This window comes from Mixophyes fleayi, chromosome 2 (genome assembly GCF_038048845.1).
Source record: "Mixophyes fleayi isolate aMixFle1 chromosome 2, aMixFle1.hap1, whole genome shotgun sequence".
In the NCBI taxonomy this organism is placed as follows: Eukaryota; Metazoa; Chordata; class Amphibia; order Anura; family Limnodynastidae; genus Mixophyes; species Mixophyes fleayi.
This window is the reverse complement of record NC_134403.1, coordinates 144078406-144655121: the sequence shown is the minus strand read 5'-3', so window position 1 is coordinate 144655121 and position 576716 is coordinate 144078406. Positions and strand designations below refer to the sequence as shown.

The following is a 576716-nucleotide window of genomic DNA, read 5'->3' as shown; positions in this document are numbered from 1 at the left end:
TGCATAGGACACTGGGTAAAGTTACCCCAAATTAATCGTACCATGTACCGTATTTCCCCATGTATAAAACGCACCTTTTTCCCAAAAATTTTGGGTCCAAAACCTGGGTGCGTCTTATACAGGGGTAGCGATACAGGGGCAGCGGAGGGGGGGGGGGTGATCCAGTAGGAGGGGGACAGGCAGCGTGTCAGCGCGATCCAGCAGGCAGGGACAGTCAGCGGGGATGCAGAAGGCAGAGTGTCAGCGCGATCCAGCAGGCGGGGACAGGCAGCGGGATGCAGAAGGCAGAGTGTCAGCGCGATCCAGCAGGCGGGGACAGGCAGTGTGTCAGCGGGGATCCAGCAGGCAAGGACAGGCAGAGAGTGTCAGCGGGGATCCAGGAGGAGGGGGACAGAGGCACAGTGGCAGCGATTGCAGGGAGAGTGTGCTGGCCATTACACTCTCTCTGCCTTTTTTGACAGCTACCGTAATATTTTTTTTCCCAAATTTCGGGGCCAAAAGTAAGGTGCGTCTTATACATGGGAGCGCCTTATACATGGGGAAATACGGTACTTGATCTCTGGGCATCTGGTGAGCATTAAAGGGCTAAAAAACTACATGTTATAGTTCACATATTGAATGAAACGAGGTGCAGGCTAGTTAAAGTGAAATCAACCTATAATTTCGTCACACTCCTACCCAACTTTTTTAGCCCTTGTTCACCAGTGGTTCAGTTTATCCCCGGTAATCATTTTTGTTCAAGTTTACAGTCTGCTCACCTGGGTCTGGTGAGATTGCAGTCAGCAGTTCATAGTTCTTGAGTTTCTCTCCGATGTCCCACAGAATTATACCAAACTTTATTTTGAAGAGGGCCGCTTGATGGAGCAAGGTGTTGAGGCAATAGTGCAGATCAAAACGTCCAATAATACAAACTGGGGAATTGGCAACTTCCGTACACCCTCATGGGTAGTTCCACATTCCAGGAAGATGGCCAGAACCTCCCCCATATCCAAGGTGACCACTGACACCCTTGCCTCTGGCACATTGGGGTAGTGTGCTTTCTCTGGTGAGCACCCAGGGTGGAAATTCAGGATGTCGTCCTCCGCCCAGAGATAGGTGCTTCACAGAGGGACAAGAAGGCTCACTATTACAGAAAACACTGAAATTGTAGGACTCACAATCTGCCGGATTTAGCTCCACCCACAACAGAGGCTCTGAGTTTAATGTGGCGAAAGGTTTTACCACAGACCCCTGGAAGGAGTTTTGGTCTTCGGCTAACACCATGCAGGTTGTGGTTCCCCTGGATGGGTACCAGGCGAGACTGACAGGAGAAAAGGATGTTCACCGGCAAGAGGAAACCACGATATTGAAAACCAGGATACAAGGACCACTTCAAAAGCAAAGGGCGCTGTATACCAGGATCTGCAGAGAAGCAATGGATTCAGGATACCAGGATTAGCAGAGAAGCATATAGCGCTGGATACTATAAAGAAGACACAAGAAAACTAATTTCCAGAATACACAGGGAAACGGGAGCAAAAATAATCCAGCAGCTAGAAAGCTAACAGGACATGAAGATCTGGCAATATATTGCCAGAACAGGTGCTTTAAATAGTCAGCAGGATGAGGGGGAGTGGAAGGTAATTAGCCAATGCAGGAGAGGGGAATATCATAAAAGACGGGAATGCGCATGCACCGGAACGCCATCACTGTTGTGGAGGAGTCCAATGGGGGAATTTGACACGCAACACATGATCCTCCATAGGCTCTCCCCACCCCCAGACAATACAGACAATAGCCCATAGGTAGGCAAACTTTTAATTCTTGGGGAATGCAATGGAAGTTCCATCACCCACTGCATCCACTCATCTGGCTCCTGTTTCTTCTAGCTCTACGCCTCCTCGTCAGGCATCCAACAAAATTCTGCCCAATTGCAGTAGTTACACTTAAGCTTCAGATCACCATGCACAATCTGGAGTGGTGTAATGCACACCGCCATTAGACCTTGGAGCAGTGAAAACAAGTTCTCTTGAGTGACAAACCACACGTCACCATCTGGCAGTCTGACAGACAAATCTGGATTTGGCAGATGGCAGGGGATCGCTTCTTACCCGAATGTGTACTGCAAACTGTAAAGTTTGGTGAAGAAGGAATAATGATCTGGGCTGTTTCTTTTTATGGCTTATCCCGGCTCCGTAATTACCCTGAATGGAAATCGTAATGTTATGGCATAAAATTACGTTATAGAGGATTGTGTGCTTTCAAGTTTGTGGCACCAGTTTGTGGAATGCCCTGTCCTCAACAAGCGTGGTTCATCAAAAAATGTTTTCCAGAGTTTAGTGTGGAAGAACTTGTGGCCTGCAGAGGTCCTTGACTGGAATGCCTGTGCAATGAATTGGAACACCAACTGCGAGAGCCAGGCATTATTGCCCATTTCATCTTGGATGTCCTCTCGCCAACTCAAACTTAATCTTTCTAAAACAGAGTTAATAATATTCCCACTCACCAACAAGAGCATACCTGACATTTCTATCTCTGTTGATAACATGACCATAAATCCCACCCCACAAGCTTGCTGCCTAGTTGTAATCCTTGACTCACACCTATCCTTTATTCCCCATATTGACTCTATATATAAATCATGTTACATATATCTCAAAAACATTTCCAGAATTCGCACATATTTCACGCAAGACACTGCAAAAACCTTAATTCATGCACTTATCATCTCCCGCATTGACTATTACAATTCCCTCCTTACTGGTCTTCCGCAAAACACAAACCCCTACAATCTATTTTGCATGCTGTGGCAAGATTGATTTTCCTTGCAAATCGTTATTCCTCTGTTGAATCACTCTATATGTCTCTACACTGGTTGCCTGTTTTCTACCAAACCCAATATAAAATACTTTTACTAACCTACAAGGCCATCAACAAAGCTGCACCAACATACATCTCCTCTCTTGTTTTAAAATATCTCCCAACTGTTAGGAACCCCTCCAGCCAGTACAGCACAACCTGGAGTCTGCTCTGCCAGTCTGGTGTTCACTGGAGCCCCTAGTGGTGGGGACAGACTTGGCCGCAGACTAACAGAGGGTCGTGAAGTGCGTACCGGCTGGGGAGAACCCAGGAAAGCGGAGTGAAGTCCAGGCTAGGGTCAAGGGCCGGCAGCAGACAGCGAATCCAATAGACAAGCCCAGGTCAGAGGTCGCAGGCACCGTAGCAAGGTCTAAAATACAGGCAAGTAAGGTCAGGGTCACGAGCAAACAGGCAGGGTCCAAATCCAAGCAAGAGGTCATACACGGGAAATCCAACAGAGTGTTCACGGGACAAGGACAGGAACTAGGATCAAGCAGGTCAGCAGGACTGTGGCAGAAAAGCTATAACCGGCAGTGAGGCTGCAGACCTCACTGCCTTAAATACTGGTGGCCACCAATCAAAGCCTAGCTATGCAAACGCCCACAGGAGGCACCAATCAATGGACCAAGCCCCCTTCATTAATCAGCCCACAGGCTGCCTATTTGCGCGCATGCGCCCGGCTTCCAGCACTGCCGGGACGCAGTGCTACACAGGTGACGGCCGGGACGCCAGGGGGAGCCAGAATCGAGCCTCGGCGGCTCGCGACACCAACTTGGCAACTCCGTTCTGCACAAGATCTGCATCTCTCATCCACCCTCATTACATCCTCCCATTCCCGGTTACAGGACTTTTTTCGGGCTGCACCCACTCTATGGAATTCTATCCCTCGCACAATAAGACTGTTCTCTGGTCTACAAATTTTCAAGCGTTCTCTGAAAACCCACCTCTTCAGACAAGCTTATAATATTCCTCAACCACCCTCTTAACCTCACTACATTACCCTATTACCACCCGTTACACAATTTCACACAAGACAACTACCCCTTGACCAACATTGTTGTGTTACAGGATCATTTAGCTTGTGAGTCACTTTTACATTTGCAGTCTGGCTGGGCCGAAATGCAAAATGTAGACTTAACCTCATGTGTCAAACTCCCATTGTCCCATAGATTGTAAACTTGCGAGCAGGGCCTTCTCACCTCTTTGTCTGTTTTACCCAATTTGTTTATTAGTTTACTATGTTTGTCCCCAATTGTAAAGCGCTACAGAATATGTTGGCGCTATATAAATAAATGATGATGAACATCAGTGCCCGACTTCACTAATGATCTTGTGGCCGAATGGATGAAAATCCCGGCAGTCCTGTTCCAAAATCTAGTGGAAATCCTTCCCAGAAGAGTAGAGGCTGTTATAGTAGCAAAGGGGGGACTCATTCCATATTAATGCCCGTGTTTTTGAAATGATATGTTCAACAAGCACATATGGATATGATGATTGGTTGTCCACATACTTTTGGGCATGTATTGTATATGTTTATCTTGTGTAAGGTCCAAAAAGAATAGACAGTTACATAATTTCATTTTTATCAAAAGTTAAATATGCTATAATTGCATATCTGGAAAATAGTGAGAAGGGGATGATGAAAGATGTGGAGGGTGATCAACATTTGTGGGTGAGGCTGCTCCTTTGTTAAGGATTTGGACAACATTAATTCAGCAAAATACCCATACAAAATAAATCTGTCACTCAGAGAGTGGTTGACATGGTCTCATGGTGCTGAGGCGTGAGAGTGTAATAGGGGCCATCATTCAACATATTTTGTTGCCACACCTGATTCAATAGTATTGGATTTTAATATAGTTGTAGCCAGCTTAACCATGTAGAAGCAGCTGGTAAACACTCAGCTACTACTGGTTATCATCAGTGATCATACATTACCAAAACATATAACAGATCTTCCATATATGAATTATCATATATGCATCATGATTGACTTTAGTGATCATGAAATTTGCACACAAAAAGTTGTTTTTTTAAATAAATATGACTTTATTAATCTGTCTTCATTATAAATACATTCAAGTTTAAAGACACAATTTAACAACCACACCAGTCTTCATATGTAAAACTAACAGCAAATATCTTCAAATATAAATTATGCAAAATATCACTCTTTTTTTTCCAAAAAACAATAAGTCCAGTGGTACCCTTATAGTAGTAGATGCCAATTAGGACAACAGTAGTCCAAATATATACAGTTGCACCGACAGGAAGGATTAGTAAAATCATTTGTCCACTGTTCTTTTGTCACCAGGCATATGTCAGTGCAATTTTGATCGATACTACATTGTCTATTAAACCTCTTGATCGATGTGTGGTTTCATTTACAGCACCTTCCAAATCTATTTGGAATTTTGAAATATAAGTTATAAAAAGTGCTACTTTGAAAGTCGGTACTCCCACTGTTGATAGTGATTGCCTTTAGTGGAAGCTGTATGGCTTATGTCAAGGCAGTGGACTAAGCTATCAATCTGGAGCTTTGGAAATCATTTAAATTTCCTGTTGCCCATGCAGCTGCAGATTCCAGTTTTCCAGCAAAGAGTTCCTTGACAACTGCCCCCAGGGAAGTGGAATCACATTTAATTACTAGGAAGATGCTCAACAAAAAAGCAGCAATGTGCATTTCATTACACTACAAACTTTGAATGTTAGTAAAGTGGTGTAAACATGAAAATATTTGCTGTGCATAACTGTTAAAACATATTGTTTTTTTACAACTTTTTTAAATGGGGTTTGTTATATCTTTTTTTTTCTACATTTTATTGCACAAACAAACTACCGGACATCTATCTTCAAGTACATTGCAAACAGGGTTTTCACATTTACAATTTAGCTATTTTCTTACGGTTATACTTAATTATTCAATCAACTATCTCAAAGGTGGAAGAGACAACTTTGTATAAAATACAATTAATGTTTTACATGTATTAAACACTGGAAAAAAGTATTGTGTGTTAGTTCATACATACACTATGAAAACAGAAGGAAATATTTTATATTCTACTGATTAGTAGTGTTAACAGTTCTAGTATTCACCTTTCTAATAAGACAATTTTACTGACCACCATACTCATGCGGATCAACTTAATTCACACCTTTAGTGGTTTGTTTAGGAGGATAACATTTGCCTTGAACATACCTCTAAATTACGTGTGAGGTTCCTGCAAATTAATGCGAATGAACTTCAGTTGTTAGGTTTAAATTTATGGGGGAACAAGAAGAGGAGAAAAGCCACAACTCATGTGTTCAGTAAAATATTCACTTGGGTACTCACTGTGAGTGCCTTGATTAGATTTTAGGTAAGCTGGGTATTTGTAGATAATGCAGAGCTAGCTCCATCTTAAGTCTCCAGTCATACAGGCAGCATAACTAAGTTACTACTATTTCTTCAGCTCACACAAAGTGGCCAACATTTATAAAAATTGGTGCCATGTGAAAAAGGTACTGTAGACCATAGCCAGCAGACATTTGCTTTCATTGTCTACATTAATAAAAAAAATGTCATGCAGAATGTAACAGTTGCTGTTGATTGCAGCACTTTTTGTTACTACCTGTACAATTTCCATACGTCAGATATTTATCTCCACGCTTTAGTTATCAGCCAGCCTTCGTTCTATATGCAATGTACAGTATTTTTCCCCCTCTCTATTAATGGACAATTGCAAAGTAACTTTTTTCTTGTTCTTTATGGGTGTTCTTCTAATTATCATCTGGGACATTTGTGAAAACTGGTGCAGACGGGAGGAAAAAAAGATGGTGTAGACTATAGCAACCAATCATACATACACTTTTGAAATTGCACTACAAATATGATTGCTAAACTCTTATTGATCTGGTTGCTATGGGTAACACCACCTTTTTCTGCTTGTTTTCTAAGCGTCGAAACCTGAACAAAACCACATTTGTATGTATGGTAAATGCACAGTGCCAATTGTCTTCATTATCTGTATACTCTATGTTAAATATCTTTTTATTTTGCATAACTTAACATTTCTTGAAAGTGATTATTTGCAGCGGCTGGTCTACAACCTTTTACACCAAATAAATTTAATTACTTTAAATACATTTCATTACCTTGTACCTGTACACATTAAAATAAAAGAGTGACTAGCTTATTTTAATACCTAGACTGTCTGTTACATATTGTGCTACATGTGTTTTCACTTGAAATAATTAATATTATTGACAATGTCTCTATATATATATAATGACAGTGTACAATCCATATTTTCAGGCACTTTGTAATCTCTGCTGAATTTTATTCCTGAGGATTTTGGTTTGGCAGATATAAATAGTAAAACAGGATTCTGATACCCATGCTGCAATTCTCATGGCTGAAGTAATATATATTTGTTCTGAAAAATAACTATACATTTTATCCACAAACCTAACCATCATTGTTATATCAGTTTGTTTTGATCAATAATAACCATGCAAGTTCCTCCAGATGCATGATTTTTTATGTTAGTCATCGAGTTTTGGTTATTAATATCCACATTTGTTACGTTATCTCTTTGTTTGTTTTTCATCGCTAGAGTTGCTGCACATTTTCATCAGTGAGTAAATCTCAAACGTTTGCATTAATGTATAGGCTAACTGATATAACAAGGGAACGACATGATGTATTTAGTTCATCAGTGCTTGCTAAATACCTTCCTGCTGTCACGTAGATGTGTACTATTTATTTACAATAGTATTTCAGAGCAAAAGTGGTGCCTAGAACATAGCGCAGTACAAAGATTTCTGCATGCTGTGTGCCACAGCTTTGTATAGTTATCCCAAGTTTCCAGAAACAGTCTTTGCTTTTAAAGATTTGCTCCAAGTATTGACCAACTACACAGAACAATTCCTCTTTTTTACATGTTAGATGCAATTATTATTCTTTAGTTAAGTTACATTAATATTTATTGAAAAGGAGTATATAAAAACGCAAAAAGTATATTATATGGAGTAAGTTCAGTAATTTAGTAAATATAATTTGTGTGGATTATGGTGCTGTAGGGTCGTCTGGACAATTATGCTCTTGACAAGTTAACCCGTGCATGATACTCATGCATTCTAGTCAAATCAAGCTACTTAAGGTCTTAAAAAGGTTCTTGTCATGCATTTGGGCCTAGCCCAGGCCTTCTCAGGGGAAGAGCGTTACTTCCCGACGCAAGCGCCCTTTTTAATGTGTGTTCATGAGGTAAAATTACCTCCCGAAAAGGAGTTTGACCCCTCAACTCGTGAATTTAGCCTTTACTACCCCTCCCACGGGGGGAAGGGGGGATGATGGAAGTTAACTGACTTCACTATTCTAATTTTTTTGTCAAATAATGTCAGTATACCAAATTTCAGGTCAATTGGATGAGCCCTTTCTGAGAAAATAGTTTTTTACACACACACTAACACACGCCGCTACACATGTGTGTTCATGAGGTAAAATTACCTCACGAAAATAAGTTTGAGCCCTCAACTCGTAAATTTAGCCTTTACTACCCCTCCCACGGGGGGAAGGGGGGATGATGGAAGTTAACTGACTTCACTATTCTATTTTTTTGTCAAATAATGTCAGTATACCAAATTTCAGGTCAATTGGATGAGCCCTTTCTGAGAAAATAGTTTTTTCCACACACACTAACACACGTCGCTACACATGTGTGTTCATGAGGTAAAATTACCTCACGAATATGAGTTTGAGCCCTCAACTCGTAAATTTAGCCTTTACTACCCCTCCCACGGGGAGAAGGGGGGATGATGGAAGTTAACTGACTTCACTATTCTAATTTTTTTGTCAAATAATGTCAGTATACCAAATTTCAGGTCAATTGGATGAGCCCTTTCTGAGAAAATAGTTTTTTACACACACACACACACTAACACACGCCGCTACACATGTGTGTTCATGAGGTAAAATTACCTCACGAAAATAAGTTTGAGCCCTCAACTCGTAAATTTAGCCTTTACTACCCCTCCCACGGGGGGAAGGGGGGATGATGGAAGTTAACTGACTTCACTATTCTATTTTTTTGTCAAATAATGTCAGTATACCAAATTTCAGGTCAATTGGATGAGCCCTTTCTGAGAAAATAGTTTTTTCCACACACACACACACACTAACACACGTCGCTACACATGTGTGTTCATGAGGTAAAATTACCTCACGAATATGAGTTTGAGCCCTCAACTCGTAAATTTAGCCTTTACTACCCCTCCCACGGGGAGAAGGGGGGATGATGGAAGTTAACTGACTTCACTATTCTAATTTTTTTGTCAAATAATGTCAACATACCAAATTTCAGGTCAATTGGATGAGCCCTTTCTGAGAAAATAGTTTTTTTCCACACACACACCGCTAGGCTTTTACTTTTATATATTAGATAATGCTAAGAATTTAGTAGGTCAGTGTATAACTCCGCCCAGCAGGTGGCGCTGCAGCTTGTTTTTTTTTTTCCACACACAGACTAACACACGCCGCTAGGCTTTTATAATATAGATTCTGTGTAGTCAATATTAAGATTAATTAAGGTAAACTTGGAAATAATGTGCTTCAGTTAAAATGTTTGTGCCCTCACATGGCAGGACTCAGGCACAAGAATATGTGAATTATAAGAAGTCTATTTTCCTGTGGATAAAATATAAATGGTCTAAGAAGCATCAGGTTTTCTTGAACTAGTGATGTGGACAGTATGTACATATGTTGTCTGAGTTATGATGGTCCACTATAAAGCATATGCATTATACATGGATATTACCTTCTGGTTTCTTAGAACATACTATAAATATATCTCTGCATGATCACTATGTTTCTAATAGCAACTGATTGTGTCTTATAGACCAGGCCGCTGTATTGCTGGGGTTTTTTCACTTTGGTGTAGTTAACTCTAGACCTCAATATTTATTGTTGTGCAAGCCTATATGTGGCTAAATTCTAGCCCTTTGTATTGCAGATCTATGTGTGTCTAGTTAACATGCATGTATATTGCTATGTTCATAGACCTAAGTGGCTAGTTTCTAAGTCATATTACTTGTCCGACAGTCTCAAGTGTGGCTTAGTTCTAGGCCATTATAATACAGTTTTAGACTAGTGCATTGTTATATGTAGGCATGGGTGTTGTCAGGTTCTGGGCCTGTACATCACTATACAATGTTGGCCTTGTACCAAGGTTCCAGGCCTATGTGTTGTAGGCTGTAGTTTATTGAGTTTAGCATACAGATCATTCCTTAGTTTGGACTCTGTTTACTGTCGAGGAAACATGTTCTTCTTTCTGCTGCCACTGCCATGGCATGAAATCTAGATTGTTCATTAGACAGAAGGACTGATGGCTTGTCAAACTCCACTATCTGCATAAAAACATAATAATTATTAGGTATTTTATGCAATATAATTTCACCTCATATTGATGCATACTACAGTATTCCGCGGTTCTACATATTTTTATTCAGAAAACAGGCACACAACATTTAACTTAATGTAAGATAAAAATAAAAAAATTTTCACCTGTTTGTACTGTAAAAATGTGTCACACCACCTAATAATGTCAATAAATATGTATGTAAAATAGTCATAGGCTCCTTCCATACAATGTTTTGTTACTCTGTGTGTGTAGAAGTAGTTTGAGTTAAGGAGCGGGTATATACAAAATAATGCATTTAGTTGGTCCAATGGAGATGAATGAGAAAAGTTTTATATACACCTAAAACGCAAAATGGAGTGATCAAATCATGAAGGGGTTAAATCATATAAGCAAGAAATGTGAACTTACCCCTAGCACAGTAATATATTGTATACATTTTCATATATATATATATATATATATATATATATATATATATATATATATATATATATAAAAACTGTGCTAAGCTCACATTTGCAGCTTATATGATTTAACCCCTTCATAATAAGAACTCTCCATTTTGCCCCTAGGAGTATAAAGTTTTTTCTAGTATCACAATAGACCTGATCATTCCCTTTTCACTTCTCTTGATCCATAATAGGCAACAGAACCAATATCTACATCCACTTCAACACGCACAGTGCAGATAGTCAAACTTTGCATATCTAATACAGATGAATGGCAAGCAATAAACAAATGACAGAAACGAAAGGTGGAGAAGTCCGCGCTTCCCTCTAGAATGATTATGTATTGTGCTGCCTATGGGAGGAGAGTGGGTGGAGGTGGCCCCTACCCTCAAGGGTAAATGCAAAAAGGTATTCTCCCTGGCGCAGTAAGTATAGGGGTTGCAGAGTTAAGTGCAAGGTGTAATCATAAGTATGGCAAAAACAATGTTTATTCACAGTATAAGATAAAATATTGACAACCTCAATTATATCAAAAACAATGGACATATACAATGTAACCTGCTGGATTAGAGCTAGGATGTGTCAACAGCAACAATTGTCTCGAGTGAAAACCATTAGGTATCAGATGACAGCATAATATCTCACAATAATGTACCAATAAACAGACTGCAGTCTCTCAATACTGTTAAATAATCCTGTTAAGCAAATAATGTAAACGCTGCTTGTGTAAATCACAATAAAAGTTCAAGCAGTGAACAACCAGACAACTATGTATCAGGTTCAGGCATTTAAAGTGTCCTTGTAGAGAAGTGGATGGTGGTATTAGAGCACAATAAATGAATATGCAAGAGGGGAATCAATACTGAATGGGTATTGCAGTCGTGCTGTAAACTGAGAGTCCAAATAGGATGGAACATCTCAGAAATGAAATGCAGAATAGATGGAGAAAGTACATGCAGTTCTAAAGGAATGAAGTGAGACTCACTCAATACCGGCATGGTAAAGTTCCTTCCAGTGAGTCCCATGTAGATCTTTACCTCCCCTGAGAGCGGGGGGCATCCGATGTAGATGGCTGGAGTAAACAGCGTTCTGAATGCAGTATGTCTGATGGTGCGCATGCGTGGTATAACGATTGATGAGTAGTTACCGGCTGTTGCCGCCGGCTATCGATGTAGTTAGGATGTTCCAGCAGAATTTGGTGTATACAATTGTTGAAATAGTATCAGCATACGGAACCTACTAGTTTTGCCCGGCAGGGCTTCTTCATGGAATAAACAATAGTGGTGATTGATGTACCATGCAGGGTTTATAAAGTCTACACCCCGCTTTGTGTTCTATTATAGTATAGAGCGATGTAACATAGCGAGTCACAAGGGTATAGGTGTCTTTCCACTGAATGTCTCTAAGAAGGTCAAGGACATGTCCTGTATCCCTTAAGTAGCTCTTTTGTTGGATGACAATGGGTTGCAAATACCGGTCTATGTAACAGGACCTTGCACTTACTTCTGCAACCCCTATATTTTCTGCACAAGGGTGAATACCTTTTTGAATAAACAAATTACATCTTACTTCTTTTGAGTGCTGGCATATATATTGGCCATCCCTGACAAATATGCTGTGTATCTGTTACGAGCCGCGGCGGCTCGCTTCTGGCTCCCCCTGGCGTCCCGGCTGTCACCTTGACGACCGGGACGTCATTTCCGCTTCCTGCAACGGCCGGACATCTTCTGTGTAGCGCTGCATCCCGGCAGTGCTGGAAGCTGGGCGCATGCGCACAAATAGGCAGCCTGTGGGCTGATTAATGAAGGGGGCTTGGTCCATTGATTGTTGCCTCCTTTGGGCGTTTGCAGAGCTAGACTCTGATTGGTGGCCACCAGTATTTAAGGCAGTGAGGTCTGCAGCCTCACTGCCGGTTATAGCTTTTCTGCCACAGTCCTGCTGACCTGCTTGATCCTAGCTCCTGTCCTTGGCCCTGTCCCTGTCCCGTGGACACTCTGTTGGATTTCCCGTGTATGACCCCGTTACTGGATTTGGACCCTGCCTGTTTGCTCGTGACCCTGACCTCTCTTGCCTGTATCTTAGACCTTGCTACTGTGCCTGTGACCTCTGACCTTGGCTTGTCTATTAGATTCGCTGTCTGCTGCCGGCCCTTGACCCTAGCCTGGACTTCATTCCGCTTTCCTGGGTTCTACCCAGCCGGTACGCACTTCACGACCCTCTGTTAGTCTGCAGCCAAATCTGTCCCCACCACTAGGGGCTCCAGTGAACACCAGACTGGCAGAGCAGACTCCGGGTTGTGCTGTACCGGCTGCAGGGGTTCCTAACAGTATCTAAACTACATCCAGCATGTAAATAGTGCACTCAACATTGACCAGAATACACAGTTCAGCTTTTACTCTGAGGCTTTACTGCATTTGATATCCGCCAACTCAAAAAGTATATAATGCAAAAATGGACATGGTTTCATTTTATGATTTTATTCTATGATTGTACTGCAAGATTTTATTGTAAGATTTTGCCCATATTACGCAGCAGAAAATGTCATTAAAAAAGATGTGATCCAGTTTTTTTAATTGGCACAAGTTTTTAATATAATTTTAAAGACCTCTGCAATTCGCCCTGGCATGCTGTCAATCAACTTCTGGGCCACATACTGACTGATGACCGCCCATTCTTGCCTAGTCAATGCTTGGAGTTTGTCAGAATTTGTGAGTTTTTGTTTGTCCAACTGCCTCTTAAAGATTGACCACAAGTTCTCAATGGGATTAAGGTCTGGGGAGTTTTCTGGCCATGGACCCAAAATGTTGATGTTTTGATCCCCGAGCCACTTAGTTATCACTTTTGCCTTATGGCAAGGTGCTCCATCATGCTGGAAAAGGAATTATTGACACCAAACTGTTTTTGGATGGTTGGGAGAAGTTGCTCTTGGAATATGTTTTGGTACCAATCTTTATTCATGGCTGTGTTCTTAGGCAAAATTGTGAGTGAGCCCACTCTCTTGGTTGAGAAGCAACCCCACACATGAATGGTCTCAGGATGCTTTACTGTTGGCATGACACAGGACTGATGGTAGCGCTCACCTTTCCTTCTCCGGACAAGCGATTTTCCAGATGCCCCAAACAATCTGAAAGGGGATTCATCAGAGAAAATGACTTTACCCCAGTCCTCAGCAGTCCAATCCCTCTACCTTTTGCAGAATATCAGTCTGTCCCTGATGTTTTTCCTGGAGAGAAGTGGCTTCATTGCTGGCATTCTTGACACCAGGCCATCCTCCAAAAGTCTTCACCTCACTATGCGTGCAGATGCACTCACACCTGCCTGCTGCCATTCCTGAGCAAACTGCACTGGTGGTGCCCCGATCCCATAGCTGAATCAACTTTACGAGATGGTCCTGGCACTTGCTGGACAATTTTGGGTGCCCTGAAGCCTTCTTAACAACTATTGAACCTCTCTCCTTGAAGTTCTTGATGATCCGATAAATGGTTTATTTAGGTGCAATCTTACAATCAGCAAATTCCTTGCTTCTGAAGCCCTTTTTGTGCAAAGCAATGATGACTGCATGTGTTTACTTGCAGGTAACCATGGTTAACAGAAGAAGAACAATGATTTCAAGCACCACCTTCCTTTTAAACCTTCCAGTCTGTTATTCTAACTCAGTCAGCATCACAGAATGATCTCCAACCTTGTCCTCATCAACACTCTCACCTGTTTTAACGAGAAAATCACTGACCTGATGTCAGCTGGTCCTTTTGTGGCACGGCTGAAATGCAGTGGAAATGTTGTTTTTGGGAAAAAGTTGATTTTCATGGCAAAGAGGGACTTTCAAATTAAATGCAATTCATCTGATCACTTTTCATGACATTCTAGAGTATATGCAAATTGCCATCATAAAAACTGAGGAGGCAGACTTTGTGAAAAATAATATTTGTGTCATTCTCAAAACTTTTGGCCATGACTGTAGGTACACTCTGCTCTGATAGACAATACACTTATGGATATGTCCAATACATATGTGGAATATAAAGTCCCAAAACAATGCGCACAAATTTTCCAATTATTGTCACTTGTTAATAATATAGACATTAATGACAAAACATTTAAAAAAATTTTTTTTCCATTTTGAATAAATATATGTATTAGGATATTATTAATGTCTACTGTACATAAAATACATTTTTACAGTTGCTTCTTGTTGCAAACACATATGCTAGCATGTATACGTGACCCTCATCACTAGTGGTTTATACCAGACCTGTAGCTGGTGCAAGGGATACGACTGAACATCACGTACCTTTGAGATGCCCAGAGCTTGAATCAGACGTGGCTGCATGCGCTTCAGCCTGGCACGTCCTTACTGTACACTGACTACGTGCATACGCCAAGTCCCCTCCCCGTTCCACCCATGAAATTGTAGGCTGTAATATGGGTACTTTGCGATTAAAGTTTGGATGTTCTCTGGCGTATGGTTTGTTTCACAGATCGTTTTTACGCAAAATACGCATCAGCATTTACATGTCATAATGAATTAGGCAACATACTGTACATTTTGTAAGTTGCTGCAATCTCATCTCTGTTTACTTACTTTTCCGTGGTCCATCACCATTATTCTGTTACAGTGAAAGACAGAATTAAGGCGATGAGCTATAATGAGCACAGTGCATTCACTAAATGCATCATTAATTGTTTCCTGAATCAGTGCGTCTGTTTCATTATCAATTGCTGCAGTTGCTTCATCTAACAGTAATATCTAAATAAAAGAAGTAACAATCAGATAACAGTGAACTGAACAATATTGCATAAGTAACAACAAAACAATTTCTCTGTGGTTTCTAATGTAACAGTTAAATAGATAGATGGTTTTTATTTTACAGGAGGTTAAGGTGCAAGGGGGAAGGGTGACAGGGGGAAGCACAATCGCCCATATCCATTGTAATATTTTGAAACATCAATCTGCAGTATAGCATCGCCAGATAACCTGTTGCAAATCTGTTCAAAAAAATAAATATATATAAATATATATGTATATATATATATATATATATATATATATATATATATATGGACTAGAGTGCTCAAACACTTTTCTTCCTTTTTAACTCTGTTCAAATACTCTTTTTCTGAAGCTCTGTTTCCAATCATTTATTATTACTATTCTTTCAATAACAACTGCTTTATAGTTTCAGAATGTTTTTCTTAAGCTTCACCAGTCATTTGTATATCGCCAAAATATTATGCTCTTGCTTTTCCCAGAGTCATTTGTGATACATTAACAAAGAGGAACTAAATCCAGAAACATGAAAGTACGTATTTTTAAAACTCAATGTATGTGACATATTTTCATTTCAGTGAAAATGATAAATGGACAGTCCACAATCACATTATCCAAGTTCTTACTGATTGAAGGATTCCATAACAATGATAGGGTTTTTGCTATGTTAACTTGTTAAAATTATGATTTGGTAAGATTATTTATTGATTAAAGTCAGTGACTAGGTATGTGAAACAGACTTTTTCAGAAATATGGCAGCATCTAGCATGAGCAATTTATCACTGATCTTCTGACTAAACCGATCTGGTCTGATCTTTAAGAAAAAGCAACACCAGAAAGTTCAGCCTCAGATGCCACAAACATTATATAGTTCTTACTTTAGTGGAGTCTATTTTATAATATCCCCCCTTCTCCCTCACTCTTAATACTACTTCTGTCAGAGGAGAAAGTGGAAGACTCAAATGTGCCAGGAATGGTGACAGGTGTTCTTTTAGGGGTTGGTAGTACTGGAATATAAATGTTGGTAGACATCCTCTTTAATATAAGATGAGTGATGGAGTTAAATACTATCTTGATTAAAACATTTATGAAGTTTGGCGTCAGTTTTGGCTTAAATACTGACTTAGCAGTTAAAAATACAAAGAAGAGCAGCGACTCCCAAGTGGATGGGCTGGCAGCACTAACCCTGCGGACTCCATTGTATTCCACTGTTACTATGGTGCAGGTAGGTGTGTATGGCGTGATTGGTGTGCTTTGCGTCAGTCACTCGATTGCATATTTAACTGAAACATGCACCGTCTGTAGTACGTAAGTTTATAATGCAACGTTTCCCACATACCTTACTGTTTCTTAGTAAAGCCCGTGCCATACACAGAAGCTGGCTTTCTCCAACTGAGAAATTACTTCCATTCTCTGTTACTCGAAATTGTAGTTGTCCTTGTAGCTGTGCTACCTACAATATACATTAACATGTATTAGCTGCTTGCAGTCTTAGAATTGATACAGAAATGGACATTGCTCAATTAATTTATAGGTTCATACTCATAGCAGGTGCTTGAAAGTATGGGGTTATCCTGAAAGGAGCAAACACAGAGAGAAATCCCCCAGCACACTGCTATAGCCAGCAAAGGAGCTGCTATTTCCACTTGTTCATAAAATTGCAGAAGTCTCAGTTGCACATATTTGCAAATGTATGGAAAGCCACCCGCCACTCCACGGCGCTTCTGCTAATAGGGTGGTCCTAGTCTTAGAAATGAGTAATAAAGAAAACTAGTGAGGGGTTATTTAAAAAAAAAAATAAAATAAAAAAATAAAACTGTATTTTTTTCTTGCTGTGTGCTCCCATCCTGTTTTCTGAAGTGCATCCATGCAGCCACTTTGTGCAACATCTTGCAGAATATGAGTACGTCACAGGAATGCACAGGCCGGCCAGGGTAAAAATGTCACTTTTACTGCTAAGAGTTGTGACCCAGATTATGCCTGGCAACCATTTGTATTTGCCAAACTGTCACTGCTTACTAACAATTTATCTTTTCATTCTCCTAAGATACTACCAGTTGTAGCCTCACTTATGTCATACTGAAGCCATTATAAGGGACATGTGGGATGTCTGCATTTAATGAGTCAAATGAATGGACTTTCCCATATAAAATGTACCTAGACAGCACAAAAAGAGTCCCAATGACAATAGTGACCACTGCCTGAACACTGCAGCTTCAGAGGAATAGTAAAACACAGGTCTACTATGCTTTACAAAAGACTCTACTAAACCATACTTGCCAACATTTTTTTTTCTTTTTCCGGGAGATGCCGGCTGGGACGTGGGCGTGCAGGGGGCGGGGCTGCGAAATCGCGTCATTTTGGCCCCGCCCCCGTGATGGAATGACGCAAATCGCGTCATTTTACAGTGGGGGCGGGGCTAAACGCCGCGATTCCGGGTGAATCGCGGCGTTTAAACTAAATTTTTCCCCCTTCCTATCAGGGAGATTGCCACACTCGTCCGGGAGACTCTCGCAAAATGCGGGAGTCTCCCGGACAATCCGGGAGAGTTGGCAAGTATGTACTAAACCCTTTAAGATCATAAGTATATACCTAGTGCCACAACACACAATCATGTTTACATTTGGGTGCAGAATCAGATACATTTGTGTGGCTAGTTCTCCTTCAGCATGGAGCCATTTCTAAAGCTAACTCAGCTATAGACATGGACATATTATGTCACAAAAGAAGGTGAAGAGGCATCTGTGCTGTGCCTCTGCATTATTCCACATGCAAAATGCTGTTTGTTAGCAACTGCTATTTAAGTTAATAAGACTTGAGCTCTTGATTGTAGTATATAGGCAGATAATAAAAATTTCCATTGCCTAGTGCACTACAACATGATAAACATCACAGCATGACATATAAAATTAGCCCCAAAGTGGGGACCCAAGGTGGGCTCTCACAGGACTCTTTTTCTTTTTTCTTTTAGAAGTGGTGGCATGAAAAATGTAAGTGTGTGGATTATGTCAGTTTTACAATAAAGGCAGAAGGAGAAGTGGTGGTATGGCATACCAACATATACCATACTGGCCGATGTACCCATGGGGGAGGGGCACAGTGGAGTTCATCATTTTGGCCCCACCCCCATGATTCACGAATCGCGTCATGGAGGCCCCAATCCAGCCCACTTCACTAACAAGTGGGAAGGATGCAGGAGCTTTGCCTGCTGTCAGGCGCCGTCCGCACGGCCGCCTGACTGTGTGATCGCGCGTCTGGTTGCTAGGCAACCAGACGCGTCATTTCCGGATTCCCCCTGCCATCCATTTCCCTCGCAGTATGACGCGCCCCGTTGCTAGGCAACGGGACGCTATGTATTCCCGGCGGCAGGCATGACAGCGCTCAGCGTTGAAGCTGATTGGATCCCCACATTATTTAAACCCCTTCCTGTCCTCTAGTCAGTGCCAGAGTATCAGGTCTTCCTGCCTCCAGCGTTTGTGTGTACCAGTTGCTATATTGTTCCTGACCTTCCTCGTGCTGCCTGTGACCCTTTTGACCCGGACCGTTTGACCACCCCTATCTGGATTCTGCCTTTGTACTGCGCTCCCTGAAGATTACCGACTCGGCTTGCCTCACCATTCTTCTGGATTTCCCTTTTGTACCTCCTCTACCTGAACGTTGCTGAACCGGCCTGTCTGACACCCCCTTGTATCTCGCTGTGGACTCTAGGAAGGACCGCGACCTGCGTGTCCCTGCAGTGGAGTCCATACTTCCTTGCGGGGGTTCCTGGTGAATACCAGGGGCACGTTAGACTCCGCGCCTTCCTCTGAGTTGCGCCAACAACAGCAGGTACCTTCTACCAGTCATACACCCACTATCAGTCGTGACAGTATACTCTGGCCATGACAACGGAGGGGTCTGGTGAACCGTCTGCTCGTGACCTACTCCTGCATTTGGCCCAACGAGTGGAGCAACAAGAAGCAGCCCAAGCGCATCTTCTACAATGTGTCCAAGGGATTGCTACCCGCTTCGATACATTTCAGAATGCTGCACCCGCTACACCAGCCATAACCTCTGCGGCATCCACAGCATCCAGTGTGGTTACGGTCTCTACAGCGGCCTCCGGTGTACGCATCCCGACACCCGAAAAGTTTGACGGTGATCCCAAGAAGTGCAGGGGCTTTCTGAACCAATGTGCCATCCAATTTGAGTGCAACCCAGGGGCCTTTTCTTCAGAACGCACCAAAGTAGCTTTTCTCATCTCCCTCCTCAGTGGTCAAGCCCTTGCCTGGGCCTCACCTTTATGGGAACAAGGGGGTCCACTTCTTCATAACTCCAACTCTTTCATTGAAGCTTTCAGGAAAGTCTTCGATGATCCCGGAAGAGTTGCTTCTGCAGCTACCAGCTTGTTAAACCTCCGCCAAGGTGACCTGTCCGTGGGGCAATACGCAGTTCAATTTCGAACCCTGGCTTCCGAGTTAAAATGGAATAACGAAGCACTGGTGGCAACCTTTTGGCAAGGTCTGGTGGACCGGATTAAGGATGAGTTAATTTCCAGAGAACTCCCGGCTGAGTTAGATTCTCTCATCTCCATGTGCATCAAGGTGGATTTGCGCTACCAAGAGCGCACGCAGGAACGCTCTCCTGGCAAACGGTTCATACCACGGCTAGCACCCCAGTTCCAAAATCCCATCCTGCCAGTGGTCGAACCAATGCAAGTAGGACGCTCTAAATTATCCCTTGAAGAGAGGGAGAGACGCTTCAAACAACGCCTGTGTCTGTATTGTGGAGATCCGGGACACCTGCTAAGAGTTTGTCCCAAGAAACCGGGAAACTCTTCCTCCTAAACGGTGGCGGGGAGGCCGTTTTAGGAGAATCCACAGTTGCTCCCTATTCTAAAGAAAATTCTCCAGAATTTCAGATGGCTGTCATCCTGAGCACCCCCAAGGGTACCTTTTCCACCACGGCCTTTGTGGACTCCGGCTCCTCCGGGAACTTCATTTCGGCGGATCTAGCTTCGCAGCTCCAAATACCTCTGAACCCATTGCCCCAACCGTTATCTCTGACGGCAGTCGACGGAAGTCGTGTCACTCACGGCTCCATCTCCTCCGTGACTTCTCCTGTTCGGTTGAGGGTAGGAGTACTTCACAGCGAAATGATCCAACTTTTGGTGTTGCCGAGGTCCATTAATCCCCTCATCTTGGGGCTACCATGGCTGAGAAGACATTCTCCTCAGATGGATTGGGACCACGCTCAAGTTATGTCGTGGGGTGAAGGATGTCGCTTTGAATGTCTGTCTAGAGTCTTGCCTCCTAAATGTCAAGTAATGGCTCATTCCGAGCTAACCCACCTTCCTGAGGCCTATATGGAATTCCAGGATGTATTCAGTAAAGTGGAAGCGGAGATCTTGCCTCCTCATCGTCCCTGGGATTGCGCTATTGTTTTATCTCCTGACCAACCTATCCCCAAAGGGCGGACCTACCCTTTATCTCGTCCAGAGACGTCAGCCATGTCTCAATATATTTCAGAAAACCTGAAACGGGGATTTATCCGCAAATCTACTTCCCCAGCGGGTGCAGGGGTTTTTTTTGTTAAAAAGAAGGATGGGTCTCTTCGGCCTTGTATTGATTATCGTCCTCTCAACCGCATCACTGTCAAAAATCGATATCCACTACCTCTCATCTCCGACCTCTTTGACAAACTCAGTGGATCTCAAATCTTTTCCAAATTAGATCTCCGTGGGGCCTATAATTTAATTCGCATCAAGGAAGGAGACGAATGGAAAACGGCCTTTAACACCAGAGATGGACATTTCGAGTACCTGGTGATGCCCTTCGGCCTCTGCAACGCCCCAGCCATCTTCCAAACCTTCGTTAAAGATATCTTTCATGACCTGTTATACACTTCTGTGGTAGTGTATCTAGACGATATATTAATATTTTCTAAAGATCTGAAGACTCATCGGGAACAAGTAAAGGAGGTCTTACGTAGACTTCGGAAACATCACCTCTATTGCAAGCTGGAGAAATGTGTGTTTGAGATTAGTCAGGTATCTTTTCTTGGTTTCATCGTGTCGGGTCAAGGTCTTTGTATGGATCCCACCAAGGTGTCAGCTATTCTGGACTGGCCTCAGCCACAAGGCCTTAAAGCTATTCAAAGGTTCATCGGCTTTGCAAACTATTATCGCCAATTTATTCAGGGATTCTCCACCATTATAGCCCCCATTACAGCGTTAACCAGGAAGACTGCCAACCCTAGGGTCTGGTCTTCGGAGGCCATGTCTGCCTTCATAACGTTAAAGAAAGCATTCTCTTCAGCCCCAGTTCTGTCCCAGCCAGATCAAGAACCACCTTTCTTCCTAGAGGTAGATGCATCCTCAGTAGGCATTGGGGCGGTGCTTTTTCAAGAGTCTCCGGCTGGCTCACACAACCCGTGTGGGTTTTTCTCCAGACGATTTCTTCCAAGCGAATGTAATTATGGAATAGGGGACAAGGAATTACTGGCCATCAAGGCGGCTCTGGAGGAGTGGCGACATCTGTTGGAGGGGGCTATATTTCCTGTTACTGTGTTTACCGACCATCGGAATCTAGTGTTCATTCAAGAGGCTCGTTGCCTTAATCCTCGGCAAGCCCGCTGGGCATCCTTCTTTGCTCGATTTGACATGAAGCTCACATTCTGCCCGGGAGCCAAGAATGGACGTGCCGATGCATTATCTCGCTCATTTGACGATTCCGATCGTTTAAGACCATTGGTTCCGCAGCATATTATTGATCCTTCTAATATCGTAGCCCTTACTAGGACCAAAACGTCCTCTCCTCCTCCAGGCCGGTCATTTGTGGAACCCCATCTCCGGTTCAAGACCCTGCAGTGGGCTCATTCATCCCGCATTGCCGGCCATGCTGGAATAAAGAAGACAACATCGCTGCTTTGCCGACGCTTCTGGTGGCCTAATGTACGTGCCAATGTTGAGAGATTTATTGCTTCCTGCACTACTTGTGCTCAACACAAAACTTGTAGAAGAGTCCCGGCAGGCCTTCTTCGTCCACTTCCTATCCCCGATGCTCCTTGGGAAAGTGTGGCCATGGATTTTATCACAGACCTACCCCTCAGTGCAGGGTTTACCACTATCTGGGTGGTTATTGATCGATTTTCGAAGATGGCACATTTTATTCCTCTAACTGGACTGCCCACGGCCAGTCGTCTGGCAGATATCTTTATCAAGGAGATATTCAGACTACATGGTTGCCCGAAGGAGATCATTTCGGACCGCGGAGTCCAATTTACATCCCAGTTTTGGAGAACCTTTTGTAAGAGAGTAAACATAGAATTGAAATTCTCTTCGGGATACCATCCGCAAACCAACGGACAGACGGAGCGAATCAATCAGGATCTCGAGACATTCCTCCGCTGTTTTACCTCCAACAACCAGAATAAATGGTCTCAATTCCTTCCTTGGGTGGAGTTCTCCCATAATCAACACATTCATGAGTCTACCGGATTCTCTCCGTTCTTTATTGTATACGGAAGCCACCCTGTGTTCCCGGATCCTTTTCCAGTGTCCTCTTCACCGGTTCCAGCCGTAGATACTCTTTATCGGGAATTTTCTCTCATTTGGGCTAAGACTAAGACGGCTTTACTCAAGGCTACTCAGCATCACAAGATCTTTGCAGATCGTCATCGGAGGGCCACTCCTCTCTTAAAGGTGGGAGACCAGGTATGGCTATCCACCCGGGACCTAAGACTAAAGGTCCCTTCTATGAAGATGGCTCCTCGATTTATTGGTCCGTACACCATCATGCAAGTCATTAATCCTGTATGCTTCAAATTAAAACTTCCTCCTTCTCTGAGATGTCATAATACTTTTCATGTCTCATTACTACGACCACTGGTACTCAATAAATTCTATCGACCTCCCGGTCGTCCCCCACCAATACAAACCTCTTCTGGAACTGAATTCGAAGTCAGTCGGATCTTGGCCTCTCGCATTCTTCGTGGCAAACAGCAATTTCTGGTCCATTGGAAAGGATTTGGCCCAGAGGAGAGATCATGGGTGGACAAGCAGGACCTTCACGCTCCTAGAATTCTCAAAAAGTTCCTTCAAACAGGAGGAGGAAGAGGAGGGTATACTGTCAGGCGCCGTCCGCACGGCCGCCTGACTGTGTGATCGCGCGTCTGGTTGCTAGGCAACCAGACGCGTCATTTCCGGATTCCCCCTGCCATCCATTTCCCTCGCAGTATGACGCGCCCCGTTGCTAGGCAACGGGACGCTATGTATTCCCGGCGGCAGGCATGACAGCGCTCAGCGTTGAAGCTGATTGGATCCCCACATTATTTAAACCCCTTCCTGTCCTCTAGTCAGTGCCAGAGTATCAGGTCTTCCTGCCTCCAGCGTTTGTGTGTACCAGTTGCTATATTGTTCCTGACCTTCCTCGTGCTGCCTGTGACCCTTTTGACCCGGACCGTTTGACCACCCCTATCTGGATTCTGCCTTTGTACTGCGCTCCCTGAAGATTACCGACTCGGCTTGCCTCACCATTCTTCTGGATTTCCCTTTTGTACCTCCTCTACCTGAACGTTGCTGAACCGGCCTGTCTGACACCCCCTTGTATCTCGCTGTGGACTCTAGGAAGGACCGCGACCTGCGTGTCCCTGCAGCGGAGTCCATACTTCCTTGCGGGGGTTCCTGGTGAATATCAGGGGCACGTTAGACTCCGCGCCTTCCTCTGAGTTGCGCCAACAACAGCAGGTACCTTCTACCAGTCATACACCCACTATCAGTCGTGACACCTGCTCTCCCGGGAACCTCCAGATATTTGGGAGTCTCCATATACCAGCTCCATGAACAAATGTTAATAATAATCTTTTACATAAGGCAGTTTGTATTTTAGTTTAATGGTGACACTCTTAAAGCAGCATCCCATTAAAAGAGAATTTTTGCTTTTTTTTTAACAGAAATCACTGTGGCAGGCTATAAAAAGAATGTTATCTACCATTTTGCTTAGTTTTTACTTCATGCTGCTATTAATGATTTATGATTCTGGGCTACAATACCACATAGTTGCCTACTCTCCCGGAATGTCCGGGAGACTCGTAAATTTTTGAGAGTTCTCCCGGGAGAGCAGGGTAACCTCCGGCATCCTGTCCACTTCGTTAGGGAAGTGGGTGGAGGCGGGGCTAATTGCAGCACTCTGGTCTCGCCCGCTACTGTAGTAGGCTGAAATTAGTATAGTTTGGCAGGGCCAGGATGATTCAATTTGCTTGATCATCATGCTCCCAGGACGCGGAAGCTCTGCGGATCCGCATGGGAGATCTCCAAAGTTGACAAGTATGCAATAGCAACTGCAGTCACAATGTTTTTGAAAGGACCTCTGAGTTATGTTTGCACAATGACATACCTAACACCCCCCCCCCCCCTCTGATATCACATGACATGCTGAGAACCGTGAGCCCGTTTCTCTGTGGCAGATTATGTCTGGCAGCCATTTTTGTTTGTCAGGATAGTTTATAGAATAATTAAATATGAGATGCATGCTTCAAAAGGTACTTTACTTGCTATTTAAAGAAAAAAAAATCTATGCGGGATTGCTGCTTTAAACTTAAGTTATAAGCAATAATGCAGTTGGCCTCTTACCAGCCTCAATTTACTGGTAGAAACAGAATAGTTTGCAATCAGTTACACAGCAAATATTAATACAATGGGAAATATCTCAAGGTATGGAAACGTTTTATGCATCTTTGAAAGTAGATAATAGCTTATTTATGTAAGGCAATTTGTTTTCAAAGTTTATTGGTCCTTAAAGTAACCAATTGTTCTCTATAGAGTATAACAAAATATACTGTTTTAAACCGTCACCACTAGTGCTTTATATATAAGTATATAACTGTGAATGTTGTGATATCTCCATATAAGGGTAACTTGTAAATATTATTTCCCTTTTAGTAGTAGCCCTTTAATTTGCTTTTCAAAATCCACCTTTACCCACAATGATGTATTGTATCTTATTAAAATATTACATTTTCATGAAATATTTGTTGCTATAAACACATGTTTCAAATGCCTTGAAAAGTACATACATACATTACAGTATAATATTTATAATAGATATTAGATAATAGACCTATTAGTGTAAATTAACAACAAGTTGAATTTCAGAAAAAGAAATATACAGCAACATCAGAGCAGGAAGGAAAGATACTGCACATAGTATGCACGCAATACTTGTATGCATTAGATTTGTCATGAAAGCAGCAATAGAATAAGAAAACACACAGCATACGGTTACAGACACAGTAGCATAGTGGATAAAAGAGTGACCTTACTCATAGGTTTATGAGATTTTAGCCTATTCTCATTTTGTATAAAAAAAAATGGTAACTTGCATATCTGTCACATGTCAGTGTTGGAGAAATCTGGTCTGAGGAGGGTTTTTATTCAATTTGCATGTCACCTGGTTTAGAAAGAAGTACATGAAGATAAAAGCTTCCTGTAGGTATTAGTGTGTGACTTATACGTACGCGTTCTCTCATGTGGGTTTTATCTAAAGCTTTCCACACCTCTTCATCTGTATAATGATTCATTGGATCCAAATTCGACCTACAATGGCATTTATTATTTTGATATGTATTCAATACACCAGGTTCAGATCAGTAAATATTATTATTATTATTATTATTATTATTAATTTTTATTTATAAGGCGCCACTATTTATCCGTGGCGCCGTACAGGGACATACAGAAACGCGATACAGGGTGAGACAGCACGGTACAGTTAACAAAAAGCACAGTAACTCAGAAGCTCAAAGTACAGCTAGATGAGAGGTGAGAGCCCCCAGCGGTGAAGCTAGAGGGGCAGAAGGGCAGGAGGACCTCACGGAGGAGACAAGGAGCTGGAGAGCAGAGTTAAGGTGGTGGAGAACAGGAGGAGAGGAGGCCCTGCTCAAAGGAGCGTACAATCTAAGGGGAGGGTAGGACGGACAGAGACACAAGGGTGGGAGGAGGAAAGGGGGAGAACGCAGAGAGGGAGAGGGGGGAGAGGAGAATTAAGAGGAGGGAGGCAGGAGGAGGGCAGGATAGGGAGGGCGGTAGGTGGGAGGCTGGAAGGAGGTCGGTTAGGTGGGGGACTGGAAGGCTTTGAGGAAGAGGTGGGTTTTTAAGGCCCGTTTGAAGCTGGACAAGTTGGGGATGTTCTGATGGAGCGGGGGAGCTGGTTCCAGTGAAGGGGGGCAGCGCGGGAGAAGTCTTGGATGCGAGCATGGGAGGAGGTAACCAGGGGGGAGGTGAGGCGACGGTCAGTAGCTGAACGCAGAGGGCGGAATGGAGCGTGGATGGAAATAAGGTTGGAGATGTAGGGAGCAGTGGAGTTGGAGAGGGCCTTGAAAGTAAGTGTGAGGAGCTTGAACACTATTCTGTAGGGGAAGGGGAGCCAGTGAAGGGATTGGTATAGGGGGGAGACAGAAGAGGAGCGGCGAGAAAGGAAAATGAGCCGAGCAGCTGCATTAAGTACAGAGCGAAGGGGAGCGAGATGAGTGCGGGGGAGGCCGGTAAGGAGGAGGTTGCAGTAGTCGAAGTGGGAGATGATAAGAGCGTGGACAAGAGCCTTAGTGGCATCTTGGGAGAGGAAGGGCCGAATGCGTGCGATATTCCGCAGCTGGAAGCGGCAGGATTTGGCGAGAGAGAGAATGTGAGGAGCAAAGGAGAGAGAGGAGTCAAGGATGACACCGAGGCAGCGAAGTTGAGGAACAGGGGAAATAGAGGAGTTGAGAACAGAGATAGAAAGGTCGGAAGGGGAGGGGAATGAGCGGGAGGAAAAACAATAAGTTCGGTTTTAGCGAGATTAAGTTTGAGGAATCTAGAGGACATCCAGGAGGAGATGGCAGAGAGGCAGGCAGACACCCTGGAGAGGAGGGAGGAAGAGAGATCGGGAGAGGAAAGGTAGAGTTGGGTGTCATCGGCATAAAGGTGGTACTGGAGACCAAAAGAGCTGATGAGTTTCCCCAGGGAAGAGGTGTAAAGAGAGAAGAGTAGGGGTCCGAGAACAGAGCCTTGGGGGACCCCTACTGGAAGGGAAGAGGGGGGGGAGAGAGATCCAGAGGTGGAGACAGAGAAGGAACGGTCAGCAAGGTAGGAGGTGAACCATGACAGGACCGGGCCGGAGAGGCCAAAGGATTGAAGGGTGAGGAGCAGGAGCGGGTGGTCAACGGTGTCGAAGGCCGCTGAGAGATCCAAGAGAATGAGAAGGGAGAAGTGGCCCCTGGCTTTCGCGGAGAGAAGATCATTAGTGACTGTGGCCAGGGCAGTTTCAGTGGAGTGAAGGGGGCGGAAGCCAGATTGAAGAGGGTCAAGGAGGGAGTGGTCAGAGAGGTAGGTGGAGAGGCGGCTGCAGACGAGCCTCTCAAGTAGTTTGGAGGCAAAGGGAGAAGAGAGATGGGGCGATAGTTAGAGAAAGAGGTGGGGTCATGGTTAGGTTTCTTAAGAATGGGGGATACAAGGGCGTGTTTGAAGGAGGAGGGGAAGATGCCGGCGGAGAGGGAGAGATTAAAGAGGTGGGCGAGGTGGGAGCAGGTGGCGGGGGAGAGGGAGCGAAGGAGGTGGGAGGGGATGGGGTCCAGGGGACAGGAGTACGGAGGGGAGGATGAAATAAGAGAGTGTACTTCTTCGCCCGTAGTGGGGCGGAAGGAGAAGAGGGGGCGGTGGCGGGAGGGGGAGGGAGGAAGTGTGTGGGGGGGGTGGAAGATGGGAGGAGGTGATTTCGAGTCGGATGGCCTCAATTTTCGAGGAGAAGAAGGAGGCAAAGTCGGTGGCGGTGAGGGAGGAGGGGAGAGGAGGGGCGGGGGGACAGACAGGAGAGTGTTGAAGGTGGCGAAGAGGCGGCGGGGGTTGGAGGACTGGGAGGAGATGAGGGATTTAAAGAAAGATTGTTTGGCTAGAAAGAGGGCGGAGCTATAGGAGGAGAGGATGAACTTAAAATGGAGAAAATCAGCCAGGGAGCGGGATTTTCTCCAGTATCGTTCAGCCGTGTGGGAGCATTTTTGGAGGAAGCGGGTGAATTTGGAGTGCCAGGGTTGGGGTTTTGAGCGACGGGGGTTGACAGAGTGGGCCGGGGCAATGGCGTCAAGAGCGGAGGTGAGGGCGTGGTTGTAGAGGGAGACCGCCAGGTTGGGGCAGGCCTGGGAGGAAAGGGGGGAAAGGAGAGTATCGAGAGTAGCAGACAGGGTGGCAGGATCGAGGGCGTCAAGGTTGCGCCTGGACTGAGCAGGAATGGGGGGCGTGGGGTGGGGAGCGGGAGGGGAGGAGAGAGAGAAAGAGAGAAGGTGGTGGTCGGATAGAGGAAAGGGAGAGATGGAGAAGTCAGAGAGATTACAGAGGTAGGAGAAGACTAGGTCAAGGGAGTGACCAAGGCAGTGGGTAGAGGAAGAGGTCCATTGTGTGAGGCCAAGAGAGGAGGAGAGGGTGAGCAGCTTAATGGACGCAGGGTCAGAGGGGTTGTCGATGGGGAAGTTAAAGTCGCCGAGGATGATGGAGTGGAGGTCAGAGGAGAGGTGGTGAGGAAGCCAGGCGGCGAAGTTGTCGATGAAGAGGGAGGTGGGACCAGGGGGGGCGGTAGATGACAGTGACTCTGAGGTGGATGGGGTAGAAGAGACGGATAGAGTGGGATTCAAAAGAGGAGAAGGTAAGGGAGGGTTCAGGGGGGATGACACGGAAAGTACAGGCGGAGGAGAGGAGGAAGCCCACACCACCGCCTGGGCGGGCGCCAGGTCTGGTGGAGTGGGTGAAGGAGAGGCCACCATAGGAGAGGGCGGCGGGGGAGGCGGTGTCAGAGTCAGAGAGCCAGGTTTCCATAATGGCAAGAAGGTTAAAAGAGTTAGACAAGAAGAGATCGTGGATAGCGGTGAGTTTGTTGCGGACAGATCGAGCATTCCAGAGGGCACAGGAGAAGGGGAAGGAAGAAAGAGGAGAGATAGGGATGAGGTTGGCAAGGTTGGCAGATCGCTGGGGAGAGCGGGGGCAAGATGGTGAGGTGGAGCAGCGGGAGAGAATGGGAATGGCGTTTGGACAGGGCGGCATAGTGGGGGGGAGAGAGAGGCGCGGAAAGGGAGGGATGCAGAGAGGAGCGAGGGAGACAGAGAGAGGGCTAAGGGAGGATGCCAGGAGGGCAGAGGAACAGGTTGCAGGTGACGGGGAGACAAAGGACACGAAGAGAATGAGGGGGAGAGAGGAAGTCAGTTAATGAGGCTAGAGGTGGAAGGGAGAAAAGGTGTGGCAAGTGGAAAACAAGGCAGGAGGAAAACAGTAACTAAATAACTTTGGTTTCCAAATTCTAAACATAACATTTAAGAAACATATTACCAATGAATTTAAACGACAAAGAGGAAACACTTATTATAGATATACATAAACAAAACATCAACCTACATAACTTAATAAGATCCACTACAGAAACCTGCAAACAAATCTGTTTGTATTCTGATATGTTAGAAATTAACATATTTATTTGTGAGTTTTGTTTTAGTATTAAACAAATCAGTATAAAAAGAGAGGGTAAAGCCTGCTCCTCCCTTTATAAATAAATTATTTTTAAAACCTTAGTAATGGATTACTTAGGGCTTAAATTGATTCCCCAATTGAACTCCGCCTACCTACTTTATTACCTTCAGAAGCTGTAGTGGTTTAGGTGAGTAAGTAGGTTAAAGTGACACTTGCACAGGCTTAGGCCGGTTACCCACTGGCATTTAGATGCTACACCTTGCACAGTATGCAACAGCATATTATAATGAAACCCATTCTATTTATTTATTTGCCACATATGTCTGGATGTATATGTAACACACACATGTGAATGTGTCCAGTGTATATCAACCACAGGTACAACGTATGTGGACCACATCATGGATGCCTGCACGAATGCGTAACATTTTTATGCGTTTTCACATGGGGTTTTTACTTGTTTTTATTACTCAAATGCAACACAAGTGGATAATCAGCCTAATAAAACAATTCCCTGGGGTTGAACTGACAACAGACATCTGCAGTAACAACTTGCTCATAACAAACCGGTTAATTGTGAGAGTTACACAACTTAATATTAGCTCTGCAATTGGAATACCAACACTATGAGGTTTAGGAGTGGACAGCATAACACATAAGATTAGTTTTATAAAATATTAGTGACTGTGACACTTTCAGAACACTAAATAAAGTTATATGACGTGCACCAGAATGGGTCTATATTACCACAGGCTTACCTGACGCTTCCAACAAATAGAACCGGTTCTTGAGGAATGATGGAAAGCTTTTTTCTTAGGTCCTCCAGCCCAGTTTCATTGATGTAGACATTATCAATACTGATCGAACCTCCAGACAGCTCAACTAGTCTGAAAAGTGTCATTGCCAAGGATGATTTCCCTGTTGAGTAAAGAGATGGCAAAGCACTATGACATAGGTATCAGGTAATATTATACTAAAGGAAAGTCATCATATTCCCACTAACAAAAATAATATACTTCATCCAATTTTGCTGGTGAGAAAAAAGAAAATGAGGGAAGGAAATTAGGAGTTTGGAGTCAAACCGCTGATGAGGTTTTGTGGGTATGATGAGTTACTTATTAAGGGTAATTGAAGGGACTTATAATGCATTAACTAGGATCTCTATATACTCGAGAATTGTGTGGGATATAGTGCAATATTCTTATAATGTGTTCCAGATGATAAGGCATAGGGTGGCTCTGTTTGCTTCCATCTGAATGCTATCTGACACTTGTTCACAATTCATATTGTGCCACACAGTAGTACACCAATTTATATAATGCCAAACAGTATTGTCCCCAAATTCATATATCATATATACACAAACATGGAAATTAAACACATATATTAATAAAAACATTTAGGCGACTCACCTCTGGAACCTGCACAGCGCACCAGAGCTCTTGAGTTCCAAAAGGAACATGGGAGGAGCTGCTGCTACTGGGCATGCCCAGCAGCTCTGTTTCTTGTGTGTATTACGACCAATGAATATAAAGATAACCAGCTGCGCCCCCACCTTAATCTCTGCATTAGGGTGTGCCTGGGCACACGGCACATTCTGTGCACACGTCTATATTTCAGATGCATTTTTAAGCTTAACTCTAAATGAACACTGTGGGCCTGATTCATTAAGGAAAGTTAAGCAAAACATTGAGTAAGTTTTCTTACTCAGGTTTTCTGGACAAAACCATGTTGCAATGCAAGGGGTGCAAATTAGTTTATAATTTTGCACATAAGGAAAATACTGGCTGTTTTTTCATGTAGCACACAAATACTTGAGAGCGTATTTGTACACTGAAATTTAAAGTTGATCTAGGAAATGCCCTACCCCAAATATAAATCTGTCATCACATTTTAAATTTATCTCCTCCTCCAATGCAACATGGTTTTGCCTTACTTACTGTTGCCTAACTTTCCTTAATGAATCAGGCCCTATATCCCTAGGTTTGCAGCACTCTGAAATTTGGCAATAACAGTAATAATGGCAGCCTCACAGCAAGCAGAATTTGCTTACCTGGCTCAACGCCATTGATCTGAATCTGTGGGTGATGTTTTAAAAAGCAAAATGAGCAGCCTCTATTGTCCTCAGCAGTGCAGACAACAGCGCATCCCTGCACTAAACAGTTTGAGGTACATGACACTGATGTTGTGATCATATGTCATGGCCTTCTCAGTCACCAGATCTAAACCCAATCAAGCTTTTATGAAATCTTCTGCAATGATAACAGAGACAGTGTTTCCTACCCCCATCCTGGCTTCAGTGTCTCCTCTGGAAGAACGGTGCTACATCCCTCCTGTACAATTCCATACATTGGGAGCCTCAGTGCCACAATGCATAGGCCACTCGTGATTGGTAGGCCAAAGTGACTTTATATTGCTGTTATAATTTCTTGTGTCCACAACCTATAGATCAAGCTAAATGCTCATCTGACAAAGAATGACTGCCATTATATTACATTAAACTGTTTTTCATAATAGGCACGAAGATGCTATAGTATCTCAAAGCCAATAATGAAAGCCCACTATTAACAATAATAGCACCAAACAACAATTGCACCACAACATCTGCACAAATTCATGAAGATATTATACAACAGTGTTTCAAAAAATGTTATTTTGCTGTGAAATAATTTTTCAATGAGGTTTCTTATACCAATATTTGCAATATCGTACTTTAATTAAACTATACAGAAATTCAGATTCTTACATATGCTATTTCTATCATACAGTCATGGCCAAAAGTTTTGAGAATGACACAAATATTATTTTTCACAATGATGGCAATTTGCATATACTCCAGAATGTCATGAAGAGTGGTCAGATGAGTTGCAATTAATTTCAAAGTCCCTCTTTGCCATGACAATGAACTTTATCCCAAACACAACATTTCCACTGCATTTCAGGCCTGCCACAAAAGGACCAGCTGACATTAGATCAATGATTCTCTCGTTAACTCAGGTGAGAGTGTTGACGAGGACAAGGCTGAAGATCACTCTGTCACACTGATTGAGTTAGAATTACAGACTGGAAGCTTTAAAAGGAGAGTGGTGCTTGAAATCATTGTTCTTTCTCTGTTAACCATGGTTAACTGCAAGGAAACATGTGCAGTCATCATTGCTTTGCACAAAAACAGCTTCACAGGCAAGGATATTGCTGCTAGTAAGATTGCACCTATATCAATCATTTATCAGATCATCAAGAACTTCAAGGAGAGAGGTTCAATAGTAGTGAGGAAGGCTTCAGTGCGCCCAAGAACGTCCAGCAAGCACCAGGACTGTCTCCTAAAGTTGATTCAGCTGCGGGATCGGGGCATCACCAGTGCAGAGCTTGCTCAGGAATGGCAGCAGGCAGGTGTAAGTGCATCTGCACGAACAGTGAGGCGAAGACTTTTGGAGGATGGCCTGGTGTCAAGTAGACCAGCGAGAAGCCACTTCTCTCCAGGAAAAACATCAGGGACAGACTGAAATTCTGCAAAAGGTATAGGGATTGAATTGCTGAGGACAGGGGTAAAGTCATTTTCTCTGATGAATCCCCTTGCAGATTGTTTGGAGCATCTGGAAAACACTTGTTCAGAAGGAAAGGTGAACGTTACCATCAGTCCTGTGTCATGCCAACAGTAAAGCATCCTGAGACCATTCATGTGTGGGGTTGCTTCTCAACCAAGGGAGTGGGCTCACTAAGAAGACAGCCATGAATAAAGAACGGTAGCAAAATATCCTCCAAGAGCAACTTCTCCCAACCATCCAAGAACAGTTTGGTGACAAACAATGCCTTTTTCAGCATGATGGAGCACCTTGCCATAAAGCAAGAGTGATAACTAAGTGGCTCGGGGATCAAAACATCAAAATTTTGGGTCCATGGCCAGAAAACTCTTCAGAACTTAATCTCATTGAGAACTTGTGGTCAATCTTCAATAGGCGGGTGAAGAAACAAAAGCCCACAAATTCTGACAAACTCCAAGCATTGATTAGGCAAGAATGGGCGGCCATCAGTCAGTATGTAGCCCAGACGTTGATTGACAACATGCCAGGGCGAATTGCAGAGGTTTTCAAAAATAAGGGTCAACACTGCAAATATTGACTCTTTGCATAAACTTAATGTAATTGTCAAAAAAGCCTTTGACACTTAAGAAATTCTTGTAATGTTACCTTAGTATACCATAGCAACATCTGACAAAAAAGGTCTAAAAACACTGAAGCAGCAAACTTTGTGAAAACCAATACTTGTGTCATTCTCAAAACTTTTGGCCATGACTGTACATTAAGAACGTGCAAAGTAAAATTAACAGAATTGCTACATGTCCCATATATTCCAAGGCAAAATGAACACAAACCTGACCCAGTTCTGCCTACAATTCCAATCTTCTCCTGTGGTTTAATACTGAATGATATATTCTTGAGAACCAGAGGTAGGTTGTCACGGTAACGCATTTCAACATTTTCAAATTTTATAGCTCCATGTTGGGGCCATTCTTCTAGTGGTGACTTTTCTGGTATGCACAAAGGTGCTTCTGATTCCAGATTCTGGAAAAATAAATGTTAAAATAAAATAAGCTACATTAAATAGTTGAACAAGTAAAAGTTGTTAGTAAAGGAGCGCTTTGCTCCGTCTCCTGCCATTATCCCCGATGGTCTAGGAGGAGTACTTGAAGTCGGGCAGGACGTCTATGTCTGATTTGTGCTACTGCACACGCCCAGACCCTGCAAACTGGAAGTTTGGATTTTTGCACTGTTACTTCCAGTCAGACAGTGAATGGGACAAGTCGCAGCTTAGAGAGCTGCATGCCCACATAATATAAGTTCCTCAAAGTAGCTCTAAAGTGATCCAGAGGCTCTCTAGTATATCTAAAGGGAGACTGTACCACCACAACATACTGCACGGACATATAGCATATAAAAAGTGCCTGCAGCATATGTATAATAGTGCATTACCAACCTGCCTGCATATCTACTTACAAGAGTGTATAAGCAAAACAGCATAACTGTATTGCCTGCTGTACTACAAACAACTGTGAGTAGCTGCATATATGTACTGTTGTTATCATCTTTAATAAACAGTAACTTGTTTAAGTAACAAAAGCGTTGTGGCATAACATCCACATTAACACCTTTAATCCATCAGAAGGTATAACCAACAAAAGGTATGTTTATCTAATATATGACAGTCATATTGTGAGGATGCCTCCATGCAGTGTCTGTGGGCTTGATTCATTACTGATCTTATCTGCTATTTTTTGCGGATCTTACGAAAATCTTCTCTGCGCATGCCCAAAAAAGGGACTTAAGAAGGGAGATCCGTTACGTATGCCAAGTTATGATGAAAATCCTTCTTAACTGCACTTAAGAAGTTTCCCAACACTTAAGAAAAAAGGGTTGGGAATAGAAAGGGAATGGGCGGAGATCTGTACTGAGTTAAGAAGAGTAGGCATTATTTGTACCGAATTAAGAAGAGTAGCCGTTTACCTGTGGATCCGTCGGATAGTTAAGAAGAAATGCTCAGAGTTTTATCTTAACTTCTTGCTTAAACTTAAGGAAGCTCGGGGTCATGTTTAAGTCCAAAACAGCTATAGCAACAGCACTGAATAACACTAAACTGTTACAAAAGCATTGATTGTTTAAAACACTCACAAGTAAATACACACAACATACATCTTAAAACACTTCACTCAAAAATATTTTATTTTTGTAAATTTTATTTTATATTTATATCAAACATTAAACAATGTATACTTTTTTAAAAAACATCCTTTTTTTTATTCCAACCACAGTTGTAATAAATTGCAATGTAAAGTGGTTGATGTGTCTAATAGTTAGCCATTGTTGATATTTGTTAAAAACGCCTATTAATACGCTAATAATAATATGAAAGACATAACAGGTTAATTTGTTAAAATTGAATGGATAAACTGTGCGAACTTACCAAGCGTACTCTTGTATAAGGGACTCAAAGAAAATCAACACAAACATGGGAAGGATATATAAAACTCCACAGAGATAAGGCCGTGACTGAGGATTTGAACTCAGGTCCCCTGAGTTGGATTGTCTAACCACTTAAGACAATGTGCAAGTTGAAACAATATGTGAATGATATAGACTACAACGAAAAGCTGAGCATGAACTTCTCTCATAACAAGCCTTTTTCTTTTATAATTTTTATTAATGTCAATAATTATACAACAAAATATTATAGCTATAAATCCTTGGTACATGCACGGTTTAAATATTTGGCTATGGGAATTCCTTTATGTATCATATAATAATAATAATAATAATAATAATAATAATAATAATAGGACTTAAAATTGTTTGTTATTTTTTCCTTCTTTTTTTGGCACTTAGGTTTTTTTTTGCTTTTATCTGTGGATATTTTCAATTTGTTTGGATTCAAATTATTTGGAGCAGCTGCTTGTCTGCGTTTTTCCTCCGCACAATTTTCATCATGCAATATAGGCATATTCCACAAAATGGGTCAGGAATTGAACTTATAACCCCACTGATGAAAAGTGGATTGTCTAACCACTAAGCCAAAGTGCATATTAAGCAATACATACATTATATAGACTTGAATGTCAAGCACCATGTTTGAAAGCGCTCTTAGGTAAAAATAAATGTGAGTACATAAACCATCAACTTAGCTTATAGTACTCCAAAAAAACATACAACACAACACAGGCACTACTACCAACATGAAGGTTTAAGGTTAAACAATAAGGAACTACACACACACACACACACACACACACATTCTCTTGTTCTCCGACATGAAAAATGTGTCATGTGTAATTTTGAATTGTAAATACTGTGGATGCGAATTTAACGGCTAATAATTCGCAAACATATATATCCATGCACAATACAATGCTATAGACAGAGCTAATGCCAAAACATATACTAGCGTACTCTTCTATAAGTGACACATTAGAGTAAACCCACAGAAACATGGGGATATAATAAATCCACAGAGATACAGGCATGATTGTGGATTCAAACTCATGACCCTTACTGTTGCCAGCTCATTTGTCTAACCTGTAGAGCATACTTCAGATTGTAACAAACATACAACACAGGCACTAGTGGCAACTTAAAGTGTTAATGAGCATAATTAAATGAACAATTGCACACACCTTCTTAGTAACAGACACAACGGATTATGTTTTGTTTAATAAAAATTAAAATATGAAAGTCTATGCTAATGCATCTCAGAATAATTTGCAATCAGAAATAAACGCAAACATTTTTTAATCAGTATAAAAGTAAACAACAGATTTCCATAACCAGCATTGCATAGACTAAGCATCAGATCTCGACATCTGATACCACAGTGGGCCTTACACCTGCATATACTTGTCTCATTACAATTCACTATAAAAGACTGCTTCATGCACACTTGAAGTTGGATAGGGGACTATAGTGGAGTTTACTGGTGTGGTTTTGTATAGTGGACTTTTCTTTGTATTGAGAGTTATATTTTAGCTTACTCTTTTATAGACACAAAGTTTCTCTTTCATTTTGAAGATAACTGAGAAACAGACACCATTTTAGTAAATGGCTAAATGTTTGGAATTTATTCCTACAGACCTTATGACCCAGCTGTCAGCTGGAGCACAAAGGAGGTGAGGCAAGGATCATTTCATGGAGTAAGAAAAAGACATGAAGCAGTTGCCTTTTGCAGCATGTAAGTATCTATAGCTAACAATGTTATTCCTTTATGGTTAGAGGTGGACCTGCATTACAGTTAAGGCAACAAATTGTAGATTTTTCAGCTTGGAAGTACAGGTGTGAACAAAGTACACACAGTCCAGTAATATTTTGTCTCAAAATGGCCTAAGGTTGATCGCTTTTTTCTTTTATTTTAAACATATAAAGAAGACAGCCATTATGGGTTCCAGCATGACCTGCTTTGCAACACCTCTAACCAATGAGATGAAACCAACATACATGTGTTTGTATTTGATATTTGTAATTTTTTATTTTACAAAGGAGTTTGTATTTTCAGTTTGTTTTTATTTTGTGTTTCATTGGATTACTGAAATTGTGTTTAAAAATAAATTAATCTTTTTTATTGCAATACTCATTCTCCTGTAACTCTCTGCTGCTTTGGACACTGCTTAACACCCTCTTCTCCTACACATCCTTCACTCCATTGTCCATCTAGACACAGTTCTCTCCTGTGTCACTTCCTACCTCTCTAACCGCTCTTGTAGTGTACCCACCTCTGGCACATACTCCCTTTCACTCTCATTCTCTATTGAGGTCTCATAAGGCTCCTTTTTTTGTAAATGTTTATTTAATAGTGATCTCACGTGACCACAGTAAGAAGCCCCCGCGGCCGCAAATAATTAAATAAAAATAATTAAAAAAATAAAAATCATTTTCTCCTGGACATTAGAGGGATTGTATAAATATACTGATTAAGTAATGGCACAAGTTCTCAATGCTGCCAGATGCTTAATAGCCAAACACTGGGAATGCTAAAATGTTCCTTCCTTACACTTATATTTTATGATATGGCAGTTAATTAATCTGTAAGATATGGCATTTAGCGTCAATGGAAAAGATGCCATCTTGCTTAAATAACAAATTATACAAATTCACGCAAATGTGACGTGTTTATGGTACCTTCCCAACAGGCTAGTCTCACAAATTGATCCCTTAAGTATACTCTCAGACCTATTTATGTAGAATCTCAGTCAATATTACCTACTTTTATTTTCTATTAGATATAGAAGTTAGGTCTCATACAGGTCAGTATTAGCTCTCTGGGTTAGTTTTTGCAACCTTGTTCCAGTTTTGAGAAGAATAATTTTAATTGCTTCACTGTTCATTATACTCTAAGTATATATTAACACATATATACGCCTAATTGATGGTAAATTATGTGCTATAGAATAAAAAATATAATTAATTTATGAATTAGGTAGTAAGGGGAAATCACTGTGAATGACAAACTACCCCATGTTTTGTGCATGATAAGGGTAAAAAAAGAGCATCTAATCTAGCTAGATGGCTGCCTCAGGGCAGCATTACCTAGAAAAATCAAAGTGAAAGGGGCCGTATCTTTAGAAAGATGGAAGTACAAGTGTTGGAACCCCAATCACTCTGCTAGTCAGAAGGTGGGGAAATAAATAATAATTATAATTTTTATACTGGTGCATCTTTATTTAAGAACAATGATATACTTTGAAAACCAATGGTGAAATACAGAAATAAATTAATTTTTGACATACCATTTAGCAAAAAAGTGTCAACAGGGAGGTTACTAAAGGATCATATAAATGTGTGCCTTTGATTATCCCTAAGGAAACCAATAACATCACAATTATGCAATCTGTCACAAGGTCCATGTAAATTACACTCTAATCTTCTCCATGGTGGAACTTTTATCTTTGCACTGTGCCAGTTTAGCTTAAACATTTACAGGAAACGCCCTTTGGGAACTGGAAGCTCCCTCATTACATGTTTGCATTTAGGGCTGGGGATTCTAAAGTGTGATTGCTAAAAGGACATTTTATTGGCCACCACCTAACATGAACATTTTATTTTTAGTTTTTGTAATCTCTTTTAATGACTATGCAGAATTTCTAAGTCATTTATGAGTATTCCCTGCATGATTTATTTATAATTACAATAAATGTATATATGTTTTTAACGGTTTTTTTCCTCATCTCCTTTATTTTCCTCTCACCCCTCTCTCTCTAAATGCACTGTACGTAATCCTACAAAGGATATATCTTAGAGACACTGTTATAGCCTTTCTTTAATGATTCTTGTTTGGATGTGTAAGGGGAAGAACTGAAAGAAAGATGGGCATGTTCCGAAAGATAATCAACATAGTGCTCTGACAAACAGAGAGCAGTGGGAGTGCACGCCTGGACCTGATGCAGAGGGTAAAAGCATCTTGAATGCAGTTTATGACCCATAAATGTGCATGCAAAAATGGCTTATTTAAGCTATGTCGAGTCTCAAGGTGTGACCAGATCTGCATCTGTAGCACATGCACCAGGTTTATGTCAGGCATACTTACACCCACATGCGCAGAATTATATAACCTGTCTTCCTTAAATAGAAATTTTCTTCCTTAAAAGTAAGTTTTTTAATAATGAAACATTTAACAATGGGTATCAAAGCTGATTCACAGATATAATTTAGGTACCAGGTGATAGAGGCTACCGGCTCTGTACTATGATCCACTGGCACATGCACTAAAGGAAGGCACTTAGATGTGTAGTGACCTTTATAAATAGTTTGGGTTAATGCACTAACCTAAATCTACATATGAAAAATCATTGACTTACCTCAATATAGTAATTTATTCTTTCAACTGAAGTAAATCTGGCTTCTGTTTCTGTCACCAAACGCACAGTAAACTGAAAGAGCCCTGTAAGCTAAAAGAGCAGTACAAATGATTACAAACCAGTCTGCATTCTAAAAATCTAATCCCACTTGTAACACCACTATGTATACCCGCTATAGAGATTAACTTGTATTAGTGAAACAAAATAATGCAATAACCATGTTTGGTTGTATAGGTTACTTATACTTTGTTGTATTTATATATTTATATTTTGCTGCTTTGATAATGCTAAATTGTAATCTTGTTAAATTTTGTTCAAGAAGACTGGCTACAAACAAAGTCAATCATTTTGAATATTTTTGAGTAATTTATTGTGCAGAGCTAGAAGTAGAACACAACTCTCAGTGTTGTAGTGCCTACCTGTACTGCATAAGACATGGCCAGGCCTGCATAGGCTGGCGCTATGTTTCCATGCATTAACACCACACACACTGCAGTCGAGGTAACAACAGCGAGGCTGATCAGATCTAAACGAACTGCCAACCAGCGTGTTGCACAGCTGAAGAGGAAACACGGTACTTGGTTGATATCCAGAAGTTTCTGAAATCTAGGAAGACCCAAAAACAGTTCATTTTACTAAAATAGAAAAACAGGATTTTATTGAATGTACATATATGAAACCCACAAAAATAAAAATCTGTATTAGGTGCTAAATTGAATGGTTACAGAAACTAACAGCTACATAAGGTGGTCTGCACACCAAAACTGAGAAATAATCTATGATATGGAAGTAACGCTAATTGGTTACTGAGGTCAATATATGGTCCCAGAAACTGATAGCGCTATTTCAATTTCATAAATTATTTATAGAACCCTTCAACATATAGAGCCTGATTCATTAAGGAAAGGAAAGCAAAAAAAAATGAGTAACTTTGCACCTTGGCAAAACCATATTGCATTGGAGGGGGAGGCAAATTTAAAATGTGGGGACAGGTTTATAGTTGGGATAGGGCATGTCCTAGATCAACTTTCAATTTCAGTGTACAAATAAAACTATCAAGTATTTGTGTGCTACATGAAAAGCAGCCAGAATTTATCTTATGTGCAAAGTAATAAACTAATTTGCACCCCTTGCACTGTAACATGGTTATGTCCAGGAGAAAACTTACTCATTCTTTTGCCTTGCTTTCCTTAATTAATCAGGCCTACACAGTATAAGAAATATATATGCAATAAGAGTACATATTACTCTAAAACGTTTTTTTTGACACCTATATTTCTCGTATTATAACTATTCACTCAACACAATATTGCATACTCAGTGTAACTACGCAAATTATAATACATATTGTAATAACTGGTACAATGCTATAAATAGTAAAGAGACTAGGCAATTTATACAATGCATTATCCATCAACCTTTTTTGACTTATCAATACAGTATTATAGAAGAAGTTAGTCTGTTTTGGCATGCACAAAGTACTGTATATTTAATATACAAGTCATGTATATATACTGAAAGACCAGTTTATTAGTTATACTAATACTTTCCATATAATTGACTGCTTATCATCACGTGTGCACAATGCTATTTAAAGCAGGGAGAGTGTTACCAATGAACCTAGATCAATTCAGTGTGAGAATGGGCAAAGGATTTCTTCTTTTGAACACCAGAATGTATAAGGAATGACAACACTACTGTCTTGGTGCATTAACAATGTACCAACACCACCCAAATATCCATCTAGTCTTCACAAAGTAGTCTTATGGTCACAAAAGATCAGTAAGGAAAGAGGCAGACAGAGGCTGACACAATTTATGCACAGTAACAGATGGACTACTGTCAGACAGCTTAATACAGCCGTAATGTCAAAAGATACAAATCAGAACACACAGTTTGCCATTGTGACGTCTTTGTCATGGATAAGTTATGACAACTGATGAACCCCCCAAGTTATCTGCCTGTTAGCAAAAAAGAAGGTGGTACAGTTTCAGTGAGCTAAGTAACACAAACAATGGGAAACAAAAACACTGAGGGGTAAATATATCAAGCTGTGAGTTTCCAGCGGGTTTGAAATTTGAAGATGTGGCCTATAGCAACCAATCAAATAGAATTTACTAAATAAATTATAACTAGAATCTGACTGGTTGCAATAGGCAACATCTCCACTTTTCAAACCTGCCGGAAACTTGCAGCTTGATACATACACCCCTGAGAGTGTTGATGATTCTCGATTCCAGCTGTTCATGCTGATGGATTGACCAGTATATAGTTGAAACCATATGAACTCCATGGATCCAACCTGTTGAATGGCAGCATTACAGGCTGGTGCTGGCATTGTAATGGTGTGTGGTGTAGTTTTGTTTGCACACATTGGGCTTGATTCATCAAGGAACTTAAATTAAGAAGTTCCTTATTTAAGTCTCCTGGACAAAACCATGTTACAATGCAAGGGGTGAAAATTAGTATTCTGTTTTGAACATAAAGTTATATTAAAGTAATTCTATCGTTTTCAAATAAGCATTGTCTAAGCGATTGTGTTGTGTTTCCAAAGCACAAAGTAATTTATTTTAGCAGATGCAAAATTTAACAATTCAATACATGATTATAATACAGTACAGCCAAAACCAAAAAGATACATACATACTGCGCCCGCATGCACTCGCTAAGTTGCGCTCCCACTGGTACCAGCGGACACTACTTCACTCCAGAATACTGTGGTCAGAGAATGAATGAAGCCAGTGCCAGCACAGCTATATTATATACACTCAGTGTTACAGAGAAAACAATGCAGATGCCGTGGCTTGCTTTTATAGGTCCAGGCTTCAGGTGGGTCCAGTGTAAACAGGTCATAGGCTAGTTCAAACAACCCCCTCCAAGGGTGAGGGTCAACATTCCAGATGATTCTCCCGTCCAGAAACCAGTTTAAGCTAGTCTATTTACACATTACAGTCAGTATCACTTTAGACATTTATTTCCCTAATATTGCTAACTAGAGTATGCAATGTGCGATCTCTTCGGCGAATGAACCGGACAACTGCTGATGAATAGGGGATTAAAATGATACTAAACATGACATGTTTCCTGTAACCTGAATCGTAAATAACACTAAAGTGTACATATAATCATAATATATAAACTAATAATAAACTAAATACTATCTGCTCATAAATCACTGTAGAACGGAACCAATATGAGTATGAAATATATAAATAACTAAATGTTATAGTGCGAGAGTGTGCGTGCGTATTTTACCGTGCGATCGCGCTATGTCACGTGTTACGTGGCATACTGATCGCAATCGCACGGCAAAACAATATTAACCAATATACTTTCGTTCATTCAATTATACGACTTCAACAGTTAAATACTGACTGTTTTTTCATGTAGCACACAAAAACTTGCTAGCTTATTTGTACACAGAAATAAATTTTGGTCACACTGGAAGAAATTTACAAAGCACAAAAGAACTGAGGAGCAGCTGAAGATGGTGGTGATTGATTTTAGTAAGTGCTCCCAGATTCTGCCAAAGTGCATGGGTTTGCAGACCTAGATGGTGGCACTTAAAGGGAGAATAACTATGCACCAGCCTAGAGCAAGCTCACCATGAACCTAGTGAGATTTAAGTTTGTGGAGTGAAATTACTGAAATGCTATAAAGGCACACAGGAGAGCATTTCTAGGCACACTTTACTCAATGTATATAAAAAAAAGTTTCATATACAAAAGTGCTTCAGGTAATAAATGCTGCCCTAATGTTTCCTCACTCTCATGCCTTAAGCCAGGGTTGTCCAACCTGCGACCCGCGGGCCGCATGCGGCCCAGCACGCCTGCAAATGTGGCCCAGAAAGGAGTTTTGGTTGTGGCAAGGGGGCAGCACTGTTAATGGAAAAACAAATCCTGCAAAAAAAAGAAAAGAAAATACTTGCCTTTCGGTCACGCGGTCACGTCAGCTGGTACTCCGGCTCCCTCCCTTGTCTCCCCCTCCGTGCGGTGCTCGCAGTGAATGTCATCACGCCCAACATCCATTGCGGAGCGCAGCACAGAGGAGTTACCCGCACGAGAAGAACAATCAGCAGCACAGAATTGGAGAAAAGAAGAGAAGAGGACAGGAGAACAAGCCGATTAAAAGGTAAGTTAAGGGGGATTTTTTTTATTATTTCAAGGGACACTGACCAGTGAATAAAAGTCACCTGGTCCTGGAGCATCATGGACCTTATCTCCCTGCTACATACTTCACCTTGTAATGCTAATGGGGCATTATATATTATTCTCTTTGGCCCATTATATTGTTATCCCTTAACTAACATAGTGGTGTAATTAGCAAAACAGGTCACAATTTGGGGTCACAGTGATGTATATGTCAGGTACCGCAGGCCTGGTCAGGGCACCCTGATATACAATGCCTGGCTTAAATGCACTTTATTGATATTGCATCGAAACAATACAAAAAGTGATTATAGTATAATAACTAGAGAGGATTTTTTGAACAGGGCGATTGAAAGGTAAGTATGGGGGGATTTGAAAAAAAAGGGATATATATATATATATATCACTTTTTTTCTCATATATATATGTTAACTATGTTTTCTATGGTTTTTTGGATGATCAGCTATCGTTATTGTTAGTGTATCTTATGTGCGGCCCAAACCAACTCGTCGTCTTCCAATGTGGCCCAGGGAAGCTAAAAGGTTGGACACCCCTGCCTTAAGCCATAAATAAGACAAATCAAGCCGCATTTGGAAGAAAAAATGAAAAGTCACACTTGTGCAGTGTGTCTCTAGAGATTTTTACACCTCCCTGCAAACCTAGGCACAGTATTAGTTTGTGCAGACATGCACCTTGAATTTAACTGGACAGACCAACTTATTGTACCAGTGAAAAACCCAGGCATCTTAGAGCGCACTTCTTAATGATGTCCATTGGAGACACATAGGATGTATTGGATTCAGCATAGACCAGAATATCTATGCTGTCATTTTAGCACCTTCTTGAGTCTGTGCCCAAGAATTTAGGTTCTTCAGAAGAAGGATGATAGAGCAACTCAATATTAGATAGATATAAAGGCCAATCAATGCTGCACAACACAGAAATTACATAATTATATGTGTTAATTTTTTTTAATAATTACAACTAAAATATGAAAAATAAAAAAGGAAAGTATATTGGAACAAAGGAACACATTAGTAATAAGAGGGGAGAGACTGCCCTAGGAAAAGGTATTTAAACATTGTTAGGACTTCATAAACTTTGTCTTTATGGAAAAAGATACATTTTCAGATTGAGAAAACAAGATATAACTAAAATTTGTAGCTTCATGCAGGTTGATATTGATTAAATAAGCTATTTTTTAATTGACAATGTTTTGTTACAGTGTGTTCTCATCCCCTAAAGCTAACACAATTTATTTTGCTGACTATAAACACAGATTCGGGCTCTAGCATTTCATAACCTCTGTCATATGTATTGTTGTATATGAGTCCAGTAACAATGTATATATAATATATAGATAATAATATGGATTTTAAATGCTTTATTGTACTAATACCAGTCAGTTTAAACTGTCTTAATCACAAATATATTCACAAAGTTTATCATGCAGTAGTATATAGATAATGGTATACAAAAATGCAAAAATCTAATTAATATAATTCAGTAACAGAAAATATATAACTTACTTAAGAAGGCAATCACTGGCCTTATTGTAGGCTTGAATGGTTGTTATACCTTGCAATGTTGATGTAATGTGAGATATAAATGGAGACTGACTTATATTATCCAAGCGTTTCAATTCACGGATTAGTGCTCTGTAAATCATAAATAACATTACTGACACACAAAAACAGTCATAAAGAAGTTGATGAACTAACAATGTGGTAAACTAATAGTAACAAACGAAGAGCAAATAAATTGTGCCCACAGGAACCACACAAATGCTGACTTTGTCAAATAATTAGCTACACTGACTATGGCAAAAATTTGTATTGGCTTTTTAAAAGTAAAAAAAAGCATAAATCACCATTTTAAAACTATCCAAATACATATTTAGCTTAGTTTAAATAAACACAAATGATACCATAAAAATAACAATTGTATATTGCAAAGAAGAAAAATGGCCAAATACAGTATAATGGATAAGACTGATTAGAGGCTTTCTTGCATCTCATTGTGGAGGTGTAAAAGACAGTACACCCTATTTTAAATCAATGTATATACATATCTGGATATAAGTAACAATAATTTAGTCACCAAATTGTATTATTTGATCAATCTAATCACATCTGACAAATAACCTATGACAGATTTAACTTTGATGTTATTTAATCAACAAAAAAATAAGCCAACATGAAGAAGCCATGTGTGGAAAAGAAAATACACAATTCCTGCTTCCACATCAACAAGAAGAAAGATTTAGTCAGGTCCTGCTAATCAACTGAACATCATTATATGATCATCAGAAAGTGCTACCTCCTCCATAGCAGCCTTTAGCAGGTCTGGAACATTCGGGTAGGTGTCAACACCAAGGAGAAAAAACATTTGCAATGATTTCAGAGAAGCAATTGTTGTTGCTTATCAATCTGAAAAGGGTTATGAAGCCACTTAAAAACCATTTGAAGTCCATATTTCTACAGTAAGAAATGTTATTGACAAATGCAAAGCATTGAAGTGAATTGCCAGTCTTACCAGTAGTGGTAAAGTGTTTTTCACCTCCTACATTGTGCTTCACAATTTGGATCATTTGTTCCTTCCCACGCTCTCATTACTTACCCTAGCTAATATACATTCATCCTTTCACTACTTCCCTCTTCGCTAGTCTGCACACATGGACTGTACCCACCACACTCACCATCCTACATAAACAGAAATAAACCTCACAAGCACAAATACTCCTCGCATGTCCTCTTTCTCACCCTGCTCCTTCTCATGGCTGCTGGTGACATGTCACCTAATCCTGGGCCCCATCCAATCTCTATTAGCTGCTCACACTCCTTGCTCCACCCCAAAACTTTCCATCCACTCCGTACTTCCAATCCCATCAACCTTATCCACTTATCTCCCTGTCTTCCCTTCTCCTGTGCACTATGAAATGCCAGATCTGTTTGTTATAAACTTGCATCCATTCATGGTCGAAGCATTTCTAAATCCCTCAACCTCCTTGCCATTACAGAATCTTGGTTCACCTCTCTGTTACTACATCCCCTGCAGCTCTCTCCTACAGGGGACTCTCCTTCAGCCACAATCTCAGACACAAACAAGGTGGTGGAAAAGGCATTCTACTTTCTCCAAGCTGCACCTTTCAAGTCATATACTCTGAACCCTCCCTCTCATTCTCTTCCTTTGAAATCTACACTATACCACTATTTTATTCTCACCACCTTTATGTTGCTGTCATCCCCCATGTCCAGTTTCAATTCTTTGACAACTTTGTGGTCTGGCTCACTTATTTCCTATCCTTTCACATGTCTATTCTCATACTATTCCCATTGATAATCCCACTGTCTCTTCTGCCACTAAACATCTTTCACTAACTTCCTCCTTTGGTCGCTCTGTGGACCTCTTCTCCCACACACTGTGCTGAACACTTCCTTGACCCTGTTTTCTTCCGTTACTGCTCCATCTCTAGTTTCTATAGCTTAGCCTTCCCACTCTCCGACAACAACCTCCTTTCCTTCAGCCTCACCTAACCATATGCGCTCCACCAAAATCCACACATACACAACAACACCTAAGTACTTTTATCCCAATCCACTTCTCATCTTCACTAAAACAACTTTCTCTTATGACTGCAGTGTCCTGCTATAAACAGGCTGCCTCTTTCTACAACAAAATTCTAAATTCAGCCACAGACAATGCAGCTTCGGTTTCCACATACAGTCACCAACGATCCAAACCGCAACCATGGTATACCATATAGACACGCTACCTTCAAAAGTGCTTCCGTACTGCAGAGCGCCATCCTATCCTGATTCCCTCCACTATAAACTCATCCATCCATCTTACATCACTGTCCTTTCAATTGCCAAATAAACATACTTCAAATCTCTAAGATCCACTGAGTATTCTAACCCAGTTTGCCTCATTGCCACCTTCAAATCACTTTTCTACCCTGCACTTCCTCCCTCACAGCCCATGATTTTTCCACCTACATCAAAGAAAAAATCGACATCATTTGACAAGATATTTCCTCATGCCAAATTCCACACACTCCACGCACTCTACCCACTTTCACCTACACTACTCAATCCAACCTTAATTCATTCTCTCCAGTAACCGAAGACGAAGTCTCTGCACTCATATCATCATCTCACCCTACAACCTGTCCCCTTGACCCAATTGACTCCCAACTTCTCTGCTCCCTCTCCCCCACTGTATGACCACCTTTAGCTCACCTCTCCATCCTCTCTCCAGTGGCACATTTCCATCCTCCTTTAAACGTGTGCTCATCTCACCAATTCTAAAGAAACCATTTCTCGATGCAGCCTCTCCTTCCAACTACCGCCCTATTTCTCTCCTCCACTTTGCCTCCAAATTGCTTGGGTGATTAGTGTACAAACGCCTATCTCACTTTCTCTCATTTCACTTCATTCCTGATTATCTGCAAAAAGGCTTCTGCCCCCAACATTATACTGAAACTGCTTTCACAAAAATGACCAATGATCTACTTACTGCAAAGTCTAAGGGTCATTTCTCTATATTCAATCTCCTGGACCTCTCTGCTACTTTTGACACTGTTGTTCACCCTCTTCCCCTACACAATCCTCTTTTCCATTGACCTTTGTGACACAGTTCTTTTCTGGTTAAATTTCTACCTATCAAACCGCTCCTTTAGTGTTTCTATCTCTGGCACATCCTCCCTTCCACTCCCACTATCTGTTGGGGTCCCACAAGGCTCTGTTCTTAAGCCCTTTACTTTTTTCACTGTACACCTTTTCTCTTAAGAAACTAATTTACTCATTTGGCCTCCAGTACCACCTATACGCTGACAACACCCAAATCTATATCTCTTCCCCTGACATCTCCCCTTCTGTACTATTTTGTGTAACCAACTGTTGAAAGAAATGCTATCTTCAACATGTCCAAAACAGAACTTTTCATCTTCCCTCATCCAAGAGTCACCACCTCCCCTCAAATATCCCTGTCAATAACACTCCAATTTTCCTGCCTTGGTGTCACAATTGACTCTGCCCTCTGCTTTATTCTTCATATTCAGACTCTATCCCAGTCCTGTCGACTCCACCTTAGAAACATTCTTTACTTACCCAACATGCTACCTATATTCTTATCCATTCTCTCACCATCTCCCATCTTGACTACTGAAACCTCCTGCTGTCTGGCATTCCCGACACCCACATATCCCTACTTCAATCCATCTTAAATGCTGCAATATTTTTCTTTCACCGTTCCACATCTGCTGCACCACGTTGCAAATCTCTACACTGGCTACCAATCCTCCAGAATACAATTCAAATGACTCACCTTTACCTACAAAGCCTTCAACAACACCACCCCTTCATCATCATCATCATCATCACCATTTATTTATATACCGCAACTAATTCCGCAGCGCTGTACAGAGGACTCACTCACATCAGTCCCTGCCCCATTGGAGCTTACATTCTAAATCCCTTAACATACACACACACAGACAGACAGACTAGGGTCAATTCGATAGCAGGCAATTAACCTACCAGTATGTTTTTGGAGGAAACCGGAGCACCCAGAGGAAACCCACGCAAACACAGGGAGAACATACAAACTCCTTACAAATAAGTTCACCGTCGGGAATTGAACTCATGACCCCAGTACTGTAAGGCAGAAGTGCTAACACTAAGCCACTGTGCTGCCCTTTATACATCTTAAATCTCATTTCAAAATACTTTTCCTCCCGCCCTCTTAGATCTAACTCTGACCTGCAGCTTGTCTTGCCCCTGGTTACCACCTCTCACTCGTGCCTGCAAGACTTCTTCCGTGCTGGTACCCACTTATGGAATTTTCTACCACAAATCTGGCTATCCCACAGCCTTCAAATCTTTTGCTGCTTTCTGAAAACCCATTTATTTGCTAGGGCTTACCTTATCACAGTAATGCACCCTCACAACTGTCCATATTTCCTATGTGAGCCAACACTCGCTCCTTGTTTCAGCTATGCCCTCTTCTACTTAGAATATAAGCTCTCTAATGACTAGGGACCCAGGGCCGGTGCTAGAGTTTTCGGCGCCCTACGCAAAATTTCCTAAGGTTGCCTAATGGGAGCGCTGGGCCTGCAGGGACCTCTATACCCATTGTTTGCACGTCTGTATTTATTTTATTTATCTTGTATGTCTGTTTAATGTATGTCCTGTTTTCCTTACTGTATGGCACTGCAGAGTACTATGGCACCTTACATAGCTATGATAATAATAATAATAATAATAATAATAATAATAATAATAATAATAAAGTTACATGTAAATGAAACACAAAACATCTGGAACAGTGTCCTTTGGACAAACAACACCAATGCCTAACATTAATGCTCAATGCCATGTTTTGCAAAAATCAAAAGACAGCATACCACCACAAGAACTTTAACCCACCATTCAAGCATGGTGGTGGAGCAGGGATGATTTGGGTTTATTTTACAGATACAGGGCCTGGATGTCTGGCATCATCAACTCCAGCATGAATTCACCTTATGCCAGAGTATCCTATAGAAAAATATGAGACCATTTGTCTAACAGTTGAAGCTTAGCGGACATTGCATCAGGCAAGGACAATGATCCTAAATAACAACAATAATGCACCATAAAAGGCTGACAAAGAGAGCTATCAAGGTTTTCAAATGGCCAAGTCAAAATCCAGACATCAATGCCATTGAGAGAGCTATGCAGAAACAAATGCCCTCAAGCATCAATGAACTAAAGCACTGTGGTAAGAAGGAGTGGGTCAAAATGCTTCAAATACAATGTAACTGATTGATAAACAAATACAGAAAATGATTACATCAAGATATTGCTGCTAAAGTTCTACAAATTACTTAATCATGGGGTGTACTGATTTCTTGTTTAATAATTAACGAAGGATAAATCTGTTATTTGTCACAGGAGATTAGATTTCTAAAACTGTAGGATTTGGTGAGGACTCGATTATTCTTAATTAAGTCTTGATATGTAAAAACACAGATTTCAAAGAGAGTGTATTTCTTTTTCATGTGTCTGTATATGTTGGGCTCCTATACTTGGAAATCACAGAAACAGTGAGACCTCTGGTGACATGAATGGTTTTTCAATCCATTAAAAACCACTTTATACTTCCTTTTGCTTGTCAAATACATTCAGTTATATTATCCATTTATTTCCACTAATTCTGTTTAACTAGTCTATAATCACAGGAAATAAAGATTTGGGGGTATATTTACTAAACTGCGGGTTTGAAGAAGTGGAGATGTTGCCTATAGCAACCAATCAGATTCTAGCTGTCATTTTGTAGAATGTACTAAATAAATTATAACTAGAATCTGATTAGTTGCTATAAGCAACATCTCCACTTTTTCAAACTCATAGTTTAGTAAATATACCCCTTGGAGTTAAAGATTTCCAGTGGGACAAAATACACAGGAGTTCAGGATGTATGTATTTGTGTAGTACAGGGGTGGGCAAACTCAGTCCTCAAGGGCTACCACCAGTTCATGTTTTTAGGATTTCTTTAATCATGCACAGCTGAGTTAATCTATTTGGCTGGGTCAGTAAATATCCCAGCTGTTTCTACAGACAGAAATCCTAAAAACATGAACTGTTGGTAGCCCTTGAGGACTGAGTTTGCCCACCCCTGGTGTAGTACATGTCATCAGTGGTCAAAAAATACAAGAATCAGCAACAATCTAAGGAATATAATAGACAACTGCATGACCAATGCACATAGTACATTCATGAGTTAGTAAATATTTTGTCATGACTGCATAGACATTGATGGAAGATACCACTGTTGTACCTCAGACAAAATTTGTTTTCTGTACCCCTGATTTAGACCTTACCTTGAAGCCCGGTTTACTATGTAGAAGAGAACACTCAGAGGAACCACAGACAAGAGAAACCACGGAAATACTGAGCTAATGATACCAAGACAGAAGAGGACAAGGATGATATTCTGTATAAGTTGTTCCATTTGGTTTGGAAGGCGTACATCAACTGAAAAAGAGAATAACTCATCAGTAAAAAAATGACACCTAGAGACCTGTTTTCTGTAGAACATGATCTCATTTCATCCAAAACACACAGAACTACAAATGTAACCCCTAGGGTGGGCCCATTACTATATGCAACTGTGATAACTAAATGCTCTTCTGTGATGTTGTGCCTACTTTATGATGACAGATGTGGTTCCACTTACATGCTTGGAATGGCTTGATGGTGTTTGGTGGTATAGTTCTCCCCTACAACTTATGTATTCCCCATTGTACGGTGCTATGGACTCTGTGGCTTATAAGTAACTGATACTAATAATGTATCTTCACTAGCTCTGTTGACTTTTTAATTAATATATGTTTCTTTCTTCTTGAAACCCACTGGTGTTATAAAATAAGATCAGATAAAAATAAGAACATGTACAAGATAATAAGATATAAATTCATATAAAAAAACATTAAAATAGTGTGACCCCAAAGGGGGGGGGGAAGGTGTACTCCTGTTTCCAGTTCAGTGCTTGTTGACTTATTTTATTAGTTTCCAAGAGTGACTTCTAGAAGTCTACCTGGTGTTCTTATTCGGGTTCTGCTAATTGCAGATAATAGTTCAATTTGGATCCATGAAAAGTATTTCAATACAACTCAAACAACTAGGTGGGGAAGACCCAGCCAGTAGAGCAACCAGCACTTAAATATATCTGAGCACCACTTTTTACATTTATTTGATTATTTTTTTCTTTATCTGTAAAAATATATAAAAGATAATAAAAATATTATTTTTTGTGCAAGGGTGTATGGTTCTACAGAAATGTACACCAAAGTTTGCACTTGCTAATAGGAGGAGTTGAGGAGATGTAGACAGGCCTTGCTAAGTATGGATTAAACATATACGAATACACCCATGTGGAAAAACAAGATTTATTTTACAGGACGAGATGTAAATGAGCTGGCAGGGAGGGGAAGGTGTATTTAGTTAAGTATTCACAGGCTAATGGTGGATGCACAGCATATTTCTAAGTGCAAAGGACCTATTTTTCTGCCGGCCTAGAGGTAGTGGAAACCAGGCCTCCTCTTATATTTTTATGGGATGCACTGTGAACCTTCCGGTTACTGGTTGGCTTTAAAGTGCATTTCTAGGAGCACTTTGAGCAATATAATAAAACATTCAAACATATAATAGTGACACTTGTTAAAAAGTCTCAATGTCCAGTCACTCTCATGAAGTTGTCATAGGCCCGACTTGAAGTGACGTTTAAACTCTTTGGACCACATGCATTTTCAGGTGTATCTGCAAACCTGGAAAAATAGGCTCATCCTCCTTTGACTGGAGATTTTGCATGGACTTGAAAGTGGGCGTACACCTTAAAATGTACTGAGAAGGCAATTAGGTGCACATGTGCAAAGAAACATTGGCGGTCCACTATTCTGGTTGTTCACAAATGTTCCAAATTTATAAAACTCTCCTAACTGTTCATTTATGTGAGCTGGAATATAAGCAATTTTAGGAACACATTTCAGGTGGAGTTCTTGAGTATGTTAACAACTATTTGCATACGTCAAATAGCATATACTCTTACTCAACTTAAGTATATAAGTAAACAGACATGCAAATTAGAAGGATAGGCACTCATTTAAGGTGAATACAAAAAGTCCTACAGCAGTCCATGGTTACACTACCAGTATAACAACTGTGATCCCATCTTTGTTGAGCCCAAGACAACTGTCAAAAAATAATATTTTGTACAAAATATATATTACAACAACTGAAACTTGCAAGGTGTCTCTGGATTCTGGATTCTGGTCCCACAAAAATTTCCCCTTATCTAAATATATCACAGAACGTGCCATCATTATTTGCATGGTCTGCACTTGTGTGTATTTACCGGTGCCACTATCAACCCAGTACAATACTGGGAGCCATCTGCAAAGCGTGTAGTGACTGGGGTCCAAGACTCTGAAGTGCAGGGATATGAGTCTGACTAAGCTTGCGTAACCCATTAAACCCAAGTATTTGGGAGAATAAACCAGACCATTTATATTATTCTTAGGCATACCAGCCTTTATAGCAAGTTGGCTAGATATCCAGCCAGACCAGCATTGTTTTCATTTGAAACCATAAATTTAAGATCTGCTTTAAATGCAAGTTAGCAAATCCAACCAATTACAATTATAATAATGCATTCATTGGTACATTTCTAAAATTGTATAGCTCAAGTTGATAGATGTTGTACTAACCCTCATCCACGTCTTTGGTGAATCTGTTTAGGATACGACCAAGAGGAGTTGTATCAAAAAATTTCACAGGGCTACAAAGGACTTTTTGAAACAAAAGATCGTGTAGTTTTGTCGAGGATTTCAGTGTACTCTAGTAAGTAAGAAAAAATATTATGTTTTATTGTCTCATAGACTGATTGATAAATACATTTTGAGGGGAGCAGCTACATTCATCATTGGGAGATTAATGTGAACCATTTCTCATTTTTTCCTATTGAAAACTATTGAACAAGTAACAGGGTTGTTTTTTCAATTTCTTTGTAAAGAGGATTGATAGGGGCTAAGGGGAACAAAATAATAAAGGGGCAAGGAAGGTGAAGACCAGGTACTTAACAAGTACATTCAATAAACAGACGATATATAAAACATAAAAACATATTAATGCACATATCAATGGAAACAGAAAATACAAAGATTACAAGAAGATTGTAGTAATCGTATACCAAACCTCATAGAATCAATGTGAATATTTTTTAAACAAGCTTCCACAGTAAGACATTTTTTAATTATTTATTTAAATGGTCAACAAGAACATACATTGAACATTGCAACTAAGTTTTTCTTTTACATTATATAATTACACAGTATAAGGCACAAAGAATATGATAACATAGGGCCCGATTTATCAAGGTACGGAAACGCATACGTATCTGCGTTGCATACTTTGAGTGATGCAGACACTTACGCAAGTGAAATAAGTACCTCAAACAGCAAAAACACACCCTCCTGTGGTCTTCTACACTTAAGGGACGGAATAGTTAGGGTCCAGTATTAAAGATAGGGATAAGGTGGGGGGAAACACGGTTGAAAGGAAGCAAAAATATAGGGGGGTGAAGATACTACAGAGAATATCCGCATGAGGAAGGGAATGTCAGCTTGAAGGAAAATTAATAGATCTCAATATATTAGTTTATCAAGAGTGAGCAAATGCAAAATATTGCATAGAGAAACTATAAAGTAAATTATATTCACTTTCTTTGACATTTAAACCATTCATCTGTAAGTAAATAGACCACATTAAATACAGTATTACAGTTTAGCAGTCTATGCATCGGTTAGGTACTGTATCTGTATTATCGAATCGTGAAGTTTTAGCGTCAAAAAACAGACCTTGTTTTGTGTTTATATTTAAATATCCATAATTGCGCACAGCACTTATTAAATTGTATTTGCTATATAATCATCTCTAGATAGGACTATATGTCTGTATTTGCACTGCTGTTTCAGTTGCATTTATGATAAAGTGCTAGCTCTAGTCAACTGATGTGCTACATTCCATGATACGTAACAACCCGCACCAACGGTTTTTAAGAATGCAGTTAAAGCTTATCACACTTTATTATGATCATTTACTGATTGACACCACAATATTCTGCAGTGCAGTGGGGAATGACGCATTATACGCGTAAAACATAAAACATAGTTAACATCAAACAAAATACTGCGTTAACAAAATAACCAATATACTTGGACAATGATAATACAGAACACAGAAGAATTAAATACAAGGACAAAAATCTTGATAAGATGACAACAGACAAGCGAAAGTGTTTAATTGGATGTCACTTTAAAAATGTATTATTTAAAACAGTTTAACACTTGGCTGTAAAATAAAGGCATTTTTTTTCTATTATCTTATTTTTTTGCTACTTTAGTTATTAGAATTTAGTGATAACTATCCACTAGGAAATCACAAAGTCCTCAAACATTTAGTAAAATAAAGCCACTATGATTACAGCAAGATAATGGAACCTTACCTTTACAAAGACATACCCTCGTAGAAATCTCAGCAGAACAACAGCCACCATAGAAAAAACATAGATAGATATATAGAAATGCAGATCAGGGTTATCCTTCATATTCCCACTTGACAGAGTTCTATTCGTTGTGGAAACAGATGTGTTCTAGAAATTAAAGTGAATAAACCCAATAGTATTTTGTTACAAACATTAAACAATTAACAGATTCATATTGCTTAGCAGAGTCATAGAAACTTCAATGACTGGATAAGAAAAACATACTGTAGGTGTGAATACACCTTTAGATTTTATTATTAACCTTTTCCTGGAGTAGCGATAACTACTGACACAATTATAAAAGAAAGTATTTTTTTGTTACTAAATTACAGCATTACATACTGTAAAACCTACATTGTACAATCTATTTCCAGTACTCTGTTCAGTAATGATTATGTAGCTCTGATATCCTTGGATGCCTTTAGACTGCAATATTGGCCATGGGCATCAGCTCCTATATTTCGAAGGGTGCTATAAAGCCAGGTAAAACCATGGGATAAAGGTGAATGAAGACAACAGCAACAGCGAATGACTGTCCATGTATTCTACCCATCTGATGGGAGGAGCTGGGCGGACCATGGTCATTTTTGCTAAGTGCAGAATAGGCTCATTTAGTTTTCCACTGAAGTTTGATTTTGTGGGACATGATTATTTAAATGACCTAGCAGTGGTGAGCAGGGTGCAATTAGGGAGACTTTCATCCATTTTCAAGGTAGGAGCACAGGCTTTTCCCTTAAGCTAAAGGATTAAAATTCTTCAGCTGGTCAGAGGTGTTGCCCACAGAACTTCGTCCATAGAGTTATACTGGAACATGTTCCACCTTCAGTTGCACTTTTGTGGGAATGCACAATTATAGCACTTTGAACAATCCAATAATAACATTCAAAGAAACAAAAGTAGTACACCCTGAGAAACCTTATTGTAATGATTAATGTAACACATAAATGAAGCTAAACTATTAATATTTTAAGAGAAAAAAAATGGAAAATTAACTAATAAAAGTGGTGATCCTATAGCTGTAGTAGGTGAGACATGTTTACTTTTCCACCATGCGCCTTTTCTGGATGTTTTCACTGGGGAATGTCAGTGGCATAATACAATATAGTGCTCCAGCTACTCGGTTACTTGGAATACTGCTGATTGGCCAGGCAGGTAGTTTGAACTAGGGATCATGTGATCGCTTCTTAGACGTCTGATTCAGGGATCAACTCCGATAGAGCATGCTGATTGGTTGCCTAAACTTACTTACTGCAGGCAGTTGTTTGTCTCACTGCCCATAATAAATATACGATTTACCTCCTACCCCTGGCCAGTTGTCATTTCTGTTAATGCTCTAATGACTCCCACTATTCCTGCGCCAGCATTCTCCAAAGAATAAGCCTCTACTACTACGTGCACAAGACCTGAGGGTAACCAAGTACCGATGAGCGAGCTCAGCTCTAAGGACAAGGGGGCTGCTAAGAGAAAAGACTGGGACTAGCCCTTTTCTGGAGGCTCATTCAAGGAATTGGTGCCTGGAGCTACAAAGAGTGGATAGAACTTAAAAAAACAGAACAATAATAGAGTGTGTATCATTCTGCTAAAAATATTTTTAAGTAAAGTTTGCATTTATGACTTTGATCCAAAAAATATATTGAGCAGAACAGTACACACTATAGTTATCCTCTGCTTTTTCAAGATGTTTCTGCACCAGTTATTACATCTCTCCAAAACTGTATGTTTGGAAGAATTCTGTGAACCATCAATTGTTGGCTGCTACCTATGAACTTGCTGTCCAACATCAGGGTACACTTGTCTATTGCCGGGTGTCTCATGTTTTTGTTTGGGGGGGAAGGGGGGTTGTATGATAGGGACCATGGAATGCATTTGGTATACAATTTAGCTCACTTTTGCAAAAACAAATGTAGAATGAACCTACACTTATACAGTTCATATTCTATTTACCCAGTAAGAATAGGGCTATACATCAACTTAACCCTGTTCCTCCTCTTTTATCTCTGCTATGCACACACATTACTTACGAATTACCCCTCTTACCCCACTGCCTTGTTTGATCCAGTAACTTAGCCACCAATTACTGAAGGCTGCACTTCCTGTGGTTACCACAAACAGAATGGCATTCATGGTGACTATGAAAACGCCTCCAGCCGCTTTGATGTATACTCCATACACTGCCCACGGCACAGAACCGTCACCTTTCTCTTCTGTCTGCATAAGCTCTGTAAAATGGCAGGACAAATAGTAACTACAATGACCAATAGACAAGTATAAATGTTAAATGTTAATGTGATAACTATACTGATATATGGATTTCTGTGTAATATTGGCTAACCACAAGTAGCTCATATTTATGCTCTATTTTCCAAACTTGCTTGCACTTGTAGCTTTGAGGTAAGGCTTATAATTTGCAAGCAAGTTCTTTGCAAAGTATGTTTGCTAACATTTTCAGGAAGCAATCCATGAGCACCAGGTATACACCGTATCACTGGTGCATCCACCCACTATACATGGATATGTGTTTCTGCCACTGTCACTGCTTTAGTAACAGTTCAGGGGGATAAACCATCCTAGAACAAGCCAGGTAAGTAATGGGAAAAAGCGTAACCACAAGACTGGTAATTCAGTATGTCATGAATGTCATGGCTGTAAGTTTAAGACACCATTGCAAACACTGTGCTGACAAACTGTATGCAGCCACACACCCAACTGGTTTAAAAGGTGGTGCTTCATTAGACACCACCTTTTAAACCAGTTAGACACATTAGACACCCTGAATTCTCACATGAAACCAGTTTCTGTTGACAAACAAGTTTGTACTATGTATTTCATACAGCAAAGAGCACTCAACCACATATTCCCCACAACAAAACCCATGTACATATTCTGTTGTTATTGGCTGAGAAAACATGTTTCAGGCTTTAGCCGTGTATGGGGAAGTAAAGTAACATTTTTTTAATTTTCTCCTTTGCTATAACAAATAACACACACCTATTAATCAAATGTATTTTCTTTTCCCATGTTTGACTTTTGCTAATTGCTCAGTTAATGTGTTACAAATCATTGCAGATAAAAGTGTTCATTTATATGAGTGATGGACAAAAAATTAATCTATTTTAAAGGTCATGAATCAAACATCATATTTACATACCACTGGCCTTCTCCTCTTTAGGGGAAGTTTGGGTAAATACTACTGTTTCTTCTTCAGGTCCCCTTCCATCATCAATGTCTTTATCATCATCTTGATCGTCCTGCCCAGAAGGTGAAGAACTCTCATTGTGAGAGCATTCAAGAGAGGGATCATCTATCATTCTCACTAAGGTCATTGTTTCTTGCACTTTTATTCCAGCCGTCTCATTGCAGAGGTCCATGATGACTGCATCTGACTTGAGAAGATTTATTTCTTCATGTTTGTTGGTCTCCACTATCTGTGACACATCTGCCACACCCATATTATGTGATAAGAGTTTGCAATGATGAAAATCAAATGCTGCAGTTTCATCTGTATTGTGAAGGAATTTACAAATAACTATGGAATAAATTAATTAAAAACATTGGCACAGATATAGATTGAACAAAACAATCTCTTCATTTGTTTGGAGTTTGAACTAAGTTCATTTTAAAAAGATCAAGAGGAATTCAAGATAAGTCGAGTGGCCAAATATATACGGAAATAATCCTTTGACATGGTGAAATTTCAATGAAGTGGTTTCTTTTGGTAACAACATAAGTAAACTATAGAACAGAACTGGCACATGACAAATAGCTTAATCATAATGCCTTAAATAACATCTTCCCCCTCAGTCTCCTCCAAAATCATTTTTTCTTTCGCTTATGGCATCTGGTCTCTACCAGATGGGACATCCACTCTCTCAACTAGAATCATCCATTTGTGTTTGCTTGTTGTCAAACATTGTCTGGCTATGAATAAGAAAATCTGTACCAGAATGCATTCATTTTAAAAAAAACATTTCCTTCTGCACAGACAGTGAAAATTGAGTTGGCTAGCCGTGACCCAGTGTGTTATATGTACTCGGGCTGCTTTGTTTTTAACTACTGTTGCCACTGTGGAAGCCCCAGCCTGGATTGGTTAACAATTAAAAGGGCTTCATAAATCAATGACATCACTGCACAAAATTCCCATGAAAATTCAGAAGTAAAAAATCTACAATATCTATTAATCCGGCTGCAGTATTGATGTCAGGGGCAGAGATTCAGCTCAAACTTAACCGTGGAGGTCCAGAAAAGTTTAGCTCTGTTACAAGAGGAGGAGATTATTACAACTATTGGGGGGTATTCAATTGTTAGCGAGTTTTTTTTTCCCCACCGTGTAAAAAAATAAAAAGACCGTTTTCAGTTAGCGCAGCGGGAAAACTCGTGCAATTCAATTGAAAAAGAGGGAACACTGCCCCCGCGCGTTAAAAATTGTGTTTGCGAGATTTTAGGGGAGTGAAGAGGAGTTTTAACGTGGTCATGTATAACACAAAAAAAAAAGTTTTGCACACATTTCCATACATTAGATTGCATTACACATTGATAATATCTACATTACAGTACTTTTTTAGCATATTTTTTAATTGAATTATTTTTTACCATACAATCATCTATACCATGTAAAAACACATTACTACATTCATATTTGTACCAAAAACATACAGAAATATAATTAATTAGTGGTTTTTTTTTTTTAATTTTTTTTTTTTTTATTTCATTATTTTTTCACAAGAAAATCAACTTACAAAAGTTAGGCAATAGTGATAAACATAAGTTTAACTTTTTTTCCCACATTATTACATGATTTCAAATAGTTTTTAGAGGTTTTTTATTTTTCCCACATTAAAGCAAATTTTTTTTTTTTTTAACGTTTGTTTTCGTATTACCTTGATCCAGAATATTTGGAGAGCTGTCAAGCCTTTTTGAAGAACACTGTTTATTTCTTTTAATGATGTTCTGTTAAAGAAAAATATTTCATGGTTAAAACTGATTTTTAATTGATAAGACATCTAGACATTCTTAGGGCAAAGACACAAAAACATGCAAAATATCAAGGAAACATGATTGCTTGTACTTTGTTGTAGAAAGAAATGTAAAATGCAAAATGATATTTGACACCAGGGGGTCATTTATGGGGAGTAAATGCAAAGCGATATGTTAATTTACATGTCTGCTATAACTACCTCTATGTTGTTGATACAAGGGTGGGGTGCACACATACGGTATACGGTTTTGTTGGTGCACAGACAAGAGGCTTTTAGGAACATAACTTTAATAGCCAGGTGAGCACATGAAGCAGCACCAAGTTAATCTGGTGACTTCCCAACACACTGAACTTTTATGGCTACTAAGAGGATATGTGAACACTGATTTTCAATGTGAATCAGAGCTGAAACATAAAAGGCATAAAGAGCGCCTGCCGCACAGATGTGCATGTACCATAAGAAAGCAATGTAATTAAAAGCTTAAAACTAACAGACCATGAACACACCCATGTTATCTGAATCTCTTAGTTTGTTTATAGGATTATCCCACCCTAATTGCATAATGCCTTATAACTGTATAGGACACTGATCGGGCAACAAAAATGTATAAAGGGAAGGGGAGGTGACCTGACTTCTACAGAGAGATGTAGCATGTAATTAACTAAATGCAGTTTTAGTTCAATCAGGTGCCATCTAACCATGTCTGAACTCCGTCTACCTCTATTCTCAAACAAACAACTACACAAAGACTGGGAAAACTGCTTTAATAAGAGCGGTGGGGCCCAGGGGTGAATTTCTGAAATGGACCTAAAATAGGGTATGATTTTTCCCCATTCACTACCTATAAACCTGTACTTTGAATGGCCTTAGGAGCAAGCTTGAATTCTGTACATCCCCCAATTCCAACTATTTAGATTAATATAGGTGAATCAGGAGTCAGAATTAAGAGTAACTTTGTCTGCATGCTGTTTTCATAGAGGTCTGCTCTTTGCTGTGGAATGTAGCTCATCATTGAATAAATACAGATACAGTCCAATGGGTTGTGGAACAATCCATAGCTAGCCAAGTAAGCGGCATATTTCACACTATGGAACCGCACCACCACAAACATTTTATTTCTGAAATCCCTACTTGATAAATTAGTTGTATCAAGGTTAATTTTGAGCAAAGAGCACATCCAACTAAAGAATGAAAAACGTCACCTGGACAAACCATGTTGTGACCATTGTGATTTAGAGTTAACCTAGGACGTGCCTGACTCCCATCTCTAAATCTGTCCACACATTTTAAATTTGTCATACAGCATAGGATGGCTTTGCAAAGATGCATCTTCTATTTGTATTAACTCCTAACTTTAAATGCGGCCCATCATGTTTCAATTTTGGCATGCATTCAGATTTTCGGAACAGTTGCACTCATAGGACTTAGCAATAAGTGAATTACAAGAGATTTATTTGGATTGCCATTTTGCTGTAGCCAACTATTATCAAGTGCATAGTTCAGTAGTTCCCAGCCTTTTGAAGCAGTGACACATTTGCTACCACTTCCATATAATTTATTGATATGTCAAAGTTTAAATAGTGTCATAAAGCAAACCATAAATCATGAATAAATAGAAGTATAGTTAAAAAGAAAAATCTTGGTTGAATCTATTCATTTGAAAGAAAAAATAGTTCAAATATAAACTCCACTGCATTGTTACAATTTATTTAAATACATTTCGCCTATTTGATACATCCAAGCTAATATGATGACAGATGTGTCCCACATGGGCTGGGAATCATTGTTACAGTCAGCAATGATAGTATGTCATTATAGGCTCTCTAGTAGAAGACACATATTAAACACATATCTGAACAGACAATACATAACTAAACATATGTTAGATTTACTGTAACAGAAGACTGCAACTATGCACAAATAAAACATGCACAGGAGACATTAACAAACTTTGCTATGAATGAAACTATGATTAACCTTATGAAACAATGAAAGAGACACAGTTTTGTACATCAATATTGATTATGGATTACAAGTGTTGCAGTCCTACATTTTATTTCAGAAATAAGAAACAGTTGTTTAGGTCAGTTGTACTCACTGATTGCTGCATATTCTCAAACAAAGCAGCATAATCACCCTTGAGTTTCATTAGGTTGTCATGTGTCCCTTGCTCTGAGATGTACCCATCTTTTATGAATAAAACTTCATTGCATTCCATTAGATACTAAAAAATAATAAAGCAGTGAACTGATTATTAAAAATATTGTTAAATTGTAATTTCTAAAAAACAAAATTAAATGCCTTAACGTAAATCCAAAAGGAATGAAATTTCCCTCTTCACGTTCCAAAAGCTCATTCCACACGTTTCCCACCACCCAATTCCCGCCCCTTTAGAATGTTAGCTCTCTAATTCCCATCTCCTGTCTTCACCTCCTAGTCCTCTTGTAAAAGTTTCTTTATGCTCTAAGTTGTGTCTTCTGCTATTGCTTGTTCTCTTTCTCCAATATTTATTTGTATTATGTTCTGTTTGTGTACTGTACGGCGCTGCAGAATCTGCGGCGCCTCACAAATAAATGGTGATGATGATGGTGAAATAGAGAGCATTGAATTGGTAAACAGCATAAGAACCCTTTATCCTAAAAAACATACAGCCATACCCAATATCTTCACTGCAAAGCTTACACAGCAATCCCAAGTCTGGATTAAGAAAAACATGGGGCTCAAGGTGGCTATTAGTGTTGAGGTGCCCCATCTGTATTCATAACAGTGCCCCCATACGCATTATACCATAAGTTCCTAATGCATGTTTACACTAACAGAGCTAGATAAATTGATTATATCAGTATATTGCCTCCCACACAGTACAGTACATACCAGTTAGTAAAGGAGCAAAAATGATAATAAATAATCTACCATAGTTGCCAATATAGCTATATACCTGCCCAGCAGAAGTGTCTGTATTAATACATACTAGCCAAGTACATGATTATATACCAGTCAGTGAACATATACCATTCATGTGTGCCCACATAATTACAATGTAAATATCAGCCAGAGGTGTTCATGAGTACACACAAGATTATATATCTGCCAGATGTCTAGACACAGTTATATACCAACAATGCTCATCTAATTATATATATATATATATATATGCAAGATGTGTCTACAAGATTACATAACAGCGCAAGATGCCCACCTAATGACTTTAAATCCACATCCTGGATATAAATCTACCAAAAGCTCCCCTCCCATTATATACCTGCTACAGGTGCCCATTAGTGATATAGTATAGTAGGTTCCCCCAAAAAATATATCTGTCAGAATTGCTAGAAATATAGCAGCCTGCAAAAGGTGTCTCAAAATAGTCAGAGGTGCCCTCCCCTCCACAGACCCCCAAATCAATCATTTTACTCACTGTGAAGATAATGCAGAAATGAGGTTACAATCATATGGTGTGAATGTCACTTAGTACAAGCTTTCACCACTGAGTACCAGTAAGGAACGAGGAAAGCTTTCATTAAAATCTGGCATCAATGTATTGGCTCCCTACACTGCCAGACACTAGGCAGAAAATTGGCTGACTTGGTTATGTATTCTGATGACAATTAAGCATTTTGTATATTGAAGGAAGCTATATGACTACTAAGCTGTCAATTTAACAATTAAATGTCCTCAAGATAAATATGTAGGTAACATAATACAGTAAGTGAAAATTTTAAACCATAGAATTATGGTCTTAATATACTGTATGCATACTGTAGGTAACAAATGAGACTGTTTCTTTCTAGACCAGGGGCCTGATTCATTAAGGATCTTAACTTGAGAAACTTCTTTTTTCAGTCTCCTGGACAAAACCATGTTACAATGCAAGGGGTGCAAATTAGTATTCTGTTTTGCACATAAGTTAAATACTGCCTGTTTTTTCATGTAACACACAAATACTTGATAGCTTATTTGTACACTGAAATTTAAAGTTGATATTTGTGTGCTACATGAAAAAACAGTCAGTATTTAACTTATGTGCAAAACAGAATAATAATTTGCACCCCTTGCATTGTACCATGGTTTTGTCCAGGAGACTGAAATAAGAAGTTTCTCAAGTTAAGATCCTTAATGAATCAGGCCCCAGGAGTATAAGAATGGAGTAGTGAACAGTTAAACTTCATTTCTTTTTTCAGACTCCTAACTGTGACTGGAGAACCCTCAGTCAGCAATATTTTTTATTTCCTAAAGGCTATGATTCATGAGATCATTGAATGTAATTTATGTAGGCATGTTCATATGTGCGTACAATGCACCTGTACTGTACCTGTAACTGATGCGTGACAAATAAGACACTCCTGTTCTGCATTCCAACCTTAATTGCCTTGCTGAATAATTCTGCTCCAACATACACATCTACAGCACTGAGCGGATCATCCAAAAGAACCACATTGCTTGAACTATAGAGAGCACGGGCCAAGCTGATTCGTTGTCGCTGCCCTCCACTGAGATTGACTCCACGCTCACCTATCTTCAGAAGGAAAAACATTTTACTGCAATATTTCATGCCAATATTTCATATGTCAAACATAATCAGTTTCTATGACATAATTCAGTTATCTCAAGGCACTGTTAGAAAAAGGAGAGCACCATGAAATATTATATTTGTTACAACTAATAGAGATCTATAACCAAAATGAAACACCTTACACACTCTGGGATGTAGGCTTCTGCCATGTATGAATGATGGTCCTTAATGTATGCCTGGGCATCACAAACACACATGGAACAGAACTAAGAATCACATCCAGTATGCAGAACTAGAGCAGTGGTCCTGCACAGTTCCCATCAATGTATTAATAGGACAAAGCACAGACAGGTAAACAGATTCCCCCTCCCCAATGCACTCTGAAATGTGGCTCTATCACTAAAGTTGTTAAAATGTTTATCATATGGCCAAACCTGCCTTTATATATATATATATATATATATATATATATATATATATATATATATATATATATATATATAATATATATATATATATATATATATATATATATATATATATATATATATATATATATATATATATGTGTGACTGCTCTGTAGCATATGAAGCAGTTTACCTCTGTTAAGTCTTCATCAGGAAGACCCTGAATATCAGGATACAGACAGCATGCTTCTAATGTTTTCTTGTATCTGCAGTGGAACAATTAAATAAAAACAAGATTCACAAAGTGTCTACAGTAAAGAAATTATGGTCTACTCTCTACTTAGTCAATCAAATTAAAGTATTAGGATTCTGAAATCATCTATATTATATACCATGATACAGAAGCAATCTATCATGCAGGCATTTTTCACTGAGGAATTAAAAACATTTTTCACATCTAATAAAGTGAAGGAAGGGTTTTTATAATTTTTTTCATCTATAAGTAACGCCCCCTCTGGTATTATTATTCATACAGACATACATCCAGTGACAGATGTGTGACCGGCACTAGGACCCAGAGGAGACACACTAGGAATGGTTGCTTAGCAATATAAGGCAGGTATGAGCTGAGGAGATCCTGTGTGATGAGTGACAGCCAGGGACCCAGGACGGAGGGTAGGAGGTCCTGGGATTCCCTTTGCAATCTGGGGCATGAGGGGCAAATTACATCATGACAGAGAGAATATGAGTGAAATGAGACATTTGATGGAGAAACTACCACGGAATGTGGCAGTGTGACAGGAAGGAGAGCTCAGTCAGGGGGAATATACCACATTACCTCCGAATCTAATGGTATAACTGAGAGACACAGTATCTGCGTGAGTCAACCTAGAGACACCCTGCTGGGACAGAGAGACAGAAAACATGTAAAGTGTCACCCCCACAAAGGAAGAGTGAGCAGGGCTGAGAGAACACTAGCAAGGACGGTGCCAGAACTGAGTGAGTAATGTCACCCTTACAGAGGAGGAGTGAGTAATGTCACCCTTACAGAGGAGGAGTGAGTGATGTCACCCTTACAGAGGAGGAGTGAGTGAAACGCTGCTGAGAGAGAATGGATGTGGGCTGTAGTAGTATCATAACCATGTCACCCCTTTAAGTACTGTGCAGCTGGAGTATATTCTGTAAGTGAAAACTTCTCAAGCACCTAAGAACTGTGCAGGTGGAGACATGTATCTATGGTATCTATTGCACTGCACCACCACACAACATCACCTGTATGCAGGGCCGCCAAGAGGGGGAGGGATGGGTACTAATTACCTGGGCTCGGGCATGCCAGGGGGCCCGGCCCGGTCCCTCACTGCTGACTGTTTGCTTTGGGGGTTTTTTAAACATATATCTTTCTTGGTTTTTTCCTGCGGGGGGGGGGCTCCGCCCTCTTCGTTGGTAGGGGGAGCAGGATACTATAAAAAAAATACTCATATGATCGCAGCGCCAGTGTCCCTCCCCCTTTCTCTCTGTTCTGTTTGCACTAAATGTCAGTGAGGAGCGGAGCAGGGAGTACCCAGAAAACAGAAGAGAGGAGATGAAAGAAGCCAAAACAAAGGTAAGTAAAGGAACAGAGGCAAAGGGAGGGACACAAAGGCACTGAGTGATGAAAGAGATGGGAGGGGGGGAACAGGATGGCACAGTGATAAGGAGGAGGGGGGAAGGATGGCACAGTGATGAATGGGGGGCAGTATGGCACAGTGATGAAGGAGAGGGGGGAGGCAGGATGGCACAGTGTAATGAAGGGGGGGAGCAGCATGGCACAGTGATGAAGGAGAAGGGGGAGGGAGGATGGCACAGTGTAATGAAGGTGGGTAGCAGCATGGCGCAGAAATGAAGGAAAGGGGGGGCAGGATGGCACAGTGATGAAGGAGGGGGGGCAGGATGGCTCAGTGTGATGAAGGGGGGAGAGGCATGGCACAGTGTGATGAAGGGAGCCAGGTGAAGGGGGGGAAACAGCATGGAGGGCACAGTGTGATCATAAGGGGGCACAGCATGGTGATGATGAAGAGGCACAGTAATGTGTGTGTGATGGCACAGGGGGCTTGTGGTAATGTGTGTGTGATGGCACATGGGGGCTTGTGGTAATGTGTGTGATGGCACAGGGGGCTTGTGGTAATGTGCAGAGCCGTAACTAGGGTGGTGCGGGCGGTGCCGTCGCCCAGGGCACAAGCCCAAGGGGGCGCAGTAGCCACCCGCTGCCTGGCTCTGTATTAGTCTTTTACTTTCCTGCAGTCAGGCCCGGCGCTCCCATTAGGCAACCTTAGGCAGTTGCCTAGGGCGCCGGGACCTGCAGGGCGCCGCTGCCGCTGACTAGATTTGAAAATCTAGTCAGCGGTGAGAAGTGGGAGAGGTGGTGCAGCGGCGGCGGGGTGCCGCCGCTGTTTCTTCAATGTCCGCCCTGGCTGCCCGGCGCGTCGCTCCCACTGTCTGTCACACACCTGATCACTGACATCAGTGATCAGGTGACACTGGGTCACTCTTCCGCGGCGCCTGTGTAGTATATCACACTGTCTGTCAGTGACAGACAGTGTGAATAAAGTTTGCTACCCAGCGCCCCCCTCTCTTCCCAGCATGCCATGGCTGCTCCACCCTCTCCTCTGGTGTAAAGAAGCTGAGGAGCGGTGGGCAGCCATTACAGAAGGGCCTCTCTGCATCTGAACAGCCTTCAGCATCAAAAACAGTAAGTATCTTTATCTTTTATTTTTTTTTGTATTATTAATTTCATTTTATAAAAAATGGGGTAACCAAAGGCGAAGTGTGGTGGCCCAAAAAATGTTGGGGGTGGGATTTTTTATTATTATGTCACACATTATGGTCTATATTTAATTTAAAAACTATGGTGGTTAAAATAATTATTTTATTGCACCTCATGCCCTATATTTGACTTGCTTAAAGTCAATAATAGAGCATGAGGTGCCAATAAAATAATTATTTTATCCACCATAGTTTTTAAATCAAAGATAGAGCATGAAGTTGCAAATAATATTAATTTTTCTCCCACATAGCTTGCAAATTAAATATAGAGCATGAGGTGGAAAATAGTATTTTTTCAATGGTATAAAAATTACTATTTTCCACGTCATACTCTATATTTGATTTGCAAAATATGCGGTGGAAAAATGACTATTTTGCACTTCATGCTCTATCTTTAATTTAAACACTATGGTGGATAAAATAATTATTTTATTGGCACCTCATGCTCTATTATTGACTTGCTGCAAGTCAAATATAGAGGATGACGTGCCAATAAAATCATGGTGCTGCAGGGGGGGGGGACAGAGGACATGGTGCTGCAGGGGGGGGGGGAACAGAGGACATGGTGCTGCAGGGGGGGGGGAACAGAGGACATGGTGCTGCAGGGGGAGGGACAGAGGACATGGTGCTGCAGGGGGGGGGGACAGAGGACATGGTGCTGCAGGGAGGGGGACAGAGGACATGGTGCTGCAGGGGGGGGACAGAGGACATGGTGCTGCAGGGGGGGGGAGAGAGCACATGGTCAAGCAGTGGGATGGGGCAGTATGCTGCAGGGGGAGCAGAGTGTGATGGGTCATTCTCACAAGTTTTTGTTCCCATATCTAATACTTGGATACTTCCCCTCTAGAAATCCTGTGATTGCCCCTGGACAGCAGTGGAGTCTGGACAACGTTCTCTATGAAACATCACGGCAGCCAGACCGCTGTAGGAGGTAAGGCTTATTTTTTTTTATTTTTTTTACCGAAAGTGAAGTGTGTGAGTGTCTGGGAAGTGGGTATTTGGCATGTTCTGGGGTGGGTGGGGGGGGGGGGGCGGTATTTTGAAATTTTGCCTAGGGCGCTGAGAACCCTAGCACCGGCCCTGCCTGCAGTGGAACGCATGTGCGTTCCACTGACAGGAAGTTTGGCATTTGGAACACATTCTGCGTTCCAAATGCCGGTCTACCTGTCATTGGAATGCATATGCGTTCCACTGCAGGAAAGTAACGGTAAAATCTCTTTCTCGCAGGACCGCGACTAGCAGAAGCAATTACATGATATCTCACAGCTCTTTCGTCCAAGGACATCCATTCTTATGATCATCAATCATTGCTGTCCCAGCCACCGACTCCAGTGCTGAAGCTAAGACCCCTTTTATAACTCGATACATCTGTAGAATCCACAGGACAGACATTGTCCTACAGCTGCTCCACACAAAGCTTTAGGGGGATTTTCCTATAACCCGCGAGACGTTACGCGGAGCCTTGCAGAGCAGGGGGAACGCTTTCTGTCTGCAAACTGTAAGCATTATCATTAAGAAACCACTTAAGCTTCCACTTCCATCACATTACGGGCATCGGTCTTGCTGCTCGTTCCCCAGATATCCATCTCCTAGAGTGGTAAAAAGTGACTCCCTGGAGGATAAATTGCTAATTAAATCTTATAGTCTCTCTCTCACTCTCACTTACTAGGACCCTTTTGTTCTTATAGGAATAGCAAAATGAACATAATCTGCTTCTAAATTGCTAAGGCCAAGTGGCTTGATCTGCCTGTCCATGGTAGGCTTTCAGAACATAGGTACAAGAAGAGTTGTGGACAAAATCAAGACTTTTTTTTTATTTTGCAAATATGTGTAACAGAATTCTTTCAGTAAAGTGCTAGACACACCCCCACATTAGGTTGGCCACACCCACTTGGCAAATGTCACTCCCACTTAGATGGGGGGCGCCGGTGCCCTGTCTTGCCCAGGGCACTAAAATGTCTAGTTACGGCACTGGTAATGTGTGTGTGTGTGTGTGTGTGTGTGTGATGGCACAGGGGGCTTGTGGCAATGTAGTGTGAGGTAGGTGGTGGCTAATTAATGGGTGCAATTTTGTTTGTGGGGTGATGGTGGGGCAATTTAATAGTGGGGCTATTAATTTAAGATGGGGTGGTTTGGGGGCTATAGAATGTGGGGGTGAATTGGGGAGATTGAAGTCTCTTTATTAAATGTGATTATGAATTATTTAATGGCAGTGATGGTTGCGGGAAATAGGTATATTTATGAAATGTAAATACTATTAATTTATTGCTGGGGCTGTTTGGAGGGAGGGAAATAGGTTTATTTATTAAATGGGAATACTATTATTTTAATGTTGGGGCCTAATTATTAATCGTGGGTGCTATTGATTTAACGCTGGAATTTTGTAAATGTACCCACAGGTGGTGAAAGTGACAAGAACAGGTAGGAGAGAGCAGGACAGTCTGTGAAATGTTGTGATTCTAGTGGGCCAATCCCAATTTTTGGTGAGTGTTCTACCCAATGTAAGGGGCAGGTCAAGACTGTGAACTCTTTATGTACACACTGCATTGTTTATATACTACATACACTATTGTGCTAGATGTCCTGAAAGTCAGGAGTGCTGGGACATATGTCATGCTCCGACGAGCGGGCACTGCACTCTTGTGCCAATGATGTACACAACAGTGCAGGTTTTTTTCCTGTAGGAGAAGCCTAGCGCTTTTCAACTGCTAGCTACGCCCCAATTATGCATAGTCACGCCCCCAATTGTATGAACACACCCACTACCACTTTTTTTACATGCTCAACTATAAGGGGGGCCCCATTAAGTTGTTGTACCGGGGCCCTGAATTCCTCTTGGCAGCCCTACCTGTATGCACACTTTTCAGACCTTGCTGTAACACCTGCATGTGGGGGGACCTTCTGGTCACTTATGCCCACACCAAAGAGGTAGACAGGGCTGAGGAAAGTGCAGGTGATCCGGTGGATTAGACATGTATGCACTCCAGGACAACACATAGTGTCAGGAGGTTTTGGGCCTCTTCCCTAGGTTATTTTATTGTTTTTTACATTTTTTATTTCAAGATAATATGTTAAACACAAAGCAAACTTGTAACAATATAGCGCCTGATTCATTATTAATCTTATCTGCCGTTTTTTGAGGATCTTAAGAAAATCTTCTCTGAACATGCCCAGAAAAGGGAGATAAGAAGGAAAATCTACTGTGTAAGTTAAGAATTTCTTAAGTTAAGATGAAAATCCTTCTTAACTGCACTTAAGAAGTTCTCACAACACTTAAGAAAAAGGGGTTCAGAAAGCGAGGGGAATGGGTGGAAATTGGGCGGAGATTGTACTAACTTAAGAAGAGTAGGATCCATTGGATAGTTAAAGAGAAATGCTGAGAGTTTTATCTTAACTTCTTGCTTAATCTTAAGGAAGCTCAGGGTCATGTTTAAGTCCAAAGCAGCTATAGCAGTATTGCTGATTTACAACACCAAACTATTCAAAAAGCAGTTTGTTTAAAACACTCACAACTAGATATGCACAACATACACCTTAATACAGTTAACTCAAAAAATATATATATTTTGTAATTTTATTTTATATTAAAACATTACACAATGTACACTTTTTTTAAAAAAAAACAACCATTGTGAATGCACAGTTGTAATAAATTGTAATGTAAAGTGGTTGATGTGTAATATCTAATAGTTAACCTATACAGCTAATAATATGCTAATAATAATACGAAAGACAACAGGTTAATTTTTTAAATTTGTACAAACTTAAACCAAGCGTACTCTTGCATAAGGGACACATAGGAAATCCACACAAACATGGGAAAGATATATAAATTCCACACAGATAAGGCTGTGAGTGAGTGAGGATTCGAACTCAGGTCCCCACTGTTGAAAAGTGGATTATCTAACCACTAAACCAACATCCAAGTGGAAACAATATGTGAATTTTTGCGGCTATAAGCAATATAGGCATATTCCACAAAATGGGTCAGGAATCTAACTCATGACCCCACTGATGAAAAGTGAATTATCTAACCACTAAGGTAACGTGCTGATTGAGCATTACATACATTATATAGACTTGAATGAGAAGCACCATGTTTGAAAGTCCTATTAGGTAAAACTAAATGTGAGTACATAAAGCATAAACCAAGCTTAGGGTGCTCCTAAAATACACACAACACATACACTACTGCCAACATGAAGGTTTAAGGACATGAAAAATGTGTCCTGTGTAATTTTGAATTGTAAATAACTGTGGATGCTAATTTAACGGCTAATAATTCACAAACATAAATATCCATGCACGATACAATGCTATAGACAGAACAAACGCCAAAACATATACTAGCATACTCCTTTATAAGTGACATATTGGAGTAAACCTACAGAAACATGGAGATATACAAAGTTCACACAGATACAGGCATGATTATGGATTCAAACTCATGGCCCTAATGTTAGCAGCTCATTTGTCTAACCAGTAAGGCATACTTCAGATTTAAACAAACATACAACACAACACAGGCACTAGTGGCAACCTAAAATGTTAATGAGCATAATTAAATGAACAATTGCACACACCTTCTTAGTAACAGGCATGAAGGGTCATGTTTTGTTTAATAAAAATGAAAATATGAAAGTCTATGCTAATGCATCTCAGAATAATTCCGAATCATAAATAAACATAAACACATTTTTTAATCAGTGTAAAAGTGAACAACAAATTTCCGTAACCAGTGTTGTATACACCCAGCATCAGATCTCAGCATCTGATAACACAATGGGCCATACACCTGCATATACTTGTCTCATTACAATCCACTATAAAATACTGCTTCATGCACACTTGAATTTGGTTAGGAGTCTACTGGTATGTATTTGTATAGTGGACTTTTATTTGTATTAACAGTTATCTTTTCTTTTACGCTTTGAAAGTTTGTAAGATATTTTATGTTCCACAATAACAGTTCATCTCTATTTTAATATGTAATGTGCATTTTAATGTGTGCCTAGTTTGCATTATACATTTTAACCAATTGTGTTGTGTAGCTTTTTAATCTAATATCTATTAAGATGAAGGATGTGTTTTTGCACTTCCACATGTTACATGTTTATCCAACAGATCTTTAGCCCTCCTGAAACTGTGTAGGCAGGGCACTTCAGGTTCCATGCTGATTTGCAAGGTAACATATTTTTCAAATATGGTTTAAATTATCTAACACCCCAAAAAATACATTTGTTGTTTGGTGATGAAAGCAAAGACATGTTTCATTTTTCTAAACATATAGAATTGCATGTGCCAGGCTGTTTTGACTGTAAAAAATGTTTACCTTTGAAATCTGCAAGCTTGTAATAGGGCTGTAAGGGCTGCCTCTGCCCCTGCTGAGATTATCATATGTGAGTTTTCTACCCATAGCACTTATAAGAATAATGTTGAAGCTTGATAGTTAGAGTTTAGCTTAAAATATACCAAACTAAAGGCTTTGATGTACTACCAGGCCTTAGCTGGGACATGTCTGCCTCACCTGAACAATATTCAGTAATTAAGCATAGTCTGTTAATCTGACTCACTATGTGAATTTTCTTTTCTGCCCAGGTGAAGTGCATAAACTGTGTTGTGTGTTGATTTTAATGCACTGATTTGTCAATGTTTTCTAACAATGTTCTTCCTTTTAGGTTATTGGGGGACTTGTGTTGGTTAAGGCAACAATCTGTAGATTTTACAGCTTTTACAGGTGTGTACAAAGTACAGTCAAGTAATAATTTGTTTCAAAATGGCCTAAGCTTGATCTCTTTTTCTCTAATATTTTAAACAGATAAAGAAGACAGTTATTTTGGGTTCCAGCATGACCTGCCTTGCAACACCTCTAGTCAATGGGATAAAACCAACATCCATGTGTTTGTTTTGTTTACAAAATAGTTTGTATATACATTTTTTTTATTTTGATTTTCATTTGATTACTACAATTGTGTTTATAAATAAATAATATTTTATTTTTGCAATACTCATTCTCCTGTAACTCTCTGCTGCTTTGGACACTGTTGAACACCCTCTTCTCCTATACATCCTTGACTTCATTGTCCATCTAGACACAGTGCTCTCCTGTGTTACTTCCTACCTCTCTAACCGCTCTTGTAGTGTACCCACCTCTGCATATTCTCCCTTCCACTCTCATTCTCTAATGAGATCTCACAAGGATCCTATTTCTTTTTCTTAATGTTGTACTTTAATATTGTACATCTCTCATCTTGGGGTACTAATTTGGTCATTTGGCCTCCAATACCACCACTATGTCGAGGACACCCAAATGTACATTGCTTTCCCTGACCTATTTCTTTCAGCACTGTCTTTCTGCATTCGCCCAATGGATGTCACAACGATAGCTAAAGGAAATCATGTTCTATATAGAACTCATTCTTGTCGCTCATCCCAGAGTCAACAACTGGCCTCCAATCTCACTCACTGTCAATAACACCGCTATACCCTCTGTGTTGCCTAAAATTTAATTCCTCAACAAATTTGAGGAGGATTGGAGGACCAGATTCATGTGGTAAATAATGGTCCAAAAAATGTATTACTTTGAACCTTATCAAAACCATATCACAAAGTTATGTTTTAAATTAGACACATATTTTAAACCATAAGTAAATTACTGTCTGCTTTTTGTGGTAGTTACCAAAATGTTACACTTTATTTCTACATTTACAACGCAGCTAGAATAAAAAAAATCACACTTATAAATCTAGTGCCTGTTATCAGGTGCCTGCAATTACAGGTTCCTACCAAAAAGTGTCCATAATTGCGAATAGCGGACTACATTACCCATCTATCTACCCCCTACTAGGATACGATAAGTGAATGACAGAGAGACATTTTGCACACAGGTGTAGAAAAGATCGGCGAGTTACGTGAGATCGCCCACACGTGCTCTGAGAATCAATCACAGAGCAGAGTCCAGAGACAAAATGAGGGCAAGTACTTTTGCTCGGTGTGAGCTGCAGGAATGGACTACAAGCAGCACACAGATGCTATGGCCATGCTTGGTATTTGAACTCATTGCGCCAGTGTTGTGAGACAGAAGTGCTAACCACTAAGATATCAGTGCAGATCTTAACTGGCATATATTTTTGGGTAATAAGGAAGAATGTCTGTGTTGTGTTGTTTTTTATCCTGAAGTACTATTATCTAGCTCTTACATCTGTTGCACGCATGCTGTATTGTTGAGTTTCTCGCTCTAGTATATAGAATGTATTTTTTTTTTTTTCTAAATGAACGTTGTCTTAGTGGTTAACCAATCCACCTTCCAACAATGGAGTCATGAGTTCAGTTCCTGACTCATTTTGTAACGGTCAGGACACATAATTTCAAATTTCATCCATATGCGTTCAGTTCAACTCAAACACATTATACGATCTTTCATGTCGGTGAATAAAAAGGTGTGTTGATTTAACTGAGTAACACTTTAAAAGCATTTGTCAAAGGTGATCTAATTATATAAATGCTAACACAAATTAAAAGGTAACAAGATTTGTATCATCATCAGCTATTTATATACCGCCACTAATTCTGCAGCATTGTACTCTTGTACAATGCTGCAGAATTAGTCCCTGCCCCATTGGGGCTTACAGTCTAAATTCCCTAGCACACAGACAGACTAAGGTCAATTTGTTAGCAGCCAATTAACCTACCAGTATGTCTTTTGGAGTGTGGGAGGAAACCCATCCAAACACGAGGAGAACATACAAACTCCAGATAAGATAGATAAGGCCATGGTCGGGAATTGAATAACAGATAAGGCCATGGTCGGGAATTGAACTCATGACCCCAGTGCTGTAAGGTAGAAGTGCTAACCCCTTAGCCACCATACAATATACACATGATTGATTGTACTTTAACATTTATAAACAAACTCTTCATACCTCACACGTTTGCCATTACGTAATACCGTCTTATCTTTACATAAGAAGTGGATCTTAAGATGAGGATCTTAAGATGGACTGACTGCTTAAGATCCATTGTATCTTATTTTCCATTGCTTAAAAGACTTAAGATGGAAGTGTCTTTGAACTTCTGTTCCTTGTTGAATTGCAAATTTCTTATCTCCCAGTTTGTTCTTAAAATACTCATAGCAACTTACGCACAAGATAAGATCAAGACAAGATAAGATAAGATAAGACAAAATAAAGTGCACATAAATATAACACAATTCCTTCATCTGGGAGGAAAGGGAAAGGGAAAGGGAAAGGGAAGGAAAATGAAAGGAAAAAGAAAGAAAAGAAAAGATACTGGGCCTGATTCATTAAAGAAAGTTAAGCAAAAAATGTATTAAGTTTTCTTACTCAGCTTATTTGTACACTGAAATTTTTAGTTGATCTAGGACATGCCCTACCCCAAATATAAATCTGCCATCACATTTAAAATGTATCTCCCCCTCCAATGCAACATAGTTTTTACTTACTTACTTTTGCTTATCTTTCCTTAATGAATCAGTCTCACTGCCTCTAGTTAAATTTTTATACTGAGGAGAGAACTATTACAGAGTAGCAGATAGATTGCAACTAGAAATAAAGTCACCAGTTACCAATAGAATACCACCCCTAAAATCTATGGATGTCACTGTGTACATGTAACCAACATAATGGACTGATTACTGAATATATTGTTGTTGCTACAAATAAACAATTACACACAGCTTACTTTAGTTCTTCATATGCTTCTCCAAATAAGATATTCTCTTGCAGAGATGCATTGAAAATCCAGGCCTGCTGAGCTGCATAGGCAATGCTGCCACTCACTGACATTGTTCCCTCTAGTAAGGTCATCTAGATAAAATACAGCAAACAATCCTATTACCAGGTATACTGTGTAACAAAGCATACTTTATCATACTATGTCATGGAAAGTTTTTAGTTAGAGATTAAATTGAAAGACAAATATATATATAATATCTAGTTCATAAACCCATTTACAAAGGTATTTGTTTTAAAAGGTAACAATAACATAAATAAGAAATGGCTTCAATTAATAGCATTACCATTTAACAAATATCATAACCCACAATATGTCTATGGGACAGGCATAGTTTACAATGTCTAAAAGGGGAAGAGCTTAGCTAGTTGGGGACTGGGTTGTGGTTGGGGAGATTGTAGGGTGGTTAATTTTTCCAAAAATGTTTGCCTTCCATTGTTGGGGATCATGATGATTGAGGTTGGCAGTTGTTTTGGGGCCCATACTCTGTTACTTGGTTTAGTTACATTTCCTATTCAATGCTAGCCACACATGACAGGATCAAGGTTCAATTAGATGGGGTGTTGGTGAGGATAGAAGATGATTACACAGGACAAGAGTGGACACCATGCCTGGTGAGAATTTGATTCATTTCAATGGAGTATTATTAGGCATTACAGTAATTATTTGGCCACGCACACTGCAATATTGTAGCTATACAACCAGTAGCAGGTAGTGTGGGCTCAGAAGGCAAACTGGTGCCGCGCTGATACGCTGTGACCGGATACTGATGTATTTGGATCTATGCTCTACTCTTGCCAGCATGGCAGCATATGATACAATAAAAAAGCCTCAGTTATTCAGTATATTATACAGCACAAACATTGCATAATACAGTCGTGTGAATGAAACAGGAAAATGTACCCACCAATTGTCAAGCATTTTACACACCAGCAAGGATTACCCCAGAGCTCCCCTTTCTCCCTTAATTGTGGTGCTACTTTACCATCAGTGATTGAGCTATGGGCTCTGGACAAACTAGCAGACACTAACAACCCGTGCTCTTATTAGATAATACTAGTCACACTGCGCTTCTTATTATGGAGTAGGGGCTCCCTGAGAAAGAATTAGTCACAGTTTGATATTTATCAATGCTGATAGTACCTGCAACAGCATTGAATGTCAATGTTGTGGTGGTAATGTGGTGTACCCTTCAGTAGGGAGGGTGAGGCACCACAAAGTTGATCCAGCTGTCAAATTCTGTAAGTGGTGAGATCTATCTCACCAATCTCTCTTTGGCTCAATCCCTTAGACCAACTCGTTAACATTAAAAAAAAACACCAAATATACATATCATGCACCTATATATTCCCTAGCTATTTCTCTTATTTATAACATGATAGGGGCTCTGACAATTCTTCAAGCAGTATTGTCTCCTCTTGCAGTACAATGGCGCTCCCATCTCTGGTCTCTGCTCTCACATGTATCCTCAACCCCTCTCTTCTGTCTCTACCTCCCACATTATATAAAAACTTGTGCCCAGTATACTAGCATGCATTACCCACCCCTTTATACAGGGCTAAACCCAATATGTTATATAAGCATGTGCCCATCACATTACGCCCACCTGTGCCCAGCTAATAACACCAGCCTGTGCCTAAAACATGGAACATTATAACACATTATCCTTGTCAATATAACACCCAATGCCACATCATTTAACCACCGTGCACCCTCTCTTTATACCAGCCTATGACACATAATTAAACCTATGCATGCCCTAAGATTATCCCTCATTGTACCAAGGAACCTGTGCCAATCTGTGCAGGAGCACAGTCAGTGTATTAGATAGGACATTTTAAATGCTTTATCTCATGTGAACACAACACCATCATATAGTGCACCCATGCCCTTTCTAACACACTGTTTATACTAGAGACCTCTTCCTGAATCTGGGGTTGTCTGATCACCCTAATGCAAGGCTATATATGGTGGCATACGAGCCTAAATTGTGACATACGGATCTATAAAAGGACATTGGAGGGGTCAGTCACATTTGATATTTACATGTTCATTATACTGGGAAAACTTATATCCTTTTTACCATAGCAGACATGGTAAGCATTAGTTTGCAAGAACATTCTTTTTTCTGCTTACTACATATATCACATTTGCTGTAATGTCGTGCTAATTTACAATTTTAGCCATGCAATCACTTTGTGAAGCAGGACACAATTTGAAAACCACTGGTGTATAAGCGTTCTCCTCAACAGACCATGTTTTGAGGATTTATGTAACTGTGCACAGATTAATTACTCTTATTGAGTCACTTATTATCCCACATATTCTGACACCATGAAGTCCTGAAATAATAACCTGTTATGGGACTGGATCCCATTTGTTTAAATGCACGAATAGTAGAATGACACAGCGGTTTTAGGTTATCTATTTTGTTAAAGTTCAGATGTTTATGCTGGTGAAGATTACAGAGCATGAGCAGGATGACCTTATGAACTTCCCTATACTGCCGTGTAAAATGTAACTACACCGAACAGTTTGTAAAGTGAGTTATAGCTTTAGTTAAAACTTTAGTTAATCTTGAGGTATACAGCCAATCTGTGTCCATGGGCATAAAGTTCATAATCTGTACTGTTTTCAAACTAAGACCTACAGAGGGGGGGGGGGGGGGGGGGCGGCTCAAAGGGGGGGCCTTACGGGGGAACGGGGGCCCCATTAGCCCAGGGGCCTCCATTCCTTTAATCCGACCCTGCAAGTCACCTTCAGGTTTCTTATTAAAGTACTCAGATTGTGACCTTGTGCTTTCTCTATTGTCATGGACCACCTCATTAACATCTAATGTTCTTATAGTTTGCAGTATGGGGCATATTATTCCTTATATATAAGCTACTTTCAGAATTTATATTTCTCTCCTTCTTAAGATCATTGGGCAGTGCCAAAAAATGGGGTACATAAATGGAATAAAAAGCAACCTACTATGAGATTTAATTGTAATATAACATTCTGTGTGTATAAAAAGTATGGAACATAGCAAAGATTTTGATACTCAATGTTATGTTACAGTAATATCCATTCAAGTCAAGTGTATTGTGCCTATGTAAAATACCACTTACATCATTATAGGGGACCGAAACCCTCAGCTGAATCGAATACTTTGCCAACATGTATGTCACATGACTGAATGTAATTTGATTCAGCCAGGGGATTCCATCCTTTTTAAACTTTGCTGTGGTGTAGGAATAAAAGCTTGCTATGGTATTTCATAATAGTGACATTTTTGACAAATAAAATATGTAGTGGCTTTACTTTAAAAAGCACCAAACTATATTTCACTGTAAATACAAACCAGCATACCTGTCCTAGTATTGATAGTACCAGAGAACTTTTACCGCATCCAACGCTTCCACAGACTCCTACAAGTTTGCCCTGTGGAAAAAAGTCAATAATAACATGAAAGTCAGAATTTGTTCTCTTGTTGGCTTAAGGTATTATACTATACAGTAAAATAAATATTGAGATGGAGTTAGTAGAATATAACTAAATTAATACAATGTGTAGTGATAAATTATTTCTATCAAATACAGGAAGTATGATTTTGAAAGAAGTATCTTTTAATCACGAGGCATGACTGTAACTTTATATTAATTATAGGATGTCTAAAGTAATGAAAATCTTAAGAAAAGGAAAATGTATTTTACTTATAGTAATTATTATTAACCATGTCACATTAGATATGGTGAAAATCATAAATGTTCACAATTTTTCAGGCCCCCCCTTTTTACTATCTTTGATAATGCTTTAAAGCAATATAACTTTCCTACCATACTTTACCACTGCATAAAATGACCCTCTTTACTGCTCTGATTATTGTGAAGCCTCAGAGACAGGCTAGTGTGCAAATGAACGCCCATTTTGTCCAAGCAGCAATCCCATGAAAAAATAGGTATTTTGTTTTTGCATAAATCACTGTCGGAGGCTGTAAGAATAATGTTGATAGTTTCCATTTTCCCTTGGTTTGTTTCTACAGGTTGCTTTAATGCTTGAGAATTCTGTGACATGAACTACCATGGCACCACAGTCACATGGCGTATAATGGGCAGAGATGCTTTGGAACACCCCTCTGAACTCTGTTTGTACTGGAAATGCATCCCTTCCTTCTTCCCCCCACTTCCACCCTCTGACTTCATGTGACACGCTGAAAGCTGTGAGTCTGTGTGCGTGTGACAGACAATCATACTTTGCTGTACTCCCAAGGTATTTTAAAAAGGAGATAATAATTTTTAGGATGACAGCTCAGATGGTACTTAACTGCTATTTAAATAAAAGAAAACACTTCTATGGAATTGCTGCATTAAAATTCCAATTTCCTCATTTATGGTACCGCACCTGTTTACATGCTTGCTTGCTGACATGTTTGCAAGGCAGTGTTACACTATATGGCAGACTTGAAAGTATGCAGTGAGGGTGTCCTATTTTACCATTTTATTCACTAATTGGATAGGTTTATCCCAGGATAGCAACTTTACTATATTTCTAATATTGTACATTTTTATAACACTGTCTTGCCATGCTGTTAAAAAATAGTAGTATGCCGTAAACACCGATAATGATGTAGGGTGCCTGCATGCAAGACATTTCTAACAAGTGCTTATCTATTAAATCACACAGCTGAAATAATGCATTAGTATACCCAGAACTGGACATTGCACAAAGCAGCAAGCCTTACTATAAAATAACACTGCATTAGGCTATGTAACTTACCTTTTCTAAAGCGAAATTGATATTAATAAGCACAGGTGGACTAATTATCAAAGGTAAATCCAAAGTGGATGCTTGCTGTGTTTTAGTGTCCTGGAACACATGATTGCCATTTGTTAGACAAGGGCCCTCTTGGTGACATGATGGGACATACTGTGGAATACGTTTCTGGTCAGCTGCATTATCTTCTGATGTGTGATCCTCACCCTGTGACAGTGTGGTTAGTGCTCCCGTCCTCCATGTTATGTAGGCGCCTCGGAACTCAATAACTGGATCTGTTTTTGCTGTCTCATTATTAGTTGTCTCAATTTCTTCCATCAAGAACAACCTCTACAAATAGAGAATGCAACATTAAACTGAAATCAGAGCAAAGTATCCGGTGTATTTATTCCATGTTTGAGTCATTTATAGAATTTCAATGAATCCTTGTGTTGCTGACTGCCTAAAAACATAACATAAACACACAGGTCAAGAAGACATGAAATATGAAGAGGAAAGTATAGAGAAGGCCTACAGCAATAGTTGTTTTCTCTACCTCGGAGAGATTGTACATAAACTACTGACAGAAATTATATTATTATAATTTCCACTCAGTCACTTTCCTGAACACAAATTTGTCTAATACCTGGCACACATTAATTTGCAGCTGTTGCACTCTTATATAATTTATCTTGATTAATTCAACTTACTGAATATCACTTGTAGCTGGTTTGATATGTGTATTTCGTAAAAACAAAAACACAAAAACCCATAATTTGTCAAATTTGTTATTTTGATGGCATTATGTTTGTAAAAATATTTCCTTTCAAATGTATGTTTAGTCCATATCATTATTACAACCTTGATTTCATAAAAAAACAGTTTCATTGTGGGTTTCCTCCGGGTGCTCCGGTTTCCCTCCCACTCTCCAAAAACATACTGGTAGGTTAATTGACTGCTAATAAAATTGACCCTAGTCTCTCTCTCTCTCTCTCTGTGTGTGTGCATGTGTGTGTTTGTTAGGGAATTTAGACTGTAAGCTCCAATGGTGCAGGGACTGATGTGAGTGAGTTCTCTGTACAGCGCTGTGGAATTAGTGGCGCTATATAAATAAATGCTGATGATGATGATGATCACTAATGTCACCATTCATATGTAGGCCCTTAACTTTGTATATGGTTTACAAATAAAATATATATATATATATATATATATATATATATATATATATATATATATTTATTTCAAAGGGCCACTAAATGCTAAAACTGAATTTCCATAAAGATAAAATAATTAGTTTAATATTAAACTGTTAAAAAGAAATGAGTTACTTCCCGGCTCCACTACACACAGATGAAGCCCCTCCCACTTCATTAGGACAGTGAAACACCTCCTTTCTAACATGGCAAATTGCTACAGAATAGTATTTATTAATCCAATCAATACATGGCTTTTGATTTATGTTACTGTGGACGTGCTCTTTAAAGAAGTTGTATTCCCCAGGCAATATTACCAGAAGATTGCTGTACTTGGCAGCCTAGAAAACAGCAAGAGGGTGGATACCACAATTGAGTGGACGCAGTCACAGCTAATCTTTCACATGCAGCCTTTTCCAGCTGACATCCAATCATTTATTGACTTCTATGCTTCAAATCCTGTCAAGCACAGCAAGTTGCTGTTATCACTGTCTGGGGCACATCAACTTTTAATGATTAAGAAGAAATGTATGTTAACATCCATTAGACTGTCAGCAGCCAAGCCCAGTTTCCATGAGAAGGGGCTCTGCAGCTGACTGTCATTTTTCAGGAATCAGAGACAGGTGTAGCTTGTTCCTATATGTACTTATATGCTCATCTTCTTTTTATGACATGACTATTTTGGCTCTGGAAAGAGTAAATATTTGTGCATTTAAAAGGAGATATATAATAAAAAAAATAGAAATAAAATATAAACAACTTGGAACAATTTACTGTGTATTTATAATTGAGAATACATTTTGTTTACTTTTTATAAATTATATATATTATCACTTAGCTATTTTTGCCACAGCTAATCTAGCAATTCTATACAATAATTGGAAATAATTAATAGATACTTCTTGGGTGGCTGAATCCAGTCTATGCACATTTTACTTCTATACCATTTGGACACTGCTTTGCATGTGCGTATAGTAGTTACCATTTGAAAGCAACAAGGATTTTATATATAAAATACATATGTGTAAATGAATATGCATAACATACATGGAAATATGCATGTTTACTGATTCCATTATCTTTTTTGCTGTCTTGTTTCTACAGAATATGTTGGCGCTAAAGAAATAAATGATGATGATGATGATGATGAACTGTCCACCTTTTGAAATAAAATCTCTTCAATTATAACTGGTCACATCAACATTTTAGACATTTAACATAAAAAAAAAAGATTTAACTTAAAAAAAACACATTATTTTCCCACCTGAAATCTAGAGATGGAAACTAGAGCTTCTGAAGCCGCTCTGACAGCAAGAGGTATCATTTTGAGGGCTGACGTCATTGAATTGAACACAGTAACGACTGTAAATGCCTACAAAGAAGACAACTTTAAAATAGGTAACTCAAATATAGAAAGTCAGATTTAAGTTCCTTAAACCTCATTTATGGCTTAAATTAATCAAGAGAGTGAGGGATATTGGGTCCATCTTAATTTATTATGTGAAACGTTGTATATTTGAAGCTTTGTTCAACATCAGTCAACATTCCACAAAATGCGTTTCTTCACCAAAGTGCAACATTAAAAGTATAGGAGATCTTATTTTTTACCAACTTTGCGTTGGTGTGAAAAGTAAGTCCATTTGTATGGTGGAAATTGCAATACACCCCGCTGCAATGCATTGAACGCCCTAAAAAATGACTATACTCTGTAAGTAGGGGGAGCACAAATTCCTAGAGAGCCACATTGGGCTCACGGGACTCCAGTTGGACTCCATTGTATCACGGTTTTGTAGACTTGGCTCCTTGGTCTGCACAATTTAGCACTACTTTCAGCAAGGCGTGGAATCTTACGGGCAGATGGTGTTCACCAGGGAATGCCGCAAGGTGGTTTGGACTTAGCTGCGTCTGCACCGCAGGTCGTGGCCATTACTGGGAGTACCAGGCGAGACCTATAGGGAAAGTCACTAATCAATAGTAATAGAAATAGTCTGCGGATAGCTGGTTTACCACTGGAAAGTTGGAGAATACACAGGAGGTGTAATAGTCTGTGGATAGCAGGTTTACCACTGGAATGGTGGAGAATACACAGGAGATGTAATAGTTTGCGGACCGCTGATGAATCCCAGGAGAGGTAGAAATCCAGCAGAAGACAAAGGAGCCTTGTCTATCACCTAGGGTAGGTAACTGAAAGAACAGGCACTGAGCTGCTGCAGGAAGTGCCTTTAAAAGTTTGGAGCCAAATTAGCCAGTCAATGAGGAGACAGAACAGGCAAAAGGGAGATCAGGTCTGCGCATGCGCAGACCCGAAAAGAAGATGGCGGACGGCCGGGACGGAGCACGGTGATCAGTGGGGAGCAGGTAAGTGTGCCGGGCTTCGGTTATGGAAGCCGAATGCCCAGCGCATGACACATTGCCTTCTGTAACACCAATATGCCACATGTCATGTCCTCTTTGTAAAGATAGTCACTTCTAATATTAATATATACATTATGATACTGACACCCACAGACGACAGACACAAACAACTTCTTGCTGAAAAACTGTGCTTTTTATTGTTCACATTACAAATAGAACAGTAGGCTTTAGTCGGGATGACACCAGACGACCCTCACTCTAGCTAGGCACAGTTTAGCTACCTAGTCAACGGCCAACTAGCTGACGTTGGTCGCCCAGCCAACAAGAACAAGCAGTCTTTTTATCCTCCACCCAAGCACTACAAACCAATCAAATAAAATAACAAACCAATGTGGTGTTTGTGTGCTGCATGGAAAACCATGAGGGAATTTAATCCTGTTTGCCGCCTGTTCCTGTGGACTCCTTGGGTTTTTACCTATCCCTATACAGGAGAGGTGTGGCAAATAAGCCTCTTTGTGACAACATAAAAAAACAGAATAAACTGCATTTAAGCAGCTTCGTATTTTCACATTCTGACCACAATATACGAAATGTGAGGCTTATACAGGAATAAATTAAAAAGTCAGACTGAATCAGTCTGCAGAGGTACAGCCCAAGTAAATATGTGTTTAAGGACAGTATGTGCAATAGGCTATAACCTCTCTAGGGATGGAAAGTTTGACAACACCTACATATTGTTAATGTTTTAGATTTCAAACAAAAAAACAATACACAATTCCAAGTAAAAAACATATGTTTATTTTAAATACAAAAGTGCTAATTTAAACAGGTATGTATATTATGGTACAGGACATTGTGTTTAATGCATATAGTTACAATTTTAGCATTTTCATTTTGAGCTAATGTCAATTTTTTTTTCCAAAAACATAAGTCCTCCTAAGTAAATAATAGCTATGTCCTACTGTACACATAATTGGGTTATACAAACCTGTGTTGCTGTCAGATCATAGCCAAGAGCCATATGCAATGTAAATGTGCACACGCTGGCAATCACTACAACCACAGGCGCTATGCCTGATGTGATGCTCTGCACAAACCCGGCCTTCTCCAATAGTACCCTTTCTGCTCTTCTGGTGGCTAAAAAAAATATTAAAAAAAATTTACACTCAGCAAACCATATTATCTTTACAGAGCCATCTACATTACAGTTAAATAATTATAATTTTATAATACATTTTGTATTTTAAAGAAACGTGGTTTTATGTGGCAATGATGTCCACTGTACATTTCAAATATTACAACTTGCTGTATAATATTGAAATAACCTTTCATTCTAGGAAAAAGTCATAATTGACTCCGCTCTATACTCAATGCGGCCGCAAGACTCATCTTCCTCTCACGCCGCTCCTCCTCTGCCTCCCCTCTCTGCCTTGCCTTACACTGGCTCCCCTTCCCCTACAGAATCCTTTTCAAACTCCTCACCACCACTTACAAGGCTCTCTCCAACTCTACTGCCCCTTATATCTCTAACCTCCTCTCCATTCACACTCCCACCCGCTCCCTGCGCTCGGCCAATGACCGCCGCCTCTCCTCCACTCTTATCACCTCTTCCCACTCCAGAATCCAAGACTTTTCCCGTGCAGCCCCCCTTCACTGGAACGACCTCCCTCGTTCCATCCGTCTCTCTCCTACTCTGTGCTCCTTCAAACGTGCACTCAAAACTCACCTCTTCCTCAAAGCCTACCAACCATCTACTTAACCCCCATCTCCTCCCTTTAGCTCGTCCTCCCTTCTCTCCTCTTGCCTCAACTGGCTCCTCTTGTGCCTGGTTTGTTTACCCTCCCTTAGGATGTAAGCTCGTATGAGCAGGGCCCCCTCCCCTCCTGTCTCCATACCTGTTCTTCCGCTCCGTCTTTACTGCATATGACTAGCCGGAGTTTCTGAAGTATTGGTACTTTTTGTTCATTGTTCTGTATGGTTTCACCCTGTATAGTCTACTGTTAGTACTGTGTGCGGCGCCGCGGATACCTTGTGGCGCCTAACAAATAAATGATAATAATAATAATAATAATAATTGTGTTATTAGCATTCACTGCCAATGTATTATGCTATATACTAAAATGGGGTGGTAGAACACACAGGTAGGAACACAGAATGAACCAATCTTTCATTTTGTAATGTGTATATATATTGTGTTTTTGATCTCTCTTTCAAATTATGTCCTATGATTCTAATAATACCATTTTTCCAGGAAACAAAATAGAATTTCTAAACCTGCATCAATCCTGAGTATAGCATATTTCCATATTTATAAGACATAATCATCATCATCACCATTTATTTATATAGCGCCACTGATTCCTCAGTCCCTGCCCCATTGGAGCTTACAGTCTAAATTCCCTAACACACACAGACAGAGAGAGAGACTAGGGTCAATTTTGATAGCAGCCAATTAACTTACCAGTATTTTTTTGGAGTGTGGGAGGAAACTGGAGCACCCGGAGGAAACCCACATAAACACGGGGAGAACATACAAACTCCACACAGATAAGGCCATGGTCAGGAATTGAACTCATGACCCCAGTGCTGAGAGGCAGAAGTGCTAAACACTTAGCCACCGTACTGTGAGGTGCATTATTTTCCACAGATGACCAAATCATTCTCTGTAGTTATTTATATTAACATAAGTGTAATCTGTAATATTGTGAGACCCTATTTGCCAAATGTTCATTAATGTTATACATGTTTGATGTTCTTCTGCCACTAGTAAATTTGACCCATGTGTTTACTGGTGTGGATATAGTTCTCCAGAAAGTATCCCTTGCAAACAAAACCTTTTTTTCATATCAATGAAACAACTATATGTTTTGGAAGGATGGTAATAAATCTGTTTAAATACTCTGTAAGGTGTGTACATTTTACTGTTATTAAAGTAATTAAACTTGCTAAATTCATCTTGTGTGTTTTGTTTTCATTTTCTTACTTTGAAATAGCACTAAATGTTTATTGTATTCATTCTTTGCTCCTTTTGTGATCAGTCATGCATATTGTACATCCCCATGGTGTTGAATTAGGTGGGAGGCCCCTAATTCATGTCCTAGTTGAGGACAATGATTGTGACACATGTGGGCATTGGTGGGTAGATCAAGATCATGACTGTGCTCATTAGTAGTGGAAAAATGTAGGGGTCTATTTATTAAGACACCAATATTAATAAGATCTTCAATCGCTGCTCAGTTATGAAGGAATAAAACAGATGGTATAGTTGCAATTCTGTAATACATACCAATCTGTTACCCACCTTGAACATTATGCATAAAGGTTTTCTCCCATGCATACATCTTAATAAACCGAATGCTAGTTAGGATTTCATTCATAATCCGCACTCTTTGGTCTGTGATCCCAATGCATTTTTTTCTGAAGTATGCAGTAAATTTTGATGCCACCAACTGCAGATAAATAAAAAGGAATTCCACATAATATCATTATTTTATACATCGTAGTGAATTCCTCGCAACAATATCTTTTCTAATCTGATTACTGAAGAAAAGAATAAATCTAGTGTGCTTAGGAAAGGTAACTATATTACTGGCAAATTAATTATAGCAATTGTACATATTTTCATTGTAATGTTAGATAGCATAATATGTAAACTTAAGGGCAGGGCCAGTGCTAGGGTCCATGGCGCCCTTGGCAAAATCGGCGCCCTCTCCCCCCCCCCGCAAAAAACGGCGCCCTCCTCCCCCCTCACCCCGTCTTTTCTTACCTTGTCTCACCACCGCCACCTCTCTGCTCCGTCTCCTCCCCTCCACTCACTGACACTAGTGAGTGGAGGGGAGGAGACGGAGCAGAGAGGCGGCGGTGGTGAGCAATAGCCTCTTCCCCCCCTCCCCATGCATCTGAATGCTGTGCGGCGGCCGTGACAGGTATGGTCAGCGGTCGCCGCACAGTTTTAAAATTAATTTCCAGTTCTGTGGCGCCCTCCAGGCGCCTCCAGAGCCCGGCGCCCTAGGCAAGTGCCTAACCTTGCCTAATGGGAGCGCCGGGCCTGCTTGAGGGACATTTAACAGCCCAGATAATTGTTTTTGTTGTTGAGCTAAAACTTCTTCTGCATACTTGAAATAATGGAAACACACGTTCAGGTTCTGGTATTTCATATTATTATGTGTATAATTATATAGTTTTCTCACAAGCGCTCAGTTTATCTATGAACACAAACTCTCTTACCATTAATGGATAGAACACAATGAATGCCGCAGAACCTATCAGTGCGGTAGGTCCTAGGAAGAACACTGTGTATAGTAGTCCCAAGACAGCAATAAAAGGACCAGCTGCTATCATACAGCCTATAGAGGCCGCTTCATACAGCCGTTGACCATCACTGGAGCACATGTTAACGAGCTGCAAAACACAGACATAGTACATTAATCCATGCAATAATTTTCACAGTATATGTTCCTTAGTCATACTAGACATAACACACGGTGGCTAAGTGGCTAGCACTTCTGCCTTACAGCACTGGGGTCATGAGTTCAATTCCCGACCATGGCCTTATCTGTGAGGAGTTTGTATGTTCTCCCTGTGTTTGCGTGGGTTTCCTCCGGGTGCTCTGGTTTCCTCCCACACTCCAAAAACATACTGGTAGGTTAATTGGCTGCTTTCAAATTGACCCTAGTCTGTGTGTGTCTGTGTGTGTGTGTGTGTGTGTGTGCGTGTGCGTGTGTGTTAGGGAATTTAGACTGTAAGCCCCAATGGGGCAGGGACTGATATGAGTTCTCTGTACAGCGCTGCGGAATTAGTGGCGCTATATAAATAAATGGTAATAATAATGGTAATAATAACACAGCAAAATCAAGATATGTTAAAAGTAAAGGTTTCACTATATCCACTTGCACTGTACCACATTTAGAATATGAATGCATGTGAAAAGTCTCGTGAATGTTTTAGCTACATTTTACCCAGGTTTCAAGGGATGATTTTTGGTGGCCAAAGAGGTGGAATTTCCCAAAATAGGGAAATGGTTTCTGCAAAATAGGGAGTGACTAGTCCTAATGGGGGTGTGTCCAATTTCTGTCCTGATTTATTTTCCTGGTATGTTGTCATGTATGAGTAGGGGGCGTGAGGAAAGTGGTCTATGCCTTAAAGAGCTTCTAATGTTTTATATCACACTATTTGCCTACTGATGTACAAGAGATTATTTTAGAATTCCAAATAAAACACCCAAACATCTTCGTATGTATGTTTCTAACTGGCCGGTTAGTCTTAGCTTTTACCTCTCCAGTTGTAACATCCTTTGATTCTTTAAGTTTCAGGATCTTTTGGAAAGCCAGGGCTAAAACTGCTCCCTTCAGTCGAATTCCTGTTCTATAGTTCATTGCCCAGCTTAGTGCAAAAGACCAAGACCTAAGGAGCTCTGCTACAAAAATGCCAAATGCGAGAAGCAGCCCATAAAGGAGATTAGATTCCGCAGCCTCCGAGTACTCAAGCAGTGCACGGATGAAGATTGCCTAGAAACAAACAAAAAAGTGATTGCAAAAGATGACTTATCTAGTAAAGAAACCTATTACCAAACGAAGTTGGGATTTTAATTACGAGCGTCGGTGAATGGCCGCCCGCTCCTACCTGCGTCCCTGTCACTCACCGGACTGTGAGTGCTTCTTCCCGGACATTTAGGAACCGTGGCCGTCCTCCATCCTGAGGGTCTGCGCATGCGCAGCCCTTTCTAACCCTTCAGTGTATGTTCCTTTAACTTAATTGGCAGATCAGGCAACACTCCCTATATTAAGCACCTGTGGTCAATACCACGTTGCCTGATCTTGGAGTCTCATTCCCCATGAGCCTCTGAAGGTGTTCCTGTGTTTCCTCGTGTATTCAGCGCTGCTGATTCCTGTGGTTTCCAAACCACTTCTACCTCTGTGGTTTCCAAATCACTTCTACTACTGTGGTTCCCATACCACTTCTACCCTCCTGTGTATCATCGTGACTGTTAGCTGATTCCTATCCGCTGCCTCCGTGCACTACAGTCTTCAAGCCACTTCAACTCTACCATATATCATTGTGACTGTTAGCTGATTCCTATCCGCTGCCTCCGTGCACTACAGTCTTCAATCTACATCTACTCACCTGTGCATCATCGGGACTGTGTAGCTGATTCCTATCCGCTGCCTCCGTGCACTACAGTCTTCAACCTGCAACTCGTCTGTGTTTCATCGTGACTGTTAGCTGATTCCTATCCGCTGCCTCCGTGCACTACAGTCTTCAACCTGCAACTCGTCTGTGTTTCATCGTGACTGTTTGGCTGATTCCTATCCGCTGCCTCTGTGCGCTTCAGTCTTCAGCTCATCTCAACTCTCCCGTGTTTCCTTGAGACTGCCACTACTATTGCTATCCGCTACTCTCCGTGATCATCAGTTCCAGCTCAACTCTGCTCTCCCGTGTCCCATCGTTACTGCACCTGCTGGTTGCTATTGGCTACCTCCGTGTGTCCGCAGAGCCCTGCTGCTGCTACTCCTCAGCTCTACTCGTCCTTCAACTGCTGATCCGCTCTCCATGCTTTCCTGTGTTCCCGCTGGTCTCTACCTGCCTGTCAGCATTGGATTCGTGTCTCACTACTTACCTCTCAGCTAGACCATCGCTATTCTCCAGGGTCCTCCAGGAGTCCAGTTCCACGCTCTACTGATTCCTGTGTATTTGTTTCCCTGCTGGTCTACCTACCTGTGCGCTGCACCTACTTGACTACCGCTTCACCCATCCAGGGACTTCGCATCCTGCCGGCCTCCTGCCGTTCAGGTATCTCTGCACTCCTGTCTGACAGCCTGCTTCTGAACCACGGTATGCATACTTCTCATTGACTGTGCTGGTGTATTGCATATCTTGCTGGACTGTGTTGGTTCTCCTCTGGAGTTTGCTATCCGCTGAGTCTATTGCCATCATTGACTGTGTTATCTTGTGCCGGATTTCCTCAAGAGACTTTCTATTATTGCAGTGCTGTTCAGTCATTTATATATTGTGCATATTATTGTGGATCAAGTTTAAGGTGCCCGTGTATCTCCTGTGTTGCAGTCTCTCCCCGTGCTCCTCCTCACATATATATTCAGTGGTACAACTTGCTAGAGGCAGACCACTGATCCCTGTTCCCTGTGTCACTTGTTCCAGTATCCTTTCACATAGCAGTGGTACAACTTGCTATCGCAGACCACTGACTCCCCGGATACCTCCACTTGGATTCCATTCCTTCACTCAGACAGCGGTACAACTTGCTATCCGCAGACCGCTGACTCTCATCACCTCCTCGTTTCTGTTGGACATTCCTCCTCACTATAGCAGTGGTACAACTTGCTACCGCAGACCACTGACTACCTTCACGTGTCCTTTGTCCATACAGTTCCTCGTGTATTATTACCTCCATATTACCAGTGCTGCTAGTCATAGACTTTCCTGAGCATCTCCATCATCTGCTATTTCCTGTTCCGTGATCACCCTGCTACCAGAGTACCATATTACCATCTATACTGCTCTGGTAAGCCTATCACCTGGTGATCCCTGGGTAAAGACTCCTAGTGCCCGTGACAGTAAGATCAGGCCATGACAGACCCAGATACGGAACCTACAGCCAAGGAGATGCTGCAGCATCTGGTCAGCCGTGTGGAGCAACAGGATGCTCGCCAACAGCTGTTACTTCAATGTTACCAATCGTTAACCTCCCAAGGAACATCTGGACAGACTGTTACAGCTAATATTGAAGCTCCTGTGCTTTCCTCCGTTTCCCCAGTGCCATCCCAGGTGTCTACAGCTCCCACGCTTCACCTGCCTACTCCGTAAAAGTACGATGGAGACCCCAAAACTTGTAGGGGTTTCCTTAACCAATGCTCAGTTCATTTTGAGCTCCAACCTCAAAATTTTTCTACCCATCGTTCCAGAGTGGCCTATCTTATCTCATTGTTTTCTGGACAAGCTCTGGCTTGGGCCTCCCCTCTGTGGGAGAGAAATGATCCAATACTACAAGATAGTGCCAAATTCATTTCTACGTTCCGAAGTGTGTTCGATGAACCAGGTCGTGTGACCTCCGCTGCTTCCAGCATTCTTCGTTTACGACAAGGTTCTCATACAGTAGGCCAGTACGTCATTCAATTTAGGATCTTAGCCTCTGAACTTCAGTGGAACACTGAAGCATTAGTTGCCGCCTTCTGGCAGGGGCTCTCCGATAAAATTAAAGATGCACTGACTACCCAAGAGCTTCCTTCGTCACTAGAAGATTTGATCTCTCTTTGCCATCGTGTAGACATGAGATTTCGTGAAAGAGAATCTGAGAAAACAACTTCTGTTAAAGCACCTCTTCGTTCCACCCCTCAATTTCGTCCAGTTTCACCTTCTGTGATTCCCATGGAGATAGGACGTTCCAAATTATCTTTAGAAGAGAGGAAACGAAGAGTAAAGAATAGACTCTGTATCTATTGTGCTGATTCCACACATATGCTCAGTTCTTGCCCTAAGAAATCGGGAAATGCCAGGCCCTAACTAGTTCTGGAGAGGTGAAGTTAGGGTCCCTGGAGTCCTCTCCATCTTCTATGAAATTAAAAGTCTGCGCTTTTGATGTTACGATTTCCTTTGCTACCAAATCCTTTGAGTCACAGGCATTGATTGATTCTGGAGCAGCAGGAAATTTCATTTCTAAATCCCTAGTGAATCAATGGTCTCTACCAGTGATTACTTTAAAAACACCCATTACTGTGCTATAGATGGATCACGTCTCATCAATGGTCTCATCACCCAGAGTACGTCTCCAGTAACACTTCAGATTGGTGCGCTGCACCATGAAGAAATTTCGTTTTTAATTCTTCCAGTTACGACAAGTCCGATTGTCTTAGGCCTTCCATGGCTTCAGTGTCACTCTCCCCAGATTGACTGGCGCACTCCTCAAGTTACGTCTTGGGGAGCTGAATGTCATCATCGTTGCCTTTCCCAAGTTATTCCTCTTAAAATACAGCAATCTTCCATCGCATCTTCCTCACCGGGACTCCCTCCTCAGTATGCTTCATTTGCCGATGTGTTTGATAAAGCTCAGTCTGAACGTCTTCCTCCTCATCGTTCTTGGGATTGTCCGATCGACCTTCTACCTGGCAAGACTCCTCCCAGGGGTCGGGTCTATCCACTCTCGTTACCTGAAACTCAAGCCACATCTGAGTACATACAGGAGAATCTCCAGCGAGGGTTTATGCGACCTTCCACCTCTCCCGCTGGAGCCGGGTTCTTCTTCGTTAAAAAGAAGGATGGATCACTACGCCCCTGCATAGATTTTCGTGGACTCAACGCCATTACTATCAAGAATCGGTATCCCATTCCGCTGATCACTGAGCTATTCGATCGCATCAAGGGAGCTCGGATCTTTACTAAGTTGGATCTTCGTGGTGCCTACAATTTAATTAGAATCCGTTCCGGTGACGAATGGAAGACAGCGTTCAACACCAGAGATGGGCATTACGAATATCTAGTAATGCCTTTCGGGTTGTGTAATGCCCCCGCTGTTTTCCAAGGCTTCATCAATGAGATCTTTCGGGACTTATTATATGTATGTGTCGTTGTCTACCTGGACGACATATTGATCTTTTCACAGGACCTGCCTTCTCATCACCAACATGTGGCAGAGGTCCTCTCCAGACTACGGAAAAATTCATTGTTCTGTAAATTAGAAAAATGTTCATTCGAGTTGCCCCAGATTCCATTCTTGGGGTATATAGTTTCCGGAGTTGGCCTGAAGATGGATCCAGACAAGGTGAATGCTGTATTACATTGGCCCCAGCCAACTACTCGTCGTGCTATCCAGCGTTTTTTAGGTTTTGCCAATTACTATAGACGCTTCATTCAAGATTTTTCATCCATTGCATCTCCTATTGTGGCCCTGACTCGTAAAGGGGCTAATACTAAGCAATGGTCATCTGAGGCTCTCCAAGCCTTTCAAATTCTCAAAGAGTCCTTCTCCTCTGCTCCCATTCTTCGACAGCCTGATGTGACACTTCCCTTCTTCCTAGAAGTAGATGCCTCTAATGTGGGCTTAGGAGCCATTCTCTCCCAACGCTCGGAGCAACAAAAATTCCATCCTTGTGCCTTCTACTCTCGGGGTCTCCTGCCTGCAGAGAAAAATTATACTATCGGGGACAAGGAGTTGCTGGCTATCAAAGCTGCATTAGAGGAGTGGAGATACTTATTGGAAGGAGCTCGCCATCCGGTGACGATCTTCACGGATCACAAGAACCTGTCATATCTACAATCTGCCCAATGCTTGAACCCTCGTCAAGCAAGATGGTCTCTTTTCTTTTCCCGTTTTGAATTAATTATAACCTTCAAACCAGCTGCTAAGAACAAAAAAGCTGACGCTCTATCTCGAGCTTTTGTGACGTCCTCTGACGTTGAAGAGGTTCCCAACCATGCTATTCTAGACCCCAAATGTATCTCGCTGGCTGCTTCATCCACCAAAATGCTACCATTTGGGAAGACCCTCGTGCCTCCTACTCTGAGGAGGAAAATCCTTTCGTGGTTCCATGCCTCTCGTTTTTCTGGACACGCCGGTGAACACAAGACCTTTGAGATTCTCTCTCGAAGTTACTGGTGGCCTTCAATGAGGAGAGACGTCAAAGAGTTTATTGCTTCCTGTGATTTATGTTCTCAGTTCAAATCCTCCCGCAGAACTCCAGCAGGGTTGCTGCGACCACTACCCATTCCGTCCAAGCCTTGGACCCATATTAGTATGGATTTCGTTACTGATTTGCCACCTAGTAAGAATTATAATACTATTTGGGTAGTGGTAGACAGATTTTCGAAGATGGCTCATTTTATCCCTCTGTCTGGTTTGCCTTCCTCGTCTACTCTGGCTGAACATTTCATTAAAGAAATCTTTCGTATCCATGGATGTCCGTCTGAGATTGTGTCAGATAGAGGAGTACAATTCGTTTCCAGATTCTGGCGGGCCCTTTGTAAAACCTTGGGCATACGATTAGCACTCTCATCTTCTTACCATCCACAATCTAACGGACAAACTGAACGGGTCAATCAAGATCTCGAGACCTTTATAAGGATGTTCTCATCAGCCAATCAAGACAACTGGGTAGAATTGCTTCCTTGGGCTGAATTCGCCCATAACAACATGTACCATGAGTCATCATCCAAAACTCCATTCTTTGTGGTCTACGGTCACCATCCGTCTTTTCCGGAATTTCCTGCCCTCCTTCCCACCCAAGTTCCTGCTGTGGAGACTGCTTGTCAGACCTTCAAAAATATCTGGTCTCAGGTCAAAACCTGTTTAAAGAAGACATCTAACAAATATAAGTCTTTCGCAGATAAGAAGAGGCGGGCTATTCCACCACTAAAAATTGGAGATCGTGTCTGGTTATCTACCAAAAATATTCGTTTGAAGGTTCCATCTATGAAATTCGCCCCTCGTTTTATTGGTCCATATAGGATCATTCAAGTAATCAATCCAGTGTGTGTTAAACTTCTTCTTCCTAAGAATCTTCGGATTTCCAATGCCTTCCATGTGTCCTTGCTCAAATCTCTCATCATCAACCATTTCTCGACTCCTCCCTCAGCACCTCAGCCAGTTCAAGTTCATCAGGAGGAAGATTTCGAGATTACTGAGGTATTGGATGCAAAAATTTCGCGAGGAGTTCTCCGCTTCCTCGTTCATTGGAAGGGCTTTGGTCCTGAAGAGCGTTCATGGATCAAAGCTGAAGATCTTAATGCTCCAGCTCTTCTGAAAAAGTTTTATTCCAAAAATCCGGACAAGCCCGGTTCCAGGCGTTCTGTGCCCACCTTTAAAAGGGGGGGTACTGTCACTCACCGGACTGTGAGTGCTTCTTCCCGGACATTTAGGAACCGTGGCCGTCCTCCATCCTGAGGGTCTGCGCATGCGCAGCCCTTTCTAACCCTTCAGTGTATGTTCCTTTAACTTAATTGGCAGATCAGGCAACACTCCCTATATTAAGCACCTGTGGTCAATACCACGTTGCCTGATCTTGGAGTCTCATTCCCCATGAGCCTCTGAAGGTGTTCCTGTGTTTCCTCGTGTATTCAGCGCTGCTGATTCCTGTGGTTTCCAAACCACTTCTACCTCTGTGGTTTCCAAACCACTTCTACTACTGTGGTTCCCATACCACTTCTACCCTCCTGTGTATCATCGTGACTGTTAGCTGATTCCTATCCGCTGCCTCCGTGCACTACAGTCTTCAAGCCACTTCAACTCTACCATATATCATTGTGACTGTTAGCTGATTCCTATCCGCTGCCTCCGTGCACTACAGTCTTCAATCTACATCTACTCACCTGTGCATCATCGGGACTGTTAGCTGATTCCTATCCGCTGCCTCCGTGCACTACAGTCTTCAACCTGCAACTCGTCTGTGTTTCATCGTGACTGTTAGCTGATTCCTATCCGCTGCCTCCGTGCACTACAGTCTTCAACCTGCAACTCGTCTGTGTTTCATCGTGACTGTTTGGCTGATTCCTATCCGCTGCCTCTGTGCGCTTCAGTCTTCAGCTCATCTCAACTCTCCCGTGTTTCCTCGAGACTGCCACTACTATTGCTATCCGCTACTCTCCGTGATCATCAGTTCCAGCTCAACTCTGCTCTCCCATGTCCCATCGTTACTGCACCTGCTGGTTGCTATTGGCTACCTCCGTGTGTCCGCAGAGTCCTGCTGCTGCTACTCCTCAGCTCTACTCGTCCATCAACTGCTGATCCGCTCTCCACGCTTTCCTGTGTTCCCGCTGGTCTCTACCTGCCTGTCAGCATTGGATTCGTGTCTCACTCTTACCTCTCAGCTAGACCATCGCTATTCTCCAGGGTCCTCCAGGAGTCCAGTTCCACGCTCTACTGATTCCTGTGTATTTGTTTCCCTGCTGGTCTACCTACCTGTGCGCTGCACCTACTTGACTACCGCTTCACCCATCCAGGGACTTCGCATCCTGCCGGCCTCCTGCCGTTCAGGTATCTCTGCACTCCTGTCTGACAGCCTGCTTCTGAACCACGGTATGCATACTTCTCATTGACTGTGCTGGTGTATTGCATATCTTGCTGGACTGTGTTGGTTCTCCTCTGGAGTTTGCTATCCGCTGAGTCTATTGCCATCATTGACTGTGTTATCTTGTGCCGGATTTCCTCAAGAGACTTTCTATTATTGCAGTGCTGTTCAGTCATTTATATATTGTGCATATTATTGTGGATCAAGTTTAAGGTGCCCGTGTATCTCCTGTGTTGCAGTCTCTCCCCGTGCTCCTCCTCACATATATATTCAGTGGTACAACTTGCTAGAGGCAGACCACTGATCCCTGTTCCCTGTGTCACTTGTTCCAGTATCCTTTCACATAGCAGTGGTACAACTTGCTATCGCAGACCACTGACTCCCCGGATACCTCCACTTGGATTCCATTCCTTCACTCAGACAGCGGTACAACTTGCTATCCGCAGACCGCTGACTCTCATCACCTCCTCGTTTCTGTTGGACATTCCTCCTCACTATAGCAGTGGTACAACTTGCTACCGCAGACCACTGACTACCTTCACGTGTCCTTTGTCCATACAGTTCCTCGTGTATTATTGCCTCCATATTACCAGTGCTGCTAGTCATAGACTTTCCTGAGCATCTCCATCATCTGCTATTTCCTGTTCCGTGATCACCCTGCTACCAGAGTACCATATTACCATCTATACTGCTCTGGTAAGCCTATCACCTGGTGATCCCTGGGTAAAGACTCCTAGTGCCCGTGACAGTCCCGACTGCCAGGACGTCACTTCCGGGAGCTTCATGCCGGCCGTTGTCCTGGTATGCTATTTCAATCAGCACCACGCCCCAGCATCTGTGCTAACCGGGCATGTGTGCAGATCAAGTTAATTAATTAAGCGCAGTCTGGGGGGCTTATTAGTATATTCCTGCCCCGAAAACTATGATCGGCTAGTTTCTGTATTTAAGGCAAGGAGGGCTTAGCCTCCCTGCCAGTTATAGCTTCTGGTTACATGCATGCTGACCTGCTCATACCTCTGTTGAATCACTGGTAATTTTCTGACTGATATCTGTTATGACCTCGGCTTGCTTTGGACCCTGCCTGATTGTCTTTGACCTCTGCCTGTTTATTGAACCCTCCTTGCTTGCTCCCAGCCCTGATCCTTGGCCTGTGACTGATTATTCTGCCTGCTTCGGACCCCCAAACCAGGTGCAGGCAGGGCTGGGGGCCAGGGGTGCATCTAACTCCTGCTCTGGTCCCATAGTGGGCTCACTTGGACTGGGTGATTGGACTACCTACATTTTTTTCCCTCCTAATAGACTGAGTCGAATCTTGCCCCCCTGGGCTAAAATTTGCCGGCCCTCCCCTGCCCTTATCCTGGCTTTGCTTGACCATCCATTCCTGCGTTTGACCACCACCTCCAATCACCTGTGCTGTAATTTCTGTACATAAATTCCCACTACACTGAGTTTAAGACCTGGTTACATCCAATTACCTGCAAGAATAAAAAAGCTCTACAGGAAAGGCAAAGACCTCTACCACCTGTTCTGGGAGTTCATATCAGTACCTCAGCCATAACATTTTAACCGGCCTACTTCATTGGAGGAATTTACCTTGAAGGATGACAGCACTATTAACCCTTCCCCAGCCCAGGTTCTGGCTGGTCAAAATCAGACCCTGTCCCAGGTAGTCCAGGGACTATCACACCGTTTGTCCGCGCAAAAAGAAGCTTCCAGGGCCTCGCAAGTCACCCAGGCACCTGCAGTAGAACCCAAGTTAAACATGCTGGACCAATTCTCCGCAATTTCAAGGAGAGCTGCAAGCTCTATTTTTGTTTGAGACCCTGTTCCTCGGACTCAGAACAACAAAGAGTCGGTATCATCATCTCCATTTTCCAAGGTGACCCTTAGTCCTGGGCCTTCAGTCTGGTCCCAACTAGTCCAACTCTGCAGTGTGTGGATGCCTTCTTTAACGCCTTGGGACTGCTCTATGATGATCCTGACCGAGTGGCCTTGGCTGAATCTCATCTAAGGGCTCTGAGGCAAGGCCGGCGCTCTGCCGAGGTATACTGTGCTGAATTTAGGCAAACTAACAGCGAATGGAACAATCCTGCTTTACGCAGTCAGTTTCGCTTAGGTTTGTAAGAACAGATCAAAGACGCTCTTGTACAGTATCCTTCTCCAGCAACGCTCGAGACCCCTATGTAACTCGCCATCAGAATTGACAGGCGAATCATGGAGAGAAAGGCAGAGAAGGAGGCGCCTTTTTCTCTACTCTCATCTGCTTCTTTTCCTGCATCAAATGGAAGCGGAAGAACCTATGCATCTAGGGGTATATTGTCTCTCGTCAGAAGAAAGAACCAGAAGACAGACTTAAGGCCTCTGTTTCTACTATGGCAACAAATGTCATTTTATTAGTTTTTGCCCCAACAAGTCGGGAAAAGATCAGGCCTAGAGAATGTGGAGGTGGTTCATCTAGGTCTACAAGTCAGTTTTGGTTCCTGCACACATGTCCGTTGGTTCACGTTGAACTGCTATCTCGTACTTCCAAGACAGCCATCTGGACATTTGAGTTGCCAATTCGTTCGGAATTCCATTGGTGGAAGTCAGTGCTGCTATTACAATTTGCAGCCTGGATGGGGGTCCATTGCCTGGTGGTAAGGTTTTCTATGAAACACCCCCATTACATCTAACCGTGGGGTCGCTCAATTCAGAAACCCTTTCCTTTTACCTCATCAACTGCCCCTCTGTGCCATTAATCTTGGATTATCCGTGGCTCGTTCTACATAACCCAGTGATTGATTGGGCTAAAGGAGAGATTCTTCATTGGAGCTCTTATTTTTCTCAGGTCTGTTTCGCTTTGCCTCTCCAGCTTCTACAGTCTCTTCTAGAACAGCTTCCTCCACATTACAATGAATTCCAGTATGTGTTCTAAAAAAAAAAAAAAGCGGCTTACTCTCTGCCTTCACATCGTGACTTCGATTGTGCCATTGAATTGAATCCCGGATCTATGTTACCCAAAGGAAGGTTGTATACACTCTCCAGTCCAGAAACCAAGGCCATGCAAGAGTATGTGGAGGAGACACTTTATTAGGCCTTCTAAGTCTCCGGTAGGAGTCAGATGTTTCTTTGTATCCAAAAAGGATGGCAGGCTGAGTCCTTGCATCGATTTTTGGGGACTTAATAAAATCACAATTAAAAACAACTATCCACTTCCCCTTATCTCTGTGGTGTTTGATCAATTGAAAACTGCTACCATTTTCACCATGATTGATCTCTGCGGAGCATATAATCTTATCCGCATTAGAGGAGGGGACGAGTGGAAAACGGCACTCAACACGCATTCTGGCCATTATGTTCGGTCTTTGTAAAGTACCCGCGGTCTGTCAAGACCTTAATAAAATCACAATTAAAAACAACTATCCACTTCCCCTTATCTCTGTGGTGTTTGATCAATTGAAAACTGCTACCATTTTCACCATGATTGATCTCTGCGGAGCATATAATCTTATCCGCATTAGAGGAGGGGACTAGTGGAAAACGGCACTCAACACACATTCTGGCCATTATGTTTGGTCTTTGTAATGCACCCGCGGTCTTCCAAGACCTCATTAATGAAGTACTCTGTGATTTCCTTGCTCAATTTGTTGTCGTGTACTTGGATGATATCCTGATATATTCGCAGTCACAACATCGGCTCCATGTTAAACAGTTTCTTGAAAGACTTTGCGACTATCATCCCTTCGCCAAGCTTGAAAAATGCGAGTTCGATGTTTGGAAGGTATCCTACTTGAGGTACATAATCTCCTCTACTGGGTTCTTCATGGATCCAAGCAAAGTCCAAGCCATCCTGGACTGCGTGTAACCTAACAATCTCAAAGCCATCCAGAGATTCTAGGGCTTCGCAAATTAATATCAGATATTTATTTGTGCCTTCTCAGATCTGGATGCTTTTACCCATAAGGGAATGATGCAATAATTAGTCCTCTGAGGCAGTAGCCTCTTTTGAAGCCCTCCAAAGGTAAATCGTCTCTGCTCCTGTCCTGAAACACCCTAATTCGGATTTACCCTTTGTACTGGAGGTTGATGCTTCTGATGTAGGTGCTGGTGCTATCCATTCTCAGAAGGATCCTCGTATTGACCGCTTGCATCCTTGTGCTTACTTTTCCCGTAAATTTTCTGCTGCAAAAGCTAACAACAATGTAGGCAATCGGGAACCTTTGGCCATCAAATGGGCCTTCGAAGAATGGCATCATTGGCTGGAAGGGGCCTCTCATGTTATCTTAGTTATCACTAATCACAAAAAACTCCAGTATAAAGAGTCTGCGAAAAGGATGAATTCCAGACAATCCCGATGGGCGCTCTTTTTACTCATTTTCATTTCATTATTACCTACAGATCTGGATCTAAGAATGTCAAGGCAGATATGTTATCTAGAAGTTTTGTTTCTCATCATGTACCTGCTTCTGAACCACTGCTTAGTATTCCATCTTCTGTTATTCATGCTGGATTAACCTAAGAATTGGGTGTAACTCTTCGTAGATTTCAAAAGTTGGCTCCCGCAGAGACTACAGTAAACCGCCTGTTTGTTCCAGTCCACCTGAGAAAAGCAGTTCTCTCCGAAGCCCATGAGAGCAAGACCGCCGGACATCTTGATATCTCCAAGACTGTGGAGATTCTTTCACATTCTGTTTGGTGGTCTTCCTTCCTCTTCAGATGTAAAGAACTTTAATCTGTCCTGTGTAAACTGCAAAAAAACAAGATTCTCAGGAACTGCCCTTCAGGCCAGCTTATGCCTCTGTTTATTCCTTTGAAGCCTTGGACTCATTTGTCTATGGATTTCATCGTAGACCTTCCATGTTCAGCAGGGCACAACACTATATGGGTGGATGTTGACCGATTTAGTAAAACGGCCCATTTTATTCCTTTGACTAGACTTCCCAGTGTACAGAGTCTAGCATCTTTGTTCAACATGTCTTTCGGCTCCCCGGTCTTCCCACAGACATTGTCTCTGATCGTGGCTCTCAATCTGTTGCACAATTTTGGAAACATTCCTCGGTATTAACATCAGCCTTTCATCCGCATACCATACACAGTCTAACGGACAAACTGTAAGGGTTAATCAATCCCTGGAACAGTTTCTACGGTTGTACAACTTTGAATTCCACGATAACTGGTCATCTTTGTTACCGTGGGCGGAATTTGCATACAAAAACTCATGTCTTTAATCCACTCGCACCTCTCCATTCTATTGTAATTTTGTTTTCATCCTAGATTCAACTCCTTGTCTTCCTTTAAACCTTCTGATCTCCCACAAATACACTCTATGGCCTCTAGTCTCAAGTTCATCTGGACAAAAGTTCAGTCTGCCTTGATGCGGGCCTTGTTTCATTCAAAAATGTTTGCAAACCATCACCATAGAGCTTGTTCCTTCAAAGTAGGTCATCAGGTCTGCCTCTCCACTTGCAACATTAAGCTCAGACAATCCTGTAAAAAACTCAGGCCTAAGTTCATTGGACCCTTCTCTATTATCAAACAAGTCAATCCTGTGGCCTTCAGGCTAAAGCTTTCTCGTTCCCTGAGAATTCCAAACACGTTTCACTGCTCTCATCTCAAACCCGTGTTCTACTCAAGTCAGCTTAGACATTTTCAGCCATTGAGAACTTAGTCGCTTAGCCTGGATGGACATCAGAGATTTGCAATACAAAAAATCCTTGATTCCAAGAGAATCCAAGGGCAAGTCCATTTCTTGGTACAGTGAAAGAATCGTTGTCTGGAGGAACAATCCTGGGTTCCGCGGAAGCATCTACACGCTGACAAACTTATTCGAAAATTCTTCAATTAATTTCCCAAGAAACCAGGGTGTCAGGGTTCCTTAACCCCTCTTCAAAGGGAGAGTACTGTTACAAACGATGATTCATAGCTGCTCGCTCCTACCTGCATCCCAGCTGTCATGCCAACAGCCAGGACATCACTTCCGGGAGCTCCATCCCAGCAGTTACCAGGGCAATGGCCGGGATGCTATTTAATCAGCGCCGCATCCCGGCATCTGTGGTAGCTGAGCATGTGCACAAATCAAGTTAATTAATTAATCGTAGTCTGGGGGGCTCATTAATACATCCCTGCCCCCTAACTATGATTGGCCAGTTTCTGCATTTAAGGCAAGGAGGGCCTCCCTGCTGGTTATAGCTTCTGGTTACATGCCTGCTGACCTGCTCATACCTCTGTTGATTCATTGGTAATTTTCTGACTGATACCTGTTGTAACCTCGGCTTGCTTTGGACTCTGCTATTTGCTGATTGCCTTTGACCTCTGCCTGTTTATTGGACATTCCCTGCTCGCTGCCAGCTCCAATTCTTGGCCTGTCTCTGATTATTCTGCCTGATTCTGAACCCCTTATCACAGCATTGCCAGTGTTTGACCACCGCCTCCAATTGCCTGTGCTGTGGTTTCTGTACATAAACTCCCACTATGTTGTGTTTAAGACCTAGGGGTATCCGAGTACCTGTGAGCATAACAAGCTCTACAGGAAAGGAAGCTGCTACTGGCAAAGACCTCTACCACCTACACTGGGAGTTCATGTCAGTACCTCAGCCATAACAGAAACAATTATTTCACTTTCTGATCCATCTATCTGTGCATAAAGGCTCATGAAATAATGGCTTTCAACATGACATTATCATGTTTTTTGGTTATACTTACACAATAAACATGTTTAACTGTATGCTTTATTACAAGGCTGTATGTCTTATAAAAAGGTTGCATTATTGTACATATTTGTGGCTCCAGCTGTTCTGTCATAGCTCTCCTTTGGAAGCTTCCCAAACTAAAAACACTAGTCCCTCTGATATCTGTTTTGTGCAGATAATATTTTGGTTTCTTAATCTGCTACAAAGTAATTTGCTTATAATTTACCTTTTGATTTGACATTAATCCTGTATTTTTTTTCCATTTGTTTACAGGTTGGTCATCACAGCAGTGCCGTGAGAGTTAGTAAAGATGTTTCTCTTTAATTTATACAGTCCTTGATGACACTTTTTAGTACTTCACTTCAGTTGGGTTGGGTACGAATTTCCGATGGTGAAAATACAGGTGAAAATAATACTGACACGAAAATCCTGACAGTCTAAATACTGACATAGAGAAAATAGCTACAGTCTAAATACCGACATGGAGAACACACACTGCATTTTCAAGTATATTTTGATCATATGTTGTTCAAGATTTATAGTCATTTTCTGGAACATATATTCAATGATTTGGACCAACTTTGTCTATTACAACCTCCAATACAATATTTTTTATCCAGCAAACATTCACAGACAGCATTGAATGTCGCAAAATTCCCCTCATCTACAACTTGTAGCTGAGGTCAGTGTGGAAGGCTACCTATCTCTGGAGGACACAATGGCACTCCATGCCATAACAAACAGGTAGACAAATAAAGCATGAACTTACAGGGCCAATAAAGTTTGCTACCATGGTGACAATCACAGACAATAAAGCCAGCAGGGATCTCGTTTGACAGAATCGCCATATCACCAGTCTCAGAGAAGCTTTCCTCTTCCCGCGTTTCTGCAGCTCTGCTTCCCAAAGACGCTGTAACCTGTTTTCATATAAGAAGCAATACATGTAGAAACATTTACTATGCACACTTGCAAAACAAGCACAAATGTGTGTGTGTCTAAGTAGCATTTTCGATAAAAAAAAAATTAAACTACATAATTTTAGTAGGAAGTATGATGCCCTTTGAATAAAGGAAAATTGATCTAAGTCTTTCACAGTAATGGGAACAGTAAAGTTCATTTCTGAAAGTACTAGCATGCAAACCTTCAATGTAAATGCCACTTTTTAATGTAATGTGGAGCTTATTTTTCAGCAAATACACCTGATTTTACAGATAAGCACATGGACTTGCAGTCCAAGATGGTGGTGACTGGGGGAGTCCATAAGGTAAAGTGACACATATAATAAAGACAATCAATTTAAACCAGACATGAGGCTAAATTGAGCCACATTGTAGCAGAAAATTGAATTGTTTAATTTAATGCAATGTGTGAGTCTAAAGTTGTAATAGGGTGAACTTTTAATGAGATGTTTACACTTTTTGCACAGCACACCACTTCAGTGTTTTAGGTGCACACCTTAATTTGTGCAGTGCAGACCATCCAAGAGTCATAATAAATTAGGTCAAATATTTTAACTTTGCAAACAGACAGTTCTGCTCCAATGAATGAATTGGCCTTTCTATAACTAAATTATCTATTTTGAAATTGATTTCTTGCAATTATAGCAGGCATTGACAGTTGTTGCTGTGTTAAATTCAATCAATGGAAGGCACTGAATGGAAATTGCCGTCCAACGGCTTCCCCATCTTGATTTGACTCTTCAAAACACCTGTGGCTGACAGCCCCTATCCAGACACCATGCACTCTGCAGTGCAGAGCAAAGTTCTGACTCACAGCAAGTTTCTAAGACTTGAATTGATTGTTGTATTAATCTTTATTTATTACATTACATTATACCATTCTTACTTTGTATATATACAGCCCTCAAAATGGTAACTCTTGCTGTAGGAGTGTCTGCAGAGGTAAATAGAACTGAGAAGTTTAGGGAGATAGTTTTATGAACAAAAATAAAAAAAATAAAAGTACTCTAAATATGTTCATACAGTATATATATATATATATATATATATATATATATATATATATATATATCCATATATATATATATATATATACACACAAGTTAACCCGTGCATGATACTCATGCATTCTAGTCAAATCAAGCTACTTAAGGTGTTAAAAAGGTTCTTGTCATGCATTTGGGCCATAGCCCAGGCCTCAACCACCAACCACTCCCCACTGTCACCCCCGGCAACCACCAACCACTCCCAACTGTCACCTCTCCTTCAAGAAATATATATATATTTTTTTTAAATCTTTATAAACACTTTTAACAATTAACAAATTAAATTAACAAATTAAAAACATCTTAGTATACCAAATTTCAGCCCTTTCTGATTTTTTTTTTCCACACACACTAAGAATTTAGTAGGTCAGTGTATAACTCCGCCCAGCAGGTGGTGCTGCAGCTTGTTGGTTTTTTTTTCACACACAGACACACGCCACTAGGCTTTTATATAGTAGATATATACACAAGTTAACCCATGCATGATACTCATGCATTCTAGTCAAATCAAGCTACTTAAGGTCTTAAAAAGGTTCTTGTCATGCATTTGGGCCTAGCCCAGGCCTCCTCAGGGGAAGAGCGTTACTTCGCAACGCAAGCGCCCTTTTTAATGTGTGTTCATGAGGTAAAATTATCTCACGAAAATGAGTTTGACCCCTCAACTCGTAAATTTAGCCTTTACTAACCCTCCCACGGGGGAAAGGGGGGATGATGGAAGTTAACTGACTTCACTATTCTAATTTTTTTTTGTCAAATAATGTCAGTATACCAAATTTCAGGTCAATTGGATGAGTCCTTTCTGAGAAAATAGTTTTTCCACACACACACTAACACACGCCGCTACACATGTGTGTTCATGAGGTAAAATTACCTCACGAAAATGAGTTTGAGCCCTCAACTCGTAAATTTAGCCTTCCCTTCCCTCCCACGGGGGGAGGGGGGATGATGAAAGTTAACTGACTTCACTATTCTAATTTTTTTGTCAAACATTGTCAGTATACCAAATTCCAGGTAAATTGGATGAGCCCTTTCTGAGAAAATAGTTTTTTTCACACACACACACACTAACACACACCACTGGGCTTTTACTTTTACATATTAGATAATGCTAAGAATTTAGTAGGTCAGTGTATAACTCCGCCCAGCAGGTGGCGCTGCAGCTTGTTTTTTTTTTTCACACACAGACTAACACACACCGCTAGGCTTTTATATTATAGACAAGTTAACCCGTGCATGATACTCATGCATTCTAGTCAAATCAAGCTACTTAAGGTGTTAAAAAGGTTCTTGTCATGCATTTGGGGCTAGGCCAGGCCTCCTCAGGGGAAGAGCGTTACTTCCCGACGTAAGCGCCCTTTTTTAACGTGGTTTTGTCCAAGTCACCACCTCATCATTTTTCTCCATCACCTTATCCTTCATATTTATCGCCACATCTATCCAGATGTCTATCCAGACACAGGGATCTCTCTCAGCGGTCCTGAGTATCACATTCCTCTCGCTCTGTCACCCCCGGAAACCCCCAACCACTCCCCACTGTCACCCCCAGCAACCACCAACCACTCCCAACTGTCACTTCTCCTTCAAGTAATATATATATATTTTTTTAAAATCTTTATAAACACTTTTAACAATTAACAATTTAAATTAACAAATTAAAAACATCTTAGTATACCAAATTTCAGCCATTTCTGAGTTTTTTTTCCCACACACACTAAGAATTTAGTAGGTCAGTGTATAACTTCGCCCAGCAGGTGGCGCTGCAGCTTGTTGTTTGTTTTTTTTCACACACAGACACACGCCACTAGGCTTTTATATAGTAGATATGTGTGTGTGTGTTAGCAGTTTGAACTTTAAAGATGCAATCCGATGAGAAATTAGGTGTATTTTTTTAACATAAATCACAATTTCCCTTGTTTTTTTTTATATTCAGGCTGCTATTAATGATTTATGATTTTGGACTACCATGACAGCCACAATAACATGGCACATGATGTATTGAGCAGAGAGGCTTTGGAATGCCCCTCTGAGCTCTGTCTGCACTGTGACATATTTCTTCTCTCCCCCTGATGAGAACTGTGAGTCTATGTAGCAGACTGACTGGGTCTTGCAGCCATTTTGATTTGCCAACCAGAGAGCTTTTGAAAAGGAAATAATGATTTGTAGGAGAATAGCTAAAGAAAATTATGTTTCAGAAGTTTGCTTAAAAGGTACTTAACTTGCTATTTAAAAACATATGGCTTGCTGCTTTAACATTCCACTCTTTGCACCATGTCCATTTGCAGGTGAATCACAAAGGTAGCTCTGGAATTATTTTTTGGGGCAGTTCAAAGTGTAGTTGGTGTACGCATTCAATGCGCTAGGTAGGCAAACATGTGTGCACATAGAGAAGCAATGCTAGCCTGCTTTTTTTTATTGTTTATATATATAGCCCTTATTGTCAATATTATATTATATTATATTATATCTGTCAACTATGCTAATTACAATGGGACAGTCTTGATTTGAAGAGGTTGGGCCTATGGGGAGGACGTGGGGGTGTCATCAGAAAATGGGCACTATTGGATGATTTAGGGCGTATCTTGTGAAAGGGGTCGTGCCTTGCATAGAAGAAGACTGGGCTTATTTTGTCCCTATTTTGCCTCAGTAAATGTTGGGACGTATGTTGTATTAGTTGCATAAAGCTATTCATAATCTTTTAGCCATATTATCAGTTGGAATTCAACACATAACTTTATTCTATATTTCTATAGAATACATTGCAATGACCTGCAGGTTATCTTCTAATTGATCATGTGTGACAGACCTGAGTGAAACTGGCAGGGGAAGCCTAAGTTTATTTGCTTATTATGTGGGTTACATTATGTTGGACATTTAAAGGTACATTGTTATCAATACTGCTTATACGTTTAAGTTAAAACATACCTTTATGGAAGGCATGCTTTATGTTTATTTTGGGTGTATATTATTCTTGTTTGTTTTTTGCTAAAGTCTTCATTTTTACTGTTTTATTCTTGAAATAATATGATATGTAATAATGAAGTAATGTAATATGATGTTTGGTGGATCTTTTTTTAGTCCCTCTGTATCCATGGAACTTTTCATTGTGCAGCACACAATATATACAATAGCTGTAATACAAGGTTCTCAACCTGTGGTGCATGTATCCTTACAGGGTACCTCAAATAGGTTCAAGGGGTACATCAGTCTGTTAAATATAACTCAAAAAAGCATTAAATACATAAATGTATTAGTAAATAATAAAGCATACAATAATAATCAGAAGAGATATTTATTTAAACATGTAAATTAATAAGGAGTGGCTTGGTATATATTTACTGAGATTAAAGGTTACACACATTAGGGACTACCTAGTTTAAACAGCACACTTAAATGGTTATTTGGCAAACATTTACCATCCCACATGAGTACATGTTAAAAGTAAGGTTGAGAAAATGTACTCTATATAACTGAGTGAATGTAGCACACCAGTACCTATTGCATGGAGTAAGAAGTTTCCACCAGGAAATCTACCTATAAGGAACCATTACAAATAAAAAATAATGTATTATAAGTAGCAGAAACATTTTACACAGATTAACATTGAACGTACTAATTATTTTATTTTATGGGCTTTATAGTAAATATAAACGTCACTCACAAAAGTAATAGACGCACTTTACCGCTATTAGTTTGTACTGGCTCACCTGGGACGCGGTCTAATAAGATGCTCATTATTCACTTTGGACTCCTGCAAGGGGGTAATCCAGTGGTGGGATTCAGCGGTTCGCCAGAACCGATGCCTAATTTTAGGCTCAGTTCGGCGAACCGGTGACTACAGACTGAGTCCACCTGCTTCGTTGGTGGGGGGAGCGGGTTCCTTTAAAAAAATGTAAAAATACTCACCGGCACTCCTCCTTCCTTCTCCGTCCACACTGAATGTCGGGCGTGACATCATCACGCCTGGCGTTCAGTGAAGAGTGGTGCAGAGAGGAGTTGGCAAGCAAGAAGAGAAGAAAAGAGAAGAAAGAAGCCGATAGAAAAGGTAAGTGAAGGAACAGAAGCAAGGGGGAGCATATGCAGCATAGCAGAATGTGAAGGGGGAGCAAAGGCAGCATGGTAGAGTGTGATGAAGATGGGCATTACTGTGGCATAATATGAACTGGGGGCACTATTATGTGGCATAACATGACTCAATACTATTAATATCTTGATATTAGCAGCATAAAATAAGAAATATTTTATACGCACACCTGGGTTTCACTAGATAACAGCCTCTTGATATTGATATAATTTATCATTATGCAGCTTTTATAATATTTGTTGTTATTACTTTGCTATTGTCTATGCAATGTCTTAATAATTTGTACTCTTTTATTGCCTATATTTAAATTTAATTCCTATTGTAATTCAATGTTAAATATGAAACTACCTTTTGGTATATCTTTTTATATACTTATAATGGTCCTTAGGACAAAGAACCGGTTGTTAATTTATTTGAATCCCACCACTGGGGTAATCTAACTGGATACCTACATGTAACAGCTCCCCCAGCTGCTGACAAGGTACAGGACAAGTTGATAATGGAAGCAGAACACAGACTGGGTAACTAGCAAACAATCACAGCAAAAAACAAGCTGATGACAATAACGGATAGTTGAAAAAAATTACTCAACAAGCATAGACTCAAAGCACTGAACTTGCACAAGACAACCTGTTGCTCAGGCACAGATAATCTAGTATGGGCAAGGCCAGGCATGCAGGGACAATAACTAGAGGTTCTCACAGATTTCAAGTAAAAGCCTGGAACAAGCAACTTCATACACTGCAGTTTAAAGCTTATGTAGGCACAGGGCACACACAGATTACATATCAGTGAAACAGAGAGAAAAACATAAGCTTAACATTTTATTTTTGTATCACTGATTACAGGACACTACAGTGTATTTTAAATAGAGATGGGCGGGCTCGGTTCCCCGAGATCCGAACCCACCCGAACTTCGCCTATCCGAGTACCGAGCCGAGCATCGTGACGTATTCGTATTTCAGAGCTCGGTTCTCGCGAGATTTGAAAAGCATAAATACCCGCCTCCACAGCAATCCATCGCCATTTGACAGAGGGGGAGAGCAGGGTTAGGTCACAGGCTGTATTAGAGCAGGGACAGAGCAATAATTGTACACCTTATTCTTTGTATTATTATTTCAAGTCTAATCTATTCAATTCTATTATTAATTACAATTCTATTAGTAATTGTTAGAGCAGGAAGAGAGGAGGATAGAGGAGGCATTTTTTTCAATATTTTGCACTACAATGTGAAACAATAATTTTTCTGGCTGCAAAAAGTCATATTTAGCAGCAGTATCTATTGAATATTTTTCACTACAAGTGGTTTGGGCTCATTAAAATGGATTCAAAGCAGTCCACATATGAGCAGAATCAGCAAGCAGGTGCTGGAACCAGTCCTGATGGTAGTCTTCCCTGTACGTCATCTGGTAAAGCCTATGTAAAAGTACATAGTCTGTTTAAATCTGAGAAAAACACACCTCAAAAAAAATAAGTATACTTATAAGTGTAGGGTGCAATCTACCCCCAAATAGGAAAGGGACTTGGGGCATTTCTATATCACGTACAGTCTTGAAAGGCTGCTGTTTTGGCAATTTCTCAATAAGGGTAGGGTGTTATACACAGACTGACCCCAAACTGGCTTTGTCCATTTCAATTTACATTGTACAGTCTATAACAGCTGAATTTTTTAGTATTTTCTACAAGTGGAGGGGGGCCTAGAGAGACCATTTCTTTAGAAATTTAACTATAAGTGTAGGGTGTAATATACACCCAAATATGCATAGATGGAAAGGAAGACAATCTGGTTTGTGTGTAAAATTAATGACGGCGTACCAGGAATTAAACAGTTTTTTCATAATTATATAGCTTTACAATTACATTACTTATCCAAGAAACAGGTGGAGCACAAAATTAGGTTATTTTATGCCCAAAAACTTTGATTTTTAAACAAAATTGCAAAACAAAACCAACCAAAACCAAAACCAAAACACGCAAGGGCGGTTTGGCAAAACCAAAACCAAATCACGACGGTAATCCAGATCCAAAACCAAAACACGGGGGTCAGTGAGCATCTCTAATTTTAAACTAAATAGCATAGGGAACATGGCCTAGCTGATGTACATGGTGGACATGTCCAGCAGGAGCTCTCCATTTGGCAATCTAAAACTGCCTGCCATCAGCTATTTTCCCGTTGGGAAATCAACATTTATCAGCCATTAAGTAAGGCAATATATGCCTGAAGGACCCTGACCGCAGTGTTTGGTCGAGAAATAATAGTGGTGTCAGGCATCAGAACAAGTTGAGGCCTAATGGCACCCACAGTTCCTATAGCACAATCTTCTGAGATAAAATTATGGAACAATCATAACAGAAAGATGCACAAACAGGGCCATCTTAACAACATTATGGGCCCCCAGGCAAAGCAGTGCACCGGGGCCCCTAGATATAGATATAGATATATAGATGTATACAGATACAGATATAGATATAGATATAGATATATAGAGATAGAGATAGATAGATGTACTTGCTCAGTGACCCTTGAAGGTTTTTTTTGCAGGTTTTTTTCTTATGCAGGATTATTTATTCTCACTAAGAGCTGTGCCTATGGGGCCCCCTTGCCTGTGGGGCCCCCGGGCAGCTGCCCATCGTGCCCAATGGAAAAGATGGCCCTGTGCACAAAGTATACCTTACAAAACCAAAGCCTAATGAAAGTTCCTGCATTACATGCCTAAGGCCTTAGAAGGCAAAATAACACAGGCCTAGCTCCCTCACAGTCATAAATCACATATTGGTTGATTATAGTAAAGAAACAAGACAATCACATCAATTGAATCTAATCCAGCCTATTAAGGAAATGGCACCAAAATAACGTACCTATATATTAACAGCTGAAGTCTTTGGAGTTTGATAGACCTGGGGGTAAATGTATCAAGCTGAGAGTTTTTCGGCGGGTTTGAAAAACCAATCAGATTTTAGCTATCATGTATTTAGTACATTCTACAAAATGACAGCTAGAATCTGATTGGTTGCTATAGGCAACATCTCCACTTTTCAAACCCGCTGGAAAACTCTCAGCTTGATACATTTACCCCCTGGTCTTATTAGTAAATGACACTAAAATAAAGGTAGAGCACTGATTCTAAATAAATCTCACTTATCGTAAAGAGACGCGGCGGTCGTCCCTGCATGTCGGGCCAGTTGCCTAGCTACAGCAGCCGTAATCCTCTTCCTGTTGGGTGACAGTAGGCCCCTAGATCAAAGCTGATTGCCATGCAAACGGCAACCAGCATCCTCTCTCTGCTTTTTCTGGCATCTAACCAGTTGCTAGCCAGTATTAGCTAGGCACTTTCCTCACTCTTCCATTACCTAGGGAGGAGGTTGGATGCCGCCTGAGAGACACTGCAAATGGTGACCAGTAAGTTTTGTATTTTGTATGTGTGTGGAACACAAGGTCCTTCACATGAGAGAGGGTGTTCCTGTGTTTTAAGTTAACCGGACAGGCTAGGAATTTCATTCTGCAGTCCTCTGTCACATACTGTCAGGTTGTTCAGGGTTAGGATGGGCCTCGAAGCCTGCTAGGCAATGACTACCCCCCAAGAGGTGCAGAATCTAATGGAAGGAGAGGTATTCACCAGGGTTTAGCGCAAGGAGATATGGTCTTGGCTGCTCTCCAACCACAGGTCGCGGTCCTCTAGGGGGCGCAGAGCAGACTAAGAAAGAACCCGGAGACAATGGAAATATGTAGCTATACCGGACTGCAGGAAGGTAAGTATACAGGTATTGGAAAGCGGCAGGTGAGTCGGAAAAATAAGACAGGAACAATATGCTGAGAGAAGCAGATGACCTATAGTCAGCAGACCATCCATGACTCAGAGAGGTGTCTGTGCTGAGCAGCAATATACAGAGAGCTGAGATCCCTAAGAGCCGGTTACCCAGAGACAGGATCTATGATGATGCCCGATGCCTTGTAGTAACCCTTCAGGTACACTGTGGAACACACTACTGCAGGTAAGAGATCCGAGATGGGTAGCGAATGCTTGATGTAGGATCAATAATGAGTTGCAATATAATGCTGGCTTAACGCGAACATGTACTGAGGAACAGGTGACACAGGAACAGTAGTGAGAGTGATAAACTGTAGAGAACTGTGCGCTGAGATCCCTGTGGATGGAATAGCCCGTTGCAGGATCAATGATGAGATGCGATATCCTGCAGTATAATTACTGGCCTTGAATAGAGCAAGTATTGAGCAACAAAGACACGATGAGTAGAAGATGACGATCGCTGAGAGCCAATAGACAGGACTGATGGTAAGGCACGAGGCACTGTGATATATCCACTGATCTGATCGTAGAACGGGTGACACAGGTTAGAACCAGGAGGGTGATGTACTGCACAGAACAGAGGCGCTGAGATCTCCGTGAAGCTTATAGCCTAGGAACAGGACCGATGGTAAGACACGATGTATCAGCAATACAGCCATGGATCACAATGATGATACAGGTGTCACAGGATTCAGCAGGAAAGTATGTGTGGAAGCGATCAGGAGTCAAAATGCAAACAAGAAACAGGGAGAACTGTATCCATACAGGTAGGAGACCTGAAGATCTGACAATGGGAGATAGGAGGAAGCGGTTAAAATAGTGAACAGGCCGGTAATCAGCCAATGTGGATCCAGGAGAAGTTTGAAAAGTGCCAGGACTGCACATGAGCAGCAGGGCAGGCAAGATGGCGATAGAGAGAGGAGGAACACCATGCAGTCCAAGATAAGATGGTCCAGTGCAACAGGTATGACAACCATCTAACATGGAGTTAGAAAGGTGTGCTGTGTGATATAACCCAAGGAAACGGCACTCCTAACCCGATCTTATGTAAAAATAAAATTATATATATATATATATATATATATATATATGCATACACCCCATTATAATAAAAAAAAAAAGTGCTGTAGGGGGACGAAACATATAAAATAAAATGCATAGTTAGAGTTAGGATGCCACACGGGGGGAGAAGCTGTGTAGTCCATAATTATTCCTACTGGATATTTATATAAACTCACAGTTCATGCAAATATAATTTAGTGTTGTTAATATGTTAACTCTGTGGCATAATATGATTTGGGGGCACTATTGTGGCATAATATTATTTTGGGGCACTACTGTATGGCATAATATGATTTGGGGGCACTACTGTATGGTATAATATGATTTGGGGGCACAATTGTGGCATAATATCAACTGGGGGCAGTATTGGGGTATAATATCATTTGGGGCACTATTGTATGAACTGGGGCACTATTGTGGGATAAAATGATTTAGGGGCTATTAATTGAAAGTGGGGTAATCTCGTGAGACTAAGAGCTTCCCTGGTCACTCTACAGAAAGTTCCCACCCTGATGGATGTCAGCAGCACCGGAAGCATAGATAAGTACAGTGGGCTGGGGGTGTCATAATGTGCCTGGGGGGATGGCGTGATGTGGCTGGGAGGGGGTGATAAATATAAAGTTTTATTATAATGTATGTATCAATGCCCCATGTTGGCCACACCCACAATACAATGTGGTCACGCCCTTTTTGGTACAAGGTTTCTTTCCTACTAGACCTTAGGTGGGCCTGTGTACTTTAAATGCCAGGGCTGATTTTTAGTCCCAGTCCGGCCCTGGATGGAAAAAGTTTAAATGATTGCAGGCTGTGCGCTCACTTTATCACACTGTGAGCAGCTCACTGACAATGGCCTCAATTTAAAGTTATCAGACAGCACAGCTTGCACCTGTCGCATAATGACCAGAACTGAATCATCCAGTCTGGCTCTTACTGGCAAGGTCAGCGCTGTCTTGTGTACAGACTGAGACAACCACAATGAAAGGGTCCTGTATCAGCCCTTCCCCCCTCCCCTCCGATGGCACAGGAATTTAACGACACATGTGCTGTTATTAAGGCATATTCCTGTCATACTGCTCTAATATAGACACACATTACCCTTTGCCTTTACACAGATCAGCTTATTGTAGGAAATGATTGTCCCGTTCTAACATCAGACAATCAGCTGACAGGGGGGAGGGGAGGGTCACATGATCGCAGCTGCAATCGCATTTGGAAGATGACATCTGCAGCAGCGGGGACGCCGGGAAGGACGGTGGATCCCCTGGTGAGGACAACGGGCCCCCAGGTGAGCTGGATGGGCTCCGCCTACTTCTAAAAGGAGGTGTGGTGATTTTCTTGGTATTCCGGTGGGCTACTCTGACGCTGGGGTCAGTCTCAAAGTAAGATAACAGATAATGTGATAGCACTACATAAGTAAAGACTTAGCTGCTCCTTAACAGCACCAGCAAGGCAATTAACTCCTAATTGCTCAGAGAGCAGTTACCTGCTGTTCCTAACAGTCATCCTATACTTTCAATGCGCAACTTTTGTAAAAATTTGATGCAGGCAAGTGCATTTATAATAGGGGGAAGAACTTTGAAGTTACTTTTTAACATTTTCCACCTTGCACATTTTCATGTACATTAGCAATCACACAAAAATAGTCATATGCCCATTTTACAGGGACAGTTCCCAAAAGTGGAATGTGCTAGGTGGACAGATAAGTGCATGTGCATAAATTTAAATGTGCTGCATGTCTGCATACTTTGCATTCAGTAAATGACTCCTAATGTGCACTTACTGTATAACTTGTTGACTGCTCTGTGAACCACTTTGCTGGCCCCCTTCCCCATATTCATTTGGACTATCCCTTCAGTGTCCATAGTACTGATTTACTGTATAATTGCCTGTACCACTATAATGTTTTCATAAACAACTCTTGGCATTCAGGGCTTTGCGTCATTATCCATGTTTGTCACTTTTGACCTGTAACTGGCATTTTTTTTCACAACTGCAAGCAAGGCTCAATGTATGACATTACATATGTAAACAGCTACTCATGAGCTAAGATGACCTCAGAACCAGGAGTAAAAGTCCAGCCTGTATGCACTCTGGCCATGCTCTCATATACTGTGTACATACCTCAGGATCACTAAACTAATCTAGATATGCTACAAGTCCACTAAACACCAACATCAATATTTTCATATATGAACAATGAAAGTAAAATCGTTCAGTGTTAACCTAATATTTCACTGCAACTCTTAAAAAAATTATCACCTTTCCACTAGTGGGACCTGAACGAAAACAGCTCACATCCTGGGATTCACTTTTGGATGTCATGACATAACTTACAGATATTCACAATGGGCAACGTTATGGCAATATGTACTGTATTTTGCAAAAAATTGCACAGAGCATGCCCAGAAACAGACTATAAGCCAGTGAATTAAAGAACAGCCAATTCAATGCAAAGGATAGTTCTGACCGCCTTAGATTTCATGGTCGAGACGGGGGAGGAAGAGGCGTATATATGTAGTCAATGTACAGTATGGGCATGCCAGAGTCGAATGCACGCAGCAACGTCCGATTAAAGATCTGGGCATCTCTCAGGTACGTGATTTTCAGCCACATTACTAGCACCAGATACAGGGCAGGTTTAAGTGCTGAGTGATAGTGATGACGGTCACGTATACATGCTAGAACATGTGTTTTACAATCAAGAGCAACTGTAAAAATTTATTTTATGTACAGTAGACATTAATAAATAATAAATAATGCTGATAAATGTATTACATGGTGAAAAAATGAATAAAAAAAACTTTTAATGTTTTTTTTCATTAATGAATATATTAATAACAGGTGACAATAATTGAATAGTTTTTTTTTTTTGTGTGTTCTGCTGGAACTTTATATTCCACATATGTATTGTTCGTATCCTGCAGTGTATTGTGCCTGTCTCAATATGGTATGTGCCGTATATGCAGAGCGTACCTACACCTGTATACAACAAGAGACGATTCTTCAGATCCATTTGTAGGTGAATATGGATGTACGTATCCCAGACTAAGGCCCATTTTTTAAAAAAAAACGCACTGTGACCGGATCATGTATAAATAACTTATGGTATAAATTTATTTAAAGGAAAAAGCACAGGGTGCTTATTTATATAATTGCCAATGCACTTACACACACTACATTCATTTACTGGCCCCCTTACACGCACACATTTATTTAGTATACTGGCCCCTTCTTACACATTACATTCATTTACCGCCCCCCCACACACACACTACATTCATTTAGTGGCCCCCACATTCATTTAGTGGCCCCGGCACACACATCAATTTAGTATACTGGCCCCCTCACACACACTACATTCATTTAGTAGCCCCCCCCCCCCCCCCCACACACACACTACATTCATTAAGTGGGCCCCACACACACACTACATTCATTTAGTGGCCCCCACACACACACTACATTCATTTAGTGACCCACACACACACAACATTCATTTCGTGGCCTCCACACACACACTACATTCATTTACTGACACACACACACGCACATTTAGTATACTGACCCCCGCACACACACTTAAATATACTATACTACTTACCTAGCTCCATCCGCCCACGCGCTGTGTAGTCTCTTACACATGGAATGGCACCTGTCACGTGGTGCGCGTCACAAGTGACAGCAATAGAGAGCATATCACATAGTGTCGTGAACATAGAGAGCTTGCAGTTATTTATAAGGGATAAATCATAACTGCAGTGTAAATATGTTATATCAAATGAATCCATTGATAAGTTAGTTAAAGTGTAAAATGTAAAGACAGAGTCTGATGGAAATGTATTTGCTGGCTTTGCACATTCCAGTGTGAAAAGATAAGTGTGTCACCTCTGACAGCTTCAAAGGGCTCCTACTGTGAGATAGCCTGGCCTGGGAGGGAGTATTGGACACTTGAATAGACTGTGTTTGGCCGATCACATCTGGAGATCCTTGTAGCAGAGCCGTAACTAGGGTGGTGCGGGCGGTGCCGTCGCCCAGGGCGCAAGCCCGAGGGGGGCGCAGCAGCCGCCCGCTACCTTACCCTCTGTGGCACATAGTAAAAAAAAAAATCTAAAAAGAAAATAAAAAAATAAATTGTGGCCCCCCTCCCCTGACTTGCGGCACCCCCCCCCCCCCCCGCGCGAGTCAGGGGAGGGGCTAGTGTGGTGGCTGGTCTCCTCCCTCCCTCCTCTGTGTGACTCGCCAAGAGATGTTGCAGACGCCCATCGAGGCAGTAATGTAGGTTAATAATATACACTTTTCTTTCTAGAAATTCTGTCTGCGATAGGTGTTTTTGTGGTAGGGATAATTTTGCTGGAACACATTCCCAGCTGCTCGAAAGGAGGAACACAAAAGGTGAGTAATTTAGATTCTGAAACCCTGGCTTAAAAATTTTGTTAAGTTGTAATGCTAAAAATGTCAAACTGTGCCATGCAGCCGGCAGGTGTAAGCATCCATTAGTGAATATCTACACTGCCTGTGCTTTATTTATAACAGAAAAGTTCCTGGTGTTATATAAAGTTCTAAGGCCTGGACCAATGTGCTATTATCGCTCACTTGTGCTGTCACCACACAAGGTAAAAGAGGAGCATTTTTGCCTTTTGGTCAGTGCTATGTATTTATTTCCACAAAATGTCTCCTACCAACAAGCTTAGGGGTATATTTACTAAAGAGCATTCAGCCATAAAAATTGAGAAAACAGCAGCTATCCCTGTAAGATGGCCACTGCATAATTTATGAAGGAATCAACCCCAAACCTCATATAATGCAGACACCATATACCAATATGGGAACTGCAAAGTTATCCAATTTAGTAAGGTAATGTCACCTCACGATGGTTTATTCTTTATCCATTTATTCTTGAGGTTGATGCCTCTGACGTCGGTGCCGGGGCCATCTTGTCACAAAAAGATCCTCATACTCACAGCTTACATCCATGTGCCTATTTTTCCCGTCAGTTCTCTTCAGCGGAAACCAACTATGATGTTGGAAATCGAGAGCTGTTAGCAATTAAATGGGCCTTTGAGGAATGGCGTCATTGGTTGGAAGGCGCTGCACACCAGATCTCCGTTATTATGGATCATAAGAATCTACAGTATATACAGTCGGCCAAACGATTGAACCCTCGACAGGCTCGTTGGTCGCTGTTCTTCACCCGCTTTAACTTTATAATCACCTACCGACCAGGTTCTAAAAATGTCCGGGCAGACGCCCTATCCAGAGGTTTCCTAGCACACCATGCTCCAGTTACTAGTCCTGAGCCTATTGTTCCTGTGTCTATGATCCATGCTGGGTTAACCAAAGACCTGAGCTGTACCTTACAAAGGTTTCAGAGATTAGCTCCTGATAATACTCCGGTAGGATGCTTGTTTGTCCCAGTTCATCTAAGGAAAGCAGTCCTTGCTGAAGCACACAATAATCAGACGGCTGGACATCTTGGAGTCTTCAAAACAGTGGAAATCCTTTCCCGTACTGTATGGTGGCCATCTTTGTCGGCTGACGTCAAGAGTCACGTCCTGTCTTGTGAAGTTTGTGCCAGGAACAAAGTTCCCAGGACTCGCCCGGTAGGTCAATTGGTTCCGTTCGCCGCTCCTGCAAAACTTTGGACACATTTGTCCATGGACTTTATAGTTGATCTGCCACTCTCTGCCGGACACAATACCATTTGGGTCGTGGTAGACCGGTTCAGCAAAATGTCACATTTCATTCCGTTAACCAAGCTTCCGACTGCTCGAGATTTGGCTGTCTTATTCATTCAACACATTTTCCGTCTCCATGGACTCCCTACTGACATCGTCTCCGATCGGGGTTCTCAGTTCATAGCGCAGTTCTGGAAATCCTTCTGTACCCTCCTTGGAATCAAAATCAGTTTGTCATCCGCATACTACCCTCAGTCAAATGGGCAGACTGAAAGGGTTAACCAGTCCTTAGAGAAGTTTTTACGATGCTACACATCGGAGTTCCATGACAACTGGTCCTCCTTGTTGCCCTGGGCGGAATTTGCCTGTAATAACTCCTGTCACTCATCTACCAAAACCTCTCAGTTAGTTTGCAACTATGGTTTTCACCCCAGGTCTAACTCTTTGTATTCACTCAAGTCCATTGGTATCTAGGAGATTCGCTCCACTGCCAGGGATCTCAGAGTTATCTGGAGGAAAGTACACTCATCATTGAAACAAGCCTCACTTGTTGCAAAAAAAAATTCGGACCGCCACCGTACCACCTGCTCCCTTAAGGTGGGCCAGAAAGTGTGGCTTTCTACAAAAAATATCAGGCTCAGACAGCCGTGCAAGAAGTTGGGCCCTAAGTTCATCGGGCCGTTTTCTATCATTAAGCAGGTGAATTCTGTTGCATTCAGATTAAAAATTCCGGGCTCATTGAGGATCCCCAACACGTTTCATTGTTCGCTGTTGAAGCCGGTACTATATCCTGGTCAAGCCCAGTCTTCAAGTGTGCCTGGGAGAGGTTCCAGCGGGCCACAAAGGTTTGTGGTTCAAAGAATCCTTGATTCTAAAAAAGTACAAGGACAGGTGCATTTCCTAGTGCAGTGGAGGAATCGCGGGTTAGAAGAGCGTTCTTGGGTTCCGCGGAGACAACTCCATGCCCCTAAACAGTTGAAGAAATTCTTCAAAAAATTTCCAAAGAAACCTGGATGTCGGGGTTCCTTAACCCCTCCTCAAGGGCGGGGTACTGTCACTTTCTGTCTGCCCCAGCGTCCCGGCCGTCACCATGACGACCGGGACGTCACTTCCCTCCAACTCCCGACCGTTGCCAAGGCAACGGCCGGACGCTACTCCAGCGCGGCATCCCGGCAGCCGCGCGCGCGCAGGCTGTGATGATTCAGCTTGTAGTACTGAATTAGCAGGCATTGGCCTGCAGGCGCGTATGACAGGGCTAGCCTGATTGGTCTCTAGTGCAGCAGGCAATTAGCCTGCAGGTGTGCACTGTCCAGGGGCAAGCTCTGATTGGTCCATCTAGGTATTTAAGGCAATGAGGTCTGCTGCCTTATTGCCGGTTATAGCTTCTGACTCCCAGTCTGCTGACCTGCTTGTTCCTGTTCCTGTGTATTGTATTCTGCTGAACTCTCGTGTATGACCCTTGGCTTGGATTTGGACTTTGCTCGTGTATCCCGTGACCCTGACCTTTGGCCTGTTTACCGTTTCTCCTGTTTGCCTGTGACCCTTGACCCCGGCTTGTTAACTGGAATTGTAACTTGCTGCCGGCCCTTGACCTCTGCGTGGACCTCACTCCGCTTGCCTGGGTTCTCCCCAGCCGGTACACACTTCACGACCCTCTGTCAGTCTGCAGCCCAGTCTGTCCCCACCATCAGGGGCTCCAGTGAACACCAGATTGGCAGAGTAGACTCCGGGTTGTGTTGTGCCGGCTGGAGGGGTTCCTAACATGCAGGCCACAACCCCTGGGGGCAGGGACAGGTCTTTAAAATGCTGACACGAGACACAGAAAATTGTCAGACTTTTTGGGGAAATCAAGCCACATTGATAAGCTGTCCATCTTCCTAACCAATTCCCCATGGCGCAGATTATGCAACTCAAGTAAGTGCTATTCTGAATGTAACCCCTTTTATTTTAAACTGTTTTGCTTGTTATGTCAATCTATTAATTGTTTATTCATTGCCCTGTACTTTTGTATATTAAATCTATAATTTAATTTGTTGCGTCCTTGATACTCTAACGAATCCATTAGCCTGTTAGAAGAGAGCTCGACCATGTTAACCCTTGGAATGCCAGTGTGTGATTTGTTGATACATTTGATTAACAAGCTGTGTGTGCTTGAATTTACATTTGTGTAACAGTCTGGAGGTGTGAAGAAGTAACCCTTTGTGTGCTGGTGTGGGTCTTGCTAGTCTGTGAATAGCTAGAAGCCTGCGTGCCAGTGTGGGACAGTGTATTGGGGTCCTATTGCCCGTATTCGATAGGTGGTGGCAAACCTGAAGTGTCTGGGGGTATGAAAGCGCTGTGTTTGGGGGCGATTCTGTAGGTCTATAACCTGTGTGATAGGTAGAGAGAGACTGCGGGCTGAAATCGTGTGTGACCTCATACAGCAAGCACCCCAAAGTCACGGCAGCTGGTAGTGTGTTCGTGACACATAGTAGAAGGGAGGGCAGGGGGATGGATCGTTAGGATCCGCGGCCAATTGGAGAAGGTGGCTGGTCCCGGGGGAGGGGCCAGCTGTCAAGTACAGACTAGGCACCAGCCCAAAATCTTTTTTTTTTTTCCGGACCGAGGGGCATATGCCCCCCTGCCCCCCAGCCCAGCCGGCCCCTATGTGACAGGGGTAGTGTCATGAAGTGATGACAGGAATTGAGGCAAGCAGGAAGCCACAAACTGAGGGCTACATTTATCAAAGCATAAAAATTATCATGGACAACGGTGGAACAAGTACTGCCGCTGTCCTCCAATTGCTAACAACATCTTATTTTTACAATCTGGAAACTCCAGGCTTCCAGTTCCAGTGCACAAGATCGATATGGCTGTACACAGTGATAGAAAATTTTGTTTTTGGAGGAGTCTTGCTAAGTAGACCCCTGAGAGCTAGATAGTGTAAGGAGCAAGGTCCAGCAAAAGCACTGAGTAGTGATATGAGACTGCTGTCAAACTAATGAGTAAAGATTGCAGTCAAATCCACTTCTATGAAACAAACCTCATACAGCCAACTTGTCATAGTTATTTGCTTGAATTGCTTCCCTTCATATCACAGAATATTACAGAGATTTGCTTTGTCACTGTATAGTAGGAAGTTTTCTTTTCGTGCTTTGTGGCTTTCAATTCACTGTTCAACATTACGTGACTAGTGGAATGGAGGATTATACAGTACAGATCATTGTTATTTTATACTGAGCATTACTGAAATATTAGGCATTAGATGATAGTTAAAATATTTTTGTTGCAGTGCTGCAAAGATAACTATGTTTTGGGAGTGTTTTTATAAAAGACTAGAACAGAATGGCGGCCCAGAGCCAAAAGAAACTGTCCACTTCACTTTAAAGGTTTCTATTATAAAAACTGAAGGGATTAAACAAACAGATTTCTCACTTAAGAAGTAGTGTAATGTAGTTATGTGGTCTGGCACTGTTGCTCCAATAGGAAACAAAAAATTAAGAAAAAATATTAAATAGCTGTCACATCTGAAATAAAATTCAAAGTGAGCAAGACACCTAGTGTAACAAGCATGATACCTAAGGAGACATAGGGCAAATCCAACACCGGGCAGCAGTTGCGCACGCAGGGGGGGTGTCTGGTTCTCCAGAAACCCCTCCCCTCCGCGAACCAACGGTACTGTACAGCAGCCGCGGCGCAGTCAAAGAAGCGTCCGCGGCACTGCTGTATTGTAGTACAATACAGCACTGCCGCAGATGCTTCTTTGACAGCGCCACGGCTGCTGTACAATTCAGACTCGCCGAAATGGAGCAGCAGCTCTCTCTTGCTCTATTTTTCTTTTTTTGGGGGGGGGGGACGACCGCGGAAACCCCCCCCCTTCTAAATCCTGCGTTCGCCCCTGGGCAGGAAAACTTTGTTGCACAGGCGTAGTAAAATGCAACGTAACTTCTACTTGTGGCCACTTATGCCTTGACTTTTTAACTATGTGCTATTACCCTAGCACTATCTGCTCAAAGCTTGCCAGGAAGAACCTGGTGCTATTCAGCACAGGGTTGGATTGCCCGGGCGGCTGGGAGGAGAGTGGGGAGAGGGGGGGGGTTAGCCGGACTGGGTCTGGTTTCACATTATGGCAGGGCAGGTTGCCACTATGCACAGGGACCAACATTTATGTCTACCTACTATAGTGGTAATCAGCCCAGGCAATACCACTACTGCTGGTCACATATTTTAGATGGGGACGGGGGTATGTTGTTTTTTATTTATTGAGTAATTTATTTTTTGAGTCATTCTATTTTTTTTACAATTAAAGGTATAGCAGTCATCATCATCAGCTTGATATGGACTGCTGTATCATTAATCTGACCGCATACATTCGGAGAGTATCCGGACGTGGACATGGGCAGCCGTATATTTTGTCCTAAGTTTCTGCCACAAAATTGCAGCCTACTCTAAATGAGGCCCATACTCTGAAACATACAATCAATAAGTCACCCATAGATCCTGTGGGGCATATTCAATTGTCCACATTACTCGGAAAAATAAAGTGGCATGCGCACTATTACCGTTATTATGGTAATAGTGCGCGTAATTACCGTTATTACGGTACCTTTAACGCCGGCTTTCAGGGAGCTGCGAGCTGAAATTTGGCTTAGAATTACCGTAATAACAGTAATAGTTTTAACGCCATGTTACTTTTGCAAGTAACACAGACAATTGAATATGCCCCCATGTATATACAGCAATCAGCCACAACAATAAAACCACTGAAAATTAAGTGCATAACATTGATTATTTTGTTACAATGACACGTCAAGGGCTGGGATATATTAGGCAGTCAGTTTTTGAAGTTGATGAAGCAGGAAAAATGGGCAAATGTAAGGATCTGAGCGACCTTGACAATGGCTAAATTGAGATGGCTAGACGACTGGATCAGAGCATTTCCAAACCAGCAAGTCCTGTGGGGTGTTTCTGGTATGCAGTGAATACTACCTACCAAAAGTGGTCCAAGGATGGACAACTGGTGAACCAGCATCAGAGTCATGGGCGCGCAAGGCTCAGTGATGCACGTGGGGAGCAAGGGCTAGCCCGTCTGGTCCAATCCCACAGAAAAGCTACTGTAGCACAAAGTGCTGAAAAAGTTGATCCTGCCTATGATAGAAAGGTGTCAGAACACACAGCGCATTGCAGCTTGCTGCATATGGGGCTGTGTAGCTGGAGCCCATTTAGAGTGCCCATGCTGACTACTGTCCACCCCCAGAAGCTGCCTACAATGGGCACATGAGCACCAGAACTGGAGCATAGAGCAATGGAAGAAGGTACCCTGATCTGATTAATCACATTTTTTCTTTTACATCATGTGGATGGCTGGGTGGGTCATTTACCTGGGGACGAGATGGCACCAGTATGCACTATGGGATGAAGACAAGCCGGTGGAGGCAGTGTGATGCTCTGGGCAATGTTCTGCTGGGAAACTTTGGGTCCTGGTATTCATGGATGTTACTTTGACACGTACCAACTACCTAATTATTGTTGCAGTCCAAGTACACCCCTTCATGGGTACGGTATTCCCTGATGGCAGTGGCCTCTTTCAGGAGGATAATGCACCCTGCCACACTGCAAAGATTGTTTAGGAATGATTTGAAGAACATGTCAAGAAGTTGACTTACCCTCCAAATTCCCAGATCTCAATTCGATTGAGCATCTGTGGGATGTGCTGGAAAAACAAGTCCAAGCCACGGAGGCCCCACCTCGCAGCTTACAGGACTCAAAGGATCTGCTGCTAACGCCTTGGTGCCAGATACCACAGGACACCTTCAGAGGTCTTGTGGAGTCCATGCCTCGATGGGTCAGAGCTGTTTTGACAGCACAATATATATATATATATATATATATATATATATATATATATATATATATATATATTAGTGAACAATGTGGGCTGGGCTTGTGTACATTGTGTACATGCCATACCACCACCTCTACTGTTTCGATTGTAAAGCCATCAATAGCGATAAAGTGATTTTATGCAGAGATGATGAATCTATTTTAAGTAGAAATGTGAATGTATTTATCAGAAACAAATTATATCCCTATATATTGTGGCTATAGTTTGTTTTTTTTACCTCTGGCTGTTTAGTTCTGATGACTCTTGAGATGGTAGGCCCCAGAGATCATTCAATGGAAGTTCATGGAGCCTGTAAACCTTTCTTGCAAGTGGAGTAATCCAGTTCAAGGTCATGAAGGAAAAAAAGCCAGCATTATCAATGGGATGTCGATGCCTGTAAAATATTTAACAGTTATTAAACAGATCCATTATAATCCAGCTTTGCAATTGTTTGCTTATCATCCTTCCCCATCTCTTCTACCCCTCCCAATAATTCCACCCCAAAAACAATATATCTTTGGACTCTAATTCTAAATGTCTACATTGACCTTGGTTTGTGATAAACTAACCATTAATAAGAAATTGATTTAAACAGTAAACTGAATCACATTGTTTTGGTCAAAAAAATGTTTTCCAACAAAAAGAAATATTTTGTTTCATTTGTGAAACATTTATCCAAACATATCCAGTCAAGATGACATTACCAATAGTCATTTTGTCCTTTTATTAGGCCTAAAGATAGTTGTCCGTATGTTGCTGCAACATCTATGATTCTCTGTATGCTTCTACTATGGTTCATGTTCCTGTACATCAAGGGGCCACTGTTATTTATAATAATCCTCAAATGGGCACTATTATTAATTATTATTATTAAAGGGGCGCTAATATTAATTACAATTATTAAGTTGGCACTTTTATTAACTACAATCATCAAGGGGGCACTATAATTAATTACAATCACCAAAGGGGTACTATTATTAATTACACGCATCAAAGGGGCAGTATTATTAATTTAGAACATGAAGGGGGCACTACTATTATTTACAATCATCAAGGGGACACTGTTATCAATTGCGATCATTAAGGGGCACTATTATTCAGATAAATATTAATTTTAAACCATAGAAGCCCTTGGCCCCCAAAGTCTTAATCCAGCTCTGGGACTTTGCAAATGATTCCCTCTCCGCACAAGCTATTTTAGATTTGTGTTTATTATTATTGTTTAAATGGTTCCTTTCATTTTCTTTATTTTTTTCCTTTTTTTCCCTTGCATTAGATTAAAGACATTAGTTTGCAACTACCTAAATAATGCCGTTAATAACATTACAGTAGGTATGTCATTGTTTTTTTCACCATTGTCATTTTTTGTCTCGTGCATCATGATCTTATTTTTTTTATATAGGAAGCATGTGAATTAACAAGGACTTTTACAACTTATTTAAGACATGAATGCGACTCAAACAAACAGTATTTTAGCAGAAAATAGGGGATGGTTCTATAGTGATTGCAGGCAGGACTTTGAAGTGGCTTTTTCCCTCATACACATTCCAGCCCAGGCTTACAAATGGTTTGCACAGAAGCAGAAAGTGGATGTGAACCTTGTTACTGGAAGGCAGAGATATAGGGGCACTGCACTGTACTTTTGTAGTTAGTAAATTGCATTTACTGTTCTGCATAGCATCTCGCACATCTATCTACTCTGGCCATCTACCTGATTAGGCTGTTCAGATATTAACGTGTTTGCTCAAATTTACAGGCATGCTAGAAAATTATCCAATTAATGGATTCGTCTCACACATCACATTTTTTTGGAGCTACATATATGGTGGCTAATCTACATATGTGGTGCCAATCTGTGGACAACATTATACAAAATTACTCCTCAACTGCCCTATACAGAATTACTGTACTTCCCATCTGTTTTAATATGAAAGCTTTCACAGAGCCTCTACTGCCATCGGATCAGTGCATCAGAAGTAAGGTTACATACTGTATAGGTGAACTTTATTCTTATTAGTTTAGGTGAATCAGAAAATGTAATTAGGGGAAATCCCCACTTATAGCAAATAGGGAGGGTCCTCCCAGAATCCCCCTGTTACCTGAACCTAAAACATAGGGCTGCTCATGCCATGGTTTTTGGCAAAGGAGGCCTCAATCCATTCATAGTGCTGCACTAGAGCTCTATTCAAGGGCTGCAAATGCATAGGGTTATTAAGGCATTTGTTTTGAGTGTAATGTAAGATATAAACAGGTAAAGAAAAGAGCAGTTTATTTATTGATTAAGCTCAATTAACAGGATCTTGGGATGGACCTTCACAGAAAAAAAACAGTACACCCACTTTTTCTCTTAAGTTTAATCCCATTTTAGAGAAAAATTAAGGCAAAAAACAGTAATATATATTATGTTCAATAATTCCGGTAGCTTATACCCTGTGGAGTAGCCATTTTGTGAGATGAAGCATTATTTATAAGGATTCAGGAAATCAATTTGCTAGGAATCAACACCTCATGGATACTAGTCTGGAAGATCTCTCAGGGATGCTGCTACTTACCTGTGGATTGATAGACTGTATTACCATGATTATTGGTGAAGGCCAACAACCACACTTGGCTCTTTATTAACTGGCATTAGGAAAACACCATTGATTGCAACCAGGTCTTGAACATGTGGTTGGGGTGGGTAGGGGGATATTGTAGGCATGCCATTGACCACAATGCAAGTAAACAGATGAAGCAGCACCAAAAGTACCATCCAGACCACAAGTAAAGAGGTGTGGGTTCATTAGAATCAATGGGCTCCATTCCCATACCTGTTTACATGCCTTTACTAGCATGAAAAACACAGTAAAAGCGTGAAGTGGGTATGGGGCATTATAACATTTGCGCTACACATTAAAAAGTACGCTGAAAAAACATAAAAAGACAGATATAAAACAAACTGTGTAGCAGGATGACTGGGAAATTCAACATTTCTAAACTTATATATATTGCAGCTGTTATGGTTTAAGGTAGAAAATGAATAAAATGCAGAGCCAATTTATGTCATTTTTTCCCCAACTTAGAATGCATGTTACAGAATGGAGATAAAAAATACTATCTACATTTTCTATTTTGTTGCTGATTCTGGGTATGTCTCCAGCTGTGTCAAAAATGGCAGAAACCCAATGTAATTTATTGGCTTAATTTTGTTTACGTTTTTCTCCACTTTATAGTTATTTGAGGTAGATTATCATCAGTAAATGTTAAATTCTGAGTCATTCTGAGAGGAAGCAAGTCAAAATTAATGCACTTATTCATAAAATAGCTTTAGCAATATGACATAAAAACACATTTTTTAACTGTAAGCTAAACACTCAGAATAATGCCAATGCCTTTCTACTGTGCAATATGCAGCTACAGAAGTGCCAGAGAGAAGATCTAACCCACAGTCATGCCGACAATATTGCCTATCCAAAGTTAGCAAATAAATTTACCTGTGTGTGGTACGAAATGGTTTGAACACTGGCAGGCTGTGTTGATATCTGTCGGCAAATTTCTCCTTGCCTGGACTGTCCATGGTACTTTTGGTGCAGAATGCAGTGCCTGCACAAAATGATGATGATATTAAAACTGTGGACTAGACACTCACCCCCTCGGGGTGTGCATTAAGGTGCTGTGTCAACTCATGACTTAGCAGAAAGTTTATAGTAATGTTGTCTGATGGGACATTGGATTCGATCCCAACATAGCTGCCGTGTTTTCTTGGAAACAGAAAGAACACCAATATCATTCCACGAAAGAATAATATTGCTTATGTACTACTAAACAAGTGTTCCAATAAATCGGGACAGTCACCTTGAGGCTGTTAATTATCACCCAGGAAGGGGCTACGGGGTCTATTAACAGTAAACTTAATTACAGCAAATGGTTTAAGGTTTCCAATGGTCTTAAATGATGTCGTATAGTTGTAATATATCTAAATATAACACGGCTACTATTTCTCATGCAGGAGACTTGTACAGAAGAGTTTGAGAAGACACCAAACCTCAGAACAGCTACACAAAGCCCATCAAGCTCCGTGAGTAAACACTGTCGGCTGGTTATTGCTGCTGCTCCCGGGGTATAGTGCACCGGCCGGCACATTACAAGGGCAGTGACACCGCTGGGACAGAAGTACTCAGTGGAACTTTGACAGCTCTCATAGTAAAAACACCCCCACTGCTCCCACCACTGTGATCCTCCCACCGGCACCAGGAGTCACGCCCGGTACTGCCTGCCCACGCCCATTATGTGCCAGTCTATATATATGTATAATGCTTCACAAATACATCACAGCTGACTGAGAATACTATCAGGCAGTAGTGAGACCATGACAGGGAACAGTTCAAGTCAACAAATGCAGAATCACCTCAGGGAATAATGAGATGTTCTTACTGCTCTCCTCTTGCAGTTTCCCTAAAACTTATTATTTTGTGTCCATTGATCTTTGACCTCTGTTTAGGGCCCAAACAAATATCGTTTTTATTAGTGTAATCAGTGTACAGTCATTTATGCTCAGATGCATAAATACATACACTGTGAAATATTGTGAAGTTCTTTCAAGATTTTAGGTTATCTATAAATGTTATTCATTACTTCTTTATTTTATGTAAGGTAATTTGTGTTTTAGATTTAGTGGTCATTTTTGTTATAAAGGACACGCAATACGAAATAGACTGTGAGAATTGTATGTTATTTATGGAATTAGATACATTCTCCTGCACTGACAATACTGAAAAATAGGGACATATCCAGGGACAACAATTTTCAGAGACAAATCTTTAAATCTTGGTACTGTCTTTAAAACCTGGGATTGTCAATAGAAATTAGGGATAGTTTGGAAAAAGTGGGATAAATATTTAGACATTAGTGAGCCCAGAACCTTAATGTCTTCATTTACTATCAGTGTTTTCCCAACACAAGAGAAAAATCACTTTCCAGGATTTCCAATAAATGAAAACATATTCATTGTAAAATTTTCCTAAATTTTTGGAATTTGGGGACAAATTCTGAGCTCTTTTTAAAGTTTGAGCTTGATGTATGGTTATGACTATAACACAAAATATATTCTTCATGGCTGGTTTCTAACTGAAAAATGCTATCCTCAAATACATTGGCATATCAGTTTTTTTTCGTGCAAGGTGTTGTGAGGTGATAATTTTATATATTTATCATTTAGTACTTTTTACAAAATGATAGCTAGAATCTGATTGGTTGCTATAGACAACATATTTCAAAGATACATTTACCCCCTGCTCTGTTGACAACTGGGGCATATAGAAGCCTCTACTGATGACAATGTGGGACATTTAAAAAACATATGTTCACAGAAAAAGATGCTGTTACCAATAGCAATCAGATTGAGTTATCTTTTATGTTCTGATTTTATTTTTTATAATTTATATGGTTGCTATGGGTTACAGCTCTCTTTCCACCAGTTTGCATAAATGTCCTTGATTATGTAGACAGGAAGGCTACTTGTCCTATTGCATATTATGCATTTCTTTGTCTTTTTGACAGACTGTTTATGTTAAGATTTGCATGTAGTATAGACTCCACCTGAATGTTCTCTTTACATATAAGTGGGTCCAGGCCATAGACTAAAATGATGGGTCATACAATTCCTTATGACTTTTTATCCTAAAAACATGGTGTGATAATTGGTCTCGCGAAACTAGTACAATATGTCTTTTTTTTTTTTCCTTACCACTGGTACAAATTATAGTATAAAATAAGTGTGGCAAACATGGAAGTCCGACTGTTGCTTTTGAAACCCGCTGTCCAGCAAACTCTCTCTACTCTCTTCTCAGCTCAGGGCACAAAACCTTGTGCCATAATAATACTTTGTCCAGCAGAAGGCACATGGCCCTGAACTCGTGATCATGTGTTCTGACCTGAGACCCACCCTATTTATCAGCTCAGCTATTTAAACCTGCTGAGTACACAGGCCTGTGCCAGAGTATTAGGCTCCAAACCTTTACTCCAGCGTTCCAGTACTTCTTGTGGCTAATCCCTGTGACCATTCCTCACCTCTCTTCTGCCTGTTGTTTGGTACTGTTTATGCTCCTGTTTGTCACTGGGCCGGCTTGTTCTGACACTGCTTCCATTTGCTGACTTGGCACCCTGCAGTCTGTTTTTGTACCAGTTCTGGCTACGTTGACCACTCTCTTGATTCAATCTGATACCAGCTCGTCATGCCTGGAGGCAGCGCAGAGGGAGCGCCCTGCGAACTTACCAGCAGAGAAGCCCATACCTCCTTGCGGGGGTCTTTGGAGAAAACCAGAGGTCCATAAGACTCTGCGCTTCTGTTACTGCCAGAACTAATCTAGGTTGGCAAAAGTGATTCCACGCTATCGCACTATCATGCTAGATTTGTGACACAGTGCTAGGGTTGAAGCTTGGGGGGGTTTGGCTATATGTTAGGATTAGGTTTAAGAATTTTTTATAATCTTTTTATTTTTTCATGTTTCATCTTAGGCACAAAAAGTATTGTTAAACTCTATGTAATCCTAGTGAAAGTTATCCCCTAACCAGTGTAAGGTAAGTAATACCCAAAGTCTGATTGTACATGTGGAAGTAGATTGACTTGTCTTAATCTACTGCCTGTATGCCCTTGCTTTAGTTTTATGTTAAGTGATGTTGGCAAGGTTATTACAATTGTTTGTCTAACTAATACTGACCACACATGAACCATTCCTGCCACCTGGCCTGAGCGTGATTTATCCTTGGTAGAAATCCCCTATAAACCCGCACTTGGCTAGGGCAGCACTGGTTTACGCGCAGAATGAAAAGGTATATATTTTAAACTGCATTGTTTTCAATAAACATTTTCTAGTATTTAAATGTTGTCATGTGTTTATTATTGTTTTGTGTACTTAGTAGCTACAATAACATACCTATATTCTACTTTTTCTTTAAAAGAGATAGAAACTCCCATTCAAATCCCCCTTTTTATTGCAGTGGAACACAGGGCTCAACAATGGTGGGGTGTTGCTGCCCAAAGAAGGCATCCTGGGGTAGGGCGTGAGGCAATCACATGATGCTCACATCACATCTTGAGATGCTCTCTTTGGCAGATATGTGCCGCTGCTGAGTCTCCAAGTCAATGCCGATAAATATTACAATTCAGTTGAGATTTCCATAGTCTTTAAATATTCTTTCAATGCCCCCAAAGCTTTTCTTACAGTTGATGACATACTATGGAAACAACCAATCCTTTAAATTTCATTTACAGTTTGAATACAGATCGTGTTCTTCCTGTATTTTTCTGCTTTTGTTGGCTAAAGGGAATAAATGTAGGTGTGTGTGTGTGTGTACAAAAGTATTTGGCCACACCTGTTAATTATTGAATTGAGGTGTATCAATCAGACCCGTTGCCAGAGGTGTATAAAATCAAGCACCTAGCCATGCAGTCTCCATTTGCAAACATTTGGGATACAAAATAGGTCGTTCTGAAGAGCTCAGTGACTTCAACCGTGATAATGTGACAGGATGCCACCTTTGCAATAAGTCAGTTCGTCAAATTTCATCCCTACTGGATATTCCACAGTCCCCTGTAAGTGATATTATTAGAAAGTGGAAGCATTTAGGAACAACAGCAACTCAGCCACAAAGGGGAAGACCACGTCAACTCACAGAGCGGGGGCAATGACTACTAAGGCGCATGATGCGTAAAAGTCTCCAATGCTCTGCTGATTCATTAGCTGAAGTGTTCCAAACTACCACTGGCATTAATGTAAGCACAAAAACTGTCGGAGAGAGCTTAATGGAATGGGTTTCCATGGCTGAGCAGCTGCATACATTACATCACCATGAACAATGCCAAGCGTAGGGTGGAGTGGTGTAAAGCACACAGATACTGGACTATGGAGCAGTGGAAACATGTTATATGGAGTGATGAATCACACTTTTCTGTTTGGCAGTCTGATGGGCGAGTCTGGGTTTGGCTGATGCCAGGAGATCATTACCTGCCTGACTGCATTATGCCAACTATGAAGTTTGGTGGAGGAGGGATAATGGTATGGGGCTATTTTTCAGGGGTTTGGGCTAGGTGCCTTATCTTCAGTGAAGGGCAATCTTAATTCTTCAGCATATCAAGTAATTTTGGACAATATTATGCTTCCAACTTTGTGACAACAGTTTGGGGAAGGCGCTTTTCTATTCCAACTTGACTGTGCCCCAGTGCACATAGCAAGAACTACAAAGACATGGGGCCTGATGCAATAAAGATCTTAACTTGAGAAATTTCTTATTTCAGTCTCCTGGACAAAACCATGTTACAATGCAAGGGGTGCAAATTAGCATTCTGTTATGCACACAAGTTAAATACTGACTGCTTTTATTGACAATTATATTAAGTTTATGCAAAGAGTCAATATTTGCAGTATTGACCCCTCATTTTGAGGACCTCTGCATGTTGTCAATCAGTTTCTGGGTCACATACTGACTGATGGCCGCCCATTCTTGCCTAATCAATGCTTGGAGTTTGTCAGAATTTGTGGGTTTTTGTTTGTCCACCCGCCTCTTGAGGATTGACCACAAGTTCTCAATGGGATTAAGGTCTGGGGAGTTTCCTGGCCATCGACCCAAAATTTTGTTGTTTTGATTTCCGAGCCACTTAGTTATCACTTTTGTCTTATAGCAAGGTGCTCCATCATGCTGGAAAAGGCATTGTTCATCACCAAACTGTTCTTGGATGGTTGGGAGAAGTTGCTCTTGGAGGATGTTTTGGTACCATTCTTTATTCATGGCTGTGTTCTTAGGCAAGATTGTGAGTGAGTCCACTTCCTTGGCTGAGAGGCAACCATACACATGAATGGTCTCAGGATGTTTGACTGTTGGCCTGACACAGGACTGATGATAGCGCTAACCTTTTCGTCTCCAAACAAGCGTTTCTCCAGATACCCCAAACAAACTGAAATGGGATTCATAAGAGAATATTACTTTATCCAATCCTCAGCAGTCCAATCCCTGTACCTTTTGCAGAATATCAGTCTGTCCCTGATGTTTTCCCTGGACAGAAGTGGCTTTTTCGCTGGCCTTCTTGACACCAGGCCATCCTCCAAAAGTCTTCACCTCACTGTGCATGTAGATGCACTCACACCTGCCTGCTGCCATTCCTGAGCAAACTCTGCACTGGTGGTGCCCTGATCCCACAACTAAATCAACTTTAGAAGACGGTCTTGGCACTTGCTGGACGTTCTTGGGCGACTGGAAGCCTTCTTCCCAACTATTGAACCTCTCTCCTTGAAGTTCTTGATGATTCGATGGTTGATTTAGGTGCAATCTTACTAGCAGCAATATCCTTGTCTGTGAAGCCCTTTTTGTGCAAAGCAATGATGACGACACGTGTTTCCTTGCAGATAACCATAGTTAACAGAGGAAGAACAATAATTTCAAGCACCACCCTCCTTTTAAAGCTTCCAGTCTGTTATTCTAATGTAATCAGCATGACAGAGTGATTTCCAGCCTTGTCCTCGTCAACACTCTCACCTGTGTTAATGAGAGAATCACTGACCTGATGTCAGCTGGCCCTTTTGCGGCAGACCTGAAAGGCATTGGAAATGTTGTTTTTGGGATAAAGCTCACTGTCACAGCAAAGAGGGACTTTGAAATGAACTGCAATTCATCTGATCATTCTTCATGACATTGTTTAGTATATGAAAATTGCGATAATAAAAACTGATAATATTTGTGTCATTCTCATAATATATACACTAAATTAGTTGAAGGAAATATGGTTAACTTAGCTGAAGGAAAAAGCATGTTAAATAAAAGCCATATGTCCCGGAAAGGTCGGTATCTTCTTTCATGCCAAATTTTCCCTCCTCCTCAACCACATTAAATATAACCTCGAGTCATGGAATAACCTTATTATCGCTCAGTAAATGTAATGTCCTCCCCAGATTATTATATATTTTCCATGCATTGACCATTAGAGTCCTTCCCTCGATTCTCTCCTTGATGCACAAACTAGTGATCCGATTTATTTGGTCTCGTAAAAAAAAACAAGCCTGCATCCTCCAGAGGTCATCTGCAGCAAGCAGCCTATACATCCCTAGTATTCAAAAATACAACTATTCAGCTTGGCTGGTGCAATATATGCAGCGGCAATCCACCCCCAAGGAACTTGTGTTTAGGTCGACATTGAGCAGGATGGGGCTGGCAAATTTTAGCCCTGGGGGGGTGATTCGACAGCCTATTAGGAACATTTGAGAGGAAAAAAATGCAGATGACCCAGCCCAAAGTAGCTCACTATAGGAGATGCCCGCCTGCCCCTGACATTGAGACAGCAGTAACAGATGGATCTCCTATTATATATGGAGAGGAGAGGAGGGAAGGAAAGACAGTGTAATTTGAGGCACTCCGTGAGTGCTTTATAAAATTGTACTTTTATTGAGATTAAAATGGAAAGTAGATGAGCGAAATAATTAAAAAGAAAAATTAGTGATCAGTGGTTTAAAATGCAAAAAAAGTTTTTTTTTGCAAAGTCTCACCTATGCCCTCATAAGTGTTCAATAGTAGGCTGAAATAGCGCTAATTATTATGTCTATTAAACACAATATGTGTCCATAACAATCGGACAGTAATGATAACTCTGTTGCCTGTAATTAGAAAGGCACTGTCAGCTGGTAGTAATATTTAGAATGTTTTTTGTCGGGTTTGCATTACGATCTAATGTATAAGGAGTCGTTAAATAACCCGAGTCTGCAGTGCCCCTTAGGATAATATACAGAGTAATATAGCGGGATTGATAAAACAAAAAGCCTCCCAAGGGCTGATAAACGGTATTGTGTCCCAGAAAGGCTTCCAATAGAAGCTATATAAAAATCCCACTAGGTACTCAGAAACAGCATCAGGCTATAATAAGCTTTTGCAGAGGCATCAGAGATTGCAAATGCCGTGTCCAAGAATCGTGGGATTATGTGAAGATTCCCTACCTATACAAAACTGGGGAGTGATTCTTGGAAGAGGTTAATAGAAATGAGGATTGGTGAGACAAAACGCAGACGCGCGTTTCGCTCCGTGGCTTTTTCAAGACTTTTTTTTAAAACATATTTATTTATAAGTGATCAAAATGATACAAACAAAATTATCAGAATAACAGTAAAATATCTGAGGTAGAAACAAAAGCAACAGAGATATCAGCTTCAGGAAGATGGAAACAGTACTATCTACTTGAAATGACCAAAACAAGAGAAACGGGAATTAAGAAGATAAGGAGAAGGGAGGAGGGAAAGAAAGGAGAAGAGAGATTGAAAGAAAGAGAAGGGAAGAAGGCGGCGTGGCTAGATATGGAGTGAGGGAAAAAGTGGCGGAAAGGGAAGAGTTAGCAAATGAAGGACATTGTATCAGCTTTAAGTAAAGAGAGAGTGAAATTGAAAGAAGGACAACAATTTGTCCCATACTCTATTAAAAGATTTGGAGGAATCATTAATAATACTGGTAATGAACTCCATACGATGAACATGCCATATCTTACTAATAGTGGTCTGGAGTGAGGCAGCGGCGTTGTTTCCAATCAGCCGCAATTTGACAGGTGGCTGCCGATATAATGTGTCCGGCTAGTTTATTCTGGTGACAATGGGCATCCAAGGGGAAGAAAAAAAATGTATGATCTAATGGATGTCGATCTGAATAATAGTTTGGATCAGATTTTTGATATCAAGCCAAAACCAAGTTAATTTTGGACAATCCCACCATATGTGAAGAAATGTGCCCAAGCCAGAACATGAACGCCAGCATCTATCAGAGGAATCGAGTAGTAACTTTTGGAGACGCAATACCAGTGGAAGAGAAATTGATATGTATTTTAAACACAAATAGAACTAGAGGCATCATTCTCCCGAATCTCAATACAGTCATCATCATCTAGAGTCACCCAATTCTCGTTACCATGCCAGTGTGTGGGGGTCACGTGCCTCTTCAGTAGGAAGGATAAGTTCAGAGTATATAGTGGAAATTAAGCTGGCAGTAGATGTTTGTCACAGGCGCAGTGTCCCAATGCTGGTGAGGGGATAGGTCGAGAGACAATCTTTAACAGTAGAGTGGAAATTTCATATCTGTAAGTACTGCTAAAAGTACTTTGTGGGTATAACAAATATAGTTTGAACTCTACCTCCCATTGATATTTCTGATCTGGCCCATTCAAGGGTTGTAGGAGTCGATCATCTTGGTTTCGGCGAGCCGTTGTGTGGGTGTGAAGATTCAGGGAGAATGTCCTGTTTCGCCAGGACTTCTTGGCTTGATCTAGGGTTTAATATAATGAGTGCTGCTAGCAGCAAAAACTTGTAACTGAAATGGGAATCCATTATCCCCAGCGATACCTGATGTTATTCTGGTAACTGGTTGGAGGTCCAGACGTTTCTGTATACTAGAAGGGGCAAGATTCTGAAATAGTTGTATGTCCATGGGGTATATTTCAGAAATAACGGTAGTGCAGTCGTGCACTTACCGTGTAAATTAGTCCACGATGTCTCCTACTCAAATTTATTAAAGGTGCATCGCAGCAGATATCATGGATATCTGCTGCTTTGCACTCCTTATCGTTTTTGCGAGCAGTCACCATACAACAGTATGGTGACTGCTCTGGCCGCAATCTTACAAGTCCCAAAAAAATCTTTTTTTCGGGAACTTGTTGTGTTAATGTACGCCAGAATTGAAGAAATCCAATGCTGTCAGCTCTGCTCCAAAGAGCAGAGCTGGACAGCGCATGTGTGGAGGGATCACATGATCCCTCCCTGTCACTCAGCACTCTCTCACATGCGTACAAAGAGGGGATCTTTGTGCGCATGTCCAGTCCTTGGAACTGGACATGCGCAATTGAAGAATGAAAAGAACGAGGAGAAGACCCGGAGACAGCGCTTCCGAAGACGGGGGTAAGTATGTTTTTTTACATCACAGAAACAGCAGTTTTTCGGAACTGCTGTTTCTGTGCAGGGTTGTACATAAATGTGAGAAATAGTTCAATCCTTATCATTGCGATAAGGATTGAAAACTACTTTTCACTTTATGTGAATATTGATAAATGTGCCCCTATATCTCTGTGGTATCGACTAAGCAGAGGGCCACCAGGAGATAAGCAGCAGCTGATGAGCCGTTAAGTGTTGGTCGTTGGTGTCCTGCTCAGGCCCTGGTCGTATGCCAGTCCATTGCTTTTGGTGCGAAATAGGCTTGCAAGTGAAAGATTCTGGTGGAGCGGTGTGGAAATCTAGGAGAGCGCTCAAAATGACTCCTGATGTTCCTGGGGTAGTATGAGCACCATCTGAAGGTGTTTGTGCAGGGATTTCCCCAATGAGAGCAGATATCTTGCTGACTGAGACCATGATGAATAGTTTAACTTAATGAAATGGTTTGTTCTAAAGAGATGGAAAGTTGGACTATGAAGGGACATCTCCATTTTTGGAAGGTATGCACCCAGAAATGCAATGGTAGCACCATCCAGGCACATGGGTGCAAAACACAAACAAAATGCATGGGTGTGTTGCACATTCAATAAGGTCAAATGGACACAGTAAAATCACTGTTCAACCAGAATCTCTTGCACTACCTCAAATATAAAACCCAACAGGCAAGAAGAAACCCTGCAGCATGTCAAATTCAAAAAACAAAGCCACTCAATAATAGGATTACTTTCCATAGATAAACATTGAGTTTAGTTTTTAAGCATTCAAAATGCATGAAAACCAGATTAAAATTGCAAAGGTGTAAATGTAATCCAAAATGTATTATGCCAATATCAAAAGCTATACACATTTTGCTCTGGTAAAGAAAATCCATTTAGAGCCATATTGTGACAGATAATAAATAAAATAAATAAATAAATAAATAAGATATACTTTTTTTTTTAACTATGCTGGGGATGTGAGGATTGATCAAGGGGAAGGGTATATCAGTGATGCAGAGTTGGAAATGCTGAAATTATCAATGGACAGTTTTACATTCCCCTTATCTTTCAAACAGTCCATGGGGGAGATTCAGTTGGCTGCATTACAGTAAGAAATCACTCATTTTTCCTTGCAACTTGATGGGGTGCGAGAGATTCCATCCTCAACAATAGCACTTTGTTTCTCCGTGGACTGTTTCAGAGACACATTGCACTGAACTGAATGTCTCCTACAGTGTAACACTATACTTCTACCAGGAATTACATATATGGGCAAAGAATTCCAAATGGTCATTAACTATACGTTCATTGGACATTTTATAGTGAACTTTATCCTTATTCTGAGACGGAGTCAGGAATTTTCCTTTGAGCCACTATATGTAGTCTTACAGCCATGCAGCATACTTACCAACTTTTTGTCTATGCCGAGGGGGAGGTGGGTGTGCGGGGCTCCGAAATCGCGTCATTTTGGACCCGCCCCCTGCTGTAAAATTATGCATTTGCGTCATTACGTCACGGGGGGGGGGGGGGGGGCGAATGCCAAATGCTGCGTTTCCGGGAGAATCGTGGTATTTTGGCCCTAATTCTGCACACTTCGCCAGATGCGGGAGATTGCCATACTCTCCCGGGAGTCCGGGAGACTCACCAGCAATGCGGGAGTCTCCTGGACATTTCAGGAGAGTTGGCAAGTATGCCATGCAGACAGGGAGCAGAGTTTCTGTCCCCAAAAGATTTATTCTCGAGATGCATAATTACGGGGTACTTATAATGTCTGACAGATGCTTCGCACTTTTAGTTAAAAAAGATGACGTGAGGGGGCACTCATGCAAAGTAAGCCACATAATCCCAAAAGTCTGCAGTTTCAGGAACAATGTGGCAAACACAAGGAGTAAGTGTGATATGAATTTTATAGTGCAAGTTATGCTCTGTGTAGCAAAATAAATGTTATTTACATCCACTTATATAAATGTAGGAAATATATTAATGTATTTACTATAGTGTGTGATGCACTAATTATAGGACAAATATTTTACAGCAGTAAAAGAAAAGCTAATAACTGATAGGTGGATGAGGGCATGGTTCTTAAGTTATTTGACCTTTGTGATGTCAGCAGGCAAAAGCATATGGTTACTGTGGTAAGTGGAAAGAAAACATATCCTAACAACAGCGATGTCTTCTGGGGGTTTGTAAGAGGAGGTCATAGAGCCTCTAACTGTCAGGCTATTTTTGGCTCAGTAATTTTCTTTGTGACTAAATCCTACTGGTAGCTTCAGCTGTTGCGTGATAAGGTCCATTGCACATTTTCACACTATATGTAAACCATATGGTACTGACACTCAAAGACTTGCCATATAATGGCCACCAGTCAAGTGATTGTATCAATGACAAACAAGACAAGGGAGAGTCACCAAAGCATTTCTACAAAATAACAGTGATGTATGAAAATGGCAGCCTCCATTGCTAAACATTTTTATTAAAGACTATAGAGACTTAAAGACTACTATTTGTTTCAGAAATATCCTGTCTTATTTAGTCATTTGGTTGTTAAGCACTAACCTGCAGTTATTTCATTTGCCCTCTTCTGGATCAATGCAGAATTTAGGAAAGAACACCATCTATGACCTATATTTGTTCACGAACCTTCCCTGTCCCAAACAAGTAGATCAAAGGTCCAAGGTACTGTTGCTTCCTGCACCTAGAATGATCACATCTCCCTCACTAACGGACAGGAAATATAAGAAAGTTAGCTGCTGGTTGTCAATGGACAGAGTGAAAGCATAGCTTGTCTAGTCAGTTACACTTTCAACAATACAATACCAGCAGTTTCCTCACACAATTCTCCTGGCTGACAACAAATGCCAGCAGTAGTAATGTAAAGGAAGAACATTGAAACGGACTAGTTTGCCAGAGATATCTGGCTAAAGAGGGTTGGTACCTTTAAGGCTGGCAGCGTGGTACAGAGCATGTTGGAAAAAAAATGGACAAAATACCAATACATTGGAGTTACAAACCACTGTAAAACCTGGGCATGTAGAAAGAAGTCTAACATACATGTGATTCTATTTAAGAAAAATATGACACCTAGTGGTGCTTCTAAGAATTGGAAAATATACTGTATTACGTACATGTACAATATTACAGTGCTGTTGTTTTGGACTTGCTGTCTAACAAATGCAGTTTTTGGGAATCGGCTTCCCCCAGCATATGTAGTATACGTCATATTGTGTCATGTGGACAATTTTGCCATTCCCACATCTACATAGTTTCCTATTCCCAGATTTTCTGACTCGTTCACAATAGGGCTCATGGGGAATTGGTATTATGCCTGTTGCTTAGGATAAAATCTGCAAATTTGTACTTCTCATGCCCACAAACAAAGCTTAATGCATATGCAGATTTTCTCACATCTGATACCTGCGCCTACTAGTGACCGAAGAGGCAGAAAAGGGGGGACAGAAAAAGCGTGCAAACACAGACCGAGTACAGTAAGGGAGTGTTTGTGAAAAGATGCAGATCCATATATAAGACTGTCAATAGCCGATTCCAAGGTGCATACCCGAGGGCTGGTGCTAATACACTCTGCTGATGATGACGGTCTCCAACACTAGCTAGCTGCTTCTGGTTGGACGATTGCGAATTAACGGACGCTGATAGGTGCATACCTCATTGAATTTGAATATATTGTAGGCGTCTTTTAAAATTAATTTTTTGGCTGCTTTCATTGAGGGATATTATATCTGCTGTATTATAGAGGTGGTTTTTATTTGTTTATTTTTAATCAAACCCAAGAGTGAATTTGGTTTTCGCTACAAAAACATATATTGATTAACTATTGTTGTCAGCTGGTTGCATTTATAAGTGTATCTATGTGTATGTAAACCTGACGCATATGCAGAGATGGATACATCTTTCAATGTATGTGCCTCAGCATATAAGCGTAAATACACCACTTTTATGTGCAGCTTTTTAAAGCATCAGCCCTGGTAATATTTTGTTTATTTACTAGTTCGCAGAAGCAGTATCTGCGAGATCTCCAACCCTTCGATATGAAGTTAGAACTAATCCTCAAAGCATAATTTTACATTTATTTTTGTGATTGTATAGTGTTACTCTATTTATTGGCCACTGATTGTCCTTTGTTTTTCCACTTTTTACCCCTATCCAAATTTAGAATGTCTTAGGGGACCAACCTCTCGTGATTTACTTTACTTTTATTTTTCCTCCACCTTTGGTGTATTTCAAGGCAATGCTTTTTTCAGCCAGAAAAATAATAAAATTAAACTTTTACAAACAGATTTCTGAATGTTATTATCTCTTTTATGTAAGGTATCTTGCATAGTGATCTTGCATAGTGATCCCTTAATACTCAACTTATATTTTGTTACCTTTTATAAAATGACCTGTTTAGTGGGGGTCTCTCTCCTATGCCCCTCTTCTTCTCTACATTGGGGTCCCCTATAAAATCAGGGTAGGCTCAAACTAAAAAAACATGTTTGTCCCATCCTCTAAAAGCACTCAAGACTTCAAAATAGCCAGCAACAGGGGCCTGTTCTGCAGATTGGATGTTATCATGGGTGTCCACAGAGCAGATAGAGGGGTTCCCACTCCCCCAAACATCCACTATAGAGGGGTAAGTCAATTTTCTAAAAAATATAGTGATATTACAATTGTTCTTTAACACTCATTACTGCATTTTTACAGTATTTGTCCTGTGAAAGTCATCTATCTATCCTGTATTTTGACATCTTGCATATTTGTATTCAACCTTAATAATGATTTAACATTATAATGAAAATGCAAACAGGTAGATACAATAAATAGACATTAACTTCATTTTAAAACACATCATAAAACAATTGGCTACATGGAAAAAAATACCTTAGGATAAGGGTCACATAACTACATCACATTATTGACACCAATTTATCACATAACATATTCCACTTTGTGTGAACTTCATAATCTTGTGGAGAGGTTCTAAGCAAAGTACTTACTAAGAAAACTGTTTCCCGTGGACAGAATTTACCACCCACCAAGCTATTTTGCAGCTCGTTACACTGTTGTTCAGGAAGCCAGTGGTGGGGCAGCACAATAGAGCAACTGTCTATATAACCATTTTTAATACACATGCTTAAATGTACATCTATTATGGAATTCTTATGTAAAATCTGAAAGGACTTCACAACTTCAAATTTTGGTGTTTTTCCATATATCCACTCCCAAGTGCACAACTGCAATTTTTTCTGAGATATCCCAGGAAAGCAGGTCTCCTCACTTGGATCAACTACATTAACACATGGTTTATCTGCATACTGCAGACTGTATTCTGTTGCAACAGCATCCATCACAGCTTCACATGTCAAACATGAATGAGCTTTAGTGAGGTTCCTTATCACTGAAGGTACACTAGGTGTGGCATTACTCTGTATACCATCATAAGGGCTTTGTAGAACTAGCGGCAAGAGAGAACTATCCGCATTACACAGCAATGTACAATGGTGGTATGCAATAGTCCTTCCAAGCTTTGCTGCAGTCCCTGATATTTTGTATTTTCCATCTAACAGGAGGTCAAATCTCTCGGTTGCCTGTACATCCAAACATGGTTGCAGTGTTTTAAGAGCTCTAATAACCAAGTTTAAATTTTGCATTCGATTATACTTTTTCTTTGATGTAAAAAAAGTTAGATTAATATTGCCCATATCATGGTACACTGTCCCACCACCACTCCGTCTCCTTGCCAAATCAATGCCTTGCTCTCTCATTAAATTGAGATTACATTCTTTCCATGGATTTTGATGACGACCAATAACCACAGTTGGAGAATTCCTCCAAATAAATAAAACATTCAGTTCCTCTAAATTCATATGATCGTGGATCCAATCTTCAACTGCCAGATTTTCATATACATTGCTGGAAACTGATTGCAGGATCTGCCCTTGTTTTGCCAAACTTCCAAATTTTGCAGCTGTTGTGTGGCACAAAAGTGGTGGCTGAATCCCCTTTAAGATTGTCTGGATCAGCAGCATTTTTCACTAAAGTAAATGGAGAAAGACAAACAAGCATATGCATTAATATTTGCATAATTAAGTAATTATATGGATGCAATATTAAGTTTATTATCACAACTGTAGTTGGCACTTGGTCCTTTAGCTTTTATGATTGGGAACTAGATATATCTGTAAATCAGCTGTGCAAAAGAAAAACAAAAAAAAAACACTTTTCCAAAAGCCTTACCACCATACCCTCTGTGCAGGGCTTAGGAAACAGTTTTCCCCTCCTAAGTGTGCCTCAAAAATGTGTCACTTTTAAATTTCAACCTTCCTTCTATTCAATTTACCAGAGGAGCAGGACCACAACTTTGCATGGCTCTTTTAAGTGCTAGGATGTCGTTATATTGCTGCACCACCACATCAGATGAGTCCTGTGGTGCCAAAATGCTACATTATACAGTATTTAATTACTGAAATGTTAAGTATAACATAAACAGGCATTCAAGGGACTCACACCAAAGAGTTACATTAAAACATGATTAGTAATTAGCACCATAGTTGGTAGTACAAAATAGGTTTGACAAGCCATCCTAAATGTCGGGTTATTAAATCAGCCATGTTAAATCTGAATACATATGAAGTACACATATTGCAGAGGAAATAATAATTTACCAGCATGCCAACTAATTGCAATAAATCCATAACACATGTATATGTAACCGATTTTACAAGGCAGATCTGACTTAATGATCCCTTTTTAGGATTCTGGCCCATACAATAGGTTAACAAATTGAGAATCCTATCAGTTACCTCTAAGCAGCTGCTCCGTCAGTCTAAACCCATCCTGTCTATTCTTCAACCCCCCCCCCCAGATTGTCTGAGAAGTTGGACCAGAGCTTAATACCAGTACAGCATTGACCTCTTCTACTGAATAACTGCAATGTGACCACATGTAACCGGCCTTACAAATACAGACCTTCCTTACCTTGTCACTGAGGTCCTTATGGACAACCTCACACAACCTGAGCAGTCAGTCTGCCTCCAGCGCCGGGTCCCATCACAATGCGCATGCGCGACCTTAGCAGAGCACGCGCGTGCGCAGTGGGCACTGGGGTCAGATCGTCCATTGGCCGACTGCTTTAGGGTGTAGGAGCATTTAGTTAGTTTAGATGGGGTGAGGGGTGGTGTGGGTGTTCGGGAGCACAGGCATTGTAAAATCAAGCGGTAGGACAGCAGCGATACAAGATGATTCTCGCCGCCGCACCTCAATGATAAATGGACGTAATGGTTGGTTGGGGAATTGTCAATATTGTAACATATTGGTGTTGCCAGATGATGCATGTAAATGCAGGCACACGCAAAGTACACTGGAAGCACGAATGCATTGCGATTAGTTCGCATGTATGCTGAACTATTGCACAAGAAACAACTCCAGTCATGGAGCATGCAACTGTGATAATTGTTATACAAACAAGATGAATGTGTGTTTAACGTGTCTGGGCTGATCTGGCACTCCTACAAATACTACTGTACGTTCTACTCTATAGAACTCTATGGGGACTGCAGAGATAGTAATTTACTAAGCAGCGCTTTTCGCTGCAAACTAACTACCATCTCAAGATGTCATTATCCTACTTGTCTTTATTGGGTCCATGAAGCTGATCCCCCACCAGCTCAAATTCTATGCACAGTTCAGATTCGGAGCTGCAGGTGGACACTTCAAGCACTTCGTGCAGCAGGGTATTCTTCATTCTTCGCCGAGACTACCTGTGCAGCCCCAGCGTAGTAAACAACAGTGGTATTTCAATATCCATCACTTCGATTTCCAGCAATGCATATTGCTTGACACCGCACTACTTTAATAAATAGACCCCAGTATCAGTTTCAGTACTTTTATATCCCAACAGTGGCATATTAAAACTACAATTGCTCAGTCACCAAATATTAATTCTTCAATATCCACTCTGGTACACGTATTAAAATATAGTATACAGCAAGCCTCATTCTCCAAGTAATTGCAGTATGCAGTAAATATCCACCAAACTTCTCACCACAGCTAGCTTTATCACTTGAGGTCATAGTTGTTACACTAAAGTTGAATAGGAAACACCCCCTACCCCAAACATATCTATTTTAAAGCTGCACCCCCACCAAGGAAAATATTAATGTGCCCCCAAGCCCTGACAGGAGCCATGAGGTCTACTACATTTAAATGTTTTACAGAGCTGGCACATCAATTACGCCAGTGATGGGCAACACTTCGGGGCCCACATGGTGTGGCCCTCAAACCTTCTAAAGGTCCGCACCTTACCCTTATCTCAGTAATAAGTTAACACAATACATTTAATCAAAGAAAGAGACACCTATCTAATAACATCAGGCATTTTAAACAAGTGTTACAAGCTATAACAAATCTGACAATGGAGCAGGAAGGAGCTGGGGGCTGCAGTTGAAGGCACGGAGGGCCACAGTTGAAGGCACGGAGGGCCGCAGTTGAAGGCACGGGGGGCCGCAGGTGAAGCCCCGGGTGGGCTGCATGAGGCCTAATACTGAATTACAATAACCTACTTTAGTTCCCAACATTTTACAAATAATTTCTAGTTACAGTTTGCTGCTTAGCAGATGAATAAGCACATTGCTCACACTACTATCTACAAGATGCTGGGAACACTACAATTGACATAATTTGCATTTTTAAAACTTCTTCAGTAAATATTAACTTAAAAAAACCAAAAGTATACCTAATATAGTGAGAATTGAATCCAGTGTACAAAATAAGATAAATTGTTCTGTACATTGGACAAGCCTGTAAAGCAGGAACATTTCCTGAGACTGAACCTGGTACTGCCCCTGAATTTTAGAGACAGTCAGTCTGGGTTTATTTATTTATGAAATTTACCGTATTTCCCCATGTATAAGACGCACCTTTTTCCCCCAAATTTTGGGTCTAAAAACTGGGTGCATCTTATACAGTTGTAGTAGCGCTTACCTTGTCAGATGATTCCTCTGTAAAGTCTTCTTTCTTCTGTCCTTCCTGATGCTGGAAAGTCGCTTACTGTCCTCTTCGCGATGACCGGATGTGGTCCGTGAACCGCAGTTGGAACGCACACTTCCGGTTTCTGTATTTGGCGTTTTGTCCAATCAGGACTTTGTCAAAGTCCTGATTGGACATCCGGTCATCGCGAAGAGGACGGTAAGCGGCTTTCCATCATCAGGATCAGAATGGACAGAAGAAAGAAGACTTTAACGGACAGAGGAAGCATCTGACAGGGTAAGGCAGAATTAGCAATAGGGTTAGAACTCAGTCTCTCCTCTCTGTACCCGCTGCACAATTACTCTGAAAAAATTGAGGATAATGTTTTTTCTCTTTCATTCAGTCTGGGGGACACTGCTTTACCATGGGGGTTGTGGAGGGGAGCTGGGAGTTGGCACCTAACTAGTTAACTTTAGTGCTGCTGATAGACCCCTATCCTCTACAATCCCCCTGCCTCTTCCTGTACAATCCAGTTTTTTTTAGGTGCCCTGGAGTTAGGGCAAGTTTTTTAGTGCTTAGTGTAATTTTAATACATTTTATTTGTTCTTTTATGTTTTCTTTTTTTTTACACAGGTCGCAGCGCTGGAGTGTGTTCTAATATAGAGAACACACTCACAGCTTGGCAGCGCAGGCATTCCCCTGTCAGCTGAGAGCCAGCGGTTCTCACTGACAGGGGCTGAATTACAAAGTGCCTGATTGAAGGGAGTGACAAGCGGTCTCATGGACCGCTGCACTTCCATAGCCTCCCCGATAACCGGCGCTGCCATTACAGGCATAGAGCGCTGGTTATCGGGTAATGAAGATGGCGGCGGCCATCTTGGATTCGGCAGAAACTCTGAGGAGAAGGGGCTAAACTAAGATTCCCCCCTCAGAGATAGGAGGGGGGCGTCGGAAAGTACTGCTGCGGAGACCTCTGTCCTGGGAAGAGGAACTAATAGAGGTCTCCACAAATCTGCCACCAAATGCCGTTTTTTCCTATGGATTTTCAAGCAGGAACATCGGCATCAGGGAAGAGGGGGGAGCTAAAACATAGAGTTCCCCCCCTTCTTACAGAGAAAGAGAGAGATGGACTTTCCCAGGGTTCTGGCGCCAAAGCAGAAGCCCGGGAACAGGAACAGAGCTGAGGGAGAGCACAGACTGCTCTTGGACTTCTCCCTGTCTTGGTGGCCCTTGGGCTAAGTACAAGCTTATTTAAACACATATTTGTTGTTTTATTACTGGCTTAGCAGGTTTACATTATAGTCTCCTGCTAGCCTAAAATATTTATGGTGTTTAAAATATTCAAGTACAACTTTTTCAAAGACATTAGTTGATTACTTGTAATTTACTCTGTTCTTTTTATATATTTTACTCTCTCTCTCTCTCTCTCTCTTCCTTTATCTCTATCTGTATATTCAGCTAGATTGATTTTGTGTGATTGCTGTGCCTTCCTTTATATAAAATGACAGATAAGGGAAAGGGCCCTATGGCTAAATATTTCACATGTTCTAAATGTCATGTTAAATTACCGTGTGGGCAGAAGGACCCTTTGGCGCTCTGCGCTGCATGCGAAGCAGGGGCCCCCTCTGTGCAAAGCCAGCAGGTTACAGCCCCTTCGTCTTAGGAACCGGCCTGGGTAACCTCCCTAACACAGTCGGTTACCTCCCTAGCCCAAATGGTTTTTCAATCGAATCAGTTGCTATCAACTGTGGCAACTTCGGTGGCTAGCAATACTAATATACAGTCAGACCCACAGGCTTCCTCAGATGCCAGTGGATCGAGTTTGCTGGGAACTTCCACATCACAGGCTGACCCAGCCCTTGCTACTACAGACCCGGCTTGGTCTACAGCCTTTTTGAAGGGATTAAACAAGCTTAACCAGTTGCTAGATTCCTCTAATACCCCGCCTGCTAAGAGAAGGAGGCTTAGAGCGGTAAATCCCCTTGTGGTCCTTTCAGATTCGGAGGAAGAGTCTGAGGAAGAGGGGGAAATCTATTCGGATGCTGACCATAGTCATTCCTCAGAGCAGGAAGTGTACCCTAGAAACCAATTTGTTAATGATTTGGTTTTAGCGGTTAGACAGGCGCTGGACTTCCCAGAGCCGGAGGAGGTTTCCCCCAGGGACAGAAGTCTGTTCAAAAAGGCCAAAAGAAAAACCAACCGTTTCCCTCCTTCTGCAGAACTCAGAGAGATTGCTGAAGGGGCTTGGAAACAACCTGAGAAGAGGTTTTTCATTCCCAAAAGGTTCGCCTCTCTGTATCCTCTTCAGGAGGAAGAGGCGACTCGCTGGGAGAGTATTCCCAAGGTAGACATTCCTATTGCTCGCCTGGCTAAACATACTCTACTCCCAGCCCCGGGTTCAGCGTATCTTCCAGACGCCAATGACCGTAAGGTAGAATCCCAGCTCAAATCAATATTTGCGGCCGCGGGTTCTGGCTTTAGACCCACATTTGCTTCAGCCTGGGTAGCAAAAGCCATGGAAGCATGGGCAGACCAGCTGGCAGAAGCTTTACAGGACTCCGAGCTCCTTCCCCTTGCTTTGCATTTAAAGGAAGCTTCGGGGTATCTCTATGAGGCGGCCCAGAATTCAGCGGCGGTTTCCTCTGCCATTCAGGCGGCCTCCATTTCAGCAAGGAGAACACTATGGCTGAAATCCTGGGAAGGTGATGCAGAGTCAAAGCGGTCCGTTGAAACCATCCCCTTTTCTGCAGCGGGCTTATTCGGTCCGGAATTGGATACCCTCATTTCCCAGGCTACGGGGGGCAAAAGCACTTCTTTGCCAGTATACGCTAACAGAAGCCGCGCTCAGAGAAATAGCTCCTTCCGACAGCCCTTTCGAGGGACCTCCTTCCAAAGGGGTCAGTCCTTCAGAGGAAGGCAATCTAATTCCCGAGGCTCCTCCTCTAGGGGAAGATCCTCGTTTACTACCAAGCGCCAGGCCGCTAAGACCCAGGAAAAGCCTGCTTCCTGACGACCAACCTGTACTACAGGGGGCGCCAGTGGGAGGACGTCTGTCCCTGTTTCAAAAACAGTGGACAGCGTCTTCCCAAGATCCTTGGATTTGGAGAATCATTTCAGAGGGGTACAGAATAGACCTATTGGGCCCGGCTCCACAGCATTTCTTCCAGACCCCGCTACCTCAGGATCTTTTAAAAAGACGGGCTATACAGGATTGTGTCGCTTCTCTTTTACTCCAGCAGGTCATCTGCAGAGTGCCAGATGGGCAGAAAGGAAGGGGTTTTTATTCAAACCTGTTCCTAGTCAAGAAGTCGGACGGCTTCTTTCGGCCCATCCTAAACTTAAAGGGCCTCAACGTTCACTTAAGGGTGGACAAATTTCGGATGGAATCTCTGAGGTCAGTAATAAACGGCCTAGAGATAAATCAGTTCATAGCGTCAATAGATATAAAGGACGCTTATCTCCACATTCCCATCTGGATCCACCACCAGTCTCTCCTCAAATTCTCGGTAGGATCTGCTCACTATCAGTTTCGGGCCCTCCCCTTTGGCCTCTCAACTGCGCCAAGGGTCTTCACGAAGATTATGGCAGCATGTCTTCACCTGCAGGGAGTTCAGGTCGTTCCTTACTTGGACGACCTACTCATCAAGGCTTCCTCAGAAGGTTGCCTGCGTTATCACCTGTCCCTCACCCAGGCAGTTCTCGAGGGCCACGGTTGGCTAATAAATTCAAAGAAATCCCAGTTGATCCCGTGTCAGCGCATGGTATTCCTGGGACTCATCATGGACACCAGGAGGCAAAGAGTGTTTCTCCCAACAGAGAAAATCTCCTATATTCAGTCGGTAACCTCCCAGGTTTTGTCTTACCCCAGCCCCTCAATGCACTTGTGCATGAGGCTACTCGGAAAGATGGTGGCCTCTTTCGAGACCATTCCCTTCGGGCGAGCCCATTCTCGATGTTTCCAATGGGATCTGCTATCGAAGTGGTCAGGGTCACACCTACACCTGAAAAGTCAAAAGATCTCTCTATCTCTGAAAGCGAGAGAATCTCTTCAGTGGTGGATGTGTCTGCACAACATGAGCGTGGGAAAATCCTTCGCACAATGGTCATGGATCATAGCTACGACAGACGCCAGCCTGAAGGGTTGGGGGGCAGTAATCCTTCACCTCCGACTCCAAGGAATTTGGTCGCCTCAGGAATCAACTCTACCGATAAATGTTTTGGAATTGAAGGCCATTCTCTTGGCTCTCCAGGGAGCCCAGTCTTTTCTTCAGGGCCAACCGGATTTCAGTCCGACAGTGCCACGGCCGTGGCATATGTCAACAGACAAGGAGGAACCAGGAGTGCAGCGGCTATGGAGATTGCAGCCCAGATATTTGTTTGGGCAGAGCAATATGTCCCAGCAATATCGGCGGTTTTCATTCCAGGAATAGAAAACTGGGAGGCGGACTATTTAAGTCGAAACCAGCTGATGCCGGGGGAGTGGTCTCTACACCCGGATGTCTTCCAGTCTCTGGTTCTCAGGTGGGGTCTTCCGGACATAGACCTCATGGCCTCCAGACACAACCGGAAGGTCCACAAGTTTTGCGCAAGGGATCCCTTAGCGGCGGCAGTGGACGTTTTGACGATGTCATGGGAGTTCAGGTTGGGATACCTGTTTCCCCCAATTCCCATGCTTCCTCGAGTACTAAGACGAGTTCGGCAGGGCCTTCTGCCAGTAATTCTAGTCGCTCCCTCTTGGCCGCGCCGAGTGTGGTACGCAGACATCATATCTATGGCGGAAGGGCCGGGGTTCCGCCTTCCGTATCGAATCGACCTGCTTCTGCAAGGTACATTCCATTTCCAGAATGTACCTCAGCTCAATTTAACGGCATGGCTGTTGAAGCCAGCCTCTGGAAGGCTAGAGGTTTTTCGCCCAGTGTAATTCAGACTCTGATGCGAGCCAGGAAACCTGTTTCTTCTCGGATCTATCACCGGATTTGGAAGGCCTACATTAGATGGTGCGAAAAAAGGACGTTCCACTCGTCCTCTTTTCGACTTTCCCATCTATTAGCCTTCCTTCAAAATGGCCTGGAAGCAGGTCTTAGGTTAGGTTCCCTAAAGGTCCAGGTTTTGGCACTTTCTGTATTTTTTCATAAGAAATTAGCCGAATTGCCAGACATTAGGACTTTTTTCCAGGGAGTTTTACATATCCAACCTCCCTATGTCCCTCCTACTGCTCCATGGGATCTCAACATGGTCCTAGAGATGCTCAAGGGTCCCCCCTTTGAACCTTTGAGTGGAAGGTCCTCTTTCTTTTGGCTATCGCTTCGGCTCGTAGAGTTTCCGAATTAGGAGCTCTGTCCTGTAGGGAACCATATTTGGTTTTCCACGAGGACAGAGCGGTGTTAAGAACTCTCCCTTCTTTCGTACCAAAAGTAGTGTCGGCTTTTCATCTCAACCAGGAAATTGTAGTTCCGGTTTTCTCATCTTCTTCCCATACGGATCAGCAATCGATGGAAAAGTTAGATGTGGTTAGGGCTCTCCGCATTTATGTTAAGAGAACTTCCCAGATTAGACGTACAGACTCTCTATTTGTCCTTTATGACGCTAATAAGAGAGGCTGGCCAGCCTCAAAACAGTCCATTGCAAGATGGATTACGTCTACCATCAGACAAGCTTATATACGGGCTAGCCGTCCTGTGCCGGAGAGAATCACAGCCCATTCCACCAGATCGGTTGGGGCGTCGTGGGCAGCAAGGAATGGTGTTTCTGCGGACCAGCTTTGCAGGGCAGCCACTTGGTCCTCTGTCCATACGTTTACTAAATTTTATCAATTTAATGTCTTTGCATCAGCAGATGCAAATTTCGCTCGTAATGCTTTACGAGCAGGATTTTCAGAGTAGTCCCACCCTTTAGGGGCTGCTTTAGAACGTCTCCATGGTAAAGCAGTGTCTCCCAGACTGGATGAAAGAGAAAAGAGGATTCATGTACTTACGTTAAATCCGTTTCTCTGATTCTGTCTGGGGGACACTGCGATCCCTCCCTTCTGTTATTCTTCTGTGTGCTCTTGTTTGACTGCCCTTCTTTCTCCTGGTTTTTTTTAAAACTAACTGGATTGTACAGGAAGAGGCAGGGGGATTGTAGAGGGGAGGGGTCTATCAGCAGCACTAAAGTTAACTAGTTAGGTGCCAACTCCCAGCTCCCCTCCACAACCCCCATGGTAAAGCAGTGTCCCCCAGACAGAATCAGAGAAACGGATTTAACGTAAGTACATAAATCCTCTTTTGCAGTCACCAATTACTCTGCAAAAGACTATGGGGGGGGGTATTCAATTGTTGCTCCGGCCGCCGGAAGAATGAGCGTGTTAAAACCATTACCGTTTATACGGTAATTACTCGCTGAATTTTGGAGCGAGTAAACTACCGTATTAACGGTTTTTACGTGCAAGTTTACAGTATAAACGGTAATAGTTTTAACGCGCTCGTTTTTTTGCGGTCCGGAGCAACAATTGAATACCACCCTATAAACATTATCCTCATTTTTTTCACATGATTTATATAGGTGCGTCTTATACATGGGGAAATATGGTATTTTCCATAATATTATTCTTGCCTTATAAAATGCGCTTGCTGGATGCAGCTCTCGGTATCTGTTCTTATCCCGTGTACTGTATTATTTACTGTTAAATTATTACAGATGAATATTTAACATGGAATAGAGTTGTGTCATGATCTTGTCCAGTGGGCTATGTCATGTCAGGTAGATATAGTGTACAATAACTGCAGGAAACACAACATGTACAGATTCACCTGCCCAACAGAAACAAGTCTTCCTGTAAATTCCTATCAAATATTGTCAAGTATGTGGTGGCTGTTACTAAAATGACTGGTAACCATGTACAGCATGAAGGTAAGATGAAGCATCTACTTGTAGAGTTGTGGGTGGAGCATGTGCTAGATGTGTTTACTGTAGCCAACTACTCTGACAACAGAGCAGCATTGAGGAGGGAAGGGAAGGGAAAGTGCGGGAGAGGGGTCACTGAATAGAAGGTGGGAAGAGAATCTTTGAAACTGCTTTTCAAACACACACACAGGAGCTGGTGCTGGATGCAGCTCATAAACCAGCCATGGCAGGCAAAAACCAAGCCGGACACAAGGGAATTGCAGAGTTGCAGATTAAGGTACTGACTAGTCACTTGATTTCAACTTAAAAAGATTCACCTAGACTGAGATATTTTTCTTATCTCTTATTGTAACTTCTTCTTTGACTCCTTCACTGCATGAGCATTGCTAGCTTCACTTACATAAAAGGGATTGAAGTGTGTGAGAACAAACAGCATGTAGTAAAACTGCATTGTTTGTTAAAGCAATGTGCTGAACGCTGCAGTCGGAGATCTCAGGTATGCCATTCATAATAGTGTCTCAGTGATCACACCCCTTTGAAAGATTGAGGCTTCTGTTACCATGGAGATAAGCTTGACTTTTAAAGTAAAAATCCTCGCACTAAATGAGACTATATATATTTGTGTTTTTTTGTGCGTGTAACTGACGCTGCTTTACTTTGAAGTCTTCTTGTTCTATTTCAGAAGAGTATATATATAGAAATATTAAATGTGTTTATATATACTTTTACTTGTGTTTTAATAGGAGTTAAAAAACAGATTTTCAAATCCCAGTGTGTACAAAGCCTCAATTCTTTCAGATAAACTTTATCCCTGCACTTTACGTTTTACTCTTTTTTGTAAAATGCTTTAGAAATATACTGCTGTTGAATTTATATGAATCTTCTCTCCTGTAGATAGATGAACTACAGAATACAAATCGGGGTCTGGAACATCAGATTTTGTACCTCACAGAAAATAAAGAGGCTACCAGCAATCATGTGGATATCTTGACTCAGAAAAATGAGCAACTCTGCCAAGAACTCACCGAAATAGACAAGTTAGCAGAGCAACTAGAGAAAGAGAAGGGACAGGCTCTGGATGTTGCTGAGCAAAAGCTAGAAGAAGAAAAGGTGGATATTTAAAAATCTAAATATTTTCTTCATATTTATTTTTCTAAAATGTAGGTTGGATTTAGTTGAAATGTTTAGACATGCATAGAAAGTAGAGCGTACAAAGCCCATATCTATTCTCCAGTCACAAAATCAATCAGACAAGTAAGATAGGAACCAAAAACAATAGAAGGGTCATCCCCGTGTGTAAAATTGTACAATTGGATTGCTCTTATTTGTGCTTGGTTTCCCTGCAGCAAAACACAGGTATCTAGGTTTTACAAATTGTGTTTGGTTGCTTTTAAATATTGTCCTTACTAGTTCCTTTGCCTTATTCAATGAAAAAAAGGTATCACCTTAAGTGGCCATACATGGTAAGATTTTGGATGTTTATTTCCACCAAATTCATCTACCTTTGTATAATGAGTGGCCCATTTTAATCAACCAAAATACAATTTAGTCAATCAGATTGAATGTAATTCAATAAGGGAAATGTGCTTGGGTCATGTGGTCCGTTATCAGCCAACCTTTAATTAGTAGGGTGTCCATTCAGGGCCGGATTTACCGCTAGGCAACTGCCTAGGGCCTAGCGGTACCCAGTTGGCCCAGTCAGGACTGGCCGTGAGCGGGGTAGGCAAGACGGAGGGGCGCTCCCCTCCGCCTGCCATCCTTCTCTGTCCGCCGACATACTAAAATAAGCTGCGGCCGGAAACAGAGTAAAAGACAAACCAATCATGTGATCGCATGTGCGGCTCCCAGCAGTCTCTCCTCCTCTCTGCTCCCACTGAATGAGTAGGAGAGACTGCCGGGACCTGTTGCGCGATCACGTGACGTGTTTTTTTTTTTTTTAAGTCTGTTTCCGGCCACTGTGAGGAGGACTAACACCGAGGAGCTGCGCGCTGGAGAAGAAAGAAGACCAGAAGACAGAAAAGAGGAATTCAAAAGAGAAAAAGACAGGTAAGTAAAACGGAGGCACATAGACAGAGGTGATATAATGAAGGGGCACAGGGGTAATACAATGAAGGGGCACATGGGTAATACAATGAAGGGGCACAGGGGTAATACAATGAAGGGGCACATGGGTAATACAATGAAGGGGCACAGGGGTAATTCAATGAAGGGGAAAAAGTGGCAATAAATGGGCATAGATTGATGGACAAAAGTGACAAGGGCACATCCTTGGATTTATGTGTATTATTTTTGCAACAACTTAATAAGTATTTCTGTATTTCTGTCTTAAATACTTATTAGGTTGTTTTGACCCAACTACTTAAAAACCGGGAATGCTCGGTAATTATCGGGTGCCTTTTTCTGTAGCTTTGCTCTTTTCACATGTTAGGTACGCCCCCAAAGATGCAAGCCACGCCCCCACCACCTTTCACTTCTACTTAACTATAGTGGTATATGGTAGGCTACAAAAATATAGTGCTATGGATTGTTTCAGGGAGGCGGCCCAAAACCAGTATCCTGCCTAGGGCCCCATGAGGTCTAAATCCGTCTCTGTGTCCATTGCAGTCTAGTCTTCTGAATCATTGTAATATGATTTTGTTCTGTGCAGTTTAGTTTTCCACATTTGTGGCAAAATCACTCACAGATCTGTTCGTATTTCAATGATCCATTCTTATCAGATGGTAATATGTTTTGCCATCATTTGCATTGTAGCCAAGCAGTATTCCTCTCCATTCTATTACTGTGTGTGATTGTGATGCAATGCTTTATTGTGACAGTGTTCTATTGCATCATCACCTGCATCACCATATTTTGTATACACAGTCCTAGCACACACTAACAAGTGTAGTAGGTGAAAAATCCTGCATATGAGTTATATCTAATGATGTATCAGTGATGTAGTTTTTCAAATGGCGTCCTTAAATTTCGTTTCCTTTGAGAAGATAGAGCACAAATATTTTCATCTGGACAAACCCCTACAGGTACTGTATGATGCACTTTACTTTAATCTGTCCATTTATCAATGTCCCATTTGTCCACTCTGTCATTAGCTCAACTTTACCTTATACAGCTGTTTTTAACCTGAGCTTAATATTAAATCACAACCGGTTAATAAGGGAATAAAATATGGTGTTCTTCTTCTTCCATTGAAAAGCAATGCAGGGTACAGCAGTTGTAACGTTTTATTTTATATTATTAGATTCTCACAACAAAGATACCTCTAGTGCTAACCTTGTGCTTTGCTTACAGGGTTGTTGGAAAATCATTGATACGGTATATAATAAATGGAATTGCTGTTGAGTGTATTTTGATAAATAAATGGAGCAAGTCCTTATTACTGACCGTCTCAGCCATGCTATTAAATGAACCATTTAGAAAATTGAATAAATATGCACGTATGCTACATATTCTATCTACAGCAAAGTAGACTATAGCATTAAGCTTGTGCTCTCTTGGTTTATCCTAAGGTAAGACAACTACAAAAATGAACACTATTATAGCTAATGAGAAATCTCTATACATAACAGACAACACTATACTGCTATTTCTTTCTATTTGGGACCCTTTATATACACCAAGTCCTTGAGATTTTCCTTCAGGGTTTATAACCTAAATTGCTAACATTATCAACTTTCTGCATTAAGAGCAATTGGATTCAGAGAAATCCATTTCCCATTCTGTAGTTAGAATTATGTACATTTGATTGTATCTAATTACACTTTATATTCGCATTTTTGTTTTTATGCTTGTTTGTTTGTTAGACACAGAAGATATTACAGAAATTGTAAACCTAGCCGGTTATTCATAGAATGTACACTACATGCACTTATTAATTGACCCAATGTGTGCTTTTAGGGCTTCGGGTTAAAAATCATGAAAGCCTTACAGACAATGCAGATTTTAAGACATTTGGTGCCATAACTTTGCTCAGTTTGCCAGGATAATGATATAGACCTATTATATATACTATATATATATACTATATATATATATATATATGTATATATACTATTGTGTATTATTCAAATTTTCTTATCTGTTATTGTAGGTCATGTCCCTCACAGATAATAATGTTCATGCGAATTAATTATTGTGTTGAATAGTTTATTTACAGAAGCTATCCAGACCTCAGAAAAACACATACTTTCTATTAGAACATTAGTAGTATACGCCAATATTGCCTGAAAACCTCATACAGTTGTGTAAACATGTCACTCCTCTCTTTTATACATTCAGAATGAAGTTAGACGGCAACGAAGAAGTATTGAGAGCTTGGAGCTCGCAATCAGAAACCTACAGTCAGTGAGTAATATCTCTGTTCCACTTCCTCCGCTTTCTCTATTAGCGGATTCTCATCTCCCTTTCTATCTCTCCTCTTGGAAACAAAATCAGCTGGATTTTTGTATTATTTGTAATTATACTTATAATACCCAACTGTACACATCCTCATGAATTACCTCCCACTCTAACAACACCCCTTAATGTCTGTTAGCTGTCTCCTTTTCCTAAAATGTAATCTTTCAAAACTGAACTTGTTGTATTGCCTCCTTCCATTAATACCCTCATACCTGAAACCTCTATGGGGCCTATGTAATAACAAGGTGCAATGATCTGGATCCTATAGCAACTGTCAGAGAAGGTAATTTATGAAACACATGTGACGCATACGACATAACACCTTTTCTTTGCGCCAGTGTGCCTGGATAGTCTGCCCTGTGTTCCTGATCTGCCATGCCTGGCCTCTGCCCTCAGGAGACACCTCTGTAACGTAGAAATGCCGCTGTGTGTGCAGAGAGATGGAAACACTATGCACAGTGTAAACAACTTTCTGTATTACATGCAGCATTTTTGTGCGGTTTATTTACTACATTGCCCAGAATGCACTTCTGCCAAAGTAAAACATTGAGGCGCAAAACTGGCCCCAGTAAAAGTATTGGACAAGACCCAAAGGCCACCAGTTAAACTAATGCAAACTTCAAGTCCTATTGCCAAGTGGAAATGTTTGTGCACAACACTCCACCCTGCCGCACGCTGCAATGAACATTACTAAAACTTTGCCTTCACCACCTCTTTAACTAATTTCAGTAATCACACTTTGCAAATGTAAAATAACGTTTATTCACTGCTCTGCAAAACTAGTAGTTACAGGATTCTGCTTCATTTAAACTAGATTGTTTGGATTAGTACAAATAGACCTACAGAGTTCTGGCTGAATATATTATGTATACTTGCAAAACTAGTAGAACCTCTGAGCCTACTCTGTACATTGCTGCTCCCAACTCTCCCTCAGCTTTTCAAAGTTTTGCTTCTCCGGAAACGCCGCCTTCCTGCTCCACAAATCCAGGCGAGTCTGGGGCCGCAGCTGGTTTTACACTGCACAGCGGAGAGTTTGCACTTTGTAAATGTGCTCAATAATGAAAGCTTATTTCTAACTGGTGCAATGCGATACAACACATCATTGCTCTTTGTACCATGTTATTAAATATATGTGGAAATAACATTACGATCATTCCTAGATCACGAGCGTGTTCTCTTGGTGTCATATTTAATTTTGCCATATTGTTCACACCAGCATTTATGGTCTTGGAAAATCATACTAGCTCAATCTCAAAAATATCTCCCAAATTTATCCTTACCCCACAAATGGCAATATTAAAATATTAATATATGCACTTATAATTTCCTGTTTCTGTTATTGAAGCCCTTTTCTAACAGTTTTCCACTGACCAAGCGATCACCACCTCACTGCAGGTTTAATGTGTCTGCCAGATAGTGAAATGGTGAATGTCCTGTCCATGGGAAGCCATTTGTTCCTAAAAAGCAGCCTCCGATCTTTTGCATGCTCCAGACATTGCAGGATTGTTACCCTGTAAAGGAGATGTCCACTTCCAGACGACTTCATTTCTAAAGTAGTGCCCCTCAGCCGTACCTTTATGATAAGGGTCCCTCTCCTGGCACTGCTTTTCCTGCATCAGAGATCTCCTACTGGTATTCAGCTCATTCATTCCACTCTGTGTACCCGAGATAGCAGCAGGAGTGCAGGTTATCCACCCCGACCTCACCACCTGACTCTAACTTCATACTCCAATACTTATTTCCAACTCATACCAAATCAAATTACAATCATTTCTAAACAATATATATATATATATATATATATATATATATATATATATCTATAATATAAATGTCTAGTGGCGTGTGTTAGTCTGTGTGTGGGAAAAATAAAACTAAGCTGCAGCGCCACCTGCTGGGTGGAGTTATACACTGACCTACTAAATTCTTAGTGTGTGTGGAAAAAAAAATTCAGAAAGGGCTGAAATTTGGTATACGAAGATGTTTTTAATTTGTTAATTTAATTTGTTAATTGTTAAAAGTGTTTATAAAGATTTTAAAAAAATATATATATATTTCTTGAAGGAGAAGTGACAGTTGGGAGTGGTTGGTGGTTGCCGGGGGTGACAGTGGGGAGTGGTTGGTGGTTGCCGGGGGTGACAGAGCGAGAGGAGTGTGATACTCAGGACCGCTGAGAGAGATCCCTGTGTCTGGATAGACATCTGGATAGATGTGGCGATGAAAATGAAGGATGAGGTGGTGACATGTGGACAAAACCACGTTAAAAAAGGGCGCTTACGTCAGGAAGTATTGCTCTTCCCCTGAGGAGGCCTGGGCTAGGGCCAAATGCATGACAAGAACCTTTTTAACACCTTAAGTAGCTTGATTTGACTAGAATTCATGAGTATCATGCACGGGTTAACTTGTGTGTGTATATATATATATATATATACATATATATATATATATATATATATTCAGTATAAGCCAATGGTCACCACGCTCCATTCTGTCTCTATTGATCTGTAGTCCAGCATCTGTTAAAGTAATAACATGTCACTGTGGAAGCCATGTTATGTTGTTGGCATGATACATTAATTACAATACTCCTTTTTTGCCTTATAATCAGGACAAGGAACAATTAGAAAAAGCTGAAACAGAACTGGAGGAAAAGAAACAGGAGAACAGAACTATGAGTCTTCTTTTTGACCAACTGCAAGAAGAGAACAACAGACTAAGAAAGAAACTAGAAAAACTGGAGAAAAATGGTATTTTTCAAAGTGACTTCTGATTTGTTGGATATTTGTGTAATAAGAAATGTGAAATATTAGTATTATAGATTTAAAGAAGCTCTACTAAACTAAAAATACAAATGTCTTACTAGTAAGATTACCTTTTTTGCAAAAAGATCTATATAGTAAAATGCTTACATTATTGTTAATACTGGAAAGGGAAAACGCTTTACCTTGAAGACTAAAATGGCAGATAGCAAAATTAAGAGTTGGGTTCGGCAGAACCGGGTTGAATCCTGGAACATATCCTGGATCTTGTGTGTCTGTGTGATTTGTCTATATATATTCCATTCAATTACATTTTCCATACATCTAAATTTCCATACTGCCACTTCTAAATCATATATATATATATGATTTAGATGTTATTATTTTTATTATCTTTAATTTATAAGGCGCCACGCAGCGGGGTACATGACATATACAGAAAACAGTGAGCCATGACACAACACTATACAGAAAGAACAAAAAATGAACAAAAATATATACACAGACACAGGTAACATGGTAATGCAAATCAAATTGTTACTGGGACAATGAGTGAAAGTGATGATAGAAATCAGCGAGAAGTAGGCCAAACCTTAAGAAAATAGGGCTAGGGAAGCAAGCCAAGAGGTACAGGGGGTGATGGAATAGTAGAAGGAGCACACAAGGAAAGAGGGCCCTGCTCCTGAGAGCTTACATCTTAAAAGAAAGAGGGAGACACAAATAGGGTGGTACTAACTGGGGGAGAGAGCCGGGACAAGGGAGTTAGGAGGAGGACTGATAGACTTGAATAAAGAATTGAGTCTTAAGGGCGCGCTTGAAGCTTTTGAGAGTAGATGCTAACCTGATGGAACGTGGAAGATCGTTCCACAGGTGGGGAGCAGCCCGGGCAAAGTCCTGTGGATGGGAGTGAGAAGAGGTGATCAGTGAAGCAGTGAGGCAGCGGTCAAAGGAGAGCAGAGGGGGCGGCTAGGAGTGCAGCACCGTGGCTAAGTGGTTAGCACTTCTGCCTCACAGCGCTGGGGTGATAAGTTCAATTCCCATCCATGGCCTTATCTGTGTGGAGTTTGTATGTTCTCCCCGTGTTTGCGTGGGTTTTCTACAGTTGCTCCGGTTTCCCCCCACACTACAAAAACATACTAGTAGGTTAATTGGCTGCTATCAAAATTGACCCTAGTCTCTCTCTCTCTCTCGGTCTGTGTGTGTATGTTAGGGAATTTAGACTGTAAGCTCCAATGCGGCAGGGACTGATGTGAATGAGTTCTCTGTACAGCGCTGCGGAATCACTGGCGCTATATAAATAAATGGTGATGATGAGTGTAGGTAGAGATGAGATTGGAAATGTAGGAAGGGGAGGATTGATTAAGAGCTTTAAAGGTGAGCGTTAGGATTTTAAATTTAATTCTGTAGGCAATGGGGAGCCAATGTAGTGACTGTTGGAGGGAGACAGCAGAGATAGAGCGGCGGGAGAGAAAAATGAGGCGGGCAGCAGCATTGAGTATAGACTTAAGAGGGTCAAGGTGAGAATCAGGTAGGCCACAGAGAAGGAGGTTACAGTAGTCAAGATGTGAGATTACAAGCGACTGAACAAGGGTTCTTGTAGCTTCCGTGGTGAGAAAGGGGCGTATCTTGGATATATTCCGAAGGTGGAAGTAGCAGGATTTTGAGAGGCACAGAATGTGAAGCTTGAAGGAGAGGGAAGAATCAAGGATGACCCCAAGGCATCGGACTTGAGGGACAGAAACGAGGGTAGTGTTATTAACAGAAATAGAGAAGGGGGAGGAGGGAGTGTCCTGGAAGGGGGGAAGACGATAAGTTCAGTCTTGGAAATATTGAGTTAAGGAAGCATTGGGACATCTAAGATGAGATGGCCAAGAGACAGCAGGAGACACGAGACAGAAGGGAAGGGGAGAGGTCAGGGGATGAAAGATAGATTTGGGTATCATCAACATAGAGGTGGTACTGGAGGTCAAAGGAGCAGATGAGGACACCTAGGGAGGAGGTGTATAGGGAGAAAAGCAGGGGGCCAAGAACGGAACCTTGAGGAACGCCAACAGGTAAGGAAAGAGGGGGGGATGTGGGGTCATGTGTAGAGACTGAGACAGAGGCCTATAGAATTGAGAGTTTGCAAAAGTGTGCGTGGTCAACGGTATCGAAGGCAGCAGAGAGGTCAAGAAGGATAAGAAGGGAGTAGTGTCTTTTGGATTTAGCGAGGAGGAGGTCATTAGTGACCTTAGTGAGGGCAGTTTCAGTGAAGTGGAGGGTGTGAAAACCGGATTGGAGCGGGTCAAGGAGTAGAGAAGAGAGAATGGAGGTGAGATGATTGTAGACAACCTGTTCAACGAGTTTGGAGGCAAAAGGAAGAAGCGAAATAGGGCGGTAATTAGAGAGAGAGGCGGGATCAAGGGACGGTTTCTTCAGTATGGGGGAGACAAGAGCATGTTTAAAAGAGGAGGGGAAGATTCCAGAGGAGAGGGATAGGCCGAGGAGGTGGGCAAGGTGGGAGCAGGCTTCAAGAGAGAGGGAGCGGAGGAGGTGGGAGGGGATTGGATCCTGTGGGCACGTGGAGGGGGGTGAGGAAGAGAGAAGGGTATGGACTACATTTGCAGATACCGATTTGAAGGAGGGTGAGCTACCAAGTGGGGAGGGTAGAAAGGAGATAGCAGCCGCAGAGGAGGGTGAAAAGGGGGACAGAGTAGGCAGGGAGGGGAGAGAGAGTGGGTAAGAAGGGACTGCTGGGAGATGTCATGACGTATAGACTCAATCCTGGAGGTGAAGTGGGTAGCAAAGTCGACCATAGAGATCGTGGGGTGGTGGGGGGGGGGGGTGTGAGGGGGAGAGGAGGGAGTTAAAGGTGGAAAAAAGCTGTCGTGGGTTGGAGGATTGGGAAGAAATGAGAGCTTTAAAGAAGGATTGTTTAGAGAGCGATAGGGCCGAACTGTAAGAGGCAAGTATGAACTTGAAGTGGAGGAAGTCAGCTTGAGTGCGTGACTTTCTCCAGAGCCGTTCTGCACTGCGGGAGCATTTTTTAAGATAGCGGGTAAGTTTTGAGTGCCACGGTTTGGCGGGGACCGAAGAAGCTTTACGGTGACAGCCAGGGCGACAGAGTCAAGTGCAGTGGAAAGAGTGCGATTGTAAAAGTAGACAGCCTCATCGGGGCAAGAAAGAGTGGTGATGGGGGAGAGGAGAGAGCCCAGGGAGGAGGAGAAAGTGGTAGGGTCAACTGTGTCAAGATTACGCCTTTTGAGAGTAACCTTGGGGGATGGGGACGGTGAAAGTGGTGGAGAGATGCTAAAAGAGAGGAGATGGTTGTCACAGAGAGAGGAAAAGGTGAATTAATGAGGTCGGAGACAGTAACGAGGTGTGAAAAAAACAGATCAAGGGAGTGGCCACTGCGGTGGGAGGGAGAGGTGGTCCATTGAGAGAGACCAAGCGAGGAGGAGAGGGAGAGAAGTTTGGAAGCAGCAGGGTCTGAGGGATTGTCTATAGGGATAATAAACTCCCCCAAGATGAGGGAGGGAGGGAAGGTCAGAGGAGAGAAAGTGAGGGAGCCAGGTGGCAAAGTGATCAAGGAACTGGGAGACAGGACCAGGAGGACGGTAGATAACAGCAATATGGAGGTGGACTGGGTGGAATAGGCGGATAGAGTGAACCACAAAGGAGGAAAAAGAGAGGGAAGGTTCAGGGGGAAGAACCTGAAAAGAACAGCAGGAGGAGAGAAGTATGCCGAAGCCAACACCCTGCTGGTCCCCAGGTCTGGGTGTTTGGGAGAAGGACAAACCCCCAAAAGAGAGCAGCAGCAGAGGTAGTGTCCTCAGGGGATAGCCAGGTTTCAGTGATAGCAAGCAGGTTGAAGGATCTAGAGATAAAGAGATCTCGGATAGAGGTCAATTTGTTACAAACTGACCTGGCATTCCAGAGACCACAGGATAGAGGAAGAGAGGGAAAAGGAAAGATGTGGATGAGAATATTGGGGTTGCTTAACTGCAAGGGTGAGTAAGAAATGGAGCGAGGGGCATGACAAGGAGAGAGGGCTGGAATTGGACAAGAAGCAGAAATAAGAGGGGATTTGTCAGCAGACAGGAGATGAGGGGCAGGGGAGAAAGAGGTGGGGGAGGATTGGAGATGGGGCAGATAAGGGGGTTTATGAATGGGAGAGGCAGAAGGTAGTTTATATATATATATATATATATATATATATATATATATATATATATATATATATAATTTCCCCTTTTTAGCGATTGTGCTGCATATACTTAGAGAATGAATGTGAAAATGTCATCTTCCTTCCCAAAAATTGGGCTTCTTTCATGCACTGTTACAGTCAAAGCTCATTCTCGTTTATGCATTCATGCACTTTTCGAGCATTTGAAAATCACAAAAGGATGACATCACATTGTATAGTGTTACATTGGTCTGTTTCCAGCACAATGTTCATGTTTCATCTATTACACACATTTCTCCAGTCATAAAATTCATTGAAGTGCTTCTCAATGTACCTTAACTACATGTGATTCTTGTTGATGTGTTCACTTGCTAACTGTAAGTTCATATATGTGAACAAGCCCCTTAGTGAATATCATCAACATTTATTTATATAGCGCCAGCAAATTCTGTAGTGTTTTACAATTGGGAACAAACAGCAATAAAACAATACTGGGTAATACAGGCAGACAGAGAGGTAAAAGGGTCCTGCTCGCAAGCTTACAATCTATGCATGTCCTTTATCGCATTTACTCTCAAAATGAGCATTTTCTTGTAATTCACCAGAGAAGATGAGCATTTTATCAAATGAAAAGAGGAAAGCAATGGATCCCTCTAAACTTGACTCATTCATTAAAAATCTGGAGGCAGAAAAAGATCACCACAAGAGGCAAACAGATCATTTGAGGAAGATGCTTCGAGGTCGAAACGGTAGTCCAAAACGTAGTCCTTCCCAGGTGAGCACACACTGCATTGTCAAGCACTTTGTTATAGGGCTATGGAAACATCCTTTTTTATGCTATTTGTATTGTCATTTTGGAGTATTGCACGACTTTTGCATTTATGGAATGTTATCATAGTTAATGTGGTTATTTTTAACACAGCTATACTGGGTCATGTGGCACTGCTGTAGCATAGCTGCCCGCTTTATTCCTTTTCACAGTGCAATAGTCCAATTCTGGTGTTTTCAGCTGTAATAACTTGGCCTTGCATTTAACTGCATTTAATGAATTCAACCCAAGTTATTGAGGTTGGAAAATAAATTGGAAAAGCAGACCATACTTATTGCACTATGACAAAGTTAGCAGGTAAGTTATGGTAGAGGCTACTTTGTAGATGTGATCTGCCAAAGTCCAGGGACATTCATTGTACTTGTCAGATCTATCTATACGTACAAACCCAAGAAAGTCACCCACCTTTAGCACCACCACTTCATCTTGCTTGTAATCATTATTTGTGTACTCTATATGCAGTTTGTAAATATATCTGTATCTAATCATGAGGCTTCTGTAGTTTGATTCTGAAGCCAAGAAAAGCATTCGGAAACGTAATGATCTCCAGGACATGCTTGAAAAGTACGAGCGCCACATGGCAGAAATTCAGGCTAACGTCAAAGTACTAACATCAGAGCGAGACAAGACCTGTGCACTTTATGAGAGGGTAAACGATTATATTAAATATATTATTATTATTATTATTATTTATTATTATTATTATTATTTATTATTATTTTATGTTAAATGTTTAACTTACATTTTAGAACACAATTAGTTTGCAGCAAGTAATAACTTTTGATTATTTAAATTAATAAGTAACTGCTTGACATTACATATTTATTGTAGTAATTTTTTTAGCAATTGATCATATTATCCAAGCAATAATCTTAGACCCCTCAAATGTAATATTGTTATAAAGATGCTCATGTTTCTGATCTTAACAGAGCAATATGGTTCTCAGGTTGGTAATGTAACATCCCTCCCGTCACCTGACTCAAGTAGACGTTTAGGTTGTGTAGACTGTGTGTCCTGTCTGCAGCGATCTCCTTTACCATATCTCACGTAGCGCAGTGCCTCCATCTTGGTCTGAGTGCAGTAGGTTCCTTAATGGGTTGTGTTCTGGACAACCAACACCAGAGGGAGACCAAGGAACTCTCCGCCCTTATTAATAAAATCACAGGCCTAAACACAGGAAAAAAAAAACCAGTAACATACAGTTTGGTAATTGAAAGCTACGTCGCCACTTTTATTGGGGAGGCGTAAGCTCCCAAAGGATTTTTTTATGTCTATGTAGACTCTTTTTATATTAAAGATAAGAATCTCACTTGGAAGTTAAACTTTGAAGAAATAACTTTCGAATATCAGTTACTATAAAAAGTTTACAATAGATTTACTATAATGCAGTGCACTCAACTACTATCTACGCTTACTAAGAGGTTCCTCTGTTTTAAATGCTAACCTGCTGTTACTCTGCAAATAGCAATAACCTTAAAACATACTACACTTTACATTTCAGTAACATATAATTCAATTAATATAACAGATCATAAATCAGCATAGACACATTTGCCTGAAGGATGCAATTGAGTGGTCTTTTTCAGGTAATAATGAAACACATGTCCTCAGCTCCTTACTCCGCTAGCAGCAACACAAGTACAAATGGCCAATGAAGATGTCACGGCTGTCAGTTTTCCTTCAACTTTAACCAGACATATATTATTCCACACTGACACTTGGATAAACTTTCACTATTCAGCAAACTCAGATTTTGAAGTGTTTTGGCTCCAACTTTAGTGATATCATGAAGTAACACATGTACACGCTTCCCTCTTTCCTCCATTATCACATAAGCCCTGTCCCGAAGCAGATTATAGCTCTATAATACTCCGATATGATAAACTTCACACTCCTGAGGTAAATTCTGTTGTCTATGGCAATCTCTCACAATTGATCTCATTCTTTGCTCCCCAACTCTCTTTCCCTATCTACCTTATAGCAGAAAAAATACAATACTTAGTCCCAGTACATAAATTATGAAACCAAAGAATGGGTACTTATCAGATCTTCTTCCAGGAATTTCCAGTTGATCTCTCATAGGACCTTGCAGCTGACAGACTCTCTCTTCTGTTAGTGCTAACCGGGTCCTCTTTCCTGTCAGTCCCACTTGGTCAGTGGGTTCTCAGCGGCTGCCCAGCTCCTCAGATGCCCGTCCCAGGCGGCTCTCCTCAGGGTTTGTTTCTCATTAGAGGCTGGCAGTGCTCTCCTGTCGGTCTCTCTTTCTCCTATCACCACTGCAACTTGGACCAGGGCGCTGTCTCTCTCTCTCTCTCAGAATGCCAACTGACGGGTTTGTTTTACTGTTTCTTCACCAGCTTCTCTTCCCCACTGCATGCTGGGAGATGCCTGTCTCTGACTGTAGGGGAGCTATCTAAAGTACATGTGCGGCCTACTCGGGCCGCCAGTGCTACAGTAAGATAACCTCTGATATGGGTAACAAGTGGTGATAAGTCTTCAGCATACCTGCCAATTGTATTCCCATTGCCAGTCATATACTGTAAAGATTGGCCCCTTGGTCTGTATACTGGATGTAATTCACATTGGTCTGTTCATGTTATATATGCTGTTTTATAGGCTATATAAATTCTTTTTCAGTGAACTGAATGGGACTATATGCAATGCAGTACGGTACATACTAACAATGTCTAATATTTATGTTATATTGGGTTGCAGTGCCCATATGTTCACCTAGACTGCATTGAACGTTATGTACATGTACTTGCCCAACCAAAGTTGTTTTCAAATGTTAGCAAGTTATCTCTAATGGATTATTCCAACTGTCCCAGATACTTTTATCTGAAACCAGTTACTAAGATGCTCCCCCGGATGTAATTAGAATAAGATAGCTCAATATAGTCTGGATTTAGTTTATAATACTGATCCCTACAATAATATGCTTCATTTTTACTGGAGATCACTACTCTAGTAGTAAAGTATGAAATAAATCCAAGCAGAGACATTTGGATTGGTCAGTAAATCTCTTGGTGGCCCTGATTAAATCTGTAAATCTCTCAGAACCCAAAGTAGGTACTGTGTGCGGGAAGGAGGTCCAATTGCTGATGGGTCCCTTGGATACATAGGAAATGAAGCAGCATAGAGATGTTAAGCTGACATTTTATTTATGTTTGAGAAACATATTATGTGGGAAGTATACAGAGCAAAGAGCAATCAATATTTCGTTATAACAGATTCATTGCTTACCCTGTTTTTTTCTCATGATCAAGGTGGCACAGTCATGTACATTATTGCCAGTATTGAATTGTACCCACTGTATATTTGTTAGGCACAACAGGAAATAACCCATCTTAGAAGAGAGCTCATGCAATCCACAAAGACCCCCAAAGCCAGTCTAACAAGTCAGACCATACTAAGGCGAGTGGAGAGTGAGCGTGACCGCGCCATTTCAGACTTCCGTCGCATGACCACTGAGCGAGACAGTCTGCGAGAGAGGCTAATGGTAAGCCACGTATTGTGGAATTTATATATAAAGGTTTAACAGATCTGTAAACATGCAGGGAGATCTTAAAGTAATAGTGAAGGATGAAAATACTGTGAACTGAGGAGAATGAACTAGGGGAGAATGGCGGCACAATAGAAATATATCTTTAGTAAAACTACAGCTGCTTTTCTTGAGGCAGCTACAAAGGAAGAGAGAAAACTATTTGAAATTCTTTTGTACACCAGTGGGGATTATTTACACCAGGATATAGCAGCACGTTTGAGTAATGAAGCTACTTTTGTCTGTTGTGATGTCATGTAGCTGCTTTTGCACCAAATCTTATATTGGCTCAGAGCTTTTTCAACTTTTTTTTTAAAATTTTGCAAAAGGCCCTGATTTAATATCATCTGATAGGTGGTGTAAACCTTTGTTTATCAAACCAAGTCCTCAGGGTGCAGGTTTTCCAGATGACCAGGGAAATAGCTATACCACCTGTGGATCTGTTACAGTGTGTCAGGCAGTAATGAATGCACCTGTGCTAAAGGAAGGAGTTATGGAAAACCTGCACTGTTAGGGGTCCTGAGGACCAGGTTGAAGAAACACTGGTGTAAACCATGACTTCCAGTGCGGTGCCGTTTGCTCAAATTCTCACACACTGGACACAGTTCAGCACTTGGAAGGCAATGCATTTAAAATGACTACATCTATAAATATGACACTTGGTGTAAAGGCTGTCCTGGATGCCCCATTAGTTTCCTGACCAGCTAAACAAGCAGTACCATTAAAGAAGGCAGGAGAATTTATGACTGTAAAGGTGCACTGGAGAGAAAAAATGTGCAAATGACACAAAATTAGCTGCTCTAAATTGTGATGCATTGTTTAATTTATATTACTCTCACTGACTAGCTAGAGGCTATGGAGCAACTTCAGCTACACACATTACTGTTTGTGTGTGTCATATTAGGTATAAATGACTTTCATTTGAAACTTCGTAGCTGCACAGCAAGTAATACCTGTAGTCTGTTATAAACGTCAGCATAATCCTAAAGGGTGGTTTGTTTTTTTACATATTTTAATTTATTGATAAGATTACTTGTAGCTTATATATTTATGCTAGTAGAAATGCTAGTCTGACTCTTATTTTTAATGATGTTGGTTTATCCATACTAGACCTGCTGGTATCTGTAATTGGTACATTTCTCAGGTGGCTTTCCCATGATTGAAGATGATTTTTCAAATGGCTAGGGAAAAAACAGGGCATTTTTCTGTTAACTAAAAAATAAACTACAACACTAGAATTGTTTACAGGTGGTATTTTTTAACTCACAGTTGCCTTTGATCGGAGGGGTCTGATAATAAATGCTGTGTAAGATTAAACATATTTATATATAATCACAGTGGTTAGCATTGCTGTCTCATTACTCCATGGTGGGCAGGGACTGATGTGAATGTTTACATATTTATCCTCTGTACAGCTCTGCATAATATAATTGGTGCTATATAAATAATAAATAAAAAGTTTTAAAATAAAGGGTATAATATATATATGTAGTGTGTGTATGTCAGCAGCTGACTCTCAATGGGCACATTATAGAGGAGTACACTTATGAACAAGCTTCAGATTGTTCAATATAAAGAGAACATTGATTTAAAAGTCTTTGTTCTTTCTTACGGTCTTCATGCAGATTTTACAAGAAACAGCTATCAGTGACAGAGCTCACCTGGAACAGAGGATTGAGGAATTACAATCGACAATTCAAATAGTAAGGAAATACATTTTGCTAAATGCTTTATATGGGTCATCTCATATAGCTGAAATCCTTACAGAAGGTGCTTCACTTATTTGTGTTTTTTGATGTCAGTTTTCAGGATTTCTTATGTTTTATAACATACTGGAAATAGCATAGAACATAAGAACACGCTAGTTGTAGAAGATCATAGGCCAGATCCCAGTGACTAGGGAGAGGAGGTCTTGGCTTATATATTACGTGTAACTGTTGGGTCTTCTCCTTCCATGCATTCTAGTTACTATGTTAACACTTTTTCAGCCTTTATGCTTTATTAAATAAACACTTGAAAGTTTTCAGTAAAAACACAACTGTGCGTTTATCACCTCTAGTGGCAATATTGAGGTCTCTTTATTTGAAAAACAACTGAATTACACAGCACAGACATATGCACACAAAAAAACACTCTTAAAATGCATTATACAACACATAAAAGGCATTATACAACACATAAAAGGCATTATATAACAAATAAAATGCATTATAGAACACATAAAATGCATTAGTTTGACAGACTGAAATAACAGACATGCAGGCAACCTTCCTAAAAACGATCATGATGTAAGCCCTTCAACTAGGTGGTGTCTCTATTTCCCTACATAGATGGAAAGTGAACATGTGGAACAGAAGTCTAAGCTATCTCTAATGAAGGACTCAATATCATCTATGGATACTGAAATGAAAATGCTGACTAGAAGTGCAGTGGCGATGGAAGATGACCTGAGACAGCAGAAATCTGAGTGTGATTCCCTGAGGTATATTTTATCCTACAAAAAATAAATATAGCATCCGGGTCACCTATAAAGCACAGTTCATGTAGGCCATTGTGTATATGAGATATCTGATGGCATCATTCCTGTCGGGTGTCCTGGGGAGTTACTAAGTGTAAAAATGGAAGCTTATGCATTGTACCCATTTTCTGCACAAGATTACAGTTTAATGTGTGAAATACGTTATCCAAGTCAGATAAAGCAATTTGTAGATGCTTATATGCTTTGCTGTGTGCATGGTCGTAGTGCTTGTAAACATTGTAAATTGTTTATATCTACCACCTGGTGTGAGATGGCAGTGACAGGCGACACACTATATGCTGACGATAAACAAATTACAAAATAGATACATATGTAATACCTTATCAAACAATATCACATTTGTTCCCCTAATCATCTCAGTTTATCATAGAATACTGTCAGGATAAAACAGTTTAGTGTTCAATATTGGTTATATTCCCCTGAGCTTAGAGTTAATTGGACCCTTAGATGACAAGAAGAGGAGGTATGCAATGGCCAGCGTCAGAGAGGCCATCTGCACTACGTACCATCAAGTTCAGTTATATATTCTGCATAGGGTATACTGCTCTCTTCTTCCGCTCTTCTAGATGGCTGCAGGACTGACTGTAACTGTCCTAAATGTGCTAACCATTCTGTTTCTTTCTGACATCTACTTTGGGACTGCTCAGGGGTTCAGCTTTTTTGGTCAGAGGTGGTGTCTTTCCTAAAACTTGTATGTTTGGCGTTGCTCTGGATTTGTTTCTAAATAAATGCTTGATCCTATATGTCACTATCTTGTTTGTATTGGCCAAGGTTTAATTGCTAGAGAGTACCCTAGCTTTCATAAATGGATTGGGATGGTTAACGAGGCCAGGTCTGGCCAACCTGAGGCTCTCCAGGTGTTGATAAACGACATGCCCTGCCAGCTATCGGCTGGCTGGCTACTGGCAAAGCATGTTGGCACTTGTAGTTTCACAACACTTGGAGAGCCACAGGTTAGCCAGACCTGCTGTAGGCCATGAGAGATACACGTATTAGTCCTGCAATGCCACGCACAAATATTTCAAGGTCTGGTCTAGTTGGGCTAAATCCAGTCACTGGAGGATGATGTCACTGAAGTGCTTTCCTGAGACGCCTCGCTCCAGCTGCTCAATTGTGAGTCATATATTCTAAATTACCATAGTTCTAAATTAAACAATTTTGTGTTTCCTCTTGGGCTGTCATTGTTCTGCTGCCATCCCCCCTCACTCCTTTAATATGTTTTGTGTCTTATTCGATTATAGGTGGTCTGATCCACTATGACTCTCCACGAATAACATTTTAGCTGCGAGTGACCAAAATGTTATGCTAATATTTTTTCTGTCTCTAAGAATATTGTTAATGTTTATGTCTGTAGACATGATGTATCACAGTTTTTTTCTCTATTTCTTTAGGATGTGTGTAGTTTTTTAGTTAGTGTTAGTTTTATGATGTTTGATGTTATGTTTTTTTTGTTTATAATGTAAAACTTTCAATAAAAACAAAGCCATTTCCAAACAAAACACAGATGACAGGACTATATCTTGACTTCAAATATTTATTTGCATTGCAAGAAATGCTCCCTTTTACAGATTGTCTGTGCAAACAATATTAATAAATATAAATTAACCATCAGCACATGCACAATATATCGCTTAAATGATAATAAATGCTACAGATAAGGAATTTAATTAGCCCTTACTGCCGTTTTCATTTTACTTATTTTACAAGTCATACTTGCCAACTTTTTTATGTTTTTCTCTGGGAGTTCCCGGAAAGGAAGATGGTGGTATTGACGGAGGGGGCAGGGCTTGGCAGGTTGCGTCATTTTTGAGAATCGTGTCATGGTGGCTCTAATCCTGCCCACTTCACTAGGAAGTGGGCAGATGCAGGAGGAGGATGCCCTACTCTCTTGGGAATCCTACCAGGAATTCGGGAGTCTCACGAATATTCCGGGAGAGTTGGAAAGTATGATTCTAGTAACCAAAGTTGTCTATGCACATTATGTGAGAATGTGGTGTGTTGTTCAGTTGTACAGACTAGTCATTTTTGTCCTACTTTTATTCCCCATATCACCATGAATTAGAAATGCCATAAGACATATAAGGCAATGATCAATCCATTAAGTGTGCCATATAAATTTGACAGTAACTCTTGTCAGAATGGTTGCATTCTTATGTTGGAGTTTGGACCTGATGCTTTCAGTGTTTCAAGTGATTAAAATGTTAAATTAGGTTATGGTTATATATAAAGAGTATTTACATTTTCAGGTTGCTGAATAACAAAGCAGGAAACTCCTTAGAAGAGGCTCAGCGACAGCTGTCACTTAAGCTTAATGAGATGCAATTGGCGCAGGAGAAAATCATGAGACTAGAAAGGAAAATTGGTATGTTCTGACATGTTAATAGAGATGAGAAGCTTATTGATTCTTGGACTACAAGTATAATTACATATAACTCACTCTATATGCTCAATATCCAAAGTAAAAAATAATCATTTAAACTGCTCAGACTGGTTCCCCTAACATTTACCTATCTGTTCCTCCAACTATCTGTTCCTGCCCATAATCAGTGTTTTTTTGGGGGGGCATAAATATTTTATTCATTACTGTATTTTTCATCCAAAGAGGAACAGTCGAGCAGAAACGTTGTCCGCCAGGAAGAAATTACCATACTCCAGAAAACCATTGCTGAGCAGGACACTGAGAAGGATCACTTAATATACAGTGTGGATCAGAAAGCTGAGAAGATCTCCTCACTTGAGGACAGCCTTGCTATAAAAGTAAAGTATTCTATATACAAATCTTGCAGCAGAGCGTTGTTAAATATTAAATCATCAGCTTATTTACCAAAAGTTGCTTGGAGCATTTGCCTGTGTTATATACTTCTGAATTTGAATTTTGCACTCATTTAAACAGTGCTTTTGAGGGTCATTTTTGCAGGGCCGGTGCTAGGGTCCTCGGCGCCCTGGGCACAATTTCAAAATCCCACCCCAGCACACTGCCCCGCCCCCTGGGTCTCAATGCCCCACCCCTCTGGGTCTAAATGTTACCCTCCTCTTTCCTTACCTTAAAGGCGACTCCATAAAGATACTCCTTGCTGCTGGGTCCTGTCCCTCACTGATACTGTCGGGCCGTGATGATGATGTCACGCCCGACAGTCAGTGAGGGGAGGGGGAGTGGAGGAGAGGAGTCGGAGGGACGGTCCGTCTCATCAGCTGTTGGAGGGGAGGGTGGCGGTCGCGATCCATGGCCCCTCGCCCCTCCCTGTGGATCTATCTGAAGCTGTGTGGTGGCCGTGGAAGGTATGCTCACTGGTCGCTGCACAGTATTAAAGTGCAACAGTATTAAAATACAATACTTCTGTGGCGCCCACCAGAGCCCGGCGTCCTAGGCAACTGCCTAACCTTGCCTAATGGGAGCGCCGGGCCTTCATTTATGAACAGGTTAGTCAGTGCATAGGCCTGCAGATGCCTATGTACTATGTCACAGACCACAATGGCCTTGCTTCTATATGTACCAGAATATACATTTTTGTGCACGGCAAGTTGATGGCTTCTGCATGAAATATGACTCATGTGAGGTCCACAAAGGATTGGTGTATTATTGTTGAGATGTGAGATTTCTGCATTAATATGCTGAAGTATGTGGAGATAATTTCTACTCATTAGTTAAGGGGCCTCTGGGTTATCTTTGCTTCATATGTCCTATTAATGTAATTTCTGTGACTGCAGACTAGACGCATCATATGAAATAAATATTCTCTCGGTGATGGACTGCATAATAAGTTGGCTCTATATCACTATAGAGTTGTTGTAATAATAACAGTAGTTTGCTTTATATGCACCTCTAGTAGTTCATTTAAATATGTTGTGCACATTATAAAGTCTTGCTTTTGCAATGTAAGTGTGCGGTTAAATGCATAATTGTCCTAGATCATCATCCAAAGAAATATCCAAATATTCCATGGTCTGCCCATCATCCAGAGTAAAAAATTGCCCATCTGCAAAAGATGCTATCTTGCAACAGAAGTTCATGTGCAGAAGCATTGATGTGATGTAACAAAATCAGCTTTTGCCTTAAGCCAGTTAGTTTTTTTTAGAATCTTGAGTAACACTATACCATACTATACTGTTTGTAGAATGTGTATTGCTGCTCTCCAGTCTTTTCTCCCTTATGCCATCTCACCTCTTCCTTTGTTTTTTTTAATTACACATTTTACCCATCTCTTTAATATTCTCAAGGCAAATGGATATTCAAGATATTTTACATCCTATAGAATTTTGAATAGAATATTATTAAAATTGTATAGTTTTAAGAACATTTTCAGATTCCTCCACTTTCTAAAATATCCCACTTGGTTATTTTTTTATCAACCAGTATCCTAGTTTTATTTTAAAGCACCTTCACCAGGTTAGGATAGATAAAGATGTTAAAAAGACAGTTACATATCCTTTTGTGATAGAGCCTCTATATAATTGTCATGTACCTAATATGAGCAGAAAAGCAGGATGTAGCCCCTCAACCTTATGTAATAGGTTTTGAGTTAAAAACAGAGTGAGTGTCACATGTCAAAAGTGCAGAACTCACGGAGAAGGTAAGAGTGCAGTAGACGGAGTTCAGTGAAGGCAGCAGCAGAGCATGATGGGTAAATAAGCTGACACTATGTCGGTTAGTGTAAATTCATAAATAGAGACAATGATATAAAGATATATCTGGGCAGCAAGGCAGGGATCAGGGATAAGGTCAGAAACAAACCATGTTTTATCACCGACTCAGTAGGCCTCAAATAGGAGTTCTTAAGTAGTGTATGTATATACAAGTATAAGCAGTTTTATTGAATATATGTCTGTTCTTTCTTGTACATGCTGACAAACTCTTCTTATCTACTTTTCAGGAAAATACAATACAGAGCATGCTCAGAGAGATGGAAGAATCTGCACGGTAACATTGAATTAACAGTTTACATATTGGAGTCTGTGTGTCATATAGTCAGATATGATTTGCACAAGCTCTTTATAGTAAGATTGATATGCATACATTGATATCTTGCACAATTGGCATAATATACACCCTTAATTCCTGATCCAAAAGATTTTTTATATGGCTATGCAAAACTTTTTTTTTTCTCAATTAAAATAAATACAATTCTTCACATTGTTATATAAAACTTAACTTTCTGTATTTTACAAATCTTGTTTTTAAAACATTTTCTTAGACAATCCTCTAAAACTATCAGCAGTCATGAGCAGGAGGTCAACCGTCTATGCCGGCAGCTGCATGAGATCAGTGATGAATTGTCTCTCACTCAGAGGGAAAAGGAGATTGTAGTTCAAGAGAACTCTGGTCTTAATGACCAGTTGTCCAAGAACAAGGTAGAGATACAGGTAATGGATCTGTCAGTCTACTATGTGCCAGGGCATTCCGATGCCATAATCAGAGTTCATTCATTATTTATGTATATGTAAACAATCGGCTATTCTTATAATTAGACAATAGGACAAGTGGATGTGTGGATATACCTTAGTAATGCATTGCTTGCTTTTGGTTTTGTTTCCAGACATTAAATCATAAACTGAAAGAGTCCCAAAATGAATTTCAAGATGTGAAGCTAAAACTACAAGGTGTTAAAACAGATATTACGCGACTTGAAACTTTAGTGGCTTCCAAAGTAAGGCAAACATTTTTTTTCCCATATTGTTGTGTAGTATGTGGGGCTGCATAGTATTTGATGTCTTGGATGGCATAGTATGTGGTATTTGGGTCTGGATAATAGTAATATCTAGAGCTACATAGTATGGGGTGTCTGGGTTTGGATAATATTTAATATCTAGAGCTGTATAGTGTGTTATATTTAGTGCTGCATAGTATGTGGTGTTTAGAGCTGCATAGTATATAGTATCTGGGTCTGGATAATATTTATTATCTATAGCTGCATACATAGTATGTGGTGTCTGGGGCTGCATAGTATGTGGTATCTAGAGCTGCATAGTATATGGTGTCTGGGTAGTGTGTTTTAATAGAATGTAGTTCTTGATATTAATTTGGTCGACATTCATAAAGTCGACAACATTAGGTCGACAATTCAAATGTTGACAGTAGTATTAGGTCAACAATTCACATGGTCGACAGTATTGTTAGGTCAACACTTGAAATGTAGACAGCATTATTAGGTCAATAATTGAAATGTAGACAGTATTATTAGGTTGACAATTGAAATGTAGACAGTATTATTAGGTTGACAATTGAAATGTACACAGTATTATTAGGTTGGCAATTCAAATGTCTCCAAGAAGCTAAAGCCGTGTCCCTTAAAGTACAAAATAAAAATCTATTTTTAAATATAATTTCTACTTGACAGGAAAAAGAGAAACGAGAACTTCTTGAAAATTACCACAAATCCTCATCTCAGGCAGAGACCTGGGAGAATAAGTTCCACCAATTGGAGAAGGAGTTTGGCTCTGCAAAACTGGAACTCCTGGATGTAGATTCTGAGCGCTGGAGGCTTAAAGAGAGAGTTGATTCCTTAGAACTGGAGTCTGAACAAGTAAGGATGATTTATTCATTCTATTTATAAAGTAACCAGTAAGATTGTGTCACCTGTTTATGGGAAATTCAATTATTAATACTGTTGTTATTATTATTCAGTATTTATAAAGTGCTGACATTTTACATAGCGATGGACAAGTTGTAAAAGGTATACCGACATTGCATATTAGTGCAACCCAAGACAATAGTATTAATAAGGCATTTTTGCAATGTGAATCAGTGTGGTCCTACTGGCGGCCCGTCAGGCCATCACTTGCGGCCCCACCATGATGGACAGTGCTATCAAGTTGACCACTTCAGCTTTACTCTCACAGCGACAAGCGTTCTCATACTGGAAATCTCTGTTGCGGTGTTACGAATAGAAAACGCATTTCAGTTTCTCTATAGTGTGAGAGAATAATCACCTTTAAAAGAGAGAGACAAATGTAGGAACATTGGGGAGATGTGGGAAGGGTTGGAGGCATGGGGCTTTAATGGGCAAATAACTGTTGGGCAGAGGCTGTGAATGGTGGGCATGAAGTATGATAGGCAGAGGGTGTATACGGTGTTCACTGGATAGTTGTGGGCAGGGCATAGGCTGTATATATGGGGTATGAGGCAGTTAGACTGGGCACTGGCTAATATAGGTATGGGATTCTGTAGGCGGTAATGCTGGGCATTGGCTGTATATTGTTTGCTTGGGGCAGTAGCAGCACTGGGCATAATATGATGGTGACAGGCTGTGGCCATGGCCATTTTTCTAGCCATGGCGCTGGAGAACCTCCAGTCGGCGTCTGTTGGGACATAGTACCGTAATAGCAGGAGGGTCATTAGATAAAAGGGCATGCTGGAACCTCCAGGTCCACATTAGCTGCCTAAATACGGTGCTATCTCCAGGGAATGTTTTTTATTTCTTCCTGTTTAAGTCAACAACTAAAAAAACATAATAAAAATATAGTTTTACACAACACAGATCCAGGAATATGATACAATGTGTCCAAGCTAATGCAGTTATAAAAACATGGAAAAAAAACCCCACAAGTATTTTCTAAATAGACTGCCAGATATAGGTTAAATTAGTAACTTAAAGCAACCATATAATGTGGATTAGAGTTGATTGACAAGATGGAGAATTTCACAGAAGCCAACACTTGCACATGGGTTAAGGAGCATGAGATATGACTATAAGGGTCTGCGTCTATATAGGGTACTTAACATTTGATGTGATATTAAACAAGCAAACCTTTAGATCATATGTACAGGCGTTCCCATAATATTATTTATAAACTTTAAGACATCCTTTCAGTCTGAGGGAAGCCCACATTAGGTGAAAAAAACAGTCCTAAAACACCAGCATTTGAGATTTCAGTCATCACAGTCCACCTTGACCTTACAGAGGAGTAGGCTCGGTGGAGGGTATATCGTGTGAGTTTCTTACTTGAGAGACATGGTATGCAAAACGTACATTCAATCTACTTAAAACACCTTCATTCCTACTTCACTCATAATAATAGCATCTATTTTATGCATAGGTTTAATGCTACTGTATTTTTTTCCTCAGTATTTTACCTCTGAGCAGTCTTACAAGTCTCACATAAGCTGCTTGACACATTCAATTGCAAGGATGGAAGAAGAGATGCGACAGGTTACAGCAGAAAAGTCTTCAGCCCTCAGTGATCTGTCATCTACTCGGGAGCTTTGTGTTAAACTAGATTCTGGAAAAGACATGATAAACCGCCAGCTTTGTGCTAAAACTCAGGATGTGCAGAAGGTATGTTACAGAAATACAATCTATTCCATAGAGTAACTTGCTTATTTTATCTGCAATGAAACATATCTAATGTTTTGACGATATACCTGACAAGTACCTTATTGTTACATTAGCAGCTGTTTCAATGGATTCATTTCAGAATCGGCTTCGCTTAATTATTTACTTTTATGCAACTGTAAATTGATTTCCTTTTCTTTTGGTATCAATTAGCCCTACAATTATTGTTGCAGCATCATAAGATTGTTCTGTGATACAGTCTAATATTCAGCTTTGTTGTCCCACATGGGTATTAATGAATATCACTGACAACAGGAGGTAATACAGAACTTATACCTACTGCTTACTAAGCCACTGCAAAACTGCCTGTCGGTCACAAAGAAAACAGTAAATAGCCATTTCAATATCCCAGTGATAATGGTTTACTATGCAAATAAAACTTTACAAATCACTAAATATCACTGTATTATATAATGTAGAACCTGTGGCTAACTGTGTTTTGGAACCACATATTTCAGCATGTTTTACCAGTCACAGGCATGCTGGAACTTATAGTTCCACCATACATAGAAAGCTACAAGCTGTCTGCCTCTGATGTAGAAACTGTTTCTATTGAATGATAGAATCAGAGAGACACTTAGGGGAATCACAAATTATTTTTTAAAGAAATATTTAAGAAGAGGAAATATTTACATAGTAGGTGGGGAGACTGTGTGGGGAAATGTCATCAGTAATATAAACAATAACATTATGAACTGGAATAAACCACAAACAATATATGATGAACAAGAGCTCCTATACCAGAGGAATCTGTATGTCAGTCAATGATGAGCAGTTCACTGTAACCAAGTGCATCCTCTCCTGTTTTACTGTATGTTCAGCTTCAGCATGAACTAGACTCCTCCTGCTCAGAGATAGAACTTCTGCGGAAGCAAATAGCCACTGAAAGAATTTCTGTAAAGAACCTGGAGGCTCTTCTGGCATCAAACCAAGAGAAAGAATTTAAGTCGGAAGTACGGGTCCAGGAACTAGACTCAGAGCTTCAGCTGGTTGGAGATAGGCTGATGCTGGCAGAGAGCAAACTGTAAGTAAAAATACATACCTAGCTCCTGGGCTAGTAACTGTCTACCAATATTAATATCTGCTGTCTACCTAGTGTTACCTAGCCTACCATTAAATACATAGTAATATATCCTGCAACCATTGTGCTTTACAGGCTGTATTAAATAGATCTTTATATATTGAAATATTTCATAGAACAGATATATATGCAAAACATTGCAATGAGACTTGCTGTTACAAAGCAATATCATTTATAGTAACTATTTCCCTATGTACACAACGATTTTACAATACTAAATTGACCCAGTCAAGTTCTGCTATCAAATTACTGTTAACATCAAAAAGAGTGGTCAGATAAGAAATACCTTTGTTATGTGAGTGCCAGAAATAACACAGATTGGGATAGCCATTTAACCCCTTTGTCACTGAGGCTTTTCTCACCCCTGTTTTGAACCTATTATGGCACTTTTTGGACCGGTCACATTCCAATATATCAGTAATATGTTTATGTAGTACCCACCAGAATAATACCTTGGGGTTTTTTTCAGGTGACTTTGGATTTTTTAATCTATCACAACACAATAACTACTAAGGGGACACATAATTTGAAAAAGGGGACTATCTTCTTTCAAATGAGGGGTCCGCATAGTCTCTTGGAGCCAGGATGGAGATCAGCTCATTACAAGCCCCATCCCTGGGCTGTTTAATGTTTTCTGTAGTGTAGGGTGTTATTGTTTGCAGTCAGTGCATAATTTTGTCTTTAAAAATATTTGGGGTCCTCCTTCACTATTTCTGGGTCCCTTCATAATATTGTTTTTTACATTTTTTATTCATTTATTGCTTTCTTCATAATATTAGCTGAAATATAGAGTAAAATAGGGAGATGGGGTGTCTGTGTATTAGAGCAGGATGAGGGAGATGGGGTGTCTGTGTATTAGAGCAGGATGAGGGAGATGGGGTGTCTGTGTATTAGAGCAGGATGAGGGAGATGGGGTATCTGTGTATTAGAGCAGGATGAGGGAGATGGGGTGTCTGTGTATTAGAGCAGGATGAGGGAGATGGGGTGTCTGTATATTAAAGCAGGATAAGGGAGATGGGGTGTCTGTATATTAAAGCAGGATGAGGGAGATGGGGTGTCTGTATATTAAAGCAGGATGAGGGAGATGGGGTGTCTGTATATTAAAGCAGGATAAGGGAGATGGGGTGTCTTTGTATTAGAGCAGGATGATGGAGATGGGGTGTCTGTATATTAAAGCAGGATGAGGGAGATGGGGTGTCTTTGTATTAGAGCAGGATGATGGAGATGGGGTGTCTGTATATTAAAGCAGGATGAGGGAGATGGGGTGTCTGTATATTAAAGCAGGATGAGGGAGATGGGATGTCTGTATTAGAGCAGGATGATTGAGATGGGGTGTCTGTGTATTAGAGCAGGATGAGGGAGATGGGGTGTCTGTGTATTAGAGCAAGATGGGGTGTCTGTATAAACAGTGTTGCCTGCCAAGACTCAGTCATTTATAGTATTATTGATTATAATGTACTAAAGGTAAGAGTTGATAAGACAAGTACAGTTACAATTGCTCCCTGCATTGTCAATTGAATACCCGCCTGGAGTCAGTTATTGGATTTGCTCCTCTTTTCCCCTAACCACTGATGGAAAGCTTAAAGAATGAATATCACAGATCATGCCCAGTAACGCGTTGACTTTATTGCTTTATATATATTGATTTATATGAAGTATGACTTGTTGAGATTTTATTATGTTGTGTTATTCAAATTTAACATATTTGTATCTTCAATGTATCCAATGTGTAAAATCATTTTCTCTTTCCTGCCATTGTGAGACACTGCGAGACCTTGGGGTATAGTAGTGGGTCCAGGAGTCTTGTCACTTTAACAACTTGTTGATTTGCAGTCTCCTCCCCTACTATGCCCCTCCTCCACTACAGCCTCTTCAGTTTTTTCTTAAGTGACTGAGGAGTTAGGTCACTTCAGTATAGGCTCCTGCCTATACTGTGTTATAAGTATATATATTATTCATGTTTTTATTTTTTTCCCTACAGGTGCTTCGTGGGACTCGAACTAAGACCCAGGGGAGTGAGTAATGACTTATGCTCTGCTCACTCCGGGTCCCGCAGTTGGTAGTAGATGCTTAGCACTCTTACTAAGCACCTATGCCGGCATCCTCTAGACAGATGAGCAGATTGAGGTATACAATGACCATTAGAGTCAGTAATAAGAGGTATTTTACCTCATATATTTTGGCCCCAGTAGCGCTAACGGCCAGAGGAGGAAGCTGTAGCAGCCTCTCCTCCCCGACCGAGTCATATGCCGGCAAACCCCTGTCAACGAGCGGAAAGGGGAAAAGGCAGCGCTCGCACTCATGAGGAGGCGAGGCGTCTGTAACTGCGGCGCACACACCTGGGGGTGCGTCAGCAGAATATTTGGCGGCCATATTGTTAATTGAGCTGGGGAGGTGGCAGACGGATAGATCCTTTTCTCCACCCACCCACTAAGCACTTCCTGCCATGAACTGGAGCTCCGGCGGACATTTTGTAGGGCAGAGATATTAAGCAGGCACGAGGCTAAATCTAAACTGTCGATTCTGTCTCTCCTCTCTGAGTTTTGTAGCTTCCTTGACCAGTGAGAGAGGGTTATATGTTTGCTGTTGTGATTTGTACCTCATAACTTTCACATACAGCACATTTATAGAGTGTTTTGAAGGAGAGTGGTGTTTACTGTAGGATTTCCTAGTTCAGAGACTAGGTAACCTCCTACCTCAGCAGCCAGCAGATATTAAAATAATTTAACTACTTATCTGCTTATGAAAAATATATATATATATATATATATATAAAATTATGGCTGAGAAGGGGACATCTAAATCTAAGGGGCACTATGGTGATTTATTTTACCTGTACCAAGTGTAATTCTAAATTACCTGTTGGACAGTGCAACCTGTGCCGGTAATACCCAAGTGCGACAACACGCAGCCCAGGCGGTGTCTACAGCTTTTGGAGGAACCTCTCTGGGTAAGATCCCTGTCTTCAGCCATGAAGAAGCTCACAACAGTGATGCTAAGGGCCGCAGAAGTACGTGAACATTCTTCTAACACTTTGATGCAAAGTCAGTCGGACGAGGCCTCAGCTTCTCAAGCTGAGAGTGCCCACAGGGAGGATAGACTATGATCTATGCCTCGCAAGTGGACTATCCCTAATGAGGTATTGGACCTAGATAGGGAGTCTAATCACTCCTCAGAGGAAGAAGGGGAGGTCGACTTAGATCCAGAAGAGGAATCTCGCTTTGAAGGGGAGGCTTCCTCAGTTCATAGCGTTGATAGCCTTATTTTAGGAATTAGACACACTTTGGGGTTCGCTGAGCCTGAACCCACAGCACCCTTGGGGGTTTTCGTTATTTAAGAAGTCTAAAGTGCAATTAGCGGCTTTTCCTCAGTCTCCTGAAAAGTTGGACATGTTGGCTGATGCTTTGAGAAGGCCAAACAAACAATTTATGATGCTTGGTAGATTCAAGACTCTTTACCCCCTACCATCAGAAGACTCTGTTAAGTGGGAGTCGCTACCTAGGGTAGATACCCCAGAAGCACACTTAGCATCTTCTTCGGCTTTTCCCACGCAGGAACGGATATCCCTTAGCGATCCTACAGATAAAAAATGTGACTTAGCTCTACGCTCTGCTTATACAGCAGTAGGGAGCCTTTTTAGACCTATTATGGCTGTAGCGTGGGCTAATAAGGCCATACAACTGTGGGCAGAGAAAGTGGTAAGGGGATTACAGGAAAACATATCTTGTACAGAGCTTTTAACATTAGCAGAACATGTTCTAGAAACTTCTGAATATGTTGGTAATGCAGCTATGGATGCCGTGTCTCTCAATGCCAAAGCATCGGCACTGGTTATTGCAGCCCGCTGTAGTGTATGGTTAAGGTCGTGGTCAGTAGATTCGGATTTCAAAAGAGTTTTGGAAAATTTACCTTTTGACGGTCTAACTTTGTTTGGCTCAGAGCTAGAGAAGGTCATACAGGAAGCTACCTGCGGTAAAGGTTCCTCCCTTCCCACCGTAAACAACAGACCCTGGCAGGGTAGGTTTCGCTCCTTTCGGAGTTTCGCCCGAGGCAGGACTTCAACTCAATTTGGTGTTTAATGCACTGGCCAACCCACAGTTTGAACCATTACACTCGGTGAGCTTACATCATCTTACTTGGAAGACAGAATTTCTTTTAGCCTTAATGTCAGCTCGCAGGGTGTCGGAATTAGGAGCGCTTCGCTGCAATTCTCCTTTCCTCATTTTTCATGTGGGCAGGGCGGTACTTCAGGCCAAGCCTGGTTTCTGCCCGAAAGTGGTTTCCAGATTACATTTAAATCAGGAAATTGTTGTTCCAGCGTTCCATCCTCCCCAGTCCTCTCAAGAGGAATCCTTGGGGTTGCTGAACGTGATATGGGCACTTCAGTGTTATGTGGACCGAAGGGACCCTGTCGGAAAAACCAGGGACCTCTTTGTCCTGTTTGGTGAATAAGAGTGGGTGGCCTACGTCAAAACAATCTATTGCTCGCTGGATTACCTCTATTATTCGAGAGGCCTACAAAGGGGCTTCTCAGCCCGTTCCGCCCAATTTAAGAGCACATTCTACCAGAGCGGTGGGAACTTCTTGGGCCACGGCGCATCAGTTGTGTAGGGCAGCGACGTGGTCTTCTGTCCACACTTTTACAAAGTTTTACAGATTTCAAGGCTTCGCATCGACTGATGCAAGCTTTGACCATAGAATTCTACGCGCAACGGTGCCAAAGCAGTCCCACCCTTGAGGAAGCTTTGGTATATTCCCAAGGTCTCGCAGTGTCTCCCAATGGCAGGAAAGAGAAAATAAGATTTTTACTCACCGTAAAATCCATTTCTCTGACTCCATTGGGGGTACACTGCGCACCCTCCCTTGTTCTGTATATAGTTCTGTGTGTAAAGGTAATTTGTTTGATGGTAACCCTGTGGGTTCTCTACTTCTCCTCTCACTCTTGGATAGTTAAACTGAAGAAGCTGTAGTGGAGGAGGGGCATAATAGGGGAGGAAACTGCAAATCAAGAAGTTGTTAAAGTGACAAGACTCCTGGACCCACTACTACACCCCAATGTCTCGCGGTGTCCCCCAATGGAGTCAGAGAAATGGATTTTACGGTGAGTAAAAATCTTATTTTCAAGGGAGATAAATTTATTTTAATGTTACCCAAACCGTTGGCATATTGTCCTAGTAGCCTTTCTCTTCTTCCGCTGACTATATCATTATTACTTAGTAAAGTCTTTTTTGCCAATTTCAGAGGAACCCACATGCGAGAAACGGGACAGATGAAAAACAAGATAGCCCAACAAGAGGCTGAACTGGAAATTACCAGACGACACCTGTCGACAGAACGTTTTGAAAGGCAAGTGTATGTGTACAGTTCATTTTAATTAGTTCATTTTAAAATGTATTCCCTGGTCAGGAATACATTTTATTTCTGTGTTTGGTATATGGAGATGATACAGGCCTCTATTTTGGTAGCACGTTTCGTAATCAATGTCAGTAACTCTGCTGATATCAGGGCTATGACCCTCTGTATGCAGTGCTCATGTGTGATTGTAGTAGTATGTGGCTTACAAAATTCAAATTGTAAGAGTAAATGGGTTGCCTTGGTAAGATTAAAATAAATGAATAAATGTTCCATGATAATACTGTTAAAATAGAGACAGATACTATAGTCCACAATACTGTGACACTAAATAAGGGTGTTTTGGAGAATAAGATCTTATAGTGTGTATTTCACCCCTCTTCCTACATAAAGTATCAGATTCTCTTTATATCATTGTTGGTTTCAAGTATGATGTAGCAATAAGAAGTGATTCTACTTACTCATTAAATGCTGTTCGTTGGTGTAATGATAAAGTGCCTGATTTATGAGTCCGGTCTGTGGGGCCCCTTTAATGGAGAGTTCAGGAGAGCGGACGAGTTCCCCATCCTCTCTCCCAATGTGATACTTTGCAGCGCTGTGATGTTTGTACTTCACTCATGTTGAGTGAAATACAAAAGCTGAGAGCTTCCAATGTAGTATGATAGAAAGTCCAGTATACACCTACGCGTTTCCAGGTTTACGTCTGTTACTATGACGATATCCATGGCCTGGTCCTTAGAGGGAGCATTAAATATCAGAAGTAGGTGAGAAATTGTCTGCAGCCCCACTGTGTGTTCCTCACACCCACAAGTCTCACAACAGCTTCACCCCCGGCCACCACAGTAGTTCCATTGTTTCCTGTGATGTCCCTGCAGTGATGTCACATCTTATCGAATGAGGAAGCAGCACATAGCGTTTGCTGTTATCAGGGTGCCAGGACCCTAATAAAATGGTCTTCTTATCCTCTCTGGATGTTTTCACTGTCATGTAGTCTGGGATTTATGGTGTTAGCGCAAGATCTCTTATACTTCCTGCCTGCGATATGCTGTTTCAATACGTTAGATCAGTGATGGCTAACCTGTGACACTCCAGGTGTTGTGAAACTACAAGCTCCAGCATGCTTTGCCAGTAGATAGCTAGCTGATAGCTGGCAAAGCATGCTGGGGCTTGTAGTTTTACAACACCTGGAGTGTCACAGGTTAGCCATCACTGCGTTAGATGGTCAGCAAATGGTTAATCAGTTACAGTGGCTACAAAAAGTGTTTATTTTTTCATATTTTATTTGATTTATTCAAGAATTCTTACCACTGTTCCAACAAAAAAAAAAAAAATCAAAAACTTCATAGCTTTTCTCAATTGTAAATAAAAATAATGACAATAGTTTATTGCGTAAGTATTCGCATGCTAAGATACTCAATCCTAGAAGCAATTTATTAATATTTCAGAGGTAACATAACTACACCACCTATGTACGATTAGTGCTTCAATTGAATGAAAAATACATGCTCCTGTCTGTTAGAAGTCCCACAGTTAGTGAAGAGTTTCGTCATGAAGCTCAAAGAACATTCAAAGTAAGTCAAGTAAAAGGTTATTGAAAAGCACCAACCAGGGTAAGGATACAATAAATTTTTGAAGACTTTTAATATTCCTCCGGACAATGTTAAGTCCATGATAAAGAATTGGAGAGTTTGTCTAAAATAAACTATCCTCCAAGCATCTGTGTAAATGTTACACTATACATCGTCCCCAAAACACTATCCCTATAGGGAATGACGGTGGCAGGAGCATAATACTATGGATAAGCTTCTCTGCTTCAGGGACTGGAAAACTTGTCAAAACAGAGGACAAAAACATACATCTTTTCCTAGGACTTAGGAGAAGATGTATATTCCTGCAAGACAAAGAACCAAAGTACACAGCAAAAGCCATCTTGCCTTAGGTTAAATAAAACATCTGTGTCCTATGTCCGGTCAAAGCCCAGACCCGATTCTCATCCAGATTCTGTGGTAGGATTTGAAAGAGATAACATTGCTGTTCACAAACATTCTCATCCATTCTGGTCGATGTTGAGGAATGCTGCAAAAAAGAGTGAGTGAATATTTGGAGTTTATTTTTCTTTTATTTGACAATACAGAGTATTTTCCATTAATCAGTGGTAAGATTTATTGAAAAAATCCATTTAGATGTATACCAATTCCCTTATAACAATACAAAGCGTAGCTTAGATAGACATAGTTTATGGATGTGAAAGCAGATCCATTTATGGTGCCAAGGCTAATGTGCAGATCCTTATTTAGTGACCAAACTAATGTGTGTAGCTATATTTGGTGCCAAGACTTTTTACCTGCTGCGCTGAACTATCCTACTTTTTCTCCATTTGAGAGGAGATTCCATCTGCTGCAGCCAGGCTCCCAGCGGCTAGCAGCATTGTCTAATAGCGCTGTTCCTGCTCTGCATTCAACTGTGGCAGTCAGAGTATAATGTAGGATAGGAACATGAAATAAACGTTGGTAAAAATGTTAATTTTTCCTGAAACCATCCACACATGTAATTGGTGGGGTTAACAGCTGTGTTGGAGCATATTTCTATGTGGATGGTTTGAGCGAAAGAGAGAGGGACCTGCCAGCCTTTTTCACTGAAACCATCAACAGCTTGTGACTCCGATTGTTTTAAAGTAGGGTTAATATAGGGGACGAGGGGATGTGAAGCCATGGGGCTTAACACATTTTGGGAAAGGCCTCACTTATATTACAGAAGCATTTATATTAAAAAATAATCAATTACAAACATCTGATATGCAAGTTCACTAAGAGTGAGGACTGTTCCAGGAGAATGGACAGTTTGGGTAACATTTCTGAGTCTGGAGTTCTCCTTTAATGACAAATGTATGTTCACTGATTACATAGATATAAACAATAAAATGCTGATGATTATTTGTCAATAGGGAGCTTGCAGTCAAGGAACTTCGGCACCAAAATTACCAGGCAATGCCAACATTTGGGAGATCTCTTAGTCCTTCCAGACTTTCATCTGAACATTCATTCCGCTCTCCTGAGCGACGCTCCAGATCTCCAGAAAAGTCCATGGGCAGGTGAGTGAGGATATATCTACAGAAATAAACTAGAGGGTTACTGGTAAATAAACAGGTGTGAAGGTGAGATGAAGGTGTGATTTCAATGAATAAAACATTTTTTAAAGTGGCTATTTACTTTAAAAATTAATTTTACTAAATAATTTCCCTTACCAAAAATAGAATGATTTGCTTTACTTATTAGGTACATTATTTAGTTACATATAACCATGGCCTCTTCTGGATGTCTTTGGTGCCTCTCAGCTCTCTCTGTGCCAGAAGAGATCCAACAATCCATATTAGAGCTGCTGCACTAATACTAAGTATTAATGGATGAATGAGCAATAGGTAATGGACCACCAAGAGAGAAAATGCTATCTGATAAGTGTCCATGGTACATATGTGAGTCCCACAAACCGACTTATTGGAATATTGCAGTGACTGTCTATGATGGAGCTTTGCAGCTGTGAGCAATGCTGTCTATTGTGGTCATCAGAGAACAGTAGTACACAGCACCATTTCCAGGCCGTGTAACAATGATGTGGCTTGATACATTTGGGAACATTTGTTTAAAAAAGTAGGATTGCTAGTCCAATAAATGGATTTTTAACTGAGTGTAACTGGGAACTGGTTTTCCCAGAAGTTTAATTTTTGACATCACCAGTGTAAAGCCATGCTACAATTATGCTCAATTTCTAAATACTTCTGCTATATTTTCTATCTTAAGGAATGTAACTATAACGATAAAGGCAGAAGAAAACATCACTTTGGTAGTAAAATGCTGGATTAGTCTGTGCGGCTTCTAATCACAAAGAGTCTATTTTAAGTAAGGACATGCAAATCAGAGGTCACTTCAGATGTGATGTTATAGGCTCAGGACTAGTAGGAGTTTGTGTGTACATTGAAAACTGTTTCATAAAGAACACTTTTCATATATAGCTTGATGATGAAAAGTAATAAATGAAGTAGTCAAGTGTTATTTTGTTTATATTAACTTGTATGTATATTCATTTAGTTTGTGGTTACACCTATGTGTTTATTTGTGTGTCTATTTGTTTTAATTAAAATACAATTTTATTGAGAGTTGTATCAAGTTACAGCAAGAATGGCTATGTAGAGCCCATTCGGAGGTCACTGAAATAGAACAATATTTCTGGTACCATACATATATATTAAGGTAGTTGACCTATATTAATGTTGTTATTGTACACTTGCTATTTACTATACTGTACTTAGATAACATTATTTATTATCTGCACATTTTCCAGACTTTCTTTTGTTGTATTTATCCTACTCCCACTACAGCCCTTGTTGTCAAACCGCCCTCACAGTTAAACAAACTGAAAAGTTCCTGGATCAATACTGTACTTACTATAGATAACCCATAGTGCAGATATATCATCTCAAAACCTTTTACGCACAATATAGTTTTATACACAGTACACATGTGAGATATAGGTGTGTAAGTGTCTGTATTACTTGCTATTACTTCCATTACAATTGCTGCTTGCTGATCCTTTGCTGATCTGCTTTATATGTACTTCTTTGTATATACACTCTCCTTCTTAGCTACCTCTGTGTTTGCTCTGCTGTTACTTTCTGTTACTCTTCTATTAACATACACGCATACCGATATTATTAAGTGTTAGGGATCTATTTAACAAGACCCCTCCGTTATGAGGTTTTATGTTGTAGCTTACAGCAGAGATAGTAAACCTCTTACAGTGCAGTTTAACTGAAAACCTCACTGGGGCAGCTTTATAATGTTTAGCTCACTGACGACATTGGCCAGCAGCACTAAGGAGTCTTACTGCTCGCCATACCTTCTGCCCATGCGTGATCTGGCAGGCACACCGAGACTATTCATTATAAAATCTTTTCTTTTTTTTTTTAATTGTAAGCAATAGAAAAAAATTACAAAAAATAACCTTATTTAAAAATAACAACACAAAACCATTAAATAAAATTGCTTTAGTTTACTAATAAAGCATGTTTTCCTGCAGTGACACCCTGCTAATGTCATCCTGAGATGGAATTAGCAATCAGAGAAAATCAATAGTACCACTGCTGTCAATAATAAATAGGCTTCCCAATGCTTTACATGGTGATACCCGGCCATGGTCTTCACTGGCCAGGGGGTTTGAGAAATAGGAAAAGTCCCTAAATCCAGCAAAGACTTTTGACGGATCTTGATGTTTTCCCCTATTGATAAATAGACCACTTATTAAATATTAAAAAGAACCCCACTAACCTTTCGCCCCATAAAACAACCTCATGTTTATACTGGAAGTTCTATTATAGAGTCCATATTGCTGCAGAGTTAATCATACATCTGTCTCTAATTATGTATAAATATGTTCTTAATGTGTGCAGCTGCATCTGCCTTTTGAAATGTACAATATATATGAAACAGATACCGATACAACACTTCACCTACATTTCTAATACAATATCACAGGTTGTGTTTAAAGGATTAGTCAAGCTGTAGGATTGAAAAAGTGGAGATGTTGCCTATAGCAACCAATCAGATTCTAGCTGTCATTTTATAGAATGTACTAAATAAATGATAACTACAATCTGGTTGCTATAGGCAACATATCCACTTTTTCAAACCCACAGCTTGATAAATTTACCCCCAAGGGTTTAAATATGCAAAATAGAGTAAAGTTGACTTTATGTACATTTAAAATGTGGAACACTTGACTTTTTCTAAAGAATTGCTATATATCTTCACATAATTTAATTACAAACTCAGTTTTTTTCCATTATAGCTAGATGTTTAGATTATATACATCCTGTACATGACTAAACCAGTATGTGCATACATACAAAAGTAGATTAGTGAAATTGCAGTTGTGATTAGCTCATGATACCATACACTAGCTTGCCCTTATGTTTCTAAAACCTCTGTATTGTCTAACTGTATAATCTATTTAATCTCTTGCAGGAGTCTTCTCTTTAGAGACTATTAGACCCTGGCTTTCGAAAATGTCTTTGCAAGAACCGGTTATTAGAGCAACATCTCATTGAACAATCACTATTAATTATGAGTAAAGATATGCCGGTATTTTATATCTAATTTATATAGCTTCTCTTTCAGTCGTCACAGGACAGACACTGGAAAATGTTGAATGAGTGGTTACATAATAAATAATGATTTCTCACCATTGCGTATTGTTTTGTATATTTGTGATATGCAGTGTATGATTTCTTTTTCCCACAATCAACTTTTCAGATAATCAAACTATGCACATGCATTAGAACAAGAAAGTTAATGTATTTGTTTTTTAGAAATTAAAATGCATCTAATCCTACACACATGCAGGACTACTGTGTGTAGCTGATCCATTATTAAGGCCGTAATAGGCTGCATTCATATTGGAACAGCCACAAAATAGCTGCCTACATCTCATTGTTTATTTATAAGGTGCCTTAGATTCTGTGGTGCTGTACAGCAAGGGTTCATCAATACAAAACAAATGTATACGGTAATAATATATAAATACAATAAGGTTAACATAAAACAAATACAGTAAATAGCATAGTAAATAGCACAATACCACATACAATATACAGTGTACAATATCACAGGACATATAGACAGGAGACGAAGGGTAGTGCAGACTGTGTTAGGTGACTGGTAATTTAATTGATAGAAGTTAATTGGGCTCTGTACATGTAGAAGCTGTGACAGATTATCTTCTAGTGTGTTTTTTTTATATATTTTTTAAACAATAAAGTAATATTTTTATTGGATTTGTATGTTTTCATAGGTGTTTTAATTTAAATTATTTTGCATTTTGTTTTGTAAAATAGAAATGTGTTTACATGTAATATGTTTAATAAAATGTATATCTTGTGGCCAATTGGGGAATGAAGAAAGCAGAGTTTAGCTGTACCCTGGAGGAGGTAGGGAACATTAAGAAAATACTTCATCCACTACCTTATAGCGCCCTACTGCAGCTCCTGCGACAACCTCTCTTATTTGTGCGCGGTATCTAGAGGTTTTATCTTGATCATGTTTTTTTATTCAATAAAGTATTTTTATTCTTATGATTTGTGTCTTGGTTTGGATTCTTCTGCTTCCACTCATCATCTTTGTAGCTACCATGTGAACGTCTGTCTAGCCGTGTGTTATTTCACACATGGTTTTCGCAGGGACGTCGTTGAAGGATTACTTTCTACGTCTATTTTTATATTTCATTATACAATATATGTGGTTGCCTAATTCACTTACTGAGCTGTAAACCTGGAATATCAATGCTTTGCACATTTGTCTCTTCTGTTGCTGTCAGATAAATTAAGAAGTGGAGCCGCATTGCACAATTATTAAATAGCAACCACCCGAGCTTGAATCACTTTATAGGGATTGTCCTGTATTATACAACCACATAACACAGTGGAGGTTCTGTGAGATCAAACTCAAATTCCCATAATAGCAGTGAGAAGTGCAGATCGGCAAAATTACTATCACACGGCTCAGTAAGTTGCTTACATTCAGGACGTGGTAGCCACATTTCCATATTTAAGAAAACAAATATACACATTTTGCAGGTGAAACTACTCCCATGGACAGCAGCATTTAAGAGAACAGAGGCTCAAATCACTACATACTAATGGAAAATGAGTGAATGTCTCTTCTGGAACATGAGGTCTGGGAGCTACTTGCAGAGGTGGAGTAGCAACATTGACCCATGACAATGGACTAATAAGCATACCCTGCAACACAACCCATTGCTCCTGGTGCAAGCAAAATGATCCTTATTATTTATATTCCATTTGAAATAACCTGGGCTTAAATGGGAATCTAATATAAATGACTACAGCTTATCTAATTTGAATGTAACAATGGGTAAGAAAAACAGGAGCGTCCTTTGTTATGTGGGTCTTGTTGGAAGTCATGAAGTAACTGGTTTCTGATACCACAGCACTACCTCATGCAGAATGCATTTTATCTGGTAGGAGCAAATATACCAGTAATACATAGTTTTAGCTATGTAACCTTTCGGGTCATGCAAACAGAATGTTAACTAATTTCAATATTTACCACCCTTTTTGTGTCTCCCCCTTCCCTATAGGATGTAGGCTCTCATGAGCAGGGCCCTCTTTCCTTGTGTGCTCCTTCTACTGCTCATTCACCCTCTGTACCTCTTCGCCTGTTTTCTTAAGCTTTGGCCTTCTTCTCACTGATTTTGACCATTCCTTTCACTATCTGTCAGATATAATCTGATTTGCTTTACCCGGTCACCTGTGTTTATATATATTTTTGTATCATGTTGTGTCTTGGTTCTGTTTTCTGTATATGTAATGTACGGCGCTGCGGACCCTTTGTGGCGCCTTATAAGTCAAAGATAATAATAATAATAATAATATAACTCTTGGGAAAACACAGGGCCTCTAATTGTTCAAGTGTAAATATATAGTTAACTATATACATTAAAGACACATTAATGTCTACTCACTTTTCCTCATATAAGGAGTAAGTAGTATTGCAGACTACAAACTTGTTTAGTTTGATTTACAGTCTATTATATAGTAGATTATAAATATTAAAAGAGAAAAGAGAATGATCATCTGGGGCACTAAGAATGAAAACAGCATAAACGTATATCTTATGTTGCTGTGTATTGAAATCATTAAAATTATTCTTTATTAATTAAATTGATTTAAAATTGGTCTAGTAGCGAAATATTAAAAGATGCAATGGATTGACACACTGAGATTAACAAAAATGCTGATAAAATAGACAATAATTCCTTGTCTATAGTGAAAGAAAAAAAGGGCGCTTCTTTAAATTAATGAAATGTGTACAAGTGTATAAAATCATTTGAAACGGCAGCAAAGGACAAATAGGACCAATGTGCAAGTGCAAATAAAAGAAAAATGTTGTCCGGCGCTCAGAAACAAACAGAATTTAAAAATCACTGTGTCAGCATAAACATAAAGGAGAATTTTGTGCACAATATAGCTATATTGGGGTTAAGCTCACCTGCCGGACGTCAAGGCATCTCCTGTAGGTGAGTCCCTAAGCTAGTGATACAAATTCAGGGTGTTCCGTTATCCTGCTCAGAAAAAATGTTTACTTTATTAGGATATAAATTCCTATGTTTGATATATATCAAGAGAATTTTGTTCTTAAATGATTCCCCTATTGCTGAATACTGATTGTCCTCTGTTGTGATAATTCACCTCAATGATACATGGTTGATATTACTCAACTTTGAGCTCAATATTATGAGACAGATGGATTAGTTAAACACATTTGACATATAATTGATCATTAATAGTGATGCTTAATAGGGCTGATAGGTCTTATGATAACTCCTCTGTAATCTATTTAATATAAATTGAACAAATATATATCAGTCTATTACTCATAATTGGATTATTCCCTTTTCAGGTACTCCTATTCAAATAACATGAAGTGTCTTGTGTTTGATAGCTATGATATAGATAGAAGCAGTATTGGTTCTTTATTATCACACTATATAACTGCCTGCAAAACCTTCTAGGGTTAATCCACTCAGTGAGGCTGGGGTTTGTTACATTGTAATCTGTCTACTCCCACTAGCCTCTATTCTATCGCTACACTATTATGCCTCCACAATTGACAAGGCAAAATTACGCTAAACTGATAATTGGTCAACTACCATCTGCACTTTAGGACTTAGGACTTAATCGATATACATGAGGGAAAACTGAGCAGCGATCGCGGCGTCCGCCGACGCGCGTTTCGCTATTAGCTTTAACGAGGCAAGCCGAATTCACGGCTTGGTAAGCTATTTGAAGTGGAGAGCCCTCCCCTTTGATGACTACTTCCTTAGCAACATTTTGGTAACCAAGGGTGCCAAACTTAACACCGGATATAGCTATATTCTTTCACCGATCGGCTGGAATTGAACTGATACAACTAGACTATATCATATAAGAGATTATTAACTGAACATGTATGGATGGAATTACCAGATTATGTGTTTGTTATAAACGGGGAGTAAATTCGTTAATTTGATTCCTACAAGCCATATTGACTGGCGATATTGATCTTATACATCTATGTGGGAAAATCTTCATAACTTTACTAAATATGTCAATCTTTATGTAAAATACTGAGAGATGGGTATGATTGTTGGGTGATCTTTAATCCTTTATTTTCTTCCAGATTTCTCAAATAACATAAGTGTGACAGTGAATAAAGTACGTTTATACAGACAAATAAAATGGTCTGCGTGATCTGTGTATAGTTACTAATATTATAATCTTTTAATTTTCATCCAGAAATCCCTAGATGTCCAAATTATGACTGTGAAATAGGTGCAATTAGACAAACATATAAAGTGATCTACTTTTTCTATATTAAGTTATTAGTTACTTTAACCTATATTGCTGAGCATTATAAAGGGTAAAGATACCGTGGTAGTGATCCATTCAACTGGGTGAGTATATAAAAATTAATAAATTACACGGAATGTGTGATAATTGGGTCAAATATACTTCTAACCCATACATTATACATTGGGTTGATATAGTGAGACAGCATATGTATGTTAAGAAAAACTTCCTATGTAAGACGGTCAACCTTGGCCGATATGCTTTATAGTGATAAACGTGAAAAAAACAAACTGAAATATAAAGGGTAAAACCATAAGATAGTGCAATATAAATCAAAAAGAATAGTCATAAAGGTTACTATTGATATCATAGTGTATCTAAATATCTTATTAACCAGTATGGATCCTTTCTATGGCTATAAGATATCTACAGGTTAGAGTGAAGATATTATTAGACACTTCAATTCAAAAACAGCTATATCCGGTGTTAAGTTTGGCACCCTTGGTTACCAAAACGTTGCTAAGGAAGTAGTCATCAAAGGGGAGGGCTCAGCCTCACTGAGTGGATTAACCCTAGAAGGTTTTGCAGGCAGTTATATAGTGTGATAATAAAGAACCAATACTGCTTCTATCTATATCATAGCTATCAAACACAAGACACTTCATATTATTTGAATAGGAGTACCTGAAAAGGGAATAATCCAATTATGAGTAATAGGACTGATATATATTTGTTCAATTTATATTAAATAGATTACAGAGGAGTTATCATAAGACCTATCAGCCCTATTAAGCATCACTATTAATGATCAATTATATGTCAAATGTGTTTAACTAATCCATCTGTCTCATAATATTGAGCTCAAAGTTGAGTAATATCAACCATATATCATTGAGGTGAATTATCACAACAGAGGACAATCAGTATTCAGCAATAGGGGAATCATTTAAGAACAAAATTCTCTTGATATATATCAAACATAGGAATTTATATCCTAATAAAGTAAACATTTTTTCTGAGCAGGATAGCAGTTAGACAAGGAATTATTGTCTATTTTATCAGCATTTTTGTTAATCTCAGTGTGTCAATCCATTGCATTTTTTAATATTTCGCTACTAGACCAATTTTAAATCAATTTAATTAATAAAGAATAATTTTAATGATTTCAGTACACAGCAACATAAGATATACGTTTATGCTGTTTTCATTCTGAGTGCCCCAGATGATCATTCTCTTTTCTCTTTTGATATTTTGGATCAGTACTTGTAAAATGATCGGGTGCACCCTTCCTCGTTAGATACTATATATTTTCAAGCCAAATTGGTATTATAATGAGAGGAAGATGAATGGAGAGCTTGGTGCAGTCTTAACCCTTTGTCAAATATATATAGTAGATTATGTCTTCTTTCTTACACTTGGTTATACAAATGTTTTTTTTATGAGTTTGAGTTTTTCAACACTTGATCCTTCAGACCAAAGATTTGCTTAAGGAATTTCTCATTAAGTTTCACTCGCAATTTTCTCTGCTTTATATTTATAATATCTATATCACATGCTTATTATATCATGTCGTAAGATAACATGATGCTTTTATATCTTTGATCTTAAGTATTAATGCCGTGGCAACATAGCAATCGTCATGATAGCTCCTATATTCCAAACAGGGCAATGTAAGCTTTAAGTAGAAATATTTTTGGAAAGTATATTTATTTGCAAATTGAATTTTATAAAGTTGACTGACTAATTCAAAATGACTTTTTACATTTGGTGCTTATGTTATTCTGTTTAGATGTAATATACCAAATATGGAACGGTTTATTTGGGGAAAACCTGGCGTTCTATGGCCGTAGGTCCTGATCTAGCTTCTGAGTTTGTTGTACATTAGAACATCAATAATTAAAATTTAAAATTCATGTAACACTTTGCTTATATTTGTTTAAACTTATTGAATATCACCCTATCGGTATAAGAAAATAGGATTATATCCAAAAATTATAAATAAAAAAATTCCCATTAAGCTCTAGTAGTTCTCTGGACTTCAAAAGTGGTCATTACATACAACCCATTTGCCCCTAGAGCCAGCCTAGTGGGCAAATGGGTTGTCTGAGAAGGAACTGCACTCTTGATGAGGATTTTGATATGCAAGCAGATAACATCAAATTAGAAGTTATGGAAAGAGGGTATTATGAATATTTGATAGAAGCTAAAAGTTGTGTTAGAAATCTAAATAGATAATTTACTGTTGAGCCCCAAAAATAAAAGACATGTAAACAGAGAAGACACTAAACATGATTGTAGTCTTATGTTAATTTCAAAATTCACTCATAGGTCTAGTAAGATCAAAAATATTATTCAGAATAATTATGATATGTTGAAGCATTCTGTATTGGTAGGCCACATCTACAACAAACCCTGTATTGTCTATAAAAGAAACATGAATTTCGAGAGTATCTTCGTACCCAGCACCTACAGAGAAGAGAAATGTGGAATAAATAAATAATGGATCTCCCAGAAACCAGCAGGGAACTACAAATGCAATAAGTCAATTTGTTTAACTTGTCATTATATAACAAAACATTGGAAATGATTTTGAAAACCACAAATATTAATAGTTAAGCCCGTGCAGGTTCCATTATGTTGGAAGGTCATTAAATTAAAGATTTTGTAAGCACAAGCAAATACTATACTTTCTTGACTTATAAGAACAATATGTTTTTCTTGAATTTCTAATTAATGGGAATGCTGAGGAAGAACATATTGGGCCTGATTCATTAAGGTACTTAAATTAAGAAGTTTCTTATTTCAGTCTCCTGGACAAAACCATGTTACAATGCAAGGGGTGCAAATTAGTATTCTGTTTTGCACATAAGTTAAATACTGACTGTTTTTTCCTGTAACACACAAATACTTGATAGCTTATTTGTACACTGAAATTTAAAGTTGATATTTATGTGCTACATGAAAAAACAGTCAGTATTTAACTTATGTGGTACTTGGTGAAAACCAGGGGGCTGTTAGACTCCGCGCCTTGCTAGGTCCTTACAAATCTAGACCGAGTGCATCCGGAACTTAACAGATACAGGGGAGACCCTGATTCCCAAGTAGTGGTCAAAAATGTAATCAAATTTAGCTAAGCCAGGGTTTCCCAAACCCAGTCCTCAGGGCTCCCCAACAGTGCAGGTTTTCTGGATCACATGTGACATAATTAGGACCACTTGTGGATCTGTTACAATGTGTCAGTCAGTAATGAATACACCTGTGCTCCAGCAAGGAGATATGGAAAACCTGCACTGTTAGGGAGCCCTGAGGACTGGGTTTGGGAAACCCTGAGCTAAGACATCAATTTCAGTTAGACTAAAGGAGAATTCCTTAAAATTCTACTATAGATGGTATTTGGTCCCCTCTACATATTATATTTCCTAATCCCCCAGATCGATGTTGAAGAGGATGTAGATTACACGGTACCCTGCTGCACATTTGGTGGAGTTGTCTAAAAATACAACCCTATTGACAACAAATCCACATTCTTATTGAATCTATTACTCAAGTTAAAATGCCTGGCTCCCCTTTATATTCTCTTCTTCCTAGACCGCTGCTCACCACAGCAGAGTCTCTCAGGAGGCAACTCACCTCCTCCCCAGTGAGACTCTCATTGCCTATTCTAGCTGCCTTTTCACAGGCACCTCACAGGTGCATCTCTTGATCAGTCTGTTTAGAGACTGGTAGATCAGAAGACCCGGACTGGGCCTTATGTATGGTGCCCACCCTTCTCTTTCTCCATACATAACGCCATGAACCCTTACCATGTTTTGTTAGCGCAGGAAAATACTCTGTGGGAAGCTTTACCCACACATCTACATATTCTCCCTAGTGTTTTAACGTACACAATGCTGGAAGCCTGGGTCACAAACCTCTGCCATTTAGCCTCATTCCAGTGACTCTGTCACATTATGGAGAAAGCTTATAAATGTTTCATAGTTTTCATATATATTTGTCTATCTGCTAAAACATGTAGTCTTTGTAACAATCATTTTCTTTAATTTCTAGTCATGGGAGCCAAGTAGATGGAAAATCTGAAGATTTATCATTAGTTGAGGAGATCAGGTCATCCAATGACATATAGTAATCAATTCGGGTGTACCAATTTGTTAATTTTGGTGGGATGGTAAATTTCCATTGAATATGTATTACTGGTTTAGCAGCATTGTTTAAGTGATTTAATAGTGAATTTATTGTGTTTATCCCTTCCCTCTTCAACCCATGTTTGTTTCCACTTAAAGTACATTTCCCTGTTGTCATAACATGCCTACCTGCTTACAACAAATCTGAGTCTTCTTCCATGTTTATTCTCACCCTTATTGTCAATGCCTTCTATTAATAACATGTATTGTTTGGTAGGTATTATATATGTTGACTTTGATTATTATATATGTTGACATGTTGTAAAAAATCAATAAAATATTTTTTTTTCCCCAAAAAATAAATAAATAATATTATGTAGAAAGAATAGAGAAGAATAGTACAGGGTGTTTCAAAAAGATGGACCTGATTGAAATCGCTATATCTCTGCAACCACAAACTGCCCATGAATGAAACTCCTACCACTGGAAAGAGCAGGGCATAGAGTTTCAAATGACTACCGCTAGATGCCTCTCCCAGCGCACCAGCAGCCCCTAGCCTCAGTCGTTTACAAGTTGGCGACCGCACAACAAATGTCGCTTTGCAGTTCAGCAAGACTGTTTCCGTAATTACGGTGCAGAGTGTGTTTCACTTGTATTTTGGCATTGCTCCACCAATGCCAAAAAGCATTTGTTGTTGGTTCCGACACATTGAGGAAACAGGCTGTTGTAAGGGAAAGAGCACAAGTCGACCACGCACTTCAGAGGAAAGCGCAAGAAGAATTCAAGAGAGTTTACTGCGTAGTCCGTGCAAGTCCACTTATCGTGCCAGCCGAGAACTTGCGATGCCTCATACGACTGTCTGGCATCTGCAGATTCGACTTTTTCTAAATGACACACTGCCTCATCGTTGGGTAGGTCGCACGGGATCCCAAGACATGGTGCTACACTCTTTGCCCCCAAGACCCCTGCTACTTTTTCTTGTGTCAGAAAACGTGTTTTTGTGCCAAAATTAGCGGCTAATTTGAATGACCTCAAAAACAAAGATCACAGCAGTGATGAATTCAGTGCAAGAAGACGCTCTGAGAGGCGTTTGGGATGAATTGTACTATCGTCTCAATGTTGTCCGTACAGCAGGTGGAGGGCACTCAGAGCATTTATAAAATGGTTAGAAAAATGTTATAACTCATTAAACCATTTGTAACTTTTTGTGTAATTGTAACATGTTACCACCGTGTTACCACCATATTGCTTTGAAATTGGGTCCATCTTTTTGAAAAAACCCTGTATAACAAATTATTTTGGTTACTATACATATTAATTGTTAATGTGGATAATTAGATTGTTTTTTGAATAACTGTGTCATAAATATTTCACTGGATGGTTTAATTTGATTGTGAAGCATATTTTTATTCCTCTGTGGAGGCAATATTAAAGCAGGGATTGATGAATCAATGTTTCTCTAATTTGTTTTAATGAAATGAATAGGAACTTGTGTATTACACTGCAGTAATTCAATTAATATGATCATTATTATTATTATTATTATTATTATTAATAATAATAATAATAATAATCATAATAACACTATATAGCACTAACATATAACTTTACAGTTGGTAAAAACACAGTAATAAAACTAAACTGGGTATTACAGACAGTCAGAGAGGTAAGAGGGCCCTGCTTGCAAGCTTACAATCTATAGGACAATTGGGATTCTATCATAGACAGAGAAAATGCCTGAACAGTTTTGCATTAGTAAAGCCACCATAGCAATCATCCTACTAAAAATATTAAAAAATATTTATTACATAATTATTTATAAGCAACATAAGTTCTGAAGTGTTCATCTTTGACAATCTAATCAGAATATATCAGTTTTGCCTAGGGGAAAACCTGAAAGTGTTAAGACTCTGCCTTTACCTTGCTGTTTTGCCCTTGAAAATTCCACGTCGCCTGCAGGAGTTAATCTCCTTCCCTGATTACTGCCTGCACCTGTTCCACTGCTTTGTATACCTGCCTCAGTCAGTGTTTCTTGCAGTTCATTGTTTGTTCCTTGTGAATAACCTGTTCTAGTTTGTTACTTCGGTTTGAACTCTACCTTTGACCTGACCGTCCCTGATTGCTACCTGGACCGACCCTTTGTCTGCTATTTGACTCTGGCCTTCGTCTGCAATTCCACTTCCCAGTCTCAGGTTTGTGGTGTCTGCTGTCTGCTCCCTGGGACTTACCTGTGCTCACTGTGTTCCACCATCCAGATTTGCAGCTTGATCTGGCTTCTGCTTCTTCTGTGTTTCTCTACAGCGCCATCTCCACACAGGCCACAACTGGCATTGCATCCAACCTTGAATCTGTGTTGCTATAGACTATACCATTAATCACTCCCTGCATGCATGGCTTAAACCTGGGTGACCTGCTACCTTGTACTGCGGTTAACCCTTCATATCCTGGAACTGTTGTTGCTATGGACTAACTTGTAATTTCTGATATCTGAAACATATCATTGCTCGAACTGAGTTGATGTATGCAGATTCCCTGCAACTATAAACATGCTTTGTTTTATTCTAAAACTTCTGGCTCACCTTACTAGGAAGCATAACAGAAAGTCACACAGTGAACATTATACAAAATATAGGACTAGCCTCTGATTCTAGTTTTTATTCTACCCACCTTGTATTAAAGGAATAATAATATTTTGGATAACATTTTTTCTGATAATAAGATTCTAGAGTTGTTAAATACTCCTGAATAAAATATGATGAAACACATTTTTAAATCTCCATGTAGTGACATATATTTTGTCACGGTTTCTTATGTACTTATATAGTTCAGAAACAGTTCCTTTAAAATAAGCTATATTAATTGATTAATCAGGGAGGATTGGTGATCTCTCCAACAGATTACTTAATCCTACATTGTCAGTAGAGATTCATCTTGGAGAAAGCTTGGATATAACAATTGAAACGTGTCGGCTGTTTTACAAATATTTGACATCTAATATGTTAGGTTTACATATGCTTTGCCTGCTGCTTGTTACCCAGATCTGCTTGTTCTGTTCAGTGCTGTTTGGAAGGCTGAATTTTATAAACTCTCACATGTCCTGCACTCTTTGCCAGTGATAGCATTACACAGTAGCTTCCTGGTTCCTGTTTCTGTGTCCTGTGTGATTCTGACATGACATCAATCAGTTCCTGGCTCTGCATTCAGCAGTCTCCTAGTTCCTTATACCTTGCTTTGCAACTTATGATCTGTTGATCCTGATATCTGGCTTTGCATCTGCACACTATTCATACAGCTATACACCGAATCCTCAGCCATGGACTGTGGTAATTATCATTTCTCACTCTATGTAGCATTCGCAGTAAAGTCTGTGTAATAGATCTGCATTGCCACAAAGACAGTGTTGTATTCCTTCATTGCTGCAAAGACTTTCCTCTAGTCTTCAAACCTTTAAGCGTTCTCTGAAAACCCACCTCTTCAGACAAGTTTATAATATTCCTCAACCAGCATTTTAATCTCCCTAGGTTACCCTATTACCACCCTTTACACAGCTAACACAAGACAAGAACCCTCTGACCAACATTGCTGTTGACTGATCACACAGCCCACTCAATACTTTTTACCTTTGCATCCTAGCTAGTCCAATGTGCAATATGATGTAGCACGTACCCTTTTGTTTCAAACTGCCATTGTCCCATAGATTGTAAGCTTGCGAGCAGGGCCCTCTTACCTCTCTGTCTGTATGTATTACCCAGTATTGTTTTATTAATGTTTGTTCCCAATTGTAAAGCACTACAGAATTTGAGAGCACTATATAAATAAATATCGATGATGATGATGATAAAAGACTGTTATATTTTTGCATTGCCACAAAGAGTGTTATATTCTTGCATTACCTCAGAACCTGTGTTTTCACCAGTTTTATTCTGATTACTGCACTATCCAATGTGCTTGTGCTCAGACCATCGTTATATATGCAGTGAACTGCAATAATCTCCATATTGTTTTACTACATCAACTCTTATTCCAGTGAATTACTAACACACTAACTCATTGCACCTGTCACAAGAACATCTACAGAATAGTATACATGAGTTATTAATAAAACAGACACTCTGTTGCCTGTCAAGTTTCAGTCTCCTTGGGGATTTTTAGTGTCAAAAATTTACTGCGGAAACATATGTGGGACCTGGTGTTCCTAAGAACTTAAAAGAGAGAACAAAGTTTTCGTAAACGTTTCTGCAATATCAAGGTGTAGTCTAAAAAGGATAATTTTCACTACACGCAAAAAAACTGCAGGAGAGTATATATGGGACGTGGTGTTCCTAATAACCCAGAGGATACTTTGAAAATTGATCCCCTGAGCATTGTATACAAGACTAAAGTGTACTAAGGATCACTGTGGGATAATAGTAATTGATAGGATCGGACATTTCCATTTGTGTGTGCCTCTTGTATGAATACAGTCTGGGGAATAGAGGCTGCCTTTGAATCAAGTGACTTAATATAATTGTGCAGTGTCCTGGATGTAATTTTATCTTTTTTTGTTAATTCTGATGTGCTTTTGAAGAATTTGTGTGTCTATTAAATCTGTTCTTTAAAGCCAGTATTGTTCATATATATTGTTCATATATATCTTATACTATTTTGTATTGTTTATGATTACTACTTTTTATGCTGTTACAAACAAGGTTATATATTTGTTACTTAATATTTCCCTCTCCCTGCATACTATCAAGAGCACTGTCTATTATTTTAAAGTAATATACAAACTAACCTCCCACTGTGGCTAAGTGGTTAGCACTTCTGCCTTACAGCACTGCGGTCATGAGTTCAATTCCCGGTCATGCACTTATCTGTGAGAACTTTGTATGTGCTCCTTGAGTTTGCGTGGGTTTCCTCCAGGTGCTCTGGTTACCTCCCACACTCCAAAAACATACTGGTAGGTTAATTGGCTGCTAACAAATTGACCCTAGTCTGTTTGTGTGTTTGTGTTAGGGAATTTAGACTGTAAGCCCTAATGAGGCAGGGACTGATGTGCGTGAGTTCTCTGTATAGCACTGCGGAATTAGTGGCGCTATATAAATAAATGATGATGATAGAGTAACCTTTCCTTTTGTCACACTGTGATCAAAGCTAATCTGTATAGTGAGCACTGGATGATCAGAGCTCTGAAATTTGACTTGACTTATATAATTAGTACTACAAAACAATGTTCACTATGATTTGAAAATTCCTATGTTATCATTAGCTGATATTTCAGCTAATGACAGCTACTAGTGCCTTTGATTTGTCTCTTTTAATATCGTCGCTGTGATTTAGTTTAGTAACGGTATACGCTTTTCTCTGTGAACAGAGTGTATGCAACTAAGGTATGCTATATATGCTATGCTGTATTGTGCTATTTACTATGATATATAGATTTATTGCTGTATTCTAAAATTACTGTATTTACATATCATTACTGTATGTTTTTGTTTTATATTGTTGCCCTTGCTGTACTGGGTTGTGAAATCTGTAGCACCTTATAAAGATGACTGTAATTATTACTTTTTGATACAAGCTCTACTTCCGTCTCTTTGACCCTGTCTAATAACAGCACTCCTAATTACGATTTCTACAATTAACAAATTAACATAATGAAAATATACAATATGATGTGTGTGTGTGTTTGTGTATATATATATATATATATATATATATATATATATATATATATATATATATATAAACATTATTTAAATGTTTTTCCATTGAAATACAATTTATATGAATATATAATAACCACAAAAAGTAATAATAAAAGCAATGGGGAAGAATAACATCAAACTGGGGAAGGGAATGTACAGAAAAAGTGAATATATATTTAGGGCGGTTACCTTATTAGAAAAACTTAAATATTTTAGGATATATCAGTAATAAGTAATGGAAGGAAGAATAAAAGGACAGTCACTGATTTATGTTTATAGATGCTCAGTGTAATACTCAAACTTGCCAACATTTAGTCATGGGCAGGTTACTGACATTAAGGGCCTGAGTCTTTAAGGAGAGTGAAGCATAAAAATAGAGCAACTTTGAACCTGGGCAAAACCATGTTGCATTGGAGGGGGAGGTAAATGTAAAATGTGGGGACAGATTTATAGTTGGGGTAGGACATGTCCTAGATCAACTTTAAATTTCAGTGTAAAAATAAAGCTATCAAGTAATTGTGTGCTAGATGACAAAACTGCCAGTATTTATTAGGGATGTGCACCGGCCACTTTTGGTGTCTCGTGTTTTGTGTTTTGGGTTCGGATTTGCTTGAGGTTTTGGGTTCGGATTTGTTTCACAAAACACCTGACGAAAGGTTTTGGTTCGGATTTAAGGTTTTGGATTCGGATTTATTTTGAAAAAAGCATAAAATGTGTTAAAATCAAGTTTTTTTGGTTTATTTTCACTCCTACGCTATTATTAACCTCAATAACATTCAATAACAATCATTTCCACTAATTTCCAGTCTATTCTGAACACCCTCACACCTCACAATATTGTTTTTAGTCCCAAACGTTTCACTGAGGTAGCTTTCTGGACTGCATAGTGGAGTGGTCCCGGTACCCAATTTGGTACCGGGGCCACAATATATCACCCTCAACTGGTCTCAATTCCACCAAAAAAGTATCTGGACTGCGTAGTGGAGTGGTCCCCACAATATAATAAAAAAAAAACCAATTGTTCTTAATTCCACCAAAAAAGTATCTGGACTGCGTAGTGGAGTGGTCCCCACAATATAATAAAAAAAAAACAATTGTTCTGAATTCCACCAAAAAAGTATCTGGACTGCGTAGTGAAGTGGTCCCCGCAATATAAAAAAAACCCTCAACTGGTCTGAATTCCACCAAAAAAGTATCTGGACTGCGTAGTGGAGTGGTCCCCACAATATAATAAAAAAAAAAACACCTCAGTTGTTCTGAATTCCACCAAACAAGTATCTGGACTGCGTAGTGGAGTGTTCCCCACAATATAATAAAAAATCCCTCAACTGGTCTGAATTCCACCAAAAAAGTATCTGGACTGCGTAGTGGGGTGGTCCCCACAATATAATAAAAAATCCCTCAACTGGTCTGAATTCCACCAAAAAAGTATCTGGACTGCGTAGTGGGGTGGTCCCCACAATATAATAAAAAATCCCTCAACTGGTCTGAATTCCACCAAAAAAGTATCTGGACTGCGTAGTGGAGTGGTCCCCACAATATAATAAAAAATCCCTCAACTGGTCTGAATTCCACCAAAAAAGTATCTGGACTGCGTAGTGGAGTGGTCACCACAATATAATAAAAAAAACCTCAATTGTTCTGAATTCCACCAAACAAGTATCTGGACTGCGTAGTGGAGTGGCCCCGGTACCCAATTTGGTACCGGGGCCACAATATAATAATAAAACCCTCAACTGGTCTGAATTCCAGTGCACAGATGGCGGACACCGGATGGACGTCTAAGACCAACATAGCAGTTAAGGGCGCAGTTCCTCTTTTTTGTGACTGCACAAACAATTAACGTTGTAATAGAAATGACAGGTTTTTGGTTTTTTTTAAAATAGAGAAAGAAAGAAGGTAGCAATAGAAATGGCAGTTCCTCTTTTTTGGAACTGCACAAACAGTGATGAAAATGAAGGTGGAGCTGGTGGCATGTCACGGTCCTCTTCAGAGGACAATCTCCTGACCAGCAGGTCTTTGCACCGCTGTAGACTTGTGTCCACCGGAAACAGAGACACAACATACGCTTTAAACCGAGGATCGAGAACGGTGGCCAGAATGTATTCCTCTGACTTTAAAAGACTGACCACCCTCGGATCCTGGCAAAGCGTAGGAAGGGCTTCATCCACAAGAGCTACATGCTTGGTGGAATCGCAATGGTGTACCAGCTGGCAGTGTCGGAACTGACTTCTCGTGTGGCAAGTTCAAATGGCTGCAGAACCTTGCACAACACGGAAATCATTCTCCAGTGCGCTTGACCCAGGCGCATCCCCACTCCTTTTCCTATGTCGTAGGTGGCTGTGTAGGCTTGAATGGTCTTTTGATGCTCCTCCATCCTCTGCAGCATATAGAGGGTGGAGTTCTAGCACGTCACAACCTCTTGTTAATTTAGATTGCAAGGCTTGTAAATACTTTGAAGATAAAAAAAAGCAGGCTGCACAGACTGTGGAGCTAGAAAGTGAAATTAAATGGACCACGTTACTTTGGTGGCTATCTATGCCCCCCCCCCCCTGCTCTACACTTGTAGTTGAATATAAAAAAAGCAGCCTGCATAGACTGTAGAACTAGAAACTTAAATATACAAAGAAATGGACAACGGCAGTTTGGTATCTGTCTGCATCAGATCCCCTCTCCACTAGGAGTAAAATAGAAAACTATTCAGCCATTTTATAATCTAGAATATAAATAGAAATTGAGGAAGGCAACTTGGTATCTGTCTGCATCATAATCATCAACATCCTCCTCAGCGCCAGCTACATAAATATCCTCCTCCCGGTGTACAACATTCACACCTTCATTAGCCAAATCTGTAACTGGACTGTGGGTGATCCTTCCAGCATATGCAGAGGGCGTGCTGCAAATGGTGGAAGGAGCCACCTCTTCCCGTACAGTGATGGGAAGGTCAGGCTTCGCAACCACCAACACGCCTTGGGGATTTGTGATAATTTCTCTTTAGAAGGCAGAGTTGTTTGCTGTGTTGTTGCTGACAGCATAACTCTCTTAAATTTTTTGTAGGGGGAGGGGAGGAGGGCTTAGTTCCTTGGGTGAAGCTGAACCACTAGTCATGAACACGGGCCAGGGCCTAATCCGTTCCTTGCCACTGCGTGTCGTAAATGGCATATTGGCAACTTTACGTTTCTCCTCAGATGATTTTAAGTTTCTCTTTTTGCTACTTTTACTGAACTTGGGCTTTTTGGATTTTACATGCCCTGTACTAGGAGATTGGGCATCGGGCTTGCCAGACGACGTTGATGGCATTTCATCGTCTATGTCATGACTAGTGGCAGCAGCTTCAGCATTAGGAGGAAGTGGGTCTTGATCTTTCCCTACTTTATCCTCCAAATTTTTGTTCTGTATTATATGTAGCACAAGAGAGTGTACCCCTAAGCCACACACACTCGGCAAAGCCTTTAAAAATTATATGCGGCACAGGAGAGTACCACTGGACTGGAGTTATACAGCAGTACCACTGGACTTATACTGCAGAATGTGTGAACTTTGTAATATTGCAGTACCACTGGACTTATACTGCAGAATGAGTGAACTTTGTAATATTGCAGTACCAATGGACTTATACTGCAGAATGAGTGAACTTTGTAATATAGCAGTACCAATGGACGTATACTGCAAAATCAGTGAACTTTGTAATATAGCAGTACCAATGGACTTATACTGCAGGATTGTTTTGGGATATTCTTTTACTTTTTTTATAATTACTTTTTTTGTAATTTTTTTTATAACTATTTTTGAAATTTTTTATAATTTGGGAATAATGGGGAAATAACAATGCCCTTAGAAGGACAGAGCACAGGACACAGCACCACTGGACTGAACAGGACACAGCACAGGACCCAGCAGCACCACTGAACTCAGAAGGACAGAGCACAGGACACAGCAACACTGGACTGAACAGGACACAGAGCACAGCACAGCACAGAACTGAACAGCACGAGATATAGCAGGACAGAGGACCACCTAACACACCCTCCCTCTACCCTGATCAATGCCCGAGTGAAGATGGCGGTGACTAGCGGGGAATTTATAGGATCCGAGTATCGCGAGATCCGACAGCGGGATTATGACTCAGAGCCTCGCTTTCAGTTTTGCAATATGCGGGAATACCCGGATCTGTCTCGGATCCGGCTCGGATCCGCAACGTTCGGGTGGGCTCGGATTTCAGAAATCCGAGTGCGCTCATCTCTAGTATTTATCCTATGTGCAAAATAATAAACTAATTTTCACCCCTTGCATGTAACATGGTTTGTCCCTGGGAACATGTACCCCTTTTTTTTGCCTTTCTTTCCTTAATGACTCAGGCCCTAAGTATCTAAACCCAATGGTATTGATATCATGGCTTCTCTGGATATTGGAGATGATTGCGGCCAAAGATGGGTGTATGAGTTTTTCAAGAATTGGGCTAGCATCAATCACTGGGAGATAGTAAGGTAAGAGGGCCAGTTCAGGTAATAGTGGAAGCTTTGTTTTAGTAAAGCAGAATATTAATAGAGCCATAGAGTCTGCACTAGTGGGCAGCCCCAAACCTCGCCACAATTTTTCCAATATGCTATCTTATTTGCTGAATGAAATTATATATAAATATCCTATTTATATACACCGATCAGCCACAACCTTAAAACCACCTGACTAATATTGCGTAGGACCCCCTCATTCAACTCTTTGTCATGTTCCTTAAACCATTCCTGAACAATTTTTGCACTGTGGCAGGGTGCATCATCAAACAGAAAGAGGCCATCCTGGTGCCATCTATTCTCCAGATAAAAGACACACGCCCCCGGCTGTCCACATGATGTAAAAGAAAATATGAATTGTCAGACCAGGCCACCTTTTTCCATTGCTTCATGGTCTAGTCCTGGCACTCACGTGCCCAGTGGAGATGCCTTCGGTGGTGGACAGTGGTCAGCATTGGCACTCTGACCGGTCTGCGACTACACAGACCCATATGCAGCAAGCTGTGATGCACTGTGTGATGCACTTTTCTATCATAGCGAGCATTAACTTTGCCAGCAATTTGTGCTACAGTAGCTCTGTGGGATTGGACCAGACGCCTAGCCTTCGCTACCCACGTGCATCAATGAGCCTTGGAAGACCATGACTCTGTCGCTGGTTAACTGGTTGTCCTTCCTTGAACCACTTATGGTAGGTACTAACCACTGCTTACCATGAACACCCCACGAGACCTGCTGATTTGGAGATGCTCTGACCCAGTTATCTAGCCATCACAATTTGACCCATATTAATATCACTCAGGTCCTTACACTTGCCCATTTTTTCTGCTTCCAACACATAAACCTGAAGAACTGACTGTTCACTTGTTGCCTAATATATCCCACCCCTTGTTATGTGCCATTGTAACAAGATAATCAATGTTATTCACTTCACTTGTTACTGATTTTAATGTAATAGCTGGAAATTTGAGAAGGCTTGATGATCTGGGGGCCTAAGCTTTAGGGATTTTGATTGTGTGGAAATTAATTTTAGATGTATTTTAACACAATATCGTATGAATCATATTAAATGATACAAGACTATTCACTGTGTTTAAATCTCCTGGTTTGACTTCAACCACCCTGGCAATTTTTCTGCTTCATGTTTTTGGCTTCGTTTGGATATCCTGTATCTGCACGTCCCACGCAGCCAGGGCCTCCATCAGGGGGTATTAGCGTATGGGGCCCAAGCTCACCAGGAAGCCCGGGCCCGCGCTGCACATCACCTGTGCGATCTGGGCATGGGCTGTCACATCGCATTCTACTCACTGGTGTCACATCATTCATTCATAGAATACTGTACTACAGCTTGTAGTACAGTATTCTATGAATGGATTGTGCGGCTGCAGTGAGTAGTATGTGATGTGACAGCCTGTGCACGGACCGCACAGGCTGCCTGCATAGAATCACTGTAAGTAGTGGCTAGATCCTCTTCACTCAGTGACATCACAGGTCATGTGGCTGCAGCAGTCACATGGTACACCGTGCAGGAGCTGTTGGAAATCTTTCTGTTCCTGTGCTGTCACTGGGGGAGAAAAAGGTAAGAAAAAGGGGTAAAGCTGCTGGGCAGAGGGGGCATGTGTATGTGTAAAGCTGCTGGGCAGAGGGGGCATGTGCAGGCTCGGACTGGCCTGCCAGGCAGCCGGACTATCCACCGGTAGGCCCCGCCACGTTATAGCCACGCCCCCTCCATTGTTAGGGAGGAGCTAAGAAAACAGCTGACTCCCGACTTGCATACAATTCATCTATTGGACATACGCGAGAACAGGAAGGGACAGATGCGTTCCATAGTGGAACGCAGGCGCCTTCCTCTCCAACAGTAACAAGCACAGACCACGAGAAACATCCTCTGATTTCAGTACACTGGGTACCCGGCCACCATCTCTATATACATCAAAACTGCAAGTAAACAAAGTTAAATTTGAAAGCATCCGAGCAATAACCATGTGATATATGTGGACAGTGATCTGAATATTTATATTGCACTAGCAGAGACTTAAAGAAATACCAATTCCCATATACTGGACTTGTATGCTATGAACATTATTTTATTGAGATATCAGTAACTGTGTTATATCTGGATCAATACATGATTTTTTATGTATGTTCAATTGATGCCATACCATATGTATGTATATAGAAATCAATGCCTCATAATATAGATACTGTGGTTTAATGGGAGTATTTTATTTGTCTATATTAATATATTTTTATGTATTTTAACCAGGATTCAATAAATTGTGATAAAACTAACATTAAATGTTGTCCCACTAATTGAACTGAGCCTCTTGCTCACAGCCTAATACATGATATAGAAAAATACGAATTGTATTCAAGATAAAAGAATACAAATTTTATTATTGGTATTACACTTGGAATAATACATAAGTCAATGAACGCTTAACTTTCAGTATATTATTAGTTCGTAGGGAGGGATACCCTGTGTTATTGCTGCTCTTGCAACAGTAGGAGTAGAGCGCAACTCCTCCCCCCCCCCCCCCGTTTTTGCCAAACACTCCGTTTAAACACACTACCACACAGGTGCAGAGAGCCGCATCTGGGCTCTCTGAACTTGCGCGGTAGTGTGTTTTTCCCTTTGAGCAGGGCAGATGAGAGTAAGAGCTCCGGATGTCCAACCGCCCAGAGGAGCATGAGCAGGTTAGTAACTAAGTGCGCAGTCAGCCTGTCATTTTAAAAGAGAAGGATGAGCACACTGTATTCTTTATATACTACACTATGGTGCTAGCTGTCCTTTGTGGGCTGACCACTCTCCCTTTAGTGTCTGGTCTCACCTCTATGATGGCTGGCCACACCCCCTCTGGTGGGCCCCTAGCGTTGCAGTCCCCCGGTGGGCCCTTCATGCCCCAGTCCGACACTGGGCATGTGTATGTATAAAGCAGGTGGGCAAAGGGGGCATGTGTGTGAGTAAAGCATGTGGGCAGAGGGGCATGTGTGTGTGTAAAGCATGTGGGCAAAGGGGGCATGTGTATGTGTAAAGCATGTGGACAGAGGGGGCATGTGTGTGAGTAATGCATGTGGGCAGAGGGGGCATGTGTGTGAGTAAAGATTGTGGGCAGAGGGGGCATGTGTATGTGTAAAGCTGCTAGGCAGAGGGGGCATGTGTATGTTTAAAGCTGCTAAGCAGAGGGGGCATGTGTGTGCGCACATCATAGCAACACAGGCTAATTTTACACATTATGTAAAGTGCAAATCAAAACAGACATAACTGTTATATAACTTAATCTGCTATACAAGTTAGTTTATTTAGATAAATATACATTTGTAAATATTATTAGCAGAACTATGATAGTAGGAGAAAATGCTTTTAATAGACATGTCAAATTTCTTGTCAATAATCTGACTGAAGGACTCTGCAGACACCCTCTTTTCCTCTGAAATGTATGATAAGAGATAACAATAGCTTGTACTGTGCTGCATAAAAAAATGTAAATATAATGTAAAATATTGCAAGTATTGTCAAGGCATGATAATTTTACTCATATATTAGTAGCTCTTTTATATAATACCGCTTTCATACTGCCGCCCCGGCAATATCCCGGGTTTTTCAAGCCGGGTTTTTGCCGGGGCTCGGAGCGTCCCAGCTCAGAAACACCATTCATACTGCACCTCGGACCTGGGAATTTCCCGGGTTGACCCCATTCATACTGCACAAGTCTGTGCCCTGGCAATTTGTGGGAGTCATCACCAGAGCAGTTTTCATTGGCTGAAAAATGGTGATGTCATTGAAAGGTGACTAGTTTTTTGACGCATAAAGATGATGCAAAAGTGGGTGGTGATTGTTTACCACATTACTTTTCATCATGGCCGACGACTCACTTTTGTGTAGCCCAGAGTTCATGTTTACTAGTGTGTTTTTGCTGTTTTATGCAGCAAATGAAGGCCACTAACTTTGGGAAACCTATTCCACCATGTAGGCGCCTTTCTATTGTGTTGTGGTGGTATGCTACCCCTGGAGAATACCGGACAATCTCCTGCTTGTTTGGAGTGGGGATATCCACGGTGTGCACTCTAGTGCATGAAGTCACCACGGCATTGCTGGAAGCTCTGTATCATCGCTTCATCTCCTTACCGCAAGGTCAGCGCCTGGATGATACAATTGCAGGATTCCTGAAGCGTGGGTTTTTACAAAAAGAGCAATTTCTACCTGAGTGGAATGTGCAGGAATCTGAAATGCCAGTGCTGTCAGTGGACTCCAGTACTTTTGAAGGAGAGCGCACCAATACCTCTGCTGAACTTATTAGGACCACCCTCACTGCCAATTTGACCTCACTTGATTGAATGTACCACACAAATGTAAAAGTAAAAAAAAAATGTTTATTTCACATATTGTATTTTGTTTTGTACATATTTCCTCATATGTCTCTTCACAAAAATATAAAATGACACAATACAAAAGTGCTTACTTGCATGTAGAAAAAAAAATATATATATACACAAGTAGTAAACAGAAGACACAAATGTGCCCAAACAGTAAGTGCAAATTTGCTTTTCACGTAATATGTTAAGCTAACGGCGTGATTCCAGATCACATGTAACATACATGATAACAATTAACTGTTAAACATTTGTCCCTAAAACATGATTATTACAATTGCCGATATTGTGGCATTTCTGGTTGTGGAGTGGTTTGGTTACCAGGTGGGTATTCTATGTTGGGGTTACCCATAGGTTGAGCATGTTGTGTATTCTGTACCGGGTTTGGAGGGTTATTGTTGCCTAACATGGGTTGCCCCCGCTCGTACATAGGATAATGTCCGTCATAATAGTAAGGACTTGGAGGAGGTGCCTGCACCCGTGAGAGGAGTCTGTCCATGAATCCCATCATACAGTCACGATTTTCGCATAACACGCGTTCCTGCATGTTCATGATTTGCATGAGGAAAGAGTCCTGGAGATCCCGCTCATTGTCCATGAAACGCTGCAGTTGTGTATTCTCGTGTTCCCTCATGGTGCTGTCCATCTCCCACAGTTGATCCATCATGACAGTTGTCATTGTTTTATTTGCTTGCTCCATTTTGTTGGGCCTTTTGCGTTTTTTAGGAACGTTGTAAACTGTACATAGAAAAAAACACAGTAAAACATACATTAGAATATATAATGTGGCAGAACAAAAAAGCAGTGTTGTAAGCTGATATGTGCTTGAGGCCTCCTCCCTCTTGCCCAGTAGTTTTGCACTGCAACATATGCGTGTTAATGTTTTAATACTTTGGAGTGTATTATATTTGTCTTTTGGGCTTTTTGTTGATATAGTTCTCTTTTTTAAGTTATGTAGATATATTGGTATTTGGTTTGCATTTATGTTGATATACTTCTCTTTTTTTGCCAGTTATGTTCAAACATTTTTTTTTTTTTAAAGTTATGTAGATATATTTATTGGTATTTGGCTTGCATTTCTGTTGATATAGTTCTCTGTTTTTGGCAGTTATGTTTATACAGTTAATTATTTTTTTTTACAATTATGTAGATATATTGCTATGTATATATAGTTGGTTATTATGTGAGATTATTAAAGATACTCACTGTTGGAGCGTAAACTGGGACCTGGCGTAGACTTTGACACCGGCACTGGTTCTGGCTGCGTTTCTTGCGAAGTATCTGTAACGACTTGCGCAGCAGGGAATGGCTGTGAATCGTTCAGTTCCTCCCAAGAAATGTTGGTGTCATCTGTTGTGGCAGAGCACTCCAGTTCTGGGGTGTCTTCTATAGAATCTTCTATTATTATCGTTGCGGTCTCGCTTGTCTGTGTGCTCTCTGGTGGTGTTGGTATAGCCGCATCCACATTGCTAGAAGATGACAGTGCAATTGGATTTGTCAGAGGAGAATGTCCAAAGACCATATTGCACTGGTCATAAAAGGGCCAGTCCATTCTTGCAGCGCCACTTTTGCGCCTGTTGTGGTCATGGACTTTAGTGTACTGCTTCCTCAGGGACTTCAATTTGTTCAGGACTTGTTGCTGTGTCCTCTTTATGCCACGTTGTGTGAGTATTTTGGCGCTGTTGTAGTACACTGTGGCATCCTTCACAGTCCCAGTCACTTGCCTTCGAATTTCTTCCTCCCCTCTGACATTCAGCAGCTCACGCACCTCTTCCTCCATCCAGTGTGTCATAATTGCTGTTAATACACACTTTTTCAGTGAAATAAAAGCAATTTTCTCCAACAAACTCCGATTCTGCTTCAGCTTGATCTGCACTCCACCATCCACCATTTCTCCTAAACTCCTTCTTGAATCTTCCAAGGGCTCCCACCGATGACATCATCCTCCAGAGACAGGCAGACAGCCAATCAGCTTGTTTTCAACCCGGGTTGCAACATTCATAGTGCAGGCAACCCGGGTCTAACCCGGTAATTACCCCTCGATAAATCCCGGGTTGAAGACCCGGGTTTTTAGACCCGGGATTTTTGACTTGCACCATTCATACTGCACCACGACCCGGGTCGTTTGAGCTCGCCCCGGCAAAAACCCGGGATTTTGGTGCAGTATGAATGGGGGCAGGGGGACCTGCTTGTTTCATTTGTACTGGGCCCCACAATTTCTGATGGGAGCCCAGCACGCAGCTAAGACCAAACCTCCTTACAGGCATCCCTGGTAAATACTGGGGGTGTATTAGACTCTGTGCTTCTCAGTAGCGTCAACTGCTATCAGGTGTATGTTCATTTCCCCAGTGTGTTTGTGACAGTATCAAGTTTCCTCTCTCCTTCTCCCCATCCAGAGTATACTCTCACAAAAAGCCAGACCCACACTAAATTCACACAAACACAACCGGATCATGACAGATCCACGCTAATTTCACGCGAAAGCATCCAGATCTACACGAAATTCACACAAGTACACATCAACTTTCTTTGTATATTCATGAGATTCACATGCACTCAGTGCACTTGTAGTATAAAATCTGCAGACTAAAGGAGGGTAGCATGAGAAACAGCAAGAGAGGTAAATGTACTGATGGGTACAGGTAGTTGAAATTCTGTTCAAGGTAATAAGATTAAAGTGTATCTCCCCCTGATTACCTGGTAACTATATAGAAATGGCTGAGATGCATTGCAATGTAATATTGCCTATGTCATATTTGTTATCTAACTGTTGAGTTTACATACACGTATCTTTATGATTCCACTGTGCAACTTTGTCTAGAGTCAGATAGATATGTATGTGTAGATGAGGTGCCATAAGAGTAATAGATCTGTAGCCCATCCTTAGTCAAGGGGTATTACGGTTGTGCAGATACAGGTGGGTTTGTGTGAATTCAGATTGGTTTCTAGAATATCCGGATGGTTTTATGTGATTATGTGATTGTAGTGTGGATCTGGGTGGTCTTATGTAAATCTGTTGTGAATCTGGCAAGATCTGGATGTATTGCTGAATTTTACGTGGATCTAGGTGAATTTGTGTGAATGTGTGTGAAATTAGTGTGGATTCTGGTGTGTTTGTGTGAATTTGGTGTGGATGTGGGTGTTTTTCTGTTTGGCAGTCAGATGGGCAAGTCTGGGTTTGGCGAATGCCAGGAGAACGTTACCTGCCTGACTGCATTATGCCAACTGTGAAGTTTGGTGAAGAGGGATAATGGTATGGGGCTGACCTCATAAATGCTCTTCAGAATGAATGGGTACAATTTCCCACAGAAACACTCCCAACATATTATGGAAATCCTTTCAAAAAGAGTGGAAGCTGTTATCACTGCAAAAGGGTGACCAGCTCCATTTTAAAATATGTGTATTTGAACACAATATCATTACAGTCCCTGTAATTTTAATGGTCAAGCATCCGAATACTTTTGTCCATATAGCGTATCTGTTTCCCTTTGCCTGTTTTTGACATAAGACTATAAAAAGTTCTTATCTGTAGAACTGAGCCATTTGTAAATATAAAATTGGTCTGGTCATTAAGTGGCAAAAACCACAGGTAATTAAGTGATTAAGGCCAGTAGTTTCTAAAGTGCTGTGCAGGGGCATACACAGGAGGTCGGTCCTGTCCTCCTGTGACAGTACTCTTCAGCAGAGGAGAGCATACCTACTGAATACAGGTTCTGTGTGAGTCAGTAACCCACTGGTGTCCAACCAGCAGATGTATGCAGTTCCACTATATTCCCAGCAGGGCTCAAGTGTTCTTGGCAGCAGCAATCACCGTACAGAATGTCTACGCTCCCATAGGAAGAAGTACACCCCGCCTATTGCCGGACTCTGAGCTCTGTAGCTCTCGCTTGTGCTGCACACAGTCCCTGCCGGTCAGGGAGCATCTTTATGCGTCTCGCTGATCATTACCCGAGCTTCCATGTCCGATGCAATGAGCTCGCCGCCGGAGCCGTGAGATCGGATTAACCCCCTCTCCCCCTCTTACCTGTGTCTGTCCTGCCGCTTGTCTAGGACTGGAACGACCTGTTGATCCAGGACTCAGGTAAGAGCTTTCCAAGCACCGAAGTGCCGAGCATATGATAGTCCCAGTACTCCAGTGGGACTATGCAACATGTGTTTATAATAGGTCCGAACTTCTTTTGTTTCTTGTGTCATTAAATGATTGCAGTTGCTTTAACTTCTGTTGTGTGAGTGGGGATGTCATTATTATTCTTCAATGTTAAAAGCAGATATAAAAATTCTTCTAATCCAAAGTGCTTAATCACAGACTGATTTTTTTATTTGTTGTGTTTACATAGTGCTGAAATAGTATTCTTAGCCACCTGTACGAAGGACAATACATGTGTGTCAGCCATGCAATAATGCACATTACCAGTGTGTCAGCCATGCAATAATGCACATTACCAGTGTGTCAGCCATGCAATAATGCACATTACCAGTATCAGCCATGTACCTTATGTACATTATACAGGACTTTCACTGTTCAAGCACCACTCTCCTGTTCAATTACACCAGTGTCCCTGTGGAGCACCTGCACCGCTGTTATGTAGATAATAAATATTGAAACTGTAAACAGACATACTGTATTGTGTCAAGCTGTGTTCAAGGTGTACTGATCCAACATATTGTACTTCTCTTCAGCTCTGTATTTTGAAGAGGGTGAAACAATAAAAACATACACAGTGCATTAAAATAAAAAAATGTGAATCGACAGTACTCTATCACATAAAATGTATTATTAATTATTTTATACTACCTGTACTGGTGGGAGCTACTAAAACAAACTTCTTTAATGTATAAAAGTGCACCTATGTTTTTAAACATACAATATAGATGGATATAATTTAGTTGAAACCCATATTTTCTTAAGATATTTTCATCTTGCAGACAGATGTCCAGCGTGCCATCTTTATTGGTTTAAGATTAACCTGTTTGAACTACCAAACTTGTGTATTATGTGCAATCGGAGTTCTGCCAAACAGGAAACAAAACACCTTTGACATTAGTCTCAACAGTGTCTGGGTTTCACTGGAGTTCTTGGTCATTGTTTGTAAATCTTGAGAACTTGATGCAGACTTTGCATTTCCACTAAGTGAGATATTTTATTTCTATGCTGTCAAGTTGTTTGCATGGATCTGTTACACAATACATGGGTTTTTGTTGATGTTAATGACTACAGTAGTTAAGGCTGTTCAGCAATTGCAAATCGTGTGTAGTTATTTTGGGATTACCTGACTTGCATATTCCACTTGAGTTTAATTTATTACCATGGCAGTGCTGTATTACCTAGTTTAATTACTTTTATGTATACAACCTGTTTTCAACAAACTATTATGTGTTTAAAGAAGATGTTACATTTTCATGACTTCTGTTCTAATCTTTTTTTTAACCTTCATACTTACATAATGTGATGTAACAGTTTTGTGACAAAGGTAGTACAGGTAGACATACAGCGCTGCAGAAATAGGTAGGAACTATAAAATAAAGGAAAATTAATAAGTGTCATTTAGGAAGTGCAAAAATGCCACAGTATTTTGTCATACCATGCATACGTTTTTTTTTTATTAATGAAGGGTGTATTGGCAGTATTTAAGAAAAAAAATGTAAACATGCTCTTAAAGTCTTAGTTTGGTAGTAGGCTGTCCTCTGAAGTGACATTTTCCGCCATGTAAATTTCCATCTAGAGCAGTGATGGCTAACCGGTGACACTCTATGTGTTGTGAAACTACAAGCCCCAGCATGCTTTGCTAGTTATCAGCTAGTTATCTACTGGCAAGGCATGCTGGGGCTTGTAGTTTCACAACACCTGGAGTGTCACAGGTTAGCCATCACTGCTCTAGAGGTTTCCTCCCACACCAGAAACCAGGTGAGGTGCATTTGCACATAACAAGGTGAGCTGCACTGCTGCATATCACATTGTTGCAAACCATCATTTCTGTTTATATGCTAGAGTGGGACCTGCTTAGATTAGAATGGAAACAGTGAAAAGCAATTTACTTTTGAATGTCTATTACAATATATTGTGTTTTGGGGCTCTACACCCCCAGCCATTACAAGCATGGAGGAGCAGCAGGTAAGAAGCTGCCGGCTGTTGCCCCTATATGTTAGCTCCTGGCTCTCAGTATGGGGTTGCGGTGGTGACTAGACATGTCACTCATTCAGTGTTTTCAGGTGCTGCCTTACACCAAGGTACCATAGGTAAATGCCTAGGCGTTAGTCTAGTGGAAGCGCCAGCCCAGCATATGCACGGCAATGCTGAGTAACTTTTCTGTGGAATATAGGTACATGCTGGGTTACTTTTCTGGGTGACTGACACCTGCTGAGCCATGCTGGGTTACTTTTCTGGGTGACAGACACCTGCTGAGCCATGCTGGGTTACTTTTCTGGGTGACAGACACCTGCTGAGCCATGCTGGGTTACTTTTCTGGGTGACTGACACCTGCTGAGCCATGCTGGGTTACTTTTCTGGGTGACAGACACCTGCTGAGCCATGCTGGGTTACTTTTCTGGGTGACACACATGCTTGGCAATGCTGGGTGATTTTTCTGTGTGTTACAGCCACATGCTAGGTCAGTGTTGGCTAACCTGTGACACTCCAGGTGTTGTGAAACTACAAGTCCCAGCATACCCTTCCAGCAATAAGCTGCTATATATTGGGAAAGCATGCTGGGACTTGTAGTTTCACAACACCTGGAGTGTCACAGGTTAGCCAACCCTGTGTTAGGTAATTCTTCTGTGTGATATGGGTGCAGGCTGGGAAATGCTGAGTAAATGTGTCAGGTTTTGCTTATAAACATTGTGCACTGTTGAATAAATGTGTTGTACGCTGCTGCTACACTCTGGAAGAGCGTGGTGGGCACTGCTGGTAGGTGCTAGTAGACTATTGGTACATGTTGGGTAAACCCAGCCCTGGCAGTTTTGTACATCACACTCTGTGCACCACAAGCTTTTTGTCTGTGTGTCTGATGTATACGGTAAGCAGGGTTGTAACTAGACTTTTGTGGTTCCCATAGCAAGATTTTATAAGGGTTCCAATGTAGCCACCAACGTTGAAAAACTCACATAAGTACATAGGGCTTCAGCAGTGCAGGTGGGCACTCAGCTGTAGGCCTCATAGCAGCTGCACCCATGGTAGTTGTGCCCTTGTGTGTGAGGCCTAATTCTGCTAGTGGACCACAAAAGGAAATACCCGGGTAAAAGCATTTAGTTAAAAGAATGGCTTATATCTAGAGTTTACATCTTTTTCTCTACTACCAAACCTAGACCTTTAGTGAAATGTTCACCTTCTCCTCCTGGAGCACCATTTCTAGAATTATATTGTACCAAGTAATGGAAACTCTTTTTTTCCTAGTAACAAGGGATATCCTTGTGTCATTTAAACTGCCTGAAAAAATCAGAGTAAGTCTTGTTGTGACTTTTTCAATAATTATATTGTTTCACAACCTAGACATCTGTTTTGTAAAAAAAAAAGTTTTACTTATTATTTGACTACTTTTAACAACAAATCTCCAATTTAATTTACTTAATTTTTTGGTTGTGTTATTAGTTCTCTGCATTGGCTCATAGGTTATGAGGGATTTAAGTGAATAAAATAAGTTATCTACTCAATCTGAGAAATATTCCAGTTATGCACACAGGTAGAGCTTGGACTTGTGTCTTAAAGTCCAAGATCTCCTCTCATGTCCCTTTTGCATTCCACAACACTGAACCTTTGCAGTGTGGGGCTCTCCAGAACAACCTATCTTCATAAACCATTGAAGTTTTATTTGTTTACAAGTAAGGATACAGTATAGTTTGTGTTGTTTGGCACACTTCCATCAGGTCGTAATTAAATGAAAAATGACCAGGTGTAAAATAACATTTTATAGCCTTCTTGGTGTAACGGAGGTTGTGCTTTCTCCCTTATGTGATATAGTTCTTGTGAAGGAAAACACGATCAGCATAACAGGTATTATGGAGCCACTCCTTCCATCCTTGTTACTAACCTGGCTGGGAATTGTAATTCAGCTACAATAGCAGTTCTGTATATTATTATCAGTAGAATGATAATATTGTTCTTTCTGTCCATTTATGATTTTATTCATTATTTTCTAACTGTGTAAATAAAGAGGAATGTGGTGGTCTACAGAGAGGCATGATCATGTGGCGTGCAGCCTTACTAATTTAGGTCATATTCACTTATACTGGGAGCACCAACTCTAAGTGCAGCCCTGTTTATATCTAACATTAAGAACATTACATTTAGCATGGATGAGTTAATAGAGACCTTTTTTTGTTCAAATACTGAGCATGTGGCCCATCATTTTATCACTTTCTAAAATGGTCTTTAAATAAAATGGATCATGTGTGTTCTCTTAGACCTTTAACAGTAGCAGCATTCTAATAATTTCTAAGTGTTACAAAAACATTACTGGTCCAAAATTCCTTCACTTTTAATAATACAATTGCTAGACATTAAATCATTTTTGAGCCACATAGTAGACTTTATCAGCATCTGCAAATCTGCCATATTTTCCCACTGATCACTCCCAGGCTGTATCCCCAAGCACTCCTTTTGTACAGGGATTAACATTGTTCCATGGTTGTCCGATCAGTTTACAGTTGATACACCCTGGATTCCCATTCACTGCAGAAATGCAAACTGACTTCAAAAATAACTCCTAAGGATTGAATTTGTCTCTATGGAAAAGCATCAGTCTAATAATAAATATTTAATCATCTCTTTTGTTCCTGTATAATTTGAAACTATTGTTTCCGATGTGTGTTTTTCATGGGTTAAGAATGACATTTTTGTCATGCTGCAGTTGAAGCAGAGACAGTCCTGGCCTGCACTGCATGTTTACACCATTGCCCGTTGGTGCACACTGTGGAGAGAGCTACCTTTCTCTTACAGAACAAGAGGAGGCAGTGACATCAATATCTCTTCCAGATTAAATCCGTATTTATTGCAGAGTACGGTGACACAGTACAACCTTTTAAGGTTAGAAATAACCTTTGTCAGGTGCTAATTACATACATATATAGAGGAGTGAGACAAACAGTAAACACACGTTTGTATCCACTAGGCAACCGGCTTCACCCTTCCTAGAGAGATAGTGGAGATATAAACACAATGCAAAAAGTTAATCACAAGAAGCATGCAAAGAAATACTGTTATGACATACTTATAATAAAGGTTCAAGGTACTAATATCATATTCAAAACGTAACTAAACAAAATATGACCAAAGTGGAGCCCCCAGCCTGAACGTAACATAACCTTCTGTCTGTGTGATTCCTATATAAACATCAAACAGGTAAGTAAACATCAAAAGTAGAGACATCAAAGGTAAAAGATTTCCTGTTGTTCACTGTAAAAAGTGAAAATAGAGAGTTAATTCCTTTGCACTTGCCCAGTACATACTTAATGGATGAAACAGGTCTTTAACTATAAATGAGACCCCTTATATATACTTGCCTACTTTGTAGTCTTCCCCTCAGGAAGATCTTGGAGCGGAGGTGAATGGAAGGAGTGGAGGGACACAAATTGCGTAATTTTGGTCGAAATGGCATGGTCGGTCCAAAATGACGCGATTCGCAACAAGTCGCGTCATCCAGGCCCCATCCTGCCCACTTCGATATGAAGAGTGGCCTGCTCTCCCGTGCATCCTGGTGACCTAACTGGAATTTGGGAGCCTCCTGGACATTTTGGGAGAGTGGGCAAGTATGCCTTTATATTTATATTAAAAAAAAAAAAAAAAGAGGTTTCCTAATGTTTTCTTTTTCTCAACTCTCCTCTTTGCTATATGTAGCACTCATCATTTCTTCTCCTTGTTAAGGTTCCCCAGATGTGTAGCACAAAATTATAATTATGATAATTTAAACCTCAAAACGTTACACTGTCTTATGCTTTCTGCCATAAGTATCCCTAAAGAGATGTTGATGTCATCACCATCCTTTCACCTTTGTCCCAGTAGTTAAAGCACACAAATGCTTTAACCAACCCTTCACCCAAAGGGAAATTGCATTATGTGTCTAATTAGATGTCAAAAACAAGTGTTATTTCGTACCTACAGAAGATTGGCAGAGCCATTTACTTTTCCTATTGTGTTGTCTAAAAATTAAATGTGTTAAAGGACATGCCCCCCCTTTGTTTACCCTAATTATATCCACTTTTTTTGTGTGAGCATAACACCCTACTTGTCTGTTTTAGATAATTAGATACACTTACTTTCAGGTTTTGTACAAAAAAAAAATGGAAACACCTGTATAAATGAGGACAATAAGCATATTGAAAGGACTTTCACATAGGTGTGGGTTATGTGTTAGTTAAACAACATTCCAACAGGGTTATGTATAAAAATGTTCCATTGTCCTCCTTGCCTATAATTATGACTGTATATCTGCAAGTGGTGATCTCAGTGTTCTTGAAGGATGGATGATTTTTGGGGTGCATTTGGCAGGAACTATAATGACTAGGACAGCTCAACTTGCTAATGTGTCACAGGCAACGGTATCTAAGATGATGTCTTCATGGAACTCCGGGGGAAAAATAATCAACAAAGGGAACAGTGAGCGAAAGCTTATACACCAGGATTGTGGTATACCTGCATTAATTAGAAGTGCAAATATGTAAGAAAACAGGCGAGCAACTGTAAATCAGTGGACTGCATATATCAACTTGTGCAGGAGAAGGATACTATAGTCATGTTGCAGTGAATAAACTGCTCATTACACCTGGCAAAGGATGTTTACGATTTCAGTGATATACGGAGCATAGACAATGGACTACTGAGCAGCAGAGGAAGGTAATATGGAAGAGCTCTACAGTCTTCAGTTCTTGTTTCTAACAGTAAAAAGTTCTTGTGATTTTATAATGTTGCGGGGTACATTTTCCTGGTGTGGAATGGGTGCAGTCATTCTTCAGACGGTATGGTCGGTGCTAATCACTACTTAATGGCAGCGAGTGCTCATCTTTATCTCATGCTGCAGCATGTCTTTTCTAACAGGAGAGAAGTGTCTTACAGGATGAAAATGCCTCCATCCAGAGAGCAGATGTGGTTATCCAATGGTTTGATGGACAGGACACTGAAGTTATGGATATGTCATGGCCTTCTACGTCACCAGATTTCATCCCAGTCAAGCATTTATGGAATATTTATGGAACAACGTCTGAGACAGCCTTTTCAGTATCAAGCAGGCATCATCAGTTGGGTGACTTTGTCACAACCACAAGGATGAAGATGGTGACACCTACCAGCAGTTGGCGCTACTGATTACTGAGGCACGGAGTCTAACACGCCTCTGGTTTTCACCAGGGACCCCCACAAGGAGGTATGGATTCCGCTGCAAGAGGCGTGCAGATCGCGGCCCTCCGTATCGGTTAGCTGGAGAGGTGACCATGGAGGCAGCGGTGATCATGCTTCAGAATACAGGATGGAGGCCTGGATGCAGCAATGCACACATGAAGGAAAATCAGCAGAACTAGGTCAAAACCAGAGAGACATCACAGCCAAAATCAGAAGTAGGAGAATGGTCAGGAAGCCGAGTCAGAACCAGGAAATCACTCTAAGCCCAAATCAGGAGCCAAAGGAGAAGTCGGGAACAAGCCGAAGTCAGAATCCAAATGAGCATGGAGGAAACATGAACAAACACTGGAGCAAGGCAAAAGACAAAATACTCTGGCACCCTAATGGTGTCAGAGTGATATTTAAATAGAGGGAAGTACTCCTTGATTGGTGCTGCGGTTTTCAGCGGTAAGAACGCAGCAAATCACTAAACAGGAAAAGAGTGTCTCTTATCGCTCTGCGGCGGAATGCGATGCTCTGCACATGCATGCAAATCAGGAGCTGAGAATGTCCCGTCACAATGCAACGGGACGCGGACATCGCAAGGGGCAGGTGTCATCTATAAGTAGAAGCAGGACGCGCCTGACAGACTTATTGTGGAACAGTGGTGCTCAATCTCTTTTGCACAATTCCAGACATTGATAGACTCAATGCCACAGCACATACTGGCTGTATTGACTGCATGCAATACCCCAAAACTCTCTTAAGTGAATTTATATAGGTGTTTCTATTTTATAGTAGGGCATATCTAACGGCTACCTTTATTTTATGGATCTTCACTTTTTGCTCTGTGCATACAGACACTTTCCCACTGCCATCTCACTTTCCAAAAAGCAGCTTTCATATGTCCAGGGTAACTATCTTTTTTTACTAGAGAGTGTATTTATGGATCTGAAGCAGACAGACAGGGACTTGTAATATAAATTTTCAAGACTTTGGAATTTCCCGACAAATTTTGAAAATGTCTGAATCTGCATTACACCTTTATTTATTTCAATTTATAGATAAAAAATTCATATTATTGCTGTTTCTGTTGCAGATTGGCTCTGTTGACTCTTGCATTGATAATGTTCTAATGTAGCGATCAACAAATAAAGGTGTTGTACCGTCATTTAAACATTTGGCAAACATTTTTTTCTTGATAAGCCATTGTCATGTACAATATACTGTATTCACTACAGTATGCACCAGACAAGCTGTGTAAGCATTAGTCATATCCGTTGTTCACAAAAATACTCCATGCTAGTGACTGAGTCTCACTTGTAAAGCAACTAACTGTCTGTCTGTCTTTTATCTGTGTGTAAATGTGCACATTTGTCATCCAGGGATTTACTAGGTACCATTCAGCAAAAAAGTAGAGTCAGCACCAGATAAAGGAGGTAATTTTATTTATAGCTTCAAATACATATTTTTGGACTGCACATGCACATTAAAATACGGATTTGCGCTTCCTTGAGTCTAGAGAAGCGGAGCTGGGGATAGAAGGGTTGTGCAAGCGTCGGCCAAGTACAGTAAAGGTGTCTTCACATATTTGCTATATAGCTAGAGGTGGACACAGCCACAGTTATACCTGCCAGGAGCCATATCTGTTGCAAGATTTGTACCCCCAGAGCAAAGATCTCGGAACAGACCTTTGCAGTGTAGAATAACACCCACCCAAAATTTTCCCAGCACCAGCTCTCATAGCCTGGGATGGTTTAGGCAAATTTAGGGGGCCGAACAATGTAAGGCCCCTCTGCAAAACCCACTGTTGCAGGGAATCCGGCAGCACCAGTCTCACTCGTCCTTAGCACTGCAGCAGTTGACGTCATGTAAAAACATACCTAGAAGTATTTGCAAGGTATTAAATCCCTGGGGGAGAGGCAGGGCTTGATTGACATAAATTGCGCTGTTGCTCCTTCCCTGTCCCTCCACTGCACAATAATAAATTTTGAAGAGCCAGGAAATGGGGGAGGGCACAAAGAGGCCATATCTCCTCCATCCTGGCACCTGGGTTTTGCTTGGGCTTCAACCATAGTTTGTAACATAAAACATAAGGACTGTGTTCTCTGTGTCGATGTTTAAAGGAATTGGTTCTGAAAGTATTGGAATCTATGGAATCGATTTTTGTCAAAAGCTGTGTAAGGGCACTAATATAATGGAGATCTCCTTTGCCAAGTTATGCTGTGGTAGACAAGATGGAGGTATTGGGACAGAGACTTGGTTTCTTGTTTGAGTCAGAAAAGTCAAAGTAAAACAAGGGAGGAGTAGGACATCTGAGAGGGAATGTTTTATATACCTGGTAACAAGTGAGAAATATGCTTTACTTTAGCAATAGCTGCTACACTGGACATCTATCAGGATAGTGTTGAGGTCACTTGGCCTCTGTCCTTGTGTCTCCAACATACATTACACATAGTGAACACTGACAACCTCATTTAAAGTTTAGCTCAGTTTTGCAGCCCAAATATATATGTATAAATAGCGCTCTTACTTAAGATACATGTAACTTATATAATTTTAAAAAAACTGCACCTTCCACCCATTTGAAACCACACTCATACCCTTGTCTTGTTATAGCTAAGGCAGGGGAAGACCTTGAGAACTCATACAACATATGCCTGCTAAATGGTATATCTGTTGATGCAGCTAAGTTTTCCTAGGCCACACTCCCAGGGGAATCTGTTCTCCCCCACTGTACTGCTAATGTAAGTTATGTTCAACTTAAAAACTAGCAGCATTTAACTGCGCATGTGCATTTCTGTCCAAATCTCAATATTTATCATTCAGATGAAGAAAACTGAATTGTATCACATACAGCTACATGAAACTGGATACAAACTACTGCTGGCAATGTCACAAAGGCTGGCAACTTACTTAGTGTAACATTTCACTTAATTCATTACTCTCTACCCCCCTTACTTGATTCAATAAAGGGTTGGTAAGAGCAAGTTACAGATTTCTGGCATACAGGTGTTGAGGTCACACGCATGCTGTTTTGTTTGAGCTTTAATTGCATAATGGGTGTGGACATCAGTGTATGATGTGTCATATCTATTCTCTCCTTATAACATGTCTTTGCTAGTGAATGGGGACATAACAAGAATTGTGAGAGGCTTCCTTGCCTTTTGTGCCTATTTGTATATTCTTGCCAATTAAAGTCACCACTGCACAATAGAGGCCGCCATTTTGTTGTCTGATATTCAGTATATCAATTCACCAGGAACTAGTGATATCGGGGAGAAATGAGACACTGTGAGCCAGATACCTGGTGAATCCATAGTGTATCTCGATATTCACCAGAACATTCATATACTGTGCTATTCATATACTGTGTGTATGTGATGGTTCCACTTTAGTGCTGCACTAACACTCAAGTGGTAAATATTTTTTTTCACTTCTATAAAATAGCTGCAGAAGGTAAGTGTGAGTGAGAGTGCCAATCAGAAGTTGCAGTGTCCGTCCCAAGCATCACATGGCACCGGTTGTCAGCTAGGACTATGAGACTACCCACAGAGCCCCAGGAGAAAAGGCTGCACGGAGCCACCCCCAGGGAGAGCATAACCACTTCGGAATTGGTGATGTTTCAGCTAGAATCTGTTGCAACATATTTAAGCATTTTGTAGATGATACTGTGCAGAGAATACAATTGTGTACTCATTGTCGTTGGATGTTTGTGTCCTGTTACGGCCTCCAGTGTGACAAGTGAAACAATAAAATCAGACATTCCTTTCTGCTTCACAGAGTCTGGACATCAAATCCCACAGAAAATGCCCTGGAGTTGATTTGGCTCTAGTCGGTCTTCTGTTTGCCTCAGATAACCCCCCCAGTTTTTTTTATACCATGTCAGGCAGTATGTAGCAATGGGATGTTTTACTCATTCACACTAACATTTCCAACAGTATGAATTTATGTGTGTCAGTATAAAGGTCTCTCTGACATAGTGCCTTATTTACTGTTAGGAGTAAATCCAGCTACAAGGTGCAGTTTTTCACCATGGTAAAACCATGTTGAACTGCGTGGGTGAGGGGGTGTTTAAAATTTGCGCACTTATGTAGCATTGTGAATACCAGCCATAGGCAGAATTTTTCCTGCAGGGAAAAAAAAATATGCATTTGCACCCCTTACCTCATAACATGGTTTGTCCGTGTGCAATTTGCACCCTTAATTTGATTTGTTCCTTACTGTAATTGAGAACCTTATACAGTTAACTTTACAAAAATTATTGGCATATACTCCAACTATCCGTCAGTCCCAGCTTAAATCAGTCCTAAATGCTATGGCAAGACCGATTCTTCTATTTTGTCGCTCCATATCCACTGCACCACTCTGCACACTGGCTTACCATATGTTCTAGAATCCAATCAAATTATTCACTCAGTACTCAATAAGCTCACTTTCAAAGACCTTAACAACAGCACCCCTTTATATAATCTCAAAATACTCCATAATGCCATTTAGATATGTGCTTCATATCTTCTCTGATAACCACCTGTTATTCCCGCCTACAAGACTTCCACCATGCTGACATCCACCTGTGGAATTCCCTGTTATGTCTGATCAGACTCTTCACCAGCCTTCAAATCCTCTCCTATGTTCTAGAGCCTACCATAATGCAAACTTTACTACTCTCAGCCACACTCACTCTGTGGGGTATATTTACTAAACTGCAGGTTCGAGAAAGTGGAGATGTTGCCTATAGCAACCAATCATTCTAGCTAGCATGTTGTTGAATGTATTAAATGCTAACTAGAATTTGTTTGGTTGCTATAGGCAACATCGCCAATTTTTCAAACCTGCAGTTTAGTACATATACCCCCTTGTGTCTTAGCTTTGCCATTTTCCCTCCAGATAGTAAGCTCTATCATGACCTGGGTTCTCCCTACCAATGGATAGATAGAATTATTTCATTTTAAAGAAGCGGAGAGAGAATTAGCAGCTTGTCATCAAGGTAATAACAGGGGAAGCTTGCCGTAAAAGAGCAATTTCAAGACATAACAACGTTTTCCAGTAGCATGTTCTCTAAGGGATGCATTACCAAGAATACACAGTGGTGTGCTATTCTATTCTTGTCTCCATGTGACCAATAATGATTATTCACAGAAGGTCTAGTCACGCCACATGTTATAAAAACAAAGCACAAGGTTGAGCAGCAATGGCTTTTCTATTAGCCTTAATATTTATGAAAACACTTTTTTGTAGGTGAGACAAAAAAACAAACTACCGTTCTTACTTCCATAGGAGTAACAGTAATTGTTTTAATATTATTTACACAGGTTCCTTGGGGAAGTAACATGCCAGCAACATGGTGCCCCCACCATGACACACCACTCCTCCTTTTCAGAGGGTGTGTGTCCATGTTCCAATTATGAAGCACAAATATTGGTATGCAGTATATGGCTTAGGGGAAGAGAAGGAAAGCAATGTCAGTTCTATGGGAGGGTAAGCTCAGCAAACAGCTTTATTAGCTCCATCACAGAATTGGCCAAATTCATCTAACAAAATATTTTGTACATTATATTTATATTTGACAAATGCAAAAGGGAAAATCATCCTAACAAAACATCTATAAGCTACTATATTATCTTGTAAATATTGCATTGTCTTGTAATACTGCTTTATTTCCTTGATGTTTTAGAGATGAGTTAAACTGGCAAGGTTTTTATTATTTAATTCTTTTTTAATAACTGTAACCCCCCTGTCACTGCATGTGTGATCCTGGGGTGCATGGCCAGGTAATGCACCTCTTTGCTTGCACTTTCCTCTGCCCTGGCTAGTTCTCTGGTGTGGGTATAAGTGACACAAGGGTCCCCGCACATGCAGGTGTTACAGCTCTGTCTGATAAGTGTGGACACAGGTGCTGTTGCACGATGGTGCAGTGTGATAGATTTCACAGTGTTTCAGGCACCAGATTATATGTATTTTGCAGAATATATTTATTACACTCGTCCTCCAGCATCATACATGGGTTTCAGATATAGTAATACCCCATTCATACTGCACCAAAATCCCGGGTTTTTGCCGGGGCGAGCTCAAACGACCCGGGTCTTGGTGCAGTATGAATGGTACAAGTCAAAAATCCCGGGTCTAAAAACCCGGCTCTTCAACCCGGGATTTATCGAGGGGTAATTCCTGGGTCGGACCCGGGTTGCCTGCACTATGAATGGTGCAACCCGGGTTGCACAGAAAACAAGCTGATTGGCTGTCTGACCTGTAATGCTCACAATATTTACATTAACTACATACATAAAACCAGGAAAAAAAAATTTGAGAGGAAAACAACAGTATGGACTGAAACAACTACTTCTATCATCCACACTATAAGACAAACGAAAGAGAAAGGTCGCACATACTTTACATAGGTGACTAAAGTAAAGTACGGAGCGGTGAGCAGTACAGAACAGAATTGGTGGAGACACTGAAGAAATGTCTGATTGTTTACAAATGATACAATGGAACAATAAAAATTAAAATATCTTATAAGATACACTCACACATCTTTATGGACAAAACAGCAGAAAAGCAGACTATTACAAAAAAAAAAAATGTTTTCAGCCTATGAAAACTGCCCTGGTGATGACTCCCACAAATTGCCAGGGCACAGACTTGTGCAGTATGAATGAGGTCAACCCGGGAAATTCCCGGGTCCGAGGTGCAGTATAAATGGTGTTTCTGAGCTGGGACGCTCTGAGCCCCGGCAAAAACCCGGCTTGAAAAACCCGGGATATTGCCGGGGTGGCAGTATGAAAGCGGTATAAATATATACATCACCGGTCTTCTCCTGCACAGTTCTTAAAATGTCACTGTCCTGGTATCATAACCATGTCACCCCTTTAAGTGGTGTCTCGGTGCACATCCATTCTCTCACTCCTCCTCTACGGGAGTAAAATCACTTGTTTGGGCTCTGACACTTTCTTGCTAGTGTTCACTCAGACCTTTTAATATATGCAACACTGCCTCTCTGCTCTCAGGAGGATGTCTCTGATTTCACTCACTCAGATGCTGTGTCTCAGTCATACCGCTATATTTTGAGATAGAGTTTAGCTCAAATCTGTCTCATTTTATTCATATTATCTCTATCATGATATACCTCTCCTGGCAGCAGACCACTAACCCGCTCCCAAACTTGACCGGGGATCCTGGGGTCTTCTCCCATCCGTTTCAAGTACTTGGATGTCACACGGTCCCCACACAGGTACTGACCAGTTCATATCAGCCTTATGATGCTAAGCAGCCATTCTTGGTTTGTCTCGTCTGGGTCCTAGTGCCTGGCCATATATTCAGTTACCATGAGCTGTAAATAACAATGCCAGAGGGGGTGTTAAATGCTCTTAAAGAATGGGAGCATTGTGTGTGATCATTTTATCAGTTTTTGTAGCAGATTCAATTCAGTGCGAGGGGACGTGATATGTCTCCGAAGCAGTCCGCGGAGACGTATTGCGTTTGTGTTCTTTTTCTAAAATCTCCGCTCAAAATGAGCAGAGATTTCTGTACCATATTAGCCAACAAGCTGCACAGCCGGACATCGAGGCAATGTCCGACGACACCTTCCGGCCTATTAAATATGACTCTTAGAATGCGAAAATAAGCTGACGAATCCAGCAAAGACCCTCAAGGGATAGTTTAGAACCAGTGATTCTCTTTCAGTACATATTGCAGAATTTACAGTTTCACTGCACATATAAATACTGGCATTGTTTAATAATTTTGGACCTTATCGTTATAACAGGTTTAGTTAATAAAGCTGCATAAATAAATGACTGCTGTGTCATCTTCCCTGAATTCCCCTAATTTTAAACCAGGTTATTTTCACTTGTACGTCCGCTGCCTTTCCTTTGCTAAGCCTCTTTTTCAGAGGTTTGGGAAAATTGGGCCAGGATTAGGAATAAATAGAGCTACAGCTCATTTTAAATCTTCGAATGTCCAGATTTTGGCCGACATCCCAGAAGCTACTGTACATTTAAATTAGCTAAGCATAGGGTTTCCTTGCTGTTGCATGATCCTAGAGAGAGCAGTTAAAGTTATAGGGCATAATTTAGAGTTGGACATAAGTGCAACTGCGAATCCGTAAAAATCTGTTTAGTTTTGCCGTGCTTGTGCAGCCACATAAAGCGGAATGTAGAGTTACACATAGCTTGGAGAGATGGATCGGGGAGTGCAAGTGTAATCTGTGTAGTAGGGGCTTGCGCACATAAGTATAGCACACCCCTTAGCAATAAGGCCTTTCTAGAGCAGAATGTAGCTCCTGAAGGCCTGTGATGTGTACATGCTGATGATTATATCCACTAGCATATTCCTTTACTGTGTTTAAAATAAGAATAATTAAATAGTTATAAACTTGGAGTTGAACTGCAGCCTACTCTGAATCAGACTTATATCGAGTATTGATTAAAATAAATAGAGGTAGTAACCTGTATGTGCTTGCATTGAATCAAAGAATATCATCGTTCTTTGGGATCGAGTTGAATTATGTGATTAAATTCAATATAGACTGCTGACCTCATTTCAAACTTAACTATGCTGAACTTCTTTAAAGCCTTTCCTTTGCTAAGCCTCTTTTTCAGAGGTTTGGGACAACTGGGCCAGGATTAGGAATGAATAGAGCCACAACTCATGGTACAGGTTATTTACTAACATTCCATTTTGGTGAAATCTTTGCACCAAGCTATAGCAACCGAGAAGCAATTCATTTTTTTTTTTTCCTAGCAAGTTATGGTGTTAAGATAAAGGCTAAACACCTAAAATTAAGACCATGACAGTAAATGTGTGATTTGGTTGTTTAGTTTGGAGCAAATTTTCATCCAAATATAATTTAATTTGTATGCATTTGTATATAAATCTTAGTTTTCAAAACTCCACTAAAGTGCTTACAAATGTGTAGAAGTACATTTACAACCGTTGCGAAGCCTTAAGAAGTTTGGGTAAAACTCGCTGGTTTGAAAAGCATTTCTAAAATAGAACTCTGTGTTTTATAGAACAATAATGCAAGGACACTGCTGCTGTGTGTTCAGTGACATTGAGAGGGCTCGTTCACATGCTCATTACCAACTACAGGCACCCAGTTAGGTTTTTATGCGTTAGCTATTTTTTCCATTATAATTTTACCTCAAATTAACGCTTTAAAAGATGGGTTTACTGCGTTCTAAAAATCTAAAGTTGCATGTGGATTTTTTAAACTGGCGGTGACAATCATGCCCATAAGAAACTTAATTCTATGTTTGATGCAATTTTCATGCATTATGTATGAAAACAAGCACATTGAAAGTAGTTAAATCTGAATGAGCCCTTATATAAAATTATATTCACTGTTCTGATACCACTGTATTGCAAGTTACTGAGGGGAGAACGGTTAACGCCATTTCATTTATCCATCCCTTTTCCAACCAGGGCTGCAACATTCCAGGTAATATAAAGTACAGTTTCCATATCCACAGTATACACTATTGTTTCAATAACCTAAGCTTATACTACCAGTTCCATGTCTACAATATAATATGAAATGCAGTTGCTACAGTACAGCTCCTGCGCTCACAGTATATAGGAAGCTTTAATGTCTACAGTATACAATACTGCTCTCAAGGACCTGATCACCCATCACGTGGGCAGTGGATTTGGAAGGATATAGCATGTTAAGGAAATATAGGAAAGATATGATAAAAGGCAGCTGTGTATATGTAAAGATATATTTACGGCCTACCCAGTGGGAGGACATCTGTGAAGATTATGACAATGGAGTCCTTAAGAGTAATGGAGTCGGAAGGGTAGATTTATATGAAGAAAATATATTCGTAAATTACTGTTTGAGGTTTTTTACAAGCTGCCTGGCATAAAGTATAGTACTAAAATGTAGTTATCATTATAAGTTGAAAGGGCAGTAAAGAAAAATGTGTTTATCATGTGTGGTGTACCACTGATGCCAAGTGGTACAAGAACCAACTAGAACTCAACAATTAGAATTTATAAAAGGTTATGTTGTTTAACATGTCTTTTTTTTTCTTATTATATAACATGTGACCAGTATACAGTAGAGCTCCTTTACGGGGGGCAGGTGGGCATCTGCCCCCTGGGCCCCGGTCCCATAGTGTGCTACCATGAGCTGGGTCTCTGGGCCACCTACATTTTTTTTTCCTTTAAAATAGGCTGCTGAGTCGAGTCTTGCCCCCTGGGCTAAAATTGGCCAGTCCTCCCCTGTCCATTACCTTCAGTGTACAGCAGAGCTTCATTACCTTCAGTGTACAGCAGAGCTTCATTACCTTCAATGTACAGCAGAGCTTCATTACCTTCAGTGTACAGCAGAGCTTCATTACCTTCAGTGTACAGCAGAGCTTCTTTACATTCAGTGTACAGCAGAGCTTCTTTACATTCAGTGTTCAGCAGAGCTTCTTTACCTTCAGTGTACAGCAGAGCTTCTTTACATTCAGTGTACAGCAGAGCTTCTTTACCTTCAGTGTACAGCAGGGCTTCTTTACCTTCAGTGTACAGCAGGGCTTCTTTACCTTCAGTGTACAGCAGGGCTCCATTACCTTCAGTTTACAGTATAGCTGCCAAGTCATTAGTGTTAATCATACACTGCTTGTACTGTCACTGAAGAGGCCGGGAGCAGCACTGAGCTTGCTTTAACCCTACACTGTCACACTTATGAAGCATATAGTGCACAAAGCTCCTTATTTTCAGCATCCAGCTAGTCCTTTCTTTTTCAGCAGCAGCACTAAGGCAGACAGGGACAATCGTTGCGCAATCCTAATAAGAACCACAGCAGGCAACACAAAATACATAAAATATATGCATATAGCACCTACCTTGCTCATAGTCATTTCCTTCAATGCCTTTTTTCCCCAGAGTGGCTCTCTGACTTATCTTCCATCATGCAGGTCTCTGTTGTCTGTCCCTCTATTCTAACCTTGTCTCATATCTACCTTTTAAAATCTCCAACCCGTCACTTATTGTATAACTCTTCAATAGTCTACAGTATTCTACTCAAGAAATTAATGGATGGTCAGTATACTGGTTGGGTGGATATACAGAGAAAGTGTCCCCCTCATCATTCATCTGTGCACAGCTTTAGTTATGCTTGTTGTGGCATCATTGGTCTTACCCATATATTTGAATCCATTAATCTGCTGCCTGTACAGAGCATTTCTGTTACCTTGGAGACGTGTTAGTCAATCACATATCATCTGGCTTTGCACTACTCTAAGACCGATATGGACAAGCTTCTAAGGTGCTTGATACATTTAGTTAGGCATAATGATTCAGTTATTTCACAGGTATTTATTTTTAGTTAACAGAGGCTTATATATATGTTAATAGTAGCAAATGGTTTTACTTGCACTTTAACTGCTTCCTGATCAGATTTGGTGCATTTACACCTCAAGCACATAGACTTCTTAAGCATCAAACATAGAACCCATATATCATTGACAGCGTCAGGTTCCCAGGAAGGGGCCGGAATTTGTAAGTGCTAAGTATAGCTCAGTGGGGTAGATGGACATCACCTTTAATCATAGGAAATCTGGTGAGATCACAGTTGTGATGTCATCAGGAATTTCCTGATGTGTAGTGAAGCCCATGGAACTACAAGGGAGATTCCTGCTTAGCAGCACTGATAAACACAGTGCATGCTGCATGTATCAGCTGATGTGCAGGGGTAGATTGGGAGCTTAAAGTGGTCTTGGAAAAAAAACAACTGTACACTGAGTCAATACAAAGTTGGCGGGGGTAACCGTAGCTATAGTGGTGGTAAACAGGGCCTGAGATGGAATAACAGATAGGTATTATGGTGGTACAAGCTTCACCACAAAACTTGGAAATAGGCTTTGCTATACAAAGGTAGTCTTTCCGCCTCTGGTAGCGACTAACCTTTTGAAGTGAGAAAAAGCCCCGTTAATTTAATAAAGGGCTCATAAAATGTTGGACATTGGCACACACACAAACGGTGGCAGAGGCACAGTTGGGGTATGTTAATCATACATAATTGGAGACTGAGAGACTGAAGGGGTGGCGAAATCAGACACACGGCCAGTGACCTACCCTGAAAACTACAGGTAAGGTCTATGGCCAATCCGTCTCTGCTGATATGTCAGCTGTTGTCAGATACAGTTTACACTGAATTTATAAGTGCAGGCAGTAAGGGAGACAGGTCAATATAAGTTATCACTTAAAAATATAAGAAATAAAAAAATAAAATCGCCTTCGTTTCAAGGCCCTATATCTCCAACATAATTTACATTCACATAGACATATATGTTTTATTGGGAGAACTAGCTGATTCATTTTATGGTTCTCTTTCTGGGGTTTACACAAATTTAAAAATAAAACTTTTCTATGGTTCAGTTGCCTTAACTTTAAAGTAACCGTGAGAAGAACGATAGAAATGTTTTTGTTTTGTTTAATTTGTGTAATGGACTTATTTCACTATGCTACAAAATAAAGACATATCTGTCCTGAGATAAATAATGTGACATTTAGTAAGGTTCAGAAAACAGTTAAAAATTACTTCTCAGTTAAAGAGACACATAGAGAAACTGTGAAACGGGGCCTGGTCACTAACATAGAAAACACCTCCTGTTATTAAGGGATTAAGTAAACCTAAATATATAAATAATTCCTCACAGACAACCTCCTATCTCTCAATGTTTATTATTGGCACAGTCAATATATCACACATATAATATGTGTGATATATTGTAATTGTTTCCTTATAGCATCTCTTTTAAAAATTTAGGGCCTGTTTCATTAAGGATCTTAACTTAAGAACCTTCTTATTTCCGTCTCCTGGACAAAACCATGTTACAATGCAAGGGGTGCAAATTAGTATTCTGTTTTGCACATAAGTTAAATACCGACTGTTTTTTCATGTAGCACACAAATATCAACTTTAAATTTCAGTGTACAAATAAGCTATCAAGTATTTGTGTGTTACATGAAAAAACAGTAAGTATTTAACTTATGTGCAAAACAGAATACTAATTTGCACCCCTTGCATTGTAACATGGTTTTGTCCTGGAGACTTAAATAAGAAGTTAAGATCCTTAATGAATCAGGCCCCTAATCACATGTATTTGAGGATCTTTTTGAACAATTAAGAAACAGTAATTAGTGCTAAACATTTAATTATATAATAAATGTTTGTGGTTTAGGAGACCATATGTATTATGATTTATTAACCGTTATTTATATAGCGCCTGAATATTACACAGTGCTTTACAGAAGAAAATGTAATCACCCACATCAGTCCCTGCCCCATTGGAGTTAATCTATATTCCCTGCCACATGGACACACAATTATACACACAAACGCATACAATACGGGTTAATTTTTTAATCAGAAGCCAATTAACCTACCAGTATGTTTTTAAAGTGTTTATAGTATGTGGTGTTTATCAAATGGGAACAGTTTAAGCCCTCTACTGGAAAATCGTGTTCTGAGAACAAGCTTTTGTTTAATAGTATTTGTTCTCTTTTATCTTTCTTCTTTTCTCCTCTAATGTCAGGCTGGCAGGGCATATCTATTACCTTTCCTTTACTTATGTTCCTTGCCAGCTTTCTTCATGTTTGTCTACGTTTCTGTGTGCGTCAAGGTGTAGACACAGTACAGGATTCTATTGTTCTGCTAACAATCTTTGCTCTAAATAGGTTATTGACCATAGACAACAGTTCATTGGGTGATTCATTGGGTGGTGGTTGATATTTTGAGGATTGCAATTAATGAGCTAAATACATTGAAAATTAGCTGGAACTTACACACTCCCTATTTATGCATTGTCCTATGAGCTCATGCACATACCAATGGGATTTTCTATGCTGCTACATACAATACTGGAGTAAATCGGATTGGATTGTGATTGTTTATAATGGGGCCACATACTATACAATGTTTGATCAGACTAAAACCAAACTCTTACTTTATTAGTTTCCGTTGCTAGATATGTAGTTAATATAAATTATCTGCTACATCTAATTAGGTACTTTGTGTTGGTACAATATGCTGAAGTTGCAAAAAAACCCTGTAATTGTTGTACAGTGATGCTGGTTACTCACTTTGCAGTCTGCTTGTATTGGATCGTTAAGATGAGACCTGTGTATCCACACATGGGTCCATATTGTACAGATGATATTGGAATGAAACTACATTTTCACATACTACCCTACATTTTAGGGATCCACTATAAGCTATCATGCAAAAGATGGTTATCTGATTTTCCATACTGCTGGATCAAATCAAATCCAATCAGACTTTAATGATCCATGCGCTGTACAATTGTTGGTAAGTTTAATTGACAAAATTAATTAAACAAAATATTTTGTATGGGCAGCTTATCACAATTTCACCCAAAACTGGAAAATCTCATCCAAAAGAACAGGTCCAGATCCAAATGTTAGTAGCCAGAAAATGTTAAGGAAATATCTGCTATACATGAAGCATACCAACAGCAAAGATTAAGGCCATTATGAAAAATATCAAATGACCTGCAATAGAATAACTAGCTGGCCAAATACTGTAAATACATTAGAACAGCAATATTGTTTCCTCATTGTAACAGTAGTGTACCCCCTACTGCTTAAAAGCCAGGGTCCCCCTCACCCCCACAGCATAGCAGCCAGTGATTCCCCTCAGTATAGTCTCCAGTGTCTTCCCCTCTCCCACATGTCCCCACTTCTGGTCGCCAAGATGCCATTTTTAGTTGCCATGACCCATATTTTTTTTACACTGGTTCAATCACTTTCTGACCAGCCCATAAGAAGTATGTCACCCAGTCTCTGTAATAATGCTGCATTTAACATGAATATTATGTAACCATGCAAAAATGTATGACTGTTGTGCAGAATACATTTGTTCCCAAACCTACAATATAAAGTGCAAACATCCAAAATTATTTCTGCCCACTGGCAGCCTTCTCACCACTTACCCCCACCTTAAGCATTTGTGCACATGGGCAGGGGTGAAGGGAACTACAGAGAGTGAAGGAAGGGCCTGGAGGTGAGGTGGACCCGGCAAAAAAATAAAGTAAAGTAAAAGAAAAATGCATATATTTGTCCCAGGTCCCTATAACCATATCAGACCTTGATAGATATTTGATATCTCATACAACTAGCTGGAATATTTCTGTGATCAACTAGGATTGCACTATTTGTATAAAAGTGATTTGAGGAAGGATCATGAAATAGTAGTTTTTACATGCCTCCCTTCACCTAAATATGTGAATGTTGGTCTGGTCATGAAGTGGAATGGCAGCCAGTTACAAGAACCTAAGAAATGCTTACTTGTCCACCAGGAGGCAGCAGACAAGCTAATAGCAATAAAAAGTAAATCATATTGTAGCATATGCTTTTTAATTGCAATTGTGGCAAAGATGCATGACATTGTATTGATCATCTGCAAAAAATGTGTATAGGTAAACTCCTATCCAAATTTATATGGGTGCTTTATTGTATAATATAGCTGCTGGGAGCATTTTTTTTGTGTATGTCTGGTTTCTTTGTGCAGTAATATAACTTTGCAGGTTGAACTTACTGGACAGTTCATGCTTCTTATGTCAAACAATTAAGTGTGATTTACTAAGTAGTTCTATTTTACTACATATCTACTTTCTAGATTGATAAGTAGCAGTTACTCTTATAGTGTTATATTTGTTATTTTGTATATTTAAAGCAACTAATTAAATGTCACATGAATTTATTTATTGAAATATAATTTAATTACAGTCATAGCATTCATCACTCCAAAGCAGTCACGGGCAACCTGATACACTTCAAGGCCCTCTAACCTTCAAAAGGACCACATGTTACTCTTAATCTCAGTATTAGGTTATAATAATACATTTAGTCGAAGAAAGAGACACCATTTACTCTGCAATAACGTATTAATGACGTACAAGAATGGGCAGATAATATGTTTGCTCGAGTTTTACACACATCTCCTCCACTTTCTACTCTGCTTCCTTCTCTTTCTCCCCTCTGTGCATCCTGCCACCTCTAAAAATATAATCCTTCACAAATTACCCAGATGCCACTTAGGCTTTCCAATTGCTGTAGAATGTTCCCACTAACCCCAAAATCCCGAACACTCCTGTACTCCAAAACTTCTTTCAGGCTTCTCCACGTCATGCATCCCCTTATCCCAACATTCCCCCCTCATCCCTCCCTTAGTGTACCAGTTACCACCCAATACTAATTTAATGATATCTGTTTCATAACTCCTTAATTTGCTTTAATGAATGAAGTAATCAGCAAACACCATTGCAGTTCTTTTCCATGGAGAAACTAGCAAGGCCTGCCTGCATCGTATGGAGCAGGGCACATGATGGGGAAGTGTTCTCTGCTTTATGAGCTTCACCCATGGCCCAAATATGAGCTGGGAACGCGGGTGACTGGAAAGAATAAATCAGAGCTGGGGCCGTCAGGGGCATAAAGCTGGACCTAGCTGGTGGCTGCACTTTATCAACTAGCAGATCACATGCAGACCTCGGTTTGTAGCAATTCATAATTTCAATCTGCTTGTATTGACTTTGTACTTTGGTAAAATCTAACTTCATGTGCATTCAGCTGATTGGTGTGCAGATATCAAAGGTTTCTGAAGGGACTTTATAAGCGAGTATTACCAATATTATAAAAGACATAGGTAGGTACATTCAGTGTCCAACTGGGGCATAAAGGGCCCACCGGGGGACTGCAACGCTAGGGGCCCACCAGAGGGGGTGTGGCCAGCCATCATAGAGGCGAGATCTGACACTAGAGTGGGAGTGGTCAGCCCTCGAAGGACAGCTAGCACCATAGTGTAGTATATAAAGAATGCAGTGTGTATAGAAAAGAGTACACCGTCTTAAACTGCCCCTTAGATTGGGCAGAACAGTCACCAAAAATTGGATTGTCTGTAACAGATTACTGGATTATTACTACTAATCTTGATTAGCGCTGGTTTACCTGAGGTGCGGAGTCTAACAATCTCCCCGGTGTTCACCAAGAACCGCCGCAAGGGGTGAGCTTCGCTTGCCAGGAGTCGCAGGTCACGGTCCTCAGGTTTGCCCCAGCGGAATAGGAGCAGGAGATGCGAAGTCAATCAGGCCGGGTCGGTACACAGGAATGAGAAGCAGGCAGAATCAGGAGGCAAGCTCGAAGTCAATCAGGCTGGGTCGGTACACGGGTCACAAGAATAGAGGGATAGTCAGCAAGCCGGGTCGGTACACAGGGGTTGGAGAGGCAGAATAGTGGAACAGGCAGGGGTCAGAACACAGACAAACAACAGGAGACTGGAAGACACAGCAATCCACGAACAACAGGAGCCAGGAACAGGTAAGCGTTGCTCTGACACTCAGCAAGTGATCTTTAAATACTGACGGTGATTCAAAATCCCCGCCTCTTAGGCTGCTGTCACGTGACCACCTCCGGGTTGCGGTCACGTGACCGCTGAACATGGAAGTGCGGCTTCCGGACGGCGGCGATAAAGTAAGTCCGTAACATTGTCCCACTAGAATCAGAACATTTGACAGACTGTCCTACCTGTTATTGTCTCTTTCACCACCTGTGGTTGCTAGTTTCTTTAGTTGCGGCTTGTCTGAATCCCGGAATGTTGGGAGCCTTGTTTGGGGAAAAAAAAATGGGTACATTTAGAAAATTACAACCAGGCCCGGCGTTAAATCAATAGGACCCACGATTAATACTTGTGCCTTCCCCCCCCTCTTCTTCATCACTCTGTGCCTTCCCCCCCTCTTCTTCATCACTCTGTGCCTTCCCCCCCCCCTCTTCTTCATCACTCTGTGCCTTCCCCCCCTCTTCTTCATCACTCTGTGCCTTCCCCCCCTCTTCTTCATCACTCTGTGCCTTCCCCCCTCTTCTTCATCACTCTGTGCCTTCCCCCCCTCTTCTTCATCACTCTGGGCCTTCCCCCCCCTCTTCTTCATCACTTTGGGCCTTCCCCCCCTCTTCTTCATCACTCTGGGCCTTCCCCCCCCTCTTCTTCATCACTCTGGGCCTTCCCCCCCTCTTCTTCATCACTCTGGGCCTTCACCCCCTCTTCTTCATCACTCTGTGCCTTCCCCCCTATTCTTCATCGCTCTGTGCCTTCCCCCCCTCTTCTTCATCGCTCTGTGCCTTCCCCCCCTCTTCTTCATCGCTCTGTGCCTCCCCCCCTCTTCTTCATCGCTCTGTGCCTTCCCCCCCCCTCTTCATCGCTCTGTGCCTTCCCCCCCTCTTCTTTATCGCTCTGTGCCTTCCCCCCCTCTTCTTCATCGCTCTGTGCCTTCCTCCCCCTCTTCTTCATCGCTCTGTGCCTTCCCTCCCCTCTTCTTCATCGCTCTGTGCCTTCCCCCCCCCCTCTTCTTCATCGCTCTGTGCCTTCCCCCCCCCCTCTTCTTCATCGACCTGTGCCTTCCCCCCCTCTTCTTCATCGCTCTGTGCCTTCCCCCCTCTTCTTCATCGCTCTGTGCCTTCCCCCCTCTTCTTCATCGCTCTGTGCCTTCCCCCCCCTCTTCTTCATCGCTCTGTGCCTTCCCCCCCCTCTTCTTCATCGCTCTGTGCCTTCCCCCCTCTTCTTCATCGCTCTGTGCCTTCCCCCCTCTTCTTCATCGCTCTGTGCCTTCCCCCCCCTCTTCTTCATCGCTCTGTGCCTTCCCCCCCCCCCTCTTCTTCATCGCTTTGTGCCTTCCCCCCCCTCTTCTTCATCGACCTGTGCCTTCCCCCCCCCTCTTCTTCATCGACCTGTGCCTTCCCCCCCCTCTTCTTCATCGCCCTGTGCCTTCCCCCCCTCTTCTTCCTCGCCCTGTGCCTTCCCCCCCTCTTCTTCCTCGCCCTGTGCCTTCCCCCCTCTTCCTTATCACTCTGTGCCTCGCTCCCCCCCTCTTCTTCTTCACTCTGTGCCTCGCTCCCCCCTCTTCTTCTTCATCACTCTGTGCCTCGCTCCCCCCTTCTTCTTCTTCATCACTCTGTGCCTCGCTCCCCCCCTCTTCTTCTTCATCACTCTGTGCCTCGCTCCCCCCCTCTTCTTCTTCATCACTCTGTGCCTCGCTCCCCCCCTCTTCTTCTTCATCACTTTGTGCCTCGCTCCCCCCTCTTCTTCTTCATCACTCTGTGCCTCGCTCCCCCCCTCTTCTTCTTCATCACTCTGTGCCTCGCTCCCCCCTTCTTCTTCTTCATCACTCTGTGCCTCGCTCCCCCCCTCTTCTTCTTCATCACTCTGTGCCTCGCTCCCCCCCTCTTCTTCTTCATCACTCTGTGCCTCGCTCCCCCCTCTTCTTCTTCATCACTCTGTGCCTCGCTCCCCCCTCTTCTTCTTCATCATTCTGTGCCTCGCTCCCCCCCTCTTCTTCTTCATCATTCTGTGCCTCGCTCCCCCCCCTCTTCTTCTTCATCATTCTGTGCCTCGCTCCCCCCCTCTTCTTCTTCATCATTCTGTGCCTCGCTCCCCCCTCTTCTTCTTCATCATTCTGTGCCTCGCTCCCCCCCTCCTCTTCTTCATCATTCTGTGCCTCGCTCCCCCCCTCTTCTTCTTCATCATTCTGTGCCTCGCTCCCCCCCCTTCTTCTTCATCATTCTGTGCCTCGCTCCCCCCCTCTTCTTCGTCATCATTCTGTGCCTCGCTCCCCCCCCTCTTCTTCTTCATCATTCTGTGCCTCGCCCCCCTCTCTTCTTCTTCATCATTCTGTGCCTCACCCCCCTCTTCTTCTTCATCATTCTGTGCCTCGCCCCCCCTCTTCTTCTTCATCACTCTGTGCCTCGCCCCCCCTCTTCTTCTTCATCATTTTGTGCCTCACCCCCCCCTCTTCTTCTTCATCATTCTGTGCCTCGCCCCCCCTCTTCTTCTTCATCACTCTGTCCCTTTTTGTTTCTCTCCCCTTGACTCCATTCTTTTACTTACCTTACTAGTATTGACTTCTTTCATCTCCTTCTTTTTTTTTTTTTTCTCCTCCTCTTCTTCTCTTCTTGTCTTCTTTCTTCCATGCTGGGTCCTCTCTGCGCCGCTTCTCACTCAATGTCGGCCGTGACTTGATGACGTCACGCCCCAAATCTCAATGTGAACGTAGCAGGGATGAGGGGCATCGGTGCCGCGACGTGGTAAATATATATATATAATATAAACCTGCTCTCCCCTCCAACGAAGGGGGCAGAGTTTAAAGGGGTTGGGGACTGCCGGGGGATAGCCCGGCTTCCCGGCAGGCCAGTCCGACCCTGGGTACATTCAAGCGTGAATCATTAAAGGCAGACAACAGACACTATAACTCTGATTGTGAACAGAATTAACCATGATCCTAATACAGTTCTCTTGTTCTATAAATACTCACCATTAATAAATTATAACTTAATCTAATAGCAACATAATGGTACTGTGTTGTTTGTCGGTCTTACAAAATACCAACAAAATACCACTTTCAGTATGTACCTAGGAATTCATAGCAGATGGAAGCAAGAAAACATTTTATTAAAGAGTGATTGAATGATGATTTGGAACAATCACAGATTCCGTGCACACTGCCCATGAAATAAAGAGCATCATTGCAAACTGCTTTGTTGCCATACTCTAATGTTGTGTACAGTGTGTATTGTTCTCAATCCACTGCTGCCCAGATAAGCATGTTGCACCTACATAGCACAGCACATGTGCTTGACAATGTTGGCGAATAGCTGCTTCTCTCAAGGACGCTGTAATCTCTATGGATGTGGTCCAGGTGTTACTTAGCAGTAGATATTTATAAATAACCACATGGATATTCTTTTGTGCAGGGAAAGAAGAGTAACAGAAAGGCACTGCTTTGCATGTTAGCAGCTGTGCCACAGGCTGTGCAAAACAAGGAGTGACTGACCAATCATATAAATGTCACAACAACTTTATAAAGGACATTTTAGGAAAGAGAATTTAATTAGTCTAGAAATTAAGAAAGTGTTACTACAAACACAACTTTCTATGTAGCTATGTGTACAGCAGTACATGGTAATTGATGAAGTGGCACAACATACAAGGTAAGTATTCAGCGTGATGACACAGGAGTTTCATTTTAATTGTGCTTAAAATGCAGGTGTCAGACTGTATGAATTAGAATTGATAGACTATATTTGTTACACACCTTGAATTCTATTTTAAACTTGAGTCTGTGCATTAATGCTTATGTTATAGCATAGGTGTTCTCCATTAAAATGTTGTATTTGCCTATGATATTTCATCACAGTAAATTATGTTGGTAGATTTTATAAACAGAATATTGAAAGCACAGGACGATTATATTGCATGAGTGTTATGGAAATTCTCTAGGAAATTCCTCTCATCTCTATTGCTATTCCCTAGAGGTGACCGAAAGGTGTATGACATACACTGTATGTTATACATGTTGTACTAGCTGTTAGGTAAATAAGGTGTTGGTATATTCAACTATATTTGTTCTTTGTTTTTTTGGGTCTAAAAAAAGTTGTGTTTACTATCTAGAGTAATTTTGAAATATGAAAATAATGCTGTTGTTTGTAGAAGTTTTTCATTCTATTCTATTTTCATTGTCAATATGGATCATGTCCGCTATTATTTGTGATGCCTATTGATTGGTGCATATTGTGGATTTGGGGGTCTATTTATCAAGCATTCCCCCCTGTGTTAACCGTGAAATTACTATGTATTATTGAAGCATCGCAGCAGATATCTCAGATATCTGCTGCTTTGCATTTCCTATCGTTTTTCTGAGCACTCCCCATAACAGTGTACGGGAAGTGCTCAGAAGCGCTATGTATTAAAGGCTAACTAGAGAAAATTTTCTCTTTTTCTACATGTTAACCTGAAGCTGGCGTACATTAACATATCTGAAAACTTTTGCACTGTCCAGCTCTGCTCTGAAGAGCAGAGCTGGACAGCGCATGTGTGGAGGGATCATGTGATCCCTACCTGTCACTCATCGTACAGTTTGCCTTCCAGTATGTTAGTGCGCATGCACCAAGTTTTCGGTCGGTGCATGCGCACTAACAAAAAAGAAAAGAAAAAAAGAGAAGATCACCGCAGCCTTCAAAAAACTGAGAAAAGACTGCGATGATCAGGTGAGTCACTTCTCAGGGACAGCAGGTTATCGGCACTGCTGTCCCTAAGAAGTTTTTTAATACATTGCCGTTACTTTTCAATCCTTATCAAGGAGATAAGGATTGAAAAGTATTAAGTGAAAAAAAACGAAGGGTCATAAATAGACCCCTTGGAGAGGTATGAAATACTAGCTGACGTTTCCATTTGAGTGCTCTGTGTGCACTTTAATTAATTTATGCCAATAGAAATTAATTACCCATTAAAATAAGTGAAATGGTTCTATAAAAAAATTAAGACCAAAAACTATTGCAATTAAAACTGGCTGTCTGTACTCAAAACGAAACTGAGGATGTAATTAAAAAAACTACCTAAAGATAAAGCCCCTGCAGCTGACATTTATGCAAACAACTTTTATACAACCTTCTAAGCTGAACTTTCACCCTCTCTTAGTCTCTGTACAATGCAGGGACTAAAAGAGTTTCCCAGAGATGTTAGAGGCTTTAATTGTAACCACTTCCAAACCAGGAATAGGCCCTTTCGGTTGCAAGTTTTTCAATCAAACGGTTTGTAACCAAGATGCCAAATATCCAGCAATACCCGAGGGGTTTTGAATGTGGTGGAATTGGTCTCAAGACATATAAGCAAATTAGTACTGCTTTCTTAAGATGCAGATAAAGCCTTTGATGGGTCACACTGGTATTATATAGCAGGAAGGAAGTTTTAAACAAAAATTGCCTTTCAGGACGATATCTTGAAATTGATTCTAGCACTTTATAAAGACCCATCAGTCAGAGTTTTCAGTAATGGTCTTCACATATATATATATCACATAAACTATGCCTTTTGCAGATTATGTAACTAGTCTGAAGACCTTGTTGCTATTCCTACATGGCATCTTAGAATAATATAGTGAAGCTTTCTTCTATAAATTGAACACTTCCAAATTTGAGCCCTGTTGTGTCACCAAAGAGAGGTTGACTGAGATCAAAAGCCTTGTTTTTTTTTTGTTTTTTTTTCTAAATATATATAAATATATAAATATATATGCGCATTGGAAGCATTACAAATAACGGTTACAATAAAACAATAATAATAACAGGTTTATAACCCAAAATACAAAACAGTCTAACAAAGTGTATTAATACAAACAGGAACTTGTAATGCAGAATTTATCGATATTCAGGGAGGGAAGATGAGGGGGAACAAGCGGGCAGGACAGAAGGGGAGGGTGAACCACACAGGCAAGAGTGTTCAATAGTGATATACTGGTTTGCAAACATGTTAGACAAAGTTCTCATGGAGGAGAGGTCGGGTTCTGGCTTAAAAGTGGAGAAGAGTTTGGTTATAGAATGAGGGCCATAGGTCTCCCAATTTGAGTATGCAAATTCCTGGCCTAGTTGTAATTTATCTTGATATTGTTTAGAGGTTATATAAGGAATAGTACAGAAGCTATATATCAACTTTAAAAAGAACACCTTAAAGCAACTAGAGAACCTAGCAAGGAGGCCTCATAGCTGATCTAAGCCTTAGTGAAATTAGTTGGAAGATTAATTGGAGAAAGCATGCTCGAAATGTCTTCAATCAGAAATTTGCATACCCAAAAATGATAAAGAATCAGTTTTCCAAATGCATTTAAATTTTTTTTTTATCATTGGCTCGGTAAGCAAGTGTGTGTGGCACACTTATCAGATGGAGCCCATAACAAGCATTTCAAGCAAGAGTACTTTAACGTTCCACCAAAGAGATATTTAAGTATATACAAATTAGAATTTGGGTATATGAGGTTATCAAGACTAATCGTGCCATTAGACTACTTCTGTCTTCAATAATATCTAGGCTCACAAAAGGAAATGGTAAAGGGGAAATAACATTTTGGTGTGCTTATTTAACAAAAATCAATATCAAAATATCCTTCCCAGCAAAGGTGGGAACAACATTTACAAAGGTCTTTCACACCAGAACAGTGGGAATGCATTTTTGTTACTTCACACCATGGGCCTGATCCATTAAGGCATGAAAAATGAACGTAAATTGCGTTTGTTTTTTTTGTGGTTTTTTAAAAAATAAATAAATGCACGTATATTGGGCAAACGCATATCCATTCTCAACTAGGAGCGGATCTAAAGATACGTCTGTTGTTGAAAACGGGTCTAGGTGTACGACGTTATGAATGTCTACTGTATATAAAATTTTTTACAGCTGCCCCTGATTGCAAACACATGTTCTAGCGTGCATATGCGACCATCACTAGTAATCGGCACTTAGACCTAACCTGTAGCTGCTGCAGGAGATACGACAGAAAAACACGTACCTTTGAGATGGCCAAAGCTTGAATCGGATGCTACTGTCCGCGCTCGAGAAGCCAAAAGAATATGATGCACATATCAATAGGAATGTACTTTGAAGTTGTTATTTTACTCTCAATAACTAATAAGTCTGAGCACACACAACTCGGTAATAGAGCAATATTTGTATGTTTGTATCTTTTTGCTATAGTGTGTCATGTTGTTCAATGTGCATCCAAACAATTAATAGTATTGCATAAACATTGTGTTTTCACACTGTAACCTTTTCTTTTTTTTTTTTTTTAGGTCATTTGCTTGGGCAAAACAAGACATGGATTCCAAAATGAGAGAAGAAGATGGCCTTGTAGATGACAATTCAGGTAAAATGTATTTTTGGTACTTGAATGTACCTACCTACTTCTGCATCTTTTCTATTCATTTTTCTATAGAAAAGCTCATATAAATGACATTATTATTCTTGTATGAACACAAGGTGGCAGCATGCGTCTACATTTTGTGTATGGAGTAAAGATGACCGTAATTTGTTAAAATGTTCTGCGGAATATTGGAGTTCCACGTTATGACATATGCCATTTCACTCGATGAAACGTGGAGTGCACTGTAAATACTCAGTCACACTAATTTCTGCTGTGACAGATTTACAGAGAGAGACAGAGATAAGGGTAAAAAAAAAGGAGAGGTAAGGACACAGAGCCACCTTACCAACCAAACTAACCAAATTTTTTTTTATAAAATTATAAAATGACCAGTTCTGCTGTGGGGTTTAGATTGAGAAGGGACTTTGGCATCTGCAGAGAGGTTGTCAGCAGATGTGCAGAGGTGATCACTTCTGCAGCAGTCCCACTAGTTGTTTCAAAAGGTGGCTGGAGCAGCACTGCAGCTTCTGGGTTACTGCTCCAAGTCTGAACCCTGATTAAGAGTGACAGGTTGTGGCAGAGTGCAGCTGGAGGGAGGTTTTACCTCCTTCAACCTCACAGCAGTTCCTGTGTTTGGAAGTAGTCTTTTTTTTTTTTTTTTTTTTTTGAGGAAGCGACAGTGCTACAAGCTGAGAAACTGGCAAAGCCAAATTTTAGTCTAATTGGCAAATTTACTTTGCTGCTGTTAATCGTGCCCGATGCAGATATGCCATTTCACATATTAGTCTCTGTTATTGAGACAGAGAGTAGTGGAATGGCCATGGAACAAATGTTTGGATTTGTCTCCTGGGCTTGAGGTTGTCGTCAGTGCTGTTGCTTCTGTGCACAGTAGTACACTGGTGGGTGAAGGAGCTATAGGTGTTAGATATACAGATTGCATATAGACTGGCCTTGCTGAGTCCCATAGCCTAAGATTGCAGTTGTGCACTTTCATGTAGAGGGTCTATGAACCATCACATGGCAGGACGGTACTTACCTCATCTGCAATGGCTCAGTACAATGGGACAGATCAGGATGCTAGCTGGGGACTAGTGTCCCCATGGGAAATTGGCACAGGATGACATACTACCGAGTCGGGACAGAGGGTCCAACACTATCACCACTACTTCATCAGAGCGTGCTCCAGATACAAGGAACAGAACCAGCATCTCTCTTACTACCCCTAGGAGGAGGAGGAGGTCCATACCTGCCGAGCATTGCACTAAGTGTAGGCTCCAGTCTCCATGTGGTGAACTTTGCCCTCCATGTAGAAAGATGCCAATGTTTCTCCACCATAATCACCATCACCACCAACAGAGAGCACACAAAGCCAGAGAGGGAAAGGAAGTGACAGTTGGACTCAGTGTTACTTGCCTGGATGGAAAAGTGTGTGATGTTGTTTGTCACACATGCTACAACCATGAATGTCAATGCACAAAGTGTTGTCCAAAGATGAGAAGGATCTGGACATGCGCCACTCTGTCTTTTATCGGCCATTGTGCATGGATCACCTTACCAAATTCATCCAATTTGAGTCACAGGTGGTCGCCCGAAGACCTCTACAAGCACCTGAGTTGCTTTTGTCTGCTCCTCCTGTTCCTGAATCTCAAGAATCTTCGTCAGATTGAAATTCACTTTGGATGACATTAGACTCTGTCTCCATTTAAATTCTTTGTTCTACTTTCCTTTCTTTCCTTTCTGATTCTATTGTCACTGGCGGACTGTCAGGTGTTAATAACTGGTCTGTTGATACGAATTTGCTGCTGGTATTCAGATTGCAATTTGGCACATGTTTTTTTTTTATTGCACTGTGCTGCTTATGATTATATTAAGATATTGTTTGTTTGTATTTTCACCATTTCCTTATTGTGTCAGCTTCTTTTACTTCCCCATAACCAGTTTATGTACTTAGTTAGCACTTAGTTTCTACTTCCTGACACATAACTTCTTCTCTTCTGGCTCTTCCACCATCTGGCATGAAGTCAAGGTCTTTTCTTAAGCTAAACTCTAAGTTTAATATATATATATATATATATATATATATATATATATATATATATATATATATATATATATATATATATATATATATATATATATATATATGTGTGTGTGTGTATATGTTCATTGATCATTTAGTTGGATGTGTTCATTTAAGAATTTCAAACTGCAGTGATTGTGAAAATTGCCAAATATCCCAAATAAATTGATCACAGGCTTTTATAACTCTATGAAAGACAGTTAGGGTCTGAGTTATTAAGGAGAGTAAGGCAAAAAAAAAAGGAGTAAATGTTCTCCAGGTCAAAATATCACAATGTAAATTAGTTTATTTTGCATGTAAGGAAAATACTGAAAATTAAGAAAATGCAGTTTTATTTCTAATGGTAATTACTACTACAGCCTTATTGCCTTATTGCAAACAGTCTGATCCGAATTAAGAAAATGCAGTTTTATTTCTAATGGTAATTACTACTACAGCCTTATTGCAAGTTGTCCTTTCACTGTTTGTTTGTTTAAACATTTTACTGCTAAGGTTTGTTGGGGGGGGGGGGTTTATTGAGGGCTTGATGGAAGTACTCTGATCACATGTGTCTGTTAAGCAGATATAGTCATAGTAGAATGGCTGCAAAGCCAGTGATGGCTGCTTAGTTAGTGTGTATAGAGCTAAGTGTATAGATACAAGTGTGAAACAAAAAACAAAAAATTTAAACAGCATAATTCGGAGTTATACCGGAGTTACACTGGAGGAAAGAGGAGAAGAACATTCTGCCTATTAACTCAGCTACACAAGGACAACAGTCAGTATTCACCTGCAACTCCATATTTTACCTCTGATGTTTTCAACTCACTCTGGCTACAAGCTACATGCAACATGAGGACTGTTTTGGACTCTGATCTCATTTTCCTCTCATCTCATGAAATTTTGTTCTATTTGTCAGTTTGTTTCAATGCAAAATCCCCTCTGTTTAATCAGACTGCTGTACTACTTGCTCAACCACTCCCTACCCATGCTACAGTTATTTCTGTCTCCTATCTCACCACTGTACTACAATTTTATTTAAGCTTTGTCTCTCTTTACAAGTAGGAAGAAATTATACTGTCTTTCAACCAATCTCCTCTCTCATGAGTCTGCAAAATCTCAGCTACTCAACTACCTGCTCTTTATTACTCTCCATTCAACACTTCAACCCACTCCCCCACATGGCTCCCCACATCATTACTTTATACTCTCCAGACATCCAGGAATACACTACATTTGCTGCAGCCTAGCTCTACACTACTTATCTGATTACACTGGACATTGCAATTAGGCAATTCCTTTAATTCCTCATTTTTGCTATTTGACTACTAGTCCCAATGCTTGCCAAAATATTTTTCTTTCTCTCTTTTCATGGCATTATCTTTAGGACTATATCATCCCTCTCCCGTCCTGCAACACACACCTCTGTCCACATTTCCCCTTCATTACTTCACTCACCTCTAGTGAACACTCATGAACTCTATTGCTATTTAAATTCAATAACTTTAACAGCCTCACCCTGCCGCCAGATACTAAAAGGACACACATCTTACAATCATCTTTCCTACCTTTCTTCCTCCCTGCTTCTATTAGCTGGTGATATATTACCTAATCCAGGTCCCCCTCACTTCTCCCACACACATATATCTTAACACTACAGAAATCTGGCAAACCTCAAACACATCACCTGTCTCCCCTCTCTTCCAAAGTCCTTTAGATGTGCCCTTTGGAATGCACGCTCTGTTTGTAACAAACTTACCTCCGTACATGATCTCTTCCTCTCATACAACCTCAACCTTCTAGCAATAACAGAAACATGGCTCACGCATTCAGACACTGCCTCACCTGCAGCCCTTTCACATGGTGATCTCCATTTCACCCACACCCCCAGACCAGGAGGCAGACAAGGAGGGGTAGTTGGACTACTTCTCTCCCCACAGTGCACATTCACAGTTCTACCAAGTATCCCTTCACTCACATTCACATCTTTTGAAGTACATGCTGTTAGGATTTTTAACCCATTCTCTATGCGTGTTGCTGTCATCTATCGCCCCCCTGGTCCACACCAACAATTTCTTGAACACTTCTCTGCATGGCTCCCTCACTTCTTATCTACTGATATCCCCACCATCATCATGGGTGATTTCAACATCCCTATTTCTAATCCACGTTCCAATGCTGCTTCCAAACTACTCTCTCTAACCTCCTTACTTGACCTCTCCCAGTGGATTGAATCTGCTTCTCATCAGGATGGCCACTGTCTTGATCTTGTTTTCTCTAGACTATGCTCAGTTTCTTATTTTCTTTAACACTCCTTTCCCCCTCTCGGATCATCACCTTATTAGCTACGCGCTCACCCCCAGTTCTTTGCCCTCCCTGGTGTCAAACTCTTCCAAGCCTCCTCGTACCCGCAGGAATATCAACGCTATTGATCTTCAACAGTTTTCCACCTCTCTCCAAACCCTTCTCTCCCCAATTTCTACATTCTCCTCCCCTGATCGGGCAGTACCCCATTTTCATCAAACCCTAGCAACTGCTCTGGATCAAGTGGCTCCAGCGACACTACATACTTCGCGTAGAATTTGTTGCCAACCGTGGCACATTACAGTAACACGAACTCTACAAAAACTTTCTCGTAAAGCAGAACTTCACTGGCGTAAATCTTGTGCCTCTAATGATTTCATCACATATACTGATATCTACCACTCCTACAGAAATGCTCTGGACACTGCTAAACAAGCATACTACCGATCTCTCATCTATGCTCAGGCTTCTAACTCCAAACGCCTCTTTAACACATTTAACTCTCTTCTGAATCCTCCCGCCCCAAATCCTCCAACTGCACAGGATCTTGCTTCCTATTTCAAGGACAAAATAGATAAGATCAGGCTTGAAATGGTATCTCCCTTGACAAGCAATCTGCTCAATTCCTTTGTAGCACCCTCTGACACTCTCTCTTCATTTGATCCCACAAATGAAGAGGAAGTTTCTACTCTCTTCTCATCTTCCTACTCTACCTCCTGTCCTCTTGATCCCATTCCCTCACAAATGGGTATGTCCCTGTCTCCTGTTCTCATTCCCCCTCTAACTAAAATCTGTAATCTATCTCTTTCTACTGGTATTTTTCCATCTATATTCAAGCATGCAGTGATTACTCCCATTTTAAAAAAACAGAATTCTGACCCTTACTCTCATAAATTACCGCCCCATCTCCCAGCTCCCATGCCCCTCCAAGCTTCTCGAGAGAATTGCCTACACACGCCTCACACACTTTCTTACAGCAAACAACCTATTGGATCCTCTTCAGTCAGGCTTTCGCTCTCAACACTCCACAGAGACTGCGCTGACCAAAGTTGTCAATGATTTGATCACAGCAAAAAATAATAACCAATACTCTCTTCTAATTCTCCTGGATTTCTCTGCTGCATTTGACACTGTTGACCACTCTCTCCTCATACAAACGCTGCAATCCCTCGGTCTTGAAGGCACTGTCCTATCCTGGTTCTCATCCTACCTATCTAATCGCTCTTTCAGTGTTAATTTCTCTGGATCCACCTCTGCTCCGCTTCCTTTATCAGTTGGAGTACCACAAGGCTCAGTCCTAGGTCCTCTGCTATTCTCTATCTACACCACTTCTCTTGGAAAACTAATAAGCTCCTTTGGATTTCAGTATCATCTCTATGCGGATGATACACAAATTTATCTATCCTCTCCTGATCTTTCACCATCTGTGCTGTCTCGCGTTACTGACTGTCTTTCTGCCATTTCATCTTTGATGTCTTCTCGCCAACTCAAACTCAATCTTTCAAAAACTGAATTAATAATATTCCCACCCAAGAACAGAAGCTTCCTGCCTGACATTTCTATTTCTGTTGATAACCTGACCATAAATCCCACCCCGCAAGCTCGTTGCCTAGGTGTAATCCTTGATTCACAACTGTCGTTTATTCCCCACATCAACTCTATATCTAAATCATGTTACATACACCTAAAGGACATTTCCAGAATACGCACATATCTGACGCAAGACACCGCAAAAACATTAATTCATGCACTCATCATCTCCCGCATCAACTATTGCAATTCCCTCCTTACTGGTCTTCCCAAAGTCAGACTTGAACCCCTACAATCTATTTTGCACACAGCGGCTAGACTGATTTTCCTTACAAACCGTTATTCCTCTGCTGAGCCACTCTGTCAGTCTCTACATTGGCTGCCTGTATTTCAACGAATCCAATATAAAATTCTTCTACTAACATACAAGGCCATCAACAAAATTGCACCGGCATACATTTCCTCACTTGTCTCGAAATATCTCCCTACTCGACACCTCCGTTCTGCACAAGATCTACGTCTCTCCTCCACTCTCATCACATCCTCCCATTCTCGGTTACAGGATTTTTCCGGGCTGCACCCACGTTGTGGAATTCCCTCCCACGACACAATAAGATTTTCCTCTAGTCTTCAAACCTTCAAGCGTTCACTGAAAACCCACCTCTTCAGACAAGGTTATGAGATTCCTCAACCATCATCTTAATTTCCCTAGATTACCCTATTGCCATCCTCTACACTGCTAACGCAAGACAACAACCTTCTGACCAACATTACAACACACACAGCCCACTCAGTACTTTTACCTTTGCAGTCTGGCTGGTCCATTGTGCAATATGATGTAGCACATGCCCCTGTGTTTCTAACTCCCATTGTCCTATAGACTGTAAGCTTTCGAGCAGGGTTCTCTTACCTCTCTGTCTGTATGTATTACCCAGTATTGTCTTATTAATGTTTGTTCCCAATTGTAAAGCGCTACGGAATTTTCTGGCGCTATATAAATAAATGTTGATGATGATGATGATGAAATACTGGCTGCTTTTTCATCTAGCACACAAATATTTGATAGCTTTATCCTTATACTGAAATTTAAAGTTGATCTATGACATGCCCTATCCTAACTATAAATATGTTCCCACATTTTAAATTTTCCTCCAATGCAATATGGTTTTGCCAAGGTGCACAATTACTCATTTATTTTTTTTGCTCTGCTCCCCTTAATGACTCGGGCCTTTAGTGAATTCAACAGTCACAGGACAGAGCAATTGTCACAGTGAACAATAAGTATTTTAGCCACGGCTAGGCATTGGACAAAAGAAATAACCAGTAGTAATTATTTTGATACACGAAGTCAAGAAAGATGAATTGTATGAATTTCAGAAACTCTATTTAGTCTTCAGGAATTGCTTTACTGTGCTTGTCCTGGGTCAAAATATTCAAAATATTTTTGAGTATTCTGTTGAGAGACAGAAGGACCTGTTCAGTTCCCCATTTTCGAGGAAGGAAATGATTCTCCTGTGCAAAAAATAGATTTTGTTTTTCACTGTATTCAGTTGTCTGGACTTTAACTTTTATACGGGTTTTTCGTGTGCAAAGCCCCTGCCCATTCAAAAGCATTGGTTGCACAAGAGAAGCATATTCAATTCATTGTATACATAACCTGCTCACAAATTGTTCTCTTCTGATTCTGCTCACCCTACTATGGTGGGTGAGAAGATTCAGGAACAGTGGGATTCAAGCACCAATGTGATTGAATCCCACATGCATACAACAGAGATATACAATGTGGACAGAATAAATACAGACATGAAAACAAAGGGACGTTTTCAAAAATCAAAGAATGCATTGAGTTAAATGTAAAACAGATCAATCATCATTGGTTTCCATCCATTTAAGCATGCTCTTTTCTAACCTTTATTGAACATGCCCAGTACCTGCCTCTCCTTGGGTTTAGGGGCTATATCTATTGACAGCGAAAAATAAATAAAATATTACGCTATTGCTTTTCCCATTTCCATTTTTAGAGGACCAGTAGTGCTCTGATCCTGCTCAACCACAGGAATTTGGAGTCCTCATGCCGCTAGAAAAAAAAAAAAGGCTTATTAATATTTTAGCAATAGACCCTTCTAATTATGTAGGTGGTTATTGTTTGTTCAAAGACAGGCATAACAGTGTAAACTGATACATCTGTCTTTTGTGTCTTGTCTCTTTTACCCAATTCATATTGTAAGGTTTTAAGTGTGACAGATCCTATTTGTATCTGTCTACGTTTGGGTGTGATATATTACATAACTCCACTTCTGGTCAGTACGATACATACACTTATAATTAAATGAACTATTTCCATGACTTAATAGCTGATAGCGTGTCAAATAAAACTACAGACACATTACCCCATTGCAAGTGTATTTAATTTACCTTATCATCTAATAGCAGAAAATAGTATGTAGTACAGAGATAGACAACCTGAAACACTTTAGTAACCTTCAAAAGACCGCACACTACCCTTAATCTCAGTAATAAATTAACAGTTCAAATATTCATAGAAAGATACACCTATCTGTAATAACATTTTAAACAAGTGTTACAAGCTATAACAAACAAATCTGACAAAGTAGGAAGGAACTGCATATGAAGGCTCAGAGGGCCGCCTGTTGCCCATAATTGACGTATTAGATAAGCCGAAGGTGATATCTTGTTTTTAATTTTTTTTTAAGCTATGCAGTTTTTTATTGAAAAAAAAACAGCGCATATAACAAAAGTGGAGTATTGTCAAAGTAATGAACCCCTTTGTTATTGGGAATAAAAAAATAGGATTTAATTTCACAAATAGCATTTTGGTTCTCTACATTCATTGTTTTTTTATTTTATTTATTTAAATCATGTTTTAAAAAACTCATTGTATGCAAGACTGGAGTACAATATAAATGATGTATTTATAAATTATGGTTTATAATCCGTACTATTCCAAATGGCAGTTTCAAGAACTGATTACTGGTAAGTGACTACGGGGCACATTTATCATTCTTCGGCAAAAGTGAGAAATAGTTATCAATCCTTATCGCATGGATAAGGATTGAACTATTTCTCAAATTTATTAAAAGCGGATCACAGAAACAGCAGTTCCGAAAAACTGCTGTTTCTGTGATAAAAAAAAAAATCCTACTCACCCCCCTCTCCGGGACACGCTGTCTCCGGATCTCCTCCAGGTGTTCCTCGTTCTCTTCATTCTTCAATTGCACATGTGCAGCACAAAGATCCCCGCTCTTTCTCTGCAACTATCTTTGCAGAGAGAGAGCTGTGAGTGACAGGGAGGGATCATGTGATCCCTCCACACATGCGCTGTCCAGCTCGGATCAGAGCTGACAGCATTGGATTTTTTCAATTTTGATAATGTACACCAGCTTCATGACAAGTTCAACATGACAAGTTCCCGAAAAAAATGTTTTTTCGGGAATTGTTAGATTGCAGCCAGAGCAGTCACCATACTGTTGTATGGTGACTGCTCGCAAAAACAATGAGGAGTGCAAAGCAGCAGATATTCATGATATCTGCTGCGATGCACCTTTAATAAATTTGCGTAGGAAACATTGTGGCCTAATTTACACGGTAAGTGCACGATAGTGCACTACCGTTATTTCTTAAATATACCCCTTAGTTGACTTGTTATCAGAATAAGCAGTTTTCTTTTCAGTAAAGCTCATCTCTTCTTTTGTTGTTGTTGTCATTACTTAATAGTAAGCAGATGCACATCATTTTTGCATCAGATATATAGAAAATAGTAATGTATGTATTGTTGTTTCCACTAATTTGTTATTTCAGGGGATGACTAACTCAGTACAGCTCTACAACATGTTTATGTTGTCTGTTATTGTTTCCATTGTTGAAAAACTGTATACCTTATGTACACTGTACTTATATGAAATACAGAAAGACTTACAAGATGTTATATAAGTTGACATTACTCTAGTACTTCTAATTATAACAATGTGATTTACATAAAATAATTGCAGAATTAAAACTATATATCTTTGCCATACTATTTTATTATCACTCATATTTAAAATTTATCATAAACATCAATAATAAACTTTCAGTTCACTAATATATTTACCATGTAACCTTATTCTAATTGTGGCAACACAAAACATACATGCATGGTATTTGTTTCATAACAACATTTTAAACAACTTTATTTACTTTTAAAATCCCACCTTTAGCAGTCTTTCTGTTTCAGCCCATTATAAGACGCTTAAGAAATAAATAGAACATAGAATTATTGGCCCAATAGTGTGACTCAACCAGAGAACTGAACTGCAGATTTGCTGATCTCTTTGAACCTTTCTATATTCTGGGACTGGAAATGTCAGCTCCATTAAGCCCCGATAGTTCCAAGCTGGCTTAGAGACAAGTACATTTATATTGGAAATGCATTAATAAAGTATATTATTGGTTGACATTTTTCTTTGGTTTTTTTTTTTTTTAGCGAAAAAAAAATTCAACTTTAAATCTATTAAAAAACTATTTGGAAAAAAGAAGAGGAAAGAGACGCTGCCAGCGTTGAGTAGTAGTGGGCTGAAGCAGAGCCAGTCTGCTAGCGATGTCGCCATCCCAGACTCCCTGCGTGCGGATTATGATTCTGAGGAGGACATTGAGTACGTTTTGGTAAACCTGCTTTGTCAGTCCTTCATCTCTATTTCATTCCTTCATTTTGTCCACATGTTTTTCCTTCTCTTCCATGTAATTTCTCTATTTAAGCCCTTTCTTTTCAGCCTACTTCTTCCCTGTCCTGGTGCACAAACATTTCTTGTGCTTATGACGTATTTGTAAGAATCTCAGTGTTTGTAGGTGTGACGTAAACCTGGCATATGTAGCACAGGTGCAGAGCTGGGTGTATCTTGAGATGCCCATCATTCAGCATATGGTTGTAGGTGACTTTTTTTTTTTATATCGTAAATTATGCCCAACATACTTCCAATTCCGCATCAGGTCCATAGTATAAGCATGAGCAATGGATGACGCACCTACCAGCATAAGAGGTGTAATCACACTCAGCCAATCAGAAGACTGGCATTAATGCTGGCGAATGTCGTTGTCATCATCAGTGTGTATTTGTACCAGCCCTCAGGCACCCACAAGTGACACGGCTGTAACAAGCATATATGCTATTCTGTGCTGGTCTGCATCTGTCCGCCAACACGTAAAATGGTCAATCATGATGATCTGATTGGGATCATTCACATGTTGACCACGATGGCTGGTAAATCCAGTCAGATGATAGGTACATTATCCCACCTAACTGTGCTGGATTGGCCCATGTATCTATAATAAGCAGTTTCTTAATGTCTAGCGCTCTCTGTGAATAACAGCAGCAAAATGGACATCTGCAGGGTGAAAGAATGTAGCATTTGCATGTTCAACAATGAGGTAAAATGTTCTTGTTCTATTCTACAGGAAGTGGTCAACTAAGTGTGTATTTGCATTTGCACTGTTTTAATATACAGGGTGGTCCATAAGTGTGGAAGCACAATTTTAAAACGGAAATGAGTAAGGAAATATTAATCTAGTGTACCTTCCCATTTAAAAATTAGAGTTGCATTCAAGATGGCCGACTTCAAGATGGCCGCCACACTAGTAACATACCCTTCAAAGTTTTCCACCACACCCAGATCATATATGTAGACACTGGATTAATGTTTCCTTATTCATTTTAAAAGAGTGTTTCCACACATGCAGTCTCCATTTGCAAACATTTGTGATACAAAATGGGTCGTTCTGAAGAGCTCAGTGACTTCAACCGTGGTACTGTGATAGGATGCCACCTTTGCAATAAGAAGGTTCGTGAAATTTCATCACTGCTCGATATTCCATGGTCAACTGTAGGTGATATTATTAGAAAGTGGAAGTATATAGGAAGAACAGCAACCCAACCATGAAGCAGAAGACCACCTAAAATCACAGACGGGGTCAACGACTGCTAAGGCGCATGGTGCGTAAAGGTCGGCAACGTTCTGCTGATTCCATAGCTGAAAAGTTCTGAACTGCCACTGACATTAATGTAAGCACAAAAACTGTGCGGCGGTAGCTTAATGGAATTGGTTTCCGTGGCCGAGCAGCTGTATGCAAGCCTCACATCACCATGACTAATGCTAAGCGTCGGATGGAGTGGTGTAAAGTACACAGACACTGGACTGTGAAATAGTGGAAAAATGTTGTGTGGAGTGACAAATCACGCTTCTCTGTTTGACAGTGAGATGGGCGAGTCTGGGTTTGGCGGATGCTGGGAGAACGTTACTTGCCTGACAGCATTATGCCACCTGTGAAGTTTGGTGGAGGAGGGATAATGGTATGGGGCTGATTTTCATGGTGTGGGCTAGGCCCCTTATCTCCAGTGAAGGGCAATCTTAGTGCTTCAGCATACCAAGTCATTTTGTCAGTGCTATGCTTCTAACTTTCTGGCATCAGTTTATTGAAGACACTTTTCTTTTCCAACATGACTGTGCACCACTGCACAAAGCAAGGACTACATGACATGGTTTGATGATTTCGGTGTGGAAGAACTTGACTGGCCTGCACAGAGCCCTGACCTCAACTCCATCGAACACCTTTGGGATGAACTGGAACGAAGATTTCGAGACAGGCTTTCTCATTCAACATCAGTGCCTGACCTCATAAATGCTCTACAGAATGAATGGGCACAAATTCCCACAGAAGCATATATATATATATATTTTATTATATAAATTTTATATGTATCAAGGGGTTGGATTTTATGGATGGTGAAAACTATACAGCTTGGATCAACTGAAATGATGGAGTAACAGTGAACACATAAAGACTTCAGGACTACATGCAGATAAGCTATAAAGTTTATATTTCTGGTACGCACATACACCTTTGGACGGATTTGGTGTATTGGGTTAAATCACGGAGGTCTATGCACTTTTTCTTGCCCTATATGCTTCTAATCACCCTGTCTCTGAGTCTGCTATGAGATTTGGAATACTCTGGGGAAAAGTATTTGATACACTTGTAATATTCCATCTTTCTGGTTTGCATAATCTAGTTAATAAAAGTATTGCTGTCATTCTAACAGTACTACACTGTTTTGGAGCTCTATCCCTTTTCTTTTGCTTTTAGATTTTTTTCCAGAAACACCATATGGTACAACTGGAAATTGGCAGCCGCCTGTACATCGGCAGGTGTTTATAAACTATGGACTACCTGGACAATTAATCATTATTGAGTTACGCGCCATTGTGTATCTTTGCTAATGTTTGTAATATATATATAATATATGTGTGTATATATAAAACATGTATACATATTGTGGTAAGGGGGGTTATTTGCCAGACCTTTCTAAAATCCCAGGGAGTTTGCATGTACAGGCTGAAGCCAGGATTAAATTGCCACTTAGCGCTAGCTTTACTAAACTGCGGGTTTGAAAAAGTGTAGATGTTGCCTATAGCAACCAATCAGATTCTAGTTATCATTTATTTAGTACATTCTGCAAAATGACATCTAAAATCTCATTGGTTGCTATAGGCAACATCTCCACTTTTTCAAACCCGCAGTTTAGTAAATATACCCCTTAGTCTTTCCCACAGCACATAGACACACAGGTGCAAGTGATTGCTGTGTTGTGTGTTTGTGAATAAAAGGATTGTGGGATCTGTTGGGGCTTCCAATGCTGACCAGCAGCCAGACGATAGTCAGGGACTGTGTGCTGAGATAGTGTGTCAGGCATATTCAGTTAGGATTCGCGGCTGCGACTAGGCGTGGTCACACGAGCTCGTGTACCGCAACATCGCGGATTTCTGTACGCACTCTATAGGGCTGCGCACAGAAATCCGCGATGTTGCGGTACCTTAATGGCACTTTATAGGAGCACCCGCGAGTCCTAATTGAATATGGCCCTTTATGTTTGTGATGTGCTGTTGTATGCTGCAAATAAAACAGCTACTGCTTAAGAAGCCTGGAGCAAGGATTCTTTATTTTGTGTTTTCTACACCAAATAGTGGTGTCATTGTGGGATCTTAAAGGGACAGCCAAAAACACCGCTGTTCACCCAGCCATCCAGACAACAAAAAGATAAGTTTTGTGTGTTTTCTTTGTGTTCCTATGCTTTGTTTTGGACAAAATAAAGCATAGGAGGAGGTAGAATGTGGCAAGGTGGTGCTAGTTGAGACCTTTTTTTTTTTTTTTGACACATTTAACTTGTACTTTAAAATAAACTACAGATGTCGGGAATATATTCTTATAAAGATGGTAACATCATCTGTAATATTCTCTTTTTCTCCTCCGATAAAGTAACAAGGTGGGTTATATCATTACAGGGCTCCTGCTAGTGTGCTGGGGAGCAGAGCTGTTTCACATGACAGCATTTTTATTCCAGAGACCGTGCAAGAGACTGCCCGACCAGTACGTGTCTTCTCACAGGAGAATGTGTCTGACCGCATCAGAGCCTTGCAGGTACTGCACACAGCTCATTGTCAATTGTGTCCCAGAACACGTTGAACCAACCTAAATAATTTCCCTTCAACTTACACATGTATGATTATATGTTACTAAGCTAGCTTCTCTAGACTTTTAATACTTGTAAACGGAAGCAATCCTAGGTGGCAGGAGTAAGAACTCCCAGGTAATCAGACTTTGGGATTATGTAACTGTATATCACTGTGCTGTCCAGTGTATCAGATATGGGGTTGGAATGTAGGTAAAATAATATTGTTATAATATCAATATCTATTTAGAAGAAGAACAAACCACATAATCAAATACAAAATGCATATTTTAGGTGCAAAATATATCCAGAGTACTTATATTAACAGAACATATGTATCACATATATCCAAAGCAGATAAACACGGCCCATTTATTGTGGACATATGTTGATACTGACCATCACATCTTGCACACAGAGCATAGGAAGTGGTCCTGTGAAGTTGTCCATAAGAGGAGATTTGAATGGAAAAGTTGTACTATATGCATGATGTATGTTCTAAACTAAACTATAGAGAATAACAACTTGTATTTGCCCTTAAATACAACCTAAAATAGATACTGAGAATTAAATGCAGTAAAGCGAGCAATACAGTTGTGTTAAATGTACAGAATGAAATCCAGTAGTGAGAGATGTATCCTATAGCCAGAACAAGTGATATGTTACCATTGATAATACACAGAGAATTAGAATAGATACTGACAATTCCAATACCCAATACAAGAAAAGTAAAATGTGCAATGGTCCATTATTTCTGATGTTATTTTCACCAGTATGTTCTGCCTGTTGTCTCTATGTAATCCCAGCCCCCTTTATCAACTTTTTCCTCTTTCTCTACCTCCTTCTCTTTCTCGCCCTTTTCCCATATTTTCTTACAAAACCCCCTCTCAACCTTCTCCTTTCCCTTACACACTCTACTTCTTTTCCCCAGTCCCTTGTTCTGCCCTGTATCCCTTTTATTCCACCATTTGCACTTTCCCTTTTCTCTCTCGTTCTTACTCATTTTCTTTATCTTTCTCCACATCTTCCTTTCTCCTCATCCCCCCTGCCATCTCTATATTCTTCTCCTACTTAACGCTGCAACAAAGCCATTATCTCTTAATAAAAAAAAGGCACATAGAAGTCAATATTTGGAATTTAGGAATTTATACTAAAATTACTAAATTTTCAATTTCAGTTAAAACTTCAGTCTAACATAAGAGTTGGACCACCACCTTTTGGACTCATCAGTAAGCGGACTGACGATACCGGGGCTAGTTCTGAAGATGATGGACTACCACATAGCCCTCCAGAAATGTCTCTAATACATGAGGCTATTAAAACCAGGGCAAGTACTTTTATTACTAATTATTTATAAAAGGTTCATTTTATGCCTATTAACCACACTTATAAGTAAAATGCACTTTATAATACGGAATAACATAATAACATGCAGTTCCTTTTTTAAAGCACTTATTCCATTACCTAAAGCTATATCTAGGTATTGCAGTACACAGGGACTTTCATTGAAAATGTATCCAGTTGGGAAGTACTGTATACCTTTCCCCTGGTAATCTGCAGGGAGATTAATAAAGTACTATGGGTAATTTATTAATCAGCATAGCTGTAAGCTTAGTGTCAGTGAGGTCTCAGAGAACCAAAGCTATCGCACCTGAACAGAACACTGGATAGGAAACCTGTGCCCGGGCCTCACAAAGAGTGTGGGGGCTATTTACTATTTGTGCTCAGTACACTGCAACAGGTAACTGTATTGCAGCATAACGTTGTAATACATAATGTTGTACCACAGGTATTTACTATTTGTGCTCTGTACACTGCAACAGGTAACTGTATTGCAGCATAACGTTGTAATACATAATGTTGTACCACAGGTACTTACTATGCCAGGGCTGCTCTGGGAGACCCCTCTATTCTACAAAATAATTTTACTCTTTACCTACTGCTACAAGTGAAATGCACATGTGCAGCTAAAGTCCACGCATGTGCAAAGGGGCCCGGCTGGGGACCTTTCCGGCTTCACTGGATCCCATAGGAACAGTTAAACTAACGCCATCCTGAAACGCTTTTCGCTGCTTTGTAAATCATTAGCATTGCAGTCCCCATAGATTTCTGTGGGGATTGCGGTAACCAACGAAAAGTAGGTTAATGAGGGTAAATCTGATTTCTCCTGCGTTAAATGATGCAATAGCTGTTCTCCAGAGAAAACGGCTGTTTTCGCTCGTTTTATGGCTCAAATATAGACATAGGGCTAGATTTACTAAGCTGCGGGTTTGAAAAAGTGGGGATGTTGCCTATAGCAACCAATCAGAGTCTAGCTGTCATTTTGTAGAAGATACTAAATAAATGAAAGCTAGAATCTGATTGGTTGCTATAGGCAACATCCCCACTTTTTCAAACCCGCAGCTTAGTAAATCTAGCCCATAGTCTTAATCTCATAACACGAGCATTCTGATTATTCATCTATGCTCCTGTAAAATAATCCACAAAACTGTGCTGCTGGTCTGAGAACAGAAATATAGGGATTTGTGTGAGCTGGTTCCAAATATTTTCTTGGTAGGTGTTATGAGCATTACTTGAGATCTTGGGTTCTCAGAAGCGTAGAGTACAGTCAGCATATAGGGTATTTTACATCCATGATCTTGCACGTCATCATACAGTGTTCTGGTGATATAAAGTAGTAGTGCTCTGCAACCAGTGTGCCACGAGACGTTGGTAAGTGTGCCGCCATCTGCTGCTTCTCCGCCATACCACAAATAAATAAATAAGAACAAAGTTGAATCACCTGATGGTCCGGAAAGGTAAGTCAGTGAAGGGGAGCATCGTAAAGGGGCGCATCAAGCAATAAAGGGAAGACACAAGCCAAGAGGAGAAAAAGCATCATAAAGGGGCGCAGCAATAAAGAGGAGATACAAAAGGGAGAAAAAGCATTATAAAGGGGCACAGCAAGCAATAAAGGGGAGAAAAAGCATCATAAAAAGGTGCAGCAAGCAATAAAGGGGAGACACAAAGGGAAGAAAAAGCATCATAAAGGGGAGACACGGGAGAAAAAGCATCATAAAGGGGTGCATCAAGCAGTAAAGGGGCGAAACAAAGGGGGGAAAAAGCATCATAAAGAAGCACAGCAAGCTATAAAGGGGAGACACAAAGGGAAGAAAAAGCATCATATAGGGCCGCAACAATAAAGGGTAGACACAAAGGGTAGAAAAGCATCATAAAGGGGCGCAGCAATACAGAGGATATACAAAGGGGAGAAAAAGCATCATAAAGGGGCGCATCAAGCAATAAAGGGGAGACACAAAGGGAAGAAAAAGCATCATAAAGGGGTGCAGCAATAAAGAGAAGACACAAAGGGTAGAAAAAGCATCATAAAGGGGCGCAGCATGCAATAAAGGGTAGAAAAAGCATCATAAAGGGGCGCAGCATGCAATAAAGGGGCGCAGCATGCAATAAAGGATTGAGTTCTCTGTACAGCGCTGTAGAATTAGTGGTGATATATAAATAAATAGATGATGATGATGTTGATGAAGTCCAGCATGCTTTCCCAGCAGTCGGCTGGCTATCTACTGGCAAAGCTTGCTGGTGCTTGTAGTTTCAAAACAACTGTAGAGCCACAGGATGGCCAGGTCTGGGCTAGACAAATAACATTGTGTACACTTATGTAATGTGGGACACATGCAGACTTAATATGAAGGCTCAGACTGGTGTAGTGAGAGAGCACAGGCTGGTATAATGAGGGTGGTACAAGCTAGTGTAATGAGGGTGGCACAAGCTGAACTAATGACATGTGCAGACTGGTTTCAGCTGATATGAGTGGGTTCATGCTGGTGTAATATGGGCACTCAGACTGGTATGATGAAGGGGTGCAGGCTGATGTAACAAATTGATAGCACATCAATATAGTACGCAGCCAAAGCAATCATAAAGTATTTCCCTGGTATAAGTTTTGTCTTTTTGCAGAGAATTTCTGTAAAATAGTAAGACTTACCCACCATTTGTATCCGGCCACTGTTTTAACTAAATAACCAAGATATAATATGTTTGAGCAAGTTTAAGGGCAAATGAAATATGATCTATGACAATACGGATGTCAATTAGACTTAGACTTAGACTTAGACTTATCAATGAATCATGAACTACCATAATGACAGGTCCCGACCTTGCTTCTCCAAACACTCATTTATCAAATGACACAAGTATCTAACAATTCGTCTGTGCAAGGTGATTCTTCTAGTTACTGTGTTTTGCCTTTAGTATTCATTACTATCTAGTTAGGTTATTTTAATATATATTTTTCTGTTTCTTATATTATTTCAGCTTTCTGACATTCATAGACATCACAGCTCTCTGAGCTTAGCAGGAACAGGCAGTGAAGAGGATGATCAGGTAATGTACCTCCATTCTCATAAAATATAGCTCAGTTGTAATGGTTATTTACTAACATTATTGAAAGGTATGCATGAGTGCTAAAACCATAGCAACCAATCGGACATTTTCTTTCATGGTCTAACTGTCCCTAAACAGATGAAATATTATTGTTGCTTGGTAACTATGGTTTTATTGCAGATTTGCACCTTTGACCAATATCACCCTCAGTGTTTTACATGAGCCCTCTAAGGCCTGTCCTGCTCCTCTGCATTCACTACCAGAGAATTTGGATAACAAAGAAAATGCATGTTCGATCCATTGATGTACGATTGTGACTTGGTCATGTTTTACTATGTCTCGGTTCAAATGAGAATCGTTTTCTTTATTTATTATCCATGTGAGCAGTATATTGTTTTTTTTTATTTGTTTTGATAGCATTTTTGAATGTATACCCTTTTTATTGTTTATGATTACATTGGAAACACTAGGCAAAAGAAAAGATAAAGTGTGTTTTTAGGCTAATTTTGTCTAGACTGAAATTGCCTTTTTTTTTATTAATGTTTATCTATTGATCATCCATGTGTCACCAGTTTGGAAGTAGCTGGAGATAAAACAACCAATTAGATCTTGAAAATGATTACAGCACCAGACAAGTGTGCTGATCTTGTGAGAGGTCGTGACCTGCACATTTGTGTAATTGAGTAACTGATGACAAGGCTTCATCTGACAGGGACAGTGTCATGGTGTAAGAAGAAGAATGGGTTTAAGCTGGCAACCACAGACTGAGGACTAAATTTACTAAAGGGCGGTTTGGTGAAACCGCTGGTTTTTGGCGAAACTGCCGGATTTACTAAAGCCCAAATTGCTTCTAAAACAGACAGAATTGACATTTTTCAAAACCACCACTTTACAAATCATCATCCCAATTTTAGCAATGCTGAACATACATACCACTAGATTTACTAAGCTGGGGTTTGCAAAACCGCCAACAAAACTGCCATTCAAACGGCCAAAAAACACAGGTGGTTGTGAGTGACGAGATTGCTCATGCTACAGGCTGTATGAGCTATTTTGTCATTTAGAACATAAGAGAAAGCAATATTGACATTTAAATTATTTGGGCAATCATTATTAAGGGGCAAAATTAATTAAATTTAATAACTTATGGGGAAAATTTGAATATATAATAAGTGATTGTTAATGGTGGATATAATTATTTATGTTGCACAATTTGGCATTACATAGTGCCCGTATAATATAATAATTAAATAATTTTGTCCCCTTAATATAATGGGAAAAATTCCCCCATAATTTATTATTAAATTAATTTTGCCCCTTAATCGATAAATAATGATTGCCCAAATAATTTAAATGTCAATGGTGCTTTCTCTTTTGTTCTGAATGGCAAAATCGTTCAAACAGCATGTTTAAACTATCAAGGAAACCTGAAGCAGATATTAAAACTGTCCTGTCCTGTCTTTTGGATGGTGGTATGGATGGCAGTTTTAACCAAACCATCGGCAGTTTAGCTTTTTCAATCCGTCACACATCGCTAGTTATTTTAAATTGCAGCCTCAAACCGCCCTGTAGTAAATGTGGTGGTTTGGACCACTAAACCTCCACCAAACTCAATTGTTAGTAAATCTAGCTCTGAGAGATAACTAGTGCATGGAGCAGGGTCTCATATTAGCACAGAGTAGTAATGTGAGCCTTGCCAAACTGATGCAGGAAGGGTGTGGTATCAAACACACCTCTATGTGAAAATAAATTTATATAATATTAATAAATGATTTTATTATTCTACCCATGATTAGAATTACCCAATTAGCTCACCCATATAGTTACACCTTTTATATTTGTTTACTTATTTTTCTAATTTGTGTAGGTTTATAAAAGTTACACTTATATGCAATGTCTCGTTTTTTGTTTTTTGTAATTGTATTTTTTTTTAATTACTGATTTATGTTTTAAAAATGTGTAAAAATAGACTTTTTTTAAAAATCTTTATATTTTGTACAGGTAAAAAAATACAGATGTAGGGCCTGAGGCATTAAGGAGAGCCAGGCAAAAAAGGACAAACCATGTTACAATGCAAGGGTTGCAAATTAGTTTATTATTTTGCACACAACTTAAATACTGGTTCGCATGTAGCACACAAATACTTGCTAACTTTATTTTTATACTGAAAGGTCATCTAGGACATGCCCTATCCCAACTATAAATCTGTCCCCACATTCTAAATTTAGCTCCCCCCCCCCCCCGAATGCAACATGGTTTTGCCAAGGTGCAAAGTTACTAATTTTTCTTGCTTTGCTCTCCTTAATGACTCGGGTCTGTAGTTTCTTACACACATTACACGCTTCATTTGCGCTTCCATCAAATCTTAATTTAATTACAACAACAATAGCTTATGTATTTAACTGGAGCTGGTGGTTCAGGTCAGTTTAAGCCAGGTACATAAAATAATAATAATAATAAATTCATATTTTTATTACTGGAGAATTACTTGTTCTTCTAATGCTCAGATGCTCTCACTCCTGAAGCATGGCGCAGGAATGATTTCATTAGGGACCAGCAAGGTGTAGAAATCTTATTGTAGCCATCAATGTGTTCAAGCATGCTTTACTTAATAATAAATATGTACTTTATACTGTCCTGCAACTAACTCTTTACATGTATTAAAGTTCAACTTGCCTAAAGTATCACTCTCACAATTCCACAATCACAATCATTTGGTGTAAGCAAAAATGAGCCATGTTTTACTACTGTAACCTCATCATGTTAAGCTCTGACAGGACTTTGCACACAATTTATTTCTCCCCTGTGTTTTTATTTTAAAAATACCAAATAAGTATTTTAAGAATAACCTCAATTACACTGTACCATATGTCACATGTAGGGCACCTATCAATACAGAGATGCTTTACATGCCACCCAGTCATAGCCAAAAGTTTTGAGAATGACACCGGTATTGGTTTTCACCGTTTTCTGCTTCAGTGTTTTTAGACCTTTTTGTCAGATGTTGCTATGGTATACTGAAGTAAAATTACAAACATTTCATAAGTGTCAAAGGCTTTTATTGACAATTACATTAAGTTTATGTAAAGAGTCAATATTTCCAGTGTTGACCTTTCTTTTTGAAGACTTCTGCAATTCGCTCTGGCATGCTGTCAATCAACTTCTGGGCCACATACTGACTCATGGCTGCCCATTCTTGCCTAATCAATGCTTGGAGTTTGTCAGAATATGAGGGTTTTTTAATGTCCACCCGCCTCTTGAGGATTGAGCACAAGTTATAAATGGGATTAAGGGCTGGGAAGTTTCCCGGCCATGAACCGAAAATTTCGATGTTTTGATCCCCGAGCCACTTAGTTATCACTTTTGCCTTATGACAAGGTGCTCCATCATACTGGAAAAGGCATTGTTCGTCTCCAAATTGTTCTTGGATGGTTGGGAGAAGTTGCTCTTGGAGGATGTTTTGGTACCATTCATTATTCATGGCAGAATTGTGAGTGAGCCCACTCCCTTGGCTGAGAAGCAAACCCGCACATGAATGGTCTCAGGATGTGTTACTGTTGGCAAGACACAGGACTGATGGTAGTGCTCACCTTTCCTTCTCCGGACAAGCGTTTTTCTAGATGCCCCAAATAATCTGAAAGGGGATTCATCAGTGAAGATGACTTTACCTCAGTCCTCAGCAGTCCAATCCCTGTACCTTTTGCAGAATATCAGTCTGTCCCTAATGTTTTTCCTGGAGAGAAGTGGCTTCTTTGCTGGCCTTCTTGACACTAGCCCATCCTCCAAAAGTCTTCGCCTCACTGTGCGTGCATATGCACTCAAACCTGCCTGCCGCCATTCCTGAGCAAGCTCTGCATTGGTGGTGCCCTGATCCCACAGCTGAATCAAATTTAGGAGACGGTCCTGGCGCTTGCTGAACGTTCTTGGACTCCCTGAAGCCTTCTTCACAACAATTGAACCTCTCTCCTTGAAGTTCTTGAGGATCCGATAAATGGTTGATTTAGGTGCAATCTTACTAGCAGCAATATCCTTTCCTGTGAAGCCCTCTTTGTGCAAAGCAATGATGACTGCACGTGTTTCCTTGCAGGTAACCAAGGTTAACAGAGGAAGAACAATGATTTCAAGCACCCTCCTTTTAAAGTTTCCAGTCTGCTATTCTAACTCAATCAGCATGACAGAGTGACCTCCAGCTTTGTCCTGGTTAACACTCTTACCTGTGGTAACGAGAGAATCACTGACCTGATGTCAGCTGGTCCTTTTGTGGCAGGGCTGAAATGCAGTGGAAATGTTGTTTTTGGGATAAAGTTAATTGCCATGGCAAAGAGGGACTTTGAAATTAATTGCAATTCATCTGCTCACTCTAATAACATTCTGGAGTATATGCAGAATGCCACCACAAAAAAAAAAATATTTGTGTCATTCTCAAAACTTTTGGCCATGACTGTACTCTCTAGGTACAAACTGTCCGATGAACACATCCGTTGCCCCTTCCATCCAATTCAAACCTTGTTTTAAACAGGCACACATCAGAGCTGAGATCTGCAAAGGCTTAGGTATCTAACAGAGCCCTCTCAAACTTTGTGATCGGTCTTGTCACTGGTCATACCTGGACAGTCCAGTAGGATCTGTAATCCACAGCTTTTCCTCTCGCTTTCAATTCTCTGCATGGCTCCCAGGCACTACTTTTTATGCCCCTTCCAGTTCCCACAATGTTGAGCTCCAGGTATCAGGGGGGAACCAGTCTCCTCTGCTGTCTCGATTAGTAGCCCAGGGGCAAACGCAGGATTTTTAAGGGGGGGTTTCCAAATAGTTGAATTCTGAACAAAGCAAAAATACAACTTAAAAAATAAAGCGCCACAATAAGATGTTAACATAAACTTTTTTACTGTAAATAACAAGTATTATATATTATATTAGCATTTTACATGAAATGAAAAATCATTGCTACCACACACTAAAATACTGTACATTAAAACAATCTAAACCTATCTGTAAAATGAGTATTTACACTCCACATTAAAACTAGCAATGATACTCCACATTAAAACTAACACTGATACCGCAAATCAAAATAGCATTGATAACACACAATAAATATTGTATTATAGGATTAAAAAAGTAGAGGAATCCTCTACTTTTTTAATCCTATAACACAATATTTATATACAATAACACAGCTCTGCATACCCTGCAGACTCCCCAGAAATGGAGTCTTTGGTCTTTTAATAAAAAAACTACATCAGATTCATTGTGCCAGTATCTGAAGCTCTGTTATTATTTAATGTTTGTAGGGACACTAGAAATAGCCCTACCGTGCCCCAGGGAAGCCAGCCAGTGATGCCGGGTATTCAAGGGAGGAGCTGCTGCGCTCGCGCATGCGCAGCAACTCCTTCTCGCCGAACAGGAGATATACAGCAGCCGCGGCGCTGTGACAGAAGCGTTGCGGTGGTGCTGTAAGAGAAAAAATATTTGGCATGTTCCAAAACATGCATTTTGCCCGACCGATCCGCGGAGGGGGGGGGGGGGGTATGGTTTCTGGAGACTCAGAAACTTCCCCTGCGTGTGCCCCTGTAGCCCTTATCTCCTGTGGGCAGTTTAGAACTAAGACTCTGCCATTCATCCTCCTGGACCCCCTCATGAGTGGCCAAAGTTATCGATATAGGTGGTGGATATAAAGGGATGACAAGTGAGAGTGAGTTGGGATTGCATATTTTAATCATGATTATTTTATAAATTCTCATTGGAAAGTGTCCTAGCTTGACAAATAGATTTAATTGACAAAAATATCCACTTAATAGGAATACACATTTTTAAATACATTCATTTTGCCCATATTAGATCTCATCAGAAACCTCTTCAAGACCTTTGTCTCCAGATGAAAATGAGTTGAGAGATGCACATAAAAGATTCCAGGAGAAAAAAGACAGCACCAGCTGTTCACCATCGACGGATTTCAGCTCTCCTCCTCAGTTTTCTACCTTCTTGGACAATTCTGCTGCTAGACATAGGCTATCGGTGAAACCTAGGAATCAGAGGTCAAGCAAAATTAGGAGGCCTTCAGAGGTAATCATGTAAAATTGATTTGTTGACACCTAATATTGTGTATCAGATTTCTAAGTCTCTTTGTGTTAAAAACAGGTGATATATGAAGGTCCAACTTGTACTACATTGCAACCCACCAGCTGTTCCCAGAGTGTTGAACATGAATGCACACTCAAATGTGAACAAGAAATATAGATTGCCACAAGCATCAAACCTACGACTGTTATATTTTTCCTCTTTTATAAATATACTTTTCCTGCAGGCAAACGCATATATGTGAATAGAGCCTTAAGCTTAAGCATCTATAAAGCTGGTGTAGATACAAAGGTGCTGTAACCTTTAGTAACAGTATAGGATGTTAGTTTTCATTTTTTAAACTGCACTAGACAGTTTACAATCAGAATTGTGTTGGTCACTATGGTTACAGAGCGTTTTATCTTCAGCACTCATTTTCCTAAATGCTTTCCATCAAATGTACCATGTGGCCTTGTTTGTGTAAGTTTACAGATAATAGGTATAGGAATATACTTAATGTGGGAAACAGAAAAATAAGGGGCTGATCAAGTGTGGAGAATAATGCACATGGAAGGACCCTAAACACCTTTTAGAACTGTACTATTGACAGTTTATTCATTCCAAAACTGTTAATTTCCTTTTAAGAATAAAGAACTGCATCTATTAAGGTACAAATAAGCAAACGTAAATTTAGAAGCCCATGACTAGAAATATGTAGTTATGTACAAAGTACATTTATATTAAAACTTGTTACAAATCTAAGTACATTTATGTTTAACCTTATTTTCATCTATTTTAGCTATTTGTTTTGAGTGACATAACATGTTTTGTTCGCTGTCTTCAGACACTACAGGAAGAATCAATTGTTGGTTTCACCAGTATGGAAGAGGAAGATTTTGCAACATTTGGAGTAGAACAGACAACCTGTAGTTCTGTAGAGGCAGAGACTCCTGACAAAACTGATGATCTGCAGAATGAGGACGGCCTGAATGTAAACTCTACGTCACCATTGAAGTTAGAAGTAGATAAAGAAGTGTGTTCAGAGATCGTAGTGGCAAATAAACCACAAAGTCTCCCAGAAGTAGTGCAAGACAAATCCTCTGAACTGAATGTAGTCAACGCAATAACTTTGCAGTCTAAAAATGTTGTAAGTGCTACGAGTGTAGCGTTGGATGGAAAGCTAAATCTTCAGGTTGGATTGGTGAGTGGGTCAAGTAGGAGAATAAGTGAAAATGCCTCTGCCAACTTTCCTTTAATAGACAAAGAGGTCTACCCCATATTACCTTTAGCTAATAATGAAAAAATAGTTATGGAGAACATAGTACCAGGTGAAGAAAGTCAAAAGCCATTTGTTGCTCAGGAAATTGTTGTCCCAATATCAAGGACTGCTCCTCTTGTACATTCCCAAGAGTTCCTGCATACCAGGAGAAGACTTTCTCAGAATTCATTGTTTGAAAAGACCCAAAATACCACAGATCAACCTCTCTCTGATAAAGAAAATAATAACCAGGTTGGCAATGTAGATACAAAATCAGAAAAGTCACCCACAGAATCAGGTTCACAAAGAAAGTTTTCTGTATCGTCAGCCTGGGAAAGGCCTCGGACTGGCAGCTTCTCATTGAAAGCAAATGCTGAGGGTGATGCTCTGAAAAACATTAAGTTGTCTGTCCTGAAACCAGGTATATCTAAGTCCGAGACATTTAAAGAGGAATCCAAAATGGCTACCAACCGTGCTGAAAATAAACCCACAGGTAGGAAAAAGGAGACCTTGGCTGACACTGACAGTGTCTTTAGTAACATTAACTCCAACCAGAGTGCTGTGCCAGCTACCACGGATTTATCTGTGGTTACAGACTTACAAACAGGTACTGAAGAGAAGAACCCTTTTTTTGTAAAGTTAAGATCCACGTCCCTATCCTTAAGATACAGGGATGGCATAAACCCAAAAGCAAGCACAGTGAAGAGACACAGTGCAGAGCTCAAACAGGAAAAAACAGGGTATTTGCTATCCTCCAAGGATGACTTAAATGAAGTGGTGAACAAAGACCACAGCGTTCTTAGCTCAAAAACTGAGAAAGTGAAATGTAAAGCAGACGCAGTTGACGTGTCAGAAGCAAAACCATCTCTGCTCCAAAAGCCTGTATTGCAAAATATTACAGTTGCTGACAATAACACAAATAAAGAAGCTTCGGGTTGTGGATCAAATCAAGAGAAGAAATCAAAATCTACTGAGGCAAAGACTGAAACTAAAATGCCTGATAGAAGACCCAGTTTACACAAGACCATTGGTGAGCTCCACATTCTGTATCTGAGTTGGATGAACTACTTTTCTGTTCTCTTCTGTTCTTTTTGTGGTAGTTATTGTGAATCCAATGACAGATGTGTATGCGGTTGAAATACATTTTCTCTGGCATTTGAAATTGCATTTCTCAAATGCCAGTGGGTAGCAATGGGTACCCGGCCTAATGAGGCAACCTAATGCATCTCTCTTAGACAACCGAATGAATTGAATTCATTTACAAAATGCTTATTCACTTGTTGTAAAAAGTATAAATTATTGGTATTTACCTTTTCGGTAGTCCCAATAATTATTAAAAATTAGGATGCGTGTTTCTTAAAGTCCATGTAATTCATATACAAAGCTTTGTGGTAAAGGCACCATCTCAGTTGCTGCCCCAGGCAGCAGTATAACTAGACCCACCCCTGAGTACAATGCCCTCAGATAGAGGCAGTCAGAGGCACAGTTCCCAACATCTCCAATGTCAAGTGCTGCATTGTGAATCTTTTGTTTAGGTATCCCAACGTAATGGATTTTGTCGAACAAGCTCCGTTTTTAACACTATAATTACTAAAGTGCACAGATTACAATAAACATTCATTAAATGACCTACATGTAGAAACAGCAAAATTTCGGATATGGGACGTCTCGCCAAATTGAATGAGTGTTAAACTTGTGTAAAAGTTCCATAGCTGTCAACTGGGCAATTGAGGCCATGCCAGAGCCTGCCCAAACACATCCATTTCTGTGTAAGGATAGACCCCTTTTGGTCACCAGAATTTGGGTCTGTTGGCAAAATGCACGCATTTATATCTTTTTCTTCTGTGATTCTTTTCTTTTGATTTGAATTCTCCAACTAACAAAATCATTTTTAACCATTTTTTTTTATTCTTCCATAGCAAATTAAATATATGATTATTTTGTGTGGCTTTACCACTTTATCAGTTGACCAAATAATTAATCCAATACCAGCACCCTAAATATAGATATGTACAGTCATAATTGAAGGTACGAGATACAGCCTCTTCAAAAATGTAGTTTGCATTTGACTCCAGAGTGACATGCTTTTTGAATGTGTTGTTGTTAAAAATAGCATACAAAAACAATGGGTGGTGTTAAACATGGTTTCCACAGCAAGACCTCCATTTAGGGGGAAGCATTTAGGTTCATCATGAATCACTTTCCTCTTTTGTATTATCATTAGGACCACCAAATGTAGTCGTGGCCACTGGTGTTGCCGCTTTTTGACCCTCGACAGTGTGCTCTGTTTTAGCAAAAGCCAATGCTGCGCTATTGGTTCGCTCAGTCACTTTGCCCAGCCTTTATAATGTGGTTCAGCTGGGGCCAGAGCCACATCCACCCCCACCATAATATGCCACTACCAGGCCACCAAGGGAAGTCCAGGACTCTGTACGTTGCATAAACCCTGCCTCCTTGGCACTCCTGATTATCCTTTATTATGTAACATTTTTCATTTGCCTTTTATCCAAAGATTCATTATTTTCAGCACACCAGATTCTGCTAGTTAGCAAAAATGAAGACGTAACACAGCGTTGTATATGTTAGTGTACGGTGTCATTACATACACAATAGAATATTTGTGTCATTATTGTTTGATGAAGTGGATATTTATCTACCCAAATGTTATATTCTCCGGTAATGCACATTTCCGTCTCCTATAATATTGCATTTAATGAAACATAGTTTAAATGTAACATGTTTAATATAAGCATAGCTAAGTACCTTTTTGAAAGGAGGACATGTTATTTGAGCTATGTATGCCAGGCGTATAGACCTCCATTATTCCTGTTCCTCCATATTATGTGATTGCAGTCAGGTATGTAAATGGAACAGTTAGTCACACTTAACAGAAGGTTATTTCCATAAAGGTTTTACAAAATGTTATTATATTTATAGAATCCATGAACAACAAGCAGTGTGATGGGATTCTCATACCCACTGAATAATTTTATAAATTTGTCATGTAAAGGTTTAGCAAATCTGAAATGGATATAGTAAATTAAAATCATGTACAAAGAGTATAGTATCTCCCCGATACTTTGTATCCTCTACAGCCCCTCCTCGGTGCCTCTGATTATTATTTATTATGCAAAAGTCGCAACCAATACCATACTATGAGTGGCTGGGATAGTCACACTATAGCAGGGAAATCCTTTCTTTATTTTCCATTTTCTTTCTGATTTTCTTTTTTTCTATAGCAATCCAATGGCTGGAAAATAAAAAAAAGTCATCATAGATGAATAGAAATTGCTCCTTGAGGAGCTACAGCGCGACACAATCATGTAGGTAACCAATCAAGAGTAGCTTTGCTCTGATTGGTTAGAGCACAAGAAAACCGCTCTGATTGGCTATTTGTGTTTATACCCCTTGTGGGGTATCGATGAACTTCACAGTATCAGTGTGGTTCATTGATACCTTTTATGTGCAAATTCAGGCCACATATGTGTTTTCTCTAAATGAGCCCTTAATGTGTTGAAGTTACTACATATTTCTGGACCAACACTTTCAGTGTTTATAAGGTTACTAACGACCTCACCGCAAATATATTAATCAACTTTTGGCTAGAAAGACTTTACTTTAGGCTCCTGTAACAAGAACAGTAAACTATTTTCCTCTGTATGGTACGTACTCATGACATAGTTTGATATTTTCTGTGAACCAGGAGATTTTATTATTGAGGAAGCTCAATGGTAGGACTTCATGCAGGGCTGGCCTTCATATATGCAGGGCCCTGGAAGCTATCTATTGTGACCACCTAACCACTGAGAGGGGGATAGATATTGTCATAGGTGATCTGGGTACCCACAGAAATAGGGAAAAAAAAAGTAGGCGGAACATGAGAAGAGGAAGTTGACCAATGTGGAGGGATAGGCGTAGAGCCTGCGGGTGGATGGGGGGGGGGGGGAGGAATTGCTAAACGAGACCAAAATGTATTATGAAAGGGGAAAGCTTAGGCTGCCAAAGATACAAACAATTGGGGAAGGTTGTGGAGCAAGGACATAAACATTATTGGCCCTGTCCCGTACTGATGACATTTAACTTGGCAGGGTCTGAAGCCATAGGAGAGAGGACAGTGAGAGTAGTTTGGTAGCATCAGCTTCAATAGAGATCCAAGTTGTTAGTGGGGAGGCTGATAATATCTTTTAAAATTTAGGACTCTCAGTCCAGTCCACTACCCTTGAGAGGATTATTGCATTATTTTCAAGTGAAATCCCGGATGTTTTGAAAACATTTTTATATAGTATACACTGATTAATAGCAGACTATACTGGTAGCCGCCCCCCCCCCCCCCCTACAAACACACTTTACACCCAGGTCACCCCATAGACAGTACATCCACTTCAATCCACATCATAACTCTTCTCTGTCACCTTCGGCCTCCATTTATCTTCCTCAATTATTTTTTTATTTTTTATCTCGCTCATCCAGCCAACCCCCCCATTCCATTCTCTGTGCTCCTTCTCAAACCCGTTCACCCCCTTCCTCAGCATCACTTTCCTCCCAGTCTCCTCCACTGTTCTCTCTCCACTTCGCACAAGGTTCTCTCACTTCCTAGCCAATGGTTCTCATCCCCTCTCTCCACTGTTCTGTCACCCTCCTCCCACCGATTCTCTCATCCTCCACATTATAGTTCTCTCAACGTCTGTGGCTCTTCTTTTAGCACTGTAGGTCTGCAGTATAATTATAATACTGGCAATACCCAAGGGATGGGGATGTTGGAGCTGTAAAGATCTGGACCTTGTACAAGAGCTGGTCCCACAGCACTGGCACCCCTCATCCCCCCCCTCCAAATATCCATTGCTGGTCCATATCAGCTAATACACAGAGGTTTTGCTTTACAATTGAAATGCTTGAAATTACACAAAGGAAACGGCAATGAACTAGATAAGAACATACTTGCCAACTTTTCCCTGTTGGCTTCAGGGAGATCCCAGGGGAGGTGGGGGCGGGGCTTGACAATGCACATCATTTTGGCCCCGCCCCCCTAAATGATTGTCACGATTTTGGCCACTAACAGCAGGGGGCGGGGCTCAGATGACACAATATTTGTGTCATTAAGCCCCCCCCCCCCAACTTATCTATTGTGGGGACGAGAACCGGGAAGGTTGCCCTACTCTCCTGGGAGATCTCCCAGAAATGCGAGAGTCTCCCGGAGGTAACTATGCATTAAAGAAAAGCAGCTATGAATCTCTAGAGACTGAAGTGTCTTTTACATTTCTGTCTCCATTACTGAAGTCACGTTGCCTTACCTGTCAGTCTTTGATTAAATCTTGGTCTCATGAAAATGGCCACCTCCATAGGCATCAATACATGGACATAGGACACAATTTCTGAACTGTGTCATCATACCACAGATGGCGAAGCCTACCACATTTTGTACTGGATCAGCATCAGGGAGAATGCCAGACTCTTCAGGGAGTGAGGGAGATCACCCCTATTTCAGGGAGTCTCCCTGACATTCAGGGAGAGTTGGCAAGTATGGATAAGAAGATGCACCAACATGTCCTGCTGCGGCTGACTGTGATAAAACATTTTGGACATGACATTAAAGTGTGGCTGGGGTTGAGGTTCAAGAAAATATAGAAACATTCATTTATTTTGCAAGTTTATAGCAAGCTAATGCATCTACTCACTATGAAGGTGCATGTTGCATTTTGGCTGCCTGGTAAACCTATTGTACAGATTATATAGATATCTGTTAAGATAACCTCCAACTACAAAAACACATGTGTATATATAATACCTTGTTTTATCACTGTACAGCATAATGGGTGTAGAACACTTGCTGATATTTATCTATGTTTTATGATACCAGAGAAACATACTCCTCCAGCTGTGACAGCAGAGCCTGTTAAGGGAACTGAGAGCAAAGCACAGCCTGCCTGGATGTCCATGGCTCTACAGAAACAACAAAGCTTTAAGGAGGAGCACCCCATCAATAAGCAAAGAATTGTAAAAGAGGAGGCTGAAAAACAAAACAAAGACAGGACAGAGGTGATTTTCGGAAAAAAAGCATGTTCACAGTTTTTTACTCTAAATATTTGTGCGAAGTAGCAATTAATTGTGAAATGCAGTACATTGGTGTTATAAATAGACTGTAAATTACACTTCACGTTAAAATGTTCAATCAAAGGCTACATTTCATATTTGAAGGGAATGCATGGCTTATATATATAAGTTGATAGGGTCTGTTCTCTGAAGTGGGTATTTCTAATGCCTGCATCTGTGATAAGAAAATAAGGTGTTGCTCATAGCAACTGGTCAAATTCTAGCTATTCTTTCTCTAGTACAATTTAAAATGTGTGCCTAATATACATAAGCCTAGCGGCGTGTGTTAGTGTGTGTGTGTGTGTGTGTGTGTGGAAAAAACTATTTTCTCAGAAAGGGCTCATCCAATTGACCTGAAATTAATGAAGATGAAGGATGAGGTGATGGAGAAGAATGATGAGGTGGTGACGTGGACAAAACCACGTTAAAAAAGGGCGCTTACGTCGGGAAGTAACGCTCTTCCCCTGAGGAGGCCTGGGCTAGCCCCAAATGCATGACAAGAACCTTTTTAACGCCTTAAGTAGCTTGATTTGACTAGAATGCATGAGTATCATGCACGGGTTAACTTGTTCATCAATATCCTTCCACTTGTGCGTGATGAGATTTGGCCCCTCATGTTGTTTAACCTAAAATGTGTTTCCCCCTAATGCCTTTAAGATTCATCTGAAGCAGCAAGCTGACCTAATCCAGAACAAAACAGATACTGCAGTTGCGTTTTCTCACGAACCGTATGGAAAAGACACCAAAACAGAAATCGGAGAGCAGAGACAAAGAGCAAACACACTGCCACATGTTGTCTATGGTGAGAAAGGAGCTATTCTCTGAGATCTCTTGACTTTATTTAGCTTCAGCATAACATTTGGAGAATAAATTAATTTTCTCTTCTCTGTGTCTTTATCCAAGACACCCACACACACACACACACACACACACACACACACACACACACACACACACCATGTGAGGAATCATTTCATCTTATTCTTTCCTCGCTCCTAGCAATTATTTCCTTTTAGGTAAAGTCTCAAATTCTGCAGTCACTGCAACACAATCTGTATATTCCATATCTTCATTTTTCAGTTTAGTGTGGTGTACTTTATACATATAAGATTGTAAACACCAACTTGATAATGATCCCGGGCAATCTATAATTTATACATGGATTGCCAGTGGTTCTTCAGTATATTAATGTGGAACAATCACAATAATATTAAGGTTGTTCTCCACCTACACTTTTTTCTACTTCCTTTGATACACTTCCTCACACCTGAGTATTTATCACCTTCTATTTATGATTAATGGTCGTTCTGTTCTTATCCTTTTTTTTCCCTGAAAGAAAAAAAAAAGGAGCTCACTCCTAAATGTCATGGCCACAATGTAAGAACCCCTAGACACTTCTTGACAGAGTTTCTGCATTTTATCTCTAATTTATTGGCTGCTCGTTGCTGTGCTTTAATATTAGTAATTTTCCGATCAGAGCCTCTAAAATACCCAAATACTAAATACACCATATAGGGGCATATTCAATTGTCGCGGCGTTAAAACTATTAACGTTATTACGGTAGTAGTTAGCTGGATTTCAGCTCGCGGCTCAGGGAGCTGTGAGCTGAAATCCAGCGAAAAAACTGCCGTAATAATGGTAATAGTGCGCGGAGCGCGAGATACATAGTGTAGAGTGTCTAGCTAAATAAGGTTGAGCAAAATAAGGTTGAGCAACAGATCAGCAGGGTGTGTGCAGGCAGTGCACAATGCAGGTTGTGGAGGATTTCAGTGCTCGCAGATGATTGTTGAATGTTGTCTTCATGTAGCAGTGTTTCCAGATAGAATATTCTCCTTTTTGTTATCCTCTTGTTCAACTCTTGTGTAGCTCTTACTATGCTATCTAAATTTTGAATACACTTGTACAAAATCCTCACTTTGAAGAAATCCTCACTAGCTATCACAGCCTAACAGGCTTACACAACAGAGATGCGTTTACACCACACTTTTCCTGCAACAGTTTTATAGGAGCTTACCATCACTACTCTGTACTCCTTTCATTATCTAACTTCGTCTGTGGCTACTTGCCTTGCAACTTCCCCCATCCTCGCAGTATAGAATTGTGCTTGTCACATACATACATATTTTGACTGACAAAATCATACGAGTGGTCACATGACTGTCTCACCCAGGATCTCCACACACAATCCCTGAAGTACTTTGTGCTGCTGAGATGTGATTGGCTAATAAACTGAACATGTATGTGATGAAGTTTGAATTTAAATGGTGCTCTGACTATAATTTTAAAATGATATACTGAGGGCCTGATTTAGAGTTTGACACATTTTGCATGTGTACAAATGCGTATACTTATGCTCAAATAAAGTGTAGAGATGCAGCTTGACAGTGTTGGTTACAAATGTGAATGTCACATTATCCTATTCCTGCACAATATAATGTAATGAAGTGTCGTATACACAAGAGAGAGTAATGTTTCTTGACAGTATTATTAATAAATGCAAAGTTTGCAGTGTCCATATAAAATAGAATTAAATGCAAACACCAAATGGAAATAGTAAATAAGGCATCCAAATAGAAAGCCACGATTTGACGTAATATAGCCACAACACTAATGAATGAAATAGTGAGCTGGAGGGTTCAGTACGCATGCAGCCAATCAGAAGTGGCTAGAGAGTGCTGCTGGTGTCATCATTATCATCACATTTCATAACACTCCAGTACCTGTAAAAGACATGCCTCCTAAGAAGTGTATCTAGAGAGTATAATTACTCTCATTATGTTATATCTACATGTACACCCCCTTACTGTGCAGAGCTTTCACTCAACCCCCCCTGGTATGCCACTCAAGCCATTAAAGGCCTAGGTCTAAGATATGCTCAGAATATGGACCTTAGTCCAGCGAAAGAAAGTAAATTCTTTGTGTGAGTGGTATGATTTAATAAATGATATAGTGCCCCCCCCCCCTGAAGCGCAGGGGGACGTATGCCCTCCGGGCTGGTCCCTGGTGGCCTACCTTGGGCTGGGTCACTGGGCCACCTGCATTTTTTTTTTCTCATTAAATTTTTCCTAATAGGCTGCTGAGTCGAGTCTTGCCACTGGGTTAAAATTTGCCAGCCCTCCCCTGGTTGTAATATATGTATAGGTTAGATGCAGTACACTCTCTGCTGTGTTTCTATTTTACATTTGATTATTGATTTATTTAGAAGTACTACATTGCATTTTTAAATGTACACATCTCATTGCACCTGAAGAGACCAACTGCTCACTGGTGGGGGAGCTTACTATCTTGGCCAAGCTTGCACTAACAATATGTCTATTAGTTTGAATTGTAATATACAGTAGGTAGGTTAGAAATGCAGGATATCTTTCCTCTTCATATATGGAAAGATCGTAAATAAAGTACACGTCAAACGTACAGAATATTGTATAACACCATGTACAACCAGATCCAATTACTTCAGGTATGGTAGTATGGTACTACCTTACACATCTTGCTCTGGCTGCTGATCAGGACAGACGTGTCCTCCTCGCTCTCCTGCCCTCCGTCGGAGCCCAGCTAGGAATCCCCTCTGGCTCCCGCACTCTCCACGCTGATGCCTGCCTCCCCCGCTGCTGACGAATGCTGCTGCTGCTGATGGGGAACTAGGCTGATGGGAGATCTAACCCTCCCCGGCAACTCTCCTCACTCCAGGCCGTGGCTTCGGCCTCACTCTCCGGCCTCCCCCTCCGCCCTGACCTGGGTCCCGGATACATCTTACTTCCTGCCTACTCTACGATGCTCTTGCCTGACGTCGGTCCGTCTGCCATGCTCTCCACTCCCGCTGCCCGTCTGACTCCGTCTCCGCTGGACGCCTGCAGTCTTGACCACGTGGCCGCTTCCTGCCTCCAAGATGCTCCTTCATCGGCCGCCTCCGGTCCTGGTCCTCTGGCTGTCTCCGGTCCTGTGGCCCTCTCTACTACACTCCTCCGGGACAACGCTGCTCTCTCCAGTCCTTCTGATGCTCTCCTGGTTCGCCGCCCGTGATTTCCTGCTGCTCCTTCAAAGTCTTCCGTCCTGCTGCTCCGTCTTCTGTGGTCTCCCGTCCTGCTGCTCCTACTGACGCTCCATTGCCGTCTCATCTGGCCCTCCTGATCGCTGGTCCTCCGGAACCTCTGGGCTCTCCTGGTCCTTCTTCACCTCTGGTCTCCAGTACACTGGTCCTACCTGCTCTCTGTGACTCAGTGACTCCCCGGACCTCTCATCCAGCCTGAACTCGGTTTCCCTCAGATCACTGTCCCTCCAGCTACTACCTGTGACTGCCTGGACTCGCTTGTTTCCTGCGATCTCCTTCCTCATCGCCTGGTATCTGCTCTCTTTAGTCCATTCTTCTGTTACATTGTATTTTTCATTTTATTTCACATTGCATTTTTCATCTCATTTACATTGTACTTTTTTTTTTCATTTCTATTTTACCACTAGGTCACCTTTACCCTCTCTTATTTTTTTTTGTTCATTTCATTGTATTTATTTACTGCATCTGATTTTATTTTTATTTCAAACTTTATTTTTTGCTTACTGTACTCCATTTTGTCTCTGACTTTGCCCTTCTATTCCGCTCTTAGCATCCTCGTCCTAACCTTTTCGTCTTCCACTTTGCCATTGTCTCTCACTTTGCCATTGTCTCTCACTTTGCCATTGTCTCTCACTTTGCCATTGTCTCTCACTTTGCCATTGTCTCTCACTTTGCCATTGTCTTTCTTATCGCTATTGTCTCCCTGTTCTGCTACTCCTTGCCCTCCCTGCTCTATTTCTGTTTGTCTTCCTAGCCCTCCTTGCCTTATCCTTAGCTCCATCATTATAGGCCTCTCTTACCGACCTCATCCCTTTTGCTCTTGGTCTCCCTTCCTCCTCCTTCCACCCTCTTTTCTGCCCTCCTCCTTTCCGTCCCGTCCCCCCTCTCTCTCCCTACTATGCCTCCCTGCTCTCGCTCCATACCCATACTCTTCCCCCGCCCTACATCTCCTGCCCCTCCCTGCCCTCCGCCCATCTTGCTAACCTCATCCCCATCTCCCCTCTCTCCTCTCCCCCTTTCTCTTGTGCCCCCTGGAATGCTAGATCAGTTCGCAACAAGCTGACTGCTATCCACGACCTCTTTTTATCCACCTCCCTTAACCTTCTCGCCCTTACTGAAACCTGGCTCTCCAGGACAATCCATGGACAATCCCTCTGACCCTGCTTCCTGCAAACTGCTCACCCTTTCTTCCTCCCTTGGCCTTACCCAATGGACCTCCTCCTCTACCCACTCCCTTGGCCACTCCCTTGATCTTGTCTTCTCCTACCTATGTAATCTCTCTGACTTCTCCATCTCTCCCTTTCCTCTATCTGATTACCATCTCCTCTCCTTCTCTCTCTCCTCTTCTCCTGCTCCCCCCCCTGCCCAAACCTACTCTATCCATACGCAACATCGATGCCCTTGATCCGGCCACTCTGTCCTCCTCTCTTGATACTCTTCTTTCTCCCCTTTCCTCCCTCTCCTGCCCCAACCAGGGGGTCTCCCTCTACAATCTTACCCTCACCTCTGCTCTGGATGCGGTCGCCCCTGCCCACTCCGTCCACCCCCGCTGCTCCAAACCCCAACCCTGGCACTCCAAACTTACCCGCCTCCTCCAAAAATGCTCCCGTACTGCTGAACGCCACTGGAGAAAATCCCGCTCCCTGGCTGACTTCCTCCACTTCAAATTCATTCTCTCATCCTACAGTTCTGCCCTCTCACTCGCTAAACAATCTTTCTTCAAGTCCCTTATCCTCTCCCAATCCTCTAACCCCCGCCGCCTCTTCGCCACCTTCAGCACTCTCCTCCTGGATGTCCTCTCGATTCCTCAAACTTAACCTCGCCAAAACTGAACTCATAGTCTTCCCTCCCCCTCGCCCCCTTCTGACCTCTCTATCACTGTCGACAACACCTCTATCTCCCCTGTCCCCCAACTTCGCTGCCTCGGGGTCATCCTCGACTCCTCTCTCTCCTTTGGCCCTCACATTCTCTCTCTTGCTAAATCCTGCCGCTTCCAGCTGCGTAACATCGCACGCATCCGGCCCTTCCTTTCCCAAGATGCCACTAAATGTCTTATTCACTCTCTGATCATCTCCCGCATAGACTACTGTAACCTCCTCCTTACTGGCCTCCCCCACTCTCACCTCGCTCCCCTTCGATCTGTACTTAACACTGCCGCTAGGCTCATCTTTCTTTCTCGCCGCTCCTCTTCTGTCTCCCCCCTCTACCAATCCCTTCACTGGCTCCCCTTACCCTACAGAATCCTGTTCAAGCTCCTCACTCTTACATACAAGGCCCTCGCCAACTCCACAGCACCCTACATCTCCTCCCTCCTCTCTATCCATGCTCCATCCCGCCCTCTCCGATCGGCCAATGACCGTCGCCTCTCTTCCCCCCTGATCACCTCCTCCCACACGCGTTCTTCCGTGCTGCCCCTCTCCACTGGAACCAGCTCCCCCGCTCCATCAGAACTTCCCCTAATCTGTCCAGTTTCAAACGGTGTTTAAAAACCCACCTTTTTCTTAAAGCTTTCCAGTCTCCCACTTAACTTCCTACCTTTACTTCTGACTCTTCCCCCTCATTCCCCTTCCCCTATCCTTATCCTCCGTACCTCCTTCTCTCCCTCTCTCCCCTGTGTCTCTCTGTCAGTCTTCCCCTCCCCTTAGATTGTATGCTCCTTCGAGCAGGGTCTTCTCTCCTCCTGTCTTCACCACTTTTAACTCTGCTCGCCAGCTACCTAGCCTTACTCCTTGAGGACCCTCTTCCCCCATCCCCTCTCAATTCCTCCTCTTCCCCTGGGGGTCTCCCTCTAATCCGTGCCCTCCCTTCTTGGTGCCATTGTTGGCTGACCTTCCCCCGCCCCTCTAGCTGTGCCTTGAGCTCACTGAGTTACTGTGATTATTGTTTACTGTTCTGTGCCGTCTCTCCTCATATTGTTATTTTGTTTGTCTCTGTACGGAGCAGCGGACACCTAGTGGCGCCTTATAAATAAAAATTAATAATAATAATAATAATGGTAAGCAGAAGCATGTCATCATATAGCTCTCTCTCTTCTACTACTGACTCACTTTTTTTTTTTTTCATCAGCTCTCCTTCTCACTAAAATACTCTTCCCTCTCCCTAGCAATATCCCCAGCTTCCTCTCCCAACTTTGTATTGTCTCCAGCTCTATTTTCTGCCTCATGTCCTTTTTTTCTCCTTTCATTTTTTTTCTCCCCACTACACTTTTTTCACCACCCTGCTCTGTTCAGATTTGTACCGCCTTAAGCCCACTTTTTCACCCACTTTTCAATCCCCTCCGCTTTGCCATACATGTAGCACATTTCTTCAGATTTGGCACTTGCAGCTAACCAATCGGAAAATAGGCTGATTGTTCTCTAAGTAGCCATTCGCTAGTAGTTCCTGCCTCTGGCATTCGGGCCACACTAGATCATTCCTGTCAGACAGGCATTTTACTGGACAACTGAAGAAAATAAAAAATAAAAGGCAACAGCAACATGTGTACAGGTCGGTGGGAGGTGTGTTGGGAACACAGTGAAATTTCCCCTTCACCTACAGGGTCCTAGGGCAAGCTGTCCACTTACACTGCAGATAGTGCCTCCCCTGAGTTTGGTGTTAGGTCATATATTTTTGTTTTAAACACTGATTTTTTTTTTGTGTGTTCCTTGAATTTGTAAATTAAAAACTTAAAGACATTATTGATCTGAGAGTTGTAGACCATTTCAGAATATCAAATTACGTGAACATATAATGGCGTTTAAGAAGTATTTACATACTTGTGTGACTTGATTATATGCCTGTGTGTGTTAGATAGGGTTAATAAGTCTAAATGAGAGGTCAGGAGGGAAGGGGATGAAACTGAGGCTGACTCCAGTGAGCCCAGGGTGTGTGTGCAAATCTTTAAGGAGAGTCATCAGGATTCAAGGAAAATATATGACAGTTGGCAAAGGAAGTCTGAAAGACTGCTAGTGGGTGTGGGGTTGTGTGTGGGCGGGAGGGGGGGTTGAGGGTTCTGGAGTTGTAATGAAACCATATCCTCAAAATCTTCCTCCTTTGCTGCCCTCCCACTGCTCTCAATAGCTCTCTCATCTGGTCACAATCATTCTATTCGTTTTATCTAAATTCCATCTGTATTATTCTCAACTCAAACCTTATCCATATCAGCATTATCTTTGTCCTGTCTACCCCTTTCTTTCTCTCTTTCTTGTGTTACCTCCTTTTCCTACCTTCTAATCCCTGTCCTTCTATCTCACCTTACACACTTACCCCCCTCTACCACACCTACCCCTCTTCTTCCGCACGAGCCCCCTCTACTATCTCTCCTGTCTGTCCACCATTCTCCTCTGTTCCTTCCTCCATTACCCAATTTCCTACCACTCGCCTCGGCTGTTTGAACCCCCAATATCTATCACTACTAATTTTTTTACCCAACCTACGTTTAGCTCGGCGCATTCAAAATTATCCAGTTCTATGGACCAAAACCCTACCAAAACTATACCCACAGACTCGTATAATCTAGAACTGCATTTATACATGAGGTGACTGAAGTGCTCAATACAATTTGGAACAAATAGTAATAATTCTGTATAAAAAGGTGTACCAAGTGTTAAAATGTGGTATTGCATATAGCAATCAGCCAGGTTCTACCGTTGAGTTTTCTTAAATGTGAATGTTTTATTTCTCACCTAATATAAAATGTTCTAATAGCCCTGAGAGCGAATCACCCCACCCCCAAATTTTGCTATGGGACCCATCGTTCAAGTGTTATGTCCTTTCCTAGAATCAAATCTCTGGTTTGTTTTCTACCTTGTACATATTTTATATGTCCCTGAGAATACCAGCCTCTATACCTTTGCAGTCTGAAGCAGCAGCAGGTCATATGAATCCTCATCATCATCAGTTATTTATATAGCGTCACTAATTCTGCAGCGCTGTACAGAGAACTCACATCAGTCCCTGTTCTATTGGACTTTCCAGTCTAAATTTCCTAACATATATAAATATATATATATATATATATATATATATATATATATATATATATATATATATATATATATATATATATATATATATATATATATATATATATATACACATATTACATATATATATACACACACACACACACGTGTCAATTTCATAGCAGACAATTAACCTACCAGTATGTTTTTGGACTGTGGAAAGAAACCCACGTAAACATGGGAGAACATACAAATTCCACACAGATAAGTCCATGGTCAGGAATCGAACTCATGACCCCAGTGCTTTAAGGTAGAAGTGCTAACCAGTAAGCCACCATTCTGCCCCTATGAAGTCACAGTATCCAATGGCATTTTACATATTGTGGTATTGACCAAAGTCTGACTGCATGTTTTACAGGAGTATAACACACACTAAATAATATAACTGGGCCCACCTTTGTGCACAATCCCAGTGTTCTCCAAAATGTATTCCCATTGTGTATTTGTTAAATTCCCCACATCACCCTGGCATATTGCCTGGAGTTTCATAGCATTGTATGTAACAGTAACTTAAGCATTAGTACCATTTTCAGTATGTTCACCCTACCTACTGCTAATATTGGTATTTCCACCAGGCTTGAACTTTGACCTTACTTGGGCTTTTTCACAGTACCGGTTCAGCCTTATACAATCATTCACATCCTGTAATCCCCAAGTATATAAAGGTGCCAACTTTTGCAGCAATCTGCCAATGTGCCCTGTAAATGGATCATATTGCACTGACTTAACCCAGTTAATTAGTAACCAAAATATTTTGCTGTATATAACTTTAATACCTTATTCAAGCTTGAATCCGTGTAAAAGAGATGAAATAAGATGTCATCAGTGTATACTGTATATAAACAACATCACATTCTACCCTCCACAAACAAACTCTTTTATGTCCCCTGTGCTAATGATTGGATGAAGCCCTATTGCAAGTGCAAGCATTGGGGCACCTTTGTTTACGAAGCTGACATTTTTGATAGATATCCATTCATCTCTAACTTGTGTTCCTGGATGTAAATAAAATATGACCAATTTTGTAAAGTTTGGACTAGTATGTATATGTAAAGAATTGCCCACAAAAAATTGCCAGCGTCAAGGGCCAGTGCTATTGTATTACCAATTTTGTTGTGTTGCACTTGTAAATTAAAGAATAGTTATAATATTGATGACCACATCTTTGTTGGAAATGAACCTGGTCAGAGTAGATAACAGAGGGCAATCTGTTTTGCAAGACTTATGCGAAGATTTTAATATCTGCATTTAGTAATGATGTAGTCAGTGTATGACTCACAGTAAAATGGTAAAACCATGATGATTACATCATACATAAAGTCTGGACGGGAGTTATGCTCAAAGGAATACTTAAGTTGGTTAAGGGTATCTAACAACTTATCTGGAATACTTAGATATTTGATCAATCTAAGGAGGGAGTATGTCTAGCCCTAGGGCATTGTGATTTGGGAAGATCCCACTGCTAACTCCAACTCATTCAAAGCTAGTTGTCTCAGGAGATAATCAAAACATGATAGAATATTCTCATAGAATTATTGCATATCCTAAACTATACTTTATACTTTAGAATTAATTTTTTTCCCTTCGCTGAAGTAATGAATGTTGCAATAACATTAATGGTATCCTGTGATTTAGCCATATGGCCAGTAGCATCCCCATTTTCTCTTCATGCTTGTAGTTTGTTTACCATATATGGATGGGTACATCAGTTTACTCCAGTTAGGATTAACTTTCCATAGAGTCTTTGCTATGAGCTCTTATACAATGCACATCAGCATACCTGACTTTACAATTTAGATGATGCAGCTCCTGGGGTCAAATGTTGTAAATCCTAATTGGAATGTTAAAAACAGATGTATTGTGTTTTGATGATAGAAATTTATTCCAAAGTCTGACATTTTTTTCCTTCTATTAATATGATCAAAATGAAATTTTTATTTATTCCTTTATTTCTTTATTTTATCATAGCTCATTGGTAAAGACAGAATTATTTACTTAGAATCTCTACTTCTACCATGTCTGATAAGGGGGCTGTCATATGACATATGTGAAACAGAATGTAATGCAGTGTACATTTCTTTCAATTCCTTTTTCTTTTTGTAGCTACACAGTTGTCCTTGCTGACAGACAAAGAAGAAAAAACTCCACAGAAGCGACAAACCCTTTCAGTCTCTGAGGAACCATCTTGGATGGAACTGGCCAAGAAGAAATCCCAGGCGTGGAGCGACATGCCTCGGATCGTTAAATAAGAAAATAAAACGCTCCTGTTATTTGTTTCTACTTTCACATGTGACTAGGCTCCAGAAGGACTTATATAAGCACAAGATACAACTGAACATCTAGAAACCTCCAGTAGTATTATAGAATCTGTTCTGCTACTAGCGGAGTAAGCAATTATAATAATTTATAGTGTAATAGCCTCTGAGTATGTGTATTCATTTTTGAAAATGTGTGTTATAAAGTAACCCCCCACTGAGCTATTGATTTAAATGTTCTGTGTATTGACCCAAATGTGTTTCCTTTTTGTTTGTCAATTTTGCTGTTTTTCAATCTTTTAATTGGCTTTCGCATTTCTGTGTAGAACGTTTGTGGCTTCAAAATTAATGTTTGTTTCCCCTGCCATACATTATAACCCAGCCCGATGCTGAATTCTAGATAAAAAAGAAAAACAAATCATACAGGCATTGTCTCTGTTCTAATTTAACTCTAGTACACTTGTGCTCAGCACACAATCCTACGTACTTGAGGCTGCTATTTTGTGGACTGAACCAGAATTTATGAAAATACAGTCTATCAATTCATTAGGAACCAATGACTTTTCTGAGCTCGTCATTGATGTCACTGGTTTCTAGATATAGAATAGAAAAGCATTCTACTCTGTTTATAGTGCAAGAATTTATTAGCTTACTAAATTGTTGCATACTAAAGGGTGTGTAATAACATTTTATTTTGGATTATGTGAGACAGTAATCTCACTATAGTCTTTTAACCCCTGCTATCTGTAAAGTATAGGTTATATAGGCAAAGCATAGGCAATATTGGGTCCTATAACAGGGGCACACGCAGGGAGGGTTTCTGGTTCTTCATAGCGGCACTGTACTGTACAGCAGCTGCGGCAGAAGCGTCCGGCGGTGCTGTATTGTACAGCACCGCCGCGGATGCTTCTTTGACAGCACCGCGGCTGCTGTACAATACAGTGCTGCCGAAACGGAGCTGCTGCACATGAGCGGCCGCATCTCTCTCTATATTTTTTTTCGGGGGGGGGGGGGGGAATTCTGCGTGCGCCCCTGTATATAACTGAAAGGCTTAATTTTGTATTATTTCTTTAGCCCACAAAATGCCTGCCTTTTGCTATGTGCTTCAGTGGTGGGCAACAGACAGAGCCTGCTATAGCGGCCCTCCAGCAGGCTGCTACCAATTTTATTACAACAGGGGCAGCCAACTTTCATGTCACATAACACCTTCTGCACAGTGCACAGAGTTTACACGGCAGAAGGCTGGAGGGCTGCTCCTTGGGCCCTCTACTTCACGCTGCCCCTCACTGGTGTACAAGAATACACTTTGAGTTCTCAAATATTTTTTTTATTAATGTAACAAACCATGTGGTATACAATAATATTTTAATGTATACGTCTTTGAATAGAGTATCTGAGTAATGTAGCCTTTTTCTAGGGCAAAGAAATTCCAGTTTGAGAATCATTGCACCACTCAACTGTTGAATTTGATTTTTATATTGCTAGTTTTTAAAACTATGTTCTAAAACGTAATGCAAAGTTCAGAGAAGGTCATTACACACACACACATATATATATATATATATATATATATATATATATATATATATATATATATATATATATATATATATATATATATATTCATTCAGTAACTGTGAATGGGTTACATTTTTCTCCAGTACAGTGTCGATAGGCAGTGTTATGACAAGAGGTGAGAAGGAATGTACCTGTATCACAACAATACAGTGACTAAACATGTACCCAAGATGCCCTCTGGGTAATTGCTATTGTGTACCTCAGTAAATTGTGCATAGGTTAGTAGTCTAGATTTGGATCAAATTGGATGTTTTTATCAAAAGTACATATATCCTGTTGTAGCTGGTGTAAAACTCTAATGTAAGTAATTTATAAAATATAAGTCCATTTTTTTTCAGTATGATCCTTGTAAATATGTTTGTTATAATAGCCTACCCTGGTTTTGTGTATCGATCAACTTGTTTTATACAAGAAAGCAATAAAACCAGTTGTTAGAGCATGCTGGTCTTTATCTGTACAGCAATGTACCAATCTATAAGCATATGCACCATTTTTTTTATTACTGCAGTTCCACTTGCTGATATTCAGAGGTAGGGCCACAAAATTTGCATGCACACTTACTTCACTGATATGGTTACTTGAAAAGTTACATACAAATATAATTTACATACAAAGTATGAACCTCAATATGGATGACTTAATATTCCTAGTATTTTTATTTTTTTTATGTTTTGTGGTGCAAAAATGTAAATGTAAAGTGCACCTGTCATACAGATCTGACATCTGAGTAAAAGCGGAATAGTAATGTACAGTTATTAAAGTACACAGCATTCTTGAGAAAGTATAGCTATAATATAATAGCTATAATACTGTATCCCTGGCCAGAGAAATATTGTAAGCCTGGAATGCTTGGCAGGAGTGCGCCACATTACTGGGGCAGCCTGCTGGCTTGCCTGAGTGTGCAGGCCGTCGGGTGTTGTTCCACCTTGTGCTCCGTTCTGTATGGGGGAGCATCGCATGCGCAGTAACACTTCTTTTGTGGGGAGAATAGAGAGGGACGTGGAACTACACCCTCCGACCAGCCCATGCCAGAAAAAAAAAATTGGTGTTTCTGCAGTGATTAGGTCTTCACGCCGCATGCGCTGACCTAGACCGGTGGGTGACGGAGATCTCAGCACCAGCTCTGACTCCCTTGCTTTCTTGTTCTGCCATAATGCATTTGGCATTATTTAAATTTGCTGTTGGTGTGTCTTATGGGCCATGACCCTAATCTCGTGCACATTCAGAGCCATTAAAGATCATTTACGAAAGTGCAAGAGTGCAGAGCTTTTCTGTTTGTGCAAAGTGAATTCACAAGTGCACACCCACATCCCAGTGCTTGAAATCGGCCCAGTAATATCAATATGCGCCTACAAGAAATGCACATGGAAAGAATGGAAATATCATTTCAAAGTCCTTCCTTTTATCACTTTAGGATCATCCACTTTATTATCACCTTTTATTTTTTACTCCTAAATTACTGCTCAGTTTAACCTCACTTATGTCTTAAGTAAATCATAAGACTTATTTGTTTTTGAGACACCATTATTATTTGTGTGTTGATTATTTTATAACATTGATGGAAATGTGCGTACAAATGCGCTTTCCTGTAGTGCAAATGGATGGTGTGAATGGCATCCCAGTAAAAATTTAGGAGGTATATTTACTAAGCTGTGAGTTTGAAAAAGTGGAGATGTTGCCTATAGCAACCAATCAGATTCTAGTTATTATTTATGTAGTACATTCTACAAAATGACGGCTAGAATCTGATTGGTTACTATAGGCAACATCTCCACTTTTTCAAACCAGCAGTTTAGTAAATCTACCCCTAGGATGGCTGCTGATTAAGGTCACCTTCTGGGTATCAGTAGCTCAAGTCTTTAAGTAGGTAGGTAATCTCCACCCCTGTAAAAGAGGGAACACCCCCCTCATAATTTTAATTTCTTTATTTTTTTGTTTCATTGTTCGTTATTGAATTTTTAAGAAGAGGGAGGAGGAGGATGCAGAAGGAAAGAGGGGAGATCAGTACACTACCAAAAAAGATCATTGATGAAGCAAAAACTTTAATATTAAAATGAATAATGATATTGACAATAAAACCTAGAAGTGGATGAGGGAGTACATGTCTAACGTACAAATCCATCATTATTGGTTTAGCTTACTTTAAATTAAATCCTACTCCCAACTAATACCACGATACTTTAAATGTGGTTCCTATTGTGCATGGAGGCAGCAGACTTGAACTCTTGCTAAGATATTTCCTAGAGAAGGAGAGTGAGGGCCAGTTGTGGCTTTATTAGCTAGTGATACATGTACCCTAACATAATTAGGTCCTCTCCTCTAGTCCGGTAAATCTGCATAGGAGGTTGTGATGGACCTTAATGTGACGGAGATTATTGATCACATGGAAAACATCAGTACTAAGCAAAATTATATTTGTAGTATTTTTTATGTTCGGACTGTGGATTCCATTTATTGGAATGAACCGTGCATGTGCCGGTAGCATAATCCAGCCATTGTGCATGTTCAAAAGTGTCATTTACAGGTTACGCAGTAATTTGCAAATGGTCTACAATGGCAACTAAAATAAAATGAAATTCACATGGAATAAAATATTTTAAAATTTGAATATAAATTAATATAGAATGTGAAATATAAAATATAATCCTATGAATGATCATGGCTAAATATATGAAAACGTGTAATAGCCTACAACATATATAGCCACCTAATACTTCCTTTTTTTTTTTGTAACCAAGGGGTAATTGTGAGCAGCACGATGATGTGAATTTGTGTCAGTGAGAGGGCGAAGAGGCCACGATGACCTGATTTACATCATCAGGCCCGTCCATTTCTGAATTGTGACATGAGTGGCGCCCATGCTCAGCGTTGGTGGGTCCTGATGACGTGGATAAGGGAGGGTGGCCTGCTTTCCCAGGAATCCGGGATGATTCACAGAAATTGGTGAGTCTCCCGGACATTCCAGGAGAGTAGGGAAGTAAGAATAAAATGTTAAGGAGATTGTAAAAGCAGTAATTATGAATGTGATCTTCACAGATCATATTTAAAAAAATAAAGAGGAGATACTTTCTTACATGTATATGAATGCCAATTAAAACTAAGGGTCAATCTCATAACTTTTATTCAAGCCTAAGGGAAAAATGATCTTTAGCTGGTAAATCCAGAATACCTCTCTCTGGGATAATTCTTTTAGCATAATGACACCTGTCACCCGATATCAAATGTTCAATGTTAAATGGATTGAAAGAGCTATTTATCAACCAGGAAAAGGTCAATGATTGAATAGACACTGTAGACGTGAGAGAGAACCATTTTATCTTTAACAAATGGATTTAGCGCTCCCCAAGGGTCAAGAAGGACAATCTGTGATATCAATAAAGAAAAGTCAGGGCGAAGTTTAACCATTGTATAGTGCTGTGTTTGTGAGCCAGGGTCCTATTTATCAAGAGGTAAGGGGCTAAATAAAAGGCAGGTTTTTAAAAGTGTTTGCATAAAAACTTTATTTGAAATACCAGTATAGAAATGATGAAAAACTACAGCTCAGCTGACTATTGGGTTTATTTTTGTCCTACACTATCTGCCATTTCTTCTCAAGACATCTTCAGGGCCAAACTAATGCTCAGGGAATTAAATCCTAAACACTGTGTGAGGCTTGATCAGATCTCAAAGGAGGATGAGGACTATAAACTCTATGTACTCTTGTACTTGTGCAGAAATAGTGGATATGAATCTTGCGTGTATGGAAATATATAGCATTTTGGGAGAATGGAGATAGGAGGGGTAAGAAGTGGGATGTAAAAGAGAAATAAAAGTAAGAAGAGAAAACATAATCTGAGCTGTACGTAAGACTCTGAAATGCCATTGGGCAGGTAGCACATAGAGAAGGAACAATGCAGCTGTGACACAGACTACATGTAACATGTTTATTTATAGGCTGTGACTCTAGATATCTGCTTAGTGTGTTGATGTGTGTATATGACAGCCCCACTTTGAACTTATCAGCAAGACAGTAAGAGATACATTCTCTAAATTGTGTCAGACCAGTTTTAAAAATATCAAATGTTGCAGCAGATTACTGGCTGACTGCCACAGTCTGTATCTAGGGAAATGTGAAATTCTGTTGATAGGGGCCAGCTTAACTTACTCATGTACATTCTACTAGAATGCAGACAAAAAGAAAACAATATTAGTAACAATAATCATTTACAAGCAAAGACTTATATCCACAATCACAGAGCAGAAAAAGCAGTCATAATGCACATTATCCACCCGTTAATTAAGTAATCTTGCCCTGAAAAACGAATTCAATATTTGTATATGTGGGTGTATAAGTAGCTATTCTGCACTAGCTGAGAATGCCCTGCATTCCACAGAGGTGCAGTAGGTGCAGACTTCTCTCAAACCCATACACAAAACAGGTGTATTGATATCGTATTACATAACAAAACTGATTTTCTGTGCGTGTTTGTACTTCCTGAAATGGGTTTTTATATGCATTAAGAAGTAAAAGTATAGAGGGGAGTGGACAAGCTTATTGAAGCTTATATTGCACAAAGGAATAAATAATAAGCATAGGTATGTTTTCTATACACCTGACACATAATTGCATTTACACAAATTCCTGCCAGAGCTGATATAAAGTTTCCTTTACTTTCTGATATAATTGAAGCTTTTAGTCATTCTTTGTATAATGACAACAAAGCCAAACTTATGTTAGAGCCAAAGTGTAGCTCCAGTGTTTGATTCAACTTTTATAAAAAAAAAAATATTGCTGTTTATTTTAACAAAATCCAGATCTGTATAATTCATCCTTACTATACTTATGAATTACTGGACATCTAATTATTTAAACTAGATTTGAGTGGTTCGGATTCTGTCTAATCCGACAGATCCGAGATTTGGTGTTCCAAGTGAAACCGAGTCATGCTGCCCTTGTGAGTCAAACAAGGGGACTCTGCCAGTTACCATGTCCAGTTTGAGTTTTAAAACGTCAATCTTGATTTGTCTTTTTGGCTAAGCTCAAGTGTAGTATCTGACCTAGTACACTTAGTACAGGACACCCTGAATAGGCAGATCTCCTTGGTTTGATGCCATAAGGCCGGTGGTGTTTGGAGCCTGAAATGCATGTTGCTCCAGAGGGACATGGCCCATAGGTGACCTGAAAATGCAGTGGTGGTGGGACTGGAACCCTACTCTTGCACAACCCCGTGGTAAAGGGAATGGTGCGAGAACCATGTGTATAAATATGGAATGTATAAATTATATTTTTCACAATTTTTAATGAAACATTTCTAATCTATTAGATTCTATTTCCAGAATCTATTTTTCTTTTGTTTTTGTTCATTCGATAGTTTTTATTGTGTGGCAATCAAAAACAATAAGATAAACATCATCATAATCAGCATAATGTAAGCAATGCTTATATTTATTTTTATATATTGTACAGATTGTAGAAAACTTGCTCAACATAAAACATCTGAAAACACTCTCATCATGAACAAAAAAGAAGGTAGATGATGAAAAGAGAAAGAGGAGAAAAGAAAGAAAGTAGTTGAGGGTTGAGAAAGTGTGTGCTACTGCCTAGATCACCACTGTCCAACCAAAATTGTTTGTTAGCCTAAAACAGTGTTGGCTAACCTGTGACACTCCAGGTGTTGTGAAACTACAAGTCCCAGCATACCCTTCCAGCAATAAGCTGCTATATATTGGCAAAGCATGCTGGGACTTGTAGTTTCACAACACCTGGAGCGTCACAGGTTAGCCAACACTGGCCTAAAATGTTAACATTTAGCACATTACAACAATTAAAATAATATTATTACAATTACTTACCTAGCGCTTTCCTGGAATAGGCTCTCTGTTCTGCGGGTGATGTCCTGTCCTCAAAATCCCGTGAGACTGCCTCTTTCCTGTCACCTGACCAGGACTGATAACTTACATAAATTAACTCGTTGCCCTGCAAATTACATCAGTGGCTCTACACAGCTTTCCAGTGCGTTGGAGAGCCATACAGAGGCATAGCAACTCTAATTAGATCAAATTAACACAATCAAAGGCGTTATCTGCATTAAGAGCCAGAAGCATCAGGGGAGCCTTATCATCTTGAGCAATATGTATAAGAAAAAGAATTATGTGGATATTATGGGGCAGATTCAATTCTAAAAAACATCGCCGGGTAGTGTCACAGAACGGGCGCTAGACACCACACAAAGATTTTTTTAGTGAAAGTACCGCTCATTTTTGCTCGCGCCCCATAGCGGTGCGAGCAAAAGTAAGCGTTTCTTTTTACCATATAAATGGTAATAAAGTGCAACCACAATGATCTCAGGAACATTGCAGCCAATTAATTCTGCCCCTATATAAATAAGAGATTCTAAAACTGGATTTATTATGAGCAACCTTAGTTTTGAGATCTTTTGATATCTACATTGATTAAAATGGATCTATAATTACTACACACTTGCATCTTTGCCTGGCTTCTGTATAACCGTAACATGTGCTCTCAGCATGCACAAAGGCTGAATGACACTGTTCTAGAGGGCAGCATTAATCAAGGAGAAAAATTGAAGGAGGGAAATATTTCAAAATTGCTTATAGTTGTCCTCAGTAAAGCCATCAGTGCCAATCATTTTAGATGACTTCACAGAAGGGAACATTAGATCAATTTTAAGAAAAAACACTTGATGCACAATAAATATAGAAAGGATTACAGAAGCGGTGGTAGTCATTACAGCGAAGAAGTAATTTCCGACAACAATTAGAACGATATGTTAATCACGACTGCCGTAATTCCCGACATTGCTGCTATTATGGTGGAAATGTGAGGACCCACCAGCTGTATAATGTAGAAACGTTCCCAAAAAAACATTCTACAGCCGGCGGGTTCTCGCATTGCCCCATTTATAGCAGGAATGTAACTGTTGCCCTTGAAAGTGATGTAAATTTCAGTGCCGGTATGTTCCTTTCTCGCAATTCTTGTATGTCCCTTTTTCAAGAAGTCTGTATTTCTTATATGTCGGGAATTACAGCAGTTGCAACTAACATGTCGTTCTACCTGTTGTCACAATTTACTTCCACGCACACTCGTACCCCACCCTACCCCAACCCTACAGAATACAGATAATTGTTTAGGTTTTTTTTTAGAAAATAAAGGAGCATTAATGAAATGTTTAAGTAAACAGGTTGTGAGTCAGCATGTTCCAGAGAGTAGGAACCACAAAGTTAAAAGCTTGTATTCTGTATAAAGCAAAGGAGATTCTAGATATTGTTAGTAGTCTTTCATCTGCGGATCAAAATGAGTGGATTATAGAGATTCAGAAGCTGCTTCAAGTACCCAGGACCATTTTATGTAGGGTTTTGAATGTCAATAAGCCAATCTTGAAACTGAATTGGCATCTATCAGGCAGCCAGTGAAGGGAATTCAGAACAGGGGGTATATTTACTAAACTGCAGGTTTGAAAAAGTGGAAATGTTGCCTATAGCAACCAATCAGATTCTAGCTGTCATTTATTTAGTACAGTCTACAAAATGACAGCTAGAATGTGTTTGAAAAAAATTGGAGATGGTGCCTACTTCAAACCAGCAGTTTTGTAAATATACCCCCAGGTGTTATGTTGCAGGGACAGGCCTGGCTACTGCGTTTTGTGCCAGCTGCAAGCGGTACAATTCTTTTTCTGGGAAACCAAGATCGAGTACATTGCAGTAGTCCAAGTGCAATGAGGCAGTGGGTTATCCCCAAATACATGCTTGGCTTTATGGCAGATGCCTGTGCATTTTCAGTTTGTTCACATTGCATTCCGTTTGGGCTGTTGAAGAAATGCAACAAATATATAAAAACATGTAAAATATTTTTTTCTTCTATAATTTATTGACCAGTGACCATAATATATATTAACCAGAAGTTCTAAGTGGTATATGGTGGTATGCCATAGCATCCCTTCTCCTACTGCTTTGATCATAAAACTGCCATTCGTTTACATTGTATATACCTCCAATTCTATATTTCCACTTCGACCACTGCTAGTCAAAGTAATCTTTAAGCAATGTGCACTGCATTCTAAAGTTTTGTTCCTCTGTACATGGCACATACCACAGGCACTTTATCACCTCCTCTCTATGCAATCAACATTTAAACGTATCTAACAGATTAGGTAAATACTACAACAATTACATGTTCACTGCCTGGTACTGAATTGATGGAAAATGCTGATAATTTTAGTTACAAGTATTTATATTTTCGGTCTGTTATTAAGCATATATGAATACTGTATGAAGGCAGTTATGTTTTTTAAAAATATTTATGTAATGTTTTGCTATATATATATAATATATTCATCTTTTATGAGTATTTATCAGATTCTCTGTCATTGTTACACTGTGATACTAAGGCTGGAAATGAATTTGAAATGAAATAAGTCTCTGATGCAACTGGTAAAACTGCAATCTGAAACCTTATTGAATTAATAGCTACCAAAAAAGAATAAATTAATAACATAATGTACTTGAAGCTACCTACACTAGTAGGGTAGATGTTAAGGTGAAAACTAAACTAAAGTAATTTTTTAAACATTTGACAATTTGTACAAAGTTTATTATTAAGCAAAAACAGTTTAACAGTAGTACAATAATAAAGAGACAGAGAGAAAACAAACCTAGCCAATAAATCATTTTAACAACTTGTAAACTTGTAGAGGAAATAAACCAAAGTTTATTCTTGACATGTGGAAGGGGGTTGGGCATTGGGCATGGGTTCTTCCAATACTTATAGGGTATTGGCTGCATTTAGAATATGGGAGATAAGCTTGCTGGACTGGGGGCTCTAAACCAGGAACCAGGAGGCACAGAAGAACAGACCAAGGAGAAAGAAGAAATTTAGTGTCCAATATCTGTTCAAGTATTGTATGAACTAAATATGGATAAAGCCTCCTCTAATCCCACAGTTCCGCCAGCATAGAGGGAAGTAGCTAGCAGTATGTTCTGAAGTCTCGTGTACACTGTGTACCATGTAGAATATGTGTTTTCTTTAGTCAAAGTGGAGATGGAAGTCCTGGAGAACCCATCCCTAATTCTGCTCACATGTCCTCATCAATTGGGTGTGCCAGGTCCCTTTACCACTTAATCTCATGTCCCAACAAAGAGTCTGCAATAGCAGTCCGGAGTAACTGATAGAGAGTAGAAATCATGCTCTTCCTATTAGGATTATAATAATACAGACACTCACATGAAGTGAGGTTCCTAACTAATTGCAGTCTAGGTAAGGACTGTAAGAAATAGCATATTTATAACTTTCACATTAAGTTTCCTCCAGGGAAGACTGCATAGAGCAGGAGGAGAGCCTGGTGGAAAATCAAGATGTTCCCAGACTGAGGTTAATGGAGAGAGTGTTGTAGTTACCTTAAATTTCTTAATATAAAGCCAGGTGGCTCTAGAAAACTTAATAACAAACTTATAATAATAATAATATAATCCATAACTGACCTAGAAAATTTAGAGGAGTTTAGGATTGAGGTTCAAAAAGTAACCCCAGTTTTAGATGCGTCTATCTGGAACAGGATGGGGGGAGAACCGGGCTACCAGTTGGCACATATTGCAGCTGATATATAAGGGTAGAAACCGTCAATCTGTGGTGTTTGTCTACCCAAACTTATTTATGGCTTTTTGCACTCGCTTAAGGGTACTGAATCAAACTGGAATCATCTGGAACAGATATAAAGTATGGGGCAAAATATAAGTTCTTGCAGCAGATATCTAACCAAACTAGGAGATAATGTACCTCCCGCATGCACGCAGGTCCTTTTGAATTTAATAAAAGATTTGAGGAAATTTTTCTTTGTACTGTGAGTAATAAGAGGTTGTAATTTAGATCCTCAAGTATTTTTTTTTTATAATATTATTTTGTGTTAAGGAATGTTTGTCATTATCTGGTATTTATTTAGTATCCAAGATTGCTGAAACTGAGTTGAGAACTTTATATAAGCTTTCGAATGGAGGTATATGGAATAGTTAAAATGAGAAATATATCTTCAGCAAATAATGATAATTTTTAAGTCTCATCTACCACCTTTATACCTTATTATTGAGATTGTGTCTGATGAGGTCTACTAATGGCTCAATAATTAATGTAAATATAAGGGGTGATAATGACAAGTGCAGCCCTAAGCAGAACGTCCCTAAACTCAGGTGATAGGGACAACGAATGGTACCTGCAGCCGAGAAGGTAACTCCCCTCCAGTAGCCAGTCAATGGGAGGGGAGTGGGCGTTGTCGTCCAGAGAAGTATACGCCGGGCACAGGCACATTCAGTCCTTCTTAACCGGCTGAAAAAAAAACACCGCACCCGCCGAACATCCTTGACTAGTACCTTTTCGTATTTGAACACGTTGTCATTACTTGCTAATATAGCCGAAGGGTTTGCAAAAAGAGCCATAATGCCTTTGAGGAGATCTCGACCTATTCCAAAATTACCCAGAGTAGCGAACATAAGAGTCAGAGAATGTGGTCAAAAGCTTTTTCTGCATCTAGGGAAATAGCAGGGGGGGAATGGGAGGCTAAATCTATTGATTCTCTGAAATAGATCAATACTTTTACCTAGCTCTTGCGTTCCTGGAATGAAACCTACTTGATTGGTGCAGGTTAATGATGGAAGTACTTGATTCAGTCTGGTGACTAAGATTTTGGAAAATAGTTCCACATCATTGTCTGTTACAGAAATATGGTGATAGCTATTACACATATATGAATCTTTACCAGGTTTATGTTAAGATCATCTAGAGCTTAAGAGGAAAACATTTTACCATTTAAAGTTTCATTAAAGAGTTTGTTTAAATATAGGAGCAAAGTCAGTTGGAATGTTTTACAGTATTTCCGGTTTCCTCCAGGTTTCCTCCCAAACTCCAAAAACATACTGGTAGGTTAATTAGCTGCTATTAAATTGCCATTAGTCTCTCTCGGTGTATGTGTGTGTGTTAGGGGATTTAGATTGTAAGCTACAATGGGGCAAGGACTGATGTGAGTTCTCTGTACAGCACTGCGGAGTTAGTAGCACTATATATATAAATAAATAGATAATGATGATGATTATGTAATTTATCTGTCTCCTTTACATAGTTTTGATTTAACCATCTCAGACCTTGTTCAATTTGTGACAAAAGTAGGACATTTAGTTCACCACTTACTGTCTCTAGGTGGGAGTGTACTTGCCAAGAGTGTGTAGATTGGTGCATGCTTTCCAGTTTTTGGAGCTGATTGGTTAATACAAGAATGTTCTTATTGGGCTCCTGTTTGTGACAGCAAGCTAATTTGAATAAGTATCTGCTGATTACTGCTCTATGAGCATCACAGAGAGTTATGGTGCTAATGTGTGGATCTTGATTTAACAAAACATGTTCTTCTTAGAATTGAGTAATCTGAAGTATTATGCTGGAATCTTGTAAAAGGGATTCATTAAGTCGCCAACAGAATGTTGGTTTAAAAAGGAGAAATCTGCTTAGTTCTACACCTATAGCAGCACAACTGAACCATGTAAAGGGGTATATATGTACGACTGATCATCCGAATATATGGCTACCTGGCTAAATTGGTTGGAATTTGAAGAGTTAGATGAGTATCGATTCAGATTTGCCTCCTCCCCCCTTCTCAATAAATACACTAGTTCGAGACAACACTGTAATTACACTTCCTCACTCCCTTTGCTTATGGTACTCACCCTCCTTTCCCTTTCCTTTACCTTATGTACGGTGTAGTCTTACGCTGCCCAGCTACCTGGATTATTTCCTTTCTCCTTAATCTGCTCTGTCTCCCCCTTTTTTTATTCCCTTCCCTATATACCCTTGTCTGTCTGTCTTCTCCCAAGTTGTTTGTATATCTTGCTCACGTATATAAAAAACTTTGGTAAGTTACAACATTTTGACACCTGTACCCTGTGACATGCTGATATTATTGTGTAACATATTAAATAAAGAATATATAAAAATTTTGAACTAGCGTTCTGGCCTAAGAACTGGATACAAATAGCTATGGGCAAGTCACAATATCACCACTTCCCCTTGTTGACACGTTTCGATCGGGTAGACCTTCATCAATGCAGTTATATTCCTGCTGTACTTTGTACAAAATCAGTACTCTGTCTGAAGAGCAATACCAGCAAAGGGAGATCGAATATCAGATATCAGGTGGCCACCTGTTTATCATTTACTCCACTCAGCGTGTACATGATTATAGGATTCAACCACAATATTTTCCATAAAGGATCCCACATAGTGGGTAATTATTATACTGTAGTTTCTATTTCCTATTTGCGGGGATTCGTCTGTTCCTAAACATGAGGCTGAGATTGTCAAAGGAAGTATCTTATGCTGGGTAACGACCTTCATAGTTGGATTAAGTGTATTTAATTTATGTAAGGGCACAGAAAGGCTATTAAGATTTAAATATATCTACTTAAGAGAATGTTCACCTCTTTATATGAAAAGGTATTAATATGCAAAGTAATTTATGGTGGATTTACTGATTTTAATGATTCATGATTGTTTTTATATTTTAGCTTTTCATGTGTGAATAAAACTAACTTCTTCAAGCTGACTATAGTGGTATAATTCTGCCATTTGTATTGACATTTTTAATTGTTTATTCATTATTGGTTATAGTGATTTATTTAATATCTGGTTATAGGTGACAATTTGACAATCTCTTTAGACAGCAGCCAAATGTCCAATAATTTTAGTAAAATTATGTTCACAAGGGAATTGATGGCAGCTGCTTACCAGTAGTTGGCACAACTGAGCAAAGATGTGTATAGTCTAACACGTGCCCAGTGTTCACCAGAGACACCCACAAGGAGGTGTGGGCTTATATGTGTGGGACATGCAGGTCGTGGCCCTCAATACCAGTCACTAATGAAGTAGCAAGGGGAATAGAATGGTCAGACAAGCCAAGGTCAAGTCGGATATTGGAGCTGAATCAGAATCCAAAACGATAGTCAGGAACAGCAAATGTCATAGCCAGAGAATCAATTAATCAAATCATAGAGCAGCAAAAGTAGTCAGGAATAGCTAATGTTAAACCAGGTAATCAGGAAAGCCATAATGGAATCCAAGTGGGTAGTCAGGAAGAGTAGCAGAGGTCAAAACCAAAAATCAACAGTTGAAATGCAGAAACAACACTGGAGCTAGAGTGAATGAAGCCAATACTCTGGCAGCAATAGGAAGCAAGAGTCAGCTTTATACGTAATGAAATTAGGCAGTCAGTGTGTCACCGACCGCTGACAACGCTGGGAAAAGTGGCACGGTGGCCTGAACAGGAGAGAGGGTGAGTGGGAATGGCACCTGACGAATTAGTTACATAATAGATTCCACAGTGTCTGATAGTCATTGCTTGGAATAAGTTTCCGGTCTACTATCTCATTAAGATGGTAAAATTTATACATGTTTGCCTTGAGGGCATCTGTTCATTAACTAATTGAGGCCTTGATACCTGCTGTTGCTGTCTGCAGCTTAGTGTGCAAGACCAGACCAGGGCGCCAGGGGGAGTCCGTGTTGGAATCCATCTCTCACTCTGCTATTTTAGGACCATTTCCTTATTCTGATTTTGGCCTGTAGTACAGCAAATTCCGTAGCGCTTTACAATTGGGAACAAACATTAATAAAACAATACTGGGTAATACATACAGACAGAGAGGTAAGAGGGCCCTGCTCGCAAGCTTACAATCTATGGGACAATAGGAGTTTGATACACAAGGGTAAGTGTTACATCGTATTGCATATTGGTCCAGCTAGAATGCGAAGGTAAAAAGTACCGAGTCGGCCATATGATCAGTCACACAGCAATATTGATGTCACATGCCGGGCCCGCGATCGGGTCCCAGATTACTAAATTGCTGCACGCAGGAGCCGCGAGCAGAAATCCAGGTAAAAATTACAGTATTAACGGTAATGGAGCGCAGGCCGTGTTACTTTTGGCAGCAACGTAGCCAGTTGCAGACTATCATCCCCTGTGTGCAGCTCATTGTTCCAGTGACGCTTCAGTTTGCTGTTCAGTGGAACTCCTCTGCAGATTGCCACCTCCTCTTGTACAGCTTGTTGTATAGTGATACCTCTCCGCAGATTATCACCTCCAGTGTGCAGCTCGCTGTTCTAGTATCTCTTCAGTTTGCTATTCAGTGGAACTCCTTCGCAGATGGGGTCCTCTCTATGGACTATCACCAACCACACCCTGCTCACTGTTCCAGTGATCTCCCGGTGAGCTGTTCAGTGGTACCCCTCAGCAGCCTGTCATCTATTCCTTCATTCTTCTAAGAGGTCTCATCTAGTACTCACTCAGAGGGCCGCAACCTGCGAGGCAGAAGTCACAATGTCCATCCCTCCTTGCAGGGGTTCCTGGCGAAGACAACCTGCTTTGTTAGACTCCGTGCTTTTGAGCAGAGTGGTGCTAATCTAGACAGATTCGGGGATCCGAAATTCAACTTTGACTTTGTGACAGTTGGTCAAATGTTTGTTGTCTTGTGTTAGCTGTGTAGAGGGTAGTAATAGAGTAACCTAGGCAGATTAGGAGCACTTGAAGGTTTGAAGACTAGTTTTATTGTGCGAAGGAGGGAATTCCACAAAGTGGGTGCAGCCTGAAAAAAAGTACTGTAACCGGGAATGGAAGGATGGCAGTAAACGAGAGACGCAGATCTTGTGTAGAACGGAGGTGTCAAGTTGGGAGACATTTTGTGTGACTTATGTGCCACCAGAGGTGCTGCTGTTATAACTGGACAGGTTCTCCTTGCCTGCAAGGGGTTAAGCCCTCATCTCATCTGGATCATAATCACCTGCTTTTGACCATTTTAAGACTGCCTTTTCCTACAGACTGGTGCCAGTTTGTTTATCTCTGCTGCTGATCTTTCTGTGCAACTCCTGTTTAGATCCTGACTTCTCCCTGGTATTTGACCCCTGCTTTGTTCCGATGTTTTGCACCTCATCTTGTGACCCAGATCCTGGCTTTGTTTGACCTTGCTTCTGCATACTCCCTGGTATATTTTTGATCTTCCGGCTTATGACCCGTGGCTTGCCTGACCCGGCATTTGCCTGATTCTCCCGTGGATCATCCAGTGCCACATGCCTCCTTGCAAACCTGTGCCTCATGCCTCTTGACTAACCTGGTAATTCAGTCTCCTTGTGCTTGCACTTCATCTGCTAAACCTGGTAACTTGAATCTGCACTTCGCCATTTGTGGCTGTTTTCTGGTTCATCTCCTAAACCTGTTAATACTGGTCATCCTGCTACCCTGTGCTGCAATTCACCTTTTGTGTCTAGGATTCTGCATTTATCCATTATACTTGCTATCTTGAACCTGCTGCTTCTATGAACACTGCTTGTCATTAACCATTGACTGCACTTATTTGCTTCCCGTGTAAACTCTGCTCATAATAAAGACACTTTGATTCAAGTATAATCTAAATTGCAGAATTAAAACTGGGAACCCTAACAGCTGCACTTTACAGGTTATTCCCCCTTAACCCATCTTCTCTTTCACCACCTTCTAGGCCATTGTCTTGAACTGGCATATTCCCACTTCTGTACCTTCTCTGACTTCAACAATACACCTTTCCCTCTCTCTGACCACCATCTCCTCTCTTTAGTAGCTCCCCACCACTCTCACCTTGCCCCTCCCCTAACATTACACTCACCAGGCTTCAACTGGATGCCATTGATCTTACCACTTTCTTCTCCTCCTTTAACTCAATCCTCTCTCCCATCACCACCCTTCATGCCCTGATCAGGCTGTCTCCATCTACAATCACACCCTTACCACTGCTCTTTTCTCTGTTATTCCAGGTGTCACTATCAGCCTTTGTTGGTTTCCACCTTAACCTTGGCACTCCAAACAGTCCCACTATCTTCAAAAATGCTCCTTTAGTGTCAATCTGCTCTAAAGAAAGTTTTGCGCTGTATTCCTTCACTTAATTTAATTATCTTTTCTTACAGTTCCTGCTCCCCGCTCCCCATCGGCACCCCGCTTGCTAGCTGAATCACCCTGTTCATTCACTACGGTATCCACGGATGAAGTCCATACCATTCTACCTTCATGACATCTCTCAACTTGCCCTTTTGACCCCATCCCCTCTCACCTCCTCAGCACTTATCCCCCTCCCCTGGTACCTCTTCCTCCTCGTTCAAACATATTGTGTCTCCCCTATATTCAAAAAAAGTCTCTTGAACCTGCCCCTCTCAAGTTACAGCCATATCTCCCACCTTCCTTTTGCTTCCAAACTTCTTGAAAGGTTATTTACAACCATCTCACCTCCTTTCTCTCATCTTACTCCCTCCTTGATCCAATCCAATCCAAATTTAGTTCCATCCACTCCATCAAAACTGTCCTCATGAAATTCACTAACAACCTTCTAAGGGACATTTCTCACTTCTTATCATTCTCAACCTTTCTGCTGTCTAGGATAACTTTGACAACCCCCTCCTTTTGCAAACTCTCAAACTACAATCTACAGGTCTCTGTGAAACTGTCCTCTCCTGGCTTTCCTGTACCTCACCAACTGCTCCCTTTCACTTCCGACTCTACCACCCACCTCTTCCCTTACCTGTCGCAGTTCCCCAAGGATCTGTTCTTGGCCACCGGGCTCTTCTCCCTCTACACCTCCTCCCTTGGTGACCTGATCAATTCCTTTGGCTTCCAATACCACCTGCATGCTAATGACACCCAGATCTATCTTTTCTCCTCAGCTCTTTCTTAAACTCAATATTACTAAGACTGGAAAAAAACATCTCCAACCCACCCCCTCCAGAGCTCCCTCACCTGCCGCACTCTCTTTTTCTGTTGATAACACAACACTCTTCTTTGTAACTCAAGTCCGCTGTCTATGGTTAATCCTCGACTCAAACCTCTCATTCAAACCTCACATTTATTCCCTCTCCAAATCTTGCCTTTTCAATCTCCAGAATATATCCTATATCCAGCCATTTCTCACCACAAGAGCCATCAAAACTCTTATTTACTACCTTATAATTACTAGCTTTGATTACTGTAAATTCCTCTCTGGCCTACCCAACTCCCATCTTAGCCCTCTTTAGTCTATTCTTAATGGCGCTGCCTGCCTTATTTTTCTCTCCCACTGCTCTATCTCTGCTGTTCCTCTTTGCCAGTTGCTACACTGGCTCCCCATGGCCTGGAGAATTAAATTTAAACTACTCCTCCTCACCTGCAAAGCTCTCAAACAATCTTTTCCCCTATATCTCCAAACTCATCTCTATCCACACTCCTTCCTGTCCCCTCCACTTTGCCTTCAACTGCCACCTTACTGCCACACTGATTACCTCTTCCCACCAGAGGCAGGTTGGGCTGACGGGCAGGAGGGCATCTGACCCTTGGGCCAGTCCCATAGTGGCCTACCTTGGGCTGGGTCACTGGGCTAACTGCATTTTTTCCTATTAAAATAGGCTGCTGTGTCGAGTCTTGCCCCGGGGCTAAAATTTGCCAGCCCTCCCCTGCTTCCCACACCCACGACCACCTGGGCTGCTTCCCACCTATGGAACGACCTGATAGGCCCTAGCAGATTAGCCTATATTCTCCAAGACCAAGCATGCCCTTTATTTATTCATTACTACCCTATTTATGTCTTCCCCTTCATATAATATAGCTGCCCTACTATGATTTAAGCAACTGGAAGGGTCAATATATAATCAGATAATCAGAAGGGGGTAGATAGTCATCATCATTACATGTCGTTGTTCTAGCCCTCCTGTACCTGCAAGAGATACGCCTCCTAAAAGGCAAATCTGCTGCTGCATCTATGTCTGTGTTGGAATTATGTAATACAGAAGTGGAAGTTGCTCAATCAATTTATAGGTTCATAGCAAGTGCTTGAAAGAGTGGGGTTATCCTGAAATGAACAAATACAGAGAAAATCCCCCAGCAAATAACCATCAAAGGAGCTGCCATTTCTACTTGTACATAAAAATGCAGAAGTCTCAGTTGCACACATTTGCTAATGTCTGGAAAGCCACCCGCCACCCCATGGCGCTTCTGTTAATAGGACCATGCTATTAGCAGAAGCGCCGTGGAGTGGCAGGTGGCTTTCCATACATTTGCAAATGTGTGCAACTTAGAATTATGCAAACAAGCTTACTACACTCTGCCTACCAGCCCCAGGTATAGACTTAGAAACTATATACAAACATATGTGTATGCATTTTTGGTGAGCATGAAAAGTACGGAAATGCATATCTTACGCAAAGAAATAGATGTATGTCCAACTCTATATGAGCCCATAACGTTTGGCTTTTTCGCTTGGGGATTTCAGTGTTCTGTAAACTGAAAAATTAGTGACCGACAGAGGTGTTTGGTTGCAGAGAGGCATGGTACATTGGTCTGAACAGTGCTGTCCAATTTTTTTTAATGTTTTTTAGGAATGCTAAATTATTATTGTAAAATTTTAGTGCTAGTATATTTTTTGTCATATTGACAGTAATTAGGTGTGACCAGAGACAAAATACAAATACATAAAGTACTGTATCATACATTTTGGTTTATTTTCTTCTAAAAGTTAGCAGAGGAAATGTAATTGTTTAAAGCCAAAGTAACATTAATTGAATGAATCCTTACTTTATAAATGAAGGTAAATAAGGCACCATTGTTATAAAGATCTTATAATTTAGTTTTAAGGAATCAGACAATTGTGATTGTAATCATGGTGTTCTGGATTAAATTTAGGTTTTCCGGTTTCCAGTGCTTATTTTTGTTGTGCAATTGTATTTCTTATTCTAGATTTTGTTTTTTTTCACATGCAAAAATCTGTTTTAAAGTGTTAATGGGTAAATATTCCACAATAATGTGTAAACTTCTTATAATATGGTACTTGTTATATTTGTTATAGCTTTATTTTCCCTTTGTATATAAACAACGTATGAGAGAGAGGTGCAATTAGCAAAAAACAGCAGGTGTATATATTTGCAAACACATCCAAAGATGATAATAACAAACATTTTGGCTAGTCTGTCTTTTTCATGCTAAACAATAAAAGTACCTAACTCCAATAGCTGTTTTATGCTACCTCAATGAATGTAGTATATGAATGTAGCCTGGGATACCACAAAGAGAAACAAAGAGAAAAATAAAAGGGGGACGGATAGGGGGAAATTCAAGAAGTGGATAGGAGAACTGATATACAGAGAGGAGGTGGGAAAAAGAAAAGTGTGGTTGGTGCAAGTACAGGGACAAGAGAGAAAGTTTGATTAAGTCACATAGAGCTAGCTGATAAGGACCTTCCGTAAATTGCGTACCACTTTCTCATTAAACTTATGGGAATGAGTTGTTTTTTAGGTACTCGATCTATTGCATGGAGGTGATGACCCAGATTTGGTTCACTATGGTGCCTCCCTGCTCTTCCAAAATTTGCTATTGCTCTGTGTAGCATAAATTTATCCTGAGAATGCTAATAGATTTCATGGCTTTGTTTAGTCAGAAAACCAGAGGGTTAGTCGTAATAACTTTCCTAGTGATTGATTCAGCTAGATCAAATATTTTGTTCCAATATACGAGTTATGTCTATTAAATAACGAGACTGTGATTCCACCTAGTAAACAAAGCAGTCAGAACCAGTTATAACTGTATACATAGTAACCTTGAACCTGTCTGAACCTACATGACAAGCTGCAACACTCTACGACGTTCAGTTGATTGTGGGTCGCCATTTAGTTTGGTTGTGTTTTCTGTAAATTGCCCAAAAAATGCTAGTTTAAAAGCTGAACAACGTGTCAATTTGGAATTTTTAGTAAAATTGCACAAAACAACAACAGAATGATTTCAAATGCTTACTACGGCCTATGGGAATGACTGCCTGTCTCGTGCGCATGTGTTTGAGTGACACAAAAGATTTAGCAGAGGGACGTGAGAATGTGTAAGATGATGAACGCCCTGGACGACATTGCACTTCAATAACCGAAGAAAATGTAGAAAAAAATCAGTCAGATTGTTTGAAAAGACAGCCGACTCAGTGTTCGAATGATAGCTGAATCCGTGAACATTGACAAAGACACTGTATGGAAAATTTTGCGTGAGGGTCTTAACATGATGAAAGTTTGTGCAAAGATGGTCCCAAGGGTTCTCACACCAGAGCAAAAAGAACGTCACAAGGAATGTTGTGCTGACATTCTGCAGCAACGTGACACAGATCCAAACCTGTTTCATAAAGTAATCACTGGTGATGAGACCTGGATCTTCTAGTATGATCCTGAAACCAAAAGACAGTCAATGCACTGGAAAACACCGTCATCACCAAGAATGAAAAAAGCTTGTCAAAGCAAGTCAAAATTCAAAGCAAATCTCATTGTTTTTTTCGATATCAAGGGTATAATTTTGGAAGAATGGGTTCCAGAAGGCACAACAGTTAATCAACATTATTATAAGGCAGTTTTGCAAAAGCTGAGAGAAGGAGTCAGAAAGAAACAGCCGCAACTGTGGAAAAATGGTTTCTTTCTTTACCAGGACAATGCGCCTGCTCACACACCACTTTCTGTGAAGCAATTTTTGACCGACAAACACATTACTACACTTGAACATCCTCCATATTCGCCCGATTTAGCACCTTGTGATTTTTTTCTTTTCCCAGAAGTTAAATAGTTAAATCAGTGCTTAAAGGGACACATATTGAGACAGTTGATGCTGTAAAGAAGGAAATGGCAGATATGTTGAAACAAGTGACAGAAATTGACTTGCTCCATGCCTTTGACCAGTGGAAAACAAGACTACAGCGATGTATTAGTGCAAATAGGGAGTATATTGAAGGGGACAAACACTACATTTGTAATACCAATAAATAAAGGTGAGTTATTTAATCAGTCTTGTTATTTAATAGACATACCTCATAGCTTAATCTTTGTGCATATCCACCAGATATGTCTGAATGTACCCACCAGTCTTCATATTCTCCAGCATCTCTACATACAGGGAGCATTTGGCTGTCCGGTGCCTTATATCCACTATGGACCTGATGCTGAGTTAAGAGCAAAGCAAAAAAATAGGAGTAAATTTGCTCCTGGACAAACCATGTTACAGTTTAAGGGGTGCAAATTATTTAATTGTTTTTTGCATGCAAGGAAAATACTGGCTGCTCTTTCATGTAGCACACAAATACTTGATAACTTTATTTTTTCACTGAAATTTAAAGTTGTTCTCAGACAAGGCCTATCTCATTCTCAACTATCAATCTGTCCCCACATTTTAAATGTACTTACCCTCCAATGCAACATGGTTTTGACAAGGTGCAAATTTGCTTCTGTTTTTTATGTTGCTCTTCACTCAGAATCAGGCCCTATGTCCTCAAAATTTACCATTATATTTAGGCATGCCTTTCATTGAGACTTGTGAATTTGCAAATCAGGTGATTCTGCAATAAGGAAAGTGTGGTATTAATAGCATAAGATCCTTTACGATTGCCATGTAAGCGCAGTAGTGTTCATGTGTGAAATTTCTAAGAGTTCCTATAAGCTGGTTAAACTAAATAAACTGACAGATTTGAAGAAGTTGATAAAACAATGTGATAACTGAAATTATTTTTATAGTTTAGCAAATGAGATTGGTCTGAGTCCCTTAGTATTTGATCAATTCTGTTAATTCCAGCTGCTACCCAATGTTTATATTCTCTTTATAAAGTACCCATACTACAAATCTGACATATATTTACCCAGCATACATTATATATTCTTCCCTAGAAAGGTCCACAAATCACACTTCCCTGCAGAGACAGGTTAGTGCAAATACTCATCCAGTGCTAGAAATTGCAGTGAAAAAGCTTTTCTTCATAATTTAAACATGCCATGAATTATGTAGGGAGAAGAGGGTAGATTTATCTCACCTGTAAGCCCCTTGCACTTTTTGTATGTCTAACACTCAAAGGACTAGTTGGACTAGTTGTTCAAAAGTCTGGCTGTTAAATGATCAGATTAATATTGCATTGCTTAGCAGCTCACAGCAGGTTGTCTAAATCTTTTTAGATTTGAACGGTAGAAAACTGTGCATTTACTTGACAGAAACCAAAATGATAATGACTAATATTTTGTTGATTCTCCGAGGACTCTTAGAATTGGATGCAAGACCTTTTTTGTGAAAAGTACACATTTTTGTGCTGCATATGCGCAGCAAAGATGCGTATGCATATGTCCGTATGCCACTTTGACTACATTGCACTTATGACTCCTTATGTGCTTGGCTCAGCTCAGCAGCCTATTAGGAACATTTTAAAGGAAAATAAATGCATGTAGCCCAATGACCCAGCCCAGAGGCGGAACTAGTGAGCTGTGTGCCCCGGGGCAGAGAGGCTGAAACCGGGCCCCCCGACCCTCTGCATCAGCGGGGCCCATTATCTCCATGGGCCCCGGGGCACTGCACCTGCAGCACCGATGGTAATTCCGCCACTGCCCCAGCCCAAGTTGGCCCATTATGGGACTGGCCCAGGGGCATATGTACACTTGCCCAAGGCAAAGTACAGTAAGGACACAATTCCCCTAGGGATTCAGCCTCTTGCTGGGACTGAGTTCCACTAAAACAAGGGGACCCACACTGCAGGATTCCCTATTTATAGTGTGACCAGCCAAGCCTGCCATAAACTGGTGCTGCTTTAGCAGGGGATCCCACAACAGTTCCGTAATGAGTGCCGTGCGAGAGGTGCAGTTGTGCAGGGCACTAGTATGAAGGGAGGCGGCGGAAAAGAATATTTTACGCTAATTTGGTTACAAAGGCAGATTTGGGGGCACCACATTTCGTACTTTCCTCCGGTGCTAACATTACTCGTTACAGCTCTGCCCCACACTGTTCGTTCTTCTGCATTAGTGGCAACCATCCCAGGCTATGAGTGCTGGAGCTTAGATCACTTTTTTGGGGTGGGAAGCCACATGTTTTTTATTTTATTTAAATATACCTTAAAACCCCAGTCATAATCATGAAGTTGATGTGCTTTAAACATATCTTCATGCAGATGCATTTGACACACTATGCTAAGTTGCACGTATCTTAAGATACATACATGCAACATAACCATGTAAATATGACATTCTGAAGAACACATTGAACCTGAGTTTTGGATGTAAATGATGTGGGACTTTTATAAAAGTATCCTGCTTCTTTCAACATTCCACCCCTTGAGGTGGGTAATATTAAGGATGCCGAAGTGCTGTATTTTTGTATGTTTTCTTAACTTATTATATACAGCAATGTTTATTTCATTCTAGGCACATTACATTTGGGATAGCCCATGTGATGACTGTGTATAACCAATCATGCAAAAACACACACCTGATGTCACAGTGTTATATTTCTACAGTCACACCGCCTGCTCCCTCCTGTCTCTCATATACATCCTGATCCCTTCTCATTTCAGGTTACACAGCCATCTCCCTGGCCTCTCAGCAATCACACATCCAGCAGCACCTAATCCTCTCTCCTGTCATTTAGCCGAAGCTGATTGGTGCACTCGCTTGGGGGGCGTGGCCTCGCTGACAGCCTTTTGCGCCGGCTCCATAGATGACAATTTGGGTCTCCTCCCATCCTGGACTGTGATTGGGAGCGTTACTTTGGTGGGCGGAGAATGGGCAGTGCTCCGGTTATCGGTGTAGGTGCAGTCGGGGGCGGTAGGGAGGAAGAGATCTGGGGTGAGAAGATCCACAAGGACCCAGCAGCGGCTGGATCCAGTATGGGATCCACGGCATAGAGCGCGGAGTCCCCGGAGCAGAGCCTCGATCCGGCTAGTACCCCCGACCGAGTGACCGTGCTGGGGAACCGCGGCCGGTGCCCGCTACACGGTATGATGTGTGTGTGACAGAGGATGGAGAGCCAGGCGGCCATGCAGATCTCTGCCTGTGTCATTATCATGGCACTGGGGTGTAATCCTGGTCTGCGGTCTCTGTGCACCTTGCAGCTCACCCATCTCGGTGTCCAAAAAGCTGAGGCTACTTCCTAACCCGTCCGCTGCTGAATGTTGCTTTACGTGCGCAGTGAAGGGGTTAATGCGTGCAGAGCTCCAGTGATCCCCTAGCTGGCCTGCCCTCTAAATTGTGTTATTGTGTCCTACCCTAGCCCTAGACAGTGGCACTGTACTGAGGGCAGATGTAGCGGCTTCTCTCATTGCTTATCAGATTTAGACACAGGGTTTGCTTCAATAAAATCGTATAGTAAATCAATTCATAAAATATGAGGTCATACACTGGTTCCTCAAAGCTGTGCAGTTTGGAATTTATCATTTTAAAAGCTGCACTTGTTTTTTTTACTTCTGTTTATTCTCCTGTAACTTTTTTAAAATCTTATTTAGTCGCTTTACCTTGGTGGCTTCCTCATGTGCTCTCCTGGAACTTTGTTATATCATGCAGGAATAGTTGCTCAGCTTAGTACTATATACAGTAGCAGCAAAAAAAAAAAAATCTTAATAAAAAACAGACAAGAAAGCCAGAATAATGTATTTTGTAAAAGACAGTACAATGTAATAAATGTCAGTTAAAAAATAGAAACGATGATCTCAAGGGGTCTGAATAATACACTCTAGAACAACAGCAAAAGGTAGTATAGATCTGATTAAAAATGTGCTTGATATCCATGAAATATGCAGAGTCCAATTATAATTCTGTCATATCACCATATCATATCACTATTATCACTGTTATAAGAAGACCCTTAGATGTTGATATAGTTACTAATAGGTATAATCCACCAGTACTTGGGGTTATTTTGTGTGCTTTTTGGATTGATTAACATGTTTGTGGACCATTATTACTCCAACTGGCTATTCTTTTTATAATGGTGAACAATTTTCTTTTTAAAAATAAACGCAACATTTATTCAGTTTGTAGCCATGAACGTTTCAGTATCCATTCAGTTCTCATTATTAAAATGGCAACATTTATTTCAGCACTGTTGTTGTGTTGGACCAGATGAATTCAGGAGATGGCTGTAGAGGATGCAAGTCATCTGCTGAGTTTAATCCATATACAAAGGAGAAACCAAAACGAAACTTTTTTTTTTTTTTTCACCATCTTGTGCAGCAGGGACTTGATGGTGAGTGTATAATGTGATGTATATTACTGTAGGCCATATAGTGACCTGCCACTAGATATGACCAATGACTGAACACATAAAAGAAGTTTAAAAAGAAGGGCTAAAATGACATGAAAGCGTTAATTTATCTGTATAATGTTTTCTGTAAACCACATATATCCTGTACAGCAGGGTAGGACAAATACTAGGAGTCGGGGTGCATAAGAATTACTGCTGGTGCCTAATTTTCGGGATTAATTTATCATCATCATCATCAACATTTATTTCTATAGCGCCAGCAAATTCCGTAGCGCTTTACCATTGGGAACAAACATTAATAAGACAATACTGGGTGATACATAGAGACAGAGAGGTAAGAGAACCCTGCTCGCAAGCTTACAATCTATAGGACAATGGGAGTTTGAAACACCAGGGATTTATATTGATGTTAATAGATGGAACTCTTCCCTTGCTTCTTTAAAGATCTTGCTATCTCCTAGATTTGACTAACTAAAGTCAGGGTTCTGATTCATTTGGTAGCAAAATCCAATTCTTGCAAATAACTGTGGTTTCCCCATGTCATGAACTAAATCCTACATGCTGTACATCACTAAGCTATAGATAAGTTAATTTACTTTATCTTCACTTTGGCTATTTCTATTGCTTATTCCTCAGTGGAACTCTTTCAACAGTGCTGTGCTACAATTCTGCTGTGCTACAAATGTGAGGGGCTCTTTAATTTAATCCAGAGAGATCTAGATAAAAAATATCTCTGAGTAATAGGTCTTCCTGTTTTGTCTAAATTGAAAACAATGATGTCACATTTTTTATGGGTAGAGGCCAGATCTCAAAAAGTCCATGGGAGATTTTTTTTTTTCTTTTTTTTTTTGGCATATTGGTCCATGAGATACTCTGAAAAATAGGTTCACTCTTATCTCTTGCTTTACTTAATGACATTTCAGTCATGTCTGCATGACTTCTTTTCTATAGCCCATAGCGTGATTCTTACATTGCTGTTAAGAGGATGAAGGAAAGGGCAGTAAATTATTTTATGTCTCTTATTTCTTATTACTTTTTTGTTCCGGTTTTACATAAAACCTTTCAACAGTTAATGTATTTATTCACGTAAATTAGTGTCTGAAACGTCCTCAGTAGGATCAGTAGCATCTATGAGTTGTGCTCTTATTCCTTCAGCTGTATATACAATGTTCTCATAAGGAAGTTATTGATATAATTTCCTATATTATTTATTGATTGGAATATGGTTGGAATGTGTTTCCTAGATAAGAGGGGGGATTGAAGTCCCCCACCCCCTAAGCTTTTGTCATGCCTACTCCAGCTACCTGAATCTGTGCCCACATTTCTTCTCACACAAATCAGCCAGAAGGGAAAATCAATCCCCATCCTCGGATTACCTAGGAAATTCTGATTTATTTATTTATATATAAGACGTCACAGATTCCCTAGAACCAGACAGTCGTACGAGTACAGATAGGACATAACTAATACAGTTAGCAAAATCACAAGTACATGAGGCAGTTAGACATAAGTAGCACAGAGGAGTTTGATTACAACTGTAGGGACTCGCACAGATGGTAACAATAGACAGGACATACGAGGGGGACAGACATGAGAAAATAGAGAGGACCTTGCCCTTGAGAGCTTACATTGTACAGTCTCAGTCTTTTCTAGACATGGCCTTCTGTCCTAGAAATACTCATGTTCCCAGGGCTGATCAGCTCTGGTGGTCAGTGTTTGTTGACCTGCTATTTACTAAAGCACTTGGAGAAGGACTGGACCAGGTAGGGGCATGGTAAAGACACCTGCCTGGGTTGGCTCCGATTTATCTGAGAGGGAGCCCTGTGGACAATATGATAGCTACTGCATAGACAGCCAAGGATAAGATAGGGGGGCTTCCTGCATACATGCACATGTGTGTTTAACCCCTTGGTGGACTTTGTTCTTTAGTCTCACAGTCCTGTTAGCCTATTGAGGGGAACATAAAACTGTGATATTGATGGCTGAACAGATTCCAAGACATTGGGAAACTTGTCTTTTATCAGACTTGCTACGAAATAGATCATAGCAGCTTCATGTAGCAGAGGCTAAGATAGAATCTTAAATTCCTCTTTGAGTGCTGTGGAGACTGGCTAGCCGTCTCTGTGTTTCTTATTCTTTAATCACATTGTATTTAAGCTGCACTTTGAAGAAGGTACCTAATAACATTATTAGACTATTGACTTAATGTAAGTGTTTTTGTGATCACAGGCTTAGGAGGAATATGTTTGATTTTTAACCATTCTTTACTTGACAATTACATTTTCTATGTTTTTATCTTTTGATAGGGAGGAGTGGAAAAAAAAAACTGCCAGAGAAACTAAGGTGAAGTTGCCAGGAGTTGAGCAGGAGATGTGAAAGAACGTCATTATGTTGTGTGTAAATAGAGGAGCTGAAAGTGCCAGAAGGGGCAGTACCATTGATGCATTCCCAGCAGAGTATAAACATACCTTATACCTTTTTTAAAGTTGATACTGAGAGCAGATCTCGCAGAACCAGTGTGATGGTGCAATGAAATGAGGCTCCGAAATGGAACTGTAGCCACCGCGTTAGTGTTCATCACGTCTTTCCTCAGTCTGTCCTGGTACACTGCTTGGCAAAATGGAAAAGGTAAGTCTGTGCCTGGGCCCACTGTGACTGTTTTGATGAAGTGAATAATGCAAAACCTAGCACCAGTTTAAATTCTTCTGTGCAGGCAATAACGTAGCACACACTGTAAATGATGGGCTTATTACAAGTCACACAGGCATATCCTCATATAAATACATGAGACTGAAGAATGAGTCAGATCTATGAAGCAAATTCTAATATCTATATCATTTCTGTTAGGAGGTACATTCATTCTTGTCTTATAATACTTCTTTGTGATCAATGGATATTATTTTCTGTGAGATGACATAATAGGGCTGTACTAGCTACATGTCAGTGTATTACTATTTATTAGAGTGCAATTTTGTCAACGTTAAAGCAGCTTTTAGTGTACACCCGTTGGAGAACGCAAAAGCTATCATCACTGCCAAAGCTAGAAACCATACTTACTAGTGTTTTAATTAGTGCCCTCTAAACGCTGGTATGTAAAATGCTGTGGAGTTTGGCTGCATTTTGTGCATTAGTCCCACTATCCCACTGAAATATTTTTTAGTCTGGGGAGGGTTTTTGCTGTCTCTAATTGGTATACGCACAAAATCTAAAATATTTTTATTTAAGTTAAATAACCCGATAATAAACAAGAGATGTGGTTCTGCACAGGTGTCCATATATACAGCAAATAACTAGTGATAATTACACATCTTGGCCTACAAAGTACAATACATGGTATTGTTCTGTTCCATATACAGTAGCTATGCACAGTAACTACTGATAATTAATTTAAGCACATAGACAAGTAAAGTGGTACTAAGAACTTGTCCATAAATAGAGAAATTAGCTACTAATAAATGTGCTGAAAATACAGAGAAAGTTGTGGCACATAGTTGTCCATACACAGGGCAGGCTGGGCTGGGGGGCAACTGCCCCATGGGCCAGTGCCATCATGGACTACCTTGGGCTGGGTCACTGAGCCACCTGCATTATTCTTCCTTTAAAATGTTCCTAATGGGCTGGTGAGTCAAGTCTTGCCCCCCCCGGGCTAAAATTTGATAGGCCTTCCCTGTCCTTACAGTGAATATAAAATGCGATGTAGCTTTTTAAATAATTAAATTAGAACCGAATACTGAATAAGCAGACATACATTATAATGGAACCCACTACTGTATAATATGAGAACCTTAGAACCCACCAATGAGATCCATGACCATAACAAACTACAAGGCTGCAGACAGATAACTTGTGTACATGTCACAGAACTCCAAGGCAACATCACATTTCCTATATGTTGTGCAGTAGGAATTAAATTGGTATATTGCTATTAATACCTGAATCACAAGTTTCAATTTGAAACAGCTATTTTTCTCCATGTTCCTATATATGAAGGTGAGAGAGCAGCATATGCCCTTGTTGGCTGCTGTCAAGGTGATTAGAACTGGGAAAAAGCAGGAAAATGGGAGCTTACAATTGTGTTGTGGGTAAAATAGGTCATGTTGTGAGGTTTGTATATGACTAATAAAGAGGAACATGCGTCGCTGAATACTGCAGAGGACAATGCTGTAAATGTCATTTTATGAAGGACACAAGGTTTAGGAGTGAAAATGAGCCTAGGATGGGGAAAGAGCTCAGCAAAATAAGTTTGTGGTTTTATTTGTTTGATCCTGTCTTTAGTAACACAAAAAATCTTGTCAGCTGTTATTAAATAGTTTTAGAAGTTAGTTGGATTACAGAACATGGTCAACAATTGTAAAAAGCATGTCCAATAAATCCGCTTACACTCCCTGTGTATTAGGTAAGCAAGCAGTTGATTTACTTCTCGGTATAGCTAAAGTTCATGTATTTATTGTTGAGTTATGTCATTTTGTATCTGAAATGTACAATGTGTTCTCTGGCATCATGTTTTGGGTGTTAGAAAATAGTTTTCTAAACTTGCTAATCTTTTTGTGTGTCACAATCTGTATAGTTTTTATGCAATTTAAAACAAGGATTTTCAAAACAGGGCAACATTATATAAATGTGTTTTGATGCTCCTACTCGTTTCTTATTTACTAGGAATTATTTTTGATGACCACTGTTTATTGTTAAAGAATTTAGTTGGAGCTTGTGTCTTGTAATGGGCTGTGTTGTAGAGGTTTAACCAGGCTCGAAATGCGTTAGTGGCAGATAATTATTTGTTTGGAGGAAATTATAAATGTGAAAAAATAGAAATTGGCGAAAAACATCTTTAATTACAAAAATAAAAAAGTAATTGTTTTTGCTAGTTAAATTTTAATGATACATTTATGAGTTTCTCAACCACATGCCCTTTTTCAAAGATTTTCATATTGCTCACCCTGCACATTCGATCCATTGGACATCCTTAACATGTAACTTAAGTTCCGTGCAAATCAAACTACGGTGTAAACATGCATCCAGGATAAAGATACTGCAGTCATTAGCATCAGCTTTATGATGATGACTGTTGTAGTTTTACTGTTTTTTAAAAAATCAGCTTGGCCCCTTCCCACTCACCAAAATTAGTAGCAGGGGTTAAATGAGCGCTGGCACCCCTGTAAAATTGGCAATCAATGCCAGCTTTGCCAGGTCACACTGATCGTACTAATGTGAAAACAGCCCCAGCCCAATCAGCATGGGGCAGAATTCCCTATGGTAATTCTTGACTAGTGCAATCCAGTCCTGTACTTATAAAGAAATGGGAGTTGCTCAAATCAGTTTATAGGCTATAGCAGGTGCATGAAAGGGTGGGGTTATCCTAAAAGGAACACAGACAAATCCCCCCAGCACACTGCTATAGCCAGCAACAGATCTGCTATTTCTACTGTAGATAAAAATGCAAAAGTCTCAGTTGCACACATTTGCAAATGTATGTTAAAGCCACCACCACTCCACTGTGCTTTTGCTAATAGGCTCCTGTACTTAATAGCAATGTGGCTCACCCTGACACCCCTGTGGAAATTGGTGCCAGGATAATACTTGTTAGTCAATATTTATTTACTTTAAAAAATTTTTTTATTATTATTTAATTTATTACTAAATCCAGCCCAATGTATTCTGTATTTGGGTAGTTAAACAAAGGGTTGATGGAAAGTGATCTAGATTTACCCTTTAAAAACCTCAGGTCTGTCTGCCTCCTTCCCTCCTGCCACCACTTACAGGTACTGGGAGCAGCAGTGTGCTGGAGAGTCACACAGGCGGGAGTAGTTTCTTTGAGATGTTCTTTTGGGGTAAACAAACTATAATTGCTCACCTTGTATTCTCTGATAAACACATACAAGCCACCAGTACTCTTCAAAGTAAATACATCAAGGCAAACACAAATTTGGAATCTGCTAATATATTCAAACAGTTATTCAAGAGATGATATTTGGCTTGACAGCAAATGTTGGCAATCATTGAAGGTTTTTTTTGGCAGGTTTTTATAACTTCTGTTGGATAAGCACATTCATGGTAAACTTAATCCATGATCTTCCTTTTTTTATAAATCATAATTCTCTATACAGAATATGAATATATATCTATATGTCATTTGAATTGTTTTTTTTTTACTCTCCTAGTCCTTCCTTAGGCTTATTTAACGTGTGAACATTGCATGTATTTTTCTAGCCTTAAAGATTGACCCTGTGTTTTTTTTGCTTTTAAAATTAAAATCTCTCTACCATTTTAATTAGGGAGCAGTTACGTAGTTGTATGTGTATGTGACATGCAAATTTGTCATGAATGATTGCCTGTTTCATGGTCATATATTTTCGTCATGATTGTGCTATTCTAAAATGAATATTACTAAGCTTGTTAGACCAGACTTTTTGAATCCAATCAGGAGACTAATTTTATGTGCTGTTTTTTTCATGAATTGTGTAATATCATAGTAGCCAACTGTCCCTCATTTCCAGGTACAGTCCCAGGTTGCAAAGATATTTGTTCCTAGGAATGGTCCTGTTTTGATCAATCTATTTTCTGTGCTTTAGATGTTAATACTTACTGAGGAGTACTTTAAAATGCACATATGTATGGTATGATCACATTTGGTAAACGTGTCATGATGGCAATTGTTTCAAGGTTCTCCGAGCCAGTATAGGCAATACAGACGGCAACAAAATGTCCATGGAAATCTATTTTAATATGTTGCCAACTGTGCAGTAACTCTGTTTAGTGCATGTTGCCACATTCATTGATCCCTAATACTGTCCGTGTAAAATGTTTGATAGACACACCACACATCAAAACACACAAAAAGCAAGTGAGACTTGAAGGCAACATGGACAGAAAAAACAATATTCCTCCTTTCTGACTTTCCACTACAACTTTGTTTAAACCCATAAAGTGTGATTCATTATGGCCTCCTCCTACTGTCAAATATACACATCTCGCAGTCTGAAGCCAACTAAATGGCAGCCAGGTTAAAGTTTAAACACCAGGTTCATTTTTAGCGCTAAAGTACATCGGTTTTTGTCATTAGAGTTTCTTTGCTCCTTATCGATCCTGTGTCTGGGTCAGAGTTGTACAACCTGTCGATCAGAAGCCCCCATCGGATATGTGAATTTTTGTTTTTGTGGTTATCTGTAAGATTTTCTATTGGGAAAAACTGCCTCTCGCAGGGCTCCAGGTCAACGGCACGCTGACCCTTGGGATCCCAAATGGAAAAAAAAAGTTTGAGCAGCTAGATACATTGCCTAAATCTCTTGTAAACTCATATAACTGGTTCACTGAAAATTTACATCTCTGAAAATGTCTGTAGGAACAAGCCCTGAATAAAAAAAATGTGAATTAAATGTACATAAGTTATGCTTAACATGACATAAAAAGTAGGATGGCATTAACATTTTGAATTGTCACCCCCTATCATTTTGCTCATCTTACTTGAATCTTGGGGGCCCCTCACTCTGGAAACATAAGTGGGAGCAGGGGGAAAATGTTAATGAGGCTTACATAGAATTTTATCAGGTTCTAACAAATAGATCCTCAGTCCTCATCAACAATACATGTTTGTGTGTCTCACCCTAGGTGCATAGGACTGGCTTAGCTTTGAGATACATCCAACTATTTAATCCACATTGTTGGTATAACATGAGGCTAGGTTTATAGGCCATTTGTATTGGTTTTATATTTAAACTTTACATTAGAAATTCATTCTTACTGGAAGTGATTAAACTGGGTTGAAAGAGGTTAGAATTAGTTATTAGATTTTGCTCTTTGCTACCAGTCCTATCACAATGTGGAAATAAAATGTGCATTTGGTGTGCGGTCTTTTATAAGCCACTCGAGTGACATAGGGTTACACACTCACTGTTGTTGAAAAACAATGGGTATTTTTGACCACGTGGGTATTTTTAGCGTGTCTCAAAACTGCTCCATATCATACTGTGCTATGTTTTTTTTACTTTGTGCTTTCACAGAAGTTCCTATGCAACTCCATCATATTTTACTGAACATTAATGAATGTGAACGCCGAAGGCAATGTCAACATTGATGTAACACAAAGTGAACGCTTGTCAGAAAGCATGTGTGTATAGGGCAAGTTGCTTACATTAAAAGTGTTTACTAGACGTTGTTGATTATGGTTAAACGTCTGATTTCAGTGCCTGTGTGTACGAGTCCTAAAGGTGCTTATAATAATTAAAATGAAATAAAATAAATAATGATTTAAATAAAAAAAAATTGTATTAACATGAAATAGAAATCCTATACACTTCTGATCGTTTTCTTTTCTTATCTTTAACTTCTGCAGAGTTGACAAGACTGGAACATACTATATATCTCTATGCACTTATACTTTACAAGAAACCTATTCACCAAATGCCGTGCATCTCTATTAAACCTAGTAAGCTGGAATAGATAGATTAGTAAGACTAGTTTAGTGGTGCGATGGATCACAAGTGTGGAGAATTCCTCTCTATGAAATCTTCGTTTTGTGCTGTATTTTCTCAAGGATTATTTAATGACTTTCTGGGGATATACTATAACTTTATTCTATTTTTGGACACACATAATTTTAATTGTTAATATAAATATATCAGAAATCAAGAAGTGATATTATTATTATTATTATTATTATTATTATTATTATTATTTTTTATTTTTTTTTAAGTTAAATAAAGTTAAATTTGCTGCCCTGGATTTTTTTGCAATTTGGAACATAGTTTAAAATTGTCTTTCGAGCTGGTTAGCAAAAAACATTTTTCTTTTCTTTTTTTTTTTTCTTCTTCACTACCTGTGTGGGAGGAAGCAGAATGCCTTCCTTTTTTCTCAGTTGGTGTTTAACACGTTGTGCTGTGGGATTTGTGTGTGTGATACTTTGTGCGCCAACTTGGGTAAGCTTACTGCCTCCTACTGTAAACACATTTCTTTCTAAGTGCGCGTAGTGGAAATGCAAACATTGCAGAATGTTAAATGAATCAATTTATTGACGTAAGCTGAATAAAAGGTTCTTTTCATCCTTCTATTTTTATAAGAAAAACTGTAGAGCTTAACAAAAAACTACGTGCCAAGGGCAGTCTTCATGTATGGAAGTCTCCTTCTTCAGCTTCTTCTAAAATAACAGAAAAGCAAAGAGCACATGCTTAAGTTCAGCAAAGCAGTAGCTAACTTTGTGGGTTGGTCTGTGCAATCACAGATAATGTCACCTTTGTGGCCTTCTTGTGACTTACTGATTTTGGTGGCTCTAGAATACAACACTAATGCTTTCTGGATACATTTGTATCCAATGCAGTGTAAAGAGAAAAGCATTGTCCAATTGAAGGACAGTAAGGGCAAATATCACATTGATATCCTCCTGCCATTTTTCAACATACAGAGTTAACTGTGTAATGTATCCTGAAAAACATTTGCATATACCCTGTATTCACAAAATAATGTTACAACGCAAACACAGAATACACTTTCCACTAGTACAAAGGATGCTATATGAAGACCATGGTGTCCCCCTGCCATAATAGGAACTAGCCCCAGCCTAGTCATCACGGGACTAAATTCCCTATGCAATCGGGCCCACAAAAAATAAATAAGAAGGGTCCTATACATGCGTAGCCAATCAAAACAGCTTGCCTATGATTGGCTTTAGCTTAAGAAAACTGCTAGCGTATAGATCCCACCTGAGTTCATAAACAAACTGCACTCTATCAATTAAGCTCATTGATCTATTGCTAGAATGAAGTTCATTCCAGAAGTTTAAGTCAGGCCACAAATGTTTTGTAAATTGAGGATTGTGACTATATAATATTTGCAAGTAGAGAAACAATGTATTCCTCTCAGACCGTTTTCACACTGGCATTTAAACAATGCAAGTTAAAACACTAGTAACACTATGTCAAACTCGTTTGATATGTGATCGTGAACTTGTGGTTTTACTCCTGTTTTTTGGAGGTCACTTCATTGTCCTCAGTACTTAGCTTGTGTTAAATATATTGAATTGGACTTGGCATTGTTCTGTAACCCACCATGCTCCAGACCCATTAGGTTCCATTTTCAGAACTGTTTTTAGGCATCCATTACAGAGTACTTGTAAAAACTGTGCAAAAATGTACTGTTAGGTTATTGTTAAAGATTTTACCAACTACTGAAAGTCTCAATCAGCATTCTGATTCATGTGTACACACTGTAGATGTGTGACAAGATTTACTTTCAGATCTGTGCTCTTCATCTGTCATGACCATTGGCTGAAAAGATTGTGACTCTGTAAACTCTATGTAGATCTGCCTACACTGCTGGTCGTGAGTGCAGACACACTGCAGAATTGGAACGACATTCTTCCATATTTGACCAAGATTTTTAGTCCGTTTATAAAATCAAAGCAAACGATATGATGTGTTTTGGGGCGATAATCGTTAATTGTTGGAGCGTACACACTAGTGCGATATCTGGCCGACCGGTCGTTTATTGTGTGATTGGCTCGATAATAGCCTGTGAACACCATAGTGTGTACCCAGCCTTAGAGACTGGGGAAATTGTCAGATTTCTAGCTCAGTAGATGATTGCTAGATATACCCTAAAGGTTGGGTACTTGGCGACACCTCCCAAATTAAGTGCACCAAAAGAATATCAGAGTTGTTGCCTTCAATCACAGCTATTTTATTTCTTCCAAGCCAAGTACTGGCAAAGCATATATCAAAAGGAGTACATGCTTATTTGTTCATTATCTGCAGATTAGAGATGTTTCTGATCAGTTGGGATTTCTATAGTATTTTAACATTATGTATTTTTATACAAAAAGCAAGAATCATCCAAAAGTAGCAGTCGCCTTATGTGCTAAAGTCACGTGACGGAGGGCAAAGTGTATAAACTTTGTAAAAAATGTTTGATTCCAGTCCCTCCAATGCATTCCAGTAGACTATCTGGAAAGTGACATCTGAGTTTGTTCATCTTTCTTAAATTTAGTCTATTTTGTAGAGATTACTTTATCACATTCTGATTTATCCTCACTCTTCCCATTATACTAAAAATCCTGATCATTAATAATCAGTTTTGTACATATAAAGCTAAAATCTAGAATGTGTGGTTGAAGAATGGTTCAAGTTGTTTTCCCACACTCTATTACGTACCCCGATTCTGCTGATAAGTAGAATATTTTTTTTGTTAACCCCTTTTAATAAAAAATACAATTTTCATTATCCCTGAACATGATATGTCGCATACACGAGAAACAGTTGACAAACTTTTTGTAGCATATAAGCAGAGCATTAGACTAGCAACCATTAGTAGACTCCTCATTATCTTAGCAACAAGTACATGAAAAGGAGAGAGTACATGAAATTGTTCCTCGGTCTAATCAAAGTCCATTTCTTGCAAATCTCCTTGATCCTTTCCAAGTGAGACAAACATGACCTATACGGGAAGAGAGATATGCATGGTCTTATTCATCAGTGTTCTGCTACAATTAATGAGCGTTATTCCATTCACAATACTTAAATATTGAGAAAATAGAGATATGCCAAAGCATCAGTATCCCTAAATGCCCATGGACACCCCTTCTCACACCTTTTGGAAGCACCCGAGTCTTTTAACAGTCCATATTTTCTTCCCATATGATGCTATATCTTGTGTGAGGTCTGAATCCTCCTGGAAAGATAACACATTTTCAACTGATGATCTGAAATCAAAATCTTGCATTGTCCATGTATTTTAATAGGTGCTTCATATAATGAATACCTGGATGAACCTTGTTGTTTTGTACACAAGTCTTTGAATATTTAGGAATACAATTCTTATTCATCTTTACAAACCCATGTGGCCACAAAACCTGTGTACTACTGGGAATCCCCAAAGGAGATGCCATGATGTACCTACTTCTTGTCCACATTTAGTATAGTTTTAACTAAAGCTTTTCCCAAATTTCATAAGACTAGTGGGGGTAAGATATATGTAGGAAATACAATTGTATTTGTTGGAACTTTGCATTACATGTGGTTTCTAGTGTATTCCCCAAAATATATGTTCATTCCCAATCCCAGTCCCTATATCGCTTTCTCAATATGCAAAAGTAATGTAAGATTATCAGAATCTATTTTTATTACTGATTTATACATTCTCTACTTTTCAATATTCTGCTAGCTGAAGAGCTTTTGTTTTTTTTTTTGTTTTTTTTTCATAGGAGAGACTATATGAGCAATGGTACCTCATTTTCAGATTGGACAATCAGAGACTGATAAAGTTGAAGGTGTATTAAGAGTGGTGCTCTAAGAGTATTAAATTCTAGTCACATTTGAATAAAGGGTTTTAGACTTTTTGTAATGCCACACCTAGACAAGAACTTTTATCCGTATTTTGATGGTTCACTAAATTATCAATTATTCCAAAGTGGGGTTGGGTATCTGGGTCTAGTCCTGTACCATCCATCTATGTATGTGTTGCATTCTAAATAAGAATGACTTGTGTAATTTATGTTGCAGTATGTTCTTCAGAATCTACCTATCCTCCCCGCCCCCCTATCCCAAGAGGGTCTGTTTTGTCTTGTGACCAGGAAGTTTTGTGAGGAATTCTTAGAAGGGTCCCTCATCCAAACTCAGAAATGTACCAGGTGTGAGGCTGGATATGTGGAGGTTACTTTAATTTAATGATAGCTTTTTTTCTCTGACCAGATAAAAGTAGCAATTTGATGGTTGATTTTGAGAACATTATATATGGGTTTTAGTTTGAAGGGAGTCAATTAAGGGGAGAAATTATAGGGTTTGTCATCTGGTGGACTATTAAATACCCATATTCCTAACTACAGTTGGACGCAATTTACACTTAACTCGTAAGTGTAAATTGCATTTCGTAATTTACACAGTATTCCAAGTCACATGGTTCTTTATATCTGTGCAACTCAGAATACTATGCAAATTGCACATCTCTTTATCTGCATTATGGGCAGTTGTAAATGATACAGTTAAGTGTATCAGTCACAGCAGCTCTGTAAAGCATTAGTGAATAAATAAAGTAATGTAGGAAAAAAAAATGTGCTCCCCCCCCCCCCCCCCCACACACACACAGTACTAGGGTTGGTTATGCTGTTTGGGAGGGGGTGCACACCTTTTTTAATTTCTTTTATTAATACAGCAGGTCTGTTGCTCCAGCAGAAAGCACCCGCAAAACATAGTTCTCTAGGAGATGTATCTGCAGCTGCTTTCAACTCAGCATAGCCTGTAAAGTGCGTGAACACGTCATTACATTGCTAGGCTCGCCCACTACCTTCCCCGTTACACTTCTCTATGCGCAGAGAGATGCAAGGGACAGATCCATCTCGGTCTGAGCGCAAACTGAGACGGATCCTTTACTGAAAGTGCAATCTGCACTGATCAGTTGGACTTGCGTCCGACTCTACATCAGGCTCATAATGTTTATTTTTTCATGTAGTGTTAGCCTATGGATATCTGGATTATTTCTAATTAAACATGCTGAAGGCTCTATGACCAAAGTAAACCATATTGGGAATAATGGACACTTGACGAGTGTCCTTACGTGTGAATGGTAGTCTATGATTGGTGTAAGTGGATTTGCCTGGTATAAACTCACACCTGCCTGCTGTCATTCCTGAGCAAGCTCTGCACTGGGGGTGCCCAGATCCCGCAGCTGAATCAACTTTAGGAGACTGTGGAGCTTGCTGGACGTTCTTGGGCGCCCTGAAGACTTCTTCACAACTATTGAACCTCTCCTTGAAGTTCTTGATAATCTGATAAATGGTTGATTTAGGTGCAATCTTACTAGCAGCAATATCCTTGCCTGTGAAGCTTGCCTGGTGTATCAGGTTCTATAACCCAGTTATAGAAACTGATATACCACTGTTGAAACCACCTGGGTGTAAGGGAAGGACAAATCGGAAGCCTCAATCATGGAGATCGCTGCTTCTAAATTGTGATCTCGCTCACATGTCCCCTCCGCATCCAGTATAAAGTGGCAAAATGAAATGTTCTCCACCATTATGTGGTAGTGCAGCTTTAAGGCATGTTGGCTTCTAGGGGAAAGACATTGGATTGATAATGTACCTCACTTAACTAAATGTAAGTTTTTTTACACTTTCACACTTCATTTTGTGTTCCCCCTCCTTTCAAGTTATATAGAATAAAGTTGTTTTTGGATATTTTTAACTGTGTGAATGTAAAATCCTCTTTCCACACTCCAAAGCTTCTGCTTTACAGAAAATCATTGGCAACAAAACAAGAGCATCTACTTTATTTTAAGCCTGTCTTTTCCATTAAGAGAGTCTATATGATGTTAAATACTTTTGTGTCAAAAAAGACAAAAGTATCATAGGAGTGATACCTTTTATTGGCTAATTATTATTATTATTATTATTATTATTATTATTATTATTATAATAATAATAATATTTGCTAGCTTTCAGAGCACAGAGGCCCCTTCTTCAGCCAAGTTTTCAGATGAATGACTGAAAAAAAAGGCACAACATTTAAGAACTGTTGCATCAAGAAATGTGTACGGGGGGATCCAATCATTGACTAAAGGACTCAATCTAACACCTGGATTTATGACCCACTACATGGACACACTTCACACCCCACAGCAGAGTGCGGACCTCTGAACTCGTAGGACATTTACTCTTCCATAATTTTTGGGGGTTAGCCAATAAAGGTATCACTCCTATAATATTTTTGTCTTTTTTTTTTTTTGACACAAAAGTATTCAACATCATAGATTTTTTTGGCTAACACAGTACTGCAATAATAATAAAAAAATATTTTTTTTTGCTGCCCATTAACAGAGTGATATCATTTAGAATGATCTAGACTTTAGCCAACAAGTGAAACAAAGGTCACTTTTGAAAAACCGCTTTTAGAAAAAAATAAATTAATTGTAACCAATTCCTCCTGAATTTCTCAACATAATTTTTGAATGGACTGCACTGTGCAAAAAATGTAGTTTTGCCACATATAAGGACCACATAGTTAACACACATACAGAAAGAATACGGTCATTATATAGTCTATTTATTTGTCACTTACAGTTCAGAAAGTGTTGTGAAGTAATTTAGCACAATAGAGAACAGTAAAACTACTCTGCAATGCCTTCTGTAATTATGTTTGCATGCATAGAACAACTTTAAAACCTGTATTACCACAATTTTTATTTTTTTTAATTTATTAAGTCATGATGGTTTCACAAGACACTCATCAGAAGCCTATGTAGACAGCTGACACAATCCTGGTGCTACATAGATGCTGAAAGCCCTATGAATGCTGGTCTGCAGGCTTTATCGGTGAGCTGAAAGGTTGCTGATCACAGAAAGCTGAGCTGAAACTGGCTTTTGTTTTGATACTGCTTACAGTGTATGTTTCTAAACCTCTGAAACAAAACAAAAAAGTGTAACATTGGCAAATAACTGGCATATCGCATAATAGGGTAAATTTTAATTTGGTTGGGAACTTGAAGCAAACCCCCTATTGGACTTTAATGTTATTAAATCCTGAGCATTAGTGACTTACATAGAATACCTGATGCAGTATAACTGGTACTTATGAAATCTGTCCAGTATGTTCTGTGTCCCCTGTAGAGCAAACAGGGAAAATCAAAGTTAATGTACAAATTTGTTTGTAGGAATAGAGATCCATTAAGAAATGGTGCTGGGTATATATCATAAAGTGTTAAGAACAAGGCAATGTTAGAGCAATCTGTAGAGTTAGCAAATAATAATCTTACGTTTTCTTAGTAGTAAAAATGAATAGACAATGTAAAAGGAAATGTTCTGAAAGAGCAGAACTCAAATTCTGGATAGAAATGTGCTTGTTGTCTGTAGTGTCTGCATGAAAAACAACAATCTTTTTACCCCTGACTTTCAGTCGCCCCTTGCCCTGTGTTGGGTGCAGAGCATGGGGTGATTGGTTCAGGCAGGGGCAAGAGTGGCAAACACCTGCAGATTTTTCCCACTTGTGATGAATAAGAGAACTCGCTACACATTTCACTTGCTCTGTATGTTCCTTTGGAAAATGTAAACCCATGAAAAGCAAAGTTCTGATCATTCAATAAGTTTTTGTTCTTTCTCTTTCTGCAGAGAAATTGATTGCCTATCAGCGTGAATTTCATGTTCTGAAGGAACGCCTACGTATTGCTGAACATAGAACTCTACAGCGCTCGTCGGAGCTCCATGCTATTCTGGAACAGTTCCGTAGAGCAGTATCTGAGGTGAATGGGAGCAGAGATGCATTAAGTAATTTTTCAGGTAAAAACACCTGTCTGTCTTTTGCACATTACATACACTGACAGGATATTTGGCGTTGTACTTATAGTAACTTTGCAATGCTGAATGCAGGCTGTGCTCTGTAAATTAGGGATCTGTTGGTAAATGGTGCTGTAACCCATAGCAACCATTGAGACATTGGCTTTCATTTTCTAATTTTGTACTAGGAAACAGATTGGTTTCTATGGTTATTGATCTGTAGAACAGTTTTCATAAATGTCCCCAACTGTGCTTGCAATTATAAGAAATTTGCTGTGAACAATTTACACTTATTTTTGTCCTCCAACCTCTGATACATGCTTTTAGAGCAGATAAAATTGATTGCTTATCTGTAGAATGTGTAAACCTCTAAAGTGTAGGATCTAGTGATCATGGAAATTTGTTGATAGATAAAACACTAAGGGCATGTCTAGGTGCCGTTTCTTTTTGCGCAAAAATGTCCATTCAGAGAACTCATAAATGCATTTAATAACAAACTAACATGGCATAGAGTATCTGGCAGATTTTATCCGGCAATGGCCAGCGTACTATACCAAGAGTTGTTGAAATGATGAAAAATGAAGTGTTGCTAATGTTTCTGATTTTTTTTTTTTTTTTTTTTTTTTTTTTAAAGAATTGTACATTTTGAGAAATTTTTAAACCTATGCAGTACTCCTTATCTTAGCACTTTTAAAAATTCATATTGCCAATTTAAGAAACTGTCAATACTATATCCAAAAAAAGGATAATGTTGGGCGGTGACGTAGAAAGTTAAAATTAAAATCAATACTTATCAAAAGATATCAAAAGGAGATATATGTACAGATATATAGATCTCTATATATAATTTTATTTCCCACCGGCAAAATCACACATGATAAATTACCCCTTTGTCTTCATTTAAAAAAAAAAAATCTAACATATTTGTGGGAGAAATATTTTCTTTGCACAGAATATTGAGAAACAGGTCGCTGTCTGCCTGCAGTCTCTGTAGTGTATACTGGCTACAGATTGTGCATCTCCGCAGATGTCACATTATATACAGGCCAGTGACTTTGTTGTGACACACAGGAGGATTTCCCTGTAGGCATAAACGGTCAAGTCCATTCTTTAAAGATGTCTTATTCTATGTATGTCACTGACACAGGAGTAACCAATCATACCATACTATTCTACTACAAAATAACTATTGTCTGTGTGTTTAAATGCAGTGTGGGCCGTGGTACAGCAGATTTTTGGAGCCCCTTTCATTGCGGTATTTTATACTGGGGGGACCCTCAGCTTTCATGGCACCCCTGAATTCAGTTATTATATTATTATGTAATCGTGTAACTAAACGTTACCTGCTTGTCATTCTATGAACATGTGTCACACTTTTAAATATCTGAATGGAAAACCTAAACTATATAAACATAAAATATATAGGAGACTTTAATTCATATTTTTGCTGACTCTACTGAAATGTCTGGTTGATTTCCCAGACACCCCTGAGAGAGTCTGGTATTCTCCTGTAAGCCGTAGACGTAGCACAACGTGATGACGTTTTTCACATAATCACTCTCCACTCGCCACGGAGGAAACACAGGGGATAAGTATAAGTAATATGACTAGATCTGTGTTGTGGAGCATGGCAGCCATTTTCTTGCTGCACACCTCCTCTCAGTGAATAAAGTGTGTTACCAGGAATTGTCGTGCTAGGTGTTCCTTGCACAATCTATCTGAAACAATTTTACAAAAGTAGGCAAGTATAACGTTAGGAGAAAGGCGCTCCTCTAACTAAACCAACAGACGGTATCTGACAGCTAGGCAGACTTTGCACTGTGCTATAGTAACTCGCATGCCTTCAGAATCTGCTTTTTGACCTTTATGTGATCCCATCAGGACACTGTCCTAAATATGTGGGAGGGGCTTCAGTTGTCTGTAGGAGAATGGCGAGGTAATATTTAACAGGGCTGCAGTGGAATGTAAGGGTAATACTGAAAATGTATTTGAACTCCTTTGTTAATATTGGAAAACCAATTTTGGTCTGAGGTTGTCTTTTTTTTTTTTTTTTTTTTTTTTTTTTTTTTTAATTTGTTTTTTATTTTTTTCCAGATGAAGCTCAGAAACTGTTAAAGGACTTAACTAGCAGAAAATCCCTACAAGTGCCAAATATTTACTACCATATGCCTCATTTATTAAACCATGAAGGAAGCCTTCAGCCTGCTGTGCAGGTTGGTCTTGGAAGAACAGGAGGTATGACTTTCCCAAATAAACATGTAACCCAAAACTGCCTAATATTATATGGATTCTGGTGTCTTTTTATCTATTAATTAACTATTTGTGTGTTTTTGTAACATACAGTAGTTTCCCTTAAAAGTGTAAAGACCAACTACCACTATTAGTAGGTAAAATAAGAACTTATTATCTACATTTCATACCCTGTTTTGTTTTTTTTTATAAACTGGCTTCTGGTGAGAGAGATCTTTGTTACTACTGATGCTTTTGGACCTTTGGCTAAGCTTCTGCAGTGTGAGTTGTGTATCCAGGTTGCTAAATCCTCTACTTTTCAGTGCTGTACCAGTAGCTAGTAGCAACTGATGTGGCCCTTTTTTTTATCTAAGAGCAAGTGGAATTTTCCTTTGTCATCACCCAATTTCTGTGCTGTAGTTTCTAAAAGTCTTCCTTCTTTGGAAGTTGTCAGGCCTCTCTCGCTTGTTGAATGGAGTTCAAAATTTTTGTCAATCACTATCTAGCTGAATCTACTGCAAATTCATTCACCTATTTCTTTTCTACTGTCACATGATCTGCTGCCCAAAATTGCATCCCATTGCACCCTTAATCAATAGAAGAAAAAAAAAAACATGCAAATAATAAATTTCTTTTTTTCTTTTTTTGGTACAAAAAATGCATAAACCATTCCACCCAAGTCAAGACAAGCCTCCATAGTCCTATACTTCTATATATACTTCTATACTCCTTTTGCATAATAAACATACATGCAACTGAACCTTACTTGCTTTTCTAAATTTAGGGCCTGTTATTGAAAATTGAAACTTTTATGTACACACACAAATTCAACCATGCACTTCTATATTTCTGTGGCTCAATTTTGAGTTGCACATATTTGTTTGCGCTGGACATACCAAAAATCTAGATTTAAAATTACACATGATTCCATTGTCATCTTCGATTTTTTTTTTTCATCAGGCCTATGGGACAAGCCCCCTATAAAGATGTATGTTAAGATACATGTAAGTCAAAATCTGATGTATTGCCAAAGTGCATAGTTGACTTGTATCTCCAGGCCCCTCTTGTACTGATCTTACATGTGGACACCCCTTAACTGACACTCCAAGCACAAGTGGGAGCAAGTATGCTCAACTCACCCTGAGGCTGCAAATTACATACATGCGCAGTTGTATGCAAGTTGCATTTTTATGTAGCACAAGTGGCCTATATCAGGCCCTCGGTAAGGAACTTTCCAGATATTACAAGCTTTCAGAGAAATTTCACTTAAAATCCCCCCTGAGTGGGTAGATGGAAACCAATCAACACAAATTAATGCTATAGGACAGAGCAACACCATTTTGGAGTATTTATCTGATATACATGCAGGGGTAATTTTCATAAGGGTCATGTACAGTTGACACTGTGGTACTAGTTTATATAAATGCTCAAAAGCTTATTAAAAGTCAGGTTTGTAGGTCATTATTTAGACCCAGTTCCATTTCATATCAGAATTTCACCCCTTCGTATATGCATATTCATGCACTCTTACCTCAAACATGTCTTTGCATATATATGCCTGATTACAGTAAAACAATAGTCTGTATACGTTTGTTTTTATATAGCCACCACCTGATATACTGTACTTTACTATTTTGAGAATTGAGTGGATCACAGGTCATAACCTTAATTAGATCTTAAGAGATGTTGTGAAGGCTGCCTATCTCTAACTAAGCATGGAGCGGCCATGGCTGTACACATCTGAATGCTTGTAGACCTGACAAAGCCCATGCAGGGTGGTTATCCTAGGACAGCATAAACACTGGCCACCTTTTCCTATCTGTTGTTCCTGAGGGGATTGTGATTGGGCAGAATAATTGACCTAAATGGCCAACCAGATCTGACGTTGTGGGGTCAGTATAAGTTTGAATCAGAAAATGTTTATTTGGAGTAACATGGCACTTTAAACAATGTATATTTTTGTTTTACTTCAGTGTCAATTGTTATGGGCATCCCTACTGTAAAGAGGAAAGTTAAGTCTTATTTGACTGAGACTCTGCATTCCCTGATTGATAGGTTGTCTCCAGCAGAAAAACTCGACAGTGTTATAGTAGTCTTCATTGGAGAGGTAACCACATCATAACAATCATTATTTTTATTTTATTTTACTTATTTTTTTTATTTTTTTTGTGTGCATCTTTTTAACAGGCTTCTAATATTATATGTATTATTTTAGTGTGTCGTTCATATATAATGGTAAAAATGAACATGAACAAAATTTTTAATTATTATTATTATTAAAAATAATCTATACAAACGTGTCACGAAAAAATCCAAAGCTGTATTGTCTATTTCCTAGTTTAGATTTAATATCTTTATTTTTATGTTTTTGGCGAGGAAAAAGATTAACTGAAGCAGCCATATTGTAAATGAGCCTCTCCAATCTAGGAGAAAGGACTTCTGGGTAACGCCATTTTACATTGCAGCACTTTGTGTCAGTACCTTACATAGTGGGTGCTGGAATGTGTTTACAGTAATGACAGGATCAGCAAAGACTTAAAGGCTGCTTTGTCCCATTATGGTGGTAAACATATGACATACATTAGAGGAGAGTGTCTAAGGTATTCACATCACAACTGTGCTTTGCTTTCCTGTGCAGCTCTGCATTTGATCATGCAGCAAAAAAATAAGCTGTATAAGATTATTATTAGTGCTACAAAACAAAATAAAATGTTAACAAATTGATCCGTTCACTAGAGAGATGTTTTCAGTTTGTTTGGGGAACTAAGGGGAGGCCAACATTAATATACAGTTGTATGTAAAGTCCCTCCCTGTCCCTGTCCTCACAGCAGTATCCTTTGTATAACGTGTTGCTTGAGCTTCTCGTCAACATTTATCTACGCACTTGTCATTATAACTTATTTGTAAACTTAATTATCTTATTATGATGTACAGCCCAAGAATCCATCCTTCTCTGTCTCCTCTCACTTTTTGAACCCTTCTTTCTTTCCCTTGTTGTTTTTGCTTTTGTGAACACATTTGGCTTTGTTGCATTTTTTTATATATCCTTAAACACAAACTGTTTTTAATATGTGTCAATGAACTAAATAATTGAGTTGTGTTGATTTTTAGCACCATGTACACTATTTAGTAATTGGATAAAGAGTATCAATAAATAGAACAATGTTCTGCTATCAATCACTGGAAGTCACTCATGGACAATGTTTTGAAAGCTATTTTGCTGTATGCAATGACCTCTCCCCAATCTGTTTCTCTGTTACATTTTCCTGATCCATCTGTTGGTTCCTATGTTTTTATTTGTATGATTTGACTCATTTTTTAACTGTTCCAATTAAATCTGAAGCTTGCCGTGCAACACATGCACCATTTTTGGATGACTGTAAAAGTTATTTCTTTCTTAAACATTCTTTTTCAACAATAGGTTTTATTAGACATTTTTCCAGTTAAAGGGTTTTCTTAAACATTTTATTTCTCCAGACAGACCTTGAATATGTGCAGAATGTGGTTGGACGCTTAGAAAAAGAGTAAGTACAATTTGTTGCATATTGTTTATGTGTGTGTATATACAGAGAGCATGTATTTTCAAAATATCCTCATTAGCCAGCATATTGACAATAAAGTACACTTATGTCTTAAAAGTCATTGTTAATTATTTGATCATTTTTTTTTTTTTTTTTTTTTAAAGTTTTATTTTTGAAAGGCCAAAAATAAGCATCAGTCCAATACAGTATCCGTAACAGTCAAGTCAAACAAGTTCAAGGACCTATACATTCAGTGTATATCATACAGAACAGAAACATGATATTGACCAAATTTTAACTGTAGGGAGAGAAGAGAGAGGAAACGGAGAAAAGCTGGTCAGAGAGAGATAAACCAGATAGACTAGGGGGGCGGTGTGGCAAAACCGCCAATAGAAGAAAAAGAGGGGCAAAGCAGGAGAAAGAAAGAAGGGGAAGGGAGGGGAGGCGGTAAAGGGTCGAGGAAGGATATCAAGTGGAGTGTTGTAGGGGAGTCATATGGCAAAAGGAGTTTGAACTTGAAAAAATGACATCCACGGTGCCCAAATTTTGTTAAATGATTTAGAAGTATTACGCAGTATACATGTCATAAACTCCATTTTGTATGAGTGCCAGACTCTATTGATAATTGCCTGCAGAGTAGGCACGGTGGACTGTTTCCAATTAGTGGCAATTTGACACAGCGCTGCAGAAACTATATGGCGGAACATTTTTGTTTGATGTGTAGTAGCGGATGGAAATCCAAGTGGGAGAAGGAAAAATCTGGGAGAGATTGGGATGTCAACCTGCAGAATCTGAGACGCGAAGTCCCTTCGCTCCAACCAGAATGGGGCAAGCTTGGGGCACTGCCACCAGATATGATGATCATTTTTTTAATGGGGTTTTCTCTACTGTCCACATATTATTTGTATTATAACGCTGTGTGTTTTTCATAACAGTGTGTTCCCTACTGTGATATATTGTATCTACATTGATATCCATTTGTAACACATAACTCTCTATTACATGATAACATCTGTATGACTGAGACACAGTGGGGAGTTCTTTTAATCGGAGGTACACTTCAAGTGGTTCAAATGAAAGAAACTCTCCAGGCAAAATTACTTTGCTCCCTTATTGAAGCATTCGTTTTTGAGCACCTTACATAGGAAATGGGTTGAAAGGTTACTCTGGGGAGAATGATTTTTAGGATACTGCCTAATTAGAGAAAAAGTGGCCCTCATGGAGCAAGCTTGTGCTACATTGCTCTTATTGTAATGGCAAATAATTTGCAGGATTTACTAATTTTATTGTTAACAGTTGGGACCAGAGCCGAATTAAGGGAATGGAGGCCCCTGGGCTAAGGGGGCCTTCATTCCCCCGTGAGGGCCCCCCTGTGATCCGAGCAGCCCCCCCCCTGTGAGCCGAGCCGCCCCCAAGGCACTTACCTCCTTCTCTTGGCATTGCAGTCCTACCCCGGCGCGCTGTATGCTCTTTACTGAGGAGATCTCGTGAGAGTGAGACTCACGAGATCTCCTCAGTAAGGAGACTACAGCACGCCGGGGAAGGGCCGCAGTGAAAGTGCTCAGCAGCATTGATTGCGCCGGAGGCGCCCCCGACCGATCAATACTGCTGCTGAGCACTTTCAAGGGGCCCCCTGGATGCCCGAGGCCCCTGGGCTGTAGCCCAGTTAGCCCTAGGGTTAATCCGGCCCTGGTTGGGACATTAAAAGTTACTAGCTATTGTTATAATGCATGTTTGTTCCTCCTTCATATCTTGTGACAACTATACTGGCCCCAAATGGAAACCTTTTGTATCTATTCTACTAGCTCTGTTTAGCCATGGCATATTTATAAATCTAGTAGAAAAGAAATAAACCAGCTCTCAATTAATCCCAGACTCTACAGGGTGCCAGCTGCATGGCAGTATGAAGCCCCTATATGGATACAAAACAAAAACACAGTTCTTGTCAGCACTTAGCCTTACTATTGCAAATATGTAGGTATGTAGCAAAAGTAAGATTTGAGGTATTCTTATTCTGATTAAAACATTTAAGCTTGCAATCCAATGTCAAAAGTGGTAATATTTGTACGTCCCTACACTAATATCTGTTTTATATCTAAAATATATATTTCCTTGTTTGCCACAAATTATGTCATGCTTCTAACCAGAGGGCTTCATAACTACTCAAACAGCCTGTTGTCCAGGACATGTGATAAAGGATGCTAAAGCTGTGCAGAGTATGTAATATCATACTTGCCAACTCTCCCGGAATGTCCGGGAGACTCCGAAATTCAGGTAGGTCTCCCGGACTCCCGGGAGAGCAGGCAAGTAACCTGCATACTGCAACTTGCTCGTCAAAATGACGCGATACACGGCGAATCGCATCTTTTTGGCTCTGCCCCCTGCAACAAAAGCGACATTTTGTCGCAGGGAGCGTGATTGACCCCGCCCTCCAACCACGCTCCCTGCCCGGAATCTCCCGGATTTACATTTTCAAAGGTTGGCAAGTTTGTGTAATATGTCTGGTGGGGATTTGAGCTGTCCTGTTGAAATGCTGACTATTTAATCTAACTTAATTAGTAAAATATTTCATACATATCCATTATATATGGCCGCAAAACAAACTGTGTAAGAATAATTGCAATTTTTTTTATTAAAATGAATACAATTCCACTTTTTGAAGAAAACATCATCCCTTTAGCAGGAATTAGAGGCTTAAGAATTTTAATAAAGCCATATTCGTTCAGTATTGGCATATGTTCTTCATGGTTTTATATGGATCAAGTTTTAACTAATTGGCCTAGTTGGCGACTGATTCATACCTAAAAGGAGCAGTGTCCAACTGACCGAAATCTTAATCTTTGTTTTGGAGGCTGAACTCCTGTTCAGAGTATTTCTGATCAGTCTTCATATAGTAGACATTAACCTGTTTCAGAGAGCTCCACGTTATTTTGTTTGGAGTGACAAGTGCAGCAGAATAAACTGTCTCATTCTCTAGCCATAAGCTAAGAGGAGGGCTGGGGATGCCAAATACTTTAAAGCAGGGTTTCCCAAACCCAGTCCTCAGGGCTCCCTAACAGTGCAGGTTTCCCATATCTCCTTGCTGGAGCACAGGTGTGTTCATTACTGACTGACACATTGTAACAGATCCACAGGTGGTCCTAATTATGTCACATGTGATCCAGAAAACCTGCACTGTTAGGGAGCCCTGAGGACTGGGTTTGGGAAACCCTGCTTTAAAGTATTCCCAGGCAGTCTATCTGTCTCTGCTAATGGCAATTGATACTCCTCTTTACATTATTATTATTATTATTATTATTATTATTATTGTTTATTTGTAGGGCGCCACAAGGTTTCGGCAGCGCCGCACACAGTACAAACAGTAGACTATACAGTAGACTATACAGGGTAGAACAGTACAGAACAATAAACACAAAGTACCAGTACTTCAGAAACTCCGGGAGGGCAGATACAGTAGAGACAGAGCAGAAGAACAGGTATGGAGACTGGAGGGAAGAAGGCCCTGCTCATTCGAGCTTACATCCTAAGGGAGGTTAAACAAAGTCAAAAGGGAGCAGTGAATCAAAGGGGAGAGAGAAGAGGGGTCAAGGGAGGATGAGCAGAAGAGATAAGAGATTAAATGGATGGTTGGTAGGCCTTAAAGAACAGGTGAGTTTTAAGTTCCCGTTTGAAGGAGCACAGATTGGGAGAGAGACGGATGGAACGAGGAAGGTCGTTCCAGTGAAGGGGGCAGCACGGGAGAAGTCTTGGATTCGAGAGTGGGAAGAGGTGATCAGTGTGGAGGAGAGGCGACGATCATTGGCCGAGCGCAGGGAGCGGGCAGGAGTGTGAATGTAGAGGAGGTTGGAGATATAAGGGGCAGTAGACTGGGAGAGAGCTTTGTAAGTGGTGGTAAGGAGCTTAAAAAGGATTCTGTAGGGGAAGGGGAGCCAGTGTAAGGCGAGACAGAGTGGAGGAGCGGCGTGAGAGGAAGATGAGTCTTGCAGCCGCATTGAGAATAGAGCGGAGGGGGGCAAGGTGGGAGTGGGGGAGGCCAGTAAGGAGAAGGTTGCAGTAATCGAGGCGGGAGATGATGAGCGCATGGATGATAGTTTTGGTGGCATCCTGAGAGATAAAGGGACGGATGCGGGCAATGTTACGGAGTTGGAAGCGAAAGGCTTGGGCGAGGGATTGAATGTGGGGGGCAAAAGAGAGACAGAGGAGTCAAGAGTGACACCCAGGCAGCGGAGTTGGCTGACAGAGGAGATAGTGGAGTTATTGACAATGATAGAGAGGTCATGGTGGGATGGAAGTCTGGGCGAGTTCAGTTTTTGAGATGTTAATTTTTTTTATTTTTTTTTCAATAATGTTTTTATTAAAGTTTTTCGTTTTGGTTACATGGTACATTAAAAAAAGAAAAACATACATTGTAAATAACAAGGGAGAAAAAAGGGGGGGTCAGGGGGGAGAGATGTTAATTTTAATAAAGCGTGAGGACATCCAGGAGGCGACAGCTGAGAGGCAGTCAGTCACACGAGAGAGGAGGGAGGAGGAAAGATCGGGAGAAGAGATGTAGAGCTGAATATCATCCGCATAAAGGTGATACTGAAGACCGAACGAGGAGATGAGCACCAAGGGAGGAAGTATAGAGCGAGAAGGGTAGAGGGCCGAGAACAGAGCCCTGGGGGACTCCTACAGGGAGAGGGGAGGGGGTGGAGGAAGAACCAGACATGAATACAGAGAAGGAGCGGTTAGCAAGGTATGAGGTGAACCAGGCATGGACAGAACCAGAGAGGCCAAGAGAGAGAAGAGTTTGCAGCAGGAGGGGGTGGTCCACGTTGTTGAAGGCCGCAGAGAGGTCGAGGAGGATGAGTAAGGAGACGTGACCTTTTGGATTTGGCTGAAAGGAGGTCATTGGTGACTTTAGCCAGGGCAGTTTCGGTGGAGTGGAGGGGGGGCGGTAGCCGGATTGAGTGGGTCAAGGAGGGAGTTGTCAGAGAGGAGACTGGTGAGGCGGCTGCAGACAATCCACTCAAGTAGTTTGGAGGCATAGGGGAGAAGAGAGATAGGGCGGTAGTTCGCAAGAGAGGTGGGGTCAAGATTGGGTTTCTTGAGGATAGGGGCAATAAGCGCGTGCTTGAATGAGGATGGGACTACGCCAGAGGAGAGTGATAGGTTAAAGAGGTGTGCGAGGTAAGAGCAGGCAGTAGGAGAGAGAGAGCGAAGGAGGTGAGAGGGGATGGGATCAAGAGGACAGGTAGTGGGTGGAGAGGAAAGAATAAGGGAGCGAACTTCTTCACCTGATGTAGGGGTGAAGGAGCACCACAGTTGGTTAATGGAGGGAGGTGAAGCGATGAGGGTGGTGGGAGAGGGATAGGAGGAGGAGATGTTGCGTCTAATGGCTTCAATTTTGGAAGAGAATAAGGTAGCGAAGTCAGAAGCAGAGAGGGAAGGCGGGACAGTGGTAGGGGGGGAGAGGAGCGAGTTGAATGTGGCGAAGAGGCGGCGGGGATTGGAGGACTGAGAAGAGATAAGGGACTTAAAGAAGGATTGTTTAGCGAGGGACAGGGCAGAACAGAAAGAGGAGAGGATAAATTTAAAGTAAAGGAAGTCCGCCAGGGAACGAGATTTCCTCCAGAGTGTTACGAGCCGAGGCGGCACTCACCGCCCCCTTGACTCGTCTCCTGGCTTCCCCGAAGTCCCGGCCGTCATCTTGACGACCGGGACGTCCCTTCCAGCCGCTGCCTTTGCGCTTGACGCTTTCCCCGCAGCGCCGCGTCCCGGCAATGAATGAAAGCCGGGCGCGTGCGCAAATTGGCCCCACCAGCCTGCGGGCTAATTAATGAAAGAGATTAATTTATGCAGGGGGCTGTGTGACTTCAGAGCCAGGCTCTGATTGGCTGCTTGTACTATTTAAGGCAGAGGGGGCTTAGCCTCCCTGCCGGTTATAGCTTCCAGATTCCTGTGTTGCTGCCTGTTGCTGTACTCCTGGTGTCAAGCCTTTGGATTGTTGCCTGCCGTGTATGACCCCTGCCTGTTTCCTGGATTTGTCTTTTGCCTGTGCCCTTGACCTTTTGGCTTATATCTCCGTTTCTGCTGTTTTGCCCGTGACCTCGACCCTTGGTGTGTTTCCTGACGATTCTTCCTAGCAAGTGACCCCTGACCTCGGCCTGTTCTTTGAATTTGCTGCCTGCCATTGCCCTCTGCTTCTGGGTTCCCCGCAGCTGGTACACATCACACGACCCTCTGTAGTCTGCAGCCAAGTCTGTCCCCACCACTAGGGGCTCCAGTGAACACCTGCCTGTCAGAGTAGACTCCGGGTGGTGTTGTTCTGGTTGGAGGGGTTCCTGACACAGACGCGTTCGGCTGTGCGAGAGCACATTTGGAGGGAGCGGGTAAGTTTGGAGTGCCAGGGTTGGGGAATAAGGCGACGCCGGCGATTAGAAGAGGCCGGGGCAACAGTGTCCAGGGCAGTAGTGAGGGAGTGGTTGTAGAGAGAGGACGCTTGATCAGGGCAAGCCAGAGAGGGAAGGGGTGATGGGAGAGTTTCAAGAGAGAAGGAGGTGGGGTCAATGGCTTCAAGGTTGCACCTGGTAAGGGTGGCTTTAGGCGAGGAGGGGGCGGGGGAGGAAGACAGAGTGAAGGAGAAGAGATTATTATTATTATTATTATTATTATCCTTTATTTGTTAGGCGCCACAAGAGTTCCGCAGCGCCGTACAATGCACAAACAGTAGACCGTACAGGGTATTACATTACTGAACAGTAAACAAAAAATACTGACACTTCAGGAGCTCCAAGCAGGCTAATGCGGTAGAGATGGAGCAGAAGAGCTGGTAAGGACACAAGAGGGAGGAGGGCCCTGCTCAATGAGCTTACATCCTAAGGGAGGGTGAGCAAAACAAGTACAGATGGAGTGAGTTGGCGTATAAAGGAGGGGAGGTGGGGTTAGGTGGAAGGTGGGTAGGCTTTGAGGAACAGGTGGGTTTTTAGTGCCCGTTTGAAGGAGCTAAGAGTGGGAGAGAGACGGATGAAGCGAGGCAGGGCATTCCAGTGGTGGTCAGAGAGAGGGAAGGGAGAGTTGGAGAAGTCAGAGAGATTGCAGAGGTGAGAGAAGACAAGGTCGAGGGAGTGACCAAGACAGTGGGTGGGGGAGGAGGTCCACTGAGTGAGGCCCAGGGAGGAGGAAAGGGCGAGAAGTTTGATGGTGGCTGGGTCAGAAGAGTTGTCAATAGGGATATTAAAGTCGGCAAGTATAATGGAAGGCAGGCCGGAGGAAAGATAGTGGGGGAGCCAGGCGGCAAAGTTGTCAAGGAAAAGAGAGGTAGGGCCAGGGGGACGATAGATGACGGAGACACGGAGGTGGATGGGGGAGAAGAGTTGAATGGAGTGGACTTCAAAGGAGGAAAAGGAGAGGGAAGGTAAAGCGGGAATGACCCGAAGAGTGCAGTTAGGGGATAGGAGGAGGCCCACTCCACCTCCTGGACGCTCGTCTGGTCTGGTGGAGTGGGTGAAAGAGAGGCCCCCATAGGAGAGAGCGGCAGGAGAGGCAGTATCAGAAGAAGTGAGCCAGGTTTCAGTGATGGCAAGGAGATTGAGAGAGTTGGAGATGAAGAGGGCATGGATGGAGGACAATTTGTTACGGACAGACCTGGAGTTCCAGAGGGCACACGAAAAAGGGAGGGAGGGACGAGGGGAGATATGGATGAGATTGTCAGGGTTGATGGAGCGAGGGGTGGGTGGGGGATGGGACCGTGAGAGATAGGTCTGGGGGAGGGGATGGGTATAGGAAAAGAGCGAGGCGGCATGATGAGAGACAAGGGAGGGCTGAGGGAGAAACACAGAGGGAGGGCAGCAAAAGGGAAATTGGAATAAAATACAATGAAATAAAATACAGTGGAATGAGTTTAAAATAAAACATAGGTTAAGGCGACCAATGGTAAGTTGAAATGAGAAATATATGGTGAGGGACCAGGTGTAGAGGTACCATGCATTGAAGAAGGAGACCTCAGGAACCAGGCGAGTTCAGGCAGATCACGGGTAGTCGCCAGAGCGACAGTGAGTGGAAGGGACCAGAGTTCAGTTGAGACGAGAGATCCGGAGAGAATGTGGGTGCAGGTGATCCAGGATCGGTAAGGCCAGAGGTGAGGGAGGTCCAGGGAGCAGGAGAGCCAAGAGTTCAGGTGGACCAGGGCCAAAAGGGCTAGGTGGATCAAAGGGCTAGGTAGATCCAGTGTTCAGGTGGGCCAAAAGGACTAGGTGGGTCCAGAGTTCAGGTGGGCCAAAAGGACTAGGTGCAGAATAAGGGTCCTGAGTAAAGGTGGGCCAGAAGTATGAGGAGGGTCCAGAGTACAGGTGGGCCGATAGGACTAGGTCTGGGCCCAAGATAGTGGCAGTGTGTCCATGTGAGGACCAAGGTGGGGGGGAAGGTGTTGTGCACAGAGGCAACCAGGGAGACCGAGAGAGGTCTAGTGGTGGGGGCAGTGAGCAGAGGAGACCCAGTGGGAGAAGGGCACAGAGGCGACCTGGGAGGATGAGAGAGCTGGTGGTGACTTCAGTTCAGCAGCAGGTGCGAAGTAGCGAGGAGAGCGGCATCCATGGAGCAGCAGGAGACGGCGTCAGGAGGAGCAGGACACACGCGGTGAGGGATGGAGGCTGGAGACATCATCTGGAGCAGCGTGGAGGCTGGAGACAGCGTGGAGACCCGACCGGAGCCACAGGAGACAGCAGCCCGACGGAGACATCAGTGTACGGAGGAGGCGTAGCGGGGCACCAGAGAGGCAGACCAGACGATGCAGCGTGGAGGCCAGAGACAGCGTCAGGAGCCGGAGCAGTTTGGAGGCTGGAAACTGGAGCAGCCATGGTGGATTACTGTGGAAACTCCGTCTTGTCACCCAAGACCACTAGATCTTCTCATGCATATCCATCCTTACCAACATCTACATGTTGTATGTCCCTCTCTTTGCCACTACTTGGGTCTTTGGGATGCTTTCTATTCCAGATATTCCTTAAGCTCCCCCACATAAACTAGCTGCCCCCCTATTTTTAAATCTTCCCTTACCAGAGTAGGTTTCCAATGGCAAAATAATAATGATCTCTGCATAATCCATTATTTCTTTTGGACCTTTTGGAACTTGTCCCTATATACTTAATAATGGGATCAGACTTGTCTACATTGATGGCTTTGAATTAATCTATGTCCAAGCCCTTTTGGCAGAGGCAACATTATCCTGATATCACCTTGTGATTTGGAAAATAGGTTAATTTCAGGAAAATGTGGGAAACTTGGATATCTTATCACGTCTTCATTCTCCCCCATCCGCTCGGTTTTTCTGGCTGGCTGTCTGATTAGGCAGAACATATTCCCCTTGCTTCCATGAGCTGGACTGTTTTTTTTGTCTAAGCTGTGAAATTTTAGGATTTATTTGTGATTTTTGTTTTTTATTTTTTATGTTCTAAAACCCAAATAACAACCAATTCCAAAGAAAAGAGCTGGCCTAGAAGGATATCACATAGAGTAACTTGGTGTTAGTATATCTGACGTCTGTTCTACTATGTCTGAGACTAGTCTTTGTATTACACAGGTAGATATAGGGCTGGCCAAGAGAAGAGCAGTTATAGTAGTCAAAAGTAAAGACAAAATTTATTGTGCCCATTGACCCCACTGTTCCTTGGAAACTTTGTGGCTTATCTGTCCAGCTACTAGGATGCCCTCTGGTAGAAAACATGACTACTAATGGTGTCCCACTGCAATGAGGAACAAGTTCCCCTACCACTTTATCTAAAGTTGCCTTTATCTCATAGTCCCTTTTATATCGGGTCGCCTTTATTATTATTATTATTATTATTATTATTATTATTATTATTATTATTATTATTATTAATAATAATAATATTTATTTATAAATGCACTTCCATATTATGCATTTAAGTGATTTGTGGCACAAATTAATTACTTAAAATGACATTCAACAGAAGTTAAAGATGGCCCTGCTCAAAGGAGCTTACAATCTTGGAGGTGTGGGGAAAATTGATACATAAAGTACTGGAGTCGCAATTGTAGTTGGTGGGGAATGGCATAGAAACCTTAATAATAATAATAATAATAATAATAAAAGTACAGGCTGTAAAATATATTTGTGCAGGGTTCAATTATGATCCATTTATAATAGGCACAGCGATTATTTCAAGAATACTATTTAGGTTGGTTAAACACAGGCTTTCTTGTATAGTAATGTCAAAAACTGGCTTTGTGTTCCCTCTTACTGTGCCTCACGGAGAGAGATTCTCCCCGTCTCCATCATTCTCCATAGAAACGAGAACATTATCTGACATACTCTGAGTTCACAATCTGGTATCCATGGATTTCACTGGATGCTTAACAAATATTAAAATTGTCCTTTTTTTTTTTTTTTACATTAAATTAAGTTGTTAAATGTAGGGTTTTATGTGATACTATTCTACTTTCAGGTCATTTACAATTCGGATTGTTGTCCTATTGTAACATTTGGAATACTTTACTGTTGATCGTAATGAAATAAAATGGCTATTATGATAATGAACCTTTTATCTTTGCTTACATTGCTTAATTTTATTGCAAAATTTTATCTTTTTAAGTGTTTGTTGTGATTTACTAAATCAGGACTAGTGGATGCGGCATTGTACGTAAGCAGTACCTACACTTCAGTAAGTGGGCATGTGCCTGTGTGCATTTTTCTAGGGTCAGATTCTCAAATGCGCACATGATCCATCAAACAATGGTCTGTGTGATCACTTTCTATTTCTCAGCATAAAATATGCTGGAAATGATCTTTCTGGAAAAAAAAAAGTGAGCTGACAACCATTAGCCAAAACCAACTTTCATATATGGAACAATAATAGCTTTGTATTGCATTAGATTGTAAGATAAAGTAGTGCCCAGATCTTAGTTCTTTTATAGATTTTCTGATTTAACTTTTTGCATTAAGTTTATGCAGACATATCCTATTGCACCATATCCAGTGTCAATAACTAGATTTTATCTGTTTAATTAGATTCTCCACAGAAATCGGCTCTGGTTTAGTGGAAGTAATTTCACCTCCTGCTGCCTATTATCCAGACATGACAAATTTAAAGGAGACATTTGGAGATTCGAAGGAGAGAGTAAGGTATGTAATGCAACATATACAAAGGCCAATTTGATCTGATTGATGGAAGAATCGCTTCTCATTTGTTTGTTTTTTGTCTTATTTTTAAAATACTGTTCATATTAGCTCCATTTTCAGATAATTCAGTTCTGTTCTGGGTGCTTTAAAATGTGATTATATAGCAAACAATAACATACAGGGTGGAAACACCCTTTAAAAATGGAAATGAGTAAGAGAAAATCAATCCGTTGTCTACATTTGATCTGGGTGTGGTGGAAAACTTACCCTAAAACGTTTACCACCACATATGTAATGTGTCGATGAAAAAGGAAAGAATTGTGATGCAAAGAAGGTAGACATAAGTCTATTTACTGAGGAGAGGCTCCTGTCAGAGCTCTCAAAACTGTAAATGAGTCAATGGGTCCAGATGATATACATCCTAGAATGCTGAGTATTTAAAAGCGTTCTGGCTACACCATAAACAGAAGTATTCGACCAGTCTCTATTAACTGGAGTAGTCCCAGAGGTACTGGAAATGGGCAAGGGTAATCCCGTTTCGCAAACTGGAAGTCGAGAATTGACTTGGAACTAAGAACCAGTGAGCCAGACCTCAGTAGTGGGGAAATTAATGTAAACGCTTCTGAAGCTAGGTACACACTACAGAAATTTCAACCAACTTTTTATGCCGAGCGATTTTACATGCGATCGATGGTCCGATCGCTCGGTCCATGGACTGCATACACCCTAGCCTTGTTTAGGACGATAAAGGGAAGAGCGGACGTCCCTTTAGCGACTTTTTACAGCCATGTTGTCGTGAGCAATGACTGTAAATTCGTACTCACTGTTGTGGATCGGTCAGAAGTTTATACACACTACACAACGGAAACGAGATTGGAACGAAAATATTAAACGGTACGACCAACCAAATGAGGCGACAATCGTCCATTTGGGCAGACTTTCGACCATTGTGTCACTACACACACTGACCCAACTTTTGAATCGAGCAGTCGTATGTCGGCTGATTGAGCCGATTATTGTACGAAAACCGTGTAGTGTGTACCTAGCTTGAGTAAAGGAAATAATTGTAGAGTATCAGAAATTTAACAATTTTCAGGATTTCCAAACTGCATGGATTTACCAGGAGGGAGTTAATGTCCAGGTAGGCACACTAGGTGTAGGTGACCAAAATGATTCATTAGCTACGTAGATTGGGAAAATGGTCAAGAATGTGGTGACCGTTTAATGGCAAAAATGCTAAATGGGTCTTAAGTATCGAAAGGCTAAATGTAGTATTAACAGTAAAAAAAATGTCCACCACTGAAGAGGAAAGGGGTATAGGAGTCCGTAACTCAGGTAAAGGTAGACAGGCAATGTAGTAAAGCAATATAGAAGGCTTGTCAGATGCTGTGTTTTGTACGAAAAGGAATTGGTAGCAGGAAGAGAGAGGTGGTGATATTAACTTATATGTAATTGACGAGACCTCAGCTAGAAAACAGTGTTCAGTTATGGAGACCATGTCTCCAGAGAGACATATATTATAATGTGCAAAGAAGAGCTACTAAATTGGTGCCTGTTCTGCATCACAAACCTTAACGGGAAAGCTTGAAGGACCTCTACATGTATAGCTTGGAGCAGAGAAGGGAGAGGGGGCATATGATAGAAGCTTTCATATATATCAAGGGTTTTAACAAGCTACAGGAGAAAATCATTCTACAGAGCAAGAAAAGGATAAGAACAAGATGCCAGTTCAGTACAAAACCATGTGGTAGCAGGTTTAGGGGATGTTTGAGGAAGAATTACGTTCCCAAAAGAGTAGTAGATAAGTGGAATAGTCTATCAACAAAGATGGGAGGGGAATTTAAACATGCTGACATCCTAAATCTGAAAAATAAGCTAAGGATTATAGAGGGATTGGTGTTTTTAGGAGCAATAATGGATGATATGTCTATGTTTACATATACTTTATTGGCATACTAATCCATGCAGAAACATTTATGTTTGTGCCATTCATTTGCATTTCTTCTATTGCAGATGGCGAACCAAACAAAATTTAGACTATTGTTTTCTTATGATGTATGCTCAGAGGAAGGGTATTTATTACATTCAGGTAAATGTTGTTGTGTTAGTTTTTATGTATTATAACATACATATGTCAGATGTAAATGGTAGATTGTTTATAAAAAAGAATGTGTGAAACACAGTTACCAGCTGAACCCATGCACTCTGAGTGGCCATTTGCCCATCCCATGCAATTGACCACTCAATCGGTGATATCATTATATGTGCAGGCAAAGGGGGGGGGGGGGGAGGTGAGAATTTATTAATTTGGTACACAGGAAAAAGTGCTGTAACCCATAACAACCAATCAGGATGTCACTTGGTTACAGTGTCTTTTTCCTGGACCCCATTTTTCATTAAAAAAAACCGAAATGACTGTAAACTAAAACATCATTGCTTATAGTCCTTTCTTACTGTATAGCCACTTATAAGAAGGGGCGCACGCAGGATTGTTTGGGGGGGGGGGGGTTTCAGCTCCATTTCGGCAGCACTGTACTATACAGCAGCTGCGGCGCTGTCAAAGAAGCGTCCGCGGCGGTGCTGTATACAGCACCGCCGCGGACGTTTCTTTGACAGCGCCGCGGCTGCTGTATAGTACAGTGCCAATATGTGGGGCACTTCGTGAGGGGAGGGGTTTCTGGAGACCCAGAAACCCCCTCCCCTGCGTGCGCCACTGATAAGGGACCATTCAGCAGATCCTAGATCTCCTAATGGCTAGTTATAAATGGTTATGAAAGACGGTGGCCAAGCTGCACTGAGCATTACAGGGCTCCCACTGTCTGACACCTCGGGGGTTCAGTCTTGGGGTCCGGAATGTTTAATTTGGTTCTTGGTCCCACAATTGCTGGACATAGTCATCAAAGTGTACACTATGTGCATCTAATATGGAGTGCACAGTGCTCAACATAAGTAAGGGCTATCTCGTGACATCACATGTTTTAGATCCCGTGACATCACATGTTTTAGACAAGATAAGGAAAGACAGTGGCTGTTTGTACTAATAGATCCAGGCAGACTGGATCTAATGTGAGCTAGCCTGCTAACTACTACTGCTTGTACTAATTGATCCAGTCTGCCTGGATCTAATGGGAGCTAGCCTGCCAGTCACTACTAGCCTCCACAAACGTGTATCATAAGAAACATATAAATAGATATCTAAGTACTCTATATCTGAAATGATTTTCTATTTCAAAAGATATTTGCATGTTTTATGCCAATTTCACTGTTTGGGGTTATGCAAAACATTTCTGGTTAAAGCTTTATATCATTCATAGTAATAGATAAGTCGGGATCTACACTGAACTCTTGAAGTGGAGAAAGACTGTATATGCAATAGAAGAAGTCATTTTTGGCTATGGTTTATTACACAAACACCAACTGTTTTTTAAATTATTGATTGCATTGGTTAAATATAAAATATGCTGTATGTTGTGTTCCTAACACCCTGTATCGCAACAGCTTGAAGATGATATTGTTGCCAAGCAAAATTATTTCAGTACAATAAAGAACTTTGCACTTCAGTTATCTTCTGAAGATTGGATGATTCTGGAATTTTCTCAGTTAGGATTTATTGGTAAGGAGTTTCAATATTAAATCATGTATGTAAAGCATATTGTATAGATTTCTGTGTCTCTGCTTGTGGGTGTGGGGAAATGATACTCTGCTTCATGTCCTTAAATGTGATCATGTTGTTTTCCTCTTGGCGTATATATCTGCTACTGGCTGGGAGAAGCATGATCACTACTGAATATCTGGAAAAAAAATATATATTTTTTTTTTGTATTTATAACTCCTTATATTATTTTGCCATTATGAAATAATAAATATGAATAGTAATTATCAATCATTATCAATAGGCTGTCATATGTTACAATTTAAATGATGGTAGCACTGGGTGACTGATCAAGGAGAAACCTGGATGAATACAGACAAGAAAGGATTGTTGATCTCTATCTAGAAACAGACAGCCTATGAGCAGGAAGGTATAGTAGTTGGCAGTGTGTATACAGATTAGATACTAGCTGTTGTATCCTTAAAGAACATGTAAATCTAAATTTACATAATTGTGACTTATTTTCCCCTTTCCCTATTCCACTGGCTTCGTATTAGTCCTGCCAGAGTAGGCGCATCAGAGCGGTGCAGAAACTAGAGTTGTGGACACTTTTTGTGCTTCCATGGGGCAATTCCGTAGTGCAGAGTATTTATAGACACCCACCAAGCAAAGTAATAAAAAGCTTCACACACATAAAATTGACACCTGTAGTAAAAACAATGTTCCATCACTCTCATGATTATTTAAGCCATAAATGAGGCTAAATGGAGCATTATTTATATACATCAAAATGAACACTTTATTTAATGAAAGGGAAGGTACTAAAGTGGTGGAACTTTGATGCAACATTAAAACTTCTGCGCAGTGCACCTCTTCACATTTCTCTACCTCTCCACCTCCCTAGACCCGCTTTTACTTTAGGAAGGTGTCTTATGAGAGCTTAGCCTAGGAGTGTAATTTCTCAAACAGGCTGCCCCATCTTCGGGTCACCAACCGTGCATGCTCATACTCTCACAGCTGCCAGTCTGCCCATCTTCCCGTCTGTAGCACAGAAAGGTAGTGGTGAGTACTGCAGGAGACCTCCAGAGATTTAATAGCAGCCACGTAATTGGTAAAATGTGCGGCCACTGCCATAGTATGGCGGTGACTGTTAGGTTCTTTACTATGTCTGTATGCAGAGTAGCTACTTGCTTTCTGTCTGAAGTTCTGCACAGTCATGCAGTATTTATTTGGCTGCAGGAACATTTGTGACAATTATTTCCAGGGGATGGTCCATATGTGATACCCCTTATAACATTTCTACAATGATGAGTTTTAATTTTAATACTTGAGCAGTATTCTTCAAAGAAACATTTTTACTACTACTTGAGAATACCGGACACTAATTGAACAGCATGTTGATAGAAAAAGTTTAAAAGCTTTTGGGTTTGTTTTTTTTTATTAATGAAGAACTGTACTAATTGTTTTCTCTTACTCTCCTGGTTGTCAAAAACTCTTTTCAAGCACACACTTGTATAGTAAACAGGCTTTCTAAATAATAACTTCTTAGTTCTATATCTTCCTTTCTAAAATAAAGCAATATAAAATAGATTTTTGACTTGTTCTGTATATTGCTAGTCCTGTGTCTGCCTGATGCTCTGTTTATGTCTTATTTCATATACTGGGTGGTATTTTTTATGTAATCTTTAAATATGGAAAATACCAGTCTTTTTTTATATAATGAAATATGGTGAAATTGTCACAAAAATACTTACAAATTGTCAAAGCCCTGGGGAAGGAGGGGGTATGATGTTCAAGATATGGGCATGTTAAAGAAAGGGCATCTGATTATTCATATATCTACTATATAAATGCCAAGTGGCGTGTGTGGGAAAAAAAAAAAACAAGCTGCAGCGCCACCTGCTGGGCAGAGTTATACACTGACCTATATATTTATTGAAGGAGAAGTGACAGTTGGGAGTGGTTGGAGGTTGCCGGGGGTGACCGTGGGAAGTTTTTAACAACTTAAGTAGCTTGATGAAGGATGTGGCAATGAAGATGAAGGATGAGGTGATGGAGAAAAATGATGAGGTGGTGACATGTGGACAAAACCACGTTAAAAAAGGGCGCTTGCGTCGGGAAGTAACGCTCTTCCCCTGAGGAGGCCTGGGCTAGGCCCAAATGCATGACAAGAACCTTTTTAACACCTTAAGTAGCTTGATTTGACTAGAATGCATGAGTATCATGCACGGGTTAACTTGTGTGTGTGTGTGTGTGTGTGTGTGTGTGTATGTATATGTGTGTGTATATATATATATATATATATATATATATATATATATATATATATATATATATATATATATATATATATATATATATATATATATATATATATATATATATATATGTATATACACACACACACACACACACACACACACACACACACACACACACCAGAGAGGCATAGGATTAACATTGAAATAACTGTAGTGCATTTGGCCATAGTAATCCATAAACATGTGAAATATGCGGAAATTGCCATAGTGTAGTTTGTTTTCATTTTTTTTTTCCCTCTTTTAATACAGGGAAAATGTTTCAAGCTCCTGATATCACACTCATAGTTGAATTCATTTTTATGTTCTATAAGGAGAAGCCTATTGACTGGCTTCTGGATCACATATTATGGGTAAAAGTCTGTAACCCAGAAAAAGATGCAGTAAGTATTTTTAAAGTGCTATATTAGTTTTACATTGAATTGTAAAGAATGTTAGCAGTAACATGCGTACTGATGTGCCTATACACATTTTATTTGGAAAGTTTATGATCTTATCTAACACTTTTTATGCACAATTTTTTCCTAGCTCCAGTGCCTCTAGTGGAGTATCAGTTAACATATATGTCACTTTCAGGGGGAGTTCTTCCTTTTGATATGAATGCAGACAATCTTTACTCACCATTATGCTAGGAGTAGAACTCTTTTATCACTATGTAGCTGTGGACAAACATGTTATATCCACCATCATTTACACCAAGGACAAGAACCACTCATTATGACTATGTGGATTACATACCTCCACCATGCAGTGAACATGTGTACTAAGAATGCATTTGCAAGTAAACAGTCATGGTATTTTGTCCATTGTGAGGATACAAGGGTTTAACGTAACCTTCTGCGCCGCACAGCTGTCCTACCCAAGGTTTAAAATCGCACAGACAAATATCTGAAATAAAAATAAACAAGTTTATTTAACAAAATGGTAGCACCAAACAGCAATAAACATATTTAAATAATAACTTGAAACAAATAACACTACAGTCTGGTACAGACAACATACAGGGTATAATGAAAACGCCTCACCAGTATCCTAGCCACTCTCAGGGACGGCTGTCTATATCCATCCAGCTTCTTCCCCTCTTTCCTTTAAGGCTACCAGCAAGGTAGTGGCCCTGAGTCACTGTCACTCCACTTTTGGCGGACACACAGCTCCCCAAGACCTGGAGAGGTAGATCAGGGCAACTGCAGTACTCCAGGGACCAATATTTATATTAATACCTCATTTTTTCCACTTTCCTTCCCATTTATTTTAGCCCTGGTTCCAGGGTGGCTGTGGCACGTCCCAAGCAAACCTCCTCCCGCAAGTACAAAGTCTCTGGCCTAAGCCACTGAATTGACCCGCTGGGGTGTCACCTGGGTCCGAGGGGATTGTAGGCCGCAGTCTATAGTTTCTGAGTTTCCCACCGGTGTCCCAGGGGATTAAGCCAAACAAATCCCATGGTGGAAGGACCTGCTTGATTGGACAAGTTTCAAGGGAAACGGTACATGTCAATATGTCCGATGGCCCTACACAAGTCTCAGCCAGTGCAGTAACCTGAGCAGCACAGGGGCAAACTCCAAAAGCACCATTTCTTTTTTCACTGGTCTGTGTTCACGGAACTCACAACCCCCAGCAAATCTATATGGGGAAACAGGGTTACTGCACAGCGTTCTCCACTGGCCCTTCCCACCCAATAAGTCCCGGTTGGCTGCAGAGGAGTAAATGGATCTATAGGTCCTGTAGTCAGCTCTCCCCCCTCAAAAGCCTTCCCAAAAGCCAAGTCTTCACTGTTTAAAGTTAAAACCTTAAACGGTCCCAGCAGAATGCAATCCAAAAAATCTGGGCCCGAGTTCTCCTTCCCAAAATAATGTGGTACAAGAGATGGGGTACATAGGGGCTTCACACTGCCTGTGCTCACCTCCTTCACCTCTGGAGCATCTGGAGGGAGCATTTCCTCCACAGACGGGGAGTTAACTGGACTGGGGAAACCAGTGCCAAATCCTGGGTGCAACTCTGTTGGAATCTCTGTTACAGTACCCAGGTTTACAGCAGGCTGCAGGGAGGTTACAGTATCACTCCAAATTTCTTCCCACCAATGTAACACATCCTCTGGCCCGGTGGCGACAATATGTTGAGCCTCCTCTGTTTAACCCTGCCAGCCTAACTGCACTTGGGACATTCCCCGGCTGAACATGCTAGGCAGCCACAGATGTCAGGGCAAGGATAGGCTCCAATACTTGTGGACGTACTGACCTCCTCCTGGAAATATTCCAGGAGGAGGATGTTTTAATAGTCCACAGTTTGTAAGAAACAAGGTGCAGACTGGTTGAGGTGATATTAATACCTCGTTTCTGCACATCCATGAACCATGCAATCATAGGAGTTTGGTTGAATCAACAGCTCAGACATATACAATGGAGTACAGCCAGTGACCTAAAAGAGTCCTAAAACTGACTTTGCTTTTCCTTGTTCCAGTAGCATATTCTATAGCTGCAGTGAAAAAGTTTTTCATGAATCTCATATATAGATATGCTGTGTCATTTTTGTAGAGTTATTCAGTTTGTACTCTTTCTGTAAATTAAATTATCCCAACAGATAAGTGGCCTATTTAAACCCTTTCATTGCATTTTAAATTATTCCCACTGTTTTGATTATATATTAATTGAATATTAATTTAAATACTTTGATGATTATTGAAGGACTTCTAAACATAATTAAGCCCCTTAAATCATTAGCATCAGTAAAAGAGACAAAAAATATATTTGTTTAATTGTGATTAGCACAGTGGACTGTATACAGAAGACAGGCAGATTCTAGCTATCATTTCTAGAATGTAGTGGATAAATGATGGCTAAAATCTGATTGGTTGCAATAGGAAACATCTCCATTTTTACTTTTTACAAGTTTTAGTAAATATACCCCATAGTGTTAATGTTATCCCTTTGTGCAAGCTATGAGAAAACTCGGGATGTTGGATCGGCTACTTCTGCCTGCTCTTTCATCATGTTTTCAGTCTTTTCTGTGCCTGATAAAGCCCATAATGACGTCTTACCCCTCCCGAGATGAATCCTGTCACACACATCTCTTGCCAATAGGTCACAGACCCAAAATATTATGTTCTGAGAGGATTATTACACCAAAATAAAACTGTCTGTAGATCTGTGGGAGAAGGCAAAGGGATGATGGAGAACAGAAAAGGATTAATAGCACCTCTAGCGAATAGTGAACTCTGCTAGCAGTCTAAATAAAGCAAATGTAGAAACTATGAATTCATATAACAAGGGCAGCACGGTGGCTTAGTGGTTAACACTTCTGCCTCGCAGCACTGGTGTCATGAGTTCAATTCCTGACCATGGCTTATCTGTGTGGAGTTTGTATGTTCTTCCTGTGTTTGCGTGGGTTTCGTCCATGTGCTCCGGTTTCCGCTCACATTCCAAACAACCATACTAGTAGGGTAAGGGGCTGCTAACAAATTGACCCTAGTCTCTCGATCTGTATGTGTGGGACTGATGTGAGTTCTCTGTACAGCGATGTAGAATTAGTGGTGCTTTATAAATTGCTGCTGATGATGATAACAAGGATATTGTACACATTCATTCCTGAATGTAATGTAATAAAAGATTGGAGCCTTTAAAGTAGTATGTCTAATGAGAAGACAAATCCCTGTGTATTACAATGCAGTTTGTTTGGGATTACTTGCAAAGCATTTTAACTCAATTGATTGTTTTCCTTGCATAATCCCATTTACATATCTCGCCATATACACATATTTAGGCCTATTTTGGAATGACTAGGAATGACAAGAAAGCTTTCAGAGTGACATCTGCACCCATGTCATGATATTCTTAGAATCAATTGTGGAATGAATAATATATATATATATATATATATATATATATATATATATATATATATATATATATATATATATATATATATATATATATATATATATATATATATATATATATATTCTATAATATAAATGTCTAGTGGCGTGTGTTAGTCTGTCTGTGTGTGGAAAAAATAAAACCAAGCTGCAGCGCCACCTGCTGGGCAGAGTTATACACTGACCTACTAAATTCTTAGTATACCAAATTTCAGCACTTTCGGAATTTTTTTTTCCACACACACTAAGATGTTTTTAATTTGTTAATTGTTAAAAGTGTTTATAAAGATTTTAAAAAAAAGTGTATGTATGTGTATATATATATATATATATATTTCTTGAAGGAGAAGTGACCGTTGGGAGTGGTTGGTGGTTGCCGGGGGTGACAGTGGGGAGTGGTTGGTGGTTGAGGCCTGGGCTATGGCCCAAATGCATGACAAGAACCTTTTTAACACCTTAAGTAGCTTGATTTGACTAGAATGCATGAGTATCATGCACGGGTTAACTTGTATGTATGTATGTATGTAAGTATGTATTTTAGTGTAATAAATATTTATGTATGTTTAGTGTTTGTTCTTGGTGACATACTCTGTATTCTGTTTCTGGTTTTCTTTTTAAGAAACATTGTGACAGGCAGAAATCTAATCTCCGAATTCGGTTTAGGCCATCCCTTTTCCAGCATGTTGGCTTGCATTCTTCATTAGCTGGGAAAATACAGAAACTCACAGTAAGTAGCAATGCAGTTTTTACACAGATATGTGGTCTTCCATGAACTAGAAAAAGAAACTTACAAGTGAACACTTAAACATATTTCAGTGTGTAGCAGTTGTGATCTATATCTACATATGTAGCTTTACTTTGTATAAGATTAATATGTATTGTGATGCATTACTCTGAAAGTGTGAATCACTTCTGCAGTATTACATAATAGTCAAGGGGATACACTAATTTTCCCTTATGTGCTGCAGCATCAGTGTCCTAGTGAATCACTATATAATTCTATAATGTGTCACTATTGGAATGATTTACAGCTTGCCAGTACTGCAGGGCATAGCACAGCATTTAACCACATGCCCGTAACACTATCTTTAAACTAACGTCACATGAATGGTTTGTGTATGTTGGCCTTGGGTACTTGGCACAAGCACCCAAGGTAGCAGTCAGTGTAAGCTCCCATCGTACAAACACAGGTGAACCTGTGGTTTTGATGGTGTAGTTGATGCAGAGCTGGATTTACACTCATGGGACCCTAGGCAATATACTGGTTTGGGGCCCTGCTGCTTGAAACAATCCATTGCACTATATATTTTTTTTTTTATTTATTTTTTAGCATAGCATATATTCACTCTTAACACCTACTAGAAAAGATAATGCAAACAATGTTATACCAAAAAATATTAAATGTGTAAATGCTTACCTAATACAGAGTGCAAATGATGCTGTACAAAATTATTTCATCGCTTTAAATGCCTTATATCAAACAAAGTGAAAACAATCAAGTTTTCACTTTGTCTGATAAAAGGCATTTAAAGCTAAGAAATTGTTAACTCAAACTTTGACCGGAGAGTGTACATTATTACAATAATTATATTTGAATAAAAGGAGTTTTTTGTTTTTTTTCAATAATCTTTTATAATGATTACTTTTCTTTACTCACGTTTGCTGTTGACTTTTATTTCACTCCCTGCTGGCTGCTATTATTGGTCCAACTCTGCTCAGTCTACCTCGATCCTCTGTATGATGTCGCTTCATTTCTTGCATGGCCAGTGCAAGCACACTGAGCCTGTGTACCACCCCCCCCCCCCCCCCCCCCCCTACAAAACAAATACATTTTGGCAAATTAGTTTGGTGAGAAGAGAAAAAAATGTGCACACCATAGTCACGCTGTACCCTACTTCATCAAAGCATTTATCACTTTCGCTCCTCCTTCACACTGTTTCCCCTTTAGTACTCTGTACCCCCTTCATCATCACACTGTGCCCTCCATCATGCTTTTGCCATTTCACCATCACACTGTGCCCCCCATTATTTGTTGCTCCCTTTCTGTTTTCCCTCACTGTGCCTCCATTATGTGTTCCTCCCCTTCTGTATCCCCTCACACTGTGCCCCCTATTATGTGTTGTTCCCTTCTGTTTCCCCTCACACTGTGCTCTCCATTATTTGCTCCTTCACTTATCCTGTTCTGTCCCCTTTATCATAGTATGCCATTGTTGTGCCTACCCTCTGTTACTTTACCTACCTTCCTATTGCTTTCTCCTCATCTGCTGTTGTCCGTCGAGCGCGCAGCTGCTCTCTGTTCCATGCGTTCCACTGAATGTCGTGCGTGACGTCATATTCAGTGAGGACTTGCTGAGGAGCTGCGAGCTCGACGGACAACAGCAGATGAGGAGAAAGCAATAGGAAGGTAGGAGGGGAGATGACTGCCGGCAGGATAATCAGTGAACAATTTTTATTCTTTTTTCCCTCGCCGGTGGACAAGTGGCAGCGAGGGATGGCAAGCAGAGGAGATCGCCTCACTTGGTGCTCCCTGCCCTGAGGAAGGGGGGCAGCACTAGGGGCCGCTGGGCCCTAGGCAGGTGCCTAGGTTGCCTAATGGTAAAAACTGTCCCTGAGCTGATGATAGCAGTTTCAGTGCAGGAAATGCAGTACACACAATGGATATGAAGCACTCCCTGAAGACCTCAAACAATCCTGTATAGAATGGAGAGTATAGTAGACAGAAATAAATATTAAGACATGAATAAAAAGATGTGTACATAGTTAAGCAGGTTTGCGGTACAAGTGTATGAAAATATGCAATTGTGGGTATGGGTGCAGCCTTTTTACGGACAAGTCTCTAGTTTCAGTCACTCATTTAGAAGCGAATCCTTCTTTTTCATGTATCAAGCAAGAAATTGTAAAATGACGATGACAACACTGATATTCTCTTTTCTTTTAATGTTATTTTTCTAGGATAAAGATTTCTTAAAACCATTGTTGCATAAAATTCATGTGAATCCTCCGGCTGAGGTCTCGACTTCCTTAAAAGTGTATCAAGGCCACACACTAGAAAAGACTTACTTAGGGGAGGACTTTTTCTGGGCCATTACACCTGTAGCTGGAGACTTCATCCTGTTTAAGTTTGATAAACCGGTACATGTAGAAAGGTTAGTATCATTGTGAAGGTGACAGTTCCATTGTGCGTCCACTGTTTAATAAAGGATACTTTTTAAATGATTTCCCTTTAACAATCTTCAGCGCAATGTAACTCAAATCCTGCAACATACCATTGGATAAGTCATTGTTTTAAATAATAGCATACTTCATAATACTTATGTTTTGCATGAGCCATGTCCCCAACCCATTATGCCACACCTCTTATCGCCATTAATCACGACATTGTGATCGGCTACCTGATGTAGCCTTGCTGTCAATGGAGTCTATACGTTTCCCTCTTTGTCCTTTTAAAAAACTTTCTTGTTAAGCTGCCCAATTACCTCAACAGACTACTTACCCCTGCAGCTAATGGCAGTTACCACCTTAGATCTATCTCAGGGAGACTGTTGTTGGTACCTAAATTCAATAAGGAATGTGAAGGCGCTGCCTTCTCCCACCAGGCTCCTTGAACAACCTACCTGAGTTACTTAAACCACTCTTAGATCCTTAAACATGTCTTTCAGTTCAGAGTAAATTTGTTCCTGGACAAACCATGTTGCAATGTAAGGGGTGCAAATAAGTTTATTATTTTGAAAAGACTGGCTGCATTTTCATGTAACAGACAAATATTTGATAGCTTTATTTTGACACTAACATTTACAGTTGATCTAGGACATACCCTATCCCAACTCTAAATCTGTCCCCACATTTTAAATTTACCTCCCCCTCTAAGGCAACATGGTTTTGCCCAGGTGCAGAGTTGCTCCTTTTTTTTTTTTTTGCTTTGCTCTCCTTAATGACACGGGCCCGTAGATTGTAATGTTTTATGCCTTTTGTCCTTGTTAGGTCACAGCTGTTTATGATGTATCCAGGAAGTACTTACTAATGAGAGGTGACTCTCAATGTATTTTTGGTAAAATACTTCATAACTAAATAATTAAAGCCATGGGGATGGTGGTACACTTTTCTAATTCCTTAAGGATTTGTATTGTCTTTCTTCATTATACATTATTTGTTTACAAGACAGCCTAAGTATTCTAGTGTACAATGTATATTACAATTTCTGGAGTAGAGGAAGATTAATTACAGAGCCTAATATTGAGTATGTTTAATCCAATCTATTGTTTCTTATATGCCTGTGAGAGACAAATGGTTTATTTGCATAAGCAATTGATGAGCAAGTTTATAAATTGAAGTGAATTTGTATAGCTATTGTTCATGTAAAGTCAACTGCTTTTGTAATTGAAAGCAGTAGATGGATCCCTATATAATCTCATATGATTCAAATATACAATTACAATAGCAGCTTCATATTTCAAAAGCAAACAAAATACTCCCAGATAATTAATTTTTTTGTAAGAAACCAATTGCCATTAGTCTAATAGTCTATAGAAATAACATCATGTAAAGCTTACTAAAGCAAAGAAAAGTAATTTGATTTAATAATGTGTGTACCCTGCGTTATTATTATTATTGTTGTTTATATATCGGCAATCATACTATGCAGCACTGTAAAGAGAATATATAATAATTAGAGATGCTCAGGCTCGATTTTCTGCCCCGCATCTCAATGTCCCCCCTACAGCACACAGATTCCCCCCCACACCCCCGAATTGCAATGTCCCCTCTCAAGCACACTGCCCCCCCCTCCCCCTGCATCTTAATGTCCTCTCTCTGGATCTCAATGTCCTCCCCCTTGCAGCATACCAACACCCCCCTCCCCTGTCTTTCCATACCTGAAACTTGTTTTCGTGAAGTTGCTCCTCTCTACCGGGCTTCTCACTGACCCTGTCAGGACGTGATGATGACGTCACACCCGACAGTCCGTGAGGGGCAGTGGAGGGGGGAGGCGGTGCGCCCTATCAGCAATTCGGGGAGCGGTAGCGATCAATAGCCCAACCTCCCTCCCCGTGGATCTGTCTGAAGCTGTGCGGCAGCCATGTAAGGTAAGCTAAGATGTTGCTGCACAGTATTACACAATGTATTTGACTTCAGTGGTACCCACCATAAACTGCTGGCATTAGGCAGCTGCCTAATGCTAGTGCTGGCCCTGGTCAGAATCTAACTCATGATCCCAGTGCTGTGAGGCCCAGTCATTGATACCATATTTCTTTTTAAGTTCAGTATGTCAATTGAAGGTGAATTGGGGCCCAGCAACTTGTTTTGGGCCACGAGTTATTTGTGGTCTTTAGGTTTACTACTAAATTTAAAATATTCAAGGGCCCAAACTTGCTGGGAATAGGACTGTTATTGGGAGAAAAGGCACCAATTGTATAAAACACTATGTGGTAACGATATGCTTTTCCATTATGGAAATAAGTGATATTTTAGAATTGACTTAAAGCTCCTGCACTTTTTTTTATTTTTACTTATTTCATATTTTAAACAGATTGATTCTGACGTGTGTTTTTTTTTTTTGTTTTTTTTTTTAAAACAATAGATGATTCTCAACATTGCATGTTCGGTTTGGGATCTGTCATGTGTTTGGCTCATTGCAAATAAGAGACCATTGAAAAATACAAACTCAAAGCAGAGGACCATAAAGTAATTCAATGGGCTTGCAAAAGGCAGGATCACATATTTAGGTGTGCATGATTACTTAAATACCCTGTGATTTCAATTTAGGCAATAGGGCAAAAAATGTCCATTATTAAATAGTTATTGTGTAAGTCACATTTTCACACATAGCTACTTGCAGATTAATGGGGAGAGCAAGAAACATATAATTTGATGTCGGAAAAGAACAAACTGATTCATCTATTTGGACGTTGTATTGCAGAAGTCCAGAATGTGCTGTGAGATGGTTAACAAGCTTACATACAATGTCAAACATGTTGAATTCTGTTAGGGTATCATAACTTTTTCATATAGGTTTGCAAGTACAACAGGATGCCCTTTCATATTGGCATTGCCTATACTGTCAGTTCAGTGGCATTTTCATTCTCTCTCATCACCCAGCGTGTTGTTTCATGGACCAAGAATAGATAGTTGTCTGGATGGAACTTATGCCAGAATGGTTGTATGTCCAGAACTGTGTCAAAGTTGTATGGGTTATATGATACTTAATAATATTATTTTTTGTGCAATCTATTTTTATTAAAGAAGATAATATCAGTGGTTAATATAATATTAATGTATCTATGGCAGGGGTGGCCAACCTGACAAAGACCGAGAGCCAAAAATGATCTATAGGTACTGCAAAGAGCCAGCTCTAACATTTATATGTGTGTGCATATACATATACCCAGTATAAACATGTGCATGTATACCATACACACATGCATTGGAAATATCCAACGGTGGCAAAATGTTCAGAATAATGACCAAAACCAGCACAGCGCTGCACTGCAGAGCGGAGGAGGGTTCAAAGGGCTACTTATAGTCTCTTCACACTAGCACACACTGCTACTGCATCCACAATCTCTCAGACCTCTGAACGTAGCTCACTGACCTCTTTACATGCCCATCGCATCTCCCCAAATGCAATCAGACTCCCCACATGCCCCTTACATGCACATAAGCCTCCCCATATGTCATCACATGCTTATCAGACCCCCCCCCCCCCAAAAAAAATTTTTTTTTTTATAGGGCGCAACTAGCTATCCGTAGTGCCGTACAGGGACAGACAGAAACACGATACAGGGTGAGACAGCACGGTACAGTTAACAAAAAGCACAGTAACTCCGAAGCTCAATGTACAGCTAGATGAGAGGTGAGAGCCCCAAGCGGGGTAGAAGGACAGGAGGACCTCGTGGAAGAGACAAGGAGCTGAAGAGCAGAGTAAAGGTGGTGGAGAACAGAAAGAGAGGAGGCCCTGCTCGAAGGAGCGTACAATCTAAGGGGAGGGTAGGCCGGACAGAGACGCAATGGTAGGAAGAGGGAATGGGGAGAACAGAGGCAGAGACGGAGAGGGGGGAAGAGGAGAATGAAAAGGAGGGAGGTAAGAGTGGGACAGGAGGAAGGGCAGGAGTGGGAGGGGGCTAGGGGGATACTGGGAGGCGGTCAATTAGGTGGGGGACTGGAGGGCTTTAAGGAAGAGGTGGGTTTTTAAGGCCCGTTTGAAGCTAGACAGGTTGGGGGAAGTTCTGATGGAGTGGGGGAGCTGGTTCCAGTAGAGGGGGGCAGCACGGGAGAAGTCTTGGATGCGAGCATGGGAGGAGGAAACCAGGGGGGAAGAGAGGCGGCGGTCGTTAGCCGAGCGCAAAGGGCGGGATGGAGCGTGAATGGAGATTAGGTTGGAGATGTAGGGAGCAGTAGAGTTGGAGAGGGCCTTGAAAGTTAGAGTGAGGAGCTTGAACACGATTCTGTAGGGGATGGGGAGCCAGTGGAGGGATTGATAGAGGGGGGAGACAGAAGAGGAGCGGCGAGAAAGGAAAATGAACCGAGTGACAGCATTGAGTACGGAGCGAAGGGGAGCGAGATGAGAGCGGGGGAGGCCAGTAAGGAGGAGGTTACAGTAGTCCAAGCGGGAGATAATAAGAGAGTGGACAAGAGCTTTAGTGGCATCTTGGGAGAGGAAGGGCCGAATGCGTGCGATGTTGCGCAGCTGGAAGCGGCAGGATTTAGCGAGAGAGAGAATATGAGGGGCAAAGGAGAGAGAGGAGTCAAGGGTGACGCCGAGGCAGCGAAGTTGAGGAACAGGGGAAATAGAGGCGTTGAGAACGGTGATAGAAAGGTCGGAAGGGGAGGGGGAATGAGCGGGGGGAAAGACAATAAGTTCGGTTTTAAAAAAAAAAAAAAACGCCATTATACCTCTCCACACACAAATCAGACCTCCCCACCCTGCCACCAGATTTTACCACATGTCCCTTACATGCCCATCAGCTTCCCCACATGCCACCAGATCTCACCACATGCCCTTACATGACCATCAACCTCCCTACATGCCATCAGATGTCCCCACATGTTTCTTACATGGCTATCACCCTCCCCACATGCCATCAGATATACCCAAATTCCCCATACATGCCATCAGAACTCCCCACGTGCCCCTTGCCTGCCCATAAAACCATCATAATGCCAACAGACCTACATATTTCATCAGATCTCCCCAAATGCCATCACATCTGCTTTAATGCCCGTCAGCCTCTTCAAATGCCATCAGATCTCACGTGCCCCTTACTTGCCCGTGAAGAGGAAGGGTGCTGCTTTTCCTAGGGTACCAGAGAGCCCAGACGAGGTCATGCTTGTGGTGTTTGTCATGGAGATAGTAAGTAATACACACTGGGCAGCACGGTGGCCTAGTGGTTAGCACTTCTGCCTCACAGCACTGGGGTCATGAGCTCGATTCCCGACCATAGCCTTATCTGTGTGGAGTTTGTTTGTTCTCCCTGTGTTTGCGTGGGTTTCCTCTGGGTGCTCCGGTTTCCTCCCACACTCCAAAAACATACTGCTAGGTTAATTGGCTGCTATCTAAAATTGACCCTAGTCTCTGTCTGTCTGTCTATCTCCCTCTTTGTCTATCTGTGTCTGTGTGAGTGTGTGTCTATATTAGGGAATTTAGACTGTAAGCTCCAATGGGGCAGGGACTGATGTGAATGAGTTCTCTGTACAGCGCTGCGGAATTAGTGGCGCTATATAAATAAATGATGATGATGATGAAGGGTGAAGAGGAAGGAGGAAGAGCACACTACACTTCTACCTCCTCCTTCTCTCATTGGATTGTCTGTGACACTGTGACTTGCATTGTTCATATGAGGTCACAAGACGTGGCTGCTCTCGGTCAGTCAAGCAGCTGAATGGTTTCCAATCTGCCATTGCTGGCACCTGGACAACTATATTGATGCTCCCGGCCAGGAACTACAATTTAGAGCTACAGGTTGGCCATCGCTGCTCTATGGTATCACTTCTGTTTCTTCTCCCCTCTAAACTGTACTATACCCCAGACAACATTCTCTCCAATAGTCAGCATTGTGTCCATACACAGATATATGTGTCCTTACTTATAAGGGAAAGGTAAGCTAGGAAAGGGGGAAGATAAGGTGGGGGGAGGGGGTGGACAGGTAGAAAGTACTTATCAAAGCAAATGCTAGACACAGGATCACAGGTATATAACAGCAAGTATGAGACAGAAAGATAACACAACTTGCCAGATATTTTCGAGATGCCTGGTGCCCAGTCTGAAGGCTCCAGAGAGGGCTCAGAGCCCGAACTGCAATAGGAATGAAAAGTCACAAAGCGGTGGATGGGGCAGAGGTAAGCAAGGAATTACTGCTTTTCCTAGGGTACCAGAGAGCCCAGACGAGGTCATGCTTGTGGTGTTTGTCATGGAGATAGTAAGTAATACACACTATGCTTGCAATATGCCAGACATAGTTTTTAAAAACCGATATTATAGGGGGGACAGGGTTGTTCCAATGGTTAGCTATTGGGGATTTGGCAGTCACGAGAACGTGAGAGATCAATTTATTAGAAGTAGCACGCTCTTCAGGCGTAGGGCAGAAGAGGGACAATCCAGGGTTCCTTGGCTAATGGACGTTCTGTGATGGGATTAAGGATAGAAAAGACCTTGTTCCAGAAGGGGACTATGTAAGGACAGGTCCACCAGATGTGAAGAAGCATACCTCTCTGACCACTATTAATAAATGTATTTTGCTTATACTGTAAAATAACTGGAAATTGCATTTTTGTTAATGAACAACGTTATCTACATTGTCTTATTATGCATGGTTAGTTACACTTGTTTGTTTCACATTGTTTATGACCTCAAACTGACTGACTGATTCTATATGATTAGCAGGATAGGGAAAGTAGTATTGATGCCACTGTATAGATCTTACTTAGATCTAATCAAGAGTATTGTGGCCAGTTCTGGAGTCCTCACATTCATAATGCTTCAAGAATGGGAAAGGGTATCAAGAACAAGTATACAAAGAAATGCGTGATGTTTCATTTTAACTTCTTAGAGCCCAGAAAACATAATTGAAACCTGTAAGTAACAGAAGGGTCTCTCTACCCTCCAATCTGTTTTAAATCCCCCATAACAAAGCTGTTTTTAATTTCAGTTGCTTACACAGGGATTCCAGTGCTGTCGGTGTTGTCTGTAGACTGTTCATGCCTCTTGGCTTCTCGACCAAAGGACGCTTGCCTAGTTTTCTTGAAACTTCCCCTGGATTCCCTGATTCACTATAATGTGCTGTAAATGTTTCAACTTCATAGTAGATTTAAACACTACAATGTGCTATCAAATATAGTTAATTACAGAGGAAGCCCCATGAAGAAAATAACAAACCTGTATAAATAAATAAAAATGGATACTTGATGGGATGTGGGAGAGCAGAAAATTAATAAAGGGTTGAAAAAACTTTAAGGGCTGTTAAAGAGCTGATTATTGAAGCTTCCTATGTCATGTGTGTGTTATTTGCACAGGAAAACAACTGAAAATATGTGAACCTTTTCTAACAGAGTAAGAAATTTAGGAAATAAACTTCCAACATATCTAATTGAAAATAGAACACTAAACTGACTGAAATGCTCAGAATGGATGGGCCAATTTGTCTATAGCAGACATTACAATTCTTTGTTGCTAATACAATTCTTTATTTTGATTGTAGGTATTTGTTTCGCAGTGGCAACCCGGAACACCCAGGGGACTTGTTGGTAAACACAACTGTGGAGGTACTATCTTACCAGGTATGATGGCCACAGACATGTAAAAAGTTTATATACTATTTAACTGCTGCTCTAACTAGAACTATTTTTCTTATTAATGAGATGAAATATATAAAACATTTGTTGATTTCTATACAGTCTGCACATAAACAATAACGTGTGTTCTGCTTGAAACATGGCCTGTCTTATAGAAATAAAACAAATGTACATATTGGGTCTGATTCATTAAGGAATGTAAATGCTGATGATATGTGCCGTGTTTTGCATTAAATTGCTCTGTGTATGCCCAGAAATTAACTATACGCTAGAGAAGGCAAGTTTATGCAATTCAACATGAAGCACAAAGGGCACTTACGATGGCCTACGATTTCATGGGCAGAATGGGGGACTGTTTCTGTCTGTCTGTCTGTCGTTTTTCAGTTGTATTAGTAGCACCAGTTCCAGGTCAGGTGTAAGTGCTGACTGATGGTTATGACAGTTGCGTATACTACTAGAACATGTGTTTGCAATCAGGAGCAACTGCAAAAATGCATTTTATGAACAGTAGTCATTAATAATAGTATGATAAATGTACTTAATGCAAACACAAAAAATGAAGACAAAAACTTATCAATTTACAAATATCAACTTTAAATTTCAGTGTACAAATAAGCTATCAAGTATTTGTGTGCTACATGAAAAAACAGTCAGTATTTAACTTATGTGCAAAACAGAATACTAATTTGCACCCCTTGCATTGTAACATGGTTTTGTCCAGGAGACTTAAATAAGAAGTTTCTTATGTTAAGATCCTTAATGAATCACGCCCCTAGGTTATTAACAGGTGACACTGATTGAATACTTTTTTTCCTCTTTCTCTGTGTTCTCATGGGACTTTATATTGCAGATATGCAGTGTGTGTGTGTGTGTGTGTGTGTGTGTGTGTGTGTGTGTGTGTATAATATAATATTACACACACTTGTTTTTATTGCATCGTGAGGACCCATGTCTGGAACATGGTGTATAGACACACCCCTTTCCTAATGCCCTGTCAACAGAACAATCATAGGGGTATGTGTAGGAGCAGTTTGTCACCAGAGTTACCACATGAGATTTGCACTTTGACTTTGCATAAAGTACTGACACGGATTGCAAGATGGGGAAAATGTCATGTATTTTGTCCGTGTGAGAACATCCACATACCCGCATACATAAATTAATAAATAATAACAATGATAAGGAAAGTTTTGTGTATCCTGGCCGTCTGAGGACATCTACATGCCCGCTTACACCGACACTTAGCCATGGAGGCTACAGTACTGTTCAACCACTTTGCATCATTTCAGGCACGTTTGATCCCTCTTTAAAGCTGTTATACGGTTCTTTATGTAGAATTTCACCCCCGACCAGTTCCCATCTTTGAGTATGGATGGTTCAGCCATGAGGCACGCAACACAGTCTCGCTTTCCGGGCACCCGGCATGTCTGTATAAACCTCATCAGGTGTTTCTCCACAGCCTGGACCTCCTCTCTGTCCCAGGATTTCCTCTGCACTTCTTTTGCAACCTGAAAGGAAGTAGAGTGGTCCATTATGGCTCCGCAAAATACAGAGAAGGCAAAGTTCTTCTGCCTAGAAAAACTGTGTGCTACACCTACCTGTGGAAGCCATGGCTGGGCACTGGTCCCGTGTTGCCAGGTCCATACACCGTCTCTCTTCTGACGTGGAAGTGCTCATCATCTGACATGTCGCTCTTCAGCTGGACCGGTTCTGAAAAGAAACAGATATGTAAAAGTCCAAAGCATACATCAGACACCAGATTTTCCACTTACCGACCGGATCAATGTGCATCTCGTCCAAATTCTTGCCTTTGAACTCTGCCAGTCTGCCATTAACAGTTTGCTGATCTTGGCGAGTTGGAGGCGGTAATACTGTTGGTGCACCCTGATGTTGTGCCCAAGGAAGTCTGCCAACTGATCCAGATCCTTGTCATTTAAGTTGAGGACCTTCGAGTCCGTGGCAGTGTGCTTTCGAAGCTTCGTGAAAGACAGTGCGTCGGGACGCTTGGTCTCACACTCTCGCGCAAACAGTCGTATGCAATCGGAGCCTCTGAAGTGTGACAAGGCAGCTGGTCTGGCGAACATGTAGACATTTTGGCTATCCACTCCACGTGTGTCACGCTTTTCGGCGAGAAGTTCCATTGCAGCTTGCATGGCTGGTGTCAGCAGGATGGGGACTTTTCTCCCTCATTTTCCTCGGATTTTAATGCGAGTGAAGTGCCGGCAGAGCTTCCTCTCAACCTCAGAAAGTGCTAGGGACACATGTTCGTGGAGATCCGAGGTATCTCTTGAGGAGAAGGTAGTTGGCAACATTTTTTTAAACTTCCCCTTCCCTTCTTCGATTTGAACAAGATCACCTGTGTCAGGGTGACTTTTGCAAGTAGTGCCCAGTGGTTAACCGTAGGATCGATGGATAGACCATTTTGGCCTCCGCATTGTGCACAAATTTTCCCCTATTGCGAAGATGTACCAATTGCATGCACCTTTCTTTCGAGTGCTCGGGGAATTTCAGAGCCCAGGCTACTTCAGTCGTATTGTGGTGAACATGCTCCATGTGCCGGGCAATTTTTAAGAGGGGCTTCTCACAGTACAGGCAGTAGTGATTTATACGCCCTGGAGCCATCACTGTTTCTGGATAGCGTTTGGATAGATATATATATATATATAATTTGCACTCCTGAATGTCAAGCTTCCATGATGCCGGTTGGATGTATAAGTGCTGACACTGGGCATTCCTGCTAATAAAATCTAATTAAAGTTACCCATTGCCTACACACAGTTGATGCAGACGTTTTGTGGACTGAATCAATATGCTGGTTATTAATTTACAAGCACTATATTACTAGTTCCTAGTTGATTTTACTGCAATCCTAAGGATATTCATTCAGCCCACACAGTAGTTGTGTCCACTATATGTAGGCAATAAGTGCACTTTAATGACGTTCAAGGGTTGTAATAAATAACAAATCTGCATTATAGCAGCCACAGGACACAGACAAACAAACAGGCCCAAAATGTTAGGAGGCAGTGGAAGCAGAAATAATAAAGTAATCGGAGAATAAATAATAGTTAAATGAGTTCAGCTACTGTGAATGTACTTTTCATACTGCAGACACATAAATGCAGTTATATAAACTAGAGATGGGCGGGCTCGGTTCCCCGAGATCCGAACCCACCCAAACGTCGCCTATCCGAGTACCGAGCCGAGTCTCCCGCCCAATCGGAATCAAAATCGAGGCAAAACGTCATCATGACGTAGTCGGAGCTCGGTTCTCGCGATATTTAAAAAGCATAAATACCCGTCTACACAGCAATCCATTGCCATTCGACAGAGTGAGAGAGCAGGGTTAGATCACAGGCTGTATTAGAGCAGGGACAGAGCAATAATTGTACACCTTATTCTTTGTATTATTATTTCAATTCTAATCTATTCAATTCTATTATTAATTCCAGTTCTATTACCAATTGTTAGGGCAGGAAGAGAGGAGGTTAGAGGAGGCTTTTTTTCAATATTTTGCACTACAAGTGCTTTGGGGTGTCCCATATTCCCCAGTGTGAAACACTAATTTTTCTGGCTGTCAAAGTGATATTTATCAGCAGTATCTATACAATTTTTTTGCACTACAAGTGCTTTGGGCTCATTAAAATGGATTCAAAGCAGTCCACATATGAGCAGAATCAGCAAGCAGGTGCTGGCACCAGTCCTGATAGTAGTGTTCCCAGTACGTCATCTGGTAAAGCCTATGTAAAAGTACATAGTCTTTTTAAATCAGGGGAAAAAACACACACCCCCAAAAAAATTACTGTGTTGAAGCGAAAAAGAAGTGTAACTGAGGAAAAGTTAACTGCCGATAAAAAAATAAATAAAAAAAAATTGCCAACATGCCATTCTACACACGCAGTGGCAAAGAAAGTATGAGGCCTTCGCCTTTCTCTATTAGTGGCAGATCAAAAAATGTTACTGAGCCTTTTTCTTGTACGGTCACTTGTGACAAAGCAAGACCAAGTAATTTGGAGTCTAAAAGTGGGGCACAACTACTGTTACGCGTGAAAGCCGAGCTGCAAGAAAACAGTAAGGCATTAGAGGATAATGTATGCTCTGAATCAGAAATGACACCAATCCCTGTGGAGAGTCCATCCACCAGTGGTATGTCTAATCGTGATCATTCTGTTAGTGTACCCATGAAGAAGGGCCCTTTCAGCAGTTCTGCTGATGTGTGCCTGAACAGCCTGAGTGTAGCTGGTGATACACCAATTGAGGATGCCACTTTGGAATTAGAAGAGGATGAGGGGGAGATTTGTGTAGGCGACAAGGGCGCTAATGCTGATGTTGATGAGGATGATGCAGACAGATACCAAATTGCCTTTCTCCATTTATATTTATATTCTAGAGTCTATAACGGCTGAATTTTTTACTATTTTCTACAAGTGGAGGGGGGCTTATAGAGACAGAAACCAAACTGCCGTTGTCCATTTCTTTAGATATTTAACTATAAGTGTAGGGTGTAATATACACCCAAAGACGATGGCTGCATTGCCAATATGCATAGATGGAGAGGAAGACAATCTGGTTTGTGTGTAGAATTAATGACGGCCTACCAGGAATTAAACTGTTTTTTTTCATAATTTGTTAGCTTTACAATTACCTTACTTATCCAAGAAACAGGTGGAGAACTAAATTTGGTTATTTTATGCCCAAAAACATTGATTTTTAAACAAAATTGCAAAACCAAACAAAACCAAAACACGACGGTAATCCAGATCCAAAACCAAAACAAGTGTGTCAGTGAGCATCTATAATATAAACTCACAATACTTAGATTCAGCTTGGTGTTCCCTATTAACTCAATGTGGCCTGGATGTCTAAGAATCCAATTGAAAATAAAAAATAGTGCAAATCTGCGCTTGTGAGATCTAATAATATAGTGAACACTAATTTGTATAACCATGAATTGTATAACACAATGTGATATGAAATAAAACGTTAACAATAAAACCGAGTATATAGTCTCTTTGTAGTGATGTATTGTCTCCTACTGTCCTTGTGTAGAAAAAATATTTTTTTCTTCTTTCAATCTCTGGTTTACACGTGTGAAAAAAACAAAATCAAGATCATCATAGTGTAATATAAATATAGTACAAGGGAGATAGTACACCTCTGATATATACAGTAAGTATTATATTGTATATCCTTTCACTGATGGCAAAGATAGTATCAATATTTCACAGTTGTGTAATGGACAGATACGGAAGCCATCACATAACTACTCCAATAGTTCTAAAAGAATATTCTACTACCTTGATGGTAGTAGGGATCCAAGACCTTTCAGTGCGCCGCATACCCGTGTGCTGCAGGATCTAATTGCCGACTTTTGACATCAGACTCTGCAGAGGCTTGTTAGATTCTACGTGCTTAGATTCAAACTGAACGGGGTAAACGCACATCCTTACAGGGATTGGACATCCCACAGAGGAGTTCGAATGTGTGTTACTACTGAAATGCTTTTATCCATCCGATAATAAAGAAAAAATATATATATATATAATATATCGTATGCAAGAGATATAGAGAGATATAATATATCATGCAATACCTGTCTCATCATGCTTTTTAGAAAGATATTTTGGATTTAAGGAATGATGTCAAAGAGAAGCGCCTGTCGGATGGATTCTTCAGAATAGGTAAGATCTTGTCGCCAGTAGATTAAATAGTCATATTTTATTTTCACTGTACTGATACTGTACTGCAAATGGGAGTTCCCATTGTAAGCAATGTAATCAAGGATACACCTAATATTTATTAAGATAAGGTCTAACAACCTCCTTTTTTAAAAAAAAAAATTTTTTTATTGTAACTGTTAAACATCAAATATATATATATATATATATATATATATATATATATATATATATATATATATATAATTACAGTGTGTGTGTGATAAAACCTTTTAATAAGATACAGGATATACATTGTAAATAATAGGGTAATAAACTATTGTCTGTAGCATGTAAGCATGTACAAAAAATGTGCAAACACTATATATAGAGAAATCATTTGTTATAATGTACAAGGTTTTGTTTTAGTGGTGAAACTTTGCTATACTGTCATGGATGACAGAATATTAAGCTAGTAGGTATGCATAAGGTTAGGATATAACATAAACTAGAAACAGGTAAATTTATCAAGCTGTGGGTTTGAAAAAGTGGAAATGTTGCCTAAGGCAACCAATCATATTCTAGCTATCATTTATTTAGTACATGCTACAAAATGATAGCTAGAATCTGATTGGTTGCTATAGGCAACATCTGCACTTTTCAAACCTGCAGCTTGATAAATTTACCCCACAGTGTGAAAATCTGGAAGTGATTCATTGGGAAAACTACTGACAAGGGAGAAAGAATAAGCCAAGACTCCATACTACACAAAGAGAAGAGCAAGGCCCCCACACCCTACCCAAAGCTGCTCCCTATCCTTCCTTACTGCTTCCTATCAGATGGCATAATTCATGAATTATTATTATTAATATTATTAATATTTATTTATAAGGCGCCACAAGGCATCCGCAGCGCCATACAGAGACAAACAAAATCACAATACAATGGGAGACAGCACAGTACAGTAAACACAGCAACTCAGTACGCTCAATGCACAGCTAAATGCACAGCTATGAATCCCATATTGCATGGTAGTCAAGAATGGTATAATTTGTTAGAGGCTCTGATATCTTCCATTACAGAAAACTTGGCTTTAACTTTGTGAATAGATCATAGATCCAACTTTAACTTTTTTGGCTACATAACGGCAAACATGTCTAAGAACATATGTGCTATTAATTTGAAAGAATTGGCTTGTGCAGCACAGCTAACCAAGGATCTGGAACTAGGTCTAACAGCAAGGTGCGATTGTCAAAAGATAAATAAATACTGATGCCCATAATACTGGCATAGTAATATCAGCATTATCGTCATAGAAATATTCTTCCAAACACTCTGACAATTCCTGTAACACCAGATAATGAGATAGAAGAGATTCACTTAAACGCTATTCTACCTCAGAACAAACCGAGAGCCACCATTGCAAATTTAGGGAGAGGAGTCCAGAAGGGTAGTAGAAGGGGGGTGACAAAGAGAAGTAAGGTATAGAAAGAAGCCACGTTCTCTAGCAAAAAAAAAAGAGCTGTTGAGCAATTGGAATAAGCATCAAACCAGACAAGAATCATTTAAGACTAAATAAGGAATCCTCACAAGGTCCTATATACAGCATTGCAAATTCTTGACTAGTAACACAGGAGATCTCGTAGAGTTAAATGTCTTATCATTAGTTGTTTGGCCCAGAGAGAGTACAAGTCAAATTAATATTTAGAAATGGAGTCCATAGTCAAAACTAGGCAAAAATGGAAGGGAGATATCTGGAACCAAAATGTTAACTGGAGCATCATCTAACAATTAAAAGCATTGAAAGCTACAAATAACGATCTTTCAGTGTGAGGACTCTGATGCCTAAAGAGCTTAAGAAATCACACTGGTGGCACTCTTCAGGAAACCTGGCATCTGTCATAGTCTACTATTGTCTGTCGTAGATACTATTATAATATTTATTAGTGTAAATGGAAATCCCCTTCTTTAATGGACTGCTCAGTCCTTTAATGGACTGAGCAGAAAGACATTTCCTAGCAGGGGTGGCGGGAGAAATATGTTGAAAGAAGTTGATCATGACCACCTAAAATGTAGTGGCTGTCAAGGTGGAGTTTAGGGTGAAGCTGTACTTTTACATCTTGAGGTAGTGTATTTGGAGTCTACATTTTACTAAATGCTCTATGGGCCATAATAAGCTCCCCTATAACTACAGACTCAGGTAAAATATCATGAAATATATCCCCCCCCAAGGTACTCCTCAATATCTGTTCCAGATTATCCCCAATGATCCCGGTTTTCTATGTCCTGTTTCTGGTCAGTGAGGTAATCTTCTTGTGAGTATGTGTAAGGTATCCTCCTTTATGCTTTAATGGGGCTGTCCAAGCATTACTCTGTGAGATTCACACAAACTATTGCAGCAAACTCAGATGACAGCTTGTTAGTGCTCTTTGTAAAGCTAGGTACACACTACACAGTTTTCATCCAATAATCGGGTAAATCAGCCGGCATACGACCGCTCGTTCAAAAGTCAGGTCAGTGTGTGCGGTGACACGATGGTTGAAAGTCTGCCCAAATGGACGATTGTCGACTCATTTGGTTGGTCGTACCGTTTAATATTTTCGTTCCAATCTCGTTTCCGCTGTGTAGTGTGTATAAACTTCTGACCGATCCACAGTGAGTACGAAATTACAGTCATTGCTCACAACATGGCTGTAAAAAGTCGCTAAAGGGACGTCCGCTCTTCCCTTTATCGTCCTAAACAAGACTAGTATGTATGCAGTCCATGGACCGAGCGATCGGACCATAGATCGCATGTAAAATCACTCAACATAAAAAATTGGTTGAAATTTCTGTAGTGTGTACCCAGTTTAAGGAGAGCTTTCTAGGCTCATGTACAAATATGTCCTGATTACAAAGTACTTGGCTCCTGATAGTGAGTCCTAAGTAGCTCATAGGGATCAGCTATCATGTGATACAGAGGGGTTCTGGCACAGTGACAACAGCTACAGTGTGAGTTGAGACATATTTTTAAGTTTAGACAACATGTTTCGTCAGCATTTTTAGTTCCAGTTGGTAGTTGTTTTTCAGCAGCACAGATGAAAACAAATGTACCTCAATACAGGCCTCTGCCAAAAGGTTATGTGACCATTCTCCACTCATACCAGGCCACACTATCATTTTTTTTTGTTCTTTTATGAAGTCTGGCTCAACTTAATTGGTATGATAGTGGAGGCTGTTACCAGGTTAGCAGCATTAGCTCCTTCTAGTTCATATATTTGTAAAGTAAATAACTTTTTTTATTTTTTATTTTAAAAGCATTTAGCAGGCAAACCTTAGAATTATATACTTTTCTCCATAGTAGCTTTTAACCCAATTAGTGCAACAAACAAAATAGTTAGGTAGTTTCCCAGTATAGGAATACCAAATATATTGTCATCTAGAAACAAAAGGTATATTCTATTTTTACTTTTTATGTTTTAGCTAGTGAGTCTGTCTCAGGCCTCTAATGTAAGCTGCACCTAACAACAATTGACATGACAGTCAGGTTACACTGGATCTAGAGGGGCTTTTTTACAGGTTTTACATCTGTTAAACAAGCCTGCGCATTGAGCTGCACACAGGGTTCAATTTGAATACTGTGTTTAATCATCCTGTGGTCAAAAACCAAAAATAACTTTTCCTGTCCACGTAACTGGAACTGGATGCTGCCGCTAACAGCCGCTTTCTACGTATAAGGCCATGCACTGCAGGCCATGGTCTCTGTAACTAGCTTATTAACGTTGGCTTGGAGTAATAAACAGCTGCCATTAACAGGTTAGAGTTAGTCAATTGTAAAAAAAAATCCTGCTGTAATTGTTCTAAAAAAAATCTAAAAATTATACTTTGTTTTAAAGTGCATCTATTCCCCCTTTCGAAAACTGATAGATTTGAAATATGGTCTTATCAGATATACTTTATTTGGTGTTTTATTGTTTTATCGCTTCCAGTCTTGATGGCTCAATTGCTGATGTACCCGCTGGAGACATCCAAAGTTGCAGATACATTTTTTACTGATCAAGTTTCCAGCGGTATAGGCCATTTCAGAAGTGTTAAGTTCTGGAAATACAATCACTGAGTTCCACTTTAGCTACACTTTTCTGCAGAATGCCACTGTACACTCTATTTATAAATTCACATTTTCATCATCATCGACTTTTATTTATATAGCTCCAGCAGATTCCGTAGCGCTTTACAACTGGGGACAAACATTAATAAAACAATACTGGGTAATACTTACATACAGAGAGGTAAGAGGGCCCTACTCACAAGCTTACAATCTATGAAAATATAATTTTGCAGAATTCATAATCTATGAATATAACTGGGATGACAACTGTCAGTGGATTCTGTTGGCTGGTGTGATTGAGGTACAGATAGGACTGTGAACACTAAAGGCCAAATTCTGCTGGCACAATATGTAAAGTTGCAGAATCGAGGTGAATATTTAATTGAAACGTTTTTGAAAATGTTGCTTGTCTGTAGTCACTGGCCTCCCTTGCAGCAAGTATTCCATGTCACATACACTTTAACTACTTTAGTATATACTATACACTCTGTTTTTGTAGCTTGAAATATAATTCTTTATGCATCGGGTAAAATAAAGCCATTTTTGTCGCTGTCCTTTCGCTTGAAGGTACATTTGAAGATGGAGTTGCAGAAGGACCTGTAGACCCCAGCCTAAATCCCATTTCAGCATTCCGTCTTTCAGTTTTACAGAATTCAGCTGTTTGGATCATTGTTAATGAGGTTGGTGCCAAAACAACGTTACCAGTTTTGCTTTGTTCTGCCTGCATATTTGTAATCGGCTATTTCTCTGGTTTTTTTTTGTTTTGGTTTTTTTCTTTTAGATCCACATAAAAAAGATTCAAGCAGACTGATACTGATCATTTGAAAAAGGAATATATTCAAGAAGTGTCATAGGTGGAATGCCACACCTTATATCATCACTGCCTGTTAGAAATGTGCATGTACCTTTATTTCATTCTGTTTTTCTTTCTTTTCAATTCTACCTCTGTGAAACCTACTGTAGCTAAAATATTGTATGTATTCATCTAATGTGAAGCCTAAACACATCACATCAGACAGATCTCTGGCACAAATTTTTAACTATCAATGTCTTTTCTTTAAAGGGTACATACAGTACAAACCTTTTCATGTACATTCCGTATAAACACGTATGAGATGAACACCATATGCAGACCTAATCCACGTTGACACATCTACTGACAAAATGTCACTGGTTGGAGTGGAGGCCACAGTTTTCAGTTACACACACACCCTGATGGTGTCACATAAGGAGAAATTGGCAGAAGAGGCATATCACATCTAACATGCATTTTGTGTGAGATGTAATTAAAAAAAATCTATTTTTGTTTTACTAATATGTGTATTTTGTAGATAATCAGGAAAATATATAAAGTTAAATTATATATAAATATATACACACAACCAGATAATATGTATAATTTAAGAGAACATAATTGTGGTAATTTTAATTATAGATTTCATATGCATTCTGTTGTCCCATTTTTCTGTGGTGGGCAGGGGGCATAGTGACTTTAAGTAGCATGTAGCACCTTTTTTTTTTAGTGCCTTTTTTGGTTGGCTTTTTTTTTTTTTTTAACCTGCTCACACTTATTCTAAAAAGTGTCAATTTCAGGTGATGAACCTTATCCTTTAGAGTAAGATCATGTAATCCAAATGAAATTTCAAAGGGTAATTTAAACCTATACATTGACATTTAGTATGTCATTGTCAAGAACAAGTAAACTCACTGGATATGATACCTGGCTTCTTTACAGCCTGCTTACGAAGATGGTGCTTCTCTATCCAGAAGCTAAAAATTGTAAAGGTAAAAATGCCCGGCTCAATTGGTATTTTTTGAATCTTATTTGTTTTTACCTGTTTAGGCTGTCCTAGCCCAAGCATTTTTGCAGATTACTGGGTCCAGTGACTGCTGAACTAATTTACGATAGTGTTCAGTTTCCCCTATAGTAACTTGCACTGCCAGGCAAGCGCTAACAGAAAAGCGGTGGTGTCCCCATTATAGCATTGCAAGGAAGCTCTGACCAAATGGTGTCATGGATCATTGTATAGGTCATTTGTCTGCAACAACAACCGAAACCACAATTTGCTGCCAAGGTGTTAACAGGGCAGCTACAAACATGCTGATATCATAAAGCGAAGGTGGAGGGTGACATTTATAAACATGCATAGAATGGTTAAGTTTTACAGTTATTTTTGTTTTACATATAAAAATGTTGTGGTGTAGCTGTCCACTACAATGTCATCAACCATCATTGTTTATTCTGAATGTTATTTTGTTTTAAGAACTTTATTTATAAACGCACCAACACACATTGTACATAAACAATGTAAGAACCAAAAAAAGGCCTTAATAGCTGACATTGTACAAATCCGGCAGGGACTGTGTAATAGCCTGAGTCGAAACACAGAGGTATATAAAAAGAATAAGCAGAATACACATACATTAAGCTGGTTCAAAATGTGCAAGAAATAATACAATACCTCTAATCCGAATATAGGAGCAATTGTGAAGGGACCAAAATTCATATTGATCAACAGACAAAACAAGTTATATGAAGAGTGTTGAAATATACTGGGAATGAGCATTACAAGCGTGTGAACTTGAGGCACTATTATATATGAACAAATTGCACCAGATTTAAGAGAATTTATTGGATTTAGACTTCAAATATGCTGAGATTTTTTCCATTGACGCCAAGAACCAAATTTTATTTAGGAGCTGTTGTCATGGGGGTTCTGGATTTTTCCAGTTCTTGGCCACCATGCATCTGCCTGCATTAAGAATTTGCACTGACAGTTTATCTGCATCCTTGTCAATAGCCTCTAAAGGGGAGCCCAGCAGAAAGGACCAGGGGATCAGAACCTGAGTAAGCTCACTGAGTAAAGAAGCCACGTCTTCCCAAAACGGAGCAATTTTTGGGCAGGACCCCCGTTCACCACAGCCCCGCAAGCCTAGATGGGGCTAGTAACCACCGAAAATAAATTCTATAAGCATTTTCTTTCACAAGTGAGGAGATAGAGGTCTTCGAGATCTGTCCCATAATGATTGACCAGGTGTCCTTATCTGGTGGCCTGCTCAAGTCACCCTCCCACTTAAGTTCATGAGCTGGGGTATTGGTCTGCTTGGAGGTGACAAGAAGATTATAAAGGTTAGAAATAATACCTTTTTGAATAGGGTCTCATACACAAATAGATGCCAGTTGAGTCAGCTTTCTCGTAACAGCATGTTTTGAAAGGGACTCGACATAATGTTTTACTTGAAGGTGTGCGAAAGGGCTGACAGACAGGAAATCAAACTTCTCCTGTAGGAATGCAGTGACCAGATTCAAGTACATCTCTGATCATCATGATACTCCTCATGTGCCAAAATAGAAATCGAGAGTAGCATTGCCCTGGGGAAAAAGCAGGATTATCCCATAGATGCACTATGGGGGAGGGTACAGTGATAGTTTCAAAGTGTAATTTACAGTAGTCCCATATCTGACACATGAAGGAGGTGACCGGGTGAGATCTCAAAGCTTTAAGCTGATTACATGCCGGTACTCCCAGTGCTGAGCCTAAGAACTCCACCTTACAAATTGATTCCAAGTCTATCCATCTCGGGCCAAGTCCACTAGAGAACCACGCCACAGCCTGGCTCAGATGAGTGGCATTATAATAGGCGCGAATATCCGGAAAACCTCTATCTCCATTATGCGTAGCTCTGTGTAAAGTGGCAAAGCTAGTACGGGGTAGTTTATGGAGCAAGACAAATTGGGAAAACCAGCAATGTAATTGTAACCGTAGATCTGGGTACTTTCACTGGAAGTGTCTGAAACAGGTCGAGCAAACAAGGCAGTATATTCATTTTAAGGGAGACAATCCTGCCTAACCAAGAAATAATAATTTCTCTTCCCTGCCATTGGGGGACACAGCGAGACATTGGGGTATAGTAGTGGGCTCAGGAGTCTTGTCACTTTAACTGTTAAATCTTTGGACTCCTCCCCTGCTATGCCCCTCCTCTCCAAAGAGATCCTCAGGTTTTTTTTAAGTGACCTGGAGCTTAGGTCACTGGAGTATAGGCTCCTGCCTATACTCGGTTAGTTTTATAGGTTGCCATGTTTTTATTTTATTTTCCCTTAGGTGCAGCGCAGGGTTCGGTGTAAGACCCAGAAAAACAGTGAGTAGGACTTGCCTCTGCTCTCTGGGAATCCCAGCGCAGCTAAGAAAAGCCTGGTGCTCTTTTACCTGGCACCTACTGCTGGCATTCCCATAGATAGTAGAGGGGGGCTGTGTAAAAAGGGACCCTGTTTTAGCGGAAGAGATCTACGGCCACAGTACCCTGCCTCAATAGCGGGCAGAGAGGGGGGAAGCTGTATCAGCCTCTCCTCCCCTGCCGCTTCATATACCGGCAGGTCCCCGCTCGCCCCTATAGCAATGAGCAGTTAATAGGAAAGGGACATAGTGATGCTCACACTCATTTAGAGGTGAGTTGGTCCGCTTTAGATGACACTCGCTCCTGGGCATTTTTTATTATACAGTGCGCGTCCAGCGCTTCATAGTGGCCATTTTGCGGGGTCTTGATGGGGCCAGAAAGCGGAGGCAAGCAGGGCGAGCAAAAGCAACAGGAAGGGGAGGAGATGTAACGATAACTTCCTTCCTTGTTCTTCCCGCGCGCAGGACCGAGTCTACTCGTGGACACACTGAAGTGAACAGCGTGTCAGCGCTGCCCAGATCCTCTGCTTTGCCTCTCCTCTGCTGACAGACTTTTGATACATGCTTGTATTCTATAGTCATTTGTGGAGGTTTATAATTGTTTTGTGAGTTATTTCATGTGTAAATTTTCACAGACAGTACTTTACAGGTTTTTGCATTAGGAGGAGTGCTTATAGTTTGAGACTCCAGAACTTATCAGTCTTCCTTTTGTCTGCATTTCTTTTAATACTTATTTTAAGAAGCAGGACAATGGCTGAGAAGGGGACAGCTAAAAGCAAAGGTCACTCTGTGCCTTCTGCAATGTATTATACCTGTGCAAAATGTAACACAATGTAACACAAAACTTTCTGTTGGACACACAGACCGAAACGCCCTTTGCGCAGCTTGTACTGCGGAAGCTCAGGTGCGAAACAGCTCAGTCCAGGAGGTATCTTCGGCAGTGGTAGAACTGCCTTGGCTGCAGTCCTTCTCTTCGGCTGTGGAAAAGCTGACGACCGTTATGCTGCGGGTAACAGAGGTATGTGAAAACACTACCCCACTTGCAGGCAGTCAGTCTGACGAAAACGCTTCGACATCACAGGCGGGTTCCACCCACAGGGAAGATAGATTATTGGCTATTTCCCAGAGGGGTAAGAGAGCTATTACTGATACAGGTCTGGACCTAGATCAGTACTCTGATCTCTCCTCGGCAGAGGAAGGTGAGGTAGATTTAGACCCGGAAGGGGGGAGAGCCATTATGACTCTGACTCAGTTTTCACTAGTGTGGATAGTCTTATCCTAGGAATCAGGCATACCTTAGGGTTTGCTAATCCTGAGCCCTCAGCATCTACGGTTGTCTCACTATTTAAAAGAGCAAAGCCTCAGTTAGCTACATTCTCACATTCTCCAGAGATGTTGGAGATTATTTCAGAAGCTTGGCATAAGCCAAGTAAACAGTTTATGATGCCGGGAAAATTTAAATCTCTTTATTCTCTGCCACCTGAGGACACAGTAAAATGGGAGTCATTACCTATGGTTGCCATGCCGGTAGCCCGTTTAGCTTCATCTTCTGCTATTCTTGTCCAAGAACGGAGAGCCCTTAAAGATTACTCGGATAAAAAGTGTGATTTAGCTCTTCGCTCAGCATACACTGGTGTGGGAAGCTTGTTTAGACCAAATATAGCTGTGGCCTGGGCTAACAAGGCCGTACAATTATGGGTGGTGTTACGAGCTGCGGCGGTGCCCAGCCGCCGCGACTCTCCTACCTGCGTCCCGGCCGTCGCTATGGCGACCGGGACATCACTTCCGCCTATGACTCGGCTGTTGCCGGGGCAACGGAGGGACGCTCCAGCGTTGCGTCCCGGCAATGAGAAGCCGGGCGCATGCGCCCATCAATATTACTAGCCTGCGGGCTAATGAATTTAGGTGCAGGGGGCTGGGTATTATCAGAGCCAGGCTCTGATTGGCTGTCCTCACTATTTAAGGCAATGAGGTCTGCTACCTCATTGCCGGTTATAGCTTCTGTGCTCCAGTCTGCTGACCTGCTAGTTCCTGTTCCTGTATTCTGATACCACTACTGAATCCCCGTGTATGACCCTTGGCTTTGAATTGGACTTCGCTCGTGTTTCCTGTGACCCTGATCTCTGGCCTGTTTACCGGTTCTGCTATTCACCTGTGACCCCTGACCTCAGCTTGTTTACCGATACTGTTGTCTGCTGCCGGCCCTTGACCTCTGCGTGGACCTGACTCTTCTTGCCTGGGTTCTCCCCAGCCGGTACACACTTCACGACCCTGTGTCAGTCTGCGGCCCAGTCTGTCCCCACCATCAGGGGCTCCAGTGAACACCTGATTGGCAGAGTAGATTCCGGGTTGTGTTGTGCCGGCTGGAGGGGTTCCTAACAGGTGGAAGCTTGGATTAAGGGTCTTAGAGATAATACTCATACAGAACTCTTAAATCTTGCAGAGCATGTACTAGAGACCTCGGAGTATGTGGCAAACACAGCCATGCATGCGGTGTCAGTGAATGCTAAGGCCTCCTCTCTTACTGTAGCGGCTCGTCGTAACCTATGGTCGGTTGATGCAGACTCTAAGAGAGCATTGGAGAATTTACCCTTTGACGGCTTAACCCTATTCGGGGCAGAGCTCAAAAGGGTCATTCAAGAGACTACGGGGGGAAAGAGCACTTCCCTCCCTACTGTCTCCAACAGGCCCCGTCAGGGTAGGTTTCGTTCCTTTCGGCGCTTTACCCGAGGGGGAGGTACCCTTAATAGAGGACAGTACTCAGTGGCAAAGGCACCTGTTAATAGAAGCAGAGGAGGTAGAGGTGCGGCGAGGAGAGGTTCTTCTCGCCCAGCAGACAAGACCTCCGCGTGACAGAGTTCCTTTGGAGGAGCATCAGGTAGGGGCACGTCTTCTTCAATTCAGAGATCAGTGGTGGAAGTCCACAACAGACCTCTGGGTACGAGGGATTGTGTCCCGGGGCTATGTTATAGACCTAGCCCACACCCCCCTTCACAGTTTTTTCATCACCCCTCTTACCTCTTGACCCCTCAGATGTGTTGCACTTCTGGAAACTATTCAGAAGCTTCTGGCAGCGCTGGTTATAGTTCATGTTCCTCCTCTAGAAAGGGGTCTAGGATTTTATTCAAGCCTCTTCCTGGTACCAAAGCCAGATGCGTCCTTCCGGCCCATCCTGAATCTTCAGTCATTACAAGCAGCTGAGTATTCAGAAATTTCGCATGGAATCCCTTTGCTCAGTGATAGCAGGGATAGAGAAAGGGGAGTTTTTGGCATCTTTAGACATCAAGGATGCCTACCTGCATGTACCGATATGGGAGGGACACCAGAGTCTCCTTCAGTTCGCAGTAGGAGAGGCGCAGTTCCAGTTCAGGGCTCTCCCCTTCGGCCTGGCTACCGCTCCCAGAGTCTTTACCAGGATCATGGCAGTCATGGCCAGTCTTTTGCGCAAGAAGGGTATAACAATTATCCCTTATCTAGACAACCTTCTGTTGAAGGCACCATCTGCAGTTCTTCTATCCTAACATATTTAAACAGTTATACAGTTTCTTCAGAGTCACGGCTGGGTGTTGAATTTACCCAAGTAATCTCTTGTTCCAGCTCAACAAATGCGTTTCTTGGGTCTGCTTTTCGATACTCCATCTCTGAGAGTTTATCTTCCAAGGTAAAAAGTCCTAGCTCTGCAGAAGAGGTCCAGAGCCAATCTAATAAAAAAGAGAGTCTCGGTCCTCAGTTGCATGAAGCTTCTGGGGACAATGGTCTCTGTATTCTAAGCACTTCCTTTTGCGCAGTTTCATTCCCGTCCACTTCAGGCAGAGATCTTGCTCAAGTGGTCAGGGTCTCAGAAGAATGTAGACAAGCAGATTATTCGTCTGTCCACGCCCACAAGACTGTCCCTTGTCTGGTGGACGTCCCAGACCAACTTGGAGAGGGGCCAATTCTTACAGACCTGGTCTTGAACTCTAGTCACAACAGACGCGGGTTTGTTGGGGTGGGGGGGAGTAACAGGAACCCTGAGGCTTCAGGGTCTCTGGTCCCCTCAGGAAGCCACTCTTCCTATAAACATTCTAGTGGTCAGAGCAGTGTACAATACTCTCATGGGAGCCCAGGAGCTTCTAAGAGGAAAACCTCTTTAGATTCAGTCCGACAACGCCACCACGGTTGCGTACATAAATAACCAGGGGGGCATTTGCAGCGCGGCTGCCAATCGATAGACCAGACGGATATTATCTTGGGCAGAGCATCAGGTTCCCAAGATTTCAGCCATTCACATTTCAGGGGTAAAGAATTGGGAAGCAGACTTCCTCAGCAGACATACCCTTCATCCCAGGGAATGGGCTCTAAACAGTCAGATATTCTCCCTTCTGGTGGATCGTTGGGGCTGTCCGGACATAGACCTGATGGCGTCCAGACTGAACCATCAGGATCTGCGCTACGGTGCAAGAGCTCGAGACCCAGGGGCGGAAATAGTAGATGCCACGTCGACCCCTTGGCCATATTGGATGGTGTACATTTTCCCTCCCATACCAATGATTGCGCGGGTCCTAAAGAAGTTGAAGAGGGAGGGAGTTCCCGCTATTCTAATAGCTCCATTTTGGCCACGCAGAGCGTGGTTCTCGGATCTGCTATTGTTAGGAGGGGCTCCTCCATTCCGTCTTCCCATGCAAGCAGATCTTCTGGTTCAGGGTCCTTTCCTTTACCAAGGTTTAGATCAGCTGGCTTTGACGGCCTGGCTATTGAAACCCTAATACTTAAAGCCAGGGATTTCTCTCAGGACGTTATAGCTACCATGATTAGGGGTAGAAGCCTTCTTCATCTTCCATATATTACAGAGTGTGGAAGACATATTTTGTGGTGTGAGTTCTACTCTTCAAAATTTAAGCTTTCCCGATTACTGGACTTTCTACAGGATGCGGTCCCTCAAGGGTCAGATTTCCGCCCTTTCTGTCTACTTTCAGAAAAATATTGCTGATTATTCAGACATTAAAACATTTTTGGAAGGGTGTGTTACGTATACAACCTCCATTTTGCCATCCTGTCGAGCCCTGGGACCTCAATATGGTTCTTTGTGCTCTTTCTAGGCCTCCGTTTTAACCTTTAGAGTCCATTGACTTACGGTACCTTACGTGGAAGACGGTATTCTTGTTGGCTATAGTTTCAGCTCGCAGAGTGTCTGTCTGATCTTGGGGCTCTTCGCTGTGACCCTCCTTTTCTTATTTTTCACGTGGATAGGGCGGTCCTTCGTACCAAGCAATCTTTCGTTCCTAAAGTGGTTTCCAGGTTCCACTTAAATCAGGAAATTGTTGTCCCTGCGTTCTGAGCAAAGAAAGACTCATTAGAAGGGTCTATGCATTATTTAGATATTGTTCGAGCTCTGCAATGTTATGTAGATCGTACGTCTCAGGTCAGAAAAACCAGAGATCTTTTCATTCTGTATGAAGCCAATAAAAGAGGGTGGCCTGCTTCAAAGCAGTCAATTGCCCGGTGGATCACGTCCACGATTCGTGAGGCTTACATTTCAGCCTCTCTAGCCATTCCGGAAAACTTAAGGGCACATTCTACTAGGGCAGTGGTTGCCTCCGGGGCGGCTAGGCGTGGGGCGTCGGCGGAGCAGTTGTGTAGAGCTGCAACTTGGTCTTCCGTCCACACATTTACCAAATTTTACAGATTTCAAGGCTTTGCATCGACTGATGCAAGCTTTGGGCGCAGGATTATGCGTGCAGCTGGTCCAGAGCATTCCCACCCTTGAGGAAGCTTTGGCATATCCCCAATGTCTTGCAGTGTCCCCCAATGGCAGGGAAGAGAAAATTAAGATTTTTACTCACCGTAAAATCCATTTCTCTGACTCCATTGGGGGACACTGCGCACCTTCCCTTGCTCTGTATATAGTTCTGTGTGTGAAAACTATGGTTATGGTTCTTTTATAAGTTTAATATCTTTCCAGGTTATATTACCTCCTTTATGCTCACTCTTGGTTATTCAAAACTGAGGATCTCGCTGGAGAGATATAGCAGGGGAGGAGTCCAAAGATTTAACAGTTAAAGTGACAAGACTCCTGAGCCCACTACTATACCCCAATGTCTCGCAGTGTCCCCCAATGGAGTCAGAGAAATGGATTTTACGGTGAGTAAATATCTTATTTTTTTGCCATCTGAGTAGATCCTACTTGATTGTACTCAGCGAACTTCCCTCACATCATTAACACAAAGTATAAAAATTGGGAGCTATGTACACCCCCAAGTATTTTAATTTAGAGTGCTGCCAGGAGAAATTAGTTACTCTTAAGGAGATCCAGGGTGGGAGGCGGTAAATGAAGTGCAAGGGACTCGGTTTTGGAGAGGTTTATCTTATATCCTGAGAGAGAAGCATGGGTAGTAAGGACGTCAAATAGATTTGGGATGGAGGTGTGAGAAAAGGTCAACATGAGGAGGATATCATCTGCAAAGAAATTGAGCTTATATTCTCCAGATTCAACCACGACTCCCTTAATATCCAGGGAGAGACATATTCTCGCCGCCAAGGGCTCAAGCACAAAAGCAAAAATCAATGGTGATAGGGGACACCCCTGGCGAGTGCCATTTAAAATCGGAAAAGGGAAGGAGAGCCTCATCGAGTGGCCAGAATATAGAGCCTGGATCCCTTGTAAGAAATTACCCTGAAATCCAAACTTTTTTTTGAGGGTTTCTAATCTAAAAGGCCAACTAATGCGGTCAAAGGCTTTCTCGGCATCTAGAGAGAGCACAATGGCTGGGATCTTGGAGGTGTTAATGCAGTGTATAAGTTCAATAACGCGCCTAGAGGTGTCACATGCTTGTCTGTTGTTACTATTAAAAATACATATTAAGGCACTTATCCTACTTACTCATTTCCAAAGATATGACAACCCTAACTGCTGCTTGGCTAAGTATTAGTATGAATTAATTTTTTTACTGGTTCCCATTGACTTTGGTCCTGAGCAAGGCAATGTTGGACAGATTCAACTCTCCCTGTGCATCATCCTATGTACATCACTGGGTCTCACGTTACCGTGCTAGCACTGTCAGAGTGACAGCGGCGGTTTGATGGGGAAGAACTGGGTTCAGGATCGGACTCTTAACAACAAAGGAAAGCAAATTTAAAGTGAAAAGCAGTACAGTTATCAGAATATGTCCAGCATACCAATTTTAAAAATATAACAAATGGGAATATCTCCTTTAAGGCTATAACAGCATGAGCTCAAGTGATTACTTACAGACTCTATCCCTGCTGTACCTGTACTGTGTATTTGTAACTTTTATATAGACCAAAGAATGAATGTTTCTTTAGCACAAAAGATGCATTGGTTAGGTATTTGTGGGAAGGATAGTTACTCTGTATAATGAATGAAGATGCAGCTATTATAGATGTTTAGGGTTTATAAACAGCGTAATTTGAGATTTACATTAGAGTTGACAAACTGTTACATAATAGAAAGTTATATAAAATAGCAGTTTGTGTTATTTATAATCTAACTCGCACGATAAACTTAATTTACACTCAGGAACTGTGATATAAGTGTGGCTATAAACTGGCATTCTTGTATATCAGATATATATATTCTACATGTTATTTTTTTCCACTGTATTCACCAAACTCCCCACACTATATTTTAACATTTTACATTATAGTAATATTGCAGTGATGGGGTTGGTCTATTTTGCTATGCAGATAATAATGGATTATTTACCATTAATACCTTTTTTTTTTTTTTTAAAGACTTCATTGCAGATATAATTATGGGTAGCTTCTCTTTCTATCTCTTTCTAGGGTAGGTAGGTACAGGTAACCAGATAGTATATAAGGTAGCTCCTCCCCTTCCCCTCTGAGTGACTTCCAAAGCCTCTGAAATACAAAAATACAGCAATACAAGCAAGGGTGGGAAATTTGGCTACCATGGAGTCTCTTAAAAAAAAGAAATTAATAGTAAACAATCTGTTCTTTTCTCCATCGGACTCCAGGGCATAACTATGGGATGTACTAAAGCTCTACACTAATGAGGGTCACATAATGAACAAATTCAGCCAGATATAATGCAAATTGAAGATTTAATTGGAAGCTGAAATAAGAACATATATTCTAAGATGAACATCTGAGATAGATAGGATATCCAGGTCATTATGACTAATTAAAGTATGAATAGATACCATCCAGTTGCTTTGCAGGGCTGCGCTGCTGAAACCCAAGCCTTGCTTTCCCAAGTTGTTGACTCTGCTCTAGTTCTGAGAATCTCTGGCACCTTTCATTCATTACTCTTGTCATCCTGGTTAATAACTCTCTGTTTCTCTGATCCAATTGGAGATGGTTTGTTTAGAGAGACTGCATCCTCTTCTGAACCCAGCTGTAAGCAGGAGGAGCTGTTCTTGCTCCCTGTGCTTACATGCTTCTATCCTAGACCGATATATGGAAATCACTCTTAATAGATCCAGTGAATGCAGTTTTCTTTCACTCTAATCCTTTGGCTGTAGATATAAAGATGGCAGTAGTATTCCCTGATTAATGTGGATCTGGACTAGCTCTAAGTACAACTTCATCCAAGTAAATGTTGAAAAAAAGGCTCTTTGTCTCATAGTGCATATAACTCACCCACTCTGGAAGATGTTATTGCTAAAGAAAACCACTTTCAATATCATCCATCTCAATGAGACTTTCTACAGAGCTTCAAAGGAATCAGACATCAGTGCATTCAGAACTAAATTTAGATCCCATGGGGCCAGAAAAGTGCTAACAGATGGACGAATCCTTTTCACTGCCTGAAAGAATCTAATCCAAATCTTGTGAGGCTAATTTGCTGTCTAAGAATATGTTTAATGTAAAATAAATAATAAAACGCAAAATAATGCCCACACTCTAAGAAACATCAGGAAGCTTTATTCAAATAAAGATCTTTAGTTGTGACAGTGTGGACATACAGGACAAAACAGCATGTCCACTGGTAGCCTATCTAGTCTTACATCAAATGGTGTTTCCTCAGTGGTTAATTTTAAATGTGGCCATTCTGCAAACATTTTATGTTTGAGGTCAAAGTAAATTTTTAATCCCCACTGAAAGAACACAATTACTACTTGCACTTCAAAAGTAGATTCCAAGAAGTCAAGGATCTGTGGAACAGTAGCTGCTACTGGGTTCAATCTAGAGCCCTATCAGGCAATAAAGTTCTTTCAAATCCTGTAATAAATATCCGAAGAATTCCTTGCTTGTAATAAAGTACGGATTACCAATTCTGCTACCCCTTTCTTTCTGAGCAGGTTCCTCTCAATCTCAACGCAATCAAATTAAGCCGCTATGGATCTGTGATGGAGTGGGTTTACTTGTCTGCATAATGTACTATTCTATCCCCTACTGGTATCACTGGGGGCTGCTCCTGGTAATTGTCAGCTTTGATCTCCCTTCTTTGTTCTTGAAATCACAAAATTATTGGCTAGAAGTAGTTGGCATATAAGCCGGATAGGCAATATAGCCGACAGAATAACTCCTCACATCCCTGAAGTGCTGATGATCCGTGAAGGGTACTTAGTCCTTCTATCTTGCATTTAGTGAATAAAACTAGACTAAGAGGACCTTTGTATAACTGCGTCTAACCAGGGCCGCCGAGAGGGGGGGGGGAGCGGATACTAATTACCCGGGCATGCCAGGGGGCCCAGCCCGGGCCCTCGCGCCGACGTTTTTTTTGTTTGTTTGGGTTTTTTTCTCCAAAACAATTTTTTTTTGTTGTTTAAAAAGCGGCACTGCCTTGTAAAGGCAAGTTTCCCTTTACAAGGCAGCGCCACTTTAAATTTTAGCTGCCATCTCGCTGAACTCCCACGAGTTGAAGAAACCGGAGTATGATACATTTACCCCCTGGAGTGTCACAGGTTAGCCAACACTGTCCTAGATCAAGGTCCTGTCACCCATTGACAGTACCACTGAACATAAAATATAAGTTGCCCTATATGAAAGACCGCTAATAACATGCATCTGTAATAGTCCCTATACATAGATTTTATAAGCATCTACATTAATCTCTTCCAATCTAAAGAGACCATTCCTTCACTCATCTGCCTTACGTGACTTCTCTACTGGAATATCCATCCTCTGAATTCTGTCCAATCTTTTTTCAAAGTGGGCCGAGCCATGATGACGCAAATGTCATTAACATGGCCCTGCTGTGCGATGATGTGAATGGCGTCATCATGCTCCCTGCACTTGGCTCTTGGATCACTTGGAGGGGAAAGCCAAAAAGTAGGAAAGTATGCTCTACCCTCCCCTTAGCATTGAAGCATTTTCCAAACCTGATTTTGATCTAAGGGACCCTGAGAACAATGTCTAACTTAAGCTTATTGCTGATTGGTTGCTAGGGCTTTAGTGCAGATTTGCACCCTTGGACAATGGTTGTAAATATTGCTTTATCTTGGTTTTCATCCTATAGTGCATCTCTAGTTGTTCTCAACAATCTTCCCACTGGAATCTGCGCTGGGTCCCCTCCTATTCTTATTACTCTTTCTTCATTGGAAAACTAATCTGTTTTATTTCTCTGTGTTAAACCTTTACCCTGTCTTCAAATTATAATCTACACTGACTAATACCACTTTCACATTGCAGCCCAGCATATCCCGGGTATATGAACCCGGGATATTGCCAGATGACAGAGCCTCCCACCCCGACAAATTTCCCAGGTCGACCGGGTTCACCCTGAACCCGTGTCTCCCTGGCAACATCACAAGAAGAGCTTTGATTGGCTCTTCTTGTGATATTGATTTTTTTAATTTATAATTTATTTATTTTTTAACTTCTCCATTTCATTGAGACCCGGGTTGAAAAACTCGGGTCTCACTGTTCAGACTGGCATGTACCCAGGTCGGTCCCGGTAATAACCCTGCAAAAGTCCCGGGTTCAATTCTGACCTGAGTAGATGCAGGAGACCTGTTCACACTCCCCCTGGCAATAATCTTGGGTTTTAAGGCAGTATAAACTAAGGATGAGCGCACTCGGATTCCTGGAATCCGAGCCCCCCCGAACATTGCGGATCCGAGTCAGATCCGAGCACTGTCCGGGTATTCCCGCCGATTCCGAAACTTAAAACGAGGCTCTGAGTCATAATCCCGCTGTCGGATCTCGCGATACTCGGAACCTTTAAATTCCCCGCTTGCCGCCGCCATCTTCACTCGGGCATTGATCAGGGAAGAGGGAGGGTGTGTTAGGTGGTCCTCTGTCCTGCTATTTCTCATGCTGTGCTCTGCTCTGCTCTGCTCTGCTCTGTCCTGTCCTGCTGAGTCCAGTGGTGCTTTTGGCAGTGCTCTGTCCTGCTGAGTCCAGTGGTGCATCAGTTCAGTGCTCTGTCCTTGCTGAATCCAGCGGTGCATTTTGTCCTGTGCTTTGTTCTGCAAAGTGCATATTTCTTTCAAAAGTGTTGAAAAAATTTCCATAAAAAGAAAAAAAAAAAGAAAAATTCTACAAAAATCATTTTAAATTAATATAAAAAAAAAATCCAAAAAGTCCTTGCTGAGTCCAGTGGTGCATCAGTCCAGTACTGTGTCCTTGCTGAGTCCAGTGGTGCATTAGTCCAGTGCTCTGTCCTTGCTGAGTCCAGCGGTGCATTTTGTCCTGGGGATTTGTTCTGCAAAGTGCATATTTCTTTCAAAAGTATTAAAAATTTTCCATAAAAAAAAAAAAAAAGAAAAATTCTACAAAAATCCTTTTAAATTAATATAACATAAAAAATCAAAAAAGTCCTTGCTGAGTCCAGTGGTGCATCAGTCCAGTGCTTTGTCCTTGCTGAGTCCAGCGGTGCTTTTGTCCTGTGCTTTGTTTTGCTAAGTGCATCTTTATTTTAAAAGTATTAAAAAATCCTCCAAAAAAATTATAATTCGACAAAAATCCTTATAAAAAAATATTCTAAAAAGTCTAAAAAAAATGATTGCAGTCCATTAACATTAATACTGCAATCTATTAAAAATTGTTCACTGTTCTTGCAGTATTTAAAAAATAGTACTGTAATACAACGTGTTCTGCATATAATGGAGTACCAAAATTTGGGGGATAAAGTAGGGAAAGACCAAGACCCACTTCCTCCTAATGCTGAAGCTGCTGCCACTAGTCATGACATAGACGATGAAATGCCATCAACGTCGTCTGCCAAGGCCGATGCCCAATCTCCTTGTAGAGGGCATGTAAAATCCAAAAAGCAAAAGTTCACTACAATTAGTAAAAAAAGAAAATTGAAAACATCTGAGGAGAAACGTAAACTTGCCAATATGCCCTTTACGACACGGAGTGGCAAGGAACGGCTTAGGCCCTGGCCCGTGTTCAGCACTAGTGGTTCAGCTTCACCCAAGGATCTAAGCCCTCCTCCTCCCCCTCCCTCCAAAAATTTAAAAGAGTTATGCTGTCAGCAACAACACAGCAAACAACTCTGCCTTCTAAACAGATGACATCACAAATCCCCAAGGCGAGTCCAAGGGTGTTGGTGGTTGCGAAGCCTGATCTTCCCATCACTGTACGGGAAGAGGTGACTCCATCCACCATTTGCAGCACACCCTCTGCATATGCTGGAAGGATGACCCACAGTGTCGCTCCAGATTTGGATAATCAAGGTGTCAAGGAGGCTATTGATGTAGCTGGCGTTGTGGAGGAACTTGATGAGGAGGATGCTGATGTGGTTATTTTAAATGAGGCACCAGGGGGGAAAAAAGTGGATGTCCATGGGATGAAAAAGCCCATTGTCATGCCTGGTCAGAAGACCAAGAAATGCACCTCTTCTGTCTGGAGTTATTTTTACCCCAATCCGGATAACAAATGTCTGGCCATATGTAGCTTATGTAAAGCTCAAATAAGCAGGGGTAAGGATCTTGGCCACCTAGGGACATCCTCCCTTATACGTCACCTGAATAACCTTCATAGTTCAGTGGTTAGTTCAGGAACTGGGGCTAGGACCGTCATCAGTCCAGGGACACCTAAATCCCTTGGTCCTGTTGGATACACACCACCAACACCCTCCTCGTCAACTTCCTCCACGATCTCCATCAGATTTAGTCCTGCAGGCCATGTCACCAGCCAGACTGAGTCCTCTTCAATACGGGGTTCATCTGAGGAATCCTGCAGCGGTACGCCTACTACTGTCACTGCTGCTGTTGCTGCTGGTAGTCGGTCATCTTCCCAGAGGGGAAGTCGCAAGAATGCTACGTCTTTCACCAAACTGTTGACCGTCCAACAATCGTTTGCCATGAGCACCAAGTACGACACTAGTCATCCTATGGCAAAGCGGATAACTGCGTCAATAACAGCAATGTTGGTGTTAGACGTGCGTCCGGTGTCCACCATCAGTGGAGTTGGATTTAGACGGTTGATGGAGGTATTGTGTCCCCGGTACCAAATCCCGTCGAGATTCCACTTCACTAGGCAGGCGATACCAAAGATGTACAGAGAAGTACGAACAAGTGTCCTCAGTGCTCTTAAAAATGCGGTTGTACCCACTGTCCACTTAACCACGGACATGTGGACAAGTGGTTTAGGGCAAATGAAGGACTATATGACTGTGACAGCCCACTGGGTAGATGCATCGCCTTCCGCAGCAACAGCAGCAGCTGCATCAGTAGCAGCATCTCCACAACGGCTGCTCGTGCCAAGGCAGGCAACATTATGTATCACAGCTTTTAATAAGAGGCACAACGCTGACAACCTCTTAGAGAAACTGAGGGAAATCATCTCACAGTGGCTTACTCCACTTAGACTCTCCTGGGGATTTGTGGTGTCAGACAACGCCAGTAACATTGTGCGGGCATTACATATGGGCAATTTCCAGCACGTCCCATGTTTTGCCTACACTGTTAATTTGGTGGTGCAGCATTACCTGAAGAGTGACAGGGGTGTGCAGGAGATGCTTGCGGTTGCCCGCAAAATTGCTGGACACTTTAGGCATTCTGCCAGTGCCTACCGCAGACTCGAGATACATCAAAAAAGTCTGAACCTGCCCTGCCATCACCTCAAACAAGAGGTTGTGACGCGCTGGAACTCCACCCTCTATATGCTGCAGAGGATGGAGGAGCAGCAAAAGGCCATTCAAGCCTATACAGCCACCTACGACATAGGAAAAGGAGTGGGGATGCGCCTGAGTCAAGCGCACTGGAGACTGATTTCCGTGTTGTGCAAGGTTCTCCAGCCGTTTGAACTTGCCACACGAGAAGTCAGTTCCGACACTGCCAGCTTGAGTCAGGTCATTCCCCTGATCAGGCTGTTGCAGAAGCAGCTGGAGAAAGTGAGGGAGGAGCTGGTAAACCATTGCGATTACACCAGGCATGTAGCTCTTGTGGATGTAGCCCTTCGTACGCTTTGCCAGGATCCGAGGGTGGTCACTCTTTTAAAGTCAGAGGAATACATTCTGGCCACCGTGCTCGATCCTCGGTTTAAAGAGTATGTTGTGTCTCTGTTTCCGGCGGACACAAGTCTACAGCGGTGCAAAGACCTGCTGGTCAGGAAATTGTCCTCTGAAGAGGACCGTGACATGCCACCAGCTCCTCCATCAGTTTCTTCCACACCTGTGGCTGCGAGGAAAAAGCTCAGTTTTCCTCAAAGACCCCCTGGCGGGGATGCTCAGAACACCTGGTCCGGACTGAAGGACCTGCCAACCATTGCAGACATGTCTACTCTCACTGCATTTGATGCTGTCACAATTGAAAAAATGGTGGAGGATTACTTTGCTGACACCATCAAAATAGACATGTCAGACTGTCCATATTGTTACTGGCAGGAAAAAAAGGCAGTTTGGAAGCCCCTGTACAAACTGGCTCTATTTTACCTGAGTTGTCCCCCCTCCAGTGTTTACTCCGAAAGAGTTTTTAGTGCAGCGGGGAACCTGGTCAGTGAGCGGCGAAGGAGGTTGCTTCTTTAGAACGTTGAAAAAAATGATGTTCATAAAAATGAATTCTCAAGTCCTCAATCAAGCACAGCAGTGCCCTCAAGATAATACAGAGGGACCTGTGGTTGTGGAGTCCAGTGGGGACGAATTGATAATGTGTGAGGATGAGGAAGTACACACTGAAGGGGGCCAGGAATCAGAGGATGAGGATGAGGACGACATCTTGCCTCAGTAGAGCCAGTTTAATTCTATTAGTAGTTCCCAAAAAGAGGAACTGCCACTTCTATTTAATACTTTATTTCTATTAGTAGTTCCCAAAAAGAGGAACTGCCACTTCTATTTAATACTTTAATTCTATTAGTAGTTCCCAAAAAGAGGAACTGCCACTTCTATTTAATACTTTAATTCTATTAGTAGTTCCCAAAAAGAGGAACTGCCACTTCTATTTAATACTTTAATTCTATATGTAGTTCCCAAAAAGAGGAACTGCCACTTCTATTTAATACTTTAATTCTATTAGTAGTTTCCAAAAAGAGGAACTGACACTTCTATTTAATACTTTAATTCTATTAGTAGTTCCCAAAAAGAGGAACTTCCACTTCTATTTAATACTTTAATTCTATTAGTAGTTCCCAAAAAGAGGAACTGCCACTTCTATTTAATACTTTAATTCTATTAGTAGTTCCCAAAAAGAGGAACTGCCACTTCTATTTAATACTTTAATTCTATTAGTAGTTCCCAAAAAGAGGAACTGCCACTTCTATTTAATACTTTAATTCTATTAGTAGTTCCCAAAAAGAGGAACTGCCACTTCTATTTAATACTTTAATTCTATTAGTAGTTTCCAAAAAGAGGAACTGCCACTTCTATTTAATACTTTAATTCTATATGTAGTTCCCAAAAAGAGGAACTGCCCCTTCTATTTAATACTTTAATTCTATTAGTAGTTCCCAAAAAGAGGAACTGCCACTTCTATTTAATACTTTAATTCTATTAGTAGTTCCCAAAAAGAGGAACTGCCACTTCTATTTAATACTTTAATTCTATTAGTAGTTCCCAAAAAGAGGAACTGCCACTTCTATTTAATACTTTAATTCTATTAGTAGTTCCCAAAAAGAGGAACTGCCACTTCTATTTAATACTTTAATTCTATTAGTAGTTCCCAAAAAGAGGAACTGACACTTCTATTTAATACTTTAATTCTATTAGTAGTTCCCAAAAAGAGGAACTGATACTTCTATTACTACTTTCTTTCTTTCTGTATTTCCAAAAAAATATAACTGCGGCCTTAACTGCTATTTTGGTGTTAGACGTACATCCGGTGTCCGCCATCTGTGCAGTGGTATTCAGACCAGTTGAGGGTTTTATATTGTGGCCCCGGTACCAAATTGGGTACCAGGGCCACTACACTACGCAGTCCAGATAGATGCGTATCAGATATTAAACTACTTTCAATGTTGGGGCCAAATCCAAAATTAATTAAAATGACCTGTCATCGTCAAAAACAAGAGGTTTTGACGCGTTAGAACTACACCCTGTATATGCTGCAGAGGATGTAGGATCAGCCATCTGTAGAGTGAAATTCTGACCAGTTAAGGTTTTTTTTATTGTGGCCCCAGTACCAAATTGGGTACCGGGGCCACTACACTACGCAGTCCAGGTAGCTGTGCAGTGGAATTGAGACCAGTTTATTTTTTATTGTGGCCCTGGTACCAAATTGGGTACCGGGGCCACTACACTACGCAGTCCAGATAGCTGTGCAGTGGAATTGAGACCAGTTTATTTATTTTTTATTGTGGCCCCGGTACCAAATTGGGTACCGGGGCCACTACACTACGCAGTCCAGATAGCTGTGCAGTGGAATTGAGACCAGTTTATTTATTTTTTATTGTGGCCCCGGTACCAAATTGGGTACCGGGGCCACTACACTACGCAGTCCAGATAGCTGTGCAGTGAAATTGAGACCAGTTTATTTATTTTTTATTGTGGCCCCGGTACCAAATTGGGTACCGGGGCCACTACACTACGCAGTCCAGATAGCTGTGCAGTGGAATTGAGACCAGTTTATTTATTTTTTATTGTGGCCTCGGTACCAAATTGGGTACCGGGGCCACTACACTACGCAGTCCAGAAAGCTACCTCGGTCTAACGATTTGGACTAAAAACAATATTGTGAGGTGTGAGGTGTTCCAAATACACTGGAAATTAGTGGAAATGATTGTCATTGAATGTTATTGAGGTTAATAATAGCGTAGGAATGAAAAACCAACAAAAATCTAGATTTTAGCACTTTTTATGCTTTTATAATAATAAATCAGAACCCAAAACCATAAATCAGAACCAAAACCTTTCGTCAGGTGTTTTGGCAAAACAAATCAGAAACCAAAACCCAAAACCCTAAAAGTGCCCGGTGCACACCCTTAGTATAAACAGGGTATAACTGCAATCTCCTCTGAGATCCAATTTCTACCTAAAATGTAATCTCTTTAAGGGGTCTATTTATTAACTAGATAAAAGCCCTATCTCTGGTGAAAGTGGTGTTTAAAGTTGGAGGATATTTATTGAGAACGTGCATTAAAACAAGCATTTTCACATGTTATGGTAATAACCGCTAAGATACTATCTGTTCTAATTCAAGGTTCAAATGCAAAGTGATACCTCACTTTTAGTTGTAGCTCGTGTGATATCGTTACACTATTAAGGTTTTTTTATGTCTGCTGTACTTAGACGATTTGTCTGTATTTTGCTGCTTGTTTTGATATCCCTCTACTTGTATTGCAACATTTAATGAAACAGATATAAAATAATATTTTTTTTAAAATCATTTTTAATTATTCCCGTTTGAGGATTTTTTTTTATTTTTAACTTTTTTTTGGTGGAAAATGGAACTGCAAGTCGGGGTCCTTGTGGGTGGTGTTGCGCCACCTAAGGTACCTACAGTGCTTAGGACGGCCTTTCAGAGACCTGCTCTGTACCCTTTATGACTGAGCTACTAGTATTCATACCTTCTACTAACATTCCCCCACTAATTGTTTCATTTGATTTTGCCATGTCCTCTTACCGTGTTCATGCACTTTAAAAACATCTGTCACTTCCATGTCAGATATTTCTACCACATCTGTTCTAACGTGAAAACTGGAATATTAAAGGGCTTGTTTACTTTTGCAGTGTCGATGCAGGAGGACCCCACTATTTGTTACAGAGGACGGTAGACTGTTTTAAGGGGTGGTTTCCAAAGTTGACAGCCCCTTGGAATCATGCCCTTATTATCTTTTACGCTAATTATTGCAGCCCTTTACTAGCATATCTACATAAGTTGATTTATGTTTAATTTATTTTGAAAGGAACTACATGACTAATTTCACTTGCTAATCGTTTGCTGAAACACTCTGCTAATCTGTGCAAGGGGTGTGGTTAGCCCTTTACAAGCATTGACCCACCATCTAACGCCCACCCATTCTCCCCATTTTTGCTTCTTATTGATCTTTGTGAACTCTTAGTCACACTGACCTGAGGACTGAGCAGACTGCCCTTGTAGTGTATGTATGTATCCTATGCATTTATATATCCTACTTGTAAAATTAATAGTATGACCCTTCCATTTCTACAGTTTAAGACAAGTAAAGACGGATTTCCCCTCTAAATTAGGTAGAGTGATGCGAGGACTTCTCGTTGAACTGATAGCAAGCCCTCACCTGGAATATGCTGTAAAGTTCTGATCACCAGCTCTAAAACAGATATAAGAATTAGAAAAGAATTCAGACAGGCAACCAAATTGGGTTTGTTTACTTTAGAAAGTGGCGCCTCCAAGGTGATTTAATTAACTTGTATAAATATATAGTCTCCGAACAAGAAACTCCGCAGACCAGTTCATCGACCACACTCAAAATCTGTAAAAGGTTTTTCACATCAATACTAATAACATTGTAAAATCTTATACTACTTAGCCTGTGAAATACCTGGCTAAGGAGAGGGTATAGAGTGTGGAACCCTTTTATGCTCAGGGTTCACAGTTACTAATTTTGGATATTTTCATTTGTGATGTCATAATGCAGTACAAACTGAAATGAGCTTGGGGGGTAGCTTAATAATGACGGATATGTACACATAGACGTTCAATTGTTCTTCTAAAGTGCAATTTCAAGGCATTAAAGAACAGTAGGGACTCTTAAATGTGGGGCTATTAATGTTAATTTCGGTGGTAAATTTGAATGTTACCAATTTAATATTGGGGTTGGTTGGGGGAAATAAGGCCTATTAGATTCAGAGACATAGAAGTAATTAGTGCATACGAATTTGGGTGTGTACTTAATTTAAATCTAGAATATATATGTATTTATTTAAAGGTAATTGGTTAATATAATCAAATATAACAGAATTGTATAATTACATTATACAATAAATAAATAATAATAATGTATAATTACATTATACATTGAATAACATTCTAGGATGTCTGCTTATTTTTTCCCAACACAGACTATAATTGCTGTAATATTAATTACATTAAATTTAAGCATTTTCATGTATGTAAATTGACAGACTGGCAGTTTCAAACTACAACAACAATTTTTTTAAAAAAAAATTGCTTCTAAAGATCTACTACCCAAAAGGATCTTTAATTTTTATACTAATTTCAATATTTTACCCATATTTGACTCTAACTTTATACAATACCCCGTAAATGTGAAGCTGTCATGCAGCGTTTGCAGGTAATATGAGGGAGATTATTAGACATTGTAGATGGGCTTCCATGCAAGGACGTAGGTGGGGGAAGCTATATGTAGTTTATTAGTATTGTCACCTGCCCTCTAACATTAAGTGGTGTATCCTGTTCATTTTTGACCCTTTATTTGTAGTGTATCCATGAATCAGAACTTGAAATCATTTCCTACAGATAACATGGAAACATAACACGCAAGGATACTATGGAACCTTGTGGCTAATCGAATAGCCCTGTTTGAATAGTGTTTTGTTTTTTTAAATCTGAGAATAACTTTATAACTACATATTTTTGCTTTCCCACATTTCCTCTACACATGACTGCATAATTTCTAGTACATCTACTTAGCAGACACCTTTAAAAACATGCATTAAAATATTTTATGTCAGAATGACATCTCTGGCTTACTCCGAATACGTGATGTTATGTAATGAGAATAATATTTCAGAGAGTATCGGCTTTGTTTGCAGCAATTTACAATTAGCCATGCAGTATAAATCTATGTGACAGGAGACAACTTGGTGACTGAATGACGTTATATTATATGTGACGGAAGGTGATATTAAGACAAAGTATAATATTTATGCATCCAGCTGCAATGAGTATGGCCATAAGAAATGTATGCCATTTGAAAGTGAATGATATGTGACAGAAGATGGCAGCTGATGATAGCAAATGTTGACAGAAACTCCACTCAAACATACAATACAGGTTGCACCCAGCAGTTAGCAGGATGGGATTAAGTGCATGGCATGTGACACAAAATGACACTTTAATGATTTAAGTAGCCCGTTTGGTGTTTAATCTAGGAAGTCGCCTTCCGGTTTTTTTCATGATACGGCTGCATAAATGGATGGGTCTTCTTCAGCTGTTTGGGGTTGGACTCAGGCTCCATCCAGCCAGCAAATGCCTTGTTGCTCTTGTGCTCCTTTTTCCCCCACTGTGGAGGCCAACACTGCTTTCTAGGGAATAGGGGATGGCGATACTAGTGGTCCACTTTGTCTGGTCCTCTATGTTGCTGTCCTTTAACCCCGGACATGGCTCTTGCCATTTTCAAATTTAAATTCCATTCCTTTACACCATATTTGCTACCGAAAGGCAGCAGCTAGTGGTTTCCAGGTAGCCTGCCTTTATACTGCGCTTGCACCATCAGCATGGCATCACCAGGACCACAGAAAAATAACAACCACCACTCAATCCTTGGATAGAAACAGGAAAATACAAAGGGGAGAGGCAGAGGATATGCACCTGGGGGGCTGCCTAAGGCTAAAAGGGGACTAACCCATTGTAATGACTGCCATGGAGGATTGAAAAGGAAATATCACATAAAATAGTAATCTTAGGTCTAGTTCATATGACTGTAGCTGTATTCTAAATGGAATGGAACAAAACTCAAGAAAATGTTTGTAGAATTAGTGTGACAAGCTGTCTGTCATTGCAGAGCTCTTATCTAATCCTTATCTCACAAGACAAGCTTTCCTGCAATTCCTTCACTCTGCAATATGCTTACACTGTTTCATTATGATGGTTGTAGATTTCAGCTGCACTACATGTCAGCAGTGGTAAGTACACTGAACTATGGACATGATGTAGCCCCGATGTGGCTGAGGGGCTGCCATGACTTCTGTAAATTTTCATATGTTCTATTGGCTATATATAATCACACCCACATTAGACAAACTTGCCAGCCAGCAACCACAGATCTTCCTTATGAGCTTATACAGGGTATGTATATTTTGTATTATAATGTATGTATTATATACTGCATGATCTGTGTTAAGTTCTATATTCACTTATTGATCGACTTTCTAGATTTCTTGCCAATCGTACATACAGCAATGTAGGGTTTTAATTGTAACGGGAGGCTTAGCGCTTCTCACATGCTAGGCACTCCCCTAAAGAGGTGCAGCCATGGCCAATTCTGTCCTAAGCATCTATGGAGCGAGACCAAGAAGTTGTTGCACTGGGTCCCCAAATTCCTCTTAGTGGCCCGGAGCAGTGATATACAGGGATCATAGGTTGTAGTGAGAAAATGTACACATCAGTTTCTCTCATTAATCCCTGAGCCACATATATTGCTGATGTCTGTGTGGACAGAAGTGCTGTGACATTTATATGCGGCACAATTTCACCATTGGTACATCATTGTTTTCTAATTTGCATTGCTTTTCTAATGCAGCTCAAGAAGCCACTTGAATAGTAGACACTCTCTAATGCTGGCTAATGTGTCATTTTATCAGGTCAGCAGTTCGCTCAACTTTGCATAATGTTGATAAATCTAATAAAGGAAAGTAAAACCTTCCTTACAACAAGTCTATGTTGCCCATGCTGGACGAGACTGAGGTCTTTTTTTGCTTGACACAGTTGTGCACAAATGTCTGCATACTTTCAGCACTGCAGGCTTCCCATTACCTGCAGTGCTGACTGCTGCACTCCTAGAACACGGTCTACTGAAAAAATACCTTTTCAAATTTAATACATTTACCCCCATGTATGGTTCAGCCTAGGCAGCATGGAGCTTGTTTTGAAGTATGGACCAGCACCTTCAAACTTAACACATACACACTAACAAGTGTTCTATTTTGGTTGCCCTAAGCAAGCCCCATGAACGTTTCTAACTGATCTCGGAGACTGGTTACATACTCCACCAGAGTAATATTAAATTGTAATGGACTTACCTTCTCCGCCGTCCCGGAAGCCGCACTTCCGCATCCAACACCACGTGACCGCACCCGGAGGCGGGGATTTTGAATCCCTGTCAGGATAAAAACCTCACTCTGACACTCGCTGAGTGTCAGAGCAACACTTACCTGTTCCTGGCTCCTGTACTTCGTGGATTGCTGTGTCTTCCAGTCTCCTGTGTCTTCCTGTGTGCTGATCTCTGCCTGTTTGACTACCCTGGCTCTCCTATCCCTGTGGACCGACCCGGCTTGCTGACCATTCTTCTGTTCTTGTGACCCGTGTACCGAACCTGGCTTGTTGACTCCGAGTTGCCTTCTGATTCTGCCTGACTCCATTCCTGTGTACCGAACCAGCTTGTCTGACTCCGCTACCTCCGCTCCACTCTGCTGTACTACATCTTGGGGCGAACCTGGGGACCGCGACCTGCGACTCGTGGCAGCGAAGCCCACCCCGCCTTGCGGCGGTTCTTGGTGAACACCGGGGAGCACCTCAGGTAAGCCAGCGCTAATCAAGATTAGTAGTAGAAGTATCCAGAATCTGTTACAGTTTGCTCTGACCATAGATGCCGCAGCTAAAGACCTGTTGGAGCATTTAGTGGAAAGGATGGATAAGCAAGAAGCTAACCAAGAGCAACTTTTAAAATTCCTCAATAGTCTATCTACTCGGTTGGCTGTTGTCCAGTACACCCTAGTGGCTGGTGGACTACCTGGGCCGGCAGTGGCCCCTGAACCTCAGGCCGTAGCAGCAGCTTCTTCCTCGCAGTTACGGATACCTAACCCACCCAAGTTCGATGGGGACCCCAAGTATTGCAGAGGATTTTTAAATCAATGCTCCATACAATTCGAGCTATTACCAGGGAACTTCCCTTCTGAAAAGACAAAAGTGGCCTATGTGATTTCTTTATTGTCCGGTCAAGCTTTAGCATGGGCTTCCCCCTTATGGGAGAGGAATGATCCTATTCTACATAACTTCAGCGTCTTTTTGTCCACTTTCAAGAAAATATTTGATGAGCCAGGAAGGGTGTCCAATGCCGCTTCCGGCTTATTACGTCTCCGCCAGGGAAACCAGTCTGTGGGACAGTATGCGGTCCACTTCAGAACTATGGCCTCTGAACTTCGCTGGAACGATGAGGCCCTAGTAGCTACGTTCTGGCAGGGCCTTTCTGACCGGATCAAAGACGAGCTGGTATCTCAGGAACTCCCTACATCTTTGGATGATATTATCTCTCTCTGTGTCAAGGTTGATTTGCGTTTCAAGGAACGTAATTCCGAGAAGGAACAGTCTCGGCGTAGTATGATTAGCTTGGCCCCCAACTTCAAAACCCCTGTTCTTCCTCCAGAAGAGCCCATGCAACTGGGGAGGACCCGCCTGTCAGCCGAAGAAAGGGAGAGGAGATTTCGGAACAAGTTGTGTTTATATTGTGGAGAGAGCGGCCATCTTCTGAATTCTTGTTCTAAACACCAGGGAAACGACAGGGCCTAACGAGTTCAGGAGCTGTATCGTTGGGCCTCTTCTCTCAGTGTCAGTCAGTTCCCAGTAGTAATGATTGCCTGTCTATTCCCATTTCCCTTCAGTTAGGACAAAAGACTTTCTCGCAGTCGGCTCTTCTTGATTCCGGACCCGCAGGAAATTTCATCTCTGCCGCAGTAGTTAAACAATTCGTTATTCCCACACAAGCTTTGGAACAACCCATCTCTCTGATGGCCATTGATGGGGGAAGAATTCCTGAGGGGTCCATTCTGGTACGTACCATTCCCCTCCTGCTTCAGATAGGAGCGCTTCATCGGGAGAAGATTTCTTTTCTAGTAATTCAGAAGTCTACCAACCCAGTCATCCTAGGACTTCCATGGCTTCGTCTCCACTCCCCCACCTTAGACTGGAAATCAGGTCACATATTGTCCTGGGGACAGTCCTGCTTCTCTCGCTGCCTTCAGAGAGTGGTTCCTCCGAATAGTCCCAGACGTTCCCAAGAATTTCCTGTAACTCTTTTGCCTGAACCATACCAAACCTTTTCTGATGTTTTTTGTCAACAAGAGGCTACTAGACTTCCTCCTCACAGAATCTGGGATTGTGGCATTGACCTGATACCTGGTAAACCCATTCCCAGGGGCCGGGTTTACCCCCTTTCTCTCCCGGAGTCTAAGGCTATGGAGGAGTACGTCCAAGAAAATCTAAAAAGGGGCTTCATCCGCAAGTCTGCCTCCCCAGCTGGGGCTGGCTTCTTCTTCGTAAAAAAGAAAGATGGGGGCCTCCGCCCTTGCATTGATTACAGAGGCCTAAATGCCATTACCGTTAAAAATCGGTATCCTCTGCCACTGATTTTCGAATTGTTTGACCGGATTAAGGGTGCCACCATCTTTTCTAAACTTGACCTCAGAGGAGCGTATAACCTCATACGCATTAAGGAGGGAGATGAATGGAAAACGGCGTTCAACACCTGAGACGGCCACTTTGAATATCTGGTCATGCCCTTCGGGTTATGCAATGCCCCGGCCATCTTTCAGGGCTTTATGAATGAGCTTTTTCAAGACCTCTTGTACCAATCCGTAGTCATCTACTTGGACGACATTCTCATCTTTTCTCAAGATCTAGTATCTCATCGCAGTCATGTACTGGAAGTCCTCTCTCGTATCCGGGAAAATCATCTATTTTGCAAATTAGAAAAATGCACCTTCGAGCAGAAACAAATTCCCTTCCTGGGATATATTATTTCTGGCACCGGTCTGCAGATGGATCCCACGAAATTGAAAGCCATACTTGACTGGCCCCAACCTTCGGGTCTTAAGGCCACCCAACGCTTCCTAGGATTCTCCAACTATTATCGTCAATTTATCAAAGGGTACTCTTCTCTCGTGGCTCCCATCACGGCATTGACCCGTAAAGCTGCTGATGCTAGTATTTGGTCCACTGAGGCTATCCAAGCCTTTATATTGTTAAAGTCTCTTTTTTCATCTGCACCCATTCTTCAACAGCCGGATTGTTCACGTCCATTTGTCCTGGAGGTAGATGCCTCTTCCGTTTGGCACTGGAGCCGTACTGTCACAGCGAAGCCCTTTTGGAAAACTTCATCCCTGCGGATTCTTTTCCCGTCGCTTGTTACCTGCTGAGAGGAATTATGGGATTGGCGACAAAGAGCTCCTGGCCATCAAGCTGGCTCTCTCCGAATGGAGACATCTACTAGAAGGGGCGCAATTTCCTATCACCATATATACCGACCATAAGAATTTGCTTTACTTACGCACTGCTCGATGTCTAAACCCTCGACAAGCAAGGTGGTCCTTATTCTTCTCACGCTTTGATTTCAACATCACTTTTCACTCTGGATCCAAGAATACGAAGGAAGACGCCTTATCTCGCTCTTTTGATCCAACCGACAGGGAATCCTCGGAAGACAATAAATTTATTGTAGATCCATGTCAAATATTGGCAACTACACATCTGAACAAGGGTTGTCCTCCGGGCAAAACATTCATCTTGCCATGTCTACGCACTCGGCTGTTTAACTGGGCTCATCACTCTCTCTTCTCTGGGCATGTCGGCATCCGCAAGACCTGGAACTTGTTGTCCCGAAGTTACTGGTGGCCTTCTTTGCTGGACGATGTGAAGAGATTTGTTGCTGCTTGTTCCAAATGTGCTCAACACAAGACCTCTAGGAAGAAACCTTATGGATGGTTGCTCCCATTACCCATTCCTGATTACCCGTGGTCACAGATCTCCATGGATTTATTCACGGACCTTCCTCCTTCCAAATCCTGTACTGTGGTGCTAGTGGTCACGGATCGCTTCTCTAAAACAGCCCACTTTATTGCTCTTAAAGGCCTTCCTTCTTCCTCCTCCTTAGCCGATATTTTTATTAAAGAAATATTTTGCCTCCATGGCTGTCCTCAACATATTGTGTCCGATCGGTGATCACAATTTATATCTAAATTTTGGCGGTCTTTTTGCAATAAGTCCGGAATTAAGCTTGACTTTTCTTCTGCATATCATCCCCAGTCCAATGGGTCCACTGAGAGAACTAACCAAGAATTAGAGAAGTTTCTAAGAATATTTATCTCAAGTAACCAAGATAACTGGGTGGATCTTCTCCCTTGGGCCGAGTTTGCCCATAACAACCATTTCCATGAGGCCATCTCTAACTCCCCCTTTTTTGTTCTTTATGGCTGCCATCCTAGACTACCCACCTTCTCTCAAGTCTCATCTTCTGAAGTTCCGGCAGTGGACTCTCTGTTTCGTAACTTCTCCGATATTTGGGAACAGACCAAGATAAATTTAAAGAAAGCAACTACTCGTTCCAAAAAATTCTACGATAAAAGGAGAAGAATGACTCCTCCAAGTTTTGCAGTCGGTGACAGGGTATGGCTATCCACCCAGAACATTCGTTTAAAAGTAAAAAATTTGCTCCCAAGTTCATTGGCCAATTCGCTATTTCTGAGATTATTAATCCCGTAGCCTTTAGATTGAGTCTGCCTCCCTCTTTACGCATATCCAATGTCTTTCATGTCTCCTTGTTAAAACCGATGGTAACCAACAGATTCTCCACTTCATCCAGAACTCCTCCTCCTGTTGTGGATCAGGATCTTACCTTCTCCGCCGTCCCGGAAGCCGCACTTCCGCATCCAACACCACGTGACCGCACCCGGAGGCGGTCACATGACCGCAACCTAGAGGCGGGGATTTTGAATCCCTGTCAGGATAAAAACCTCACTCTGACACTCGCTGAGTGTCAGAGCAACACTTACCTGTTCCTGGCTCCTGTACTTCGTGGATTGCTGTGTCTTCCAGTCTCCTGTGTCTTCCTGTGTGCTGATCTCTGCCTGTTTGACTACCCTGGCTCTCCTATCCCTGTGGATCGACCCGGCTTGCTGACCATTCTTCTGTTCTTGTGACCCGTGTACCGAACCTGGCTTGTTGACTCCGAGTTGCCTTCTGATTCTGCCTGACTCCATTCCTGTGTACCGAACTGGCTTGTCTGACTCCGCTACCTCCGCTCCACTCTGCTGTACTACATCTTGGGGCGAACCTGGGGACCGCGACCTGTGACTCCTGGCAGCGAAGCCCACCCCACCTTGCGGCGGTTCTTGGTGAACACCGGGGAGATCGTTAGACTCCGCACCTCAGGTAAGCCAGCGCTAATCAAGATTAGTAGTAGAAGTATCCAGAATCTGTTACATATATCACTTCCCTGACCATGACGTTGAATATGGGTCAAGTGGTCCCACGGACTCTAGGGTCATGTAATAATTTGAAGGGTGAGAAGCTAGTAGACTTATGCTGCACCTTTTGATAAGCAAACCTTTACTCCAGGTCTAGTTCTCTTTCCCTATCTCCATCCCAGAAAGGTCACTGCCAGCTTGGTGATTCATGACTTCCACCATAAGATCAGAACTGAGCTGCCCCGAACTCCTGCAGCCACCCCTTGTCTGCTAGGTTGGGACACTTTTTAAGAGGCTCTGTCAAGTTGGGATTACGACAGCCTGACACAGGGAGATCATGATAGTATTCGCTACTTGCCACTGGAACCGATAGGAGCATCATTTGCCCTCTAATGGTAAAGATCTCAGTGGTTAACCTGGATGGACTGGCAGATCTTTTTCTTTCCCTCTGAGCATGATGATGCTGATATAGCTCCTCTTGTAGACTGTAGTCTGACTGCATGACTCCTATTGATGGCGGTAACAAAACGTGATCCATATCTCAAGGGCAAGATCTACCCCAGAATCACATTTGTTGGGAAGCCATCCTGACTGCCACATTCCTGAACTCCTTGCTGACTCCCATAATGATACATACCCTAGCCATGGGCACTTCTCTCTGGACTCAATCTGCCCCTGTATATTTGGCAGTGCAGGACCAACAAGGTGGAGGATCACAGCAATGATTGAGGCCCTCAAATCTGCCCCCTTCGTTGGTGAGGGAGCAGGTAGTTTAAAAAAGAAACAAACATACTCACATGATCGCGGCACCGGTTTTCCTCATCTCTTCTCCGTTCACACTGAATGTCGGGCGTGATGTGATCAAGTCACGACCAACATTCAGTGAGGAGCGGCGCAGAGAGGACACAACAAGAAGGCAGAAGACAAAAAAAAAAGTGATGAAAGAAGTGAATACAAAGGTAAGTAAAGGAACTGAGGCAAGGGGAGGAAAACAGAAAGACACAGTGTGATGATAAATGGTGGGAGAGAGGCACAGTGTGATGAAGAAAGGGGGGGGGAGAAAGAGGCAAAGTGTGATGAAGAAAGGGGGGGAGAGAGAGGCACAGTGTGATGAAGAAAGGGGGGGCGAGAGAGGCCCAGTGTGATGAAGAAAGGGGGGAGAGAGATGCACATTGTGATGAAGAAAGGGGGGGAGAGAGGCACAGTGTGATGAAGAAAGGGGGGAAAAGAGAGCCACAGTGTGATGAAGAAGGGGGGTAAGCATAAAGGTACAGTGTGATGAAGGGGGGCTGAGACAGGCACAGTGTGATGATGAAGAAGAGGGGGAAGCAGCATGGCACAGAGTGATGAAGGGGGACACAGCGTGATCATGAAGAGGCACAACTTGGTGATGAAGGGGCACAATAATGTGTGTGATGGCACAGTGGGCTTGTGGCAATGCAGTCTGTGTGAGGTAGGTGGTGGCTAATTAATGGGTACTATTTTGTTTGTGGGGTGATGGTGGGGAAATTTAATAGTGGGGACTATTAGTTAGTTTAAAATGGGGTGTTTTGGGGCCTATTGTATGTGGGGGTGAGTGTGGGGAGAATGAGGTCTCTTTATTAAATGTGACTATGAATTATTTAATGGCAGTGATGGTTGCAGGAAATAGGTATATTTATGAAATGTAAATACTATTAATTTATTGCTGAGGTTCTTTGCAGGGAGGGAAATGGGTTTGGTTATTAAATGGGAATACTGTTATTTTAATGTTGGGGCTGGAGGAAGGCCTAATTATTACTTGTGGGTGCTATTGATTTAACACTGGGACTGGTTGGAATTTTCTAAATGTACCCATTTTTTTTTCAAATAGGGCCCCCAACATTCCAGGATCCAGACAAGGCGTAACTAAAGAAACCAGGAGCCACAGGTGGTGAAAGTGACAAGAACAGGTAGGAGAGGGCAGGAGAGTCTGTGAAATGTTATGATTCTAGTGGAACAATCCCAATGTTTGGTGAGTGTTCTGCTCAATGTAAGGTCAGGCCAAGACTGTGAACTCTTTATGTACACACTGCATTCTTTATATACTACACTATGGTGCTAGATGTCCTGAAAGTGAGGAGTGCTGGGACATATGTCACGTTCCGGCAAGCGGGCACTTCACCCTTGTTTTAATGGTGTACACAAAAATGCAGGGTTTTTTCTGTAGGAGGGTGGCCTAGCGCCTTTCACCTGCTAGCCACGACCCAATGATGCATAGCCATGCCCCCTAGTATGACCACACCTACTTTAACGCAGCGGTGGCGCAATTTTTTTTGCCATGCTCAAATAAAAGGGGGGCCCCATGAAGTTGTTGTACCGGGGCCCTGAATTCCTCTTGGCCGCCCTGCGTCTAACACAGAAAAGCAGGGTATTCTGCTTTTTTGCATAATTGCAATGCTTTTCAACATATGTTGTCCACAAGCTTTTCCTTGGACGTCTGTATAAAGTAGAGATGCTTACTGACCCCCGTGTTTTGGTTTTGGATCTGGATTACCGTCATGTTTTGGTTTTGCCAAACTGCCATTGTGTGTTTTGGTTTTGCTATTTTGTTGAAAAATCAATGTTTTTGGGCATCAAATAACCAAATTTAGTGCTCCACCTGTTTCTTGGATAAGTAATGTAATTGTAATGCTAATAAATTATCAAAAAAACAGTTAAATTCCTGGTAGGCCTTCATTAATTCTACACACAAACCAGATTGTCTTCCTCTCCATCTATGCATATTGACAATGCAGCCATCATCTTTGGATTTATATTACACCCTACACTTATAGTTAAATATGTAAAGAAATGGACAAAGGCAGTTTGGTTTCTGTCTCTATAGGCCCCCCTCCACTTGTAGAAAATAGAAAAAATTCAGCCGTTATAAACTGTACAATATTAATTGAAATGGACAAAGCCAGTTTGGGGTCAGTCTGTGTATGACACCCTACCCTTAATGAGAAATTGCCCAAACAGCAGCCTTTCAAGACGGTAAGTGATATAGAAATGCCCAAGTCTCTTTCCTCTTTGGGGGTAGATTGCACCCTACACCTAGATAGAACGTTTTAAAAAGATGTTATCGTCATTATCTGGAGCTTCATCATCTGGAGCTTCATCCTCACCCTCATCAGTGTGTACGTCATCATCACAGACTATCAATTCATTGCTGCTTGAATCCGCCATTAGAGAACAGTCAGTGCTTGGATGTATTTTATGGTGAAGGCTTTCCTCATGGAAGATGTAGTTCATTTTTATAAACATCAATTTCTCCACATTTTCTGGAAGTAACCTTCCATGGCGATCACTGACTAAGTTCCCGGCTGTGCTGAACACTCATTCAGAGTACACACTGGAGGGTGGGCAGCTTAGGTATTGCAAAGCAAGTTTGTACATGGGTTTCCAAATGGCCTGCTTTTCTTCCCAGTAAGGAAAGGCACTGTCTGACATTTCAGACAGAAAAATTATTGTTTCACACTCTGGAATATGGAACACCCCAAAGCACTTGTAGTGCAAAATATTGTTTTAGATACTGCTGACAAATATGACTTTTGACAGCCAGAAAAATTACTGCAAAAGAATGGGGAATAAGGGACATCTCAAACGCACTTGGAGTTCCAGAAATTGAAAAAAAACCCTCCTCTATCCTCCTCTTACTGCTGTAACAACTGGTATTATAATTGTATAGAATAGAAATAATAATGTGTCCAATTACTGCTCTGTCCCTGCGCTGATATAGCCTGTGACCTAACCCTGCTCTCTCCCTTTGTCAAATGGCGATGGATTGCTGTGGAGGCTGGTATTTATGCTTTTCAAATCTCGCGACAACCGAGCTCAGAAATACGAATACGTCACAATGACATTTTGCCTCAATTTCGATTCCGAATGAGCTCGGTACTCGGATAGGCGAAATTCGGATGGATTCGGATCTCGGGGAACCGAGCCCGCCCATCTCTAGTATAAAGTGTCTTATACTATAATCTAATTGTTCTCTCTACAGAGGGCATAGTCACACCACGCTTGAGAGAAATTCCAGATGAAATATGAAACTGCTTAAAACAAATATCCATCTTCCTATCCATGGGATTTCTAAGAGGTCCCCCCATCCTCAATAGGATTCTGGGGGACATACTACTTTAGAGGTTACACCCCACTTCTTAGCCAAGGTGTGCAAAAAGTCCAACCTACTTAAGTTAGATTATCCCTTACCCACTTGTGTCCCATTACTTTAAAATCATTTCCTTTACTACCTGATGTACTGGAAAAACTCTACATTTCCTATTACACTCCTGAAAGAGATATTGTTGGATGTCTATGGAAGGTTGCTCTTGATTCATATGCACAGAACTATAAATATACTTCAATAAACTTTCTACTTTATCCAAATTAAACTTTCTGGGTGTCAGGAATCATGCATTTAGTTGCAGGACTCCATATTCAAATTTCAATTCACATCTGATGCAAGTTTAAAGAGATGCAATTATGTGATCACTGACATCACAGAGGGAGAGAGTTGAACTCACAAACAGTATTTAAACCTGCTCTGCCTGTCATTTCCTGCTAGAGATTCAGCTTTGTTCTAAACTCCTGATCATGTTATTGTGTTTACGGATTGTTCCTGACTTTGTGATTATTAGATCCTGACTGACTTAGTATTGAACTGACAGGTTTTGATTTTTCCTGACTATTCCTCTGCTTGCTGATTCTGTTTAACCTGCATTTGACCTTGACTAGTCTGACAATTCTGTATTCAGAGCTATTTACTTGTAGTGCTCTGCCCATTACGCTAAGGTCCAGTGTACTGCAACCTGGTTACTACACGCAGTTAAAACCATCCTGCTTTGCAGTCTCTGGTAAATACCGGTAGCAACTTAGACTCTGCACCACCAATCTTTGGCTGTGACCTGATAGTATACTCTGGAAATGGATTAGGCTAGAACACCTATGCCTTGCAGCAACATTTCAATGCAAGCCTTAAGAAACAAGAGGCTAACAAAGTCCAAATCCTGCAATGTTTTGGTGGGTTCTCTTGTTGCCTGGATTTGCTGCAAACGACCACAGGGGTGCTCCCAGCTTCACCCACACCTCCTGTTAGCATTATCAATCAGCCGACCTTCCCATCTCAGGATTTCAAACCCTATAGAAGATTCTTGAACCAGTGCGCCATCCATTTTCAATTACAACCAGTGAATCTTGCTTCTAAAAAGGCTAAAGGTATCCTTCATCATTTCCGTATGTGGACCAATATGCTATTCCATTCTGCACTTTTGCCTCTGAATTAAGTTAGAATGAAAGGCACTATTTACAATTTTTGGGCAAGGATGGCAAATAAAATACAAAGTAATCTAGTGAACTGCTTTCTAAATTATATGATTTAATATCACAATGCAACAAAAGCTGGAGAGAGAACTGTAGAAAAGGAACAAGCTAGGCGTTCCACTTTTGGGTTGGCATTTTGGTTTCAGACACCTATAACTCAGCCCGTTGAGACCATGCAGTTAGGCCATTCTTATTTGACAACAGAAGAAAAAGGAAGGCAATTTAAACAAAACCTTTGTCTGTCTTATGCAGCTCCTGATCATTTAGTCAAACAATGCTCTAAGAAGCTGGCAAACTACAAAGACTAGGAGGTCCTGGGGAGATCTTGTCTGGCATTATCTTGTATCCCTGACAAACAGAACTCTCTATCCTTTTCATCGACTGTGCAGTTTTTTACCCCTAAGGGGGTAATGGAGTCCCCTGCCTTTCTCAATTTGGGGGCAGCAGGGAACTTTATTTCTGCCACTTTGATCAAGCAATTGGGTATCTCTGTGGTTCCAAAACCAAAAACTGGTATTGGTAGCAGTTGATGGGAATAAAATTACTGGTAGTGCCATCTCCTGCCAATCTATGCCTCTTCATAGGCAAGTTTAAGCACTCAATAAAGAATAAAGCTCATTCTATGTAATCAATCCAGTGATTCTAGGATCACCCTGGCTACAATACCATGCTCCTGTTCTTGATTGCAGTTCTGGTCAAGTAATGTCTTCAGAGACACAATGTCACTACAACTGTCTAACCAAGGTACTACCTCCTTTGTCTTGGTCTGTACCACCCGGTCAGAAATTCAAATTCCATCATAATACCGTGAATTTGCTGATGTTTTTGATAAAGGGCAAACAGAGCAACTTCGTCATCACCGGGAGTGGGACTGTGCTATCGACCACATGCCTGGTATTTCAATTAGGGGGTGTGTATCCATGATCGTTACCTGAGACGCAGGCCTTGTTGGAGTACATTATAGAAAATCTCCAGAGATGCTTCATCAGGAATGCCACATCACCAACTGGAGCAGGATTTTTCTTCATATAGAAAAAAGATGGTGACCTTCGCTCATATATTGATTGGAAGGGTTTAAACAATCTTACTAAAGGGAAGAAATACCCCATTATTCTGAGCTCAGAGTTAATTGATAGAATTAAAGGTCACTCGATATCTGGTAGAGAATCGCAATCTGATTGCACACGTTTTCCAAATCTATACTTCGAGACCTTGTTTTTTGGTTTTTTTTTTAACCCTGGTAAGTCACATAGATCTTTCTTTGTAGCAAATATCTTTCATCAGTTCCTTATACTGATCTGGTGGTTGTTTTTTTCCCCCCTTTGCTTGTAAACTACATACTGCACAAAACATTTCTTCAGCTCCCTTCTTTAGAGGTTTGTCTGAGGCTCAACATACTCTGTATCTTGCTGTCCTAACTCTGTCTCCAAGCTCTACGGAAGTACTCACAAGAAGCCAAATTACAAATAAACTAAAAAGAGATATATACCTACTGGCGATACTAGTCGGCTGTTTGGGATCGAACTTGTGCTCCATTTGTGAACTGCGTCCAGTATATTAAAAATTTGAAAAAAAATGTTTCCCACCTGCAGGGAAGCTCAAAAGCAGCTCTGTGCAGACAAACAAGCTAGGTCATCCATGTTTGAGCTCTATGAACTCTGACCCCCTGCGCATGTGCAGTCTGCCGGCATCTAAGAACCGGTGACAAATTCAAAGATTTTGCATAGAACAGCTCTTGAAGGCAGTGCTCTGATGCACCCAGATAACCAGCTCTATCCACAGCATTTCCTGCTGCTTTCGCGGGGAACCTTAGAAAAGATAAACCCCTACCTCCAGAAAACAAACATTACCTGCTCCAGAGACAGGAAAAGAGGGGGTGTCTTATATACTGCGGCATGTTTTGTTACCCATCTCTACTCAACCTGGAAAGGGAAGCTACCCAGAGTTATGGCTGCAATGGGTTCGAAGGAGAAAAAAAATTATTTTATTTTTTTTGCAATTACATTGATTTTGATATTTTAATTTTACTGTATTCAAGTGCAGTTTCAATTGTAGCACTCGATATTGTATAATATTACATGATAAGTTAAGCCTCTTCTATAAAGGCATGTTCTTTAAAAGACAAACTAATAAGGACTTTATTTCTACATTTGTTGAAGGGGCAGTGCTCAATACTTATTTTGAAAACGTTCTTTGGTAAACGCACTCCATGGGGCTTAATTTTAGCCATAGATACATGCTGGTTTGGACACACTGCATTCCACTGCCCTGACACAATCCAGCATGCCGCACGATGGAGAGTCACAGAATTATTTGCCATCAAGGGACCTCACTAGTTTAACAACTTATCTGACATATTTCTTCAGTGGGACTACAACCTTTTTCTAAAAATATAATGTCAATAATATCTTAGTTTTTGGTTAAAAATATGACTATGTTGGGGCATGTGCATTTTAAGAATTGGAGGTCACTGAATTCCAGAGATTTAATCCAAAAATCAACATTATATAGAGAGTGTGAATATTGCCTACACAGCCTTTTGTTTATTTAGTTATATACACTGTTGGCATTTCCCTGTATAAGCAATTGTCAGCTAAAACGTTAGCTGCGTTCTGCGTAGTATATATATTTTTGGTTTAATTATGATATTAAGGTTATTAAAAAATTAATTTTAAGAATAATTTGTTGATTATACATAATAAAATTACAACTTTCATTTTCATAAATTAGTGGTAGTGTATTAGACCCTAAAATGTATTTACACAGTATTATTTTGCACAATAATTCCAAAGCTACTTTTTACTTTATATTATAGTATGGCCAGTGGTGGAACAAGGTATAAGCTCCCCACCATACGCGCATGGGCTTCTGTAAACATGTAGTTATACAAGCTGATTTCTGGCCTACTGGAGGATATTGCTAGGGTTAGAAGACATAAGAGTGAGGTCAATTCAAATAAAAAAACTCATCAGGTGCATAAGATTTAGTGAAGTAATGCTAGAATAGTTAAAAAGTGTTCCTTCCTGAAATCCACATACTGAATAATACAATATGTGGTAAATTTGAGGCTAGTCACCTACTACAGTTTACAAGTTCATAGGAGCAGGTATAATTATTTTGGCATATGCCTCAAAACAGAAGAAATGTTAGCTCATGCTGTCGGTAATACTGCGTACTTGGAGAAAGTTATGTTATGTTGCTACCACTTACTAAAATAATGTAACTTATTTAGGACACCTATTTGTCCCTTTCAGGGCACACTGTGTTTTGATTTTTGTTGTAATTCTCACCTAAGCAATAACAATATTTTAATGTTACTTTACAAGGGCTGGTAAAAATGTTAAACAGGCAAGTAGAAATCAATGTTTTCATAACCATTTCCCAAATAAAATGACAAAAACAGTAAGATTTCTTAAATCAGAGACTTTACCTATATTCTACAACAGAAAGTAATATTTACAGTTTATACAAAATCAACAACTGCTTAAACAATGCAGCTAGCAAACATTCAATTTACTCTCTGCTTGTAGAAAGCACAAAGCATTGCTGTGAAGTTCCATCCCAGGGCCAATGATAAGACGTAGAGCAGTATCAATGCTGAAAATGGATAAAGTAGTATCACTGTGTATTTCAAGAATGGCAGAGCTGAAAAGAGAGGAAAAAGGGATTTCTTTTAGCACAAACAACAAGATAGGTCCTTTTCACACTAAAAAGTCAGAATACAAGGGTTTACGTAGAAAAGGATTTATCCTACAAAACATTAAAAATAAAATTATAAAATTAATGGTTTCAAGATTATTAATTGCATTTAAAGTTACATTGACAAAAACTGTCTCTCAGTTTCATATAAACTATAATGTGAAAACTAACTTGTATTTTTTCATTTACTGTCTGCTGTAGTCTTAAATAATTATCACGAAACACAAAGATTACACTTGGTTGTGGATTTCTGCAACTAATACAATTTTACAAGATTAAGCCTTGGGATACACCTTTTTTTAAACACTTTAGAGGAGAGAGTGCTTTGCTATTTTGCACATTATTGAATGTCAAATACAGATCTTGTTAAATCAGGAAACGTTACATGCAGCCCTGATAGTTTCCCTTTACAATGCAGCGCCGCTTTAAATTTAAGCGCTGAAGAGGCTGAACACGCCGGAGATGAAGAATCCGGAGATGAAGAATCCGGAGATTCATACATTTACCCCCTGATCCTTAAAAAATGCATATAAACAACTCTACTACCACACTGTAAAAAAATATAATTTAATAGAATTACACTTACCACTATATCCAAGAAATGTAATATAAATGTAATAACCTATTGCAATCAACCAGAATGTGTTTCCCAGAAAGTATCCAACAATCCAATCTGATAAGACAACTGTAAAACACAAGAGGAAACATTCAAAAAGAAGTGTCACACATTGAAACTGGTGAGTGAAAGAAAGAATATTAGGAAGTATTGCTTTACTGAAACAGAAATAAATGCTTGGATATACAGACATTTGATAGATCTGTATTAAAAACAAAACCTAATAAAAATAAAAGTTTAAGCACAGATTATGGCTGAATAAACCATTCATAAGGTAAATTTAAGTAGAAAATATCTGAATGTAACTGCTTCCAATTTGCAGTAGGTGTGCAGTCTTTCTACCAGCTCTCCGAATGTTGTTACTGGTTAGCTTCCTAAAATGCTCCCCTTCTCCCAAACAGCTCTGGCTGTGCAAAGCGTCAGTCAGAAGCCCCCTGCTAGAGGCACATAGCTTCTCCAATCGCCATGCACAGATAAGAGCACAAGGGCTATTCATAGCATAATACCGATATATAATACTATTAAAGCAAATGAGCATTCCAGAAATAAGGCATGGTAATGGAAATGGTCATTACCTTACCAATTTTACAATCCGACACAACACAACCTCAATACACAGAGGCACCTCTGGAATTGCCTTGCAGTCCCTCCATGTCACTAAACTGATGTAACTAGCAAAATCTGGTCTAGATTAAACTGTAACTTTATAAAGGACTCACTAGTCTCCGATTCCCATCTCACTTCCCTGAAATCTACTAATCAGTCTTTTATACCAGTTTCCTCACTTCATCTGGTCACCATTTCAATGCAATCACTCACAGCAATTCAACAAGCAAAGTTTCAACCCATCACTCCCTGTATATGAGATACAGCATCTATTACTTACTTACACACACACACACACACACACACACTAGAACCGAAAACACCGGAACTTAGCAGATCTCTTTCGCACGCCCTCGGAATTGAAAACGAGGCAAAAAGTCATTGTTACATCGCGAGTTTGGATTCTATAAGTACCGGCCTCCACGGCGAACCAGTGCCATTTCACAGAGGGACACAGAAGAGGTAGCACAGGTCTTAGTAGTCTCTAGCGCAGTTGGGCAGTGTCATAGGTAGAAAAGAAAGAGGAGGGGAAGCAGTGTTTTTCAAAGTCTTAAGTGACATTCAGGAGAGCTTCATTGCTAATTGTCATTGCTGAAATACAAATAATAGGTCTGGCAGGCTTGGTCTTCTAAATCTGCAGTCACATTGTACTGTGTTATCAAATTGGATTCATAGCAGTACACAGAAGACCAGGAGCACCAAGCAGCTTCTGGCACCAGTCATGATGATAGTAATCCCTCTACGTCATCTGCTAAAGCCTATGTTAAAGTGCATAGTGTTTTTAAATCAGGGAAACAAAAATGTAAAGAAAAACACCTTTTACCTTGGTCCAGAAAAAAAGACCTGTAATCCAGACAAAGTTATCTGCAGAAAAAAATAAAATTGCCAAAATGCAAGTGGCAAGGAAAGAATGAGGCTTTCACCTTTCTCTATGAGTGCTAGTTCTGCAACTGTCACTGAGAAATCTTCTTGTAAGGTCAATCATGACCAAGCAAGATCTTGTCATTCGGACTCCAAAAGTGGTGTCCAAATACTGTTATGTGTAAAAACCAAGCTGAAAGAAAACAATAAGGCATTAGAGGAAAATGTATGTTCAGATTCAGAAATGACACAAATCCCTGAGGAGAGTCTATCCACGAGTGCTATGTGTAATCATGACCTGTCTGATAGTGTAGCCATAAAGAAGGCCCCTTTCAGCATTCCTGCAGATGTGTGCATGAACAGCCCAAGTGTAGCTGGTGATTGAGGATGCCACTTTGGAATTGCAACAGGATGAGGGGGATATTTGTGTGGCTGACGAGGGCGCTAATGAGGATGATGTTGGTCGTGTAAGTCCTACCCCAGTGGAAGCAGTTCTTACACGTGATAATAAGAAGGCCATTGTCATGCCTGGGCATATGACCAAAAAAATCTACCTCTTATGTGTGGAATTATTTTTACCCAAATCCTGACAACAGTTGTATAGTCATTTGTAAAGCCACAGTCTGATTCGAAGCTCAGTGATGAACTTGCTTTTGCTGTGAATTACAATGACTCTGTTTAGTGCATTGTCTGGCACCCTGGATTGGTCTGGGTCTGATAAAGGTACCTAGATGTACTATGAACTGCCGTGTGTGTGAGTCATTGCTCTGTCGCTTACCATCCAGCCAGGTCGCTGCAGTCTTTGTTTGAGAGTGTATGAAAATAATATTGTGACCTGTGAGATGGTTTCCTGCAAATGACTTCAAATTAGTGTTATTGAGGTTAATAATAATGAAGGGGGGAAAAAAAAAATACAAAATTACGTGATTTTAGCAAACAAAATAGGGATTTTAGGGAAAAAATAGGGATCTAATACCAAACCCAAAACACACACGGGCAGTTGTGCCAAAACCAAAACAAAAAGTTAATCCAGATCCAAAACCAAAACCAGAACACAGTGAACATCTCTAGTTTTATCCATCTTCTACCTACCTTGACTAAAAAAATACTCTAACCTGCCCCGGCCCTATGACTGCCTGAAAGTCACCCACATCCTTCCGCTGTTTCTCAGAAATTCTGATACTGTCCTCAGATACGTACTACCTTCTCACCTGATCATTTATCTTTCTTTACTTCTCCTTTTCAAAGAAAGAATGTGCAGCTCCCGTCACTCCTGCTAGTTCTATGCAAGTTTAAGCTGGGGACACACACTTATGCAATCTTACTTTAGATGCAATTTCTGCAACGATTTCACAATGATTGAAAGTCCCAATGAACATACCGATTCATGCATACCCCCCATACAATTTACGTTCAAATCTGTGATCTTTATTTCTCAGAACCATCTGCTGAAAAGATTGTGACTCATACTCTTGCAATATCTGAACAAACGGGTGTGAATCATGTGATCTGCACAATAATTGCATAAATGTGTATCCAGCTTTAGAAGGGGGAGCAGAGAATACAATTTCCTTACATTTGATAAAAAACAACTGGATGAAATGCAGGATGACCAGAAGCGGATAGAAGGCATTTAGGTGGACATCAAATGCGTAGCCCCATTCCACATCGTACTCTCTTCCCTGGTGTTTCACCATGTACTTGTTGGAAATAAACCTGAAATGTAAGACAGAATGTATAAATTTTAAATCATGACAGTATCATTTAAGGAACTTGCATATCTGCACAAAGGATATTCAAGTATCAGACTTATTTACTGTGTGGGATCCACCCTGACGGAGGGAGATGGTCTACTACTGTCTGCAATTTCATATAAAAGCGGTAGTGAAGATCATTAATGGAATAATTGTTTTCTAGGACTAATAATAGTTGGTGTTTTGGGACTTCCAGCTCTAGAGAGCTCACTAAAGACAGCATACACAAGCCTTATTTTGCAGCACCGACATCCTTCTTACTCTTGGCCACAGAGGTACACTGATCCATTGAGACACCATTACTGCCCTGTATGTATGGCCACAGCAGTACAATAGGATTGACAAATGGGCTGTTATGTTAGCTGCTGGTACAGAAGTTGTTTCCATTAATTTGCTTTTAAAAGTCACTTATGAACTGCAAAACGGCAGCATAAAGGCTCTTTGGTGGTCATTCTGCTACATTTGAACGTGTGCCTAGTCTTACAAGGAAGCACATGGATTTCCTGGCTGAAATCACAGCATGTGCAGGGGTGCCAAAGAGCGGATCAAGTGCATTCCTCGCTAAATACGGATTTGGAGCATGAAAGCATGTGGTTTTGCTTTTCCATGCAAAAAAATAGATTGAATTTTGCGGCCTGGAATAATTTAAAGGAGATAAAAGGGGTGGAGATTAGGTTTAGTCTCTACCTATAAATTAATACATTCACCACTTTCAGTTGCACTTCTATGGGAAATAACATTTCTAGACATATTTTGACCAATGTAATAAAAATTCTCAAATACCCAAAAGTAACACATGTAATAAAGACATGGCCATGTTCCTTACACTCAATCAATTTTCACTGCTTCATGACCAGGCCAATTTTTCAGGTTTTTGGAATGTGTCAATAAGACTGACAATTTCTATTTTACTCATTTGAAATTTTATATTGTTTTTTGTACAATTTTTAAATGCATGTATTAATAGACAGACATTTAAGGTTTTATTACACAAACATGTGATCAAAAAAAATCCTTAGTTTCACCAATAACAATGATCAAATAACTAGTACTACTGAATAATTCTACTGCTTTATTCGAGTTTTGCCCTAGTAACAAAGAAATAACTTTTAGGTTTCAGACTAATTATTTTTAACTCACACCAAGACATGACTGTTGGTATGTCTCTCAAATTGTCCATATATTTTAAAACAAAAGAATTGTTGTAATCTGAACATTTTTTTTATTTTGCAGGTATTCATTGGTATTATGCACCAAAAAAAATGTATATTCTTCACAAATAACCCATTACAACTACATATTTTTTCCACACACAACATGGGCAATTGGAGAGACATTCTCAAACACATATCAAACTACTATTGCCATGTACAGGGATACAACACTTGTGCGCTTTACCCATCGTCTGAGCATGTTAGAGGGACCAGAAACAAATGTGTACACTTTTATCATCTCTTCTGCTTATTGTCTTACACATTAAATACACAGAAAAGCAGAAATAAAACAAATTTATTCCATAAGGTGAAAAAAGTAACTGTACATTTGTACAACTGTACTTGGTGTACTTGTATTAGATGTAGTCTGACCATGAAATTAATGATGGATTTGGCAATAGAGATTTTTTGGGGGAGGGGAGGGGGGGGGTTGTAAATCTCTAAATATAGAGGGCATCAGGTCTTGGGTCACTTCTTGGTGGGCAGAAATAATATATATTGTGGCAATCAGTTCAGAATATATTTGGTGAATGGGGTGTGTACACCATACAAACTTTTTAATGTGCATGAAAGGACAAAAACCTATCGAGTTTTGGCACAGTAATGGGCTCTGCACAACTGAATGTGGGATTGTCAGCTATGAAATGCTAAGCAGAAAGATTTCTTTTCTCTACAATTATACCGAACAGGTCAGAAATAAAAAACTGCATAAAATGTAAAGGTGTGAAGTTGTCTGTCTGACTAGTAATGCCTGGCTGCACAATGTATAGAGAATGTGGGGAGATTGCATATGGGACCATGAAGGGAAATGCACATCTATTACTAGCATTTTGTTCCACAATTCTGCCACCCACTGCTAGAACTGGACATCTTTACTGAGGTTCTCTCATAGCCTGAGTCAGAGATGGCCATTACTGGTCATTATCCTCTACTGCCTCAAACTCTGAGACTAGGCAGTCCATACTGCTTGACATCAGACAAGCAAAGGATATTATACCCAGAGCTGAACCCTTTCTGTGCCATTCTGTACAGTTATGCAGCACCTGCAAGTGGCAGTAGGTTGGACCGTGATGTGACATTTTCACAGTTTAGACCCCGAGAGTTTTCCGAAGCATCTGTCAACCTGTACAACTGGGGGCAGATTGATTTTACACGATTGTCCGCAAACAAAAGCAGGCACCATTGCACACATAAAGAAGTACTTAAAGTAAAATAAAAATGTGTGCTTGTAAATGTAAGTTTAGGCTCTGCATTCAAATATTTAAGAGTGAAGCTTAGAATTATCGTGCAATTTGCAGATGTAAAAAGTCTAAGCAAAATCTAAAACACTGAACATGAATACAATATGGAAGTATTTCTGATTGACAGCATGAGGTGTGTGACCAACAATCTACCACGTGCACATGAACACAGTACATACGGGGCTGGTATTTGGGCCAAATCCAAAAGGACAGGATCCCGTTCTCCCCTATCCCCCCGGAGCAACAAGGCACCTTAGGGGGAAAAGGGTCTTCAGAATATTCTTAATATTAAAGTGTGCAATATACAATACAATGCATCCAGTGAATAGACATACCACATTAATGTTGAAACCAGTAGGCCAACGCCAACGCAGTCGATGAACACAACCCAAAGGAGCAGTTTCAATGTTTCCACAAATCCCATTTGCAGGAAAAATCCAAACGTTACTGTTGACACTATGAAGAAAATACATACACATAGTTTACCATTTTTGTCTACAACCTATTGACCAACACATGTTCTTTGATATTTTTCTAAGTCACTAATGATACATTTAAATAATCCAATAAGTGATCATCAGCAGACCATGGGCCTGATTCATTAAGGATCTTAACTTAAGAAACTTCTTATTTCAGTCTCCTGGACAAAACCATGTTACAATGCAAGGGGTGCGAATTAGTATTCTGTTTTGCACATAAGTTAAATACTGACTGTTTTTTTCATGTAGCACACAAATACTCGATAGCTTATATGTATACTGAAATTTAAAGTTTATATTTGTGTGCTACATGAAAAAACAGTCAGTATTTAACTTATGTGCAAAACAGAATACTAATTCGCACCCCTTGCATTGTAACATGGTTTTGTCCAGGAGACTGAAATAAGAAGTTTCTTAAGTTAAGATCCTTAATGAACCAGGCCCCATGTTATTAGAATACCACTGACTGATTTTAGGAGCCCAATGCAAATGTGTCACATGACACTATAAAATCTTCATTTCATAAAATAAGATAAACTGAAATGGTATTTCTATTATTAGTGAACCATAACAAATAAATAATTGTAATGTATTATTGTGCAATACAAAACCGAATGCATTCATTATTTTAAAGCAAATACCAGTTACATATGGAATTTCAGACATATGCAATACTTCCTACCATAAAAATAGCAATCAATGTACTATTGTTTCATTCTGTCTGTGCCAGTACAACATACCACATAGCCAAATGCTCAGCAGGACTAGGAATGCCGGATCATCTCTTGCCCATTGGTCTTTGGTTTGTTTTCTATACTGGAAGTTTCTGTATACTTTCTGTGGTGAAGTGAAAAGATAGAGCATCTGCCAAAGGGCAAAATCAAAGTCCATGTGTCTGAAGTGAACAAGCCTCCGCAGGTACTTATAGCGCTTGGCTCCAGCTGTGTGTCTCGCTGCTTCCATAGAGCTTATCGTGCCGTTGCCTTGGGTCCGAGAATTCACCGATGTGGTGGGTAGCATCTTGTGGGAGAAGAAATGGCCTCACATAAATCCTGCAAACAGTACAGAAAAAATATCAATAACCATCAAACCTTTCAACAACACAATGTCACATCAGAAGAGTGTAGGGAGCAGTATTGTAGTAATACAAGGAAAGGTCAACTTTATCTATGCCTTAATCTCCTATTAGGTGAGTGCAAGTAACTATCTAGTTTGTTCTGATCATATACACATTAAAAAATTACAATGAATAGCGCTAATTATTCTTGCCTGTTGAGTAACACAGTCAGTGATCTTAACACTTGAAGTTAATATTATTAAAATAATCAAAAATATATATTTATTATAATTGTGGGTTGGCAAAAAACTATTGGATATCTGCTATGCAAACCTTGTGAGTTGACAACTAGTGCCACAAAAAAAGGGCTTTCATTTTGTTTGCTTTATGCACATAAATATTAAACGCTACAAAGGCTGTATCTAGAAAAAAATCAGTCATATATTCATTGCACTGCAGAGAGAAGCTATGGAAAGGCAGCCAGCCATTAGAACAACCAACAGCACATAAGAAACAAACCTATCAAAGTGACATGCTAAAAAAAAAATCAATGATATGTTAGAAAATCATGACATGCATAAAGCAGGGCTGGCCACATCATGGTTACCCAGGTGCCCAGAGCGTATCACCCTTTATCTGTTCGAACTGGCTGGAAACAATTAGAGCTGCTTGCCAGCATGCAGAGCTTCCAAACACAGCATCCTAGAAGGATGTGCCATTACAGTGATGAGAAGCACACGTCTACACAGAATACCCAGTTATTAGGTCATCCACTGAACGTAGAAGTGTGCCTCTTGCTGCAGTAATAGTACAGCGTTATTGAATGCTGTGCCATGCCAGGAACCAGTTGGTGCATTTGAAGCTCAGGCTGGTGCAGTGTTTTTGGGCGAAGGCTGGTATAATATTATGCAAGCGCGAGTTAAACTGGTATAGCAAGTAAATTATATATAGTATATTATGTAAGGGAGTCTCGAGCTGGTGCCATGTAATACATACAGGCATGTTTTAAATAGATCTTAAATAATAATTGTCTCACTCTGTTCATGTGGGGGATAGGAGTTCATTGGAATTCTACATTGTTTATCATGTCTCCCTTGTTGTATACTAAGTTTTGAATACTTGGGTAATTATCATATCTCTATACATATTTTGCCACAATTAGGACATAATATTTTTTAATATAGCCTACAGTCAATTGTGAGGTTTGTTTCAAATTAGGAAGTTAAATACTTTATATGTATCTGTATGTATCAATGAGTATTAATTTTATTGGCTTGGAAAAATTATTTTAATGGTTGGATTTGATAAATGAACAACATAGCCAAGTTCAATTTGGAGTTATATTCTGATTGGCACAAAGGGACTTAAATACCTTCTGTTACAGGAACTTTGCACTTTCCTCTGAAGACACCACAAATTCTACATGACGAAACATGTCAGGTCTGTTCATTGTGATTAATAAGCTGTAAGTTCTTTGGATACACCCAATACCATTTAGATTTTATTGGATACAATCTTACGAGTACTTATATCAGTTGCTCTATTCTTTATTTTGTTTTCTCTGTGCAATAGGATGGACACAATCCTTATTTAATCTCTGGATTCCTGGCATACTTTATATTTGCTATAATGTTTTTCTATAGGCTTACCAATGTTTGTTTAGAAGAGATATACTATTAATGATTTATTACTTTCTTAGCTATTTTGGTTAGAGATTAAGATTTTGATTACAGCTGTATTAGTATTTTATGTTATATTTGATTCATTAATTAATAGCTTTTCTTAATAAACTTGGGGAACTTTACCAAGACATTATCATTTTTATATTTACTGTTAATCAGTAGGTGTATAATAACATTATTATTTTTGATAATAAGAATATGGGTGTGGAAGGTTGGCATAATATACAAATGTTCAAATCTAAATGCTGATTTGAAGTGTGTAGAGGAATGATATACTTTGCTTAGCCACTGCTGCTACACACATTTTGATGTTAAAAATAATCAAACAACTACTGAAAACGTCAACTCACTTTTTATAGTATGAAGAACAAGTTCTCCCAACATGTCCTAGGGAAAGGTCATGAGAGGTAGCTTTTTTTTTCTATTTCACAAACAAAATAAAAAGAATAAATGAGTTATGGCAAAATGATATTTGAATAGGCAAACTACAATTCAATACAGTACATGGCAAAATGCTGCAACTGATTTTCTGTTCCAACATTTCCTCTTAAACCAATCTCTCCCTCTTTACGGGTTACACTCTCCCTTTGACTGTCGGCTTGGTTGGACAAGGCCTAGGGCTAGATTTACTAAGCTGCGGGTTTGAAAAAGTGGGGATGTTGCCTATAGGAACCAATCACATTCTAGCTGTCATTTTGTAGAAAGCACTAAATAAATGAAAGCTAGAATCTGATTGGTTGCTATAGGCAACATCCCCACTTTTTCAAACCCGCCGCTTAGTAGATCTAGCCCCTAGTGTTTAATATTTGCACTGTACCAGTCTCTTATTTTGTGCAGTGCTGCTGAATAGGCCAACACTTAATAAATACAAAAAAAATAATAATGAAAAACAACAAATAGTGTCTGTGTTAAGTAGGTGTGATGGGTGTAAATACAGTTGCTAAGGATAGGTTCATTCACCAAGTGTTTTGAAAAATAATAACAGTAGTAGATAATAATAACACCAACCTTATGGTAAAATAAAATAGTGTAAGCGACTTATCCGTTTAATGTTTAGCAAGAACTTTTTGATATAGTACAATGGTGAAACACTATAAGGAGCTTATTGGGAATTATATGTTTCTATACTTGTCAAAACATACAGTATGGCTAAAAATGTAAGTTGTCTGTACTCTTCCAAACAGAGGTCAATGCATTAAATGTATAGCTAAAACCAAGTTGCTCTGACAGAACATATACACATTTTGTAATACAAATGTCCAAAAAATGAAAAGATGTAACAAGTCTTGAAACAGTGTTCCTCCCTACATTTAAAAGCAGGGTTTCAGATTCAATGAGCACAACTTAGCAGACAAATAAAAATATTATGAAGAAAGAGGGCATTTAATATGGAACGGTCTGTGTTAGCTGCCAAGATCCAGTTATACAGCAATGGGAGCGCAATATTTACCACAGTGCCTATCATGCACCTTACATTATGTGTATAAAGTACACTTCTAGTTTCACTTACATCAAATACAAAGAGGAATAAATAAAGAACTAATCAGCTGGAAAGACGATGTAAAAAAACTGCTTATAAAAGCAGAAACTCTATACGTTTCAAAGAGCATATCTCTGAAATAAAAAACTACAATGCACCACAAAAATTATCACATTGCAGATTGTTTTTACCTTATATTCTGCTGTTATATTTGTATTCTTGTTTAAGTTTTCTTTTACAATCCTGCAAGAACAATAAAAAAAAGTTTAAAACAAGTCAGATACAATTAACCGTTTACCATGGCACAACTCTGGAAATGTCACACTGAATAAGGAAATAAATGAATCAACCCTTGCCCTTAAAGTGCAGTTCTATAGCAAGACTGACAGCAAACCCTGCAGGTGTTTTTTCAAGACTGCAGACAGCTGTGTGACTGAAGTACTGTGATCTATAGTACATAGCATCACAGCTAAAACAATACAAGTTGGTGTGGTGCCCCATTAACTTAGAATAAGTACATCTTATCTCTTCCATTCGCCCATGTAGACTCACAATCCCAGCTGATCACATCAGACAGGGATGTTACTCTACTGGATTAAATTATTCCAGCGTAATGAGACACTGAAGACGACCCTGGACCATGGAGTTATAACTTCTTCCGATGATAACGAGCTATCATGGCTTCTCTGTTCCCCAGTGCATGAGCCAAAGCTGTGACGTCATAACCCACCACACGTGACGTCACCCTCCCGCCGTGTATGGGTGGGGGGCAGCTCACCTAGCTGGCTCCTCAGCTTCCTGCAACACAGCCCAGACCACGTAGAGCCCAGTGACATCACAGCCAGCAGGACACGGAAATCTGAGCCGGAAGTACCCGGCGCAAGTGCTCATGGGAAATGTAGTTTTTCTGCCCGTTTCCGCAGCCCTCGGCACTGTGAGTTAAGGGGAAGGCGTATGGATTTTTGCGACGGAAATCCTCGCGGTGCATTGTGGGTGGAAGATGGCGCTGCCCATGTAAAGGTGTCCGTAAAGTACCTGCGCAGGGGAGGGGGTGTAGCCATGCCTAAGTATTATGAGGATAAAGTGGAAGATAAGAATCCCTGTGCGGGGGTGAAGGAAGATCTGAGCAACTGCCTCCTGGAGACTGCCTGTGTGCTGCAAGTATGTCCTCCCTCCCTGCCTCCAGTCCTGGCTCCAAGCTGCCACTGTCCTCAGTACCTGCTGGCAGCAGGTCATTAGTCATGTACACTGTGACAGAATGTTATCCTCCATCCATGTAATAATGCAGAGAGACCCAGCAAATGTCGGAATATATGTCTTAAAATATCAACTGTAATATAAGGGCATGGTGCGGAGCCTACACTGTTATTAGAAACTGACTTACGTGGACCTGATCTGCAGGACTGGCATTTTTATTTGCTGCTTTACTGTAGCTTATTTTCCTCAGTGGGTTCAAGACATAATAATTACAGACGCCTCTTTATGCTTATTTAAAGTGTATTCATTTTTTAATTTGTAAATTTCTTACAACATGGAATCAAAATTTGGAATTTATTTGATTTGGGAATTCTCACCAACACAAAATACTATGTAATCTTAAATAAAAAAACAACAACTCTAAAGCCTTTTCTTCAGTACAGTACAGTAATAAGTTCCATGACTGGAAGTGCAGCATGACCTTAACAATCACCATATGTTTACGCCATGTACATTTGCATTTTTTTTTTACTGTAGAATTAAGTCCCCACTACCATTACTAGGAGATGATTCCATGGATCTATTGCTCTTTCTTTTTTCAAAAACCCTCATGTCACCTTTCAGTCTTTTTTTCTTCCAAACTCAAAGCGTGTCACCTTCCTTTAGCTCCTTGGTTCCTAATCTTCTTTAAGCTATACATGTTCAATTTGTGAAATCCTTTCTGAGTTTGTTATGCAGTCCATGCACCATTTTAAAAGCTGGTCTCTCATTATTTTTCTATTGTTTAATGTCTTTTTAAGGGCATGACCTCAATAACTATATACACACCTCTGGCACATACTGTCTTGTTTTGCCCATTGCAAGTGTTAAGATGTTTGCTGTATGGATTGTACCTAGTGCCCACTTAGATTCTAATGTTACACACCTGTGGCTGTTACTGTTGCCACCCATTTATTGAATCCCAGGTGTCTTTCCCTTCCACCATTCATACATGAGCAGAGTTCCTTCTATCTGCATTAATCCAAGTGTATCCATCCGTGTTGCATCACAGGATGCAAAGCAGTGGGATGCTGAAATCTAGGCAAGCACTGCTTGTGCACAGTAGGCAATGTAAGGTGTTCCTGGTACAAGTACACATAGTGGTATACCAATAAACTTTAGAAGGCACAAAAGAAAATGAGTGCTATATTATTTTGTTATTAATTTTGTGGAAATAGATAATGGCATAATTGCAAAAGGGTATTTTCTTTTACATTTTACCCTGTTTTGCCACTTATAATGGCTTTTAATTAAAATATATTTGGTTTTTGTTAAGAAAAAGCACTATCTATCCCTGAAAAGACAGCATTCAGTTTGCTTGGGTAGAGTAAAACAAAAAGTTGTTGCAGATGAAACTGATACAGCATGAAAAAAAGATGACAAGTCATCCTGCTATTTTGCCATTGGTCCCTGGCAAATAAGTGTTACAACAGTGAGTTAAAACATGAGTTCTATTCTGACCAGTGCACTGTCTGTGTTGAATTTGTATGTTGTCCCTGTATTTGCGTGGGTTTCATCTGGGTGCTCTGGTTTCCTCTGACATTCCAAAAGCCTACTGGTAGATTAACTGGCTTTTTGTGAAATTATGTCCAGTTTGTGTTTGTTTGGTAAAAAATATAGTCTTTATGTTCCATAAGGCAGAGACTGATGTGAATTATTAAATAGCCTATGTAAAAGAGCTGCATTATAAGTTGGCACTATGTAAGTAAAATTTTAAATTTAATAATAATAAAGACCTCTGTTTTTTCTGTGTTCTATTTTCAGATTTTTGTGTTCCATGTGCATTGTTACATTATTAAGTATTTAATTTAAGATTTCACATATTAGTCTATTCTCTTGTTTTCTCTAAATCATTAAGCATTTGATTTACCTCTTTTCAGGTATTATGCCAGTTACAAATCGTTGTGTTTTCTGCAAAAATACATGTATTCCCTTTTAGACCACAAGTAATGCCACTAAACAAAACGTGACACTGGACTGATCCCTGAGGTTTCCTACTAGTCACTGATTCCTACATCTGAGCTTACACCCTTGGTTACAACATTGTCTCCTGTGCTTTAGACAACTGTTATCCATTCTACCATTGCACAGTCAAACACAACGCTGTTTCTGAATGAATTTATTGTGGAATACAATCTCAAATGCCTTTCTAAATTAAACAAACTCTTTTTATTCTAGTTAAGTTTCCCACAACCCTACCTATAACTACTTTTCTGGCTACAGCTGCCTTGTTTGACTAGAGTTGAAATCCCCCTGGTTGCTCAGCTGCTCCTGCATACAGTTAAAGTTAAATGAGCTAGATGATAATGGGGGGGGGGCTTTTATATCTCTTTGGTCCCCTAAGGGCAGCCATTTCTTTTGTCCTGTTGAATTCCTATTGGACATACCTATCGCCTATTACATTCCTATTGACTATTCCTAACCTCTCCTGCCACCTCTCTTCCACCTCTCTCATTCCCAGAGCTAAACAGTAACATCTATCCCCATTATTAAAATCAAGATAGAATGCCAACCCTCGGCGCCTATCCTCTTTCAGGCTTAATCTGCTCTGTTTCTTAAAGACTAATTCTGTTTTCTGTCACCCACATGTGTTTTGTTCTGTTTCAATGCAATACATTACAATACTTTCATTTCAGTATGAAAGTAGAAAGAATTGATAGTGACAACACTCTTGCAGTGTAAAAATTAAGCTATTATATGTGTGCTGCATGCAAAAGCCTCAGTATTTTCCCAGCATGCAACAACAAAAAATATGTGCACAACCCTTGCATTACAACATGGTTTGTCCAAGTGTACAATTGCACTCTTTATTTGCTTTGTTCCTAACTAAATAAGAAAACAAAGTCAATCACTGCTTAGCTGCTAGAATTTTAACCTGTGCTAAACCAAGACAGAACTGCAAGTCCAAATGCAATATAATAGGAAATAGTAGTATAACGATAACCTGATAGATTATGTTCATTAGAAAATGTGATTGTTGTGTATTATGTATTCGAATCTATTCAGTACAAAAATACATACTCTTAATTTCAGAAAACCACCTCACTTTCACTTTGATGGAAATGTCTCTACTGCAGATAAGACAGTTTATTCCTTTATAATGTATAGAAGACAAATTTATTAGAACAGTTATTAGGAGTTTATTACTTTGTTGTTTAATGACATGTATCTATTTTTTTTAATGTCATTTGTAAAATCACAACTGAACCCAAAACTTTTGAAAGTATGAAGTTAAAATGAAATATCTAGTCTTAACCTGACTGTCCGTTATTGCTCTCTTAATAGTAACTACAAGCAGCAAATGCCCCGGTTATTTAATAATGTCCTAGACATAGGTCAAAACATTGTAATTATAATTTTGCTTGCTGCCTGGTCATGCTTCTGTGTGTGATTCACCCAATCTGTATAGAACATTTCTGATAGCTAGGAGACTACAGGCCTCTCAGACTGCCGTCTGCACTGCTACAGAGTAATGCATTATGCTCTCCTCTCCTAGCATACTTGCCTACTCTCCCAGAATGCCTAGGATCTCCAAGAGATCAGGCCTTTCTCCCAGATTTAGCGGCGGCAGGGCTAAAATAATGCAATTTGTCTCCCCACGCCGCCTTGTTCTTGCCATTTGAGGGCAAGTATGCCTCTTAAGTTGGTATTTAATTTAATTATATCAATTATATATGGTCATAGACCAAAAAATAGAAAAAATTGTTCATATGGGCTCCCAAGATTTAAGTCATACTTGAGTTATAATAAGCTGGGCAGTAGGGCACCTTACTTTTCAGGCTACCGAATAAAAGGAGAGACCCAATACAGTGGCTCTTATTGAAAGCCTTAGAGTTGCTGTGTTAGATCTCCCCTGCTATGGAGATTGTCTAACAGAGCCACAAGCCTGACCTAAAAGGAAATAGACCAATCTGCTAGGATGGAGGTATCCGATTTGGCACCTGCTGCAGCTCAGAAAGAGCGTTCATGTCCCTCCTTAAAGGGACCCTAACTCTATAATTTATTTTCCCTTTTGTATTTGTCTAATGTAAATATTAAGAGATGTTAAATTAAAATATTTTTGTTCTTGCAAAGTCCACCGACTACTACAGTTTCATTATTTGCCTTCTCTTCCTCATAAACCTTTTATCTTTTCCTGGAGCCTGTTCATCTAATCAAGGTGTGTTCACCCTCTAACAATAAAATGGTGTGGCCTAATGGCAATGGGCATGTTTGACATTTTTGGGGGTATAACATGAAGTCATAAGCAAAGAAAATGAGGGTGTGTCACTTTAACCATGGCATAAATCAGGCCCAGGTGGCTTAGTAATGTCCTGAAAGAGAAGTGTACTAAACATATCTTTGTTAGTCGAGGATAACTAGTACACCATTGTTCAGATATGAAAGCCTTTGTCCTCTGCAACAAGAAATTCAGCTTGTATGACTCGGATATAGCAATCACATTGCAGCTGGGAACTGTGTAAATATCAGCTTAATAGGCAGCTGCTTTCTTGGATTACCAAACCAGGAGTTTATGATGTAACTAATAAGTGTAACTTTTCACAGAATACCTATTTTCCATGGGTATGTTGTGCAACATGTAATGTGCGTTTATATTATATTATAGTTAGAGTATTATTTATTCATATACTTATTGCCACAACTACTGTATGTGCTTTGTAGTCTTGTTGAAGGTTACTCCCAGTTAAACATTAAAGATTAGCTGAGTTGTTCTTTCTCTTTAGTGAAGCACCAGGAACTGCACACTGATATTTTGGGGCTCCTGTAGTTTGTCTATACTGGGGATACAGACTATGGTGGTGTGACAGCACTTACCAATAGTAGGCTGCAAGCAGAGGGCTAAGGGAATGGAGCAGTTCAATTCAACGTTAATGTTTAACTGGAAATGCTCACTTAAATTGTTAATAAAGTCTTTGTTTTTTAAAGTATAGAAGACTGTAAACTATAAATTGACAGTAGGATGTGATGTCTGTTACTACAGTATAGGAGCAGCTTTTAATATTGCCGCTGTGATTAAAAACATAATCTTTAAATTCAACATCCCTGGACAATGCCCTGAATTATTTATTGCTAATAAATATATGTATATAATCTCTGAACTTCTCTGGAAAGCAAAGTAAACTTAGATCTAATTTTCATCATGTTTTCAGTTCCACTTTACTCCATATATTCCCTATTTAAATGCCCGAGACAGTGATATAAACTGTAGAATTTTTCTCTGTTTGCTTTTTTCATGCTACAGAGGGAGTCTTTAATTACTTTAGAGCTTCTATGTAGTGATCATAACTGTAAAATATGATGGTTGTTTTAATTTCCGGTGGGAGTTGTGACCTCAGAAATGAAATGTATTTGATTGTTACACAAGAATTCTCTCAAGAGTAATAAAAAGAGACACGTTTTCCTTGCCAAAAGTCCCTTGGCTCAAATAAAATGTAAAAAGGCAAAACATTGGTAATGGAAGCAGAATCGTCGAGAGAGATAATATTCCCCTGACCTAGTATGTATATACAAATGTGGTGCATATGTTCTTACACTGAATGTTGTCTTCTTGTGCAGGAAGGAAAGACCCCCAAGGAGTGTCTGAAAGAGGGGCATTGCAGAGCTCTGCAGGTCACCTTTTTTGAGTGTAAAAGATCAATAGTAAGTCTCTCCTTCACAAGCTGGGTCATTGGTTTATTGCATTGTAATATGTTGGCTGCTGCACAGCCAATTTGATTTTCTTCAAGAAACATTCTAGTTAAATGGTTTCTCCACCTGTAAATTAAAATTAAACCATAAACTGGCTGTGTAGACAGTGCATAGAAAATTGGTAGTAGCAATCTGTGGCTAAGTCCTCCGGCCTTTACTTCCGGCTTTGAACTACAGTTTGTATTCCTGCTCCTGTCTTATTTTTGTAAATTTTTTTTGTGTGTGTAGGTTCTCTGTGAGTTAGGCGATATCCTTTGCTCCATTAACTCGATTAGCCTGGCTATCTAAACTACACACACTACTCACTAAACCAGGGTTTCCCAAATCCAATCTTCAGGGAGCTCTAAGAGTGTAGGTTTCTCATATCTCTTCGTTGGAGCACAGGTGTATTCATTTCTGACTGGCATATTTTAAAATATCCACAGGTAATATTATTGTCACTTGTGACCTGGAAAGCCTGCACTGTTAGGGGCTCTGTGAGGACTGGATTTGGGAAACCTTGCACTAAACTATAGAGGCAGAAATTCTAAGACTTTATCTGCATCCAGGATTAGATGTAGTATTAGCTACTGTAGGTCTGCAGCAGAGGTTTAGAAATGCATTTGCCCTGCAAAACATATATGTCAGTTATTTTTTGTAATCGGCAACGGCAAATTACCTGAGAATGATAGAAAACACCTGATATACGTTCACATTATAACCTGTTCTGCAACACAACCAGCAAAGCCATAGAATGTTTTGCAGAAAACATGTGGCTGCAGGATAGGGCAGGGTTTAGGTGCAAACGTGTTTGTGTCTAGAAGATCCAATAATGTAAATCCAGCCCTGTCTGCAACACTAGCATTTAGAAAAGCTTTTTACACAAAAATAAGTGAAACATTTTTAAATGTTTTGCAAAAATGGATATTCATAATAAAACCCTTTAAAGTTATGCTGAAATAGTTCAAACCAGACAAATCCTAACTTGATAAACTAGGTTTTTCATACATTGGGTGTGTGAAATGTACCCAATTTTGGCCTAATCACTTGGCATATACGCTAAGCCTTGCTTTTATTTCTGTCAAACAGTAACATTTTGCATAAATTCCTGGTGATAAGTGTAGCATAGCTTCCTGTTTATGTGCACATGAGCAGATTATATTTTGAAAATTTCTGGTTTTGGTATACTGAAGGAGACATTATAAACGTCTTCATTCTGATTGGTGACTACTACGTAATAACAGGTACATACTCGCTCCATTTTAGTTTGATTTGCTATTTTATTTAGAAATCTTAACTTGATACTTTTACACTGACTAAAGTCCTATTTGTTGTTTTTTTTTAGTTGGACAACAGAGCACGTTTTCGAGGAAGGAAGGGGTACTGAGGTGGGGAAGATGCACCTAGCTGATGGCCAGCTGCACGCTGAAGTGTCATGCCTGATGTAGGATAGATCCGCTGTGTTCCAGCAGAGGGCAGAGTTCAGTGAAGATGTGTACTTTGTCACAAACATAACACCGCTCACTCTGTGGGCGGTGGACAAGCAGCACTAGCAAGACTACAAATTGCAATGTTCGTTAATCATAAATTTATTAAAATATATTTTCAGTTTTTGTTTTTCTGTAACATGTTAATTTTGTATCAGATACCATTACATTAAAATCTATATTATGTTATATTCTTGACAATTTTTCCTTAATTTTGTGTTCCCTTTACAATTGTATTATGTTCATCATGAACATGTAGAAAAATAAATGACACTCCTCAAGAAAAACCTTTTACAGCACTGATCCTAACCAACCATTACAATGTGTAATAATATATGTCCTAGCGCATGACTGGCCAACCTGTTGTTCTCCAGGTGTTGTGAAACTACAAGTCTTCGCAAGCCCTGCCAACAATCGTCTGGCAAAGCATGCTGGGGCTTGTAGTTTCACAACACCTGGAGAACAGGTTGGCCGGGCCTTCTCTAGTTTTCAATGTATATTAGAGACAATTTACACATCTGGTTGCCAGGAATACAATGTTTTAGCTATTGGACAGTGGCATATACAGGAGCACTTGTAAAAGCATATTCAAGTTACACATCATTATCAATGTTTACAATAAACATCAACAGGAACCACATTTAAAAGTGGAGGCAGCCATTATGTGCTACTATAGTGGGAATATAGCAACTTAGTCGCAATACCCATAAATGCTCCAAGCATTGTGGAAATGAGCATATTTGTGCTCCACTGTACATCTTTTAATGAGTCCCTTTTAGTACATAGAAATTGCTACTGAAGTAAACAGGCCCCACATCTGACCTGCCTACTGTTGGCTACATGGTGGCCAAAATAAAGACTGATTTTGAAATGGAGACAATGCTACTACTATTTATCATTGTCATTGATTTGCAAGGCTCCACAGTGCTGAAAACAGAGCTTATACAAATGGGTAAAGAAGAGATGTACTATTTTACCTTTTTGTCACTCCTCCAAGTTTGTTGGGTTTCTTTGGATCAAAAAAACTCTGGGTAATTGTTCTAAATAAAGATTATGTGAACAAACATAATAACACAGGTCCAAATTCTGCTGTTTCACTTGATAAGTACATGTAGTGGTCATAAGTGGAAGCACCAATATAAAGTCACTTACTAGAGAGTTGGGCCACCACATATGGCTGTATGTACCATGGCATACCAATGTCTGGAATTGTGTAGGAAGGACCCAGTAACCATTTTCTAGAGGAAAAGTCACTCAATGGATTCCTTATTGCTGGTGGTGGAAAATTACTGTATGTCCCGGGAGTGATCAGCTGTTTTATACACTGCAACTTGACTGATACCATGTTCAATGGAGTTCTTGTCAGAGTGCTTTTGATTACACTGGTTGAAATTTCCAGTAGATTGCTTGTCTGTCTTGCATTGCATTTTGAATTAATGCACGGATATCACAATCCTAGAGTATGCTCCTCTGCCTACTGTTGCCTTTTGCTGATGATGTTTTTTTCCCCCAAGGTTCCATGCTACATTACCTTAGACTCTGTTCCTTGTGAAACATTACCAAGTTGAGCTACTGTGGCTACTGAAATTTCTGCCAACTGTGCCTTAACAATCATCCCTCTTTTAAAGTTACCGAGTTCTTCTCTTGCAGCCATACTAACCATAATTGTAGGCAAATCGGGCTATCCATATATTTGTTTTCTTTTTACATGACTCTGACCATGCTGGGATGTTATTTTCTTAATTAATGCATGTACCAGACCTGTTTGGTGACCCTTGCTTTCAATATTTTTGATGTCCCTTATTTGCAGGAGTTTGCATCTTTTTTGACCACTCTCTGTATGTTATGCTGTTAGTTTTTTTTGGGTTTTTTTTTGCGCTGCTCTATTCTTTATTTGTGTGCCTGAGCTTTATGCATTTGAACACAGTTTACTAAACCTTATGCCGACGTTATTGTAGCAATAAGGTGATGCCTACACCTGTCTGCTTGCCCTGAGACTTCAGTGCCTTGATATTTCTGGCCTCACATACTGGGAATTTCAGCTGATTATAATTTGCCAAATAATGCAGCATCTGGGCCAAATTGGACATTAATATGATCAATTGGCGTGAGTGGTAGGATCGGACCAGTGTGTGGCCATATTAGGCATGCACGCAATATCCGCATTCAGAAGGCTGATTGTTTTTGTTCTTATGTCGGCTATAAATGATTCCACTTCCTAAATCAATAGCTTAAAAACAGGTCTGAAAAAAAGGTATTTCACCAACTCTAAGGGAATTCTAGTCTACTCTGCATTAAGAATATGTTCATCAGCATAAAATAATACATTATATTGCATGATGAAAGGTCCAAATTCCTTTGCATACATTTTTGATGTTCACTTCATTGTCAAGGTTGCACCATTTAATTGGAGACAATGAATAATATTTATTTTTATCAGAACTACAGCATAGATCTGGCAGCTCCTATTAACTTAAACAAATATGCAGACAAACATGATCTCTGTTCATATTTTACCTAACATTTATAGACCAATATATAAGAACAAACCTTGCTGGTGTATTTCCGTTTTACCGAAGTGGTAAATATAATTGTAGTGTGGAATGATTATAGCCTGCATGAGTTGAATATCCAGTAGTCATTAAAAGTTCCAGATAATATAAGTACATAGAAGGATATTGTTTTTATCTACATAGTGCAATGAAACCAAAGGTCTGATTGGTTCAATGTGTTTAATGCACAGTTTAATGCACGGTTGCACCTAAATAAACCCTTAAAACATAACACCTTCCAGTATAGGAAAATTCCATTTGGGGCATAATTACATAAGTGAAATATTAATGCAGAGTATGTTACCTGGCTTCAACGTTCCATTGATGCAGCTACTCCCCTGACATCTGCTGCAGTTGGCAATAATGTCTTTCCTCCTGCAATCAGAGTGTTGATGGACAACAAGATGCCTGTATTAAAATAAGTCCACTCTGATTTCTGCCGCAGCAGACCGTGTCCGATGCTGGACGCAAGAGGAGCTATATTTTGCATTAATATTCCACCAAAACCTGAATTTTTAGCCTTTAAAGCTGCTCAGTATAAATGTTCTGTTAAGCGGACATGCGCTGTGTGGTTTGGTGGATTTACATGGAGGGACAGGGCCAGTGAACTCACAGCAATTGAAATTACTTGTTGATCTGTATCAGTTCCCATTAGGACACTGTCCTAAATATATTGGGGAAACTTCAGCTATCTGTAATGAAGTGGGTAGGAAATGATTTACTTTTTAACAGCTGCAATGAAATGACTGGTTAACACTGAACAGTGTATTTTTTCTTCCTGTTATATATAAAAATGTATTTTTGGATTTTAGTGGTCCTTAAAATCTTCCTATTTGTTATTTAATTCATTAACTCTAGCACTATCATATAGTGAACAATATTTATTGTTATTACGATTTTTGTTTGTGTTACTTAAATGTAGGTACATATTATCAACATTCATGTTCTATCTACCAACATTCTGGATAGTGGGCTTTTGTGTTTGATATCAAAACTGCATATAACTTGTAACATCAGGGATTGCTAGTTTGTAAAACTTTAACTTATTACATTTGTGTTAGGAAGTTTTGTTGTAGATAATTCCAGTCTAAAGTCCTCAGTTCCATGTAAAATGTGTACCTATTAACAGAAGACTCATTGTCTGTTGTGTTAATAGTTGCTACTTTCTTTCCATTCTGTAACCTTGTCAAATATTTTGGAACCTCAAGAATAATAAAACATGATATAGTGTTTCAGATACAAGTGGACATACAAGCTAAATCATAGACAGATATACATCATCATCATCATCATTTATTTATATAGCGCCACTGATTCTGCAGCGCTGTACAGAGAACTCACTCACATCAGTCCCTGCCCTATTGGCGCTTACAGTCTAACTTCCCTAACACACACACACGTCAATTTTTTTATTTTTTTTTTAGATGGCAGCCAATTAATTGGAGACAATGAATAATATTTATTATAATCTATTATTTAGCGTATTTGTTTTAAATAACAATTTATCGAGGACATTCAAACATTTACAGGGTAAGACCTTTCTTCTTTTACCGTATTTATTTTGACCATGACTGGGGGAGGGGGTCATGACAGAGGAATGAGAAAATATAAAGTATGTTTTTGGAGTGTGGGAGGAAACTGGAGCACCCAGAGGAAACCCACGCAAACATGGGGAGAACATACAAACTCCACACAGATAAGGCCATGGTCAGGAATTGAACTCATGACCCCAGTGCTGTGAGGCACAAGTGCTAACCACTAGGCCACCGTGCTGCCCATCGTAATATTTGAATGTCGGAGGGACATCAACAACATGTAAATGGCCACCTGGGCAACTATGGTTGTCATTGTCATACATTTCAAATCAAGCACGTATGATTTACATGGCATGTGTGTATTCTAGTTATAGTTCAGATGGTTGGCTCCTGAAAACACAATGCCTGTGATTCAGTCAGTTCAGGGCCGAATTAAAACATTGTAGACCCCTGGGCTACGGGTACTGTGAGGCCGCCAGTTATATCGGATTGGGCAAATGTCGCTTGTCAAATGTTCATATAAATATACCTACTACGTCTTTATATTTTCTCATTTCTCTGTCATGACCCCCTCCCCCAGTCATGATCAAAATAAATACGGTAAAAGAAGAAAGGTCTTACCCTGTAAATGTTTGAATGTCCTCGATAAATTGTTATTTAAAACAAATACGCTAAATAATAGATTATAATAAAATAAAAATCTGAAATAATAAATGTAATAATAGTAATATGGAGTGTGCAATATCGGATATAACAAATTATTTATTTAAATCTGTAACCTACACACATAATATAACTCAAAAGATCAGGTATATGCTTTACTAGAAACAACATCCCAAGAATAACGTCCAGGAGTCACCCCGGAATCAGTATCTTGTCTAAAATCATGCCAGATTACCTAGCAGTCGGTGTGTAATATTGCTATTATCGTTGAATTAAGTATTAAAATGTATTAATCTGCAGCCTAACATATTACTAACATGTACGCACGTGTTGATCTTAGTCCTGCAACCTTTGTCTCTCCAGCTATTGTAGGACTGCAAGCTCCTCTATGCTGGGACTTGTAGTTCTCCAGCAGCTGGAAAGGAGTAGGCTGCATAACTCTAAATGCTATATCATTGCACTCAAGGACAGGGGGAAGGGTAACAAGGTCAATACAAGTCATCCAAATAAAAAGGGTTTTGTGTCCCTGGTGACATGACCTTTCCCCCGGTGACTCGAGGAACACTCGGGGTCTATTACTTTTCCTGTGTGCTGGAGTGAGAGGGACATGAAGGATATTAATATTTAAATGACCTGGCAGGGACTTTTCTGGAGTGGGTTTGGCTTGCAATTAGAGGCTAATTAGCACATTACAGAACTGTCATGCTGACATTTAGTGAAGGAGTGATGAGGTAACTGTCTGAGAACCAATCAGAAGCTGGGACCAAGATCCAAGACTGACAACTATGAGGCAGGGGCTGAGAAAGAATCAGGAGAGAGAGGAAAGAAGGTGACCAGCCAGGATCAGGCAATTATCAACTCTCCTCACAGTTTGGAATCCCCTGGATTAGAAGGAAGAGTTTGTGGGGTCTACACAACAAATAACCCCCTTACCCATCTCTCCGGGTCAAAAATGTGTTAGCCCATGCCCAGTTAAAGCAATAATTAGACCACGGAGCTTACCATCTATTTCACTACTACCATCTATTAAGTGACTGTCAAAAGCCACCTGCCACAACCCTGCACCAGGGTTACCCACTTTGTTCAATTTTTGTTGCTCCCCCTTTCCCTCCTCCCACCACCCCATTGTATCACCTCCTCCTCTTCCCCATATAGACAAATGGCACTTACCTCGCTGACAGTCTTGTTCTGGTCACCATCCTCCTCTTTGCAGTAGCACGCTCCAGCACTTTTTTCTGTGCGGTCTCTGTGCTTAGTGTGGTCATGTGAAATGTGATAGTCTAACATGACCACACTAAGCATTGCACCGTGGACCCACTTACAGTGACAGCAGGGAGCTAACAGCATCATATTTGCTGTTTGCCTGTCAGCATCCCTAACCTGACTGTCGGAGCCGGGGACGGGACTGCCCCCGACCTGATGAAGAAGCCACTGCCGCACAGAATAAAAAAAAAGCAGCATTAAAATCTTTTCCAGGGCCCCCCAGCTGCCCTCGGATTAATCCAGCCCTGAGTCAGTTGTGTGGAGTGTTATAGTACAGTTTAAGTTCTGGACGGGGTTCATATTTAAATTGTTGATCTGGCAACTGTAGACAGATCAGGCCATGTTTCAACGAGTGAGCACTGTTTGTAGGCCTATGAACACCAGTGACAGATTTGAATCCCGTTTCATTCACATATACTTAAACTGGAATTCAAAACAATTAGATTGAAATGTACCCATTGGAGAAACCATAGTGTGATCTAGTTCACCTGCATTCATGCCATAATACTAAACACATAGGGGGCACTTATTTCACCTTTGGCAAATGTGCATCCTTAGTTCTTGTGGTATCTGAAATAGCAACAAAAATACATTCTCGTTGTTGCATTTGCAGATACACTATATGGACAAAAGTATTCGGACGCTTGACCATTACAACAACAGGGGCTGTAATGGCATTGTATTCAAATACATATACTTTAATATGGAGTTTGTTCTCCTTTTGCAGCGATAACAGCTTCCACTCCTCTTGGAAGGCTTTCCACAAGATGTTGGAGTGTTTCCTTGGGAATTTGTGCCCATTCATTCTGTAGAGCATTTATGAGGTCAGGCACTGATGTTGGATGGGAATTCCTGGATCGCAATCTTTGTTCCAGTTCTTCCCAAAAGTGTTCAATGGGGTTGAGGTCAGGGCTCTGTGCGAGCCAGTCAAGTTCTTCCACAACGGAGTCATCAAACCATGTCTTTGTAGTCCTTGCTTTGTGCACTGGGACACAGTCATGTTGGAATAGAAAAGGGCCTTCCCCAAACTGATGCCAAAGTTGGAAGCATAGCATTGTCCAAAATGACTTGGTATGCTGCAGCATTAAGATTTCCCTTCAGTGAAGATAAGGGGCCTAGCCCAAACCCTGAAAAACAGCCCCATGCCATTATCTCTCCATCAAACTTCACAGTTGGCATAATGCAGTCAGACAGGTAGCGTTCTCCCGGCATCCGCCAAATCCAGGCTCACCCATTTTCCAAACAGAGAAGTGTGATTTGTCACTCCACAAAACACGTTTCCACTGCTCCACAGTCCAGTCTCGGTGTGCTTTACACTACTACATCCCACACTTAGCATTGGTCTTGCATGCAGCTGCTCAGCCATGGAAACCCATTCCATTAAGCAGTGTTGGCGACTTTTACCCACCATGCGCCTTAGCAGTCGTTGACCCCACTCTGTGTTTTTACATTGTTCCTAAATGCTTCCACTTTCTAATAATATTAGTTACAGTTGACCATGGAATATCCAGCAGGGATGACATTTCACAAACCGTCTTATTGCAAAGGTGGCATCCTATCACAGTACCATGCTTGAAGTCACTGAGCTCTTCAGAACGACTCATTTTGTATCACATATGTTTGCAAATGGAGACTGCATGGCTAGGTGCTTGAGTTTATACACCTCTGGCAATGGGTCTGATTGAAACACCTCTATTCAATAATTAATAGGTGTGGCCAAATACTTTTCGCCATATAGTGTATATGTAAACGGTGAAATTAACAACATTTTTTGATCTCCATAATTCTATGTTAATATACAGAACCTTTGTTTTTTATTTAGAATTTAATACTGCATATACTTTTTAATCAGAAAATGAAAAAGACATAGCATTGGCAAACTTTTCGACACCCTAAACTTTACTTATTGTTTGGTAGCATAGCTTTTAGTCAAAACAACTGTAATGAGCCGCTTCCTATAGCCATGGATGAGCTTCTGGCACCTCTCTACAGGCAGTTTGGTCCACTCTTATTGTGCAAACTTCCGATTCTCCCAACTGCTGTTTTCAGACCTGTCTAGAGGTGTTCTATGGGATTTGTACTCATGTACATTCCTGGGTGCTTTATGAAGTGTGTTTGGGCTCATTGCCATGCTGCAAGACCCATGACCTTCGATGGAGACCTAGCACTTTGACATTTGGCTCAACATTGTTCTCCAAAATGGCTACGTAATCTCCAGATTTCATGATGCCATGCAAACGTTCCCAATGCCAGGTGCAGAACTGAAATCCCAAAACATCATTGAACCCGCTTTCATGTTTGACTGTAGGGAAGAAGTTCTTTTCGTGTTGCTTTACTTAAGCATAGGGATGTTGTGCCTTACCAAAACTCTGTAATATGATCTTATCTCTCCACAGGACATTCTCCCAGAAGGAATTTGACTTGTTCAGGTGTGTTTTGGCAAACTCCATTCAGGTTTTCTTGTGTCTCTCTCAGCAGTATTGCCCTCCTGGGCCTCCTGCCCTATAACCCCCTTTCAGTGAGTTGGTGATGGATGGTGCAAGTTTAAACTATGGTACCTTGTGTCTTAAGCTCGGCTTTAATCTGTTTAGCAAGTTGATCACGGTCCTTTCGCCAGCATTCAAACAAACCTATCTTGCAATCTTCGATCAAGTTTTCTTTTTCTGGAGAGGTTGGCTACAGTGCCATGGACCTTAAACTTCCTAATAACATTACATATGGTGGAACCGGAAACATCAAGGTCTCTGGAGATTAATTTGTAGCCTTGAGATTGTCCATGCTTCTCAGACAAGTCTCTGGTTTTCTTATTTTTCTCAGTGCTCATTGCAGTACACACAGTGACACACAACAGTTAAATGAGTCCTTTTCTCTATTCAAGAAAGTTTAATGAGTGATTTTTATATTGCAGGCACATCCTACTAACCACAGGCAAGTTCCGTTCCATGGTGAAGGAAACTCACCTTCTTGAAATCTATTTATCTCTAACTACTTCTAAAATCTGCCAATTATTTTGTCTGGTGTATTTATGGATGTCTGGTGGAATAAGCTACGACTTGGTAAATATTTCTGCTTTTTGTGTATTATTCCACTGCATATCAAAAAACATATATGTGGATACCAAATCGTTTTTAATGTGAACAACTTTCTGGAAGAAATAGTGCATTATTATAAAAAAAAACCTGCAAGGGTGCCAATGTTTTTGGCTATGACTGTACTCAGCATTTATTAATAGCATTTTTAATCTGCTTATGACTGTCCAAAGTCTAATTATATCTTCTCATGACTGTTGGCTAATGTAGATAAATGGAAGGTGGTATGTGGGGATGCCATAAGTAGGTAATAGTCAATTGGTGTTCAAAATGTATGAGTACTTTAACATTCTGTGCGTGAAGGTTGCTAGGAAACTCTTGTGATGTCACTTGTATTACTTTCATTGTGGAGGAGGAGTTTTAAGTTTGCGGAATCAGTGGCGCTATATAAATAAATGGTGATGATGATGATAGTGAGGTCCAAATCAGCTCTTCCCTGACACCAACATTATTAGATTGTTATATATAAGGTGCTAAGAGTCTAGATCTAATAGTGTTAGTGTGCAGGAGAGATCCACCAGACCATCCCTTTACACAGTAAGATAAAAATGCACAAACATTACAACAAAGTAATAAAAATGTAATAAAACTTACTAAAAAAAAAAGTTAATTACTTCCCCAGCCTGATAAAACCAACATAGTCTTGTTCTCCTCCCACATTCTTCACTTTACTCTTGTTATTTCCTTCATCATTTTTATCTTGTAATCACAAAACTGATTTATATGCAAATGTTTTGTATCTCCATGACTTATTTCTTTGAACGTTTCATCATATTTGATGTCCCTATAGGTCTAGCTTATTACATTTAGGGATAGTATTATTTGCATAAATGTCATTTGGGGAGGAATGAATGAAAAGGGATTTTCCTGTTTATCCTACATAGTACCCATTAAAAAAACCGGTTGTTTACATACCCAAGATGTGAAGGTTTACTTGGTCATGAAGGGGGGAAACCATCCAGCCATGAAGTAGATAAATTACTGCTTATGTATAGAGAATGTCAACAGTTGCTTTTGATCGTCTAGAATGTATTACTTGTCATGATTCAACAGTTGTGCTGTTTCCACGTGTTATTTGTTTGTATGCATTTTTTTCAGCTTTTTTATTCACTATATGTATAAGTGTAGGGCTAGTATCTTAGGACAACATACATGTTTTGTTTTTGTGTTCTTTTCTAGAATATGGTAACAAAGCTTTATTTTCACTGTGTCATACAGGCAGGTCTGCTACGTTTACCTTATTGTCAAAAAACACATGTGACACACAGTTTAACATCAGTTGGTGGCACGTTATCTGGTTTCCAGAGTAAATACTTGATATATTGATCACTGTAGTGAGTGCAGGAAATATGCCCATTTGCTCTGAAAAGCCTCTGCTTGTATCATATATATAGCATAATTTATCATGTATATCATGTTTCAGTATTAGGCAATATTTGTCATAATGCAGGTACTCAATTAGCAGGTCGTGGTCTCCGCATTCCTGCTGTGCTCGCTCTCCCTTCCTCACACAGAGGCTGGGGCAGGGAGGAAAAGCTTTAATCAGAAAGTGCAGGCAGACCAATAACTGCTCTGCTCTCAAAATTCTCACCCAAAGGCATTTTAAATGCCACCAGTCAGACAAGATTCTGGCAGCCTTTAAAATGCATATTGCTCTGCAGTGTGTTTGCAGAGTAATATTCATTATAAATGCAGTGGGTATTGTATTTCTGCAGACACCTCCTTTGTACGTAATTTCAAATGACAGGTCTGATAGAAAAAAATACCAGTTTTTCCATTAATTAAGAAATATTAACAACAATTAAATATAAATCATACCTCCCAACATTGTCCAGCTGGAAAGCAGGACAAACTGAGTGTGCTGCCATGAAACACACACAAAACGGATGCATGGTCAATCAGCATTGGGGGCATAGAGGCATCACCACTCCCCAGAGGCATATCTCGCACTTCCAAAGTGCTATGCTGCCCACAACCCCCCTCCCCTGAAAAGTCACGGAAAACACCAGTGGCAGGTGTGCATGGCACCTTTATGATGATCCCATTCACCATTATTTCAGGGACAAACGTCATGACTGTTGGGATGCTACAGGACAATACCATCAAATCAGGACTCTCCCACTTAAATAGGAACAGTTGGAAGGTATGTGTAAATTGTTCTGCATGGTTTGTGAATAGTTAACTGAATGACACATTCTATTTCAGGATTCAGCCTGCACTTTCATCTAACAGCAAACCCAGGTAGGTGGACTTACAACAAAAACAGAAAAGGACAAGTGGCAGTGCTGGTTAATCTTATATCAACATATTTGTTAAAATCTAAATACATAAAATTATCATGCACGCTCAGCATAACAATTTGGCAGCTGTATATATAATAAATTGAGAATAATAAAAACACTTTTGTAAGCAGCTATAGAAACCCAGTGTCCACAGGTATCCTATAGTGGAGGACTGTATCCAATAATTAGCCCCAAGGCAGAAACTCAGTATGAGCCAACCTGCATAATTATGTCCTCTGAAAGAGATGGGTCCAGCGATAGTAAACTGTAAGTACAGAGCCTAAGCACACTATGTATGCCAAATGTCTCCTCTTTAGCAATCAGATCTCCACTGAACATTACAGGGACTGGTGGTCGCTCCTAATATCCTCCTTAGAGACTGTATTATAATGTTCCAGTTTTAATGCAGCTGTTGTGATAAAAAAAGAAGCTAAATACTCCAATAATGCTCTGGAGTCTCTGCCAGTAAAAACACATGTAAGTAGAAAAGAAGGTATGTACATGCACGACGGCGTCACCTGACGCATTTCTCTGCCCCTTCTGTGGGCGGTTTCATCAGAGGTCGGTGGACTTCCTAAACTAGATGAGTTACTCTGGTGTACAGCATGATTGGTAACGGTAAATTTACTGGCAGTCAGTAAAATGTACATATTTTGACTTGCCATTAAAAAGAGAACATAGCAATCAGAAAAAGACACATCTCATTGATGGTAAACTATAACTACACCATGCCCTTTTTGTTCTTTTGTTGTTTATTGGGTGTGTTTGAGACATTGATTCCCTTAATGGCAGTAAAAACTGGTGGCTGCTGGTAAGGTTTCATAAAATTGTAATAAAGAGTTTCAAGTCTTCGTAGCCCTGATGTATGGTAGGCAGTGTTTTATGATCACTTGAAGCCTAAAGCTGGGTACACACTGATACAATTATCGTGCAGATCACACGACATGCGACTGTTTATTCACATATTGCAAGAGTGTGTACACTTCCACAATCTTGTTTTATCATACCTAAGTGCATTGCATTATTTGATTTGGTTTTCAAAACTTCCTAAAAAATCACGATCAATAATGTCGGGCAAATTTGGAAGTGTGTACTTACTCACAACCGTATCTCCAGCAATTCTGCCGATAGTTCCTCCAACAGCAACGCCCTTGTGGGCGTGCATATTTAAATCTGTTGCTGTCTCACTCTGGTGTATAAAGGTACAATGTAAGCACATGGAAATACAGTAATAATTTCATAGTGAATCAATAATAAACGTTCTTTAAATGTTCTATGTCATCTATTGGTTCCTGTATCCAAGTGTATACAACATGAATTGTAAATACATGTACAAATATGTATTCTCAATAAAGTCTCATTTATTTACTGATGTGCTATCTGAAAATTTCTTAAATGTCATTTAATCTACCTACAAGTATTGTTCTTTTTTTCTGTGCGACAGGCTTATAACATATACCTTGCATCTGTACCAAAGCACATGTCAACTGCGTAGGCCTTTATTTCAGGCTTATCAAGAAATACCACCAAATAAAGCACAATTTTCTTTTAAAATACTTTTATTTTCCAACAGAGAAAATATTTTTGTAAATTGCCTATGTCAAGAATACAGCATTCAATGATTGATACGTAACAAGATATAAATATATGAGCTGCTCACAATAATGATCTCAATAATCAAAGCTATACGTATTCAGATATCGTTATTGGTCATCTCAATATAATCATTTAAAAAAAAACAATACATATATGACCATTTCAAGTACACATCAGTGCTCGAAGTGAGCTGGTATATGGCGGTATGCCATACCGCCACTTCTCCCACTGCTGTGATTGACTGACTGTCACCTCAGTGTGCTAAGTGTATCCTCCACCCCTGACACTGTGACCACCCCCTTCCTCGATATCCATACTTCCTATTTCTTTACTACCACGAGCTGCTCCTTCCCTGGACAAGACGAGATAGATAAGCCAAGCACTGTGGCTATGTCTGAAGGTATGGTCTAATCATCAGGGGCCCCTGCCACTAGCTCTCAGAACTGGCACTGCTCTATTGTCCCATGGGCGCTGCACCCAGCCTGATCAACATGCAGGCTTACTTGGCTTCTCTCTCACACAGACCATCCGCATCCATCTCTGATCCGTTCATTTTACCACTGCTAGTGGTGACTGTGAGCAGGGATCAGTAGTAGCAAAGAGGCCGTTCAGCACCTGAGAGATCCAGTCGCACTGCGCAGATTATAACGTGAACGGTGTGCTATCGCTTTCCATGCAGTCTACACTGTCGGCTGCTACTGCCAATGTGAGCTGATGCTCCAACTGTGCATATGTATGTAGGTGCTTGCAGACAAGCAGAGGACCACATTAACCCCTCAACACTGCAGCCTAGTTCCTGTCACAAAACCGCATGCTCCCTTAGCCCATATCCTACCTTACCTCCCCTGTCCCTCTTCTTACACATCCCACATGTCCATTATCCCAGCCTCTCCATCACCTCTTCTTCCTACCATCCTACAACTTGGATCATTTAGGTCTCCATCTCTTCTGCTACTCACCCGGTCACTAATGTCACATCTGTTACTATCTCTCATTACCCCCTCCCTCTAGAATGTAAGATCACTCCTCATTCCTAGTAGTCGCCGTCTCCTGTTTCTATATGCTATGTGATTTGTTGTTAATTTAAGCCAAACATTTATTATTCTACCTAACTGTACCCTGCTATTATGTTTGCTCTTTTTACATATTATTTTTCTGTTTGATTATGGATTATGTCAGATGCTACGCAATCTGTGGCATTCTTCAAATAAATGTTGGTGATAATGATAATTTTATGTGGGGACTGAGGGAGTTCTAAAGTTAATTTCAAACTATCAAATTTCTTTCACATGTTCCATACCCCCACTTCTAAATTTCCACTTCGACCACTTGTACACATGTATTGGCTACTGTGGTCATATCAAAAGGCCTTAAATATAGATATGATTTATAAAATTTTCTATTACATTATATATACATCTAACCATAAATAAATGTTGTATAGTCATGAGATGAACATATTTCTAAACTCTAATCATACACAGAAGAGGCAATAAATCCACATATTTGAACTATATGATTTAACTATTATTGAATGCTTTTACACTATGATTGAATGGTATATATGTTTTGACTATTATTGCACTATATTGAGAATTTAACTTTTGAGCTGGCTAGATCCTGCCAGCAGTATTTTCTCATACATGTGATACAAATCAATTTATTTATTTTTTTGAGTTGAACAAATTTTGTTTGTCATATGATTAATGTTTCCCCTCATTGTGTTGAGATATTCTTGAGGCTTTTACATCTTTTCAGCGACACCTGTTGCATCACCAGATCTCTGAGAACTATTGATGTTTGACCCCCTCCTTTTCTCCTTCCGAACTTTCATCTGAAATGACATTTGTGTCTAAATAAAGAACGGAACCGAAATTTTGTTAATTTTAACAATTAAATGGGACACAACATATTACTATTTTTAACAATCAACAGGACTACTACCATTTGGTCACCTTGGACACTGCTTGAAATTACCTTGTGCTGATATCCCTCTCGGGTTTGTTCAAGTATGCCGTCATGATTGTCCATACCAACTGTAAAGAAATATATATTATATATTCACATATAGGCACAGAGTACACAACATTATTATTATTTTTTTTACTAGTTTATGATTGTTATTTACCTTCTTTAGGTTCTTATATTATTTCCACAATGCCTATGTCTGTGATTTTCTAATTTATTTCCACATTGACTAGGGCTTCTGTGTTAATGTAGATAGTGGATCCTATATTTCTCTTTCTATAAAGAGGTGATACTGTTTGTCTAAAAGCTGACACTAATCATTATTGACATAATTACTAACATTGTTAACAAGTTTTTCCCAAGTTTTAATGCTCACTTATTTTTTAATGTTTGTTCGTATTTTCTTTAACTCTGAGCATCGCTTCTGTAGCTGGGACTTGCTTCTTTTTACCCCCAGTTTATCTCTTTAACATGTTAATCAATTTCTGCATTATTATTTTAATTTATGTAATTTATTTTTGGTGCAATCATAGTCATGTTAGTCCAGCTCTTTGACTATTATTTCCATCTCCCTCTGAGACACTGGTTTGGCTCTTTTAAAATCATCAGATGGAATCCCTTCTCCTCCTTCTATTTCCACTATCTTTATCTTCCTCCATGTTATCACATACCCATGGCGACAGTCTGGCTCCTGTTTATCATCATCAAAATCATCATCAACATTTATTTATATAGCGCCAGCAAATTCCGTAGCGCTTTACAATTGGGAACAAGCATTAATAAGACAATACTGGGTAATACATACAGACAGAGAAGTAAGAGGGCCCTGCTCGCAAGCTTACAATCTATGGGAATCTAGAAGAGTAGCGTGTATATGTGGGTGGTAACAATTGGTATGGACCAATCTCTGCAGTTCTAGCTGCATAGTGGGCGAACATTCATTCGCCATTAGCATTCATCCATGGTGGTTGTTTTTGCTGAGCATTCAGACTTTTTATTCCAGTTTTGGTACTTTCCAAAAAGATAACACAAATTCTCTACCTCATGTCATAGCTATTATAGCAGGGTAAGTACTTTATTACATCTGACTTTGTTTATATATGAGTTTTGAATAGATGGAAATATTACATTACATGTTTTATCTATTTTCAGAAATTTCATCATGCCCTCTGACAAGAATGTAGAACACATGAAGGATTTTATTGAGTCCAAGGACTACTCCAACAGGCAGAAGAGGATGAAGGCATATGAGGGTATGGTCAGAGTCAGCCTTCTTCATTACCCAAAGGCAACTGCGGAATGGGTCAGTGGAAATACAGAACATGTGAGTTGTATTCTGCAAAGAACTCAATAAATTGGAGGCTGAAAATGTCTATGTGCCAAAGTTCTGGTACTTTGTACCCCCTGAGGTTCATGGCTGATCAAGAAATTACCAGACCATCCACTGGCAACGTGCCACAGCAGAGTCCAGTTCATCATGTGTCACTCAAGAAACTGAAAACATACCTGCAAGTGGCATAGTAAGTACACACACAATCATGAATGCTTAAAATATTTTTTACATATTGGCAAAAATGAGTGGCATAATATAACACAGAATGTTAATGTACATAAATTAGAACATGTCATTCAGCCATGACACAGCACCCTCACCATTAAAATATTACAAATATACTGTTTACTTTGACCTTTTTGCTGGCATTTCTCATTTGAGATTACTCTTGTGGTGTCAACCGTACCACTTCCTCAACATAATCTGGAGTATACTCCAAAGTAGAAGCTGTGCACACTGGGGCTTTTACGTATAACATAGTTGTGTAGGACACAGCATGCCATCACCACCTTGTCAAGGTAAAGATTAATGGTGGTATGAAAAACCCTGAATCTGTAACTTAATACACTGAAAGCATTCTCCACTCATCTCATTGGTTTTGATAATCTGTAATTAAACATCCTCCTTTCAGTTGTCGGTGCTTTCTTGGGGGGTATGGTTTTGGTTTTAAAATATTAGCTTGTAGTGCAAACGCTTCATCAGCCACAAGTACAAAATTAAGGCATAATATAGTTTAGGTATGTGTTGGAATATTAAGTGCATTGTTTTTAAGCTTGTCATGGAAGGGCTGTGTTTCCAGTGCCCCATAATATGATGTTTTGCCATTTTCTTTCAATATCACAAAGATAAATTCATATTTGCAACCGCTATGGCCATCAGCATAATTCTGAAGAATCCCTTTTAATTATAGAAATAGGAACCATCAGGATAATAATGAAGAATCCCTTGTAATTATAGAAATTGGAACCAATTTTAGAGGGTGGCATAATGTTTCCTATCTATGGCACCGCCACAGTTTGGGAAATTCTATTCAAATTCATTTTTCAGCAATAATTTGCCATTCTTCAAACTTTGATGGGAACTGAAAAAGAAGGATTTTTGTAATGTTTAATAAATACATTCATCTATTGTTATCATACTATTTTAATTTATCATTTTTGTACATAGCCATCTGTCTTCATTGAGGAGGGGTTTTGTGATGTGGTGCAAGATACTCTAGCGACGCCTGCTCCCACCCAGCCGAGTTCTAAAGTCACCCATCAACAAGATCAACAATCTGGCAGGAGGGGGAAGAAAAGGCCACGGGAGGCGGAACACACAGAGGTCATGACTCGATGGATACTCAACTCAGGCAACAGGTTGATGGAAAAATAAGACAAGTGTGACCTGATGTTTGCAATAAAACTAAAACACTTATATGCTGAAAATGTGGCAGAGCCCAAATGTTTAATCATGGAGGTGCTCTATATGGCCTAGTACACTGGGTTGACAGAGTTCCCCCCGCCCCCCCCCAACCCCTCATTTGCCACTCCCTTCTCACAGGCAACATCAGCTCCTGGAAAGACTGTCCATACCCCTCCTGTCTATAGAACCACACCAAGCAGCAATGCCAGTATGCTGCAATACAGTGGAAGTCCTTCCTATTGACAAAATTATGAGCACCTGTGACTTTTGTTTTTATAGTTTTCTTTAATATGTAAATAAGTTAAGTTTATAGTTTAATAAAAACAAGTTTAAAATCAGAGTGTTTCTTTCACCAACCTTTATATACTGTTGCAGAACTTGTATGATGGCCTTACAGGTCTCTGGTATGATCAAGCCTACAGCAGCTCCTGGAATATAGGATCATTCATCCACAGGAAATTCCTGATGTCATCAGGATTCTTCTCCTGTAGCAGTGGCATATGTGAAGCACAAGTTTTTATATTATTTGCTAAGCTCATTATACAACAATAAATCCTACAGTGTGTACAGTTCTGAAGGGAATTAGCCAAACACACTATACAAAGAGCAATGAATGGCAATGGTGCAATTTCCTTTTCCTATGTGTTTGTGTGCGGTGAGATTGAGTCCATAATTTAAATTAGGTTTGCATATTGCTGAATTGTAGGCAGATATCTCATACTTGCCAACTCTCCCGAAATGTCCGGGAGACTCCCGCATTTTGCGGGAGTCTCACAGACTCCCGGGAGAGTGTGGCAATCTCCCGGATCTGCCCACTTCACTAGGACGTTCCCACTTCCTAGTGAAGTGGGCAGAATTAGGTCCCCCTAAGGTTTGCCCCCGCTGTCAAATGATGCGGTTGCATCATGACATCTCAAGGGGCGGGTCCAAAATGACGCTCATGTTGGAGGCCCGCCCCCATCACGTCCACCTCCACTGCAGGCTCCCGGATATCATCATTCCAAAGTTGGTAAGTATGAGATATCTGTAGTGTGTAAGGAGTTACAATATTTGCAGCAGATGGTTATGAGAGATGCAGATCTTACGGTAAATTGTGTACCTGTGTACGCATGAATCGGCATACTCATCGGGACTTTCAGTGGTTGGTAAAATCGTTACAGAAATTGTGTCTGAAGTAAAATGCAATAGTGTGTACAAAGCTGTAAGGTGTTATGTACATGTGTGGAAATACAGTGTTCCTCTAGCTATTTTAAATGCTGTAAGATAAGCTCTCAGCATGCAGTAACAGTCATGCACTGTATTTGTTTGACCTAGCTAGTAACATATTCATTCTTGTTAACCAAAATAAACGTGAAAAATGATGCTTTCGCCTGACTGCACCAGCTTTCAGCCTGTGTGTGCCTACATGACTTGGTGACACTGCTGCCAGCCCCTGGGCTCTGACCTCATTGCTTAGCATGAGCACAGGACCCAGGCGGCAGCACTGCGCTGCCATTGAGCCGGGGGCGGGGCCAGTGACGTCAGGGGGCTGAGCAGGAATCTGTGCTGTGGCTAATGCTGCTGAGAGGAACGCATCATCAACCTGCAAGGAGTGGCAGCTCCTTCACTGCTGCAAGACACCCTGGTCTCCCCTGCACCCCACAGCCCGGGATAGGGGTACAGCACATCTGCAGCAAGGGGACTCTAAGGTATGCACTTTTACATCCCTTCAGTGAGCGCCGAGTACGAGGGATATTTACAGTCACCGGTTTCTAGATTATTTACTGTGTTCATGGCAGGAAGATGCTTAACGAGCGTCTGATCTTTCATGTCTGCGTCTGCATCACCGGCAGTACGATCTGTAGTGTCACGTATATCATATGCACGACGGCTGCAGCTGCTGCAGTACTCGTCTTGTACAATATGTGTCTTTGATGCTTATTTCCTCCAAGATACTATACAGCTGTCTCATTGGCCTGGAGACAAAGTCCAGTCAGTCTGCCGACATTCTCGTTCCTTTTACAGACATGCTCAAATTGTATTTTTGACATCTCTGTTTAAGTAACTTGCCTGGATAGCTTTGATACTATACGATGTGTCATGGACATGTTTCCATCCATCGGTTGGGAAGAAGGTTACAATAAACTCTGAAACAAACACAATTAACCTGCCAATGAGAGATGCTGGCATATAGTATTTAAAGGTGTATAATTATACTAATAATAGTAATATAATTCTCATGACCAACAGCATATGAATGTTTTGTTTAATCTACTTCCATGGAGGCAGCATATATGTAAGAGCTCATTATGTATTTGTTTTACTACTATTTGAAATGGTTGTGGCTTGGTATTCTGATATCATTTTGGTAAGTTATTTTCTGTCTTCAAAATTGTTTCTAGTTTCAAGGTGTTTACATAGTATTTCCTTATAAGTTCTGTAAGCCTTCCCGATGAAGTAGTTATCTGGGACAATGCATATGTTGTGGATAATAATGACATTACCCAGATTAACACATTACACAGCTCACTTTGCTTAGTGTGATATATACATTTCTGAGGGAACGCAGGCCTGTTGCCAAGTCCTCCACTGTTCTAGCAGTACAAACGGAGAGTTTCCTCTAACACCATTCTCCTAGGAGAAATAGGGGCATTATTTCAGGGTGCTATACTGCCTCCCAGGCAGGCTTCATCTTACCTCCACAAGGTTAATTGCTGTTATATATATTTACTGTTTCCTGCCTGTCTTGTTTTCCTCAGAGGTGTTGAAGTGATAAGTAAAGTAGCCCTTTGAAAATAAACATAGAACCAAGCCAATAATTCATGAATCATAGCAGTGATTATAGTTTGCTGATGTTGTTCAGAGAGTATGTTTCACCTATCCGGTATACACACATTGCAGACTGCAGGACAAGTGCTGTGTCCTTAGAGACAGTTTTATTGCTTCAAATATATACATAGTATAGCAGGTTTCAGATAAAGGAAATGTATTAAGACATTTTATTGTGAAGCTTTTTTTGTGCAAATAGACACTAGTGGGATTGTGGCATGTTGTAAAACTAGCTGACACCACTTCTCGTCAGGATCCTGTGTGCTAGACAAGCCGTAGCACCTATAGATACAATATTTCCATGTTTGTATAATTTTTTATCGTTATCCTGCTGTATATACATGATGAAAGTTTTGATAAGCAAAATCTACTGTACTAGCTCTGTCTGTTTATATATGTCTGTTATTTTTTTCAATTTACACAGCTCTATGGAAAATACCTGGCAGACTAACTATTCTTGACTTATTGCATGCTGCAAATACCACAGACCCGCACATTTGCTATGAAACATGATTGTTTGCTGTTCAGTCATATCATTTAATATTTTTGTGTTTGAGCTTACCTGATTTTGCCTGGTGTCCTCTGCCTTTACTCACCTTTGATTGCAATACTATTAGTGACTTTGATACACTTCAGGGCTTATTTAATAGAACAAATAGAGCACAGTAACCAATCACACACTCCTTCTCATTTTTCTAATTATAGCAGGCTGCTAAAAGATGTTTGGTTTGAATTACAGGATAACACAGATACTTACACCATGTCATTAAATAAGTCTTATTGTGTAGCAAGCTGTGAAACTGCAAAATATAGGTTAGACTTGATATGAAATAAGCTTATCAGTTGATCAATATTCCGGTTATTAAGAAATTGCATTAGATAGTTTGTAGAAATATATGCAACTTGCTTTCTGATTCTTTTTTGAAATAACTATTTGAAATTCTATTGAATGTGATTATTTGGAATCCAATAAAGTTAGAATGTTTAGTGACATACGTCAACACTGACTCAAAGCATACTGAATGCTATGTGTATGGTGCTGAATATCCCAACAGCAAAGGTTTTTCTGGAAAGCAGTTGTAGGCAGCAATGCTGTAACTACAACTCCCTTGTCTACATTATATACACATTGATAAGTGTCTCCTATAGCAACACAAGTTATTGCTTTGTTGCTGTTCTGTTACTTTAATAGTCACTCTGGGGCTGATACAGAGTGAGTACTACGCCAGTTTACCTACCATATTTTGCGTGAAATTGCTCTTCACATGCCCAGAATAGTGGCCACATGCATATGGGTCTATGTAACTATCCATGGTTCTGGTACTCGTGCCCACTTGTACCGGCAGAGGAAAGGGAGTTCTAACCAGGGGCGGATCTAGATTTTTTTTTTACCCGGGGCGATTTAATGGGGGCAATTTAGTACCCGTCCCCTTTTGGAAAACTAAGACTGCCTACGGCTGCACACTATGTGCAGCTGGGCAGCACACTCTCCCTGCCTGTCTCTGCCGAACGGACCTGCACCCTCTGGATCCACCACTGGTTCTAACATGGGCTGAGCACATTAAGGGAGTGTTTTGGAGTGTGGGAGGAAACCAGAGCACAGGGAGGAAACCCACACAAACACAGCAAGAACATACATATTCCACACAGATAAGGCCATGGTTGGGAATTGAGTTCATGACCCCCAGTGTTGACGCAGAAGTGCTAACCACTAAGCCACAGTCCTGACCACATGTTTTTGGTTCTTAAGTTAAAGGAACATTTCAAGTATTCTCCTTCGAGGATGGATCATGTTTGCTGAAATAGGTAAAGTCCATGTGTTTCTGACTTTCTCAACTATTACTGGACATTTAGTTGACTAGTAGATGCACAGAGTGCCTCCCTACATCTTTCTAACCTTATTTCCAATATGTTTATATGTAACCAGTTCCTGAAAAAAGTTTCATGCACTGTATAATTGTTATTTATCTCTTAGATAAATCAGCATGGAATTTAGGTTACCATTTTCAGGTCATTTTAAATTTTATTATGTTAAAAAAACAAAAAAACAAAACAGCATCTCTGGTAATACTGCAGTCCTTTGCATTCTTCCTTTTTCTTAAAGTTTATTGCATCAGCTTAAGTCGGTTAAGCTTCCTCTACCCTGTTGCAAATTCTCTTTTTTGTGTAATTCAACCTCTCTCCAAACAGTTTACTGAAGCACCATGTGTAAAAGTTCTTTTCACTCCTGCGTAATGCTAGTTCCTTTTCTGCCCGTGATTTTCATTTGCAGTATAACAAACGCAGGAAAAGTTTTGACATATCAAAAGTTGTAAAAGCACCAGTGTGTTGTATTAAAAAAAAAATACAAAAAAAATTCTAAAGCAATAATGCTAAAAACTCAAATATAAGCAACTCTATTGAAGTCATTTAAAAAATAAATAAAAAATGACATTTAAAACATCAATGCATATTTTTAATATGTGCAGTTTGCTTAAAGTGCAGAAGAATCACAAAAATATGCACATGTAAATAAACCGTAAAGCATGCTGAACACCACAAACGGCTACTTACATGAACATCCCTATAAAATTATACATGCAACTATGAAGAGCAAAACAAAAAAGCTGTGAAAACAAAAACAAACTGCAAGTATATATAGCACACAGTCAGATTTAAAGACAAAAGCATTTGGCCACACCTGTTAATTATTGAATTGAGGTGCTTCAATCAGACCCATTGTCAGAGGTGTATAAAATCAAGCACCTAGCCATGCAGTCTCCATTTGCAAACATTTGTGATACAAAATAGGTAATTCTGAAGAGCTCAGTGACATCAAGCATGGTACTGTGATAGGATGTCACCTTTGTAATAAGAGGGTTTGTGAAATTTCATCCCTGCTGGATATTCCACAGTCAACTGTAAGTGATATTATTAGAAGTGGAAGCATTTAGGAACAACAGCACCTCAGCCATGAAGTAGAAGACAGTGTAAAATCACAGAGCGTGGTCAACGACTGCTAAGGCGCATGGTGCATAAAAGTTGCCAATGCACTGCTGATTCCATAGCTGAAGAGTTACGAACTTCCACTGGCATTAATGTAAGCACAAAAACTGTGGCGGGAGCTTAATGGAATGGGTTTCCATGGCCGAGCAGCATGCAAGCATCACATCACCATGACCAATGCCAAGTGTCCAATGGAGCGATGTAAAGCACACAGACACTGGACTGTGGAGCAGTGGAAACGTGTTCTGTTGAGTAGCGAATCACGCTTCTCTGTTTGGCAGCCAGATGGCCGAGTCTGGGTTTGGCGGATGCCGAGAGAACGTTACCTGCCTGACTGCATTATGCCAACTGTGAAGTTTGGTGGAGGAGGGATAAGGGGATTTTTTTTCAGGGTTTGGGCTAGGCCCCTTATCTTTAGCGAAGGGAAATCTTAATGCTTCAGCATACCAAGTCATTTTGGACAATGCTATGCTCTCAACTTTGTTGGAACAGTTTGGGGAAGGCCCTTTTCTATTCCAACATGACTGTGCCCAGTGCACAAAGCAAGGACTACAAAGACTTGGTTTGAGGAGTTAGGTTTGGAAGAACTTGACTGGCCCACACAGAGCCCTGACCTCAACCCCATCAAACACCTTTGGGATGAACAGGAACGGAGATTGTGAGCCAGGCCTTCTCGTCCAACATCAGTTCCTGACCTCATAAATGCTCTACAGAATGAATGAGCACAAATTCCCCCAGAAACACTCTAACATCTTGTAGAAATCCTTCCAAGAGGAGTGGAAGCTGTTATCGCTGCAAAAGGGGGACCAACTCCATATTAAAGTATATGTATTTGAATACAATGTCATTACAGTCCCTGTTGGTGTAATGGTCAAGCGTTCGAATACTTTTGTCCATATAGTGTATGTTAGATATGTGGATTGTCTCTGAAGCTGTGTCAGGTCATTTACTTACAGCATGCTGCAATGTGGTTTTGTGCACTATGTAAATATTTAGGTTTACCGAAAGGTGACAAGTTCTCTTTAACAGTTCACTTTAAAACTTCAGTTTTGTATTGTGAAAAGTTCAGTCAGTATAATCGGACCACATATGTGTGATAGTAAATTGGGCTGGTTATGCCAAAGAGGAGCCTAATTTAATGAATTTCCCTAACTTAATTGGTGTGTGTGTATATGTATGTGACAAATACGTACACCATGCAGCCACAATATTAAAACCACATGCCTAATATTGTTTAGGTCCCCCTCGTGGCAAAACAGCTCTGACCCATAAAGGCATGGACTCAGACCTGGCACCAAGACGTTAGCAGAAGATCCTTTAAGTTCTGTAAGCTGTGAGGTGGGGACTCCATGGCTCTGACTTGTTTTTCCAGCACATCCCACAGATGCTCAAGCGGTTTGAGAACTGGGAGATTTGGAGGCCAAGTCCTCACCTTGAACTCTTTGTCATGACAAAATGGTTTGTGTCTCAAACGATACCTGATAAAGACTTTATCAAGATGCCTTGATAAAGACCTATGTGAGGTTGAAACGTGTTGGCCATCTTTCCTCCAACCTGGGACTGACTGCCTGGACCTCTGGAGTTCTCATCACAGCACGTGGGCCCTCTGTGCAACAGAACTTTATATAAGCCTTTACCATCGGCTAAATCTGGTAGGCGGCCATTGCCTGGCATTGGAGAATCATATCAATATTTGTATCTTTTTATGTGTAGTTTTCCTTGTTTAATAAATGTGGTATTGAAGGTAATACACTATTGCACAATCCTTCTATTTTTTCCACATATCTCTACCATATGAATATGAGCACTTTCAAGTTGAATACTACATTGACACTATAAAGCAAGGACATCCACCATTAGTGGACCGAAGAACAAGGACTTTTCAAGCATTGGACACTTGTTCACCAGTTTCCATTTTTATCTCTACACTACTTATTTTATCTTCATACAACTTTATTTGTTGCGTTTTAGATTGGTAGCGCCCAGAGATGTTTATCACTGCTATGTTGCAATTATCTATTTAAGATTTGTGGGTGACATTCTAGATATTCATCTCAGGCAGCCACCTTAGGAGCGCTCCAAGTTGGACATTTATTTTGAATAGATACCAACAAGCAGTTGATGTCCCCTTTTGCTGTAATTTTTCAAATGGTTATGTTCACCTGGTGGCTTGTTTTTTAATTTGCTTACCTATCTATAGTTACTGCTTTTTGTATTGTATTTGAAAACATAAATACAATTATTTAAAAAACAAAATGTGAACAAAAACTTTTTTGTTTAAGCAAACCATAATCAAATTAGTCTTGCTCAGATACACACAGGAACCTACATCATGTTTTGTGTCAACTTTAAAAACTTAAATGTTTTCAGAGACAAAATATCAGTTATTCATTGCATCAAGAAACTTTATATTGAAACTAAGGCTTAACACAATCGGAGGTTGTATGCTAACAGCAAAGGAACCTGCTAGAATAGATACTTTTCAATTTAAATCCCACACATTCTGAGGGACAGCAGCTACTAAAGGTGCCACACAAGAATTATTCTCAAAAACCCTTCCATTGCTTGTTTCCTTCCCCTATCTATTGTTCCTGACACTATGCTTAAAAACTAACTTGTTACCTAGCAGCAGATATATTTCAGTTTTAAATTCTCCTTATTTGAATAAAAAAATTGTTCCTTTAAAGTAAACGCAATAAGCCTGATTCATTAAGCAGCGTAAATGACAATACTTTGTGTATAATACGTACATTTACTCTCTGTATGCCCAATACCAGACCATACCCCTCAGAACGCCAGAAGCTTCCCATTCATCTTTGAGTGCAAAGCACACATAAGACAGCTTGTGATTTCAGGGATGGGGTGGGGAAGGGGCGGATGTAGGTAGTCAATGTACAGTAAGGGGTGCCAAGGTCTAGAGTATGCAGCAGCATCCGATTTAAGTTTTGGTCATCTGAAAGGTATGTGATTTTTGATTGTAATACTTGCACCAGCTACAGGTCTGGTGTAAATGCTGATTATTAGTGATGATGGCTGTGTATGCATGCTAGAATATGTTTGCAATCAGAAGCAACTGTAAAAATGTATTTAATGTACAGTAGAACATCCTAATGTATTTTATTGAAAAATCATTTTTCTTTTTATAATGTTTTGTCATTAATGACTATATATTAACAGGTGACATTAATTGTTTTGTTTTTATGTGCATTGATATATGACTTTCTATTCCACATATGTCTTGGATGTATCCTGCAGTGTATTATCTGTAGAAAATACCGAAAGTAGACCAAGACCTGTATTTATCAGCAGACTTATCTTAAGATCTGCTCCTTGTTGAGTACGGGCGTGCATACACCCGATGTATGTGCGTTTTTGTTTTAAAAACCGCATTACGTTCCTTTTGCATTTGTTAATAAATCAGGCCCAATACTTCAAATGCAAAATATGCATTAGATTATTTACTTGTTTTCCACTAGGGATAGGTTTTCTGTCTGTAAGCTTCAACAAAACGTGTGATATTGCTTGAGCTGGTCACATGAGCAAATTATCTGCTGCGTTGATTCCACTCGCATGTAATGTGCTTATGACGCTCAGTCGCTATTTAGCCTGTGAAAAAGCTTTGTACAAGGCAAGAGGCATCATCCCATTTTGCATCTCTCCTTGTTTTTGGCAGGCCCTCCATCTGATATCGCTTGCTTACGGACTGCCCAGAGAGAGTTTTGAAGTTAAAACACAGTTCAGCAGTTAGTCACGCAGACGCAGTAACTCAGTTTGCCCACCAACAAATCGCTATCCTTGTGTATCCAGCCACTTGCCTTTTTCTTGGCTCCACTCTAGATGCCTGGTCCTTTGTATACAGTGTTTGGATCCTGCAAACTAGGTGATGTTTCTGTTGTCCCATGAGAGCAATGAGAAGACACAATAATATTTCAAGATTTCTAATAGTTCTAAAAAAAAAAGCTTTAGTCTTGTGCATGCATTCAGCGAAAAAATGTATTTTTTGTTTGTGTCTATATCTATAAATGTTACTGCTTTAGAGGATTGTTGCTTTTAACAGATTTGAGACTGGGAACACTTTTAAAATGTAATAATTAACTGTGTTCCTTAAGTTATTACTGACGGCTGCAATCTTTCTATATAAATGGGTTGCCCTATTTTGTTTTTCTTAGTTGCATTGTTGCACGTTTTTTACTTTGCACAAAGACCTCACTATAACTACCCCCCCCCCCCCACCCCAATATCTGAATCCGGGTGCCGCCCAGTATTTAACTAACAAGTATATTACACACTGCACTGAGCTCTACAGTAGAGCTTTATGGAAGAAGTCTGAATTAATGTGTGAGCATTAATCTGTTGGTCACACAAAGTTAGCAGACACCTCACAGGAACAAGTAGGGCTCATATAACTCTTAAAAAATAGCTTTTCCTTTACAGACACCAAGGTAGTGATGTAATACTTATATGGGCTACCAGGCCTTCTTGTATACCGTTTTTACACCAGGGCTGGTGTGAGAAGGAGGTGGGTAAACAAACTTGCAGCCCCTTTAATCAATCAAGGATGAACATCTTATTCATGCACAAGCATCAACTACTGACTATTCTTTCTGGTTCTCTTGGAATTAGCTGGAAAATGTATATAAGATACTTAAAGCCGCACTTCCACATACAATTTTTTTTTTTATATATCAAGCTGATAACTACCTTTTTTAAGCATGCATCTGACCTCATTTTTTCTTAGCTGTCCCATAAATTATCTCCTTTTTAAAATCTCTCTGGGCAAAGACAAGTATGACTGCAGGTCGCCCTCATATACTCTCAGCTGGAATGCATAACTACTAAGGGGCCACATCATTTGAAAGAGTGGATCACCCAGAATCATCAGACAATAACTTCAAAGGAGTCATATCATGGATGTTTTCAACATTGCTTTTGTCAAGGTCTGCAGAAATAACAAGGATGAACTTAAATGCCAAGAATCATAGTGCAAACAGGTGCTGGACCACATATACAGAGTATTATTTAGACACATTTATATAGTATTAAAGTAATTCTATAGTTTTCAAATAAGCATTGCCCAAGCGATTGTATTGTGTTTCTAACGCACAAAGTGATTTATTTTAGCAGATGCAAAGTTTAACAGCTCAATACATGATTATATTATGTTACAGTACAGCCAATACCAAAAGATACATACATACCACTGCGCTTTGCATGCGCTTCGCTGCGCTTCCACGGGTCCCAGTGCACAGTATATCTGTTTAGAATACTGTGGTCAGAGAAGAGTGCCGACTGGGAGCGCAGCTATGGATATATATACAGTCAGTGTTACAGAGAGAACAATGTAAATGACGTGGCTTGCTTCTATAGGTCCAGACTTAGGGTGGGTCCAGGGTAAACAGGTCATAGGCTAGTTCAAACTAAAGAATCCAAAGGTGGGGGTCATCTCTCCAGGGGATGTGCTCCTTTCTTCCCGCCTGACTCTCCAGTTACAATTAGTCTATTAGCATTTTATAGTCAGTATCATATTAAAGGTTTATTCCCTAACATCAATAACTAGAGTATGCAATGTGCGATCTCTTCGCCGAATGCACCGGACAGCTGCTGATGTAAAGGGGATTAATATGATATCAGACATTTTTCTTTAACCTGAACCTTAAATAACACTGAGGTGTACATATAATCATAGCATAAAAAACTAATATTAAACTAAATACTATCTGCTCATAAATTACTGTGCAACGGAACCAATATGAATTACGTAAATATCTAAATGTTGTAATGTGAGTGTGTACGTGCGTATTTTACCGTGCGATCGCAATATGCCACGTGTAGCGTGGCATACTGAGTGCAATCGACCAATAAAACAATATCAAATAATATACTTTCGTTCATCCAATTATACGACTTCGACAATAGAAACCTTTTTCAATAGACCGATAAGGCATGTTACACCACAGAACCTAAACAGACTGTGCGTTTGTACTACCAAAACGCACAACACCTTGGAAATCATCCTGCAGAGGGTCCTATGACTAGACAGTCTGTTGCCCAGCCCACCAGTTACTGCCATAATTTACTTTTTACTCTAATCTGAGGGTGTGTGAATGGGTATAAGTCTCAGCGGATGACTGTGAATACAACTGTTAGCTTTTGATTGATGCCATCAAGCTGTGGGGGAAGGGAGGGGCTTCTATTAAAGTCTGACAGCCTGACACCAAGTACTGTCTCCACATTCCTTTGTCTTCGGTGCTGCTAAATTCAGAGCACAGCCCTCCAATCACATCAATTTCCCCACCCCTTGCTGCCAGCTCATTGGTGCATTTCTTTCTACCACAGGACTGGGCGCGTCTATACGGAGTGACAAGCAGGGGCGAATCTAGAATTTTTTTCTACCCCGGGCGATATAGGGGGGGGGCGATATAGGGGGGGGGGGGGGTGGGGGGGCGATTTAGGCCCCGCCCCCTTTCTAACTTTTAAGGCTGCCGGCGGCTGCACAATATGTGCAGGTCCGTTCGGCAGTGATAATGTGCTGTCCCGCTGCTCTGATTGTGTTTAAAACACAATCAGAGCAGCTGGGCAGCACATTATCACTGCCGAACGGACCCTGCAGCCGCCGGCAGCAAGCCCCTGCTAGGGGGGGCCCCCCCCCCCCCCCCCCTGGATCCGCCACTGGTGACAAGTAGCCGCTGCGAGGACAAGACAAAGACAGTCGGGAGGTGAGCTGCAGGATTGGAACAACATAGTTCCATTGAGATTTTTAGTTTCAAAATCACCTTCAACCATACAATGGGCTTTGGAAGGATAATCGTTTATCGATGCAGGATACACACTAGTGTGATATCGGGCCAACCGATCGTTTATCGTCTGATTGGCCTGATCGTCTGAAAACACAGTAGGGTGTACCCAGCCTACGTCTCTAGGTCCCAGGATGGAGGATATCTGGCACTTTTTGTGCTCTATCCCCCCCCCCCCCCCTTTAGATCTGGTGATTTTTTTCTGTGGCGTAGTGCGATGTCATCACTATTCACCAACACGTCCTCCAGCCCCCTTCCGGCAACAACATGCTAACCATTTTGGCAGTACCAAACTAGTATTATCTTTTCAGCTTAAAATGCTTTTTTGGGCTATATGTGGGAATGAGTCTTTAGCACTGAGGGGGTTAAAAGCTGTGCAGTGTATACATTTTTTTTGCATATCCTATATCATGCTTTGTAGCATTTATCTGTCTCTTTTAAATGTTCCCAATTATGTACAAGACCTTATACTGTGACCTCAAATAAACTCTAGCTATATGTAAGAGACAGAAAAGTAAAGGCTTGCATAAAACAAAAAAAAAAGACTAATAATGAAACAGAACATCCTCTACCACACATTTTAGTTCGGCTATATTTTCAGAATAATATGAGTAATATTATACAGTTAGCAGGTCATTTTATCTTTTGTATATTTACTATGTTGGACTTGGACTATTCAGATGATGATAGAAATATTCCCTCACAAAGATTGTCATTAACAGGGTACCTTGAAAATGTTTACATATTTTTATTTACAATGTAGAATTAATATTTCATTGTTAGCAGTGAGCATCATTTTCTGTTTGCAAAACTTTTTAATTAAAATCGTAATACTAATCCAACTGTTGTTACACTTTTTTACCCTTAATCATTGGCTATAATGAAACTGCTATGAATGTGGATTAACATTCCAATCCATATAATCTTTCTAATTCTGATTAAACGCAAATCATCTATTAATAAGTTTGGTAATGTTCATTTTTCACTTCATTCAAAATAAATAAACTGTTGCTTAATTGTTATCGCCAACATTGACCCAAAGTCACTTCCAGGATTCTTTATAAGAACATATGGCACCTGATTCACCAAGGCACGCATAACAAATTTATTGTGCAGATCCGTTTTCAACTAGAAGTGGATGTCTCTTGTTGAATAAGAATGTAGTTACGCTCTGCATATAAGGCACAATAATCTTTGTGCACATGGCTGGTCTATTTTGTGTGGGTGCTAGCAGGTACAATCGTGTACCCTAGGCAGGTAAATTAGATGGGAAGCCAAATGTATGGGCACATGGCTGGTATGTCATGTGCTGCACAATAATGTAAATAATGTGTGTGCGCTTATGTCTGATTTATTATGTCAGAGTATCTGGTAAAATATGCTGGTTATTTTGCTTGGCTACACCCGCCAGTGTGCATAGATCCCACTTTTATGTTTTGTTTTTGTTTTTTAAATGCATTTTAAGTTATGCAGTTTGCAGAGTCATTTGCCCATCCCTGCTGTAACCAGTGTGGCACATACTGTAATGTACGTGTATGGTTTTATGGTGTTAGTGTATAGGGCTGAGAATGTAATGCAAGCCATTGATCCCATAGTCAGCCCTGGCCCTTACACTGATCCCATCACCAGCAACAGAAGAGTGACAAGAACGCAACATCTCCCACGAGGCAGAGTTTGATGTGACACCCACAATACTAGGCTTGCTGGCAGGGCCGGACTGGCCATCTGGCACTTCTGGCATTTGCCAGAAGGGCCGCTGGCTAGATGGGCCGGTCCGGCTCCTGGCTCCCCCCGGGTCTGGCACTGGCTCCTGGCTCTCACCCGATCCGGCTCCCTCCCCCCCCCCCCCCCCCCCCCCCCCCGATCCGGCACGCAGAGCTTCCGATGCTCTGCTGGAAAACTGCATATTATTACTTCATGCGGCTGCGCGATGTGACATCCTGACGCAGCCGCCGTGATGTTATGCGCAGTCGCCTAGGAGCCTCTGAATACGTGGTTTCACTGCTGGGTGCGCACAGTGAATGCCAGCAGCCTGTTCAGGTAATTTGTTTATTAATTTGTATTCGTCCTTCGTTTTAGTTTTAAGCAAGAAAGAGTATTTTTTTTGTCATTGTTTCTGGGGGGGGGGGGGGGGGTGTGTGTGTAAGGAAATATCTGCGGGAGGAATAAGTAAAAATTATTGCAGGGGGGGCAATGACTGCAGGGGAAAGTATAAGGAAATTACTTTAGGGGGAGTATAAGGAGATTACTTTAGGGGGGTATAAGGAGATTACTTCAGGGGGGGAATAAGTAAAATTTATTGCAGGGGGAGGCAATGACTTCGGGGGGGTATAAGGAAATTACTTTGGGGGGGGTGTAAGGAAATACCTGCGGGGGGGGATAAGTAAAAATGGTTGGGGGGCAATGGCTGTAGGAGGGGGAAATGAAAATACCTGCAGGGGTGACAATGACTGTAGGAAAGGGCTAATGAAAATACCATGCAGGGGGGAGTAAGGAAAAATGGCTGCCGGGGGGGGGGGGGGGGGCAATGGCTATAAGAGGAGGAAATGAAATTTACTGAAGGTGGGTAGTTAAATGAATTTTGCTATTATTAATTAACAAGTTTTTTATCTATACATATTTTGTATATATATATATATATATATATATATATATATATATATATATATATATATATATATATATATATATAAAATAACTAAATCACGCATCTAAACACAACAAAAACAGCGTTGTGGGGAGTAAACTGTATAAAGATGTATATAAATATATCTATTTATATACATCTTTATACAGTTTACTCCCCACAACGCTGTTTATGTTGTGTTTAGATGCGTGATTTAGTTAGAGGGAGCACAATAGTCCATATTAACAGCTACAGTGGGAAGTAATAACTATTTTGGAAGTACACAATTTATTTTTGTGTATCTGAGTTTATTCCCTGTTTGAAGTTGTTATTGTAATGAAAATACCTGCAGGGGTAATGAAATGTCTTAGGGGGTATTTAATAAATAGAGCAACTTTGGGAGGCATGATAACTTTATTGCGTGACGGTTACATGGATGCTCTCTGTGGTCTCAGCGATCACTAGAATATTAAATACTAGTGAAATGGGGCTGGTAGAGGTTAATATTTTATTGACCACAAATGTTCAGATATTGCTTATATATGCCTGTACAATGAGGTAGTTTTATCTGTCCATAATAAAGTGTTTTGTTTGAACTAAGGAGTCTAATCATTCAGGGTTTGTTAACATTTTGCATTATAATACAATTTTTGCATTTTCAATACAGGACTCCAACTTTCACAAGCCAGCGAGAGGACAACAAAGCTGCAAGAGGGAAGAGCAAGAACAGGTAAGAGACAATGGCACAATCTGTCTAAATTTAATGCTGGAGAACACTTATGAATATTCATATTTAGGAGTATTCAGTAACATATTTGTTTCAATTGCTTCATTATTGTTGGGTATGCAACTTATTTATGCTACGTGCCGGATTAGTTATTTATTTTAGAATGATTTTTATTTTTTCATTTTGAATTTACGTCTATTGTGTTAAATTATATGGGCCTGAGTCAATGAGGAAAGCAAAGCAAAATAAGAAGTAAGTTTGCTCCTGAACAAACCATGTTACAATGCAAGGGGTGCAAATTAGTTTATTATTTTGCACATAAGGAAAATACTGGCTGTTTTTTCACGTAACAAACAAATACTTGATAGGTTTATTTTTGCACTGACATTTAAAGTACATTAACATATCCTATCTTAATTACAAATCTGTCCCCACATTTTAAATTTATCTCCCCATCCAATGCAACATGGTTTTGCCAAGGTGCAAAGTTGCTTCTTTTTTATGCTTTGCTCTCCTTAATGACTCAGGCCCTATATGTTTAATTGTTGCAGAGAACCATTCCATTAATTTATTCTGTCCTAGTGAGTTTAATCAAATTTATTTTTCTGCCAGCGCAATATTTTTTTATTTTTCTGTCTTGAGTTGGGACATACAGCAAGGTCCTCTATTACAGCTGCGACTTAATTTTCCAGCTGGAAAGAAGTAAGCTCAGTGCCGGAATTGGTTCTTTTGTTATATTTTATTTATTCCTATAAACAAATAGTAAATCTAAAATCTATCTTTTATTAGGTATATTTATTTAACATAGCCTGAAATTACCTTCAAGTATTAAAATGATCCTAAGTGACTTATTTGGAAATTGCTAATTATCTTCACTAACTGTTTATGAGGTATTTAATATTTAAAATCTTACGTTACACATAATCTAGTTGTCTTTACCTCTTTTACTGTTCTTATTGCAGTATTTAATGCGTGAATTGTTAGACTACCTTTCGGTTTATCTTTTGGTATAGTTGAAATGGTCATTAGGACATAGAACCTGTTGTTAATTTTTTTGAATCCCACCACTGGGCATACATGTGTATCTTTGAGTTGCATGAAAGTGCATATGTGGGTCAGAGCATTTATTTGCCAATCGTGAAGTTTAGTGAAGCTACTATATGGCTGGAAAATCTGGAAAACAATTCAACCGCTATGCTAATGCAAAATTGCATTATTACCTGCATAGTCTTGTCTCCTGCTTGGTTTCTAGCTTAACACGATATTACTTGCTACATTACAGGTACTAACAAAAGTCACCCAGTAGTTGCCCATGGTGTAAGTTTGGTAATGGAAAGTGTCTTTTAGATGTATACAAGTGGTTTCTGTCCCACCAGTCCAGACCCCTAGTAGGGATCAATAGGTGAGACAGGATGGACATGTAGCATCTAGGAAACTCTGTAGGGATAAGGGCATCCAATAGTGGTCCTTTCCTGGGAAACCTGAGACTAGTCCCCACTAGGAGAGGTGTGACAAGAAACCCTAGGGGGAATCCTAGTGTTTTTGTACGTGGTATAGGCTTGGGATTTCATTTTCTATTAGGCCAGTGTTTGTGGTGGATTAGTGAGAGCCCAGAGAGGCACAGTGTACCTATAGCTAGCCTAAGCTTGCTGGTGTTATCATACCAGAAGCAGGTTGATTTAGCAGGTTTCATTTATTTTTACCCAGGGGATTCTGTCTGAACTGTGATTCCTACCCAGTTTCCTTATGTCTTAAACCAGGCGTCGGCATCCCCCCGGCACACAGTACCTTGTAGTTTGACACGCCGGAGCCGTATAATGTGTATTGGGGGCACTTATGTGTGGTATAATGTGTATGGGGATGCTCATCTGTGGCATAATGTGTATGGGGGGCACTTATGTGTAGCATGATATGAACTGGGGGCGCAACTATAGCATAATACAAATTGTACTGCTATGTGGCATAATATGAAATGGGGCAGTACTGTGTGACATATCATGAACATTTATTTGTTGGTCCCATTACTATTAATATTATGGTATTGGCATCATTAAAATAAGACATAATTACATGTACATACACACTCCTGGCACACCTGGGCTTGACTATTGACTAGATTTTAGCTGACACACTGATAGAAAAAGATTGACAACCCCTGTCCTAGACACTAGCAAGTGTTTAGGTAAATTTGAGTAGCCCCTCGGTGGGGACGGTATCATAGTGGGGGACTTGGGACCCTCCATTACCTCTATTGTTACACATGATATGGGTGCATTTTTTTTTATAAATGTCCCAAGATAATTTTCATAGCAGATCAACTTGCATTAGGCTTTGTAATAGTAGTAATGAATGAAAGATTGAATCATTTCAAGGACAGTATAAGTCTGCCTTACAATGTGTCCCCTTATCCCTTTGTTACATTTGCTTTGACAACCTTGCTGGAATAAATTTTACACTAAGCCTTGTGATCCTATTATTATATATTTTTCAGGTTGAAAATATATAAATAATTTGCTCATTATTTTCACCCTGTTACTGTATAGAATTGCTCTTAGACCTGGTCCCCTGGAGCTAGTCAGATTTTTGCCTACTGTTTTACATGTGAGTCTAAAGGCGTATCATCCTTGCTTGGATCATTTGTCTACAGATTTGTATCAAGAGTGAGGTTAACCATTTCTAAACCCCCACCCCACACAGAGCTAGACACTCATCTGAGCATTTGCAATAAGATTTTTCCATGAGCATGGGTTGTGCAATTAATGTACTGTATGGTTTGAATGACATTCAGTTTGTACTAATAAACTGTTGCAATAAAACATTGTAGGCCTGATTCATTAAGGAACATAAGTCCATTTACCTTGCATATTTTACGTATTTTCCCTCTGCGCATACGCAAAACCGAAACATACATCAGAGAAGGGAGTTCATGTTCACCCTTATTCAACAAGAGACATTTCTTCAGATCTACTTGTAATTTAAAACGGACATGCGAAAGCCCGAATTGTCACCCCTGAGGATCTGTCTGTACCCGGACTGGGTGGTATCTCTGGAGCAGAACTACGTGCAAAAAACGCACATTACGTTCAATTTGCATGCCTTAATGAATTAGGCCCATTATGTTTGATTGCCAAATATAAATAATAAAACAATTCTGTGATGTGAGCAGACCACTTTTTTCAGTTTAAGAGCTCTTAACTACTGGCATTAATGATTAATGCAATTACTAAAGCAACTTATTGGTACCCCCTTGTGCCTGCAGTTGGAAGTGACAGCTGGAAGGCAGCCTCTTTGGCATGTTGCATGCTCCGTTTACTTGCATTCACTCTAAGTAAATGCAAGGGGGTTAGTGGAGTGTCCTGCATTAACACACACAAACACACCTGACTGCAAGCAGTAGTTACTACTGCATGTCAAGTCATGAAGAAAAACAAATTCTAAAGTATTTATAATTGTTAGAATAATGTTTATATACTGTTTTGTTTTGTTTTTTTTTTGTTTTTTTTTATTTCAGTTTCTAAATAAGATACAGAATACAAGAAATTAGAAACTGACAATAGAATGTGATGTGTGTTGCTGCAATGTAAGAGAAGCTTGTAATGCTCTATAATAAAACATCTTTAATTTCAACATGCCTGGACAATGTCATATCAATGCTTCTAGCAGTAATACACTACACTGTATATCAAAATATTACACAAGAAGGATCAGTTTACTAATATTGCGTAATATTAAATAATGGAACCATTTTATTTATTATCTGGTCAGTGTGATTCAGATCTATCACTGCTGTATTTTCCTATTACTTTATGGTCAAATCGTGTTCACGTCTTAGTAATACAGACATTATAATGAGTTGCCTCTCCAGTATGAAATGAGGTTAAATAGATGTATCTCCCATGAACCTCTCCATTCACCTACTTAATCTGCTCATGCAGGCACTGTGTATGTATTGCCAGAATTCACATCCGACACACTGGATAAATGTGTTTTTTTTTTTTATTATTTGCCCTCATTTTTGTAAATCTCAAGTGACAAGTCAAACAATTTCTGAATTTAAAATGTTATATTCCCAGCAGGTCTGTAGTTCTTAGCAGAAAATTGAAACACTTACTGAAAATTAATTTCTTCCTTCTTTTTTCCCTGAAGAGAATACTATTCATCCTAAATATGTAAAGTACACGTACATCTTATATTTGGGGCCTGTCTGCTACAAAGGTCTCACTATGGCTCATTTATTAAAGCGCAAATGTACAGTCTGCAGCCCACAGCCTCGTTTACAAAGTCAAGCACCTGCTTTTGTGCAAATGCACCAGTTTTTTTTTTTGTATGGAGCAGCCAATCGGCTGGCCAATTTGGCGGCATCTGCGTAGATATACTTATTGATAGGGTTGTTCACAAGTTTGCAGGAGTGTGCACAGTCTATTTCCCATGAAAGGATTTTTCCACCACCTCAGATATGCCTGAAACCAGATCTCGCCTGTCCTTTACTTTTAATGGGTACATTTTGGTACATTTTGTACCTTCCAGTGGTACGTTTGTGAAAAAATGTATTTCTATTTAAAAAAAAAGATCTGTGCTGGTGCCGTACCATAAACAAATGAAAACACAATATGGGGGTATATTTACTAAACTACAGGTTTGAAAAAGTGGAGATGTTGCCTATAGCATTAAACTACTGTGATCCATTAATTATGCCACCTCTATACTACCATTAATTGTGGCAGCTCTGTTGACCCACCAGTGTGCCAGTACTTGGGCTTTTCATTAAAAAAATAAAAATAAATCCTGCTGGAATACCTGGTGGCCCCCTGAGGCTGCCATCTAAACAAAGAGATGCAAACACATATGCAGTTATGTTATAGGTAGACTCCCAGCCAAGAGCTTACGCTGTGTCAGCAGTGAGTGACTGAGCATAGCAAAGGTGGGCAGAGCAGAGGCGGTGGATATGACTTTATAAGTATAGGAAATGTTTGTACCCTTCCCTGCCTCAGCACAGGCCTATATGAGCCCACAGCATATAACAGACTTCATCCACACTTTCCTGGCTGTTATAGTTGGGAATATACTATGGGAGGCAGGGAGGATATCGGGTTTTTTCCCCCTCATCCTTATTTCAGTTATTGTTTTATGAACCAACATCGTGGAAATGTATCTAAATATAAAGGCTTTCCGCTCCGGAAACATTTGGTTTGAATTGTTAGTTGATGTACATTAGCACTTGTGAAGAACATCAAATTTGGTGTAATAAATAACCGTGTGTTTCAGTACTGTGAAAAATAGCTCCTAGGCAGTATGTGTTAAGGGCACATCACATAGCTATAACTTTTTTTTTCTCTAGTATTTGTTTTTCACACATTACCAGGAGGCAGAAATGTGTTCAGTGTTTAAAGGAAATGGCGATGAAGAAGAAAGTAAATGGATGTTCTGAAGTTGGAATGGGCTTAATAGTTCTTTTCACAATTTTTACAAAGCTATAGCACACGGTCTTCCGCACAAGTAACAGTTTTGTCAGACGTTTTCCCCTTTTTAATCAAATTTCCAAGATCCCTCTCTGTGTAAAGGACCAAAATGAGCAGCAAATTTCATAAAATGTATTCAACCAGTAACAGCGATTAGTAGGTGTGTGTGTGTGTGTGTGTGTGTGTGTGTGTGTGTGTGTGTGTGTGTGTGTGTGTGTAGTTAGCTACTGCAATTGTGAACATTGTGTATGACTGGATCTGTTTGTGTTCTGAATGAATGGACCCATTAGCTTTACAGAAAGTTTGATTTGTATGAGAGCGAATGGAACAAGGCCTTGTTTACATATTGCTGGTTTTTATGTGCTACAATAGAAACCTTTACATTTATCACAAAAAATGATGTGTTTAAGGGCAGATTCTCAGTGACACCAACACTCTTAAGATCTGAGGGATAAATGAGTGCATTTTGCAAGTCGCCGATATTCTGCTACTTTGCAAGGAAAATTTAAAGCGACCAATGAATTGCTGCTTTAAATTTTCTCGATAGAGTTAATCTAATTGCAGCTCCCATATAAGTTGCTAACAACTTTATGTAAGTGTTTGTGCGCAGTGGAGATCTTTTAAAAGCATCACCCACAATACTAAAAAATAAATAACCCACCACCTGCATGATAAATTCACGCCAGCGTGGCATACTGCATGAGTGTCATATGCTCGTACAAAAATATGATGGCACCCCAAACCTTTAGAAATGGTGCTAGTTCAACAATATTTGTGAATATATTTGTGGCCAGTGCCACCTAGCACTGGCCTACTTGCCACTTACTTCCACCCGAAGTATTTGTGCATTTAGGTTCATTTTACCCACATGCAATTGTAGCATGGTTTAATGTAAAAAGGAAAAAAAACACATATTTGATATTCTTCTATTCAGGAAACTTTTTTGTTTTAGGGAGGGTGGGTGTTTGTAGTTTAAATCTGACTCCTTCCTATCTCCAGTCCCGACTCCCGTAGGCCCTGTGCCGTACAACACTACGGGGTATATTTACTAAACTGCGGGTTTGAAAAAGTGGAGATGTTGCCTATAGTACCCAATCAGATTCTAGCTATCATTTATTTAGTACATTCTACAAAATGCCAGCTAGAATCTGATTGGTTGCTATAGGCAACATCTCCACTTTTTCAAACCCGCAGTTTAGTAAATATACCCCTTTGTGCCATACAAATGTATTTTAGGATGCAGGTTTGTCACGTTTTTAAGTAAAACACCATATAGCTATAAAATCACAACAATAAGAGCAAAAAATAAGTTATGTCTGGCCCATCATCACACTGCTCCCTCTATCATCACGCTTCTGCCCCCCTTTCACACTGCTGCACCTTTTTGTAATAAGTACAGTACAGGATCCACTTATGCATATATAGTCAAACCATATACATGCTTTTGGTGATCACAATGAATGTGCTAGACAGATATGTATTGATTTGTAGTCAAGGAAAAAACAAGCCAACGATTAGTCTTTAATCAGACTTTCAAACTTTTTTTTTTTTCTTCATTCAAATATATATATCATAGTGGGTGTGATTTGTATTATTGGAATATATTAAACCCTAATTGCAACAGAAAATAATATATTTTCACTTAAATACTACTGTAGGGGGAAATTTGTATTAAGCTCCGGGTTCTTCAACACCCGCGAGTTCGGCGTCTTTGGTTTCAAATATTCTTTTTATTTTAATGATAGAAAATTGTCTATTTTATAAATGCATCTTTTTCTTTATTTGTTATTCTAAGGGGAACATTGAACACAATGTAATGTGCCGCCTTACATCACCACAATGTCCAGCTGCCTTTTATTGTAAGGAATCTCTGTATTTTTTTTTTATTTTTTTTTGAGCACCTCTTTGGGAAACAAAGAAAACGAGTGAGAATTTCTTGCCAAATTTTGCCTCGATATGTCACCAGAGATGCATCGCTTTGAGTTAAATCTCTCTAAATGTGACAGAAAAATGTGTTATGAATGATTTGTTTTTCACTCAAATAACGCTGTTCTGTCAAATTAGTTGTGTGGTTTAAATTATTTAATATAATATATGTACTCAATATAATCAAACTTGAAATCTAACAAAGTTCTGCCTATTAAAGTTTACACTAACCAACTGTACTAGCCAAAATATTACACAGCACCCCTTTCACAATCAATAAATTACCGTATTTTTTCATGGTTTGTGCTTACCCATAATTTGAGCCCCTTTCTCAGTTGCTGCACCTTACATGAAAACTTCCATTAGGCAGTGTCTCTCCCTCCCACATGTACATCCTGACCACCATCCTGTTTGTGCTATGGGACTTTTCTGCTAGTGTATCTATGTAGCTGAGTACATGCTGTTGTTCTGTTATGTACTATTTCAGACTGACAAGTACCCACTGTTGCAATCTATTTGTTTGACGTGACTGGCAAACACATGGGTGCCCAGATTACATTGATCCAGTTGTTTAGGCTCCATAAACTCTTAATTTAGGAAATGGCTAATTTGACTATCCAAAAGCATGCACGTCACTAGCACTAAATACTGATTGTGTGCTGTTATGCATAAGAAACACAAATCTTGGGAGACTGGAAATTGTGGTGCTATTGACAGTGAGGGAGATTTCAGGGGAGGTGGAGATTCTGGCAGGAGGCAAGATAATGAGCTCTGTTTTGGACATGTTAAGCTTTACGTAGCATTGGGACATGCTTGTGAAAATAGCAGAGAGACAGTTTTTACACAACATAGTACAGAAGGATAAAGGTCAGTGGAAAATATATAGATTTGATAGTCATCAGCGTAGAGGTGGTACTGGAGGCCGAGTGAGCGAATTAGTGCCCCAATAGAAGAGGTGTATGAAAAAAGTAAATGAGCTTTGTGGGACCCCAACAGATAGTGGGCGTGGAGGGGAGGGTGTGCTAGAAGTAGAAACACTAAAGGAGCAGTTTGATAGGTAGGAAGTGAACCAGGAAAGAACTGTGTCCTGAAGGCCAGTGGAGTGCAGTGGCGGATCGGGGCGATCGCCCCCCCTAGCAGACACTTGCTGCCGACGGCTGCACAGTATGTGCAGGTCCGTCCAGCCGTGACAAGCAGGGACAGTGTGCTGCCCGGCTGCTCTGACTTTGTTTAAAACACAATCAGAGCAGCCGGGCAGCACACTGTCCCTGCCTGTCATGGCTGAACGGACCTGCACATACTGTGCAGCCGTCGGCAGCAAGTGTCTGCTAAGATGTTAGAAAGGGGCGGGGCCTAAATCCCCCCCCCCCCCCCTCCTAAATAGCCCCGGGTACAGCATTTTTCTAGATCCGCCCCTGGTAGAGTGATGTGTCTGTAGCAGAAGAGGGTGATCAACAGTGTCAAAAACAGCAGAAATGATCTTTAGACTATGCAGTATGTAGATTATCGAACACTTTTGTGAGAGCAGTTTCAGTGAAATGTTGGGGGCAGAAGTCTGATTGCAGTGAATTGAGTGAGAGGAGAGTAAGCAAGACAGGCATTTGTACACTAATTGCTCAAGTAGTTTGGAAAGTAGTTTGGAGGAGAAGAGAAACAGGGCTATAGTTGGAGAGAGAGGCTGGATTGAGACATGGTTCATTTAGAATTGGTGATATGTGCGCATGTTTAAAGAAGGATGGAAATATGTCCAGTAGAGAAAGACCGGTAAAAGAGCTAGAGTTGGGCATGCAGTGAAGTGGATTAGGGAGTTTAGGTGAAGGTGGGTGGAGTGTGTGGAATTTGACATGAGGAAATAACTTGTCGATTTTGTCTTTGAAATAGGGGGCAAAATCATGAGCTGGGAGGAAGTGCAGGTGGGCAGAGAAGTGAGTTGAAGGTGGCAAAGAGGCAACATGGGTTAGAAGATTGGGTGGGTTAGAGATTTGAAGAATGTTTGTTTGGCAATTGAAAGGGCAATGCTGTAAGGATGAATTTATAGTGGAGTAAATCTGGATAGGAATGAGATTTCCTCTAGTGGGGCTCTGCACTGCGGAAGCACTTATGCAGGTATCAGGTCTGTTTTGTGTGTCATGGTTGTGGTTTGGTTAGTCAGGGACTGTAAGTGTTATCTGGAGCTGCATTGTCTAGGGCTGAAGTGGGTGTTTGTTGTCAAGAGGCGGCCTGATTAGGGCAGAACAATGCAGTTACAGGAGAAAATAGTTGTTTTAGTGAAAATGAGAAGTGGATTGGGTTAAGAGTACTTAGGTGTCGTTGTGTACGTGTGGATTTGGGTGCAGGGGGGGCATGAGGTAAGATGAGGCTGACAGAAAGAAGGTTGTGGTCGGAGAGTGAGAAGGCTAAGTTGCTGAAACTAGAGATGGAGAAGTAGTGGGAGAAGACAAGGTCATGGGAGTGTCCATTACAGTGGGTGGGAGAGGAGGTCCACTGGGAGAGACCAAAGGAGGAAGTAAGTAAAAGAAGTTTAGTGGCAGAAGAGACAGAGGGGTTATAAATGGGAATGTTGAATTTGCCTAGTATGAGAGTAGGCAGGTCAAAGGATAGGAAATAAGTGAGCCTGGCTGCAAAGTTTTCAAGAAATTGGGGAAACTCGACCTGGGGGTCGATAAATGACAGCAACATGAAGGTGGAGAGGATAAAATAGATGGATAGTGTGGACTTCAAAGGAAGAGTATAAGACATATGGTTCAGAGTGTATGGCTTGCAAGGTGCAACTTGGAAAAAGTAGAATGCCTAAAGAGAGTGGGGATTGTACGGGGCCCAGGGTTAGGTGAGATGTCACCAGCGGACATGAGAAAAAGGACACGCGACCATGATTTGTGGGTGTGAAGTTTGTTTCTGCTTATGTAGACAGATGAGTGTGAATACAGTAAATAAAACAGTTCATGTGTGCAGACTAGTGAGGAGGGAAGTAGTGAACGAGGAATCATAATAGAGGAGGGAGGAATAGGATGATGGAAAAAGAGGAGTTTGAAGAGAAGTGTGGTGACCGTGAATAGGAGAGACTGTAAATTGAGTAGGTGCATGATGGGTAGATGTGAATGAATGTGTATTGGTTGGGGGAGGTAATGAGAGAGTGGAAAGGAACAATTCACCCAAATGGTGGAGGGCAATCAAAGAGGTGAAGGATGCTTTACTGCACCCTGTTTGTTTGCTTTCCTGATCTTGTACCATTTTTAATGAAACGAACTTTGGATATAGAGCCAAAGTAAAATATTGTTTACAGCTGTTCTGTTTAGTATCGGCATGTCCAGCATCATTTACATGGCAATGGGAGCCAAGCTTTTTCCCTTCTGCTCCACGGGAGGTTTTTGTCCTCCCTGAGCTCGCCTTAGGACACCTGCGTTACGGCTTAACAAGTGTACCGCCCAAGTCAAGCTTCCCACCTGCCACTGTCCTCAAAGCGGTAGTTTCTGCCGCTCTGACACAACGAGGTCCAGGAGTATCCTGACAGTTGGGTGCAGAGGGTCCAGCAGCCAAACAGAGATGGTAACAGCAATCACAATTGTGCTCAGTGGGCAGGTGAACAGATGTTGAAACAGCAATGACAGTTGAGTTCTGTGGGTCCCACAGCTGGACAGAGACGGTCGTTCTGTAGATCCTAAAACAGCCTTGTTTTTCAGTATGAAGTCGATCCTCAGCGCTGCTGTGATCCTTGTCAACAGTTTTCAGAAATATCCAAAGCTTTATATATGTGAGAATTACTCCAACTGCCGTCCACATGCGACTCAGATTGTGTCTTATGTCTGGGATTTTAAAGTGGTGAACTGCAAATTTTGCCTGTTCTATATTACAGAAATAAAGCCTTGGTACAAATAGCTTTCATTTATCATTTAGGTGGTAATGGACTTTTAATGGTTTTTATTTAGTATCTGTTTACAGCACCAGTGTGTGGCAAAAATACTTTAATATGGACATTGATTCATGTTCAAACCAAACCTCTGAAAGGATCGTTCAGCTCTAATTGTTTTCCTTTAGGTGGTGTTTAGCAAAAGGTTATTCTGTGTTATGCCGTTGTATGGTTAGATTAAAGGCAGGCATGTTTGTATTATCTGAATTGGTTACATAAGACTGGCATTTACACACTGCTGCTTCCAGCATGGAGATCCCTTCTGTGTTACTTCCAGCATCATTATTAAATATGTGTTGAGGGACTTTCTGTCCAGTACCATGAAAAATAATTGGAGCAACTAATTATAACTTGGAACAACTGCTGTAACATTAGATGAAATTGAAAGACCATCACAACTGTTTATCCTTTTACAAGCTTTGAGATGTCTGTCAAATTAATTTGCAATGCTATTTGTTTTCCTTTTCATAGCCAGTTATTTTTATATACTATATGTCATACATTGTTGTTATTTCTGAGAATTAAATGAACACATTTGTTGCTGTTTAGTTTATGGACATTGTCTATCAGCCTAAAATAATTGACTATTGGTTGAACCGAACAAAGAAGCACACAGGACCTGTGTGTTGCGTTTATTTTTATTTATTTATTTGAATATCTTCTGCTTTATTTGACAGTGGGTGGTACATGAATGACTAGCAGGAGGAAATGTTACAGTATTGTGGACTTGATACAAGATGAACAAAGTAAGTACATTTTACATATACTGTATATGTTTGTTTTTTGCTTCTTGGAAATGGGTGGGTTGTGCAGTAGAGACTGAGTGGCACCTGTGTGTGTTTGTGTGTGTGTGTGTGTTTGTGTTTGTGTGTGTGTGTGTGTGTGTGTTACAGAGAGCACTCTGTTCCACCCAAGCTACTGGAGCTGACCTATTTTCTCTGTTTATATCCTGTTCATTAACATGTCATCGCTATGTAGCACAGTGGGACAATAAACTGAACCTTGGGGATCAGTTTGAATCAGGATTGGTTCTGTTAAGTAGATTTATGTTATTTTATCCCATTTCTAGTCATAGGGGTAGCTAATTATATGCAGATGTAGCAAGCATTAAAATAACATTTAATATGACATAACTTCATTCATACAACACATATTGACACTTTAAGAAAACGCATCACATTGCATCAACTATAATTCCTAAAGCGTACTATTAAAATTTCCGGAATTATATTTTCCTGCCAAGAGGTGGTAACGTGACAGAATTGTATAAGTATATCTGATGAATCAAAATAACACAGGGCATGTGTAATTTGCTTTGTGAATAAAATTACTGCATTCACATTATATCTTAAATAAATTATTTAGAAACATATGTGTCCCAGTGGAGCTGTCTTCACAGTTTATTTGTAAGTTGCTGCAAAACTGATAACAAAGTGATACATAAAAAAGGAGTACGTACAACGTTGAGGGAGGGGAAGATATGAGTCACAGCGTAGACAAAACACATATGGCTGAATAATAGAGAACTGCAAGTGATGGATAGGTGCCACTGCTCAGACCATAGTTGCTGCACCATGTAATAAAAGAAAAATAATGGGCTGATATTTCCATGGGGAAGGGGGGGGGCCTTCCCTGTGCCGGGAAGAACTAGGCCTCATCTCAGACCCACTAGGTCATTGGGATCATAGTAATTAACAAGATTCTGACCCCTGTAGGTGTAATCGTCAAGAGGCCTGAAGATACCAGCCCATTTTAGCAAAAGAGTGAAAATGTAAAAACGCACACAAACTTGTAAAAAAAATCCTATAACAACAAACACAGCTGCTCATAAAATTACTATGACTGATAGTAATCAAATCTGCGCCTCACTGCCACCCAATCAAGCAGTTTCAAGCACTGGCTGCTGGTAATTGGCTGATGATAATCACATATCATCCTGACTTTGATCATTTTGTGGTAGTCATTGGTAGTGTGAGGATGAGTCTTTTCTGTGGGAGGAATTTATCCATTGTTTTTTGTTTGCTGTTTTTTTTTTTAAACAAAAGCTGAATTTATCTGAAACGAGATAATTTACCACAAGAAAAAAAAAATATTAATCTAAAATTATGCTGCAGAAACCTAGTTTAATCTTAATAAGAAAAAATATTTTATTAATATACACACCTGAGAATTTGATTTAGACTAAATCAGATCAGATTATGGGGTATATTTACTAAACTGCGGGTTTGAAAAAGTGGAGATGTTGACTGTAGCAACCAATCAGATTCTAGCTGTCGTTTTGTAGAATGCACTAAATAAATGAATGTTAGAATCTGATTGGTTGCTATAGGCAACATCTTCACTTTTTCAAACCCGCAGTTTAGTAAATCTAGCCCTATGTCTATTTCACTTCCTTATTACTTATTTTTTAATTGTACTCTATTTCTACATCTATTTATTTTACAAATACCTTAAATCTGTTCTAAACAGGCAGTTTCCATTCATTATGTTATTTCAGTAATACTAAGTATTTCATGTAGTATTTTCATTACATTCAACCATTGCTTTAACATTATTGTCTATTACATAGTCATTGTTTTTGTATGTCTTATTAATGACTATAAATATAATAAACTCTCAGGCTTATTTAATTCCATTGTTACCCCAATCTTATATGTTTCCATAAGCACTGCTCAGTTTATTTTATGCCACACAAGTAACTGTATTTCTTTGTATCTTAATCCACTAATGCATTGTTTCACTTTCATTCCATTTTATGTATTGTCCTCTGCACTAAATGAACAAACTGTATCATGTGTCTCTAATGAATATAAACGCTGCTGCCTTTCACACACTTCCAGCAAGATTTCTTTGTTACTGCCCAGTTTCTTCTGTGTGTGCAATCGTATTGTGTTTTTGTTTTCAACTATTAGTTCATCAAACCTGTCTGTTTTGTAACTATTACACTAAATTATATTCTATCTGGCTAATAGATTTCAATGTAACAACGTCTCCCACTGATCTCATTTCAATATCCCAGCAGCCTGACTGCCCCTCGCTATCTCTGCTTCCTTCTTGCTGTGTAACTATAATTTTTCAGCTCTTACTAAATAATTGCATTTGTTGTCACAGTGCTGCTCTGCTGATTTAATATTAACACACTTCTGTTACTAAATTCTTCCCAGGTCCCTAATATTGATTTTTTTTTTTCTAACTGATTCTACTGCCACTTTTTATTGATAATTTGTACAACCATAATAAATAAGACAAGCAAAATGTTCAACAATATAACAATGATAGAAAGACAAAAGCAGAAAAAAGATTATTACAAGTATATCATTTTAACAATTTTTGAACTTAAAGGAGGAGAGTGGAGAAAAGTTAGGGGGAGGAAAGGGAATGGGAGAAAACAGAGCAAGAAAATAATAGTATACAAGAAGATACAATAGTTGTATCTCATGTCCATCAGGCTTTTGTACTGGATTAAGTTGTTAATTGCAGTGTGAAGGGCCAATATAGCACATCTGCAATTAAGGAGTAACAAGAATGGGGGAGCCAAACATGAACCAGGCCCCCCTGTATGGGGTCACTTTTGTCTGCCCTTACTTAAAATTGATCGGTATTATCAAAATGTAGCTATCAAACATATAGTTGCATTTAATATATGAGTAACAAGCTTACTTGGCTGAGGGCGTGCACCAGTAACAGGGATACTAAAAAAACAGACCAGGGAGAAAGTGGAAATGTAGTGTCCAGTATCTGTTCAGTCATCATATGAATTTTGAAATCTTGGGACAGTGCCACAAAATATGGATAAAATTACCTCTTTGCCCCCTCCCCATATCCAATACGGTCTGGTGGATACAAGGGACTCCTTGTATGTTTTATATGAGTATTGCTTAATTAGAATGCAGATAGAAATCGAGAGACCCTATCCCTAATTCTCTTCAACATGTCCTCATCAATTGGAGGCCTCATGTTCCTTTCTCATTTAAGCTCATGTCCCAACATGGGTTCTGCAGTAGCAGTCTGGAGTAAATGATAGGGGATGGAAATCATACTGTTCCTCTTAGGATTGTAATAACACATGCGCTGTTGTACAGCCAAATAGCTCTGAAATCAATAATTGATCTAGAGAGTTTAGGAGAGTCCAGGATTGAAGCTGAAAATGTAGAAGTTAAAGGCCTCAATCAGGAGCCATCTGGACATGACAAGGCAACTGACACAGACAGGTAGCATAATAATACTCTTCATGGGTTCTGATTAGGGTGCAGAACCTCAGTTTAGGTGATATATTCGCCCAAATAAAGTTTATATTTTAGCTTCTGTACTTCCTTTAAGGGTACTGTGTGTAATTTGGACATTTATCGTCTGAAAGACCGGGTTAGAATAGTCATCTTTACAGCTGCAATGCAACCAAACTAGGAGATAATGTACTGTCCCCATGCATGGAAATCCTTTTGGATGTCAGGAAAATTTTCTTCTATTGTAAGGAATAGGAGGAGTATTTTATTTTTTATTTTTTATTTTTTTAACCATTTCAGCCATGTATTGTGTTTGAGCGAATGGGGTTGGCGTGTGCTCCTACTTAAGCAAATATTTTGGTGTGTGCTCCCACTTGTGCAAATATTTATCTAGGCTGGTGGGAGAGGGTAAGACTTATAGATGGCATGTTGTTGATATGGGAAGGAACAAAGGAAACTTTTGAAGAACATATTAAACTTCTTAACATTAATAAATTCAGCCTCAATCTAACGTATGAGATAAGTAAAGGTAGGTAACGTTTCAATTTAAAAATTAATTTGAGGGTTGATGGAAGGATAGTGACCAGTCTAATTAGAAAACACCGTCACAAACTGTGGGCTACATAAAGAGAATTCTGATTTTCCCCATCCTTAAAGGAATATACAAAGTGGAATTTTTAACACTTAAAATAAACTGTTTTAATTCAAATTCATTATCTCAAAGGTCAGATGAATTGTGGTACAGACTGCTTGAAAGAGGATATAGTATAAGATACTTCAAAAAATAAGTTAAGTTTGGTGTGGTAGCCTGTTTGATGAGGGGGGTGCTGTTTTTTCCTCCGAGGCACCACCTTGCATTGACAAACTTGGGGCTGGTTTCACTATAACAGGGGATCCCATGCTTCTGGTCCCCCCGTTACAGTGGAATCCAGCCTAGTCAGTCTAGCCCTGGGAAAGATTGAAGATTTGGAGTGGGACATTACACCAGTTTTATTTTTATCCTTTCTTTCTGCAGGTGGGTAACAGATCGGCTCAGACCACAGGTGCTGGCATTTCATTAATTTAAATTAAGGAGCATATTCTATTAGGTCAGGAGATTGTGGTTACGCTCCGGAACGGTCAGTGAGGGTACTACTCTGTACCGCAACACCACCAATTTCCCTTTGCCCTCCCATAGGGTTGCGAAGGGAAATCCATGTTGTTGCGGTACCGTATTACCTTGTGTAATGCACAGCCACCATGAAAATGCAATCTCTGGACCTAATTGAATATGCCCCTAAGTGTTTTAATTATGATCACCAGCATTCAGTGTAAACTAAGGTTCTCACCGCTACCTCAGATTGACTTTGTATTTAGTCATGGTACTGCAAATAAAATGTATCGGTGGTTTAGTGTTTAATGTTTATATCTTCCATGGAGAAACCATACTGCATGGGCTACACAATGGCCGCAAAATATCCCAGCGTTACAAGATAGTTCGACACTTGTAGTTTGAGTGCACTTACCAAATAAACAGTTGGAGATTGTAGTATGGACTCATTGACTTTTAAGCATTTTAATTCATTTGTTTTCGAAATCTTTGTGGAAAAAGTAAAGAAATCAGAAGACATCCCTAAGAAGATTGTTATCTTGGTGTAGTTGAGAATTGGAGCATTACGTTTGCAAGTGACCTACGCTGACTCGTACTCAGTACAAGTAACAAGAAAGACAAGTTTTATTGTAAGGTTACTAGCGTTATTTGTTTTCTTTGCCTCCTCTTCATATAAGGGTTACAGTTTTTCTTTTCTAGCATACAAAATATAATGTGTAAGAACTTGCACTTGGGCAACTGTACAAAAATTATGCTGCAACCCACAGCAACAAATCATCAATTACTATAATTATTGATTATATAGCACCAATCATTTTATGCAGGGCTGTACAGAGAATATGCAATCATTCCCATCAGTCCTTGCCCCATTGGAGCTTACAGTATACATTTCCTAACACACAAACACACACTGGAGTCCACTTTTGTCGGAAGCCAAATAACTTACCAGTATGTTTTTGGATTGTGGGAAACCATGGCCTTATCTGTGTGGAGTTTGTATGTTCTCCCTGTGTTTGCGTGAGTTTCCTCCAGGTGCTCCGGTTTCCTCTCACACTCCAAAAACATACTGGTAGGTTAATTGGCTGCTATCAAATTGAACCTAGTCTGTCTGTGTGTCTCTGTGTGTGTGTGTGTGTTTGGGAATTTAGACTGTAAGCCCCAATGGGGCAGGGACTGATATGAGTGAGTTCTCTGTACAGTGCTGCGGAATTAGTGGCGCTATATAAATAAATGGTAATAATAATATGTTCATATATTAACCATATAGTGATACTGTGTCAGTAGGTTATATTTTTCTGAGTTGAGAAAATAGAAGCCTCCTTACCTTTCTAGTTTACAATCATTTATATAGGGCCATTCTTGACTCTTTCCTTTTCCGAATGAAATATTGAAATTTGGAGTTTTAACAAATAACTATCTTGTTTCTGTATAAGTAGAGAATATAATATATTAATTAGACTAATCTTAGACTTGGACTAATCTTATGTAAGATATTGATAAGGGGTGGCCAGTTATTGTCATAAATGGTTTGCTTAACTAGTTTTGGAATAATTCAAGTATATCATTGATTAGTGTTTTAAGGAATGCATATAGTAAAATAAGTGGTGCTATTGGTGCTCCCTCTAAATGGAAATGTAGTCCTCAACCTTTAGTCCCGTCTCTCAAAGATACTCCTTGTTTCCAATTTTTATAATTAATTACAAAGTCTGAGAATTCTACAAACTTATTCAAAATTTCAATATGCAAGGTATCGAGAGCCTGCTGGATTTTATATAAATAATAACACATCATCGGTAATTAAGTTATTTTGTAACTGACGTTTGCTTGGCTAGTTATCAATTGTAGGTCTTCTTTATAGGTTGTTGACAATTAAAATTCCAAGAATCACTCTCCTGAGGCCTAAATGACGACGAGACAACGCAGTCCTCGCCATGGGGCCAGGCCTCACTCCACCATCGATGTTACCTCTGAAATGTTGGGGTTGTCACTGGCAGGTGAGTGACGTGTTGTAGGAAGAAATAGATAATCACAGACAAATGATGAATAGATTGAAAATCTTCCTTACTGCTAACCACTTTGAATAACTGGCTATTTGCTGCATATACATATCACTGTTATTTTATAATGCCATAGGACAAAAGGAATAGTGCAGTAGTCAATGGCACTGACTAGCAATAACATTGAAAGACTTATTCCTCTTGATTTCATGTGACTGTGTCTCTCCAAAATGGTATCTTAAAAGTTGTTTTTTTCTTTGTTAAGCGCTGTATAAAACATAATTTATATTATGATCTAAGGATATTAGAAGCCACAATGAAACTTTGTGAGCATATACAAGTCACAGAACTAGTGGTACTCTGCATTTTCCAGTAATGCATACATTTCCTTTATAATACAAAATATGAAACAGAGCAGTTGTTTGTATGACGTCATTGTCATATCTAGGTGAGTTTTGTCTTCACTGAGGTCTATACATTCTATCACACTGAGGTCTATACATTCTATCACACTGAGGTCTATACATTCTATCACACTGAGGTCTATACATTCTATCACACTGAGGGCTATACATTCTGTCACACTGAGGGCTATACATTCTATCACACTGAGGGCTATACATTCTATCACACTGAGGGCTATACATTCTATCACACTGAGGGCTATACATTCTATCACACTGAGGGCTATACATTCTATCACACTGAGGGCTATACATTCTATCACACTGAGGTCTATACATTCTATCACACTGAGGTCTATACATTCTATCACACTGAGGTCTATACATTCTATCACACTGAGGTCTATACATTCTATCACACTGAGGTCTATACATTCTATCACACTGAGGTCTATACATTCTATCACACTGAGGTCTATACATTCTATCACACTGAGGGCTATACATTCTATCACACTGAGGGCTATACATTCTATCACACTGAGGGCTATACATTCTATCACACTGAGGGCTATACATTCTATCACACTGAGGGCTATACATTCTATCACACTGAGGGCTATACATTCTATCACACTGAGGGCTATACATTCTATCACACTGAGGGCTATACATTCTATCACACTGAGGGCTATACATTCTATCACACTGAGGGCTATACATTCTATCACACTGAGGGCTATACATTCTATCACACTGAGGGCTATACATTCTATCACACTGAGGGCTATACATTCTATCACACTGAGGGCTATACATTCTATCACACTGAGGGCTATACATTCTATCACACTGAGGGCTATACATTCTATCACACTGAGGGCTATACATTCTATCACACTGAGGGCTATACATTCTATCACACTGAGGGCTATACATTCTATCACACTGAGGGCTATACATTCTATCACACTGAGGTCTATACATTCTATCACACTGAGGTCTATACATTCTATCACACTGAGGGCTATACATTCTATCACACTGAGGGCTATACATTCTATCACACTGAGGGCTATACATTCTATCACACTGAGGGCTATACATTCTATCACACTGAGGGCTATACATACTATCACACTGAGGGCTATACATTCTATCACACTGAGGTCTATACATTCTATCACACTGAGGTCTATACATTCTATCACACTGAGGGCTATACATTCTATCACACTGAGGGCTATACATTCTATCACACTGAGGGCTATACATTCTATCACACTGAGGGCTATACATTCTATCACACTGAGGGCTATACATTCTATCACACTGAGGTCTATACATTCTATCACACTGAGGTCTATACATTCTATCACACTGAGGTCTATACATTCTATCACACTGAGGTCTATACATTCTATCACACTGAGGTCTATACATACTATCACACTGAGGGCTATACATTCTATCACACTGAGGGCTATACATTCTATCACACTGAGGGCTATACATTCTATCACACTGAGGGCTATACATTCTATCACACTGAGGGCTATACATTCTATCACTCTGAGGTCTATACATTCTATCACACTGAGGTCTATACATTCTATCACAAAACATTTAAAAATGAGCAACATGACATCACTACTCTTAAAATGTAAGCTACAATTTACTGGAGTAATTAGTCTTCAAATATAAGTTCCTCACAAAAAAACTCCCCAAAATATTAGTGTGCCCCACAATTCACTTCTGCCATTGTTTAATTTAAGCTGAGTACACACCTATACAGCACAATCATATTTTATGATACCAAAACACATCGTATTGATTATTTGGTTTTATAAACGTCTTCGATGGAACGTTGCCGGGCAAATGTGGAAAAGTGTGTATGTACTGCCAACCAGTAGTTTAAGCAGATATCTGTAGAGTGTACAGAGTCACTATCTTTTCAGCAGATGGTTATGAAAGATGAAGATCACAGATCTAAGGGTGAATTGCTTTGGTTATCATCGGAACTTTCAGTCATTGGTAAAATCGTTAAAGAAATCGCATCTGAATTACGATGCAATAGTGTGTACCCAGCTTTACATGTCAACTCAATTTATCAGCTCAAAGTTTCTACCTCCCGCCTGAAGGAAAAGGCATGCCCCTCTCATTTCTAGTATGGTGTGTTCCAGCTGATATCGGTAACAATAAGCCGTTTGTCATGGCGTGGTCCAACCCATTTTCTGTTATTATTTGCAGTATAGCTAAATTAAAGATTAATTATGGTTATTATTTCGGGGTTTTCAAAACTATTTGGTTGGCCACAACTGCTGTAGGAACTCTGAATTTATGATCTCGGCAGACTTTTCCATAGTGGCCACCTGTCTATGGAATGGCACAACTTAGGGAGCAGCACAGAACTGTTGTGTACACTTTATATGCTTTTTCATTATGTGCTGCTTGACCTTTACCAACAGTGGGGTATGGGCATGTGGGGTGCACATTCATTCACACTACCATTTATGATGATTACTTCCATCCATGCAACAAATTAATGTTCTGCTGACCGCTTCCGTTGCACCACTTTTAGAGATACCGGACTTGGGAGTAATTTGCAAAATTACAAGCTGAATATGGATTTGGGTTCATGCACATTTACACTCGCTAGGATCTAATAGCATTGTATAGTGTCCTGTAAGGGTCAGTTATCCCTATGTCGGCACCCTTTAAACTGCGGTGAACACAGGTTATTTAAAATGCTTAAGGTGTCCAGATAAGCATTGATGTGTGCAAAATCTTAGATAACCATAAAGTTACATATGAGAAGATTTATTTTGCTTTGTGGAATGTGACACTAGTATTGGGACAATATGCAATATTGTCATCTGAAGCTTATGTTCGTAGTGATATCTTTGACAGATGGAATGCAGCAGTACACGTTCTGTACACAATGTGCACAATCTTTCCATTATTCTGATTTTGCACATTCCTTTTACTCATATTTAGGTGAAAATGTTTCTAAGCTCAGAATGATTTGAAATTGCCTTTTTATATTGAAAAAAGTGAACCTGCCACTATCAATTTAATATTCTCATAGTCCATTACAAACTAGCTTTATATATTATGCTAATCATTTATTACAGAATTTGTTATGCTTTATCCTCCTCCTCTGCTTTCTATATCTTTAGAAATACATGTACATGACACGGAGGAGACTGGTTTGGCAGACATTACAATACTACTGATATAAAAATTGTAGAGTAAGGGAGACAGATGAAAATGTAATGATACGTTTCTGTGAGTTTTCTAAACACTGTCAGTAGACAGCTTAGTATTTGATTGCCAAAAATATATCTAAATGTTTTAATGTATATTTGCAGGAAATTTTCAAGACCCCGATGAACCAATATTGGAGTTTAGTTTGGGTAAGCTGTGTCATGCTGCATTTATTGTTGTACCTATTTTATGCAAGTGCACTATTGCACTAAAATATCACATGACTGTTTTATGTAGCAGAGCGATACCCATAGAGTTAAAATATGTTCCCACTTACAAAATATTTTGCCTAATTAAAATCATTATGCTGGATCCTGTCACTTGCCTGAAAATGCCTGTTTAAATCTGAGAAACACACTGTTGCTGCCTTCTGAATATAGGTCGCAAATAACTTACCTTAACCATGTAACTATGGGAACAAACTGACTACACTCATTGTTTCCATCAATAAATGCTAAATGAGGTCAGTAATTACAATCTATCTGTCGAATGACACCAACAGTGTTTTTCTTTTTCAACAGGCAATTGCATGCTGAAGTCATATAATTGGTATTAGTTATTTTCCTGTAAGTGGTTGCACCCACCATTATTATTTTAATTAGCAAATGTCAGTTTTGAGTGTAGTTACCCTTTAAACTCCCTTCTTTCTGTAGAATGTTTAGTAGATTTTTCCTAGCTCAATCAATTGGAGGTTATGATAAAGTTGATACTGCTTTCTGTAAAGCATGTCATGCAAACTACTTATAGCTCTATTTTGGGCAAGTTGGGCATTTGCCAATGCTGTTATATAATCTGTTGTTTTTTATTCCTCCTCATCATAGCATGCAGTGAGCTTACTACTCGATCACTGGATCGGAAGCCAAATAGTTTTGTTGCTGTAAGTGTAACAACGCCTCCTCAAGCTTTCTGGACAAAGCATGCACAGACAGAGATCATTGAGGTGAGAGACAGTCCTAGGCCGAGAAATCCATTCTTCATGCATTATTAATATTTTTAAAGTGGGTTGTTCACCTCCACCACCATTTTATGTATTGACTGTTATTTATATAGCACCTAAATATTCTGCAACACGTTAAAGAGAATATTTAATCACCCGCACCAGTCCCTTCCCCAGTGGAGCTTACAATGGAGTTTACAATCTATATTCACTACCACACAAACATACACTAGGCTTATTTTTGTCAGAAGCCAATTAACCTGCACGTATATATCTTTAGAGTATGAAGGCAAACCAGAGCACACAGAGAAAACGCACCTAAACACTGGGAGAGCATACAAAACATCATACAAATAGGACCCTTTTGGACTAGAATCCATGACCAAGTACTGTAAGGCTGCAATGCTGACCATTGTGCCACTGTATTGGCCATTTTATGGGCAGAACCAAAAATGTGTTTTATGTTACTAAAAAACATCAGTTCTTCACAACCTGTCACGTGTCAGGAACACAGGTCCTTTTTGATGTTGTATATTGCCTAGCCTGTCTACATTCCTGATCTCGTTTATTCCAAGCTAAACCCTTATGTAATATGAAATACAATCCTCAACTACGCTACTCATCATCTTATAGTAAGCCTAGGCCACCTGCCTCTTCAGTAACAAGAGCTGGTATGACAAAAGCATAGTATACTCGGGGAGGGCTGGTAATTTCTAGCCTCTGCGAGAACGCGCGCAAATAGCCAGAACTCTTCTACCAAAGCACCAGAATGGAAAAATGGGTGTAAAGAAAAATGGTCAGGCATGGTTTGCATAATATGAGTGTTATTTTATATAGCAAATTAAATATATGAAAAATTATGTCAAAGAGCTATAATCAATACAACAAGTACCAGTCCCATGTGACTATGATTCAATGCAGAGCCTATTCTAGTAACCTATATGAAATAAATAGAGCATTGTAGTTGTTTATAAACAATACACAGAGCATCCAAGTGACTTCTACACAATACAAAGAGCATCCTATTGATCGATATACAATACAGAGAGCATTGTAGTGACCCAGAACATACTAGGAACATCTCTACAGTAGAGAGCATTCTAGAGACCTCTAAATAATACAGGAAGCATCGTAGGTATATATGTGTATGTGTGTGTGTATATATATATGTATATATATATATATATAACATTCTAGTAACAGAATGTTATAGTGACTGAAAAATGAGGAGAGCATCATAATTACCCGATATACAATACACAGAGCATTCTAGGAACCGCTATATAATACAGACAGCATCTGAAACAATATACAGTAGAGAGAACTTTCTAAATAACCTACATATAATGCAGAGAGATTCTTTATAACACATACAATACAGAGAGCATCTTAGAGAGCGGTTTGTAAAGTGAAATGAGACAGCAGTATTCACCATGAGTGTTTAATTTAAAGCACTTCCTCTTCTGCTGTACTGAGCTGAGCACTTGCTGCACAATATGTGTGTATTGGGCTGATATCTAAGGAAACATGTATATGATTTTTCACATAAACCAAAAATGTAATGTCCTACACATGATTGTTTGTTACTTTAAGAAAACAAATTTCGCTAAAGCCCAAATTGAAATGGCTACCTTTAGTGTGTTCTGCTCCTTTACTTGAAATACCATTATAAAGGCTTGTTTCGTGTTTTATTATTTTATGTATGATTTGTTATACCCACTGTCTGGTGCTGCAGAGTTTTATGACACCTTACATAAACGATGATGATGATTATGAACTTTTCTGTGCTCCTACAAACTCATTATGAACTCCTCTATGACACATCATAATTTTTGTACAATGCGGCCTGCAAGCAGGCAAGTAATAGGGAAAAGTTGGACATTAAAATTATGGCATATTATAATAGTAATGCTAATAAATAAAGCTTAATATGTCCTCTAACTGAATGTCACTTGTTAGTCATCCAGCCCAGTGTTGGCCCTGCTTTATTATTGATGTAAAAGACCATCAACTTGAATTTTAATTCCTCCATAGCCTTGTGATTCACAATTGTCCTGTTATTGTTGTACATCAAGAAGGTCATGTTAGATTGTACATTAAATCTGCTTCAATCTACATTGTATAAACAAACATTGTTGCCTTTGCTTGTGCGCTTGGTACTTGCAGCCTCTGGTCGCAACAGTTATATGTTAGTTATAAATTAGATATTGAGTATAAACTCTTGGTGTTGTGTTTATTTGTCTTTATAGGGAACAAGTAATCCAATATTTCTTAGCAGCATCGCCTTCTTTCAGGACTCTCTGATAAATCAGATGACCCAGATTAAGCTGCTTGTGTATGATGTCAAAGACAGATCTCAGGGAACTGTAAGTTGCTCATATACTTTCATTTTAGAGAGTAAAACAAACAATGGTTAAAATGTACTGTGCCTCCCCAAACCAATTTCTCCTCCCTTGCCTACCTCCCATTGTTAACCTGTCTATCACCGCCCCTTATAGCCCACAACCCACTATTCTGTCTACACAGCTGGCAACGAATTATGATTACAGAATGCCACACACAAATTGTATCTTTGTATCGGTGGTTTATTATGTTTTTATATGATCATAAATTGTGTTACACTTTTATTTTCATAATTGCTATCTGTTAATTGTGTATATTTCTATTTCTCCCAAATTGTATTGCTTGTACTTGCATTGTATCTAGTTTCGTATTGCCTTATCTTAAATAAAGAGATTAAAAACAATACTGTACAGTGTTTTGCAATTTAAATAAATATAGAGCTGTATTATATTGACATATTCATAGCTCCTGTTTGTGTATTTGTACATTTCTGGACAATAGTGCAATATGTCAAACTTCTCTTTTAGTATGTTGTTGTTGTTTTTTATTCCACTCTGCTTATTTATGTACCTTTTTATATGGAGTCATGTTCTGCTTCCCAGCATGGAGCCAAACTGTTTTGCATGTAGAATCGGGGTCATATGACATATCCAGTACATTCTTGTGTAATATGGTCTGAGACTGTCACTACTGTCCTTGATTATACATGTTGATTCACCAAATGTAGCAGAGTTGTTTATTTCAATTTAAAAGATACTTAATATTTTTCTCACTAGCAACAGAAACTTACAATAAAAGCACCCAATAGTTTCAAATGAATATCCTTTTTTTTCCTTTAACATGTTACAGAGAATTATACACAAATTAGGAATTTATCATACTAAGAATAGTATTAAGATAATTTTGCGGATATAAGGATACTCTATTCTCTAGTATTCTTTTAATTTAAACACATGCTGCACTCCCCTTGTGGTAGTTGGTGAATGCTGCTTTTAACAGCGATCAGCTGGTAGAAATTTAAAAGAGGGGGAATGGAGCATTCAATACTGTACAGGAAGACATCTGATTTGTTGGGACTTGCTCCATTCCCTTTCATACATATACTGGCTGGTCAATGTCCACAGCAAAGAATGGCATTTGTCGCAATTGCAGTGTGCAATATTTATAAATGAAGCCTAGGATTCTATAGAGCTAAGGATCACTTGCACAAACTGAAACGACAACCCACACATGAATGACCATGGTGATCTAAGGTTTTTTTTTTTCTTGTTTAACGCACAGATGTATTTGCTGGGCTCTGGAAAGTTTACAGTTAAAGAGCTGCTGCAGGAGAAGAGCCACAGATTGCATTTACCATTGTGGTCAGTATTCTCTCTCTTGTATGCATGCGTGTTTTTATCACTACAGGAGGAACACGTGTTTTAAACAAACTACTATAGCAGTGAGATTGGAAAACTACCTTAGAACAAAGACATTTGAAGCAGGAAATAGATAATAGATGAATTGTAAAGCACTGCGGAATAAGCAGGTGACATATAAATAAATGTTAATAATACTGGAAGATTTCTAGAGAGCAATAGCAGAGAGACTAGTACGCTAGCTAATCATATGGTATACTGTAGTAGGTGCAATTATTTATCCAGTGAGTAAGAATGGGCTGCACATAAGCTATGGGTATTGTTTGTACAGAGTAAAGTCTATTTTGCAGGTCTGCTGAGCAGGAGCGTGTAGGTAACATCACTGTAATAGGGTGGCAAATGGAGGAGAAGGCTGACCAGCAGGTCCCAGTGACTAGAACGACAGATACTATTAATGGGAGAGTGAGTATTCTCTTGTTACTACAAGATTTCAGTCATTGCAACAACCAAAACTGTAAACTACTTTTAAACTACAACAGTTTGTTTTCACTAGATGTTACCCCACTCATTTTAACCCGCTGGACCACTTAGCAGGTTCATTTATGTGTTGGGCAGTGTGGTGGCATAGTGGTTATAACTTCTGCCTTATAGCACTGGGGTCATGAGTTCAATTCCCGACCATGGCCTTATCTGTGAGGAGTTTGTATGTTCTCCCCATGTTTCTGTGGGTTTCCTCCGGGTGCTCCGGTTTCCTCCCACACTTCAAAAACATACTGGTAGGTTAATTGGCTGCTAACAAATTGACCCTAGTCTGTGTCTGTCTGTCTGTGTGTGTATGTTAGGGAATTTAGACTGTAAGCCCCAATGGGGCAGGGACTGATGTGAGTGAGTTCTTTGTACAGCGCTGTGGAATTAGTGGCGCTATATAAATAAATAGTGGTGGTGATGATGAAGATGATGATAGTTGTAACACTTTCTTGATACTCTGGCTCAACTTTCAGATGAAATCGCCAACATTAGTTTTGAAGGTCCAGCTCACTTGCTAATAAGTAAACACAGCAAAACAAAGAGCACTCCAGAAAATTAAAAAGAAAACAAATAAATCCAAAGGACAGTACATATCAAAACCACTGCTAAAAAAAGCCTTTATTATGTTGACAACATCATTGATTGGTGGTGTTGGTGTCCTTTACAAGTTAACTCAGAGTAAAGAGAATCAAGTAACTAAGTTTTCACCTTTCTCAATTTCATTTCTAATTTATTGTATTAGCTGCGATATATAGACAATGTTTTGCTATTGCACTCTAGGCACAATTTGCTTTTTATTTTGCCGCTTTAACATGTTTTTGAAACAAGAACATAACAGAAAATAATGGTGAAAATACTCTGACAATATCATTAATGTAACAGAATCCAAAAACAGCATTAATATAAAAAGAAGGTATACAATCAAAATGACAAACTATAAACATTACTTCTGCACTAGTATAGTACTGTCAGGCAGAGGCGGAACTAGCGAGCTGTGGGCCCCTGGGCAGGGAAGCTGGGAGGAGGGAACCGGGGCTCACAGCTCACTAGTTCCCCGTGAGGCGGGCCCCATTATCTCCATTATCTCTACTTTCTTTCACACAATCCTGATGTCTAAAAACATGCAAAAGTTATGTGTAAAATCCCTTTGAGAATGTTTTATATATAATCATGTCTTTTTATCTTCTTTAGACCTTAATTCCTGTTGATGAAAGTTTAACAGAATCTTTAGGAATTCGCTCAAAATATGCATCGCTGCGAAAGGATACACTGCTGAAATCAGGTGATTTCATTCTAAATAGTTGATAAATGCTCTAACATGTAGTGACCAATGGACTGTCAGTTTCGTGCAGACCAGTAGCAAATGTCAGATGAGCTTTAATTGTTTTTCTCCATTTTTCATTTAGGTTTCTCTACTTTCTTCCTATTACTATTCTTAATATTTTCAGTTTCAGGACAATATACAAGAAATATTTTATGTTTCTCTCATATTCATATTGTTACAATGTGTCCCATCCTCAAGGCAATGGCATTGCCAGTACGATTTTATTATAAAACTAGCTACGTGTGTGTGGAGATTGGTCAGAATAAAATAAAAGCAAAAAAAATAAGAAAACAGGTCAGGAAATACATAGTTTAATCTATATCATGGCAAGTGTATAATAAAGCCTCATCACATGAACTGCAGTATAGTCCCTATGCCAATATAAATAGCTTCCTCCTGCTACATCTCATCATCATCTATTTATATAGCGCCACTAATTCCGCAGCACTGTACAGAGAACTCACTCACATCAGTCCATGCCCCCATTTGTATAAATTCCCTATCACACACACATTTTTTAATAATGGCCAATTAAGCTACCAGTATGTTTTTGGAGTGTGGGAGGAAACCGGAGCACCTGGAGGATACCCATGCAAACACGGGGAGAACATACAAACTCCTCACAGACAAGGCCATGGTCAAGAATTGAACTCATGACCACAGTACTGTGAGGCAGAAGTGCTAACCACTAAGCCACCTAGCGAAGTTTTGCATTATGATTGACTTGCAGTACAGGTTACTACCAATTTGTTGTTATGATAAAAGGGACACAAGGGGTAGCAAGATGAGGTGAATAAGGAGAATTCCAAATTAGCCTCTTGTGTGGCCAGTCCATTATTGCATAAAGATTAATGATATGTATGTGATTCACAGTCTGTGTTCCATTCTCCTGTCACAAAATCGGGAATAGAAACAGAAATAAAAATGTCCGTATATGGCCAAAAATACGAACAATGTTTTTTAACATGGATGGTAACCATTCTGTAGTTATACAGGTATAGCAGTATGAATCGATTTCACCCTTTTTAGTTATTTTTTGTATGTAGAATGTTGGAAGTGTTATGTGCTATCCACTGCATATATCATTCCTGTGGGACTACTAAATTAGATTACATATCATATAGTTATGGACCCAATATTGGCACCCCTGTAGTTTTTCCAAATAATACACCATTTCTTCTAGAAAAGTGTTGAAATGAAAACATATTTTGTGGTATCCACATATATTTCTTTGGTTTGCAATGGAATAATACACACAATAAAAAAAACAAACAGAAAAATGTACTTAAAAAAAAAGTATTCGCTTATTCCACACCAAAATCCTTAAGTCAGGAGGACACAATTTTTAGCATCTTTTAGAAGTAGTTAGAAATAATTAGATTTCAAGCAGTTTGTTTTCATTCACTTTGGAACTGAACTCAACTGTGGCAAATAGGTGTCTGCAGTATAAAAATAACTAATTAAATGAGCTTGAATAGAGAAATGACTCATTGTCATGTTATGTGTCGCTGTGTGTACTGCAATCAGCATGGAGAAAGTAAAGAAGTCAGAGAATTGACTGAGGAGGTCAGATAGAGGATTGTATCCAGGCTTGGACAAACTCAAGGTTATTGATCAATATCCAGAGAACTTGATGTTTCTGTTTCCACCATATGTAATATTATCAGGAAGTTTAAGTCTTCCATGTCACTGTAGCCAATCTCCCTGGTTTTGAAAATAGAAGAGCAGGATTTTGAAAGAGAAAACTTGATTGCAGAGCAGGATTGTTCAAATGGTAGAGAAAAAACCTAAATCAACTAAACAAAACCAAACACATTGAAGCTGAGCTTCGGACACAAGTTATGACAGTTTCAACTAACAACATCCATTGCCAACTCAATAAAAGGGGGGTTATATGGTAGGAGGGCCCCACATGCTGAGAGAGAGACATGAGAACGCTTAACTGGTGTTTGCCAAATTACAATTTGTCAATTTCCTGCTGGGAAACTGTTCCGTGGAGTTTTTTGGTAAAGCACATCAGCCCTTTGTTCACAGAAAGCAAAATGAGCTTTCAAAGAACAGATCTGCTTCCCACAGGTTCCGTGATGTTTTGGTGTTGCCGTGACGCATCTTGCACTGGGTGCTTTGAACGTGCTGACAGCTTGAAAATCTGTAGAATAACATTCAATTATGGAGTAAATGTTGAACCCAGTACAAGAAAGCTTTTTTTCATGGGTCTTCCAGCAGGATAGTTACCTGAAACACACTTCTAAAAGCACCTACAAATGGTTCAGGACAAGAATCTGGACTTTCCAGATCTAAATCCTATAGAACTTGTGGTGAGATCTGAAAAAAAGGGGGTAGAGTGGTGCATCCTTGGCTATAGGAAGCGGTTAATTGCAGTTATTTTGACCAAAGGCTGTGCTACCAAATATTAAGCCTAGGGCGTATATATATTTTTTTCAGTGCCATTTCATATAAATTTCGAGTTTAAAAGGATATGCAGTATTACATTCTGAATCAAAAACAAAGGTACTGTAATATTAACAGAAAGAATTGACCAAATCATATTCATTTCAACTTATGTTTAGAGGAATTTGAGAGTTAATTGATAAAAGTGCAAGGGTGCCAATATTTTTGACCATATCTGTATGTGATCCAGTACTTGCTACATAACTAGCAAGTATATAGCTAGATGCTATACTTTACTGGAACTGAACGTTTTATACATGGCCAAGTCTACCCAGCATGCAATCTGTTCCATTCCCTTTCCCAAAACTGGCATATTTAATGAGATCCTCTATCTTGCATAACTCTGAAATATAGACAGACGTAAAGGAGTACAAATGACTGACCTTTTCTGTTTTTTCCCCTTGTATAGCTGATAGATTGAATCCATAGTAGCCTGAATAGGAGAGGCTCTATAAAAGCTATTACCGCTTCTACATGGTGTCCTAGCACAAAAGACACCTTGTTTTAAGGAGAGAATTTTCCACTTTCATGTGAGCTGTGAAATTCTAAGGTCTCCTGTGTCAAATTATGCACTTATCGAAAAAAATACGTACTTCAAATTTAACCTTATAAATCTCAATCATTATTGGCACTATTGTTGGCCAATTCCTAAATCTGGCCCTAACTATAGAGCTAACATTAGCCCAAGTATCTGAAATGTCAGTGCAGTAGTTTTGTTAGTTTTTCCTATATTTTTCTATGTTAAACAGTAACTTTGGTCAGTAAATGGGATTCCAAGTACGTCAGCTCAACTGTGCTTGCCAATGACATAGACATGTAGAAAATTAAGATTTTATAACAAAAAGGGACTTTGACGCTTTTCAAACACATCTTTTAAATTTTTGTTGTTTTGTCTCGAAAAAGCATGATACACTCTACTCTTGGGGGTATGTTTACTAAACTGCAGGTTTAAAAGAGTGGAGATGTTACCTATAGCAACCAATCAGATTCTAGCTATCATTTATTTAATACAATCTGCAAAATGACAGCTAGAATCTGATTGGTTGCTATGGGCAACATCTACACTTTTTCAAACCCACAGTTTAGTAAATATACCCCTTGGAGAAAGGAGCTGAACAAAGTGGTCAGCTAGCTGTGTCCATCCCTACAGGGAACTTTGTCCTAATGTGTGACTGAATATTAATTTCTCTTCCATGACGAGTAATACTCATTCAATCATTCGGAAATAAATAAAAATCAACTGTACTTGAAAAATAGGTGCTGCCAAAATTCCGTTATAAAATAAACATACATCTAAGGGGATTAGAGTTAAAATAAAGATGGAATTCATGTGATTCTCTTCCATTCTCACCTCATCTTATAAATAGAGTACATTTCATAACATTAAAGTTATAAGATAGAGTGCTGGATATTCTTTTTTTAGTCTTGTGTAAAAATACAAACCATACATAAAAACAGAAGAAAGGCATATGAGGTTGATGGAGAAGGTACAGACATGAGACAGAGGGTAGATGGAGCTTACAATATAAAGGAAGAGGACGATTCTGACACAATAGGAACTACTGAAGCAGGATGGTAGTTAGTAGTAACTAGAGGTAAGTGTCAGGTGGTAAGATAGACTACAATGAGGAGGTAGGCTTTTAGAGAGCACTTGAAATTTGAAGGTTTGGAGAGTGTACAGTCAATAAGTAATTGGGTAAAGAAGCAAGCCACGGTCAGAGGCAGATCTAAGAGAGCATGAGTATTTCCTGACTAGTCAGATATGAGCAGGAGGTGTTGGCCAAGGCATTTCAGGTGACAATGAGTAACTTTAATTGGATTCTGGAGGTTATGGGAAGCCAGTGTAGGGATTTGCAAAGTGGTGAAGCGGTGAGAGAGGAAGATCAGTCTTGACGCAGTGCTTAGGATAGATTGTGGCAGAGATAGATGGATGAAGGGATGACAGATTGTAGAGGGTTACAATAGTCCGGGTGAACTATAATGATAGAATAGATAAGGGCTTTGGCAACATGAGTGAGAAAAAGGAGTATTCTCACAATGTTTCGATAGAGAGGTGACATGGGACTGGATGTGTGATGTAAAGTTGAGGGTGGAGTCATGGAGAACACAAAGTGGGAACGCCAGCGGGTATAGGTGCCTGTGTGTAGTGCAAAGTCAACACTGAGAGGAGGAAAGATGATGGGCTCAGTTTTGGACATGTTGAGCTTAGGTAGCATTGGGAATAATTGCCAATACTCTAAGAATGAGATGCAACAGTTAATTTTCTAGACTTTGCTTTGAATCACTGTAACTGACACACCACTGAATGCTATGTGTAAATTTTATAGCAGAATGAAATGAAAGTGAAATTGATTGTCTGTGTGAGCTGTTCTTATACATTGTTCATTTCTCATTTTTTTCTTTAATTTTCTACATTCCAGTATTTGGTGGTGTAATCTGTCGCATGTACCGTTACCCTACAACAGACGGCAACCATCTGCGGATATTGGAGCAAATGGCGGAGAGCGTCCTCTCCTTGCACATACCCAGACAGTTTGTAAAACTCCTCCTGGAAGAAGATGCATCTAGGTGAGATAAAGATAAAGGGATTATCTGCAAAATGGTGATAAAATTCACATGTATTGTACATTTAAGCATGTTCAAGTATAGTGGTGTTAATGGGGTTTTTTCATATATAAAATATTTGTACACAATTCTATATTTGAAAATATTGCAATTCACAAGTTATTCTTTATCTATGGGAAATATACTAAGAGTTCATTTTCTATTGTCTAAAATAAGTGAGTATTTCTTATTGTCATTCATTGTATTGAATAATCAATTTACTATACCAGGTGTGTGTGTATATATGATAAAAATGAACAATCTCAAATAAGTAAAAAATGTATACATAATAAATATTGAGGGCAAATATGGTGACGGGCAATAGGGTCATGTAGGGGTATTGCATAGCGCCGTTGGGCCGTTTCAATGTTATGTTTGTATTTGTGTGATACTGACAGTAGAGGTAATTTATGTGAACAGCATTTAGTTTTGCGCAAAATTGCCTGTTTGTCCGCCTTATGCAAGTTTTTGCCTTGGCAAGTACACATCTAGCATGCGTAGCCTCGTTCATATGTGATATTGCAGCCTCCGCTAGGAAATGTGCTTTTGGGAAAAGGTCACATCAAAGTTCTTCCTAATATGACTTTAGGAACAGGTCCTGCACTGGAGTCTCCAGTACCCCTGCCGAAGCTTGCATAAGCGCCACTTCCCCTCATACCACTGCACTTATTCTGATCCCTGCTCTGTTCAGATCAGAGGGCACATCGCCAGCACCGGAAAAAGTCTATTTTTTGAGGCTGAGAGGGAACTCCGTTAAGTCTCCTCCTGCTGGGCCTACTGTGCTCTGTTACTGTTACATTTCTCACCTGGGTCACAGGTACTGCCATTGAGGTGGCAGTGGGAGCATGTGGGGGTTTCTGTTTGGTATGTGGGGGTATTTTGTGGAAGTATGGGTTTGGGTTACACATGTAAGGCCTGAGAGCAATGCGGGGGAAGTGAGTGGCTGATGTGGAGGTGCGGAGTTCATATTGGGGCTGCCTTTTATTTATTTTAGGAAAGTGTAAAGTTAGAGACTTGTACGTGTATCAGGATGCCCATCACTAGTATGCACCAATGCCTAATTGCTGTCATCTCTGAGGATGTGTAAAAAACAGCTCTTTTTCCAGTGGGAGAAGACTCTTTGGTGACCCGCTAAACCAGGGCTGCCCCAAATCCAGTTTGTGAAGTTCATTGAAATATCTCGTCCCACAATATGAAATCTGTTTTTTTGCATGTGTGTGCAGTACAAGGCTCCTAGATCACATTTAGCTTCTGACAGAAGGAGCACATATCCCCCCCATCCCCCCATACACACATCCCTGCAGGTGCTACCAATTTAATAAATGGGGAAAAAGACTGGCTTAAAATGGAATTTGCTCTGTGGGACCAATTGTCCATCACACGCATGATTGTTAATCCATCACTATCAGTATTTGTTTAGTATTTATGAGGAAAAAAAGAAACACTATTGTAGAGTCAAAATTGAGGGGGAAGTAAAGCAAATATTTTACATTAATATATATTAAAGAATTGTATCACTGAGTATAATGTACACGAAATAACTGAAGTGTTTATACTTTTACTAAATATGTCCACTGAGATCTCATTCGCTCCTCTCAGCAGCATGCTGTCATGTTAGGAGGGAGGGGCTTCTCTAACTACACAAGACAGTGTCTGACAACTAGGTAGAGTTGCTGTTTATTATTAATTATTATTAATTTTTATTTATATTGCGCTACTAAGTGTCCGTAGCGCCGTACAGGGACAAACGAAATTACAATACGAGGAGAGACAGCACAGTACAGTAAACAATAAGCACAATAACTGAGAGCTGTTTAGAAACATTGGGGATTCACAGTGATGTCACAACAGACAGTCTCAGCCTTTAGACCTGTATCCGATCCCATCAGGACCTTGTCCTACAGATGTGGGAGGAGTTTCCGCTGTCTGTAATGCAGCGGGAGGTAATATTCTACTGTATGACCAAGTTGAAGCTAAATATCAGATTACCAATAAACAGTGTATTTTTACCTTTATGGTTTGTAGGTGAAATTTGTGGGGTTTAGTGATCCTTTACGGTGAGAGGCATGACTAATAAAGAGGACAAATAAACCTGCACTGTGTCCATGCTGGACAAGCGTTTGTGAACGTTCTGCATATTCACAGTTAAGGATTTTGATGTCTCTGTGCGGGTGATTTTTTTTTCTAGCTTACTAAGCCAATAATTTCCTCACTGCTCATAAATGAAGCTATGTACTGCATGAGGTCCTAGGGGAGAGGGTTGAGAAACTCATGAATATATTCTTGGTAATAGAAAATGCAGTGTGCTTCAGGATTAGCACATTTTCAGTAACTGACTGTGGTTAATCATATCCTGTTTACCATGCAACAACAGTCATCTCTGAAATATAAGATTTTACACCAAATCAATTTAATAAGTGGTTTCTGTACTAGGTGCACAATAATCATACATGGGTCGTATAAGGCTTAGCACACATACAACCCTGATCCACCATATCAGAGCCTGCACCTATACCAACCCACTGTATGCAAATGCTCTTCTGCCCTTCGTCTAATTTAGCGCACAGAGGACAGCACAAACACTGCTACTATGCTAATTGGAATCAAGAAATGGCTAGATATTATGAACATGTGATCTGATCAGTAAAGCACAGATTTCCTACTTATCCCACTTGCAGGCTGGACCTGCTAGGCACCAGAGTCCACACATGGTAGAACGTTCACAGGTCTAACACAACTGACTTGTAGGTACTGCAGGATTCCAGGTGATCTGTGGATACGTACTAAGACAGATGTTTTCATATAGACAATGATAAACAGAAAATGTGTTTGCCCTTTCCTGCTACTCTAATACCAATCTCATTCCAACCAGATTGCGGATTTTGTTTTCCCACCCACCTATGCTCCTTAATTGCTCGAGAGGTCTCGCCTCCTCCTCCACCTCTTAGCCCTCATCCCCCCCTTTAGCTCAGTCCCTTGTTTATTGCAAGCATTCATCTGCCTTTCATTGCCTTCATTGTGCATAACCTTGCGCTTACTTGCAGTTTTTATTAGAGATGAGCGCACTCGGATTTCTGAAATCCGAGCCCACCCGAACGTTGCCGATCCGAGTCGGATCCGAGACAGATCCGGGTATTGGCGCCAAATTCAAATCTGAAACTGAGGCTCTGACTCATAATCCCGTTGTCGGATCTCGCGATACTCGGATCCTATAAATTCCCCGCTAGTCGCCGCCATCTTCACTCGGGCATTAATCAGGGTAGAGGGAGGGTGTGTTAGGTGGTCCTCTGTCCTGGTAGATCTCGTGCTGTGCTGTTTAGTTCTGTGCTGTGCTGTTTAGTTCTGTGCTGTGCTGTGCTGTGCTGTGTTCTGCAGTATCAGTCCAGTGGTGCTGTGTGCTGTGCTCTGTCCTTCTGAGGTCAGTGGTGCTGCTGGGTCCTGTGCTGTGTCCTGTTCAGTCCAGTGGTGCTGTGTCTTGTGCTCTGTGCTTCTAAGGGCATAGTTATTTCCCCAATATTCCCCTGTGTTTAAAAAAATAAAAAAAAGTTATTTAAAAAAATACCAAAAACTAATTTAATTTTTTTTAATTACCACAAAATTTGCACAACCAATCCTGCAGTATAAGCCCATTGGTACTGCAATATTACCAAGTTCACACATTCAGCAGTAAAAGTCCAGTGGTACTGCAATATTACAAAGTTCACACATTCTGCAGTATCAGTCCAGTGGTGCTGTGTCCTGTGCTCTGTGCTTCTAAGGGCATAGTTATTTCCCCATTATTCCCAAGTTTTTAAAAAATAAAAAAAAAGTAAAAAAAAATTTAAAAATTAAAAATAAAAAAAAAAATATATAATTATAACCAAATTTGCAAAACCAATCCAGCAGTATAAGTCCATTGGTACTGCAATATTACAAAGTTCACACATTCAGCAGTAAAAGTCCAGTGGTTCTGCAATATTACAAAGTTCACACATTCTGCAGTATCAGTCCAGTGGTGCTGTGTCCTGTGCTCTGTCCTGCTGAGTTCAGTAGTGCTGCTGGGTCCTGTTTAGTCCAGTGGTGCTGTGTCCTTTGCTCTGTGCTTCTAAGGGCATAGTTATTTCCCCATTATTCCCAAGTTTTTAAAAAATAAAAAAAAAGTTATAAAAAAAAAAAAAAAAAAAAAAAAATAATTATAACCAAATTTGCAAAGCCAATCCAGCAGTATATAAGCCCATTGGTACTGCAATATTACCAAGTTCACACATTCAGCAGTAAAAGTCCAGTGGTACTGCTATTACAAAGTTCACTGATTCAGCAGTATAAGTCCAGTGCTACTCTCCTGTGCCGCATATAATTTTTAAAGGCTTTGCCGAGTGTGTGTGGCTTAGGGGTACGCTCTCTTGTGCTACATATAATGGAAAACCAAAATTTGGAGGATAAAGTAGGGAAAGATCAAGACCCTCTTCCTCCTAATGCTGAAGCTGCTGCCACTAGTCATGACATAGACGATGAAATGCCATCAACGTCGTCTGGCAAGCCCAATGCCCAATCTCCTAGTACAGGGCATGTAAAATCCAAAAAGCCCAAGTTCTCAAAAAATAGCAAAAAGAGAAACTTAAAATCATCTGAGGAGAAACGTAAAGTTGGCAATATGCCATTTACGACACGTAGTGGCAAGGAACGGCTTAGGCCCTGGCCCGTGTTCATGACTAGTGGTCCAGCTTCACCCAAGGATCTAAGCCCACCCCCCCCCTACAAAAAATTTAAGAGAGTTATGCTGTCAGCAACAACAACAAAACAGCAAAGAACTCTGCCTTCTAAACAGATGACATCACAAATCCCCAAGGCGAGTCAAAGGGTGTTGTTGGTTGTGAACCCTGACCTTCCCATCACTGTACGGGAAGAGGTGACTCCATCCAGCATTTGCAGCACGCCCTCTGCATATGCTGGAAGGATCACCCACAGTCCAGTTACAGATTTGGCTAATGAAGGTGTGAATGTTGTACACTGGGAGGAGGATATTGATGTAGCTGGCGCTGAGGAGGATGTTGATGATTATGATGCGGACAGATACCAAATTGCCTTTCTCAATTTCTATTTATATTCTAGATTATATAACGGCTGAAAAGTTTCCTGTTTTACTCCTAGTGGAGAGGGGATCTGATGCAGACAGATACCAAACAGCCTTTGTCCATTTCTTTGTATATTTGAATTTCTAGTTCTACAGTCTATGCAGGCTGCTTTATTTATATTCAACTACAAGTGTAGGGCGGGGGGGGGGGGGCATAGATAGCCACCAAAGTAACGTGGTCCATTTAATTTCACTTTCTAGCTCAACAGTCTGTGCAGCCTGCTTTTTTTATCTTCAAAGTATTTATATTTACAAGCCTTGCAATCTAAATTAACTAGAGGTAGTGACGTGGTAGAACTCCAAAAGGCAGTTTGGAAGCCCCTGTACAAACTGGCTCTATTTTTTAACTGAGTTGTCCCCCCTCCAGTGTGTACTCGGAAAGAGTTTTTAGTGCAGCGGGGAACCTGGTCAGTGAGCGGCGAAGGAGGTTGCTTCCTCACAACGTAGAAAAAATGATGTTTATAAAAATGAATAATCAATTCCTCAATGAAGTACAGCACTGCCCTCCAGACAGTACAGAGGGACTGTGGTTGTGGAGTCCAGCGGGGACGAATTGATAATGTGTGAGGAGGAGGAAGTACACACTGTAGGGAGAGAGGAATCGGAGGTTGAGGATGAGGACGACATCTTTCCTCAGTAGAGCCTGTTTAGTTTGTACAGGGAGAGATGAATTGTTTTATTGGTGTGGGGGCCCAAACAAACCAATCATTTCAGCCACAGTTGTTTGGTAGGCCCTGTCGCTGAAATGATTGGTTTGTTAAAGTGTGCATGTCCTATTTCAACAACATAAGGGTGGGTGGGAGGGACCAAGGACAATTCCATCTTGCAACTTTTTTTTGGGCATTATGTGACCATTCAACAGTCGTTTGCCATGTTCAAAAAGTAAAAGAAAATGCCAACAAATTCAATAAATTAAATCAAAAGTTAAATGCCCTGTCATTATTTAAAACAAGAGGTTTTGACGTGCTAGAATTAGTGTAGTGTTAAGATGTTATAAACACTACACTTGGAAATTGGAGGAGGTATTGTGGCCCCGGTATCAAATTGGGTACCGGGGCCACCCCACTACGCAGTCCAGATACTTGTTTGGTGGAATTCAGACCAGTTGAGGGTGTATTTATTTTGTTGTGGCCCCGGTATCAAATTGGGTACCGGGGCCACCCCACTACGCAGTCCAGATACTTGTTTGGTGGAATTCAGACCAGTTGAGGGTTTATTTATTTTATTGTGGCCCCGGTATCAAATTGGGTACCGGGGCCACCCCACTACGCAGTCCAGATACTTCTTTGGTGGAATTCAGACCAGTTGAGGGTGTATTTATTTTATTGTGGCCCCGGTATCAAATTGGGTACCGGGGCCACCCCACTACGCAGTCCAGATAATTGTTTGGTGGAATTCAGACCAGTTGAGGGTGTATTTATTTTATTGTGGCCCCGGTATCAAATTGGGTACCGGGGCCACCCCACTACGCAGTCCAGATACTTGTTTGGTGGAATTCAGACCAGTTGAGGGTTTTATTATTATATTGTGGGGACCACTCTATCTATACCACACTACAACTCTATACCACTCTATTTAATACTTTAATTCTATTTAATACTTTAATTATATTACTAATTCCCATAAAGAGGAACTGCCGCTTCTATTTAATACTTTAATTCTATTAGTAGTTACCATAAAGAGGAACAAAATAAACCAATTTTACCAAAAGTATAATATGACTTAGACTTACAAACACTACACTTGAAAGATGGTGCCTTTAAATGAAAAAGTCAGTCTTAATTGCACGACTATGTGCAACAGGGACAGTTTTTTGGTTTACAAAGTCAACCAATAACACTTCGACCCTGTCTGTCTTTAACATACTTGATGGGATCTCAATGACGAATGGTCTGTACCATGTTTGGAGGAGGTATTGTGGCCCCGGTACCAAATTGGGTACCGGGGCCACTCCACTATGCAGTCCAGATAGAGGTGTATCAGATATTAAACAACGTTGACTGTTGCTGCAAAAATTTTAAATAATATTGTGGGGAACACTACACTACGCAGTCCATAAACTTTTTGGGTGGAATTCAGACCTATGTAGGGTTTTTTAATAATATTGTGGTGACCCACTCCTCTACGCAGTCCAGGTACATTTATTGGTGCGAATCATACAAGTTGATGGTTTTCTTGTTATATATATTGTGGTGACCCACTCCTCTACGCAGTCCAGGTACATTTATTGGTGCGAATCATACAAGTTCAGGGTTTTTAATATATATTGTGGTGACCCACTCCTCTACGCAGTCCAGGTACATTTATTGGTGCGAATCATACAAGTTGATGGTTTTCTTGTTATATATATTGTGGTGACCCACTCCTCTACGCAGTCCAGGTACATTTATTGGTGCGAATCATACAAGTTCAGGGTTTTTAATATATATTGTGGTGACCCACTCCTCTACGCAGTCCAGGTACATTTATTGGTGCGAATCATACAAGTTCAGGGTTTTTAATATATATTGTGGTGACCCACTCCGTTACGCAGTCCAGGTACATTTATTGGTGCGAATCATACAAGTTGATGGTTTTCTTGTTATATATATTGTGGTGACCCACTCCTCTACGCAGTCCAGGTACATTTATTGGTGCGAATCATACAAGTTCAGGGTTTTTAATATATATTGTGGTGACCCACTCCTCTACGCAGTCCAGGTACATTTATTGGTGCGAATCATACAAGTTCAGGGTTTTTAATATATATTGTGGTGACCCACTCCTCTACGCAGTCCAGGTACATTTATTGGTGCGAATCATACAAGTTGATGGTTTTCTTATTATATATATTGTGGTGACCCACTCCTCTACGCAGTCCAGGTACATTTATTGGTGCGCATCATACAAGTTGATGGTTTTCTTATTATATATATTGTGGTGACCCACTCCTCTACGCAGTCCAGGTACATTTATTGGTGCGCATCATACAAGTTGGTGGTTTTCTTATTATATATATTGTGGTGACCCACTCTTCTACGCAGTCCAGAAAGATACCTCGTTGCAACGTTTTGGACTAATAACTATATTTTGAGGTGTTCAGAATACACTGTAAATTAGTGGAAATGCTTGTTATTGAATGTTATTGAGGTTAATAATAGCGTAGGAGTGAAAATAAGCCCAAAAACTTGATTTTTAAACTTTTTATGTTTTTTTCAAAAAAAATCCGAATCCAAAACCTTAAATCCGAACCGAGACCTTTCGTCAAGTGTTTTGCGAGACAAATCCGAACCCCAAAAATAATGAAAATCCGGATCCAAAACACAAAACACGAGACCTCAAAAGTCGCCGGTGCACATCCCTAGTTTTTATATTTTCTTCTCTAGGTTTGATGCTTAGTACTATGACACATTCTGTTTATTTTATGTCCTCGGTGTAAACTACAATTATATGCCCTATACAATGTTTACTATGTGTGTAACCTTCAGACACTATTAATAAATTGTTATTTAGATATATATATATTTGCATGCTTGTGGAGATGTTGGTGTACATACCTTCATAGATACAACTTGTAATCCTATGAGTTAGCTGTTATGTTTTTTGCTCTCAATCAAGCAGAGGAGACTTACAGAACTACAGTTAAAGCTTGTTAATGTGTTGTGAGGGTGTGTATGGCTAATCGATTCCATATTTTTTACCTGTCATGTGTTACACAGGGTTTGTGAGCTTGAAGAGCTGGGGGAGCTGTCTCCATGCTGGGAGAATCTTCGCAGACAGATAGTAACTCAGTATCAGACGATCATATTAACATACCAGGATAATTTGACCAATCTTCACCAATATAAAGGTCAGCTGAGGAATCTTGCAGTCACATTTTCTGGGTCTCACTTATTACCTATATATGCACAAATCAATTATTTCCGCAGAAGTTCTTTTTTTTATTTTTTACCATGAATGCAGCATCTTTTGAGTTTTTATTTGTTTTTTCATATAACATATTTGACTCATTTCCTGAGTATTTTACGTTTTCTTTAAACAAGGGTTCCCGTATCGAATATACCCATGCTCGACCCATGTCAGTGAATGCATTTGATCAAAAAATGGTGAAGCAGACAAAGGGGGAATTAGACAATACAATTGAACTAGACAAGAGATGGGGGAACAAAATGAAAGAAAGTGATGGATTTTGGGGACACAGGATAGCGATAGTGGCACTATTTAATCTGATAAAAAAAATGTATTTCAAGTCCCTCTCGTAAACTTACCAAGACAAGGTCCATCTAAACCATTTCCAGAACTGCTCATAGTAATGAAGCTTATGTGTTCGAAGATGGTGATTCTTGCTTTGAAATTACATTGTTTCTCCATGCGAGAATATCCTGTTGGTCAGAGACCATACCGATACTAGGCGCCCCCCTAAACAACCATGACAAGACTTGCGACAATCTGGTCTTTAAATGTCTGTGCCAAATTGTCTACAGATCCGGTCATTTGGCGGCTATATCAGTGACTGGATCACACTCCGCTGCTAGATACATACAGGTTATTTACAATTTTGTGCGTGTGGTTAGCATGGTATACATAGTTTATTAATCACATGCTGCCAATTTAGATAGTTCTTTATAAATTTGCAAAGTACAGACAAGGGTACAGAATGTAAAGAAATTAAGGTAGCAGTAATGAAAATGGGAATCTGTTTTCTCTGTCCTGAAGAGCTTACTTTCTGAATGCAATTTTACACACGAGGTTCCAGTCAGTACTTTTGCGACATACATAACAATTGCTCAATATTATGTTATGAAATATATCTTTTTTCAGGTGTTTCTTTTAAAGCAAGTAGCCTAAAGGGAGACAAGAAATTAGAATTTGTTCCTACCAATTTACACATTCAAAGAATGAGAGTTCAAGATGAATCTACGTCAGGTACCATATTTTTGTTGATATTTTTTTGTATACTTATCATTTCCCCTTTATGTAGGCTTTCTTATTGACAGACATAGCCAGGGTTAAATGTGCTGTGCTTTTAACATCCAATTATCCAACAATCCAATATATAAAAGATAATAATAATAATGACTCGACTTTTTAAGGCACCACAAGTCTTCCACAGCACCATTCATAGGGTAGAGTATACAAACACATTTCATGATTAAATATTGAAATGAATGTGGGCTGCAGTAGGAGAATATGATGTACTAAAACCTTACTATGCACACATTTTCTTCCTGGATAGTCTTGATAATCACCCACACTTTTCCACCACATAAGTCAGTCCTTTTCACTACTTTACATAACCTAAAACCCTCACAGAGTTCTCTGTACAATAGTTACTGCTTCAAGGTGGTATAAAAACCCATAATCACAATTGAGATAGACACATTAATGTATAACACCACTGTTCCTGTGTAAATTATACCCAGTCCCTGTATTAAACACCGTTGTATATAATATTAAACCTCACTGTATCTACATGCTTCATATACACAGACTCCACAATTGTCCTATATTATGCACATACATATCCACAATTGTCCTATATTATCCATATGCATCACAACCAACGTTCTCCATATAAATCGGTCCTCATAACACTATCAAACACACTCCTAAGCATCCTCAGTATTAACCATTCACTGTCCCAGTAACCACACTGCAACCTCCGTATTAACCATTTACTGCATTCTCCCGCATAGCACACTTTTATTTGCAGTAACCCATACATCACATCAAACTTAATATCAAGATCACAGTCCCAATAGTCACTGTCCCCATAACATCTATTCATCACATCAACCTCATCATGTACTCAATAGTAACAATATCTTAGCATTAATACTCTTCACCCATAACAAATCATTGCTGAATCCTTGATCGCATATCCAGTCCTGTTCCTTAACATCACTGGACCCATTAATTACACTCCTCCCAGTAATCACATCACACTGCCTCCCGTAATCCATACATCATCAATATCTATCACATCTATGAATATCAATCATTCTCAGCGCAGTAATCTACAATTCCTTAATACATTACAGCCCTTCCTATGTTCCCATATATATTTATATATCAATATCTATAAAATTGGTTCAATATATATAGCCTTTTATGTCTCTAGATGGAATCCATTCCTTATTTTCTAAATCCATGTGGTGTAGTATGGTGAGGGAAGGTTGGGAGAGGAATAGGAAAGTTTTAATATTGACTTCCCAGAAGTCCATGTGAAATAGAGGGACAGAGAAGCCTTGTGTATACACTTTTGTTTGTCTCTGTGGGAGTAGCCCTCTCCAGGACATGGATATATAAAATGTGAGAGTGTGTGTTCAGACATGAGTCTAATTACATAGGGAAAATGGAGGATTCCTTAGCATGGGAACAGTATACATGACAGACAGTACTATAAAAACTCTGTGTATATTAATAGAACATTGTTGTGTTTTCAAGCTGGTGAAAATTTTGCCTTTTCACACCTTTTTTTTTCGGTTATTAGGTTCATTTTCAGTTAAATTCTCTTTTGATTTCCAGTGCACTTGAGACATCATGAGACTTATACATGTGCCAGACTCTGGCTGTTTGCACTATATTGTAATAACTGCAGTGCAAAGGTGTGATCTCAATCATATGTTCTTACTGTCCAAACAGATCAAAACTATGATATAGTGACCATAGGAGCACCAGCTGCCCATTGTCAAGGTTTCAAATCTGGAGGATTACGGAAAATGTTGCACAAGTTTGAAGATGCAAAGAAAAAGTAAGATCTCATTTATCACCTTTTCAATAAACGGTTTATGCGTTTATTGCACTCTCGTTATTTTACCATGTGGTGATGGAAAGGCAAATTCAGGTGGAATTACTGAAGCATGAAATATCCCCTAAAGCTCAAACACTGCTGCGGTATTACACCTTTCCAGTAGGTTGTGTTTCATAAATACGTCTGTTCTTCTATGACCTATTCACTGTTTTAATGGATGTTGTGGTTTGTAAAATACAGTATATATAGCTTGCAAACCCCAACAGTATAATCTCTATATAAGTATAGAAATACTAGTCGAAGTTCAATGGAAAATATAAATGAATGGAATTTGATAGTTCTACAATCAAAGCAGTAGATGAAGTGGTGGTATGACATAGTATGGCACACTGACTCATATAAATATAGATATATATATATATAAATATCTATATATATCTATATTTATATATTTGTTTATGAATAATTGATGGGATCACACCACTGCCATAAAAATCGATGTATGCAAATATGTGGCATTATAAGCAATGTGGGTCACTATTTGATTCTCATTGTCTCTTTGAAATTATAAAGCAGGGATTCTGAACCTTTTGTAATTCCGGACTCAAATTAAGTCTAGGGGGTATATTTACTAAACTGTGGTTTTGAAAAGTGAATATGTTGCCTTTAACAACCAATCAGATTCTAGTTATCATTTATTTAGTACATTCTACAAAATGACAGCTAGAATCTGATTGGTTGCTATAGGCAACATCTCCACTTTTTCAAACCACCAGTTTAGTAAATATAGCCCTAAGTCTTTGTAAAACTGGAAGACTCACAACCTTGTCCTTGGAGTTTAGGTACTTGCCAATATGCTACAGACACAGCAATACCCTAAAGCAACTTATAGATTTAAAAAGAAAACCTATTATGCTGGATGGATGATGCTCATTTTGTGAGTGACACCGTTTTGGGAGACAATTTTGGATTTTATCCATACAAATCTCTAAATGAGTCCCAAAACAAGAACCATTTACAGGGATGTTAGAGCCCAATGGAGATACTGTCCCTCCAAAAGAAAAACAGGTTGGCAGTATCTACTTTGATTTCATGTTAATAAATTCATTTTTAGATTATCCCCATGGACATGTTTCAGGAATTGTCCCAAATTATCAGTTAAAAAGGAAGTATCCTATAAAAATGATATATAAACAACCACCTTTTATGTACTGCTGATGCTCAGTTGGGGCACTCTGACATTAAACTGGAAGGATAATATAACCTAGTGAAAATAGTACAGGTGTGCTGTAATCCATAGCCAGTCATATAGCAAAATGTGGCTTTGGCCTGCATGTTGTGATAATGTACATGATGCACAGACCCCATCCTAATGATCATTGTTCAATGCAGAAAGCCCATTCTTAGACCTAGGCGCAGAGCCCCATTCTGGTAACTATTCTTGAATATGAATAACCATTATTACCCTTTATACAAGACTAGTGAGAGCAAATATTAGGTTGCCTACCTACAGCACATTAAACATCCCATTTGGGGCACCAAAAATGTTAAACATACATAAAAAAAATGATTTATTTTGCTATTAAATGATATGTCTTCTTTAAATAAGAAAAGTAAATAAAAAGTGTACAAGATGAAGCACATTAGGTGTTACAATACAAATAGTTTGATAACTGAGTTTTTTTTTTCAACTTTTTGTAATCTAATTTTGCATTTTGTTTCTTGGTTCCTTATAGCAGTTATGAGGAAAGTTGGTGAGTTGGCTTTGTAGCATCCATTAAACCATATATTTTGTGTCATGCATTTTCCAACATTGTAAACTTGTGATTTTCGGTGGATATGTATGGGTCTCTATTACTGCTTATTTTTGTACGTTTCATTTCAACACTATGTTCTAGCCCTGCAGTGTTCTTTAGTATGGGCAGAATTCACCAAAATGCTGCTGCTTCACTTCACACCCACACTTGGCTATTAAATCATGTCTTGCGTAATAGTGGATGCTTTTATCAAAGGCATCAAGGCTTTAAAGCATGTGCCTGCCACGCCAATATTTAATTATTATGCATATTTTATTTAATCTTTGTGATATTGTGTTATTATAGAGACAATTTGTACAGTTTGTTTTGTATTATTTTTTATTGTTTAGAAGTTTCTTGTCTTTTAACGGCTTTTGGCGATGGAACACTGCCATTTGAAAAACAAAACCTTGATGTCTGTCCTCACTTTTGATAGAGTATACAAAGCGTATTCTGAAAGCCTCCCTGCAGCACAGTGTACTGATACCAAGTGCTAACACTTGTGAATGCTGTAGGCAGTGGCAAAATTGGTGATATTATTTTTCAATCTATCGGCATTTAAAGGTGTTTTAAGAAGGCGTGCTTGATATTTAATGTTCATATGTATGAGTCCAAATTGTTTATTAATATATACTCTAGTGACTTGTTTTATTAAACAAACTAGCTCTCTGTCATCAGTAAATTGTGTCAAATCATACTGTCTCTTAAAGATTTGCCATGGGACAAAGCCTTCATGTAACTTGCGTTAATGCAATGTAACTAGAGGTATTACAATACTTATATATGGAAACAAGAAATGGTAAAAACATGTGTTTCATAAATATTCTACATGCCGGTGCTCAGCTAAAAGTGTTTGAATAAATTAATTCATACTCTTGGGTTGCCGCATTCTAATTTAGAGGATGACATTGACAAATGGATGTATTCTAAGTCGTTATAAGGAGTATAGTCTGCCATGGTTGTAATCTGTACATTAAAGCAGCTTTTGCAGTTGCAAAAATAAATATATCTTAAGGTGTCCATACATGTTGTGATTTCGATGTCTAATCAGGCCATTTTATACCTATGTAGCTGCAAGTTGCAGCAACAAACACTGTTCGAAATCTGAGCAAGATTTATGATATGTCAAAAGGGACACACGGTAACTCTTCTGAGACAATGAAAACATCTGATCGTGTATGTAGTCCTGATCTAATCACACTAAAGGTGCCATGTTAAAACCAGCCATTTTCGACGCTTTGTCCAAAACCGACGTAATGTAGCACGTACTTGAACAAAATACCACCAGCTGGGATCACACCACACATTTAGGGCCAAATCTACCAATGATCTGGCTGCTTGCCATTTGGGCTGAGCATTTGGATCAACACGTGTATGGGCAAGTGGCATGCATTCTTTGTTTTTCTGTCTTTTCTTTTTTTTTTACATTTTCATCAAAATTACTTAGGAGAATTGTCTGATTTACAATACCATAGGCTTGTGTTTGTAGTTTAATTGCAGTATAGAATTTAATAACTGGCAGAACTGCAATGAACAGCTTTAAATAATAATGCTGTTTTGGAGTAAGTACTTCAGGCACCGCTAAATCAAACATTTAAATGGTTGGAAAAAAGTTAGTCATTTTTAACTTTCCATTCTTGGTGTTCAGGAAGCAAACTTAGTATTTTACATATGGGACAAGCTCAGTGTTTTGCATATGGTACAAGCTCAGTGTTTTGCATATGGTAGAAATCCAGTGCTTTGCATATGGTACAAGTTCCAGACTCTACTTGCTGTGACTAACCAAATTATTGTGTGTAGCGCTCTGCTACAGGGATTTCTTGCACTCTAGAAATGTTTTGCCATGGCTTTCTGTATGAGCTAATGAGTGGCCTGTCAGGATTATCATTAGCACAGGGAATGCATGCTGTATTGACAAATGAAGATTTCTGTGGAGCATTGCAGTTATTGCCTGGTTCGCTACATTTCAGCTTTCTTGTTGTTACTGTGAGGTCATAAAGCATATACAATAAGAGTTGCATTGCACTGGTTTATACTTTGCGTTGCATCTGTAGTTGAGATGAATATTATGAAGTTAGATATTTTTATAGTCATGTTGGAATAAATACGTCACTATTCATTTTATTCACCAGTTACTATTATTGCTAAATAGAGAAATCTATGTTTGCCAAATGAAGCACATCTAATTAAAGCACAAGCATCATCCACTCAATGTAAAATGTACCACTAGGGAGCCATGACACAATCATTTTGTTTTACCATGTGTGTTCCATGTGGTTGTCAGTATATGAATTGCTCATTTCACTACTTGTTGGGGAATCCTTTCTTTTGCGCTCACGTTTTCATTTCTTCCAGCACCACAGCAAGTCCCCAGTCCATCGTCTACATACCACAGGATATTATTCGAGCAAAGGAGATCATTGCCCACATCAATACTCTGAAGACACAAGTCAGTTATTACGCAGAGAGACTCTCGAGGGCGGCCAAGGACAGATCGGCCAATGGTATTGAGAGAACACTCGCCATTTTGGCGGATAAGGTAAGAGAGGGACATCTTAGATTTTCTTTTACTTTTATGTCACATTTCCATAGTCTTCAACAAAATCTACTCTTTATTCTACGTGAAAACTAATTTAGTCTTTCATATTTAATTATTATTATGTCCTTTATATGATTATTATTACATAGTGCTTGTAATTTTGTGTTTTCATACATATTTTGCTAATTGGATTTTATTTTTTATTTAGCTAAGTAAGGGAGACTGATTAAACTGAATATTCATGTGTGTATGCATTTGTAAGTTACCTGATACATAATGTCATAATGTTAAAAAAGGTGCCGGCTGCAAGTTTTATGTTCTATGTCAACCACTGGGACACAGCCCTATGTCCAATACTGCCATGTGTTGCACTGCGCACAGTAGACACTATGGGTGATACTTAATTAGCCGTTAAGTTTCCCCAAACGACCTGGTTCCTGAACATTGTGGATTTCTCCTCACACCCCTATGGCGAGGGGGGGGGGGGGATCAGCTATATTACATCGCCACAGAGTGCCCTCGCAACCATTCTTGGAGGCACTCCGCAGCTAATTGAATATGCCCCCTATAAATGTACTGTAGAACACTTATATAAAAGATTTTTTTTATTTTTAGAATAAATCTTTATTATACCATAAATGGTATCCTTCTCATTGTATGTCATTTTTTTTTATTCTGTACAGACAAGACAGCTTGTCACAGTATGTGACTGCAAACTGTTATCCAGTGCAATACATGGACTTAATGCTGCTCGGCCGGATTACATAGCCTCCAAAGCATCTCCTACATCAGGGGAGGCAGATCAAGTTATGCTGAGGAATGACCAGGATACACTAGTGGCACGTTGGACAGTAAGAAACAGCAGGTCATCTCTACAGGTGGATTGGCATGAAGAGGAATGGGTATGCAGTTGGCTTTTTTAATGTCTAATGTTAGTGGTTTATGATAATCTTTCATACTACTTTTGCTTAAGTCCATTAAGCAAAACTATATTATCATTCAGGAAGAAATTTCGTGATCGCACCAAAAATTGTTGAAGATTTCTTAAAATAATCCATCTCAGCCCTTGATCAAGTAGCTCTACCTCCTCTTTCTTCTCTGCATCAATCAAAATCTTGGCAATGGCACACTAAAGAAACAGGCTGCCTCTAAAACTCTCCCACAAAATAGAAAGTCTTCTACGTCTCATGACATCCTCAAATATACTGCTATCGGCTTGTCCTATTGAAATGCAGTGGACACTGTCAAACAAAGAAACCTTCAATGTCTTATCTCCATTTAGGCTTCTAACCCCCAAGCAACTCTTTACATTTAAATCTTTTCTCAAAGCCTTCCATACAGTCTCATTGGATCGCCAACACTGCCCAAGATCTTGATTCTTACTTCAAGAGCAAGGCTGATAACATTCTATATGAAATGTTATTCTCTTTCCACAAGCAACAACATGCTCAATTCCTTTACTGCACTTATTCTTCATTTGATACCGCAATCTGCTCTCATCATCTCCTCCCACTCTACCACCTGTCCACTTATTCCTATCCCTCACAAATCAGTCATTGACTTTCATCTGTGCTCATTCTAACCTTAACTAACATCTGTATTCTCTCTTCACTGGTATCTTCCCATCATTATTCAAACATCGAGTATCTATCAGTTAGAGTGCTGCAAATCTCTGTCCTAGGTCCTCCCTTTCGCTCTATCTATACCACTTCTCTTGAAAAACAAATAAGCTCACTGCCTAGGTGTCATCCTTGACTCAGAAGTGTCCTTCATTCTCCACATCCAAATCATGTTACATATATCTAAGAAACATTTCCAGAATATGCACATATCTCACACAAGACACTGCAAACAGTCATGTACTCATAATCTGACATTGACTATTGCAATTGCAGTCTTGCTGGTTTTCCCCTGACTGCAGCAGCTAAACAAATTTTACTTAAAGTTCTTAAAATATCTCCCATCTCGTTCCCTTTGCCCAAGATCTATCATCCACACTCATTACTTGCTCCCATTCCTGGTGACAGGACTTTCTCTGATGGAATTTCCTCCCTCATACAACATGAAAACCTACCGCTTCAGGCAATCAAATTCCCAAACCATTTTCTCCTAGGATTTGCCACCATATTATCCTGTTCACTTCAAACATATATTCTTCTTCTACGCCCAAACAAACATCTGACCCTCAAATTAACATTGTCATTTGTATGGATCACATTTTCCTGTTAAGCACTTTTTTGCATTGCAATCTTAACCTTTTGTATCAAACACCTATTTTCCTATGGATTGAAAGCTTGTGAACAGGGCCCAGTTAGCCCTATGTCCGTCTGTTAATACCTAGTCTTGTTTTATTACTGTGTGTTTTCCCAATTGTAAAGTGTAGCAGAGTGTGCTGGCTCTCTATAAATAAATGTTACGAATAATAACAATGTTATTTACACAAGTCTTCATTTTAATATGCGAATGAGAGAAATCCGAAAATATGACTCTGGTGGATAAAGATTACTTTGTTTACACACTAAATTCTTCTAATAAGTGATAGCATTTTCATTGACATTAAATGGCAGAATTTCAAACAGACTATTACAATTTTAATTTAAAAATTGCCTTTTTTCTTTCCCTTTCAGCTATTCCACATATTGACACTGATCATTAAAACATATCTGTAAGGACGTTTTGTACCTCTCCCCATCCATTTTAGACATCCTGGTAGTGATACATATTTTATAATTATTTATACATGCCTATCGGCATTTTCTGTATACCACCTTGGAAACCAGTTAAGCGTTGGCAGACCAGTCTCTGTCCTGACTATTTGTGATAGTCAGGCCCGGCGCTCCCATTAGGCAAGGTTAGGCACTTGCCTAGGGCGCCGGGCTCTGGAGGGCGCCACAAGAATGTAAATTACTTTAAAACTGTGCGCTGACCATACCTGTCACGGCCGCCGCACAGCATTCAGATGCACGGGGAAGGGGCTATTGCTCACCACCGCCGCCTCTCTGCTCCGTCTCCTCCCCTCCACTCACTAGTGTCAGTGAGTGGAGGGGAGGAGACGGAGTAGAGAGGCGGCGGTGGTGTGACAAGGTAAGGAAAGACGGGGTGAGGGGGGAGGAGGGCGCCGATTTTTGCGGCGGAGGGGGGGGGGTGACAATTTTTTCAAAATGCCTAGGGAGCCATGGACCCTAGCACCGGCCCTGGTGATAGTACACTGTAGTGGAATTGAGACATAATATCATATACAGAGGAGCATTATGACAGGCTCCTAGTTTAAAAAATGACACAAATGTTTAAATGAAAAAAAATAAGTGAAAATTACTTTAGTTTTTATGCCCTGTAATGCCTGTGCTACTAAACTAAATTCTAAAATGTGTAAGCGTACTTTGTTTATATTAGCTGGGAAAAGTGTAAATTATCCATGGGCCCCACACCCTGAAAACATTTTCATGGCAATTCAGACTAATCAGTGTCTCATTAACCGTAAACCAGTTAATTATTCTCCTCACTTAGTTCACATCAAGCATTGAGAGGCTTATAAGCCTTTGCTCTAAACTGCCTGGCCCCCAAGAAGATGGATGTCATTAATCCCCAAGACATTTTTATTCACTAGACAATTCATTTTTGTAGTACCTTTTTTAAGGTTGCACTAAAAGGTCAAAGTAACTGTAAAAGGATCAAACAGGTTGATTTTTTTTTTTTGCCTTTTATATATTATTGTATATTTTATTTTAACCATACTACCTAAAAAAACACTTTTATGTCCCAAAGAATATAACACACATCAAAAGTTATAATGAGAACAGGAGACAAACATGAAGGCAGGTGACCAATGGTTTTCAAGTTTTAAAGAAGGATTTAGTGGAATTACAAAGAATACTGGTCTTAAATTTCATATGATAAGTATGCTAAATTCTGTTAATAATGGATTGTCCCCTTGGGGCTGCGTGGGATTTCACACTCAGCTGTGTCTACTGCTATAATAGATCTTATGAGCTTGTTCTGATGTCTGGACAAGATAGGGACTCCCAAGTGGAAAGAGATGGAACCTGGAGAGAGGGGAACCTCTATCTGTAGAACTGTAACTATGAGGTGGTTTTTTTTTTAACAAGAATTTTTATTACATTTTTCAGAGAAAAGTACAATTACAGGCAATCGTAGTTTAAGTGAAAGGTGTACACAACAGGTATCAAATACACATCAAATAAAATAGACAAAACAGGGGAGATTACATCCTACAGGGAAGAGGCAAGGAAAGTGTGTGTGTGGGGTGGGGGGGGGGAGACATCACTTTTCCACCTCCACCGGTGTCCAGATTCTGGAGGACTTGGGACCGCTCTATAAAATATACTGAGTAAACTGTGCCGTGACGTAGACATTTTTGAAGTTCGGGATGTCCAGACCACCGAATTGCACTGTGCGCTGCAGAGTCAGCCTTCCGACTCTAGGACACTCTTTTGCCAAGATAAATTGAGGTGCTATGTTGCTTGAATTTTAATACATAAGGGGTAATGTGGATCTGGAATTGGAAGAGGAGTCTGGGGATTATATTCATTTTGATTGAGTTCATACTGCCTTATCCACTCCACTTTTCAAGGTCAGATTTGATCTGAGATCTTAACTGAGGAAAGTTAGCCTGGTAGAGTTGATGCTCTTGTTTAGATAAATGTACACCCATTTTGGTGCCACCTAAAAGGAAACTTTTGTTCCAGTAGGACACATTGCGTCTGAGAGATAGAAGTCCAAGATCTTGTTGTTTTGGATATTAATCTGAATGGTGGCCATATCATTCAGTTGCTACAAACAAACAAGGGAGCAACGGCTGTGAGTCTGCGATTGTCAGAAGTACATAATCAGAATAAAGAGCAATTTTATGCTCCATTTGACCCACTTTTATGCCTGGTTTGAACAAATTTTTGCAGCTAAAGGTGCAATGATTAGAGAGAAGATTTGTGGTGAGAGGGTGCAATCCTACCTGGTGCCTTTGGTGATTTCGAACAGAGAAGAAGAATCTCTGTTTATGGAAACAGTTACTCTGGGAGAACAATATAAAGCCAAGATCCCATGAGTCTCATTGCATAAACTATACAAATCTTAGATACTGGAACATTAATACGGTTTTATGTAACAATGACTAATGTTTACTAATTGACTACTGCAGCACCAATATGAATAAATGTTTTCTGAAAAGAAAAGTCAGTTGATTTATTATTATACATTTTTTATATATATATATTTGTTTACTACATATTCATGACAAGACTGCACTTTCATTACTTACCAGTCTGCAAATATTTTTTTTTTTGTTTTGGTTTAAGGATAAAGTTTGGTCAAATGTGGAAAAAAGCCTAGAGTGCATTATTCAGAGGGTAGACAAGCTTCTACAGAAGGATCGCTTGCACAGTGACAGCTGCGAAGACGTCTTCCAATGCGAGATAAGCTGTTCCAGCAAGAAAGGTAATCAGAGAAGGAGAGCGTACTGGATAAACCCAAATGCCTCAGATGACGAGGTCATGTTATCATCCACATCATCTCCATCATGCCATCCTTCCCGATTCACAAGTGCGTATGACTGTGACATTCATCAGCGTCCTTGCACCTTCTGCACTAACCTTGCAATACCAGAAAGGGTTAAGTTGAGCTTCAGAGCTAACTATAAGTGTCGTACCTGTATACTGTGGCTTAAAAACCCTTCATGTCTACGAGAGTAGAAAGTTGTTTACATGCAGTAACTTTTTAAACAATATGGAAATTTCAGCAATTGGCTTAGAGTTATGTAGTTAACCTTTGTTCTCTGGTAAGAGCTTGCCCTAATTGGCTGTTTGTTATGTCTTAATGATGCCTAGATTTGCCAAAGTTTAATTTTGGCCTGTTCAGCTTTTCAACACTTGACCCAGCAAACATTGGACAATTCAGACCAAGTGTTTGCAAATAAAAAAAAAACCAATAACAAAATAGCAAGCTAGAGAGAACAGTCTACCAAGTGCCTTGGCTCATGCTGGACTGTATTAATGACTGGCTACTCCAGCACTTTCGTGTAATAATATGTAAACAGAAACATGCCAAGCAATCGCCTTTTTTCCTTTTCTGTAGACTAATTATCAGTAGATAAAGTGTTAATATATCATTGCCTGATAGGGATTACAGTACATATTTGTACTGTTTGCTGCATGTAGTTAAATTTCCCTTTTCATTGTTTGCTGAGCTTTCCATTTTTGGTTCTACAGTTTTACAGTTTCTTTCCAGTCTATGTTCCCCTTCACATTAACCTTTACTTTTGCTGTATGTGCAAGTGCTTGAGACGTCTCTGCTACATCTAACAGTTTGAACAGAATTTTAACAGAGTTTGAATTACAGAGTTTGAACGTAAAAACAAACAGTTTTTATGTACAGAATTTAATTCACATCATTCAGTAATGTATAGCAAACAATGTGTTGCATTCAGCTTTTGTTGAACTAGAAGATGCTTAAATGGGTTCTGTAGCTATATAAAATCTCTATATGTACTTTATGAGGGCTGTTTAATATTAGAGTATTTGATATGCATTACAACCACAATGCCTGGCCTGTTTCATGGACCCCTGTTCATTGCACGGCATGGGGGCACAGGAGGGATGAGAACTGTACTTTAGTATCAACAGCCCACTAGCAGTACATACTGAAATTTGTTTCTTAGCTGGAGATCATCTTTAAAGTATGCTGTGTACAACAATTTTAGAACATGATATGGTCTGTCATTGGTTGCTTTTCCCAGCACCAGCATCTATTTATTTATTTGTATTTTCAATATACAAAATCCATTATAATTATTTTTTGTCACCTTGACTCTATTAATAATTTAAAGCATTTATTATTAAGTGTGGAATTAAATACAGTACCCAGTTAAATTTTGCACGTTGCTCAGTTCCCACAATTTTAAGAGAGTCAAGTTTCCTAAACTGTTTGTAAAAGAATGTGATCTTTGTGGTGGACTTTTTCCATGTGCTAAAGCCATGATGAACTTATAGAGAACCTGTCACTTATGCAAATGGAGATATTCATTTTGTGGCTGAACCACTATGTACCCTATCAATTTGCTAGGAACCAATGACATCACTGCCTGACTAATATTCATGAGGCCTGACTAATATTCATGAAGTACTGGTTACAAGTGAATTGTGACTATATACTCATAAATATTTGTTCAGCTCAAGGAATGGCTGCATTCACGTGAGTGTAGGTGACAGGTCCACTTTAAACCAGTAAAAATAAATCCCTACCTCAAACACCTACCACTGCTGCACTCTGCTCAACACAGGCGCAAAATACAAATTATACATAATGTAAAAATATAAGATTGTATTATAATTGTTCTTTTGTGTTTCATAAATGAGCTGAAAATGGCTGCATTGAATCTTTAGTAGTATTCTACCTTTAGTCATTAAAAACTTTACTACCCAGTTACATCAGAACTAGCAGTTTGTTTGTCCTGTGGAAGACTGCATCCAAAAGCTCTTGGATGCAGTTGTTCCGAATCTAGTTCAGTAATGACAATTTCTCCTTGCTCTAGACAAACGTAAACATTTTATACATTTATTACAATTCGTTCTGAATAGCCTCTTGTTAACTGGGGTGACATTGGAACCCATTGTTTACACTACATGGCCAGAAGTATGTGGACACTCCTACAAGTTAATGTGTTCTGCCACACCCATTGCTAACAGGTGCATAAAGTAAAGCATACAGCCATGTAATTTCCATAGTCACACATTAGCAGTAGAATGGGTCGTGGTGAAGAGCTCAATGACTTTCAAAGTTGTACTGTCATAAGACAGTTGTACTGTCATAAGAACTCAGTCGCAAAGTCACTGAGCACTGAAGCACGTACCACATAAAAATCGTCTGTCCTCAGTTGCATCATTCGCTATCGAGTACCCAACTCTCTGGAAGCTACGTTGGCACAAAATATTTTTTGCAGGTGCTTCCTGAATTAGGTTTCCATGGATGGCCAAGCAGCCACACACAAGCCTCAGATCAGCATGCGGAATGCAGAAAGTTGACTGGAGTTGTGTAAAGCACCCCACCATTGGACTTGTGAGCGTTGGAAAATGCGTTCTCTGGAGTGATGAATCGCGCTTTACCACCTAGCAGTCTGACGGACAAATCTTAGTTTGAGAGATGCCAGGAGAACGCTTCCTACCTGAATGTGTTCTGCCAACTGTAAAGTTTGGTGGAGAAGGAATAATGGGCCTGGGGCTGTTTTTCATGGTTTGGCCTGGGCTCCATAGTTTCAGTGAAGGGAAATCTTAATGCAACAGCATACAATGACATTCTAGATAATTGTATGCTTCCAACTTTGTGGCAACAGTTTGTGGAATGCACTTTCCTATTTGAGCATTACAATGCCAAATGGTTTCCCGAGTTTGGTGTGGAGGAACTTGACTGGCCTGCTCAGAGCCATGACTTCAACCCCATCAAACACCTTTGGAATTAAATTGAATGCTCACTGCGAGCCAACATCATTCGGCATCAGTGTGGCTGAATGGATGCAATTGCCAGCAGCCCTGTTCCTTCCCCGAGGAGTGGAAGTGCAGCAAAAGGGGAATCAACACCATATTAATGCCCATGGTTTTGGAATAAGATATTCAACAAGCACATATGGTTGTGATGTCCGCGGGTCCGCATACTTTTGACATGGTTTTTCAGAAGTTGCCTGTTCAATTTTTTGTGTTTAACGAGTATACTCCATTGACTTACGTAGCCGCATGTACCACCACAACTACAAGAGCTCATTAAGTACTTGCATGTCAAACGAGATCAAGTTTGACCATCAGTGTCTCTGGTATTTGAACGTCTGCTATTTGAAGTGGTTTCTTGGTCTGTATATCATCATTTGTGACCTCTGACACCAAGTGTTATTGCCATAATCCAAGGAGAGTCGCAAACGTGGGGAAAATAATGCAACTTCCACATATTGAATTGTGTCCTTAATGGGTAAATATTTTGTGTTTGTGCCTGGCAGAGAGCAGCAGTGTTGTTTTCTAAAAGTTTCTGTTAAGGATGCAAGAATAGTAAATGATCTCCATTAAGTGATGTCCATAGATTTACTCAGAAAAACTCCTTGCATGTAGCTAGATATGGAATTAAAGCCAGGTTTGTTGATTCAAACTTACTATTTATGCAATCTCATTCTTTACTGCTTTATAGCTATGTCCCTTTTGCAAGCTTAGTGCTAATTTTATCTACTACAATGCTTACATTTAATTTGCTTGAAGGGCGGGTTTGTCTGTTTTTTGTTTTGTTTTGTTTTGTTTTTGTTTGCTATCCCTTAATCATGCATGTTACACCTCCATTTCTGTGCAGATAGCAGCTCCAGTACAGAAGATCATGGACCAGGTATGTGCTGCTTTCCATTCCTTGCTTCTCTTTTCTCCCACTCAGTAATTCCTCTTTTTCAGTTTGCTACCGCAGTTTTTACAGTGCTTCTACTTTTTAATTTAAAAGTATGATCATTGTAGTGAATTACCAGAGAATGGCTTTGTACAGAAAGGTGAGGCGCTAGGGTTATACGTAAAATTTTTATTGTCCTATAAACGTTTAGCACCATAGTTTGCCATCTACAGAAAGCCTATTAAACTTTTTGAAGAAAAAGAAAAGCCAATGTTTGATGTATCAAAGCTACGTATTACTGAAAAATATTCCTGGAATAACAAAATAGGTTTGAGCTCACTAACTATGTCCATCATGCTCTCTTACTCCTCTGCAGCATGTTGCCATGTTAGGGGGAGGTGCTTTAATAAGTAAACAAATGACTGACAGTCTTGTAGACTTGCTTTGCAGAAATTCACAGGGTGGATTCAGACCCAGGGTTAAGGACAGTATTGTAAGTCCAGCTCAAATGATTGTAGTGCCCAAGGACACATTAGAACACTGCAAAATTCAAAAGGTGTGGGAGAAGTTTCACTTATCTGTAATGGAGTAAATACTTTTTAGCAAAGCTGTAGTGGAAAGTCGGGTTAACATTGAGCAATGTATTTTACATTTAAGGATCTAATTTAAGGAAAATTTCAATTTTGGGGTTAGTGACATTAACTAGCGATTTCCACATAACAGATACCTATTGCAAAAACGTTATTATATTTAGGAGGACCTAAGGTTTATATTCTATCATGATTCTATCAAGAAAGATCTGTAGCTAATGTGATTACATCTGATTGATTTTTATGTTTGAATTGTCTCAATATGTGCAATTTACATGTGATTTTATTATAATGTTATTTCTATAATGTTTATCATTTCTGCATTGTGACAATTCGGAAAAGTCCTCCTTTATCTATGTCACCCACACTTCGTATTTGTGAGATATGTTAAACACTGGATAAGAAAAATGTAATGCAATTGTGATAAGTATGTGTGTTTGACATTTTGCTTGGTGTACAACCACTTTTCTAAATTTTAAAGAAAATTGAAATTAATTTGTTATAAATTTTAAACTCTAAAATGTTTGCATAACTTGTTTTCAGCTCTCATTTATTTCAAGTTAACTTCAAATTCTCTGTAATACAGTGATGTAGTAAAGCTTGTCATAAATAATATAGGTGACAACACTTTCTTTTATAGTTTTATGTGAACTCACTGCTGAGTAGAATAACTGGTGTAGAATAACTCAGCAGTGAGGGAAAGCTATACGTCATGGATGGTATCAGAAGGGCGCTTTGAATTGTAGACATATCCAGTTAGAAACCATTAAGCGTGGGGAGCACTCATCCACTGTCACATGGGAGCAGTTAAGACCCAAGAAGTTGTATGAAACGTTTTCTGAGTGTAATTGCTCCCATGTGACAGGGAAGGAGTGTTCCCCATTCCCTTCAGTGTATTAGCGTGGGAAGGCTTGAGCGCAATGAATGAAAAATGCTGACAGCGCCTTACAAGGGAATTGACACAAGTTGAAAGCTGCTGCAATTCATTAGGAAGATGCCAGTTGTAACACTTGCTAGAAACCTTATGCTAGCAACACACGGACTCCTCCTGCTGTCTGGAGTGGATCAATGTCTGATTTCTCCACATGTTGTTACGGGCCGAGCAGCCCTTCTCTACCAGGCCTCTGATTTCCAGCAAATTATTCTTGGCTGTGTTATCGGACCAATTGCTCAATATTACTGCCAATATCACAGTGTGTGTGGCCAGCTTTACATTATAGCACCTTTAAATGAAATATTCTCAGAGCGCTAATCCTGCCTGCTTCATCTTTGTCATCAATAACATCACTAAACGTGGATATGTCTGACTTTTAATTTATTTATTTATTTTTCTGATTTGTATTTATGTATTTAAATGCACTTTTTAGTCAAACCACAGCAGAAGAGATGGGAGGCGCTGCAGGTCATTTTACTTACAGCATTTATTCCAGGCACCAGTCCCAGGATTGCATTCACATTCGGGTAGTGTCACACGGTTGCTTTCTGCTCTCAGTATACTAGCACCACAGAATTTATCCTTTCCCTATGCCAGCTTGTACTGGCAATGTCAATGCTAGGTTCCTGTCACAGTATAGCGCTTACACATGCCAGTGCCTTATATATAAATTGGATTTATTAGTAAAACTCAGTAAAATTGAATCCAACAGATTCTACCTAAAGTTACAGGACCGTTATGTTGTGTATTTATTAGCTCTGTGTTTCTGTACACCAGGGGAATGGAGTGAGGCACTTTACCCCCTACTAAGTACACTGACAGACTGCGTGGCCATGATGAGTGACAAAGCAAAAAAAGCCATGGTGTTTCTGTTAATGCAGGACAGCGCTCCCACAATTGCCTTGTGCCTGAGTCTCCAGTACCGCAGAGATGTTGTCTTCTGTCAAACGGTATGTGTTAATACATGCACACACTGCGCTGCACTCTACAAACCCAGCATGAGCACTATGTTGTAAATGAACTGTAAATTCCCTCTGTACCTTTTATGAATACATAATAATGATAAAATGAAATTAGCACCCTCATCATTTTCTTCTGACATAAGCTAGTTAATAGACTAAATTTGACAACTATTGAAATACAATTACACCCTAGTACTCTATATTAACACTCTATTTTTTCTCTTTAGTGCTTTGTTTTGATTGTAGTTTTACAGAAATGCTCTGTAGTTGGAACAAAGAATTTAACTGTCAACTGTGATGTTACCATAGTTTTACGTGGCTAACGCTGCAAAAAACACATTGGCAATCAACACAGCTGACATATATAAAATATCAGGCATGGTTCTGGATGTCTAATGCCTTCCTCATTATAAAGGCACAGTGATCTTTATTAGAATGCTATGTACTATGGTCCCACAGTGTCTCCTGGATGGTAGTAGCCCTGATGACACCACAACTCGGGTATACCCACTGAAGAGGGAGGCCTTGGTCCTTATAACATGCAGAGCAGCTCTAGCAGAGCACCCTCAAATGTTAAAACATGTGTTTACAAGCTGTAACATAAGCTTAGACCTGAGCCTATGGTATGGCATGTTTACACATGCTATAGTAATAGAAAATATTTATATATCTTTACATTTTCCTTTGGCCCACATATATAAACCAAACCAGTAAGAAAAATATCTTTGATACCCTTATAAGCAATACAAATCGTATAATTTATTTAAGAGCATATTTCTGATGTGCAATAACTAGGGGTGGAACCATAGTTAAGTTTTTTGTTCAGTACTTGCGCTTTTTTTCCCTATATACCCCAAATAAAATGAACAAATATTAAAATAAAATATTTGAGTATCCTAGTGATATTTACAATGTGTATTCCCTACAGTACAGAGATAGTTATTCCAGCTGTCAAAGGCTCTTTCCATTATTGTGAAATTTGGTTTGGCCACCTGAGGTGGCAAATTAAGCTGCAAGAATGTTAAAATTGTAATGACCACACTGTCTCTAGTCCCACCCATAACACGTGTGTCTGCTGTAATATATGGTGTAGACATCATGTTATTCACAGTGAGGCATAGTAGTTACATCCAGTTGATACTCACTGTAAGTAGACTGATGTTAGGCTACAGCGGAGCTGGATTTCAGAACAGTTTCTTTATAATCAGTGCTAGGTTACAAGAACAAAATACAAGAGGGTGATGCAGATTATGCCAAAATTGAACAGGGTAGTTTTATTCTGTCATTGTCTCAGAAGAAATCACATCAATAGCATACATACATAAATAGAAAAATGATAAGAAATCCAATTTTAGCCAAGTCCAGTAATCATACCATGTTGAGCATTGTAGAACACTAATGTCCATCAAGACGTCTCTGTAAGTAATGAGCTTAGATACATTGAATGAGAAAAGTGTCCCCAGACATTCGTTTAAAATGTTTACATCTTAATATTTCAATTTATCTCCTTGTCTGCTTTAGTTAACAGCGCTGATCTGCGGTTTTATTATCAAGCTAAGAAACTGCCTGCATGACGATGGGTTCCTGCGCCAGTTGTACACTATCGGTCTGCTGGCTCAGTTTGAAAGTCTCCTCAGCACGTATGGTGAGTGCTTTGTAGGTCAATAACAAGTTTCTGTAGATACAACAGGGTCCACAAAATTAATCTGGGACATACAGTGGGAAAATAGAGCATGGTACATAAACATAGGGGTCCAACAATCAACATACATAAATAACAAAGGTAAAATGCAGAACATTAAAGAAGCTTAAATGCAAAATGCAAAAATACCCCAAAAATTAAGCATATGTAAGAAAAGAAAGCATAGTACAGAACATACAACAGGAAGACTACAAGGACACACAAGTGGATGAGGTAAGATGACAGGAGGAGAGAGGTTCCTGCTGTGAGAACTTATTATACTAATGGGAAGAGGCAAGTATGGGAGGGTAACATGGTGTTGATGTGGGCAGAGCCAGGCTTAGGCCAGGGAGATTGGAATTAGGTGGGAGACTAGTAGGTTTTGAAGAGCTGGGGTTTTAAGCTATGTTTGAATCTCTAGAGACTGGTGAGAAGTCTTATTGGGCATGTAATTGTATTCCATAGAGGGGAGGGGGGCAGTAAAGAAGAAGTCTTAGAGGCAGGGCAGGTTATGGTTTTTCTGTGCGGACACAACACTCCAGTCATTTGCAGAGCAGGATAAGGCAGGGAGGGAGTGTGACGTGATATGAGGTTGGAAATCTAGCAGAGGTGGTAGGTGAGGGCTTTGTAGTTGAGGGTGAGGAGTTTAAAATGATTTCTGTGAAGCTAGTGTAGGGATTGGCAGAATGGGAAGGCTGGTTTTGAACATGTTGAGCCTTAAGTTGCATTGGGACAACCATGAGGAGATGGCAGAGAGACAGCTGGACACACTAGAAAGGGAGAGGTTAGGGGTTGTGTGAGTGGGTGAAGGGGGTGGAAACCCGAATGCAGAGCATCAAGACAGAGAGATACAAGAGAGAGCTTGTGAGGCGGTTATAAGAAAGTCTCTTAAATACAGTAGTTTGGAGGCAAAATCGAGGAAAGACATAAAATGAATTGCTTAATGTAACATCCTACCTCTGCTTTAGGGGAAGAGCTGGCCATGCTGGAAGATATGAGTTTGGGAATCATGGACCTGAGGAATGTTACATTCAAAGTTACGCAGGCCATGTCAAGCATCTCAACTGATATGCTGCCAGTTATAACAGGAAATCGGTAAGATTACAATTCTTTATGTACTTTTGTTTTTTGTGTGTAGTTGAAGAACTAGGCAAGTACAGGGAACTCAAGAATGTGTAAAGGTAGATTACTGAGAGGTGTGAAAGAAGACAGGTAGGTAAAGTAAAACATTTCATTGGCATAGCTTGGTGTGATTATTTATTACATACAATGGAGGCACCAATTTTGTGAAATGCAGCCTATCAATTCTCTAGGAACATAGTACTTTGTGCCTTACTTATTAGTTACTATTGAATTGATAGGCAGCATTGAATATGAATATAGTCCCCAAAAATGACTTACACTGTGTGTAGGCCTGGGCATCTGAGCCATGGTTTGTGTACACCAAGGGGCATATTCAATTAGGTTTCCGGTCTGCGGTAACAGGCCACAAAAGCAATCCACAGTACCGCAATAACGTGGATTTTCGTGCGCACCTCATAGGGTTGTGTAGGAAAATCCACGTTATTGCGGTACCGTATTACCGTCAATACTGCGCACTTCCCGCAGTAACGCGCATTACCGCGGACCAGAAACCGAATTGAAAATGCCCCCTAGAGTCCTTCAGATAGACTCAGTCAGTTAAACTAAACTCATTATAACAGGTTTTTGTATTTGTAATGAATATTAAAAAAACATTTGGTGATAAGTGTAACTGTGTAACTGTTTAAAGACATAAAAAGTTGCTTGATAATCATTTGTACATACTCCAAGTATTTTGAATAAATGTACATATTTTAGAGCTCTTTGGGAAAAATTGGCACATAGTAGGGAATCATTGGTAAATTTTATTTCATAAGGGGTCATGTGATATTAAGGGCCATGTTTATCACAGGGCTAAAAGCCCTATTAGCCAGTGAGTGAGGTTTCTATTCGTGGAGGATACATATCGCTGTTTATAGTATAAAAATCTATTAACAGTATATTTTATATATAAAAACTGTTTGCTTTTTTGTTTTTGTTTTTTAAAACCTTGTATTGAAATTGGCCCCACTGAATGCTCAGTAGAGAATAATGCGGGATCCAGAGCTTTAATTATAACCATCAGTGTGGCTGCTGAATATCGCTCATCTGCCATGGCGATAAATTTTTGGAAGATAGTGAAAAGGAATTGCAACAACAACATTTTTTATAAATATGCTCATAAATTATTTAAAGATACCCTGATATAGGGCGAGTATAGTATGTTTTATCAATTTTTTTTTTTTTTTGTAGTGATGGATTTAATGTCCGCATCCCATTACCAAGCGCCTTGTTTGATGCCCTTCCCCGTGAGATTCAGAGTGGGATGCTGCTAAGGGTTCAACCAGTCCTATTCAACGTGGGAATCAATGAGCAGCAGACACTGGCAGAAAAGTAAGCTGTATCCCATATCATATGAAAACACAGTAGACATTAGCTCTAGACCTGATTTGCTACAATTTCTTATTTAATAAATATTAATGTTGAGTTTCTTTTAAGATAGCGCTTTGCTCAGTGTTTATCATTGAATTTTTAATGTAAAGGCGCTAAGACATTTAATGAATAGCACAGTGACCTCTACACCTATCCTACAGTTAGGCAACTTGTCCCTTTCACAAGGCATTCTGGGTGATAGCTACCATACCTCTATGTTTATAGGGTGTGTTAGCGAGGAGGGGGTATTTATGCCGTGGAATGCTTTTTATTTTATATGGTGCCAAACATCTATTTATAGGTAGTTTGAAAAATACTAAGAATAAAAGTAGCCACATGTTTGCTGTGCAGCACTGCATTTGTCAATCACTATAACTTGTCACTCTTATTGTCACTAATATTCACTTTTATGGACATAGGTTTGGAGATACATCTTTGCAGGAAATCATAAACGTTGAGAGCTTGGTGCGGCTTAATTCTTATTTTGAGCAGTTCAAAGAAGTCTTACCAGAGGACTGTAAGTTTTTATTTAACAAATGGCGGTCACATCAACACACTAGGAACTATGGATTTTGCAAAAGCCTCATAAAAAAATTACATGAATTTAATCTATAGATGTAGTGGACAGGCTGGCTATAACATACACTTAACATGTGAGTATTAAAGTGGAAGGAAGGGCAAACATGACATTTTGTACAATTTTTACATTAAATTTTATTACCGACTCCTTAATATAAGTTCCTTCCCACTATCTTAGTTTCTGAATAGTATTATCTTCCATATCTCCAACCTAGCACATTATGTAGTACCATTATACACAAACAATGTTCCTGTTGGCCAACCACTACCCCAAACCGAACCCCTGCTTCATCCTCACCCAAGCTACAGCTGGTGGCTGGTGAAGAGAGAACTTCATTAATCCCAGCCAGGACCCGTGGCACTGCCATGGTAAAGTTAAGTACAATTATACCCAACCACCTTCTATTTCTGCTACTGTCACCCTTTTTTCAGACCACCAATGGAAGCCACTAGTTCCCCTTTACTTGTTCATGATGATTTAATATAAAGGTGTTTATGTTTATAATAGTGATAGCAAATGTGATTCTAGTTTTAATTTGAGGCACTCTAAGTGTTGTACTGTATCAAGGTCTTCTTTCTTGCATTTCCATCTCTTTAGATCTGATTGTGTTTATTTTAGGTCTACCACGGTCTCGGAGTCAGACATGTCTTCCTGAACTGCTCAGGTTCCTTGGACAAAACGTCCATGCAAGGAAAAACAAAAATGTTGACATCCTGTGGCAAGCTGCTGAGGTATGATAATCCTCTATTTGTGTATATCACAATGTACATTTATGTAGTTTATATGCTCTGAATAGCCCATGTCACTATAGAAAATAATTGCCTGAATGTCCGGGAGACTCCCAGATTTCATACTCCTTCTAGAGCAGACATCGCTCCAGACTCCCACCCACTTCACTATTGTGAGAGGAGGCAGGGGCTTGATGGCGTGACTCTCACCACCATAGCCCACCAGCAGTGATGTGATCTCCTGGGGGCGAGGTTGCCAATGTGTTGCCAAGTATGTAGAACAGTATGGTTCTTCCTACCTGGCTATTTTTATGTTTTAAAGCAGGCCTGTCCAACCTGCGGCCCTCCAGATGTTGTGAAACTACAAGTCCCAGCATGCCCTTCCAGCTATCAACAGGTTGTCTACTGGCAAAGCATGCTGGGGCTTGTAGTTTCACAACACCTGGAGGGCCGCAGGTTGGACAGGCCTGTTTTAAAGCATAAGTGTATTTACCCTTTCCTGCATACTCTCCATTTTCAGGGGACTGGGTGTGTATGCGGCCCTCTAACTATGCTTGTCCATTAAGCCCCCCTCCCCCTGAAATATGCAAAGTCTACATCAAACTTAAGTGCAAAATACACTCTACTAGCAAATGATTAGGCATAAAATAGGTGGTATATCTGCAAAACATATCCTCACCCTCAGAGTCAATATAGCACATTTAGGGCTCTATTGAGAGTTAGGAATAAATCCAGCTGGAAGGTGCAGTTTTTCACCTTGGCAAAACCATGTTGTGCTACAGGGGACAAGAAAGAAAGTGCAGAGAGATTAGATTTGGGAGAGGCACGTCTTTGCTCATCTCTAAATCGCAGTGTTAAAATAAAGCTGTCCAGTATTTGTGAACTACATGAAGAAACAAGCAATACTTTTCTTGCATGAATAAAAAGATATTTGCACCCCAGGCCTAGCCAAATTGTGTGTCTAGGTGTAAATTTGCACCCTTAAGCTAGATTTGCTCCTAACTGTAAATTAAAATGTCTAAAAATAAACTCCACAAAGGTGGATGTAAAGTATAACCACTATGCAGGAATGACATATTACCATATTTACAGTTCTAATTTTAGGTTGCATCATATAATAATTACCTAATTATTAAGTAATGCAAATTAGTAATTTTCACTCACATTTTTAAGAAATCTGTATATGATAAAGTCAGACACTTCACCTCATTTGTCAAAACACCAGTCGCATGTCATGGTAAAAGCTAAAATGTAAATTAATTCCATCCAAATGGTTTTCTGCATTAATATGAATGCTCCCTGTCTATCTGGGACATAATTCACAGCTTTGCACAGGACACTATTGAATTCTAGCAGTGGAATTAATGTCCCCCTGCGGAGGGCTGAAGGGGGGTGTTCTATATTCTCCTCATATGCTCAGCTAAGCAGAGTCCCAGTACTTACAGTTACAGAGTAAGAAGGGGGAAAAGCCTTTTCCTGAGAAGCATCTTCTGCCTTTTATTATCACTTAGATATGTCGAAGGCTGAATGGAGTGCGATTTACAAGCTGTAAAAGTGCCAAGGATCGCACTGCCATGTCAGTGACGCTGGAGCAATGCCTGATTCTGCAACATGAGCACGGGATGGCCCCACAGGTCTTTACACAAGCACTGGATTGCATGCGAAGGTAAGTGACGCTTGCTGCTCACTGAGGCTGTCACTGGAGCTAGGTGAGCTACAGATGTTGGTTTCCCAGAAAATTTCAAGTATCATATTCTATAATACTCACATGGCAATCATTATTTTTAGAAGAGAAGAGGACTTTTGTCCAGAACTGTTATTAGTACACATTTTATAATGGTGTCTCTTATGGAAGACTTTCTTATTAGTCTATAGTTAGACCTGGTTGAAATCACTACCAAGGCATCAAAGGCAGATGCGATGGGCTCCCAGGTGCCGGATAGCCTCTGCCTTGATTGGGAACACATCTGCAGGTCTCTCTAGTTCTCTGTTCTTACACTCTACAGCAAAGGTAGGAAACCTGTGACTTTCCAGAGGTTACGAGATCATCAGCTGGCGGCAGAGTTTGCTGGAGCTGTAGTTATACAGCTGGAGAGGTACAGGATGCCTATGTCTGCTCTAGAGATAACCAGCTCTTACTTGTCAGGGCACCCATGCTATATGGTTGTTTGTCATGAATTTTCCTCCCCTTACCATCTCATCCTGTTTGTATGGCATATCTGCATTGATGTTCTATGTGCAGAAGCAGCAGAGATGTTACTGTGGAATAAAAAATATATTTTTAAAAAAAGTACTTTGTTACTTCCTTCTCAATGTATTCATTCAAGCATTACATTGATGTCTAATCCCTGCACATCACTTGCTACAAGAAAGGATAAGAAACCAGTCTGCAGTCTCTGTAGTTCAGAAATACCACTCAGTCGTCTTCTCCTCATCCATGTCTACGAAATGTCTCTTCTGCAATCACATTCTCCATTTCCTCTTATCCTTTCTGTTGAGTTTTTATTTGACCCTTTCTTACATTCTAACAGTTATTAGTCTGAGCTGAAGTCAGATTTAACCAGCTTTTCACACTACTTTATATATGCTTCTTTATTTCACCCTGCGCCTCTTTCTTCAGATTAAGGCAAACTAAATCAATCTAGGAGATGCACCAAAACTAATTGTTGCTGGTATCTTTAATAAAGCATGCGCTGGCATACTCATTCTGCACTATAAAGTACATTACATTTCCAATATTAAAAAAACCTGAAACACAAGAGAAGATAAATTTTGATACCTTACTATAATTGAAATAAATATTTTTATAAAATGGGACAGTACGTCTCATAAATTAAAATTCTAACAAGGAGTCTTGTAATACAAAAATGACAGTACAGTCTTTACAAACTCGTATTTAGTGATTTCATCATTATATATGTATAACTATATTTATTTGGTGCTTAACAATATATACAGCACCTGACACTGTATAGGGCTCGGGAAGTTGAGAATCAACAAATGTTAGAGTACACCAGAAGTGAGCTCTCTTACAATGTAACTGAATAGTAGGAGGCAGACACACACACATGGGGCAGGCATATGTAGTGCTGATGAGGAAAGTATAAAAGGTTTATGGAACAACATAGCAGTGGAGGTAAATGTTGCAGAAAGGAGAACGTTTTGAGAGACTTGAAGGAGTCATTGAGAATATGGAGGCATGAGGGCTGGAATTTGAGCCTATGCAGCTGAATAGAGGAGAAACTCTTTATAGGTAATGTAGTAAATGATAGAGTGAGAAGAGAGTCTTAGGGCTAAATTTACTAAAGAGTGGTTTGGTGAATCCACCAGTTTTCGCCGATTTTTCCGGCAGTTTTAAAACCTCCGGATTTACTAACACCCAAACCGCCATTAAAACGAGCAAAATTTACATTTTACAAAACCACCACTTTACAAATCGCCATCCCGATTTTAACAATGATGAACATACAAACCGCCGGATTTACTAAGCTGGGGTTTGCAAAACCGCCAACCAAACGGCCAAAATAAAAGAGGTGGTTGTGAGTGCCGAGATTGCTCAAACATGCTGTTAGAGCTATTTTGAGGAAGCATCATTGACATTTAAATTATTGGGGGCAGTCATTATTTATTGATTAAGGGGCTAAATTAATTTTTTAATTAACTTATGGAACAAATATTTCTGTCTTTATTTTAAGGGGACACTATTATTATATTATATTATGGGGAAATGTAAATATATAATAATAATAAGTGATTGTTAATGGTGGATATAATTATTTATGTTGCACAATTTGGCATTACATAGTGCCTGAATAATATAATAAATCAATAATTATGTCCCCTTTTTCTGTATACATGAAATGTATTACAGCTCAAGACATAAAGAACTAGACTCCAACTGCTAAGCACCGTAAGAGTTCCGGTTTACAACCTCTATCGATCCATTCATTTCTCCCCATCATCTGAAAGTGTTTTTTATTCCCATGATCACTAGACACTGATATTAAAGTGTTTGATCATGATGCCATTATCGGATGGATATTTAAATAGTGAATTATTCTCCCTCTATTCTTTCATTAAAGAGAGCAGCAGAGATGCATTTACAGTTAGCATTCATACCTAATGTAATATGATCAGAACATTCAATTTTTTATAGTAATGAAGAATTTTTATTTAGGCAGGCTACTTAATCTGGTAGTGGGGGCTTCCTTATCTGCCGTGAAAGGGTCAAATCCTGTACTGGTTTGTTCATGGTCTGCTTGCATTCAGATGGCCACTGCTTAGCAGCATGTTGATGCATGGCAGCATGGACTAGTGGCTGTCCAACCTAAACCAAACATGGAAACCTGGCTTTTATTTTTTTTTATTTAATTATTTTTTTACTCTTCACTCGTCTACAATGCTTTCTTCTTATATTTTCTCTTTTTGTTTTCTCTCTTCTCTCCTTTTTACTCTGTAATGCTAATTTTGTTTAAATTCCATCATCCTTATGTGTGTTTCAATTTATTTTAAATCTATTTTGTCTTTATTTTGCTTCTTCCTCCCTCTTGCTTTTTTATTATCTTCATTATATGTGATTTTTTTTTATTCCCCCATGAACCTTTTCTTTTGCTTTCCCCTCCCAAACTATATCCTCTTCACAGCATTGGAACGCGAGAAATAGTCACCCAGAAGAACTTGAGTGGCTTGGTTCCGATTCGAGATTTCAGGCTGGATCCCAGCCTCCTCTACTCTATCCCTTTGTTAGCGCTCAGCCCAAACTTACTCATAGTGTGGCTGTTCCTCAGCGTAGCTTACCTGGTTGCCAGATTTCGCTGCAAATAAAGACAGGGCAGAACAACTTATGCCTGGAAACATGCAGTCCCCTGGAGACTCACTGCAATGACTGAGCTATGCCCTATCTTATGCCTTACAATTTTCCATTTACATTTTGAAGATTTCTGAATCTGGGGCAGCTTAGTGGAATTGAGCAGACAATTGTTGTACATATATATATAGCTTTACTCATGACAACTTACCTCACGTCCTTGATGCTGCTTTGTACCTACAGTACCATACATTGAAATAGCACCATGCAGCTTATGTGTGTAGCTTATGTACAAACAGATACAATATTCTAGCAGATACTGTTCATGCTGCTCCCATTACACTTTATACAAGACACCTGGCATACAGTGATTTCTTCCTGCATTCCTAAGACATAGATGTTTCAGGAGCTTGGTACACGTTTGCTTTCATGGTTGCTGTTTAGAGTACACTTAAAGCTATGGATCTATATAAAGCTTGAATAATTTACAGATGCATACATACATATATTTTTTCTGTATATGTTTAAAGCAATAGAACAAAGCAATCTTCTTGACCTGTTGCCTATTGTGCTTCCATGTTTTAATAATAGACAAAGTCCTGCAATTTAGCTTGTGCACCTTTGTCATTTTTCCACTACTCGGGACACCTGTTTTGAAATGCAGAACAAGCTCATGGTAAATCCATTGGGAAACCTGGTGATGTTGATGTCTGAGGGTTTGTTCCAGAAAAGTGCCTTTTGCACAGAACTGCCTGATATTCAGTTCTTATTTACAGCATATGATGTATTATGCCTCCATATTTTTATACCATGCCAAAGTAATCAGTGTTCTGCAAATATCACATTTTACTTATAAGTGTTAAGTATAAATAGCATAAATAGTATAGTATAAATAACAGGAAGAACATAAAATAGCCGCACATTTAATATGCCTGTCTGGAGCTAAGGCTTTAGTAAAGATAAATCACACTTTAGCATAAACAGTGATTCAGCAGACATTTATTTATAAATCGCTCATATTATACTTTTTGTTTTCTAAATGAATTGGTTGTAGAGATTAGTTTGTGTAAAAGCAGAGAGAGTGTGTGCCAAATATATAAACAGGCATTAGACTGAGAAGAAATAATTACCCTAATTATTTTTGGCTTATTTGTCTGTTCGACCTACTGAGTGCAACAAATTGCACGTATTTGTTACAATTGTACAGTTTTATAGAGAGCCTTTCTTTCTTATAATATATAGTTCTGCTTTCCTTCATGCATTATTGCATGAGAAAAACAAATCACAATTCATGCAACACAAATTCCGACAGTACAACAAAACATACCCAAGATTTCCTGATCTATATTTTGTGCAATATTTTGCTCCATTTTTACTGTAAATACTGTAATCATTGTTTTTAGGACAATCATGTAGGGGTAAAATATAATTTAGTGTTATTTAAAAGTGCAAATCTCAGAGCTATTGGAGAGTGGTAAGTATTATATATTGTGGGGTGAGATACAGCACCTAATTTCAAGTAAATTTAATAACATTGAACTCACCAGGCTTTGACCCTAGTTGAACCACAAATCCTATGTTGCTGAGTCATCTGTTTCAGACCATATAAAAATAATTTTTCACAGTGTAATTTTATTGATAATTTAGTGCAAGTTTAAAAGAGTGTGCTGTGTATAACATAGACTGCTAGTAGAAAGAATATAGTTCATGTGTCGTGCATATACAGCCTCATGTCACCGTATAGCCTAAATTGTGTCCAAATTGCTTACAGCTGTCTTATTAGTATGTTGCTACCACAACGATTCACTCACAGAAGTGCTTGACTAACTAGAAAGTAAGTTCAGCAATGTGATTGGCCTCACATCACAAAGGTTTTATTTCCTAGGTAATTCCAATTGCTGGAGTACAATTTGTGTAAGTAATATCGCACAACACTTACTTCGTAGTTAGTGGAGCACCTGTCTCTCATTGTGAGCTCTATTTTCTAGGGAATGTCTAACTAGGCTCAGACAAGATAAGATTATGTGGTTTGACAGGTCTGGGCCGTACTGTGAATTGTAGTTAAACAACTGGTCATGTGGAGGTTACCTGTGCCTGGGCTAGGGTCTGTGTGCCAGCAACGAATAGGTAGAGTTAAGTTTTTTTTTATTTTTTTTCCTGTTTTTTCTGCCTCCAACTTTGCTCCTTTACACAAATTATTATTTGATCCTTTGTTTTAATCCTCTAATGCGATGTAACATAGCTGGTTTTGCCTTGTTGCGGTCATGCTTCGCATCTGAACATGAAGAGACCACAAATTAAACTTTTTATTCCACTGGAAAACAAAGCTGCTTGAAAGGCTGCACTGCACATACCACACCATAACATGCGTTCTTTAACATCCTAATTTAATATGCTTTCATCTGCTACTGCTTTTGCCCATGGTTTTCATTTGTTATTTGTGCAGATTTTCTTTTCTTTTTGTGCCTGTTTTATTTTTTGTTTTTCCTCAGTGAGGGCTGTCGCCGGGAAAACACCATGAAGAATGTGGGATGTCGCAAATATGCGTTTAACAGTCTACAGCTGAAGGCTTTCCCAAAGCATTACAGGCCACCAGAAGGAACCTATGGAAAAGTGGAAACTTAGGTTCTACTGAATGTTTCCCAGAGTTGCCCTTACAACATATGTAGATATGCATTAATTCACATATATATATGTATAAGAGTTTTATGGTTTTTGGAGACAGTCCCTATATAAACAGAGCATGCACTAGAAGACTATTTGGTACTGCGTTATAGCGCGACTTCTCACTAACAAGTCTGTTTATGAACTGAACATTTGAATACAAATTACTAGTGACCACACGACAGGAGGAGGTGGTACATAATTTAGCATTACTTTACTGATATCTTCCTTACTAGAGAGGGTAGAAATCCATGGCATGTTTGGGCTGCAGCTGTCAATAACAAAAATATTGGAAAGTAAAATAAATTTTTAAATGTTTTAGGTAATTAGGTTAAAGTATATTAAGATTAGTTGTGGAATTCGTTTCTGCAACATGAAGTGCATCAGAGAGCAACAGCTTCCATGTTACAAACTCCTTTTCATTCCCATTCTGTTGTAAGACTATTGAAGTTATGTGTAATCGGCACTCAGACCTCAGATGCTCTGCATGCTAAGCCTACTGAACCGTGAGGCCAGTGGCTTGCCATAACGGATTAAAGGCGTCCTAACCCCATTTTATAAATTAGATTTCACTACTAGAGTAGAATAGTCTTTTTAGAAAATGTTATTACTGTCTTTGTTGGTAAATCTTCTTTCTTTTCTTCTCTAGTTAAATCTCTCCCCCTCTTCAACAGGTAGAGCCCCTTTGTATATTCCCTAATGGAATTGAACACACACATCTTCTTTCCTCAGTCTTTTCTGTAATGCACTAAGTCAATTGCTTGCAAGGAAAACACAACATTAATAATGCTATGGGGATAATTTATCACTATGAAGAATGTATTATTCAGTCTTATTCTTGTCATAATTAGTTTTACAAAGAAGTCAGTGTTTGCATGTATTGCATTCTTTAAATCCATGTTCTGCATGTGTTCAGCTAACTGACTGCAACAGAGCATAGACAGAGGCAAGATTTGTGTCTTAATTTACGTTCACAAATACATAAGCAAATCCTGTGATTCCTAGATCAGTATAGCAGTTTGTATCCTATGGATTTGCCATATGGTATGGAGCCGTCTATAAATAACCTATGAAACCTGACTTTGAGTGGTATATTTTTTGTAAGTGGTAGTTTGTGAACTCTGCATGACCCCTCGAAAACCATCTACAGTAAACATCTGACCTCTATTTCATTTATGGTGTATCCTCATGATGCCCTCTTTTTGAACCTAATTGTCAGTCATGTTTTACAGTGTTTTCCGTTAATTAGGACTTTTCCTATTTGTTATATTTAAGCAATAATGTGTTTTAGTTTTTTACAACAATAATTTATTAAAATAAAATGCATAACTAATTAACAAGTTGATTCTGTGACAAGAGCATCACATCCCTGCTCTGTGCTGTTGGGTATACTTTCTCCTTCCATTATATAACTCCCAGTCTGTGGCTTCTTATTTGCCTCATTGCCCCTCCTCATGACACTGCTCCTGTCACATGTAGCCCTGCCTTCACGAACATAATTACAAGAGTGGACAGGACCCTGCCTTCCATAATTTGTGATGCTGTGAGAATTCCAATGATCTTATTGGCTACAGATTGTTCTATCCCCGCCCACTTTCAAACTGGACAAGTAGGAGATGAAGATTGATGATAAGAAGCTGCTCCAGTCTATGACACTAGTAATAAACACTCCTTGACTGGACTGGACTGTGGAATTCAAACCCGGTTCACCTAATTTATTATTAAAAATCCCTCCAAGAATAGAATTGGTGGAAATCTAGTTTCATTACATAGGTCAAAATAACCATAAGTGTTGATGTCACCTTACTGTGAGAGTAAACCTTGTTAGCCAGACACAGAACAGATACAAAAATACTAACTTTTCTTAAAGAAAAATCAGGTCGAGGTTAGAGTGCCTTTGCATGCTGTGACTTTTTCCTCTATTTCCAAACTATAGTGTAAGCTGACATTTATTTTTGTTGGTACTGTTTTCCCTTTTGAAAGGCTGCTCAGATTTTTCAAACTAGAACATAAAAAATTAAGATGTTATTTGGAGATAAGTTTTTACCAGGTTCAATGTACAGTAATTCCACCCATTGATTTGTGTAAACATGTAGAAATGGAGCCAGTCCTTGCATCATCTTTGTAGTACTTTATTATTTGTTAGCCTAGTAATAAGATTGTCTTGTCTGAACAAACAAAACCCAATGAAGGTAGTATTATTTATTATTTAAAAAATAAAAGGGATTGCTGTAACAAGGGGATAAACCTTAAAATAGGAGCAAGGAAAACTAAATAGAGGCAGAATAACTTTTCTTAAACAGAAAGGGTGATGGATCTATACTGTATGAGTCCCCATCAGATTGCTGTGAGAGTATCCAGATATGGGGATTCATACAGAAAACAAATCAAGAATACACAGGGGACAAGCATATAGCTATTGTTAAAACTATTTAATTAAAATATTACATTTCTAGGTTTCTAAGTTATAATGTTTTTTTTGTACATGATATTGACACAACTCAGAGTGGGCTTCTGTTTGCATATTGTTTTTTAACGTATCGAGGATATAAGAATAAAATGTAAAGTGTGTCCAGCGAATTTACACAAATAAAATTGAGGATTCTAATTGGTGAAATATTAGAGATGATATGGCTGTGTACACACACTGGTGGTTGATGTTTATAATATGTTGAAACATATCAGACACTGTGAAATGGAACAAGAAGGGGCAAAATATTGCACATGAAAACACAAATATGTATGGTCTCATTTAGTACAATGTTTTACACGTGTACATCTGTTTACAGGTTCTTTAAATGTGTGTTAATTTTAATGCTAGTGGAAACATAGCCTAACTTAACTAGATTTGTAAAAATGTAAAATTATTATGCAAATAGATTTTAAACATATGCGCAGTGTCCCAAAACTATACTAAGGCAAAACTACTAAACTAAATATAGGAGATTAACTAGTATTGCTAGTTCCACAACTTCTAGTAATGGTGTGGTTTATTAGCATAATGTGAAAGTAGCACATCACACCAACTAACAGGGTGGAAGAGGAATTAAAAGTCCAGCCCAGCTCTAAGACTGGAAGGGAAATAGTTCAAACTAAGGGCAAAAGGTATAAGCCCTACTGAAAGTATATACCAATAATATAAGTAATGGTTTATTTTTTTTATATTGTATGTATTTTATAATCTGTGTATGTAGGATTGTATCAATAGATGATGTGAATTTGTGTTATATGACAGTTTCACTTTATATTCTATTAATACTTACCCTACAACATATGAGTTCATTTTAGAACAGTCTGGTAAGGGCTACATGTATACATACTAGGTTTTTGAGCTATAGATCCACCCCACTGGAAATGTATGTTTAATATAGAAATGTATTTTAGATTAAATATTAATTGATTAGTTTGACTGTACTCTGACATTTGGTCTGTATCATTGTGTATTTGGCCTTTAAAATCTGCTCTTTCAAGGGCTTTGCATGATTAGAAAACTCGGGTTTGTGACCAAGGGTTATATTTACTTTGCAGTGGTTCCCTAGAACCACCGATTTCCGGCGCTTTTAAGTCATTTTTTGAATCAATTTTATTAAAGACAAAACCCTATGGGCTTTGTCTTTAATAAAAGTGCCGGTTTAAAAAATGACTTCAAAGCACCATGAATCGCCGGTTCTACAACACAGCCACATAGGAAATATATCCCCAAAACTTTCCAAGATGGTTGATCATGGCCAATAGAAGTGATATGACACACATTGTAAAAGTAAGTGCCTGAGTAGATTTCCTCACAAAAATTATCCACACCGGTAAATAACACATACACATACATTTAAGTATAATGTGAGAACATGGTATTGTTAGTTTTGGAGACAAACGCTTTAAGGGGCCAATAAAGGAGATTATCTAAACACCTCTGTGTATCCATCCCAATTGTAAATTTATTCAGCATGAAAGAAACTTAAATGAGACAGATTATACACATATTTCAAGGAGATGTCCACTTTTGTGTTTAATTATCAATTGGAGGATATTAATCTAGATAATTTAAAGACATTATTTTTATATACATCAGCTGCTCTGCAAGACTTAGTGTACATTGCAGAGGGCTGCAACATTGTTATAACTTGGTAAAAACTAACAATAGTGGCCACATATCCACTTATGTTGCTAAATAGGAAAAGGAGGAACTATGAGAGAGATCTGACTACTATATTTTCAACTGTATTGATAAATGTCAGCTGATATATCTATTTCATAAGTAGACAGTCTAGAAACAAATGTAATATATTCTTATTTTTCTATTAGTCGGCAGGAGCAGTGTTAGTAGTAATAAAATAATCTGCAAAACATATTATATGGGATATGAATTAAAAAATAATGTGGAGTTCCCTTTTGAAGTCAACCTTGGTCCTCTAGATGATTATCTACAATTTATATGCCCACCTATTATCAAAATAAAATTTGATTTTTGATTACATTTCCTATTAGCCTTTGTATGGGCCTGTGACATGTGCGATTACAATAGTGGATGTAAGTTAAACTCCTTGTTTTAAGATAATTGAATAAAAATAAATAACCCTAAAAGACAACACAGAAATAACTTTACACATGGTGAAATTGGTGTTTCTCAACCTTTAATTCTGACATTATGAATAGCTGAAGATGTAGAATGCTGAGTAGGGATTGTTATAGTGGAGACCCTTCCTTTCTATAGACATAAAAATGTTTACTTTGAAGCAATATGGCATAAAGGGCATTCTTAGCAGCTACTTGTATATTTCCATAGTAACCCTGATTGTACAAAGTAACTTCCAGCTGTTATTCCTGGTAAATGAAGGTCATCTGGAACTATAATGTATCTTCATTAAAGTTCAACTAATGCAACTGTAAGATCTGTTAACTTGGTCATGTTTTGTAAACTTTGCACTTGTAAAGATATTGTATGATATAACACACTTGTTGTTTGATGCCTTTCTACTTGCCAAGCACTGTACACTTTTTTTTTTAAATGTATTTAATTTGGCCAGTATTATGTATATGGTTACTGTTTTCCGTAATCTACCTTCTCTTCTGAGTGCAATTGCTGTAAATGTGCTTGTCATGAAATAAACAACTGACATGTTCCCCAAGTTTTATTTTATTATTTCTAGTTTCACAAATAGTTTAATGCGGCTTGCTTGTTTCTTGTGTTCATTCTTATTTGGCTAAAAGGCAAAACACAAAAAAACAAAACCAAGAAAACACCTTGTTTGTTTTTAAACCAGAGGAGACTCAGTTCCCCACTATGAGCCACCTCACAGAGATGTCAGACTGCCGTAAATTTCAGGTACTACAGTACACAAACATCACTGATTTTTCTGTGCACGTTACGAAGAAGTTGACATTACAATGTGCATTATCTATACACAGTGTACTGCACCAACACAGTTTGGAGAGTGAGCATCTGAATAGAACAGTTTCTTCTAACTAAAGCTGAAACCGATGTATGTAAACAGCACAGTTTAAGTAAAACTGCATCTGAGGATGCACCAATCCTTCAAGCCGCTCTTTAAAAAAAAAAAAAAAACATCTTGGGAGTCGCTTCTTGGACCCTCTTGAACCATCTGGACTGACAGAGTTAATCTATATTCTTCACCAGAAATTGTATAGATAGAGATATTGCATTCACATCCCTACTGGAATCTTTATCAAGGTCATAACCTTTTTTCATTGTACCTGTCTCCTCTTTCATATAACTTTTATACTGTTGGTACTTGTATTGCACCTGAGCCAGGAACATAATGCTGTATTACTGGGCCCAGAGCATAATTGGTGGGATTATTATTATGAACCTTTATCTATAGGGTGTCACATGAGTTCTGCAGCCATATTGAGGGCAAACAACAAGACAGTACAATACAGTAAACAAATAACACTACAACTCTCAACACAGCTACTGGGGTACAAAGGGTATGGGTGCAGGTCCATCCCTGAGACCTCTGTTATGCTCTTATGACCATCTGCAGGTGCCAACCTATGTGTATTTAGTTCTGAAACTAAAAGCCCAAAGCTGACCTTTGTGCATGTTGAGATTATCTTTCTATTCTATTGCGTACTACCACTAGGAGGCACTAGAATCTAACTTATTTACAAGGAAACAGGTTACTAATAAATTAATGTTAACACCTTTTATGTCTCCTCTGGAATCTATTTTGACTTTATCGTGAAACACTACCAAAAAACCCACTTCAATGACAATTCTAGAGATATACTTTGCATATTTTCAACAAGTAACAAACAAGAAAACAGTGGATTTAACATTGCATTAATGTCTAATATAACACCAAGGGCTAGATTTACTAAAGGGCGGTTGGATGAAACTGACAGTTTATTTACTGAAGGTCAAACCACCAGTTAAACGGCCAAAAAAACAGATATAACTGGTTCTGAGTGTCTGGCGCTCCACTAAGACTTGCAGCCTCCTGTATGTATGGGAATAGTACCACAGTATCCCCCAAATGATCAAACTTAAAAACAATAGGTTTACATACATACATAAAGCGCTTCCCTTCTTTGCAGCAAATAGCATTCCACACTGCGTTCAAGATGTTCTAGCGGGGGATATTATCTGTATAAATACATATAACTCCACATAGTGTAATCCAGTACACAACTAAAACAATTATAGGTTCTATGGGAAAATGTGAATTGTCCTCTAGGGTTCCACCATCCAGCACTGTGTCATCACCGGCATATCCCCCACATGGGTGTCTACTCACAAGATGAATCTAGAACATGCGCCTCAAAAAGATCTCATAATAAGCCTCTCTGCATATCCCCAAATCAGAGGGTTACTGCCGGTCAAGGTCACTCCTTCACTTCTCCCATCACATGAAGTGCCAATATAAAACAAAGAGAAAAGCGATCTTGTGCTTTATCTTTTAATTACAAACTATAATAGAAAAAACAGGTAGGAACCGTACCGGAATAGAAGCATAAACAAGCAGTAGATGATTACAACATGGGTAGATAACACTTCAGTCCCGCTTGTTGTACTCCCGCCGATCGGCTCCTATCTCCATACCAACGCGTTTCAACTTTACAATAAAGTCTTTATCAAGGTGTACTTCCACGGGTCCGTCCATATCCTTTATATGACTCTTCCGATGCTTTATCCTCACCCCTTCATCAGAAAGAGGCTTGGTAGTGAGTCTTGCATGCACGTGTTTCCTCAAAACAGTGGTCAGAGTTATTCAAAACGAAAAACTTTGTTTAAATCGCTGACTTGTGTACACAATGAACTGTTTAGGAACCAGTCTGCAGCTCTTACTCTCCCGCAGATTTTTCTTTCATATATGGATATCACGAATTTCATACATGTATGAAAAAGACAGCAATAGTCAGAAAAATACTTCATAATCTTGAAATACCATGTGTACATTCTTGCTCTGGTGACCATGCTAAGTATTTTTGGGGATTAAAGAAGATAGAGGATAGCTCGAAAAATAGAGAAATCAACACTTATGAGTCATATAAAGGATATGGACGGATCCGTGGAAGTACACCTTGATAAAGACTTTATTGTAAAGTTGAAACGCGTTAGTATGGAGATAGGAGCCGATCGGCGGGAGTACAACAAGCGGGACTGAAGTGTTATCTACCTATGTTGTAATCATCTACTGCTTGTTTATGCTTCTATTCCGGTACGGTTCCTACCTGTTTTTTCTATTATAGTTTTTAATTAAAAGGTAAAGCACAAGATCGCTTTTCTCTTTGTTTTATATTGGCACTTCATGTGATGGGAGAAGTGTAGGAGTGACCTTGACCGGCAGTAACCCTCTGATTTGGGGATATGCAGAGAGGCTTATTATGAGATCATTTTGAGGCGCATGTTCTAGATTCATCTTGTGAGTAGACACCCATGTGGGGGATATGCCGTTGATGACACAGTGCTGGATGGTGGAACCCTAGAGGACAATTCACATTTTCCCAAAGAACCTATATTTGTTTTAGTTTTGTACTGTATTACACTATGTGGAGCTATATGTATTTATACAGATAATATCCCACACTAGAACATCTTGAATGCAGTGTGGAATGCTATTTGCTGCAAAGAAGGGAAGCGCTTTATGTATGTAAACCTATTGTTTTTAAGGCCAAAAAAAACAGTTTATTAAACCATTGCTTTACAAATTGTATTCTGATCATGTTAAAAATCAGAATTGCAATCGGTCAGATTTATTAAGCGCCAGAAAAACAGAGGTGGTTGTGCGAGTCGAGACTGGAGATTGCTCAAATTGCATGCTATTTGAGCTATATTGCCATTCATAACATAAGAAGAAGCACCACTGACATATAAATGATGGGGGCAATCTTTATTGATTAAGGGGCAAGATTACTTTAGAATTAACTTAGGGGGCAATATTATTGTATTATATTATGGGGGAAATGTGAATATATAATTATATTAACTGGTCAATACTATTTGATTGCTAATGAGGACTATATAATTCACACATGTGGCACCACATAGTGGCTCCCATAATATTATAATAATCGGCATGTTTGAGCTATCAAGCCAATCAGAAGCAGATATAAGAAAAAAAATGTCTTTTACAGGAGGTTTGGACTAAACCACAAACGGTTTAGCTATTTTCAATCCGCCACACATTGCCAGTCATTTAATATCCCAGCCTCAAACTGCCCTATAGTAAATGTGGCGGTTTAGAGCACTAAACCATGGCGATGTGTGGCCTTTTAAAACCACCGGCAAAAACAATTCTTAGTAAATCTACCCCCAAGACGTAATCAGACAAGGCATAATGCATTTTTTATTGGAAAGTTACTGTCATTGAAGACAAAAGAGCAATTTCTGTCAATAGAGCAAAGGAAATAATGGGTAATATGATTGTTTAATTTTGCAGTGCTCATCAGTTTATTCTGTGAATTAAGTTATTTTCTTCCTAATTCTCATTGATTTTATGTTAAACAGTTAGGCTGTGTCTTTGAAATCCAATATATAATATTTTATTTATTACATTCACAACACAACTGATGCCTGAACCCCTCTTGATAAGTTTAATCTAAATTTGACTTGAAGAAGGCCTATTCTCTCCCTTATAAATCGATAATGCACTAACCCAGTGGATTCCAAACTTTTTCAGTTCAAGGCACCCTTAGGGCCTCCATAATTTTTTCAAGGCACCCCTAAGCCAAAATAATTAACAAGTAGTCCCCTGCCTTGCTTACCACTTGCCCTGGCCGAGGTACCCTTGTGAGATCGCTGAGACACCCCAGGTAGCCTAGGCACACAGTTTGGGAACCACTGCACTAACCCGTTTCTTTATTTTTGGGGGACATGTTAGTTTAAAGCAGCAATCAAACATAGAAGATTTTGTTTTCTTTAAATAGTAAGTGTATATTAAGCATGTCATTTTTCTTAGCTGTACTTCTACATAATATTAAATCATCTCTCTGGAGGTTGCAAAATATGGCTGCAAGTTGCACAGTCTCAGCATGTCACGTGAAGGTAGAGGGGTGGGGTGGGGGGATTTTTACAGTACTCAAAACAGACAGAATTCAGGTGGACATTCCAAAGCCTCTCTGCTCACTACATCATGTGCCATGTGACTGTGATTGCCATGGTAGTCCATGGCACTTCAGAATTATACATGATTGAAGAAACAAACCAAGGAAAATGGCAAACACCAACATTCTTCTTATAGCCTGCCACAGTGCCACAACACAGCTTGTATTTTTTCATGTGGTTGCTGCTTTAAAAAACTGTATGGGATTTTCTTATTCGCAAAAATATTGTTCTTTGTAGAGAGTGAGCATTCTAGAGTTCAAAAAATTGGAATCAATTACCTACCTCCCAACTGAGCATGCACCATAAAGAAAAGGGGCATGGTAACGCTTGCTGAGGGCAGGGGAGGGCTGGCAAATTTTAGCCTGGGGGGCAAGACTTGACTCAGCAGCCTATTAGGAACATTTTAAATGAACAAAAATGCAGGTGACTCAGCCCAAGGTAGCCCACTATGGGACCGGCCTGGGGGGCAGATGCTGCCCTGGCTGAGGGTATGAGCACAACCCCTGGAAGTGTGCTTCTGAATTATTAGGCCATCCCCCAAAACCCTTCCATTTCCCTAAAAATACCCATGCATGGCTGCACACACCAGTTGCAGTCTGAACAAAAGTCAGTTCTGGATAGGACAATCCCCTCCATTCAAGATGTCCTGCCTTAAGTGAGACAGTTAGGAGGCATGATATTGTGAATGGCAGATTTGTGTCTTAGTTGTGTTTTTCTAAGATAATATGACATTTTTACATCATTTATTTATTATTTATGCATTTATTGTTGATGCTTTGAGTAACTTAAGTATATTTGTGTATGACTCGAGGGTTACAAGTTCTTCTTTAGTGAGTATACTATATATTGTCTGTACCCTAATTGCTAATGCAGGATACAGCTGAGTTAGTTAAACAATGATTGGTGAGAGCCCACATAAATCAAATCTGTGAAAACTAATCCAATTAAAAAATGTTAACTAATTTCATAAAAGCAAGTTCAAAGAGACAGTCATATTAATTATATTAAGAAATGAACATCAGTTAAATTAACAATAAACAACAATTTAATTTTGAAAAACTGAATAAACATCTCCTATTAAACTTAAGTTCACAAAATTGTAAAGTTCTTATTAACACTCAATATATAATATGCACAGTACAGGGAAATGAAAAAAAACAAACAACAGAATAATGCAGACATATAGTTTGAACAAATCCCATGTATAATGCAATACGTCCTTGATGATCACACAATTACAAATTTAAAAATCATCCACCATGTAATTCCGAATTCTTAATTGTACTTTACACAATAGGAATAGTAATCAGACTATCCTACATGTTTAAACTTAGTGATGATTTTACAGTAATATATAGCAATCCAAAAATCTATTACTAAATATGTATATAACATGAATATATTTAAGATATAAAAAATCCCCTGACTAATCTACTTAATAAAATACATATTACCATTATTTTCATAGTAAGAGTGTCCAATGTAGTTTAATATCCACCATAGCAGACACCCTATATGGATACCATGAAGCCACAAACACCTAATAGAGAGACCAAAATATGTATCAGACCCAATGGGCAGCACGGTGGCTAAGTGGGTCTGAAAGTAATAAAGAAGCTTAGGAGGGAGGTTCATCTTGACAGAAATTATCCTGCCCAGCCACAAGATGATCAATGAGCGCCAGGAGAAAAGTTCTGACTTGATTTTAGCAAAAAGGCCCGGGTAGTTCTCCCGATACAGGGAGTTGTAGGAGTCGGTACCAAAAATACCTAAGTATTTAATTTTCTTTCTTTGCCACCGAAAGTTAAAGCGGGAGGTGAGTTTTTATGTCTTTTATGAGCCCCTTTCTCATTCTTTTTTTCTCCTTGCCTTTTTTGTCTCCCCTTTCTTTCAAGCTGTGCCCCTTTTTCATTCCTTTTCTCCCCATTGCCTTTATTTGTCTCCCCGTTCTTTCAAGCTATACCCCTTTTTCATTCTTTTTCTCCCCCTTGCCTTTTTTTGGCTCCCCTTTCTTTCAAGCTTTTTTTTCTCTTCTGTCTTCTTTTCTTCAAGTTCTCTTCTTTTTCTGTCTTCTGGCGTGGCTCCTCTTCATCCACACCTCACTAGTTCATCTGCAATGAATATCGGACGTGACGTGCGTGATGACATCACACATGACATTCTTTGCAAATGGAGAAGAGAGGAGGGCGCAGCCGTGCCAGACATCAGGTGATTGTATTTTTTTTTTTTTTTTTAAGGCCGGCGAAGAAGTGGGGGATGATAGGCGGCAGAGCGCCCCTCAGGCTTGGCACTCCCCCCCCCCCCTCCCTTACCGTGTTCCGTCGGCCCTGGTTATTATATAGAACAGTTCACAGTCCAATATGTAGTATGCACTAGCACCATGTAATGGAACATACAAAAGGTCTATGGCAAATGTATATTATGGTCAAGTTCACAGCCAGGACATAAGCGCACAAACAGAGATTGTGGTCTGGATCAGTATCAACGGTCTGGCACACTGTAAGTCAATAATCTAAAAGATTAAATACACTGTTTAGCACAGCAGGGTTAAATTCCAGATTTTGAGAGCGTAGGAGTTTGTGGTCAAGGAAAATCTGAGGGTCTGGTACACTGAGCAACTTGCAGAGCTTAAGAACAAAACATTGCTGCAAAGTAACAAAATAATCTGGCAACCCGGTGATCAGCTAGCTCTGCAAATCATCGGAAAGAGAAGATGGTGATGGAAATAAGTGGCTGTAAGACTGCTTTGAATGCTGTGAGAGTTGGGATTCAAGAAAATGGTCCAGAGAAAAAAGATGAAGGAGGTTGTGATAACTGGTCTGGGGTGCAGAAACAGACCAGAACCACCAGGCCAACAGAAACACGGAGTTCTAAGGACACTAAGGCCCTGGTTGACAGCAGGCAGGCAAAATAAAATGTGGGTAGTGTCAAGAGCAAATGTGAAGTTAGGGAAATGCACACTGCAACTGGCATATTGTTGTTGGCTGTCATTTTCTTTACAGGCGCAGTTGCTGAATTATAAGTTCCTGCTACAACACACAAAGGGAACTGAGTTGCAAGCTAGGAGAAGGAGGAAGTATCAGTGGGGCAGCGGTGGCTTCAAGTAACTACTGAATTACAATATATTGGTTGTATATATATATATATAGCGCTTACTTCTTTGCACTCTCATGATGTCCTAAAAACTCTTACCCAGCATATCACTGAATGTTTTTCTGTTGGGTACCTTGGAAGTTGTCCTAAACGATCTTACCAACAACATCAATTAGCGTTTTGCCTGTAACATAAATCTCATAATAGTGTGGTATGTCTAGTAAAAGCACAACCTAAACACTCTAAGATTGCATGTGTTACATAGTCCCGTGCTCAAAATTAATTTCCATAAGTGTAAAACACCAAAAACTTCTTATTTTCTCAGCACCCTTTTGGATGTGCGCTTACTTTGTTTCAATTGAAAAAAACGCCCATAAGACTCTGATGTATATTCGTTGTCCGCTGACTTCCTCCTCCTTTTGTTCAGGGAGCCACACTCAAAATAAACAGAAAAAGGGAGCGCTATGGCGCATTACCTTTTTAATACACTTCTCTTAAAATGCTAATTGATGTTGTTGATAAGATCGTTTAGGACAACTTCCAAGGTACCCAACAGAAAAACATTCAGTGATATGCTGGGTGAGAGTTTTTAGGACATCATAAGAGTGCAAAGAAGTAAGCGCTATATATATACAACCAATATATTGTAATTATGTGTTCACGAGCAATAGTGGCTGCTTGAAGTTGTATAGAAGGCTGCATACAGAGTGGAGCGCTGAACCAACAGATCTGATAAGTTGTGACATATTGCTGGTTCCACTGCATTTGTGAGTTCGGCTGCACCATGTTTGCACATAGGGACAACAGATCCACATTCATTGCTGATATTTTTGATACAAGCCCCTCGAGGATTGATATTGGGGAGGAAGATTTCACTAACGTGATGTACAAATTAGAGAAAGCATTAACAAAAGAAAATAGAATGTGGTGGGAAGTTATTAGTTTAGAAAAATACATGGCAACTCAACTAATTCCCAAAGGGTTTACGATTTTGAAACAGTCCTCATTTGAAACTTCCACGTCTTCATTCAAAGAAGAATGGAACAATATTTTAAGAACATGTTCCTTCTTCCTTATGAATCTCATTTTGAAAGACAGAAGGAGGGAACTATGTGAATTGGAGGATGAAATAAACAATCTTAGTATAATGATCCAGCCATTTAAAGATCAGGATGAATATAGAAGGGTAGAAGAGCGGATCCAGAAAAGATTAGAGAAAGATAACAGAGATACAATGAATAGAAAGAAGAAAAAGTTTCTGAGGGACAAAAGGTCCATGAGTGGAGAGTTAGAAAAAGATATTCAGAATGATATTCAATATCAGAGACTAAAAGAGCAGAATCCCACACAATATAAAAAACCAAATCATCATCAGAAATACAATCAACAAAATCCCATACAACATAAGAGAGGGGAACTAAATTCCCAAAACAAATCCATCTTTCCCACAGGGTATGACACATTACCAATATCAAATTGTTATGGGAAAAATAGAATTAAGGGGTGGAATCAAGAGAAACCAGACATAAAACAACAAAGAACTCGTTTTAGAGAAGGTGATAAGATGGAGTCTCCAAGAAGGAGAGAAGAGAACAGGCAGTATAGAGCATCATATAAACCGAAATGGACAACTCCAGTCCACAATAGGTTTGATCCGCTGAGGGATATGGGAAAGGAAATAAGAGATTCACCTTTGGAGTCTTTTTTAGATTGGGAGACAAGGGGAAAAAGAAGACAATAAGATCGTCCTCAAATAAAACCCACAAAAAAAGAGGCAAGAAAGGTGGGAAAAATAAGAAAAGAAATGGAAGGAAAAAATGTAATAAAGCCATGACATCAGATAGCCCTATAGAAGACGAAAAAAATAATCAGTCAAATTCTACAGGAGATCGGGAGAAGTTGGAGGAGGAGAATTCTAGCATTTTCAATTTAAGCACACATGTACTCACAGAGGGTGAAATATCACTATTGAGTAAGGGATTGAAATTTTCTCCCACGAATGAGAATGCTCCGTTTGACACATATATAGACCTACAGAAGTTCATACGTAAGATCCCCATAAAGAAATTCTTTGATATGAAAGATACCACTACAACTGAGAATGCTAAGGGGGAAATAATGGGACAGGGAAAATTCAGAAAGAAGTCCACCTTTTTCCCTGCACACGTTAAAGGAAATTATATTGAAACCTTTAACCAGTTGGTAGCTGACGATATAAAGAAAGGACATACAAAACAGAGAGGGAGAAGAAAAACACATATGAACCTGAATAAGAAGGAAAGAGAGGCAATCAAAACATTGATAGAAAATAGTCAGATTGTTATAAAACCGGCTGATAAGGGCGGAGGAGTAGTTATAATGGACAAGGACAAATATGTAGGAGAAATTGAGAAACAACTAAATGCTGGTAATACTTATCAAAAACTAAGAAAAGACCCAAAGGGGAAAATAAGTATGGATCTAATAAACCTCATAGACAAATATAAAGACATGGGAGTAGATGAGAAAACAGCAGATTACATATGTACTACATACCCTAGGATCCCGGTAATATATGTTTTGCCGAAAGTCCATAAGGACAAATTTAATCCACCCGGAAGACCCATTGTGTTGGGTATAGGGTCAATTACCATAAATTTGTCCGAAGTCCTTGACCACTCGTACTTAAAGGACACCCCAAGTTTTTTGACCAATCTAACAGAATTGTCATGGGACACTGACTATATATTAGTCACAGCGGATGTAAAATCCCTGTATACTATAATCACCCATCACTTCGGTATAGAGGCAGTCAAAGATAGTCTAAAAGACACATCGTATAGTGAAGAGACCAGAGAATTTATTCTTAAAGGCATAAACTTTGTATTGTCCCACAATTACTTCCGTTTCCAGGGAGATTACTATATGCAGAAGGTCGGGACGGCCATGGGCACCAGGTTCGCCCCAAGTTATGCAAACATATTTATGGCCCACTGGGAGGAGAAGTCAGTGTGGTCAGGGCATGACTTTGGGGCAAGCCTGGTGGCGGTACATCGACGACATTTTCTTTGTGTGGAGGGGGTCTGAACAAGGGTTAAAGTCCTTTTTTAACTATTTGAACAACAACGAACGCAATATTGAACTTACCTTTGAATGGAGCAAAACATCTGTAAACTTCCTAGATATTACTGTATATATTAATGAAGCAGGTCTTCAGACAAAAACCTTCCATAAGCCTACGGACAAAGTTAGCTATATAGAATACAACAGCAACCATAAGATCTGGCTAGACAATGTACCTTTGGGGCAGATGAAGAGGGTGAGGCAAAATTGCACAGAAGATAGGGTGTGTCAACAACAAATTATGGAAATGAAAAATGAGTTCAGTCAAAAAGGATACCACACGGAAACATTAGAAAAAGCGGAGAAAACAGTGAAAACAATTAGTAGGGAAGACCTCCTTATATAAAAAAGAAGTGGTGTTTCTAAACAAGAATACAACAACGAATGGGCATTTATAACAGACTTCTGTACAAACCAAAGACAAATTGAAAAAGCAGTGAGGAAACATTGGCAACTTTTGAAAAAAGATCCAGTTATAGGTTCCAAAATACCCACACAACCTCGGTTTATATACAGAAAATCCCCGAATCTAAAAGATAAACTGGTTAGAAGCAATTTACCAGAGGAGAGGAGGTGCTCAGTGCGCACTAAAGGTTTTCACAGCTGTGGAGAGTGCGCAGCCTGTAAAGAATGTAGAATGATAGACAACAAAACCACAAATGTTAAATTGAATGACAGGGAAATAAAGATTGATCACTTCATAACTTACCATACAAAAAATGTGGTATATGCTGTTAAATGCAGCTGTGAAAAAATCTATATAGGGAGGACCACTCGCCCGTTGAAGGTGAGGCTGAGAGAACACCTATATAATATCAAGAGGGGACTTGAAACCCATGCACTTTCACAACATTTTAATTATGTTCATTCAAGTTCGGTAGAACACATCAAGGGGTTTTTGGGTATCTATAAAATAGAAGAGAATTGGAGGAACACCGATAATCTGACCACTTTATCTAGATCCGAGATGAAGTGGATTTATGAGATAGACACCTTAATCCCAAAAGGTTCAAACGCCGATTTTGAACTAAAATGGTTTCTATAAAAAATATACAAAAAAATAAGTGATAAGCAAAATGTATGTTGATTCATGTAATATGATGTACATGTTTAATACCGAATGATAGTGTACTGAACTGACTCCTATCTTTTTATTTTCTTCCCCTCTCCCGTTTTGGTCTATGACCTAACTCCTTTTTGGAGTAATTTCAGGAATTCATCGGAATGAAAATAAGGACGCTTTCTTATATATAAGATTTTACATGTTAATTTTAATCATGTTTTATGTATGACAGTCATTTAGTATGCCAATAGAATGTGAAGAAATTAGATACAACCCCTGCCCGTAGCAGGAATAATATGGGTGTGAGATCCAAAACAATTCTATCTGGAACAGGGTGTAACCATTGTAGCAAAAGTCAGTTTTCTTCTAGTATGTAATTGTCAGGATGCAAATAGTTAGAAATGGAAGTTGTATTAGTCAGGTATATTTGATAAGACGCCACACATATTACTGCTTCTTGAGAAATGTAGCAGAATTTAGCGTGATTGTGTATGTAAGTCCATAACCACACAAATGCAGTGATTGTTTTGCGGTCTGGAGTCTCAAGTGAGACTTCAGCCTGCAGAGCATTGATTACGAGTGTTCAATTGATAAAAATCTAGTCAATGAATATTTCTGTGGACAGAAAATGTCTGTAAAAGTACATGTTAAGACAAATAAATGTTATGAAGTTAACGGGAGGAGAACGATTGAGAGGCAGAACAGCTGTGAGTTGGACAGCCAAGCCTCGGTATGGAATTTGTGTGGCTCCAAGTCCCGGTATAATGTGGAATAATGGGCTGCAGGTGTAACAAGCTGGAGAAGGATTATAAAAGAGAAGCTGCATACATTGGAGACACAACCTTGATAAAGACCCATATCGTGGAGTTGAAATGCGTTGGTTTTACACGGACTATACCAGGGTTGAGGAGAGATCAACGGGAGGATATTAAGAGATAGTCGGAAAAAGACGTTTGACCGCTTATTCACACCCATTCTCGGGTACGAGTCCATTTTTATATGTTTATATGTTTTTAGAGAAGTGTATTAAAAAGGTAATGCGCCATACCGCTCCCTTTTTCTGTTTATTTTGAGTGTGGCTCCCTGAACAAAAGGAGGAGGAAGTCAGCAGACAAAGAATATACATCAGAGTCTTATGGGCGTTTTTTTCAATTGAAACAAAGTAAGCGCACATCCAAAAGGGTGCTGAGAAAATAAGACGTTTTTGGTGTTTTACACTTATGGAAATTAATTTTGAGCACGGGACTATGTAACACATGCAATCTTAGAGTGTTTAGGTTGTGCTTTTACTAGACATACCACACTATTATGAGATTTATGTTACAGGCAAAACGCTAATTGATGTTGTTGGTAAGATCGTTTAGGACAACTTCCAAGGTACCCAACAGAAAAACATTTAGTGATATGCTGGGTAAGAGTTTTTATGACATCATAAGAGTGCAAAGAAGTAAGCGCTATATATATACAACCAATATATTGTAATTATGTGTTCACGAGCAATAGTGGCTGCTTGAAGTTGTATAGAAGGCTGCATACAGAGTGGAGCGCTGAACCAACAGATCTGATAAGTTGTGACATATTTCAAGTAACTACTGGCCTATGGTCTCTTCAGCAGGGTCATCACACAACGCAGGTGAGAGACTGCAGCCCATTAATGAGCTTCCTGCTCAGCTGAACAGAGACAGGAAAAGGTACCAACTAACCAGGTATATAATGTGGCTCATCCTTCCATCATGTGTCTTTGAGTAACTTCCCAAGCTGTTTCCAAAAAATATTATATACAATATGGGCAGGTATATATTAGGGCTGCATGGAGTTCTTCAAGGAAACCTAATTTCCTTACTTCGTCCTCTGACTTACGAATGGGATGTACTCAATCAATCATAAAGGGTGTGCAAAATAGATAAACTGATGCCAGAATGGATAAAAAAAAGTAACCACTATATTTATCTGATTCTTTAAAGGTCGGCCAGCTGTACCAGGTTTCAGTAAACTCTGCATGGATAAATAATGAAAAATGAATGGATAAATAATACAAAGATCTTTATTGATTGTTTGAAAAATCTTTCTTCCAGATAGATTAAGCTCCTGTCTTTTAAAGACTGGTTTTTATATGTTGATGGAGGATGTTACCTTGGCTGCATTAGACAGAAATGCAGAGTTTACTGAAACCTGGTACAGCTGGCCGACCTTTAAAGAATCGGATAAATATAGTGGTTACTTTTTTTAAAGTCAGTTGTTTTAGTACCTTCTAATGTGGTCAATAGATATTTCCTACTGTATTATTCGCTCTTATTCATCAGCGACACAGGATCTACATATATGGTCACAATGGCCTTGGTGTGTTCTGATGCCGAACCAGGCGTAGTATTGAGAGTAACCAGAATACATAGTCCATAATCAAGCCGGGTCAGTACACAGGTAAACAAATTAAACTGTATATTAAAGCAGGGGCGCACGCAGGATTGTCAGGGGGGGGTTTCCCCCCTGACCAAAAAAAACAAACAAAAACAAAACACGCGAGAGAGCTGCTGCGCATGCGCAGTAGCTCTGTTTCGGCAGCACTGTACTATACAGCAGCCGCGGCACTGTCAAAGAAGCGTCCGCGGTGGTGCTGTATAGTATAGTGCCGCTATGGTGGGCACTTAGTTAGCGGAGGGGGGGGGGTTTCTGGAGACCCAGAACCCCCCTGCGTGCGCCACTGTAAAGCTCCAAAGGTTGGAAAGTCACTAAAT

The 576716-nt window shown here is 40.1% G+C and overlaps 9 protein-coding genes and 1 long non-coding RNA gene across 25 annotated transcripts; 5 read left to right on the top strand and 5 right to left on the bottom strand.

Annotated features, from left to right (window-relative positions):
• Positions 1 to 8260: 8260 nt before the first annotated feature.
• On the bottom strand, positions 8261 to 132616 carry LOC142141553 (ATP-binding cassette sub-family C member 5-like). The gene is made up of 29 exons (XM_075200149.1): positions 131866 to 132616; positions 128631 to 128786; positions 106667 to 106814; positions 91490 to 91723; positions 90444 to 90617; positions 89518 to 89665; positions 87205 to 87353; positions 85126 to 85233; positions 82690 to 83016; positions 81283 to 81354; positions 77881 to 78005; positions 66572 to 66644; positions 65770 to 65973; positions 63556 to 63681; positions 61359 to 61428; positions 59630 to 59980; positions 58519 to 58700; positions 56443 to 56589; positions 54647 to 54776; positions 52262 to 52415; positions 45927 to 46055; positions 40669 to 40855; positions 40250 to 40339; positions 34289 to 34478; positions 30675 to 30834; positions 25947 to 26025; positions 16792 to 16905; positions 15267 to 15431; positions 8261 to 10221 (listed from the first exon to the last, which is right to left on the bottom strand). The coding sequence occupies exons 1-29, from the start codon at positions 131946 to 131948 to the stop codon at positions 10102 to 10104; spliced, it is 4395 nt and encodes a 1464-aa protein (XP_075056250.1). The 5' UTR covers positions 131949 to 132616; the 3' UTR covers positions 8261 to 10101.
• A 12996-nt stretch (positions 132617 to 145612) lies between these two features.
• LIPT1 (lipoyltransferase 1) lies at positions 145613 to 148497 on the bottom strand. Of its 2 annotated transcripts, none has more exons than XM_075198053.1 (2): positions 148263 to 148497; positions 145613 to 147328 (listed from the first exon to the last, which is right to left on the bottom strand). In XM_075198053.1, the coding sequence occupies exon 2, from the start codon at positions 147320 to 147322 to the stop codon at positions 146201 to 146203; it is 1122 nt and encodes a 373-aa protein (XP_075054154.1). In that variant the 5' UTR covers positions 147323 to 147328; positions 148263 to 148497; the 3' UTR covers positions 145613 to 146200. The 2 variants fall into 2 exon arrangements, with proteins under 2 accessions (XP_075054154.1, XP_075054153.1); XM_075198052.1 differs by having other exon boundaries at positions 148272 to 148495.
• Positions 148498 to 157084: 8587 nt separating this feature from the next.
• Positions 157085 to 197256, top strand: TSGA10 (testis specific 10). The gene is made up of 20 exons (XM_075200148.1): positions 157085 to 157419; positions 158037 to 158252; positions 161418 to 161483; positions 164146 to 164284; positions 169067 to 169236; positions 169793 to 169939; positions 172616 to 172789; positions 174457 to 174534; positions 175162 to 175313; positions 177617 to 177732; positions 177973 to 178127; positions 180242 to 180288; positions 180563 to 180731; positions 180905 to 181015; positions 181706 to 181891; positions 183434 to 183643; positions 184522 to 184724; positions 190023 to 190127; positions 193078 to 193224; positions 196151 to 197256. Exons 1-20 carry the CDS (start codon positions 157366 to 157368, stop codon positions 196173 to 196175), a joined length of 2670 nt encoding a protein of 889 aa, XP_075056249.1. The 5' UTR covers positions 157085 to 157365; the 3' UTR covers positions 196176 to 197256.
• A 19064-nt stretch (positions 197257 to 216320) lies between these two features.
• On the bottom strand, positions 216321 to 221182 carry LOC142139857 (uncharacterized). Its single transcript, XM_075197719.1, has 3 exons — positions 220429 to 221182; positions 219571 to 219960; positions 216321 to 216412 (listed from the first exon to the last, which is right to left on the bottom strand). Exons 1-3 carry the CDS (start codon positions 221111 to 221113, stop codon positions 216321 to 216323), a joined length of 1167 nt encoding a protein of 388 aa, XP_075053820.1. The 5' UTR covers positions 221114 to 221182.
• Positions 221183 to 223063: 1881 nt separating this feature from the next.
• Positions 223064 to 299532, top strand: CRACDL (CRACD like). Of its 2 annotated transcripts, none has more exons than XM_075200147.1 (11): positions 223064 to 223303; positions 255146 to 255219; positions 265593 to 265761; positions 269443 to 269578; positions 270787 to 270936; positions 273924 to 273992; positions 279831 to 280055; positions 280894 to 282337; positions 287165 to 287343; positions 288055 to 288199; positions 298556 to 299532. In XM_075200147.1, the coding sequence occupies exons 2-11, from the start codon at positions 255171 to 255173 to the stop codon at positions 298699 to 298701; spliced, it is 2712 nt and encodes a 903-aa protein (XP_075056248.1). In that variant the 5' UTR covers positions 223064 to 223303; positions 255146 to 255170; the 3' UTR covers positions 298702 to 299532. The 2 variants fall into 2 exon arrangements, with proteins under 2 accessions (XP_075056248.1, XP_075056247.1); XM_075200146.1 differs by lacking the exon at positions 223064 to 223303 and adding an exon at positions 251420 to 251518.
• A 24306-nt stretch (positions 299533 to 323838) lies between these two features.
• On the top strand, positions 323839 to 390071 carry MGAT4A (alpha-1,3-mannosyl-glycoprotein 4-beta-N-acetylglucosaminyltransferase A). 4 transcript variants are annotated; one of them, XM_075200142.1, is made up of 17 exons: positions 323839 to 324067; positions 325168 to 325313; positions 327638 to 327959; positions 341413 to 341580; positions 343672 to 343812; positions 345780 to 345913; positions 347284 to 347330; positions 358339 to 358452; positions 360463 to 360538; positions 361948 to 362062; positions 364612 to 364742; positions 368850 to 368957; positions 371183 to 371376; positions 378919 to 378997; positions 384627 to 384693; positions 389324 to 389436; positions 389538 to 390071. In XM_075200142.1, the coding sequence occupies exons 3-17, from the start codon at positions 327866 to 327868 to the stop codon at positions 389565 to 389567; spliced, it is 1611 nt and encodes a 536-aa protein (XP_075056243.1). In that variant the 5' UTR covers positions 323839 to 324067; positions 325168 to 325313; positions 327638 to 327865; the 3' UTR covers positions 389568 to 390071. The 4 variants fall into 4 exon arrangements, with proteins under 4 accessions (XP_075056243.1, XP_075056242.1, XP_075056244.1 ...); XM_075200141.1 differs by lacking the exon at positions 325168 to 325313; XM_075200143.1 differs by lacking the exon at positions 325168 to 325313 and having other exon boundaries at positions 323839 to 324074; positions 327642 to 327959.
• Positions 390072 to 429061: 38990 nt separating this feature from the next.
• Positions 429062 to 441219, bottom strand: UNC50 (unc-50 inner nuclear membrane RNA binding protein). 3 transcript variants are annotated; one of them, XM_075200137.1, is made up of 8 exons: positions 441121 to 441219; positions 440534 to 440585; positions 439213 to 439283; positions 436864 to 437175; positions 435980 to 436100; positions 433012 to 433151; positions 429939 to 430037; positions 429062 to 429298 (listed from the first exon to the last, which is right to left on the bottom strand). In XM_075200137.1, exons 4-8 carry the CDS (start codon positions 437141 to 437143, stop codon positions 429162 to 429164), a joined length of 777 nt encoding a protein of 258 aa, XP_075056238.1. In that variant the 5' UTR covers positions 437144 to 437175; positions 439213 to 439283; positions 440534 to 440585; positions 441121 to 441219; the 3' UTR covers positions 429062 to 429161. The 3 variants fall into 3 exon arrangements, with proteins under 3 accessions (XP_075056238.1, XP_075056239.1, XP_075056240.1); XM_075200138.1 differs by lacking the exon at positions 441121 to 441219 and adding an exon at positions 440861 to 441062; XM_075200139.1 differs by lacking the exon at positions 441121 to 441219 and adding an exon at positions 440895 to 441062.
• A 74-nt stretch (positions 441220 to 441293) lies between these two features.
• Positions 441294 to 448921, top strand: COA5 (cytochrome c oxidase assembly factor 5). Its single transcript, XM_075200140.1, has 3 exons — positions 441294 to 441503; positions 447135 to 447218; positions 448591 to 448921. The coding sequence occupies exons 1-3, from the start codon at positions 441297 to 441299 to the stop codon at positions 448630 to 448632; spliced, it is 333 nt and encodes a 110-aa protein (XP_075056241.1). The 5' UTR covers positions 441294 to 441296; the 3' UTR covers positions 448633 to 448921.
• A 12794-nt stretch (positions 448922 to 461715) lies between these two features.
• Positions 461716 to 467921, bottom strand: LOC142141547 (uncharacterized). Its single transcript, XR_012688686.1, has 4 exons — positions 467517 to 467921; positions 466775 to 466896; positions 463690 to 463748; positions 461716 to 463546 (listed from the first exon to the last, which is right to left on the bottom strand). It is a non-coding gene; the product is annotated as an uncharacterized LOC142141547 (long non-coding RNA).
• Positions 467922 to 467950: 29 nt separating this feature from the next.
• INPP4A (inositol polyphosphate-4-phosphatase type I A) lies at positions 467951 to 562274 on the top strand. Of its 9 annotated transcripts, none has more exons than XM_075200128.1 (26): positions 467951 to 468105; positions 494327 to 494395; positions 500821 to 500956; positions 504735 to 504779; positions 505452 to 505570; positions 507817 to 507933; positions 509192 to 509271; positions 509619 to 509730; positions 510988 to 511078; positions 515992 to 516139; positions 524987 to 525117; positions 526089 to 526193; positions 527913 to 528021; positions 529758 to 529775; positions 532173 to 532356; positions 533040 to 533258; positions 537669 to 537912; positions 541693 to 541725; positions 544021 to 544193; positions 545727 to 545850; positions 546855 to 546981; positions 548200 to 548340; positions 548799 to 548896; positions 549578 to 549690; positions 551199 to 551353; positions 556987 to 562274. In XM_075200128.1, the coding sequence occupies exons 3-26, from the start codon at positions 500866 to 500868 to the stop codon at positions 557117 to 557119; spliced, it is 2910 nt and encodes a 969-aa protein (XP_075056229.1). In that variant the 5' UTR covers positions 467951 to 468105; positions 494327 to 494395; positions 500821 to 500865; the 3' UTR covers positions 557120 to 562274. The 9 variants fall into 9 exon arrangements, with proteins under 9 accessions (XP_075056229.1, XP_075056233.1, XP_075056228.1 ...); XM_075200132.1 differs by lacking the exon at positions 467951 to 468105 and adding an exon at positions 478886 to 478926 and having other exon boundaries at positions 537669 to 537807; XM_075200127.1 differs by lacking the exon at positions 467951 to 468105 and adding an exon at positions 478886 to 478926.
• The last annotated feature ends 14442 nt before the right edge of the window (positions 562275 to 576716 follow it).

Coding starts and splice junctions, on each gene's coding strand:
- LOC142141553 (XM_075200149.1), bottom strand. CDS start 131,948: ATGGACAGTCCAGGCAAGGAGAAATTTGCCGACAGATATCAACACAGC. Junction 63,682..65,769: donor TTGTCACGCATCAGTTACAG/GTACAGTACAGG, acceptor ATTATTTTTTAG/TATCTAATGGAATGCAATGA. Junction 34,479..40,249: donor GAATAAATTACTATATTGAG/GTAAGTCAATGA, acceptor TTATTTTTCCAG/AATCTGGAATCAGAAGCACC.
- LIPT1 (XM_075198053.1), bottom strand. CDS start 147,322: ATGCTGCTGATCCAGACAATCTTAAAGGGGATTCAGCCACCACTTTTG.
- TSGA10 (XM_075200148.1), top strand. CDS start 157,366: ATGGCAGGCAAAAACCAAGCCGGACACAAGGGAATTGCAGAGTTGCAG. Junction 157,420..158,036: donor TTGCAGAGTTGCAGATTAAG/GTACTGACTAGT, acceptor TCTCTCCTGTAG/ATAGATGAACTACAGAATAC. Junction 181,016..181,705: donor AAACTTTAGTGGCTTCCAAA/GTAAGGCAAACA, acceptor TCTACTTGACAG/GAAAAAGAGAAACGAGAACT.
- LOC142139857 (XM_075197719.1), bottom strand. CDS start 221,113: ATGGTGGATGGTGGAGTGCAGATCAAGCTGAAGCAGAATCGGAGTTTG. Junction 219,961..220,428: donor TCCCAGTTTACGCTCCAACA/GTGAGTATCTTT, acceptor TTCTATGTACAG/TTTACAACGTTCCTAAAAAA. Junction 216,413..219,570: donor ACAACATGCTCAACCTATGG/GTAACCCCAACA, acceptor TTTCTCCCCCAG/TGACAGCACAGGAACAGAAA.
- CRACDL (XM_075200146.1), top strand. CDS start 251,487: ATGGTAATTGATGAAGTGGCACAACATACAAG. Junction 251,519..255,145: donor GAAGTGGCACAACATACAAG/GTAAGTATTCAG, acceptor TTTTTTTTTTAG/GTCATTTGCTTGGGCAAAAC. Junction 269,579..270,786: donor ACCGCATCAGAGCCTTGCAG/GTACTGCACACA, acceptor TTTCAATTTCAG/TTAAAACTTCAGTCTAACAT.
- MGAT4A (XM_075200141.1), top strand. CDS start 327,866: ATGAGGCTCCGAAATGGAACTGTAGCCACCGCGTTAGTGTTCATCACG. Junction 343,813..345,779: donor TGGTCTTGGAAGAACAGGAG/GTATGACTTTCC, acceptor GTTTTACTTCAG/TGTCAATTGTTATGGGCATC. Junction 358,453..360,462: donor GATTCGAAGGAGAGAGTAAG/GTATGTAATGCA, acceptor CTTCTATTGCAG/ATGGCGAACCAAACAAAATT.
- UNC50 (XM_075200137.1), bottom strand. CDS start 437,143: ATGCTACCCACCACATCGGTGAATTCTCGGACCCAAGGCAACGGCACG. Junction 433,152..435,979: donor CTGGTTTCAACATTAATGTG/GTATGTCTATTC, acceptor CTTACATTTCAG/GTTTATTTCCAACAAGTACA. Junction 430,038..433,011: donor CCAGTTGTTTTTTATCAAAT/GTAAGGAAATTG, acceptor TGTGTTTTACAG/TTGTCTTATCAGATTGGATT.
- COA5 (XM_075200140.1), top strand. CDS start 441,297: ATGGATTTTTGCGACGGAAATCCTCGCGGTGCATTGTGGGTGGAAGAT. Junction 441,504..447,134: donor AGACTGCCTGTGTGCTGCAA/GTATGTCCTCCC, acceptor CTTCTTGTGCAG/GAAGGAAAGACCCCCAAGGA. Junction 447,219..448,590: donor TTGAGTGTAAAAGATCAATA/GTAAGTCTCTCC, acceptor GTTTTTTTTTAG/TTGGACAACAGAGCACGTTT.
- INPP4A (XM_075200128.1), top strand. CDS start 500,866: ATGACGACGAGACAACGCAGTCCTCGCCATGGGGCCAGGCCTCACTCC. Junction 526,194..527,912: donor TCAAGATGAATCTACGTCAG/GTACCATATTTT, acceptor CTGTCCAAACAG/ATCAAAACTATGATATAGTG. Junction 541,726..544,020: donor TACAGAAGATCATGGACCAG/GTATGTGCTGCT, acceptor TCTGTACACCAG/GGGAATGGAGTGAGGCACTT.